Source organism: Malaclemys terrapin, chromosome 6, assembly GCF_027887155.1.
Source record: "Malaclemys terrapin pileata isolate rMalTer1 chromosome 6, rMalTer1.hap1, whole genome shotgun sequence".
In the NCBI taxonomy this organism is placed as follows: domain Eukaryota; kingdom Metazoa; phylum Chordata; order Testudines; family Emydidae; genus Malaclemys; species Malaclemys terrapin.
In genome coordinates, this window is record NC_071510.1 from 52,857,613 (window position 1) to 53,268,500 (window position 410,888).

A 410,888-nucleotide genomic window follows, 5' to 3' on the forward strand; every position below is an offset into this window, starting at 1 on the left:
TTGGCCTATGGGGATTCCCTGGTATGTACAATTTGCATGGCAGTTCTGAAACCTCAGCGTTTATAGTTTTGGATTAAATATTGTATCACCATCATGCAAAGAAGAAGTATGACTAGAGCCTCATTGTTGAGGAACTAATGGACACCACAAGAGCTGTCTTGTTATGAAATCTGAAATTTGTAGCTTTACCCTATTTGCTTCTGTTGACCCTTCTGTCTCTCCTTCTCTTGATCAGGTGCCTATATAAGAAAAAGCCCCAAATATCAGGACGGTCCCTATAAAATCGGGATGTCTGGTCACCCTAAGTATAACCTACATTCTTTTTTCCCAGATGTATACATTTACCTATATTAAAATGCATATTGTTTGCTTGCTCCCAGTTTCCCAAGTGATCTAGATCAGAGGTTCTCAGACTGTGGTCCATGGACCACAAGTTCCATTAAGGTGGTCTGCAGATAGTTCCCTCTAAGATGCACGCTTGGGCAGCGGCACATGAGAGAATGAAGGGCCACCCACCTAATTGGTGGAGCTGCGCAGGCGGGGCTCCACTAATTAGGTGCCTGGACCCTGGAGAAGACGCACATGTAAGGTGAGGTTGTGGCCTTGGGGGGAATAATGGGTAGGTGGAGAAGCAGTGGGGTGAGAAGAGGAGGTGGGGGTAATTTGGAACGTGCAGGGCTGCGGTGGCCAGAGAAAGAGGCAAATTTCTCCAGCTACAGCTGCCGGGGGAAAATGGTACTCCTTCCCAGCCTCAGCTCTGTGGCTGCTGTGGTGGGGGAGACCCCCCTCCTTCCCAGCCCCACCTCGGGGGCTGCTGTGGTGGGGGAGACAGGGCACATCCATTGCATTAGAAAGGTAAGGCTACTGATATTAAAATATGAGTTGCGTGCTTTTATTTGTAGAACAAAAAAAGTTAATTATTATTAAAGTTTTTTTATACAGCACTTTTTTATTCAAAGGGCTTTACAATAGTTAGCTAATGGTACAAACAACATTTGAAAAGACCATTAAGTGGTCCGCCAAGAACCTCAGCAATTTTCAAGTGGTCCACAAAAAAAAAAAAAGGTTTGAGGACCACTGATCTAGATCGTTCTGAATCAGTGACTTGTCCGCCTCATTATTTACCACTTCCCCAATTGTTGTGTCATCTGCAAATTGTGTCTGCAGTGATGATTCTACATTTTCTTCCAGGTCATTAATAAAAATGTTAAATATTATAGGGCCAAGAACTGGTCCCTGCAGGACCCCAGTGGAACCATACCTCCTCAATGACAATTCCCATTTACAATTACATCTTGAGACCTTTCAGTTAGCCAGTCTTTACATTTAATGTGTGCCATGTTAATTTTATATACTAGGTTTTTTAATCAAAATGTCATGTTGTTCCAAATCAAACACCTTCAGCAGTCTAAGTACATCACATCAACACTATTACCTTTTTTTCAGCCAAACTTGTAACCTTATTAAAAAAAATCTCAGGTTAGTTTAACAGGACCTATCTTCCACAAACCGATGTTGATTTGAATTTATTACATTACTCTGTTTTAGTTCTTTATTAATTGAGTCCTGTATCAGCTGCCCCATTATTTTGCCCAGAATCCATGTCAGACTGACAGACCTATAGCTACCTGGGTCATCCTGTGTACTCTTTTTAAAAATTAGTACATTAGCTTTCTTCCAGTCTTCTGGAACTTCCCCTGTACTCCAAGACTTATTGAAAAATCAATGTTAATGATCCAGTGAACTTCTCAGTCAACTCTTTTAAAACTCTTGGATGCACGTTATCTGGACCTGCTGATTTACAAATGTCTAATTTTAACTGTTTAATAACCTCCAGATATACTAGTGGAATGGAAAGAGTGCTATCATCACTATATGATGAGACTGTATCATCTGGTTTTTTTCCCAAATACAAAACAAATATTTAGTGAACACTTCTGCCTTCTTTTTTTTTTTTTGCATTATCATGCACACTTCTACCATTTCCATCTAATAATGGAACAATACCATTGTCCGGATTCTTTTTGTTCCTAATATATTTTAAAAACTCCTTATTGTCCTTAACTCTGCTGGCCATAGATTTCTCCTTATTCCCTTAGTTTTCCTAAAACCACGATTTTCATGTGATGAAATGATAGCTAGCTGTATAGTCTGGATGACATTACCTTCTTTTGTTCTGCCATAATTTATTTATTTATTTTTGCTTTAGTTAAATTTACCTGGCATTTCTCTGACATTCATTACCACACTGAGTATCTGTTTATAATTGTATTGAAGTGAAAGACAAGAGAACGTCATAAATGTATATGGGAGTTGAAAGGGCTCCTCTGGATTTACTATGGACATGGAAAATGCATAGTTACAGAGCTTTTAATGTGTGAATTATATCACTACAGGACTTGCTTCATCTCTCTGTCACCCTGTCATATCTAGTGTAACTCTGTTGATACTGATGTAAAATTAATGTAATGCAGTAGTGACAGGACCAATGTCTATACAATTTTTAGGGAGTATTTTAGGAAGGATGGAAGGAGTTTTTGTTCTGATCCCACAAGGCTCTGGCCTATTGACAAACACAGATAGTGATTTTAAAATGTATATTAATGATTAAACAATCATAACTCCTGCTCCACTAGCTATATCATTTATTTACTGCATATATCTGTTACTGTGATTTTTTTTAAAACCAAGACTGATTTTTTTATTTAAATATAGAATCTATATTCAGTCAGGATCAGACAGTATTTAGAGTGTCTATTATAAGGATAAATAAAGAAACACACTATGATAAAATAGTCAAAGAATCTTAAAGTAAATCAAAAGCTAACCACCCATTGTTGTTTCATTATCTCGAAGTGAAATGCAAACATTTGGAGCTTGGATGTTTTTATAATTAATATAATTTGCACTGCTTCATCACATCTGTCTCTTCCTCCTCCCCCCCGCTCCCGCCCCACTCTTTCACTGCAAAAATGACCATAATCAGTGACTGCCTTTGACAAGCTAATGGGCTGAGAAGGCTCTAATGCAAATTACTACCGTAAACTTAAAACTACTGATGAACTTAGCTTTAAAGCTTCCTGGGTTGAAAGATATATTTTGCCTTGCTATTTAAAATAACGATAAGGATCTCAAATTTATGCAGTAGAAGTGGTAATCATCGTGGATCCTAAATTGCTTCAGAAATGCTCATTAATCAATGGCCAGATTCACTTCCTGAGTTGTACCATAATAAATGGACACACACCAAGTTATGGACCCCCAGCGGCAGTAAGTCTGCCTGGCACAAGGCTGCAACAGTGCAAAGCACCCCCAAGTCCTGCTCTGGCAAGAAGGACTAGAAGCCATCATCTGCCACCTGAAAAATAGGTGGGCTGACTGGGAAGGGGTCTGGCCAGGCAAGATTTACTGAGCCAGAAAAAAGTGGAACTGTCCAGCCCTGGGGATGAATTCCCTTCCACTTCTAGTTTAGCTATCTGCACGAGTGGGTGCAAAAGTGAACCTTGTTATCTATGGCCTAGATTGTACAAACTGAGGGCAAGATTATGCCCTTGTTGTGGGTCACATAGTAGTTGCGGAGAAGGAAGAGGTCATGTTAAGGGTATGGGGTCATCCTGCTTGAGCAGGGCTGGACAGTTAGTAAGAGTCTGTGGAAAATATGCTCTGCAGTAGCTGAATAGCCAGTCCAAGCTTCATGTATTTCCCTGTATGTATTTTAATTAAATTCCTGTGTGTGAACACATGTATTCCCCACCTCCTGTGAAGAGAAATGAAATGAGAGCTGTACTTCAAATCAAGGCACTAGAATCATAGAATATCAGGGTTGGAAGGGACCTCAGGTCATCTAGTCCAACCCCCTGCTCAAAGTAGGACCAATTCCCAGACAGATTTTTGCCCCAAGTGGCTAAATGACCCCCTCAAGGATTGAGCTCACAACCCTAGGTTTAGCAAGCTAATGCTCAAACCACTGAGCTATTCCTCCCCCCCATCAAAATGTAATGTTAACAGCACCTTTTGAAAAAAAGATATTAATGTAAAAATCATGGGTTGTAAGAGATCTTTTTAGAAATGTAGGAAATACTGAATCAAATTTTGTTCTTACTTATACTGGTGTAAATCTTCAGTGACTGCAGTAGAGTTACCTCAGATTTACAGCAGTGTAACTACCACCCGTATCTTCCCCTCCTTCTTATTCACATGTGACTGACAAAGTCTTTAATGGCTCTGCTAATGTTTCTTGTGTCATAGTATGTACCTAAGGAGCCTTTACTGCATGCATTTGGTATGCAAAAAGTTCTTATGAAAATTTTGATGAATAGCACTTACGGCAGTTTTGCAGAAAAACTTTTACAAAACTAAACATTGAGGATTTAAAAAAATAAATATTTAAGTGACTTTAGTATACATGAAAGCCCTGGAACCTGCATTACCCTAGCCATAGAATAGATACATCATAGTCAGTGGTATCCACTCTCACCTTGCTAATAATGTGCTTCCCCGTCTCTTGGAAGGAGACATATTAGGATCAGAGGGCTCAGATTCCCGTCCATAGAGTTTTTGGCTTCTCTACTGAGACTCACACCATAGCAATTAATGCCAATTGTAATTTTTAGGATATGTTACCATCAAGCCAATAGGAAGCTGCATGAAACCACAACTCAGTTCACAAAGGAATAAGAGCCATTGGGTGGACAGGTATCTTTCACTAATGACTGGATATTTCTCTCAGGGAGCATGTGACCAGTGGCGTATACGGTGACCAGATAGCCTTCTTAAAATAAAAGTATGGTTCATTTTAACAGTAATAACAAAGCATTTAGAGAAAAAGGATTTTAAAAGCAAAAGTCTACACATCTATCTTACCTGAACTACTACCATCCCCTGATGGTAAACTAGTCAGGCCTAAATTCCTCAGACTTTGAGAGTGGGTTGTGGGAAACAAAGGGTAGGAATAAATGGTCAGTTTTCAGAATGGAGAGAGGTAAGTAGTGATGTCCCCCAGGGGTCTGTACTGGAACCAGTCCTATTCAACATATTCATAAATGATCTGGAAAAAGGGGTAAACAGTGAGGTGGAAAATTTGCAGCTGATACAAAACTACTTAAGATAGTTAAGTCACAGGCAGATTGCAAAGAGCTACAAAAGGATCCCTGAAAACTGGGTGACTGGGCAACAAAATGGCAGATGAAATTCAATGTTGATAAAGGCAAAGTAATGCACATTGGAAAACATAATCCCAACTATACATATAAAATGATGGAGTCTAAATGAGCTGTTACCACTCAAGAAAGAGATCTTGGAGTCATTGTGGATAGTTCTCTGAAAACATCCACTCGATGTGCAGCGGCAGTCAAAAAAGCAAACAGAATGTTAGGAATCATTAAGAAAGGGATAGATAAGAAGACAGAAAATATCATATTGCCTCTATATAAATCTCTGGTATGCCCACATCTTGAATACTGCATACAGATGTGGTCACCCCATCTCAAAAAAGATATATTGGAACTGGAAAAACTTGAGAAAAGGGCAACAAAAAGGATTAGGGGTATGGAACAGCTTCTATATGAGGAGGGATTAGTAAGACTGGGACTTTTCAGCTTGGAAAAGAAACAACTAAAGGGGGGATATGATCGAAGTGTATAAAATCATGACTGGTGTGGAGAAAGTAAGTAAGGAAGTGTTATTTACTTCTCATAACACAAGAACTAGGAAATTTCTCTTAGGTGCCACAAGGACTCCTCGTTGTTTTTGCTGATACAGACTAACACGGCTAACACTCTGAAACCTGTCAGAAGACAGGATACTGATGGAACTTTGGTCTGACCCAATATGGCCATTCTAATGTTCTATATTCTTATGGGTCAGACTGGTCCTCTTGAACAACCAATTCTTCTCTTTAGAGAGTATTCAGTTTTAAACAATTTTGATCATCTGGGTCCCAGGCCTTGCGCATCAAAACCAGTTTAATAAGTTGGCTGGAGCCACAAGATAGAGTTTACAAAGGTAATAGTTCAGGCATTGTCTCTTAACAACCCTCACATTTTTTTTGAGATGGCTTACGAGCCCTTGTTTCCCTTCCTGGCTGATTTTTTCCTAGCAAACCCCACCATTAAACTAAACTGACATAGTTCTATAGTAAACATCCCAATAACCAGGTCAACACAGTGCTCATAAACTATTACAGACATGCTCCAATTGTCAGAGCATTCATTTACAGTAACAGAGAACTTGTCTCATCAAGTTTACGGAGGCATCTAGTGAAACCATGCTTTTTTAACTAACAACTCTCAAACCAATCGGCCAGCATGGAAGACTAAGGCCTTGGCTACACTCGGGACTTCACAGTGCTGCCTTGGCAGCGCTGTGAAGCGTGAGTATAGTCACGCCGCCAGCGCTGCGAGAGCTCTCACAGCGCTGTATGTACTCCACCTCTCCGAGGGGAGTAGCTTGCAGCGCTGCGAGCAAGCGTGCAGCGCTGCAGGCACTGATTACACTGGAGTTTTACAGCGCTGCACTCGCTGCACTCAGGGAGGTGTTTTTTCACACTCCTGAGCGCAGCAAGTTGTAGTGCTGTACAGCGCCAGTGTGGCCAAGGCCTAAGAGCCTTGCTTATACCAGCTTTACATTACAAGTTACTTTTTAGTTACACTGCTGCAATGATAGAAGCATGCCCTAACTGCCTCCAACATGTAATTTTAAAATCAAATTGATTTTAAAATTACAGAATTCCTGAAATATACAGTTATATAATTGAAAAATGGCTGAATGGATTTTTCTCCAAGATTTGTAGAAATAAATTACTCCTGGGCTGGGCGCTTGTGTCCCAGAGTAAAATTTTGCAGCAGAGATTATGAACCCTGAATTGAAACATTTAGAATGGAAAAAGCTGATAGAGCCTTCACTGAACTGGAGAAAATTGGGCCTCTGTAATGTAGTACATTTTCCATGTACAAATAAAGTAACACATTGGGCTCTGTTCTGCTGGGAAATACTAATACTGGATATATTGTCTGGGGTGTAAGATAAACAGAACAGTGGTGGAACATGAATCTTCTATCTAAATTACATTAAATCTGTATTCAGTTAGCTAGATCCCTAGGTGTGCATTAAGGTTTTCAGCAGTTATCTAGTGGCGAAGGAGTGCACAGACCCAGGAGGAATGGCGGGGCTGGAGAGGGGGGGCAGAGAAAGTAACAGGAGTTAAGCTGGTCTCAGTGAAAGAGTAGTGGCAACTTTCAAACTGAACCTTAAAACAAAAACCTAGTTCCACAAAAAGAACAGGAGTACTTGTGGCACCTTAGAGACTAACAAATTTATTAGAGCATTAGTTCCACAAGTACTCTAATTTTCCAGGCAAGTTTAACTTGTTCAATAGGCACTTCCCCAGGACATAATCCAAGGTCTAAATATTGCAGCATTGCAGGGCAGGGTAAGTCTTAGCAAAGAAAAAAAATATTGAACAATTTTTGCTATATGCTAGTTGCAGGCTTTCCTTCAGCTTCACAGGTGCATTTTTTCTCATTCCACAGACGAGGAATGAGAACATACCTGAACATACATATTGGGTTAGATTTTGAAATCCAAGCCTCTTTATTTGAACGCAGTCATTGTGGGTGCACCTGATGACATTTAGATGCTAAATACCTGAATGGGTCAGCATATCTGGGACTCAGATAATGAATTACACCAATAGCTCCTGCAATATTGCAGATGCAAAAGAAGTTGCCCATTTAAGGCCAGAGCTAGTGAGGCTAACTAATGCAAAGAAAAGCAGTTTTTCCTGTTAAGTATAATTTTAATAGTTTTATATGTGAAAGAGCAGCATGTTTCAAAACTCAGGCAAAGAGGTAGGAAATACCATCTTTCAATCTTCCTGTGCACCTGCTGCAGCACAGGGTAGAGTTGCACACCATTAATTTGTAGGATTCCCCCAGAACTGTACAGGGACTTGCTTTCGAAGGTTAAAATTGATTTTCATCTTGGCATTCTGGAATCCCATGGTGAGCCTGGTGTTCCGTAATTTAAACAGAGGGGAAAGAATTATTAACAGAAGCTGAGGTGGCAGCTCTTTTTCCAGGTCTCACAAGTGGCAAAATCAGCAGCCCCGGCATGGAGCTTGCCGTGCTCTCCCCCAGGCCTCCAAACGTAGGTGCAACGTCTTGCTGCACCCTAAGGATTACTGAATCCTGCTTTTGGAGTTTACTGTTGTGAGGTGAGATTGTCAGCTTTTAAACTTGCCTAAAATCAGAACTCAAATACACATCAGTGATATGCCCACTGGGATGGGATAGGAAGCAAGTGTATCAAGGCACTTGAAGCACCACTTAATTTGCAGCTAGTTTGTAATATGTGGAGTTATTTATATACCATAGTCATTCACAAACTAGAGAAAAAAGCAGCTGTAAAATTATTACACCAACTTTCATCACTCTTTAATGCTTCAAATAAAAATGTCTGCAATAGGTAGGAAAATAACTGAGTGTCCTCCCTGGAGGAAGATTCATCCTAAATGCTAACCTTAGTAATATTACTGATACACAGTCAGCTAAACCCCAGTTCCCATCTGTGGTTGTATATTTCAAATGTTCTTTATGCTGAATACTCTATGGCCAAGAAATCAGTCCTGCTGAAAAGATCTGAAGAGAAAAGCATCTGCATATGTCAAGGCAGAAGAGACTGAGCTCTGCCTGAATTTGAAAAAAATGTAATGCAACCTGAACAGCCCTTTGAGTCCTTGGAGAAATCATAGTGTGACGTTGCACTCTATTTTATGAAAATATGCTAATAAGTGTGAATATAATGTAACTGGAATATGCTTCATGCAAAAGGTCTCTTGTAAGGTATAATCTACTGAGTGTGGTCATACATTTATACAAATTGGATCATTCTTGTATCTGAAACTAGAAATATGACATATAACTCTGAGGTCCTATTGTAATTATGCAAAGTGTGGGCCATTAATGGTGCCTTGGAATCTTGATGGCTCCCATTAACCAGGACAATTGACTGTAAATGGCTCTGTTTACTTGTAAGTCTACCTGTGTGCTAGCAAGTGGCTAATGAAGTCTTACAGTGACATGTGATTATGTCACCTGAACTGGAATCCATCTTTAACCTGGTGCTTTTCCATTTAGAAGGAGGGGTGGGAACCCAGAGGGACAAAGGATTCCCGCCTTGTGCAAAATATATATAAGAGGGTGGAACAGAACAAAAGGGGCTGCAAGTCATGAGAAATCCCCTAGCTATCACCTGAGCTGGAACAAGGACTGTACTGGGGAAAGGATTGGTCCCAGACTAGAAGGAGGCTAGTCTGTCAAAGAAGCTTATTGGAACACCTCTGAGGGTGAGATTTATCTGCATTTTGCTTCCTACTGTATTAGGCTTAGACTTGTGTGGTTTTTGTTTTACTTTGCTTGGTAATTTACTTTGTTCTGTCATTACTTGGAACCACTTAAATCCTACTTTTTATATTTAATAAAAATCACTTTTTACTTACTAATTAACCCAGAGTAAGTATTGATACCGGGGGGGGTGGGGGGGGGGAACAGCTGTGCATATGTCTCATATCTCTCTATCACTGTTATAGAGGGCGAACAATTTATGAGTTTACCCTATATAAGCTTTATACAGAGTAAAACAGATTGGGAACTGGGTATCTGAGTGCTGGAGACAGGCGCACTTCTTAAGCTGTTTTCAGTTAAGCCTGCAGCTTGTGAGGGATGTAGTTCAGACATAGATCTGTGTTCACAGCAGGCAAGTGTGTCTGACTCAAACAAGGAAAGGTACTGAAGTCCCAAGCTGGCAGGGAAAATGGGCTCAGACGTAGTCCCGGCACATCCGGTGGTAGTCCCAAAGGATCCCACAGCCCCCAATTAAAACCTCTCCAGCACAGCATCAAGGATCTACAACCTATCCTGAAGGACGATCCCTCACTCTCATAGACCCTGGGGGACAGGCCAGTCCTCACTTATAGACAGCCCCCCAACCTGAAGCAAATACCAGCAACTACACATCACACAACAAAAACACTAACCCAGGAACCAAACCCTGCAACAAACCCCGGTGCCAACTCTGTCCACATCTATTCAAGGGACACCATCATAGGACCTAACCACATCAGCCACATCATGAGGGGCTCGTTCACCTGCACATCTACCAATGTGATATATGCCATCATGTGCCAGTAATGCCCCTCTGCCATGTACATTGGCCAAACTGGACAGTCTCTATGAAAAAGAATTAATGGACACAAATCTGACATCAGGAATAATAACATTCAAAAACCAGTAGGAGAACACTTCAATCTCTCTGGTCACTCAATAACAGACCTAAAAGTGGCAATGCTCACCAAAAAAAAACTTCAAAAACAGACTCCCAACATGAAACTGCAGAACTGGACACCATCAGATTAGGCCTGAATAAACACTAGGAGTGGCTGGGTCATTACAAAACCTAAACCTAATTTCCCCAATACTAATTTCCCTCTACTGTTACTCACACCTTCTTGTCAGCTGTCTGAAATGGGCCACTTTCATTACCACTTCAAAAGTTATTTTTCCTCCCTTGGTATCCTGCTGTTCACTGAATTGTCTCATTAAACTGACCTCACACTTGGTAAGGCAACTCACATCTTTTCATGTGCTGTATATTTATACCAGCCTATTGTATTTTCTACTCTATGCATCTGATGAAGTGGGTTTTAGCCCATGAAAAGCTTATCCCAAATAAATGTGCTAGTCTCTAAGGTGGCACAAGGACTCCTTGTTGTTTTTGCAGATAAAGACTAACATGGCTACCACTCTGAAACCAGTCCCAAAGGGGTTTCTGTGATCCAACCCATCACGTAGTATAACCAAGTTGAGTTTACCAGCACTGAATAGCATAGAAACTTTACATTTACATTCTATGATCTCACAACACTGTCACTGGGTGAACTAACTCAAACTGTCTCTATAGACATTTATGCTATGCTTGTTACGCTGGTATCTGAAACTCCTGGAGTACAGAAAAAACATACTGGTGACTTTGCCAGGGTTGCAAGAGTGAGAAAGAAAATGAAGTCCTGGGGAAATTAATTGGTTTAAATTAGTAAATAGAAAGTTTGAAAGAAATATGCCAGGTGGACTGCAACACTTATATGTGATCAATCTACTTATTGGCTATTCCAACGTAAGAGCACTGGATTTCCTATTTAAATCTGCATTATAGCCTTTTCATACTCTTTAGGCCAGGTCTTTACATTTAAAACGCTGCATCGGTGCAGCTGTAGCACTTAAGGGAAGATGCTCCTACACCGACAGGAGAGCTTCTCCTGTCCACGTAGTTAATCCACCTCCACGAGGGGCAGTAGCTATGTTGACAGGAGAAGCTCTCCTACCAACATAATGCTGTCCACACCTGGGGTTAGGTTGGTATAACTGTCACTTGGGGGGGGGGGGGGTGGATTTTTCACCCCCCTGAGCGACATAGTTATAGTGATATAAGTCTGTAGTGTAGATCTGGCCTTAGTGTGTGGGAAATGCTAACATTTAATATTTACAGGCAAAGAGTTGGACTAGTCAATTATTGGCAAACAACAAAAAGCAACGTCCAGTGAAATCATCTTTATTTGCTAAAATTGAAGTAATTTGTCTGTGTTTACAGGGTCCATGAGGGCAGGTATAGTTCAGCGTACTCTTTCCCACCGACTTCAGTCCATTGTGACATAGCATAGATCCAGCAGATGGGACGATATGCTATGAAACTAGTGCAGAAGCTAGAGATATGCCAGAAATTTGGCGATGCTGACAAATGGCTGGAAATGCTTGTTTTGTGGGGCTTGCGGGGCGGGCGGGTTGTCAGGATTCACAAAAAGCAAAAACATAGTTTTGGCTTCACATTGGTGAAGGATACCTATTCCAATTGGAAATAATATGCAAAGGTCAGGTTTTGAAGGTCCAGGACTTAAAAAAAAAAAAAAAAAAAAAAAAAAAAGAAACTATTATTTTGGCCTAGAAACTCCAGGTCTTATTTTGCCCTTTCCAGTAACAAGGGGAGAAGGTACTAGAATGTCAGCCAGAAAACATCAGATTCTCCAAAGAACCAGTGGAAGTTTTGCTTTCTTTGCACACCAGCCTGAAAAGGTTGCCCTTGTCCTGTTTTCCCCACTGAGTGCAGGTAATTGTAAACACCAAGTATCTCCATTGTCATAAGATAAGTTCCCATAGCCCTTTTTCCATTCCAAACCCCTCCGAAAACTGAACAACCATGGATACCATCCTTAGACCTAGGTACTGTCCATGTCTGGCATTTCCAGAATAACAATCTTACAAATAAGAAACACACACACAGGCAAAATAGTAAAATACAGTACTTGTTAACACTTTAAGAAGTGTTTTTAGTATCCCCATATCCTTCACTGCAGTATAAATGAGAATGAAATCTAAAAGAAAAAATATTGGGGCTGATTCTGCAAGTAGCTAATGAGCACCTCCTGCAAGATACTCAGCACCCTCAACTCTGAGATCAATGTGTGTGTGAACTGAGCAGCTTCTGACAACGTTCAATATGGTGCAATAATGGCCCTGTGTCTGAAGGTTTAAAAAAAAGCCAATCTAAATGAGGTAAAATCTTTCTGTAAGAAAAATGAAGTTATAGCCACTTACCAGTAAATATGACACTGCAATAAACTGGGTATTTTTTTGCTTTGGTTTGGGAAATAGCCCAGGATTTTGATTCATATAATTAAGGAGATAGATTGCATTGCAGAGATTTTAGCTCAGAGTATCATATTCAGGCATTTCACACAATGATTTGACAGAGCAAGGACAAGGTTGTTGTTAGAATTGGCTCATGTTTCAGTTTACTTCATGGTCAGAAAAATACAGATGATAGATAATGAATGGAAAAATATCCACAACCAACCAAAACACACTTTTTGCAGCATTTACAATTTATATTTAAAATGTTATTACTTATTTAGCATAAATGTCACATTTTGTAAATAACAAAATGAGGAATATTAAAAACAAACAATCAATTGTTCTTCCTTGAATGAATGCTTCAAAATATTTTATTGGGTATTGCTGTTAATGATGCTTAGCAACTTCAGATAATGAAAATCAGGACAATTACAGCTGAAATATGCACGTCTTTAAATGCCTCTTTTATCCTAGGGTATGAGGATGTCCAGAATTGTCATTGGCCTTGTGTCACTGCTCTCTTTTTCATATCAAAGTAAAAAATGAGATGTTGTCTTCTGGGGTCATAGAAATCAATCAATAAGGAAGCAGTTTAAAAAACTGTAATAAATTAGTATTGGTAGAGGCAGCTACTTTTCCTTATATTTCTACTGCCATTAATAAGAGCTCTAATTCATATATTCATCAACAAAAGTTCTGGCAAGTATTAGCAAAACAGGCATCCAACAATAGTTCCATTCCTATAGTTTGTTTCTATCTTTTTATTTGATTATTCATATCTCTGTTAAGTTCCCTCTAAAGTAATTAAAGAGTGATGCAATCATCTAGGGGATAAATCATTCCTGCAAAACTTATTTGCAAGATGAATATATGAGAGCAGAAGGGGAAAGGAGGGGAAAATGCTATGTGACTAGATAAATTGTTTCAAGTATTTATTTATTTTCTATTATGCATTAGGTATTAAAAAGGATTATGGAAATTAGATGGGATTGAGATGAGTGTTCTCTTCTTATGGCAAATGACTTTCAGGACAGCAGTTAATTGAACTGTTTATCACAACAGAAGGTCGCAGGCATCACCACCAGAAGACTTCAGAACAAAGTGCAACCAGCAATTCATGCTAAAAATAAATTCAGTTCTTCACCTTCATTTATGTTTATTATAAATTTTAATGTTGTTAATTTAACAAGATAAATCCTGATCATGATCATAACAACACAGCTGAAATCAGCAGCTCATCTGCTGCTATGGCTACATTTCTTAGTTACCAATTTTATTATTCAGTATTGCACTGGAAAGGAAGATCTTTAGGGGTTTTATCTGGGGGTTGGGGGAAGAATATATATTATGATCAGGTTATATTGCCCTTGACATCTTTATAATGATTAACGATTTCCACAGGATTCATTTTAGCTGTTCACATGCTGTACTCATGCCAGGTGTCCAATTAATAAATCCGGTGACAAAAATCCTGTTTGTACACGGAGAAGATATAACAGCCACAGTAGCAGTGCAGGGTTCCCCCATCACTCAACCGGTCTCATTTCACCTCTGATCCAAAGAAAACACCCCCAGGGGTGAGAGTATAAATCAGTCTTCATTTCGACCCAATCCGGGGTTTCTCTGTTGAAGCTTCCAACAAGGTTGCCAATTAGTGTCAGATGAACTGAGCTGATGGGATTTTTGTGATGTGGGTACTCATCTGCTGGGAACTGTGCTGAAAATTAAATCCATTTTACATCCAAACAGAACAGTTGAAGCCTTTTACTGTGTTAATCATTCTAAATCAAATCAGATATAAAAAAACATGAAGTATTTTAAAAGATGAAAGATGCTTTAGTTTGATTGTTCACATTCTTGGGTTGATTGTCAGAGTTCCAGTGTGGGTGACTGTCCATACAAAGTGTACCTTCTTATCACCTGTTTAATGTGCTTTCAATATTGAGATCATCTAGGCAAACAATCTGCAAGAGAAGCAACTCACCAAGGATTGGAAATAATTAATTTGAAGCTTTGCATTTCCCTCATCTCACTGGTTCTTAATAGCAGTACAAGGGGGTCTTTTCAGGTAGCTTGCGCCAATTAACTTGACCACTGGAGTGTTCCCTCACCTGATGAATAGTATCATCAGAGGTCATTAGCAGGTCAGTCTTTGTAAGGGGGTGGGTTGGAAGTGCCTAGCATACAATTGAAAGTTCTCTGCTGAGTAATCCTTCATAAGGAAAACCATGTCAATGGATGCCAAAAAGGTTGGGTAGCTATTGTCATAACATTGATGTACAATAAATCATGTCAAGCTACAGGAACAACTTGAGATCTTTAATGCCAGATTTTCAAAGAGGTCTCAACTTTCCTTTTGCGTTCACATTGCAATTTTGCATGTTAATTAATTTTTCATTCAGGGAGTTTACATGCTCAAAAGCCTCAAACATACTGTACAGAAGTTAGTTAATCTGTTGTACTGTCTATGATTCGGTACTTTCTACTGGGAGTGATATTGAATTTAGGTTATCTTTGGAGGTCGTTATACTGTTAGTTTTTTATTAAGCCCCACATTCAATAATGCTAATGTTAAGAACATATAAACTTCATTCAGCTACTGTATGCTTGCTGTTAGCAGTTTGTGAATGACATGAGATATCACAAACCGGGAAGGGTAGTCAGCAGTCCATTCCGTAACTGGTTAATCTAACCAAGGGTTAGGAAGACCCTGTGAAATGACACTGAACAACTAGACATTAGCTGGGAGCTAGTGAATCAGAAAGAACCACAGAGTTTACACTATCCTTAGAAGCTTCAATAAGTAAGCCCTTCGTATCTGTAAGAACCAGCTGCTGTCACTTAAAAACCTAGAATGGAACCAATCAGCAGCAGGAGCCATTCACCTCAAGGCCCCATGTTACACTCACCATCTTTCTGGCTGAAAGGCTGAACAGGACCCATTTCAGAGACACCACTTATTTAGCCATAGTGGGCTCTGTTGAGCTGAGCTAAGAGAGAAGGTAAAAAAGAACAGTAAAGTAGGAGGTGAAACAGGCAATCAGGAGGATGTGGAAGGCAGGAAAAATGACTGTTCCATTCTGGAAGGTGAAAATCTATGCCCTGTTGTGTTCTGTTACTAAATTTTTATATGGATCAATGGCCAGGAAGGCAAATTGACAGTTTTAATGTCAAACGTCGAGAAACACTTACATCCTCTTGCCTGAGACTGTGAGCCTGATGGCTCCAGAATGCCTTCAATTGCTTTCACTTCTCAGCAAGTGTTGAACCAAGGGAGAATTCATTTTAAAATGTGTAATAACAGATTTCATTTAGATTCTGATGAATATTTTATTTTTAATCTCATCAATAAATTAAGAATGAATGTTGTTTTTATTAGTTAAAACATGAGATTTATGGAAAGTAAAACTATGTTGTACACTCTGTGAGGGCTATGAGGAAGAACTGTGATGCCTCTGTCTCTCACCAGCAACTCCCTTAAAAATGTTAAGGTTCAGTTTAGTTGGAGATCTGGGTTGAAAGTCAGGCCCTTTCTTATCCTACCCAATTCAGTTTGCCCATCCCCACAGCAGAGTGCTAGGTGCCTTCGGTGAGGCGCTGATCACTCACTGAAGTAAACTCACATCTTGCAAGATTGGTTTTCTAGTGATAAAATGAGAACAATAGGTCAGATCCTCAGTAAATTAGCCTAGATACAGCAAAGTCACTGCACTGTGCCAGTTCACATCAGATGAGGATCTGGCCCAAGTCTGTAGGGCCTTGAGTTGATCCATAACCCTACTACATTTCAGGAAGGCAGTTGTGTGTGCTAGAGACATCAAGGCTGGGATTTGCAAAGGAGCCAAAGGAAGTTAGACACCCAGCTCCCATTGGAATTCAGCATGATTAGGGCTGTTAATTCCCTCAGGCTCCTGTGAAAATCCCATCTCTAGTAAGTTATCCCATTCTAATCACTATCCACAGTTACTACCACAATTAAGTGTTACCTAACAATGAAGTGGTTGGATGCTTTCAGGGTTACCCAACAACTCTCTGAATCTGGCCCATGATCAGGGCTTTCTTGTCATTTTTAAGAAGCTAGCAGATAAAATTTTCTTCTTCCTACCCCCCACCCCCGCCCGCCCGCCTGGCATACATTCCAGATTACTCTTCATATATTTCATACCCATTCTGTCACCACTGTTGTTTTACCTGTTTAGCTAGTGCCACTGGCTACTAGGATGCCTAATAAAACCTGTATTTTCCATTCCCTTTATTCACACAAGAGACATATTCCCAGATAAACAACTGCATTAGACTGAAGTGAAGGCTGAAAGTAATTATTGCTCATTCTAATATCACAAATATATCCACAGTCCCCAAGCATTTTAAAAGAGAGAGAAGACAGGAAACAAACTGAGGTTAATGTTCCAGAAACCCCAGTCATTTTAAGTTAATGCCCACCACCTCACCATCCTGAGAGTCCTTCACTAGCTGATCCTTCACAGGCCCTGTTGACCTTAGTTCAGATTCCTATTATCTTCCCCTGGTTAACATATTACCATCTGGCAGCTCTGTGCCTCAGATTGAGCTACCATCATCATCAGTAGTCTGCGAGCCTCCTGTGACTGCAGAACTTGCCAAAATACCAGCAGCATTTCCACTCCATTCTGAAGATGTCAGGGGAACTCTAGTGACCTGATTTTTCAGTCCCTCATTGAAATGAGAGGAGCATGCGGAGTGAGCATGCAGAAAACAGTTGGTAGATTCCAAACAGAAGTTTGATTGTTCTTGTACCAGTGCCATGACAGAGTGGCACTGCTAGTGCTCTGACTGTAGGGGACACATTGACTACCACAGGAGACTTCCCTAGTCATCTGCGGACCTAAAACCTAGAGGTTTCAGAGTAGCAGCCGTGTTAGTCTGTATCCGCAAAAAGAAGAACGGGAGTACTTGTGGCTATATGCATCCGAAGAAGTGGGCTGTAGCCCACGAAAGCTTATGCTCTAATAAATTTGTTAGTCTCTAAGGTGCCACAAGTACTCCTGTTCTTCTTTTTGCTAAAACCTAGAGTGGCACAATCTCTCTCTCAACAGGCACGATATCTTTCAACTCACTGAGACCGCAACAGCCTCCACGAGAACTCTTGTAACAGAATCCATTGCCTTTTGTCATCATGGCTGGCTGGAGAGGACATTGTCAGCCGGCCTCAGAGCCACCCAAAAATAGGCCAAGAAAAAAGGATCGCCCTCTACTCCTTCCCCACTATGTACCCTCTTTAATTGAACACAAAGTAGTGTTTCTGCTTTCCACTTTCCGTCCCACATTGCTATATATATTTCCAGATTGAATTGTTTGTATTGATTTTGTGTAATGTTTTGTCTAATGATTTTTCTTGAAAGCCCTATGTAATATTATTTATGACCTTCACTGTTTTACCTCATATCCAGTTGCAGGGCGTTTATTCCATTGATAAATATTTTGCACCTCACCTCAGAAGTTCTTCTTAGTAAGCCTCTACATCAGCTGCTTGGGGATGGGTCTTATGTCCATTCCCTTTTGCTCCTCCACACTGCCCCCCTCCCATTTGAGCATGTGCATCCTTTGGAGTGCAAACACTGTATGCACATATCTTTCTGGGAGAAAGATGTGAGGATTTCCCCGTGCTAATTTTTTAAATGTTTGCCCAGTATGCAATGCAGTTTGCTTTTGTAATCAAGCCTTGTGGACAAACAGTTATGAACAGGTTAAATCTTTAATGTCAGAAGAAGACTGTTGATGTGGGCTAGCTTTAGCATCCAATAATTAGAAACAGAAGGTAAGAGCTGTGATTTGAAACAGACTCCATTAGAATTAATTTAGTGAGTCTCCCTACTGAGCTTAATGAATGTAGGTTATATGATAGTTTGATTTATTTTTGCAATGCAAAACTGCTTTAACATGTAGTTATATAGTAATTTAACTTGAAATAGTTTAACCATTTTTTGTCTTTTCTCTGACAGGGTTCAAGATTTGAACTGTTACTTTTTCTGAATTGGTAAAATAAGAATTTCTCAATGACTGAAATTTTGTGTCTAAGATTCACATTTGAGATTTATGGATGATACAACTGCAGACAGACTATGAAGCCAGTCATTTTCTCCTGGATCATGATGAGCAGGTATAACGTGACAGAATGACACACTAAGATAAGCCCTTTCTTCCTCTTATGCTTTCATTTCAGTCACCTTACCAAAGCTTGTGAGGCAAAGCTGGCACAAGGTAGGAACAGGCAACAACACTTTGGACATATACATACTATGGCCCTTAGATGAGGGTAGACTTGGGTTTATGGATCAGAAGCTGGAGACAGAGCCATGAAGTTTTTATTGAGCTGCATATCTTGAGCCAGTGAGAGTTCAGCTTCACTAAGTTCACAAGGGTCCTGATCCAAAACCCAATTAAGTCAATGAGACCCATTGACTTCAATGGATCAAGCCCATGATCTGCAACATCAGTCTAGCCAACCCTGAGGCAGTAACATAGGAGTTAGAAAATCTGTATAAGATACACAAGAATTATGGCAGGCACATCATTATTTGTCAAGAGCATGCATGAAGTTGAGAAAGCGGAGAAAGTGGCACAGATGACATATTAAATCAAAAGTCAGAATGAATTGACAGAATTTACCTATAAATAAGTAAGCATCTTGCACTGTTGTGGTCTCTTTTCAGTCAGCATGAAGGCAGGGGGCCAAATTCTGATTTTAGTTTTACTGGTATCCACAACTCTTCAGGATTTATGCCAGTGTAATGGAAAGCAGAATTGGGCCCAAAAATATGTGCAGAGCAATGTCATCAAGGCAACCTTTTTGATTTCCTACTAACTATAAATCCAAATGAAATAATTTCTGGTTGCTAAATTGATTTTAATCAGAGTCCATTTTATATTTTGCTGCAGGGCTAATAAAAGCCAATTTTCATGTTAGACCCAGAAGAAGAAAAAAAATCAGTGCTCCTTGTAGACATAACTTATGTGAAAATGGAGTTGGTTAGCTTATGATAGCTCAGCACACAATGGGATGCTATCACAAGAAATAGAGACATGCACACCATTTGGGGGGCTTTGCTTCTGTTGCAAGCATCCTTAAGGAATTGGACCTATACGTATGAGCACAATTTATTTGTATTAGAAATACTTTTGAAGAATGAGTTTAGCTTTTGAAATTCACCAGATTGCACCAATCAGCATGCACTATTTAAAGAAATTCCCTGGGATTCATGATGCATGAATTTGCATGGATTTTATCCCAATTCTGCAATATACTAACACGGAGGGCGCATTTTACTCATACCAAGAACTTTTTAAAATGACACCCTGAAAAAACACATCCCCAAATCCGAAAGCTATAAAACCTAGAGTAAATGGAATAAACTGGCAGAGAACATCACTTCATGAATGAACATTTTTAAAAAAAGCTATTTTGGAAGCTAGAAATCTAAATTAAAACTGATCTTGAGTGTCTTAACTTACACAGCTGGCACCTAGGCAGCAGATAATCCTAAAAATGACACCACAGTTAATAGCATTACATGGGTAACGTTTTCTAAAAGATTAGATGCTCTTGAATAATTTATGCACTATATCAGGCAAAAATAGGTCTTCAGTAAGGGGCAAGCAAAGCTTCCTACCCACCCACATCCTTGTATTCATTATTACAAGCTACATTTACTACAGTTACTGAAAAAGAAATTGCATCTCCAGTTCCTTTGAAGAACATTTGCAGGATCTCATGGTATAGAGGTTGCCCTTAAAACTTTCCAAAGGTACTTTACATAACAAGACATCATTGCCTCAGTATCTGCAGTATTCCCTGCCCTTCCCAATAAGTCACAATCCACATTTAAGTATTACATTAAAGGGATACAACAGGTGGCAACTGGCACTCTGTCTGCCCACAAACCCTGTTGCCAATTCTGTCCGCATATCTATTCAATGGACACCATCCTTGGGTCCCAATCACATCAGCCACACCATCAAAGGCTCATTCACCTGCACATCTACCAATGTGATATATGCCATCATGTGCCAGCAATGCCCTTCTGCCATCTACTTTGGCCAAACCATACAGTCTTTACTGTCCAAAAGAATAAATGGACACAAATCAGACATTAAGAACTGTAACATTAAAGAACCAGTAGGAGAGCACTTCATTCTCCCTGGACATTCAAGAACAGACTTAAAAGTCGCCAGTCTTCAACAAAAAAAACTTCAAAAACACACTTCAATGAAAAACTGCAGAACTGGAATTTGCAAATGTGACACCATCAAATTAGGCCTGAATACAGATTGGGAGTGGCTGGGTCACTACAAAAAATAATTTTCCCGCTGTTGATACTCACCCCTTCTTGTCAACAGTTGGGAAGGGGCCACTTCCACCCTAATTGAATTGGCCTCGTTAACACTGATTCCCCACTTGGTAAGGCAACTCCCATCTTTTCATGTGCTGTATATTTATACCTGCCTACTGTATTTTCCACTCCATGCATCTGATAAAGTGGGTTATAGCCCATGAAAGCTTATGCCCAAATAAATTTGTTAGTCTCTAAGGTGCCACAAGGACTTCTCGTTGTTTTTGCCCACTGATAGTGGTGCTAAAGGAAATATTCATCTCAGTGAGGGCAGGCAACATCATGATGACCTGGAAAGGCCAAGGCCAACATTAGATCTCTGTACAGGGCTGAACATACACATTTGCCAAGTACCTTGGTCCATCTTTATTCTGAAAAGACTCACCCAATTTCTGAGCTACATCAGCAAGCTCTTGGTGGAAGGTTACATCACTTAATCTGTATTCTAGACAGACCTTCTGTTGCCAGCACCCAGGAGCTTGGGTTCTACAGAAGCCAGGTACTGAATCTGGTCCCACATTTGTAAGTTCAGATGAGTGAATAGTGGGCCAAAATCTTTGTGAATATCTTTCCAATTCTGATTCGTACTTTGATTTGTCAGAAAGACGATCTGTCTCGCTACGTCATTTTAATGCTCCCCATCACAGTGGTACCTGAGAACTTTCCACAAGAAGTAAACACAAAATGTGATGTCTGTCTCTTTGACCTGAGGGTGAAGGTTCCCAAGAGCTGTCATAGAGACATAGTGGATGCCTATAAATACAATATTGAAACAAATAGAGTAGATAGCTAGATAATGAACTGGGATTTTTCTGTTCCCATTATAGGCCTTGTTATTTTATCTGGCAAGAATATTTATTTATATAAAATGGAAATTATTGCTAACATACAGATGGTTTTAGAATGAAAGAATTATCACTGTACCTACACTTCTTGTTCCTTTAAGATTTAAGTATAGGTGTAACTAGGGATTTGTTGCATGACCATTAATTTAATCTGTTAATATCCTTGAAGTACGTCAATCTCTATTGAGTATAGTATCACTAGATCAGGACAGCCAGAATGCATCATTCCAACATTGAAGCACTTTTCATTCAGTCCTGTTGACCTTCCAGTGGTGAGTTTAGAAGAGCTGAAAAATGAACCCTACAGTGATACGACTGACTATCATTGCAATTTAATTGTTTCTGGTGTTGGAGTAATTAGTCTTAAGGTCTTACCTTGTCAATGCTTGCACACGTTTTGGTGGTACCAACAAATAGAATACTTTATCAGCTCTGACAGTTGTGCCTGGAAGCAAGGATTTTAAATAAACGTAATTATAGGAAAGAAATATCTTGACTACTTAAGAAATGGCTTTATTTCTTGACCTCTAAATATGAAGAGAGATTCCAGGATCTGTGATTTGACTATTCCAAGTGTATTTCTCATTTTCATAATCAGTGTCTAATTCATGCATTTAAGGTATAATTGAAAGAACAAACAAGTTGTCAAGGTTCATTATGGGTAAAATTTGAACATCAGACCTGGGTCAATGGCCAATTGGAGGATGTCTTTTTTCATAAGTAGTAATACAGTGCACATCTACACACTTTTGTTTAGCTACAAAAGTTTTATTAGGCATAACAGCTCTATACTCTGGATTTTTACACATACAATACTATTGGAGAACTCCTCAGACATAGATCGATCATGCTAGTTATCGTAACAAATTTGACAGTAAATGATACATTATATTCAACTTGTAATAGTTGTTTCACTTTTATAGGAAACCTGGAATTAAAAAAATGCAATGAGATGCTTTGTGTTGAATACACTCCAGACTGGAGCACTATTCAGTTTTCTATTTTGTGTGTTCTCACACCATAGACAAAATTCTAGCTGAAAATTTTTAGCTAGTTCCAACTAGTCCCAATCAGTAGCTGAGGCCATAGCTACACTCCAGGAACCACAGCAGGATAATTATGGCAGTGTAGCCATGCTGGCATAACCCCACATTGTAGATGGAGCCTACAATGACAGAAGGGTTTTTTCCCTGCAGTCACTGCAGGAACACCACATCCTCAAATTGACAGTAACTAGGGGGACAGAAGCATCCCCCTAGAGGCAGCTACACAGTTATGGCACTCAGTGATGCAAAGTTTTCACAGCCTAAATTTTAAGTGTAGACCAGGCCTTGGGGCCAAGATTTTCAAAAATAGGAGCGTAATGGTCAGGTTCCTAAATCCAGATTTAGACACCTGAATAAGTTGCTTGAATTGCCACAGTGCTGATCACCCAGCACAGCCTATCCAAGTCAAATTTAAGCTCCTGTTTTTCAAGAGTTTGATCTAGGATTTGGAACAGCGCAACCAATCTAATAGGCTGATGATTTGGGGGGCTACTGGTCCTCAAACAAAGCATGAAAAGTCAAAAGGCCAAGAAGTTCAAAATCCTACCATAACAACAACAACAACAACCCCAAAACCACTACTTCACACACAAGTCTACCCCTGGGGAAAGAGAGGAGAGAAAGAACCACACTTGACAGATGTTAGTCATGTCACTAAGTGCACTGCTAGAAGGTGCTCAAGGGAGAAGGCAGCATAAAAGAGCCTATATAGACTAGAAATAAAAACCAGTAGAGACCAGATGAAGGCTTCTAATAAAGCGGATCAGCATTTCCAAGTAGACATACATATACTGTTGCTCCTCGGCAAGTTGGCTGGTGCTTAGATACCAAGGTGTCAGTGCCTTAGAAGTGCCTAGAAAGATTTGGAATGTTTTTAAGGATTAAAAACATAAAAAAGTCTTCTCTGGATACAAGTCTTACCATTAGGATTGACCATTCCCATAACACTTTCCCTCTTCAGCTAATTTGGACTGTTGGCTGAAGACATTGTCCCACTCACCAGTCAAAAGGCCAATGACTCAAGTTTTCAGTGCCGGCTGTCAGCTTGCAAATAGTCCTTCAACTGTCCATTGAGTATCCACCATCATCACTGCAAAAAGGCTGCTTGAGCATCTTCTGCAACCACCAGTGAAGAGTTTGCAGAGAGTGAGAGAGAGAGAGAGACTTTATTTTAAAATTAGTGCAAACCCTAAACAAAGCAACAAAAGAGAGGAATTGTGCATTCACTTCATGATGCATGATAACTTTTTTGAGTTGACATAAATTCCAGTTTCTCCAGCACCTTAGAGAAATTGTAAGTTTCTAAGGGACATTATCACTTTTGACATAAAGCCCCCTAAATTTGCCAAAATATTAATTATAACAATGGAATGTCTATTCACGGTATCCTAAATTGCTATTGCATTATTTCATCTGAACTTCAAAGAAATACAAGCCCAAAATCACTACCTGTCAGTAGCTAAGAATACCACCTCACGCGGCCTGGGTCAGTTCTTGGCCCGGGCAGTGGGCTTAAATTAAATTTAAAAAAAGGGGGCAGAATCTATAAACATAACATCAGTGAGTCCAAAAGAAAATCCTTTGCCCTCGGGCTTTCATCCCCAGCTTCCTCCCTTGTACTCCAGGAGGTTCAAGTAGCTCAGAGGTGGCCTATTGCTAGTACCTCTGGCAGAGAAGTATTGGTCCCTTGAACTCCCAAACTCTTTTACACGGTTGCTTTCTATTTTTCTCTCTTTATACTTTGGCTCAGCATCATTAGCTGCACCAGCTGGGGCATGTTGCTCCACAATTGACATTTCTCTCAGCTGAGCCACGATAGGCCTAGTATTACTGTCTGCAGACAGGGAGAGTTCTCCACCCTGCCTGCCTATGTTTTTGTGGGGCTATGTAGACCCCATTACACAACCCTAAATATTCTATGTGGGTTCAAAGTATAAGTATGCATTTACTTCCTTCCCCCTTGCAACTGGAGGAAAAATTATTAAAAGACTCCCTGGAGCCTGATCTGTTTGTCTTGTTTGATCTTGTTTGTCCTTCTACACACAAAACTGACACAAACTAATGTCCTGCACAAGGCAATTCCAGGGTCAGACCCAAATTTATACTCACTACAACCCAAACATTGTTATCTTTATGAAGCTGGATTCCAAAGCGGTGTAAAAGTGATAGTACATATCCATTCATTGTGATCATGTTCCAAAATGCAGTCTTGCTCCTGCAAATACTCACACATCCCTGGCTGGGATGATTTAGTTGGTGTTGGTCCTACTTTGAGCGGGGGGGGGGGGGGGGGGGGGGGTTGGACTAGATGATCCCCTGAGGTCTCTTCCAACCCTAATATTCTCTGATTCTATGTGAGTAAATTTACGTCTACTAGTAGTAGTCCCACTAATAGTGGCCATTGACACAATTAAAAAAAAAAAAGAATAAACGGCACTTGTTTCTGTTTCTTTTACTGGATGAATGTTGTATTAATTTTTCACAATAAACAACATTGTTTACCATTTTTTTTTCAAATATTTAGTAAGAAAGGTGAATGGTAAGCAAGCAAGATATGTGGGATATGTCATGAACCAAGACATATTTCCTGTAATATATTTATCAGCTTCTCTAAACGTTATTTCAGGTTTATAAGTGTTCACTGTATCATCAGGGGAGAAAACAGGTATGTGCCTTACCTCCCTCACATTCTTTGATAGCAACTAAACTTTTTGCTGTGGTTATAAATTAATATATGTATCTCTGTAGGTGATGTCTCATGAGTAGCATGCTCGTGAAAACTGAGGAGATGTGAGGTATGACGAGAATATGAAAGATTTTCACAACTGCACTGCAAAAAAAGATGATGCACTAAAAAATTCATTGCTCTTGCCATCCCACTCTTTTAGTGCCCTCCCACCAGATTGTAGCAGGACAGTTTGGGGGTCCCACATGTTCTGCAGTTAGATTTACAGCCATGCAGTCTGCTCCTCTCTCTTTATCTTCTTCCACACTGAAATGAGACAAATAACATTTTCTCAAGATCATCTTAGTACTTCAAGAAAAAGATCCCCAGATATAGCAGTCTGACTCAGGGTATATGAAGAATACACATTTAAAAAATACCGTGGAAAAGAACATACAGAAATAAAATGATATTTGTTAAATAGTAATCATATTATAAACTGGCTTTGCTAAGTACTTGGGATTAGATCAATGAATTCCACCAAGCGGAATTCACAACCCTGAATTAGGTGCCCAGGCTTCCTATAGAATGTGTGGGGAGAGTTAGGCAGCTAAAAATGGGTTCACAGAAGCCAGGACACTCAGGGGGAGCCACATAACCTAGTCAGTAGGAAAGGCTGAAGAGAGGTGTGTGGCTTATATCCTGCTCTTCTAAGGAAGATAGCTGCCTAAGTCTGGGCTGTGAACCCTCTCCTGGTGTTAGGCATTTAAGTTAGGTCAACCCTTTTATAAGAAAAATGGAGAAGGTGATGGTGGTTGTTCCACTTTGTATATAATACTTAAAATAATCATTGGGGCAGGGACTTGAACTTGGGTCTCTGATGTTCCTGCTCTAACCACTGAGATGTAAAATCAATCACTTGCTTGTTCCTTCTCTCTGGCCCAATGAATGTTTGACTATGTTATACACTATGGAAAAGATCCATCTGGATGAAACTGAGTGCATGAGCAGCCCCAGAATACCCCTAGAGGTTAGGGCAATCACCTGGGAAGTGGGAGACCTGGGTTCACATTTCTGCTCCACATTAAGCAGAGTAAAGCAGAGAATCCAGATCTGCTCCACATTAAGCAGAGTAAAGCAGAGAATCCAGATCTCCCACATTGTGGATAAATGCTCTGGGCTACTGGATAGAAGGGGAAGGGGGACACCTCAATTCCTGGTCTGTGAGGGACTGAATCTGTAGATGTGCGCTAAGGTGGCCTCTGAGCAGGTCTACGGGATCATCCCCCCACATAAGATATTGGTTAGGCTGTGCACTATGTGTATCATTAAGTGCCAATGTGGTCAGGTCTGAGGTGGCTGTGTGCATATCTAGCAGCAGAAATTAAAAGTGTAGGTGAAGTGGGCTGTAGCCCACGAAAGCTTATGCTCAAATAAATTTGTTAGTCTCTAAGGTTCCACAAGTACTCCTGTTCTTTGTGCCTACAAGGTTAGATAGCAGCAGAGAGGGGTTTATGAGAATCTAACATTTGGAATTAGGCACCTAAAGTGGTAGTTAGGTACCTCCCTCCCGTTTTATGTTATCATAAAAGGGTGAAACCAACCCTTTTATGATAACAGTAATTTTAGTTCTGATAACTAATATTTCCTGAGTTGAATCTTTTATTTGTTCTGATATTACTATGGAAGCATCTTGTTCTCTCCCTCTGTCTCTCACATACATATAGACATACAAGCCCGTATGTCTATCACATACTTTGTGAGATGTGTCCGCTTACAGGGGCACAATTAAAGCCATTTCTCCTTTGAACATGTGTGAACACAAAAATATTTAACTACTCTTTTGATAAAATATTCTTACTGATATATTATTAAAAAGTTATTTTAATTTTCATTAAAATAAATTTGCAAACGTATTTCCTCCTGATTCCAGATATCCTCTACATTTATAATCCCTTCTCTTCTTATGCACTGGAAATCAGCTCAATAATAGGAACAATTCAATTGAAACCATCATCTGCTAGGCTAGATCCCACCTGCCTTGGGACCCCAGATCCAGTGCTGACCCCCTAAGATACCACAGTAGCTTAGACACAATCTCTCAGAACTGCACCCAAAAGGCATGAGCCTTCTGGTTTACTATTTAGCTCTCTCAGAAGGCAAATGTTAAGTGTAGCATATAATATTCACAGACAGACTTAGCACAGGATTCTAACACCATTGCTCTTTTATTTAACAGATAAAGCATAGAGTACAGATCATTTAGAAAGCAACAAACATCCTAAACAGAATCTCTTTGTTATCTCACCTTGGGAATCCAACTGTGTTCAGGAAGGCAGAGTTTCCCTTGCCTTTTCATGATCCTACTTGCATCTTCTCTCAGCTTGAGCTGGTGAGATACAGCAGAAAAAGAAGGCAAAAAAGAGCAGTTTCTACCCTTCCACCCCTCTGTCAGGTGACTTCCTGATCAGCCTCCTCAGATGACCAGACACACCTACCAGGTGACTTCCTTTCCAAGCAACCTCTGCCCTGTTGAACCAGTTCTCCTGATTGGGGGGTCAGTCTATTGTTTACAGCTATGATTGGAGAGAGCTTTAATCAACAACCCTGTTTCCATAACCTTTTCCCACCAGCCTCTGGAATTTCAACCCAACCTGGAGGAAAATAGACAACAGAGAAGGCAAAGGGGAAGCATATTCAAAATGGAATTTGCAGGATAGTAAAGATATATTCACAGATTTCATAATCTCAAACAGAATTCATAAATTTTACAGATTCACCCAAATTGTCTCTCACACTGTCCATTGGCCAAATTCTGCTCAGAATTATAAGGGGTGTACATCCTTTTGTTGATTGGCCTTGTATATTGAAGCCTTAACACTTAAAAGTTCAGGTCAAGTCTGTCGTGGAAAGAATCACCCACGCACTGATTTTAGTTCACAGACTCAGAGCCTGAGGCCTTTATTGCAATACGTACCAAACGCATTTGGGGTGCAGTTCGAAAACTGACACCCCGAGCACCGCTTGCAGGCGGGTTTTTATTTCATTAAACCGCAAGCAAAGTACAAACAATACGTCATGAGTTAAGAAACTGGGGTTGGGGTCAGTCATGAGTTAGGAAACTGTAAGAAACTGGGGTTGGGGTCACTCCCCCCCCCTCCTGGTACCTTCCTCATTATTTTCCGAGAAGTGGGTGCTTATTTGGGTAGAGGGGCGCTTGGCGGTTTTCCCCAGGGGTGGTACTTGACACCAGTTTGGGTACATTTCTCGGCAAGGCACATGTTGTTTTCCGGGGGGGGGGGTTCGGTGAAGGGTTAAGGGGGTGGGTGGTTATAGGACACTAAAAGAAGGTCTATGATTGGTTAATTTGCAGATAGCTGGAATTGGAAAATGTTTGCAGATAGCTTATAACTGCAAGAATGATTAACTCTTCTGCAAAAGCAATTTCTTAATGTAAGCGGATATTCTGTTTTTCGAGCGGTTTCATAAACTTGCGGTTATTATGTTGCTAAAGCAGTTTTTTTGCTATAGCTTTTAGCATTATTCTGGGTTTTTCCTTTCCCCCCTCCTCTGGTCATTACCCTTGACCAAGTTTGGCAGAGAACTGTGTTGTTCAGTCTTGCTCATGCTAAGGCCTGTTTTACTCTGCATAAAGGCCGTCAGCATAACAGATCTCTGCTAGAGGGTTTATTTCGGGGCCTTCAGATTCACCGCTCTGGCTATTAAAAAGAAGGCCCCCCCTGTTCTATTTCCCCACAAGTCTACACTACAAAATTAAGTCCACCTAAATTACATTGACGTACAGCCACCGCAATGATTTTGCATGTCCCTGCTATGCTTCTTGTGTTGGCAGTGTGCATCCTCACCAGAAGCACTTGCTCTGATTTAACTGTCAGAGCGGGGCATTGTGGGATGGCTTCTGAAAGGCAGCAATAGTCGATGTAAGCCATGCAGAGTCTACACTGATATTGCATCAACCTAACTACGTCGACCTAAGTGCTATGCCTCTTGCGGAGGTGGAGTTATTAATGGTACGTCTTCACTACCCGCCGGATCGGTGGGTAGTAATCGATCTATCGGGAATCGATATATCGCGTCTCGTTAAGACGCGATATATCGATCCCCGAACGCGCTCCCCGTCGACTCCACCGGAGCGAGCGACGGTAGCGCAGTCAACGGGGAGCCGTAGCCGTCGATCCCGCACCGTGTGGACCCCCAGGTAATTCAATCTTAAATACTTCTACTTCAACTACGCTATTTGCGTAGCTGAAGTTGCATATCTTAGATCGATTCCCCCCCCCCCAGTGTAGACCAGCCCTCAGTCTGTGTAATGGGCAAACTATATCTTCATTTTAGTGTAGACACTTACAGAGTTAGGTCGACATAAGCTACCTTATGTTGACCTAACTCTGTAGTATAGACCAGGCCTCAGATGAGGAAATTAGGGTCCAATCCTTCAGGATGCCGAGTGTCTCTTGCAAAGTGCTCACTTCAATGTGAGCAAAGTGCTCACTTCAATGATTTTCCTGGAGCCACTTGGCAATAACCCATAGCTGCATTAGCTTAGATACCATGTAGCATAGCTAGTAAATTCTGACTTATTAATGAAAGCCATTGTATATTTAAAATACCTCTCAATAAAGGAATGTTCTCCATGAATAAAAATGTCTTAACTACCCTATCAGGATTCCACTCCCCAGTTTTTGTGAACACCATAACAGATTAAACATAGTAAAATAATGACAATCTGGCTTGCTTTGATCACATGAATAGTCCCACTGAAGTCGATCAGAGTCTTTTCATTAGAGGATTTGGTCCTAAAAATGCTTCAGAACTTTGTAGAATCCTGATTTCCAATTACACAATGTGTTTGATGATGATTTAGAATATTATTTCTCCTTAAATAAAGGTGTGCTGGAGGAAATAAAGGGAGTGGAAAGAGTGCAAAATTCTGGGGCCTGATCCTACAGTCATTGAACTCAATGGGAATTTTGCTTTCAATGAGAGCAGGATCAGGCCCTTGTAGGGATATCATTTTAACTCGTGTTAAGAAAACATATGTTTTTTTAAATTTCTTATGGAAATACAGAGGACATTTAGTTTGCTTTCATGATATTTGGATAACTGGTCCAAATCTGAGGCTGCTCTTCTCTCCAAGGTTTACTTTCCATCAGCTTATCTGCATTTTCCATGGAAATGGCCAAAGGAAAGTTTTAAATATGTTGTCTGGGGACCCCACAAAAAACAGCAAGTAGTAAAAATTTAATGCTCTGCCTCTAATTACCCATTTTTAAATGAAAACCAAACCTTGCTCTAAATTACTTCTCTCATTGTGGGGTAGATCAAGGACACCATAAAATGTCTTTATGCCTGTGGTAGCCAATAAATTATCTGTGCTCTCATTTTGCATTTCTAATATATAGTAAGTAAAGAGATTAAACAAATTTTTGCTTAGTTGATATGGAGTGGTAAGCAAGCTAGAATCTAAATGCATTCTCTTTTTGTCTTTTCTCAAAACCTGGTTTGGTGGGTGGGGAATTTGATATTCTTTATACCCATTAGTAACATCTGGCAGAACAATAGAGATCTCTTAATTTCAGGCCTCCTTGTTTTAAATGTAATTGTTGTTGAGATGTCAGCACAGGTTTCACAAGGGAATGAACAAAATGACAAAAAATTAACAACAGATACCAAATTAAAATTCATGAGGGAGATGTCCATCATCTCCACCAATTAAACAGCATCTTGTGGTGTTACTTTGCATTACTGTGCATGCATGTCCCATTCAACCCTCCTTTTAATAGCTTAGCTTTGTTTCCATCTGGATAGTTCAGTCTCCTATTTGTAAACGGAGAGCACCCAACCTGAACTCCCCTACCACTCTGAGAACATCAAGGAACATCACTTCATAGTTACATAGCTAATCTTTACAGCTAAAGCATAATTCAGGGATCAGCAACCTTTGGCTCGCGGCTTGCCAGGGTAAGCACCTTGGCGGGCCGGGCCGGTTTGTTTACCTGTCATGTCCGCAGGTTCGGCCGATCATGGCTCCCACTGACTGCAGTTCACCGCTTCAGGCCAATGGAGTCTGCGGGAAGCGGCGGCCAGCACATCCCTCAGCCCACGCCACGTCCCGCAGCTTCCATTTGCCTGGAGTGGTGAACCGCAGCCAGTGGGAGCCGCGATCGGCCGAACCTGCAGATGCAGCAAGTAAACAAACCAGCCTTACCCTGGCAAGCCACGTCCCAAAGGTTGCCGATCCCTGACTAGATGACATTCCAGTTCATCTGAAGTTTTTAAGCCTACTACTTCCCCCAGGTCCTCTCATATCTAAACATATGGCCTTGATTTGGAAACAGTTGGAAAGATATTTGTTTAAATGCAGGGATTTGGAACAATCCTACAGTTACATGGTACACAAACTGGCAATATCTTTGAAATGAATCTTGGTAGGATGAAGACATATTATTAGAGAAGTTAAGAGACAGAGGAGGGAATTGTGGCTCTATTGAAGTCTGGGGGAGTTTGCCACTGACTTCAGTGGAGCCAGGATTCCCCCAGAATATCACCAATGGAATATTCTCTCACTCAGAGAACAAAAACCTAACATACTTTTTCATCTACTGATTTATACTTTCAAAGATATCAACACTCCATTACATTTATTGGACAGTGTTCTTACTTGAGAGATACTGTGTTCCCAGTTTAGACAATATCCAGTATAATGAGTCTGCAGCAATATATAGAAAAGTAGTGATTACTTGAATTAATTTAACTCAGTAACAGCCAAATTCTGCTTATCTTATGCATGGTGAGTAGTCCCTTATTCTGTGAGAGCCACATTTGCTTCAGTGGGCTTTCACAAAGAGTAAGGGACTACATAACATGAGGAAGAGTGGCAGAATTTGGCCAATGTCCTATGAACATTATAATGTATGTATTTCACTTTTATATATATAAAGGTTATATACTATAACCCTTAAATTTGTTTTTCTTGTAAGTTTGATTCCTTCTTCTTCTTTTTTTTTTTTTTTGTAATATCGCTGTAATTTAATATTGTCACTCTGTATTGTTTACCAGGAAGTTTCTGCCTCAGAATAATTAAATCATTTTTCTAAAGCACTACTGTTTGACTCTCACAAATGCTAGAATGTAACGTTCTGTATTCCCAGGCAGTCACGGAGGCCAACTTCATCTTCAAATAATTACTTAAACACATGTTTATGGAGCAGTATTTTTAAAGTTTAAATACCTTGTTTGAAGTTGAATTCTAACATAGTGGCTGCCTGGGAGTTGTAGAGTCCCAGCTTTATCAAAGAGATAACAAGTAAACAAGACTTCCCCTCCCCCATGTTTCTCTTATTATAACCAATAAAAATGACATTGATAATATTTCAGCCATTTCAAATTTTAGTACATTATTTTTATAACTAACTCTACCAATGACTGCTGATTTCTTGCATGTATGTTAAAAATTGTACATATAGTCTTAATATACCAAATGTGGCATTTGGGCCAGCAAACAGAACAGTAGTGGCCTAGCAGAGGGCCCAGAAACCATGTTGGTGCAGTTGCAGTACTGCTCAAGAGAGCTTGGGGCAATGAAGTTGGTAGCATTCCTTACTACTGTTCCAAAAAGGAGCAGTATGCACCCTCCTCTTTGTTCCCCAATTGCCATGGACCCAGGAAATGGTAGAAAACGTGAATGGCCACACTCTCTTGAAGACATAGGAGCCTGCAAGTCTCCTGTCCAGATTGCTGTACTAGCACTGGAGAGAGAGTGGAATAGATTGTACTTTGTTGCTGTTTGTGCATATAATTGGAGGGGGTGGAGGAAGGGGAGACAAACCACCCCTGTGCTCTCTTCCCCCACACGCTGCACTTATGCAACACAAGGTACGATTTTGCCCATATTGTGCAAGAAATGGCACAACTTATTAATTTACTAAGTGCTGTTTTTCCATAAATGCAGCAATTAAGTGCTGCACTCCTTCCCAATGCAGCCAGATGAAGAGACAGCAGCAGTCTTGGGCTTGGCTATCTCTTTTTCAAACAGGCATAGTTATAGACATGTACACACCAAACTATTTGAATCATCACCACTAGTAATTCAGTTGATTTTTCCTCTTCACTGCAAACAAAAATCCCCTGATTTTGTTAGAAATAGACTCATCCCACTTTCTTCTCTGAGACAGATCAAATGCCTGAAATTAAACATCTTCCCTCAGACACTGCTATTTATGTCAGACGATCCTGCTTTTTCATTGGAAAATGGTGAACTACTCATGGAACCTCTTTTGAACTGGAAGATACATAACATCAGAAGAAGGACCCCTCTTCTCCCTGAAATGGTGGTATTGCTTAATGGTCAGAGTTAAAGTCAGGAGTCCAGTCAAGGTTCAGAACCAATCAGAGCCGATGGTCAGGAACCAGGCATCGGGGCAGGAACCAGAGATGCAGTCCGGAGATTGGGCATGGAGCAGGCGTAAAGCAGGAATTGGGAGGGGAGGCAGGAACAAGGTAGGAACCAGAACAGATCACAGGAGACAGGTAAAGAGTAGAGTCCAATGCAGCAGCAACAAGGAATCTACCAAGTTGCTCTGACAACTCACCTGGCTCACTTCCTGGCTTTAGTGGGTGCAAGCCAGGTGCCCTAGGGGGACCTGCCCTTCCAAGATTAGTAAAGTAGTGCTATAGCTCTCTCCCTCAGTCGTGATGAGGGAGTGTTAGAGACCTAGGGCCCCCACAGCCACAGTGTCTATACCCGCCAAAACTGAGGCTGTGCACCCTTGGGTCCTTACACAATGTACTATTCCTTTTGAGACTGTGAATCCAACTTACCTGGATTCAGATAATATAAGGCTGTCTCACAGCAGCTTCTATAACCGGTAAGATGTAATGTGTTAATGAGAACAAGCCTGAACACTATGCTATTAGGTAGTATATGGAGCTTAGGGAAATTATTTGTAAAGGGCTTTTAAAATATATAAATCATCACCAACAGATAAGTATTTACCTTCAGTGTTAACTGTCTGGAGGTATATGAATGGGATAAGGCTCCAGCAATTACTTGCTTGACTCTGATTTATTTACACAGATAAGGGAGAAAATCAATGTAGCAGTAACCAGAAATCTATGTTTCTGTTACCTTAAAATAAACGTTTCACTGGTGAAGGTACCTATACTGTAATACACGGCAGTTATGCTTTTTATCTAGTACAGAAACAAGCCTGCATTAAAGTTTTGTCCCTAAATAGATAGCAGCAAATACTGCCCTAATTTACACCTGTGCAGTTCTACTGAGCTAGTACAGAATTTGTCCTACTGTGATTAAGATACTGTAGTTATTGTTCCCAAAGCTTCACATGACAAAAATGAGAACAAGATGTTAGGGACAAAGTGACAATGGAAATGGGTGTGGATATGCCAAAACAATGCAACTTCCAAGTCATTCCTTTCTGTTATGGACTATTGCTACAGCCCCTCTAAATTCCACAGACTTTAGGACACCACTTTGCCATCAGTGTAAACTGGGAGTGGAGATTTTACATCACTAGAGGGAAATGAAATATGTGGTGAAATTCAGTTTAACTCCTACATTGTCATTATCAGACAATTATGCAGGCTTATTCCTGTACATCCTCAATGCAACTTTTAAAGTTCCATTAAAACCTGCTTTTCATGGATACTGTGATCCCAGTTACCTAGGAACAACAGGGCAATTGAGAATGGGGCATAATATTGGACTGCCCAAGAGCACAAAAGAAAGCCAACTTGACTTCAATGGTAGCTATATCAGGGTCTCAATTAGTGACTGAGAGGTGTGCAGCATATCACAGGATTTGATCCAGTATTAGGAAAGCAGCATTGTCAACCCCAGGCAAGCAAAAATCATGATTTGCGCCCCCCGCATCCCTAAGATCATGAGCTTGGCTTTAATGTCATTTTTTTAAAAAGTACATTTGGAGTTTATTTGATCTGAGGGCTGGAAACATACATTACCACATATTCTCAGGACTCTAAAAAAATGTTTAAGTACATCAGAAGCAGGAAGCCTACCAAACAATCAATGTGGTCACTGGACGATCAAGGCGCTAAAGTAGCACTCAAGGATGACAAAGCCATTGCAGAGAAGCTAAATTAATTCTTTACATTGCAGAGATTGTGAGGGAGATTTCCACACCTGAGCCATTCTTTGAAGGTGACAAATCTGAGGGACTGTCCCATATTGAGGTGTTAATAGAAGAGGTTTTGGAACAAATTGGTCAATTAAACAGTAATAAGTCCACAGGACCAGATGGGATTCACCTAAGAGTTCTGAAGGAACTCAGATATGAAATTGCAGAATTACTAACTGTGATATGTAACTTATCACTTAAATGAGCCTTTCTACCAGATGACTGGAGAACAGCCAATGTTTTTTAAAAGGTTCCAGAGGCAATCCTGGTAATTACAGGCTGGTAAGCCTAACTTCAGTACCAGACAAATTAATGAAAACTATAGTAAAGAATGAAATTATCACAATTTGTTGGGGAAGAGTCACCACGGCTTTTATAAAGGGAAATCATGTCTCACCAATCTACTAGAATTCTGTGAGGGGTAAACAAGCATGTGGACCAGGGTGATCCAGTGAATTTAGTGTACTTGGATTTTCAGAAAACCATTTACAAAGGCTCCTCACCAAAGGCTCCTAAGCAAAGTAATCAGTCATGGGAGAAGAGGGAAGGTCCTCTCATGGATCAGTAACTGGTTAAAAGACAGGAAACAAAGAGTAGGAATAAATGGTCAGTTTTCACAATGCAGAGAGGTAAATAGTGGTGTCCGCTGTGGATCATTACTGGGACAAGTGCTGTTCAACATTTTCGTAAATGATCTGGAAAAGGGAGTAAATAGTGAGGTAACAAAGTTTGCAGTTGATACAAAATTATTCAAGATAGTTGTGTCAAAAGCAGACTGAGAAGAGTTACAAAACTCTCTCAAAACTGAGTGACCTGGAGTACAAAACGGCAAATGAAGTTCAATGTTGATAAATGCAAAATAAGGCACATTGGAAAACATAATCCCAACTATACATACAAAATGATGGGATCTAAATTAGCTTTTACCATTCAAGCAAAAGATCTTGGAATCATCATGGACAGTTCTGTGAAAACATCCACTCAATGTTCAGTGGAAGTCCCAAAAGCTAACAGAATGTTAGGAACCATGAGGGAAGGGATAAATAATAAGACAGTAAATATCATAATGCCACTATATGAAGCCATGGTATGGCCATACCTTGAATATGCATGCAGTTCTGGTTGCCCCATCTCAAAAAAGAAATATTAGAAATTGAAAAGGTTCAGAGAAGGGCAACAAAAATGATTAAGGGTATTGAACAGCTTCCATATGGGGAGAGATTAAAAAGACTGGGACAGTTCAGCTTGGAAGAGAGACAACTAAGGGGGGATATGATAAAGGTGTATAAAATCATGAATGGTGTGGAGAAAGTGAATAAGGAAGTGTGATTTACCCTTTTACACAATACAAGAACCAGGGGTCACCCAATGAAATTAATAGGCAGCAGATTTAAAACAAAATATAAAGGAAGCACTTCATCACATAATACAGTCAACCTGTGGAACACATTGCCAGTGGATGCTGTGAAGGTCAAAACTATAAATGGGTTAAAAAAAGAATTAATGAGTTCATGGAGGACAGGTCCATCAATGGCTATTAGCCAGGATGGTCAGGAATGCAACCCCATGCTCTAGATGTCCTTTAGCCTCTGACTGCCAGATGCCAGCAGTAGACAACAGAGGGTGGATGACATGACGACTGCCCTGTTCTGTTCATTCCTTTGGAAGCATCTGGCATTGGCCAATATTGGAAGACAGGATACTTAGCTAGCTGGACCATTGGTCTGACCCAATATGGCCGTTCTTATGTTCTTCATGAGCTGGGCATTTAAGAAGAACATTAATTACTGTGAAAGTGAAAATAAAATGGCAAGAACTGGCAATACTATGAGGATCTCAATATTTCTTTACTCATGAACAAGCAAGGACTGTCCTCATTTGTACATAATCTTCACATGGAAACTAAACCAGTGCTATAAAGTATATATATATTCTTTTACAGCCTTTATGTGAAATAATTTGGGCAATGTACATTTTACCACATTTAAACAATTATGAAAATGCATATCACTAAACTTTATAATATTGTCTTCTAAATCAACTGTTCAGGTACATTCAATGTCTTTTTTCTCCCACGGCTGAAGTTTTTTTGATAGTAAAGATGCCATCTTTCTCACAGCAGTTTGCACTTGTTACATTTTATGTATTCGCTTATAACACTATCCACATTGCTTTATGACTTCTTGAATGAATATCAGTCTCATAATTTCAGTAGCTGTGACATCAAGCAACTACTTCAAAGACAGCCAGGTATAAACTACAGCCATGCGAAATGACCAGATTTAGTATGTGAAACATAAGATCTTTGGCAGCATGACATTGTGAAGTGTGTTGTGAAAGGCTGCTTTTCTGGGCAGGTGGTGCGCTCAGCAATAAGTGCATTAGATGTGAGATTCACTCTGGGGTTGTTACCACAGAGTGTCACCAAGAATAGTCTGAGATCCTCAATTCTCTCCATATGTGGTTTTCTGGGCCAGTGTAATTTACTGACTCAATGGCTGAGTTCCCAGCCTCCTAGAAGCATGTCCTTTTCCCTCCTGGACACTGTCTATGAAATATTCAAGAGGCTACGGACCCATGCCACTTCTCAATAGGCACACACACACATCTGGAGTACTAAGGAGTGATAGGCTTTCATCCTATGTAAGTATGGCTTTTCTTTGCAAAAAGGGGCTAATTATGCCCCTAAGGACAGAATTTTGCCCTCATACTCACGTATGCATGATTCTGAATAAAAACTGCTTGAATGTTTTTCCAGAAAAAGTACATTTTAGAGAAAGCCTTGAATGTGCAGCTTGTCTATAGCTCAGTTATTTTTGTCCTATTTGTAATGCTCTATACAAATGTCCTTTCATTTCAGAAGACTGGTTCAGAGAAAACAGAGCTGAAATATCAAAACCATTGTTAACATAGCAGCCATTTAGAGAAACAGAATTTTAAAAGGGCTGTTGAAAATAGATCATGTATATCAGGCTGCGGTCTCTTTGCTTATGTAACTTCTTTTCATTAGTCTCATGCTACTGTATTGCTCAAACTTATTAAACACCCATTAATCCCTCGTTACCATTCACCCAAAGATGCACTTTAAAGCAAGCATTGAAAAATCATTCTGGTTGCAAGGTCTGCTGCATTTGCAGAGCTGTTTTCCCAGCCCCTCTTTGAAGCAATCACTTAGTTCTTGTATTGTATTAAATATTCTGATCCCCACATTGAGCACACATTTCTCATGAGCAGGGCAGAAAAGTAGCTGTTTTAATTATCATTTTGAAATCTGCAGTGAAGTGGATCATGTTCTCATTTGCTGCATGCCAGTCAACCCACAGTGCATTCAATGCCAGAAGACTTTTCCTGAGCATTACATAGTGTGCATGGCATAATATCAGAATTAGTGGAGCTTCATATAAAGCTTTAGCAGTAAGGATGCAGAGGATTTGTTTTTAATGTATACGACTTTCAGTATAAATAATAAAGCTATATAAAATCACAGTCCATCAAAATATGCAGTTATAGCAAATGGAACACCACTCCAGAATAGCTATGATACGAGAATGCTTGTGGCCACAGTGGAATGCCACTTTTGGGCTCGGGAAACAAGCACTGAGTGGTGGGATCACATCGTGATGCACATCTGGGATGATGAGCAGTGGCTGCAGAACTTTAAGCTGAGGAAAGCCATATTCATAGGACTGTGTGATGAGCTTGCCCTTGTTCGGTCACTAACCAGTTTGGAGTGGGAAAGTCGACTGTTGGACTCATGTTGATGGAAGTGTGCAGGGCCATTAATCACATCCTGCTCTGAAAGACCGTGACTCTGGACAACATGCGGGACATTATGGATGGCTTTGCACAAATTGGCTTCCCTAACTGCGGAGGGGCAATTCTGGCACCAGACCACCTAGCCACCGAGTACATTATTCGGAAGGGGTATTTCTCTATGGTTCTGCAGTCGCTTGTGGATCACCATGGGCATATCACAGACATTAACACAGGCTGGTCCAGAAAGGTGCATGATGCACTGGCCTGTTCAGGAAACTGCAAGCAGCAACTTTCTTCCCGAACCAGAAGATCACTGTAGGGGAAGTTGAAATGCCCATTGTGATCCTGGGCAACCCTGCCTACCCCATAATGCCATGGCATATGAAGCCATACATGGGGCACCTTGACAGCAGCAAGGAGCGGTTCAGCAATAGGCTGAGCAAGTGCAGAATGACTGTTGAGTGTGCTTTTGGCCGTTTAAAGGCCCGCTGGTGCTGTCTGTATGGGAAGCTGGACCTGGCAGATGACAATATTCCTATGCTTATAGCTGTGTGCTGTATGCCCCATAATATTTGTGAAGGGAAGAGTGAAAGCTTCACTCAGGACTGGACTGCTGAGGCTCAGTACATGGAGGCTGAATGTGAACAGCCAGAGACCAGGGCTACCAGAGGGGTGCAGCACAGGGCCATAAGGATCAGGGATGCCTTGACGCAGCAATTTGAAGCTGAAAGCCACTAATATTTGTTGCTCTGCTTGGGAGTGCAGTGCTTGTAATGCTAGGAGGTGATTGTGATTGGTGCAGAGGATGCACTATGAAGGTTTAAGAAAATGGCCTGTTGCTCTTCAGGGCTCTGTTTGCTTTCAATTAATAGAATAAAGATTGCTTTAAAACCAACACAATTCTTTTATTAAAAAACAACTGGAGGATAGAGACAAACAAAAATACCCCATCAGCACTGAGGGGGATGGGGGAAAGGAGGGTCCCAGGAGCAGGTGGGGTCTTGGGATGGTTAAAGATTTGTGTATGTCCAGGTATCATATCCAACCTTCTCCTTTGGAGTACAGTGCAATGGGTACTGTACTTCAGCAGGGCTAAACTGTAGAGGGATGGATGTTGAGTGCAGTGGGTACTGGGAGTCCGCAGGGCTGGACTGTGACGGGAAGGAGTGGAATGCCGCAGGTACAGACTGGAGCCAGGAGATTGATAGGAGTGTGTTGGCAGTGTCTGGGGGGACGCATGGGAATGAGTTTTGCGACAGTGGCTGCTGGGGAGGGTGGGTGCGGCGCTGCTGGGTTTTCAGTGCTAGTAGTGCCTGGAGCATGTCCCTTGGTGCTCTATAATGTTTAAGAGCCATTCCGTGGCTTCGTTCTGGCACACCACGCTCTCCTTTTGGTCCCTCTTCTCGTTGTCTTGCCACTCCTATTCTTGTTTTTCAGCTGTGGAGTGCATCATGACCTCACGCAGAAAGTCCTCTTTAGTTCTTCATGGCGGATTTCTAATTCTGCGCAGCCATTCAGCCAGCAATAACAAAGAGAGAAGTGGGCTCCCAAGGCCTCATCTATGAAGCCAAAATGCAACATTTTACAGAAGCAGTATTGTTTGCAACACAGACACCACTGATTCAGTGATTTAAAACACAGCCACTATTCACATACCTGTCACTAGCTGGCTGACCCTAGGCAAGCACACAGGAGCCACAAGACCCCCAAAATGGTGAGTAACCACAGGGGCAGGGGAAATCAGTGTTCCAGGACTGTACTGTACACTGGACACATGGGTCTGGGGAAGAGCCAGCACTGTCTGTGTGTGGGGGGGGAGAAGGAGGGGTGATAATCATTCCTGTCCCCACATTTTCCACAGGCTGTGTTCATTATGGAAGATACCTTGCTGCTGAGGGTGAGCAGGGAAACAAGGGAAGGTCTTCTCCAAGACTGCAGCTTCCACCCTGGCCCTTATGCAGCTCGCCTGTGTGCAGCAATGGTTCCCCTCTCTCCTATGATAGCAGAGTGGCACAGGAAAGTTATCCTTAATAGGGCAAGAAACAAAGCCGCTCTGCCAAAAAACCTGCGGCAGTGGATTGCCCATGAGAGTTTCCTGGAGATCTAGGGAGATTCTCTTGAAGTGAGGGAGTCATTCAACACCCTGTTTCGCAGCTCTGACTATGCTGGTATGCACATCATACAGACACAAGCCTGCTTTTGGCACCCCTCCTGCAACAACTCACTTCAGTGATTCCCAAAATCAAAGCCACTTACCAGGGGCCTCCTCTCCTGTTTGCGCTTCACCAAGATCCAACAGCTGTGACTGGCTAGTCTCCTCTGGGGTAGAGATGAGATCTTGGCTGCATGCATCTCTGGCTTCTGAGTTGTCTTCTGCCTCTGGGTTCCCCACCCCCTCTACATCCTCGTCCAAGGTTTCCTCCTCCTGGCTCGGTCCACTCTTGACTAGCACATGAGCCACCGAAGTATCCACAGTGGCCTTCACAGTAGAGGTGGGGTCATCACCGAGTATTGTGTCCAGCTCTTTGTAGAATCGGCAGCTCATGGGCGCAGCACTGGGGTGACTGTTTACCTCCCGTGCCTTGTGGTAGGCATTCTGCAGCTCCTTCACTTTGACCCTGCACTGAAGTGTGTTCCAGTCATGGCCCCTTTCTGTCATGCATCGTGAAATCTGTCCATAGGCATCATCATTCCTGGGACTGGACAGCCTCTTCTCCCCAAATGCTGATGAGGTCCACCAGCTCGGCATTGCTCCAAGTGGGGGAACGCCTGGTGCATGGAGCAGGCATGGCCTCCTGGAAAGATGAGCTCAGACCACTTGCATGCATCACCGAGCAAACAGGAAGAGGACTTTGAAAATTCCCAAGGAATTTAAGGGTTGGGGATGACGATTGGTCACCTGAGGGCAGGGCAGTAGAGTTCAAACCGATGACCAGAGAGGCAAGAACAAGCATTGTGGGACACCTCCCAGAGGCCAATCACAGTGCTGTAATCGACCAGGGTGTCTACACTGGCACCGCGGTGCTGTACCCTGGCATAGAAAGCTGTACACCTCTCATCGGGGTGGGTTTTTTACAGCACTGCAACTGCGCAGTTTCTGTACACTAAGTGGCTTGGCAGTGTGTACACATCAGGAGTTACAACGCAAAAAGCTGCTTTACTGGGCAGAAACTTGCCAGTGTGGACAAGGCCTAAGAATCACTTCTAGGGTTGAGATATAAAACAACCACCTCCTTTAGTTGCCTGGGTTAGTATTTGTAAGAACTGACCACGTGCTGTATTAACCTCATGATTTGATTATTGGGTGCATTCCTTTGATAACCTGATTAACTGGTGATTCAATTGAGCATCATTATTACTTTACTGACAATTCCAATTGTGACCTTGATTTGATTATTATATTGTGTAAGTCTTATTTAGTATATTAGTTAACCTTAGCAAGAAGCTTACTTGATTTTAAGTTTATTTTGTTTATTAAAAAGCATGCAGAGCCAGTTCTTTGTTCAAATTTGCAACTGGTCCAGTAACTTTGAGAGCAAAGTAATTTAGATAAGTATCTGAGAGCCCATTGGCTCTCTATTCTTAAATTAATACCTTTGTCCCTCAGATGTGTGTGTATGTGTATGTGTGTGTATATTACTCAAATCTGTTTCTCTTGTAGCTTGCCAGGCACGCACAGTTACTTCTTCATGATTTATTGAAAATCTTCTGCCCAGACACAGTGAGAGCCTAATTAATTGGCATGAAGGAACTTGCACGAATGCAGACCTAATGTTAGAAGACATTTCAATAAGTCAAGCCTAAAAAAGTGACTTTCCAACTGAGACCAAAGTCAGGTCAGTTTTTAACTTATTTCATCTTAATACACAGTAACTCTGAGACAGTTTTCAGTTGCTGTCATCATATATCCCACCAAAAAATAATTAGCATTGTATTGCCTGGTTTTTACATAATTTTTACCCTATTTTTCACAAGAAAAATATCAAGAATTGTATATAGAGCATGCCACAACTGTTCAGCGTGTAAATCAAAAATGTAAACAAATATAAAGATAAATGCATACAGAAGCATTTTGACAATGGTAAATACATTTGTCAGAATGCATTATGTTCTTAAAACACACTTTGAACCACAGAACAAATGTTTAATATTGCATAAAGTTAACCTGAAAAGAAAAGAAACAGTCCAGAGTATGAAATTTCTCCTACATTGAGTTAATTATAATGGATGTCTTCAAATCGCGGGGGGGGGGGGGGGGAGGGGGGGGAGGAAGCTGGTGTTGTTCCCATTTCTATATACTGGGAGGAAAAATCCTGCATTAGCAAAGTGATTGATCGAAAAATCTAACAGATCTGTTCCTTCATCTATACTATCTAATGAGTCTGTGAATCGTATTAATTATAGCTTGCTCCTACTCAAATTAGTGCATTGACAAGAAATACAGTAGTTCTCTGGACAACAGTTCTGCTATGACAACGCATCTAGAGTTTTTTGTTTTGTTTTAAATCTTAAAGATTTCTATTGTATCATTGATCAGGTCATGGTGCTCATGAGTAGGACAGCTAAGGTTGAAATGCCATTTCCATTCTCTTTTAAGTTTTCCCAAATAAATGCCTTCAGAGCTGACATTTCCCCTGCTTGTCTCAGTTCAAAGGTGAATTTGTCTGGATGGTTTGACCAACTAAAAATGAGTTTGTTTGGTTTTTAGTACTTTTCTGACATATTCCAATCAGAAGAGTCATGCTCAGATAACCCAGAAGATAGAAACTTCAAAGCTGATTTTGTAGATTCCAATGTGATTAAATATTTTAGTATGGCCTCGTCCAGAGCACCTCCCTCAGGGCCTGGATGGGTCTGCAGAACCCACTTGTCAAATTTCCCTCTCTTCAGAGCTCCACAGCTATGCTCCCAACAAATCAGTCTTGCAGGCCCTTCTGGCAGGGCTATATTTATTTTCCAGGAAACACCAAAAGCAAAATGAGGGGGGTGGGGGAAACCCAGCATAAAGCCATTTACCCTTCTGGCCTTAGTCTCTGCCCTCGGGGTCTTTTCTCCAAGGTTACTGTCAGGCCTCCTTTCTCTGGCAGTCGCTGAAGTTCCTGCAACTCTCTCAGCCCTTCTTCCACTTCATGCTGCTCCATAGGGAACCAGCTATTCCTGCTCAGGTGTGCCTGTTTAATAACTATGGTTGGTTGGGTCCTGAGCCACTGCCCTTTAAGGGGACAAACCACAGTTACACACTCTCTCCTCTGCACAATCCCTGAGAACCTTGCTCATCTCAGGACAAGTTCTAGTTTCTTTACCAAATTCTCTGATACCTTCAGCTTCAAGACTGTGGGGTCTGGGTGTGAACAGACTCTTGCGCCCCTTCCAGTTCGTTGACCATCATGAGCAGGTGAACTCTCTCTTGGGTCACCTGATATTCCTCAGCTAATGCTCCCACATACCTGAAAGGGGGCTAGAATTACCCCCAATTCTTTTGTTTCCTCAAGGCCCAGTGTCTGGGTGGCCACCACCTCCCATCAGGACTCCATTCTTTCTCACATTTCCCTGGATGACTAATCATTTCCCTGAGGGTCCCATTCTCAAAAGGGAAAGTCCTTAATGTATGTCCTCCCATCCCACAGAGGAAGTATACTTTGGAGGGACTCTTCTTCCTCCACGGAGAGGATAACCTTTTAGGAGAAGACCCCAGCCTCCCTACATAGCTGAAGTAACACCCCATGAAGTCACATTCCATAAGAAGACTGATCGCCCGGATATGTCCCAACTTCCTCCGGTGAAAAAAACCCCCAAGGTTTCTCTGCCATTCCGTAGGGTTTTTTTTTACCAATCAGTGAGAATAAGTGTGCTGATCTTTCCTTCCAAAGCCCCATGGCCAGGGGTAGCCTTAACTTCCTTCTTAAGCAGGCTTTTCACACACAGCCCTCCCCGCCCCCAGTGAGGGTATCCCCATTACTCATCTTCCTCCCAAATTGGGTACTTCTGGCCATCACTCCAGATGCTCGGCTCCAGCTGCCCTCTTGTAAAACCAAGCTAATAGACAGCTTTGGAGGCACAGGTGCACTGGATACTACTTCTTCTTAAAGGGGCCAGTCACGCTGTGACAAAAATTTTCCTCCATCTCTCTTTCCTTATATTCCTTCAGCTTCTGCACAGCTTCACCTTCCCTCCTTGGTGAGAGGTAGTCTCAACTTCTGCCAACTATGCCAGTGTTATACGGTTGCTGGCTCCAGGACACACACTTGTGGCCTAAGGTAGCTCTGCCAGCACCCTGCCTCAGTTTCCTTCTTCTTCAGCCTTTTTAGTTCATAGCCCTCCAGGGTTGGTGTGAGCCTTCAGGAAGGCTTCCTTTGCTGGGTTATAATGCTGCCACTCTCTTTCCCCTTGCATCAGGAGCCCATAGCAATCTCTCAGCAGACTTAGAATTAAAGCAGTCCCACTCCTTGGAGCAGGAGTTACAGTCCTCCTATCAGGTTGAGTTAAAGCATAAGCAGTCCCAGCCTCTTTCTTTCTTTCTTTCTGTCTCCTGACACCAGGCTTTTACATCCCCCGGTTTGGGGCTGGATTGTAATTCCTGCCAACTGCATGCCTCAGCCATCTTCATATTTTTAACACTCTTTCATCTTTCATACTCAGCCCCTTTACCTTAAAGAGGTCAGCAGTAGGCTTCCTCCTCCTCCTATCATCACCCCTTTATGAGAGAGATGGGCAACATAGATACTGACCTTCTTCCCTGGGCTTGTCCAGGTTGTCTGGAGAGAGGGGAACCTTGTCCCACCCTTCACTACAGCCCTCCCAGTTCAGCCCTCTTAAAGAGACAGGGTGTTCACCCAAACTAATAATTCCCCAAGACCATGTCCCTCTCTTCCTTCTTTGACTTCTGCCATTTCCTAGTCCCTCTTTTTTTCCCGCCTGCCTGCAGCTTAAAGATCCAGTATACCCCATTACATTAAGGTTCATTGGTTTTAGCATTATAAATACCCATATCTACTTCACCCATGCACCATAAAACTCTTGTGTTTTGAAAGTGTTCTCATGCTATGTACTCTACTTAAGAGTCTCCTAGTTATTTGGAAAAGTTGGAGCTGGTAAGGTTTACAGAGCAAATTGAGCCTATTTAGGAACTAACAAAATTAGCTAAAGGACTACAGGTTTACATGATTATGAAAAGGTCTACTGAATTTACCAAGGGCTGGAGACTGTGATCCTCATAAATTTTGCAAGAGGAGCTGCCAGACTAAGGAGCCAGTAGCACATCATAAAGATTAAAAAAGTCTAGTTTTCTTTCCTCTTTTTGTTCTCCACTTTCAGAAACCTGGGAAGTGAAATGCATAAAATTAGCTGTTATGCAGTTGAAATATCAAGTACTCAGAAGTCACAGCATTAACCTTCTATACTGCATATATGATGTATTCTCTGTTCTTAGTTTCCCTTTGAAATTGAAATTTTTTAAGTATTATTGTTGATGTTATTAAGATACAGGAGAAAAAGTATCAGATGTGCAATGTGGCTGGGCTAAGGCACAGAATCACAGAATCATAGGGTTAGAAGAAACCACAAGGGTCATCTAGCCTAACCCCTTGCCAAGATACTGGCATATACAGATGCCTTACATTTGGGGATAACTTAATTTTTGATATTTCTACCTTATATCTATACGTGTTGGTTCTTTTAACTCAGGAGTTCTCAACCTCTTTTTAATCTTACCCCCAATTTTTTTTTTGTTTGGAGCCCCATTTGCCTTACAAAATGGGACTTTACAGTGTAATCTAAATGGAACTGGGGCAGTAATTCCAATAAAGGTGATTCTATTTTAAATAAATCCTGATAACTTGATCCTGATCTGTGTATAGGATGGGAAACTTTCTAAAAGCATGTACCTTACTATCCACAAAGTTTTCAGGGTGGTATTTCTTAATTACAGAATTGAAGAGTACTAGTGGGTACTGACCCCATGTGCCATCTAGCAATGCCACTCACTTAAATTTGGCCCAATTGCTTCTCCACCATGGTGGAGGGATAGCTGGGCCAAACCTTAGTGCTGTTGCAATCCCATGTGCCACTTGCTCAAATTTGTTTGTTATAGAGAGGCAGCCGGGCCAAATTTGAGTGAATGGGAATGTGACCCCATGAGTGAGTGGGAAGGCTCGCCATTCCCCTTTAGAAAGTTTGACACTGCATACGCCCACCAGGAAGGTGTGCCCCCCTGGTTGAGAACTATTTTAATTTAATTTATCCTCCGTATGATATGATATTCAAAGTCATATAATTTATCCCGCTATTCTACTCACATCAGTAGCAACATACAATAGTGTACATTATAGGCCAGGTCCTGTTGCCATCATGCTCAGAGTTTTGCCATTGATTTCACTGGGAGCAGGATCATTCTCTGAGTAGACAGCCCTGCTGATAAATTCGCCTTCCTCTGCAGAGTGGGGCATGGGTCACTTGCTGGAAAATTCTCTGCACCTTGAAGTCTTTAAACCATGATTTGAGGACTTCAATGGCTCAGATATAGGTTCGATACAGGCATAGGCGCCAACTTTCTCTGGCGCCGGTGGGTGCCTGTGCCCCCTGCCCCTTTCCCCGCCCCTGGCCCTGCCCCGCCTCCACCCTCCCTTCCTGCCCCACAAATCAGCTGTTTTGCAGCACAAGTGCTGGGAGGGAGTGAGGGAGGGGGGAGAAGCAGGACGCAGCAGCGCGCTCGCAGAGGAGGCAGAGGTGAGCTTGGGGTGGGGCAGGGCCACGGGGAGCTGCCGGTGGGTGCTGAGCACCCACCAATTTTTTTCCATGGGTGCTCCAGCCCCGGAGGACCCATGGAGTCAGCGCCTATGGATACACGCCTATGGAGAGGGTGGGTGAAATTCTGTGGCCTGCGTTGTGTAGGAGGTCAGACTATATGATCATAATGGTCCCTTCTGACCTTAAAGTCTATGATTCTATGATTTTTTGCGCAGCAAAAAAGTAAAGTCCATTTCAAAATTCAGATTTGTATCCAGGTTTTGTATACCCAAAGTTAATGGTTGTTCAGTTCAGTGGTTTGGTTTTAAAACTATTCTAGGAAAAAAGTTTTACTATTATTTGTCAGGAACATTTCAGTTGCCATATTGGATCAGAACCAGTTTACCTAGTACAGTATTGCTGATAGTTGTCAGTTCCAGGTGCCTTAGAAGAAGGTGAAAGAGTCCAGCAATAGGCAGATGTGGGATAGTGAAGGTTTCAGCCTACTCCCCAATACTTAGAGGTTGATTTAAGAACTGAAACATAGAGGGTTTATTTCTCTTATTTGTTGTACAAGAACATTTTAACTAGAATCTCAAGACCAGGAGGGATCCCTCCTGCAGTATATGCTTGATGAAAGTTCAAGACATTCTGAAGAAACTTCAAAAAGCAATTTATGAATTTTTTATGCTCCTAGTTCCTTGCTTGGCCTGACACGTCTTAGCAGCCCTTCCCTCCTACCTCCAAGCTATATGAAATGTACTCAGATATCCTTTTTGGCACTTGTTGGAGAAACCTCTGTAATTATTTGTCATGCAGAATTAGAAACCAGAGTTTGAAATGCTGGATTTGCTTTCTATGTGCTTGTTTACAGCAAAATCTCAATATAACAATAAAGACAAAAAAGTGATGGATGATTGTTATATAAGGTAAGCTAGGGCAAAATCAGAAATATGATGACCCTATCACAATGGGTCTGCACAATACAGTGAATTTTCTGAAAAGAGTCAGCTAGTAAACAGAAGAGAAAAATGTTTTTCTGACATTTTAGGTATGGTTTTGATTAAAAACGGACAACGTAGTCTTTGGCTGTTTGCATTGTGCCAACCAGACCCTCTCCTGTTTGAGGCTCTGCAACAGCTGGCTGTGGGAATTCAAACTGAATAATTAAAACATTACCCTGTGAATGAAATCCCCTGCTACTACTCCTAACATATCAGAGAACAAACAGCAGCAGCAGGGGAGTTGTTCTGGATGCTTTCATATGATACCAGATCGATGCAAGGAAATGCTCCCCCAGCACTTACAGCCTGGCTCTGAGCCCTGTGGAGGGACTGGGGCCCGGACGCTCGCTGTAACTGCCTCTTCCCTTGCAGCTGCCTCATCTGCTCAGAGTCAAGTCACCAGCTCCTGCGGGGAGCGAGGAGGAGAAGTGCAGCAGGAAGGCACTGGGGCTGTGGGTGAGCTGGGCGCAGGGCAGGAAGCCCCCACTTTTGCTAACAAGCCAGCTGGAGCCGCAGGATCAGCTGGTGAGACCCTAATTAGCTCTTGTAAACCCAGCTCAGCCTGGGGGCTCCTGCAATGACATGAGACACATGGAGGCTGAGATGGGCCCAGAGTCACTTGCACCAGCAAAGCTGGGGACAGAACCCAGAAATCATGACTCCCAGCCCCCCTGCTCTAACCCACCAGACCTAACTCCCCTCCCAGAGCCAGGGAGAACTCAGAAATCCTGGCTCTGACTCCCTCCCACCTCTGCTGTCATCCACTAAACCCCGCCTTCCTGTCATGCTATAATAAATGAGCCCAAAAAGGGAACTGGCCCCCTGGCACCTCCAGGGAATTGTGGGGTCCGAGAGGGGGATTGTCAGTCTGGAGTTTAAGGAGCCTCTCCAGCTTGTGAGGGGCAGAGAAATGGGGGGTTCGGGACAGGGGGATCCAGCACAAGGGTGTCTCTCCCCCAGCCAGTGAGTGGCAGAGGAATTGGGGATTTACTTGTTAACATGACATCAGGAAATGAAGTTGAACAAAGAAAGGAGGGAGATTGCAACAAACATCAACAAAACAAATGGTGGAGGCTTCAGGCCATTGCCCCAAAATCAAACATGGGTTGTCATTATCTATACTGAATTCAGTTTTGTGGCTCCTGCTATATGCTATAAACATGTTGAAATAAAGTAAGAAAAATGCAACACATTTGGTGATTTTTAGCTTATATAAAGCCTGATTCTGCAAGGTGATGAGCAACATGAATTTCTAATAGAGGCAATGGGAGCTGGAGGCACTCGCCTCTAACAGTGTGAGAATGTGCAGATCTCCAGGTAATGCTCATAGCACCAGCTGAGCCACTAATGCTGCTGGGCCATTCAGCGAAATTAAATATAGGGATTTAAAGTTGCTCAGTTGTTTCCATCTCTGTGTTTATTGGCCTATCCCTAGGAGTATATTTGAGTATATTCTGTGTGGACTTCACACCATCTATTTTGGCAGAATTCCTATGTTCTCTTTTCCTGGATAAAGGACCTCAATGAACACCAAGGGACCAACTGAATCTAGTACTAAATGCTGACACAGATGCATAACAGAATTTCCATGAGTCTGGGGTTCCCCTGTTATTTGTTTGCTTTTCTATGAAGAGGTCTCAGAGGAAGGCAAAGTGGCTGTTGTGGACTGGCACTGGTGTACACTGAAAGCATTGTACTCCATTTGGAAGGACTCAAGAGATATTCTCTTTTACAGCATCATTACAAGTTGATAATGAAAACAAATACAGGCAAATGAAAGCTATTGTCCTGGCCCTCAGACATCTGACTGGTTTTAACAGTCTGCCAAAACCAGTCACCAGTGGCATTATTACAATTGCAAGCTAAAAGTGTGCAATACTCATGCTCCTGATCCATTTGCTGCGTCATCTGACGCATCTGTTGCTGTAATAATCAGTCCTTTGTTGCATGTTACCGCTCACCAACCCATTAGTTCCAAAGACAGAAGGTAACTATTAATGTGACTACTGAATGATAGCACTGTGGGTACCTCCAAACATTAAAGTGCTAGTCTCTCGTCTTCTTTAGTGTCTTGAAAATTACAATCAGTGGTGTGATGTCAGCTGTCCCTTATCTGCTAGGTTGGGATATGTTGTATCCACTAGGCAAGGTATTAACAAACTTTAACAGAACTTTATTTACAGTGTAAGTCTCTTCTCCAAGCTGTAGCTGCACACTCTGTAACTCTCCCAGCCTCCTCAATTCCTCCCCACTCCTTCCTGTTTCCTGTCCTTTCAGACTCCCAACAGCCAGTGCTCCCAGTTCTAATAATTACAAGCAGCATCTAAACACCACAGGATAAAGAAGATGTGCATCTTTTTTTCAGGCTTAAACTTGGTTCCTTTCATTTGTGGAAGACAAGGAATGTTCCTAGCATAACAGCATGATACAATGTATGAGTTCAAATGATTGCAGCATTGGATCATGTCCAAGAGGTGAATATAGCTGGACCGCTTGGTAATAGTGACAATAATTTAATTAAATTTAACATCCCTGTGGCGGAGAAAACAGCAGCCCAACACTGTAGCATTTAATTTCAGAGAGGGGGACTACACAAAAATGAGGAAGTTAGTTAAACAGAAATTAAAAGGTACAGTGCCAAAAGTGAAATCCCTGCAAGCTGCATGGAAACTTTTGAAAGACACCATAATAGAGGCTCAACTTAAATGTATCCCCCAAATTAAAAAAACATAGTAAGAGAACCAAAAAAGTGCCACCATGGCTAAATAACAAAATAAAAGAAGCAGTGAGAGACAAAAAGGCATCCTTTAAAAAAGTGGAAATTAAATCCTAGGGAGGAAAAGAGAAAGGAGCATAAACTCTGGCAAATGAAGCATAAAAATATAATTAGGAAGGCCAAAAAAGAATTTGAAAAACAGTTAGCCAAAGACTCAAAAAGTTATAGCAAAAAAAAATTAAGTTAATCAGAAGCAGGAAGCCTGCTAAACCACAAGTGGGGCCACTGGATGATTGAGATGCTAAAGGAGCACTCAAGGACGATAAGAGAATTGCGGAGAAACTAAATGAATTCTTTGCATCGGTCTTCACAGCTGAGGATGTGAGGCAGATTTCCAAACCTGAGCCATTCTTTTTAGGTCACAGTTCTGAGGAACTGTCACAGATTGAGCTGTCATTAGAGGAGGTTTTGAAATAAATTGATAAACTAAATAGTAATATGTCACCAGGACGAGATGGTATTCACCCAAGAGTTCTGAAGGAATTCAAATGTGAAATTGCAGAACTACTAACTGTTATCTGTAACTTATCATTTAAATTAGCTTCTGTACCAAATGACTGGAGAACAGCTAATGTGATGCCAATTTCTAAAAAGAGCTCTATAGGTGATCCCGGCAATTACAGGATGGTAAATCTAACTTTGGGCAAACAGATTGAAACTATAGTAAAGAACAAAATTGTCAGACATATAGATGGACATAATTTGTTGAAGAGTCAACATAGTTTTTATAAAGGGAAATCATGCCTCATCAATCTACTAGAATTTGTTGAGGGGGTCAACAAACACGTGGACAAGGCGGATCCAATGGATATAGTGCACTTAGATTTTCAGAAAGCCTTTGGCAAGGTCCCTCACCAAAGGCTCTTAAGCAAAGTAAGCTGTCATAGTTTAAGAGGGAAGGTCCTCTCATCGATTGGTAACCGGTTAAAAGATAGGAAACAAAGGGTAGCAATAAATGGTCAGTTTTCAGAATGGAGAGCAGTAAATAGTGATGTCCCCCAGAGGTCTGTATTGGGACCAGTCCTATTCAACATATTCATAAATGATCTGGAAAAAGGGGTAAACAAAGGTAGCAAAATTTGCAGATGATACAAAACTACTCAAGATAGTTAACTCCCAAGCAGACTGCAAAGAGCTACAAAAGGATTCACAAAACTGGGTGACTGGGCAACAAAATGGCAGATGAAATTCCATGTTGATAAAGGCAAAGCAATGCACATTGGAAAACATCATCCCAACTATACATATAAAATGATGGGGTCTAAATGAGCTGTTGCCATTGAAGAAAGAGATCTTAGAGTCATTATGGATAGTTCTCTGAAAATATCCACTCAATGTGCAGTGGCAATCAAAGAGCAAACTGAATGTCAGGAATCATTAAGAAAGGGTTAGTTAAGAAGACAGAAAATATCATATTACCTCTATATAAATCCATGATACACCCACATGTTGAATGCTGCATGCAGATGTGGTTGCCCCATTTAAAAAAAATATATATTGGAATTCAAAAAGGTTCAGAAAGGGGCAACAAAAATTATTAGGGGTATGGAACAGCTTCCGTATTAGGACTTTTCAGCTTGGAAAAGAGATGGCTAAGGGGAGATATGATTGAGATCTATAAAATCATGACTGGTGTAAAGAAAGTAGATAAGGAAGTGTTGTGTACTACTTCTCATAACACAAGAACTAGGGGTCACCAAATGAAATTAATAGGCAGCAGGTTTAAAACAAACAGAAGGAGGTATTTTTTCATACAACGCACAATCAACCTGTGGAACTCCTTGCCAGAGGATGTTGTGAAGACCAAGACTATAACAGGGATCAAAAAAGAACTAGATAAATTCAAGTCCATCAATGGCTATTGGCAGGGATAGTGTCCCTACCCTCTGCTTGCCTGAAGCTGGGAATGGGCAACAGGGGATGGATCACTTGATGTTTACGTGTTCTGTTAATTCCCTCTGGGGCACCTGGCACTGGCCACCGTTGGAAGACAAGATACTGGGCTAGGTGGACCTTTGGTCTGACCCAGAATGGCCGTTCTTATGTTCTTATAGAGCAATGATGAAATTGCATACATATTAAGAAAGGCTATTAAATAATGTCATTAAAGGGAAATTACATCAAATATACAAAAGGAACATCACTATATGTTGTTCCAAAATTACTCAGACAATGGTGGACAGCAATGGAACAGGGCAAACACCATGACAAGTCAGAAACTTAGAATGATACTGACTCAGATTACAAACATCCCTAGCCCTGTCTTTTTATCCAGATAATGGTACCTCTAGATTTTCATCTTCAGAGTCATAAACTGAGCCTAGGAAGTGATGGTAGATTTTTGCTGACACACATTAGATTCCAGACCACGAGAGCTGCTAATTAGACAGGTCACTCTGTGTTGATCCTAGCCTTGCTAGCAGCCAGTCTTCAGATTAGCTATGATTATTGTTTGTGGGGTGAAAAAAACACTTGTTTAAACACAGTCAATATCTATTTGCAGATACAGAGCCTCTTTTTCACCTATTTGTGTAGCTCTGACTCTATAAAACATGGCTAATTCATGGTTTTTCCTGGCTCAGCTCTTCCATCACTGAATCTAGGTACAAAAATTTCACTTTCCAACTCAGACTCTTCTCATTGTCTTCTGCACTTCCATGTCCAGTCTATCTCTCCCTGCCATATGGCAGTCCCTCTTTGGGTGCCCTCCTACAGCAGGCTGCAGCATGACAGTTGCACCCAAACCAGTTTCCACATCATTTGCCTTTAGAAAGGGATAAAATCTCTCTCAATACCCAGTACCGAGTCCTGCTTTTGGGTATAATCTAATCATATACACCTGTGCAATAGTTCCCCAAAGCCTTTATAACAAAACCATTCTTCAACTGTCACAACACAAAGATACAGCAGGGTTTTCCCATTTCCCTCTTCAGGGATGTCACCTCCAAATCATCTGCCCAAAGTCAATAGCAGCACTTTGTTCCTTGTTCCTTTTGCCCCAGATCCAGGACCCCATTCTGTGAGCCTCCCTGCCTGAGTGTGACCCCAAGGGCTCCTGGTCCTGCAGTGCTCCAGTTCTCCAGGCCTCCCTACCATGGCTCACAAGGTTTCACCCTCCAACAACAACCCTCTTGTTTCCATGCTTGGCTTCCCCTGCCCAAGCTGGATCTTCCCCTTTTCCTAGGGGACATTGCCTGAGCCTTCTGCTTATCTGGGGTCCCCAGCTTTGGTCAGTTTATACCAATCGCTTTCCTCCAAGCTCCTCACTGGCAACTCAGAGAAATGTCCTCCTTCAGCTCTTAATCTCAGGCAACTCTGTGCTGCTCCTTTCTGGCTATCTAAATCTCTGACTCTCCAGGCCTCCTTCCAACTTGCCCTCTGTTAAGCCATATTGCGGGAGTCAGTGACCAATCACAGGTGCACTGGCCTCTTTCTTCTTAAAGGGCCAGAGTCACTCTGTTACAACCCACTTTTCCTCCTCGCCTGTGCATAGGCAGATTTTGGAGGGGAGGGCATTACCCCCAAAACTGCAAGCCTCAGGAAGGCAGCCTGAGTGTGCAATGTCCTTCTGAAGAGGAGATAGGAGACTTCTGCTCCCAGCTTGTGCCAAGGCAGGGAGTCAGAATTTAGTTTATAAACAGAGTGATTAACAGGTGATTAAGATAAGAAAGGGCTGTTAGGATGTTTCCTAAACTTAAATGATCTGTTCCAAGCTTGGTGAACTGCAAAAAGTAAGTAGCCTAAATGACAGAAAATAAATGTAGGGGGGAGGTAACTAGTGAAGTTCCTCAGGAATCAAGTCTTGGGACCAATCTTATTTAACATTTTTAATTACTGACCTTGGCACAAAGGTGGAAGATGACACAAAGTTGCAGATGATACAAAGTTGGGAGGTATTCCCAAATATGGAGGAGGACTAGAATATCATACAAGAAGATCTGGATGACCTTGTAAACTGGAGTAATACAAATGGGAAGAAATTTAATACTGCAAAGTGAAAGGTCATGCATTTAGGGACTAACAACAAGAATTTTTGCTATAAGCTGGGGACTTATCAGAAGTGACATAGGAGGAGAAAGATGTGGGTGCATTGGTTGATCACAGAATGACTATGATGTGGCCATGAAAAAAGGCTAATGTGGTCCTGGGGAGCATCAGGTGAAGTATTTCCAGTAGAGACTGAGAGTGCTAGTACCATTATTCGCGGCAATGGAGAGACCTCATCTGGAGTACCGTGTGCAATTCTGGCCTCCCATGTTTGAAAAAGATGAATTCAAACTGGACAGATGCAGAGAAGGGCTACTAGGATGATCTGAGGAATGGAAAACCTACCTTATGAGAGGAGACACAGAGAGCTTGGCTTGTTTAGCCTAACCAAAAGAAGGTTGAGGGGAGATATGATTGCTCTCATTACATCAGAGGGATAAATATCAGGGAGAGAGAAGAGTTTATTTAAGTTAAGCACCAATGTGGACCCCAGAATAAATGGATATAAACTGTCCATCAACAAGTTTAGGCTTGAAGGTTTCTAACCATCAGAGGAGTGAAGTTCTGGAGCAGCCTCCCAAAGGGAGCAGTGGGGGCAAAAAACCTAACTGGCTTCAAGACTGAGCTTGGTAAGTTTATAGAGGGGGTAGTATGTTAGGACTGCCTACAATGGCATGTGGCCCACTGGTGATTGCCTGTAGCAAAAATCCCCAATGGCTGGAGACGGGACACTAGATGGGGAGGGCTCTGAGTTACCACAGAGAATTCCTTCCCAGATATCTTCCTGGTGGGTCTTGCCCATAAGCTCAAAGCCTAACTGACAACCCTATTTGGGGTCAAGAAGGAATTTCCCCCTGGGTCAGATTGGCAGAGACCCTGGTGGTTTTTCACTTCCTCTGTAAAATGGAGCATGGGTCACTTTCAGGTTTAAACTAGTGTAAATGGTGAATTCCCTGTAACTTGAAGTCTTTAAACCATGATCTTCAGTAACTCAGCCAGAGATTAGGGGTGCAGGAGGTCAGATTAGATGATCATGATGGTCCCTTCTGACTTCAGTAAGCGTATCTGAGTAAGAATATACATTACAATTTTAAACCTAATCAATGTCCCTTAAGTGACTTGCCACAGGATGTCAGAACATGTTAGTATTAGAGCTCAGTGGGTCTAATATTTATTTAATTTTCTTTCATGATATAGGAATCAGATACGGTGCTTCTGACATATAATTTCTGAATTATTATCTGCTAAACCCCCCCCCCCCACACACACACACACAGATTAGAGTTTTCAGGTTTTCAGTTGCCTAAGTAACTCCTGGAATCATGGTTAAAGTTGCCTCTTCCTCCCCCCTTCCCTACCCGCCCCCAAATCTGAAATGGCATCATGGGCAGGCATGGAATTTCCCCCTTCTTTCCCCCCCTCAAAATATAGAAGTCAAACTATGCCTATGTTCCTGTGCTATGCTTCTGTCCATGGTAGGTGGAGTCTAGACTTCTAGGTTTTCCTCCTGAAACAGGAGAGGGCCAGATTCTCTCCTGTGCTGAAATCCACAGGAGAGGGTGGAGAAATAAAAAGGCTGTTGTGACTTCATGATGTTCTGTGCTGGCCCTGACATAGGTTAGAGCCTGCTGGAACTAGAATCCCTGCACACCAGCTGGATAACAATCCTTGCCCCAGTGAATCATTGTTCTATTCTTCCTACACTTTCTACCCCTTTTAGAATTGTGGTTGTCATCCCTAGCATTGTGTTAGAATTTTTCTAATTTGTGTTCTATTTAGCATACCTTCAGCACTTCTGCTTCTATAGCCTAGTACTCTGCTTTCTAAGTCAGAACCTAGATTATGTTAATGATATTATGGTTCTAGCCCCTACCACTACTACGCATTCTTCAAAATGCACTTTTTAAAAAACTCTCTCCCCTATTTTTAGCTTCAAATATTGTGACCTTGTTGACAATGAAACACATCGAGAGCCACCAGTGCACTCCCTTTTACTCTCTAGTTCTCTCTGAATTTGGTCATTTCTAGTTATATGATTTATTTGTTCAATCAGTTTGGTGTTTTCCGTGAACTTGGATACATTCCTTCCAATCATTTCCATAAGGAATGAGAAGTACTGACTTATACACGTTTCAGTGGTAGCCGTGTTAGTCTGTATCAGCAAAAAAAAAAAAAAAAAAAGAGGAGTCCTTGTGGCACCTTAAAGACTAACAAATTTATTTGGGCATAAGCTTTTGTGGGCTAGAACCCACTTCATCCGATGTATGAAGTAAAAAATACAGGAGGGAGAAATTAATATTGGGGAAATTAAGTTTAGGTTTTGTAATGACCCAACCACTCCCAGTCTTTATTCAGGCCTAATCTGATGGTATCTAGTTTGCAAATTAATTCCAGTTCTGCAGCTTCATGTTGGAGTCTGTTTTTGAAGTTTTCTTCAACAAAATTTCTCCCTACTGTTACTCACACCTTCTTGTCAACTGTCTGTAATGGGCCACTCTCTTACCACTTCAAAAGTTATTTTTCTTCCCTTCATATCCTGCTGTTAATTGATTTATCTCATTAGACTGACCTCACACTTGGTAAAGCAACCCCCATCCTTCCATGTATTTATACCTGCTCCTGTATTTTTCACTTCATATACCTGATGAAGTGGGTTCTAGCCCACAAAAGTTTATGCCCAAATACATTTGTTAATCTCTAAGGTGCCACAAGGACTTCTCATTTTTTTTTCACTTATCCAGGAATCCTACTGATACTTCTCTCTGTCACATAGACTTTTACCATTGCAACTTATCATTAATCAACTATCTAGCGTTTTACCAAATCAAAGATGTTGCTTTGCAATGCTGTCCTTGTTAACTTTACATTTTACAGTGTCAAGGATATTTCTGAAATTCAGTTAGATCATGCCCACTTTTTTATCTCTGCTTTTTCTCTATGTTACATGATTAAAAAACCTCACTGGAATTGGTGGGCAGAATTTAGACTTTATGAAAAAATGCTACCTAGATTTTTTTTATTCAGATTCTTGCAATTATAGAGTGATTCCATACTTTATTCATGTCTTCAGGATTTCATCGACCAATGAAGTTATTCAAAGTTATTCATCTAACATTTCCTGGCTTTTCCCCTGCTAGTACTTACATTATTAAGGACTGAAGTTATGTTTTCTTCCTCCCATTCTCCTAGTAGCTTTGCTTTCAGCAAGGAACTACAGCGAACTCCAATTAAATGAGATGTGAATTGTTCAGACATTCTTAGTCTGTCACTCACAGTCATTATCTCTTTCTGGCAAGGGAGAAAAAATGGAAACTGATCAAAATGCAAAAGAACATCCTGTACATCCTAAAATATTGTTCTCTAAGTCTGGTCGAAACTGAAAGAGAAAAGGACACTAAAAATTTGGATCTAGAATGAGCCCATCAAATCTTTCAAAACACAAAAACACCCCGTATGTCTCATTTTTCTTTCTGTTCTTGAAAACTTCAGGATTTTTGCCTTTTAGCATCTGGCTTGTCTTGCACCGGTGCACTGAGGCCTGTGGAGAAAAGGTGCAGATAAACTTTCTCCACACCTTCCTCACCAACATATGAATGCTGACACTAGCACTCCTTGGGCAAGAGACAGAAGGACTGCTTAGCACACCCATTGGCATTCCACAGCGCCAAAAGATGTGTGTTCAGTTAGCTCTGAGTCATGGCCAGGCTGCCATCACACCCTAGCATATGGGCACCATGTTCTGTGGAGAATGAATTCTGTTCCTTTCACCACAAAATATAAGGAGTGCAACACAAAGTGCTCCCTCTCATGGTCTCTGAGGGTTTTTATTTACTGCCAAAAAGGTATGTATTTCTCATGGGATCACTAACATCTATTAACTATCCTTCTGTAAAATCCCAGTGGAGACAAGGCACTATAGTATTTACTACCAGGCAGTTAGGCAAGTTCACCATTTCTACCCCCCACCCATAGTTACCTCATGATAAAAGTTACAGTGTCTTGTCTCCACTAGGATTTTACAGCAGGGTTTTATAGCTAACACGTTAGTTATCCTGCTATAAAACAGGCCACCTTTTTGCAATGAAGACATAGCCTTGGACATTCTGTCTGTATATACCCGCTATCTTACTTCCACCTATATGCACCTCGACTTAATTGCTTTGTAGTACACACTCTAATGCCTCTAACAGAGCAAGGACACTATTTAGTCCACTGTAAATAAAACAAACTTACTAGCATTTTGAAAGGAAGAGAAGGGCTTTACATCATGTTAACACTGGGATAATCACTCCAAGTTCACTAAGCTTTACAGGGAAAGGAAGCTCTTTGCATTTATAAACATGATAGTCTGCAGCAACGTGAATCAGTCAACAAATATTTCAGAAAGGAGAAAGCACATCTCTAACATAGGTTTAAAGCCCATTTTGTAAACATGAAGACTTTGAATTATTTTGAACTGAACGGGGTATCAAATGTTACCAAAAATAGTTTTTTTTGACAGGTTCACATTAATTTGTCAATTAAAGCCATTTGCTATTAAAGGCCCTATAGTTCAGTGATCTTTCATACACAGGTTAAAGTAATTTAAAAGCTGTCGCTCCTTATAATAGCTGTGGAAAAACTGACTGATTTGTTTTGCTTCACTTACACAATTGACAACAAAAGATGTTAGAAATCTGTAGGATCTTCCATTGTATGGCAGCCTAACTAAATATTTTTCAAAAATAAAATGAAATGAAATCTAAGTAAACCTATATCACACATTTCAACCTGTTCACTGTGCTATTTTTACTTCTACTTAGTTACAATCAGTCACCCCACCCACACTGCCAACATCAGTCTTGCACTTGGAGAAATAGTGACTGCAATGCAGTACGCTGGCTAAGCATTGCAACACTTACTGTAGTTTCTATCTGTTTAAGTTTCCAACCTATAACCATGAACATTATGTATAAAAGTTTGCTTTTCAGAGGTGATGAGCTCCTGCAACTCTTGTTGATTTCACCTGGAGTTTTGGGTGTTGGATGTTGTGTACTCATTAAAGCAGAGTACTTACATTCTTTTATTCTCACTTTACATACATCTAACTAGAGCTGGTTGAAAATGTCAGGGACTTTTCCTGCCTACATTTTTTATTTTTAAATGAAAAACTTCATCTATGGGCAAATCAATTCTTTTTCGATTTTTTTCTTTCAATTTCTGCGTCTCAAACTGAAATGAATTTGATTTTCGTCCCCCTCTAATTTCTCCACTAATTTTTTTTATTTACTTTCCCTCATTTTATTCAGCTGGAGAAGTTGAGGAAAAGTTTAAAAAGAGAAAGGGAGGGGGGAGAAAAAAGAAGGAAAACAAGTGTAAAGACTGAGGCTGGGGTCCTATAGAAAAAACAATATGTGATTTTGTAATTAGAGACTGTATCACTGCACATACTCACAAAGGGGGGCAGCATTAAGGTTGCACAGGCAACCATAATTCTGACATTTCCTAACTTCAGAGTGATTGACTTGGCAACATTAATGTTTTTTAAACATAGTATTTATATTGCTGTGGCATTTCAAATGTCCCAGTCAGAATCAATTCTTTATATAGCTCCCATGCCGCACCTCTTCTGTGGATAAACAAAAATATTCAGTCTCCAGGACTGCCATCTAGACTGACACCTTGAATGATATGTAAAAAGAGCTGCTCAATTGACCTGACCTGATACCTCTCTTAGTCCTCATAGACATGCCAGCCTCAGTTTTGAGGTCTGTTGCAGCAGTGTAATTGCCTCAAAGGGACCTCAGGAAATTCCTCCAGTATAGGGCAACAATGAACTGGAAGAACAGACCAAAGCCGCCACACCTGCCATGTAATCCCTAGCATAGGGATGTTCTGAAAAAAGTGTCCAGGGCTGTGACGGGTCACACTGGGGTAGAAGAGAGTGTCGCCAAGAGCACTTTGTGTTCCTGTTATTCTGGACCAATGGAGTGGCCCAAAGGGGAACCATGCAAATTTGCTGTGAATTAGAGCAGCCCCCCAGGTTGGAGCTGAGTATCAAAACTTTAGGAAGTAGAAAACCACTTTTTCCACCCCACTTTGTGAGCTATGCCTAAAAATCTAGGCTCTCTTCTTTCTGAATGAGTCCAGTCATACTTTCGGTATATACAGTTTTAGTCAGTTAGCAGATTAAAGTCAATTCAGAGCTATTGAATGCTGCTGTCTCTTGTAAACTAGATTTGCAACCCATCAAAGTCAACACATTTTAAGATGAGTGCATTTTCATTTGGAGAAATGTATGAAAAATCTAGAACAGGAATTTTTCAACTGTGCTGCAGAATTAAAAACCCCAGAGGCCTGTGTATCCAAAAGGCAAAGCAATTCAAGATGAGTGACAAGAAAGACTTCCATTGCCAACATGACAGAATAATGAAGGTATTTGAATAGATTTCAACAGGGCAGTACTGTAACCTTAGTAAGAACTGTCTTAGATTTACTGAGTTGTATTATTTCCAAAGTATGCCAGTAATAAAATGACAGCAATTCATTATTCTGAGAGTGAGAAATGTATCATGAACATTTATTATGGAGTTGTCTAACAGCACTACTGAAATATATTAGTGTTCTTATTATAACCTTTCCCCCATTCCCATTCTCATTTATAATAGGGAGTGATGAGCTAGGTCTGATAAAATGAGAATTCCCATGAATGTGAACTGAACATGTTTTGAGATCCTAAATATTAATTCCTCCCCCACTCTTCATTTTCATTTCCACAAATTTGTGTTTTTTTCCCAAATTCTAACTGGGATTGGATGCAGACTGTTAGAATTAGAGCTGGCAGGAAAAATTCCCACAAAACATGTTTTCGGTTTTCTGCCAGCTGGCCTGCCAGCCTGGTGCCAGAGCAGCACATCACGCGGACTGTCTTTGAGCCAGGGACTCCAGGTTCCACAATTCCAGAGCAGACAGCTATGCAGATTGTCTCTGAGTCGGGGAACCCAGGGCCCAGTGGCCAAGGCTCCATTCCCTTTCACAGAGAATTTTGAAATTATGGGTTTTCATTCCAAATTGGAATGAATCCACATTTCAAAGTACCGTAATCTCTGTAAAATATAATTACCTTTCTCTGCCGCAGCTCATTAGAATATTTCCAGAAACGTTTTTCTGATTGTATTTCTGACTCGCTCAGAAGCAGCAAATTGTAGAAATCTCACAAGTAAGTCAATTCTCGTGAGATTTTCATCCCAAGGTGTGATTTATTTCAACAGCAAAGCTCTCGTTCAGAAGAGTGGAAGCAGGAAGTCATCTGAAATCTCCAGATTTTAGATGGTTAAACAACCATCTAATGAGCATCAATTTCTCGATGCTTCTGAGTTGAACTTCCGAGTCCATTACTGTTTGTCCAATGCTAATTTAAAGTCTTATCCTGCAGCCCTTACCACAGGTGCTGGAACAATTTTTATAGCAGCTGTGCTGAGAACCATTGAACCAAACTGTAAACCCTGAATATAATGGAAACCACTTCGAGTCAGAGGGTATATTTTTAAGTGGTAACCTATAACTGGTAGCATTGTTATTTTCAGTCATTACTTGCATTTCCTTAACAAAAATGGGCTTTTACAAAATCATTCCATTTGACATAATATTTCTCTGTAAGGAATAGGTTATTTTGATCTATTTCACTTTTGAAAGATAAGTCAGTTTAACAATAGGTTATAATAGGAAATTTAACAGGAAATTATAAATAAGCTAGTAACACTTGGTGGCTCAGTCCTGCAGTCCTCACTCAGGCTGATCTCTCTTTGAAGTCAATGATAGTTTTGTTGCTGTAAGCAGTACAGGACTGGGCTATAGAAAATTAATCATAACACATGCGGAAAGTTCAAAGAGCTATTTTCTGTATTTATTTCTTTATTTTGTATGCACTGTAAATTGGTGAAGAGTTACTATGACAATGAGATTGCAACTGGAGTTTGCATAATACCATATCCTCCTTTCTAGCATCTCTCCCTTTTCCAGGCTACTCAAAATGCTGCTGACAAAATTATCTTCTCCCTCCACTCTGACCAGGTTGCCCTCATTTCCTTCAAGGTTTTTCATCGCTTTCCTGTATTTTTCTGCGTCAAACTTCTCATCTTCCCTTTCAGGCTCTGCATAGCTCCACAGAGATAACAGTGTCAGTGCCACAGTAAGTACTGCAGTGCATGACTATACTTTTGGGCGGAGGTAATCATGGAGGACATTTCCCCCTCTATCTCAGCTTTCAGCTTGTGTGGGGATATTATGTTTCTTCCCTCCCACACTCCAGCCCTCATTTCGAGGGGAAGGCATGAGGCAGCAGTGGGAACATGAAGGAGCCGTCTGAGGCCCTGTCTACACTGGGAGCAGCAAGCAGGGCATGTGTAGCTACCCGCCACAGTGAAAAGCAGGCTGTGTCCATGCTGCAGTGTGTAGTTACACATGTCCGGGAAAGGCTCTGACACAGGGGAGGAAGTGGAAATATTCTGGCAACCTTTTCCCCAGTGCCTATCCCTGCCAGAGTCTTTCCCTACTGCTGGAGCCTTTCCCTGTGGTGATAGGGGATGCAGTGCAGATACAGGAGGCTCTGCTTGGCCACAGAGAGCCATGTAAGTTTCATGCCCTAAGGTTCAGGCATGTCTTCACTCTACTTGCCTAAGCAGTGCTTCATGGTCTAATATACTGCTATTTATAGCTGTCCTAGGGGAGCATGCAGTGTATGTACTCTGCACACCACCATACAAGTAGACATAGCCTGAGACTGCTGCTTAGTGCAGCTCAGCATTCTCTCCTCATTCCCCTGATCAATGATGGACTGATCACCTGGGCAGAGGAAACCAGCTCTGTCCCACAGCTGGATAGGCAGCTCTCTCCCCGCAGGCTTTGATTACAAAGGCCCAACCAACTAGGCAGAGGGAGAATTGGCTTCAAAGGACAGACTTAGCCCCACCCTCTACTCAGCTCCCTCTCCAATTCCCACCCATCCAGGTGGTTCATGTAGTACGGGGATCGGCAACCTTTGGCACGCGGTGAGCCAGGCCAGTTTGTTTACCTGCCTCTTCCACAGGTTCGGCCGATCACGGTTCCCACTCGCCGCGGTTCGCCGCTCCAGGCCAATGGGAGCTGCGGGAAGCAGCGGCCAGCACATCCCTCGGCCTGCGCCGCTTACCCTGGCGGGCCGCATGCCAAAGGTTGCCATCCCCAGAGGGTGAGGGCCTTGGGGAGGACACAAAATCAGAAGGCAGCTGTAGGGGAGGGAGCTAGACTGGATGAGGACTTTAGGGTGGATGACACAGACTCAGAGACAGGGCTTGGACGGAGGGTACAGGCTTAGAAGAGCCTTTGGGAGGGAAGATGGGGAGGCATAGGCTTGGAGAGGAAGTGGTGAATTTGGTGGGAGGGGCTTGGTGAAAGAGAGGGCGGGAAGACTGAGAGGGTAGTTGGTAGGAGAGGGAGGAGAAACTGGAAATTTGGAAAGAGGAGTGAGGGAGAGAAGATTTGGGGACAGAGAGATATTCAGAGTCTTACTGGTGCTGGGATGTAGTAGAAATAGAACAAATTGGGATCTTTGGGTTGGGAAGTGACAGGCTTATAGAATTATGAGGGTCTGTGTGCCCCCCAGCCCCTCCCAACACACAATGCCAGTTGTGCTGGCACTGTTACTTCTTTGCTGCAATATACTGTTCTCAGGATACATTAACATAAATATTATGTATGATATAGAGATAGGATTTTGTCATGGCAAATTTAAGAAAAGTCACCGAATTGTCATGGCAAAAAGGCAAAAGTCATGGAAATATAGTTAAACATCAAAAGTCACATATATTGTTTGGTACCCAAAATAATTTTTTCCCAGTCTTCATGCTAAGAAGAACCAGTGCATCCATTGCAATAATAGGGGATAATTTTAAACATCACTTTTGTAAGCCCAAGTTACAGCTCAAAGATCTCACCAAAAGTTTGCTGGTCTTATCTGATCCTGCATGTTGAGACAAAGTTCTCACTGAGCTCCTACTGCCCTGCTAGCCTGTCTTGGGCACTCCCAGAATAACTGCATCATTAAGTCACTTGTTTAACAGCCACCAATAAATTCACTGGCATTCAGATCCCAAAATATCAAATGTTATGTATATTGAAAAACAAAACAAAACCAGTAACATATATAACTCTGGGACTCCCAAGTCTGTGATAATAAAAGTCCAGCTTTAGCTACCTATACACAGGGCCGGCGCTTCCATTTAGGTGACCTAGGTGGTCGCCTAGGGCACCAGGATTTGGGGGGAGCGGCCATTCGGCGGCAGGGGGTCCTTCCATGCTCCGGGTCTTCGGCGGCAATTCTGCGGCGGGTCCTTCACTCGCTCCGGGACCCACCGCCGAAGTGCCCCAAAGACCAGGAGCGCAGAAGGATCCCCCCCACCGCAGAATTGCCGACGACAACCGGAAGCGTGGAAGGACCCCCGCCGAGGGCGCCAAAAACCCTGGCGCCGCTCCTGCCTATACAATATACTCTACATATGCAGAAAATTCTAAAACAAACCTAGATAAAACCTAGATAAAAACATAAACTTGACCAGTAAGTAAGTATCCTACTGCCACTAAAAAAAATGGAAGTTTGGCCATTGATTTCAGTAAGTTCAGGAGGTGAATAACAGTGTATTGGTCTAAGGGACATACAGATTTGTTTTCTTTAGAATTTTTTAAAATCTATTTTCCATTTAGATTTAGAATTAAACAAAAAAAGCAAGCTGTTTTTGAATAAATGCTACTGCTGCTAAATTCAGCCAGTAATCCCTACTAATATTTCAGCATATGTGATACTCTAGTGGGTATGCTCTCCTGCATTAATGTCATACCCCTCACAATGGTTACAGTATTTACAAAGCGTGATTTAAGGATAGAGTAGCAGCCTTTTCTGTGAATTTCCTTTCTTGGCTGGCTGAAGCAGAAATCTTAACCTTGTTTTTGGTTTGTTTTGTTTTTTGAATTTATAGGCATAATTGCCTTTAGCAGCAGTAGCTCTAATTGTAGCAATTAGCCATGTCACTTTTTTCTTCTTAAAAATATCCAGCTGATAGTGTGGAAAGAAAGTATGAAAGAAATAATAAGATTAAAAGTACTGTATGCTTCCCATGATGACACACTCTTCGTTTATACTTCCAATAAACAAAGAGACAGCAGGATAGATTCTGTTTTTAAGCTTCCTATGTGAATCTGAAAGAAACTGGAACATAAGGAAGGGTGGAAACCAATTAAGGCCCTACCAGCCCAACAAATCTGCCATTTTTTGGCTGAAAATAAACTTACCTTCCTGTTTGGTAACTGCCAATCTCATAATCAAATCCTTCTCCAGATGCAAATCCAGACACTTGGATAATTTAGTGATGAGAGCTCTAGAGTGGGCAATAAAAATAAATAAATGAAATAAAGTAGCTCTTCAACTCATTGATACAACTTGCTTCCCATGTCTTTTTTAATAATTAATTTCATTAATATTCATTAGTGTAGATGATCAGCTTATTGATTCTAGAATCTTCTGTTGACTAAACACAATACTTGTGTAGCTGGTAGAAAATAAAAATGCCCAAAGAAATAATTTCAAAGCCCAAAGTGATTTCTACATTTTCTGGAAATCTGAAGATATCCTGCCACTGAAACCCAGCAGAAAATTCCACATTCTATCTAATGCCCCACCATGCCCCATACTTCATAAAAATGACAGTTCTGATGAAGGTAAGTAGTTTGAAATGTCAAACCAGAGTCTATATCATTAAATAGTAAATTGGGCAGGGATAGAACAAAATGATGGGCTTTAGTACTCCTCCATCACTTCTTTTTTCCCCAGGCACCTTCTTCCTGCAAGAGAATATTCCAGGTTCTGTGTCGTCACAGCAGGTGCCTTTTTTGCTCAACACCAACTCAGAATCCTTTCCAGCAATTTACAGTAGTGCTTTAAACAGACCCTGGGAGTCTAACTGAAATTAAGGTGTGCCAGCTTGTCATGCCTGAACTGAAAGTGAGACATATTTTAAATGGGGATGATGGAGAAGAGACAAGTGATTGAGCTGGCCTTTTGAGGAGAAACTATTGGAATCCCAGAACCCTTCTAGAGTTATATTTGGGGTGCCACCTAGTTGTATTCTAGGCAGCTGCATACTCAGGTCATGTCTAAAGCCATCAACCAATAGCACAAGCTTTTAGATCATTGAGGCTGCTGTACTTCTGTAATAGCTTCAGTAGAAATTTTTCTTTTGAGCAATCACATAATGTATGTAACAGTAAGTAAGTTATCATATCTAGTCAGCATTCTATCCATCTTATAGTCCATTCATCCAGCCCATAGAATCATAGAAACATAGAATATCAGGGTTGGAAGGGACCTCAGGAGGTCATCTAGTCCAACCCCCTGCTCAAAGCAGGACCAATCCCCAACTAAATCATCTCAGCCAGGGCTTTATCAAGCCTCACCTTAAAAACCACTAGGGAAGGAGATTCCACCACCTCCCTAGGTAACCCATTCCAGTGCTTCACCACCCTCCTAGTGAAAAAGTTTTTCCTAATATCCAATCTAAACCTCCCCAACTGCAACTTGAGACCATTAATCCTTGTTCTGTCATCTGGTATCACTGAGAACAGTCTAGATCCATCCTCTTTGGAACCCCCTTTCAGGTAGTTGAAAGCAGCTATCAAATCCCCCCTCATTCTTCTCTTCTGCAGACTGAACAATCCCAGTTCCCTCAGCCTCTCCTCATAAGTCATGTGCTCCAGCCCCCTAATCATTTTTGTTGCCCTTTGCTGGACTCTTACCAATTTTTCCACATCCTTCTTGTAGTGTGGGGCCCAAAACTGGACACAGTACTCCAGATGAGGCCTCACCAATGTTGAATAGAGGGGAATGATCATGTCCCTCGATCTGCTGACAATGGCCCTACTTATATAGCCCAAAATGCCATTAACCCTCTTGGCAACAAGGGTATACTGTTGACTCATATCCAGTTTCTCGTCCACTGTAACCCCTAGGTCCTTTTCTGCAGAACTGCTGCCTAGCCATTCGGTCCCTAGTCTGTAGCAGTGCATGGGATTCTTCCGTCCTAAGTGCAGGACTCTGCACTTGTCCTTTTTGAACCTCATCAGATTTCTTTTGGCCCAATCCTCTAATTTAGGTCCCACTTTATGTTACCCCTACCCTCCAGCGTATCTACCACTCCTCCCAGGTTAGTGTCATCTGCAAACTTGCTGTGGGTGCAGTCCACGGCATCCTCCAGATCATTAATGAAGATATTGAACAAAAACAGCCCCAGGACCGACCCTTGGGGCACTCCGCTTGATACTGGCTGCCAACTAGACATGGAGCCATTGATCACCAACCGTTGAGCCTGACGATCTAGCCAGCTTTCTATCCACCTTATAGTCCGTTCATCGAGCCCATACTTCTTTAACTTGCTGGCAAGAATACTGTGGAAGACTATATCAAAAGCTTTGCTAAAGTCAAGGAATAACACATCCACTGCTTTCCCCTCACCCACAGAGCCAGTTATCTCCTCATAGAAGGCAATTAGGTTAGTCAGGCATGACTTGCCCTTGGTGAATCCATGCTGACTGTTCCTGAGCACTTTCCTCTCCTCTAAGTGCTTCAGAATTGATTCCTTGAGGACCTGCTCCATGATTTTTCCAGGGATTGAGGTGAGGCTGACTGGGCTGTAGTTCCCAAGATCCTCCTTCTTCCCTTTTTTAAAGATGGGCACTACATTAGCCTTTTTCCAGTCATCCGGGACCTCCCCAAATTGCCATGAGTTTTCAAAGATAATGGCCAATGGCTCTGCAATCACATCCGCCAACCAGGAAGCAGGGACAAAGGTCAGTATTGGAGTCAGAGTCCAAATGCCAGAACCAAGGGTCAAGATAGAGATGGAGTCAAGAATCAGAACCAAGGATCAGAACCAGAGTCAGAATCCACATGCCAGAGCCAAGGGTCAAGACAGAGTGAGTCTGGAATCAGAGCTGAGGGTCAGAACCAGATTACCAGAAGTCAAGAAAGGCAGGAGCTGGGCTGGGTCTGAGGCAGGAGCAAGGCTGGGACAGGATGGGAGCAAGGCTGGGACAGGGTAGGATTTGGGCTGCAGTTGTGGAGGGGCAGAGCAGGAGCAGGGCATGGCGTAACAAGAGCAATGAGCACAGGGAAGCAGAGTGTCCATAGGCATATGCATTGAGCAGCCAGCGAGCTACTGCTGCTGCTGAGTTTAAGAACCAGCCTGCTATCTTTCTGAGCCAGTCAAGCAGGGTAGTCCATCAAACAGCCTACTTGTCTCATTAGGATGACAGGTGTATTGAGCAGGCACAGCTGCATGGCCTCACTCCTGACAGTTAGAGTTTTGTGCGTCTAGCTTGCTAATTCAAATCCAGGCCAGGTAACCATATTTTCTCACCGTAGGATAGCTTATTCTATTTTATGTGAAAAAGGGTGGTGATAATTTCAGACCAATTCCTGGTGACTGGGATGAAATCTGGACACATTGAAATCAATGGGAGTTTTGCCTTTGACTTCAATGAAGCAAGGATTTCACCCCAGATGTCCATAGCACAGAAACTATTACAAGTAGTATCCTTGCTGGCAGTCTCAAGAGAGAATTTCTTCCCCCTAGAGACAATCTTGTGAGGTATGATTTGAGCTATATTGGCTGAATATTATTGGGAAAGTGGGGCGAGGGAGGGGGGGCACTGGTGTAGCCATAATTTACCTGTTTTGTAGTTATATACTGAGGGCTTTGGCTGCCAATCTGGCAGTTTTCAGGGAATGCCAAATTCAGACACTGAAATAAAAAAAAAAAAGTAGAGGAAATATTTGTGTGAGAGAGCTCATTAACAGAGAAGTTCCACCAAGTGATTTTCTCTAGATACTCATTTCAATTAAAATGAAGCCTGGTAAAAATACCTGAAGTGACACAGTAAAGATTCAAAATGTGTTGTAGGTTTGCAGAGGGTTAACAGGGAAGTATAAGCAAGTACTTGTAAATGTTCCAGACTTTCTTCTCTTAAAAAATTGGCAGTACTAGCAAATGTGAGTATGATATTTTTGGACTGCTTTAAGTACACCCATTTCTTCATATAGTGTAGAACAAACAGCTGTAATTGTCCAATGCTCTGGAAAGCATTTTAGACATATAGTATGAAGCCTTTGAGCATACCCTATTATTATTTTTCTCCTGCTGTGTTTATTTCAAATGTCTCACTTGGTGATGGATTCTTAAGTCTAAGTATTGACAGCTCGCTTTCAAAAAGGGTTTGCACTTGACAACATACTGACAAACATTTTCCCCTCTAAAATGCCTTTAAAAAACCAACCAAACAAAAAACCACAAACCTTTTTTTTTGTAATATTCAAATGATTTTCTTTTAGCACAAAAGGTTAGGATGAATGGGTGACATCTCCTTCATATGAACCGAAATGAATGGACTAGATTAGCATTTGCCTAGCCACTGAAATATGTTTATTACTCTCACATGTAGTTAAAATAGAAATGGTTTCCTTTTAATTTTTATAGAAGGTTTTAAGGACATTTCCTGGCCTTTTGTGAACATAAAGCAATCTGAGGCATATTTGCAGTTTTGACAAATGTTATTTATAAAACTACATGCAATTTTAATCAAAGGAGGAGATGCAATCACCTAGGATCCAAATTATCTTTGAATGGCAAAGTTAATGACAAAGATAAATTCTATTTGTGATTATATTCTTCTTTAACATTTTGTAGACATCTCCTAATTGTAAACAAGCAGTTAGCTGCTAAGGAAGATCTCCCCGCTTTACACCTATAATTTAATGTCTTCACGCCTAATTCTTGGTACCTCTGAATATTTTAGTCTTTTGCACCATTCTGCTTTGGTAGTGTTTTACACCAACTTTGCACTGCTATAAATAATGCAGGCTAATAGAAAACTGGGTTTAAAAGGTACTAATACCACTATATTATTGTAAGTGGCTCATTTATTGCTTGTTTTTGTTTAGTTATAATTTATTATTCATTTTTGGAAAAGTTGGCTTTAAAACAGTTTATACCACAGTATGTCCTCCAACTGCAAAACGAGATTGGTCCATTAATCAACAGTCTATAATTACTACAAAGAAAATGCACTGCAAGTATCACTCCAGGTAAAAACAGCCTGTATAATGAGAAACTACATGAGAAGCTGCACTCACAGAAAATATCCAGATGACCCATCTGTTCCACATCTTACAGAGAAATATTTAAGTAAGAAGGCAGGCTAGGGAGCACATTTCTGGGCAATTATAACAGATCTCCAATGATGTTGTAAGCCATGAGAGTAAAATCCAAACAGCTCAGAAATGCGCTACCTGGAGAGTCTTAGTGCTCTTATAAAATTGACTTCATGCATAACGATAAGGAAGGCACTCAGACCTAGCTGCGCATTTAGGGGATATTATATAAATGAATGTGACATCACCAACAGCCAATCATCACTACCAGTGAAGAGCTATAAAGCCATTTCACACTTTTCTGAATATCCTTACATACAGAGTAGTATACAGTTAATAAAAAGTTCTAAAAATGTATAAGACATACAAAAAGCAAAACAAACCTTTTCATTAAGAGTGTCCTGGATTGTTATAATAAGAGGCAGAACAAACCAGTAGACAAATTTCCATTAAAGATGGCTAAAACTAGAGGTGGTCAAGGTTATAGCAAAAACTAACTGGTGATTGGGGTTCCAAGACCCATTTCATCTGAATCAGAAGTATGGATTTATGTGGCTTTGGTAGAGATTGAACCTGGACCCTTCAGCATCATAAACACAGGCCTTTCCCACTTGGCCTAAAGAAATTATATTTGAGCAGATTTCTCTGATTTTACTCCAACTCTAATTTCCATATATACGGAAGGAATTAATACATCTGGGCCACATTTTTCAAAGGAACAGTTTTAGTACTGCCCTGGATTGAGACAGTATTATACAGAATACCTTCTTTTACGCCTTAAATGCAAATTGGCAACACATTACTTTAGAGTCTTTCATCATTTCAGTTCAAGATAACTGATGCAATATTGCAAGGCTAAGGGATCTATAGACTCATCTCAGTGCAAGGGGATTAATATACATAACCTATTAGCACATTGTGACCCATGAACCCCTCAACTGGCTAATCTCAACTGGAAAAAGGGTTATAAGAATATCCTGATCCTGGTAGGTACATTCTGGTTCATCATAGAATGTCATGTGAGATCTTAAGTGAAAGCCAGGATCATGCTGGTCATTGTTGTGAAATGTATATACAGATATCATCTAAAGAGTTAAGGATGTATCCTGAAAATGTGTTTTAAAATCTGTATCAAGGCAGAACTGACAAACAGATTTTCTATCAGACAAGAGATGTTCATTCACCTGTTGGTATATAAATTAATCATTATAAGCCAACACAGTGACTGCACATCTACGTATGAAGTCAATAGGGGGATGTGAAATCAAAAGGGAATAAGCAGGACTTAGGAAAACTAAATGACTGGGTGGTTTTACTGTCCCCAAGGATGAATTTTGGGACTTTAAGTAGAAGGAAAGGAGACCACCATTTATCTTGCACCTCGGAAGTAATTGGGCAATGCAATTACATTCATGAAAATGGGATCTCAACCAGGCTTGGTTGAAATGCTGCAAGGTACGTTTGGGGTGAGATAAACTTTAGAAAAGAGGTTAGCCTCTTAGATTAAGTTTAGTGTCTAGAAATTGTTATGATTTTGTTTTATATGTAACCCTTTTGTTTCCCTTATCCTATCACTTGAATCTTGAACCCTTGATAATAAATTTATTGTTTTCACTATAAATATACCTCAATGCTTTAGTATTATACAAGGAGCTTATCCTGTGTTGAATCATTCACGCTGGTGTATACACTGTGGCCTTGGGGACATCAGACCTGGTAAAGTATTTTGAGATCCATGGATGGAAAGGGCTATTTAAATGTAAGGTTACTATTTTTATTATAGTGTCTTTTTATTTTTTTTACTACAGAATTTTGAATTTCAGTTTTTACTGCTTTGCAGAGTGTTCTGACCTCAAGGCAAGAACACTCCCAAGAGTGAGGATCTCTGCTGCTATTAACTGATGGAGAACTGAGTTTTCTCAGTTTTTGGGGTGTTTTGATCCAGGGTTTCAGGTCACACCATTCTCTAGTATGAAGTTACAGTAAAAAGAAAAGGATTATTTTTTCAGTACTGTGAGATCAGATTGTTTAACAAAAAGGAGGAAGGAAACATGGAGACAAGGAGTGTCACTAAAACAACTCGTAGAAGGGTAGGCAGTATAATTCCATCAATCAGCTCTCTCCACTGAGAAGGTACGTAAATACTTCTGATGATGAGATGGCAGATGTTCATATTAGGGCCAAATAACAGTATATACAATGACAATCATTGTCCCCTCTTCCTTGTGATTCACCAATTTATTTTTAAATAACAGCAATGAAGCATCTCTTGCAAAAACTGCTTTTTGTCTCTGGCAAATTTAAGTGGAACTAAAACATTGTAAGGTTATCTCCTATTCTTCACTTTGTGAGCAGGCGACAAGGCAAAGTTCAATGACTTAATTTTGTATGTAAATTTCTATTACAGAAGCTAGCTTCATTTCCTCTCACATAATCACTCTGTCTGGAATAAAATAAGAATATATGTTGAAAACACTGAAAGGGGCTGAATAGCCCTTTTGTCCTGGTCAGTTTGTGTCAAGATTTTTTTCACTTGATGGCAGCCCTTCATTACAAATAAATATTGAGATCATAACACTCATTTACCTCTCTGAGGACATTTTGTTTACTACTTCTGCTAGAGGACCTTAAACCAAGGTTACAAAAGTTAAAAGGATTATTCTGAGTATTGAGTTGGGTTATTCAGCTCTCTTCAGATCCTAAAAATAACTCTGGCTTCATTTGGAAATGTGACCACCACCTGCCTCAGTAAGACATTGTACTGCAGACGGGACTGCGTGAATGTCCCCCTTGTTAAATTTTCTCTACAGGATATATAACTTTCCGGCAGGGTAATACAAACAATAAAGTGCAAGCTATGCCATGACTGATGTTCCAGTCATAAAAAGAAATATGCTGCAATGTAATTTTAAAAAGTGCCTGGAGGGCTAATTTTGACAGAATTGTCCTTATTAAAGTGAAAGAGGCTGAGGAGTCTGTAGCTGTCAAGGCAACTTGTGTACTATGGATTCCTGTCATCCCTTGTCCTCCCCATTCCAAATTACATGCTTCAACCCTTTACTTCAAGATGATGGTATTTCTACTGGATGCTATAGATCTGATGAATCTTAAACATATTATTTATCTGCACTTGCCAGGGTTTGGGTTTTTTTACATTCTATGCAATAACAAATACATAAGGCTCCTTTGCAATATTTCTGTCAAAACGTACAAGAACATAGATACATCTATCTAATTTGAAAATTAGGACTCTTAGCACAATTTCTTTCCACTGTTACCAACAAGAAGTTTAGACATGCAATGTTTGTCTACATAAAATGCTTAATTTCCACAACAGGAAAAGGCTTATTGCAAATTTGTCTGACTGCCAGGATGTGTCAATGATATTCTGAATATACAAAGTTAAAGATTGGGGGTCAAATTCTATTTCATACTGAACTTGAGAAAGGGGCACAGTTGGGAAAACACCCTATAAGCAGTGTATCCCATAACTCTCCAGGGAGTCCTGCAACTTTCTTTGAAGCGACTAGTTATAGACTGCTATTGGAGACAGGTTACCAGACTAGAAGGAGTCTGATCCTGTATGGCAATTCCTAGCATCCTATGTATCAGTATAACAGAGACAAATGTAGCCCCAGAACTATAATAATATAGATCTGGTATATGAACCCATAAAATGTAAGGAAATTCTGAATTATTTATAAACTGATCTTATACAAGAAGAATCTGTGAACATGGTCATGTTACTCCATATCTGTTTCACTCTGTTGTGCCTAGGGATTGCAACTCTTACCTGTATCTGTCAAAGGGGCCTCAAACCGATTGATGGAATTACTGTAAAACAGTAATCCATGGACACTGGGGTGTCATATTTAAGGTTTAACGTCAGGTTTAAGGGCAGTAGACAAACCTCCAAAATGACAGCACCAATTAGTAACTTGGACAACTCCCTGAAATATTTTAATGTTAAAATGAGATGCTTTGGTCTAAATTTACTCCCCTCACAAATATATGAGGACACTACATCTATATACATTTTGATATTCAAGAAAAAAACATTTCAATTTATTTATAGACGTTTCCATAGAAAACAAAGTCCACAATCTAATACAATTAGAAACAGCTGGGATATGACACCCTATGCAACAGGGGCGCACACGTGCAGTAAAAATAGTCTACAGAAATAGTTTACAGGTTGACATTAGGCGGTACAATGTAGAAATCAGGCTGTGCCCATGCATAGCAGTTATTTTTCATTTAAGCAGCTGTTAAAACATTCTATTTTCAAAATAGCAAAAAAACACATTAATAAGTAAAAAGAAAAAAACCCTATACAATGTTATGTTCTGAACTAGCTAGAGGAATAACTTGGATGTATTTAAAACTAGAGAAATTGTTCTTAGATGCTCTAGAGTAAAAAGAAAAAAACCCTATACAATGTTATGTTCTGAACTAGCTAGAGGAATAACTTGGATGTATTTAAAACTAGAGAAATTGTTCTTAGATGCTCTAGAGTTAAAAATTAATAAAAAGATTGATATTGAAAAGAAAAAACAGTTTAAGCCACAAGAGAACTTAATTTCAAGATTTTAACCTGAGTTGCCTGGTTGTGAATTAAAACATCTGAGTTATCTTATGAAAACGAAGAGGTTATACAAATTACTGACAATACATTAATCTCTTCACTTCATAACTCTTTTGCATAGCTCTGTGCTGCTGTTTTAAATGGATGTTCAGTTAAAATCCAAAGCGCATCAGGACATGCTGAGTAGATCAGAGAGCACAGGAGGACCACGGCTGCCATACATGACTGGTATGTTCACAGGAACAGTGAAGTGCTTAGTGATAAAAGACCCAATCCTGCTCCCATTGAAATCAATATAAAACTCCTAGTAACTTCAATGGGAATTTGTTCTGGCTCACAAGGACTAGGGAACTGAGCCAGGCCCTGATACTACAACACTCTCAAGCATGTGCTTAACTTGAAGACATATTCCCTCCTATGTTCAAGCATCTCTGAGTGTTGGCTGAAGCATCCCCCTGCTCTCTGACTTATTACTTTATGTAACCAAATGCTGGATATCAGGTGAAAGGCACTTGATTCATTGACCAGGACAAACAGATGGATGACTGACAGACACTTGAGATGGGTTTAAATGGCAGCGAGCAACTGTATTAATTATACTTGAGGAGGGGTACCACATTGCCCACCCCAGCTTGTCTGTACTAGGCTTTTAATTGGTTGCAGTGCAGGTTACATGGCTTTTATCACAAACCAGACAACAACTCGGAGTAGACACTCCCCCAGTCTACTCTGCTCACACACTCTCTTGTGAAATCTCCTACTTCATTTGTAAGGGGGAAGGGCGTGGAGAGACAGAGGCCACAATGCTGACAGAGGGAACTTCAAGCTGCAAAGACTTCAAGCTGTTCTCACCCTGTGAGTGCAATGCCCAGCTGCACAATCCCGACTCTCAGTTACATCTAGGAGCTGGCCCTTCTAGCCTGGCCACAAGTTGCAGCAAGTCAGTAATCATTACAGCATTACATGAACTTTGAATCCTATTGCTTCTAACCAAACTGTGCTACCAGGAGGCTATGAGAAAAGTGAAAAACCCACTAGGCTACACATGCCAGTTCTGCCCAATGGGAAAAATTCCTTCCTGACCCCTAAAGCAGGCAGATGTATAGCTACAGAGCTCCTAATCTACAACTAAGGAATAGAAGGGCACAGGGCCAGCTCCAGGCACCAGCCGACCAAGCACATGTTTGGGGCGGCACCTTGGGGCAGGGCGGTGCTCGATTTATTTTTTTTTTTGGATTCGGCGGCACGGTGCTCGGAGGCGGGGCGGGGGCTTCGGGCAGCGTGGTGCTCGGGGGGGCAGGGCTTCGGGCGGTGCGGCACTCGAAGGGGCGGCGGGGGCTTCGGGCAGCGTAGTGCTGGGGGGGTGGGGCTTCGGGCGGTGCTCGGGGACGGGGCTTCGGGCGGCATGGTGCTCGGAGGGGGGGGCGGGGGCTTCGGGCAGCGTGGTGCTTGGGGGGCAGGGCTTTGGGCAGTGTGGTGCTTGGGGGGGCGGGGGCTTCAGGCGGCATGGTGCTCGGAGGGGGGGGCGGGGCTTTGGGCAGTGTGGTGCTCAAGGGGGTGGGGGCTTGCAGGGACGGGGGCTGGTGAGGTGCATCGCTCGGAGGGGGCGGGGGCTTCGGGCGGCACGGTGCTTGGAGGGGGCGGTGCTTCAGGCGGTGCTGGGGGGCGGTGCTTCGGGTGGCATGGTGCTGGGGGGCAGGGATTTTGGCGGCACTCGCGGTGGGGGTACGGCAGGGTGGCTCTCTTCTTTTTTGCCTGGGGCGGCAAAAAAGTTAGAGCCGGCCCTGGAAGGGCAGGACAGTTAGCTGAAGAGGCATTTTCAAAGCCCGGGTTTAGCTCAACTAGGCAAAGGGTAGAAGCAACGGCCAATCAGCTGGCCCCCACCCCCATGCAATGGCTGAGCAGAGAACTCAAGAGGAGGATTGAGGGGACAGCCTCTCTTCCTACCACACGTGTGTGAGACTTCTCTCATTTCCTGCTGTCCAGTCAATGTTCCTCCCCCACTAAAGGCAGTAAGAGGGTACTGTACAGCCATCAGTGGTTAACTAGATTGAAACAGGAGCAGGGGCTCTCACTGTGCCAGGTAGAGGAGTGGGGGGAGCTCTTTCTATGCTGTTAGCAACACCAGTCATGGAGGAGCTTTGAGCGCAGGAAGGGGGCCCTCTGACAGGGGAAAAGCTGATGAGTCTTTATGTAGTGAGGCACTGTTATTACAATGAGTTAACTCTGGTAGTGGGATTAGTGGAGGATCTTAATCCTTAGTTCTCCTTAAATTAACTGGCAACCAAGGCAACTACAGCTTTATAGGGCTGATGAACCATTACAAGGACTCCGAGAAAGCAGGCATGAGGTTATTGGTTAATGAAAATAAAAGGACTCTGACTATACTTGTTCATCAATCCTCATAATTTAAACCTATCAAATTTATGGTTGGTTACTATGGCCAAGGTCTACAGTACAGCAATGCTATACTATACTGCGTTTTTACTGTGAGTTCTTTACTTCACTGTGCATGAAAAATGTGTGTGGGAACAGGCAAAAGATAAGACTCTTGACAGAATGGAGAACTGTGCTCATTAACAGTTCTCCTGCTCCCCCACTTGCTTTGTCACAGTTGTCAAATCGTCTAAAATTATCGAGATGCGTTCAATCTGCCTTTTTGCATTAGACTGCCTCTAGTTTTCCACTTGTTCTTTCATCAGTGTCTCTTAATTACTATAATTTTAGTTCTGCAGTGGTTTTGCTAAACTAGTACAGTATCTCTCCTTAATATTTTCATTTCATTGAATTGAATGTGATGGTGACAGCATGGTATAAAGCGACGCTAATCGAAGGGGGAAAGATAACAGCAACAACAAACAGATAGATACCCATTAGGATGCTGCAGGCTTTCATTGCAGTGTTTACTGGAGACTGGTTTTCAGGCAATAGTAAAGGTGGGGTGATGGCCAGCGTTTGAGGGTGCAAAGGAATGCAAAGATGATTTTTCATTGTGTTTGCATTTTCACTTGACTTGGTTGTGTGTTTCACTGTGGTCTGCTAAATGGCTCTGTGTCCAAAGTATTCCTGCCTATACCTGAAGTTCTGTATGGTGAATTTATCACCAGTAATTCAGGCAGTTTTCAGGGGTGGAGTTCTCAATTCCTGCCCTTAAGTATAGTGACCAAGGGCAAAAAGGATAATCTATCACTGAGTACAATTGGAAATAAAGTGAAACCTGCTCATAGACTTTAAGGTCAGGAGGGACCATCATGATCATCTAGTCTGACCTCCAGCACATCTCAGGCCACAGAACCTCATCCATCCACTAGTGAAATAGACCTCTATCCTCTGAGTTACTGACGTCCTCAAATCATGGTTTAAAGACTTCAAGTTACAGAGATTCCACCATTTACCCTAGTTTAATCCGGCTCTAAGGATCACTTCCAAAAGGTATCCTCATTCTGAAGTGAGTAGCTCCAAAGTTGCCATTTAGTTTGACCTTTATTTAAAGACAACATTTACTTAGGCTATGTCTGTACTAGAGACCTTACAGTGGCACAGCTTTATCGCTGCAGCTGCACCATTATAAGGTCTCCTGTGTAGCCGCTCTGTGCTGACAGGAGAGAGGACTCCCATTGGCATAATTAACACTCACACCCCCAATATGTGGCGGTAGCTGTGTCTGTGGGAGAGCATCTCCCGCTGACATTGTGTTGTCCACACCGGCACTTCTATTGGTGAAACGTATGTCGATCTGGGGGCAGGGGGAGAGGGAGAGGTTCACACCCCTGACTTACGAAAGTTTTACCACGGAAGTGCTAGTGTAGACATAGCCTTAGGCACCCGATTGTTTAAGGCAACTGGTTTTTGCTGGTCCATTAAGACTGATTTCATTTTATTGAAACTCGCTTTCATTCCCTCATCAAAGACAAAAGAGGGTGAGTGGAAAGTTTTTATATAAGATAATTAATTGCTTTGAAGCCAGTGGAGAGGCAGTTAAAGTGGGAGATTCACACAGCAATAGGGATAAATCTCTTTTAGGCAGACACAGTGAGCAGTTTTCTGGGACATATCCATTTAACCTTTGAATTCTCTAGCTATAATATATGCTTCTAAACCCAGAACCATTCAATTAAACTTTGAGTTGTAAGGGGATTTAGCTTCAGAACTCATTCACTTTAATGGGAACTGCATTGCTAAAATCCATGAATTTCTTTGAAAAATATATGGGTATGTGCTCAGTTAATTCCTCCATTCCTCTTGTGATTTAAGATCCCTAGCAAGTGAGGCACTTGTACATGCTAGAAGAGAATTTGAGTTATAAACAGCAAAATAATTGAAATTGATATTATATTAATTAATGGAAACTCATGCAAGGGAGTATGTCCAATTTTCAAGGATTAAGAGCAATAATCTCTCCCAAACTAGTCATATTATAGTCTCAAATCTGTATGAATGTTTAGATATTGTAGAATTTTCACAGTGAAGCATAAAAGACTAATATAGGGTTATTAATAGACGTGAAATTAAATGAAAACAGAGATTTTTCAACAGCTTTACAACACTAGCCAAACTTTTTGTTTCAGTGGGTTTCTTGCTGAATGGGCCATATCAAGTACCTTTATATCAGATATTCTGCAGTACAAATGTTGCAGGCTGCTTTCTGTATCTGTCTGCATGGAGATCACCGGGGTAAAATATAATTGCAGTCCAACACAGTTAGCACTAAATTATGTGCTCAAACTAATGCCACTTTGTACACAGTAGACTAGTCAGTAAGGAAATGCAAATGAGAAGGGTCAGACCTTAGAGTCCTGAACTCCCAGCATCTGTTTACTCAATGAATCAAAGTGCAACATGATAAACATATTCTTGGATCCACTGCTGGTCTGGATTTTCTTTAGATTTCTTTGGGTTTTGCTTTGGATTTTCTTCTTAGTTTTGACTTCCACAGCATTTACAGCCTGCCAAACAAGTTGCCAATAAGGACATCTCATCAAGGTAAGGGTTTGTTTTATTTTTAATAAAGATGCTTTCCCTTGTCAAAAAATAGTACTGTACATACATTACAGTCTTTTAATAAAAATTAAGGAAGCTGCCTTATCTGAAATGGAGTCTGTGTTATTAAGCTGCTGAAGGTTATTCAGTCCAGACAGATATCCTCAGCAAACCACTACTGTTAATTGAAATTGATAATGCTGAAACTTGGGAAGGTTTTCACAGTGACAATGGCAATGATGATGATGATGTTTAATGGCATCTTATTTCTATGAAAGGCATCTTGATCTCATAGTTTTTAACGGGTTGTCGAGTTACATTGCTTTGATTAAACTTAGAGCTGCAAACTTATTGTTCCTACAATTACAAATGTGTTAGTTGACACAGCTAGTCACATTTGATTCCTTTTGGCTTCAAGACAAATAGAGATCCTCTGACAGTAGGAATTGGTGAAAAATACACAGTAGTGAGGATCTCAGCATTCATTTTCAGATGTGACAGTAGAGAAGGTATAGTCTATTCTTGGGACATGTTCATAGCTGGAACTGGGTAAGTTCCCAAAGCTCAGGGACTTTTAAATCTGAGGGTTTTGTTTGGACCCATCTCTACTATTCTCTTAGGAGCATGTTTTGCTCAGATAATACCTCACTTTTTTCCCCCCAGGATAAACACTGAACCTCTCGTTGCATTTGCTTATATTTCTCCAGTCATGTTTTATTTTTATAGTTCATTTTCCGCCTTGTCCCATTTTGTCCCATTTTCCTTTTTTTCTACAGCACTCGTAGTTCACTGACACACCAGGGGCTTGAGAACTGAGACACACTCTACCTACTTTGTGCCATTCATCCTCAGCAAAGTGGCCCTAAAATTGGCATATACAATAACTGGAAAGTGTCCTCCACGGAGGAGGGATACTTGTATGGAACAGAACCTCCACTGTTGCCTGCTATGCCACCCCTCCCTAAAGGTTTATATAGCTGTGCATCCACTCTATCACAGTGATCCAGAAGTCCCTGGCTGCCATAATTGCCATGTGGGGGGTTCACAGAAGGTGCAAGTAACAGCAACCTGTAGGCTGCTCTAATTTGGACCAGGGCACAAGTACACATACGATGGCCTTAAAATCAGGGAAATAAAAAAGTATCCTTGTATACTTTGCCCTTCAGCTGCACCAAGTGCTCCTTGCATCTGAGGATGTGAACATTAACTTTCCATGCTAGAGCCTGAGGGTGACTTCTGTTTTTAGAGCCCATTTACATGGCTGAAATAGCATAAAACACCTAAAGGGTAAAGGGGAATTGGACTTGATCATTGAAAAAAAGTGCATTTCAACATGACATATGCTGTGCAGTCATTCCCCCCCCCCCCCCCCAATAAAAGCAAATCCTTTCTGATGCAGCAGGAGTTTTGGTGCCTCATTATATCTGTCAAGCTTTCAGTACCATTTTGTCCAATATTCCTAATTCTTTGCACTGGTCGCCTGGTTGTCTTCCAACAGATGATCTCTGTCAGGTCTAATGTTCTTTCTCAAATGAAGGTCTTCCATGTGTCAGAACAACAAAGATGCTGCAGAGCCTTTGGGATAATTTAGAATTGTATTCATGTTTCAAATAATGTCTTGTGTAACTTTAATCTGCCAACTAATGTCATCCAAATGACATTCATCCTTTACTCCTTTTCCCTTCCCGGCAGAATTAGGTTTTACTGAAAAACTCCCTGCAGAAATCTTGAAAATCCTACATCAAAGCTTTCTTGTCTGCGAAAGGGCCATGAAATAATAACAGCAATTCCTTCTGTCTTACTCTTGAAGTAAGGACAGCTGAAGAGACAAGTATGATTCACTTGTATAGCTGAATGTAAGTTTTACCAATTTCAAAAAAATCCTCTCTAGCAGTTAATAAAATTCTAGATATATTGCATCACAAAACAATATCCTTCCTATAGAACATATTCTGCTGCAAACTTTCTTAGAGTTAGTCTGATTTATTAATGTTTTATGGTGGCATAAAAGCAGCAAATCACCCCTAATAGCACAATGATGTAACTAAATAGAGTAAATACACCCAGTTCATAAGGACTGTGCTTCGCTTTCTCAGGTATTGAAGGAGGTGTTGGAAATACCAGTTAGTTCAGTGGGTCTGGGACTCAAGAGGCCAGAAGAGAGAGAGAGGGCAGGGAGGATGGCACTGAGTTTCATTTGGCTCAGAAATGGCCTGATGTGCTGCTGCCAACGAGATGGCAGAAAAGGACTTTCACAAATGAAATCTGATTTTAAAAATGAAAGGGTTAAGGAAGCTATATGGAATGAGGGCGAAAGGCAGAAGAACCAGCGATAATTTGTAAATAGTAGTCAAAGCCAGTGGTAATTGCTGAAGGGGCCAAATTTTCTTTCATTAAACATTTTATTTAAGAGAATCTCTCAAGTAGAAAAGCAAAAGAAATACAAGTCCACATTCTGAGCTCAGGTGAAAGTTATTCTCGTGAACCCTCGGATGAAGTGCAACAGGATAAGTAGGAGGCAAAAGGGGTTGGTCTCAATTTTGACCTTTAGTGGTTCTTTACTTTTTTGGAAACGTCTAGTTCCAGATGCATTCATTTAAGACACAAAATCAGCATTTTGCTGCACTGTAGCTATAGCGATGAATTTTGCACGCTACAACAATTTACAGTTTACAGCTTGCCGTTCCAACATAAACACCATTGGCAGTTGCTTTTTATTATAGGGTCTGTAAAGACACTTCTATACTGACTTCTAACAGATGCTACATTATTAGAAGTAGCCCTAAGGGTTTCACAACACTGTCATTTCTCTCCCATTCTCACTGTGAAAATGCCATGAGCAATAATCTCCCAATTGGTTAGATGGCAAGAATTCTTGCCACACTGTTCTGTGGGTGAGTTTATTTTGATTGCCTTATGAGAATTCATTTTGGCATCCATTTGTCAGCAAATGACCACCAAGTTTAGCATGTCTAAGATTAAAAAAACCCCAAATAAATAAATTAAAAATTGAAAAAAAAATCTCTTGAGCAATAGTTGAAGAAGTTCTAAAATGCCTTTCATTCATTTTCTTAAGAAGAAATGTCCATGCCTAAAATTAGATAATGGATATATTACCAGCAAAACACTGAATTCTGTTATAATATATACTAAAGTATGTATATTTGTGCAGGCACAGTTCCCACTAGCGTGAATGGCACATTCTTGTGTAAATTTCTAGTCAGGCAATATAAGACCTTGGTGCTATGTACCATACATTGCAGGAACCAAATACAGCAAGTCAAAAGCAACACAAGCTTTATTCCACATACATGTGACAACATTTAAAAAAGATTAAGTATCTTAAGCAACCATGCAAGGTACCAGCAAATTTTGATGTCTAATCGTGGAGAAACTTAATTAAAGGTTGTACAAAACTGTAATGGAAATTTTTTATTACTGTGGACAGGAGTTTGCTTAGTTTATATTTACAGTTGCTTTATTTCAGCAGATGCTGTCACATGTAATGAGTGTCTCAGGAAACACTTGTACCACTATGTGCCACTATGATATGTACCACTATCTTCGGCAGCTTGTGTTCAATGTGTTGGTAGCCTCAGTTCAGTTCTTAGTAGACAGGTGTCCACTTCATAAAACTACAACCACAAGTGATTTTCTTAGCAGTATAAACAAAATGGCCAGGGATTCAATGGGTATGTGTCGCAGAGCTGGTCAAGGTCTCAATTGCTGGACTCTCACCAGGCTGCTGGGTAGGCTCAGAGCACTGTCTCTTTCTTGGTTTATAGGCTCATTCCTGGGGTACAGACTTTCCCAGGATCCAGCTCCCATACACCCCAAGACCAGTGCTGTACTCCCCAAGACTCCCAAGCAGATTAAGCACATCCTCCCCAGAGCTCGACCCTTGTGGGTACTCTAGTTTACAGTTAAGCCTTCAGGGACATGCGATAAATGTAGCAATCACCACACAGATTTACAGAGGGATTTCTAAAAGCAAACATGCTTTACTCACAGACAGCACAAGAGATATACAGATCTAGGCAAAACAATAAAACACCTGTAAATCATTTCCTGCCTCAGTTTCCTTACCAGTCTTGAGCATTCGTTGGGATTTTGTCAGCAGTCCTTTCAGGATTCCGGGTCCCTGCTCCTGGACCTCACTCCTCTAGGTAAGGCTTCTCTTCTGGACCTTAGGAGGCTTAGCTGCTCTTCCATTGTCTGATGCTAGGGGCTGGGGGGAAGATTAATTGTTGATTTTATATTTACACTGGATGAGTCCCACTCTTGTTCCTCTCACTTTCCCAAGCATGTTTCAAGGCAATTAAAGTTGGATGAGATTGGTGCCTTACTCCCTTAGGAATATGACCTGCTATTGGTGCTGGATTAGTGCTGAGCGTTCTGCAGATAGTGGCACACAGCAAGAACCCTGTTCCTCTTAGCAAGAGATGCTGTCATGTAACGTATGTCCCAGATGTGAGTGACTGTGAATGTTATCCAGGGTCTAAATATCTTGTTGGGTTACTTAAACAAGAATATTCTACCACTCAGGCCTGGTCTATACCTACAATTTAGATTGACCTAGTTTCGTCACTCTGGGATGTGAAAAATTCACACCACTGTGAAATGTTGTTAAGTTGACCTAAACCCTGGTAATAAGGTGACCAGATGCCCTGATTTTATAGGGACAGTCTCAATTTTTGGGTCTTTTTCTTATATAGGCTCCTATTATCCCCCCACCCCCGTCCCAATTTTTCATATGTGCTGTCTGGTCACCCTACCTGATAAAGAAACAGCTCGGTTGATGGATGAATCCTTCTATCAACCTAGCTACTGCCTCTCAAGGCGGGTGGATTAACTAGAGTGATTGTAGACCTCCTTCCGTCCCTGTAGCAAGGGTCTATGTGCTTTGCTGCCAAGAGGAGCACAGAGTAACTGACAGACCATGTGGATAATGGTAGGGCCTGATCCAACTCCCTTTGAAGTCAGTGGTCAAACTCCCAGTTGCTTCAGTGGTACAGAGCCCAGTCCCTGGTGCACATCTATGGATGTGAAAATGAGCCAGTACAGGGGCAAATTCTTTGACGTAGAGGAAGGACCAAATGAGGCAAAGACCCTTTACTTCCTAGAAAAAAACAATGAGAAATCCTTGTGGCACCTTGGAGACTGGCAGGTTTATTTGGGCATAGGCTTTCGTGGGCTATAGCCCACCATGCATCTGATGAGGTGGGTTGTGGCCCATGAGGGCTTGTGCCCAGGTGAATTTGTTGGTCTCTAGTGTGCCACGGGGCTTGGTCCTGCTTTGAGCAGGGGGTTGGACTAGATGACCTCCTGAGGTCCCTTCCAACCCTGATATTCTTTGATTCTACCCAAGCTCCTTTTCTCCCCGGTACCCCCTCAGCATCTCATTTTTAAAAGCCAGTATCGATACAAGGTGGCATTTTGCCTCTTATATTGAGGGCCTGCCGGTTTGGTGTGAGAGATCACACACACAGGTCTGGGCAACAGAATTCGGCTTGCAGGCAGCCATAGTAAGCCACAGTCTTTCGGCTTCTTCAGCCTTCATAACATGTGAGAATGGTTTCAAACAGCATGCCCACCTTTCCCATACCAAGCACCCGTTGGGTTGGCTATTTAAAAGGAGGGGCTGTACTGGCCGCGAATGCATCACAAGTCTTCAGGGCAAATTAATAAATAAACACGCTTGCTTTTAAACCATGCATTATATTTACAAAGGTACACTCACCAGAGGTGACTTCTCCGGCTTCAAGGTTTGTGAGCCCGCGTTGGGAGGATTTTGGCTCCAGGGTGATAAACAGTTCCTGGCTGTTGGGGAGAATGGTTTCTCCACTTGCATGCTGTGCACTATCCTCCTCCATCTCCTCATCTTTCTCATCCCCCAAATCCTCATCCCTGTTGCGTGAGACTCCCGCCTTGCAGGTGTCCATGGACAGGAGAGGGGTAGTGGTAGGGGCCCCCACTAGAATTGCATGCAGCTCATCGTAGAAGCAGCGTGTCTGGGGCTCTGACCCGGAGAGGCCGTTTGCCTGTTTGACTTTTAGGTAGGCTTGCCTGAGCTCCTTAATTTTCACACAGCACTGCTGCGGGTCCCTGTTGTAGTCTCAGTCCATCATGCCCTTAGAGATTTTTTCAAAAATTTTGGCATTTCATCTTTTGGAACAGAGTTCTGATAGCAAAGATTTGTCTCCCCAAACAGCGATCAGATCCAGTACCTCCCATTCTGTCCATGCTGGAGCTCTTTTGCAATTCTGGGACTGCATGGTCACCCGTGCTGATCAGCTCGCCACGCTGGCCAAACAGGAAATGAAATTCAAAAGTTCACAGGGCTTTTCCTGTCTACCTGGCCAGTGCATCTGAGTTGAGAGTGCTGTCCAGAGTGGTCACAATGGAGCACTCTGGGATAGATCCCTGAAGCCAATACTGCCAAATTGTGTCCACACTACCCCAAATTCGACCCGCAATGTCGATTTCAGCACTAATCCCCTCGTCAGGGAAGAGTACAGAAATCTATTTTAAGAGCTCTTTAAGTGAACAAAAATGGCTTTGTCGTGTGGACAGGTCCAGGGTTAAATTAATCTAACGCTGCTAAATTCCACCTAAATTCATAGTGTAGACCAGGGCTGACTGAGCTGTGTCCATTGTCAGGGAGCACATATGTACTAGCAGAACTGTAGACATCTGATCCGGGGAGCTAGAGCCTGTGTTTCGTTTGACAATAAAACTGGCTGGGTGCATTCGTACCTTATCGGTGTCTGTGGTCATTGGGGGTTCTCTCGGGGTCTGCTGTGTCAGCTATCTGCGCAGAACTGGGGCAGCACACAGAGGGAACACTCGCATGCAGCTGACTGTTATCAGCATTGGATAGAGCAGAGCCCCACACCGGTGGCATCTGACAACAGATACTTATAACCCATGGTAATAAAATAGACTATGTACAGCCTCTCCAACAAAGAAGAGAGTCTGGATCTGGGACTACATCGGCTGTAGGGCTCTTGAAATCTGCTTTTTAGTAATACCATGTGATACTTCAATACAGTCAGTGAAAGTGCATAGTAAAGGTGCAAATGGCTTAGAATTATCAGACAAGAAAGTTGCTCTTCTGTTGGAATTGGAAAACACAATTTATACAGATTGTAGACTTGTACCAACTTCAGGGTCCCATTATTGTACTGCAACATTCTTTAAAAGTATCCAGTTAAGAAAAAAAACAAATTAAATCTTGCTGTAATATACAGTAGAATCTAAGACCATGTCTACACTACACAGTTAAGTCAACATTAGGCAGCTTACATCAACTTAACTGTGGATGTGTACACACTGCAATGCTCCTCCCACCAATTTAACTCTCCTGCTATGCCGACATAATAAAACCACCTGGACAAGAGGCATAGCACTTAGGGTGACGTAGTTAGAGCGATGCAGTGTCAGTGTAGACACTGCGTTGCTTATGTTGCCTTAAGTGGCCTCCAGGAGGTGTCCCACAATGCCCTTTGCAACCGCTCTGGTTACCAGTTTGAACTCTGCTGCCCTGCAGCCAGGTACACAGGCATGCATCCCTCCCCCTTTAAAACCCCAGCAATTTTTGAAATTCCTCTGTTTGCTTGGCATGGAGAACTCACATAGCAACTGCCCAGCTGACCATGCTGGCTCCCTGCAGCAAATACGCTCCTGCTTGGAATACACCGGAGTTATTGGATCCGCTGGGTCTGTGGGGAGAGGAAGCTGTGCAGTCACAGCTCCACTCCAGCAGAGGAACTTTGATACCTATGGACAGATTGCTTGTGGCATGGAAGAGAAGGGGTACGATAGGGACACGTAGCAGTGCTGTGCAAAGATCAAAGAGCTGAGGGTGGTGTACCAGAAGGCAATGGAGGCCAATCATTGGTCTAGTGCATCGCCAAAGACATATAACTTCTATAAGGAGCTGTATGCCATCCTTGGCAGCGACCCCACCTTCATCACCAAGAGTCCCATGGATATTTCAGAGAGGCTGGAGACGGTGGTCAGCAGAGTGAACCTGATGATGTGGTGGACAAGGAAGTGGAGTTGGAGGAAGATGGGGGACAGGCAACAGGGATGTTCAGTGGCATCGTGAGCCAGGACCTCTCTTTAACATCTGAAGCCAGTCCCAGCACTCCAGCTCTGGCATGCCTGATGCAGGAGAAGGAAGCTCCGGTAAGTACTCATTGTGCTTTGATACTGCAGTGAGATGTGAGGTAGTGCTCTGCTTTTTTTAATCAGGATAGAAGAGGGATTGAAATAACCAACACAGGTACAGTTTGTAGCTGCTTCTCATTCCCCTCTGCAGCTAGGCAGACGGGGGCCCTGCAGAAAAGTTTGTTTATGCACACTGGGATGTCCTGGGAATCCTCCAAAGAGATCTCTAGGAAATTTTGTTTCCTGAAGGTACTCTTCAATCCTCTGCTGAAGGTTTCTTGTGAAGGCTGCCTTGTTTCTTTGCCTTCAGTAGGAAACTTTGCCAGGCCAATTGGCAATTACTTGTGCAGGCACCATAGCAGCACATAGGCAAGCAATGTACAGACCTGGTCTACAGCTGCACACATGCAGGAGCTGCACCCTTGCATCCTTGATTACCCTTAGGAGTGAGATATCAGGTGCTATCACCCCTGCCTGTAGAAAACTGTGCCAGTATTCAGAATAGTGGCCCTAGGCACTTGTAGTGATACCCCTCTGAACTTCCCCCTAGCCTTTGGACCATCCTCCCTCCTCCCCTCAGGTCGAACTCCTAGGAGAAAGTGCCTGCTAAGGGAAAGTGAGACAGTCATGTTTCTAACTTATTTGGATCAACGCTGAGTGTGCACTCACAATAGTGCCTCTGTTTATTGTTTCTTTAGTATCTACAGATGTGTTCTGGAGGGTCGTCTCCTGCACACCGACTGAGCAGCTTCATCTGAAAAGAAGACAAAACAGGAGTAAGGAAGACATGTTCCAGGAGGTGCTGCAATCCTCTGAGGCTTCAGATTGCAAGCAGAGAGCATGGAGAGAGGGAATAAAATTCTATCAATGAGAAACTGCAAATGGATAGCCAGGATAGGAAACAGGTGCAGGAGCGGATGATTCAGCTGATTCAGGATCAGATAGACGTACTGAGGTCCCTGACTGAACTTCAGATGGCACACATGCATGCTCGCCTCCCCTTGCAGCCCATACAGAACAACCTTCCATGCCCTCCCCACACCCACACCCCCCTACAGATTCCTGACACATTCCCAGGCTGTCGCAGTACACCATGCACTTCACCCCAAGGGACATGTTTCACAATGACAGCTGGACATACACTCATAAGAACATAATAAGAACGGCCATACTGGGTCACACCAAAGGTCCATCTAGCCCAATGAGCAGAACTGGCAATCATTGAGTGATCCATCCCATTGCTTATTCCCAGTGTCTGGCTCTTGATTTTCATGTTCCTTGCAGAACATAGAAATGTATGCATAGGCATTTAATAAACATTTACTTATAAAAAGAGAAGACATCTCTATTTGTCTCCTATATAGTGTGGTTTCTGATGGAATTCATACACAGTGGTAATCGGTTCATTTGCATTGTAAAATTAACGTACACACAGCAATCATTACAAGGTCCATACTGTGGCTCAATGCATTACAGAAGCCCACACTATTGTGGATCATTTTCAAAATGCTCCTTTAAAGCTTCCCTAATTCAAATAACTCCTCACTGAGCCCCTTTAACTGCTCTGGTATCTGGCTGCTCAAAAACAGCAGCCAGCCAATCCACCTCAATGATCCACCCCTGTGGAAAGTTCTCCCCCTTAGCTTCACAAATATTATGCAGAGCAGAGCAGGCTGCTATGACTATGGGAATATTTTCCCCATTGAGGTCTAACCTGCCAAAAAGGCAGCACCAGAGACCCTTTAAGCAGCCAAAGGCACATTCGACAGGCATTCTGCACCTGCTGAACTTGTTGTTAAACCGCTCATTGATGCAGTCAAGGTTTCCGGTGTAAGGGTTCATGAGCCACAGGAGGAAGGGGTAGGCTGGGTCTCCAAGAATCACTATTATCATTTCCACATTCCCAGTTGGAATCTTCTGGTCTGGAAAGAAAGTCCCTGCTTGCAGCTTTCTGTACAGGTCAGTGTTCCTGAAGATGCGTGCATCATGCACCTTCCTTGACCACCTCGCAGTAATGTTGGTGAAATGACCTCAGTGATCCACCAGTGATTGTAATATCATAGAAAAGTAGTCCTTTCTGTTGATGTACTCTGTTGCAAGGTGGCCTGGGGCCAAAATGGGGATATCTATTGCCCTGCCTCAGTTAGGGAATCCCTTTGCCACAAAGTCATCCATTATTTCACACACAGTGCCAAGAGTCACAGTCCTTTGTATCAGGAGGTGATAAATGGCCCTGCACACTTGCATCACCATAACCCCCACAGTGGACTTCTCCACTCCAAACTGATTTGCAATTGATTGGTAGCAGTCAGAAGTTCCACACAACGATCACCACTCATTTCTCCACCATTAAGGCAGCTCTAATTTTGTTGTTCTTGCACCAGAGGACATAGGTGCACACCGCACAGACTTTCAGGAATGTGGCTTTGCACATTTGAAAGTTCTGCAGCCACCACTCATCATCCCATACCTGCATAACAATGTGATCCCACCACTTGGTGTTTGTTTCTCATACCCAGAACCGATGGTCCACAATGTGGAGCCGCTCCATGAATGCCAAAAGCATGGTGTCATCATCAGATTAGCAGCTCATGAAATACTGCAGGATCAGCCGCATTGTGTTCATAATGCTCATCACAATATTGGAGAGCAGTGCAGGATCTATGTTTTCAGACTGAGGTGGTGGTGCGCAGTTTACAGGGGCTGTTGAAAAGCGGCACAAAATATAGTAGGAAATCCATGGAATGATGAGATGAAGAAAACTGCATCATGGGATGCTGAGCTTGCCCCATGAGGCACTGCAATCCCTTTCCAGAACACCCAGCGGTAGATTGTGGTGAGTTGCACAGTGGGATAGATACCCACAGTGCACTGCTCTCTCTGTCGATGCAAGAGCACTAACTGTGGACGTGCTCTTCCATCACAATGAGTGTTGTGTGGACATGCAAAAGCAGTTTAATTACAGCAGTGGAGGAACATCAATGTAACTTAAGTCAACTTAACTGTGTAGACATAGCCTAACTCATGAATGGCATGTTCCTAAACACAACCCTATTCAGCAAAGCATTTAAGTTAAGTCCTGTTGACTTCAGTTTTTTAAAGTAAGCACTCTGCTGAATCAGGGCATGTGCAAACACAATAAAAATGCAATATACATTTTGTGACACTTTTTAGTTATCTATAGGCAGCTGTAGCACACTACAGTTTTGATTATTTACAATATTTCATAATATTAAGCAGCATATTTTGGAAAAGAACAGTCATTTTAATTAACCTCACTATAAAAATCTATTAAATCTTTGTTGAGATATGGGAGAACTCACCAGTGTGTATGTGCATATGCTGCAGAGTTTGGATTAGCTAAATGTGGTTTTAGTGAGATTGTGCTGTGCTTTTCCTTCAGAGTAACTTTTCATGGGCATTTAAATCTATTTTCATAAACACTATGTACACTATTTTCAGGCAAGATTGAGCAGTTAAATGTCTAAATAATGCATCTTCTAGTTGCACTGATTAGTTTTAGTGACTAAAATAAAAAAAATACTATAATAAATGTGACATTACAAAGTATGGTATATTTTTATTGTTACACATTTTATTGTTGGCATTTTCAAATTCAATAGGAGTTGGGCACCTACCTTTGTAAGGCTCCTCTGATAATCTCACCCTTTTATCTTTATGTTTTTGAAGGGCTTGATCCTTTGTGGTACTTAACTTCAGCTAAAGTCACTGGAAGTCTAGTGTGCTCAATATCTTGCAGGTCCAGATCCTTATTTTGTAGTTACACTTTAAGGTCTGGAAAAATTGTGTGTTCCTTTTTCTAGCTGGGAACTCAAGACAAAGGAAATGCAGTGAATCTAATTTACCTCGATTTCAGTAAGGCATTTGATACGGTTCCACATGGGGAATTATCTAAATTGGAAAAGATGGGGATCAATATGAAAATTGAAAGGTGGATAAGGAACTGGTTAAAGGGGAGACTACAACGGGTCATACTGAAAGGTGAACTGTCAGGCTGGAAGGAGGTTACTAGTGGAGTTCCTCGGGGATCGGTTTTGGGACCAATCTTATTTAATCTTTTTATTACTGATCTTGGCACAAAAAGTGGGAATGTGCTAATAAAGTTTGCGGATGACACAAAGCTGGGAGGTATTGCCAATACAGCGAAGGACCGGGATATCATACAGGAAGATCTGGATGACCTTGTAAACTGGAGTAATAGTAATAGGATGAAATTTAATAGTGAGAAGTGCAAGGTCATGCATTTAGGGATTAATAAAAAAAATTTTGTTATAAATTGGGAACACACCAGTTGGAAGTAACAGAGGAGGAGAAGGACCTTGGAGTATTGGTTGATCACAGGATGACTATGAGCCGCCGATGCGATATGGCTGTTAAAAAAGCTAATGTGGTCTTGGGATGCATCAGGTGAGGTATTTCCAGTAAAGATAAAGAGGTGTTAGTACCATTATACAAGGCACTGGTGAGACCTCATCTGCAATATTGTGTGCAGTTCTGGTCTCCCATGTTTAAGAAGGATGAATTCAAGCTGGAACAGGAACAGAGAAGGGCTACTAGGATGATCCGAGGAATGGAAAACCTGTCTTATGAAAGGAGACTCAAAGGGCTTGGCTTGTTTAGCCTAACCAAAAGAAGGCTGAGGGGAGAGATGATTGCTCTTTATAAATATATCAGAGGGATAAATAACAGGGAGGGAGAGGAATTATTTAAGCTTAGTACCAATGTGGACACAAGAACAAATGGATATAAACCGGACATTAGGAAAAGTTTAGACTTGAAATTAGACGAAGGTTTCTAACCATTAGAGGCAAGAAGTTCTGGAACAGCCTTCCAAGGGGAGTAGAGGAGGCAAAAGATATATCTGGCTTCAAGACTAAGCTTGATACGTTTATGGAGGGGATGGTATGATGGGATATCAATTAATTGCCAAAATTAGGCTCTCTGATTATTAGCAGGTAAATATGCCCAATGGTCTGTAATGGGATGTTAGATGGGGTGGGATCTGAGTTACTACAGAGAATTCTTTCCTGGGTGCTGGCTGGTGAGTCTTGCCCACATGCTCAGGGTTTAACTGATCACCATATTTGGGGTCGGGAAGGAATTTTCCTCCAGGGCAGATCGGCAGAAGCCCTGGTGGTTTTTCGCCTTCCTCTGCAGCGTGGGGCACGGGTCACTTGCTGGAGGATTCTCTGCACCTTGAGGTCTTTAAACCATGATTTGAGGACTTCAATAACTCAGGCATAGGTTAGGGGTTTGTTACAGGAGTGGGTTGGTGAGATTCTGTGGCCTGCGTTGTGCCGGAGGTCAGACTAGATGATGATAATGGTCCCTTCTGACCGTAAAGTCTATGAATCCATAAGCTGCCAGGACAGTAAGGGATGCAGTAATAACATTCAGTGTAGTTTAAAGCAAAGTGACAGGCAAATGGAAACTGTTTGCAATGGAGCTGGGAACTCATTCAGCAGAATGCTCTAGTTCAGCAATTTTACAAGGTGGTGACATCATAAAAGCATCTATCTTATCATGGTTTTATAAATTAGCTACTAGCATGTTGACAAATAATTTTATCTGGAATATATAATACTGTATTAAATGGGAACATTTACAGCAAGATTTGAACTAAAATCAGATTTCTTCCAATAATAATACTAAAAAAAGAGACAAGGTCGGTGAGGTAGTATATTTTATTAGACCAATTTCTGTTGGTGAGAGACAAGCTTTTAAGCTTACACAGAGCTCGTCTTCAATAAAAGTATAAGCTCAAAAGTTTGTCTGTCTCACCAAGGGAAGCTACTATCTTACCCACCTTGTGTCTCTAATATCCTGGGACCAACACAGCTACAACAACACTGCATACAATAAAAAGATACATTTTATTTCACTGTCCTTAATAAATTTGTCAACCCCATCCAGTACTTAAGTGGACCTATAGCTTTATTTTTGAAGGTGGGACAACAAAGGAAAGTGGGACAAAGCAGAAGCTTATTGAAAAGTGCCAGCTTTCTTTCTGTTTGTATTTAAGGAATGTGATAATCTCTCACCCAAAAGGAAATATGTGGCTCAAAGGACACAATGTAACATTAGCTCTGGTATGTCTCTCCTACTGAGTGCCCACTTTTAGTTTTAAAGACAGCTCTCTCTTGTTCTCGAATGTAAGGTGTTTTAACATAGTCCAGATAATATACTATACAGAACCCCATTGAGTCTTTTCCATGGAGTCTATCAGTATACAAATGATTAGAGAAATTTAAGGATCTGACACAAATCAACAAAAACAGGGAGATTCTAACTTCAGCCTAGCATTCGATCCTTAATGTTCCCCATTGTGTACTGATGGGGGACAGCAATACAATACTGTACTCTCTGCATAATAATACTAATTAAGGCAGTACTCTGACCCTCTTCTTGGTTTCAACTGCTAAATAAATTAATGGAGATATCCTATCTCCTAGAACGGACCTTGAAAGATCATTGAGTCCCTGCCTTCACCAGCAAGAACAAGTACTGATTTTGCCCTAGATCCCTAAATGGCCCCATCAAGGATTGAACTCACAACCCTGGGTTTAGCAGGCCAGTGCTCAAACCACTGAGCTATCCCTCCACTAAATGGCCCTTTGTTTCTTTGGTTTTCTGTCAGTTTACCTCAATTTCTTTCCTTCAATTTTGTGTTATTTTTTTCTCTCCACCCTTTCCAGTGCCTGTTTTTCAGTTTAATTTTACCTTTACCTCTTCACCTTCTGCTGCTTTTTCTGTGCTTTTCTTTCCCTCCTTTCCTTTAGTCTATCCTGTCTAGACTAATTCTAGACACCATTCTCAAATCTCTCACTTCACTGACTCCAATCTCCTACCTATCACTAACAACTGTCTTTCAGTCAGACACAGACACAGAGCTTGCCCTTCCCTTAGTGCTTTTCCTTCCTCCTTTTCTTCTTCCCATACATGTCCTCCTAGTGTTGGGATACCACACATCCTCAACAAGATTTTTGGGGGTAGGGTGGAGTTGGGGGGAGAGAGAGATGCTGGATCTAAATCCTGGCAGATGCAGTAGTTTCCTTGCTGAGCTTGCTGCACATCTCCCATTTTGTTTTCCTCCTCCTGTTTGAATACAGCATTTCCTCACGCAATCTCAGATCTTACTCCATGGTGACACACTGAACTATTAGGAGGCAGAAAAATTGTCAGAACCCAGAGCCATCTCTATAGTGGTCTGCAAGCTGCTGTGCCTAAGACCTTCCTCTTCCTGGCCCCATGTTTCTCAAACAGTGGGCCTCCTTCTATGTATATGCTGATCAAAAGCTTTTGAGACCTTCCCATCCTGGGGCCTGGATCCATGAATCCACCCTTAATCTGCTATTTACTACATACTTCCCATAAACAACAGTATTTAAAGTGGAAATGTTGACATTAACCTAACCATAGGAACAGAAATTCTAACACATTAAAACAGCTTTATTAATTCATTTCTACCAAAGGCACCTTTTTATATTTCTCTAACTTGTCTCATTAAAGACATCTATATTTTCATGAATCCCTTGACCTACAGGCACAGGTATGGTATATGTCTCATTGTTGTGCTGCGTCTCTTCCATTTGGTACCAATTACTTTATAAAGGCTCAATTTTAATAATGGAAAATATTCACAGTAATAACTCATATGTACTCTGGATTTCTCATCAAGCAAAGTAACTGAATCAATGTGCTGAGTAAGAAAACATTGGCAAGCAAACTTCATTTCAACCGCACAGTTATGCTTGCTAAGTTACTGCAGAGAGACAGGGTAAAAAGCTTGCAGAAAAAAGAGTGAAACTAAGTTATATTTTAAAGTTGGGCTCTCACACATTCAATTCTCTTCTGAACAAAGTCATCACCATCAGCTGTCATCGTCATCCTTGCCATCACTCAGGTTCACAACATGGGCTCCTCTTCCTCAGCCCTACTTTTCTTCCCACTTGCCTATTTCTTCTATTTCTTCCTCTGCAGAATTTCCATAATTAATCTTCTCTGCTTCACCCCTTCTAGCCCCTTAGATTCTCTACATCCTTGCTGACGCTAGTCCATGCCCCAGTTGTCTACCACATTGATTACCACAACCACTTGCCCTCCAGCCATCACTTTCCCATCCTTTTCTTCATGACATCCAAAGAGCTGCAGTCAAAATAGTTTTCCATCATTCCTTCCTCCACATTCCGAGCTAATCAGTAAGGGGCTGATTTTCTAAGTTAGACACACATAATTGCACACAACAGTATCCAGAGAGGACTGGACATAGGCCCATACAAATACAGAGTATTTGCATGCATAGCTTAAGCATATGCAAATATGTACACATACCTAACTTTTTAAATATTGGCTCATAGAGGAAGTGATTCTGTATGCTATATGCAAGTAATAGCCTTCCTTCTCCTGTAGGCAACCTCATGCTGTTCCTGGAAATCCCTCCTAAAACTCATTTATTTCAGCCAGCTTTCTGCTACTTTCCTCCCATGCTCTTACCTCACATCATTAGTTCACTTTACACTATCATTGAAAAGCTACAAAAAACCCCACCCTTGAATTAACAAGACTCATGCCAATCTCAATTGCTCCTTTTACTATAGTATCAGATCCCTTTCTTACTGATCATAATGGTAGTAACTTTCTATTTTGAATATAGTCCTGGTGGCCATATTGAACGGCAGAAACATAAACATTAGTACTATAAAGCCATTAGATTTCTCCATCTTATAAAATAGAAGAATATGTATTTATTCGTGTTTCTCTTTTTATATCTGTCCAAGGCAGCTGAGGTTGGTAGGATTGTCCTTGCTCTCCATTCTGAGGTTCGACCAAGGCCGGCGCTTCCATTTAGGCAACTTTGGTTGTCGCCTAGGGCACCAGGATTTGGGGGGGTGGCATTTTGCCGCCCTTGGCGGCAATTCAGCAGCGGGGGGTCCTTCCATGCTCTGGGTCTCCGGCGGCAATTCTGCGGCGTGTCCTTCACTCGCTCCGGGACCCGCTGTGAAATGCCCCGAAGACCGGAAGCGCAGAAGGACCCCCCCACTGCAGAATTGCCGACAACGACCGGGAGCACGGAAGGATCCCCACCTAGGGCGCCAAAAACCCTGGCGCTGCTCCTGGGTTCAACGTGAACTGAACACGGTCTTCTTGGTTCTGAGCCATAATCCTATGGGAGCCCTCTCCCTAGAGATATCTGTCAAAGCCCACCTATGAGTGTCTTCAAAACATTCCAGTCAGTACACCTTTTTTCTAGGTATATAGGCAGCATCTGAATGAACGTGTGAAAAATATACAATTTGTGATGGTGTGGGATGTAACCGTATAAAGTTTGTTTTGCCATGAGTTTGGTCACAGTGGAGTCACAAATAAGTCATGGCAGTCTTCCCAAATAACTGGCAATAAAAACTTTGTGCCATTCCATACGCCAGCCATATTTTGTTTATATCAATTATTTTGTTCACCTTTTTGTAGGTTTTGTTTTAAGCTCCTTTTGTGTTTCCCTCTGTGAAGGTCCTGTGCAAAATAAACAAAGCCATTGACATTAGCAGAGTTTAGTGATATCCTCAAGTGCAGTGGTTTACAATATACATCGTGGTTTGTGAAATACAAATTATATTCCTAAAAAACATGAGTGAGTTAATGAAGAACTGGTGATCCCACCATAAGAAAGTATTTCACACCAAAGGAAAACCACAGAGTATGGCCAGCAATATAAGTTGGGCCAGATCTTAAGTAGTCCAGTGATTCTCTCACCAGGTTAGTCTCACTGCTGGTTTCTGGAGATGAACTCTGCTGTACTGCAGGAAAAAGTGTTTGCAATGGAGGGCCCTCATTTCTGGAACCTACTTCCATTGGCATGGCAACAGAACCAAAACCTGGCAAACTGCCCAATGCAATACAGACTCCACCTGTTTAGTTAAGCTTTTGACTAAAGCTGACCAAACACTGAAGTAGCACTGAGCCTTTATGTTATCTATCTATATATATATATAGAGAGAGAGAGCGCGCAAAATTAGGTAATGAGGCATTAAGTACCTATACAAATGATTGTACCACTGTGTACAAATACAATTTGTATAATCTTGACCATGTATGTGCTCTATGATGTTTTTAATGATCTATGATCAATGAACATACCACAGAGCTAACATAAGAAGAGCCATACTGAATCAGACCAATGGTCCATCTAGCCCAGTATCCTGTTTCTGACCGTGGCCAGTGCTAGATGCTTCGGGTGGAATGAATAGAACAGGGCACACTGGCAATCAGAAGTTTAGGGATAGCAGGAGACTGGGATTACATCCCTGACCATGTTGGCTAATAGGCATTGATGGACCTATCCTCCATGAATATACAGTGAAACTCCGCTATAATGTGATGATTGGGGTCCAAAAAATTCGATCGCGATAAATGCGGGGTCGCGGTATAGCGGGGTTACCAAAAGTTTACCATTTAAAGCCGGTCAGTTTCAAGACGGTCAATTTCTCTTGGGCAGCGAGCAGGGGAGATGTGCAAGGGGCAGAGGAAGAGTGAGGAGCAGCTGAGGAGGAGAATGGCTCTTCCCACCAAAAGGAGAAGCAGGGGTAAGGGGGAAGAGGCAGTGGGGAAGGCACGTTCTTTTTTTGTTTTGTTTTTTTGTTTTCTTTGGCGGTGCTCCAGCCGCTTTTTTTGTTTGTTTGTTTTGTTTTGTACTTTGGCGGGTTTTTTTGTTTGTTTGTTTTGTGCTTTGGCAGCACTCTAGCCATTTTTTTTTTTTTTGTGCTTCGGCGGCGCTCCGGCCGCTTTCTTGTTTGGTTGTTTGTTTGCAGCGAGCAGGGGAGATGTGCAAGGGGCAGAGGAAGAGTGAGGAGCAGCTGGGGAGGAGAATGGCTCTTCCTGCCAAAAGGAAAAGCAGGGGGAAGGGGGAAGAGGCAGTGGGGAAGGCACGTTCCTTTTTTTTTTTTTTTGCGTGCTTGGGGCGGCGGGAGCCACCTTATGATCGCGCTATATCCGAATTCACATTATCACGGGGCGCATTATAGTGGGGTTTCCCTGAATCTAATTCTTTCTTTTTAACACAGTTATACTTTTGGCCTTCACAACATCCCTTGGCAAAGAGTTGACACTATGTTTTGTGAAGAAATATTTTCTTTTATTTGTTTTAAACTGGCTGGTTATTAATTTTGTCAGGTGATCCCTAGTTCTTGTATTACGTTAAGGGGTAAATAACACTTCCCTATCTATCTTCTCCATACCGTTCATGGTTTTATAGTCTTCTATTATATCCCCCTTAGTAGTCTCTTTTCTAAGATGAAAAGTCCCAGTCTTTTTAATCTTTCCTCATATGGAAGCTGTTCCATGCCCCTAATCACTTTTGTTTCCTTTCTCTGTACTTTTTCAAATGCTAATATAGTAGGACCTCAGAGTTACGAACACCTTGGGAGTCCATAACTCTGAAATGCCCATAACTCTGAAAAAATGTTATGGTTGTTCTTACAAAAGTTTGCAACTAACCATTGATTTAATACAGCTTTGAATCTTTACTTTGCAGAAGAAAAATGCTGCTTTTAACCATCTTAATTTAAATGAAACAAGCACAGAAAGTTCCTTTACCTCGTCAAAGTTTTTTTAAATTCCCTTTTTTTTGTAGTTTACGTTTAACGTAGTACTGTACTGTATTTGCCCTTTTTTGTTTATTTCTCCTGCTGCCTGATTGTGTACTTCAGGTTCCAAATGAGGGGTGTGGTTGACTGGTCGGTTTGTAACTTTGGTGTACATAACTCAGAAGTTCTTCTGTAGATTTTTTCTGAGATTGGGAGACCAGAACTGCACACAATATTCAAGGTATGGGCATTCCATGGATTTATTTAGTGACTTTATGATATTTTCTGTTTTATAATCTATCCCTTTCCTAATGGTTCCTAACATTCTGTTAGGTTTTTTGACTGCCACTGCATATCAAGAGGATGTTTTCAGAGAACTATCCTTGATGACAACAAGATCTTTTTCTTGAGTGGTAACAGCTAATTTAGACCCCATAATTTTGTATGTATAGTTAGGATTATGTTTTCCAATATGCATTACTTTACATTCATCAACACTGAATTTCATCTGCCATTTTGTCATCCAGTCTAGTGAAATCCCTTTGTAACTCTTTGCTGTCAGCTTTGGACTTAATTAGCTTGAGTAATTTTTTATTGTGCAAATTTTGCCATCTCACTGTTCACGCCTTTTTCCAGATCAGTTTTGAATATGTTGGACAGTACTAGTCCCAGTACAGATCCGTGAGGGTCCCCAATATTTACCTCTCTCCATTGTGAAAACTGACCATTTATTTCTATTCTTTGTTTCCTATCTTTTAACCAGTTACCGATTCATGAATAGACCTTCCCTCTCATCCCATGACTGCTTACTTTGCTTAAGAGCCTTTGGTGAGAGACATTGTCAAGGGCTTTCTGAAAGGCCAAGTAGTGTATCAACTGGATCTCCCTTGTCTACATATTTTTTTGACACCTCAAAGAATTCTAGTAGATCGGTGAAGCATGATTTCTCTTTACAAAAGCTGTGTTGACTCTTCTCCAAAATATTGTTCATCTATGTGTCTGATAATTTTGTTTTATATGATAGTTTCCACCAATTTGCCTGGTACAGAAGTTAGGCTTACTGGCCTGTAATTGTCAGGATTGTTTCTGTAGCCTTTTGTAAAAATAGGTGTTACATTAGCTACCCTCCAGTCATCTACTACAGAGGCTGATTTAATCAACAATTTACATACCACACTTAGTCATTCTGCAATTTCATACTTGAGGTCCTTCGGAACTCCTCAGTGACTATCATCTGGTCCCAGTGAATTATTACTGTTTAATTTATCAATTTGTCCCAAAACCTCCTGTATTGATATCTCAGTCTGAAAGAGTTCCTCAGATCTGTGACCGAAAAAGAATGGCTCGGGTGTAGGAACCTCCCTCATGTGCTCTGCAGTGAAGATCGAGGCAAAGAATTAATTTAACTTCTCTGAAATGTCTTCCTTGAGTACTTCTTTAGCACCTTGATAGTCCATTGGTCCCATTGATTGTTTGGCAGGCTTCCTGCTTCTGATGTACTTAAACATTTTTTGCTATTAGTTTTTGTGTCCTTAGCTAGTTGGTCTTCAAACTATTTTTTGACCTGCCTTCTTATACTTTTACACTTGACTTGACAGAGTTGATGCTCCTTTCTATTTTTATCATTTGACTTCGAATTTTTAAAGGATGATTTTTTGCCTCTAACCACCTCTTTTACTCTCCTATTTAGCCATGGCGGAGTATTTTGTGATCTTTGTTTTTGTTTTATTTGGGGGATACATTTACTTAGAGCCTCTATTAAGGTGTTACTAAATAGTCTCCATGCAGTTTGCAGGCATTTCACCCTTGTGACTGTTCCTTTTAATTTTGGTTTAACTAGCTTCCTCATTTTTCTTTCAAAGTTAAATATCACTGGGGTGGCTTTGTTTTGCATTTTTCTCCTACAAGGATGTTAAATTCAATTACATTATGATTGTTATTACCGAGTGGTTCAGCTTGGATCAGGTCCTGTGCTCCACTTAGGACTATTCCTCTTGGATGAGGTCCTGTGCTGCACTTAGGACTAAATCAAGAATTGCCTCTCCCTCTGTGTGTTCCAGGACAAGATGCTCCAAGAAGCAGTCATTTAATGTATTTATAAATTTTATCTCTGCAACCCTTACTGATGTGATATATGCCCAGTCAATATGAGGATACATGAAATCCCCTGTTATTATTACGTTTTCTGCCTTTGTAGCCTCTCTAATCTCCCTGAGCATTTCAGAGTAACTGGTTAGGTGGTCAGTAGTATATTTTTACTGTTATACTTTTATTGTTCAAGTATGAAATTTCTATCAGTAGAGGTTCTATGGTACAGTTTGATTCATTTAAGATTTTTACTTCATTTGACTCTATACTATCTTTCACATATAGCGACACTCCCCCACCCAGCACAATCTATTGAGTCATTCCTATCTATTTTGTACCTAGTATTACTGCATCCCATTGATTATCCTCATTCCACCAACTTTCCATAATGCCTATATTATCAATATCCTCATTTATCATCTAGTTCACACACCTTAGTATATAGACTTCTACATTTAGACTTAGAAACTATAAATCCAGTTCTCGAATTTCAGCTATGCCGTTTTACTGCCAAAATGGGAACCAAGGAACCCCTCAAACATTATTCATTTTCCTAGGTTTAAGGACTTCTCATCTTGGTGGGATTCCAAGCTGAAGGAGAAGAGAGGAAGGGATGAAGTAATAACATGCAAGATACTTTTAAACTAAAGTGACAAGCAAATGGAAACTGTTTGTAACAGAGCTGGAAACTCATTCAGCAAAGTGCTCTAGCTCAGTATTTTTATATAGCAGTGACATCATAAAACCATACTGGAAATATCACACTGTTTCAAAAACGTTGAAATGCTGTGGCAACATCTACTGAAAAGGTAACAACCAAAGAAAAAGTGAAGTGGGAAAGCAAGGGTGAAGCATGGAAACCTAGATCATTAGTCAAGTGAATAAATGCAGATGGAGTAAAATGAAAAAAAGCAGAAAATTAGGAAGGAATAAAAGAATACGAATAGATTGTTATTTAACTTTTGGTTTTACTTAAAGTAAAAGCAGCTTTTTTCTGTTATTCAATAGTAGTAAATATTGATTTCAGCACCCTAACTACTACCACTACTAAAACTAAATTTGCGTATATTTCTCATACAACCTCTTTTGTTTGCTTGTTTGTTTTGTTAACTTTGGGAAGCCTTAGGGATATTTGTTTTTTCCTTTTAAAAACAGAGCTCAGACAAACATTTCACTAGACAGAAATTTGCTAATTCTCAGCCATGTTTTTTTAATCATTTCAACTGATGCAGGAAAGTAAAAGCAACAGACTGCAGCTGCCTTCTTGCCATATCTTAAAGATATCTTTGTCATCTCCAGTGAAATTCTCCATGTGACTAATCTGTATGTTAACTAATCACTTTTATTATTTTTGAAGAAAACCCAAAAGGTTAAAATGACCCAGTTACTTCATTGTGGAAAAATGATCATAACATGCTGTACAGAAATGTTTTATCTAAATAGCAAAGATTTGTAGTGCAGTCACATAACATATATTAAAATCATTACAGCCATTGGCAGCTCTGCGTCAATATTTTAGCTGGAGCACTATAACTTTCACCTGCACATGGGCTCATTAAGGTCCCTATTAACAATGTCTCTCATACTCTGCTGGACTGAAGCGTAGACATTTCCCACCATGTCCTGTTGCTCCTCAAGTGTATTCTATGCAGTCTAGGAGACAGTGAAGTTGCCCCAGAGGGATCCTTTATCTAGAAGATTTAAATGCATTAATTAAACTGCTGTGAAAAGCACATTGCATTGGGAGAAAAACAAATATGTTACTTATTTTTAATTTTCTGATTTTTCTGAGCAAAGCAATGTCCCAAAGGTAGAAGTTCCAATAGGCACAACCCATTTGTCAGTAATCAGAAAATTAAAGTAACTCTCCTATTTCAATCTCCAAGAGACTGTGAGATTACAGTCTATTTTATTATTTATCCATTGACTACACATATGCAAAGGGATAGTGCATACACATATTAGAGATTTCATCTTCCAGTTAAATGATTATTAAAATGGGACAAGAGCAAACAAACAGTGGACACTCCTACCCTTATCTACACATGCATAACATCACTAACATTTTTGTCTCAGTATTTTTTTTTATTATGATCTTATTAAAAGGGCCATTATATCTTAAACAAACTAATGCAAGTTCTAGTGATCTCAGGACAGTTATTCCAAAAACAATGCAGTATTTTATAATGAACATTTATAATCAGGTTTGTAACAAAAGTAATTCATCATGTAAACAAATGAATAAGTCATGCACTAAATAAATATCTGTAATAGTAAGTACTGACATATCACTTAGGACTCAAACCAGCAAGCCCTCTGTACAGCATTGACACTAAAATGAATGTTTTGATCTCTATTTTTAATTTGAGTTGAGCAAATACCTCATGGCCAATAAGCTATCAAGTGTAATTAGAATTGGAATATACACAAGCAGATGAAAAATGTTGGTAGCTCTTCCAGGGCTATGGCCAGATCACAGACATTTACCACTGAGTATTCATTTTCTGATATTTGCTATCTGAGCTGTCTTGGTTAGTTGCGTGCGGTCAGATTAATCATGTTGCCTTTTCTTGGTTCCCTAATTGAGCAAGAGTGCAAGCACTTTAGACATAAATAGTTATGCAAATTTAAATTTTGGGTTCCATAAATATTTTCATATGTAACTATTGAGATTTACTTTCCCCAACCATTTGTGTCAGCAGCATTGGACTGGCCTGCAGGAAAAGGAGAGAAGAGGAGTCCTCCCAAGGTGGTCTGGGCAATTGTAACTCATGCTCTATCTACCCACCTCCACCAGCACCACCTCCTTCTTCACAAAGATGAAGGGCGATGGCGATAGTCTTCTCTCACTTGAAATAAAGGGGGTTGGAAGTACCGCTGCCATCACTTCATGTTGTAATTTTTTTAATGAGCTCACCTGTCACAGTGCCTGGGGTGCCCTTTGCCTATTGTTACTTCTTGTGTTTGAACTTGGAATTAAACATACTATTGGACTATGAATTCTGGGGTGTCTCAAAAATCATGCCTCCAGTGTTTACCATGACAGAATGTTAAATTGAAACACAAGAGACATCAGAGGGCAACTGCGGCCAATTCTGGGCCCAAATCCTGTGTCCCCACTCTTCTCCACTGGTGCTGCCTTCTCCTTGCAAGGATTAATTTATAGATTTGAATTCTATTGGGTCTTCTGCCAACCAGGAGGGATCTGTGGGATCTGTCCTTAACCTTTCACTGTTGCAGTAGTCTTGGGTAGCCAACAGGTCTTCAGGCCTCTAGAAAATTTCCCTGCATGTCTGTACAATAAATATCAGTCACTTGGAAAGAGAATACAAAGGGACTGAACATATTCAAATCAAGTTTGCATAAACATATAAACAAATACTTGAGGGATTTTTATTTGCATCATTTGCCCAGCTCTTCTGGCAATATAGTTTGAAGTCAACTACTTTAGTTATAATATACATCCAACATATTAACTCAAGCTTGGCTAAAATCTGATGATTTCTTGCGTATGCTTTGCGAGTTGTTACCAAAAACTGAGTAAAATATTCTAAATGTGTGTCAAAAAGAAAGATAAAAAAGAAAATTTGTGCAAGAAAGCACCACCCGAAGAGAAAACATGAACAATGTTTAAAATGATTACATATTTTCCCTATACAAAAAACCTAAGTATAAAAATTAACTTTATATTTATTTTTTCTTATGTTGGTTTCATTTTCAATACTCCACAGATCCATAATATGACAATTTCAGGCTGTCCGGAAAGATAAATCTTAACACAGTCCTATAATCTTCACTAGCATAAATATATTGGCAAGGAACTTTTTGACCAGCAGTAGTAAATTTTCATACTTAAATAATTATTTTTTACAATTTTTGAAATTTTACAATGGCTGGTTTCTGAATACCAATATTAATGCACAAATGTAAAAAAGGCTATTTTAATTAACCTTTTGTCACCCTTTGTATCAAGTGCAGCTTTATGAAAGGAATGTAAAAGAAAATCATTTATATATTAGAGACTTATTTTAGAAAGAGACACAGCAACTTATTCTATGTTTTGAAAAAGAATACGGTTTGTCTATACTTTATTATAAATAATCATGTTCTGTCATAGTTTCTTCTTGCCAGCAAATGAAGGACATTGTTTCACAAAGCTTCTAAAATGTACATGAATATTTGATTAAATCATGTTCCCTTGAGAAAATAAAGTTCATTCGCACAGAGCAGACAATAATGAGGAGCTCATTATTACAATAAGACTTTTAAGGACCTTGGTAGCCAGTACCAGTTGCATTTGGAAAGACACTCCTCAGTTTTTCTTTTTTTAAAAAATAAAGGTACAATCATAGTTATTCATTTACTTTAAAAATTCTTAAGATGAAGAAAAGTAGTGTTTATATATATATAAGTCCTTGTATAAATTATAAAACTCAAGTTTATGTTACAGAGTTCCTTCCCCAGAGGAAGCATAAAGCACTTTTGTGGTATCTTCACCAGTAAATATTTGTATCACATTAAGTTTGACAAACACAACAAAGACTGATATTGCATCCTAAAGCCCAAAGAGAACATTCCTCCTTTGATGTAATCTCTCATGATGGATGTGCTCCGTGGGATCATTTGACTGCCATGAGTTCAGTCAATTTTGAATAAAGGGCATAGGAAAGTAACACATCTAACCAGTTCAGTAGGAATTGGAAATATTAGTGTACAGCAGTCTCATCTTTTTTGAGGTCAACATACACCCTTTGGAAGACAAAGAGGAGTTTAAGAATATGAAAATAAAATAAAAAGAACAACAATGAGGTAAACTCCCCCAAAAAGGCAGAATGAGCAGGAATGTCAGGAGAGAGTTCGATTGTACCTGACACCTAAATGTTTTTCTAGCCAGAGTTCAGCCAGCTGCATGGTAGATGCAAATGTACTTGCTTTGGACCCCAAGCACATTTTATATTGTTTAGGGTCTAAATTGGGGTCACACTGAACTGGATGAAAAACATGTACAACTCCTACTTCTTGACTTCTAAAAGCCTTCAGCCCAGAAGCTATTACTTTAGTAAAGAGGTCTACATCCTCAAGTCCCCAGCCTTGAATTGAGGTATCAAATCCACCAGCACTCAGTAGATCACTTTTGTAAATACAAGTGATTCCAAATCCATAGTCTCGCCAAAATCCAGTTTTCTTTGTGAAAACAAAGTTATTGTCACCTGGAGGGTTGCCTCTGTATATTACTTTTGGATCATATTGACTAAAGATGATGGGATAATAAACCTGCTGTCCTTGAATAGTATTATCTCTACATCGTTGGAGAAAGTCTGGTGTGAATATCAGGTCAACATCACAGAATAGCAGCAAAGTGTCATTGTCAAATTGAGATGAGGCCATTTCAAGACCTAAACCTCTGGAAAACTCTCCTGTCATAGGAATTAGGGTCATATCTGCCTTTGGATACTTATTATGATATTCTTTAATTAACTCTCTGTGTTTGCTGGAATCTTGGCCAGAATCAGAGCTGAACAGAATTACTGCCAGCTTTACATTCTGCCTGGGAATAACACAAGTCTTTTCAAAATTCTCCATAAATCTTAAGAAAATGTCATATCTTCCTGTGAGAGGGACAAGAATATGTATTTTCTTGTCACTATGTCCTCCTATTTCTTTGGTGACATGAAATGATGAAAAAATCTTTAAAGAATTTGAAAGAAAAGAGAAAGACTGAGTATCACTGTTAATATTCTCCACAAGGCTTCTTACATCCAGTTCCTCTGCCTCTTTGAAAAAAGGCTTGCTAAACAATTGCTGAAGGTAAGCATGACGTCTCACTGGAACTGTAAGTTTTCTTCCTTTGTGTCTTTTGTACAAAAGTAGTAAATCCAGGATGTACTCCACTCCATGCATAGGATCAACCCTACGGTAGCCATATTGTATTTCCTTGAAATCAATAAGCCTTCCTCTAGATTTAGAGTTCTCATTTATCATTTCCATTACTTGCATCACTGTGTCATCCAGTGCTGCCCGCAGAATGCTATTAATGCTTTGTCTGGGTGGTTGATTCTCAGCCACAGAGTAAAGGAGCTTCCCTGTCAGGAATTCCCATTCAATTACTTCATTCCTTTCACGGGGCTGGAAGCGATTGAAAGATGGCATCATTCCCAGCTGCTGATCTTCCTTATTTATTTCACTGTTACTGAGCTTGCTCATTAGGGCACTTTCTCTATGGAGCTGGATGGTGCGATAGCGTAGTTCTGAAATTTTGCGGCTCAGTATGTAATTGTGGAGTCTGTATTGGTAGGCTGGCCTTTTATTTGGATGAAGTGTTATAGCTGTGTGTATTTTACTGTTGTGAAGATCTTGGATGTAACCCTTCCGGTTGTGTTCATAATTTTCATGGAACAATTGCTGCATCTGGAGAGGGAAGAAAATAAATGCAGTTAGGTTGGAAAAATGTTAAAAAATGCAAGCCAATGAACACCTGTTAACTTGTGATTTACTTTTCACATCACAGTTTTAAAGTCAAATATTGAATATTAATCATGTATATTTTATTTATTATCTATTTAAATTCCAGTGGTGCCTACAATGGGCAAACAATGTCTCATAAATAAATAGACAACTTGTGCTTATCTTTACTTATTCTACCTGGAAACCCAGATATCATTTTTAAGTTAATGCACACAGTAGTAAATCATGTCAGCCGTTCTTAGTAGAATGTCAAAACAGATGATGTACAGGTTGAATTTTGCAAAGCATTCAATTCCTCTCATAAGCCTCTATCAATATATAAGCCATCATTTGTACAGATCCTTATTGCACAGTTATTACAGAGGCTGAGTGACTGAAGCTTTTTTTTTTTTTTTTTTAACAGAAACTTGAATTTACGTCAAGGTACACCTGAGCAGCTCCAAGTAGCTAATAATTCCTATTGCAACAACCAAATGGATAGTGTGTCTCAACACTGATTAAGCAAATTAAGCTCATTTAATAAACTTGTTAGTTTTTGTTCCACTGAATTTGATTAAGTGACTGCATTATGATCACTGGGATACAGAGCTCTGGCAGTGATGCAAACAGCAGCCTGCCCAATCAAACTATACCTGCCATGCTAGTATCATTTACTGTAACGCACTATTGATTTCTGAGGTAAGAACATCCTACTTCTGTTAGGTTACTAATTGTAACTAATTATAACTAACAAGTGGTTAAAGCACAGGACCAGGAGTTAGAAAATCTTGGTCATATACCTGCCTATGCTACTCACCCACTCTTGAGCAAGTAATTCACTCTCCGTGCCTCAGTTTCCCATCCTCATAAACTGTTCTGAATATTCATTACTGTTTGTAAAATGCATTAGTACTCCCTTAAATGGGAAGCAATAAAGAAGAGTAAAATATTATTAACCCTTCTTAAATACATTTAAATCACACCATCCTTTGCTGAGATAACAAACACTGACTTTAACTGGAAGCATGTTCCCAATAATATAACAGAAAAGAAAAAAGCAGGCTGTTTTCATTTTTTTTATTAATGGGAAACAGCCTGGTCTGTAATTACATTATATAGAAAAGGGGAAAGTGTTCATTAGATAGGAAATGCTGTTCAGAGCCTTGTTGGTGAACTGAGACACTAATTAGATCTTGAGGTTTGTATTGAAGTCTGTCTTCTATGCACTGCACAGATCAGCAAAGATGACATCTGATAACAGAACAAACAATATCCCAGCTTCAAAATGTTTAACTAATTCACTTTATTACCAACCTCTCTAGAATGGGGATCCTCCTTAAATATTGTGCTACTCATAGATAATATTAACCTATTATGCTAAGAACCAAGAGGGCAAAAATGTAATAGGCTTATTAGCAAAAGATCCTACAGCAGAAAATACAAATCATAATATTTAGAAAAGGTGTTATTAATTTCATGCATCATTTCAAAATATTGTTATTTCTTCTTCTTCTTCTGTAAATGAGTTTGCTTGTATAAATAAAACAATTTAAAACAATTATTGTTAGTCACCTCTGTATTTGAGATCGACTTTGCAGGGTCCTAGAGCCTGGGCTCCAGCCTGAGCCCATACATCTACATCACAATTAAACAGCTCCTTAGCCCAAGCCTGACAAGCCCAAGTCAGCTGACACGGGCTAGCCACAGGGTTTCAGTTGCAGTGTAGACATACCCTTAGATGGTACAATCATCTTTAAATTTTTCCTTAAATTTTCAGTCGCATCCTTCATTGTTATCCTGCTAAATTTGTGGAGAAAAATGCTTTTTTGTGAAAAGTGGGAGGTGATGGTAGTGGTAAAGGACCTACTACAAAACCGACTTGTAGCCCTGGCAGCTGTAATTAGTATAGCAACCCTTTCTGTATCTTTCCATGCATTCTTGAAAAGCTCAGAATCCTGAAAGTCGGTAGCTATTACTGACAATATGTAAAATGTTTATTATGGTAGTGCCTAAGGGCCAACCAAGAGTGCGCACCCATTGTATTAGGCACTGTAGAAATGCAGAGTAGTAAATGGTCCCTGCCATGAAGAGCTTACAGTCTAAACAGACAAGACAAATGCAGGATGGGGAGAGAGGTAGAACACACAAGCAGAGTGAACAATGCGATGGAAGCAAACATCATGTTAGTTCCATTATTATTATCTGAATGGGTACACTTAAGAGGGGATAAGTTAATATAAAAGAAAGGGAGGGTATGAGGGAGTGAGGAGACATGGCAGGTGAAAAGGGGGTAAGAGGGACAGGTGTGTAGTGAAACTGAGGTGAAGAGACTGTAAGGAAAAGGGAGGGGAAGAGAGCTGCAGTGCAGAAGGGATCAGCACAGGGCAGATGAAATACAGTCAAAACTATAGAAAGTTCTCTGAGTATCCAAAAGACATTCTACTTTGGCTGCTTCTGCTCCTACTGGCTGGAGCCTTTGACTGGTTCCACTCTGCAGTTTCTCCCGAGCCCATGTGGTGGGGTGAGGAGAGGCACCACCTGGGTCCTAGGGGCTATGCGTTGATAGCCCCGTACAAGTCATTAGTGCATTGCAGCAAACTCTCATGTCCTTTGGAGAACAGGATTAGAATGCATTATGATCTTGATAAATTGGAGAATCGGTCTGAAATCAATAAGATGAATTTCAATAAAGACATGTGCAAAGCACTGCACTTAGGAAGGAAAAATCAAATGCACGGTGACAAAATGGGGAATAACTGGCTAGGTAGCAATACTCCAGAAAAGGATTTGGGGGCAATAATGGATCACAAATTGAATATTAGTCAACAGTGTGATGCAGTTCCAAACAAGTCAAATGTCATTCTGGGATGCATTAATAGGATTGCTGTATATAAGACATGGGAGGTAATTTGTACCTCTCTATTTGGCACTGATGAGGCCTTAGCTGTGTCCAGTTTTGGGCGCCACACTTTAAGAATTGTGTGGACAAACTGGAGAGAGTCCAGAGGAGAGCAACAAAAATGATAAGAGGTTTATAAAACATGACCTATAAGAAAAGGTTGAAAGAATTGGGCATGTTTAGTCTAGAGCAGTGATTCTCAAACTAGGGCTGCCGCTTGCTCAGGGAAAACCCCTGGTGGGACAGACTGGTTTATTTACCTGCCACATCCGCAGGTTCAGCCAATCACAGCTCCCACTGGCCGCGGTTCGCCGTTCCAGGCCAATGGGGATTGCAGGAAGCGGCGCGGGCCAAGGGACGTGCTGGTTGCCCTTCCTGCAGCCCCCATTGGCCCGGAGCAGTGAACCGCGGCCAGTGGGAGCCACGATCGGCCGAACCTGCGGACGTGACAGGTAAACAAACCGGCCTGGACTGCCAGGGGCTTTCCCTGAACAAGCGGCGGCCCTAGTTTGAGAACCACTTGTCTAGAGGAGAATAAACTGAGGGGCAACATAATAACAGTCTTCAAATTTGTAAAAGGTTATTATAAAGATGATGGTGATCAACTGTTCTACATGTCCACCGAGGGTAGGACAAGAAGTTATCAGCTTCGTATGCAGCAAGGAAGATTTAGGATACAGATATTAGGAAAAAGAATATTTAAGCACTGACACAGGTTATCTAGGGAGGTTGTGGAATCCCTGTCACTGGAGGTTTTAAGAACAGGTTAGACAAACACTGGTCAGGGATGGTCTAGGTATACTTGGTCCTACCTCTGCATGGCAGGAAGGAATAGATGACTTCTTGAGGTCCCTTCCTGCCCCACATTTCTATGATTCACAATGAAACACTGGCATCGTAGTATACAATGATACCATCTGAGGTTTGGGCCCAGTGTGTCCAGATCCTCATCCCACTCAAGTCAGTGAGTGGGGAGAATCCTACTGAATTCTGTAGGAGCAAGCCCAATGTGTTAATTTTTCATAGGACTTTACTAATTTTTTCTGAAGAGATTGCTGCCTTTTGAATGATTCTTACAGCACAACTAACAATATAATTGGCAAGAATTTCTGAATGCATCTCTTCGTGCCGGCTGAAACTAGAAGTTGGCAAGAGATGTGAGTAATCTAATAGTGCTCTAAGGAACCCTGAACTACAAGCAGTAGAAAAAAACATGGTGAGCTGAATAACAGTGAAGACAATGTTTCCTTGTACGCTTCAATACAATAGTTAATATGTAAGCATAAGGTAATTTGCATTGCAAATCTTTAAACTCGTTGTAATCTTTGTGATTTATTGATGTAATAACAAATGAAAGTCCTTATTACATATAATGCAAATGCCCAAACCATCCCTCTATTATTATTTTTACAAGACCAGTTCTTATTAAAAGACTGAATGCAAATGGAGCTTTTTAAATTAACACCATTTTTCTCTGAACATTGTTTATAAAACTATTTCCTTCAGTTAAAAATCCAGGAATGAAACTTAATCCTCATCAAAACCCTACTTTTTTTAAAAAAATATATGAATCATAATATTATTATAACACCAGCATGTTTATGAAACAACCAGCTTTTCATAGAACAACGGAGTACTTTTTCAGTCCTATCCTCCCCTTCCCCCAGATAGTTAAAGATTGGGTCTCATCCTGCATTCCTGAGCATCCAAAGCTCCCACTGATTTCAAAGGGAATTTTGAATACACAAGGAATACAGAGCTGGACTTGTAGTGATCTGATCATATGTGGTAGAATACAAGCTCTTTAAAGAGCCAATTTACGCTGGAAGTGTATAATGCCCTCAGAGACCCTCTAGTCACAGCAATCTTTTGAACTGAGAAAAGTGTGGCTCTTTATGTTATCACTATATATAGCTTCTTCCCATAGTCTGATCCATAATGTACAATTGATTTTACACCTGTAAAAACAATGGCTTTACTATTAGTGTTATATTTGTGTATAGCTTATCTGCATTATGAACTAAAATGTTGTGGGGTGTCTTTGCCAACCAAACTGAAGCATGAATTGAATTTACTATTTAAATTACGGTAAGCATTACTGATCATGGGGTTTTTGTACCATGTACATACTGTTATGTCAATATACCCAGAAACAATATACATTGTAGTGCAGTTGTGGTCATGGTAAAAGTGACTGTAAAAATGGGATTCTCTTACACAGCAGATCTGCCCTCTCTGGGTATTGTGAAACATTTTCTTACTCTGGTGGCAAAAATATATACTGCTGAGTCAATTCAGCTACGGAGAAAGAGCTAGATTCTATTCTGTATTACACATCTTCAACAGAATTGTTAGATAACTTACAACTGCAGAATCTTTACCAAGTTATGGCCAGGATGAACAGAGCTTGATTGTTTCACCCCTTGTTAAGCATGCAGGGCTCAAAAGTGGAAAAAATCATCACTGTGGGCCAGATTATTCCATGAGTAGTTTCATTGTCATTGGGACTACTCACCAAGTATTATGAGTAAGGGTAACAAATTTCTGACCCTTGCTTACAAATAAAGATTTGTAAACTGGGTATATGTGAAATACAACAAAACTCTGCAATACCAGTTTTACAGGATCAGTTTTCAAAGTAGAACTGCACTTTAAGTTATTAATTTAACTCTTTGAATTTCCTTGCTTTTGTGAGTTTGAGTTAAACTCAAGAGGTACATTATCTTTTCATTTCCTTTCTAATATTGTTCAAGACCTTACACTGACATCAGCTCAGCTCATTTTGAGACTAACCAATGACAATCAAAGGCTCTGATAAGCTCTGAAAAAATATTGTTACTCCATTAAGACAATTAATTATTTGACGTTCCATTTCCTCTTTAAAAACAAACAAACAAAAAAACAACCAACCAACCAGTGCCTCCCTATAGTGTTGGAAACACAATTCTAGAAGATTGCACAAAAACTATTGACTCTGTGGCACAATATGTAAACTCCTTTATGTAGATGCTTCACCTAAACACTTACCAAAGAAATCAGCAAATATGTAATAAGGGGGAAAAATCACATCAAGAAAGGAACTGGAAAGATTTAATTTCTGTAAATATCAAAAAGTTTCTTTTTGTAAATAAGTAAACTCCTTTCCTGTGAAGGCAATCTAGTTCAATATACAACGCATTTAAAAGCCATTAAAGTGACAATATATAAAGGGAAAAAGTTTAAGTTGAATCTGCACGTCACATAAAACTGCTTGATAGTGGAAACATTACACTGAATAAGTCAATAGCTTCATGCAAACTATGCATTTAATATTTTTCAAGCTTACTTTTGGAGTATATGCTGCAGATTAAAAACTGGGACTTACTGTTGCTCTTTCTACCAGATTGCCATGAGGACCTGGTTGCAGTTAGATACAGGCAAATTATAATATACTATTTCTTATGTCCCTAGGTCAGAATACTTATCTGACTTGTGGGTAAAGGCAAAACTAACCCCTTGGGGATGCTTTGTGCATACAGGATCTAGTGGAGTGGTTCCTTGTCACAACGTCATGGTCAAGGCCGGCTTTAGGCACCAGCGCTCCAAGCATGTGCTTGGGGCTGCACTTTCCAAGGGGCGGCACTCCAGCTCCTTTTTTTTTTTTTTTTTGCTTGGGGCGCAAAAAGCCGGGAGTCGGCCCTGAATGGAGGTGAGCTGCGGTGGTGGTGGACACGGGGAGGGCCGCAGGAAGTAACCCTGGGGGGGGGGGGGGGGCAGAGGAACACTCCCCTCCCCAGCTCACCTCTGCCTTCTCCCCTGAGCATGCTGCCGCTCTGCTTCTCCCCCCTCCCTCCCAGGGAGGGGTAGGAGGGGAAATGCGGCACGCTCGGAGGAGGCGGGGCCGGGGATTTGGGGAAGGGGTTGGACTGGGGCGGGGAAGGGGTGGAGTTGGGGCGGGCTGGGGGGGGGGCGCGAGAAAATTTTTTTGCTTGGGGCAGCAAAAAACTTGGAGCCGGCCCTGATCATGGTTGCTGAAGCTGGGAGTGCTGTTTCGTCGGGAGAGCTCTCTTGCTCAACCTTTGAAGATGCTTTGCCTCACAGATGCCTGGTCTGGAGGCTTTTTCTTGAATGAAGAGTCATCTTCTTCACTAACTGGAGCCTTGTGGCAGATGTTACTTGAAATTCAGTTTGAAGGTTCAAGAAAATCCTCTTACTGCATTTGATTTTCATTGGTTTTTCAAATAACCTATAGATCAAATTTATTTTGGGTTAAAGGCTGAAGAATTTCTCTATTTGTCTGCATGCTTTTTTAAAGAATCTTATATGTAAACGAACTGATAAGGCTGTGACTTTGATTAACTGCCTTTTTCTTGTCTAAGCTTGCTGGCAGGTGACATTTATTTACAAACGAATCTAGTGGATCAGGAGTCTGTTTCCTTGAAACTTTCTTTTAATATCTCCAATTCAATTTCATAAAAAGTTCGAGCTGCATAAAATCCTATATATCTAATTAGTTGTGTGCATGAATACTTTACACGTTTAAAGACAATTTTCAAATTTCCTAAAGGTTATTCAGGTCTTAATCAAGGCTTATTGAAGGTCTGATACATGCTGATAAATTTACTCATGCTGAGTGGTACTTTACTTGTTATGTAAGGGTTGCACAATATAGCCCTCTCACATGTTCAAATTTGCACAAAATCAATTTATTCCCAAATTTTAAGACCAAAGTTTCAATAATTTAATTTTTAGCTTCATAAAATGAGCATTGATTAGTAACAATGTATATATTTTATTATTCAGTGTCTGAAACCATTATCAGTCAACTCATTAAAAGATTTCAAAATCTATCAAAAGGTTTCTCAAGTACTATTGAATATAAATCCTCACTTTAAGCATTAGATAGAAAGTATGAAGCAAAAATTTTAAATTTTTAAATTTTAAATTTTAAAATAGAAAGTATGAAGCAAAAAGGAGAAAAACTATCCTTACTATAACTTATTAAAAATACATGTGCAAAACCTAACCACAACTTTTGTTGTTGTTAAAAAAGGTGATTTTATGTACCAGTTCAAAAGAGAAAAATATATAACTGTCTTATAGTACACAAGATTTTTCAGTAAATACATAAATAAATTCTTAACACGTTATCTCATACCACTGCATGCCTTAAACTGCATTTTTTCACTTACATTATAATACACAATCAAAACGTGTGTTTTCAAAATCTAACACATTTCTTTATGATGGTCTTACTTCTACTGCTGACCCATATGCTCCTTCGTGTTCCAACGCTATCAATTTTTAAGGCCTTAAATAAACCTTAAGACCGGCCCTACTCAATTTAATAAGCCAAGAATATAACTGATGCTCCGATTGTGTTTTGGCCCTATGTATTTCTACTGTCGTGTGCAGGCGGTAAACTGAAACTTATAAGACTGTTGATAGGCTCTGTTGAGGGAGTTGGATTTATAGGACTGTCAGTGAGGGCTGCATTCAAGACTGGAGTAGACACAGAAAGGGAAAATATAAATTAGCTTGTCATTTTTTAATTTAACATTTAAAAAAATGAATAAATGGCCTCTGCAACCATTGTGAAATTGTTTTTGAAGATATCATCGAAACAATTGGAAGAGGTTAATGAAATTTTTATCTGAGCCTAGACTGGAGTCCTTTAAATATGTTCAAATGTCAATTAATAGGATGAAATCTGATTTCACATTTCCAGTATTGGGTATATATTTGAAACTTAATATTTCAGTGTTATGTGAATAACATTCCAATTTGGGTAACAATATATCCCATTTTATAGTTCAGATATTCTCTTCATATTCAGGATATGCACAGCTTATATATTAGCTCATTGCAATGATCCTAATAGCTGAGCTTCCACTGCAAACCCCAGAACAAAACCCCCAACTGTACTGTATAGATGCTTCATTTTTTAATGTAAAAGTATTACATTAGATTAAAATGCTCCAGTACCTCTAGAGGATATTTTGTTCACTGTATGGTCACATTACAGAGCATTGCACAATCCTTGACTGGGATTCCTAGGTGTTACCATAATATAAACAAACAGCACCAACAAACAATTTCTTTCCGCAACAGAGGGTCCTGTGGCACCTTTACGACTAACAGAAGTATTGGAGCATAAGCTTTCGTGGGTGAATGCCCACTTCATCAGACGTAAGCATTCACCCACGAAAGCTTATGCTCCAATACTTCTGTTAGTCTTAAAGGTGCCACAGGACCCTCTGTTGCTTTTTACAGATACAGACTAACAGAGCTACCCCTCTGATACATTCTTTCTGCATCAGTATTCTCATGTGCCCTAATGGGAAATCTTTATACAACTGGGAGAGAATATTTATTATATGGTACAGGGAAACACCAACCCCTAGAATTTACAGTAATGGGTAAAAAAAATAATGATCAGTCCACACGAAAAGCCCTTCTAAAACTTTATTTTACAAGCCCAATCCTCCATTTAAATCATTGGGAGTTTTGCCTGTGCATACTACATTGGTACTATGTATAGGCAGCTTCCAGTATTACTGATTCATACACTGGACTCCAGGACCACGAACCAGCCTTAAATTGAGCAGGACTATTAATAATCCTTCTCTGCACAATTAGTTGGACCACCTACCTTAAAAGAAGAAAAAAAGATAAGGATCTAAATGAAAGCAATTCATTGCATTTAATATTAACCAAATATTAATCACGATAGTATGTATAAACGAAATGGTCTGCTGTATTATATGTCAATGCAATTAATTATTCAAACACAAATTTGTTTAGTCAGTACTTGTTTGGTGGTGTATTAAGGTCTGCTCAGGAATTATAACTGATGATAAAAAGACACCATGAAACTGAAATTTTTCTCTTTTAATGACACTTTATGCTCAGTGCTGCTGGGGATTTACTGTATAATTCCTCCGGATACTAATAGAAGCCATACAAGTTTTTGAAAACCTTATATAGTCAACTATATATAGTCAAGAAATCTGCTAAGGCTATTACGTATCAAATGTATTTATTTATTTATTTTGAGTTTAATAAAAAGATGCCTATCCAAAGTTCTAGGCACTCTGCCATATCATCAGTAATACAATAAAATTCAAATAGTGTTAATCAATTGGTACAGTAATTCAACCAGCCCACCACCTACAAAAACTCTTTTCTTCTGCCCGTTCACCATGGGGGAAGCATACCATAAAGTCCTCTCCAAAAAGCCTATGAAACATAGCTCTTGAAGCCTGCTTGGGAGGTCACCAAATCTGGGATATTCTGGGCAAAGGGAGGTGTATACATGAGGTACAGTACACTTAGCAGTCAGGTTCTGGATACAGTCTATTTCTGGGAAAAGGAGTAAGTATTGTAGAGGCGGACATATAACAAATTGCACATTTTTTCCTGAGCAAACCAAGTAACAATTGGAAAAAGATTCTACTTATACCATTCCATTTGTCCTCTCTTTTCACTCAGAAACAAGCCAAGTTAGAGGTATGCAGGGTTGTGGGGTTTTTTTCTTTCCTCTTTATACTTTCCAGAATTTGGCAAAAACTATAGGAGCTCAACAGAAATAGTCATATTGTCTTGCTTAAGCTATCAAAGCTAATGACACACCTTCATTTTCAATTAACCAAACAGCTTGGCACTATAAAATTTTTTTCTGAATATCACCAGGCCTAAAACTATATATAGTGATGTTCATCGGTCCCCATAAAATTATCCAATATGTACCCTTTGAAGAAAGATATGCAGTCTTCCGAAGCATGAAAGAACATCATTTCACTAAATCCACAACAAATAGCCACTAGTAAACTACAAATTGCTTGGCAAAAAGGAAAATCTAAGTCAGCACTTTGCCTTTGCCGCTCTTTTTCTGATCATTTCTATGGAGACTTTCCCCCTCAGTTATATGCATACATGAAAATTTAAAAAATTTAAAATATTTTCATATCTGACATTTTTCATAGCTAATAATGGCAATCAGATTAATAAAAATAACTAAAGCACTGGAAAAATGGTTTGCTTCTAAAATAATTGATTATTCTGGGAAAAATGGAATTGGCTGCAAAATCCCTCTAAATCTATCAGTATTTCCATACAATCCATAAATTAAAATACATCCAAATTTTGATTTCTTTTGAGGCACATAGGATCATGCAGTTTGACTCTCCTTTACTGCTCATCAACTGTATGATTTTTTAAGCTAAAAAGCTTTTAGCATATAGTTACACAAATACACTTTGACAAACGGCTGCCTCTCCCCCCTTGAAGAAAGTCTTGATAGACTGGTCTAATTATGTGGAAAAAATTAAATATAAGGTTGCATAACCAACTAAAAGACAAAGAATCTCTACACTATCACTGAACTCTAGGGAATATTAGTTAAATTATATATAAGTGGAGTATCTATAGCTTCTTCTGATGAGCAGGACTATGAATTCTGATTTTAGAAAGATACTATCAGTTGAAAAAAATCAAATTGTCTGAAATGTTTTACTTATCTGTTTCAAGTAATGCCTAAACCATCTATAGCAAAGATATTTGAAACAAAATGGTTTTTTGATATATTTTTTACTTTATTTTGTGCATTTGACAGCACTTTGTGTAAAGTCAGTTTGACTGTTTCCCCTGTATAATAGTCACTACCCGGTTGGGTAGTTCTTTCACTCAGCAATGGAAAGAAAAGCATTTGAACAGATTTAATTGTAAAAGACCAAAAACTGGGGGAAGAACTAAGGGATAGGTGTGCTACCTGAGAATACTTTTAACTTATATTTTAAAACTGATAAGGATTCAAGCTGACAGCATCCCTTTTAAATCACATTTACTTAAATTGTAAAAGTCTGTCATTGAAACCTTTAGGGCATTTTAGAGGAAGCTAAGTGGTTTCTTTGCATCAGTCTTTACCACAAAAGAACTTGGGGCGATACCCTAGATTTACCGTTTTTAGGTAACAAAGTCTGAAGAATGAAAAATCAAACTATGAAAAGGGGAGATGCTAAAGGAATCTGAAAAACAGTGAGTCAACAAAGCAGAAGCCACACATCCAAGAATTACGAGTAGGGCCCTACCAAATTCACGGCTGTGAAAAACACACGAGGGACCGTGAAATCTGATCTCCCACCATGAAATCTGGTCTTTTGTTTGCTTTTACCCAACACTATACAGATTTCACTGGGGAGACCAGTGTTTCTCAAACTGGGGGTCCTGCCCCAAAACGGAGTTGCAGGGGGGTCGCAAGGTTATTTTAGGGGGTTGCGGCATTGCCACCCATACTTCTGCACTGCCTTCAGAGCTGGGTGGCTGAAGAGCGGAAGCTGTTGTGCGAGCACCCACCTCTGAAGGCAGTGCCCCACCAGAAGCAGAGCAGAAGTAAGGGCGGCATGGTAGAGTATTGCCACCCTTGCTTTTGCGCTGCTGCCTTCAGAGCTGGGCTCTGGTCACATAGCAAACAGAGAAGATTAAGAGACAAGTAAAGAAAATGATTAGTGACATGGAAAGATTTCTCCAAAAAGAGAGATTGAAAAGACTGGGACTACAACTGGTTGAAAATTGGAATTTCCATCTCATGGGAAAATCTAACCTTTAAAATTTGTTTTAATCAGAAAGTGGGCTGAAAGACCAAAAGTTTTCATGGAATGGATAGCTCTGAAAAATTTTGATTTGATATATTTTTAATCAAAAGAAATTGTTCAATATTTTCAAATTGAATTTTTTTGTTTCAATTTGTCAAATCAAATTGAAATGTTTTATGTAGGCTCAGTTCAACACTGAACTGAGTCTCTCTGAGCTGCTCTGTTATCTTATTATCCCAGTCTCCTCTATCACCCAGACTACATCTCCCCTGATGTACCACACTGGTTCAACCAAAGGGAGACTCTGGTACATCATGAGATATGGAGCCAAGCCTGGGAGACTGAATCATAGCGTAGAACAGGGACATAAGGCATCCAAACTACAGCTCCCAGAAGGCATTGTAGCAGCGCTGGTGGACTCAGATTCATGTTGAACTGACCTGAAATGAACCATGCTGATCCAAATCAGAACATTTTGTTTCAATTTTCCTAATGGAAAATTAGGGGGAAATGTGCATTTCCTAGGGAAAATGTCCATTTTGCAGAAATTGTATATTCCATTGAAAAAACATTGACAGAAAATTTCCTACCAATTCTCATTAGAACTGTTCAATTTAGATAGGAGACATATATACAAAATAATGAATGATACAGATAGATAAATCAGACAGACCTATTTACCCAGTCATAATACAAGAAAAACGAGCATTAAATGACATTTAAAAGTTAGCAAATTTAGAATGTAGAAAAGAAAATACTTTGGAACTCTGGGGCACAAATATTATTGAGGCTCAGAGCTTAGCAGGATTCTAAAAAGGATTAATCATTTATACAGATAATACGAACATTCCAAAAAAAAAAACATTAGAAGGGACATAAACTCTCATTGCTTCAGGGCAGAAGCAATTTAAAACTAATGAGGGTTAAATAGAAACTTCCTCTATAGGCAGGTAATTTAATAGTGGTCCACTGCAAGGTCCTCAGCCTAGGTTGGGTGCAGCTGAACAACAGACCTACCAAGTTTAACATTAATAACTTTTTTTCAGAGAAGTAAGAAAGAAACTAATAAAAAGAGAGAATTTCACATTTTAAAACAGGATTCTAAATACCCACTGACAATAAGACAATTAGAGAACTGTTTGGTTTAGAACTATAATCTATTGTTAATTTGATGAGCCTTCATCATAAACATATCTTAATATATGCTGTAAAAGTTCTGGTTTTACTACTGGTTTAAGGGAGAATGGATGCTATGCAAACAACATATGGTTTACTTCCATGTTACTCAGGCTTTGATTATTAAATATTCCTACCTCATAATCACCTCATTTTATTTATTTATTTATTTGTATATTTTTAGCAGGATCCTGCAAACCATGGGAGTCATATATACATGGTGCGAGTGTGAGAAATAAACTCTTTCACCTACATGGAGACTTCTTAACAGTGGAGAATTAACTTTAACTAGAAGGATTAGAAGCATCCCATAGGTCAGAACACTGCCACATGAGTTGAAGAAGAAAATCAGTTTAGCAAGAACAGTTTTATGTTATACTTACTCACCAACATGACATGCACCAGTAGTCTGCATAATAGGGCAGATTTAATTTTATCTCAGATTTAAATTTTTTACACTCACACTGCATCCAGCCTTTATTCAGTTGAAGAACTGAACAGTATGATCTCCTTGTCAACCTAACTCACCTTTCTTTCATCATCAGTGAAAGAAAAGTAAATGTTCAAATTAAGATCTTATTCCTTATGGTGTAATCAAGGAGATTAAGTAGAGCTTCATTCCAGCTGATTTTATTAACATTAAAGTTTTATGATAAATTATGAACATCCCTAGAGCTAAACAGCCAATTAAAATAACATAAGCATGGCAGGGTGTCTATTATAATGTTTTTCTTAGAAGAAATTCTAATTATATTGCCATTATACTTTTCCACAGGCAAAGCTATGTTTTGTTACAGGATGGGATGAAAATACAGAATTAATTAACATGAATGTATTCTTCTGACAACATAACTGAGAGTTAGTCTTACACTAAAAATAAACAAAATCCAAGCTGACTGAATTACATGCTTCATGGGGACTGAAAATACTGCATTGAACTGAACCCCTTCATCTTCCCAATAATACTAAAATATCGTTAATGGGATATCAGGGATTGTTCATTGTCAATTAGCTACTACTGCTGATTAGTAGAAAGTGGAAGTCTTCCAGCTACAGTACAGTATCTTAAAATCCATTGTAATACTGCCTCAGGCACCTTTAAATCAAAAGGGTAACAAAGTGCACATTTATGAAGTTATTAAATACAAAAAGTGTTAATATCCCCAGGGTGATCTCTAAACTTAGTCCTTGCACTCACACACATTTTTCCAGATAGAAGAAACCTGAGTATTAATTGGGTCCTATGTGATAATTGCTCACAATTAACATACAAACACAAAAAGTTCTTAAAATGTTGCTCGTCATTAATGCATTAAAGGAGAATTAGTCTACATGTCCAGTATCTTGTATAACATTAATTACCTCATTAACCTTTATTATGCCAACTTGGTCTCAGTGTGGTCAAACAGAGGGAAAATGATACAGTAATTGCTGAATATATGGATTATGGAATGAAGATAATGAAGGCAAAGGGAGAAATGTAGTGCGGGACTGAAGATGGCTAGGATAATACAGAAATCCATATGAAGATATTCAAGAGTAATTAGACCTCTTAATAAAAAAAATAAACATAATGGAAAAAAATTCTGGAAAAGGTAACACTGGTCTAAAATTTTTGAGAAGTCATTTGCTTCAGAGATAAAATGTGCTATTTAGTATGTATTTTGATGTGCTGAATTCAAATATGACAATTAAAACAACTGATTGGCTACTGTTTCTAAGATATTTAAGTTTTTACATTTTATATCTATGTATATTGTGTAGATAGTAGAGTTTTAATCATAAATTGTAAACCTAGGTCTTTTCATGTGTTTATGGTTGCTTTACATGATAATATTTCACCTGTCCTGTTTATGTAACACTTTAAACATCAGCAAAAGGGTTATATAAATAAAATTTATTATGAAACAAAAGGCAAAAAACTATTATGTACATAGTTTAGTCCTATTCAGTGTCTACTCGGCGCTTCTTGGCTTGTCTCTTGTATTCATTAAATGGAGCATCTCTTGTCACTGTTCAGCAATAGTCTGTAAGTATTGATGGGCTCCATTTGCCCTGATAGCATTTCTCCATTGTTGCAATGTCCTGGTGAAAATCGCTCGCCGTACTCATCGCTCACTGCTCCGCAGTTCGGTGGAAAAAAATCTAGATGAGAGTGCAAAAAATGTATCTTTAGTGACATGTTGAAACCAAGGCTTTTGTATGCCTTGAGAAGGTTTTCCACCAACAACCTGTAGTTGTCTGCCTTGTTGTTGCCGAGAATAATTTATTGCAACTAACTGGAAGGCTTTCCATGCCGTCTTTTCCTTGCCACGCAGTGCATGGTCAAATGCACCATCTCGAAGAAGTTCATGAATCTGAGGACCAACAATGACACTTTCCTTTATTTTAGCTTCACTTAACCTTGGAAATTTTCCACGGAGGTACTTGAAAGCTGCTTGTGTTTTTGTCAATGGCCTTGACAAAGTTCTTCATCAGACCCAGCTTGATGTGTAAGGGTGGTAACAAAATCTTCCTTGATTCAACAAGTGGTGGATGCTGAACATTTTTCCTCCCAGGCTCCAATGACTGTCGGAGTGGCCAATCTTTCTTGATGTAGTGGGAATCTCTTGCACGACTATCCCATTCGCAGAGAAAACAGCAGTACTTTGTGTATCCAGTCTGCAGACCAAGCAAGAGAGCAACAACCTTCAAATGGCCACAAAGCTGCCACTGGTGTTGGTCATAGTTTATGCACCTCAAAAGTTGTTTCATGTTGTCATAGGTTTCCTTCATATGGACTGCATTACCAACTGGAATTGATGGCAAAACATTGCCATTATGCAGTAAAACAGCTTTAAGACTCGTCTTCAATGAATCAATGAACAGTCTCCACTCATCTGGATCGTGAACGATGTTGAAGGCTGCCATCACACCATCGATGTTGTTGCAGGCTACAAGATCACCTTCCATGAAGAAGAATGGGACAAGATCCTTTTGACGGTCACGGAACATGGAAACCCTAACATCACCTGCCAGGAGATTCCACTGCTGTAGTCTGGAGCCCAACAGCTCTGCCTTACTCTTGGGTAGTTCCAAATCCCTGACAAGGTCATTCAGTTCACCTTGTATTATGAGGAGGAGGATGAGAGAAAATGTGGGTCGTGTGACATTGATGGTTCAGGACCAGAAGTTTCATCCTCTTCCTCTTCCTCGTCTGACTCAAGTGAGAATGATTCTGGTGCATCAGGAACTGGCAGTCCTTCTCCGTGGGGTACTGGGCATATAGATGATGAAATGTTTGGATAGTGCACAGTCCACTTTTTCTTCTTTGACACACCTTTCCCAACTGGAGGCACCATGCAGAAGTAACAATTGCTGGTATGATTTGTTGGCTCTCTCCAAATCATTGGCACTGCAAAAGGCATAGATTTCCTTTTCCTGTTCAACCACTGGTGAAGATTTGTTGCACAAGTGTTGCAGCATATGTGTGGGGCCCACCTCTTGTCCTGTTCTCCAATTTTGCAGCCAAAATAAAGGTGATAGGCTTTCTTAACCATAGTGGTTATACTTCGCTTTTGTGATGCAAAAATCACTTCACCACAAACATAGCAGAAGTTATCTGCACTGTTCACACAAGTACGAGGCATCTCTGCTCACTTTGGCTAAACAGAAATGTGTCCCTTTGCAAAATCAAACACTGACAAATAAGAGAACACGACACTGTATGATTTCTAGAGCTAATACAGGGCAATTTGTTCAGCAGAGTGATGTAAGCTTCGTTATGATTGCATCATCCATGACTTCTAGGAATAACATGATGCAATTCATATCATGTATGACGCAATACAGCTTCAGATTGCATCATTCATTGTTTTGCCTAAAAAGCAAGTACTGTCCAAACCCAGCCATAGATTTATTCATAGATCCAGTCAAAGATGTATTTTAGTCATTTCTGGTTTAAATTGAGATCCCTTCCCTTTATAACTCACTTATCCTCCGCCATTCCCAAGTCAAGGGTCGTCTATACTGACCCAATAGCATATCTTGAAAACTAGAGCCAACCAACAATTTTAAGCCTCATTTTCGTTCTCAGTGACCCAGAATTAGTAAAGTTTGACTACATTTACTTCAGAAGCATTTTGGCTGTAGAGCAGTGTAATAGATAAAAATTTATTACCATGGGGTTTGGGATGAGCAAACTGGTTCAAACTGACCTGAACCATCTCCCATAACTGCCCTCCTGCTTTTTGGGAGATTCAAGATAATTTGATTAGTTAATTTTAATTTTCTTGAACTCAGCATATTAAAAAGTATTACAATATTACACAGAAATGATGAAAAACACTACAGCTTATGGTAGGAACACCGCAGAGTTTCATTATTTCAGGGATCTTCTATGGCCCATGCTATTCAGGAGGGCAGACTAAATTATCACAGTGATCCCTTCTCAGCTTGGAATCTATGAGAATGGCCTCAATGTTGAAACAAAAGCACAGATAGTTCTGTCTTTTCATGATGGCCAAAGCATATAATCATAGCAAAAAGATGTGCAGGTTTTACTCACACGATCTTCAGGCCTTGCTACTTCTGATCAGGCTGAAAGTATGCCCCAAAAAGCTGTTTGAGTGAGACCTATGTAATATAAAACCAGCATGACTATCTGTACCCATTTTATCCCTATTTGGAGAAATGATATTAATTATAATAATAATTATTTTATTTTATTGCAGTTGTTCTCAAAAGTTCCTATCAAGAGTGAAGCCCCATTTGTGCTGGCTGCTGTTCAATCACACAGTAAAACATCTTCTATGCCCCTGAAATTTAAGATGCAATATAAAATAAGTCACAACAAATGAGTGTAAGAAACAACAGAGAGGAGTCAGGGAGAGAAAATTAGGATAACAGTAATAAGATTATACGGTAATATAGGGTAGCTATGTGCAAAACTGATTCATTACAAATCATTTTAATTATACATATCAGCAATCTCTACTGGCCAGCTCTAATTTTCCAATATGAGTAGAAAACTGCAAATGAATTTTTACCCTTGAATGTGATACACAACTTTTGGATTCACTTTTCAGTGATTCCATGACAAAATATCCCAACAATAATTTTTTTCCTGGTGGCAGGACTGGAACAGGGATATTTGTGTATTTATTTCTTATAGAAGGTGCTTGGATACCAAGGTGATGACTTCAGCTTCCAGCTATTTATTCTTGTTATGCCTTTCTCTGTGAGAAAGCTAAACAGATTGAGCTCTTTACGTCTCTCATGGGGAGGCATTTTCTCCAGCCTTTGAAACATTTTTCTCTCACTTTTTCTGCATTCTCTCCAATTTTTCAACATCCTTTAAAATCACGGACACCAGGACTATATGCAGTATTCCAGGATTGGTTTCATCAATGCCACATAGAGATGTAAAATCTCCTCTTCCCAACTCCTACTCACTAGTTCCCTGTTTATACATCCAAGGATGGCTGTCCATTGTGTTTGGCAGAGATTAAAAACCAGGCAGCTTGACAGTGGGATCATTTATGAGGTGCTTATTCTTTACGTCAGACCATAAGCCATATTAGGTCGTTACAGTAGAACGTCCGAGTTATGAAACCCTTAGTTACGAACTGACCAGTCAACCACACACCTCATTAGGAACCAGAAGTACACAATCAGGCAGCAGCACAGAAGCACACACACACAAAAGCAAATACAGTACAAGTAATGTGTTAAAAATAAACTACTAAAAAAAAAGGAAAGCAGCATTTTCCTTCTGCATAGTAAAGTTTCAAAGGCCTGGTCGACACTAGGAGGTTATGTCGAATTTAGCAGCGTTAAATCGAATTAACCCTGCACCCATCCACACAACGAAGCTATTTAGTTTGACATAGAGGTCTCTTCAGTTCGATTTCTGTACTCCTCCCCAACGAGGGGAGTAGCGCTAAATTCGACATGGCCATGTCGAATTAGGGTAGGTGTGGATGGAAACCGACTCTAATAGCTCCGGGAGCTATCCCACAGTGCACCACTCTGTTGACGCTCTGGACAGCAGTCCGAGCTCGGATGCTCTGACCAACCACACAGGAAAAGCCCTGGGAAAATTTGAATTCCTTTTCCTGTCTGGGCAGTTTGAATCTCATTTCCTGTTTGGACATTGTGGCGAGCTCAGCAGCACTGGCAACGATGCAGAGTTCTCCAGAAGAGGTGACCATACAATTTCAGAATAGAAAGAGGGCCCCAGCATGGACTGATCAGGAAGTCTTGGATCTGATCGCTGTGTGGGGCGATGAGTCCGTGCTTTCGGAGCTGCGATCGAAAAGACGGAATGCAAAGATCTACGAGAAGATCTCAAAAGCCATGACAGAGAGAGGATACAGCCGGGATGCAATGCATTGCCGCGTGAAAATCAAGGAGCTAAGACAAGCGTACCAGAAGACCAAAGAGTCAAACGGATGCTCCGGATCCCAGCTCCAAACATGCCGTTTCTACGAGGCACTGCATTCCATTCTAGGTGCGGCCGCCACCACTACCCCACCACTGACCGTGGACTCTGAGGATGCTATATTGTCGACAGCCAGTTCCTCGGAGATGTTAGCGGACGGGGAAGATGAGGAAGGTGAGGAGGAGGACGAGGCAGTCGACAGCGCTTACAACGCTGATTTCCCAGACAGCCAAGATCTCTTCATCACCCTCACAGAGGTCCCCTACCAACTGTCCCCAGGCGTTAACCCAGACCCTGAATCAGGGGAAGGATCAGTCAGTAAGTGTTTTAAACATGTAAACATTTATTTTGAACCGAACAGGAATATTAACAATGGCTTTTTCATGATTTGTTTGCCCTAGGCACTTAAGGTTTTAGTCCTTGGCAGTGCAACTACTGCAAAAGAATCTAACAATGTCCGGTTTATCATGATTAGTTTGCCCTAGGTGCTCTACTTTTTAGTCCTTGCCAGTGCAGTTACTGGAAAAGAAGGTCTATATGTCCGGGGATAGAGCTGAAATCCTCATGGAACATCTCCACGAAGCTCTCCTGGAGGTAATTGGAAAGCCTTTGCATGAGGTTCCTGGGGAGAGTGGCCTTATTGTGTCCTCTGTGGTAGGAAACTTTTCCTCGCCAGGCTACCATCAAGTACTCTGGGATCATTGCCTTGCAGAGCATGGCGGCATACGGCCCTGGCTTTCACGCATGCGTTCTTTCTCGGTCTCAGAAATTCTCAGCAGAGTGATGTCGCTCATGGTGACCTGCTTAGAATTAGGGGAATGTTACTATTGGGACTGCTTGCCTGTTCCTTTACAGAACTGTCACCAGCAGTTTACAGCCACGCGGTGGAGGCGGGAGAGGAGCAGCATACAGGGATCTTTCCCAGGGACAGCCGCGAGGGGGTGGGACAGGGGCAGAGTTCATGCTTGCCGGATTGCCAGCAGCAGGAACTGGCTGTTAGGAGCATTGCTTTGAACGTGAAAGGAGGGCACTGCTATAATTTAAGTTTTAAGCAGCCAAAAGTCTACGGCTTACTATGTCAGCCTGCTACCCGAATTCCGCTGTCCTGCCTTGCTAGTCTGATCTCCACTGCAAGACCCCAGGCACTGAATGCGAAGGCCGAAAATTCGACCTTGTCCTGAGTGCACATGTGATAGGTGCTGTGCATGGTCTTTTTCACAGAGAAAGGCTATGTTCATTGTTCACAAAAAATTATCTTTGTGAGGAATTCACTCCCTTTTTCCCATCCCACAGCTGCAAATGTCTCCCGACCTACCCTGGCATCCCCCTCGCAGAGGCTGGCGCAGATTAGGCGGAGAAAGAAAAGGACACGGGACGACATGTTCTCAGAACTTATGGGCTGCTCCCGAGCTGATGCGGCCCAGCAGACCCAGTGGAGGGAGAACATGTCGCAATACCAGCGAGCACACAGCGAACGGGAGGAGAGGTGGCAGCAGGAAGACCAGCAGGCGACTCAAACGCTGCTTGGACTAATGAGGGAGCAAACGGACATGCTCCGGCGCCTTGTGGATGTTCTGCAGGACCGAAGGCAGGAGGACAGAGCCCCGCTGCAGTCTCTCTCTAACTGCCCTCCCCCGCCACAAACTCCCATACCCCCCTCACCCAAAGTCCCAAGAAGGAGGGGCGGCAGGGGCCGTGAAAACTGTCACTCCACCCCTGCAGACTGCTCAAGTACCAGAAGGCTCTCATTCCCAAAAATTTGATAAGTCCTCTCCTTCCCACCTCACCCAAGCCCCCGTCCCAGTTTCATCCCCTAACTGTGTAGTTGCTAATAAAAGATATGTTTCTGTTAATTACTGTTTCCATCATGTTCTTTTAGGGGAGAGTGTGTTTGAAGGGGGGGAAAGGGGTTGGAAATTGGAGAGGACAGTCACCTTTACCAGGGTACAGACACGGGGGCAGGTTCAGCAGAAGGTCACACGCACATTGCAGTCACTAGTCACCCTGGTCAGTCTGGGAGGTGGTTTTCATGTTCTGTGTGTGGTGGGGGAGGGCATGTGACTTTGTGGCAGGGGAGGGCGGATAGAGATCTTATGCAGCGGTCCTTATCCTGGATCACAGAGCCACGCAGCAGGGGATCTGTAACCGTCCTCCCCCGCCACAAAGTCACATAGCCCCCACACACAGAGTCCCAAAAAGGAGGGGTGGCAGGCTCCGTTGAAACAACCAGTCCACCACTGCGGACCGCTCTAGGAGCAGGAGCCTGTCATTCCTCAGGTTTAGAAGCGTTCTTTCCGTCACTATGCCCACTCCCCACCACAGTCTGCGTCCCAGTTTCAACACTTTACCGCGAAATCCATAATAAAGAAAATGGTGTTCATTAACAAAGTTCCATTTATTTTATTTTTAAAACGTGTGTTGGAAGGGGGGGGATGGGGTGAATGGGGTATGTAGCTGGAGAGGATAGTCAACAGTAAGTGGGTAAAAATCGGGGGCAGGTTCAGCTTCTCTTTAAACAAACTTAATAGTCACAGGTTACCCTGCTCACTGAGGAACCTAGCTTTCAAAACCTCCCGGATGCACAGCGCGTCCCGCTGGGCTCTTCTAATCGCACGGCTGTCTGTCTGGGCGTAATCAGCAGCCAGGCTATTCGCCTCAACCTCCCACCCTGCCATAAAGGTCTCCCCCTTGCTCTCACAGAGATTGTGGAGCACACAGCAAGCTGCAATAACAATGGGGATATTGGTTTTGCTGAGATCAGAGTAAGCTTCTCCATCTCCCCTTGAGACGTCCAAAAGCACACTCCACCACCATTCTGCATTTGCTCAGACGGTAATTGAAAAGTTCTTTTTCACTGTCCAGCCTGTATAGGGCTTCATGAGCCAGGGCATTAGCGGGTAGGCTGGGTCCCTGAGGATCACTATAGGCATCTCCACATCCCCAACAGTTATTTTCTGGTCCGGGAAGTACATACCTTCCTGCAGCCGTCTAAACAGACCAGAGTTCCTGAAAACACGAGCATCATGAACCTTGCCCGGCCATCCTACGTTGATGTTTGTAAAACATCCCCTACGGTCCACCAGTGCTTGCAGCACCATTGAAAAGTAGCCCTTTCGGTTAATGTACTGGCTGGCCTGGTGGTCCGGTCCCAGGATAGGAATGTGAGTTCCATCGATAGCCCCACCGCAGTTTGGGAATCCCATCGCAGCGAAGCCATCTATGATGACCTGGACGTTTCCAAGGGTCACTACCTTTGACAGCAGTAGCTCAACGATTGTGTTGGCTACTTGCATCACAGCAACCCCCACAGTAGATTTGCTGATGTCAAAGTGATTCGCGACTGACCGGTAGCTGTCGGGCATTGCACGCTTCCAGAGGGCTATGGCCACTCACATCTGGACGGTCAGGGCTGCTCGCATCTGGGTGGTCCTTGCACTTCAGGGCAGGGGACAGCAACTCACAAAGTTCCAGGAAAGTTCCCTTCCGCATACGAAAGTTTCGCAGCCACTGTTATTCATCCCATACCTGCAGCACTATGCGGTCCCACCAGTCTGTGGTTGTTTCCTGGGCCCAGAATTGCCATTCCACAGCATCAACATGACCCATTCCCACCATGATGTTCACAGCGCGGGGTCCCATGTTTTGTGAGAGGTCTGTGCCACTCTCAGACTTCATGTCCTCACCGCGCTGCCATAGCCTCCTCGCCCGATTTCTCAGCATTTGCCTCTGGAAAAGGTGGATGATAAGGTGCGAGGTGTTGACAATGGCCATAACTGCAGCGATGGTCGCAGCGGGCTCCATGCTCGCAGTGCTGTGGCGTCCGCACTGTTACTCACCAGAAAAGTGCGCGAACTGATTGCCCTCTGGCGCTTTCAGGGAGGGAGGGTGGGAGTGACGGTTGGATGACGACAGTTACCCAAAACCACACTCGACACATTTTTTTCCCCAACAGGCATTGGGGGCTCGACCCAGAATTCCAATGGGCAGCGGGGACTGCGGGAACTGTGGGATAGCTGCCCACAGTGCACCGCTTCCAATGTTGACACTTGCCCCGTTAGTGTGGACTCACAAAGTCGAATTACTGTCCTTAGTGTGGATACACACGTTTGACTTTGTAATATCGATTCCACATATTCGATTTAAGTACAATTGAACTACTCTCGTAGTGTAGACATACCCAAAGCTGTATTAAGTCAATGTTCACTTGTAAACTTTTGAAAGAACAACCATAACGTTTGTTCAGAGTTATGAACATTTCAGAGTTATGAACAACCTCCATTCCTGAAGTGTTCATAACTGTGAGGTTCTACATGGAAGATGTATGCACCTGATGCACAAATGGAAAAACAAGGATTCGCTACAGTGCAAATGCAGAGACCTCCAACCCATTAAACACATTGTGAACAAGTGCTTTATCTTTTCATTTCCAGGAGGTATAGCAAAGGTGCCATCAGCATCTCCTGAAGACCTTCAATGGATTTCAGACATTCCTATTACCTTGAAAATGTTGTTCTATCCATATGAAAGAAGAAGAGATCCATGGATCATGTCAATCCTTTTTGCTATAGAATTGCATGCGAGCTTGTGTTCAGTTGTCTGTCCATTGTAATCCCTAAATCTCTTTTACAGTCACCCATTCTGTAGGTGTAGCCGGTATTCCTTGTTCCTAGATGTGTAACTTTCCATTTGGCTGTGTTAAAACACACTTTGTTTGAATGGGTCCAGATTACCAATTGATCCAGATTGCGCTGCATGACTACTCTGTCCTCATCATTATTGACCACTTTTTAAGAGCTTTCAATTAACAAGTTTTTAATCCATTCAACATGTGCTCTACTGATATTTTATAGTGTGAATTTTTAAATCAAAATGTTGTGCAATATTAAGTCAAATATCTTACAAAAGTCCATGTATATTAAAAGAGACAATATTATTGATCTCTGTACTCAGAGTATGGAGAATTGGGGGTAGTACCATAGACATGGAAGCTTGGCTACACCCAAAAACAGTTAGGCAAAACAGATTACACTTAAAATACACTCATAGCCAGTTAATGGAAGTGGGTAAAGACTATATATCTAGGTAGGCTATGCTTACCTAGCAGAGCCCTCTCTAAAATGGTGATGCTATTTCCTTTATTTATACTATAAACTGTAAAAAAAAAATGGCTCACATCAGATACAGAACTACACCGTTCGTGCGCAAAGTTTATCTGAAAGGGAAGAGAGTTTATTACAATTTCGGAACAAATTAAAAAACAATTCCCAACAATTAAAAAAAAAACCTGGCAATATCTCCTAATTGTAGTGTGAGTATGCTGGTACATATTTACTTATGAGAGAGTATTCAGATGTCTTATCCCAAAGTTTGGAATGATTTTTGGTCTGTTTCCCCTGTAGTCAATTGATTTTTTTCAGATATTTATAACATCTAGCCACATATTTTACCAACAACCACCACCAGAAGTAGTTTCTTTTGAGAAAGATTTATATTTAAGCACATGGTACCCTTGGGGATAACAATACTTAGTATAAGGAGCACCTTTTAGACTACTAACAATATGAAATATTTCTCTCCAATATCTCCCAATAATAGAATAGCTCCAAAGCAAAGACACCAGATTTTAAAACTGATAATACATCTCTCACATCTGTAGCAAGCAGTCATGTTGGGTTTAATCAATTTGTAAAAGGAAAAATAACCTTTGCTAATAATGTGGATTTAGATTGATTACATTCTCATGTTTGGTTTAGGTGCTGAATTGGAGTTGCGTGTTAATGGCTTTCAATCACCACCAATCTGAACTATGGTCACACTGGTGACCTAGCACTGGCTTAATAAGCCATTAACAACCAATCGACCCACCCAGTTCCGCACAAGTCAGCATTTTAAGTTTTCTTCACGTACGTAAATTATGCAGCATGCAAATTATGCCACTACATTTCTAATTCTATTTCAAACTGATAAACCTGTTATTTACTTGTCTGAGAATTGTATTGCTTTCTTGCTCAAAAACATACAAGTAATGTATTTATTTGTCCTCATTTTTCTTTTAGAGGTGGGATGTGTGTGTGTGTGTGTGTGTGTGTGTGTGTGTGTGTAAAGATGAGTTCTTAATCATTCATTGATTTAAAAATTCCCACATTAGAATTCTTGCCCGATACTTACATAAAATGAATTTCAAAGCCTTTTAATATATTTCAAAAATGAACTCAGGAAATTTGAATACTTTCTCTGTCTGCAGAAGCTGAACTTTTTACTTCTAAACAGGGCTGGCTCCAGGCACCAGCCCACCAAGCTTGTGCTTGGGGCGGCACCTGGAGGGGGGCAGCGCGGTGCTCCGACTCCGGCTGCCGGGGAGAGCAGAGCCCAGCGGGCTCACCACCCTCCCCCCCGGCGCTCTGGCCGCCGGGGAGTGCGGAGCCCTGGCAGGGCTCGCCGCCCTCCCCCCGGTGTTCTGGCCGCCGGGGAGCGCGGAGTCCCGGCTGGCTCGCCGCCGGGGAGAGCGGAGCCACGGCGGGCTTGCCACCCTCCCCCACAGCACTCGGGGCTCTGCTCTCCCCAGTGGCCAGGCAGGGCTCGCCGCCCTCCCCCTGGCACTCTGGCCGCCGGGGAGCGCGGAGCCCCAGCCAGCTCGCTGCCAGGGAGAGCAGAGCTGCAGTGGGCTCGCCGCCGGGGAGAGCGGAGCCGCGGCGGGCTCGCCAACCTCCCCCCGGCGCTCTGGCCGCCAGGGAGCGCGGAGCCCCGGCCGGGCTCGCTGCCCTCCTCCCGGGGCTCCGGCCGCCAGCAGAACTGCGGCAGGCTCGCCGCCCTCCCTCCAGTGCTCTGGCCGGTTGGGGAGAGTGGGCCCGAGGCCGGGCTTGGCACCCTCCCCTGCCGCACTGGGGGGGGGGGGGGGGAAGCTTTTTTGCCTGGGGCTGCAAAAAAGCCAGAGCCGGCCCTGCTTCTAAATCCCAGGTAAATAAACAGTTAAGTTTAAATGCCAGTGTAATCATGTAAAGCCAGCATAGTGTAGTGGATGAATCAGATCCACAGTCTGCAGGCACAAGAGAAACACATCTGGGGAGCATTCTCGGCAGCTGGGAGTGCAGTGTATCTTTGTGTGTCCATAATTCCCTATTAATTAAACCAAGTTAATTTAAAATCATCCTAATTTTAACAGACATTTTGAAACAGACATAAAGCAGTATCCATAGTCACTTGCTTTTCTCACTGATAACAATGAGAGAGATTTCCTTACAGGGACATGGCTACCTCCCTGAAGCTAAGCTATTGTAAAAATAGAGTGCCCATTGAAAAATATCATTCATTGTTTTCTTGTGAAAAAATTGTATGATTCTGAACTAAAAAAATTTCACCAGATTTTTCCTTTGAATCTTCCAAGGGAAGAATTTGAAACTAGTAGGATTTAACAACATCACAGATACACAGTGCAAAATATTCCGAGATTGATTAGGATTAATGGCTATGGCTGCTTTAACACTACATTTACTGCTATAAAGATTGGTTTTAGATTGTAGCTCTAGCTATTAATTTGATACAATCAGCCTAGATTAGCGCACGTGCACATGCACACACACAAAACTCCAAAGGGCAAACTAACCAAGGGCTGCCTATCGTATCCTTTTACTAAATCTGGCCTCTGATGAAGCCAGAGCAGCTGCTTTACAGTACCTCCAAATGCATGCAAAGGCCTTCATCCAATTCTGTGTAGCTGCCTTAACAGAGTCCCCATTAAGAAGTTGCTTAATATTCCCCAGGAAACTGCCACAGAATGACTTTTGCTAACTTGGAGAGCTGCAAGCCCCTGGCTTTGTGGGCCTCAAGAATATAAAAACAGAACCATCTGGAAAGAGTCCTGCCACAGCAGAAAGGCATCTGTTAGCATTAGCATTTGGAAAACTCTTCAGTTTTAGAAAGATTAAATATAACAACTTAGTGAACATTCAGAGAATGAAGATTATTTCTCAAGCAATTTTAATATCCAGAGAAATGGAGGCTGAACATTTCTTGGTTCAAACAAAAGACTAATTTTATCTTGGGAATCAATCATTTCCAATCAAAACTATGAAGAAGTCAGGGTTCTGAACAATGCCGAATACCTACAAACAGGCTTAGAACAGATGTTGAAGTGTGGTTTAAAATATAAAGTTACAAAATGTGATGATTTCATACTTTGTTATATTTTTCTTCAGAACAACTAATTATTTTTACAACTTGGGTAGCGTTTCATTTCCATTATTTGCGTTTTTCCTGTTGGTGAATTTAAATTGCTCATTTAGCCTATGCTATGATATCTTCCTTTTCTTAAATGAAGTTGATAACACTATTAGCATAGTAGATTCAGTACACTGAATGTCTACCAGAGAGCTTTGTCCTTGGATTCAAAATAGAATAGAAACCTGAAAGATGCTTTTGGTACATCTACGGTCCGCCCCTCCCCCAACCCCAGAGCGCCAGGAGGGAGAGCGAGTGCGGCACTGCTGCAGCTTCCCCAGCCCTGGGAAGGCAGACGGCATGGCCCCAGCCCTTGGAGCCTAGTGGCACCGCTGAAGTGGGGTCCTGGGGGCGGAGTGTGGGCAGGGCCATGCCTGGCTGTTTGGGGAGGCTCTGTCTCCCTTACCCGCTGCCCAGGTCTACAGAGACCTGAGTCATTCACAGAGCAATGTCCTACAGAGACCTGAGTCATTCACAGAGCAGTGCCCATCCTATGCATTAAGGCAAAGATCATGTAGGAAAAACAGTATGTGAACATGTAATTCAAGATTGTATCATAATGTATACACACAAGGGGTGGGGGAGACATGTCAAATTGAAGTTGCACAGGCAACCTGAAGTCTGGCATTTCCTAACTTTCAAGTGCTTGACTTTGCAATATTAACATTCTTTTAACATTTTTATGTATTCTTCTCATTTTTTGTTTTCTTTTAAAAAAGGCAAAACTGAAAAATCAGACATTTCATCATAGGGAACCCTGTTCTGACATATGGACCATAACTTGGATCATTAGCAGGGTTGTGGCCTTTAGATCCACAGCACAGCACAGCCTACTTGATCTAATGAAAGTACATAGTAAAAGCAGTAGGCTGTTATCCTCTATATGGACCAGTCACTAGAAGGGAAGGAGATTAAGTTCCAGATTCTGAAGGAGAGTATGCTCTAGTGGTTGGACAACTGCTGAGCAATTCCTGCTGAGTCTTTGCAGCCCTGGGTGCAAATTCATTTGTTTATGGGATGGTGCATGTGGAATCATGTTGGCATGCAGGAGTTGTGAAGGGATGCAGCATGCTAAGTGCAGACTGAATCTTCAGAGAATTTAACTGCTAAACGAAATCTCCACTGAGAATGTGTAAACTGCAATTACTTGGAGGTTTATAACTTAGCCAAATTTTCACAAAGGTGACAAAAGGTATACCTCTGACACAAAGTCCAACCCCCGTCAAACTTGAAGTACCTACCCAAAAGTCAAAGGGTGATAGAGCTTTTCAATTAACATTTGATTTTGTATTAACCTTACAATGTGCCCTAATACTGGCCAAAGTCTGGGTCAATCTGACCTTCTCAAGGAGCTCATTCCAGTGCTTAGGTATTATATTTGGATAGGGAAATATGTCATTATTTCCCTCTAATATATGGAGTTATAATCACTGCTAGAACCTGCTTCTGTACCTTGGTCAATAGCACCCAGTTCTTTTGCTTCTATTGGTTGATACCACCATCTCACATTTGAGACTTGCACCTGTCACTTCCTCTGAAGAACTTGTTCTCATCTGAGGTTCTCTGGTAATATTTAACAAAAGGTTCTTTCCCCAAACCCTTAGGCTGCAGATAGCACCATGATGTCATTTTCTTGACTGACTGCTACAGATACAGCTGCTCCTCTGTCCCATACTCATATACCTCTAAACCTGAGTTACTCATATGAGATATAATCCAGAGTCTCATCCTTAGATCCTAAAAGCTGCAGAGAACTGCAGCTGTCATGAAGAGGTATCCCAGGAAGCAATGATCTTCATTCCTAGTGGGAGTTTTTCCTCCAGACCTGCTAGATTCTCCCTATCTTCACTGAAACACTCACATTCAACATAAATTATGTTTTGGTAAGTAGATTCTAGTGAGTCTTCCTGAAAAAAAATAATAATAGCCAGGTGCAATAAAAGGGACACATCTTGCATTTTGTGAAAACAAAACCTGAAGCTTTCCCTAAGCTAAGATCACCCTAAGGTCAATAGAAATCTTTCTGCAGTTTTATTTAAAAGAAATCAATGAAATCAGTTGGTTTTAAACAAATACACATCCCCCTGCAGTGTTTGAAACCCAAACAACTGCCAGACTAAGAACCTTGAAAGTGAAAGTGACATTCCAGATTTTCATAACCATGCTATTATCAGAAACATACATTAAAAATTGTTTACAATGTATGATTTTAAGTTCTCAGTCGTCCTTCTCCGACACAAGATCTCCAGATTAAAAAAGTCAATAGGGGTGAGCAAAGTTGTACTGTAGTACACTGTTTCTTTTAAAGGAATTGATTATCTAATGAGAGATTGCAAAAAAAAAAAAAAGTTTCCATTTTACTGGCATTTACCATTTGCTGGATCACCAGGGAACATTTAAAAAAAAAGATTTAACATTCCAAAGAGAAACAACTAGGCAGAACGGATTGATCTCCTAAGGCCTGAATATCTGCCTACAAACACCAATGTTCTGGCCATGCCATAGATCCCTCTCTGACAAATTCGGTGCATAAAGTCTCTATCAAAATTGCATTGGAGACAATTAAAGCCAAAATGAAAAATGAAGAGGAAAATAACATCTCCAAGTGCAAACCTTTGCAGGTACTGCCTCTCAGCTGCAAGAAATGGAACAGAGACCAGAAGACTTAAACAGGCATGTGAAACCTATTACAGAGAAAATGCAAATGCTTGAGAAAAGTTTATAATGTGACACCAGATCTAGCACTTTGATTAAATGTAATTTAATTGGAGACTGGAACATTTAAAAACCAAATCTGGACTAAACATTTAAAGAGGTTTTGGGTTATCTGGAGGGTAAAGAGACACTTGACATTACATAAGGAACTACTCATTCTTTCACTCTTGAATCTGGGAACTACAATAGGCCCAATAAACTATATATGAATAAAGGTAATAAATCCAGAAATAATGAACATAGGGTTACCATATTTCCACAATCAAAAAAGAGGACACTAGGGAGGGGAAGCCCCGCTCTAGCCCCGCCCCCATCCACTCCCTCCCACTTCCCACCCCCTGGCTGCCCCCCTCAGATCTCCAACCTCCCCTGCTTCTTGTCCCCTGACTGCCCGTGCTGAGAACCCCCCGCCCTAACTGCCCCCCCTAGGGCCCTACCTGTCCCCTGACTGCCCCGACCGTTATCCACTTGCATGGGTGGCAGGGTTGTAGAAATTTTGGTGGTGCCCAGAACCCACCACCCCACCTGCCTAAGGTTCAGGAAGGGAGGTTGGGTGGGGGGAGGAGGTCTGGGGTGCAGGTCCTGGGCTGGGGATTAGGGTGCAGGAGGGGTGTTGGGTGCAGGCTCCGGGCTGGGGCAGGGGGTGGGTGTGCAGGAGGGGGTGGGGTGCAGGCTCTGGGATGGAGTTTGGGGGTGGGAGGCGGTGCAAAGGGAAGGGGTGCAGGCTTTGGGAGGGACTTTGAGGGCAGGAGGGGGGGTGTGGGAAGGGAGAGGGGGTTTGGGAGGGAGTTTGGGGTTAGGAGAGGATGCAGGGGTGAGGGCTGTGGGGCTGGGGATGAGGGGTTCATGATGCAGGAGGAGGCTCAGGGGTGGGGCAGAGGATTAGGGTGTGGGGGGATGAGGGGTTTGGGGCGTTGGAGAGGCTCAGGGCTAGGGTGGAAGGGCAGGGTAAGGGCAGCATGTCTTCCCATTAGTGGATGGGGGCACTAGGACCCGGGGGCAGCAGACAGCAGTTGCTGCTGGCTCTCGCAGTACAAGCGGGCAAGGGAGAGGCAGGCAGGGGGGGCATGGAGGGGGGGGAACGCGGGGAGGGGGGGTGGCAGGTCGAGGCCGGGGCCTCTCCCCCGCTCCCTGACTGCCCCCCCAACTCCCCTTACCATTCTGGCTCCACGTGTAGGTAAAACACGCTGCCCAGTGGGTTGGTTTGTGTGTTACACAGGGCTGCAGACAGAGGGAGGGGGGAGCAGGGGAGGGCTCTGGCTGCTGGAGGCCAATGGGAGCGGCTCAATCGGCCCAGCTGCCCAATCAGCAGCCGTACTCTGCATGAGAGGGAGGCGAGGGAGAAAAAAACCCCGGACATTTTAACTTTGTTACCAATTCCTCCCGGACGGCTATTTAGAGACGCAAAAGCCAGACACGTCCAGGGAAATACAGACGGATGGTAACCCTAATGAAAATAATGTTCACAGACTTGCTGATTCTTGTGACAGATATTCTCAGGGCCTCATGGAAACAAAGTAGAATAACTTACAAAAGATCCAAAATCCTCTTCCTTGCAGACCTGAGCACTGCTATGCAGGCTAGGAGGAAGAAGATATTTCCTGTTAAGCCAGCAATCACTATGAGGGGTATTGACACTCCAGTCTTGTTTAAGCCAAGTTTAAAGTCATTCACAATGAAATTACATGCTTTGGGATGCCAAACATGCTAGTCAGCGACACTGTGGATTGTAGCGCTGTGAAACAGCAGACGTTGCTTCTGGATTTGAAGCTGTAGAGAATGCCTTTCTTCATATTTAAGCTGCATTCATTGTTGACTCTCCCACAGTGCCCTCAAAGTTTAGAGAATTTAAATGTAATTCTCTCATCCTGAAAAATGTCTTTATTGCCATATTGTATGGCTTTTTTGTGTAAGTAAAGTGAAAAACTGTATGGTCTTAGCCATAATATCTTATGCTATGATCTCACCAGATGTGACAAGCTAAAGAGGGTCAGGCTGGGTCAGTACTTGATTTGGACACCTGAAAGAAAAAGTTAGATGCTACAGAAAGTGGTATTAGTTATTCAGTAAGTAGCCATCTTCACTCCAAATTGTTCTTTCCCTGACTTGCATACTCACTCATGAAGCACCTAAGGATTGCCCTGAAGTATGGGAATCCTCTGGTGGTGTAAAGCCAGCACAGTCTGCTGTATGCCACCCAGCTCCCCACTCCACACCAAGATAAAGGGGGGCCAAAAGTGAGAGACAGTAGGGCTGGTGCACATGGCAGTCTGCCCAATCCTTGACCAGTGCTGCCTATGGGGTTGCTGCAGCCTTTAATAATAAATAAAGTAATAGTAGCATCTAGCCCATATATAGCACAAAGAAGTATCAGCACTCCCATTTTATAGATGTGGAAATTGAGGCCCAGAGAAACAAACTTACCCAAAGTCAAACAATAGACCAGTGGCAGAGCTGGGACTAGAACACAGGTCTCCTGAGTCCCAACCCAGTGCTTTATACTGGGGAGCCATTTTGGCTCTTGGATGGTGCAGGTCATGGTGATCAGGAAGCTGGCACAGACCAACCTTCTCCCTAGCTACCCCAAGCATAAGTTTGGTGCATATGGAGCTTGATCCCAAGATATTTGAGGCCCAATGCAGTGCCTCATGTTTGGAAACTACTCAAAAACATTGTAGCGCTGTGAAACAGCAGACATTGCTTCTGGATTTGAAGCTGTAGAGAATGCCTTTCTTTATATTTATGCTGTATTCATTGTCATTCTCTTCTCAGCAGCAGTTCTGGGCAAGAAAAGAGAAGTCGTTCAGGAGTCCTAGAATGTACTGAAGCACCACAGGTGAGAGTGCTAAATTGTCACTTTCAAAAGCTGCATTGCTCTGTGGCTCCAAACAGTGGGAAGAAACATAGAACAAACCATTTTATGCAATCTATTTTCCCTCAACAGGCTATGCATTGGAAAACGTGCCATCATAAATACAATTAAACAAGCTATGGAGAATAAAAATGGGATTGCAATTGCAGTTTTCCACAATACTCTATAAGTTTCTTCTGCTAATTAGAAGAAAATAGTTTTGTTGACGAAGCAAAACTCAATATAAAATAGTATAATAAGTCTGGTTTCACGTAATTTTCCTAGATTTTCCCTAGAATCATAGTATAATGGGCTCTGCAACTCCACACAGTCTATTTTAGGCATTTTTAATAGACCCATCACTTAGGCATCTACACAGCAAAGTCCAAATCCTGAAACTGGATCTATACAGGTGTAATCCACTCATTTCAATGGGGTTCTGCCCAGAGAATGGTCTGCCAGCAGTCCCCTCTGTGAATATGAATTATTTCATGTAATGAAGTATGGTCAAGTTGTGAACATTTTATAAAGATTATCAAGCATGTTAAAAATGGCATGGTGTTTAAGCAGCTAAGATTAACCAGGCAAAAATAGTGCTAATTTTGTTCACTATTCACAAGTTAGAGCTCCAATATGTGGGTATACGAAGCTTGGGAAGTGGACCAAGTTAGTGCCACAAGCCACATTTAACTTGACCACTTATACTGTGACGTTCTACTCCATATTCTTCATAGAAATATGCTTATGATATATATATGGCATAACTAAGTTATGTTTTATGCAAGATGGTCATGTGAGATATCATTGGAAAGGTTATGATTTACTGAATGTGATTATCCAATTTGTATGCATGTATCATTTCTGTATCTAAAGTTAGGAATACTGACTATGTAACAATTACCACTGTGTGGGTACTTGGGAAACACCCACCAGACAGCAGACCATCAGCCTGGATGGGCCATTAGGAAGAAACAATAAGACTTAGAAGATACTAATCTCTCTCCTTCCTTAGAAGTGTCCTGGGATGTTGCTTTGACACTACAAGGTCATATGATCATGTCACCTGGTATTAAATACCATCTTGGACTTCTAGTGATTTTCCACTAAAAGGAGGAGGAGGTCAAAACTGGGAAACAAAAGATTTTTGCCTTATGTAAATTCTATTTAAGGCTTGCGAGTAAGTTGATCTTGATTCACTCTTCACTGAATCCCCACCCAGAATGACAGCTGGAAAGATCCGAGAAACAAAGACACAGGGCGGGGAAGAGTTAAGCCCAGTCTGGAAAAAGGATCTGGTCTGTGAATATGGTGTCTGAAGATTTAAGCTGCAAGCAGGGTAGCTAACCTTCAAGAATTTCTGCAACCTGCCCCAAAGCAACATTTCGGGTGAGAAACTGCTTCTTGAAACCAGTCTCTTTAAGATCTTAAGCTTAGTATGCATGTTTTGTTTTATTTGCTTAGTTCTGTTTGCTATCCCTTATAATAACTTAAAATCTGTCCTTTGTAGTTAATAAACTTGTTTTATAATTATAAAACCCAGTTTGTGCAATGTATAACTGGGGCGAAGGGCGCAAGAAGTTGTGCACATCTTTCTCCACATTGAGGGAGGGAGCAAATTTATGAGTTTACATTGTAAGATTTTTTTTCCAGGGCAAGACAATATTATTTTGGGTGTACTTTCCAAAAGGGAGCTGCACTTGAGTGCTGGGCAATTTCCTAACTGAGATTTCCATAGAGAGCTGTTTGTGCGTGCTACCAGAAGCCTCAGAACCTGGTTCAGCAAAACAGGGAGAGGGAGCCCAAGCTAGTGGAACAGGCAGGCTCAGTGAAACCCCAGTACATCAGGTGGCATCCCGGATTGTGGGGGCGGGACGACCAACCCGTCACCTATACCACTACCAGTTTTCTAAAACAATTGCTTTAATAGCTGTCACACTTTTCTTTGGATTAAAAAAAATATTTTTTTTAATTTGGCTTTTGTGTACATGTGACACACTTTTGATCAAATAGATTGTGCAATCTAGCCACCATATATCACTATATTTCATAAATCAGATTTCTCACCAGCTAAGAGCATAACATCTCAATACTGACATTTTAATAGATGTGCAAAAGTGGAATAAAATATACAAAGGCTATAGTAAGGCAGTAATATTTCTTGCAGAAGCTAATGTGTATACCCTTCCAAACTCAAGAAATCTTTATGAATGTATGTAACTTCTCATATTGATGATATAAAATGGGATCAAATTGTACAAATAAACATAAGTTTCACATCTCACCTGGCAGTATCTACACTAATGTGTTACTAATTAGCAAATGTGATAATTCTTTCCACAAAACTGCTGAGGTCTCCTATGAAATAGTATGATTTATTAAATGCCTCAGAGGAGCTTGGTGCTGTGAAAGAAAGAGAAATCCAGAACTTACAGACTAAACAACATTTGCAAACAAGACAGAATGCAACAGGAAACAAAGAGGAAGGAGATTTTAATATTTGATTATTAATTTAATTATTAACTCACTTTGTGTGGCCATCACTGGAGTCTTTAAGGATTGAATTTCTGTCCTTAATACTGATTTTTACTTTTAAATTTTCATAATAGATATTATTATAAACCATGAGGAGGGTCACTCGAAACTAAGTACTAGTTTATTAAACTCATCTGCTTTTGCTGCTGCTAGACTAAGTTTTATGCAACTGCCTGATAACTCACATGAGTTAATAAACTGCATCAGGAGTCTATCACTAATTAAAAGCATTACCTGCAATTGTTAACATAATTTTTACCTTAATTTGTCAAGACAGTAGTGAACAACTTAGATTCTGAATCAAAAGAAAAGTCAATATTATTTGACTATTTTCATATTCAAAACTTGCAGCCATATTCCTGTGGACTGTTCTTTCAGATTAGTAAGAAATGTTCATCAGATATAAAGTGTAAGTGACTAGTCTGATCTTTCTAGTATGACAATCAGACAGCAGTGAAATGTTTACTAATGTTTACTACTCATCATGTGAGGCTATGGTTATACTAAACTTCCACTGAAAGTGGACGCAAGGCCGGCTCCAGGCACCAGCTAAGGAAGCCGGTGCTTGGGGCGGCCAATACAAAGGGGTGGCACTACGTCTGCTATTCTTTGGCGGGAATTCGGCGGCGAGTCCCTCAGTCCCTCTCTTCCTCTTTGAGCTGCTGCTGAAGTGCTGCCGAAGAGGAAGAGAGGGAGTGAAGGACCCGCCGCCAAACTGCCACCGAAAAATGGGGCAGCGCGATTGAGCTGCCGCCAATCGGCTTTTTTTTCTTTTCTTTTCCTTTTTTTCGCCACTTGGGGCGGCAGAAAACCTGGAGCCGGCCCTGAGTGGATGCCCAATACATCTCTCTCTCTCGTCCCCTTCACTTGCACTCATGGAACAACTGGTTGGCAAAGATGGAGGTCAAACAGTGATGGGCAGCCACATGGGAGATAGACACAGTATTAGCCTGAACCTTTTAAAACTAATTCAACCAATACAGAGTAATCACCAATGAAAACAGGGCCTAAAATATATCTGACTGTAGACTGACCGGCAGCAGTGCATTGATTAATCCCTACAATCAGAATGGGTGCATCCTAAAAAATGAAAACTTAGGCTGTCAATAACAGCACAGAGCTGCTCTTTGCATGCATTGCTTCTCTGCTGACATCAATGCCTGGAATCTAATGCTTTTAAAGAGCAATGGAATTTCCCGTTAGATTCTGACTTTAAATTAGCTGGGCCTTTGGGTCAGACTTCATCATATGTATTAAGAGATGTCCCATATTTAGTGCCTAATGTCCTATGAACCTCATCCAATAAGAGAGTAGCATTCAATCATACAAAAAGTACATTTTCAAAGAAATATCATGCAAAGGATCATAAACTGTGATACAAACGTAGGGTTTTGTACCATAAATAACTACTTATGGAGCAGTGTCAATTAAAATCTGAATGGTGAGATTTTAATAATAATAAATTAAATTATAATAGAAGGGCTCTAATTTTTATACCTTTGGATTTGAAATTGGAGTGTTGCTTTGCTTAATTAGAAGGGGAAAAACTTCTATAAAAATTACATTGATTAGCAGTTTTGAGACCTGAATGTTAAAGTTCAAAACTTTAAAAATGGTTTTAGTCACTCAAAGAAAAGTCAGACTCCCTGCAGAATATGTGCCACATATTGTTATAAAGGATAATGTAATTTCTAGCTGTCAAACTGAGTCATTAGAAAAAGGAAAGAAAACTAGAAATGTGAAAGTTCTGAGTATACTATATGGAATAAAAAATGCAATATTTTTCAATTTTCAAAAGTAATCCTAAAAAAAAAAAAAAAAAAAAAAAAGAGAATAAGTCTTGAAATAATACACCAAACCAATATGGCCTTTCACATCCCTATTCCAAATGCAAGGTATATCAGTAAAGAAAGAAAGAATGACAATCCATAGATACAAGATATGCTACAAGTGATCATTCCTGGACATTTTCAAAATAATATCATTTACAAAGTAAAAGACTCAGTCCTGCCAGCACTCATTACTGAGCACAATGTTTGCTAAGGCCATGAGCACATCTCAGGTAGCAAACACTAAAATAGTATTTGCAGGATCGGTCCCTAAAACAGGAATCTCTCCAGGTCATTGTACACTGTTATTTTTTTTTTCAAATTGTGGAAACTACCTCTGTCTGTCACCATATAACTATGAATCTAAAACAATAATTAATATTTAAGGGACCACCCTTTTCATAGGATATCCTAATAAACCAAGTGTTCAAACTGTTAGTCCTTTTTCTGCTATTTTCTGCCTGCTCCTCTCAGGATAGAACTTCAGATGAGTTCATAAAATAGCTTGTAATTATTATAACTTTTTCAAAGGTTGATTCATCCCCCTCAGTAGATTACATTAGAAAAAAAAATGAAAAGCATCAGGGAAAAAAGACGAATAAAACAAAGCCCCCTCCAAAAGTTGCAGCCAACAGACCTCTTACTCAAGGGTTAGTATTTCAAGCTAGAAAGTAAAGTAACTTATTATAACTTGACAACAAACAGAAAGACTTTCCAAGCTAGAGGCTCTTGCCAGTTCTGTGACCCCATGGTGTGAAGCCCTGGTTTCCTAAAGGTCTTCTCCCAGTTGCGTTTCCCAAGCAACCCTTCTCCCAATCATTTGTGCAAGGAATGGGAGAAATTGAGTGGGAGTTAATTCCTTATTCACATTGGACCACGTAGCATTTCTCTGCACCTTGTCAAATTGCATTAAACAACGACGTTATAAGATGATCAGTTTAGTAGTTAGGCTGTAGCCTCAGCTCCTGGAGAATACTGCCAGAATCTCGGAGAAGACATTAAACCCTCAGAATTAACAGATTACCCAGGTCCACAGAGTTCTATTGTCTCATGCAATAAGCATATACACTTCTACCTCGATATAACGCTGTCCTCGGGAGCCAAAAAATCTTACTGCGTTATAGGTGAAACCGCGTTATATCGAACTTGCTTTGATCCACCGGAGTGTGCAGCCCCGCCCCCCCAGAGCACTGCTTTACCGCGTTATATCTGAATTCGTGTTATATCGGGTCGCATTATATTGGGGTAGAGGCGTACTTTAGAATCATATATGTTTTAAATAAAATAGATTATCAAGTAATAGCTGAGGAGCTGGGGGAAAATCTTTAGTTGAAACCTAGAACAGAATTAATAAAGCTAAAAGCACCATTGCACATTTTTTTAAAGATAAGAACATTTGGTTATATTTTTATTTTTGCTATTGGAAATGTGGCATTGTTTTATTACTGTTTTTTACTGACACAACTTAGAATATAGATGAGGAAACCTTGGATCAAGTGAGGTTAAAGCTAACATTTGGGTTCAAATCCAAATCAGGGCAAGGGCTTAGGTTTGACTGTGAAAATCTTGTGATTTTGGCTGTAAGGGGTGTAAATCTCATGCAACTGATGACATAAGGACATTTCTGTTATCTTGAATGGTGGGAATCTCATAAAACAAAATGTCCTTGAAAGATTTCAACATCATCAAGCAGGAAATGGAAAAAAAGGCATCCTCTAGGTTTCGATCCAATCTCAAGCCAGACACAACACTGGTGGGTTTGGATCCTGTGTTTTAAATTTGAACCTCCATACCCCCAAATGTAGAGGTTTCAGATTAGACTCATCTCTAGTTTAAATATTTCTAAAAGTTGACTATAAAACTGGAAATATTTATGCAGAAAAAAATAAATTACATATGTGAGTGTGGATATGAGTTTTTCTTTTAGGTAGTGGTTAAATATTGCATTTCTGTTGTATCAAAGACACAAATGCTAAAAATAAAATTACAGTTAAAAGAAACCATTTGTAATTTCTATTGACATGAGAACAAAAAATCCTGGTATTATGATTTTTTGCTTTGAACAAGTGTGTAGTCCACCACAAATTCTGTGAAAAAATAACTGATAATTTGGTTGATTACCTTGACTCTTGTAATATTAAATCACGGGTAATATTATGATGGTATTTTCCAAGAAATCTACCTTCAGTGCATACTAGCAGAACTTTATTACAGCACATGCAATGTTTTGATCCACAACTTAGTTCAGAATCAGAAGCATGAACACTATTAATATTTACACTTCTAAATCCAAATTTCTCACTCTAAAATAGAACATATACACCGGAACCATTTAAATCAGGTCTGAAGATAAAATCTTCTGATAATCCCAGTTTCTGACTTCCACTACTAAGAAGTTAAATATTAAATCTGTGGTAAAGTTGCACTAATAATTAGAAGACAGCCAAGCAGAGTAGTTTTACAATAGCACATTCACCTAGTACTCATGGGCTGGGTTTAAAAAACTGCTTTTAGCATCAATGCATTTTATACTACTTTGCATTAAAGCATCAGACCAAAAAATCCTAATACCGAAAAACTAAACAAGTTCTTTTACAAAGCCATGTCAGTCTTAGATAGTTGGTTAAACTTCTGAAACCACCCTTTACGGTCAGGCATTTTAATACTAAAATTATTATGTCTGAAATTTGTGTAGAACTTCACTCAATTCTCTTGTTACAAATGTGACTGTCATATATGTTACTGAGGATTTTAAAGTTTTGCCCTGTCACACACAGATTGTTGAGCTACCTTCTGGACAGAAGGCCCTAAAGCCAAGGCCCTTTGCATAAGGAAAGTAAGGTGACAGACAGTACAACAGATGCAGCACTGGAAAGTAAGTTCTTACCTTCAAGGATATTTTAGCATCAAAACATCATTTCAGTGCAGAGGACTAACTCCTTCTGCAGTCCTCTCTATGTGTCTGGCCTTCTCTTCTGTTCCCTATGGATCTGTGACGCTAAGAGCTATGTCCCCTTCCAACTCTGCAACCCCCCAAATCCCTCCTCACTTGCACAGCTATTTCCATGAAATATTCAAGGTCAAATTTGCAGTGTTTTCTTTCCTCTCTGCTCCTCTTGTCGGTTCCTCCATGGAAAGAGACAATAGCAAGCATTGGGAAATCAGTCATCCCATTTCTCAGCATTGAAGCAGTAAAGTAGGGAAGCAGAATGCTCTAGTGTAATGGATTCACTGTGTGACATTAGACAAGTCTTATGTGCCTTTGTCTCTCTCTAATAATATGTATTACAGTTGGCCAGAGAATGGGTCTTTTCCTGTGGAAAATGTTGACTTTTCATTAAAAAAAAAAATTCAGCTGATAACTGGAAAGGTTTCAGTTTTCAGATTTCTGATAATAATAAAAACATTTCAAAGAAATTAGATATTTTCTACAAAAAAAAATCATTTTAATGAAACCCAATTTTCCATTAAAGAAATTGACCGAAAAGTTTCAACCATCCCCAAAGTACCTACCCATCTTTATGAAGCACTATGAGATCAACTGGGGAAAAAGCACTCTATAAACGTTAACCATATTATTGTCAATGGAATTACAAGAAGCTAGTAGCCTATCACAGCAAAACACAATTGCTGTGGAACACTTGTTCCTATTGTAATGTCTGAGAACAGGGAGGATTTTACAATAGCACTATTGAAAGACTCTCTCAACCACATATTTGTACCTTAATATAACTATGGTTTCGGTCTTTAACACATTCAACAGTAGTGGCCTTGATGAAATGTTGCCATCTGTCTACAGTCACTTTCAAATGGCATCTTTACTGTCTTAACAAATCTAGAGTGCCTGCACAAAGTAACACACAAGCATTTTTGCATAGGTATATTTGCCCCTGGTATCCCAACTTACTTTTCCTTACAAAGTCTTTTCCTTCTCTCTGTGAGACAATGCACTCCACAAAAAATACATTTGCTTTCATGCTACAATGAAAAACAAAAAAGAATTTGCTTTTGTTTTTACTCTACATTTTTCACCAATGTTAATAAAAAGCTGAAGTGTAAACATTCCCTTTTGCTGTTATTGATATTGTGGCCCCAACAGAACAGGAATTAATGTGTTATAGTGAAAAATTATGTGAAAATGGTGTTAGAAATCTATAGTTATTGTTGTTTCAGTGTTACACAGAGGAACTCGGAACACTGTCATGGTCTAAAAAGTAGAGCTTATTTAGGAAGAAACTGCTAGTCCGCAATTATGCTCCTGCGCATAGTAGATGTTCTCATACCCTTAAGGCAGTGAGGCTTAGTGCCTAGTATTTAGTACCACTATTCTGCACAAATCTTATGGAGTCACCACATTAACAATTTGACATATTGTTCAAAGATGAACTGGCAATATCATGGTTTACTTAATGGTATGGTAGGAAAGACATCAAACCAAATCAGTGCTGATGTTTTGCATGGCCCTTTTAAAAACACTCAAATATGTATAGTGGTTTAGAAAGCTGTATAAAGAAATGTGTAGATGCTGAAGAGCTTTGCACCTGCAGGGATTAAATAAGCCATTTGAAAGTGCCATTAGTTTTATATTCTGCACAGATGAAAGCTATACTTGTTTCTACAGAGCCAAATAATGGATCCCTGTCAAGTAAAGGGGTCTTTTGCTGCAGGTCTCCATGACCGGCAGAAGCATAAGGGATGAAATCTTATCCCCACCAAGGGCAGGGAGTAGCAGGATAGCTATTCTGAAGCTTCTACTTCTGCCAATGTGCTGTCAATGTGGCTGAAGCTTCTTCACCTTTCCCTTCAGAGCAGGGCCGGTGCTAACATTTTTGCTGCCCCAAGCAAAACAAAAAAAACCAAACACTCGGACTGCCACCCGAACTGCCGAAGCTACATGGTCACAGACTGTGCTGATATCCCTTCTACACTGCTGCACACAGAAAGTGCCATTGTCCATAAGGGGAGAGAGGGGGGACAGTGCCTCAACTTCTTCATGGCCTGCCTTTCCTCACTCGCAGAGGAGGAAATTTCTCTTTAATTAGGGCCCTTAGACCTGTAGAGGCAGAAGTGTCCCTCCTGTTTTTAATGTAATATTTGGATTATTGTGATAATATCACACATTTGACACAAAGAGCCAAGCCAACAGCTTTATTGCTGTTTATTCATTTATTCCTAATTTATTGTAAAGATAGAAATCCCCTGCCAAGGGTACCACCATAGATGCTAAGACAGTGTTGCAGGAAACTCACACAGAAATCAGGAAAACAAATATTCTGGATCTTTTCCTTGTTCACTATGAATTAAAAGGCTATAGGATGTTCAATTTTTGCTTCAGTACCACAACTTCAGAAAAATGTGGAAGAAATACTGTGAGAATTAGGGGGGTGATTTTAAGACTGTTCATAAAAATCATGATACTAATCATGGGACTAAAATACCCAACAGTAGGCAAATGTTTGTCAGTACAATTCAAAAACCAGATTGTAGAAACGTTGTAAGAATTCTAAACATAAGAACAACATTTCAGCTCCTATTAGCACTTGTCGGTTCCTGATAACATCTTCCCCCAACCTTTACTCCATACTTGTCTATATATTTTACAACGATACACACACATCCCCACAAATGTGAGGAAAAGGAGAATGGATCTCCTTCTTGGCTGTTGGACTGGGAAAGGCATCCTCAGAATTCAAAAATCAGAATACAAAAAGCTAAAATCAAAATCAGGATACATATTTTAACCTTTATATAAAATCCTTATAGAAATGAATAGGTATGAAACCAATAACGTTCCACAGAAGTGTACCAGGATTCTAAAAAGATTACTCAGAATCCAATGGAGGATGGTAACTCTTCTATAGGCTCTCTCAAACATCCTATAAATTTTCACAGAAACCCATATGACTATTACAGAGTTCCACAGGTTAGTTTACTAATTTGATACTATGATTATAATTTTTATTAATTCTATTGACTTTTCCATAAGGGAAATCAATCATGGGGATTTTATTTAAAAAACCCAACATTTAATGGTGTATCATCTGAAGTTTGAACCTTTGAGATTGGCAACATCAGGAAGCTTAGAAAATAAAGAGGTAATTTTAAATAAATTATGTAGAATCACTGAATTGGGCAATGAAATTTCCTGCGTTGAAATGTGAGACATGCATGCTTCAATGTGTAGGGAGGGTGAAACTTTGAGATTTAAAATAAAGAATTTCTCATTTGAAAAAGAACATTTGAGGTTGTCTGTGCTGGCTTTCTACCACAAGATTGCTTCCTGCAGTTAGCTAGCTCAACTGCTATTCTCCCTTACATCTGCTTTGTGTGCCAAACTGCTTAAGAAATGCTAAGCTGAAGTTTCCATTAGGGAATACCTTGCCCCTATAGAGTTCTTGATGCAGACACAGTGGCAAAATGAGGACAGATGTATGCATGGAATTAAGCAGCAGGCTGCAACTTTTATTAAACTTTAGCACAGGGGAGAGGTGCTACCCGTCCATCACCCCTACACTACTATATCAGGCATTTAATAGGTTCCAGTGTGAGGCTTACAGAGCTGCTTACCATATAACCCATAACTCAGTGTTGGTTCTCTTCAGCCTACCCCCAGGACTCCATCTCTCTTTCTGAGTCCTAGCAACCTCTCCCCCACAAGGGGGATGGAGGGTGCAGAAGAGTAGGAACCGTGGCCCATGAAGACCACAAGTTCCACCCCATCCCATGAGCCCAAGGTCCATCACCAAATCCTCAGGTCTTTTTCCTCTGAGAACTGTTCATTTTATCCTTTTAACTGCCTGGAAACCATCTGCAAGTGCGACAAAGTAACAACTCAACCCAAGTACCTCAGTTAGGTACTAAGAACATTCCTGCTTAACTCCCTGTGGACTGAAGGTGCCGCAAGGAAGGTGAAAAACTCCCTGGTCCTCTGTCAATTGACTGTTGGGAGAAAAAATTCCTTCCTGACTCCCAAATGGGTTATCGGCTAGACCTGCAGCATTTGTCAGGCCAGGTTCCCATTCCTATTTCAGGGTGGGGCTACTGGAATGGAGTCAAAAGAGGCTCCACATGGCTCCCACTTCAGGTTAAATTCTGGGAGCTGAGGAATGCTGGCCAATCAGCACCCCTCCCTGCAGCTGGCCAATGGGTGCCAGAGACTATGGGGGAGGTGGGGGGGAGCTACCTGGCATCCCTCAGCAAGTGTCCCCTCCCTTGCTGAGGCAGGTTGGGGGCATTTGCCAGAATATGACACCTTCTGCTATCTTGCTAGCCAACTTTCTCAAAATGCAAAAATTGACAGTGAGATCCAGCACAGGATCCAGTGCGCAAGTGCTTCCTTTGGGAAACTGCTCCGAAGCGTTTTCATGGACCGCGACCTATGGAAGGACACCAAGATCCAGGTCTATAAGACAATTGTTATACCTACACTCCTTTATGGATGCAAAAACTGGCTGACCTATCGACAGCACCTCAAGAGTCTGGAGAGATACCACCAACAAGGCCTCCGGAAGATCCTTCGCATCAAGTGGGAAGATCACTGCACTAATGCCAGCCTCCTCACTGAAACCTATGTCACCAGCATTGAAGCAATGATCCTGATGCACCCGCTCTGCTGGGCTGGACATTGTGTGCAGATGCCAGACTCTCACCTCCCAAAACAAGCCCTCTACTCTCAGCACACCCATGGTCAGAGATTCCCTAGTGGTCAGAGGAAATGCTACAAAGACACACTGAAAGCGTATCTCAAGAAAACTGAGGTGGCCATCACAAGCTGGGAGGAGCAAGCCACCAACCGACCTCAATGGCACCACATCCTCCATGAGACAGTGACCCACTTTGAGAAGAAGAGCCTTGCCATCGAAGCTGAAGAGAGAGAGAGAAAGAAGGAAAAAGAAAGAACTTTCTCCCAGCAGGCAGCTGACCTGCCAGGAAATGTTTGTACCTACCGCGGGCAGATCTGTGGTTCCAGGATTAGACTCCTGAGTCATCTCAGGACCCATATATACATCTATAGTAGAGATCATCCTTGAATTGAGGGATCACGGATGATGGCATGATGTTAACACAGTGTATCATGCTCTCTACTGGTCCCCTGCTTCTCTCAAAATGAAATAAGATAGGTTAAGACTTTCATTTGCTTTTATACATATAAACATGATATAACAGATCTGATGCTAATCCTTCCATTCTGCTTTCAGAGAAATCATAGAATCATAGAACTGGAAGGGACCTCGAGAGGTCATTTAGTCCAGTCCCCTCCATTCATGGCAGGACTAAGTATATAGTAAAGTAAATATATTGCAAGACTGCATGATGCAGATTACCTAAATTAACTGTACACGCAGCGCTCTTTTGGTACATACAATTTTTAAAAGGCACAAAAAGCACAATTTTTTTTTGTCATTGGGTTGATTAGAAATATCCCTGTACTAGTAACTGACAGGAGTATAGCTAGCCATTTGAAATCTGAATACACAAAGGCCTTCCTGTTGCTTCGCACCTCAATTTCAAACAGGGAGCAAAAATGGACATTTGTATCTACAGCTTAGGTACCTGTGTCAATATGTCTGCCTGCGCGAATATCCAATTACACAGAAAGGTGGGTTTTTTGTGGGGACATTTTTTGCACCTGCTATGACCACTAAACAACGAGTATAATAAAAGAAGTGCTTTTGAAAAATTTCCCTTAGTATCTCTGTGCCTCAGTTCCCCATTTGTAAAATGGAGATAAAAGTACTTTCCTACCTCCCAGGGGTGTTGTGAGGATAAAAACATAAACTGTGAGGTGCAGTAATGGGGTCCATTGAAGTACCTAAGATGGATAGATAATTAGAAATAACTTGCAATGTAATAACAAAAGGCTTAGTAAAGAACCCAGAAAACCTGTCAATTAACCCCAGAAAATTAAAAATGTTTGTGGCAAAGAAGCAACCAAAGCTTGAATGTCAAGATTTTCCTGTAGTTTTGACTGGACTTTCTCAGCCCTGATTGGCTGTTTGCTTCAACCCTCTCCTGCCCTTCTCTCTTTCTGTTTACCTCAGCTTCACTCCATATCTACCCCTGTTATCCTTGCCTCTCCCCCTTGCCCTCTTCCTTTCACTTTTCTTTCCATTTAAGTTGAACACCTTCTAACTAAATCCCACCCACACCACAAAAAACTGTGGAACTAACAAGACATTTTCTGCCACCACAGTGTTCTACCCCTTTCCCCATCCTGTAGCTCTGTTGTGTATTTAGACCAGGGGTGGGCAAACTATGGCCCGCAAGTCGTTTTAAGATGGCCTGCAAGCTCCCGCTGGGGAGCGAGAGCGGAGGCGGCACCACACAGCTTGGCCCTGCTCTGGCAGGGGCACTGGGTCGAGGGCTGCACCACATAGCTCAGCCCTGCTCTGGCGCTCTGGCCAGGGCGCTGGGTCGGGGGCCACACAATGCAGCTTGGCCCCGCTCCAGCTGGGGCGCTAGGTTGGAGGCCACACTACGCAGCTTGGCCCTGCTCCGGCTGGGGTGCTGGGTCGGAGACCTCACAACGCGGCTCAGTCCTACTCTGGCACTCCAGCTGGGAAGCAGGGTCAGGGGCCGCACCATGCAGCTCCCAGAAGCCGCGGCATGGCCCTGCTCTGGCTCCTACACGCTCCAATGGAAGCTGCAGGGGTGGTGCCTGCGGATGGGGCAGCGTGCAGAGCTGCCTGGCTGCGCCTCTGCGTAGGAACTTGAGATAAGTGCCTCTTGGAGCCTGCACCCCTGAGCCTCTCCCCACACCCCAACCCCCTGCCCCAGCCCTGGTACCCCTCCCGCTCTGCAAACCCCTCAATCCCAGCCCAGAGTACCCTCCTGCACCCCAAACCTCTCATCCTCAGCCCCATCCCAGAGCCTGCACCCCCAACCAGAGCCCTCACCCTCTCCTGCATCCCAACCCCAATTTTGTGAGCATTCATGGCCCACCATACAATTTCTATTCCCTCATGTGGCCCTTGGGCCAAAAAGTTTGCCCACCCCTGATTTAGGCTGTAAGTCTGTTGGGGCAGTGTGACAAACTAATGAGCAGCTGCGTCAACCCTGCCCTGCAACCTTGGGTGCCTTACAATGCCTTGCTGAAATAGCTCCTCCCTGGGTTGCTAACAAACAGCCGTCCAGCATGTAAGCCACACCCTTGAGTGTGTGTGTGTGTGAGTAAGTGCAGCTTGTCAGACACACTCAGGTTATACTCTAGCTCTCACCAGCCTTGGTTATACTGCAGGGTCACCCCAACAGCCCCGTGTTAGATTTCCCCCCAGAAATGTATGTCCTGTACTGCCCAGCCCTCTCCTGGACAATACAAGTTATATTTAGTCTGTTATTTCTTTAAAAGGAATAATATGCACACAACTTGTCACCCCAAATGGAATTACTCAGACACTTCAATTTAAACACAGTAGATTAGAAAGAAACAATAAAACAAGTTTATTTACTACAAAGAGAGATTTAAAATGAGCACAAGTAATGAGGCATAAAAGTCAGAAATAGTTACAAGAAAAATAAAGATAAAATGCTACTGGCAAACTATGCTAAATTCAAAGCAAAGTTTCTCACCATATGCTTTCAGCAGTCTTACTGACCCAACTTCTTAGGTCAGGACTCCTTCTCTCCCATAGTCAACACATGATTCCTTTGTCACTTCTGGAGCAGTGAATGTTATGAGTGTTTGTTCCTCCTTTTTATAGTTTCAGTTCCCCTCTTGAAAAACATTTCTAGCTGGGCATCAAGAGACAAAAAGTCTATGTTCCCTGCTGCTTTTTCCTCACCTGTTTGAGCTTTCTTTGATTTTCTTCCTGCTTCTTTTTTTTACTGCTTACATGTAAACTAAGCAGAGCATACATTCTTTTGGTTAGAATAGACCTGCTTGCCAACCTCAGTTTGGGCAACGCTGTGGGTTTTGGAACATGAAGTTATAAGATTTCATCCAGGGAAATCTTATAACTTCACAATGTTGTCAGCAAATAATGAGTTTTCAATAGTTTACCAAGGCATACTTTGTACAAAGATTATTACAATAGTGTTTAGGGTGCGAATACAGGGGTATATTCTGTCACAGGCAGGGGATGTCTTTTTGTTCTGTTTGTACAGCACCTAACACAATGGTGTCCTGGTCCATGACTAGGGCTCTGTATGGGCTACAATAATGCAAATAAAGTAAAAATTAATAATTAAATAACAAAATATTTTATAAAGAACACAGAAAACCTGTCAATTATCCCCAGAATATTAAAAACTAATCTTGTGGCATATAACTGGCTAAACCCATGGTCTAGAATACATCAAGCACTTTGGTCTGGTTCACACTATAGCTGAAACAGTTTGCACCAGATCAATTGAAATGCTGTTGCTGCTAGTACAGTTTGCCTGACAAGATATCTATCGATATCTACCTATCTATCTGTAGGACTGTGGTAATGAAAGTCTGGTATGGAGAAACCCCCCTATGTAGTTTTTGTATTGATTTTTAAATATAGCTACTGTATAATACTATTCAAGGAAACTATTAGAACTATCACAAAAATGTCTACACAGCAAGAGCTGTGCATGGTCTACCCTACCCAAGCTAGCTTGAGTCCAGCTAATGTGGACAACGATAGCAGTGAAGCCACCACAGCACAGGCTTCAGCGCAGATATGACAAGCCTGGCACAGACCCTGAGTACATACTCGGCTCATTAGCCCACTCTATGATATCCATGGTAGCTGGATTAAAGCTAGCCCATATACAGCTTTTGCTGTGTAGACATACCTTTCCTTCATGAGAATTCATACATTCATAGATTTTAAGGCCAGTAGGGACCAATACGATAATTGAATCTGACCTCCCATATAACACAGGCTGAGAATTTCATCCAGTAATTCCTGCATTCAGCCTACAACTTCTATTTCAACTGGACCATATGTTGTAGAAAGACCTCCAATATTGGTTTAAGTATTTCAAGTGAAGATCTACCACATCCACTGGTAAATTGTTCTAATGAAATATAGAACATTGTTAAAAAAATTGCACTTTATTTCCAGTCTGAATTTGTCTAGCTTCAGCTTCCAGCCAACAGATCTACAGTCAACTATATTTTCCCCATGTAGGTACTTAAAGACAGCAATCTGACAAACATAGTATAAAGGCACGCTTGGGAAATTCCCCAGGGTTTAGACACTCAGAGCCCACCGCTACAGTGATTTAATTCAAACAATTTTTGGTAAAACTGGATACCTAAACATATTTAGGTGAGAACTAATGACTAATTGGGGTTAACATTGAAAATAAGGAGGAGATTAGGGTGGAACTGTATATTAAAGTGTTCATCTTTATATTTTAGTGTATGTATATAGTTCATCTATCTCTAATCCTTTGTTTCGCATACCTATTCAGCCCATAGTATTTATGGGAGTCTTAAGAAAAGATTTGCTTCATGGGCGGCAGGTGAACCCCGGTCTCGGGGAGGCTAGCCCCCAGCCTGGACCACCCCTTCTGCCCCAGGCCCCACCCCTCCCACCGGAGCCAGGTCCCCTAGCCCCTGAACGCCAGGCAGGTGAGCGGGCGGTGTCCCACCTCCCAGAACGCTGGGCGGGTGAGCAGGTGGCAGCACAGCGCAGTCCACCTCACCCTGGAATGCTGGGCAGGTGAGCAGACAGCGTGGCCTCCCTCTCCCAGCCCCGGAGTGCAGGCTGGCCCCCATTACTCCCCCAGCCTGGGGTCCAGCCATGGAGGGGAAGAGCTTCCCACAACACAGTGGGGGAAGCAGGAAAGGGCCTGGGGGTGGAGAGTGGGTGGGGCCAAGCAAGGCTGTTTGGGGAGGCGCAGCCTCCCCCTGCCTTCGATACCCGCAGCCCATGATTAGCTTTATCATTTAGTTTCACCTTCTGTCTGCATTTCATCACTATAAGGAGCAGGACAAAGGGAAGCAGTCTATCTTTAATGTCCTCAGAACATCCTACTATAACATCGGAGAGGCATCAGGGACCCGAAGAACTAATAAAAACAGCAAAGAGATAATTTGGTGGCACTGAAATTCATTTTCAATTTTCTCAAAGACCAAAATTCATTGATGCAATCATCCTTTGGGCCTGTGATGTTTTAATATTTTTTGTACTGGCATAGGGGAAACAAATCTATAGTATTCTCAAACAAATAATGGTCCAAAATCTGAAAAGATATTTATCACTATCAGAACATTTACACTAATAATTTAGTATTTATATCACAATAGTATCCAGAGAACCCAGTTAGCATTAGAACCACATTGTGCTAGGCAGTATTAAAAACATAAAATATTGTCCCAGCCTGGAGAACTTAAAATCAAAGATGATAAATGACATACAAATGGTGGGGAAGAAGGATATAATCAAATACTGAGACAATGTGGGTGAGGTAATATCTTTTATTGGACTGACTTATGTTGATGAGAGAGACAAGCTTTCAAAACAGAGCTCTTCTTACAGGTCTGGGAAACTAACTCAAAGTGGCACCACTGCTAAGTACAAGGCAGCTAAGATGTAAACAAAAATTATCTAAGTAGTTAACACATATTTCACAGGACCATTCAAGGTCAAGTGGTCCGTTAACACTCCTCCAGCCATAGGAAGAAAAGGAAGGGGAGGAAACAGTTGGGGGAAGGCTGTTACAGACTGTTCTAATAAAGCCATAAATCCAGTGTCCCTATTCAGTCCATGATTTTTAGTGTCTAGCAAAGTTATGAATTTAAGCTCCCAGGCTTGTCTTTTGAAAGTGTTGTGCAGGTTTCCTTTGAGGATGAGGACTGATAGGTCACATATAGAATGATCACTTTGTGAAAAGGATTCACCCACAGGTGATAGGGCATTTTTGTCTTTTATCATTTTCCTGTGTGAATTAATCCAAGAGCATAGTGATTGTCTGGTTACACCCACATAGTTGCTATTGGGGCACTTAGTGCACTGGATGAGGTACAGCACATGTTGCTATATGCATGTGTAGGACCCATGGATCTTGAAAGGTGTGTTGCAGGGATATTGATCATTGCAATAGCAGAGATATGTCTGCAGATTTTGCATCTATTGTTCTTGCAGTCTGGTGCTGCTTTCAGATGGTGTATCCTGGTCTGTGGGGAGTTTCCTTCTGATGATGAGCTTGGAGAGGTTAGAGGGTTGTTTGAGGGCCAGAAGAGGGGATTCAGGAAAGATTTATTTCAGGATGGGGACCCCATTGACTATAGGTTGTAGTTATTTGATGATACCCCATAAGAGTTCTAGTGTGGGGTGATGGGAGACAATTAGGGGTATGCCATCAGAGGGGGATTTATTCTGTGTTGGTTCTGTCAGGGTATTTGGGTGGCCCATTCCATGATGTGGTATCACAACATATGGTATACCTCATCCATTGCACTAAATGGCCCAATAGCAACTATGTGGGTGAAATTAGACAATCATTACAATCTCGAATGAATTCACACAGAAACATGATAAAAGGGAAAAACACCATATCACACGTGAGTGAACATTTTTCACAAAACAATCATTCTATATCTGATCTATCAGTCCTCATCCTCAAAGGAAAACTGCACATTTTCATAAGATGAGCCTGGGAGCTTATATTCATAACTTTGCTAGACACTGAAAATCATGAACTGAACCGACACACTGGATTTGTGGTTTATTACAACAATTTGTAACCCAATAACACCACCGCCCCCGCCATATTTTTTTCCAACACCACTTCCTTTCCTCCCTATGACTGGAGGGGTGTTAACGGGCTACTTCACCTTGAATGGTCCTGTGAAATATGTGATAACTACTTATGCTAAACAATCTGTTCCATAGTTTCCCAGACCTGAAGAAGAGCTCTGTGTAAACTAGAAAGTTTGACTTTCTCACCAACAGAAGTTAACCCATTAAATTACATTACTTCACCCACCTTGTTCCTCTAATATTCTGGGACCAACACAGCTACAACAACACTGCATAATCAAATATAACCGCCACCCCCCCCCCACACACACACTTTATTTATAATGTTTTAAAATATGTAAATGTAAGTGCCAAGTATCACCATCAACTCTTGAGCCATTTTTATCTGGCTGATTTCTTACAGGCAGCGTAGGGAAGGGGGATACCGACAACAGATTTGAAGGAGGACAGAGTGAGGTGTTACAATCAGTCCCCCAAAAAGGGCACTGTAGAAGAGAGAGGGACGTTGATGTGAGAAACTGACCAATGGGGGGACAATACACAAGAGGTAAAGCTGGGAAGGCCTTGACGGAGGGGACAAGAACTTGATGCAGTGAAATTGGGCACACAGTGAGAACTGAGGTATATAAAGTAGAAGTAAATACATAAGTAAATATAATTTTTAAAAAATTAAGACATATGCCACTCTGGTTCTACAAACAAAATTACAGTGTGTGTAGAACATGCCCCTTTATTTTCCATTGGTTCTTTTCTATCATCTCTTTCTATCTTTCGTAATAGAATTATGACAAGCAAGATTACTTGTTTTTATTAATTAAATCTCTCAGTCCCTAAATAGCCCTTGACCATTATAGAAATCAGTGTAACAATCAGATCAATAATAATCCCTGTACAACAAAATATACTTTAGCTGTGCCCATATCTTCTTTTTAAATAGGGTTTTAGTTAGATTGCTCCAAAACATTGCTGTTATAAACATGAACCATATAATATCCTGTTCCTCAGGAAAATAAATACTGTGTAATTAGTTTTTCTTCTATCCTCTTGGAAGCTAAAGCCCTGCAGTGGGTCATTTTATAGAGAATACTGTGGAGTAGCAAAACCAGTGATTCCACAGAATCTTAGTTTGCAAATTACACTTACAAAGAAATTCTTGGATTCATGGAAAATGTTAGACTACTTTCAGTTTTTTCCTCTGTAATAGGTAACGTGCCAAGCCAGTAATGGAGAAACTATAAAAATATGAGAAGTTTTAGCTGATTGTAAGGATTTGTTTTTTTAATATATTTTTAGTTCCTTTAGGGAATTTCCAATTTTTTAAGGGAATGAATGCTAGGATGATCAAAATTAGAAATTAATCTAATACACTGTACCAAACTTAAACAATTTGATATCTAAAAAATAAATATGTTTCTGTTATTTTGCCATTAATATTTCACAATAGCCCATAAAATTCAGCTGCATTTTACATCTAGCATTTGAGGGATTGAATCTTCCTTTATGCATCTTCACATCAGAGAATGTATTTCAAAACTTCAATTATAACTGCATTCAGAGCCCTGGTTATGACAGGTATTCTATAAAGGAAATTGAGGCGATATTTGTCCTCTTTTCCCACTTAATTTCATATAAGGTTTGAAAAATATTTTTATGTTGCTGTTTTTTAAAGTTATTCTCCTGATATACATTTTTTAATATCTTAAAAATAACAGGAGCATCAAGCCTTCTCTTCCTGGGTTTTGTTGAAAGACAATGTGGAGGCATTAAACTGGTTTTGTGAGCTTTCTCTGCCATTAACTGAAGACCTTTGGGATGCTCAATCTTTACCAAATAGAACAGATCTTTCATCTGTTTATAGGGTAAGTGAGTTAAACAGGTGTTAAAACAAAAACATTTTCAACCATCTGAATAAAAATTGCTACTGTACGTCTCTCTATCAAGTGTCTCTTGCTTGATATCTGCAATGTCATAATCCTACCAGTTCTCCATTTGCTCATATAGTCTTCCAGAAGAAACAGTAAAGGCCTAGATTTCTAATAAAAAAATAAATGATGCAGGAAATAAAAATCTTTCAGTCACTCTTTACACATCAGAGAGAAGCAAAAAGAGGGCAAACCCAATTCTGAAATACTATTTATACACAAACACACCTCTATTATCTTGCAATATTATGTGACATTCTTTCCATTTTTGACACACAAAATACACCATGAACACAAAGACAATGACAGGATAGTACCTCTTCAGGAGCTGACTTCCCCTGTGCTCAAAGATCTAACAGAACACTTACAACAATATCCATTTAGAACGCCATTTGACACATTGTGACTTTTTAAATGATCATGAAGTTGCATAACCAAAATGTTCATATATTTGTGCCCCCCAATTTGCATATGTTACCTATAATTTCCATTTGCAAACAAAAACAATATATGATCATTTACATATATGTGTATATATTTGCATATATCCATCTACCCATGTGATGAGGTAACCACCATGAAACTTCTGTTCCAGGGGGGGTGGAGCTATCCTGAGCCAGAAAGGATAGCTGACATTTATTGCTTTTATTTGGTTATTTTTCTGCATTGGCTTTGAGATAGGAGTGGCAAGAACTCTTTTTGCTCCCTAACAAGCCTCTTCCCTAATATTATGTTTAGTTTGGCACCAACTGTTGCACATTCTTCAACTCGTGGACCATCCAGACCCCATTCTGGTATAAACCCTTGTAACAAAAGGGTACTGTAATCATTCAAGACAAATCTTATTAATTCAGCAAAAGCATCCCCTCTCTTTGGGATGCACTGATTCATTTGGTCTTGGAACCAAAAGAAGTTCTAACAACATTTAAAAATCTAAAGGATTAAAGGCTGAAAAAATTGCGAATGCACTGGGGCTGCCTTTACTATCTATAGGTTGTATCATATACTTTCATGGCAGTAACAGTCCTGTAGTGTTTCTGACCTCACCCAAGGCAGAAAGACACACATTCCTGAATTTATGCAGTTACTCTGGTTCCTGCCTATTTGCCGGGTTATTCATTTTGCTGTCTTGTTTCCTTTTCCTCCTAGGATTGTAGATGAAATTGTATCAGCAAACAGGGGTAGTCGTGCTTGCCATTCTCCAGGAACCTGTGCCCTAACGCTGCTCAAACATAAACAGCCTCCTAGGGTTGCCAATAAGGTGCTTCACAGCCCAGAACACTGTGGCAACACAAGCTCTTGCCTAAAGTCCCATCGTGGCACATCCCTACACTGAAGGGTATGGACAGGGGCTGAATACACCAGCCCTACACCTATACAATTCCTGCACCAGGACAAATCTCCACGATGCTGATGCAGTGCCTTTATGACACCTTCAATCTCCTTCCTTGACCCAATTCTCCCATTCACACCTATTGCTGGGAGCTCAGAATTTTGACTTACCTCGAACATTTCCTTTGCCACCAATATCTTCCAGGGTCTGTACATTTGCCTGTAGCATCTTCTTGAACATAATTTAACTTTACACTATCTTGGTTACTCCTCTGCTGGCACTCTTTTCTCTTCACATTCAATACTGTATTTTTTTTCCCTTTAAGACCCATCTCTTCGCACTTCAGTTATTCCATTATATGACACTGCATCTTCTCAGTTGTCACTGTTTTGCTGTTGATTTCAGAATTCATTATAAAAATCTCACTCGAATTCTAGATCTATTCTGGGCTTGATCCTTCCACTTCTCTCTTTTTTCAACATCTCCTCCAACAGTACTTGGATACTACAGTGAAAAGAGTCTTAGAAATGTTTAGCACTCAGATACACAGCTTTTCATCTTCTTCTACAGTCCAGTCACTGCATTACTCCACTACCAGCCTTTTTTTTTTTTTAATCTTCCTTGTCTCAGCAGTGGTGGATATACCTCCCAGCTAGAGCATCCTTTTTTGCCTAAATAACTTCCTTACTCTTTTCACATACCATCTCAAAACTCATCTGTTTTCCTGGACATTGACTAAAAATTATATAAAAAACAAAAAACATTATTGAATTTTACTCCTCTACCATCCCTATTTCCCTTTGACCATTCATTATCCCTGAAACTTGACCTTTGTTCTCCACTTTGCCTCTGCCTTACTAAATCAATAGATACTACCATTTAAGAATTGACATGTAAATGTACACATAACCAAATCAGCTGCTCATAGCAAAAGGATCACAGAACACAACATATACAATAAACGGTGTTGGTACTTTAGAGCAAGTATTTTTATGGTGAATCATATGATTAGGCAATCTATACAAAGTTTGCATATTTATGAACTTTTAAAATAATAAAGTAGCTTTTCTGTACTTTCTGATTTCTTATGCTGAAGTCCAGTAGGAATGAGGTAATCTTTTCTCATGCCCTCCTCTTGTTTTGATGTACTAAATGGTGTCCCTGCCATTAGCAAACAAACCTACAACAGTCTGATGCAATGTGTAATACCCTCCCAGAAAGGCAAATCAGTTTGCTTCAGTGGTTACATACAGTGGACAAAGTAAACCACCACAACTCCAGCAACATGGAGAGGTGTAGAAGAACAGAAACAATGGGCAAAATATAACAATGTTTCAAACAATGAATGAAGAATGAATAAAGCAATCACTCCACTCTATGACATATATAGATTACATGAATTTTGACAGAAGCAAAATAAATAAATAAAAAACGTATTAAAATATACAGTGCCATGAGTAAAGTTTTTCAACACAAGTTTATCTCAATCCTATGCCTGAAAGCACAACAAAAACAGATTAAAATTCAACCTATTCTTCAAGGAACCCTACAGTTACAGTTTCCTACATCTCAGTCAGAAGCCTCAAAAAAAAAAAAAAAAGGAAAAGTCCAACTGGAAGGGTATCAAAAATATACTGTGTACACATAGACTGGTTCCAAGCATAGTACACCTCTCTCTTTTTAATAAAAAAACTTCATCACAAGATATGGAGGTCAGGCAGTTATAAAGGAAAATAGCAATTAGGATGGCCATGAACTGGGACAAGTCAATATACATTTTGCAGACTGCAGCTGCAAGTTAAACCTTCAATCTGAACAAAGATTTTTCTGTCTGAATATAACTCATCGAGGCCAGCAGCCAAGAAAGCAAACATTCCAACTCTGCTTTTACAGTAAATTATGTAATTTCACAGTTATAGATTCCTATTAGCAGATGACATCATAGATTTGAATGAGTGCTTGAAACAGCTGGCTGAAATCTACTATTTTGAGCATAAAGTCATGAGTATTTAGCTAAAGGTACCTGGTAGAATGTTACAGTTTCTTCTACAGTTTCTGATTTAATGCACAAATAGTAACATAAAAACTCCATTTTGCCCCTGAAGTCAGGAAGTTCTAGAGTAAAATATAAATTGTCTGGAAACTAAGTAAAAATCCCATCTAAAATATAAACAGTGTTACTTGTTTCACACATGATTGGGGAGAAGAAAGCAAAACTAAATGGAAGTAATTACATACATTAAAATCCATGCAGCTATGCACAAGAATACAAGTAAGACTACATCTAAATTTATAATAAATATATTAACCATTTCAGCCCTGATTTTGCAAAGACTTGCTCACATGTTTAACTTTCTGTACATGAATTGTCCCTCCTCTGGATCAGTGGAACTACTTATGGGAGTAAATTTAAGCATGTAAGCGAGTCTTTGCGGGATTGGGGTCTTGGTATGTTCATGCAACTCAAGTAACATGGAAATAATCTTATTTTTACTAAAGAGATATCTGATTGATAGAGCCCTGAGTGGATACAAAATGTGTATCCGCATCCGATCCACAATCTGCAAACATGGTTATCTGTAGATTTGCAGGGCTCTACTGATGGATGAATATGTCCTTCATTTTCTTAAGTAACTAGTAATTTTGGATGCTCAATTGATTTTTAGGGGCAGATGATTAGCACTTTCTGAAAACCCAGCCCATACAAGGCATCTCAAATTGACCGAGGCACTCAACATCACTAATAATTTTCAAAAATTTAGGCCTATATATTTTTATTTGGACCACAAGCAGCAGAAAAATTAAGGGCTGCTTGGAAATGTTTTTTTTATCACAGATTGGACACTTATAATAAATGGGGAAAGATGCTTAGAATTTTGGGAAATAAGGGGAAGAAATGTAGGAGGAGCTCAGCTGAACAAATGGGGTAGATTAAGGAAAAAATGAGGAGAGGGCAGAGAAAAAGCAGTGATTGAGAAAGAAGGCAAGATACACAGGATATACATACTTTGTAAATTATTTAATATGCAAACATAAGTAGCAGTTAAGAGGATATTAAATTCCTAAATGTAGTATAGTCCTCACACAGAAGAGACTTTCAGAAGATTATATTCTTGAAGATGTGAGCGAAGAAAATACCACTGTATACTTCAACTTATCTCTGTGAACTTCAAAGTCAATGTTCCAGATTAAAGACTAATATATTATTCTTAATTTATCCTATTTGTTCATAAAAACATAACAAATAAATAGGTATCTAAGACAACACCTGTCTGAAATTTCTCTTTGGCCATGGATTTCAAATAAACCTTCTTGGATTGAAAAAGTGAGATATCTGATCTCTACTAGCATCAAGTAGTGTCAGTATCCAAGAAGGGTAGAAAGTAAATGCTTTACTTTTATAGCATATTTCCAGTTATTTTATTTCTTCTCAGAGGACCCACTACCAAATAACTGCAAAGTTTCTCAAGGCACATTTTACACTACTGCACTGATTATTTAAGAACTCTATTCAAAACAAAGTCATTGGTTTGGCCATTTTACCCAGATTTGTTTTAAGAGATTCTAATCCTTATATAGGCAGATGCTTTTCTGCATGCTCAGATTTCAGGCTCTAAAACACACTCGCCCTCCCCCATTTCCATACAATTCAAGTGTGTCAAAAGCATCCCACAATGAGTTATGTAGCTAATCCTATTTTGAGAACGCTCACAGAAGAAAATCGTGGTAGCATGACCAGTGCAACAGATCCACCTCTGGAAGGAAAAAAACACTTGTAATTCTCATTTACATTTGTTCTCTTTCCATAAGCAATCATTGCCAGACACCGAATCCTTTTGACTGCACCCAACAGGGATCATTATTATATATGGTATCTATGGATGTGTCTACAAGACAGCTGGGATCATGGTTCCCAGTGTGGGTAGACAGACATGTGCTAGCTCTGCTCAAGTCAGCACACTAAAAACAGCAGTGTGGCTGTGGCAGTAGGGCAGCAGCTCAGCGAGCCACCTCAGTACAAACCCACCTGGACTCCCATGGTACATACCCAAGGTGGCTAGCCTGAGCTACTGCCCATTTTATTCCTGGTTATTTTTAGTGCAGTAGCTCAAGCAGAGCTAACACATCCATCTACCCATGATGGGAAGCACACTCACAGCTGCAGTGTAGACATACCCTAGATGTTAGAGAATTTATTTTCTGTGGTCTTAATTCTCAAGTCCCAGTACCACACACAATCAGGGCTGTTTTGCTGTCAGGCAAATACACAAAAAGATTCTAGCTGATATTTGTCACCATGAAACAATGCACTATTGTGCATGTAGATGCTCTCATCAGAAAAGAGAATCAAGGAGAATGAGGTTACATAAATATAGGTACCAGTTGGTATATGTGGACTATATACTGTAGTCTTCTGCAAAAGGAATGACTTAGGAAAAGTTGTATCTTATTACCAGTTTTTTATTTCTCCATTGGCAGGCATAGAGTAGTTGGTTTGGGTGAAAGCAAAGGAATTTCTCATGTATTACTAATGTGGCTTAACCGCAATGTAACATCGTCCATTCTGAAATCATGCATGTATCTGTGCTACTAGTTAAATGTATGTGCCAAATACATGTCACCAAATAGGCTCTGCTTAGTTATGCTGCTCTAATCCTGCTCTCACACAGCTTTTCAAGCAGCTGCTGCTGCTCTCAATTGTCCTCCCTCGCATTCTCACTCAAAGAACTTGGCAGGCAACTCCACACAAATGACCAGCAGATGCTATGTACAATATACCTTGGAGCTGCAAGTGCTTCCCATCTTGTTCTCCTCTTTAGATACTGCTCAAGGACAGGAAACTAGTCAGGTTATAGCAACTGCAATCAGGAAAAAGAAAATGAACTTCTCCACAATGGAGATTAAGGCATTTCATTGCAAAATATAGGTCTGATGCCTTTAGAACAGGCTTGATCAATAATTGAAATGGAACAGATCTAAAAGAATGGTTAACAATTTCATCTTTACAAAGTGGGCTACTGAGGGCAATGCAAGAAGAGCGAGATATCAATCTATGGAAACTCTAACATGGTTGTCAGCTATGGTGCCGATGGAAGACCATTTCATCATATTGCTGGTGGCAGCCATAGCTCTCCCCATAATTGTCAGGGACAGCATCACAGTGACAAGAAGGCATCAGTAGTAGAACTATATGGGGAAAAAAAAACAATTGGCTAGTAGTCATGTATGTTGAGAAAAACAAGTGTTTTTGTTTGTTTCTTTACTTTTAAAAACAATTTCAAGCAAAACCAATAGTCTCTTCATAGGCAGGAAAGGGATTTTTTCACCCCACAAACAGCTAATTTTGCTGTAAACATACTGCAAACTCCATTTGCCATCAAATAAAATTCAAGTTAAATTTCATGAGTTTTCACCCAGTGTGCAACTTTTATGCTGGAAAAAAAATCACAAATACTTGTGAAAATATCACTGTTTATGAATGTGAATATTGGTACAGTAAAAATTGGTAATTAGGGACCTACTTTTCTAGTGGTAAATTCCCTGAATGGAAAACAGCTTATTCTCGCTCAGTGGACACAATTTAAATTTGCGGTGTTGTAACTGAGAAATTATGTACATATCTCTTAGGCATTTCTCCAAATCCATTTGCTGGGCTAAATAGTTAACAAGAGGCTTACAATTTTACACAGTCAAGATTGTAGATTATTCGGAGTGTGAATTTAGTGGGTCACACTTTCAAAGTGCAGAGATTGAGAGTTAAAAACTCTTCCTTAGTTCACCTGGAGAACTTTGAAACACACTTTTTCCTTACAAGTGCTTTTACAGCATTAATATTTTACACTTCCAAAAGAGGGCAAAAGGAAATACATTTCTTTCTAGAGTTAACTTTCTTCTCAGAAGTTTAAAATGAGCTGTTGCCCAATGCCAGCCAGATGATAGATATACCTAGAACAAAGAGTGATTACAATAATTTGCCCTACACTTTATTTTCTGATTAAAGGTACTTGCATGTACCAAGGTCTCTTCAAAATATGTGAAGACAACAAAGAAGAAAGACAAACAATGTTAATGGGCATACTTTTCACTGGCATAAAGTTGTAGGCTGCCAAGTGCAAACACCATTTTTTCATTTGTCCTTGAAAGAAACGATAATAGGTATAAACCAGGAAGGGTTAGCATAGCCACTTAGACCATGAGCAATAGAACCACAACAAGGTCCTTCCTGTGTCTGTTGAAAACTGACAACTGAAAAGCATGAGGAAGAGAGGAGAACACTATCAAACAGAGAGGAGAAACAAAACCAAAGAGTGGGTGTCATAGGCAGTGCAGTAAAGGAAAAACCAAAAACCAGTTAGCCTTAGACGCAGTTACATAGTTTCGTTCTACCATTTCACCGGGGTCACTAAGAAACCAGACATTTCTCTCTCCCCATTACCATAAACTTGTTCCTGATCTTTCCACAGACAAGGAATGAAGGAAGGAATGTAGAAGAGGTGCAGGAATGATCTGTTGCCCTTGGCTTGTCTACAACATTTTCTGAGATGGAGGCCTTTAATGTGGGAAGGATTCTAAATGAAAATTAATAACATAGTATTTCTCACAAATAGCATTTTTTACAAAGAAAAGTTGTATGGCATGATCCCCAGTGCTCTCTGGCTCCTCTTAGTTAGTTCACTTCTTATCCAGTTTAAGAGAAAGAGGCCAGTGCTGACATCTCTCTTTCTGGGCTCTTGAGTGATCCCAACAACAGGAAAAGTGCCATCAGGGAAATGATATGGAATCATTTCCCCAATGTTACTTTGCAGCATCCAAAGCAAAAACATTGAGAGGAGGTTGAGGAAGCTAGGTAGTGGGGATAACCGTGAATCTCAACAGCACACCAAAGTCAAAGGAAGATAGGTATGGGGATAACAGTGAATCGCAACAGCACGCTAAAGTCGAAGGAAGAAATTGGCTATCCTTTCCAGACTTCTTAGCAGCTAAAAGGACTCTGGCTGTAATATTTTCTCTAAGGGTTTGGTCATCCTTTAATAAGGAATCTCAGGATGACCTAGGGATCATATTCAGCATCTAATGTGGGTGGAGGAAATATACAGGTGGGAGCTAAGGATGCTACAGGAAAAGGCATGGCAACAGGAAGTGACAGTAGAGAGTTGTAAATGCAATTTCTGGGTGTTCTCCTTAGGAGGAAAAGTGATAAACTGTAGCTAGGACAAGACAGCTTGCTGGGTTATCCATGCCCAAGACAAAAATATTTTTAAAACGCATGAAGTTAGCACCCTCTGCTCCCTACAAGGGGAGCGGAAGGTGCTCAGACCTTTTGAAAGTTAGACCAGACTTATTCAGAAGCCCAAAATATGCATTTTTGGTGTTTAATTTTAGACACTTATTTTTGACAATCCTGGCCAAAATCTCAATGTAAAAATATCATGTGACGCCTTGTATTACCTCCGTCTATTGCCTAATAGATAGCCATTATATTATGATGCAGCTTCTCTAACAGCTATACAGAAATGGCACCCTTTTGCCAGGTAGAGGAATCATGAGCAATGAACATATAAAAAGATGCCAAAAAGAAAGTAAGTACACTGGGATATAGTCAAGCATTTCTAGATAGCAGCAGCTATGCATTTATGTTCTGTAATGCAAAACATATTTTATATTTTTTCCACTGATCTCCTGTAGGCCAATGGGAGTTACTGGATGCTCAGTACTTTTGAAAAATCAGTTCTATTATTTAGGTGACTAACTACAGATTTAGGAACCCAACTTTAGGTTCCTATTCTTTCTAAGTGTTGACCCTCTTTGTGAAGTGCTTTGAGACCTATGGGAGAAAAGTATTTTATTAGATGACATGTATTTTTAATTGCATAAAAAATTCAGAATTTAGATTTTACATTGTTGTGAATGTATATGATGTAGTATATGAACAAGCCTATCAAAGTTTGGGAAGACACCAGCATGTTCTTTCAGAAGAATCTCTACTAACTATTAAAAGAATATTGAGCAATATAAATCAGTGAAAATCAATCAATTTCAGTAATGAAAATTCTGGTCTAGCTCACAACCTATGTTCTCTTCTAAAACAGAAAGACAGGTCAAAATATTCATAGGAAATGCCTTTCATTTTAACAGCTAAGGAAATTCTGTATCTGCTCTTCACTTCATCAAAGTATTTGTCAATGTCAGTGAGAAAGCATGTCTACCTTAAACTTGTTCCCTTGAAGACTGCTATAAAACTCTTGCTCAGAGGCATCAGGGTTTCTCAGTGCTTCTTGGTACTGATTATTGACTGTTTTGTACAGTGGAAAAATCTAAGTTTGCCTTTTGAGGAATACTTACAGACAAAGACATGTTACAGAAGGCCACAAAATTAAACTGTCTAACTGAAGATTCAGGCGCTTTGGCTTTGTCTGAATCCTGCACATTGTGTACAGCAATTTGTTCTAACATATCCCTAAAATATTTTAGAGTTCTGAACACTATAGGCATAGCACTGATGACCAGGAAACCACTTTCCTGTGCTTGGCTGGGTAACCCGAAGAATAACTTCTCCTATTTTTTTTTTTTTTTTTTTTTTTTTTTTTTTTGCAGTTCATGCAGTTTGTTACTCCTCAGAGCTGAGTTGTTGATTTCAAGTCCTGTGAGAATGTTTCAGCTTGCTCAGTATAATGTTATATCACTGGCATATGAAGACCACTTATCAGCTGAACTATGTATACCTACTAGCTCAGTATGGTACTTCTCCCACATTTTTTTTAGGGCCATCTTTGTCATAAATGAAGCTCCATCACTACGACTGCTCCAAGTTTCCTTCATTCAATTCCTTTCAATAAACGGATTGTTGATTTAAAAAAAAATATGCTCCAGCTTTTCCATCCATAACTTAAATATTGAAGTCAAATGATGTATTGTTTTCTATGCAGCTGACAAAAAAATGAGGTTTGGTCATTAGCCTTTTTGCTAATATTTATATATATTGTCTCACTAATGTCAAAACTATCACAGGACTATTCTCACTGATGCAACCAGAAAGTGTCTATACAAAAGGTTCATGCACTTCCAACAAATCTGGACTATTCAGATACTCTCAGATAAAATATCTCATTAAGAGAATTGCCAATACATTTCACTGATTAAATATTAATAACATATTTTTGTAAAAATAACTCTAGAAAGTGAGAAAATACTTTCAGTACCTAGTGCAACCTTTACTCTGCCTAACACATTCATCTCAACCACCCTCCCATTACAGACCAGAAAAGCCAACATACTCTCAATATGTGGCAGACACCCACATATTTGCCACCCTCCCAGTAAAGATCACAGATACAGACTTCTCATTGAAGTAATAAAATGAGAAGAGACCAAAAACTTTAACCATTAATTAATAATAACTTCTTCATTCCAATGTAGCAGAAATAGCTCTATGAACAGTTCTCACTGATGATTAATGTATAAATCAAGCATGAATTTTTTAAATCAAGTTGTTTGGGAGTTAGGAGTGGACAAAAAGTGTTAAAACAATTTTCAAAACATAAAAAGCAAAAAAACTTCCAACTGTTCAAAGTAAAAAATGCCATATTGAATTAACCTCAAACTGAAGGAAAAAAATTCTCTGAAGACAGACTACATGAAAAATGTTCATGAAGTTATTTTCCCAAGAAAGTTGAAGTGGGTAGGGAGGTGTCAAAACTGAGTTTAAAATGGAAACCATCTTACATCTTTCATTGCAAAGTCAGTCCTTGACTATAATAAGCTGGTTACTTGATCAAATTTCAAATACTAAAAAACTGGGCATTACATCTATTCCAAGAACTGGAGAAGTGGCCCAGACGTTGATTTTGTAAAGTTATTGTGTGCAGTGAACTGGCTCTTTTAAGACCTACAGCTAAAAATCATGAGGACTAACAAATGGACATAGCTTTATTTTATTTTTTTAACAGTAATAACTACAAAGCTCTTCAAGGTATGGTTGGTGTCTTATTAAGCATTTGTATTTCATCCAGTACAACGAGGCCCTTCTTTGGTTAGTGTCTCAGGGTACTGCCATAATCAGGGCCGGCTCCAGGCACCAGTAAAACAAGCTGGTGCTTGGGGCGGCACATTTTTAGGGGCGGCATGGCCGGCGCCAGAATGCCGCCCCTAAAAATGTGCCCCGGCCACCCTCGCTCACCTCCGCTGCTGCTGCCACGGCGTGCGAAACAGCTGATTCGCGCGCCGCTACTCGCCCTCCCTCCCAGGCTCTCAAACCTCCCTCCCAGGCTCTCAAACCTGGGAGGGAGGGGGAGATCCCGAGCGGCCATTTCGCGCGCTGCTGCTCCTCCTCCCTCCCAGACTTGAGAGCCTGGGAGGGAGGGGGAGAAGTGGCGCCCGCGCCGTGGCCACTCGGAGTCTCCCCCTCCCTCCCAGGCTCTCAAACCTGAGAGGGAGGAGGAGACTCCGAGTGGCCGCGGCGCGGCGCCGCTTCTCCCCCTCCCTCCCTCCCTCCTAGGCTTGAGAGCCTGGGGGGAGGAGGCAGGGCTGGGGATTTGGGGAAGGGGCGGAGTTGAGGCGGGGCCAGGGGTGGGGTGATTAAATAAGGGTGGGGGGGCGGCCAAAATTGTTTTTGCTTTGGGCGGCAAAAATCCTAGAGCCGGCCCTGGCCATAATAGAAATAAAAGAGAAAAACACCAGGCATGTATACTGTACTTAGGGTGACCAGATGTCCTGATTTTATAGTGACAGTCCTGATTTTTGGGTCTTTTTTTTATATAGGCTCCTATTGCCCCCCACCCCTGTCCCGATTTTTCACATTTGCTGTCTGGTCACCCTAACAGTACCCATTATCCAAGAATTTTTAAACCCATTCTATAAAAATCCAATGTAAATTCTATGTAGAAATCATTTCAATAACCCAGGGGTGCCACCAAAGAGGGACAGACAGGGCATAAAGGAGGGTCCCGATCTCATAGAGTCCTAGTCAGCTGCCAGCCTTGGTAGTGCAGCTGCTGCAGCAGCAGGTCTATTTGGTGCCTGGTGCTGCCAAGATGAGCCAGCATGTAGCTGAAGCAAAGGAGACAGTACAAAAAGACCCAAGTGGAGCCATGAACAGTGCTCTTTATAATACTACTATGACATTAATAAAGTAGAATGAGGAGATGGGTAAAAATGAGAGGGAGCGAGGCAGAGAAGGGTGAGTGAAAGAAAAGTGACAAGGAGTGTGTGGCAGAGATCATGGGGAGGAAAGAAAAGGAAAAGGGGTGGCCAAGACTAGAAAAATGACAAGGGGTGGAAAGCCAGGCTAGGGAGAGAACACACACATTGGGTGAAGTGGGATGAAGAAAGTAGAAAGGAAAATCGGGTGTTGTATCTGTAGAACCAGCAAGACTGAAATGCTGAAAAAAGACAAAAAAGCAAAAAAGACATTAAAACAAGTGACACAAAATCATTTTCAGTGTAGGGAAAGTGTTGTACAACTAAAGTTGTCTTCATGCATGATATTGTATTAGTCTGCAAAAAATCCACCTCACTACAGTCATTCTTTGTTGTATACTCATGAGACCTCAGAGTGGCCAGGAAGGGGCTATAGGAGCCCAGTAAATCATGCCAGCGTGCCCATTTTTCACCATCCTGGCCCCAGTATATTATGCAGCCCTCAACCATAGTTGAAAGACAGACAGATACAGGGTGCAATGCAGCAGCTTTACTGGACTTCATCAATAACTTGTTAGTCAAGTAGAGAAAAATACTTTGGATACTGTATGGGAAACTTTGGTAAGTAGAACATAATTACCACAGCTGAAATTTGAGTAGGACACAACACCTATCTCCTGATGATCAGTGAAAAAAAAAACAAAAAATCTTTTCATTCCCACAAATTATAAGGATCTTGGTTTTAAATGCCATCCTAAAGATGACATGACAGACACCTTCTAGCCCCAAAATTAAGCCTACTAGTTAAAATGAAAAACAGCTATGTTACCACAAACCCCAAAGACATGTCCCTTGCCACTTTAACAAAATAAAGTTGTGTACCATTTACAGTGCACCATATTTAGCTCTAACATACAGACCACTTCTTATTTAATATATTTTTTAAACTTACTGAATATCTTTCGTTATTCCTCCTTTTCATTCCTGGCTTCACTCACTGTTTGTTTCCTGTTACAGATCTCGACGCATGTTTTCCTGAGTTGTCTTCAGTATCTATCTGTTCTCTCATCCCCATGTGTCTCTCTCAATTTCTTCTCCTATATTGTGTTCTCTCTCCTCACATAGTCTCTCTCCTTTCTCCTCCTCCCCCACAAAATCTCTTGCACTTTCGTGCACTTTTCCTAACTTATCTCATAGCTCTCTTCATGTCTTACAAATACATATTAGCTACTACATGCAACATTAAGAGTGAGAAATTAACCACTCAGAAGTCAGGAAATGAACATCTGATGTTACAATATTAACTAACTTACCCCGTATTGATTATTTGTCAATTAATACAATAAACAATAAAAGTTCAAATTTTTCTTTTATACAGTGCAGTCTCCAAACTTGGTTTAATCTTTAAGTTTTGGTCATATCAACAAAAGCAAGTTTGAAAAAGTCAGTGGTGTTATGCAGACGGTCACTGTTGCTTGGCACCTAAGCCATTAGCATCCAACTAATATATGAGTGGGCACCATCCTAGCCAAACAGATGGCCACAAGAATAAGCAGCCAAGAGACCATTTATCATTTTTGTTCACAAAGTATATTGAGAGCAGAAATCCTAGACCAAAACTTTTGAATGTTTATTGAATCATCAATCTTGAGTTAAAAATTGTCAGTGATAGAGAATCCACCAATGGCCCTGCATTAATTGTTCCAGTGGTTAATTACTCTTACTATTAAAAAAAAATCACTGTTGTGCCTTATTTTCAGTCAGAATTTGTCTAGCTTCAACCTGCAGGCACTGGAACTTGTTATACCTTTGTCTGCTAGACTGAAGTACCCATTATCAAATCTTTACTCCTCATGGAGGGATATGGAGTTCTCAGTGTTGAGCACTGCCAAGACTGGGCCACAAATGTAATAATATGTTAAGACCCATTTCCTATTGATACTCATTCCCCATTAGGCCACTGTCCTTTTCTTCCTACAGTTACCATCTCTCACTTTTACAGAGGTATCAGGAGACATTAAAAAGCATAAAAAGCTTGCCTAAAAGACCCTAATTATTGGAAGTGGAATTGCACCATTAAACATATTGTTTAATTTAGCCTTTAATACTAGTTGCCATACAACATTTCATAATATGCACAGGTGAATCTTAAAAACCAGTAACATAGTAAACTAATACTTGGGTACCAGGGCATGCTAATTGGTAGTTTATGAATAATATTACAGGGAACACTGTAAATATCTTGACAGAAAGTAAAGCATCCTATTGATGTAACAACAAATAGGCATAGAAAACTGGAGAACAGAGGCAGAACAAGCCTGGGTGGGGACACTGCAAGAGTTTTGGAACAGTTCACAACAAATAAATATTGATGGCTTGGCATATTTTATTATCATTATAATCTATATTGAAGCAGCATGCAAAATGTGCTATGCACTTTTCAAATGCAGAGGAAGACAGTCCCTGCCCTACAGAACTTACATAAAGGTTAAGCAAAGAGATATAACTTACAAATAAAGTGAACTGGGGAATGACTGGCAAACAGTTTGCTAGTCACAAATGGTTATTGTTAACCCATTAAATCCCCCCCATACATCCTCCCTCCCTTCTGTTAAACCCCATTGTCTGTGCATCCACAACATCCAGCTTCAGTTCCACACACTCTATAGTCCCTCGATCCCAGAATTTAACTCCTTCCCTTTGAATAAATGTGCAGTTAAACTCTCAGGGTAAATATATATACAACTTAGTCAGCTGGTTTCTTCTAGGCATCTAGAAGGAGGATACCCTGGTCTACACTACAAACTTAGTCAGTACAACTACGTCTGTTATATTGACAGGAGAAACCCTCCAGTCAACATAGTGCTGTCTACATCAAGAGTTTGATTGGTATAACTGTGTCACTCAGGGGTGTGGATTTTCCAGTTTTACCAACTGAACTCATAGTGTAGACAGCACGTTGACTGGAGGGTTTCTCCCATTGATAGAACTACGCCTCTCAGGGAGGTGGAGTACCCATGCTATTAAAATATATATATATGGAGATATACTTATCTCATAGAACTGGAAGGGACCCTGAAAGATCATCAAGTCCAGCCCCCTGCCTTCACTAGCAGGACCAAGTACTGATTTTGCCCCAGATCCCTAAGTGACCCCTTCAAGGATTGAACTCCCAACCCTGGGTTTAGCAGGCCAATGCTCAAACCACTGAGCTATCCCTCCCCCAAAATCATGACTGGTGTGGAGAAAGTAAATAATGAAGTGTTATTTACTTCACCTCATAACACAAGAACTAAGGAGTCACCAATGCTCAAACCACTGAGCTATCCCTCCCCCTGCTGATAGGAGAAGCTCTCCCTTCGACCTAGGTAGCATCTTCACTAATCACTACAGGAGGGATTTAAAAGAGGAGAGGTCTAGTGACTTTGTAAATCAGCTCAGGAAGGCCATTCCACGTGCAGTAGATGGTGTGGCAGAAAGCAGATGGCTGGTTTTATGAAACCTACAGTGTTTTGTTTGGCAGAAAAATAAAGAAAATATCAATGCACCAATGTAAAAATATAACATCTATAACCACAGGGATAAAATAGAGATACTTCAAATTGGTGAGAGTCCTCACTCTCTTCCACTTTGCAAAGCTAATAAAAACCTGTCAGAAATGTTATTCTTTCTACAGATCTCAACAAATGATTTATAGCACAAAAGAATAACAGCTCCAAGGCTCTCTTAAAAATCAGAAAATGTATTATGAAAGATATTTTCCTAGGAAAATATGTTTTAAACAAATCTGACTCCAGCACACTCTAATGAAAAATAAAGAAAGAAAAAAAGATACAAGCTCTGTGTTCAATATACTTTTATTTTTTATTGTAATCATTTACACTTCCTAAAAGTGATTTTAGATGCTTTCCACTGTATATCCTCAGTCTTATTTTTATTTGCAAGCTATTATAGAAAAATACTTAAGATGCTATTAATAAACCTGTTTTAACGTCAATGAATATTTTAGAAAGCGCCATACACATTTAAGACTGAAATGTAGGTTTTGCCTTGGGCAATTTAGTTAAGACAGGCAGTATACTGCTTCTTAGAATCATTTGGAATCATTTGCAGACTGAAGTTTTTACAGGAATGAATTCTAAATGAACTTTCAGAGAGACAGTATATCTTCTGATCATCAGTTGTCAGTGCTGCCTTCATTCGCTTGTAACTGTGAATAGCAGATAGAGCAGTCTTGCTTGACCTCTGTGTAAAGATAGCAGGTACTGCTTTCCACATTTAGGATGAAACAGCTAAAATGAAATCAATGACAATCACTCTTCCGTTAGCACCATCTAACTTCACACAGGGATGGAATGACTCATTCTAAGCACTAACAGTTCCCATTACTTTTAATGGAAAGAGAGCCACTTGTATATCAAATTATACTGGCAATATTCAGACCATGTGGAGTTCAGGGTTGGCATTAACAGTCTAAACTCCCATTTTTAGAGATTTGTAATTTTGGCTACAGAAATCTGCATTGTACTAAAATTTGGAATGCCACATGTAGGGTGACCAACTTTTCAAGAGGCAAAAGTGGGACACCTGCAGAAGCCCTGCCCCATCTGTGCCCCCACCCATGCTCCCCTCTTCCCCCTGAGGCTAGGCACCCTGATCCTCCTCTTGTCCCCGAGGCTCTGCCCCTTGGCCAGGCTGGAAGCTGGAGTCAGGCTGTGGTAAGAGCCATCCAGTGAGCTCAAGCCGCTGTGGGGAGCCCCGGATCCTCTACTTGCCCTGGGTGGGGGGCCAGGGTGCCCAAGAGCAGCCCCCTGGCCCATGTCTCCCCCCCATGCCTCCCGGGATGCATCATCCAGGGCAGGTGGAGGGTCTGAGGCTCCCGACAGTGGCGTGGGCCCTGAGTGGCTCTTACTACTGCTCAGCTGTGGCTTCTGGTCAGGCCAGGGGTGGGGCCTCGGAGTGAGAGGAGGAGCAGGTCATGTGTCCTTGTGGTGAGGAGGGTCTAAGCTCCACCTCAGCCTCCCCCACCGGGAAGAGGCTGGCACCATCCCTGAGCCTCAGGCAGGCACAGAGCAACACTGCAGGGAATCTGGGACAAACACTGTCCCAGAGCCATTCAGCCCAGGACCGGGATTTGTACTCTGCATTTCAGGACTATCCCACCTAATTCTGGACCAGTGGTTACCCTAACCATATACTGTGTGTATATTTTGGAACAAACCATTATTTAAGATGTTAATGTGACTGTGCATTCTAATTAAAAATGGACTGTTGTGTATGAACACTGGAATTCTCCACCTAGAAATTTCATCAAAAGTCAACAGCTTAAGAGTCACAGCTGAGGAAGAGTTCTCCCCCGCCAGAAGCTGGCCAATGTGTTCCTATCCATTCCCATCCAACCTGCAATACAGCCTTTGCAAGTGCAGATGTGGCCTGAAGAAGCCAGATGCATTATGACCTGGAGATGTTCTTGTTCTGAAGGGTCTAGTACTGACAGCTATTGGAGACAAGCTGGACTAATGACTAGTTCTGCTTTCTCAGTTTTATGTAATTTTGTATATGAATCTGACTTAGTTTTTTAAAAAGCTCTGAACCTGCCCCTCTTTCTATCATTTTCTCAGCAGCAGGAAATGAGGCAGAGCAGCTGGAGGAGGGCCAAAGTCAATAAGTCTACGCGTTTAGCAAGCCCATGGGTGAGAACAGGAGGTGCCATGGCATTCCGCGCAGTGGCCTGCGCAGCATCCGTACCAGTGCAACTCTCTCACTGCAGCACAAACCTCACTAATCTGCACTCACAGCAGCTCTGTCTCATTTCTTGCTGCTGAGAAAATGGTAGATTCATACAAAAAACTACATAAACCTGAAAAATCAGAACTACCCATTAGTCTAGCTTGTCTCTGATAGCTGTCAATACCAGACCTTGTGGACTAGCATCCACAGAACATTGTTTCTGTTTGAAGAAAATTTTGATGTAAAACCAAAGATAGTTTCTAATCTTTATTCTTCCAGAGAGCAATATGCTCTCTTTTTTTAGTAAATCAATGCATGGCTTTAATTTGTTTCTGGTATTTTAAAACTCTTGTGATGGCAAGGCACTCAGTCTCAGTGATACATCAAGTATAAATACAGTAGAATAATTGTACGTAGAGTTGCTTTGAAGGAACTAATCATATTTTCTCATATTAAGGAAAAATGCTTTCCCCCTGAAATGTGAAGGATAGAAAACACAGATTAAAATTTTGGGAAGCACTACACTGCAGAGCACCCACCAGAAAAATTCACACTTGACAGCAGGAGAGTGGGACAGAAGTTCACTCCATTCTGCTTCCTTCCTCCCCAGACTCATTGGAGAGGCCTCTTCACAGGTCTTCAGGAGCAGAAATCTTGAAGGAGTGTGTGTGTGTGTGTGTGTTATGGTTCTGCATATTTCTGTGAGATTGGTGACATTCTGCAATTACTGGTTTTTGTTTTGCACCCACTTATAATCAAACAGGTTGGCTGTGCAGATAGGACATGCAGACAGAGGCCATTGCCAGGGTATGGGGTATACGCACCGACCCAGGCATGAAGAACCAGACACACAGAATTATTCTTGGTTCCCTGAATTAGATGACACACAGTACTTTCCTTCTTCTGAAAGAGTGCTTCTGCATAATGAAGCTATCTTTGTTTCTGCACTGTGGATAATTGCTTAGATCATTAGACATTAAGGCCTCTATTCTCCAGTTCATTCAAGAGGTAGGTGTGTGTGTGTGTGTGGGGGGTGAACAATCTGTTGTAGCTCCTTGATCTGGAGACACCGGACTCTGAACCAAGTTAGAAATGAATAGGAGCAGCTCTAACTTAAGACCTTACACCAGTGCAGGATTGGGTATTAATCTTTGTTCTTCCATGCTCCCAAAATGCTGGGAAGGAAAGGGTGTTATGGCTGGCCTAGTAGGGAGCTATGCCCATGGAGAAATCTCCTAGACCATCTCCAATCATTTTAAGGCCATTTTGTACTGCTTACAGACAGAGCCGGCTCCAGGGTTTTGGCCGCCCCAAGCAGCCAAACAAACAAACAAACAAAAAGCCGCGATCACGATCTGCGGCGGCAATTCGGCAGGAGTGAGGAACTGTCTGCTGAATTGCCGCTGAACAGCTGGACTTGCCGCCCCTCTCCGAAGTGGCCACCCCAAGCACCTGCTTGGTAAGCTGGTGCCTGGAGCCAGCCCTGCTTACAGATATGTCAGACCAGAGACTCTGGCCCAGAGAACTGATGAATCTATGAAACTGGGACTGGTTACGGGGAGTGGGAGAGATTGGGACTCTCTAAGCAAGAAGACTGGGATGAGGAGCCCATGTCAACAATTATACACATGTACAAATCTGGGTGCACTTGCACAAACATTTATATTTTTGAAAGTCTGGCCCATAGTTCTATTTAGGAGGCTAGTAGTATGGGTAAAGCAATGTATTGAGTATGTAAAGCTATAAGACAAAATGGGTGGGATGTGACAACAGCCTATACAAGTTTGAACAAGGATGGAAAAGAATTACACAGTATGGTATAATGAGCCAAAGTGGGAAATTTGTAAAGGGAAAGTTTAGATTGATTATAAACATGTTTGTTTAAACAAATAAAAGGAAGTTCTTCTTCACGCAGCGCACAGTCAACTTGTGTAACTCCTTACCTGAGGAGGTTGTGAAAGCTAGGACTATAACAGAGTTTAAAAGAGAACTGGATAAATTCATGGTGGTTAAGTCCATTAATGGCTATTAGCCAGGACAGGTAAGGAATGGTGTCCCTAGCCTCTGTCTGTCAGAGGGTGGAGATGGATGGCAGGAGAGAGATCACTTGATCATTGCCTGTTAGGTTCACTCCCTCTGGGGCACCTGGCATTGGCCACTGTCGGTAGACAGGATACTGGGCTAGATGGACCTTTGGTCTGACCCGGTACGGCCTTTCTTATGTTCTTATTATTATAAAAGCTAACAGCGAGATATACTGAGCAGTGGAAAAGTTTCCCAGTGGATGTGGTGGAAGAACCATTACTGGAGACTTTTAAAACTAGACTAGCGAGAACACCAGAAAATATACTGGAGGGAACAAATCTTGCACTGCAAAAGAGATGAACTGGATGATCTAATAGGACTTTTCCTCATCTGAGTCCTCTAATTCTATGAAAAAAAACATAGCTCATGATGTTTCTAACAGTACTGCTAATATAATTTCTAATAAAAACGGTTACTCACCTTTGTAACTGTTGTTCTTCGAGATGTGTTGCTCATATCCATTCCAATTAGGTGTGTGCGCACCGCGTGCACGATCGTCGGAGAATTTTCTACCCTAGCAACACCTGGTGGGTCGGCTGTGAAGCCCCCTGTAGTGGCGCCTTCATGGCGTTGGATATATACCCCAGCCGACCCAGCGCCCCCTCAGTTCCTTCTTGCCGGCTACTCCGACAGTGGGGGGCGGGTTTGGAATGGATATGAGCCACACATCTCAAAAAACAACAGTTACAAAGGTGAGTAACCGTTTTTTCTTCTTCGAGTGCTTGCTCATATCGATTCCAATTAGGTGACTACCAAGCCTTAACTAGGCGGTGGGGTCGGAGTGAGACATCGCTGAGTGCAAAACCGCTGATCTGAATGCAGCATCGTCTCTGGACTGCTGTACTAGTGCATATGGAGCGGCGAAGGTGTGGACCAATGACCAAACCACCGCTCTACAAATGTCCTGGATCGGGACGTGAGCCAGGAAGGCAGTTGAGGAGGCTTGGTCCCTCGTGGAGTGGGCGGTGAGGCGTGGCATCGGGGCACCAGCCAGGTCGTAGCAAGCACGAATGCAGGACGTGATCCAAGAGGACAGACATTGCGAGGCGACCGGTAAGCCTTTCATCCGGTCGGCCACTGCAACGAAGAGTTGCGTCGTCTTCCTAAACGGTTTCGTACGCTCAATATAGAAAGCAAGGGCCCTGCGTATGTCCAAGGAGTGCATACGCTGGTCTTGACGGGTGGCGTGTGACTTAGGATGGAAGACCTGGAGAAATATATCTTGGTTCACATGAAAAGCTGATACCACCTTGGGAAGAAAGGCAGGGTGGGGGCGAAGCTGCACCTTGTCTTTATGGAAGACTGTGTATGGAGGCTCAGACGTGAGCGCCCTGATTTCAGAAACACACCTCGCTGAAGTAATGGCTACAAGGAAGGCTTTCTTTCAAGATAGGTAAAGGAGTGAGCAGGTAGCCAATGGCTTGAACGGGGGCCCTGTGAGCATGGAGAGAATCAGGTTAAGATCCCACGCCGGAACGGGTTGACGTTGCTGTGGGTATAGATGATCTAAGCCCTTGAGGAATCCAATGACCATCGGGTTAGAGAAGAACGAGGAAACGTGTTCTCCTGGGTGGAACGCTGATATAGTGGCCAGGTGAACCCTGACGGAAGATATCGCCAAGCCCTGCTGTTTTAGGGATAGGAGATATTCAAGTATAAGTGGAATAGACGCCTGCAAGGGGGGCGTGGCCCGCTGCTCGCACCAACAGGAGAAATGTTTCCACTTGGCTAAGTAAGTGGTCTGTGTAGAGGACTTTCTACTTCCCAGTAGAATCTGTTGCACGGGATGTGAGCATCATAGCTCTGTCCGATTCAGCCATGGAGCATCCACGCTGTAAGGTGGAGTGATTGCAGGTCGGGGTGACAGAGTTGGCTGTGGTCCTGAGAGATCAAGTCTGGGCACAAGGGAAGCGTGATCGGAGTTTGTACCGATAGCTCCAGAAGCGTGGTGTACCAGTGCTGTCTTGGCCAAGCTGGAGTGACTAGAATCATACGTGCCTTGTCTCTGCGTAGCTTGAGCAGTACCCTGTGGACCAGTGGAAATGGAGGGAAACAGCTAGTCTCTCCACGATAGGAGAAAAGTGTCCGACAGGGAGCCCAGAGATCGCCCTTGGAGGGAGCAGAACACGTGGCACTTCCTGTTGGCTCGTGAGGCAAACAGGTCGACCTGGGGAAATCCCCACCTCTGGAAGATGGAATGAATGATATCCGGGCAAATCTACCACTCATGCATCTGGAAGGATCTGCTGAGACGGTCTGCTAGAGTGTTCTGGACTCCAGGGAGGAACGATGCCATGAGATGTATCAAGTGGGCAATGCAGAACTCCCACAGGCAAATGGAGAGATGACCGGGCTCCTCCTTGCTTGTTGATGTAGAACATGGCCGTGGTGTTGTCTGTGAGGACTGACATGCAACAGCCATGTAGGAGACCGAGAAATGCCTGACAGACTAGGCACACCGCCATCAGCTCTCGAACATTGATGTGCAGAGCTTGTTGGGATGCGGTCCACAGCCCTGGGTATGGTGCTCCCCGAGGTGAGCAGCCCAACCTAGAGATGAAGCATCCGTGACCAGTGCAGGGAAGGTTGTGGGGCGTGAAACGGGACTCCTGCGCAAACTGTCTTGTGATCCAGCCACCAGGTGAGAGAGGTCAAGACCGAGTTCGGAACCGTGACCACCATGTTCAGGTTGTCCCGATAAGGATGGTACACCAATGATACCCAGGCCTGAAGTGGGTGAAGCCGAAGTCTGGCATGCCTGGTTACGTAAGTGCAAGAGGCCATGTGTCCCAACAGGACGAGGTACGTCCTTATTGTGGTGATCGGGAAGACCTGGAGTCTGTGGATAATGTTTGTGATGGTGTGAAACCAAGTGTCTGGCAAAAGAGCTCGGGCGAGTCTGGAGTCTAAGACTGCCCCGATAAACTCTATTCTCTGGGTTGGCTCCAGAGTGGACTTTTCTTTGTTGAGTAAAATGCCTAACTCGTGGAATGTTTGTAGTATTATCTGGACATGAGTTTGAACTTGCTCCCTGGTGCAGCCGCGCACCAGCCAGTCGTCTAGATACGGGAACACCTGTATCCTTTGTTGACGAAGGTATGCTGCCACGACAGCCATACATTTGGTGAACACTCTCGAAGCCGCGGACAAGCCGAAGGGAAGGACAGCAAATTGGTAGTGCACATTGTCTACTACAAATCGAAGGAAGCGCCTGTGTGGGGGGGGGTAGATTGCTATATGAAAATATGCATCCTTCATGTTGAGGGCGGCGTACCAGTCTCCTGGATCCAGGGAAGGGATGATGGTCCCCAAGGAGACCATGCGGAACTTCAACTTTACTATGAATTTGTTGAGTCCGCGTAAATCTAAAATGGGTCACAGACCCCCTTTTGCTTTGTGGATCAGGAAGTAGCGGGAGTAAAAACCCCGCCCCTTAACTCTGGCGGAACCTCCTCTATGGCCCCCATAGAGAGGAGCCCAAAAACCTCCTGTGTAAGGAGATGCTCATGAGAAGGGTCCCTGAAGAGGGATGGGGGGGGGGAACGAAGAAAACTGGAGAGTATATCCCCTCTCCACCGTGCGAAGGACCCAACGGTCCAAGGTTATAAGGGACCAAGCACGGTGGAAACGGGAGAGGTGATCCCGAAAGAAAGGGAATGGATCCTGAGTAGTGGCTGGCACGCCGTCCTCAAGCGCACCTTCAAAAATTTTGCCTAGGTCCTTAAGGTGGTCTTGGAGGGCCTTGGTTCTGACCGGGTTGGGGACCTCTGTCTACCACCTCGCCCCTGCCTTCTGGGGATGTCCTGTCTTGGATGAGGAGAAGGAGGGTAGAACCTTTGTAGCTGGGGCCTAAAGGGCCTGCGCTGGGGGTCCTGGGACATGCATCCCCAGGGAGTGCATGATGGTTCTGGAGTCCTTTAGGCTCTGCAATCGAGAGTCCATCTTGTCCAAGAACAACCCCTGGCCCTCGAACGGCAGATCTTGCAGGGTCTGCTGCAGTTCTGGCGGTAACCCTGATACCTGGAGCCAGGAGACGCATCTCATGGCTATCCCAGATGCTAGTGTCCTGGCGGCAGAGTACGCTATGTCCAGGGAGGCCTGCAAGGAGGTCCTAGCCACCTTTTTACCTTCCTCCACTAGGGCCCTGAACTCTTCTCTTGACTCCTTGGGGACCAACTCTTTAAATTTACCCATGGAATTCCATGAGTTGTAATTGTACCGACTCAAGAGCGCCTGTTGGTTTGTGGCTCTGAGCTACAGACCCCCCGCTGAGTAAACCTTACGCCCAAACAAATCGAAGTGTTTGGCATCCTTCGATTTGGGCGCTGCCGCCTGCTGACTATGACGCTGTCTTGCGTTCACTGAGGAGACTACTAGTGAACACGGTGGAGGGTGTGTATAGAGGTACTCATGGTCTTAGAGGGGACAAAGTACTTCCTCTCTACACCTCTGGCAGTGGGAGGGATGGAGGCCGGGGTTTGCCATATGGCATTAGCGTTAGCCTGGATCGTACGAATAATGGGCAACACCACCCAGGATGGGGAATCAGCTGAGAGGATACTCACCACCAGGTCCTCCACCTCCACTATCTCTTCAGCCTGTAGGTCCATGTTCCGTGCCACCCTACGCAACAAGTCTTGGTGGGCACGGAGGTCTATTGGAGGTGGGCCTGAGGCTGTTGTACCCGCCACCGCCTCATCTGGGGAGGATGAGGAGGATGCCTCAGGGGGTAAAGGATCCAGATGAGGGTCCAGCTCCAAGGGTCCCTGATGTGCAGAATCCCCTGCACCGGGGTCTGGGGCCTGCGTGTGTGTCGGCACTGGAGCCTCCATGCCCCCTGGGGGAGGATGGGAGATGGTGGCCTCAAGTACCCTGGGCTCAGAGTGTGCCGAGCGAGAGGCTGCTGGTGGAGCCCCTTGAGCTTGGTGATATGCCCATGGGGTCCAGAAAGACCAATGTGCAGGGTCCTGCTAGGGTCCTCTGCCCCCTCCTGCCAATGACCCAAGTCGTCTGCAGCCTGACCCTGAGCAAGGTATGCTGATCGGGAAGCCCCTTCTGACAAGCGAGATGCTGATCTTGAGGGCCAGGGCAGTGCCGAGCATGATTGCAGGGGCTCGTCCTGGTATGGTGCCGAGCGGTGCCGGTCCACAGGCAAGCAGTCTCTGCGCGGTGCCGGTGAGCGGTACCGGGATCGAGAACGGTGCCGATGGCCATGCCAGTACCGGGATCCAGATCCGGATCGCGAAGACGAAGACGGTCTGTAGACTCAGTTCCGGGAGCAGCCTCGCAAACGGGAGTGGCGCTCATACCGGTGCTGGGAACTGCATCTGGACTCCGACCGGTACCGATGCTCAGGTCAGTGGCAAGAAGTAGACCGGTGCCAGGAGGAAGATCTGGGCCGCGAGTACGACCGGCACCAAGATGAAGATCGGTGCCGGGACTGCGAGCGGCGTCGGGACCTGCTCCGAGACTGGGAGTGGTGCCGCGAGTCCACACTCGGAGATGGAGGGCATATCAGGGCAGGCTTGCCCCTGGATTGCACTGTGCGAAGGGGATGCGGTGCCATGGGCTGCGACAGTGCCGGCTCCGTGAGGGCGATGAGGTCTTTCGCCATTGCAAAGTCTCCGGCGTAGAAGGGAGACAGGGCTCAACCACAGGACGAGGCGGTGAGCCAGTCCGCACCGGACTCAACGGCCCTACACCCAGTGCCGGAGTCAACGGTGTTGACGATGCCTGCACCCTCTGGCGCTCCGAAGCCAGACGCGGCTCTACCACTGGTGCGGGGGGAGCTGGTGCCTGTTGGACGGCAGCGTCCTGGATCTTGCGGGGTCTTTTATGTCCCGGAGACAAGGAATGGCACCGAGGGGCTTGCGGCGGATGCAGTGCCGAGGGAGGATGGTGCCGTGGGGCCTTATCCACGTCTGCTCATGGTGCAGTACCGGAGAGTGCCGTTGGGGCGCTGCGCACCGAGGCACTCGGTGCCGGAACTTGGCGCGCCGAAGGGAGATATGGGCTAAGTGCCGCCTCCATAAGGAGCTGCTTAAGTCTAAAGTCCCACTCCTTTTTGGTCCTGGGCCTGAGAGCCTTGCAGATCTTACACTTGTCCGTCTGGTGAGACTCCCCTAAACACTTCAGACGAGAGTCGTGAGGGTCTCCCATTGGCATAGGCTTAGCACAGGTCGTGCACGGCTTAAAGCCAGGAGCCTTGGGCATGAGCCCAGCTGCGCGCCGGGAAGAAAAGGGGGGATAATAGCCCCCTTAACCCCTGCTAACTATTTATCACTACTCTACAAAACTATTAACAACCAACTACTAATCTAAAAGTATATAACCAACAACTATCTACAAGAATGAACAAGTAAAGCTAGGGAGAGTGGAGAACAGCTATGCTGCGCTCCACAGTTCCAACGACCGTCACGGGCGGTAAGAAGGAACTGAGGGGGCGCTGGGTCGGCTGGGGTATATATCCAGCGCCATGAAGGCGCCACTCCAGGGGGCTCCACAGCCGACCCACCGGGTGTTGCTAGGGTAGAAATTTCTCCGATGATCATGCACGCGGCGCGCACACACCTAATTGGAATCGATATGAACAAGCACTCGAAGAAGAACATTGGATTCAACATGTGGTAGGCTGAGGATGAAGAAGTTCTGCTGCTTTGATAATTTGGATTTTAGTCATTGGATTAAATACATAATAGGAGTCCCTGAGCTTCAGATGGGCTCCCTTTTAGGTGACATTTCTTTTAGACAAAAATCCAATAAATCAATACAATATCTATGGTATGCCATCAAAACATTTTCATGAAAATTATTTCTGATCAACTAGTGAACAGAGTCAAATGCCTCAACTCTTTTATATATATATGATGTGCTTAGAGATAGATAGATATATGTGTGTGTTATAATATATCTAAGCACATCATTTTTCAATGCATTCATGTCCAAAATAACTAATTAAAAAAAAGATAATAAACATCCCATTAATAAACTAATCTTCCAATCTGATCTTTTATTATTATGCTGGAGGGTGTTAGTAGCTGTCAACAAACACGTCTTTAATCTATGGCAATCACATATCTTATTTCAGCCAATGGGCATGGCTAGCCATCCTTCATTCTGGCTAAAAGGAGAAAACACAATTAAACACCCTTTATGTATTGAAATAGCTGAAACAATAGAAACCACTGCCCAAAGCCCTAGCCGCATGGAAGGCCTGAGCAAGAACTAAGAAATAAGAGGCAACTTGGAATGGATTGCAAACACAGAGGCATTGATTGGACTGCAGCTCTGTGTGTGTCTCTGTGTGTGTCAGAATCAGAAAGCAGGAGAAATCAAAGCAGCGCTGGTAACATAGCCCTGACAGTAAGCCAAGACAGAGCTGTGTTTTGGCAGAAAAAGTGGAATTTTCAGCGAGGAAACTGCCTCTTCTTGTTTGTTCCTATTGTTTTCAGTGAAATAAGACTGTGTACATTCTTTGTACATATACAGAATTGCACCAAAGAAATACCTGACTCAATCAATTTCTCCTTCTAAAGGAAACACCCAGCAACACCTCAAACACTGGCTAACCACTCACACTAAAAAGAGGAAACATATTCTTTCCTCTGTTGTTTCTTTTGAGAGGGAGAGGAGGGAATAATAATTTTAATTATTCATTTAATACCACATAATGATAAGTGGCAGCAGAAAAGTAACCCATGTAAGGTTGACTAGTAAATAAAAATCCTTTATTTTATGGTGTGTGTGTGTGTGTGTATACACACACATAAATAAAGGTGATATTGTCTAATAAGTTCTTGGTTATCGCAATTTGTCAGATTTCCAAAGAGCAATTTCATATTGGTCATGCAAAATGCTATATAAACAAATTTCTCCTTATACTTATTCATTATTACAACAACTGGTTATAGTGAGATATCAACTCAGATAAACACATGAATCGCAGTCACAAAATCACACCAAGTTATTCCTAATGATCGATTAGACCACAGCATATGTAATAAACTCATAAATTTACATCTGGGACACAAAGAAGAGAAACCAAAAAGTTTTATCAATAACATAAGTTTTAAGGTAGATATTATAATAAATTAATGTAGAAAGCTATAAGCACTCCATTTATCATCTGGTAAGATTCAAGCAATAATTCTTGATCTACACAAAATCAAATTTTCAGGATCATTACAGTTTTATTATTAATCAGGTAAAATCATTTTTAACATCAAATTCTGCAAGCTAGACAAGATTTTTACTTAAGCTGTATGGTTCAATACAAGACTTGTGGTATGTAAATCAGCTCTAGATCACTATGATCCCTACAAATATTAGCCTAGGTTGACTCTGCTGGTACACTTTAACATACTGCTGTTTGAAAAGTAAAGCGGAACGTTTAGCGCACACCAACAGTATTTACACGGACTAATTCATCAGCAACATATTAGTGTGCTTTAGAAAGCCCCCTCACCCATTCACTCCTTCCCCAGGTAGAGTGCATTGCTCCACCATGTAGACAAGTCCTAAAGGTTTAAATGTTAATTTAAAAAAAGGGATAACATCTTTATTTGGTGTCATCTTGCAATAAAAAATGTGAATACTGATAATCAGTCTTATTTTGAGGTGCAGAATAAAGCCATGCTTTACTGTCCACATGGCCCTCTTCGTAAGAACTGGGCCTGGACTTCAATGGGAGTTTGAATTGATTAAGGACTGTTGTATTTCTTTCATCAATTTAAAGTAATGAAAAACACAAGCTCTTTTCTGTAGATGTATTTTGTCAGCAGAATTGCCCAGTGGAATTAGGCCTGTTTTGTTCAGCTGACATATATAATTGCTAATAGTATAGGTTCAGAATAGGCTGTTATAAGTGAATGTTTATGCATTGGAGGCAATAGGGTTTCATCTGCACAGAACTCACTGCAGAACCGGGGACTAAATGTGTTTGTTTGGATTTTTACTATTTTACAATTTTAAAAAAAGTGTGCATACAATGCTCTGGGCACTCCTGATAATCTTATAAAATACACTAACTAGTTTATTTGAAGAAATCAAATAAACCAGTAACATAAATAAAACAGAAAAGAATTCATCTCCTTCCCCCACTCCACTGTGCCCTAACCCTACCCAATCCAACTTTCTTACAGAAAAGAAAGCAATAGTGGGACATGTAACACTGTAGTGCTGAACATGAAGAAACTTGGGCAGTTATATACCAGTGAGGTAAGCACGTTCCAAAGTTAGCACTGTAGGATTTGACTCACATTTTTTAAAATTAAATCCAAACCTCAAATTATGTAATTATGTGCCCTTATTTATGATATATAAATCATTCAGTCCAAACATTCTCAAGTCACTTAAAGTCCTTTGCACTACTAAAAGCACAAGAATCTCTCTACAAGATATTTTTCCCCTACCACATTCTTTGTTTTCTCTCCAGTTAATTTTTGATTATGTATTTTAGGGACATTTCAGTCTTGTATACCTTCTGCAATGAAAAAGTTCATAAGTACACAAACAGCTCATTACAAGCTTAAATGTAAAACAGAATAATCATCTGTAGCTCACTGAGGCATCATTGTTTAAAGGTCATCTGGGCTGCTTTTTCTTGAAAGCCTATGAGAATTTACCTCCTGGTGCAAAAATTACACCTTTTTCTAAAACACTGGAAAGGTTTTAACCATAAGTTGTGAAGTCCATAGCTAGGTGGCACTGAAATGTACAACAATTTTCTGTTCAATTACCCATGACCAGCTGCTAGAATTTTAAATGTTTAATATGAATAAAGTAAAATAGAAACTTCAGTAAGCTGTCAGAAAGGATGACTTTTCAATTCTAGCTTTGACTGATTTAATTTAAAAGACATATGTTTCATTACCTTTGGAAAATTAAGATTTAATTGAGTTCTTTGGAATAATATTCTGCTAGAGAGCTTGATAATATTGTTTACAGTTATAATGATCAGAAAGACATTTCCATATTCAGTGTGAGAGAGCTCTAAAATCTTTCCAGATAAAACCGATGGGAGAAGTGGTACAAATGCAAGTTTATTTTATTTGTTTTGGATATGTAATTTACAATAAATATGGATGTATTTATTAAACTGGCATGTTTCTATTTATCAAGGTACTTATGCAGCCATAATTACCATAACACTGGAGTGCTTCACAATCATTTAATATATTTATCCACGTTAAATAGGGAAGTATTATCATCTCGGCTTTACAGATGGGGTACTGAGAGGCTAGGCCTGTTGCAGAGCAGAGAACTGAATCTGGGTCTCCTAAGTTGTATTTTAATATGGCGAAATGTAAATACATACATCTAGGAACAAAGAGCATAGGCCATACTTATAATATGAGGGACTCTATCCTGGGACACACTGACTTTAAAAGCTATATGGGGGTCATGGTGGATAATCAGCTGAATATGAGCTCTCAGTACGATGCTGTGGCCAAAAGGGCGAATGTGATCCTGGGATGAGTAAAAAGGGGACTCTCCGGTAGGAGTAGAGAGGTTTTTTTCCCCTCTATATTTGGCACTGGTGTGATCACTGCTGGAATACTTTGTCCAGTGCCCACAATTCAAGAAGGATGTTGATAAATAAAAGAGGCTAGAAGCTTCACAAAAATAATTAAAGGACTAGAAAACAAGCTTATATTGATAGACTCAAAGACCCCAGTCTCTTTAGCTTAACAAAGAGAAGCTTAAGGGGTGACTTGACTACAGTCTATAAGTATCTACGTAGGGAACAAATGTTTAATAATGGGGCCTTCAATCTATCAGAGAAAGGTAAACACGATTCAATGACTGGAAGCTGAAGCTAGACAAATTCACCTGGAAATAAAGAGTAAATTTTTATTAGTGAGAGTAACTAACCATTGGAACAATTTACCAAGGGTCATGGTGGACTCTCCATCACTGACCATTTTTAAATCAAGATTAGATGTTTTTCTAAAAGATCTGCTCTAGGAATGATTTTGGGGACGTTCTCTGGCCTGTGTGATACAGGAGGTCAGACAAGATGATCACAATGGTCCCTTCTGGCCTTGGAATCTATGAGTCTATTGATTTAAATTCCAGGCTAGCATCCTGAACTTAAACTGTATTCACAACTTCAGTGGTGTAATGCAGTGTGTTTGTATGATGTAATAGTGCCTTCCCCTCCAAACTGAGCCCATGACCAGCAGTGCAAGAGCGGTGTTCACTGACAAATGTAGTGAATTGGGGCTAAAGATCAGTGCGTATGTCAGTCCAGAAGGAGAACCTGGACTTCCTGTTAAATATAAAAATCTTCATCAAAGCGATCTATGCTGACAGACAGCAATGGACAACCATATCAACGGGGGGCCACATATGGAAAACTACATCTTTCATCATAATGAGTCCTATTTAAACATGTCCAAAGAGAATTGATTTCAATCATTTGTTTAATTGCATTTTTGTCTTGTGCTAGTTTTTACTATATTCATTGCATTTTCTCTCTTTTTAATTAGGTTTCCCCATTTTCCTTCACATTGCTGTTCCTGCCCTATGCTGCTCTCCTCGTTTCCAATTTCTTTTTTAGAAGATTTCTTCATTCCTCTCCCTCTATTTTTATCCTCACCATAGTTCTGACAGTATGGATTATTTTTCACGCCTTTAGTTAACATACTTTTCTTTCCTTAGCGTCAGTAGCTGTTAATTCAGTTATGTATACTGACTTTGTACTTGTTTCTCTTATTGTAATTCTAAGATACTACATTTCTCCTTTGAAGTAAAAATCTTTCTGCTATTTTTTTATTGTGGTTTGTAACATTCAGAGACCCAAAGTTAACAGTTACACCAATGAGGACAAGAAAAAAGAAAAGATAATAAATGGAGCTGAATTTTAAAATAATCTTGAATTTATCACTCAAGCCAGCAAATACATTTTGGCCATCAAACAGTGCATCTACATGATGGGAAAAGTGTATTTTTCTCAGCTATGTCAGTCTGAGAACATACACTGCTGAATTGCTGGCAGAGTAGAGAAATTACACTTCAGATAGACACTGACACACATGACAGCAGTTCCCATTGCAGGGACTGGGACACCAAGTATTTGCACCAAAGTGTTAATACAAAAGCTTTCCATGATTCATTGCTGTGTAGTTTCACATAAGATACTTAATCATTGTTTCTGGTTTTGTTTCTATGGGCTGGTCCCCACTTAGTCCGGACTTCGGACTAAGGTACGCAAATTCAGCTACGTTAATAACGTAGCTGAATTCGAAGTACCTTAGTCCAGACTTACCGCGGTCCAGATGCGGCCGGAAGTCTCCCCCCGTCGACGCCGCGTACTCCTCTCGGTGAGCTAGAGTACCGGCGCCGACTGTGAGCACTTCCGGGATCGATCCGGGATCGATTTATCGTGTCTTAACCAGACGCGATAAATCGATCCCAGAACATCGATGGCGTGCCGCCGGACCAGCCGGTAAGTGAAGACTAGGCCTATGTGATCTCAACCCCTTTCGTAACATACTATGCATGTGTGTGCTTATTCCAATGAAATGGCTTTGGTATCAGTATGCCTGCTGTAAAAGGGAGAAGTTATAAAAGCTGTCAAACTGCCTAGAATAGCTCACAACTTAGACTGCCAACCTCAGGACAGACTGTTAGGAAGCAGGGCACAAACCCCAAACTGGCTGTATGTTCTAAACTTAGAGTTCACCAAACAAGTATCAAGTGTGAACTGCTCAAGCACTACCACAGCCTGAACATGGAGTCAAAAACAGTACCCTTGGGTATTCCGGTCTATCTTGCCACCCAGGTAAACTTGTTGTGATAGATGGTCCCTTATACAAAAAAAATCACAATAATATTCAGGTTACTCCCAGTCCCAAAGGACCAGTCACTTATCTCAAATCACTGACACCTTAGTTCTCTCACCAAAGACAACAGTTGTAGCCAATCCTATATTAAACTAAGGTTTATTAACTAGGAAAGAGTGATTTACAAGGTTAAAGCAGATAAACTACACACACAAATAAGTTACAGTATTGGGTTTCAAAAGAATAGTAAGTTAGTATATCACAGCAGTTTCCATGTCCTCTAGAGCTAACCCAAGCTGAGCAGCTTGGGGATCCCTTGCTTATGTTAGAAATATTGCCCCTCCAAGTTCTAATCAGTAAACACATTCTTATAACTCTAATATCTATTTTAACAATACCAACACACAGGTGAGCCAGACTGGTTTCCAGATAGGCATCTGTCGGTGTTCAGTGAGGCCTAGGGGTCTTGGCATGAGCTGGCACCTGATCTGCCAGCATCACTAAAGCTTTAACAGATTCTACAAGGGAAGAATAAAATAAATTCCACCAAGCACACAATTTTGAATGTCAAAGACTATTTATTTACAATAATACCTGTGACACTAAGTCAATTATTATGTATTTTTCTGTATGTATTTAAAATACTGCAAATATTATAACCTAAAAATACAAAAAACTTCAATCAGAATTTTGTCTTGTAATTATCATTTGGATCTATGAAGCTCTACATTCCTCAAAGAACGAGTTGTAGAAAATTAATGCAACTTATTTGCAATGTTTTTTCACCTATAAAATGTGCTTGATTCAAAAAGCATTTATTTAATAATAAATTATTTAAGTGGTGTGTGGAGAATAATGCATAGAAATCCCATTATTGATAACGTGATTTTTATACACAACTTCACATACCAATCTAAAAATTTACTTTTAGCTTTTTACCTCGTTTGCATATTGTGGGCTTCATGAGGTTGTACAAGCACTTAAATTATAGTGACATATAGCTAAGTTGTAGTTAGTATTCTGATGCACTACAAAAATACATATTTCTGTATTGCCTACATATAAATGAAATATAGTTTTAAATATATTTATTATGACTCAGTAATAGATAAATGTGAAAATGAATCTAGATGAAGTCATGTAGCCATGTGGTATTATATGCAGACAACTCAGGCTCAAATTCAGCAAAGCACAGTATCTGCTTAAGTTTAAGCATGTATTTAAATCCTAATCACTTGAAGTTAACCATATGCTTAAGTTCTTTGCCTAAGTTAGAACAGCAATTAGATTCTGACATTGCAAAAGCAAAAATCCTCCGAGTTTATGAAAGGACTCTGTTCAACTTCTCCATTTTCTCTAGGTGTAGACCAAAAGTATCATAGACACACTCTTAAAATTAAACAGAAAAGAAATGTACATAAACATATTATTGTATCCACACTGTGTAAAACATATGCCTCAGCCACACAAATTTGGACAACCTTTACCTTCTGCTCGTGTACAGATTTTGATTGTGTATTTAAAGTGAAAGCTGGAATGCAGCCTTGTATAATAATTCCAATATTTCAAAAAATCATCTATTTAGTATTTTTTTTTTAAAAGAATATTGCTACAACTTCTGTAATTACTAGAATGTATATGTCTGCATCATGGAATTTGTTGTGTTAGGGAAGAGTGTTGAGTAGATGTTGGGGACAAGTTAAAGCTAATCCATTAAATGTATGCAACTTTATCTTTACATTTTAAAAATAAATAATGCATATGAGAGCTACTTTTGGGATAACTTTATCCCTTTCAGCAATAAAAGTTTTCATGTAGCTGGATATGTCCCAACATATTCAATTCACGTCACAAAATCCTGATTTCATATCTAGATAAACGAGATGCATATAAATTCTGCCACTGAAACTATGTATAAGATAGAATGTTAGTGAGTTATAAGGACAGATTATAGTCCTTGAAGTTAAAAAGTATAAAATGTATATTTCCCCTAAAAACAAGTCTTGTATTTACCTAAAATAGCAGTACTTACTTGCATACGAAATAAAATTATTTTTTAAACTTAATCATTTATTAAACAAAATGAGACATTAAAACTTCCAGCACAAAAAGGAAATTTGCTTTATCTATATAACTATAATGAACTGCAACCAAGTTAATGAAATAATTTCTGACTTCATTTCTAAGTCAGATCTTTTAGATACCATTTATGGAAAAATCATTACATATTGTAATGATTTGGGGAATCTGTCTATGTACAATTTATGAATTCTGGCTGATGTTATGAAGTTGGTATGACACAGTTGTATTTTTGAAAGCCAGCATATGTCAAATCCACAATTTGCTGATAGGGGTGAGTCACTTAATGATTGTGCTCTCACCAAACAACCGGCATGCTAAGGAGGTGGACTGAAACTGGGAAAAGCAAATTCTTCCAACTTATTTCCAGAGAGAGGAGTGGAAAAATTCTCAAACAGTACAAAGGTTTCTTAATTGGTTTCTGCAATAAGTTAATTTTGCCAGTTTTGTAGTGCAGATCCAAGAAGTATGGTCCTAACCTCCATGACGCTGTGCTGTCCCTACTGACCCACGCAATGAAATGCAGCTCATAAAAAACAGATTAAACACTAATACATTAAAAAAATTCCATTGGTTTGCTTTGGCAAATTCATGTTTACACTGATGTTGTCCTAACACTGTGAGCTAAGATTTTTAGCATAGTATACTAGAACTCATGCATACAACTGCTGTCTTGGTAATGATTACTTGGACTTTTCCACTTTATATTTCCTGTACACTGTGTTAAAAGTGAAACCACTAAGTATATTTATTGAAATTGGGCTGTTCCCTCAATGAATCACACCCAATAGTATTTATCATCATATTAGAATATTAAATTGCAATTCAATTTTCTGACATTCCTTAATAACATTATGCTTAAATTTAAAAAAAAAAGTAAATATAACTGCTGTAATTAAGCAGACATTCAGACAAACGTTAACCCATTTGTATGGATAGCAGGATACAACTAAAAAAATCATTATTTATTTTGTTCCTCTTCCTGCTTCTAAAGACTAAGCCGTAACTGCAAATGGTTTTTGCTCTTACTGTGAATGTATACCATAACTCTTACTATGACAAACTCTTTCTGAAAACTTATTCTTTAAAAAGCTATTGGAAATCTTAATAATTTCATATGAAATTAGAACAGATATTTTAATTTAATTTCATATTATTGGACTATGTCATACTGTAATTATACAATTATACAAAAATACACCAATAAAATTCAGCAAAATATAATAAATGCACAACAAAATTGCAATATGATTCAAATGCAAAAATGCTATTAATGGTATGATTATGGGTTTAAACTAAACAGAGACAAGGTGGGTGAGGCAATATCTTTTATTGGACCAACTTCTGTTGGTGAAAGAGACAAGGTTTCCCAGACCTGAAGAAGAGCTACACAAAGCTCTTCTTCAGGTCTGGGAAAGGTACTCAGAGTGTCACAGCTAAATACAAGGTGGAACAGATTGTTTCTGATGATCAGCTTGGCAAGGTTGGGGGCTTGTTTGAAGGCCTGAAGAGCAAGATACATGTCTGCAGTTTTATAATATTTGAGTTTGCATACAATACAAATGAGGCTTTGGGGTTTAGTCAGTTTGTGGTAACATTTCTGAGATCCTTGAGGATCATGAATCTCCAACGCCACATAATTTAGTAGTCCCATAATGGTAAGTACGTAGCCATATATATTTATTTACATTCTACAGCCACAGGAGGGCTGCTTCAACAGACATGCTCTAACATCAAGGGCTTAATGTATGAACAATATTAAGATAATAAACTTTTACCAAATCACTTTCAGTGCAAGGTATGAGTACTTTGCACATAAGGATATGATTGCTATTGTCTTTAATATATTTGGGGTAATTGTTGGATAGATAACCACTATATTTACTAACCATCCTGAAAACCTTGAGGCAAAGTAATAAGGTAAAAGTGGTATATTATGGGTAATTAATCTTGTTAAAACTGCTATCTGGAATAGTTAAACAGTCAAATAAAACAAACTCATGTAAGTTTTAAGACTTTGTGGCAGCATGATAACTAGTGGTGTAACACTGCAATTAGATCCAACTTAAGATCTGCCAGGGGATGCCAGGTTTCCTGTGAAACACCAGGTGTCTGACAACAGCTAGTATCTTTTGTCTTCAATTAACCAGCATATTGGAATTAATTAAAGGATTGTTTTAGTTTGAAGATGAAGTAACAACCTGAATATATAGGGCAACAAAGCAGTAGAAAGAGCAAATGTTATCAGCATATTTACAAATGCAAGATTGGCTTATAGTAACAGTGTTCCTCACTAACTGCACAATTCTACTACCGCGATTAACTTTCAGCAGAACTATTTAATGTTTACTTGTAATTCTAAATAAAAAGGAGGAATGAACTGCACTAATCATTTCACAGATTCCTCAGTTTTCCTGTTATCCACTTCTGGCTGTGATCTAGTTGATAGAAACAACACAGAATATGTTTTGTAATATGAATATTTATAATCAGTCAGTTGAGAGAGAAAAAATCAAGGAGTCTTCATATTACAGGCTCAAATAATTATTTGACAAACAGAAATCAAGGGTCCATTAATTACACCGTTTACACCACCACTATTCTTCTACCTCTCAAAGTGAATCCTGGGGGTTCCCCCATGACTTCTCCTCTTCTAAGATCAAGACTCTTCCCAAACTTATCTCTTTTCCCTCTGCAGCATTCCTAAAGTGAACTTGTTCTTTTCCACCTCTTTTGCAAGAACACTTGTTTGTCCCATGGTTCCTCTCTCACAGACTCCTGAAATTTCAGGCCCCACACATTAGTGGGAGGTGCTAGAATGAGCCTTACATGGTGAGGAAGTGCTTAGACAGCAGGGGTGGGACATAATGGGAGCAATGGAGGGAGAAAGAGAGGCATACAAAGGAAAGGGTGAATCTGGGTTAGGGAAAAGATATTTAGAGGAAGACAAAGAGGTAAGAGTGGAGACCTAGTGGAGGAGAAAAAGCTAAGAGAAAGTGGGGCAGTGAGGGAAGGAATCCAGAGGATACGGAAAATGGAGGGAGAAATAAAAGAAATAGGACAGTTAGAAGTAGAGTTTTAGGGCCTGTCATTACTACAGGTACTGAGCATTAGCATTTTCTGCTCACTAATCCATCTCATTGGGGCTATTTTTAATTGTTCGACCCCTCAGTTGCTTCAGATATCACTTTAAAAAACACAATGTTTGGGAGAAATATTGTCTTCTTCCTCCCAGTAAAGGAATTATATCTTTTCCCTACATCCCCCAACCCAAGTGACTTCTGAGGTACAGGACAAGTAAAAGGTAGTCCTGGATTTGTGAATGGCTTAATGTCTGATATCATGTGACCCATGAGGACTAGAAAATGGGAGTTTTACATTCTACCATTAGAAACAGGACCTCCCAGTTTCCAAGGGGAGACACAGCACTTGCTTCTTACCCTGATATCATGTGATATGGATTATGAGATTTTAAAACAACAGTATCCTTATTCAAAGAAAAAAGCTATTTGGGGCATTATTAAAGGTTTCTAAAATTTATGAGTTACAATTTTTTTCTACTTTTAATTCCTGTATTATTGGAGTAACTGAGCCTGATTTTCAAAGTGTTGAAACACAAAAGATAGTATTGAAAAATATTTTAAAACTTTCAAAAATTTGGTAATTTCCCCCTCTGTAAAATGTGGGATAAACATAGGACATGATGGCATAGTGGGGTATCTATCACTGGAACTCATTTGGGATGACTTATATAACTCACTTGTTATTAATGCAGTTAATCACACGCATGCTGATAAAAACTTTTTACCACATCATCATGCCTCATGTATTGTTTTCCACTCAATCTCTTTGGCTGGCTGTTTTCCAAAGTAGAAGCTGATAAGATGTGTATATAAGACACCTGATCACATTTACATTAAATGCATTTTCACATAGTACTTTATTTATTTTAGCTGGTTGATAATGTTGTTAATATTTGTGAACTGGTAAATTAACAAAATCTTGGAAACAATGGAAAATCCTACTAAGTTTAATGTAGTCACGCTGAGAACAGCTAAATACTTCAGAGTTAAACACATACACTTTTTACAGTTTCACATCCTTCTCACATCTCTGATAAAATTCTGCATGGCTGTGACTAAAATATCACTCCTTAAACTGATAGAAAACATTATTGGTTTCTACAAAGCTATTACATAAAAGAATAGAAGTTAACCGTCCTGACAAAGGAGGTGTGGAGAAATACAAAACTTCATTGGTTTGGTAGTTATTCAAATCAGGCCTGTTGAAAAGGTGTTAGGAGGACCTTCAATACAACTATTTTTATTAAGTATCATTTAATCTCTAACTATTTGGTGGTTTCTAGAAAGTAAGACCAATGCTTTGTTGTGATGTCTACAACTGTATAAAATATTGCTCATACATGGGAAAAATAACTTGTCAATTTACATTCTTAGGGCATATATTTTAGCAGTCATATGTTGTATCAATTACATGAACTGCCTGTTCCACATGTTCTTTGGTTAAGAATATTTAATAGAACGCAACAGGACAAATCAATCCAGGTATGTATATGGGATTCTGTTACAAAGTTCAGTTGATTTCTCAAGTGCCTTTCACCCTACATAACATGTCACCCATGAATGAATTCTTCCCTTCTGTCCTCAAGACCTTAGGATTTATCAAGACAGATGAAGTTGCTAAAAAAAAAAAAAAAAAGTGTTCTGAATGGAAAATACAAACTAGGTTCCATTGGGTCAGACAATGTATTTTAAAAAAACAAAATGTAATGCCACGTGTTACCATTTTGAAGAGCTTCCACCTATTAATAGCAATCCATGATGAGCTGAAAGTCTAAACATATTCACTATCTTTATATTGATAAATGTATTAGATAATTGTCATTTGATGCATAATTAAACAGTACTTTGTATGAAAAAATCTAAAACTTGAAACCGCTGTGAACCTGTGAAAGTAATTATTTATCCTTTCTGTTAAGATTATTTACATCCATACTTACTGAACTCATTTTTTTCTTAATCCTATCTGTAGAAATATAAAAGCAGATTTGGAAAGCGACAATCAATACAGGTTCAAATTCATTTAGAGCATGGAATGGGTTGATCATGAGAAAGAGCCTTTTACACCCACATTATTGGATGTGGTAGGCAGATACTCAGCTGGTGGAAATTGTCATTTTCTATTTCAATAGACATATGATAATTTATAGCAGCTGAGGATCAGATCCCTGGTTGTTTGTGAGCTGAAGTTATCGACTAATGTCCATTTGGTGTTCTTTTTGTTAAGTGTGTTAAATTATTTCAGCCCAGTTGCTAGTGAACAAGTATCCATATTACAAAGGACACCCTTGTTGAAATTTGCAGCAGAAAGGTGCACAGATACTACAGTGATCAGCACAGTATGAGAACCTATATAGAATAGAACAGAACAGAAGGGCAAGGGATAGGCAGAGACTGAATTCTCAGCCATAATCATTGTTACTCCAAAGGCTTTTTTCAATGTTTGCTGATGCTGACATTCAAGACAATGTAGCAAAACAACTGGCACAATCAAAATATTATTATTGTACCCAAAATTCCAGTGTATATCCTTCCATAACTTCCAAAAAATGTAGGGCATCAGCATTACGTGAAAGAGAATGAAGAGCAGAAAGAAGATTCTATAGGGAAAAAAGAGATGACTGGGTAGAGAGAGAAACAGAATAGAATGCCCTGCAGCCTTTGGAAGAGAAAGCAGGAGGCCATAGGGCAGATAGCCACAAACTAGAAAAACAAAGAGAGGTGAGAAAAAAGAACGAAGCCTTAGAATGAAGGGTCTAAAAAGAAATGGGTCACTAGAGTCAGACAGAAGAGAGGAAGGCCTGTTTCCAGAAGCAGCAAGTGAGAAAAAACTCATCAAGTAGAGAGAAAAAATGAGGGTGAAGTAAAGAAGGCTACCCTCTGTCATCTGAAAAGATCAAATTAGCAAAAAAAACCCTGAGAAAGATGTAGAAATGCTGAGAAAAAAATAATGGCATAGAGAAGTGAAAAGGGAGCAAACTCCTGGAGATCCATCCCTGGTTGTTGGGTCTTCAAGATATTTAATTATTTTCCAGTCACAAGATATAATTTGTTTTGTTGGAAACCAAGTTAATAGATTTGACTTTCAAATTTTTATAAAAACCTAATTCTTCAAGTTAGTCTCAGTCCCAAATTATGCAATCCTGCAAATATTCTCCTAAATCAAGATGCTTAAGACATCAATCTATTACGATGGCCCTATCCTGAACTCTCTTCTCTTTGGAATTTAGCAAGAAGGTGCTAAAGATGGTGCTTAGAAACTCACAGGATCAGGGGCATCCTTGATTTCAAAATAATACATGATATGATACACTACCATATATTTTTGTAGAAATGTTCTATCCTTTATAGTTTGCAGCCTTTTATAAAATGGAAACATTGAAATATAGACCCAGTGTGTCAGGAAAACAAAGGGTTATTTCTATAGAATAACCTACAAACTCAGTCTAATTGAGAGACATGACAGGCAGAATTGGAGAAAGATTAATGCAAAGATGTTTATAACAAGCACTTATGTCAACTCACACCAATGTCTGCACTAGATTTAGGAAAGCTATCATGAGGTCTGGCAAGATAGGTGCTGCCTAGAGTTTTGTTCTTAGAAATAAAAGCCAGTTTTGATTTACCGTGAACTCTGTTTCTTTTTAATAACTCTGCTGTGCAGCATTATGGTTGCTGCAATAATTGAGTGCACACTAAGATCTAATTTGTGGCTCTCCCTCAATACAAATGATAACATGATCTGATATTCTTGAGACCAGCTTAATCAACAAATGGGGCATAGTTTAGCTTCCTCCTCTCCAGAGCCTAAATGTCCTGCCACCTGAATTACAGAGAATAAAAGATGAGGTTTTCCATATGGCAGCCTCAAAACCTTTTAAATTGACTCTCCTTCTAGCACACTGATTACAGGGTTTGTGCAGGGTTTGATACTACAGTAGTACATCACCCATTAATTACAGTAGAGACATTACAAATCTATTTAAATATATTTGAGCCAGAAGCCACTTTTTGTTTTATTTGTACGTATATTACCCCTTCCAATTTAGGATCTCAGAGCCCTTTACAAACATTAATTTTAGCCTCACAACATCCTTGGGAGGTAGCTGGGTATTTTTTCTCCCATATTGCAGTTTTCCGGAGTCCCAATCCTATGCTTTAGCCTGACAGCAGGAAATTGACAGCTTAAGGTGTTCCAATCACTCTAACTTTAACTTCTAGATTTCTGTAGCGATACAAGGCTCCCACACCCCCAAACAAACATACAGCACCACCTCTATTCTGTGGAATGACAGTTCTAGAAACAATGATTTCTGCTTCAAGAAATGCCATTGTAGGAGGCAGGTAGGCTTGCTATATGGATAATGGATGCCCACCAGTACTATTTTTTTCCTATTCATTTATTTCTAATCTCCTACTTATTAAAAGACAGGCGAGTATGTATCATGTTAAAACATCGCCTGCTACAATCAGGAATTCTCTTACCTAGTGTATGCATATCATTAAGACAGATCTTTTGCCTGCACCATGTGTTTCTCCATTGCGCAATTGCAACATTCAAAAAATTGCAACTTGAAAAACCATTTAGGGTTTTGAGATTGTAGAAGATACAGTTATGTATTAGCCTATCAAAAAGTTAACATTCTAATCTATTCCTCTGTACAATTAAATCCAAGAAAAGTGCCTCTAAGTGTCAAAGAAGGGAGGGGAAAATGGTGGAACTTGACAGGAATTAAGGACATTAAAAGTACCCACAATACTCTCAGTCTAAAAAACGCTAGAAATATAATTAGAGTTGACTTAGTAGCTCCTTTGGGTCTGCCTTGTACAAAGTTCACCTACATTTGCTTTTTAGAGCAGTATATGTGTAACTGTATACAAATGCCAAACTTGCAGAAATGATTTTTGGAGTGCATCTCTAACTCTTAAATATCCTTATAAAGAAGCTAGTCATGCTACTTTCTCAGTACTGTAAAGGGAATTTAGTGAGGTTGGTTTTTCTTTCTACAGGAAAAGGGTCATTAGAGAAGCAAGATCTCTTACCCAGTCCCATCGGCTAGGACTCAAAGAAGTGTCCTTTTTTGCTTGGGAGAGACCATGCCTGAAAAAATGCTTCTCCTGCCTCATGATGTCAGAGAAGTGCTGTGAACCAAGCCTTCTAAGGGATGCACTGCTAGCAGGAGGAAAGAGGAGAGTATATGTTCAAGCCGCTGTCTCTCTTCCACCTCTGGTTTTGCTACATCCTATTGGCTGGCCACAGGGGAAGGTTAGTAGCTCTGATCATTTAAATCTTTCTCTGCACTATTCTAGGGTTACCATTCGTCCGGATTCCCCCGGACATGTCCGGCTTTTTGAGCTAAAAATAGCATCCGGGGGGAATTTGTAAATGTCCGGACTTCCCAGCCCCCCATGCAGAGTGCGCGCAGCTAACAGGGCAGCCAGCCGGATAGTGCCACTTACATGGGGCTCCGACAGCCAGAGAGAGCCCCTCCTCCTCTCCCCTGCAGCAGAAATCCCTCCCTCCCTCCCTGCATTCAGAGATCGCCTCCGTCAGTCTGGAGCTCCTCCCCCTCTGCCGCCCAGCGTGCCGGAACGAACAGGTCAGGCCGTTCCTGAGCAAGTTCACAGAGACCTTAGGCAACAGTCAACAACAAGGGGGCCAGGGGGTTGGAGAAGGGGCAAGGAGGTTCTGGAGGGGGCGGTCAAGAGACAGGGGGGGTTGGGAGTTTGGGGAGGGCTTTCTGGGGTGGGGGTGTGGATAAGGTTTTGGGCAGTCAGGGTACAGGTAGGGGGTAAGGTGCTGGGGGGCAGGGTGCTGGGGGGCAGTTAGGGGGGGTCTTAGGAGGGGGCAGTTAGGGGATAAGGAACAGGGAGGCTTAGGTAGGGGGTGGGGTTCTGGAGGGCAGTTAGGAGCAGGGGTCCCAGGAGGGGGCAGTCAGGGGACAAGGAGTGGGGGGGGGGTGTTTGGGAGTTCTGGGGGGGGGGCTGTCAGGTGGCAGGGTGGGGAGAGGGATCGGAGCAGTCAGGGGACATGGAGCAGAGGGGTTTAGATGGGTCGAGAGTTCGGGGGGGGGGCTGTCAGGGGGTGGAGAATGGTTGGATGTGGCATGGGAGTCCCAGGGGTCTGTGTGGGGGTGGGAGGGTGGATAAGGGTTGGGGCAGTCAGGGGACAGGTAGGGGGTAGAGTCCTAGGGGGCCAGTTAGGATGGGGGGAGGGTCTCAGGAGGGGGCAGTCAGGGGACAAGAGGCAGGGAGGCTTAGGTAGGGGGTGGAGTCCTGGGGGGCAGTTAGGGGCAGGGGTCCCAGGAGGGGGCAGTCAGGGAACAAGGAGCGGGGGGAGGGTTGGGGGTCCTGAGGGGGGGGGAGTAGGAGGGATAGGGGCGGGGCTAGGGCAGGACGGGGGTGGGGCTAGGGCGGGGCTCCTCCCGTCCTCTTTTTTGCTTGCTGAAATATGGTAACCCTACACTATTCCAGCCTCTTTCTTACTTCTTCAGCTGTCTTGCCCACTCTCCCTGTAGCTATAGTGAGTGTGTTTCCAGGATGAGTGGATCACTGCAGACTACGTGGCTCTGGGAAGAAGGATAAAGGAGTTTGAGGCGCAAGTGGTGTTCTCGTCCATCCTCCCTGTGCAAGGAAAAGGCCGGGGTAGAGACCATCGAATTGTGGAAGTCAACGAATGGCTACGCAGGTGGTGTCGGAGAGAAGGCTTTGGATTCTTCGACCATGGGATGGTGTTCCAAGAAGGAGTGCTAGGCAGAGACGGGCTCCACCTAACGAAGAGAGGGAAGAGCATCTTCGCCAGCAGGCTGGCTAACCTAGTGAGGAGGGCTTTAAACTAGGTTCACCGGGGGAAGGAGACCAAAGCCCTGAGGTAAGTGGGGAAATGGGATCCTGGGAGGAAGCACAAGCAGGAGAGCGCAAGAGGGGAGGACTCCTGTCTCATGCTGAGAAAGAGGGACGATCATTGAGTTATCTTAAGTGCCTATACACAAATGCAAGAAGCCTGGGAAACAAGCAGGGAGAACTGGAAGTCCTGGCACAGTCAGGGAACTATGATGTGATTGGAATAACAGAGACTTGGTGGGATAACTCACATGACTGGAGTACTGTCATGGATGGATATAAACTGTTCAGGAAGGACAGGCAGGGCAGAAAAGGTGGGGGAGTTGCGTTGTATGTAAGAGAGGAGTATGACTGCTCAGAGCTCCGGTATGATACTGCAGAAAAACCTGAGAGTCTCTGGATAAAGTTGAGAAGTGGGAGCAACAAGGGTGATGTCGTGGTTGGAGTCGGCTATAGACCACCAGACCAGGGGGATGAGGTGGACGAGGCTTTCTTCTGGCAACTAGCAGAAGTTGCTAGATCGCAGGCCCTGGTTCTCATGGGAGACTTTAATCACCCTGATATCTGCTGGGAGAGCAATACAGCGGTGCACAGGCAATCCAGGAAATTTTTGGAAAGCGTAGGGGACAATTTCCTGGTGCAAGTGCTGGAGGAACCAACTAGGGGCAAAGCTTTTCTTGACCTGCTGCTCACAAACAGGGAAGAACTAGTAGGGGAAGCAAAAGTGGATGGGAACCTGGGAGGCAGTGACCATGAGATGGTCGAGTTCAGGATCCTGACACAAGGAAGAAAGGAGAGCAGCAGAATATGGACCCTGGACTTCAGAAAAGCAGACTTTGACTCCCTCAGGGAACAGATGGGCAGGATCCCCTGGGAGAATAACATGAAGGGCAAAGGGGTCCAGGAGAGCTGGCTGTATTTTAAAGAATCCTTATTGAGGTTGCAGGAACAAACCATCCCGATGTGTAGAAAGAATAGTAAATATGGCAGGCGACCAGCTTGGCTAAACAGTGAAATCCTTGCTGATCTTAAACGCAAAAAAGAGGCTTATAAGAAGTGGAAGATTGGACAAATGACCAGGGAGGAGTATAAAAATATTGCTCAGGCGTGCAGGAGTGAAATCAGGAAGGCCAAATCACACTTGGAGTTGCAGTTAGCAAGAGATGTTAAGAGTAACAAGAAGGGTTTCTTCAGGTATGTTAGCAACAAGAAGAAAATCAAGGAAAGTGTGGGCCCCTTACTGAATGAGGGAGGCAACCTAGTGACCGAGGATGTGGAAAAAGCTAATGTACTCAATGATTTTTTTGCCTCTGTCTTCACGCACAAGGTCAGCTCCCAGATTGCTGCACTGGGCAGTACAGCATGGGGAGAAGGTGACCAGCCCTCTGTGGAGAAAGAAGTGGTTCGGGACTATTTAGAAAAACTGGACGTGCACAAGTCCATGGGGCCGGATGCGCTGCATCCGAGGGTGCTAAAAGAGTTGGCGGGTGAGATTGCAGAGCCATTAGCCATTATTTTTGAAAACTCATGGCGATCGGGGGAGGTCCCAGATGACTGGAAAAAGGCTAATGTAGTGCCCATCTTTAAAAAAGGGAAGAAGGAGGATCCGGGGAACTACAGGCCAGTCAGCCTCACCTCAGTCCCTGGAAAAATTATGGAGCAGGTCCTCAAGGAATCAATTATGAAACATTTAGAGGAAAGGAAAGTGATCAGGAACAGTCAGCATGGATTCACGAAGGGGAAGTCGTGCCTGACTAACCTAATTGCCTTCTATGATGAGATAACTGGCTCTGTGGATGAGGGGAAAGCAGTGGATGTGTTATTTCTTGACTTTAGCAAAGCTTTTGATACTGTCTCCCACAGTATTCTTGCCACCAAGTTAAAGAAGTATGGGCTGGATGAATGGACTGTAAGGTGGATAGAAAGCTGGCTAGATCGTCGGGCTCAACGGGTAGTGATCAATGGCTCCATGTCTAGTTGGCAGCCGGTTTCAAGTGGAGTGCCCCAAGGGTCGGTCCTGGGGCCGGTTTTGTTTAATATCTTTATTAATGATCTGGAGGATGGTGTGGACTGCACTCTCAGCAAGTTTGCAGATGACACTAAACTAGGAGGCGTGGTAGATACACTAGAGGGTAGGGATCGGATACAGAGGGACCTAGACAAATTAGAGGATTGGGCAGAAAAAAACCTGATGAGGTTCAACAAGGACAAGTGCAGAGTCCTGCACTTAGGACGGAAGAATCCCATGCACTGCTACAGACTAGGGACCGAATGGCTAGGTAGCAGTTCTGCTGAAAAGGACCTAGGGGTCACAGTGGACAAGAAGCTGGATATGAGTCAACAGTGTGCTCTTGTTGCCAAGAAGGCTAACGGCATTTTGGGCTGTATAAGTAGGGGCATTGCCAGCAGATCGAGGAACGTGATCGTTCCCCTTTATTCGACATTGGTGAGGCCTCATCTGGAATACTGTGTCCAGTTTTGGGCCCCACACTACAAGAAGGATGTGGAAAAATTGGAAAGAGTCCAGCGGAGGGCAGCAAAAATGATTAGGGGTCTGGAGCACATGACTTATGAGGAAAGGCTGAGAGAACTGGGATTGTTTAGTCTCCAGAAGAGAAGAATGAGGGGGGATTTGATAGCAGCCTTCAACTACCTGAAGGGGGGTTCCAAAGAGGATGGAGCTCGGCTGTTCTCAGTGGTGGTAGATGACAGAACAAGGAGCAATGGTCTCAAGTTGCGGTGGGGGAGGTCCAGGTTGGATATCAGGAAAAACTATTTCACTAGGAGGGTGGTGAAACACTGGAATGCGTTACCTAGGGAGGTGGTGGAGTCTCCTTCCTTGGAGGTTTTTAAGGCCCGGCTTGACAAAGCCCTGGCTGGGATGATTTAGCTGGGAATTGGTCCTGCTTTGAGCAGGGGGTTGGACTAGATGACCTCTTGAGGTCCCTTCCAACTCTGATATTCTATGATTCTATGATTCTATGATGCTATAGATCTGATCAATGGGCTGTTTTTGGGGGATCAGGAAGGAATGTTTTGTCTTGAGCCAAACTGGAGTCCTGTAGTTTTTTTGCCTTCCTTGCAGCACTGTGGAAGTACAGAACAGGATTTTGAAGCCTAATATTAAAATATAGAATTGTGTAGTTATCATAGCTTGCAGTCAGTGTCCAGTGCAATTAAAGCCAAAGTGCCTGTAACCAGAGACCTTGCGCCTGTAAAGTCTTCAGAGTCCACTGGCACTGTCTATCTCCCTCTTTCCACATGGGAGAAGGTTACCGGAATTAGAAATAGAGCTGGGTGAATTTTTTTCTGACTAAACCTCTTTTTGCCAAAAAATGCATATTTGGGTCCACTGAAACATTTTGCAAATTTGTGTTTAATTTGCTAAATGTTTGTTTTCAACAGAAACAAAACAAGCAACAAACCCAATTTCCAAAAAGTTGACATGTTTCATTTTAACATCTTCAAAATGAAACGTTTTAACTTTTCCATTCAAAATGACTTTTTATATCAAATTTTACTTTTTTTTTTTTTTTTTTTTATATCAGGGTTGGAAGGGACCTCAGGAGGTCATCTAGTCCAACCCCCTGCTCAGAGTAGGACCAATCTCAAGACAGATTTTTGCCCAGATCCCTAAATGGCCCCTTTCAAGGATTGAACTCACAACCCTGGGTTTACCAGGCCAATGTGCAAACCACTGAGCTATCTCTCCCCCATTATACTCAAAAATGAAATAAAACATTTAGTTTTGGGTTCAACAAAATGTTTTCTTTGGTCTACAGAGTTATTGATTATACGGTGGGAGCCATGTAACCCCGCATTGCATAAGGTGCTGACTTCATGAGTGTGCCAAAAAAATTAGCTGGTGCTTAGTACCCACTGGCAGCCAAGCTCCCCACCTCTCCCCAGTGCCTCCCATCCACCAGTGGCCCCACTGATCAACTCAACCCTCTCCCTTCTAGTACCTCCTGCATGCCACGGAATAGCTGTTCCATGGCGTGCAGGAGGCTCTGGGAGGGAGTAGTGGGGATGGGGCGTGCTTCGGGGAGGGGCAGGAAGAGGTAGGGTGGGAGTGGGGGGTTTGGGGAAAGGGGTGGAGTGCGAACAGGGCCTGGGGTAGAGTGAGGGTGGGAAGAGGTGGGGGCTTAGAGGAAGAGGTGGAGCGGGGGCTGGCCTGGCGTGGAGGGGAGATCAAGCACCCCCCGGGCAGAGAGGAAGTCGACGCCTATGCTGCATTGGACCCAATTAAATGCCTAGTACGTATGATGAATGGATGTATACCACCCCTACCTAGTCTTAAGTTAAAGTTGCAGCTTAGCGCTAAAATCCATTACAGTGTCTATTGTTCATTCGACTTCATGTCCTGAGCAATCCATCTAGTGATTCAAGGGACTCAACTTCATGACCAAATCACCAGGATAGTACAGTTAAATTATGATTAATGCTGAGACTATGTCTAGACGACGAGCTAGAGATGCAGGGCCAGCCTTAGGGAAAATGGCATCCTGGGCAAACTTGTATTTTGGCGCCCCTGGGCCCTGCTGCTTCCCCGGGCTCCCTCACATCGCTCCAGGCCTCACTGCCTCCCGGGGCTTTCCCCATCACCGCCGGGCCCTGCTGCCTCCCCACCCATCCCCCCAGCCCTCCCCGAACTCCCCAACCCTCTGTTGCCCCCAGACCCCACAGCTTCCCCCCTCCCTCCCATTGCCCCAAGAGCCTTTCCATGGCCTTGCACCTTAAGCCCCCCCTGCTCCTTGCCTCTTGACCATGGTGCCCCCTCCACCCCCCGACCATGGCACCCTGGGTGGTCACCTATGTCACCCACCCATAAAGCTCGCCTGGTAGGGATGTGATTTACCTGCTTGTGTACACATACTTGTGGTAGCCCTATGAGAGTTAACATGAGTATAAATAGCAGTGTAGACACAGAAGCATGGGAAGTGACAGTGGAGACTTGGATGAGCTATGCCAAGTACCCCCCTGAAAATCATAGAATCATATCAGGGTTGGAAGGGACCTCAGGAGGTCATCTAGTCCAACCCCCTGCTCAAAGCAGGACCAATTCCCAACTAAATCATCCCAGCCAGGGCTTTGTCAAGACTGACCTTAAAAACCTCTAAGGAAGGAGATTCCACCACCTCCCTAGGTAACCCATTCCAGTACTTCACCACCCTCCTAGTGAAAAAGTTTTTCCTAATATCCAACCTAAACCGCCCCGACTGCAACTTGAGACCATTACTCCTTGTTCTGTCATCAGGTACCACTGAGAACAGTCTAGATCCAACCTCTTTGGAACCCCCTTTCAGGTAGTTGAAAGCAGCTATCAAATCCCCCCTCATTCTTCTCTTCTGGAGACTAAACAATCCCAGTTCCCTCAGCCTCTCCTCATAAGTCATGTGCTCCAGCCCCCTAATCAGTTTTGTTGCCCTCCACTGGACTCTTTCCAATTTTTCCACATCTTTCTTGTAGTGTGGGGCCCAAAACTGGACACAGTACTCCAGATGAGGTCTCACCAATGTCGAACAGAGGGGAAAGATCACGTCCCTTGATCTGCTGGCAATACCCCTACTTATACAGCCCAAAATGCCGTTAGCTTTCTTGGCAACAAGGGAACACTGTTGACTCATATTCAGCTTCTCATCCACTGTAACCCCTAGGGTCCTTTTCTGCAGAACTTCCTAGCCATTCGGTCCCTAGTCTGTAACAGTGCATGGGATTCTTCCATCCTAAGTGCAGGACTCTGCACCTGTCCTTGTTGAACCTCATCAGGTTTCTTTTGGTCCAATCCTCTAATTTGTCTAGGTCCCTCTGTATCCTGTCCCTACCCTCCAGCGTATCTACCAGTCTTCCCAGTTTAGTGTCATCTGCAAACTTGCTGAGAGTGCAGTCCTTGCCATCCTCCAGATCATTAATGAAGATATTGAACAAAACTGGCCCCAGGACCGACCCCTGGGGCACTCCGCTTGAAACTGGCTGCCAACTAGACATGGAGCCACTGATCACTACCCGTTGAGCCCGACGATCTAGCCAGCTTTCTATCCACCTTATAGTCCATTCATCCATCCCATACTTCTTTAACTTGCTGGCAAAAATACTGTGGGAGACTGTATCAAAAGCTTTGCTAAAGCTTTGCTAAAGTCAAGTCAATGGTGGGTAAATACTTGGCATGACTCAGCCCATGCTACCACGACTATCCTACTATTTACACTCATGCTAGCTCTCACACAGTTGACATATGTGTACATGAGCAGGGGAATCACAGCCCTAGCTCACAGTGTATATATATAGAGAGGTACACGCATTTGTACCTCCACAGCAATAATATAGATTGCCAGTTCTGCTCTGATAGGTCCCAACTATCCAAGCATCTTTCTACTTCAGAATGAGGAGGTTCAGGATATTTATACAGTAAACGAGGTGTGAGTCATGGAAAGGGTGAGATAAGATAAAAGAAATAATGTATGTGTAATTAAACCGAACAAAAAAGTTCTGAAAAAGAAGCTTCCTCTTCTTGGCCACATTCCAAATCCATTAAAATATATCTTCTGGTAAAATAGGAATTATAAATATTTCATAAGCAGGCCTTCCAACTGCATTTCAAATGTTGGCAAAATAATCTGGGAAATATAGTTTGCAGTAATGCATCAGATATAAAGTTTATACTACTTGCATACAACAAAGCTGTTTAAACTTGATTGAAGGTCATCTTGTAGTATACAGTGATGACAATTGCATATGTACCCAAAGTGACATGCAGTGCACTCTGTTTTCAACTATATACCTGTAGGACACTGCTAAATGAGTTTTCATACTTATAGCTCTTTTTCACCATAGCTCTCAAAGCTCCTCTAAACACATATATCAGTTTGCTGATGATATCACAAACCACCCAAGCTTTATTCTTACTGGTTATAATAAGGGAAACATGATGTTTATAGCCTTATAGAGTATCTCCTTTACATCAGCATCCTTAAAAAATATTTTTACTGAATTATAGTTGTTCACCTTTACCATAGTATTCCCTGTACTTGTACTGTATAAACCATTGGTTCCCAAACTTGTTCCGCCACTTGTGCAAGGAAAGCCCCTGGCGGGCTGGGCCGGTTTGTTTACCTCCCGCGTCCGCAGGTTCGGCCGATTGCAGCTGCGGACCCAGCGGGTAAACAAACCGGCCCGGCCCGCCAGGGGTTTTCCCTGCACAAGCGGCGGAACAAGTTTGGGAACCACTGGTATAAACTATAAATTGAATTACTGAGGGTGGAAAATGTCCAGTTTTCAAGTGGCATTCCCACCAGTACAGGGTACTTGATCAAAAATGCACTAACATAGCCTTGTAAAGATAAGATATCTATAGAGAGAACGAGACATGCATGTAATTGAACATTGAATATCAGAGTTCAGAAAGACTCAATGAGAGCTATATTTCCTCCTGTTAGGCGAAAACTTAGGAAAAAGGCCTTAATGCATCTTATTTAACTTTATAATGTAATGGCTGCTACTTTTCTAGCTTGGCTTTGTTATTGATATTATAGGAGGTGTAGGTAGTGCTACCTTATAGTTAAGGTTGCTTGACACTTCCCAGGGTATGGAAAGGCAAAGGAGAAGGCTCTGTAATCACTAGAGAACACTCCGCTCAGAACCTGGAATAAAATCCAGGATTCCTCAACATAACTGGTGCTGACAGCAATTAATGGTGAAACTCATTGTCAAAACGTGTGCCTCATTTCCCTCTAGTGCAGGGGTTCCCAAACTTGGTTCGCGGCTTGTTCAGGGTAAGCCCATGGCGGGCTGTGAGACGCTTTGTTTACCTGAACATCTGCAGGTACGGCCACTTGCAATGGCCGCGGTTCACCGTTCCTGGCCAATGGGAGCTGCGGAAAGCGGTGGCCCGGCCCGCACCGCTTTCTGCAGCTCCCATTGGCCGGGAATGGTGAACCGCAGCCACCGGGAGCTGCAAGCAGCTGTACCTGAGGACACTCAGGTAAACAAAACATCTCATGGACTGCCAAGGGCTTACCCTGAACAAGCCGCAAACCAAGTTTGGGAACCCCTGCTTTAGTGGCTGGCCTACATCGAGGATTACAACCTGTTACTGCTATCAGTTACCATGTTAGCTCAAGTGACATAGGTCTGTATTGCAGATCTAAAAGCTGCCTGCAACCCTGCTAATGAGTCATGGGAATCAATATAGTTCCATCTGATGACATTTGTTTTTTCTTTTCAGTTTGCCATTTTAAAAAATTAGGAAATGAGATACACAAAGTTGTTTTAAAAGAACATTAAGGTTGTAAAGTAATCATCCCAGTTCAAAAATGCCAGAAATAAGGTTGCCTGTGCAAGCTTAATTCAGCTGCCTTCTGCATATGCATTTCAATACAGTCTTTAGTTTCATGATCACATACCATTTTTTTTCCACAGGATCTGTGCCTCATTCAGTGCACAGGATGACAGTGTTCACTGAATGAGTAACTATTTAATATTTCCTTTTATCCTCATTGTTCAATGTGTTCATTGCCTTATTTACAGTTTACCACTCAAACTCTAATTCAAATACAGAACTATACATTTCTTCAGGGGCTTTAACGGTGCTCCTCACTGCAATATGAGTGCTTCACAAATGATAATGATTTACCCAACATCACACAGGAACTCTGTGGCAGACGCAGGGATAGAATTCAGTTGTCCAGAGTGGCATTTAAATACCTCAAGTCAGGAGACAATCTTCTCTCTTCCTGCAATCCCCGGCCTAATTCCAATTCTTAATTCCAACTTCTCCCTCCACACATCATTTATTGCAGAGGGAAAGGGGAAATGAAGACGGAGACAAGAGACAACAGCCTCATTCACTACTCAACCCTGATGCATTCCCTAGCACTATTTGTCCTGTGCACTGAATGAGGCAGGGGTCTGTGGAAAAAAACAGTGCGAGATTATGTAATTAAATACTTATGCATACGTACAAGTGGGCCAAATAAAAGTTGAAAGAACAACCTAAATTTTGGCATTTCCTAACCTTTGGGTTGCTTGAGTTTGCAACCTTAATATTCTCTTAATATATGTAATATCTACATAAAAGTACAAACTAGTGTCTTTCATTATTCTTATAATTTGTTAATTTCTGAAACTAGAGTTCAGAATAGAGCCCTACAGCAGGATGATTAGTACCTATGTTTTATATTAAAATAATGAAAAATATTGGTATCACTCATTCCTGCATCTATAAAGGATAGGAACAGGAGTACTTGTGGCACCTTAGAGACTAACAAATTTATTTCAGCATAAGCTTTCATGGGCTACAGCTCACTTCTTCAGATGCATAGAGTGAAACACACAGACAGAAGATATTTATACATACAGAAAATATGAAAAGGTGGAAGTACGCATACCAATTGTAAGAGGCCAATCAATTGAGATGAGCTATCAGTAGCAGCAGAAGAAAAAACTTTGAAGTGATAATCGAGATGACTCATAGAAGGTGTGAGGAGAACTTAACATGGGGGAAAAAAAATTCAATTAGTGTAATGATCCAACCATTCCCAGTCTCTGTTAAGGCCTAAGTTAATTGTGTCTACTTTGCATCTTAATTCGAGTTCAGCAGTCTCTCTTTGGAGTCTGTTTTTGAAGGTTTTTTGTTGCAAAACTGACACCTTCAAGTCTGTCACTGAGTGATTAGAGAGATTGAAGTGTTCTCCCACTGGTTTTTGAATGTTATGATTCCTGATGTCAGATTTGTGTCCATTTATTCTTTTGCGTAGAGACTGTCCAGTTTGGCCAATGTACATGGCAGAGGGGCATTGCTGGCACATGATGGCATATATCATGTTGGTAGATGTGCAGGTGAACGAGCCCCTGATGTTGTGGCTGTTGTGGTTAGGTCCTATGATGGTGTCACTTGAATTGATATGTGGACAGAGCTGGCATCGGGCTTTGTTGCAAGGATAGGTTCCTGGGTTAGTGTTTTTGTTGTATGGTGTGCGGTTGCTGGTGAGTATTTGCTTAAGGTTGGGAGGTCTGTAACCGAGGACTGGTCTGTCTCCCAAGATCTGTGAGAGTGAGGGATCATCTTTCAGGATAGGTTGTAGATCTTTGATGATGCGCTGGAGAGGTTTCAGTTGGGGGCTGAAGGTGGCGGCTAGTGGCGTTCTGTTATTTTCTTTGTTTGGCCTGTCCTGTAGTAGGTGGCTTCTGGGTACTCTTCTGGCTCTGTCAATCTGTTTTTTCACTTCAGCAGGTGGGTATTGTAGTTTTAAGAATGCTTGATAGAGATCTTGTAGGTGTTTGTCTCTGTCTGAGGGATTGGAGCAAATGCGGTTGTATCTTAGAGCTTGGCTGTAGACAATGGATCGTGTGGTGTGTCCTGGATGGAAGCTGGAGGCATGTAGGTAAGTATAGTGGTCAGTGGGTTTCCGGTATAGGGTGGTGTTTATGTGACCATCGTTTATTAGCACAGTAGTGTCTAGGAAATGGATCGCTTGTGTGGATTGGTCTAGGCTGAGGTTGATGGTGGGATGGAAATTGTTAAAATCATGGTGGAATTCATCGAGGGCTTCTTTTCCATGGGTCTAGATGATGAAGATATCATCAATGTAGCGCAAGTAGAGTAGGGGCGTTAGGAGACGAGAGCTAAAGAAGCGTTGTTCTAAGTCAGCCATAACTATGTTGGCATACTGTGGGGCCATGCGGGTACCCATAGCAGTGCCGCTGACTTGAAGGTATATATTGTCCCCAAACGTGAAATAGTTGTGGGTGAGGACAAAGTTCAGTCACCAGGTTTGCTGTGATGGTATCGGGGATGCTATTCCTGATGGCTTGTAGTTCATCTTTGTGTGGAATGTTGGTGTAGAGGGATTCTACATCCATAGTGGCCAGGATGGTGTTTTTTGGAAGATCACTGATGGATTGTAGTTTCCTCAGGAAGTCAGTGGTGTCTCAAAGATAGCTGGGAGTGCTGGTAGTGTAAGGCCTGAGGAGAGAGTCCACATAGCCAAACAATCCTGCTGTTAAGGTGCCAATGCTTGAGATGATGGGGCGTCCAGGATTTCCAGGTTTATGGATCTTGGGTAGCAAATAGAATACACCCATTTGGGGTTCTAGGCATGTGTCTGTACAGATCTGTCCCTGTGCTTTCTCCAGGAGTTTCTTGAGCAGATGGTGTAGTTGATTGGCCTCTTACAATTGGTATGCGTACTTCCACCTTTTCATGTTCTCTGTATGTATAAATATCTTCTGTCTGTGTGTTTCACTCTATGCATCTGAAGAAGTGGGCAGTAGCCCACAAAAGCTTATGCTGAAATAAATTTGTTAGTCTCTAAGGTGCCACAAGTACTCCTGTTCTTTTTGCGGATACAGATTAACGCGGCTGCTACTCTGAAACCTGTCATAAAGAATAGGGGTATTGAGCTGCATCACTCCCATTAAAATCAATGGGTTATATGTGACCATTTTCAATTTTACTTGAAAAGTTTAGTGTTTTTTAATCAGAACAGCAGTCAAAGCAAAATTGTTGTCCTGGGATACTGAATATTCTCTAGGTTAACTCAGCAGGGAACTACTTAAAGCCAGGAAAGAAGTGTAGTCTTTAATAAAAAAAAAAAGCTACAGCCATTTTGCTGTAGAAAGCATTTGTCAAACTTCTGTATTTAAAGACTGTAATAGTTTTAAAACAACATAGCTTGGGTCTTCAAAAAAACAAAAAACCCAAAATATTTGGATGCCTCAGGACCAAGCACATTTTTAAGGAAAAAAATATAAAAATCTTATACTAATAATACAAAGACATCTTACAAAGATTTACCCTCCTTTAGGCCCCAATATTTATCGCTGTTAAATAAACTGACAATGTCATGTTAATTGTACTCCACTGCAATGGCATGTTAATAGAGCATATTAATTTTAAATTCTTTACTTTAAAAATTATTCAGTTATTTTATATATTGCAGAAAAAATTACATGCATAAATCTCTTTTTCCTGTAGAAACATTGTTAGCAATGGGGCAAAAGAGTCATTGACACTATACTTCAAAGTGAGTTCAATAAATTATTCTCATAAAAGCCAATGGAAACTGCTCCAAGGAAGACAATTGAAAAAAATAATAAACAGTTTGTATTTCTGATGTGAAAGAAATTATGTACTATTTATAATATGAACCATTATATCTAGCAAGGATACTTTTGTAAAAGGTAGAGGCCAACGATGATGAACACAAAAATTATATTTGAATAAGTAACCGCAAATGTAAAACATATATGTTAAAGCAAGCTAACACCTAAAAGCAAACTGTCCTGACAGCAGCGTAAAGGAGTCAACGTGCATCCATAGTCATCAGCTAACTTTCATTACACAAAACCAGAACATTGTAATTGTCACGGGGGCCTAACCAGCCTGCTTAAACTCAAAATCCTGACGACTATATGCAATTCCAAGACTAGCCAAAACCTATAGCTCCATTCTGGTTTCTGCATGGGAAAACCCCAAACTTCACAAGAATGGATAAAATCCTTTTCAGCATAGAAAATGGCTTGATGCTTAACCCACAGGAAAAGATATTTACTCAATCTCCCTACCAAATCTAAACATGTGAAACGGTATCTAATTTCCCAGGGTAAACCAACAAGAGTCGCAATCCTGAGAAAAACAAAACCAAAAATTAAATGAAAGCTTAATTTCCACACTTGTATATTGAATTTTCCCTGAAAAACCCAATGATGACACATGTAGTATCTGACTGACAAGCAGACCTGTGTCAAGATAGTTCCTGTTCCTAAGGAAGGGTTTATGTACAGAAATGAGGTAACAAACTTTCTACTGCTCCGTGTGGCTGCAGCTTGTGACTGCCTGGTCCTGGGCTGCTTTTTTTCTGGCTCACAGCATGTCACAGGAAATCCAAAGACTGCCTGAAGAGTGTACAGGAAGTGTCTCTAAACTGCCTGGACGACTTACGCTATAGCACAACGTATTCCAAGATTACCCAAAATGTAACAACCTAACACCATATTAAGAAACACGACAGTATATGTACAGGGCCAGATTTACACCTTCCGCACCCCTAAGCACAGCATTTCTCCCTCCCGCATCCCCCCCAGTTGACCTTCATGTTTTCAGTAAAAAATGAAATTTTTAACCCACTTTTAACTGTTAGGCACCCCTAGAATGCTGGCGCCCCATGGCATGTGCCTACTTTGCCTAATTGGAAATCTGGCCCTTTATATGTATAAACATTAATTCAAAGGGTGAAAAGGTAGGATAAATGCTGATGCAGAAGGCCAGAGCAGGAAGAGTCTTGCTTTCAACTAGTGTCAACCAGTAGCAAATCCTGGTACCATATACAACAGAAGAGGGCTACCGTTTATAAGCATATGCTGCATCTTCCTGACCCCACTGTGTAATCTGCTGTAATGGTCAGTGCCCTTTTCAGAAGTACAGTCCAGTGGCAGCAGCCAGACTGTAGATCATTCAGAAACAATGAGGAAAATAGAACGGTTAAAGAATCCAGAGTATACATCAACCTATAGAACATTACGTACTTTATCAATACAAATTACATATCAGTTTAAATCAACCTAAAAATGAACAAAATCTAACAATTAGATATACTAAAAACTGGTTACAAGAAAGCATTCAAGCAAAAGTTTTATCACCCCAGATTTTCCTTCTCTCTAATAGGTCTGGTAAAATACATCAGCAAAAAGTTTCTTGGTAGACAAAATCATTTTTCTTCTCTGCTTGCCTGGCAATGCTGGGGTCAGAGAAGATCAATATTTTATGTCCCTTTAAGGTACATCTCTTTAAAATTTCATCCAGAATTTTAAATGAAAAATCTGAAGAAGTGAGGCCTGTGAGAGAATTATTAAAGAGGCTATTTGGAGTTCTCATTAGTACTATAGAAGAAGACTGTCTTCCACATTTAGATCTAACAACTAGAAGATTATTCTTTCCATAACTACAGGAACCTCATTTTCTTTATTGTCTGGAATTCATAGTAGAAATTTTTTGTCTAAACCTCTAGTATTTCATTCTTGTTATTGGTAGCAATACAGTTCTGTCAGTGGCATTTAAAAGAATACAAACTCTGAAATTGATTTCCCACATGATTTCTCATGGTGCTTCCATATTTCCAAGTTTATTTCTCCACTCTTTCCCTAGAAATGATCAATTCTATTAAATTACTGACTTAAGGTGAAAGAGACACATTTTCCATTAAGATATGGTGCTGTATCCTGCAGTCTATAAGGGCATACATTCCTCTATTCTATGGGTACAAAACATATCCAAACCATGTTAAGCCTACAGAATTTTTTTGGATAAGGCATATAGATAGAAAATGTGGTTATACAGTAGCATGTTCGCTGCACTCTCTCTCATCCTGTTGGTTGCTATATAGGAGAGGAGAAAGAGTATAATCACAGATTCAGTAACCACCCCAAATACAACAAATCTGTTCTCTACAGCCAGGCACTCAGATACCACAGAATATGTTGCAGAGAGAAAGTCTTGGCTGTATACCTTAACACACTTAAAATTGCCTTCATCATATAAGGATACTCCACCAGAGAAGCAGCTTCATGGAATGCGCCACCCAAATACCCCCCAAAAGAACCTGCTTCAATACAGAAATAAAACCCCCTTTGACCACACACCCCTAGTTGTCAGCTACCAACCCTACACTGGAACCCATATGAGGTATCATCAAACAGTTACAACCAATATTTCACGGGGACCACATCCTGAAATAAATCTTTCCTGAACGCCCCCTTTTGGCCTTCTAGCAACCCACCAACCTTTCCAAGCTCATTATCAGAAGCAAGCTCTCCACAGACCAGGGCCCACCACCTCAAAGTGGCACCAAACCCTGCTAGAACAACAGATGCAAAACCTGTAGACGTATCTCCACTGCTATGATGATCAACACCCCTGCAACACACCTTTCAAGATCCATGGGTCCTACACATGCCTGTCACAACATGTGGTGGTGTACCTCATCCAGTGCACTAAATGCCCAATAGCAGCTATGTGGGTGAAACCAGACAATCACTATGCTCTCAGATGAACTCACACAGAAAAATGACAAAAGACAAAAACACCATCACCTGTGGGTGAGCACTTTTCACAAAGTGATCATTCTATATCTGACCTATCCATCCTCATCTTCAAAGAAAATCTGCACAAACCTTTCAAAATACAAGCATAGGAGCTTAAATTCATTACTCTGCTAGATAATAAACATGGACTGAACAGACACACTGGATTAATATCTTATTAAAACAATCTATAACCACTAACCCCTGCACCCAATCAATTCCATCCCCTCCATGACCGGAGAAGTGTTAACTGGCCAGTTCACCTTGAACGGTCCCTTGAAATACGTGTTAACTACTTACGATAAACAATCTGTTTCACCTTGTATTTAGCAGTGACATTCTGCGTTAGTTTCCCAGACCTGAAGACGAGTTCTGTGTAAGCGCAAATGCTTTTCTGTCTCATCAACAGAAGTTGGTCCAATAAAAGATATTACCTCACCCACTTTGTTTCTCTACTGTAACACCATCATTCCAAAACACTTAACATTTACTTACCCTGAGCATTCACCTACCCTTTCCTGTATTATGTGGAAGGCAGTGGAGCTTGCATTTAGTATGTTTTTCACTCCCCATGCAGTGCTGTTCTCTGCTGTGCTTCAGGCAGCAAGGCAGCACTTAATAATCTTATATTATGGTTTATATCTTCAAAGTACTGTAGAAACATTATTAATCAGCAGAACTAACCAGTGGAGTTGATAAATGTTATTCCTATTCCAGAGATGGAGAAACAGAGGCAGAGAGAGAAGTGGTATGTCCGGGGTCAAACACAGCAAGTCAGTGTCAGAATCAGGATTAAGAGGCCACGTCTTCTGACTTCCAGCCACAAACTATGCTGCATATTCTTAAATGCCATCTACTGAAACCTTATCAGTTAACTATTCATGTATATACAGTACACCCTATTCTCTTTTCTCCCACAAGTAGACCCATTGGTTTCATCATGAGTATTACATTCTTTTGACAAATTGGCTATATACATAGTAAAGAGAATAGTCTTTCAGGTGTATCGCCCCAACTCAAAATAAGAATACCAGTAAATTATTGTGTTTTTTTTTAAAAAGGCAACAAAGACCTGCTACAAACACACTTTTTACATACAGTAGCTCAGAACATTCTATTTAGACTCTGTATAAACAAACTTAAGAAATCTGCAGTAGTTTCCTAGCTAGGGCGAGACCCTTTTCTTCTACAGTTCCTGCTCTTGGGATCAGCCTTTGTGTATCTCTCCATCTCACTATACGCCTCATCCAAAAACATACATTTACTTGACAACACTTCTTAAATTCTGTCTCATTTTGCCTTTACATTTTATTTTAATTTTGCATCTGTATTTTTAAGTCTGTAAAGCATTAGTTTGTAAGAAACTAAACAATATAGTTATATTATGTTGATTACACAGTTAAAAATCTTCAGATTGTATCAGTTTTTGTTGTAAACACTTTCAATAATGTTACACTCACTTTACAAATAATGTTCAACTTGTTCAAAATTAACTGTGTAATTAAACAAGGAAGGTATAATATTAGTTTTCAGATTTCAATATGGAATTAAATATACTGCAACTTCGAAATAATTTGTGTCAGTATCCAGTTGTTTCCTGTACGCTATTCCTCAAAATGTCTCAGGAAGATCTTTTTTTCTCTGGATTTCTCTCCGGTAGACGTGCACATTTTATTTATTACAGTTATATAAAATCTAGCCCAGTTTTACAACATCAGTAAAGTAAAAGTATAGATTTGTAATACTGTTAAAGTGTAACAGGGGGAAATGCCAAACAGTTTTGAAGCGATTCTCTGGGTACACCGCAAGAAGGACAGGAGACACTTGTTATGGATTTTAATCAAGCTGCAACTTTATTATATCGATGTCTGGGACTACCTAGCAGATAAAGTGTACAGTGCAGGCAAATCCATGCTTATTCAAATCAATTCTCCAGGGCTTCCACCAGCCCTTCTTTGTTTCCATCCAGGTCCCCGAGCCGACCCATGGCTTGGACCTTACCATCCACCACCCTCATAAGGTGGGCTATGAGAATGGGGGGCGGTTGGCTCCCTGCCGTACCAATCAGAGGAGTCCCCAACCTCCTCCCCTGTTCTGTTCCTTTATCCAGTACCTCCTTTTAAGTCCTTTACCAGGCCATTTATCTGGTCACTGGCTGCCTTCCCTATGGAGTACCTGCACTGGACACCTGCCCAACCTTACAAAAGAAGTTGCAACACATGGCCTACCACCTTTTCTTCTCACCAGAAAAGGTCTTCTCTCACATCCGCTGTGGGGAAGGCGAAAAAACCTCACTCCACCGAAGCCAATTGTGGTGATGTGGGAAAAATTCCTTCACGGCCCCCCTTTAAAAGGAGTGACTAGCGTAATGCCCACAGCAGGTCCTAACCCAGCTTGCCATTCACCTCCACTAGAGGAGGGAGGGTTGGTGTTGGCTTATTCGCTGTGTGGAACAAAGAGACTTGCCCCACCCAGGTTTCGTACGTTTATGCCCTTCGGACCTCACATTCCTGGGGGGCTGGGATAAGTGAGCACCGAGCACCATTTTTACATAGGGTGACCAAATGTAAAAAATCGGGATGGGGGTGGGGGGTAATAGGAGCCTATATAAGAAAAAGACCCCCAAATCAGGACTGTCCCTATAAAATCGGGACATCTGGTCACCCTATTTTTACAGCAGTTTCTGACCTCCTTCTTCCCCTCCGCCCATAAAGCAGAGCTGTCCTTCCCGGGTAAGCCCCAGACAAACTCTGCCCCACCTTAGTTGTGGTGCAGTCATTCTAACAGTCTAAGAAAAATGTAAAAATTAAAGCATTAAGTAAAACAGAATTCAGCTGCATTCACACTGTATATCCCATCTGCACATGTGCCTTCAAGTGCCCGTTAAGAAAAACCAAAAGGAGTAGCTTTCATAAAGTATCAGTAGCCATACACCACTTTAGCAGAAATTTTCTTCCTACCTAGCAGAGGGCTAAATCCTCCTCTTCACATTTGAAAGGTGAAGAAGGGCAGAAAAGAGAAGTGACTCATGGCCTGCCACCATTTTGACCCCTACGGGAAGTGGTTCCTTGAAATGTATTAACTACTTAAGCTAAACTATCTGTTCCGTCTTGTATTTAGCTGTCACACTGAGTTACTTTCCCAGATCTGAAGAACAGTTCTGTGTAAGCTTGAAAGTTTGTCTCTCTCATGAACAGAAGTTGGTCCAATAAAAGATATTACCTCACCCACCTTGTCTCTCTAATATCCTGGGACCAACACATCTGCATACAACAATGGGTGCTACACTATTAATGAAAAATATTATATTACATTAAATAAACTCTATTTAACTAGGGACACTCTGATATTGGACAACCACTTTACTGGACTATCTCCCCAGAATCTGATTTAGCCTAATGATGACCATTATTTAACTGGGATAACATTATATATTTTGCTTAAGAAGAGATTCATTTAGCTGCTGTAATTCCAGATAATTAAGTCTTGTGTAGAATTTTGGACCTCGTTAATATCTTGTTAACAGGGAAGTTGTGGAAGTAATACAACAAACAATAGAATAATGAATAATTTTCCTTGACCGGTTGAGCAGGATTCTGGAAGTTCCAGAAGCACCAAACTAAGTATTAACAGATTAGAGAACATACAAATTCCAAGGAAACTGAAGATTAACTTCTTCCTTGTGGCAGTGCCTCACAGTATAGTCTCTTGTGAAATCTATATTTGTCAATTTATAATATTATAAATGCAAAATCAAATAAAATTAATACACACGGTAATTGAATATAAATGATACACTTTTACATACACTCTGGAAGAGTACAACTGAAGTATTCAGTAAGGGCTTAATTGTTAGGTCTCATTTACACATACAAAATAAACCAAAATAGATGAAAATCAGCTCTGGGTTCTAAACAGCTGTACATTTAAACTGACCAAAAAAAATAATAATAATAAAAAAAAAAATGGTGTCAACTTGTTGAGTTTAAAACTATTCAACTGATTGTCTCCTAACTTGGCTTTCTTTGTAAATCTTCTTGAGAAAAAAAGGTGGTCACATTTAAAAAGGAAATTCATTATGAGGTTTGTTTGTTTTAAAAGCCTTATTTTTCTGAATAAAAACTTATCAGGAATATGAAATATTCTCTCATCAAAAAGAATGAAAGACTACTTGCAGCAGAAGAGCACTGACTCCCTCAACTGAAGAGGCACAAGGCAGTCTTTAACAAATTACTTTGTTCTCAAGCCTGGACTTCTTTGTACTCCATAAAGCAATAAAAAATGGTTGACTTTTTCCTTTTGCAGAGTACTTTTCAAGTTTAGAGTTGGCAAATGTGTCATGAACAGTGGAGACCAGACAGAAATGTACTGTTTTAAGTGCGTCAGCAGCAAATTCTGTCAGATATATACCCAATATACAAGTGACAAACTACTCTAATATGAGATCATGCATTAATTTTGGAGGTGATTACACTGTGTTAGTCTTTCCTGTTTGTGTTTTACTTAATATCAGAATGTAGTAAGAAACATACCCCAGCCTTGCCCCCCCAAAAATTTTAAATAAATTTTAGAAAGGATATTTTCATCACATGTAGTCATCACATGTCTTAAATAATATTAGACAAAAAAATCACGTAAAATGTAGACATTTTTAAACTGAAGTAAAAAGTTTAACTGTAACCTGCAAAAATATTCATGTTTATGTAGCAGGACTGGCCTATACTTCAAATTTGTACCAGTATAACTATGTACGCTAGGGTGTGATATTTTACTGATCTAGTTATACTAGGTAAACCCTGCTGTGGATGCAGTTATAATGGTATAAGAGATGACCTGAACCAATATAACTCATTCTCCTACTCCCATATGGCACTGGCTGTACCCATATAAAGCTCCTTTAACAGATATAACTGCGTCCGCACTGGGGCGAGGGAGGGGGAGGGAGGAAAGGGGTTGTGGCAATGTAACACTTCCATACTATGACTTTCTAGTATAGACATGCCTTAGCCTCTGTATGTTGCAGCCATTAATGTGTATGTGATCACACACATTTGAGCTGGACAAGCATTCCACCCAGTAGAGGGCAGTGGTACATAAGCATTCTGTAGCACGGATAACCAACAAGCCAAGTGTATTGTATTATCATAGAGTAGAGATTTAAGATGTTTTCCAAAAGAAACTGCTTTGTCCAGCATAAAGAGAGGGTAAAGGCAGCACAAAAAAAGGTATTTAAAATCCTTCCAAATCTAATTCATGTTTTCAGCTACGTTCTGAACAACTAGTTCAGAACTTAAAGACTTCCCACAAATGGGACGAAAGACTTCTACCAGGTGTGGACTATAATGTTTAGAAGAGTGGTGACTTTTAGATGCAGCATGCTCTTTTCCAAACCTATATTTATTATTGATATTGATTATCAATTGATTATTTATTTATTATTGATTATCAATTATTGTAGCTTCGTTGGGGAACATCATCTATATAAAAACAAATATTAAGTAATACTTTGTTACACCTCATTTAGGAACTGTATTAAATTTTATTCCTTCTAACTTATGCAGGACAAGACATTACCTACAGTTCAGTGGAAGAAATTCTCACCCTCTCAAGCTCTCTGGAGACCAGAATAGACAGTAACAGCTGCCTGAGATGGAGACAGTAAAGGGGGTGTGACTAGGAGCTGCTTAGACTAGCTCAAGGGAAAAAGCACAGTCTAAGTGTTCTCCTTTGCTGTGGAATGGGCAAATCTAACCTGTGATGCCCAGAGAAGTGAAAATCCCTGTATGAGAAATCTAAATAGCTAAAAAGGGGTCCTCAGACATTGTCATGATGTTGGCCATTCTTAAAAAGAGACCATCTTGTGAATCACCTCCCTTCTCTAGTCTCCCAGTATTCCATTCAGTGATATAGCTAAAATACTTGGCAAGTTTGTACACATACTGTTAAGGTTAACATAAAATTATGGTAGTTTCATTTTTCTAGCTGCACTTTATCCTAGCTGTCCCCTACAACATCTCAATGTGAAGTTTATGGTTCTGATATGCCTATCTTTGGCTCTGCTAGTGGTTTTGGTTTTACTAGTACCTGCTAGCTCTTTTCCTACTATCAGTTCTTCTCATTTTGGCAACTACAAGCTTCTTACCCTCTTTTTGTTTGATTGCAGAGGCTATTAGGCATCCTCCCGCTCCTCCACTACACCTAACTCTCCAGGATTCTTGATGAAGAGCCTGGTGGTCCATAGTGACATACATAAAAGAGGAAGCGGAGGAAAAGAAAGAATTGACAACCAAAGTGCTCTGTGGATCACAGATAGGGCCTACAAACTTATTAGATCAGAGGTATCAAAACCCACAAAAGTACAGGAATTCACCAGCAGTTACAAAATCTCTTCCGGCAAAGAGAAAATAAATTTTGTTGAGTTCCACTATATATTTTTAGGTTTCAGAGTAGCAGCTGTGTTAGTCTGTATCCGCAAAAAGAACACGAGTACTTGTGGCACCTTAGAGACTAACAAATTTATTAGAGCATAAGCTTTCGTGGACTAAAGCCCACTTCTTCGGATGCATATAGAGTGGAATAAATATTGAGGAGATATATATACACACATACAGAGAGCATGAACAGGTGGGAGTTGTCTTACCAACTCTGAGAGGCCAATTAAGTAAGATAAAAAAACTTTTGAAGTGATAATCAAGCTAGCCCAGTGCAGACAGTTTGATAAGAAGCGTGAGAATACTTACAAGGGGAGATAGATTCAATGTTTGAATCTCAGCCATTCCCAGTCCTTATTCAATCCTGAGTTGATTGTATCTAGTTTGCATATCAATTCCAGCTCAGCAGTCTCTCGTTGGAGTCTGTTTTTGAAGTTTTTCTGTTGTAAAATAGCCACCCGCAGGTCTGTCATAGAATGACCAGACAGGTTAAGTGTTCTCCCACTGGTTTTTGAGAATTAGAATTTTCTTAACAGATCTAATTCCTAATCTTCTTCTTTGTTCCCTAACTGCCTCCCAACTAACTTTTGTTAAAGTTCTTCTTCATCCACTATTTTGATGACATGCTCAAAGAATTCTAGTAGATTAGAGAAGTAGGGTTTACTAATCATGGGAGCTATGCTGTTTTGTACCTTATATGTCTTGCTAATGTAGATGTTTTATTCTGTTCTTGATTATTATTTTGACCAATGTTTCTGGTATTAAAATGAAGATTACTGATCTCTAATTCCCAGGAGCATTGCTACCTTCTACTTCTCCAGTACAGTATATGATTTAATGAAAGATGGCATAATTTAATTAGTAACTTCAGAACTTTTGGAGGTGCAGGTTCAGAGGTTTTACAACTAATTCTTACAAGATTATTCTAACATTATCTCTCTTGAACAATGGCAAATCTACTGGATGAACAACTTTAACAAGGTAATATACACAAAATAGCTAAGAGTGGGAAAGCAGGTGACTGATCCCCTAATAGAGAGAAGCCCAGGAAATGTAATCAATGCTGCTGGTGTACAGAAGCTTACCTTCTTCACTGACCAAGGACATGGGAATCTAGTCTGGATGACTTGAAGCATTAACCCTCCATTCTAGCATTCAGTTGCCCTCCATGCACATGCTCTACTCTTACAAAGACATTTAGATGCTTCATGGCTTAAACTGCATATTATTCACATACCATGTACATTTTGTTGCCTCATATTTTGCTCCACATTGAAATGGTGAAGGACATTGTGATCATGCATTCACTTTTTCAGTAGCTGACCGAAGTCTGGAAGAGGGAAAAATGTCACAGGGCAGTCAAAAGGTATAACATGAGCCAATGGCTGTAGGTTAAAGGTAGACAGATTCAGACTGGAAATAAGGCATAATATTTTAACGAGGGAGAGTAATTAACTATTGGAACAATTTACTGAGGGTTGTGGTGGATTCTCCCATCACTGACAACTTTTAAATCAAGACTGGTTGTTTTTCTAAAAGATATGCTCTAGGGGGAAGTTCTATGGCCTGTGTTATACAGGAGGCCAGACTAGATGATCACAATGGACCCTTCTGGCTTTGGAATATATGAATCATCCAATAGTTTGTCTAAAGAACATTTCATGTACCAATTAAATAAGTCTTATTCTTTCTGTGTTAAGTATTGTAAATAAATTTGCTGTTTCTCTTCTTCCACTAAAATGTGTTGGCTTCTGATCAGTGTGCATATATTAATTGGATTGCTACATATTTTTAATCAGGGTAGATACAACTTTATTCAAGGGGATTCAATAGACAGAAAATATCTGGTCACTTTACTCTATACAGGTTTGAAGTTTTTCTTTGTATGAGGGATACGTTTTTTCACTCTGTAGACAAAGATTGAGCCAGCAGGGACTAATACCCAGTGTTGGGCAGATAGAGGTTACAATTTCCCAGTGGGAGATGGAGAAAGTTCCAGGATTATTCCTTTTGTCTTTAGCATGAAATAGTTCTGCTAAATTCCACTTTTTGTTGTAATCCCTTTGTAAAATGTATTTTGTCAGTTCAACGTGCACACATTTTACATATATTCTCTGTACTTTGAATTTATGTACACCGCATCCCACTGTGATTTAGATCTTAAAACGCCTTCTGTTACTCTGTTTAATTTTTGATTTTGAAGGCCTACCCCACATGCTGATGAATTTGTATGTGATATTGAATCTACCTAAAAATCTCACGAGAGACAAAAAAATAAATAATGAATTAATACAATGCAATTAAAATGAACCCAAACAGACATACAAAGCAATGGTACTGTGAAGATTCTAATATACATATGCAAATTATGATTGTTTAAGACAATAGCCAAACAAGGCTTTTACTCAGTATTTTGAAGAATTTCATAATCAAGCTTTTCAACATTCATTCTAGAAGTTCTCATTTTAATTATTTCAGTCTGTGTAGATAAAAAGCAACTAGAAACAAATTTGTAATAACACTGATAATATTTTATGCTTTACCAACATTAATTAAGATTTATAGTATCTCAGTGAATTAATAAATATACCCATTTTGCAGCTGGATTCACTGAAGCACAGAGAGATTAAGTGATTTGCCCAAGTAATTCATCAAGACAACTGCAGAGTTAGAAATGTAGGAGTCCTGATTCCCAGATCCTTTCTAAAAGCTAGGTACCAGGGAAGGGGAGTGGTTATGGTGGAGGGGATGTTGTGAGTAACCAACCTTACTTTTCAGAATAGTATGTATTTTTTCCGGAAAAGTAACTAAACAAGGACTCCGAATCTGAAGTGAAAATGTTTAAGGCTCTATTCTGTTACTGAAAGACAAATTATCCCAGTACTATCAGTGTATGTTACACACTTATGGAATGGAAAATAGAACCCATACAATGAAAACTATGTATTTTCTGAAATACTTATGCTTGATTATCTGATGCAGTGACACTCCCCTTCCCAACCAGATTACACAATAAGATCATGCTGACTTAGTATTTTGATGGTGTCACCCAATCTGGTAGCTTAGTTACTGAACCCCACCTGTTAGCTATTTGGGAATTGTGTGGGACGAGTCCAAAACTGGTCTAGGAAATCCTGAGAGCACCCTGAACAGCAATATTGTGGTGGTCAACGTACTCACCTAGCATATGGGAGACCCAGGTTCAAGTTCCTGCTCCAAATCAGGCAGAGGAAGGTTTTGAATCTTGATCTCTTACATCACAAATGAGCAACCTAACCATCAGGCTATTGACTTTTCTTGGGTGGGTGGGCCTGAATCTGTCTCTGTGTGTCTCTTGTTTGATCAGAGACATCATCGTGGACCCAAGAAACCTTCACAATTAAAATTTCATTAAGACTGATGTGTTTCCATTCAAAGTTTTGGTTCCAATGAAAAAACGTCATAGAAAAATTCCTGACCAGCTCTAATGAGAGGTACATAACCTACTGATGGTTACTAGGGCAGGTTAAGAGTGTCAACTAATACTGTCTGTTTTGATTACAGGAGCTATTGGAAGCAAAAATCGACATCTGGATTTGCAGGAACTCTATAGTGCATAGAGCCCACAAGCAGGCAGCCAGGTTGGGAGGTAGATCACAGTTGAGGTTCAAGACTGAGGCTCTCTGCCTTCAATGGTTCAGCAGAATGGGCATGCTGTGGGATCACCTCACGTGTTTCTGTACTTGTTGACTGGAGAACTACAACCAACTAATGTCCTGGTTATTCATCTTGGGGCCTACGTTGGAGTAAGTCTGAGAGTTAGGATTCAGAGGAATGTCGGAAGGATTAGACAATCATGGCCGAACACAAGATTAGTTTGGTCTGAAATGCTCGTGAGATGGGTGTGACATGGAACTGTCAAACCAGTCCAAATGGACAGAGCCCAAAGAGTGTGAACTGGGAGGTTGCCAGAGTCATTTCAGATGCAGGGTGCTCGGTGATCAGACATCTGGTACATCCAGTGCAATGCACTGGAGCCTTTTAGGGACAACGGAGTGCACTTGCATGCAAGGGCTGACACTTGGCTGCAGGACCTTAGGCACTTGATTAGGCAAGAAACTAATACCAGGCAGAGCGAGTGGGGAGGTGACCAACCTAACCACTGCAGCTTCAGTAGCTAGTGGCCAGTGCAGATAAAGAGTAAAAGGGCCAGCTCCTAGAGGTAAATGAGACCTGGGATTTTAGCTGGTGGATCTTGTGCCTGTAAGGACAGGCTTGAAGTTTTTTCAGACTGTGATCCCCTTGATATTCTCTACCTCAGAAGTGAGCTGAGTCCTGGGGAGATAGGCCAAGGGGTCTATCTCATGTTATTGCTTAAATGGTGGAAGCCCTGTACCACCATGCTGGACTCAGTTAAATACCTGGTAAGTGAGATGGGTGGGTCTATATCTACCCAGTGTAATGTTGATAAAGTTGTGGCCTGGCATTTAAAATCTATTCCAGTGTCTGTTTTTCATTCACCTGTGTGTCCTGAGCAACATTATTTCCCCTCCTCCCACACACACACCCCAGTTTTGCAGTTGGTCAGAACAGACTTGGAGTTCAAGTCCTGACAATTACATCAGCCATGAAGATTTTACAGAGTTTATTAAGATAATAAATACAATGATCTAGAAGGGATATAGTGCATGTAATTTCACATTCAATAATGCATGATGCATCTTTTAGAGGTTTATTGTTAACTCAATGTTTTCGGAGTTATCTGCCAAGATAGTTTTATATCTACTATGCTGCACTCTCTACTGATTTTGTAGATGCAACATATAACCACTATTAATTCATCTCTGTCTGTAACGTTCCAAGGTTGTAAATAATGATTTTACAGGCTGCTCTAAATGTCAGAATTTTTATAAACTGTGCATATAGAATGCTTTCCCCCCTCCTTTTCCCCCACTATATTAGTATAGCATGTGGTTTTTCAATGATGAATATAAAATTTAAATTGTGAAGGCAAGAATAAGATTTGCAAAGAAGGACATTTGTTCTGAGGCACTTACATCTGTTGCCTGAATAGTAGCAAAACAATGGACTTTTGCCAGACTAATGAGTTACAGATTCAAGTTCTGTTCACACCATATGTAGCAAGGAAAATCAGTCAATAAGAAATCAAAAGAGAAAAAACACCCTCTATTGCAACTCTAGCCAATGATCCCTGGTGTGCATGATATGGGAAGTCTACCCTTCCCTGTTCACAAGAGTCAATCAAATTTCCTCTAGTGCTCTGAATTGCTCTGATATCAGACTACCAGGTGTGTAAGAAAAACTCTCTGAAAGAAGGCTAGCTCTCCATTAGTCCTACAAAACCACTCACCAACCTAACATTTTAGAACACGGTTAACTGTATTCATTTAACGTATTTTAGTAGCTTTCCATTACATGACATTCACCATAAAAAATCAAAACCACTGGATTGTTAGTCAAAATTCTTTCAAAGAGCTTAACTGACTCATTTCACCTTGGCTCATGAGAATCTTAAAACAGCTAGCATAACAGGGCAGACAACCACATCCTTAATGTTGTTGGTGTCTCCTATACACTGTAGTTATTGGAAGAGGGATACATGACAAAGTCACAATGTATCTGAGCCCCCCATGTGATGGGGTATACCTACCCCGCCCTGGTTCAGCAGGAGTTAATCACATTCCGGGGGCCTTTGAGGCCATGCCCCCTCGCCCCTGCTGGGCATGCTCCAGTTGGAGCCAAGGTATGAAAGAGTAGCTCAGCTCAGTCTGGCCTGACTGCCAAAGGGAGTGGCATGTGTTGCAGGCTCCTGCAAAAGAGATTGCTGGAGCTCCAAATTGTAGAAGCCAGCTGGGCTGAGGCTCCAACCAACCCCCAGCTGCCCGCCACTACCGACGGAGGAGAGACAACAGAAGCTTCAAGATTACCAGAGCCAGAAGGAAGGGTAGGAAGCAGCCCAAGGGATCTACACATTGATCCAATTGTGGAACCAGGGTTTGACTCAGCACATTTCAGGAGGAGCCCCGCTGAGCCTGTGGTGGATACACCTGCCATAGACAGGGCCCTGGGTTGTGACCTGGTGGAGTATGGTAAGCCTGGGTCCTCCTACTCTGGACGCCATCCATCCCTGGGTGGTGGTCCATTCCCCTATAGCCTCTAAGCCACACAGCCCAGTAAGGTGGTCTTACTGACTCTGTCCATTGGGCCACACTGCCCTGCATCAAGGGGTAGTGATATTGACTCTGTCTGGAAACATGTGTAGAGAAGAAAGACTTCAAATGGGGAAGGGTGGTCCTGGGCTGAACCTGCGTATTGAGGCTCTGTGACCTGTTTGTACCATCTCTCAGGGTGAGACACTGCTTGATCAAAATCCTGTTCAATTTGTAGAACTTAGGCTGTGAATTTATTTTCGTTTCTTAAGTAACCATCTCTGATCTCTATGCCCACTACTTATCATTGAAAATCTATCTTTCCATAGCTAATAAATCTGTTATATATTTTTATCGAAAACAGTGTGTTTTGGTTGAAGTGCTTGGGAAATTTGCTTAGGTTACAAAGGCTGGTGCATATCCACTTTCTTTTGTAGAAGTGGCGAACTGGGTAATGAACTTACACTGGTCAGGCTTCTGACCAGTGAAGAGGGTACAGTTCTGGGGTGCAAGACTGGTGAGCTGGGGGGAATTGGCTGGAGCTTCTGCATTGCTGGTTCATGAGTGCCTGGGAAAGCATTCATGTAATTCAGTTGGGTGTTTCCCAATCTGTGGATAATTGTGTAAGTGCAATACCTACCTATCAGAGGTTTGTAGCTTGACATCAGCATCATCACAGCGAGAGAGGCAACCCAGGTTGGCAGGAAATAGGGACTCAGCTGTTCCACAGTCCAGGTTGCACCCTGCGGACCTGTTAACACCCCCTGACAGAGATACCTACCCTGCAACACCCTGCTTTCTCACCTTTTCTCTTATAGACTCATAGACTTTAAGGTCAGAAGGGACCATTATGATCATCTGGTCTCACCTCCTGCATGATGCAGGCCACAAAGCCGTCCCTACCCTTTCCCTTGACTCTGCTGTTGAAGTCCCCAAATCCTGTGGCTTAGAGACTTCAATTAGCAGAGAATCCTCCTGCCATTGATCCCTGCCCCATGCTTCGGAGGAAGGCGAAAAACCTCCAGGGCTTCTGCCAATCTACCCTGGAGGAAAATTCCTTCCCGACCCCAAATATGGCGATCAGTAAAACCCCGAGCATGTAGGCAAGATTCTCCGGCCTCACCCTCATTTGCCATTATACTAATTACCTGCCATGGCACGCTGTTCCTTTGACTAAAATCACGTTATCCCCTTAAACCATTCCTTCCATAAACTTATCTAACTTAATCTTAAAACCAGACAGGTCCTTCGCCCCCACCGTTTCCCTCGGAAGGCTGTTCCAATATTTCACCCCTCTGACGGTCAGAAACCTTCGTCTAATTTCAAGCCTAAACTTCCCCACGGCCAGTTTATACCCATTCGTTCTCGTGTCCACATTAGTACTGAGCTGGAATAATTCCTCTCCCTCCCTGGTATTTATTCTCTTGATCACCCTCTCTAAAAAACACAAGCCTATCAGAATTACACAATACTGCTAGAAAACAAGAAACCCCATCTTTATAGCAGATTATAAGAATTGCTCCTGCAAACAAAAAAGATAAACTTAAAAAAAAAAAAAAAACATTGTGAAACAAGGTTGTCATCACTACTCTGACTTTCTCTAAAAGCCACACACAGGCTTGGACATTAACTCAAAGTTGGATATTATTTGCATTAACCACAGCAAAGCTTTGTGAAAAGAGGTGTATAGAACAAAAATAGATATATAATAATTTAATAATGGGAAGAATTTCCTCAACTACTCTGTTAGTGTGACAACATAACCATCTAAAATGTTGTAAGATCATTAAGACTATGGTGTTACACTATGTACTACAAGTAGAAGCAAATTATGTTAAAGCTGCTTTAAGACTATTTCAGCCTAATCACCTATCTTACTCAGTTGGGCCAGATCATCTAATTTTTCATTTTTTCACCAACACTTTTTAAGCATGCATCATTCACTCCAATAAGACAAACCAAAGTGGGAGGGTGGAGAAGAAAACAGACACAGTGTGATTTATAACAATACTGTTACCCATTGTGTGTTAAAATTCAAGATAAAAAGTAAAACGGGGGTGAGAGGAGGAGGACTATATTTCTGAAAATCAGCCTAGCAACTCCCAGGGTGGTAGAAAATTAAACGTCATGAAAATAATTGCAGTAAGCCCTGAAATGAACAGATGATTTTAGAAGACTGCATGTGTACATAATGAAAATATGAAAAGGGTACCTAAAATGCTTCCTAAAGAAAGAGATTAAAGTGAGTAGCCATTCCAAAAGGTGGTGTTCATAAATTGTACAAGCTACTAAATACACATTTTATATGAAAAATATTTACAAAAGTAAAAAATAATATATCATTTGTACTTCTTTTGGGGCCTTGCATCCCAAATCTTTAGAATAAGGAATAACAGTGATAACTAAGTCGTTGGTGAAGGTTTTATTAATGGCAGCTTTGGTATCTTGTATTTATTGAAGCGTGTTATTACTTTAATTTAAAAAGCTGTTCCATTAACATCACATTTGGCTAATGAATCTGGACCTATGCAGCCATACTAATACAATTGCAAATGAAAACCTTGTACTTCCTTTGATGTTCATTTTATTTAAATGAATACAAGCATCTTACAACATCTCTTCAAATTGGTGTGTAATATTAAACCGTAAAAGTTCTTAAAAACTGAGCTCAGTAAAAAATATCTGGTTTCTTTACTGTGAAAGCCTCCACCCAAAATACAATTTTTCATAACTTTCATAGTTCTTCTGCACTGAAATCACAAGAAGTTTTTATTAAATCAGGCTCTTTAAAAACAGCAACATATAAGTAAAATATATTGTATTAGTATGTGCAAATTGCTTGCAAAAGTGTATAAGGAAAGGATAAACAATCTACCTTTTTCATAACAATAACAAGTCCCAAACAAAACTATAGAATCAGGGTTTTGGGAGGTTAGAGCAAGATAACGTATTATTCCAAATAAATAATGGAGTAAAATGGAAAAGAAGTTTTAGTCCCACACGACAGAATATACCTGTGTCCACTATTGTAATAATTTTCGTACATGGTATGCCTTGTGAGGTATCATTTGAAAAATCATAATTTGATGGTCATTATTGTCCTGTGGTGTCTGCGAAGTTAGAAGATTCCACTGTAGGTGTTTCTAAAACACGTTCCAAGTCTGAGGAGTGGCCAAACTAGTTCCTTAGAGACAAAGGGTGGCAAGCTGATGCCTCAGCCAGAGGTGTAAACAAGGTCAATGGGCCATTACCTGCTATATGGCCACTTTGGCAGGAAAGAGGGCACGGGCAAAAAAAAAAATCTACATTTTAGCGAAGAAACAGCATGTGGTTCCCATCCACAGAGACTGTCTGTCACCATAATCCCAGTTGGAAATGCTTCTCAAAGGGGGAAAGAGGGCTATAGAAAGAAAGAGGAAACACCCCAAGGCACCCCTCCTCATCTCCCTCTCCATCACTTCACTGCACCAGAGAGAACAAACGAAGCAGCCATTAAACAGAAGAAGAGATCCTGCTCTAAGTAGTTTGGACAGTTGAGATCATGTGGTGAGAAAAATTCTACTTTGAATTTAACATTGTTTGTTAAGTTAGGCATTAGTTGTGTTTTATCTTTACTTTTCTTGTAATCATTTCTGACTTTTATGCCTCATTACTTGTTCTGACTTAAAATCTCTCTCTGTGTAGTTAAACTTGTTTCATATTTTTATCTAAACCAGTGTGTTTGAATTGAAGTGATTGGGAAACTCCATTTGGGGTAACAAGTTTTGTGCATATCATTTCTATTAATAAAATGACTGTCTTTATATAAGCTTGTATTGTCAAGGAGAGGGCTGGGCAGTACAAGACGTACATTTCTGGGGGGAAATCTGGGACTCGAAGTGTGCTGCGGTATAATTCAGGCTGATAAGAGCCTAGGTGTGACTGGCAGGCTGCAGATACACACATACAAAAAGGGGAGTGACTTACTGTTTGTGAGCAGTCCTGACTGGAGGTTAAAGCACCAAAGCAATGTAAAGTGCACCCCAGCATAGAGGGCAGGAGTAGCACAGCTACTCACTAGTCTAGATCAATGTTTCTCAATGACAAGTCTGTGGACCGGTGCTGGCCCCTCATATCTCCTTGACATGGTTTAAGCCTCTCCCTGGTATCAAAAAAGTTGAGAAACCCAGGGTACAATCTAGACCAGTGTAGGTCATATCCCATTACTAATGCTGCACAATAAAGGGGAAAATTTAATTAAATACCATGTGCCTGATTCTTATTTTACTTGTTCTATAAAGGAGTTGCTCTCAATTTATGCTGATGTAATTTATATTAAAATCATCTCATGTGTCTTTGTATTGGAATCCAAAAGACTTTCATGAGTAAAATACTCATTTTTAATTTTATGACAACTACTGACTTCCCAGAAACTTTTTAGACACAATCATTAATTCTCTAGCAGGACTATATCTAAGCAGAAGCTAATTATTAAATTACATCAAGATTTTAAATGGAAGGTTTAAAACCAGAATATGTATTGCTCAAAGGCATCCTTTAAAATTTGCTTTAAATGCAAATATTAACCTAAAGCAAAGAGGGAGAAAAACAAAGTACTCGTAAATATTCACAGAAACAAAATGGCTTCATTCTGAGTAAGATTTCTAGTTTGTTAAGAAAGATGTTTGTTTATTTCTAATTTTCAGTGTTCTTTTTAAGCAAATATGGCTCATATTTAGATGTAAAAATATCTTATTTCCAAGTTTAAAAATTATTCTCCTTGAGTGCTATCAAAAGCAGGCTGCCCCTCCAAAGACCTACTTTCCTGGAGATGTGCATCCTGCGAGCAAGGGAAACGTTTAAACCTCACCATGCTCCTTAGCAAAAAATATGCAACTGTACAAAATGTCTGGCATTTTAGCATACGCTAGATATAACCCTATTATCAAAATTTGCTAATTATTTTTAATGCTCTGGAAAAAAACTGCCATTTATTGTATGTCTGCACAATGCCTTGCACAATGGGACCCTGACCTGTTTCAGGCTTCTTAGCCCTACCATAATATAAATGTTAAATAAATAACAATATTGCCATCTCTTGGAATTTTATCACAAGTCTCACAATATTTGGTGTCGATTTAAAGTCTCAGCTCCTGCAGTCTTGGGATTACAAAGAATCTCAGCTTTTCTTTTAAAAAGCTCTAAATTCTTGGGTTCACAGAGCAAAGCACAGAACTGAGAACCACAAATGCCCAAGAACAGGATAATAAATAAAAAGAACCCAAAGTATAAAAAACTTCACTGTGTTTAAGCCACTCTAATTTTGGGCACTTATCTCATTTTTGAATGCTTGGAGTTGGCAATACTGTAAATAAATAATAACATAAGGTGAGTGAGACAGCATGCCTTAGCCTATCAAATGCCAGGGGGAGGGTGTGTGTGGAAACACTGTTTTTTGTACTTGAGGACTGAACACAGCTGGCACAGTTCTTTGGGATGATGCTATCAGCTCAAATCATTACAGTCAACTTATCCATAGGCCATCATCCTGCCCCCTCTCCTTTGGGTGCTGTTCCTTATGCTCTACTCAGGGTTATCAGGAGTCCGTTTTTTGACTGGAACGCCCAGTCGAAAAGGGACGCTGGCAGTTCTGGTCAGCACCGCTGACTGGGCTGTTAAAACTCCGGTCGGCAGCAGAGCGGGGCTAAGACAGACTCCCTGCCTGCTCTGGCTCCACATAGCTCCCAGAAGCAACCGGCAAGTGCCTGTAGCCTCTAGGTGCAGGTGTGATTAGGGAAGCTCCACACACTGCCCCCGCCTCAAGCGCCACCTCCACAGCACACATTGGCTGGGATCCGTGGTCAATGGGAGCTGTGGGGGCAGTGCCTGTGGGGGTGGGCAGCGCGCACCGCACAGAGCCACCTGGCCCTGCGTCCACCTAGGGTCCGGATATGGCGACCACTTCCGGGAGCATCATGAAACCAGGGCAGGCAGGGAGCATCCCTTAGCCCCACTGACCAGGAGCCGTCTGAGGTAAGTGCCACCCAGCTGTAGCCTGAACCCTCATCTGCATCCCAACTCCCTGCCCCAGGTCAGAACCCCCTCCCACACTCAAACACCCTCCCAGAGCCCACACCTCAACCCCCTGCCCAAGCCCTGAAACCCCACACACACCCAAACTCCATCCCAGACCCCACACCCCAAACCTCCTGACCCAGATTCCACAACCCCCCCCCACCCATACCCCCTCCAAGCATCCGAAGAAGTGGGCTGTAGTCCACGAAAGCTTATGCTCTAATAAATTTGTTAGTCTCTAAGGTGCCACAAGTACTCCTGTTCTTCTTTTTGCCCCAGCCCTGAGTCCCACCCCCACACCCAAACCACCTCCCAGGGTCTGCACCACAAACCCCCTCCTGCACCCCAGCCCCTTGTCCCAGGCCTGAGACCCTCCTGGAGCCCACACCCTGCAATCCTAGCTCCACTGAAGTTGGCAATCCTAGCTCCACTGAAGACAGGAATTGCAATCATAACAGGCTGTTGGCATGAGCAGGAAGGACTATTTCATGGTCCCCACTCTGTGAACCTGTGAAAAGGTCTTTCATAATCTGGCATTTAGCTTTCAATTCAGTTTTTGCTTAAATTACATATTAACTGAGGAGGAAAAAATGATTGTCCCTACAGGGTTGAATAGGTAACCATTTAGTAAGGCATAATTAAAACAACAGTGTGAGAAAGTAGTGGATGTATATGTGCATTATGAATCTCAGTAGATAAGTATGACACCAGCTGTCCAGGAAGAAAAATCACAGGCCTTTAGTATTTCAAGGATATAGGGCAACGACACTTCCAAAGCTAAGACAAAATCTTTGCTATTCTCAGATAATCATTATAAATGTATTTCAGATCAATCTTGTGTGGCCTCTTAAAACCACCAATGCTCTACTGTCTGGTCGCATTGTGTTCAAAGTCTGAGTATTGGACAGCACAAGTAGTCCATTTTTCCAGGTTTTAATGTGATGTTTAAGGCAACTGCTCTGCTGGGGGTGAAAAAGGAAGGAGAGAATAGAAGAATGACATGGAGAAATGTCTCAGCAGAGCTGAATCTATTCCCTTGCTGTGAAGTCATAGCATAGCTAATATTGATAAGGCAATTACTTTTTCTTCTTCTGACAAAGGTGGAGATATTCAACAAACAAGAGTAGGATTTGAAAAATATTGGATTAAAAGGGAGTAGCAAGACAAAAGATGTAAATATTAAGGCAGGGGTCCCCAATGTGGTGCCCGTGGGCACCATGGCGCCCGCCGGGGCGTCTAAGTACGCCCATGTACTGGCTGGCGGACGACCATCCGCTGAAATGCCACCGAATTTTGGTGGCAACGCCTCTAGATAACGCTGCTTGTCAGTGGCATTTCAGCGGATGCTCGTCCGCCGCCACGGTCCTCCATGACTCGTCATCTGGCGTCCACCAGACAAAAAAGGTTGGGGAACACTGTGTTATGGGGTTTTGTTGGGATTTTTTTGGATGGCAGAAATTAAGACCCGGATTATTTAGAGCACTTATGTACTGTCTTCAATCCAGCGTGAATCAGAAAAGCACTTTACAGGTGCTTAGATCTCAAATTAAAATTAGAGCATAGCTATATGATTCCTATCTGAGGATAATGCAGTAAAATATGAGTTGCTGCAGTTATATTTAACATCTAGTGGCTTCACTTCTTTTGAGGTAACTTTGTGCTGCCACTGCTGTAAATATTAGTTAAAAAAAAAAAAAAAAAGAGGGATTTTGCAAAATAAAAGTTGATTCCTAATGTAGTTTATCAAAGTTGCCAATTGGGTTTCATACAGTAATTCTATAATACAGTGGTGGGCAGCCTGTGGGCTGCATGCGGCCCATCAGGGTAATCTGATTGCAGGCCACAAGACATTTTGCTGACATTGACCATCCGCAGGCATGGCCCCCTGCAGCTTCCAGTGGCCTTGGTTCGCCATTCCTGGCCAATGGGAGCTGCAGGTTGCCCACCACTGCTATAATACATAGCTAGTAAATATGATTATAAAGAAATAATTCCAGAATAAAAGACTAGAACAACAATGCTGCTGCACCAAATTTTAAGTGGGTAGGAAAAGGTGGGGGTGGAAAGCAAGCTGTCACCAAAACCAAGATAATTTTGAAGATTAAAGTACTATTTTGTTTAAACACTATGATGCTAAAAGCCTTACCCCAACAAATTTGTAAAAAGAGAGCGAGCGCAGGCACGCACAAATAAAAGGAACAGAGAAGCCTAAAATATTTTAACAACACAGCAGCATATTTTAACTTTGCATGAATAACATGCTATCAGATTTTCTTCTCTCATCCCTGATGGGACACAGTTTCAACCAATGTAAAGAGACAGTTTGCTTGAAGTGTCCAATAGCAGCCATCGCAAACTTTCTGGGTCAAAGAGTTACTCCCACCTTAGGATGTACACAGAAGAGAAATTACATGGGATTTTCAAAAGAAACAGCATGTCTCTCAATACAAACATAATAGCATAGTAGGATTCTGCAAAGGGGTGAAAGAAGGAGGAAACCAATCTAAGTTTTTAACTGTTAATTGCTTTAGCATAAACCATCAATTAAACTGCTGTAAACTAACTTTTATGGATACAGACAAATTAAGCAATTTCATTTTACACACATAGCCGAGAATCATTTTTACCAACAATATTCTTTTCCCCTATTCCTTTTCATGTCAGTCATCCATGCAAAAGGAGTTATGTGAGTAATGCAACCCATCACACTCCATGTTCTCAGACGCCAGGCACATCATCTCCTCAAAATGCCCAGTCTTTGCTGGCCTGGAGCCTAGAAAACAGAGTCTACTCCTAATTAGATTCTTCTGACTGTTAATGCTATTGGACTAATGCTGTGCCACAAAACTACCCATACAAAATTTCCTTTAATCCATCATTTATTACATGAAGAAGAAACAGGAGAAGCAGTTAGTATACCTGTATCTTCTAGCTTCACTGTACTGTCACAGTCTGTGGACAACTGATTCCATTAAAGTAACTGAGACAGCTCTAACAATTAAGTGCAATTAAGTGTAAATGGATGAATTTTAAGTAGCTTCCCTCAAACGCACATTGTTAAAGCAGTACAGCCAAATTGCTACTGATGGTATCCCATTTTCTGTAGTTTTATTTAGACATGGACATCAGTTTACTTAGAAGTACTTAGCTACATTCAGGCCACTTTTCATTTTTAGATGTAAGCAAGCAAACATCAATGATGCAAAAGTAGAATTAGTATGATCTCATATTCCAATTCATCCAGCACCTGATGCTATTTCTTGCTGGGGCACAAATTATCTACGAAAAATAGAGCAATGTTGTCAAGCAGCATCAGCCCCCAAAACTTGTTAACTAGGCTCCATTCCCTATGAATGACCAACATCGTCACCCAATTCATAGCTCTGACCACGAAATACACAGATTATACCTTACAGGTTTATGCCTCAATCAAATTTCTGGTGGAAAATATTCGTATTAATGCATAGCTCATGGTAATTAGAAAATTTTATCAAAAACACTACTCCAATCACCCCAATCAGACACATTTAAGAAAAATTCACTCTATTCAAAAAATGTTAGCTTTTGAATATTGATCCATATACATTTTGTGTGTTTCTACGAAAAGACTAAGGCCTCAATCATGCAAACACTTAAGTATCTGCTTAACTTTAAGAATGTGAGTAGTCTTAGTGACTGCACTGGCTATGTGCATGTGTTTAACTTTAAATATATACACAAATGTTTGCTGGGAGAGAGTCTTTGGCACCTCAGGTGAAATCCTGCCCCATTAAACTCAATGAGAATTTTGCTATTGACTTCATTAGGGCCAGGATTTCACTCCCAGAGTTCTAGATGTCCACTTTAAAACATATAAATGAATTACATTTTTAAATAGCTATAGTATACAATTTAAAATGACATGAGTAGGCCTGGCAGAATTCAGGGGGCTTAAGGTTGTTGTTTTTTTAGAATTTTGACAAATACTGATGTTCATTTTCAAGCATTTTTCAATATTTATCAATTTAAATTTCTAGTCATGCAAAATTATGGGTTTTAAGTATTTTTTTCTTTTTATTAATCTAAATTTTCATAGCTACTGAAAACTATGGAGTCAGAAAAAAATTATGCACTGACAGTTGTCATTAAGATTCAAAAAGTTAAACTTTTAACCATTACAACACAAATTGTCATAATCAAATCTCAAAATATACAAAGTAAATATCCTTAAATCAAACTCTAGTATTAGCATAGCATTTTTATTACTTTGCCTATCTGCAAATTTTGATAATCAGTAATGGAAATGTTGTCTAGTTGTGCATGTACAGTAAAATCAATGTTTACTGATGTTTATCGATAACAATCTAATCTTTCCCAAGCCTACATATGATGAAATTTTAACACCATATGCAGTAGATTAGTCAATCAGCCTCTACTGGAATAACAGAAATGTAACTCTGAGGGGCTGGAAGATTTAGCTCTATCAACTCATTCAAATATCCCAGAGTTTTAGATAGGAGTTTAAAATTGCGGATGTATTCACTCTAACCACAAATGTGTGGGTGTTTTCTGAAGAAGTTTAGATTCTTATATAAACTTTTCAAACGTGTGTGTGTGTGTTTTCATGTGGTGAATGAAACTGTATTAAATTAGCATTTATTTTTAATTTTTATATAAGATGACTTGTAGACTTGAGAATGGATGATAAAAAGTTATGGACTTTCTAAAATCCTCTAAAATGTATATTATTTTCTCTTGCAGCCATCTGTGGGGGGGGGGAGGAGGGGCAGGACATAATCTGTAGTAGAAAAAGGTCACAATAAAAAGGAATTCTTAAAGCATCTCCAAAATAGCAAAGTAGCAACGGATGTTCACAAAAATATTCTTTTATTGTTTTTGTACCACAAAGTCTTGAATAACTGGCTGCTGAGAAAGCAAACTGCTGAAAAGGGCTACTGTCCTTGTAAAAAAAAAAAAATCACCTGTCACATAAGAATAGCTGGATGCATGAAAAAGCTCCCTGGCCTAAACAAGACTAAATAGGTTTCTCATGTAGTGACAAATGTCTTATTAAGCAGCTGCTTCTTTGGAAGTATTGCCGCTGTCTATGCCCACTGCAGATTTGCTCTTTGAACCACTGTCAACAGAAAGTACCACTACAGTTTAACACTTCTTAATGAATGTTAGTCAAGTGTTAGTATAGAATTAAAAGCATTTAAATTTCCAAGCAACATATTGTGTGTTTTAATGTTTAAAAAGCCATCTCTGTGTTTCATTTAATGTACTTCATTTAGAATAGCCTCTATTGCACTCTGATTCTTTTGAAGCAGTTTATATTGTGTGAGTAGAATATATGGCTGGAAAAAAGACAACAGCATTCAGAGTTTTAAAAGCATAAAACCAACAAAGAGATATATTTACAATACTCAAACAATATATTTACAATACTCAAACAGGGTCAGAATTGTATGTTATCCTAGAAAAGAAATGGGAACCATAAAATCCTCAATTTGTAGGGAGCAAACAAATACATCACATTACTCTATATTATAAGAACATATAGTGAAATTCATATAACAGAGCACATGGATAAATTAATGTTTTCCTGAAATTGGTGAAACACTATTTATTTTTGAAATGGTTAAAATTATTCTCAAAATCTGCATGAATAATTCTTTTTTTTTTAAATCTACAATCCAGTACTTAACTTATCACAATATCGGATTCATGGTAGGTATTTCTTATGGTATGCATGAATTTGGCAGGAACGGGCCCAACCAATCCAAGAAAGCTGTGAAGGAAATTCTGATCCGAACTGTACTGTGTGTACTTTAAGCCTTCATAATGATTTCTTGAAAAATATTAGTGAGCTGTGGAAAACAACTAGTGTAACTTGAATCTATCAGCTCCACTGCAATTTTGACATGCCTGACTGAAACAGCACGCAGAATTGCATTACACTAAAACATCTATTTGTGGAACAGTTAAAGTAGTGACTGCAGAACTGCGAAGAGTTAACTGCATAACTTTTGCAATTTTGACTTATAACTGAACATGATGTTTGTAAATTGTATTCACAACAGACCAGCATAAGACCTACACACCATTAAGTCTTGAAAATAGGACTTAGGTGGGATATCAAGTGTTACATAGTCCTTGCACTGACCCTCTGTATGGAATAAATTTCACCCATATTATGGGGAAAAGTTTTCCTGGTTGGCTCCAGCAAGAAGTTTATCGCTCAAGTATGACTGAATTGGATGTATAGAGCAGAGCTCTAAATGAGTGGACACAAGTCACTCTTCTGCCTGCTGCAGACTGGAAAAAGTAGAGATAAGTTGCGAAGAAACTGGGTCTTTCTTTCTCAATCAGTACCTTGCAGACTTGCGAAAGACCTCATGCATAACTATGATATGTACCATTTCATTCATAATGTTGCAATTACTGGCTGTGAAAGTGTGCCAGGGATCATTTCAATTTATGCTTCACATTCAAGCATATTTTTGTAAAACATGAGAAATATGAACACCTCACAAATTCCTGGCGTCTAAAAGCAGACAGCTCATATATAAGTTCTAAAATGCCTAGTTCTCCATTTGGATCATCAGTTGCTTCTATAGCACCTTTTTTGAATTTCTTTCTATTTTGGTTACACTGTGAGACTCCTTGACCAATTCCCCCTACAATTTCAATTGAGATATCTGTCATTAGAAGTGTATATATATTAGCTGGTAGAAGTCTCCTTCAAAGTTCTGTAATAGTTTTTAAAAGTTAATGAATATTTCCAAACTTTCACCACAGTTCAACTGAAAATTGTCCACTCCAGGTTCACTAAATGGTGAGCTCTCTCGCCACTGAAATCATGCAGGTGATGGAAGTGTGTTTGCTTCCATGAATATGAAGGTGTGGAATAATGGATTCATGTAGCTGATGAATTTCAAAGATTTCATCAACCTATTAATTTAATTCATCCACTGTTACACACGTGCATAAGGACAGAGAGTAATGGTTGACATGGGAACTTTAATTCTGGATTTTTAGAATCTGAACCTGTAAAGCACTCAGCATGTGGGTCTTCCACTGAAGTCCACTCAGGAAGCACATGCAGGATACAGCTCAATGGGTTTTATTTATTTGTTTTTAGTTTAAAATAGCAATCCTAGCAATTCATTTTATTAAATAAAAATACCCAGTACTTTCTGGACTGCTTGAGGTCTAATCTGTCCCAGGGATAAGCCCATCTGCTGTGCAAGACCTCTAAGGGGAAAAAAGGGGGAACAGCAAAGCTGCTCAGGTGGTCAGGAGCTCATGTAAATACCCAGTCATCTTTGTACAGAGTCAAACGCTATATGAGCTGAAGACATGCATGTGTGCATACACACTGTATATCAATGAGGAATTAAATTTTGAAAAAAAAAAAGAAAAAGCAAGATTTGCCAAATTAAGAAAATACTGGGAAGAGGAGTTATTTTCAAGCTTTTCAAAACACTGGCATCATTATGGGATTAGCAATTTTGGTAAATCGAATTTTTCGAACATGTGGCACTTCATGTTGAAGAACCTGTTCTTCGTTGGGTTTTTTAAAATATAAAAGGCAAGGGCCCTAAAAACACAATGATCTCTCTGCTTCTATTTGTAAAGCACATGATACAAGGTCCCCAAAAAACTTCCTGTCATCACACAGAAAGTGAATTGGGGGCAGTTGGGAGGCAATGAATCCAAGATGAAGCTTATTTCTACTTCTGAAATGAGGAATTCAGTAGTGTTTCTTAACAGTTTTGTGGGATGGTAGATATGTGCATGGATGGGCTGGGGAATGGAGGTGTTCTGCCTGTGAGATGAGGAGAGAAACCAATGTATAGCAGCAATTAGTTTCTGGATCTGCGGGTGAGTACAAGTATTCTCCACTTGTTTGGATGTGGGGTGGGCTGCATATTGGAGCCCAGCTTCTGGCCGTTGAAGACTTAGGCACACATTTTCATGTTATCAATTGGTGAACTTCTAACTTTGTGAGGACAGCAATACTAAATCGGTATTTCTTACTGATATATAGATTAACATTTACATTGAAGGCCTATTTGGGAAGGGACAATTCTATTATCAAAAAGTTAAATGCCACATGTTAATGAATAGACAAATAATTAGGTGATTAAAAAAAACTATACAAATTTAAAGATTTCTTTAAAAATCTTTCAGAAGTTTAGAAGTAATTAATGTTAACTTATTGTGTTTAAACACTGCAACGTTTAAAGCTGAGGAGATCCTAGGCAGCCAGCTTCAGGAAACATCAGTATCCCAGGTCCAAGTATTCGGAGAGGCAGGAAGTCAGAGAGGAGACCCGGCAGTTCATAACCACTAGAGGCAGGAGGTCATGGCAGCATTCTACACAGCTGGAGATAGGTAGGTGAGGATGGGCGGGTTGTGGCCACCAATGAGAAGAGGACTGGGAAACTTCTATGTGCATGGAATTTCTCCAAGTGATACCAAGTCCCATGGAAGATACTTCTCAAGATCTAGCTGGTCCAAGGGAATGGACAGAAGTCTGGCACACACCTGTGTCTGGGAGCTCAATCCAAACAATAAGAAAAATCAATCTTGTCCACAAAGAGTTCTGCAACCATCCAAGGAAGATGGCTGACCCATGTTCACAATTTAATAGTCAGAAGAATCGAAAGAACATTCTGCAAGGAAGAGGCGGACACTATGACTGTGTGCCGCCTTCCTGGAGCCAACACACAAGACATCACTCTAAGATGGGACAAACTTTTGAAGTTGATGAGGAAAGGATCCATTAGTGATGGTTCATATCGGCACTAGTGACACTGTATCATGAGCTCTCTCACAGACAGGAGATGACTCCAAGGAATTTGGAAGTGTGATGAAGGAGAACCTCCATGCAATCTTCTATGATATTCTTCTTCTCCCACGAGCACAGGAAAACAGAAGGCAGAAGATGCTGGTAGTCAACCGCTGGCTACATAAGTGGGGTAGGGTGGAGGGTTTTGTGGGCTATATAGTTTGGATGGCCTCCACCTCTGTAGAATGGGATCAATCTTCTGAGGGACAGGCTGGCTAGAATAATCAGGAGGGCATTAAACTAATAACAAAAAGAAAGGTAAGAAGAGGGAAGATATGAGCACTCAGTCAACGCAAAATCAAGAGGCCGAGAACAAAATTAATCAAGGAACCAAAAGACATGAAGAGAAGAAATTCTTTAACCAATGCACAAGTTTGATCTAGTTGGTATTACTGAAACCTGATGAGATGATTCCCATGGTTGGAATGTTAAAATCAATGGTCATAACCTATTTAGGAAGGACTGAGTGGCCAAAAGAGGTAGGAGAGTGGCACTCCGTGAAAAATGGCATGAGTAACCAATACCTTGTTAGAAAATGATTGTGAATGCTTACAGATCAATGTCCATAAAGCACAAGATTGGGTATTAGTTGGTGTCAGCTAGACCACCAAATCCCACTAGGGAACAGAATGACGCACCTATCTATATTGTGTGTGTGTGTGGGGGGGGGAAGCTATGTGATGATGGGGAACTTCAAATTTGAGGGATATATGCTGGAGGTCTCATGTTGACAGTCCTAAAACATCCTTGAAATTACTAAATATTATAAATGACAACTTCCTAACTCTAGATCTTAACATAAGAAGATACAGAAAATCAATTTGTTTGCACAAATAGACAAAACTACTGGTTTAATCACTAAGCAAGGAACTCTTGAAGGAGACAAGAAACTAAAGGGACAGGTATAGAACATGAGTATGTACTATGATTTTAATCTATCTCTATATACATATCTATATCTATATATCTAAAGGCCATAAGAGGGACTTTAGAATTTACAAATACTGAAGTACGATTCACCTTGCATTTCCATAATAAATTAGTTTTAAAATAAATATAACTCATACAAATTTGGAATCATAAAAGATTATATCCTGTTTTATCTCCTGCATCACAACTATCAAGTATGTAGATTCTGAAAAAAATATTTTGGACATCTAGACATCAAATTCCTGGCCTCCCTCCATGGCCAAGATTAATCTGCAAGACGGAATGAGTATTTTCTCTTAACTATTGAAAAGCAGCAGTGATATTACTCTCTTCTCAGAAGACAGTGGGTATCCCCTTTCTCTTAAATGCAGAAGTAAAGAAGGGCGAGTCTAGTAATTGTATTGGAGCTAAACTGAGTCCTAGTTCAAATGAGCTTGATACACACTGAGCTAATTTTCTGTGACCTCCAGTGTGTAACAAGCCACTCACACAGAAGAACACTAGAAACCTAGATTACTCAAACTCCATTATCTAGTCTCCTATTCTTAAAGAACTGCCAACACTACTTGTCTTGTGACTTCAACTCCTGATTATTTTAACACTTTCATATAATTTAGATAATTTTGTAACACATCAGTGTCAACAGAGTTGTTAAAGTCATCAGGACTCTTACGTATTTCTCCCCCCAGAAGTCATTCTGACACAGCAGCAATCGCTGTTTCCTCACTGTTACACAATAGACATTGTTTCACTATTTTAATAAAATGCTACACTTTCAATGAAAGCCAAGCAATTTTTTTAAATCACCTTTTTAAATGCAGTATTCTCAATGCGGCGTTTTACCTTCTCCCCTATAAAAAAATCTTGTGTGCTTTGTATAGCATAACATAACCACCCATGGCTTTAACATTCTGGCACATGGAGGCCTTGGCCTGTATGTAACATGGTAGTTTTTCGTTCTTTTAATTATTTTGTGTCAGCTATCTGGATGCAAAAATCAAGGGACACACACAGCTTTAACAAGTTATTTCCTCACATTGAAGATGTTTCAGTATACCAGGCTACTCCGGTGGCATATTATTGCCTAGGCCTACAAGGCCTAGGCCTAGGGCGGCAAATTTATAATAGCAGCATTTTTGTAATCGTGGCATTAGTGACGCCGTGATTCTACCAATCATAGCCTGTATTGAAACCACCAATGACGCCATTTAGTAAACATACTCGCAAGAATCCTAAACATTAATAATATGACTGGAAGGAAGAAATTAAGCAGTTCTCAGTTTTGGATCCATGCGCGGTCCCGCGCTATAAGCGAAATCCCGCTATACAGACGCGCATTCAAGTGAGGGTCTGCTCGTACTTGTAATTTTATTTATAATAAAACTTGTAAATGTTCAATTATTTTAATGATATTTAGATTCATTTTAGTTCAAACGAATTTGTAAAAAAACTAAAACGAGTTCATATGGGGCTGGGGGCGGCAATTATTTCAGGGCCTAGGGGCGGCAAAATCATTAATCTGCCACTGGACTACTCCCATCATCACTAGTCAAAAAAATGATTCACCAGTTGAAAGAAAATAATATGAAGGTGTCCTTTTCCCATTGTTGCCTGAGGCTTCCCCTTTGACCTGTGACACAACTGAAAGTACAATATGGTGAAACTTTCAGCATGGTATAATGTCCAGAGGGGGAAAAAAGGAAGCCAACTTCAGGGCTCACTTCATTCAGAAATATTATATTCTGAAGAAAACAAAATCTCCACTTTCCATTAAAAGATTTCACACAGATCACATACCTTTGAGCAGGACTCCAACAATAACAAATGAAAAGTTTGGGAAAAAATTCTGTCTAATTTCTCAGATATCACGATGTATGGTAACTGTTGACATTTTAAATAGCAACCATGGTAGAAGAATTGCACACATATGGCTCTCTCTATATTAAATTATCATAACCAAGTTATATAGAGAAATTTTTAAAGGCACACAGACAGGGCAGTTTTTGCAGATCCTGCACAAGTCCTTTTTATGGGACTCCCCCAAGCACTTCACACAGCTGTCATGGGGGTCACGAACAGGCATTGGCCTGCTGCACGAGGAGCATGGTTTGAAGCCAGGAGAGCAGGCCATGCCCTGCTCCAGGGCGAAGTCCCAACCGGGACTCTAACTACTCAACTAACCTAATACTTAACTTAATGGTCTAACTAACTACCTACGAACTATATACAAAGAAGATAGAACAATGGGTTGTAAAGAACCGCTAACACTCTTGCAATGCAAGACGAGGCACTTCGACCAACCGTCATGGGCAGTAAGAAGGAAATGAGATGGCGTAGGGCCAGCACCACCTAATAGGATGAGCGTGGCACTCCAGGGGGCGCTAGGGATATCGCTAAGGCAAAAAATCTCTGACCACTGTGCACGTGAGTGTGCGCACACTTAGAATGGAATAGACATGAGAAAACACTTGAAGAAGAATTCTGTAATCTCCCCTCCCATTAAAAAAAAAATCCATCAATTCCATATTGTTTCCCTGCCAAGGTCCCGCAGGTCATTGTGCTACACTCCTCTTGACTCAACGTGCTTCCTCTCCCCCAGCACCTCATGAAAGTTTCACTATGTCTGGTGGCACCACTGTTTGGCAGCTGTTCCTCACAGCGACACCAATGGAAGCAGACAGTTTTGGGGGGGAGATTTTAGACATAAGCCAATATGCAATAAGCAATAGGGGGCTGGACCATTACTAACAGTTTTAAATTGAATCAGTTGGCTGTAAAAGACTTGCATTTGTTATATGAATGGCACCTTTGCAAACACAATTAATCTGATTTTTCTGAGGAAGAGGAGCATTATTTTATTGCTAACAGCAAATCTGAATCTGGACAATATTTTCCCAAAGCAAACTTTAAAGCCTTTTTGCTTTGGTACTGACAGTAAAAAGAACGTATGTGTATCTAACAAAGATTTCTCCTCCAAGCTAATTCTCTTGTGTGGTATGAATTGGTTACAACAGATTACTTACTGATATTATATATGTGCTCTAAAAATTAGCACATTCATGAAGTAAGAAACAGTACACTGCTAAAGCCTAGCTAAACTGTACTATCAATAAGCATCACTTAGGATTATCTACAGTTGATGTTCTAACATTCAGCATTGTATACATGCTTACATATCTACAGCTTGCCAAATCTTTCCAGGTAATAGACAGAATTGAAAGGAATGTTTTGGGTTGGTTTGTTTGTTTTTCCAAGTTTAGGGTGTTAATCTGGGTGTCCTGACCAAAGTCCAATTTGGGTAATTACTTTTGCCTATGAAAACGAATGAAATGAAAATGAAAATTTCAGTTTCAATAGGAAAAGTTATTCTTTACTTCCTGTCCTAAATCTCTATGCAATGTGCTATGCACCAATAAATCCTTACTTATTGTGTTTCACTCTAGGAGTTGATAACATTAACTTATATATACACATATATAGATTTATGTAACAGCTGAAAGATTATGTAAACACAATATTATTGAAGAATTTATTCATTGAATTCTGGAATCAACAGTAAGATTCAAATTTCATCACAGTTCAGAAAATGAGAATTAAAAAATAATCAGTATAATTCTGGAAAAATTAGAAAGAATGCAAATATTACCTTTTGGAGGGAAATGTTACAGTGCCTAAAGCGAAGGAAAACAAATAATGGCATAAGTCCAATTACATACTTGATGCAATTCTGAGATATAGCAAAGGTGCATCAGGAATCAACAAGTTATCTAAGATTTATTATTTATATCCTGCAAAATGAATCTGGGAACTGTGTCAATTAAATGCTAACAATCACAATCTAGTTTAACAAAAGGTTTTTTTGTTGTTTTTGTTTTAATATATGGTAGTATTTCTTAAATCCCTTCGCCTATTATGTATCAAACACCTATAGAAAAAGCATTTAGCTTTTGGTAACCTCTAAATCCGTACTTCACCAGTTTGTCAATAAGAATGAAGTCAATCAAAACATGCACTTCCCCACATGATAATGTCAATGTTAATATCAATTAACAGGATTTCTGATTACCTTGCAGTATAGTTATCATTTTCAAGGACTTAATTCCTTCCAGGTAAATAAAATCCAAATGCCATTTATTTTGTCGCTTTCCCATGTCCACTTTGAGATGCTGTAATAATATTATGGTAATGCCCAGAGATTTCTGTTAAGATCAAGGCCCCGTTTTGCCACATATTGTACAAACACAAAGGAAGACATTGTCTCTATTTTTCACCAGCACTATAGAGAGTATCTTAATGAAAATGTTAATAAATCTGCTTGTTATATTGTTCAGCCAGTCTCTAAAAATAAACAAAATTAAACAAACACATGAAAACTCCTGAGGGCATACATAAATGCTAAAACAGCATAACACTTTATTGTCTACATTTTAAATACTGTATGGAGGTAATCAGATAGACATTAAGTATTATGATGCTGTCAAGATAAACTTGTTTTTAGAATCCTTCTTCTGCAATACCTAAAACTGTTGGAGAATTACCGGTAAGTAAACCTCAAAACTAAATTTTTGCAGATTTCATTAAGAGTGCCCAATAAAAACCACCTTAAGGAACTGTAAGTAGGTGGACAAACTGAAAGTTACTGAACTGGACAATAGGAGGAGGGAACATGTCATGTGTGGAAAAGTTCACATAATTCCATAGGAAAGGCAAAGGATTTTGTAGAGCTATGAAACTAAATTTCCATATATAATTGTTGGAAATTGTGTGATCACTTTTAACTGTAAACTGGTTTACTACTCTTTCTATTCCATATTATTTGGTCCTCCATGCAAGTCAGAGACATCATCTGGGAATGGGATGAATATACCATTCAAACCTTTTCTCCTACCACTAAATAGAAAAAATTGCAGTGCCTCAGTTAAATATGGCCCTTTTCAAATTCTGGGCTCACGTCTTCCATTCATAAAACCCTCTCCTCAATTTCACAGCTAAATATGTCATTTGGTTCTTTCATCAAGTCTCTGTTTCTCCCAGTTATGAATTTTGGAATCAACATTTCACCAATAAATAAGTAAATGTAGTTTAGGAAATATTCCATTTTGCTAGTTGATCCGAATAAAAGGGACTGACAACTACCAGCAGCAGACAGAGTTGTAATGGAACAAAAACATTTAGATGCAATTTCTCTAGCTAAGTGAAGACCAAGGGGATGAAAAAAACATTTCTTTCCCTCATGTTCCTTTTAATATTTTGTATTTTTATTTTTAGAAAAACACTCAAACAAGCAGAGAAAAGCTTATGCAGAATCATTTTCTTCATTTTCACCAAGAAAGATGGTCTCACTTCACATATTTAGAGCCAATTTTTCAGCTGATCTCTGCTTTGCACATGTGCTAAATCTATATAAATTAACTGTATGTGCCTAACTGGCTGCACATTTGCCCTCAATGCTGAGCATATTTTGAAACTTAGTAACCCTGAGTCTGAAGCTGCAGTTCGCTAGCTGAAAGTGAGCCAACATTTTTTTTCCTGAAGTGTCTTGGCATAGTAGCATAAACAATTTTGTTTCTAACATTAAATCTCAAAAAAGATGAAATTTTGCAGTACTACTAAACTGTTACTGTCACAGTGACTGCTAGTCCTTCCTCAATTCTCAAAATTAGATACATGAAGGCCAAGACATCCATGAGACTTAAATCTTCAAGATATAGACAAAATACTCCATCACAATTTTAAATGTGTATAATCCTTGCTCTTTCTTGGAAAAAATTGTAAAGCTATTGATAATTCTACAAAATGAGAATTTATGCTGTGACACAGATAGTAACTTATTATTGAAAGCGACGGGAAGAACCATAATAACAAGGAAATGTCACCCTGCTCTCCTATTTTAAAGATTTTTTTTTCTTACATGTTAATGTTGAGCCCCCCCCCCCCCCGCAACTTTTTCTGTTTATATGTTTTTCTCCTCGTTTCTCAAAATAGGCCTGCAGAGCCTTCCAGATATATTCAGGAGATGCAACTCAGTCTGGATCTTCAGCCTATCTTTGGGAAAGGGTTCCAACTAGACCAATTTATATATACAAATTAGGCATTGTTTTACATATATGAAATTTTACAGGAACTAGGATCCTAAAACCGAAGTAATGTTTATTCTGCTACTGTCTTGTTATTATATAAAATGGTTTAGCAGTATTCAAATTACAAGAGGGAAAATCCTTACATTATGTCACATAGCAATATCTATGTGGGAAGTCCTAGGGTTATAGGACTTCCTTATTTCTGGGGATAGGGTGGGGTGGAATCACAGATATATAGTCATAGTGCTTTATTCCTTTTTTCTACATCAGAGACTTCTGTGCATGAACATCAAGAAAAGAATAAATCCCACAGTGATTGTCTAATTTAAAGGTAAAGTCCAGAAGGGCATAGAATCAAAGGACTGGAAGGGACCTCGAGAGGTCATCTAGTCCAGTCCCCTGCACTCATGGCAGGACTAAGTATTATCTAAGTATTATCTAGACCTAAACACTATTACCTAGTAGGAATATGAGAGACAACAAATTAAGGCCACCATCAATTCAACAAAGGCACCAACTCTTATTTCATCATGGGCTTCAATACAGTAGCTTTCACATCAACGTGTCTAGCAGTATGTCAGTCAAAAAGTGTTAAAATCAAAACAGATGAGGAAATTGTTGCCTAATTTCAAACCTGGAGCACACTGTCTTATTCACTGCACAAAATAGACAGTACATAGCACATGACTCATTGCTCAGACAGTACACAGTTTGTATCAATGTACTTATGACTAGACCTGCCTAAAAAAAAAAAAAAATTCTATTTCACAAAAAATGTTGAGATTTCAAAATTTGTTTTCTCATGGTTAGGGCACTCACCCAGGATGTGGAAGACCCAGGTTCAAGTCCCTGCTCAAAATCAGAGGTACCGTAAACTGTGTCCCCCATATCCCAGGTAAGTGCTCTAACCACTGCGCAACTGTGGCGTGGGGGTCTCGCTCTTTCAAAATTCCATTCTTAACCCAAGATGCCTTCCTGACTCTCTCATCCTTCCCCCATCCCCCCCCAAACCAGTCACTTAAGGATAAAAGAACAGTCATCCAATCTTCAAAGTACAGATCAAAGCAACAGTTTGATTTTGCATAGGCAAACCCAAGGCTAAAAGACCATGTGTACAAGGATGAAGGATTTAAGATTTTCAGCGTGAATGATCACAATGAAGATAAGTAGCAGCTGCTTATTCTAATGCTACTTTACATTGTATTAATTAAAAAGCCGTAAGACCACAACACTAAACCAATTCACGATTGTTCTTGTTATTCCAATATAGAAAGTCCAGTGGAAAGTAGTAAATTACTTTGTGTCCTAATTCTTGAAATAGGCATAAAAAACACTGTTCAAAAGAATAAGATTAGAATTGGTTTTTTTTTTAATTGGAGACACCTTCGAATATCAACAGCTAGCAAGACACAGCAGATGTATGTATTTCTATATCAGTTACAGTTATTTGGCACATGTCAGTGAAATATGCGAGTGTGTCTATATCTTCCTTTACTACTTCTCTAATACACCATTTCTAAGGCCTGGTCTACACTGGGGGAGAGGAGGGGGAATGGATCAATCTAAGTTAGATCTATGTACTTAGATCTACTTATGAGGTGTCTTCACTGCAGTAAGTCGACTGCTGACGTTCCCCCATCAACTCCATCTGCGCCTCTCACTCCCGTGGAGTACCGGAGTCGACGGGAGAGCACTCGGCGGTCGATTTATCACGTCTTCACTAGAAGCGATAAATTGACCCCTGCTGGATCGATCGCTCCGGAGGTAAGTGTAGACAGACCTAAGTCTTAATAAGAAGATAAATAACATCAATGATCTTAGAAGACTTAAGGAGCTCCATTGACTATGCCAGACTCACATGAATATCTTCATTTTCTAAATTAAGATCTCCAAAGCATTGTATTATGACGTGGGAGTTCAACTCAGACACTGATCATCAACATTCGGCTGAAACAAAGTATAAGGAAGAAAGGAGCTTTCCCAAGGTCAAATATAGAATGTGTACCTTCATCAGAATTTTATTTGTGAAACACTTTGGAGTGTAAATAATAAAATTGCTCTTAAAAGTGCCAAGATTAATTTCAGAAAATCTGTACGTGTAGCACAGTGAAAAACAGAGATCAAAATTAAAAGGTGACACACCATGTAATGGGACAAAGACAAGGGGCCAGATCCTGAAACTACATATCGGAGGGCAGATCTATGAGACAACATGGATCCACTTGCAGGACCGGCCCTAAAATGGCAAAATACAGTTTTCAGATAAAAGGCAACAGAGGGTCCTGTGGCACCTTTGAGACTAACAGAAGTATAGGGAGCATAAGCTTTCGTGGGTAAGAACCTCACTTCTTCAGATGCAAGTAATGGAAATCTCCAGAGGCAGGTATAAATCAGTGTGGAGATAACGAGGTCAACAAACCTCGATGCCAACTCTGCCCACATATCTACACCAGCAACACCATCACAGGACCTAACCAGATCAGCTACAACATCACCGGCTCATTCACCTGCACGTCCACCAATGTTATATATGCCATCATATGCCAGCAATGCCCCTCTGCTATGTACATTGGCCAAACTGGACAGCCACTACGCAAGAGGATAAATGGACACAAGTCAGATATCAGGAATGGCAATATACAAAAACCTGTAGGAGAACACTTCAACCTCCCTGGCCACACAATAGCAGATGTAAAGGTAGCCATCTTACAGCAAAAAAACTTCAGGACCAGACTCCAAAGAGAAACTGCTGAACTCCAGTTCATTTGCAAATTTGACACCATCAGATCAGGATTAAACAAAGACTGTGAATGGCTATCCAACTACAGAAGCAGTTTCTCCTCCCTTGGTGTTCACACCTGAACTGCTAGCAGAGCACCTCACCCTCCCTGATTGAACTATCCTCGTTATCTCCACACTGATTTATACCTGCCTCTGGAGATTTCCATTACTTGCATCTGAAGAAGTGAGGTTCTTACCCATGAAAGCTTATGCTCCCTATACTTCTGTTAGTCTCAAAGGTGCCACAGGCCCCTCTGTTGCTTTTTACAGATTCAGACTAACACGGCTACCCCTCTGATACTTTTCAGATAAAGTGATTCTGAGCAACATGTGACATTATTAACAGTAATGAACAACTGATAATACCAGTACATTAAATCGCATTTAAGAACTACTGGACTATATAGCATATATTTGATTTGGGGAGATCTGCGGAAAGGGACTACATCTTCCTGCACTGACAGAATAGAACATACACCAACACTTCCAAGCCATACTAACGCTTCAAAGGGAAGAAATCAGCCCTTTCCCAAAATCATTTAAATAACTTCATCCCTGCAAATATAACAACAACAAAAAATCCTTGAAAATGAGGGAAGACTTAGCCAATTAATTGCCCTGATCAAAATATAATAAAATACTAGAGAAATATTATCTAGTGACATGGTGAAAACATGCTATAGAAATAGTAATGAAGATGAGTCGGGAATTGGACTTAACAAGTATCTATGAAAAAACATTCCTCACATTCTCTGGTATTATTCCTTTAAAGTTTTCTCAGCTTCTCGCTGGATGTCCAGCCTTCCTGATTTATTGCATTACAGGTCTATTTGCTTACTATAAGAAACCTTCTTTCATTAGAATGCTAATTTAACCCTTTGATTTGTAGACACATTAGGCACTTGGTTTCTTTTCAATGTATTGTCCTAAGGAATACATTCATTTTCATTTGAAAACAGAAAATATGCACAAACTATAATTTCACTATACGTTCCCCATCATTGACATTTTCCAAGCATATGGAGTATGAGCCTAAAAGTAGCTGAGCAACATCAGCTCCCACTAAAAGTTAATCGGAGTTGCATGTATTCCATATGATCCTGGATGAGCCCCATAATTATGTCTGATTGGTTAAAAGATTTATATTACAAAAAAATAATAAAATTAAATAGAAAGTCAGAAATGAAGTTGACTTTTTTCTGCTTGAAGTAGAATTTTATTCTGAAAAGTTATTATGTAAAAAATGAGACTTTTACTCCAGAAGTCTGCTTCCTATGAGTATCCAAATTCATATTTGTGGGCTTACTGGACAAGTTTGTTTTTTCTGCTTTTGACATGCAGAGCCAGAGAGATAAAGAGAGACAGAGAAAGTTGGTTCTATTCCATTTATACATTATCAACAGAATAGTTTGCTAGATTCAAGTCAGTTACTTCTGTTTAAACTGAGTGCCTACTTTGAACTATAGAACTTTTAATTCTGGTGATGATGAAAAAAGTCCAGTATTTAGTCCTCAAATATTTAGTATAGCACACATCTTCATTTAATCATGACAACTGGCAGATACAAATAAAGTAACCTTCTGGCTGCAATAACATTTACAAATATTTCAGTCCCTCCACCAATTTTTTCTTCCTATAGTCATCTGCCTGCCACATAAGAAATGGGCTCTCATGAATCGATGATCTAAGTTGCTATCTGTAGTTACTGTGTCAAACCAATGCTCGTATGCAAGCGTCCATTTCATAGCACTCAATTACATTTATAAAATTAGTATTTCCATACTATTACTTATGGCAATTTTAAGCTTTGTAATCTAGAGTTTCAGCAATATTAATTGGAATTGATTTTAAATATGCTGAAATATATCTTTAAATCAAATATAACATGAAAGTTTATAGCAAAAATGTGAGAGAACATGGAAGAATTTCTTCAGAGATGAACAACCTTTAATACAAATAGATGTAGGTGATATATTTATAAAGGAAAAGAATGCTGAATATGAGTTTATACAGACTGTTGACAATTCCAGAAGAGAAAGGAACCAACAAAGCTATCTGCATTAGAAAATTTAATTAAATGGGTTGAATTTTCAGTAATCAAGATTATGTCTCGAATGTATAATTTCATGACTGTTTTTTAGAAGACTGTGAATCCTATTCATTTATGGAGCGCAGACGGTAAATATGAAAGAACAAAAGAATGGAATGAGATAACGTAGACGATAAATACTGGCTCTAATGCTGGTTCACAGAATATACATTTCTCCCATTTTTATATAATAAAAATCATAATACTGCCCCAGATGTTGGTAAGAAATGCCAACAGCCAGGTCTTCTTTCATACAGATAATATGAACTACTGGATATTATTGTGGAAATCCACGCTGAAATAAATAAATAAAAATAAATAAAGAGAGAGTAAAATTTTTATTCAACTGAAAAATTTCACTCTATCATCAAGTCACAATAGCAGGCTCTTATCCTCTGTGAATTGGTCAGTATAGCTGGACATAATACACTGAGGCCCTGATCTCTGTAGGAGATACACAAAGGCAGATTCCTGCAACCAAACCAGGTACCAGGTATGAGTGGGGTCCACTTCTCATTGCAACATCAGGGCATTAGCCCATATGTTACAATGAAAGAGAACTGCAAAGAAGCGGAGGTGGGAAGGGGGGACAGAAAGAGAGAGAGAGCGAATTTAGGCAAAATGGCGGAGGTGGGAAGGGGGGACAGAAAGAGAGAGAGAGCGAATTTAGGCAAAATGCCTTTTTGGTATCTACTCAGTCAGAGTATATAGAGACTTTAAATTCAAGCCAATTTTTTTGTTAAGTTGTATTATTCTAAGAATGAATATGTTTGAGATCCCCCCCCCCATTCTGTTGAAAAAGTCTGAAAATTCAACAGCATTGTAAAAAGAAAGCTATTCATTTTCATCTATAAAGGTTCCCAAATTTTCATGAGAACTAATTGTTTCTACAGAGTTATCATTTATATTGCTCTTGGGCCTACATTTTACAAATGCATTTTCTGATCATAACTAATTTCTCATCTTTTCAGTAGCCTCCTCCTTTTATTACTTAGTTCTAACAACAGCTCCTTGAAGTCTAGCCAGACAATCCCAGTGGACTCAACTTTGAATTACATACTGTTTAAATAACATCCTTAGCATGCAAACTCCTCTGGACAATGTTTACCCACCTGAACAATATGTTGCCTGTTTAAACCTAGCACTGCCTCCTATGTCTGCCACCTCAAAAAGCATCTCACAGCTCAAAGCCATATGATTACATCCAAAACTACACTGAGAAAATCATGAAAATTCAGTGTAAGAGGGAAATACAGCTGGGAATTAAGCAGAACAAACTAATTTATCTTGCTCGCTCTGTTTACATATCATGCAATGAATTCTAATTAAGAAAAATCTGATTTATATAATCTGCCTCCTAAAGAATCCTCAGTAGCTGAAAGTCACCCTTATATAAAAACAGTACTACAAATAAATATTAACAGGGTTGCAATTCTGACTCCTCCCCATAAAAAGAGGAAAAAAGGATATTTTTAAATCATTGTAAGCATTTATAAGACACTTCACTTTTAGTATTTGTGAGGCTATTGGCAAATATAAATATGACTTTAGACCCCATTTGAAAAATTTTCAATAGATTTATGTTAAAAAAAATTCACTTTCATACAAATCAAAACATTTTTTCAGGAACATGTAGATCTCAATGAATTGTTTAATGGGAAAAACTTAAGATGTTTAATTTCAGCTTTGTTATTTTGATTAATTTTGTTTAGATGTTTATGTATTTATGTTATTATTGTATATACAGCATATACATATAATATATTAAAATATTTAAGAAACAAACTAAACATGTCAACACTATCCTAACAAAATGATATGATGGTCCCAAATAATTTTTTCCCCTAATTTTCATTTGCATGAAATTACAAAATGTTGGCTTTTGTTACAATTCAGAATGATATTTTTCTTCAAAATGTTGGAAATTCCTGTGGAATGAAAATTCCAGTTCCCAACCACCTGGATTATAGATTTGATTAAATAATTACTAAAAACATTGTTTTTTCATATAATAATTAGTAACTCCTTTGCATTTGCAAATCTCATATGACGTAAAGAAACTCTACACATAACAGAAGAACATGTTAAAGATTTGCATAATCACTTTAAGGAAGTTGTTAAACTTTTATAACCTGTTAAAAATAGACACATCCTTCTGACCCATCTAAGTCCCCAACGTTGTAAATGTGGCTCTGCACTAGGCCATATTAATCAGACAATAGCTGAAACCGAAGTATAAAATAATTTGTATTTTTTAAGGAAGAAAACTGCTCCAGAACTACAAGTTGCATAATCAACCAGGGACTGGAGCATGTACGCCTTTTATAGGCTCCTACCTATCCAATACTTGGGGAAGAACAGGGAACTATCCAATTGTGACAGATTGTACCCCTGTATTCATCCCTTGCACACTATTGTAATAATCTTTGTACAAAAAATCCTTTGTCAGGTACCATTTGAAAACTCAATTTGCTGGTCAACATTGTCCTGATAAAATGTGTGGCAACATTTTATGTAAAGTTATAGGATTCCACTGTATAGGGAACGAACCAGAAGCTGGCAAACAGGTCTGTCTCCAGCAAAAGAATATGTGCTCTGCTTAATTTACATTTAAGCCATAAACAGATTAATCAGACAGGGAGAGGAACAAAGGAAGCCCTAACAGGTGATAGAGCAGCAGAGAACATCACTCCTCACAGACTTTTTGTCTCCTGAATCCCTGCTGAAATGTTTCACAAAGGGGAGACAGTGTCACAATCCAATGGCCCCCTCTTCTTAGGGAGTCCCCTGGGAAGGTGGATCAGCACTACATATTGCTAACGCTGTTGCAAGCACCGCAAAGCATTTTGGGGGTGGGGGTCAAAGATGTGTGAGTGGACAGTAGAAGAACGGGTTAACTCAACACTGTAGCTAGCAAGCTCAGTCCGAAAATAAAAAGCTGACTCCCGCCCAAGGCCAGTTGCTACCTGCCAAGACAGAAGCGAGGAAGTCCAACCCCCCCTGGCCAGCTGTTAGAAGAGAACAAAATGCAGAGTTAACAACAAAAACAGTGAGAGCAACAGCAGAGGCCAACAGAAGGGAAAACAGTCTCCGGAGCTGGAATGTTTTGGGAAACAGGGAAGGCCACAGCAAGCCTGTTTGGACCGTTAGAAAGAGCACCAGGCATAGAGGGCCCTAGATAACGACACCCTCAAAGGAACCCAGGACTTAAAACCCTCCCGAGAGCTGGAGCAATTCGGAAATTACAGCGGATTCCCCGGACGACCTGGGCCCAGGGCAAAAACTCCCGTCCACCCCTCCCCCTCTTCTGCTTAGGTTACACCCAGGCCTGGCCAGTTTTGGGTAGTGCATGAGTGAGTATGAAAGTGGGTTAGAGCTTAGGGTTCTAATGCTTTCTTTCTTCCCCTGAGTGATGTGGGAGCTTTCCCAGCACACTCTGTTGTATTTTATTATTTTATTAATAAAGCTTTAAAACTTAGACCCTTAGTGTGCTTCGTCATCTCCTCCCTGAAAAGATCCTGTGGCCCAGCCTGATCAACTGTGGCCCAGGCAGATTGGTAACAAAAATCTGTCAGTTTTGGTGGAGAATGTGGGCATTGATCCCACTACCTCTCACTATGAAAAGGAGTGGCAGACACCCCAAAACATCCCTTCCATAGGTGTTGGGAGTTCTGCTGCACTCCCTGGCTTGAAGTGGTGTCCTTTATATAGAGGGTTTACAGTTCAGTTAAATAGCTCTTAGCATCTCCACTATAAAAATTGTTCCAGCAACTTATTCCTTCCCTTTCTCTCTTCCCACGGCATCCATGGATTCACGGAACCTTATGGACAAAGGAAGCATGTTGGACAGGTGGAAAAGTTGGAAAAAACTTCAATCAGTAAGAATGCTGAAACACGGTGAGAAAGCCGTGTTTTGAATTTAACATAGTGTGTTAAGTTAGGCATCAGTTGAATTTTTATCTTTATATTTCTGGTAACCATTTCTGACTTTTATGCCTTATTATAATTATATGATATATTATATTATACCTGCATTCATTTAAAATTTCTCTCTTTATAGTTAATAAACTTGTTTTATTGTTTTAAATAAACTTGTTTTAATCCAGTGTGTCTAGATTGAAGTGTTTGGGGAAATTCCATTTGAGGTAACAAGATCTGTGCATATTATTTCCATTGATGAAATAACTGATCTATTTGTCCAGCAGAGGGCCGGACAGTACAGGACATACATTTCTGGGGGGGAATTTGGGACTGAGTATGTGCTGAGGTCATCCTACAGTCCAATTCAGGCTAGGAAGAGCCAGTGTGAAGCTGGCAGCCTGCAGCACACACACATACATGGCTGGGAGTGACTTACATGCTGGAGGCTGCTCATGAGCTGTCCAGACTGGAGCTGCAGCAGCAAAGCAGTGTAAAGTGCACCCCAGGTAAGAGGGCTGGGGTGACGCCAATATTCATCAGTCTACTTTGTACCATGGGTATGTCACACCAATATAAATGAACCTCCTTGGAAAACCACAGAAATGGGCCTGTCAGTTATGGAGGAGCCTAGACAACCAACTCTGAGTCTCAGCCTTATTAAAGCTATTTCCTCCCAGCTGGCCTGACATCAGTTAGTTAGGAAAAACATGACCCTGATTAGACCACTTGGAGGAAAACTGTCAACACTGCTGAGAGTTCAACTACCATAAGTGGCATTTGGCTTGAGCTGATAAAGACAACCTAGAAAATGGGATGGAATGGAATGCCTAATGAGACAATCTAAGGGGGCTAACAAGAAATCACTGGTCTGTTTCTGACACACACATAGAGTCCTGTGAATAGTCCCATAGTTCCATATTTGAACAGGCATACAGCCAGAGATTCTAGTTTTTGCTGAATCAGGCCCTTGCATTTAAAAAACATAAAAAAACCCAAACATTACTCACTTTAGATAAAAAGGAAACAAATAGAAAAGGAAGGCAATATTTAGGGCCAAAATACCATAAATAATTAATTTGTATTTGGTGCTATTATTTTAATTTATCATATTAAGAATGCTGGTGTATCCTATTTTAGCAGAAAACTCTGGACAGCAGTTAGAGTCTACTAGTTTTGTAATGTATTCTTTCAAAAAAACAACGAGAAGTCTGCTCTGCGGACATCCTGCTATACACCAGTAGCCTTATCCTAGATGAATAGGACATGCCAGTTTCATCTTGTTGACAGATGAACGGTTGTTTCTAGAAAACTGAAATACTGGACTTGAGTATTTGCAAGGTGAAAGAGATACATTAAAAAACTATAGTCCTATTGACTTGAGAACTGAAAATCCATTTTCATTCTAGGTTTTATTCATTCCCAATATCTACTAATCAGGGCCGACTCCAACATTTCTGCCGCCCCAAGCAAAAAAAAAAAAAAAAAAGAGCCACGATCGGCGGTAGCAGTTCAGCAGCAAATCCTTCTCTCCTAGAGGGAGTGAGGGACCTGCCGCCCCCGAATTGCCTCAGGTGCCACCCCTCTCTCTTGGCTGCCCCAAGCACCTCCTGGTGCCTGGAGCCAGCCCTGCCACTAATAAAACACTGTTCCAAATATATTTGGTAGGTGACCAAGCAGTGTAAATTAAAAGGGTCAGACTAACAACTCTGAAAATGTAAGATCTGTATTTTTCCACTAAGCTGTCTGAGCACAGGCTTCCCCATCCTGCCCCACCAATGTGTTCTTGACTCTGAAATAAGTAACAACTTTTAGGGGTGAAGGGAGAGTTTATTCTCTATGCCTGTTTTAACCTGGAATCTCTTCTAAGACCAACAATAAGGATACTGAGTAAAACTAACTGAGATGCTGTGTTCTGTGAGGAGGACACTTGTCTACTTTGAACTAGACAGAGTACCAAACTTATTTTACCTAGCCATTCAACAGTAAGCAGGAAGTGGAAGACAGTGAAATTTTACTTTTTACCTTAAGGTCTCCTAATTTTTTAAACTCCCAATCAGATTAATACTCTTTAAACATTTTCACTGATGGCTGGGGTACGGGAAAGTAAACTCAGTTATCTTTCCTCTCCTCTCCCTCTCCCCAATCTTCATTCTCCTTTTTCACATAAAAACCTTTCCACTTAGATCTGCCACAAATGCTGAGAAAGCAAGATTACATGACGTGCCTCCTTCCTCGGGCAAAGAGGCAAGTCAAGGCAAGGCAAATCTCCTGCAAATTGTACAAACTGAAGAATGTCTGCTATCATCCGAGAGATTCGTTTTAAAGCAGAGAGAGTACTTTCTCCTCCATTGACATATGCACACTTTTGTGGTTGCATCCTCCAGAGAGGATCTTCAGACCTATGAATACAAGTGTAGCAGCAAAGAGTTCTATCAAGAGCTGGCTATGAAAAAAACTTCCAGGTTAGTAATGCTTAAACACAGGTCCACTGTTCCAAACAGAGAAGCTCCTCATTAATGTTCTCTAACATTAATTTATGAAGAGCATGGACTATTTACAAAGTGCAAGGCAGTGGAAAAGTTAACCCTATCATCCTAAATTATACTTTAACAGGATATCTTTACTGGTGAAATGAAAGGCACATTAGGAATTTATATACATGTTTTGTGGAATGTATAGCATTGCTGAGGAATTGCTACACTGGTGACAAATTATGATGTAAATGCTCTTGTAATTTTATACACTAATTTTTTTTAAGAAAGATGAGAAATATCTTGCTGTTTTCAAAATGCATAGGTATCTCTGGGAATAAAACCATATTTCTGTTAATGATACCATGGAGAACTAATTCCTTGTATCAGTGATTAATGTGCTGTGATATTGAACTATTGGTTTATACATTCCTTTCGGAAGTTAAAATTAGAAGTGCTGGTACTCAGAATACAGCTCCTTAGCTTCAGGTTACAAGAAAATCTTTGATTTAAATCCACAGTAAAAGCACAAGAAAAATCTCTACTGTTCCTTTTTTATGGGCAGTATTTCTGTATTTTTACATTACATTTAGTTTCCAGCTGTTATTGATATTATACACACACAGTACAACCCAGTTGTGCCACAGAATCAAAAAATATTTTGTAAGCTAAATGCTATTGCACAATCACAACACAACTGGGGGAATAATGTAGCAGTTCAGAGCTGAAGGACTGGAAAAGCAAGGTAAATTTAAACTAAGGGTGCACTGTATTTTACACATTTTTCATTCATTACTGCAGTGGCTCAGTCATCTTCAGAAACAGTGAGTTGTGTGTGTTTTGTTTATACAAAAATCTACTATGTGGTAAAGCACGCTTATAAATCCTGCAGCAACTCAAATGGAACACTTGTGTCCTTCTGTATGTACAGTTCTGACATTTAAAAAAGTTAAATCAACCACATTTTCATTTTTTGTCATGTTGTTTTATAATTGTCAAAGCTGAGTGTTTCAACAAGAGACTTGGTCCCCCGTTCAACATGGCTGTTTATTGGATCCTGCAGTGAAGTCACAATACAGAAATTGTTAAGTTTCCATGACTACAAACTGTGATGTCATGAACCAGGATTATTTAGGACATGGAGCATCTTCTTTTTTATGTTTGTACAGCATACAGCACAAGTCCTGATGGGGGGCGTTAGGCACTACTCTGATAACAAGCAACAATGACCTCTCTATAGGGCATAGCAGAAGATGACAACTGAGATGAAATGGAGAAGACCCCTAGTAAGCTATAGTTATATCTTCTATATCAGCAAAGGTAACATAAAAATGCTAGCTGGGTACTGCTTTTTATTTTAATAAACATTCTCCATTTTGCAATCAACTGAATAAAGAAACCATAGAAATTCGACTGTGAATATATGGTAATACATTTCAAAGAACATGTTTATCTGGCAAAGTTCAAATGTTTGTTCTTGAGGAGAAAAAATAGAACTCATCAGGGTCTTTTTGGCAGTCAATAGACTTTACACTTTTGAATGAATAAACTAAATTAAAACAAAATGAATAACTACTCTGTTTCACACTAGAATACTTAAAACAGATCAACTAGCTTCCACTCTGATATAAATCCAAATGTAGCTCTGTAGTTCTGTATATCCAATGTGATTCAATAACTCAAATCACACTACGAATAAAGTCATAAACAACAAATTGCTTCTTAAAAACAATCCAGTATAATTGTTGGTTTTAAATATTGAACCAAATTATTAAATTCTTATTCAATTATTAATTATTAAAACAAAAATATTGGTTTTAATGTTTATAAATAATCTTAAGTAGATACTTTTCTTCACTGGTCATTGGGAATAAAAGAATCTGAAATCAGATTTACAAAGAAAGTATACACACATGCACACATTAGGCAGGGCTGGTAGCTCTGCCTATTATTAAGGCTGTAAGAAAAGTAATGAATCGTGTTACTTAAAATGTATACTAAATAATGTTAGAGAAACAAATATATATATATCAGAAGAAAATATAAACAAAGTTTTGCTTTTTGTATGTCTCTGCTGATGCAGCATTTCAGAACTCAGGGTTGTATAAACCATGAAACCTGATTTGTGTGTCTTAGCTGTAAAATCCTTGGCCTATGCAAATAGCAGGGTAAAGCAGCGTGTCATGAGTGAACTGTTAAGTTCCAGGTACACCCTCAACCTTCCTCCTAACAAGACCTGCTAACAAGTAAAAATCTAAAGTGACAAAAACAAACCTGTAAGAAGAATAAACAATTTCTGCAAGAAGCCAGTGGGATTGACAGCACAGAATAGAAGACGGACAGATAAAAGTAAGCCTTAGCAGGATAAGCAAAAATGTATTAGTTTAGGTTAGTTATTGTGATTTATGCATGAGAATGTTTTAACTAGGGGTTTAGAATTGATAGGTACACAGATGAGATAACATGGTAAATGGAGTCTATGGAAACAGCGGATAAAAGATATGTGATTAACAATAAGAAAGTGGAGAAGACAGGTGAACACTGCAGACACCAGAGGTTAGAAGAAAGTCAGTCTGTCCCCAGTAGAGGTAACTTGATCAATTATCTTTCTTCCCTTATCTGTTTTTGCATGTATATGTAATACATGGGTGATAGCAGAACTGTCGTAAAAGGTACAAAATAAAGGCTAAAAGAAACTGTTTAAGACTAAATTGAAGTGGATCTCATTTTTGACCCAACAAGGGAGCCTGACAGTTCCCGTTATAAGACTCTGGTTTCAGCTGCTTATAACTTTTCCAACCTTTAATTGTCCAGGCTGAAGTTTTCCATGCTGTTTGTCTCAGGCTGTATTTCTTTGGAAAATTTCAGCCAGAATTATTCAGCTGTTTCTGAGAATGAGGCTAGTGAAAAATCTATTTTGTTGCCCATGTTAAAAAATTTGAGACCTTTTCTTTGAAATGCTCTAGTGTACCCAGACATTGGAGAAGGGAGTTGGTATTTGGCAGGTGGTGATCTTTGTGCCAGGGATGTCTCTTTGGCTATCCCTATGAAAATTCACCCAAATTGGCCAAGTTATAAGCCTTGGGGGGAAAAAAATCACAGCTCATACCTACTCAGTAAAGAATTCTTCGATTTTAGCAACTCAATAACCTGAAAACTCTGCATATACCAAGCATACTCCAGCAGCCTCACGCTGAGCAGGACTTACTCTGCAGTTGCAGCTCTGGGATGCTGCAGGTTGGTTCCAGGAACCTGAGCTGAGAGCAAGGAACCTATCTGTCCTGTGTTCTCAATGACTCCCCTATTGAGCCAAGGCAGCATGGAAAAAGGAAGCTGCCAGATTTGAATGCAAGAGAGACATGAGCCCAACAGCTATGATAGTGGAAGCATACTGGAACAAGGAGTCAGAGTGGGAGAAGAAATGATGTTGGGGGGCTGGCAGGGAAAGGGAAATTGGCACTGGGATTTGGGACCAGGGGGAGACTGGGACTAGGAGCTGGGGAAGGAAATGTTGGGGAGGAGGAGGCAAGGAACTGAGATCAGATGGGACATGTGGGTGTGGGGGAACTGAGATTGCGATTGGCTGGGAAAGCAGGCCAGCACTGAGAACCAGTAGAGCTTGGGAAGGGGTGAGACAGATCGGATAAGGAGCTATGGTACTGGGGGAGAAATGGGACTGACTTTAATGTTGTGAAGATAAGCACTCAAATGTTAGGAAATGGCAGAATTAAGGTTGCCTGTGGGCACATCTTCACTACCCGCCAGATCAGCGGGTAGCGATCGATCTATCAGGGATCGATTTATCGCGTCTAGTGTAGATGTGATAAAATCGATCCCCGATCGCTCTGCCATTGACTCCAGAATGCCACCGCAGCGAGAGGCGGAAGCGTGGTCGACGGGGGAGCAGCATCGGTCGACTCGCCGCCATCCTCACAGCCAGGTAAGTCAACCTAAAATACTCAACTTCAGCTATGCTATTTGCGTAGCTGAAGTTGCTTATCTTTGGTCGACCCCTCCCCCTCCCCCCGGAGAGTAAACCTAGCCTGTAAAACCTTAATTCATTCTCTTTGAGAGTAGACATTATGACACAGTCTTTAATTACAAATCACATACTACGTTTCCAGATGACCTGTGCCTCATTCAATGCATAGAATAGATAGTGCTCACTTAATGTTTTATTTTGATGGTTTACTGTGTGGCCCTTGGCTTTTGTACTACACACTATGAAAGCCTTGCTATGAAGAAAGAAAAGCCCATGAGGAAGTTAATTCTATGTACTCATCACCTTAGTATCAGAGTGCTTCACAAACATTAATGCATTTATTTTCACAATGCACTGTGAGACAAGGGGTTATTATCCCCATTTTACAGATGGAGAACTGAGGCACAGAGAAATTAAGGTCAGAAGTATTGTCTAATTTTGGGTGCCCAATTGAGCATGCCTATGGTCTGATTTTTCAGAGTACTTAGCATTATATGGCTCTTTATATATTCAAAGCACAGCTCCTATTGGGCCTGGTTGCAACTGTGAGTGCAAAACACTACTACAAATCAGATCCCAGGATCTGAAGTGAGATACCCAGAAAATGAGAAACACACAATTAGTGATCAACTTTGAAAACTTTGGTTAAGTGACTTGACATCACATAGGATTCTGTGGTAGAGGCATGGACAGAATCCAGTTATCCAAGGCAGTATTCAATGGCCCTAACCATGAGAGCATATTTATCTTCCTGCAATTCTCTGCCTTACTCACTGCACAGCTTCTAACTTCTGCAACAAATGAAGTAGGACTCTTACAGACAACAGACTCTCCTTATCTACACAACCCTGATTTATCACCAGAGAAGGGCCATCCTGTGCACTGAGTGAGGTGGGAATCCTTTGGAAAAGCAATATGCAACCTTGTAATTAAAGGCCGTATCACAATGCTCAAAGGGGGCTGAATTAAAGTTGCACAGGTAACCTTAAATCTGGCATTTCTTAGCTTTTGAGTGTTTGATTTTACAATCTTAATAATATTCTTTTTATGTAGTTTATTGTGTGTAAAAATATTTTACATATAATAAATAATAATAATAATAATAATTGTATGTATTAGTTATCTGGGAAAATAAAGAGTGTGCCCACATCAACAAAATCCACTTTAAAAAAAATCTACTAGTTCTATCTATAAGAGCAGAACGCTAAAAAATCTTCAGCTTCTGTGGACTGACTCCAAATTCCTAATGTCAGCTACGGTCAGTGAATATTTCCTAGATTTTCCTGTTCCAAAAGCAATCTTTCCTGTTTTTCATGTAGTTTCTCTAGTAAACAAGCAGAAATGCATTTGCCTAAACTCTATTTTTTCTTAAAATTATATTAGAGTAAGATGTTAGCTTCTACTTTATATATATTGGTAAAATTCCCAATCCATCAATTATATGTGCACAGAGCCTCATTAACTTCATTGGGACTCTGGGTGGGCATAAAGGCCCACGTGAATCTGATTCCAGACTCTAGACCTTAGTGTCTAAAACAGAAATACTTGAAGTTTATTACTCATGTATCATTCTTCACAACATTTTTCTACAATACAGGTGAGGCGTTTCAAAGATATTCCCAACCATCCATGCCGGGTAAACTGTAAGATTATGAATAGTGTTACCTCAGCAAAAATTAGGAAAGAAAGTACAGGTCTGTCTCATCTTACGCTGGGGTTACGTTCCGCGGTCAGTGCGTAAAGCAAAAACCACGTATAGTCAAAATTACATTGAGTGTAATGGCGGGCAGAATCGCCCGCCCTACAGGAACAGTATTTAAATTTTTATTTTGCTCTTTTTTGTGTGTTTTTGCCAACCGCGTAAAGCTGAATTCGTGCATGTTAAATGCGCGTAAGATGCAACAGACCAGTATGCTAGGGGAAAAAAAGATATCCTGCATACACAGGTATATTTGAAACACTGACAACTACGCCTCACAGAACATTCACTAATGAAGTAATCAAAACGAGCATGTTAGGATTTAACCAAGCAATTAAATAAACCTAGATCATGGCATTTGTCCTTATGGTAAATTAACTACACCTGGGATACTCTTTTTCTACTGTTTTGAGTTACTTCTAAAAATATATATTCCCCTTTTCCTTTTCCCACTAAATTTGCATTTTTATACATTAACTTAAAAAAAACCCATTATAGATGGAGTTTCCTAGTTAAGTTTTTGTGCCAGAGATTGGATTTGAAAACAACTGAAATTTTTAAAAAGAATTAAAAAAAACTCAAGATTAAATTCAGTGGTTGAAAGGAAGGTCTGAGAGGATGCCTGGCCTTTCATAGTTTCACAGATATGTACCAAATAAACTATGACATTACAGAATATGGAAAACACAGCATTTTAGACAAGCTTTGATTTTATTTACTTTCCAACTGTGTTCACTCATTGAATGACAGCTACTTTTTATCCCCATAATTTAGAAACTTGTACTCTCCAAAGTGACAGGAATTGAAACTGAGTTTGACTGAGCTTCTGCACAATATAATTACTTGCACTATTCAACTACTGTAAAGAATTCCAGTCTAAAGCATAATCACTTTACTCTTGGCTTTCTACTTTGTACACGGCACCTACCAGATCTTCATGAGTTGTCTTCCCACAGTTTTCATGCATTTTTAAATTATACAGATCATGTTATGTTGTCTCCCTCCTGACAGGAAGAACCTCAATTCTCACAGGTGGTACATATTTATATACACATACACACATACCCCTGTGAGAATACACCCCTCCTCCCCCATTATCTGACACCAATTTGCTTTTGGAACAGCACAAACATAAAAGCTGAGGTGAAACCTATGAAAATTAATATTTAATTGTAATTTAATTAATTAAACAGTCCATTACACACACACACACACACACACACACACACACACACACACACACACTGCTTAATTTGTAATGAAAGAAATATCAGGGCTCAGGGAATTAGGTACTGGGGCTCAAGCAATTTTTTGATGTTCATAACTCATACAGCCAGTTATAAGTATACTGCAAAGAGAGATACAATGCCTGTGCTTTGAATTGCAAAGCATCCAATCTAACAGCTGGTACCTTAAACCAGATAAAGCAATTGTGTTATATGTTATAATACCAGCTCCTGTATAGCACTTCTGCAAGGTGGTACTTAAGGGAATGTGACATCACATTGGCAACCGACCAGAGTAGTTAGAGACATTAACAGCATTCTGTGAGTTATTCATTTCAGGAACATCACTTCTGAGAATCATAGAATATTAGGGTTGGAAGAGACCTTAGGAGGTCATCTAGTCCAATCCCCTGCTCAAAGCAGGACCAACACCAACTACATCATCCCAGTCAGGACTTTGTCAAAGCTGGGCCTTAAAAACCTCTAACGATGGAGATTCCAACACCTCCCTAGGTAACCCATTCCAGTGCTTCACCAGACCTTAGGAGGTCATCTATAAATAAATAGAGATATCCTATCTCCTAGACCTGGAAGGGACCTTCAAAGGTCATTGAGTCCAGCCTCCTGCCTTCACTAGCAGGACCAAGTACTGATTTTGCCCCAGATCCTTAAGTGGCCCCCTCAAGGATTGAACTCACAACCCTGGGTTTAACAGGCCAATGCTCAAAACACTGAGCTATCCCTCCCCCCATCTAGTCCACTCCCCTGCTCAAAGCAGGACCAACACCAACTAAATCATCCCAGCCAGGACTGAGCGACCGGTTGATGCTGGTTGCTGTGGTGTAGGGCAGGGAAACCCAGCTTGGAGGGTGGCTCAGTGCTGAGTGCCTGGCTCCTCCGCACTGAGTTACAGCCATTACCGTGCTCCTGAACTTTGCACCTTCTGCAGCAGGCTGATGGGTTCCCGAAACTACAGGAAAGAGGTGGCAGGGCTCCATTCCAGTGCTTCACCACCCTCCTAGTGAAAGTGTTTCCTAATATCCAACTTAGAACTCCCCAACCGCAACTTGAGACCATTGCTCCTTGTTCTGTCATCTGCCACCACTGAGAACAGCCGAGCTCCATCCTCTTTGGAACCCCCCTTCAGGTAGTTGAAGGCAGCTATCAAATCCCCCCTCACTCTTCTCTTCTGCAGACTAAATAATCCCAGTTCCCTCAGCCTCTCCTTGTAAGTCATGTGTCCCAGCCCCCTAATCATTTTTGTTGCCCTCTGCTGGACTGTCTCCAATTTGTCCACAGTCCTGCTGTAGTGGGGGGACCAAAACTGGATGCAATACTCCAAGTGTGGCCTCACCAGTGCCGAATAAAGGGGAATAATCACTTCCCTCAATCTGCTGGCAATGCTCCTACTAATACAGCCCAATATCCCATTGGCCTTCTTGGCAACAAGGGCACACTGTTGACTCATATCCAGCTTCCTATCCACTGTAATCCCCAGGTCCTTTTCTGCAGAACTGCTGCTTAGCCAGTCAGTCCCCAGCCTGTAGCAGTGCATGGGATTCTTCCTTCCTAAGTGCAGAACTCTGCACTTGTACTTGTTGAACCTCATCAGATTTCTTTTGGCTCAATCCTCCAATTTGTCTAGGTCTCTCTGGACCCTATCCCTACCCTCCAGTATATATATCTCTCCCCCCAGCTTAGTGTCATCTGCGAACTTGCTGAGAGTGCAATTCATCCCATCATCCAGATAATTAATAAAGATGCTGAACAAAACCAGCCCCAGGACTGACCCCTGGGGCACTCCGCTTGATACTGGCTGCCAACTAGACATCGAGCCGTTGATTACTACCCGTTGAACCTGACAATCTAGCCAGCTTTCTATCCACCTTACAGTCCATTCATCCAATCCATACTTCTTTAACTTGCTGGCAAGAATACTGTGGGACACCGCATCAAAAGCTTTGCTAAAGTCAAGATATATCACATCCACCACTTTCCCCATATCCACAGAGCCAGTTATCTCATCACAGAAGGCAATCAGGTTGGTCAGGCATGACTTGCCCTTGGTGAATCCATGTTGACTGTTCCTGATCAGCTTCCTCTCCTCCAAGTGCTTCAGGATGGATTCCTTGAGGACCTGCTCCATAATTTTGCTAGGGACTGAAGTGAGGCTGGCTGGTCTGTAGTTCCCTGGGTTCTCTTTCTTCTTTTTTTTAAATATGGGAACTATATTTGCCTTTTTCCAATCGTCTGGGACTTCTCCAGATCACCAAGAATTTTCAACGATAATGGCCAAAGGCTCTGCAATCACATCAGCCAACTCCCTCAGCACCCTTGGATGCATTAGATCTGGACCCATGGATTTGTGAATGTCCAGCTTTTCTAAATAGTTCTTAACCTGTTCTTTCACCACTGAGGGCTGCTCACCTCCTCCCCATACTTTGTTGCCGAGTGCCGCAGTCTGGAAGCTGACCTTGTCTGTGAAGACCGAAGCAAAAAGTCTACCTCATCCTTCTGATCCGGTGGTCTATAGCACTTACCCACCACAACATCATCATTGTTGCTCTCACCTCTAACCTTAACCCAAAGACTCTCAACAGGCTTTTCTCCAGTTTCATAGTGGAGCTCTGAGCAATCATAAAGCTCTCTTACATACAATGCAACTCCTCCACCTTTCCTCCCATACCTGTCCTTCCTGAACAGTTTATACCCATCCATGACAGTGCTCCAGTCATGTAAACTGCCCCACCAAGTTTCTGTTATTCCAATCACATCATGGTTCCTTGATTGTGCCAGGACTTCCAATTCTTCCTGCTTGTTTCCCAGGCTTCTTGCGTTCGTGTACATGCACCTAAGATAACTAGTCGATTGCCTTACTTTCTCAGTATGAATCAGGAGGCTTCCCATCTTGTACCCTCCTCCTTGTGTTTCCTCCCGGTATCCCACTGCCCCACTTACCTCTGGGCTTAGGTCACCAACCCTGGCAAACCTAGTTTAAAGAATGAAGAAAAACAAACGCCAACACTTGCTAAGGTGAAATAAGACCAGGAATCAAAATGGTCATCCTATACATCTTATGTTTTAATTTTTGTGTACTGAACCAAATGCATGCAGCATATAAATGAAAAATCTTGTCCCTATGGAGCTAATTTGCTCTCCACAGAAAACAGTAATAATATTATCAAAAATATTTTTCTAAATTATGGAAATAGCTTTACACCTGGAACAGCAATTCTAGCTTTAAAAAACCATTTAGTCAAAAATGACATTTTGGTTGCACAAGTCTGTTATGTACTTCCATTGAGTCTCCCATTGTACAGCAGGTACTAGGTAGTTCAGAAGTGGGGAAAAAAACAGTCATCAAGTTTTCCTCCTTGGAATTCCATTCTTGAAGTTTTTAGAGTACATTTGTTACAATAAAACAAACAATGAGTTTGCACAACTAGAAAAGAAATGGAAAAGCCCCAGCCAAGTGTACAAGCCAAGACTGTAACGACTGAGTGTGAGCTCTTCCTTCTATTTATAGTAATTCCTACTTTCCCCAGCACCTTGAATTAGTCTTCAGTTTATTCTTTACTTGCCCAGACAACATGTGAAAAGTCTGAGCAGAGTTCATTACCTACTTGTTAGAAATCAGGTATGACCTTGGTGCCTAAGAGATGTTGCCATTTTCAACTAATGTATATGATATTGCTTCTTCAGTTTAAGGAAGTATCTGGACTCACTTCTGTTTTAAAATGTCTGCTTCACTAAGAACAACTGACCAAACACCTAGTTCTCTGGAGACTCAGATTTTTTTAAAAAATGGTTTTAACTTATTTTTGTGCCAACATGCTGCAGCATTTGATTCACCCTTTACTGAGGCTTTTCTGCTTCAAGTTGCGGGATTGTGTAATCCTGTCTCAGTCTTTTGCTGGCTGGTCAATAATTATTTATAATGGCCAGCTAGCATTGCAACAGGGAAATCAGATTTTAAAACACAAAAACGGCCTACATTTAGTCTCATACATTCCTTCTATCATCATTCACAATCCAACCAATTTCTCTGTTGTTCCGCTTTCTTGTCATTGCTAAATTTAATTTAACAAAAGTAAATAAAAAGGTTGTTTGACATGTTCAGATGAAAAACAGGGCATTATTTTCTTTCACCACCAGGCTGGTACTGCATGTAGATATGGAGAATACCCACTGATACTATCAGAACAAGGATTAGGATGTAAAATTCCAAAAAGATTCTGTTTAACTTCCAAATACTGCATTGTTTGCAATAGCTACATGAAGGAGTTGTCTTCACAAGCTCTACAGTATATGTCGGGGGAAAGTATATTTTACTCTTTGGAGATTTTTTACTACTTATATATTCCAATTCTCCCTTAATAGTCTGGGCGCATGTGTAATTCCGTGGGCAAGTTAATGATAGAGGAAAGGGAGACGTCATTTGTTTCTTAAAATCTATAGGATAATAATTTCAGTGGTATCATCCTCTGCAGTGTGGCAGGGGTACTCACACACCCATGCCCTATTTCCCCCCAACCCTCCAGCTGCCAGATCCTGATTCTCCAGTTTGTAGAAATTTTGAGAATACAATTTCATCAGAAATGGGTCAGACTGAGTATCATTCAAAAACCCTTTCTCCCATGAACACAATGGTACCAAACATGACAAACCTAGAAGAATTGTGTAGATATATATTTGAGAAAATGTTTAAATCAACTTTTTAAATTATACTTTAACACAGGGATACATTGCTTGCATAAAAAAAGACATTGATTTTTGATAATCCTAGGGATGTTAGCCTTGACTTGTAGGACTGAAAACATGTATTCATCACCTCTGGAATGAGATTGTACTATATTATTCTCCCCGGCTATAATGAATGCTCAGATTTCTGGGAGATCCCTTCAAGTTTACAGATCTTTTGCTGCATGTTTTCTCATGAGGAATCCTATAGACTGGATATGCAGGGTTTTCTGATTAACTTCACAGGGAATGAACTATTCTCAAAAACAAATGTATTAAATGTTCATACTCTTAAAATAATTAACATTTATTAGCCAATAATATTTCCATTGAAATGACAAATGAATATGAATATTTTACACACTAAACAGAAGGGAGAGGCTTCTCTGGAGTTGCTACTATTAGGAAAATATCAAGGGAGTAACTCTGCCCTAGGATAAGAGAGCTGGACTCCCACTGACTCTGCTCTTAAGTATTTTTAAAAAATAGATATGTTCTTAAAATGCTAGATTAGGTCCCCTTTACAATACCAAAGGAAGGGTTACATTCTATTATGTAAATAATGCACAATTTTTAAAGTATACAATTACATATAATCAAAGCTGGCCTTGACATGTATGCACAATACACCAGAGAGGTTGTTGGATAGGTTTTTGCTACATCAAGCAATCTAAATTATTTTGAAATATAGTAAATCTACAAAGAAATCTCACACATTAAAAAAAGTAACCGGTCTTAAATCAACAGAAGCCAAGAAATTAAGTATTAAGGTTGAAACTCCATCCTTTGCTCACAATTTTGTGCCCAGCTAAAATCCCATCTCCCCCCTAACATTCTGATTATGTCACCTCTCTCTTCAAGTCCCTTCACTGTCTGACTGTCTCTTTCCACATCAAATTCTCAGACTTTGTCTTTACCTTCAAAGCTATACATCTTTCCTTCTTCATGCCTCAGTTCATTTCTAGAGTAAGCCTTTGTGCCCCTGGAAATCCACAACTGCTGACTGTTGACAGCATATAACAACAACTTCCTGCAGAGGTACAGCAAGTGTCACTGGGTGATAATTAAAATATATGGGCATCCAGAGTAACAGAAAACCTACAAAAACAGTAGGAATGCTTAAAGTTGATAGTGATATATCTGGTTATGAGCAAGAAAAGAGAGCCCTACAATACAATAAAATGAAAAAGTGCATTATCCCTATTTACTCAAACTTACTTGTGGACTCATCCATAAGTGCCATTGATGCTTGCTAGATAAGCACAAAGAGTGAGCTAGAGTATCAAGAAAGAATTCTTAGCTTAAGGTAACAGTGATCTGAAGGCTAATGCCCCTTTAACACAGTATAAGTTTATCCTGAAAAAGACATTCCCATGCATTGAGAATAGGGGCAGTCAAAAAAAATTGCTAAATAAGCATACTTCCATTCCTACTACATCCCATATGGAATAAACACAGGGGCAATTTAAGTTGTAGGTATTGAAAGACTATGTTACAGAAATCGAAAACATTTATTTTGTTCAACATTTATTCAGACCAAAAAAGGAGAAATTACATGTCAATATTGTTGTATCAATGATACAGATTTTAATAAATAATTAGGCTCAGAAATGAATATTGAGAATCTAAGTATAAAATACTGTTAGAAGAAATCAGACTCTCACTGACTATACATATTTAGGAGGATTAAATTTTAGCCAGTTGGTAAAAGAGAATTGAACAAGACACTAATATCCTGCAGATTTAAACCTTACCTTCTGGAAGCAATTACAGCACTGATGGATGAAAAGTAGGTTTCAGTTTGCAAAAGCTCCAGTCCATGATATAACATTTTTTTAACAAAGCAGAAATGGATCAGAAAGACCTTAATACTGAGCTCACTTTGAAGTCCTACTTTTGCAAAAATATTATGTTGAACTGCAGCTTTACAAAGAGACATGCTACGCTAGTTTAAGTTAACTGTGAAAATTTTTAAATCCTGTTCAGGAAAGTACACACCAAAAAAGTACAGCTAAAATATATCTCCCCTTGCCCAAGTTTGGCAGAGGGAAGAAGGTTTGCAAGGTGCGCTATTCCATTTCCAGCATAACCAAACAGTCATAACAAGAGTTCAGAGGCTACCTAAACTGCAGAAGCACCACCTTGCCCAGAACCATGAAAACTAAAAAACTACAATGGCAATGGTTTCCATTCCCACAGCTGAGTTATACAAGGCTGTCTCCCATGGTGTTTGCAAACCTTTATCCTGGACACTGCAAGACAAGACACGACACCAGGAATGTTATTTACTTAGACTGCAACTAAGCAGTGTTTCTGATTCTTGCGATTTCCTCACCAATGACATGATTTTGTCTGGGGCTGAAGTCAGTCTTGCCAATAAGGCAGGGGTTGGCAACCTTTCTGAAGTGGTGTGCCATGTCTTCATTTAATGACTCTAATTTAAGGTTTCGCGTGCCAGTAATACATTTTAACGTTTTTAGAAGGTCTCTTTCTACAAGTCTAGAATATATAACTAAACTATTGTTGTATGTAAAGTAAATAAGGTTTTTAAAATGTTTAAGAAGCTTCATTTAAAATTAAATTAAAATGCAGAGCCTCCCAGACTGGTGACCAGGATCCAGGCAGTGTGAGTGCCACTGAAAATATTCTTGCATGCTGCCTTCAGCACATGTGCAATAGGTTGCCTACCCCTACAATAGGGAGAAGCTCCTGGCCGCTGCCAAATTTCAGCCCTGCCTATGGGAGCCCCTTCCTCATTGGTTTCCTTTCCCACTTGCCCACCTCCTTCAGAAAAGCATGCAATAAGACCTGAAGAAAGCTGGCAGAGCTCTCCTCCTCCCCCTCAGGAGCCAAGTTTTGTTTTTTGAGGAGGTTTTGCTTTGTTTTAGTTGGCTGATTGAGGTTTTTTGGTGCTGATGGGGAGGGCAGTCCTGCTCTCTCCTCCCCTCCTGTGATAAACAGACCAATTTGCTCCTCCGTCCCTGCAACACCACCAAGCTTAAGAACCCCTGTGGCTGGCTCAACAAGCCCGGGAAGGAGGAGAAAATGACCCTACTTTAGCTGATCATTAGGTCTGAGAGAGCGGATGAAGACCCCCAGGAGATACAGGAGGAGCAGATGAGGGGGCTGGGTGTGCAGTTGATATAGGGATTCAAGGGGGCAGAACTGATGGATGGGTAGATGTGGAGGTGGGGGGAGCAAATAATTAAATTAATTATAATTTTTGGATTAGGAGAGGAGCTAGGAGCATCATACCATCAGGTAGCCACAGCGAGAGCTGCTGTGAGGGCATGGGGGAGAGGGGAGAGATCACCTTACTCAAATTTGGAGAGTGAGTAACAATAGTAGTCACAAACACACACTGGGAGAAGGCAGAGGGTATTCAAAAATCAAAAGAAAGTCTTAACGCAGAATATAATTTTTTTTTTAAATCTCATGAATTTGGAGGGGCCTGATTCATGATTTTGAATATTTGGGGGTGGCAATACTGCAACTTTATTCATTTAATATTTGTGGGAAACTATCTGACAAGAACTTGTTCAGTGCAGGTATGCCTTCCTCAGGAATCTGTACTATCTGGCAGAAGGCTGCCCCCACCACCCACCTCTTTCCCCTACACCCTTTAACACTATTGGTAGGAACCCACAACTCTCCCTTCACATGAGGATTTAGGGCTTGCAGAAAAGAGAGTGTCCTCTCACTATACCAGATGTTAGGAACATCTCCAACTCTTCCCTTGTCCCCCCATCCCCCCGCACCCCACAACCTTCTTCCTAATTCAAATTTCAGTTTCTAAGGGAACTGGACCTCTATCAGACACCTGCCAAGTTGTGACAACAGGAAAAACCTACCATCCTAATCTACCTACTGGGCTACTGACATAAAGGTAAATGACCCACACAACCCAGACCTATCTGACAGTGAGGAAAAAATCCTTTTCCAGCCCCCAAAAGGTCACTACTGTGATGTCTATGAGAAGGCCCAGAAACCTGGAGGTACTCTAATCCTGGGGGCAGGAGGGGAGTGCTCTTGCTCCCAGACACAGAATGGTGGCCTTGTCAGGGAAAACGTTTACAAGCCCTAGCCTACAGTGCACAGGAGTTAACGGGTTTCCAATAAATCCTTCAATAGCCAGGCAATGTTCTTACTTTTCACCATACTTCCCCATACAAAGTGTGATGGCTGCACTAATTAGGAATTTCATTCTCAAGAAGAGATAAAATATTTGCATCTTCCAGTTACCTTCCCTCAGGAGGATACTGTTAAAATTACTGAAGAAAACTTTGTTTTGCTTCCAAGGTAAATTTTCCATTTAGAACTACCAAACCACAGGATAAATGTTGGAACATGTAAAGCTCAACTCTCAATGAAGTCCACGAGAGTTGTGGTTACTCAACACACTGAAGGGCCCCATATTAGAGGAGTCACGTCACCTGATTTATGCTACCATTTTTTTAGATTACACTGTTCTACAGCCAAAATGCTTCTGAAATAAATGTAGTCAAACGTTACTAATTCTGGGTCACTGAGAATGAAAATAATGCTTAAAATGGTTGATTGGCCCCTTGACTTGGGAATGGCGGAGGATAAGTGAGTTATAAAGGGAAGGGATCTCAATTTAAACCAGAAATGACTAAAATACATCTTTGACTGGATCTATGAATAAATCTATGACTGGGTTTGGACAGTACTTGCTTTTTAGGCAAAACAATGAATGATGCAATCTGAAGTGGGTATTGCATCATACATGATATGAATTGCATCATGTTATTCCTAGAAGTCATGGATTATGCAATCATAATGAAGCTTACATCACTCTGCTGAACAAATTGCCCTATATCAGCTCTAGAAATCATACAATGTCATGCTCTCTAATTTGTCAGTGATTGATTTTGCAAAGGCACACATTTCTGTTTAGCCAAAGTGAGCACAGATGCCTCGTACTTGTGTGAACAGTGCAGATAACTTCTACTATGTTTGTGGTGAAATGACTTTTGCATCACAAAAGCACAGTATAACCACTATGGTTAAGAAAGCCTATTGCCTTTATTTTGGCTGCAAAATTGGAGATCAGGACAAGAGGTGGGCCCCACACATATGCTGCAACATTTGTGCAACAAATCTTCGCCAGTGGTTGAACAGGAAAAGGAAATCTATGCCTTTTGCATTGCCAATGATTTGGAGAGAGCCAACAGATCATACCAGCAATTGTTACTTCTGCATGGTGCCTCCAGTTGGGAAAGGTGTGTCAAAGAAGAAAAAGTGGACTGTGCATTATCCAAACATTCCATCAGCTATACGCCCAGTACCCCACGGAGAAGGACTGCCGGTTCCTGATGCGCCAGAATCATTCTCACTTGAGTCAGACGAGGAAGAGGATGAAACTTCTGGTCCTGAACCATCAATGTCACAGGACCCACATTTTCTCCCATCCTCCTCCTCATAATACAAGGTGAACTGAATGACCTTGTCAGGGATTTGGAACTACCCAAGAATAAGGCAGAGCTGTTGGGCTCCAGACTACAGCAGTGGAATCTCCTGGCAGGTGATGTTAGGGTTTCCATGTTCCGTGACCGTCAAAAGGATCTTGTCCCATTCTTCTTCATGGAAGGTGATCTTGTAGCCTGCAACAACATCGATGGTGTGATGGCAGCCCTCAACATCGTTCACGATCCAGATGAGTGGAGACTGTTCATTGATTCATCGAAGACGAGTCTTAAAGCTGTTTTACTGCATAATGGCAATGTTTTGCCATCAATTCCAGTTGGTCATGCAGTCCATATGAAGGAAACCTATGACAACATGAAACAACTTTTGAGGTGCATAAACTATGACCAACTATGACCAACATCAGTGGCAGCTTTGTGGTGATTTGTCAGAAATGGTTACCAGAAATATAAAGATAAAAATTCAACTGATGCCTAACAGAAGAAACCTGTCAGCCTAAGATGGTAGAAAATTTATCAGTTGTCTCAGAGTTAAATCTGGACACAACTGAAGCCCAGGAAAGAAATGTTCCTAAGTTTGTGTCAACTAGGGATAATGACATGGTAACTAGGTCGCATCCAGTTACTGTCATAGCTAGTTCCCAGGGACCAGGTGATTCTGATGTTTCTATTTTGCCTGTTGCTAATTTGTTACTGGGTAAAGATACGACAACCTTGTTGGATCAGGTTAATATCTTGACCAGGGAATAAGGAAAGCATAAAGGTGAATTGACTATGTTACTCAATGACAGTGTGGAAACTTGTAACAAGGAAGAGAATGCCTCTAACCTTTTAACTATGGAGTCTAGCAGCTTGCCCAAAAGGAAGTTGTTTGTAAATCTTCTCAATGTACCAAAGGTAGTTCTGGATTTGAGTGAAACTCTAAAAGGAGTTTGTTAATTGGTCTATTGTACCAAAGTTGGTTCTGGACACAGCTACAGCTCAGAAACTCTGTAGCAGTTCAAATATGACAGAAAGAAAGGAATTGCTTAGTGAAGTCTTTGAGAAGTCAATAGCTGTGCCTAGTGGGGGTGAAAAGGAATTGCTTCCATTAACTCTTAATGGGCCATTGTTGGTAATAAACAGTTTGTCTACTAACAGAAGTGTATTGGCAGTTAAAAAGAACTGTAGTTCAGACATGATGATAGAAAATGGTTGTGTCTCTTTAAGGCATGGTGTCCATGCAAACTACCTAGCTAATGAGGGAGGAATAAATTTGCCCTTAGCTGCTGGCAATAAGAATAAAGCCAGCCAGACCATAGATTATAGTATACCAGAAATCTCAGATTTCAACCCTCTGAGAAAGGGAAAGAAGGAAGGCAAGTTGACCCCTGAAAGGCAAAGTGCCCTTACAGACTTACCTCACTCATCTCTAAAATACCAAAACCCCAAGGAAGTGGTTAAAGTAAAAGCCTATTTTAAGGAAAACTCTGAGGTAAAGGAAAAGCTACAAAGGTTCAAAAGGCATATTGAACAAGCTAAGCTAAAGAATAATTTATCTAAACAAAAGGCTTGGCATGACAAAAGTGATTATGATTGTACATTTGTGATATATTTGTTGTTAATATTAATGCTAATGTTAAATCTTGTAACTAGTTCATGGCTGATGCCAAAAACTGTAAAAATGTACAATGTGCATTTTTTGAAAAAACCCTTAAACATGTTAAGAGTGCTAGATGAAAACACACTATGTAATAGAAACCCTTATGATTATGCTATTTGGTTAAGTAATAACATACTTTGAATTAAAAAACCTAATAATGTTAAGATTTCAGAGCCAATGCCTACGCACAATCCTAAAACTTTCCACAGCAGAAAAATCATTATAAGCTTAAACTGCTGTGCAAGAAGGGACACTGAAGAAACACAGCCTTCATGGCTAACTGTCAAAGTAAGTACTCTCTGAAAAACATTGATGGCTATGTTAAGTTAACATATTGGCAAGGCGTAGGTCTGAGTTCAAGTCCCTGCTCCAGAATGAGGATTCAAATGTGGGTCTGCTACAGTCTAACCAATAGATAAAGATTACACATGGTTTTCTGATGCTGAAAAATTCTTCTCCAGCTGAAACTATCATGTCAAATTTGCAAATAGTTTCAGAGTGAATGAAATAGTATTTTTCGGCAAATAAATAATTCATCAGAAAAATTCTACCCAGCTCTACTCTTGACACATGTCCATTCTACTTCATACAACGTCATACAACTATTACAATCAATAGGACTGTTTTATACCAGTTCACTGTAGAGAAAGGGCGATTGGTTGAGTTATCTCTGACATCACAATGACCTCACTTAAGCATTACTTGAGCTGTTGACCTGACCCTGCCCTTAGGTAGTATATATGACAACAATTAGATAGAGCAATTAATTAACTTGGGCTATATTTGTAGAACTTAGATTGTGATTTAGCGATGTGCAAGATTTCTATTAATTTTTATCTTCTGAGGCATCTGTGTTAACTGTTGCTAAGATCATTGGGACTAAAGAAAAGACTGCTAACATTTTTAAAGGACAGAGTGTTTAATTTTAAACTGATTAATTAATGGATGCAGTAAAACTGGAATAGAGGCAGGGCCGGCTCCAGGCACCAGCCGAGCAAGCTCGTGCTTGGGGCGGCAGATTTCAAAGGGCGGCATTCCATCTAATCCCTTTTTTTTTGGTTTTGGTTTGCACTTCACCGCTTTGGCTGCCCCTGCAGGTTTTTTCTTTTTGGTTTACTGCTCCCGCCGCCCTGTAGGGGGCGGAGGAGGGGAGCGCCCTGCATCAAGCCCGGTAGGGCAGCCCGCATCCTTCCCTGCCTGCCGAACGGAGCGGCGCGGAGCCCTCCCAGCAGGCGGCGCAGCGGGAGGGGCCGTGTGGCCAGTGCCCCGTTTAAGGAAGCCCTGGCCGCCCCCCGTCTCTCCCCCCCCCCGCTAGCCGGGGTGCGCATTCCGCTGCCCGGGGTCTGCAGGGCCGGGAGTCCCCCTGCACCCATGGTCCCACCGCCCCGCAGGTATTTTTTGTTTGTTTTTATTTTTTCATTCTTTCGCCGCTCCGCCAGGCGGGCCAGTTTGTCATCCCCCCCCGCCTGCCGCTCTGGCCGGGGGCAGGTTTGTTTCCCGGGTCCCCCCCCACACACACACTTTTGCTGTTCCAGCCGGTTTGTTGTCTCCCCCCCCCCCCCCCCGGCTGGGGGCAGGCTTGTTTCCCGCCCCCCGCCCCTTTGCTGCTCCGGCTGGCTGGTTTATTCTCCCCACCCCCCCTTAGCCGCTCCGGCCGGGGGCAGGTTTGTTTTCCTCCTCCCCTCCCCGCCCCCTTGCTGCTCCGGCCGGCTGGGCGTTTTTTTTCTTTGGGTGGCAAAAAAGCCAGAGCCGGCCCTGAATAGTGGAATACTAAAATGATACAAATGCAAATATACAGTATATGCTGTCACCAAACTGATAATTTTAAAGCCTGCTGAAAAATTTCAGTGGCTACTGGATTTCAGAGTTTTTTTAAAAAAATGCAACAAGTCTTTCTCGACTCTTCTTATGGAAAGTTTAATGTTTATATCTAACAAGATCCTCAGCACACAGTTCACATATGTCTGTGTACCAAGATGTGAGAATCTATCACATTGATGCTGCATAGTACAATAAGTTTCTGTATTTCCTTCAAGTTCTACCACAGAATATTGTAAAGCAATACTCTGGAAGCAAAAGCAGGGTATACTAACACGCCATTTGTATGATACAAGGATAATGTTTTCCAATTACACTGCACTTTTGGCATTTAAGAGATAAACTACATGGTTCTGATCTCAGTTACAGTGGTTTTATAAAGATGCAACTTTATTAACTGCAATGGTGTTTCTGCTGATTTACAAATGTGAGAAGTCAGAATTTGGCCCTAAAACTTTAAATTATGTCACATTATGTTATCATTTAAGCCATTAAAAGAGCAACTGAAAAGCATTATAAAAATATTTCCAGCATAAATGATAAAGTGGGGACAGTTAGCTAATAAGGACAAGTAGGTGAATACCAGTTGGATTGTATAGCCAACAAGTGCAAATTAGGTGACTGCTTCTGACATTTTTGATTTTGATCCTTCATGTGTCACACCTACAGAACTGTCATGAAAAGGAAAGGTCTAGAGATCTAGGGAGAAATCCTGGCCTCTGAAGTCAATGGGAGTTTGTCCACTGATTTCAGTGGGGCCAGAATTTCATCCCTACAGTCAGTGGCGGATTAATAATTTTCCGCCCCTAGGCCGGGAAATAATTGCCGCCCTGGCCTCACCCCGACTCCGCCCTTTTCCCGCCCCCATTCCAACCCCCTCCCCAAAGTCCCCGCCCCAACTCCGCCTCCTCCCTTCCCCCATTGGATCCCTTCCCCAAATCCCCACCCCCGGCCCCGCCTCTTCCCCCGCGCGCAGCATTCCCCCTCCTCCCCGCCTCGTGAAACAGCTGTTTCGCGGTGCAAGCGCTGAGAGGGGAGAGAAACAGGATGCGGCGGTGCGCTTGCAGAGGAGGCGGAGTTGAGCTGAAGCAGGGGGGCGGGGCACGGAGGGGAGCTTCCGCCCCTGCAAATTTGTCGGCTTAGGCAATAATAGTGCGCTGCCTACAGTACAGGGCGGACATAGAAACTTTTATAATGTGGAAGCAATAAAGTGCAAGTTCTCACAAGGAACCTGCATAATTAAGATCCATAATGGCGGCTCTATCCACATTCACGTTTAAAAAGATGAAGATAGTATAAACTGAAAAATCAAAGATGTAAAAGAAATGGCACCGTAGTCAAGAAATCAAGGAACATCACAATAGAGGATATTCCCACAGATCAGTATGAGTGCTTTTTCCTCTGCCGAGATCTATGCTTTCAAGAGCGTTCACTTTGGGAACAACCCTTAATTGTTTTCATTCAATGCTCAGTATTATTTAAAATAATAATAATAATAAAAAGCCACATTTATTTTCTAAAGATAATTATCAGCTAACTTAAAGATAAAAAGAAATTTAATTAATCTGTTTTCTATTTGCTCTTGACATTTTGAGAGTGCAGATGTTATTTTTAATATAGTACAAGTAACAAATATCTATTCAGAATGCTAGATAGCCCATATAGTTAGCATTAAAAATACAAGCTTTGAAAAGTCACTGTTTTCCAGCCTATCTGTAAGAATGGAAGATATTGACAGACTCTATGTGGTTGGTGAATTAAGTAATTATTGAAGCATAATGCTGTCTTACAAGGCTCATAAGAAGGAGCTATCAGTTTTAATCTCTCCCAGCTAAAATAAAAGGTGATTCACTGTGGAAATAAGAAACACAATGGCTAGAAAAGTAAGAAAATTAAAAGTGAAAGTTGGGAAATCTATTGGTATAGTAGAGTTTGTTTTTTAAAAATATGAAAGAAATACTATGACAATAGTTAATGAACATGTAAGATTTAAATAGTAGCTGAAATCCTAAATGCGAGACCCTCCAAACCTCAGTACTGCAACTGAAAGTAAAGCAGAGTTCTTTCTCATAAGTGGCTTTGCTTTTGTGGTGTAAAGTGACCTTAAAGATGACTCAAACACCAGGAGTGAGTAGCTGTTCAGTTGAAATTTAGATCAAGGCACAGTGATTTCCAGTTTGTTTATATATCTTTGCTAGAGATGAGTTTCGAAGAGGGCATTCACTGGGACCTGCTGCATGATAATCTACATAGCAATCTTTTATACAGCAAAGAGACAGCTAAAATGTGATTCTGCCCCTGAGTGTCAATATAATTGTGAAATTAATGCCCCCTTGTCCGTTAACATCAGCTGCCAACTGTCACAGCAGATTTGCATATAAGCAGGGTTCATACCCAACAGCCAGTTTATGTTATGAGTCACTAAACATTAAAGCAATTTAATTGCTGCCTTCCCTGAAGAACAAGTTAAGCCACTAAACATTTTTAATCTAGGAAGCACACTTAAAATGCATTTAGGTCTGATTTTCAGAGTACTGAGCACCGATAAATTCAATTAAGGCAAAGCAAGATTGTTTGCTCAGCACCTCTAAAAAAAATCAAGCCTCTAAAGGGGTAAGCTTGAAATCGAATCAATTTCAATAACAAAATAATTAAAAGTCGTTTCAAGTACTTCACCTAATCCTGAGTCTCCCTACCACATTTTTCTGGGTTCATGAGCACATTCTTTTATTTTTTTAAATGTTTTCTCTTTTTTTGTTGGTGTACAGAAGACCCAAACAGACAAAAAGAGGAAGCTGACTGACTTCATTGAAACTCATTTCACAAACTGCTGTCCAATGCACAAAGTAAAATTGAAAAAACAAAACAAAACAAATAAAAACAAACCAAAAAATAAAACTGGCAGTTATAGTAATTTAGGAGTTACTTTTAAGAAAAGCAGATGCAATATTTTCGTACAAACAAGCATTTCAATATGCACTAAAAGCTCTAATGCTACAAGTACTTGTATCATGTTTCATATTATCTAGGTAAGTTATGTTATAGATTTTGTATTTTGGCACTTTAAAGAGGTCTATACATTAAATATGGATTACATTACAAAATACCTCTTTCACAAATAACTATGTACAGCAGCTCTCCATATTCAGACATATGAGCCTAAATTTTCCAAAGTGAATAGCTATTTTGAGTACCTCAATTTTTGAGTGCCCAACTTCAGATCCCCTAACGGGTCTGATTTTGAGAGGGTGGGTGTTCAGCCCTGTATGAAAATCTAGTAGTTTAAAAGTACCTCAAGCTGAGCACCCAAAAATTGAGGCACTCAATATCACTACTCGCTTATGAAATATTGGTTGTTTTTCTTTATAACCACACTTGGTTTACCAAATAAATATAATTTTAGAGTGAATGCTTCAAATAAAGTATTTTATAGTATATTATGATAAATAATTTTGTATCTAAATCAGTTTAGATCAGTGTCCTTACTTTTCCCTGACAAACTTACTCTTGGCAGGACAACTACTCACTACCATCCTGCTACGTTATTGTTGCAGGTATTGAGAAAGCAGTGATCAAGCCACCATTAGTTCAGCAGTAAAAGCTCACCCATACCTTCCAACCCACCCTTTTGTTTTTCCTTCTAGAAATATTTTCCTCCCACTCTCTTGTTTTTAGACCAAAGTCTTATTGATAGATGCAACTGCATTGCCCAGTTAGTGCTACCAAGCACTGAACAACAGCCACTCATGTTCAAAAAGCCAACACTCATCAGGTTGAACTGGGCAGTCGGAAACATAAATTTAGATACTGGCTATTTTCTAAAATTCCTTACTTATGACTATCATCTTCACTACATTCCAGTTAGCATCAAGAGAATTAATGGCTTATTTCAGAATATACATTTTAGTTTCAAAATCAAATTCAAAGACTTTATAAATATGTTTCCCTTGTGCTACTGTCAGTAAACCACAAAAACAACAGCAAAGTGACTAGTGTTTCATAAATATTTAGAACAATTGGTCTTTTCCACATTTTGCCCTCTCTCCTATTTATATTATACAATACATTTGTTTTTGACACCCAAATAGATCACCAGTCCCCTGAACTATCAAGCTACATCAAAAATGAAATATATTATAAATAAAGGCAACTTCTAAATATATTTGAAAAGCCAAAAACTTAGAATGGGCTAGATATCACAAACAACATAAAAGTAAAAGTGAGATACAGGAGCCCAACCCAACAGGCTACATATTAATAATTTTGTTGATTTCAATGAGAATTACTCACAGGAGTAAGAGTCAAAACATTGGGTCCGTACTATTTTAAAAACATGTTAAGGTACCAATATCCAGACTAGCAATGCTTCTTGCTTCATGTGTCACTTTGTTAGCACGCTGCATTGTAGGACATCACACAGAGCTTAAACCAATGACGCAGAGTGTCTAGATGCCAGGATTTAAAAAAGCAAATAAATTTTAAAATGATAAATGTTAAATTTCTAGGGTGCTGAATATCCCGTTCACTCTGGTAATTTGGGGGACTTAACACATTATTCTGAAGTCATCAGTTTTTTTCTTCCAGTGTTTAAAACTGACTTGCAAATAATTTCATTTTTTTTTAAAAGTATAATTCACTCCGAAAGCTTTATGCTAATTGCTTATGTGCTATGGAAAAAGTTGAGGATGGGCTTGAGACAACTGAGCTCTCACACGCTATAAATTCTAGAGTGAGCATTACTGGGTTCCAATCTTCTCAATGTCTCTTCATATATCTTTCCTGTGTCTGTAAATATTTTGTTGCCCATCTCTGAGTTCCTGTTTCTCCTGTAAACTGGAGATAGAGCAACCACAATTACATGTGTTATCCAGGTAAAGAGGGTACCAATTTATAGCTTTCAAATATTTTTAGTATTTCCTATCCCATTTCTTATTTAGCTTAATTTTTATTTGATTGCTGCTGCATATTGAGCATCAGTTTTCAGACCTCTGTCCATAATGATGCCCTGGAATTTTTTCCTGAGTGATTATAGTTAATTTAGAGCCCAGTAATAGTTAAAATTATTCCTTCCAACCTCGATTATCATGCATTTATGACCCTTGAATTTCAACTGCCATCATGATGCCCATTCACCTAGATTTAAGTCCTTCGAAGCTCCTTGCATATTGCTGTACTTTGTTTAGTGCCATGGCAGTTAAGATCTGCTGAAGCACTCATTACAATTTCTAGAGCAGAACACCAGAAGACTGGCTTTTCTTAATGGTAGAGGGGTCATGCAATCTGTAATTTGATTTACTGGTTGGTCCAACAACATACAAGCTCTTTAACATTCAGTGTATAAATCTAAGCCCATCTGTTCTACCAGATTTTTTCATGATAAATGGGTTGGGGGTGGGGGTGACCCTATGTCTTATGATTTTACTGTAGAAAAGGCAATTGTAAATTTGGGGAGTGTTTTTGATACAGTCAGTTACTGAAAACTGAATACATTTTATTTGTGTTTTATTAGTTTGACTACATTCAAAATAATAAATGCAATATCTGCATATTATTATAAAAGCAATTATAAATAAAATTAGGATATAAAACTAACGGCATATGATAAAACCTAGACCCCAAACCTCATATTGTATATGCAAGTATGTGTGTCTGCTAATTTTATAAAATCAATTGCTATACAAGAAACTGAATCTTATTATAAAACTGTCAATCTGAGATCCAACACTTCGCCTTAATATACACTACATATATATATAAAATAAGCATACTAGCTTTGACCTTTCCAGATCCTTTTAAACAGTTGTATGTATAATACTTTTTAAGATCTAAAAAGTACATTTTGTCTACATCTGCTTGCTTTTTAATGGAACCTCTAGATACTGTAAGTTTTCTATTGGAAAGGATATGTCACTCTGTACACACTACATGGCAAACTATGTCCAATAGATAGCATGTAAAACAAATATCCAAAAGAGCTCATGCAGTCCAGGGTAAATACCTCATTAGTCATATATATCTCCAGTGATCCAAAGTGATATTAACAACAAACAGTAGATAAATTTTAGAGTAGAGGATACCCTAGCTGTCAACTTGACCCCAACTTTCCAAGCAGATGATGTATTTTCATTTCTGCTTTCCCACACATTTAATATACTTAAGAGTATACTAAGGAGGCTAAATTCAGACTTGCTTACCATAGGTTTAGTCAAAATCCTTCTCTTTCTGATTATAAAACTCTGTGATGGTCTTACAGCCCTTAAAACATTTGTGTGTGGTTTAAACAATGGACACTTGCTTTAATACATGACTAAGTGTTCCTCTTTAATTGAAAATTATCCTTTTGGCAAGTGTTCTAACAGCATTTGTAATATTTTTCATAGAACATATCCAGGGATACACTACCAAAACGAACTAGCTCTGAATCACAGATAATAGTGTTTAGGTTTATTATGCTGCTCAGAGTTGCCTATAAGGAATCTTGCAGTTGCATTTTCATTGTTTTGTTTCTAAACAGCATGCGTCTTCATGTCATAAGTCAACTCTATATGCTTTGTGAGAAAATTTTTTCCACATTAGGCTTGAGTGTGATCAGCAGCAAAGAACAAAACAAAGTTATTCTGGCAATATTTCAAATTAAGTGCCTGTGTTAAATCAGTAATACATATTTTGCATGTAATTAATATACCTAATGATACAGAACAATATAAATATGTAACTAATTCACTGAAGAATACATCATAAAACATTATACATTTAATATTATAATTAAGCAATGATGAATAATCATCATTATATTGGTTAAAGTGAATTGGCACTACAACATTCCCCTTCTGCTGATGGTAGGAAATAAACTAGTTCTTTTATGATTTAGACTTATTTGCTTCTGTTGCACCCTCTTCAAACAGATATGCTTCTGACCCAATAGTTTGCACTGTGCTAAGAGTCAGTTATATCAATAGACATCTGAGCTCTAGGAGGGCTTGGGCTTCAGAAGGATATAGTACACATGGATGGTACAGTGTGTACACTCCCACTTCGTGTCCCCAACTAGCTCTGCTCATCAGCAAAAAACCATGATCCAGTCCCTCAGTTGGCACCTTTGTGTTGGTTTGCATGCCCAAGGGTTAGTGAAAAGTAGCAGGGTACAGTCTAACTTACAGAATGCAAATGTATTTTGTCTTTGAGGAATGTGTGTAATGCAATGCGGTAGCTGAGAAGGCTAGCATTATCTTTCAATATACAGTAACTCCTCACTTAAAGTCATCCCGCTTAACGTTGCTTCGTTGTTACGTTGCTGATCAATTAGGGAACATACTCATTTAAAGTTGTGCAATCAGGGCCGGCTCCAGGCACCAGCTTGGCAAGCAGGTGCTTGGGGTGGCCACTCCGGAGAGGGGCGGCAGGTCCAGCTATTTGGCGGCAATTCGCGGACGGTCCCTCACTCCCGCTCGGAGGGAAGGACCTTCCACCGAATTGCCACTGCAGTTCACGATTGCGGCTTTTTTTTTTTTTTTTTTTTTTTTGCTGCTTGGGGCGGCCAAAACCCTGGAGCCGGCCCTGTGTGCAGTGCTCCACTCTTATGTTGTTTGGCTGCTTTCTCCACAGCTGGCAGCCTCCCTATGCCCCCCCACCCCACAGTGCCTCCCGGCCACCGACAGACCCCTCGGATCAGTGCCTTCCCCCTCCTCCCCCGCCTCTTGCCCGCAGCAATCAGCTGGCTTGCGGCATTTTAGAGGCAGGAGGGAGGGGGGAGAAGCAAGGACTCGGCATGCAGGCTCCCCCTCTCTCCTCTGCCTCCCAAACACAGCAAGCCAGCTGATTGCCCCGGGCAGGAGGAAGTGGGGAGGAGCGAGGACTCGGCATGCCTCCCCCTCCCTCCCCTGCCCCCAGAACCCGGCAATCAGCTGGCTTGCCACGTTTAGAAGGGAGGGGCGGGAGAGGGGAGGAGCCAGGATGCAGCGTGCAAAGTAAAGGGGGAAGAGATGGGGGCGGAGAGAAGAGGCGGGTCAAGGGTGGGGGTTTGGGGGAAGGAGTGGAGTGGGCGGGCTGAGGGTTGAGTCCCCCGTCCCGGTGCTTGCAGAGCAGGGGAAGCTGCACTGGAATCTACCCCCTCCCCCATTTACATTAATTCTTATGAGGAAATTGGATTTGCTTAACATCATTTCATTTAAAGTCACATTTTTCAGGAACATAACTACAATGTTAAGTGAGGAGTTACTGTATAAGCAAGGGAACATTGAGTAGGAGAAGGGAGGTGGTATTATCTCTATAAAAGTCATTAGTGAGACTGTTTCTGGACTGTTGTATGCCATTCTGGTGTCCACACTCCAAACAGGACATTGAAAACTGGAAAGAGTTCAGAAATTAAATACAAGAATGATCAGAGATCAGCAAAACATGCCTAATAGTGAGGGACTTCAGAAGCTCAATCTATTTCATTTATCCAATAGAAGGCTAAGAGCTGTCTTGGTCAGTCTATAAATCACCTCTATGGGGAAGAGATGTCCCACAGTAGAGGTCTCTTTAACAGAAAAAGGTATAACAAAATCAAATAGTTGGAAGCTGAAGCTAGACAATTCAGACCTGAAATAAGGCATACATTTATAACAGAGAGGGTAATGAACCATCGGAACAACTTACATAGGGATGTGGTGGATTCTCCAACACCTGAAGTTTTTTAAATCAAGATCTCTCCAGACTAGAGGTCAAACAGAAGTTCTGGGCTTGATGTAGGAATTACTGGGTGAGATTCTATGGTCTGTGTTCTGTAGAAGGTCAGACTAGGGATATGTCTACAGTGCACATTTCTTTCAGCATGTAGCGTATACACCCGCACAGATATAAACAGCAGTATAGCTAAAGCGGCATGGCTCGCACAAGAAGGGTCTGGGCAGGTATACAAGTACACCTCTAACCCGATATAACGCGACCCGATATAACATGAATTCGGATATAACACGGTAAAGCGGCGCTCCGGGGGGGTGGGGGAGACTGCGTGCTCTAGCGGATCAAAGCAAGTTTGATATAATGCGGTTTCACCTATAACGCGGTAAGATTTTTTGGCTCCCAAGGACAGCCTTATATCGTGGTAGAGGTGTATATACCCTACATGCTCTCTACTTGCCTGCCCACAGCCTCCCTTGCAGCCTGTGGTCCCACAGTGTCAACTGCCTGTGGCTGGACTTTTCCATATGGAATGGGGGCACTAGGGATTGTGTGGCTGCAGATAAAACAAAAAAAAAGTTGTCAATAGCCAGCATGCATGTTGCCAGTCTTGGGACCAATTAACATTATAGTCACTTGGATGGAATCAGTTTCAGGAAAAACCAGAAGTTTTTATTACCCAGAATATTATTAAGCAGCATCTAATATATTTCATTTATGCACATATTCGCGGTGCAATATATATGTATTCTATTTGTAATGTTTTTTTTTCTTAATTGCATGATTATGTTATTGAAAATTTATTCAGCTTATTTCTTTTCTAAATTGCACTGTCAGTAGACAGCATGAACTAGCAAATGTGGATTTCCCATAAATGATATGGTTAACAAGGCACAACATACTTGCAGACATCTTAATAAAAATGATACACTGCACTGTATGTCTTCCAACATGGAAACATATTACAAAATGCCACTGAGAGTTATATTGTAACAGCCTATCAGCATCATTTATAGCTTGGGAGGGATATTTCGTTAAAGAGAGCTCCCTAACTTTTGTCAGATTTTCTTCATCTGAAACCATATTTGTTGTTTTTCTGCCATTATGAACAAATGTATAATACAGATTCTAAGATAAATTACTTGACAATAAATTCAATTAACAGAAGAAATGCAAACACTAACAGGGATTCTAGATGTGCCCATTTAAACCTTTATCGTGGCAGTCTAAACACCTGGGTAAATTAATTAAGGCCTGTCAGAGACAATGAATAATGCTTAAGGACACAGATTTAAAACAGACTTTGTGTTTGAATTATCCTTTACATTCATTCCCTCTGTCCTGTATAATTAATAGCCACTATACAAAATCATAATTCACTTACTCAGATGCAGATACAAGCATAAAGGTCTCTACTGCAATTCTGTTTTAATGACAATCAATATCTCTTTGCTAACAAACTCCAAATGCATTTGGCTTGCTCTAATAGCTAGAATGGTTTTACTGCATTTGAAGAATAGTGATGGGTGGCAAATAAAGTCTTGTTTAATAAATGCTGGATTTAGGGAGGAAGAAATCTGTATTTATGAGCAGCTTTTCAGGTCCTTCGTTTACTCCTCAGTTATGCTATTTATAACTAACTGTATATGAGAAACATTCGCCACCCATTGATATATACTACAAGATATGAAGATTTGCTTTTCTGAAGACATACTGTAAAAGCCAAACACTTTCAATTTAATTATTATGTTCCTATTGTAAAAAATATATATACCACCGTAAATTACAAAAACTCAAAATTTTAGGGACTCTGAATTATATCCTTAACCTGGCTTAAATTTTGTACCAATTTTGATAAACTATATTTTAAAAGTTCTATTGTATCCAAAGACTTCAAATGATCTATTTTTTTTGTTTTTGTTTTACAACATGAGCTATGTGGTTAGCATGTACATTGCCAAGGATATTCTAAATTAGAAAAAAAAATTGGCTTAGTAAGATTCTTAGAAAGTATTGCAACTGCAAATAAATAGATACTGTTTGTATCATGAGGGATACAGATTTTATAGCCATACAGGGATCAACAGATTGGATCTAACTTGCCTCAATCCAATGTACACATGGCATGTAGCAAGGCAGACAGATATGCATGAAACAGACAACAAAAGTAAAGGGAGTTTCTATCCAAAGAGATCTTGAGACAGCGACAGGAATTGGCTAACAAATTACTAATGAAATTTAATATGTAAAAATGTAAAGTAATAAGAACATAAGAATAGCCATACTGGGTCAGACCAAAGGTCCATCTAGCCCAGTATCCTGTCTTCCAACAGTGGCCAGTGCCAGGTGCTCCAGAGGGAATGAACAGAACAGGTAATCATCAAGTGATCCATCCCCTGTTGCCCATTCCCAGCTTCTGGCAAACAGAGGCTAGGGACACCATCCCGGCCATCCTGGTTAATACCATTAATGGACCTATCTTCCATGAATTTATCTAGTTATTTTTTTAACCCTGTTATAGTCTTGGCCTTCACAACATCCTCTGGCAAGGAGTTCCACAGGTTCACTGTGCGTTGAGTGAAAAAAATACTTCCTTTTGTTTGTTTTAAACCTGCTACCTATTAATTTCATTTGGTGGCCCCGAGTTCTTGTGTAACGAGGAGTAAATAACACTTCCTTATTTGTTTTCTCCACACCAGTCATAATTTTATAGACATAATATCATATCCCCCCTTAGTCATTTCCTTTCCAAGCTGAAAAGTCCCAGTCTTATTAATCTTTCCTCATACGGAAGCCGTTCCTTACCCCTAATAATTTTTGTTTCCCTTTTCTGAACCTTTTCCAAGTCCAATACATTTTTTTAGATGGGGTGACCACATCTGCACGCAATATTCAAGATGTGTACGTACCATGGATTTATATAGAGGCAATATGATATTTTCTGTCCTATTATCTATCCCTTTCTTAATGATTCCCAACATTCTGTTCATTTTTTTGACTGCTGCTGCACATTAAGTGGATGTTTTTAGAGAACTATCCACAATAACTCCAAGATCTTTCTTGAATGGGAACAGCTAATTTAGACTCCATTTTATATGTATTGTTGGGATTATGTTTTCCAATGTGTATTACTTTGCATTTATCAACACTGAATTTCATCTGCCATTTTATTGCCCAGTCACCCAGTTTTGAGAGATCCTTTTATAGCTCTTTGCAATCTGCCTGGGACTTAACTATCTTGAGCAGTTTTGGATCATCTGCAAATTTTGCCACCACACTGTTTACCCCTTTTTACAGATTATTTATGAATATGTTAAATGGAGTAATAGAATAGAGTAATGAAGAATAGATCAAAACATGAAAAAAAGAATTGTGTTTTAAATGGATACAATCCACTAGATGCTAATCAGGAAAAAAAAGGGATCCAAGGATGACAGCAGCTAGAAATAAAAACCATTAGCTCAAGGCCTGGTAGCATTAAGAAAGCAAATAGAAAACTAGTATAAATTCAGAAAGTACAAATCAGAAGAGATCAGTTTGCAACTGTACAAAGGGCAAATGAGACCTCACAGAGCACTATGTATGATGATAAGGGGGATAATGATAAATTTGGAAAGGGACAATGAGATAAATTACAATGATGGACTTCAGTGGTTGTAGCTACATGTTCCCTCTCACTTTCTTTAGTAACGTGACAAGATAAGCACGTATTGAAGCTACATTCTTCATTGCCCATTGAAATAGAAGGATGAATTCTTTCTGTAGTGACTGGCTCTGGGGCTCTATGACTAGCAATTAAAGTCTTGTTTTCTGTTTTTACCACTAAACTCAAGGAAGGAGTCTAGGCACTTCCAGAATTTCTCTTCTCAGTAACGGATTATAGATAGAAACTAGACAAGTAGAATCTTGGTTTCAGTGCAATGTTATCTGTTTTGACTGCCTGCTAAAAAACAATAAAAAGCTATAATTTAAGAGCTCCTTGAATACACCATTTTAAGGGAGTATACTCCCAACTATTCCTTCTTGGAAGCACATTATTTTAGGGTACTACACTCTAAGACCTCAATCCTTCACCACTGAAGTCACTGAGAGTTGACTTCCATCGCAAAAGGGGGAAACTAAGTGCAGTTCTGGCTGTGTTCTAAGCAGATCATCCAGCAATAGCGTTGGGAGCACAACATGAAGCATACAGCAAAAATCTTCAAATATGATTTTTCTTCCTTTTCCTCATGCATCATCCTTTAATCAATTTTAATTTTTATCACAGAATGAAATGAATATGTAATTTAAAATAAAAGTGAGAAGCAACTGGAAGCAGTTTCAGGACAAGGCTGCCTCCATCAGACAGTCTGCTTAAAAAAAACAAGAATCAATTTGTCTGATGAGGGAGGAATCAACTCTGCTGAGCCATGCATAAAAAAATGTTTCATCCTTATTGGTTGTTGAATGACTGATGGACAAGAAGAGAAACTACCCATCAATGTGCACTTGGGACAAGTGAGTCAGAGAACAACTTCTTAACATTTCTATTTTCACAGATGCATTGTTCCAGAGTCATACATTCTTCCAATTTAATCACAGCAAATTATCAATCACCACTTTCACATTACTAATCTACGTCAGCCTATAACTTCATGAGAGGCAGCATGGTGTGGAGGAATAGAGTTGTGAGGCAGAAAACTTTTCATTCTAATCCCAGCTCTGCCACTGAATAGCTATGTATGTCCTTGAAAAATTCAGTTCAATTCCGTTACAGTTTCTTCATTTTACAAATTATTGAGGACTAGCACAAGACTTTGAACAGAAAGGGTAACATTTTTAAAAGATTCTAAATCTCACTGATTTGCCAGGGGACTTAGGCTCCTAAATCACTTAAAAACTTTTGAACATTTTATTTGAAAGCACCATATTTGTTACAAATACCAAGTTGCAACAAAGGGAACACGGACTTTGGTTAAGATGGCAAAAAGGATGCTGGTTCAAAGTATTTTTCATTACTTTTAAAAATTTCCCACTAACATTTGAAATTAAATAAATTAATGTAACGAGTATATTATTCCATTGCTTACATACATATTTTTAAAATATCTTTTTTAATTTTGGGAAAAAAACATCCAAGAACCTGCACAAGTAAATCTGCAAATAAGAATTAAAAGCAAGTCAGGCAGGTCTAATTTTAGGATTAACAACTTTGACTGGGTTCTTTAAAACAGAAAATCTTGTGGACAATGTTAGTGTACCATGTAATAGTCCACTTCTTTTGAATACTTAAAATAAAAAACTACAAGTTGATTCTCACCTAGCTAGGAAATTGTTTGCAGGGCCGGTTCCAGGCACCAGCTTAACAAGCAGGTGCTTGGGGCGGCCAAGGGAGAGGGGCGGCACCTGCGGCAATTTGGGGGCAGCAGATCCCTCACTTCCTCTAGGAGCAAAGGACGGCTGCTGAACTGCTGCCGCCGATTGCGGCTTTTTTTTCCCAATTGCTGCCGCCAATCGCGATCGCGCCTTTTTTTTTTTTTTTTTGGTTGGGGCGGCAGAAATGCTGGAGCCGGCCCTGATTGTTTGCACTGATAAATCGAGTGCCTAAAACTAGAATTTAGTATCTGAAACTTCTTTAACCAAAGGTCTGTATTTTGTTGGTCTTGTCAGCTATAGCCTTACACTGGGGGCCTTTTCCTGGTGTTCCTCATGCTTCCTTTAAAAGTAAATAATCACGGTTTGTTGTATTTAAGATCTAGTTAAAAGATTAAGAAAATTCTGTTTATATTGCATAGACTTTCTTTAATCTTGTATCTTTATGCAGAATGGGGCTGGTTATTATAGTTAATATATAAATCCAGCTATTCTATGTTTAAGAATAAAAGTACTGCACATGATTTTAAATAATTCTAATATTAACACATTACTGTATACATATTAGTCAGTTATAAATAATTGAATGGAGATATCCTATCTCCTAGAACTGGAAGGGACCTTGAAAGGTCATCGAGTCCAGCCTCCTGCCTTCACTAGCAGGACCAAGTACTGATTTTGCCCCAGCTCCCTAAGTGGCCCCCTCAAGGATTGAACTCCCAACCCTGGGTTTAGCAGGCCAATGCTCAAAAGTTAGGATGTCCAAAAATGCTCAACGTTATCATTTAAATTATACTCTCAAAAGTCACAAAACCAAGCTTCTTGCTTTTTCATTGATGCAGCTCAGGTATGGTTTCACCAGCATAGACAATTCACCGGGATGACAAAGTTTAATGTATTCTCGCTTAGCTCAGCTATGTCTCATTATTGATTTACCCATGAATTCACTTTTGGTTGGATAGCTTTTTCAAGCAGAAGGCACTGATTAAGGAAAAAGGTGAATCATACTGAACTTTCTTTCTAGCTCATATCTTATGAGAGAAAGTCATTGACAGTATTTCTGATCAGTAAAATCTGTTTATGGCTAATACAGATTATGAACTAGTATTTTGTAAAATATTAAATCCAAATTCCTGGAGAACTGAGGAGCTGTTCCTTCATAATGACATTTCTACCTTTAGAGTGACAGTTACTGAAGAGCGATAAGGTTTTCCACTCTTTGAAAAAAGAGGGTACTTTTTATCATCTATTTAAAACAAAAAACATGCATACCACTCATATTCCACTGACTAAGCTTTATTCTTACTGAAACCTGTCTAGCATTTTCTCACTTGAATGAAGTCCATAGGCAAGTCACCTATGCTTCAACTGCTAGCACAGCAATACATACATCAGCTCATTTGCTGTACAGCGAACAAATGAAATGTGAATTGTGGCACAGAAACAGCATATAGCCATTTAATTTTTTAAAAGTACAAAAGTATTATTAAGCAATTTTTTTTCTGCAATGCAAACAAAAATCCTAAAATGTATCAATTATTGGAAGTCTCAGCTGTGACAATTAATGAAAATTTTTGACAAGCCATATGCCAGATAATGTATAATAAACTTAATTTGAAATACTGCAGTATGTTTCATAACAAAAAGTTGAAATAGCTACTTTGGATACACCTTCTATAACACTAATTCTCACCAATAGGTCTCAAACTAATTAGGAATCACAAAATGATCATGGAAGTTTTCAGGAGTAATACAAAAACAGTAAGAGGAGGATGCTGTCAGTTTCAGTGTTAGCTGCACCTTTGACCAAACCCCCCCTTCCCTGAGGGCGCCCACATAAGATTTCAGTCTTCCTGGCCATCTCCTCTCTCAGGTGGAGACCCACATGATGGCTTGCTGTCCCTCTCCAACTCACTATGATTTCCCCAGCAGGTCTAACAGGGGGCCAGCACCTCTGAGTCATTCTTTCTTCAGGGGTCACAACAGCATATACCAATTACCAACCAGCCTTCACAATGCAAAATACATTTACTCTTAGGGCAAAAGCATCACAGAGAAAACATTTAAAAAAACAACAACAACAATAAAAGTCCCTACATGCATGCTAAAATCTTACCACTGATCACCCTCAACTCCAACACAGGGCTCTCTTGGATGTCACTCTTTCAAACCCCACAGCTGGGCTTGCTCTCTGGCATATGTCTATACTGCAATTAAAAAACCCCAGCTGTCCCGTGCCAACTGACTCAGGCTCGCGGGGCTGTTTAATTGTGGTGTAGATGTTCAGGCTGAGCCAGGAGCCTGGGCTCTAGGACTCTGTGAGTTGGGAGAGCCCCAGAGCTTGAGCCCGAGCCTGAATGTCTAGAGCATAATTAAACAGCCGCTTAGCCCGAGCCCCTTAGCCTGAGTGAGCTGGCTCAGGACAGGGCCGGCTCCAGGCACCAGCGCAGGAAGCAGGTGCTTGGGGCGGCACATCTGGGTCTTCGGCGGCAATTCGGCAGGGGATCCCTCGGTCCCTCTCTGAGGGAAGGACCGGCCTCCGAATTGCTGCTGAAGAATAAAGCGGCGCGGTAGAGCAGCCGCCGAAGTGCTGCCGATCGCGGCTTTTTTTTCCTCCCTCCCCCCCCCCCCTTCGCCATGCTTGGGGCAGCAAAAAACTGGAGCCAGCCCTGGCTCAGGACAGCCACAGGGGTCTAATTACAGCAAAGAGACATTCTCAGTTACAAGTTCAGGTCAGTTCCACAGTTTTCTTTATACAGTTTGGGCCTTCAAAAGGTTGAGTTTTTACATAACTAGCATTGGGGAATTTGCTTTAATCCTCTTCCCAACCATTCCCCTTCTCAGATCCCCCAGGAAGCCAACTCAGCAAGCCAGGACACTGAAAATACATTTAACACTTATTGTCGCAGAAGTCCACGTCTGTCCAACATTTCAATGTAACAATCTTTTGGCAACCTCACACTTCCCAGGCCTCACATATGTCATAGGGGCAATGCCTCTAAAATATTTAGATCAGCTCCAAGCCCTATGCCAAATATGCTTAGCCTTTAGGACCTGGAGACAGCTTTGACTATGCCCTTTGGAATTCCTGGCTTGATGCAACCTCTGGTTGTCTGGCTATACCAAAAGGACAGGAGACACTTCATATGGATTTAATCAGGCCACAACTTGATGTGTGAGACTACTTGACAGATAAAAGTTTACAGTGCAGGCAACTCTGTGTTAATTCAAATAACTACCCGGGACTTCCATCAGCCCCCTTCATTTTCCATCCAGGTCCCCCATCCAACCCATGGCTGAGACCTTACCAGCTACCCTCCATATCACCCGTAAGAGGGTTAAGGTGGGCTATAAGAAAGGGTAGGGTTGGCTCCGTCGTACCAATCATAGGAGTCCCAGCCCCCTCATTCCACTCCTTTAACCAGCACCTCCTTTTTAAGTCCTTTACCAAGCTATTTATCTGGCCACTGTATACCTTCCCTATGGAGTACCTGCACTGGACATCCACCGCACACTTACAAAATGAGTTGCGACATATAACCTAACCCCTTTCCTCCTCACCATAATTAGCCCTTCCTGAAACCCATTGTTAGAGGGGAAAAAAAAACCCACTCTACCTAAGCCAATCTAATGGTGAGGGAAAAATTAATTCCCAGGCCCCTAAAAAGGAGCAACAAGCACAATGCCCATGGCATTGATACTCTGATATTCGCCACCTTGAGGAAAGGGAGGATGGGTGCTGCTTTGCCTGCTCCATGGAGATAGGGCTTCTAAAGCCCAAACGTGCCCCCTTTTAAAGCCTTCTGCACTTACATTCCCAGGAGATGAGTCAGCATCTCTCCCACTGACTCCCACCCACCCTTTCTGCAACAGCTTCTGACCTTCTTCTCCCCCACCTCTCACCCATAAAGAGCAATGCTAACATGCCTCTGGCAAGCCTGGACGACATCATTACATCATTCTCCCTCCCCACCCCCCCACTTCAGGTGTGGGTGAGGTCAATAGCTCCATGCTATGAAGATGTGAAGAGTTTAAAGAAAGGAGCCCATTTTTCCTCAGTTTTGTAAAAGGAATGATATCAGTCTGGGAAGAGGGACCGTAATCTGATGAAGTAGCCTCTTAGTTGCATTTAACACCTATTTATCCTTTCATCAGAACTCACTGGTGGAAGAGGCGGTCAATGTTTCATCCCAATGCAGTCTGAGAAAAATGCACAGGACAGAGGAAAAGACTGACAGTATAGCAACTTTTCATGGTGCTTTCACTAAGAGGGTGAGTCTTATAAAACATCGGGGTGAACCATAACATTACCCAAAGATAAAATATTCCTTTCACCTGCCCTGAAACTTTTGTAGATCTGATGTTATTGTAATCCATCCACTATCTAGAACCATAGATTCATTTTCTACCAGAGAGCAGGGTCTGATGGCTCCCTCTTGGAATAGGCTGTGGCTTGGGATGTACAGCTATCATTCAGGTTGTGCTGGTGGCAGCAGTGGAAAAGCAGCCTGAACCTTTGATCTGCCACCAGAAGCTACCACTCTGACAGATGCGGGGCCAGAGCAAGAATAGAAAGAATTTGTGAAAGAAGCATGAAAAGTTCAGACACCCACAGCCAGAGCATCTGCAGCCAGCTTTCCTTATTGGGGGATGGAGGGTGGGTTTCAGTGCTGCTCATTTTACTTAAAAAAGTAAAAACTGGAGGAACAGTTTTTGATAGCTGCACAGTAAAGCCTAGAATAGCAGCTGTCTCTGCTGCTCTGTTCTCCCACATCAGTGAAGTGTGACCAGGAAGAAAGAGCAGGAAAAGGAGCAAAGACCAGATGGCTGAAGGGAGTCCAAACTAGAGATTCTTATTGATTGCTAACCTGTCTGCCAAGAAAAGCTGCCCATCCTGTGTATGTGGCAACCATGGCACAGAAATTCAAGATTTCTATACCTTCTTCTTCCAGCTCAGAAAAGGGAATTATATAGAAACTTGATAACAAACTGTTGACATGATTCTGCTAAAACCACCATGACTTACTCTAAACATTTTTAAACAAAATCCTTACACTAGGACAAAGGTCCCAAGTTAAGAAGTGCCATACTACAGAAATTAACTTACGAATATATCAGGGTACATGTATACATTATAATTTGTACACAAACTACACATAGTTTTGCAAGTGACAAATTACTGACACTTTTTAAAAAAAATCTGTTGCAAGATTATGTACTAAATGTATAAGTTACAAAGAAAAGGTAACAAGTGGTGTTCAACAGATAAGTGAATTTAGTTTTTTGTGTGTGGCTTTTTTGGTCCCCTGAAATCATGATCAGCTGTCTCTCAAATTTCTAAGATAACTTCACAGCTACCACAGAATCCTAACAGTGCTCTGAACCAGCTTACTAGGGGAAGTGTTTGGCAACTGACAGTTTTAGTATATTGTGAAAGTTTATGAACTTAAGGGAGTGTTATTGTTAGTGCTTTTAGCAAAAGTCAGAAAGCCCAGAATCTTGCATTTTATTCCCAGCTATGCCAGTAAATTGCTGTGCAACATTCCTTACTCTGCACCTTATTTTCCTCATCTTGGCTTACTTACTTCACTGAAATGTTGTCAGATTTAATTAATTTTTTTAAAGTTATTTGAGAACTTCAGATAAAAGGAACTAACATGCTAAGTTTTGTAATATTAATGCCACCACCTTTTGGATTATAGAGCACTAACACTTTGCAAACCTATGCCAACATAATATTTCTTATTATTTCTTTTGTGACAGTGCCCAGAGACCTTAGGACCATGTTGTGCTAGGTGCTATACAAACTGAATGGCAGACAATGTTCTCTGCCCAAATAGCTTACAACCTACTAAAAAGGCTACCTGACTTGTTTTGTGTGTCAATGCGATTCATGGCAGTTGGCTGGACCATTAAAATGTACAGATTAAAAATTAAAACATACAATTCTATACGGAACTATCTACTTACCTTCACTGTCGAGGCAATTCAGTACATATCACTACAATTAGCTCATTAAAAAAAGATATCCAAGTCCCCTTTCATGTTTTTAGCATGAGTGTATAAAGACTATCCTCCTAAAAGCTAATATTTTATGAAAGGGATTACAATATAGGGAATTAGTATGCTCTCTCTACCACTAATGACATGCTGTAGTAAATTTTGTCACTTGAATAGATAAAACATGAGAACTTTTATAGTATTTACTGTATATTAGTTCCAGTTATTTTGAAATTGAATTGTCTTCTTAGTCAACCAGAATGCAGAAGTGCTATAAAAGTTAATTCTTACTCATGCAAAGCTTTTATATTTTGATCAGCTACAACCTCCACAATTCCATGTACACATACAAATAGAGTCATTGCAGCTTCAGTCCTGCTCCACAGCCTCTTAGTCCACATGCTCTTATCCCCCTCAACTGCTTCTTGCTCTTGAGGAGGGCCAAGCTGTTACACAGGCTAATTTATAAGTATACCCAGGCTGAGACTGAAATTTTAGCAGTATTGTGTAGTTATTACTAAGTAAATATGAATCAATTTCAGCTTGTTGTATTAGTCAACCTTTTAAATATTTTATGAAAGTGAAAAAACCCCACAATAAAAAAACATAACATACAAATGATTAGTCAAACTGCCGAAGGAATTCTTTGAAACCTGTATGACCCTTCCTTACCTCACTCATCCTCTTATTCTCCTCTTCCTTTATCTGTTTTTCTCATTCATTTCCCTGTCCTACCAATTTACCAGGTTATTCTCTCCAGAATAACATTGTGTTTAAAAACTGAACTGGGAGACAAAGATTCTCACTGGGCAAAACAATGTAAAAATGTATTGTATTTATTCTAGAGACAAAAGCCTTGCAGATTTGTTGACACAGAGAAAGAAGGAACTCAAAATCTTTTAATTAAAAAAAATCAATCTTTTCAGTTTTGCTTTTTTGAGTTATTTCTATCCTGTCCAACACCCTTTACTTTCATGAAAACTATATAGCTATTCTGCTTCAGCTGAAAGGAACGAGAAGCTGAGGCAGAACCTTTGTTGCTGGCAAACGACTTCAAAGTTTTGAGTACGTGAACCAGAAGAGATGGTTTATAGCAGTCAGAATAGAGATTTACATATAGTCACTATGACGTTATTGTGAAAGACCAATACAGTGATCATGTAAATATTGGCATTCTGATTGGCTAATCATGGCTGTCAAGCCAGTTCAGAAGAATTTGCATACTGCACAGATACTAAGAAATCGATATTGATTGTGCAAATCAGACACAGACAACTTCAGTGCAAGGAATTGCATAACTAATTGTAGTTATGTATCAGTATCTGTACAGTATCCTTGCAAATTAACTAGCAGAGACAGTCTCATTTCAGGACAATTATTCATAATCAGGGTGCACCCTCAATCATCTAAATAATATTCAGACCTATCAGGAAGGCATTTGTTTCCATAGACCATAGGAAGTTTCAAATGCTACAGGCTCCCCTGAAATTTAGTATTTATATTACCTTTTTAATAAATATTAAAAAACAGATATGCTAGAATCAAGTCCATTAAGTTATTTATAATGGGAGAAGCTTAAAAGATTTAAAGGTGTGAAGTGAAGCGTTTGGCACGATGCTGGAAAGACAGTCCAAAGTTACTCCTGTCACAGGAAAACCTGTTTTAGAACACTACTGATCTGTGATCCATCCACAATTGCAACATCCGATAACATCTTTCAAAAGTTAATTTGATGGCATTCACCTTACCAGAAGAGGGGAAAGTCTGGCAGCGGTCACAGAAGAACCTCTGAATCAGATGAGTGTATTAGCACCATCTTGGATTTCTAAAATCACAGCTTGACACAAAAGAAATCCAGAGAATTCTACTGAAAGAAATTATTGCTTCACTCCAGGGCAAGGAATAAGAGATTCTTCAAGAGGAAGAGGCTGACAAGAAATACAAAGTTAAATACTATGACAGTAAAGTCTCTGACACAGATCTAGAAGATCTAAACCCAAAATCCGATTTACAAAGGTATTTGGACAATGTGGTATTGGAAACTGTACCTTTAAATGGTTCAGCTTCCCAGACAGGAAGTCTGTGTGAGAGTCGCAGCAGAAGTCCATGTTCTGTTACATAGAGCCCTTGGGGAACTGAATCACTGAATAAAGAGGAACTCTTTCAAGCACCTTGGGCCTAGATTGATTACTGAAGTCCACAGACATCTAAAGAGGTAGACAGGTGCCTTGGGGGATATATAAAGGCATCTAAGCAAGTTAGGCTCCCAAATCCCATTGAAATTAAGGAGCATTAAGCACCTATCTGCATCTTTATGGGGGAGGGATAGCTCAGTGGTTTGAGCATTAGCCTACTAAACCCAGGGTTGTAAGTTCAATCCTTGAGGGGGCCACTTAGGGATCTAGGGCAAAATCAGTACTTGGTCCAGCTAGTGAAGGCAGGGGGCTGGACCCAATGACCTTTCAAGGTCCCTTCCAGTTCTAGGAAATAGGATATCTCCATTAATTTTCTTTTTTTCGGCACCAAAATATGGTCCCTAGTCAAAATCATGGGCCAGGATTAAGATTAAAATGCAAAGAATTAGTTACAAAGTTACTAAAATCCCTCTAAAGAAATAATATACCGCCAGAAATAAAATCAGATTATTTGGAAACCCAAGACAGAGTATGTTATTTATATTATGGTAGCACAGAGGAACTGCAGTGAAGGATCAGAGCCCCATATGTCAGTAACAAAGTAGATAGCCCACGATCCAGAGTGTTTGAAGTGGAACAAAACAAGCAAGCAGGAGATTGCAACCACACGCAACATCTTTAGGAAGCATACTGTATTTTATGTTTAAAACAGGAAAACCCCAAAAAGCCATTACACTGACATGGGCCAGACAGTATGAGCCATACAATGTTCTTAGCCCTTTGTATCAGTATAGGTGGTGTGTATTTATATGTTCCTAGCTCACAGGTGATGGGTTTCCTACAGAGTCTGTACTCACTAGGGGGGTGATTAAGCAAATTCCTCAACACAAGTTAAAGGGGGGAGGGAGGGAGGGAAACCAGCCTTCTGAAGCTTCCCCAAGAGGAGAAGGTGATTGATTTGTGATTACCTGTAATAGGAGGTCAATTAATAAAGGCCCAAGCTGTAAACAAAGTGGCTGAACTATCCCAAGAGGGTCCAGGCTCTTAAAGTGAACTTGACATGAATTGATAACCACAGAGAAAATCCAGTTGATGAGTTTGAAAAACTGACACCTATTGGAGGCCTATGTGGGAATTGGGAGTCACCTCTGGTAAACTGTTAACATGCATGTAGGAACTACTATTGTTTTTTATAGGTTTTCTCTGTGATGCTGTTGCCTTAAGAATAAATGTATTTTGCTTTCTGAAGACTGATTAACAGGTGTACATTCTCTCAGCCCCTGGAAAAAGGTTAACCACAGGTGTGAGATCCCACTTAGACCAGCTGAGGAAATCAAAATTAGATGTATAGGGACTGCAAGCCTAAACCCCTGGTCTGGATAGAGAAAGATGTCCAAGAGAGGTGATGCCTAGGAAACCAGAAACCTTAAATAGGTGCCTTCAAAGAGATGGGGATCTAGTATGGGGAGGGAGTCAAAGGTCCAATTAACCCTGAAACTGTGACAGTAGCCATAAAATAAAAAGTTTAGTGGAAAACCAGAAGAGGTTGCATCTTATTTGCCAAATAAGTATGGAATGTGCAATATTCTAATACTACTAAAAGTTGAATGAAATCATTTCTGGGACAGTAATTCAGATAAGACATTACTGAAAATTCTTAAGATCTCTGTTTTCTTGACAGCTACATTAAGAAATTATAAGTAGCACCGTGAGATTAAGAATATGGTGTTTACTATCTTGTCCAGTTTTCCCCCCACCTCCATTCAACCCACACTAAAACTGCATGGGCTCAATTGCGAATGCAAGATTCAGTTTAAAGATTTATTCTGTTTTACTTTTTAATGTTATTGGGTTTTTCCAAGTGCTTTCTTTCCACTTTTCTTTAATATGTTGCTGCTACATTAATTGTAACATACCTGTAGCTAAAATGTCATTTTGGGCACAAGAGGACAGATGTTTGATATGCTGAAAGTGAGAGAGACAGATTCAACTATGAGAACAATGTATTATGCAAACAGAATATCTTAATAGGGAAGAGATTTTTTTCACAATCTGCTATTTCAACAACATAAAACAATCTGTGGAACAGACAGTTAGTCCCTCCCTTACCTACCAGTTAAATCCAAAGAAGTTCTACAATTTTGGAGCAGACAGGAAGGTGTTTTATTTTCCATATAATTTTTCACATGCAACTGGCATGTTCTATTTGTGAGGAAGAAATTACCAATATATCAGGAGAAAATCTATTCTTCTTGAAACTATTCTCAAAACCAGTCATTACTGGAACTTACGTAAAATAACCTAAATCTACAAGATGTGGTTCTTTTTGGTATATTCGCTTAGATATACCAACAGCCATATTGCCAGCTCTCTTCTTTACTGCTTAGAGAAAAACGTAAATCATACTGATTGCATTGAGCAAAGCAATACAATTCAAATTGTGGAGTTAAGAAATTAATTCTACCAAAGCACAGAGTAATACAGAAAAATACTATGCCATTAAATTAATATGGACTGTGTATCAGTGATGGATATTAGTTTAGAAATTAAAACATCCAATTTCCTATTAAGTAATATGCCCATAGAAAGTGATTACAACAGCAGCATTGATATCTTTCAAACTCTTGTCAGTATCACCCCCATAATGGTTGTATTACACAAATAGAAAATAAGTAAATAGTACGATGCAGCTTTTCAATATGGTATAATCAAATGTGTGTATTCCATCAAAGAGATTACAAGTTATTAGATTGAAGGAAATTTAAAAGGTATTCACACTATACCCTGTAAATTCCATGTCAAATACAATAGCTCCCATGATAAACTGAGCATCCAAAATAGAAACCATTAAATATTGATCAATTACAGACAATACTCAGATTAGATAAGAAGATGGGCATGAAATACTCTCCATTCTTACAACCAGCAATTGAAAAGGAAGGCTGGGGGAAAGGGAACAAAATGAATGTGAGGGAAGTAAAGCTTTACTTTTATTTCCAACATGTGGCACAGACTACAATTACTTGTGGTCTATTAAAAAGGAAAAGTTTAATTACTTTCAAGATTTATTTTACAAACTGAAGAGCTCTGTGTATCCACAGATCAGATACAGCAAGATAAGATGTAGTACAAGCATCCCCACACTACCCTGCAAGTGTGCCACATCCCTATTTCAGAAGAACCAAGGAATGAGAGGGTAGTTTAAACTTCATGGCCATATATTCCTCCTCTGGAAAGACATCTACAAGGATATTAAGTTGACAAGAACATTTCTGCCTTATGGTCATAATCAATGTTTAACAACAATAAATTGACTCATCAGTTAAAGGCAACTAGAAAGATCACAAACTCAATGAAGATGGGAACAGATGCTTGTAAATCAAATGGGAACAGATGCTCGTAAACCTACAATAACCAGACCATTGTACAAGCAATTTTTTTTTGTGGAAATTTATCTAATCCACAAACATTCAAAAGAAAAATATTTGTTATATATTACAACAAGCTATTAGTTTCTATTCTTTCTTTTTACCTTTCTACACCTCCGTCTACAGGATTTATAGAAGTAATACAGGAGCATAGATAGTACATATGATTTTAAGATAAAGTTGTTGAGGGAAAGGGAATTTATATTTTTGCTTCCCTGCATCACAGATCAGGTTTGGCAACTACAGCCAAAATAATCCTTAACAAGTTGCTATATCTCAATTTGACTTGACGCTTGTCACCGTCTGAAAGTGGTGTTGTGGTTCTTAATGCAGAAGAGCAGAATATGAGGGGAGAAAGATTAAAATATGGACACCAATATGAAATGGTAAAAATATATCACTGTCTTTTGAGACATTGGGAAGAGTATTTCAAAGATTACAACAAAACTGGGGAAGATATTCTATATGCCGTTACTTACTGTAATACACAAATGTACACTCCTGATAACAGTGGGTTGCTGAAAACAGAACTGCAAAAATTTCTTCTCCTGCATAGGAAATATCAACACAGTTTAAATCCATAAATATTTTATGTTCAAGAGTCTATGCAAACCAATATATCCATGGTTATGGTTTAAAGTTATGTGAGCCATATTAAGGTATTGAAAGCCACCTGCCAAAACAGAAAAACTTTTTATTCTTTTCATTTTAGTAATGCAACACTAGATAATCATCACCAAAGTTTTCTGTCTTGTTTCCAGAGCTGACTATATGGTATAAATTTTTACTGAGACAGACCAATGACCAAAACAAATACTCAGACACAGCAAATCTAAATGAAAGAGATCTATATTTAATGTGCTGCACTATAGTACAAAGACTGTTAAAAGTCTAAGATCACAAACTGTTTGGTATGCTCTCTTACGATACTGGCCGTGTAGCAGCTGCCATGCTATTGTTAATGTAGAGAAAGAAGTATAGTACATTCTTCTTATTCTTTGGATACTGTTTGTTTCTTATTGTTTTACACTTCAAATTTGCCATAGATTGAGCACTTGAAAAAAATAAGTGCCTTTGACATATTTTAAACTCTCTGATTTTGAAGTAATGGATACAGCCATTTGAAAATTGTCTAAACATGCACAACGGGTTATTTTTTCTAACTTCTTAAGCACTTATAGAAGTTCAATGTTCTATAACTGAATACAGAGTGAAGTGGGAAAAGGTGATTTTTAATCAGCAAATTTTCAGATCTGGAGATTTTTAAGGGAAATATAGCAAGTCAATATGCCATTTCAAGAACTTCGATTTTACAAATCGGAGTGAGCACTGTTCATCACACTTCGGTAACAATAACATTTAACTTTTCAGTTTGTCAGTTTTGCAGTAGTTTTAAATTTGTAAATTAAAACACAAATAGTGTAATATAAGTACCATATAAGTGCATCATGAACAACAGTAAACACTTGAACAGTGTTCTGAAAGAAAGTCTTTATGTAAGTACTCAATATTATTAAAATCATAGAAAGTGGCAGTTGAAAAGGAAATATCTAATTCTAAATTCTTTAAATGCAGGGCTGAGGTGGTCTGATTTCAAATAATATAAAAGGCTGAAAACAGTTACAGTCTGATAAATACTTGCATGGGAAACTTGAAACATCTTTTATGCAAACAGATGCTGCTTACATGGTTCAAAAGCATGCGGAGAGTTAAAAGAGATTCTCATTTAGCACAACAGAGACTTTCAGATTGTAAACATCCTGGCTTCATTTATTGTCTTTTAACAGGTACTTCATAAATTAGATAAAACTAAATTGATTAGCAGTAACTAGAATTCACATATTCACTTGCAAGGCCAGCCATCTCCAGTCTGTTGCCTACACGTAGCAGTTCCTAGCTGTGGCATAACATAACTGAGAAATGAGAATTTCTCAACTGGGGTTTACTGTACTGTATATCATTTTGTACTGTCTAGTTCTGACATTTAGAAATAGAAATCTATATTTTTCTTGCCAAGGTGCACTTATTTATTAGCTGCTTTTATAAAAAAGTATAAATTAAAATGATATTTCCATTGAAAGCCTCTATTTACAATGCCTTATAACTTTTTCAAAACAACTATCTTTTGGGCTGCAATAACACTGCAGGTGTAGCACTGCCTATATTTAAACTGGATGTCTGCTTGAGGCTGGTTTTTTAATTTAATTTAATTTAATTTATAAAGTTTCAGCAAAAACTGGACAGACATTTCCAAAAATGAGGTTGGGGGGAAAATACATTATAAATGTGAAAAAATATGTTGGGAAGCGTTAGTACCTCCATGCTTTGGAGTATGGACCTGAAATTTAGATGAAGGGGGTCACCCTAGGGCAATGGTGCCCAAAGGTTTCCTCTCACTCCCCCCTTTAGCAGTAATGAAATGTGTCCACACCTCACCTAGGCCAGGAGCCCAGGGCCAGGGCTAGGAGTGGAGCCGTAGCTGGTGGCTATAGCCAGGGGCCAGAGCTGGAGCCAAGGGGTGGGAGCGGAGCCGGGGGCCGGAGTCAGGAGCTGGAGCCCAGGAGTAGAGCCAGGGCCACAGCTGTAGCCGGGGGTGGGGCTGGGAGTGTGGCCAGAGCAGAGCTGGGGGAAGAGCAGGACTAGATAGCGCGCCCCCCCTGCCCCCCGTAGGGGCTGACCCAGGCTCCACCGCACCACCCCCTGACGTCCCTCTGTGCCCCCCTAAAGGAGTGTGCCCCACAGTTTGGGGACTACTGCCCTATGATAAGCGAAGGCCTTTTGCTGTATCCGTAAAATTTAGCTACATTTGGCTAAATTATACATCAGTGCAACCTTAATTTTGCACTCTTTTGCACTGCATTGGGATACTGTCTTTAATTATATGCTTACATACATATTACTTTTTCTAAAGGACTCCCACCTCATTCAATGCACGGGACAGACAGTGCTCTGGGAATGAACAGGGCTGTGTAGTGAATGAGACTTGCCTGTAGGACTCCTGCTTCATTTGTTGTAGAAGTTGAAAGATGTGTAGCAAATGAGGCAGAGGACTGCAGAAAGAGAAAGGATGATCACATGGCTAAGGCAGTTGAATGCCCAGGGCCGGCTCCAGGCACCAGCCGACCAAGCCCGTGCTTGGGGCGGCACCTTGGGGCAGGGCGGCGCTTGATTTTCTATTTATTTATTTATTTATTTTTGATTCGGCGGCGCGGCGCTCGGGGGAGGCGGGGCTTCGGGCGGGGTGGTGCTCGGAGGGGGCGGGGGCTTTGGCCGGTGCTTGGAGGGGGAGCAGGGGCTTCGGGCGGTGCTCGGGGGTGGGGCTTCAGGCAGCGTGGTGCTCAGGGCTTCAGGTGGTGTGGTGCTTGGGGGGGAATGGGGGCTTCGGGCGGCATGGTGATTGGTGGCGGGGATTCAGGTGGCGTGGTGCTCGGGGGGCGGGGTCTTGGGGCCGGGGGCTGGCGCGGTGCGGTGCTCAGAGGGGGAGCGGGAGCTTCGGGCGGTGCAGCGCTTGGAGGGGGCGGGCCTTCGGGCGGCGAGGTGCTGGGGGGGTGAGGATTTCGGCGGCGCTCGCGGGGGCGGGGTACGGCAGGGCACGCTCTTCTTTTTTGCCTGGGGCGGCAAAAAAGTTAGAGCCAGCCCTGTGAATGCCACTGTACAACAATCTGTTCTCTATTTCTGCCGTAGAGTTCTTATACAGGGCAAGTCATGTAATCAACATTTTCACAGATGGCCATTGTATGTTCCTCATTTTTTGGTGCCCAACTTGAGACACCTGGAGTCAGATTTGCAGAAGTGCTAAGCACTCACAACTGTAGATGAAGTGAGTGAGAGCTATGATTTGATCGTAGAGAAAACAACCTCAACCCCATCCTGCCCTCAACTCTTGTATAACATGGTTTTGAGTTTCTACTGAGCCTCTCCCTCCCTGCCCTATTTAGCAAAATCATCATTGTTCTACCATGCTTTAGGTTCCTTTTTAGGTGCTGAGGGTGGGGAGGGAATCATAAGATTTTTGCCCACGAAAATTTAAAAAATGTTCTATGTACCGAAAAACATTATTGACAATGCTATCATCTCCACATAGAAATGCCTTGTTTCTCTTTATATACACGTTGCTTAGACTAAGGAATATTTCTTCCACAAATCAAACATTGCTGCTTGTACATATTTTTCTAATTACAAATATCTTACCGGACAGACCTATGGCATTTAAGGAAAGAAGAAATATGTTGATTAATAACTTCTTTATATACTCAGGCTCAAAACTATATCAACACCAGATCCACTTCAGGAAGTTTGCACAAGTTTGGTGCTGTAAAATAGTGAATTATTATTATTCAAGCTAGAACTATGCAGTTAAACCTTAATTCACTGTTCCACTCTTTGAAATAAATTTTGATAAGGTATACTTTACATCTGTATATAGCTTAATTGATAGTAAAGGCGGTCATTCATTTTTCCTAGTGTGATCATTCACTACATATTACTCAAAAAGTCAGAAAGTTTCAAGGTGTTACTTAGCATATATAACAACACAGACTACACAGCTTAGACTCTGTATTTCTAGTTCATGAGACATTTTTGTGCATATTCAAGTTTATTCTTTATTATTATTATTAACAAAAATAATACCACCTTCAAATAAAAGACAATACAGGGCCAGAACCTTTTATAATTGATTAGCCAATTAAGCACTCTTTAGTCTTTTTCCAGTTTGCATTGCCCCATACATAAGTCCATTTTAAAATTTTCCTTCAGTCTCTAGCGGGATCCATGTCACAGTAAGAAAACAACAAAGCACTGGCTTGTTTATTCCTTGAATGGTACCATCCATATCATGTATTGTTTCACAATAGGGAGGTTACTGGGCTCTTCTCTTTTCCCTACACTACACAAATAGATTTGTTACCAGTATACTTAATCTCCTGCTTTGTTCCATTTGAAAACAGGTTTCTGTATGACAATATCACACATTAAATCTAACAAAATGGAATTCCCTGTGTAATCCACAGTAGGTAAACCTAATTTACCAGTAGTTCCCTAAATAGTTTACTGTTCCTTTTCAAAGCACAAATGGAATTTATTTTGATTATTTTACTTAGACAAGTAGGTATTTATAAGTATTCTTGCTACCTTGAAACCAGCAAGCAAGCACATTTTATGAACTATATATATAGAAGTGGCTCATAAATTCATGGATAGTACATAAGAACATCAGAATGACCCTACAGGGTCAGACCAAAGGTCCATTTAGCCCAGTATCCTGTCTTCTGACAGTGGCCAGTGCCAGGTGCTCCAGAGGGAATGAACAGAACAGGTAATCATCAAGTGATCCATCCTCTGTCGCCCATTCCCAGCTTCTGGCAAACAGAGGCTAGGAACACCACTCCTGCCCATCCTGGCTAATAGCCATTGAGGACCTATCCTCCATGAATTTATCTAGTTCTTTTTTTAACCCTGTTAGGGTCCTGGCCTTCACAACATCCTCTGGCAAGGAGTTCCACAGGTTAACTGTGTATTATGTGAAGAAATACTTCCTTTTCTTTGTTTTAAACCTGCTGCCTATTAATTTCATTTGGTGACCCCTAGTTCTTGTGTTATGACAAGTAGTAAACAACACTTCCGTACCTACTTTCTCTACACCAGTCATGATTTTATAAACCTCAATCATATCTCCCCTTAGCTGTCTCTTTTCCAAGCTGAAAAGTCCTAGTCTAATTAATCTCTCCTCGTACGGAAGCTGATCCATACCCCTAATCATTTTTGTAATGTAATGTTTTTCACACTATGTTGCTGTGAATCAGACTCTACAAATATTTATTTGTTGTAAACTCTGTAAATAAATTAGTTACATCAAATATAAGAAAGCTGTCTCAATTTCTTTTTATGCAGCAGCTGCCCATATACTTAACTAACTGTAAAGGAATAGGAGTACTTAAAGACTACCAAATTTATTTGAGCATAAGCTTTCATGGGCTACATCCCACTTCTTCATATGCATAGAATGGAACGTATAGTAAGGCAATATATACACATACAGAACATGAAAAGGTGGAAGTAGCCATATCAGTTCTAAGAGGCTAATTAATTAAGATGAGCAATTATCAGCAGGAGAAAAAAAACTTTTGTAGTGATAATCAGGATGGCCCATTTCAGACAGTTGACAAGAGGTGTGAGGATACTTAACATGGGGAAATAGATTCAATCTGTGTAATGACTCAGCCATTCCCAGTCTCTATTCAAGCCTAAATTAATGGTATCTAGTTTGCATATTAATTCAAGCTCAGCAGTTTCTCATTGAGTCTGGTTTTGAAGCTTTTCTGTTGCAAAATTGCCACCTTTAAGTCTGTTACTGAGTGACCAGAGAGGTTGAAGTGTTCTCCTACTGGTTTTTGAATGTTATGATTCCTGATGTCTGATTTGTGTCCATTTATTCTTGTGTGTAGAAACTGTCTGGTTTGGCCAATGTACATGGCAGAGGGGCATTGCTGGAACATATATCACATTGGTAGATGTGCAGGTGAACGAACCCCTGATGGCGTGGCTGATAACGTTGTCACTTGAATAGATATGTGGACAGAAAGCCCAATGCCAACTCTGTCCACATATCTATTCAAGTGACACCATCATTTTTCATTGGACTTTTGGCAGTATAAATTAATTCCTTGAATAAGTATTGGTTGGTTGTTGGGTTTTTTTGTTTTTTGGGAGGTTTTTTTTGTTTGTTGTTTTGAATAAAGTGTTAGTAACTATAAAAAACAACTGTTTCTTTGCCCTCATTGAATACATTATTCTCTATGACAATAGTTATTTTACCATTACCAAAGCGTTGTTAAGGGGACAAGTCTATTACTATGCAGGTATTTATATAATATGCTGTGAGAATTGGAACCCCGGGCGTGGGCCATCAGCGGTGTCCGCAGCATGGGTCCGTCAGCGAGCGCAGTACCCGAGCGTGGGGCTGGCAGAAGAGCCCTGGGCATGCAGGGCAGCAGCCAGGATCCCAGGCATGTAGGGTGGCAGCGGAGCCTAATGGTTAAATGTTTAACCAGTAAAATTTTAAGAGTTTAAATGTTTACTTTTTAAACATCCCTAGTTTGGCACTGAATCTGAGCAATTCAGAACTCTGACACCTTTTCAGCACAGGGCGGCATTCCAAAATATCACTGGCAAGAGTCAATATTTTACATCTCCTTGGTGTAAGTCAAAGCGTTAATACCTGCACATACAACAGTGAACTGTTGCCCAGTCAGTGTAATACCTTAACTATAGCTAGACACAGCATCAAAGTAGAAATTAGGCCTCTTGAACAAAAGATAGGCCAAATCAAAATATTGCAGGGGAGACGCAACTAACTTTTTATTTTTTTTAAGTAATCCTATTTAAAATTAAGTTTTAAATTATGGCAACCTATGAGAAGGCCTAAACTTACTATCATCTATTAAAATAATTTAAATAAAAATACTTTTAAAAATAGTATTCAAGCAATATGCTTTCTGCCGAAGTTTTAAAGGAAGTCAAAGCACTGAACTGTAGAAGTCACTGTCTAGGCACCTAGAACCAGAGTTTGCTGAAATGCTAAACCATCTTTTGACAGCAGTAGCCTCTTCTGCAAGTACAGAGAGATTGTTTTCTTCATTTCAGTTTATTCAACTAGTTCAGTTCAATGATAAGTTCATTCAAAACTGAAAAACCAATTGGGAGTTGAAAAAGCAGGAAAGCTTGTTTTCCTTTTCCAATCCATGAATAAAACTCTGTATGAGAGAATGAGATCTACCAGTTTTAAAATCTTGAAAGACATAGTGACCACAAACAATCACTTCAATTCACTAACTATGGCTAATACTGCCTTTGTTTAATAAATCAATTAGTTTTAAATGCAAAAGAGGTCTTGATAAAAAAAAAATTCTCATGTAACCAGCACTTTAAGGTAGTTTTATTTAACTAACAACATTTTTAATGGGTTTTTGTATGCATTTTAATTGAATTCCTATTTCCATTCAAATGCAGTTTGACACAAATCACAAATAAAAAAAATTATTGCCACCTAGTAAATAAGAAATGTCTCATTCACCATTTTCTCACATAATGCAAAAATAAAAATTAATAATCTGAATAAATATAATTTAAGCTATAAAAAGAACAGGAGTACTTGTGGCACCTTAGAGACTAACAAATTTATTAGGGCATAAGCTTTCGTGGACTAAGAAGTGGGCTGTAGTCCACGAAAGCTTATGCTCTAATAAATTTGTTAGTCTCTAAGGTGCCACAAGTACTCCTGTTCTTTTTGCGGATACAGACTAACACGGCTGCTACTCTGAAATTTAAGCTATATAACTGTTTAAATAAACATGCAGCTATAGTGTATCCACCTGGCTAGCAAAAAGTGCCACCAAACTTAAAGGCTATATTTAGTTGCCAATCAATATGATTTAATGGCTACCAATCAATGAGAATCAACCTTTCTTTAGGAAAATAACTAAAACATACATATGCAAAGCAAGATTCAAATCATAGGGCCAGTAATTCAATCATTTTTAATATATAATGACATGGTAAAATTATATTAGTCACATCCTAGTTTAATTACAGACTTCTGAAATATGACTGACAGCCCTTAGATTCTTGTGTTGAAATCAGATAAGTTAAATAAATCCACCTTGCTTTAATATTTGATACAGCAATCACAGAAAAATTCGAATATAAAAATGAACATTAAAAAGGGTCTTTTTGAAAAAGCAAGCTGTTAAAATAGTTGTGAATATATTTCCTATTATGAAGAAGTTAAGATATTACAATTCCCATTTGAGACAAGGAGTTCTCTTGTTCATGCCTACCCTCTTGATCGCAAAATAAATAAATAAATAATTTTCTGACAATGCAATGTTGTTTTTTCATTATCACATGCAAGCAGAAGTATATTCAAAAAACCCAAACAGCTCTAAATAATCAATATGCTTGAGTAAAAAGTACCTTTAATAATTAATGTGAACGTACAAAGTCTACTGTATCTTTCTTGTAGAAATTTTAAAAGACTATCTTGCACACACAGCTTGAGAAGTGTGATGAAGCAGTTTATGCCAAGTATCTTAATTAAGAACACAAACACTTCCTGAAAATATTTGTGGGTAGTCAGGTAACCCAACATTTCGAGGAACACATCAAAAGTTCAAGTCTCATTTAATACCAATAAAAAGACTGTCTTTGAAAGTAAGATTGAGGGAGAAAGGGAAAGAGAAATATACCGGTAGATAGAAAATGAATATTGAACCTGTAGTAAAGCTTGAGTCAATTCCTTTATTGCTTTCTTACTCAGAGAACCAGAATTTGCGGCCCTTACTTACTCCACAAGTAATAATAAAATGTGGCTATTTGCAGAATAAGGTAGATTCACCATTAGTATGGCAGAACCTGTTCCCGGGTGAAAAAGCCTCAGCACTCTTGCATCTCCTTGCTACATGTTAGCCCTATGCTAGAATTCCTTCCCAACTATGTTTATTTGATGAAGGGGGCGGTGACATTCCAGGGTGCAATCTAGACCAGTGAGGAGCTGTCACTCCTGCCCTGCAACCAGGGGCAATGAGTTATATGGGCCTGTGGTGGGCCTGGGGAGCCCAGTTCCACCAATGTTCGGGGCCGGGTCCATCCCCCGGCCCCACCTGCCACCCCGCGTGCCTCCCCCGGAGTGTCCCTGGTCCCGCCAGCCACCCCTGCGCGTCTGCCCCAAGTGTCCCTGTCTGCCCTGTGCAGCGGGCAGCTGCCTCCTGCAGCTCCATGCTGCACTCCCTCTCCGGCCGCTGCCAGCTACAAGGGAGTGGCGCTGGGGGCAGGCTCAGGCAGCTGCTATGCCTGCAGAAGGAGGTGGCGCATGGCATCCCCGCCCAGCAGGCAACTCTGAGTCGACTGCGAGGGTGGTGAAGGGGCTTAACCTGGCTGGACCACCTAAGCAGCAGCCTGGGCGGGCTTGGGTGAGTGTCATGACAAGGGGGGTCCCTTCCTCCCCCAGCTCCCTGGAGCTCGCTGCTGCCAGTGGGGAGAGGGCTGTGGGGAGTCCTCCTCTCTGGCTCCCCATCCCAGCCCTGGGGCAGCCTGCCTGCTACACCCCAAACTCCTCATCCCCAGCACAGCCCAATTACGTGCACCCCTTCCTGCACCCCAACCCTGTGTCCCAGCCCAGAGCCTGCACCCAAACTCCCTCCCAGAGCCTGCACACCACACCCCCTCCTGCATCTCAACCCCCGCCCTAGCTCAGAGCCTGCACCCAGCACCCAAACTTCGTCCCAGAGCCCGCACCTCTCCCACACCCCAACTTCCTCCCAGAGCCTGCACCCCAAACCTCCTCCCACACCCAAACTCCCTCCCAGAGCCTTAGGAAGGTGTGGGAGTGGGGGGCGGGACTTGGACCCATTCTGGGCCCCACGAAAATTATGGGTTTTTTACCCATGAAAGCTTATGCCCAAATAAATCTGTTAGTCTTTAAGGTGCCACCGGACTCCTTGTTGTTTTTGTGGTTACAGACTAACATGGCTACCTCCTGATACTGACCAGTGAGTTATTAGTTATCAAATAATATCTTACAAGGCATATTTTGTACAAAGATTATTACAATAGCATGTATGGTGTGAACACAAGGGTGCATTCCATCACGGGGCAAAGAGAGTAGAAGAGCTTCACTCATTCATATCTCTAAAAATTAAGCCCCATACACACACAAAATCCCCCAGTTTTAACATTTAAGAGATACTTCATCTTGGGCTGAATATATAACAGACTCATCAGCACAACTCTTACTACCATTTTACATTCTTTTTTCACCTGATTTTGTGGTGACACCATATACTGGTTATATATCAATCTACAGCATGAAGACTTCCAAGTTCAAATTTACCCTTTTACAATCAATTTTAACAGGTGTAAAAACAAAGGAACCTTTGTTTAGCTGGGGTAGGAGAGAAGACACCATGTAAGAAATTTTAGCAGTGCACAAAGTGGCTGTTAAACTTTATTCCAAACATCACTATCTAATGCAAAATCTAACCTGACTATGTTGTAAGGGAGAAAAGAATGCACAACTTCACTGGTTTCTTCTGTTACCTTCAGCATACAAGCAAATGTAAAATTTACAGCCAAGTATCACATGGCAGAGGTTTGCACATATAATTAAATTTGTTTAGCGCTCTGTCTGTCCCCAAGCCTGTAGCCCGCAAAGGTGAGAAGAAAAAAGAAAATTAAGAGAAATCATAAAATAACTTGATATTCATAAATTAAGAGTTAACCCTTGCAGGTTTTCATTCAACTTTTTTGTTCCCACCTTCACCCCTTATCATTAAACTTTGCTCAAGTTTCCAGGGTTTATGCTATTAAGGGAATTTATATTAGAGAACAATATATTAACATCGTGGCAAGCAGATGTTGAGGTAAAAGGGATGTTGTAAAGGCCAAAAGTATAACTGGGTTAAAAATGAATTAGATAAGTTCATGTAGGATAGGTCAATCAATGGCTATTAGCCTAAATGGCCAGGGACACAACCCTATGCTCTGGGTGTCCCTAAGCCTCCAGCTTCCAGAAGCTGGAACTGGACAACAGGGGTGGATCACTCAAAATTAGCCTGTTTTGTTCATTCCCACTGAAGCATCAGGCATTGGCCACTGTAACAGAGAGGATACTGGGCTAGATGGACCATTGGTCTGACCTAGTTTGGCCATTCTTATGTTAAACAATGACATTTTCCCAATGGATAAAAATTAGAATGAAGAAAACAGTCTACATAATTGTATCAATTCACTGAGAATATTTATAGTGTCCAATTTTTCTCTCATGCTGATTTTACAGGAAGGTAACTCCACTACCATCCATTGAGTTATTCTTGATTTATACCAGTACAAGTAAGTATAGAATCAGGTGCATGTTCAATACATCTCAAATATCTTTATTTTTCCCAGTTGTGGGATATTTTAAAGGTTACATACAGTTTTATAAGGCATGGAGAAACAATGTCTCAATTTTTGTACTTTGTTACATTATACTTCCTTAGGCTAGGTCTACACTACCCGCCTGAATCGGCGGGTAGAAATCGATCTCTTGGGGATCGAATTATCACGTCTTGTCGGGACGCGACAATCGATCCCCGAATCAACGCTCTTACTCCACCAGCGGAGGTGGGAGTAAGCGCCATCGATGGGGAGCCGTGGAGGTCGATTTTGCCACCGTCCTCACAGCGGGGTAAGTCGGCTCCGATAGGTCGAATTCAGCTACGCTATTCGCGTAGCTGAATTTGAGTATATTAAATCGACCCCCCCCCCCCGTAGTGAAGACCTGCCCTTACTCACTAATGCCTCTTCCCAGCAATAAGTGGGGAGGAGCTTTGAATGACCCCAGGGGAAGGATAGTACTCAGGTGGCAGACAGTATGAAGCACCAATGCAAGAGTGTATTTGTGGCTGGGGAAGAAGGGCTGTCCCCTCCTTTGGTCCAGTGCCTTCCCATGGGCTGGAAACGGGAACAGGCTAGCTGGCTGGCCTTTGAGAGCCCCTCCCTCCTTGCCTATTTAAGTTTACCCAGTCTCTTCAAAAAGCCTCTTGCTTCAGCCCATTACATCCTGTCCCCCCTCCTCCTCTTAGTATAGTGTTAGTGCTGTGTTATTTAGGATAGCATGGGTCTCACTGTTTTTCCCATTGGACCAAACCGGTAGGGTCTGGTGAGTTTTTTTCACCTTCCTCACATCATCATGCAGGCACAATTAGGTTATAGCATTAAGACTTAAAAAGGCTTAGCATTAGGAAAAGTCCCACTGCTTTAGCTTGTTGCTAAGTGAAAGGCTAACTGCTCCTTAGCAATCAAGAGTCTTTTGGGTGGCAAGGAGGAGCAAATGATTTGCATTTGCAACTACATTCCTAAATGCAAGTAGAATACTGGTATACGAGTAATTTTTAATCTGTGCTACTAACCATCCATTTTTTCCATCTAAAATCATTATAGTACACAATTCTTAATCTTTTCAGGTATGTCTATGATCATTTTTAGTTTAGTATATTACAGTACAAATTTGTAAATTTGTATTAAAGGAACACTAAGTACATGATATAATCCCACAAAAACAAGAAAACCAACAACTAATAGGAAAAAAAAAAACATACAGATTGATAGATATTGTACTCATCAAGGCCCTCAAGAACCTAGACAGATAGATATGGTAGGTTTGTAAAATACATAGATATTATTGTTTGTATTAAAAGGTACATCAAGAAGGTGAAACCCTGTTGTGATTAGGTACTGGTACAGATGGCATGTTTCTTAATTGCATTTTTTTACTTTTAACCATTTATATCACAATCTGATTTTTTTAACATGGTTGGACTACATTAGTAGTGGTGTGTGAAGCAGCTCATTTGGTTACAAATCCTCTTAGAAGGTTTTATCATGATAATATTAGTTCTTTTGGAACATAGCAAAAATTCATATAGTAGTAAATTATAAACCTGGTTGCATTAAAGATAAGATGATCTAATCACAATATTAAAGTTTTCAGAAAACTTGGATGCATTACTAGTAAACTGATCTTAATCACAATGGAAGTCTGTAAGAAAGTGGGATGTGTTAACACACACACACACACACACACACACACACACACACATGCGCAAAACTCTAATTGTAGCAGAAGTCTATTGCACTGAGGTAGTCACTCAGTTGCTCAGGACATCAAACATTTTCCTGATGCCAGGGGGCGGTTTACTTGCCAACAAAATAAATACTTGTGATTCCATCTCCATTCCCTCCATCAAATTTAAGAAAGTAAAATAGTTGTGTCCCTTGATTGTGTACTGTGATTAATTGCAATAATTCAATTCAATACGTATATTATTATAAAATGTAAATAACTATTTCATTTTAAAAACATATCAAATCAATATCAACAGCTTATACTAAGATTTATCTGGAGAGATAAACCATCAAAAATATCGCTAGGAGGAGAAAAATGTACATAAAACTCAATCAATAAGTGTCATTGCTTAGATTGGCATAAGAATAATAATTAAATAGGTTGTGAGACAACTGACTTTAATCTAATAAAGAATCTGACTGACAGAACTATCTTCATTTTTTTAATTTGGTGCAAAACTCTTGCTGCACAGACTGGAAAAACGTTTTTGTAACATTTCTGGTCTTTAACCTAAGATGAACAGGAAACAAGAAAAAGGCAGAAAAACCAAAAGCAGCAAATTCTGCCTTAAGCAGGAGCAATCTGGTCAGATCCTTCTCTGTTACAGCTTGGGAAAGCTATGAGCAGCAGCAGAGGCACTGGAGCTAACTGTCTACAGACAATGTATCAGTTTACATTTGGTTTTCAGTCAAAAAAAATATTTTTGCAACCATACAGTCCGGAAACCAAATATTTTGTTTCTTTGTGAATGAAAGATTGCAAGTAATTGCACTCTCAGATTTATTGGTCAACATGGCAGAATATGGCCCACAGACACACCTGGCTAGTTTAGGGACCCAAGTATAAAACATACTGGCCTAAGTAGAGAGATTTTTCCCAGTTCTGCAATCTCATGATAATGCCCTGGTTCAAGACAGAGGAAAAGACTAGAAAGTGAAAACTTTAAGAACTATTGGGGGTGGGAGGGAAGGGGGGGGAGGGAACAACCTACTTCCAAGCCACACACAGGAGAGGCTGAAGAGTCAAGGAAATGGTGACTGATCACTACTGGTTATTGTTTATTAAAGAGATACTGGGAACCACTCCATCAGTGTGGATTTGTGACCCAGCTGGACAAAAATGCTGTCAGGTATTTTTGTTCAGGAATTCTGCATTCTATGAGTAACTCAAAGCCTCTCTGTGCTAGAGAAATCTGTATCAATGTAACTATATTGATGAATTATATCAGTGCAAACCCCTACAATAGTTGTATTGTGCTAAAGAAAAGTGAGGCTTACATCAGTGCAACCTAGGCTATGGCTACACTACCGAGCTTACAGCGGCGCTGTAGCACTGCTAGTGCAGACACTCTAAGCCAACCGGAGAGAGTTCTCCTGTCAACTTAATTACTCCAGCCCCAGTGAGCGGAAGTAACTCTGTCAGCAGGACGCTTCTCTCACTGACAGAGCACTGTCCACACCGGCGCTTAGGTTGGTGTAATTTACATCGCTCAGGGGGGTGGTTTATTCACCCCTCCCCAAGCAACATAATTTATATCGACCCAAGATGTAGTGTGTTCATAGCCTTAATCCCATTTCAAACAGAACTATATTAACGCAAACAAGGCACCTTTTAATCTGTGCTAACATGATGTACACAGAGGAGCTAGATTGTAATATTTTAGAGCATCTACCATTCACATCCCCGTAGTCCGCACTGTGGTACCCGTGTAGATAAGCCCTTACCGGATGCTGCTGTTAATGCTTAGAGCACTGAATGTGGGAACATACTTTAGGAAGCTCCAAACAAATGGGAAAAAAATCTTGTGTCCACATCAGGCAGGTTTACTGAATTTAAAAAAATAATGAGACAAAACAACATGGATTTTCAATAGCTAAAGAAAGCCTCTATTAGGAAAAATACATTGGAGAGAGAGAAAAAAAACTGCTCTTATAAAAATAGGTTGCCTTGTAAGATTATCAAGGGTAGACCTTTGGCTACCTGCTATGTAAATTGTAATTACTTAAAGATAAAAGGGTTGTAAGGACAAAAAAAAATTAAGGCTGGCGCAAATTATACATTTTTAAATCAATGGCCATTATATTTATCTATAATGAAACAACTGCCGCACATTAATCAAGATAGAGAGAAAGCTCCTATCTTCCTTCGCTTTCTCTCTGCATGCAAAGAGTTGAAAGCTATTTTATAATAACTATTACTAATTGTTCCTCTACCATCACTGATTAACAGGAGCATCCCAGAACCCTCACCTTACACTCGGAAAGCAAAAATAAAACTTTCTAGAAAATCTTAACTAAACCTGCTAGCTAGACAGAGGCAAGAAACATGAGGGACCCCTAGCTGAGGTTCAGAGACAGTTCACTTTAGAGGGAACTATCCATGGACCACCTGAATGGAGGGTCCATGGACCACAGTCTGAGAATCTCTGGTCTACTCTACTTTCCAGAAGTTATTTTTATTAATGAATCATTGCTTGTTTATACAGGTCCATCCATTTTACATCTGTTTTGGTGCCTTAAGACCACAACTGTAAGAATATCCCATTGAGAGATATGGAAGCCCTTTTGAAAAACACACAATTTTTAATAAGTTACACAGGGAATTTATTTCCCTACATACTTCATAAAAAATTCAGGTTATGCTAGTGGTCAGCATAAATGGATCCCTTAAAGGAATAAAACATTCAAGCATGATGCTTTCTCCCACTATATTAAGTCTCTTAAATTCAGCCAATTCCTCTTTAATTTCACCAAAAACCGTTATTAACCCCTTGGTTATCTTTTGCCTTGATTATTGTAGTCTTCCAGTATCCCCTCTTTTCACTTGCTCTCCCTTAGTTGGGAACAAGTCACTCCATCTCCTCGAATCTCTTCATTGGTTTCCTGTCTCTGATAGCATCCAATTCAAGACCCTCAACTTCAAGGCTCTATAAAACCTCACCCCAGGCTTCAGCTTTGTTCTCATTTCCTCTACACTTTTCTTTTTCCCTTTGTCTCCTTTTCACACATTCAGTTTAGGTCATATCATTCTGTCCCTATACCTGTAACAGTCTGAACTCCTCCCCATTAAGACCCCCTCTCTCTATCAATTCCTCCAGATACATGTTTATGAATCCACTTCTTTCAGAAAGACTTCCATGCTTATTCATTTATTTTGCCTTTCCCTCATGCCTTGACTTGTTTTGTCTTATGCCTCAATTCTGCTAGTGACTCAGTGCTGGAGGACCCCCTAGCCCTCGTGGAGTTCTGCACAGGTGCAGGAGTTTGGCAGCACAGAGTCACCTGCTGTATTGGAGCCTTAAAACTGTAAATTTATTGGAAACAAAGAAAGCAGCATTTCTTGTCCTCTACATGCTATGTAAATTTTCAGTGCTATATACAAATAATTGAACAGGCACCGCCCAGTACAAATGCAAAAAAGTTAGTATTCATACCACATACTCTAAGAAAAACTGAGGTTCCTATACTGACAAAGAGCAACCAACTACAGCGCTTGCATGTCAAATGAACATTTTTAATCCTACCAAATCAAAGAGGATCCCTGGTGCAATGGATTGCTATATGCAACAATAACTTATTCCATTGTGGTTGGGGAAAAGGTTTTGCTCCTCCATAATGACACTTTTAAAAAAAGAATTGTATATACACATACACATATTTACAGAAAGAACAGACTGAATTTAGGTAGCCTATACAATCCATTGTTATCTTTGCATATACCAATATGTGTAAAGATTTCAAGGAAAATACTTAGTTACACATTTAATATACTTCTTTTAAAATGTGAATTTAAGGATCACTTTAAAATATTTTCTTAACACACTCTGGAGCCTGCCCCTAACTGAAATTTGTATATCAACAATTCAAAATCAGAACAGATCTGCTTAGCTAAGCATCTCATAGATTATGCTGTGTTTAAATTGCTCACAAGCACATCATAGTGAAACAGAATAACCCAGGAGTAGGTCATACATTCTGCAATCAATTAGAGCAATATGGAGAACTTTCTATTAAAGGAACTCAATCCTTCTATGGGGTAGGTATTTACTTATCACCAAGATGAGTGGGCTGTTTAATAGCATATGCCACCATTGCACACATTACAACAGATAGATTTAGGGGGGGTTGGATATAAAATTACCTATGCTAAGAATTCATCTGTTAGAAAGATTGCCAGGGTTGCCAAGACTTCTATTTTATATCTCATCTAAAGACAGCAACTCAAGAAGCACAGTGGCCTACCTCTTAATACTATGGTGTGGTATTAATTCAATGCTGATTCAGAGAAACAAATACAATCTATGATACTGCTAACACCATTTCCTGAACCTCCTACGTTCTTCCTGGTTATCTCCTAGCCCAATACTGCTCTGACAGAATCACAACCCATTGAATGCCTGCCGGCATTCAAAGAGAATCTTTAAAAAGAAAGTCACATAGCAATAGGCTTTCAGCATTATAATTAAACTCCTTTGTTGAAAAGACATTAGTATATTAATATATGAGAAATTATTAAATCTTTAAAAGTGCTTTCTAATAGCTACTGCCCCCCTCGACATAGGTTCGATCAAAAGACAACTGCCCCAATAGTAACAGATTTCTGCTTTCAAAAAGTTGTGACAGAATAGATTACTGTTTTAAAACACATTTCATAGTAAAAGTATCACAAAGTGCAAATCATACTTTGTATTAACACTTAATATAGTTGCACTTTATATGTGGTGAAAGTACACTTATTTTATTATAAAGATTCTAAATAAAAACTAAAAACCTGTGGGCATTTCAACACTGATTTTCTAAGTTTCCCATTCTCTTTCTTTAGAAAAGTCTATTGGTGATATGATTTGTGTGGAAGCTTAACAGTGAGAAAAATATTTTATAAGTCTCTGTGCTGCATACTTGGAATTGTATTTTAACATAAGTTTTTATTAAACACTAATATCAATTTGTAAATCCATGTTGCTGCAACCTATATAATGCTGAGTAGACCAGCACTGGGAAAAACTAGGACCATGCAACAAATGGCTTATGCCCACATATAGCCCCTAGTTAGCAACACACAGTTGTGACAACATACTCTCAATTCCTAGAATGTTTAAATGACAGGAAATATGAACACTAAAAATGAGTGACTGGCTAGCTATTCCACATTTATTTTTAAGCCAAATGTAAAACTGCTTTGGCTGAAGCATCAAATGTCTCACATAAATCCTAAGACTGTTATTTATACTAACTCTGAAATTTTGTTTCTGCCCCATCTCCAATTTCTGTGAAAACACATGTATAAAAGTTTCCTCAGAGAGTATCTTTCTCTCCACAACAAGACTGTCTGCCATTGCACTAATTGGCAAAGCATGTCCTTTCCCTATTCTTTTAGAGTGGTTCACATCCATTTGAAGATAATAAAAATCAACATCCATGAAGATGTTGTCAAGAAGTCTATTTAAGTGCATGTTTATTGGTTTGATTCTACAAGGGAAAGGAAAGCTCCTCCTATTGACCATTTAAAAAAGGCTCAATCAGGAAAGATTAGAAAAAATATGGTTTGTATTTTCAGTACATACCATATGCTGCTAGCATTCTATACACTGATGTTTCGAAAGGAACTTGAATTCTGCACATGGATTGATAGCAGGATAGTCCTCAACATAAACAACAGTTTTACACCATCATCTTCCCTTTCCAGCTATTTTCAAACTCTTCATGATAAGTTTATTTAACATAATACCTCTCTTGCCTGTTTGCCCTAACTACTTTGTACCTGTCTTTTATTTACTAGTATATTTACTTCTTTTTGACTGACTAGTGGCAGTATTTGTCTTATCTCCTGTCTCATCCTACAGTACCCGATGCAGAAACTATTATTTATTTATAGTGTTATGAATGTTCATGACACTTTCAAAGCAGAGATAAACAGGTTGAGCTAAATTAGATTAAGAATGCAAAAAGATAACAACATACCATAGTGGGTAGAGCCCAAGAAAGAGGGAAGAAAATGTTCTCACCGTAACTGAATACAGTGGATCTTTGTCTGACTGAGAGGAAGAAAAGGGGTTGGGGCTCCTTTAAGAGTCAGAGTGGAAAGGAAGACTTAGGAGCAGAACCAAGGGGGGCAAGAGGGGAATAGGAAGTGGCCAGACCAGGTGGAGGCACTGACCCAACCATCTACATCAGGTTGGGGAGACAGTATTTATATCCCCTGCATTCCATAAGAGACCCTCTGTTTCATGGATCACCAGGATCCACCCTCTCCCCTGTGAGACCAGAGAAGGATTGCATTTTGTGATATCTGTTGACATTGTACTAGTTGCCTTTTTTCTTTTGGGACTAGGAAGGAATTTTTCCCTCACTGACAATTTGGCCAATGCAGGATTTTTTCACCTTCCACACAGCAAGTCAGGGACCAAATGGGATAGGTAAGCAGGTCACAACTTAGTAGGTAGTAGGTATCCAGTGAAGTTACTCCTTACAGAGGAACAAGGCTTCCTGATAAATAGCAATTGGAAGTGGATTTAGGGAAAGGTATCCATTAAGGATGCTGGGAAAAGGGGGCTAGGGCTCCTAACATCTGGTACAGCCGGGGGACAACCCTCCCTTTCTTCCCAGCCCCCTCGCCCCTTAACACTTATAGTAGGGAAGGGCAGCAGAGTTCCAGAACTAGGTTAGGACCAGGTTGAGAAGGGGCAGCCCTCCTAAACAGGTAGAAACATTTAAGGAAAGAATGATGCTCTGCTATGCAAACTAATAGCTGGGTATTCCCCCATTTGTTAAGTGAATAAAGTTGCAGCTTAATGAAACCACATCCACTGAATCCGGTCTTTCTTCCAGCATGGCTGGGACAATGTTTGTGTGGAAATGGCAAACACCAGGAGTAGAATAATGCTCAGGAAAGCAGTTTCCTTGCAGAGAGCAGATAGTTTGACTTGATTAGTTTCACTTTTCTTTTTTTATTTAAAATTCTACTTTTAGTGGCTTATTGTTGAAAGGCTTCACAGAGAAGTAAGTTAAGAGATTAGATAGTCACACGGATACAAAGACTGTGGTTTGTGTCTGTGCGTAAGTAAAGGAGGCAGCATGAAAAAAGTCATAGAGGTGAGTGTAGAAGTTGATAAAGAAGGAATGAGCAGGAGAGAGACTTGAGAAGAGCAAAGGCAGTGGGGATAGATGGACACAAGAAGAGAGGAGAGCAGACATACAGGCACTGACTTTTGCAGTGTTTTGCCTAAGTAAGGACTACAAGACTCAGTTTGCTATGTTATCTATTTGTGGTGTAAGGCATACATGCATATATATTTGACTGGGCTATATTTTGAAATAACATGATATTTTTTCCTGCATTCATGCTAGTTGAACAATGTTAAAAATAAGCATTATAAAAAACTAAGAAATTGTAGGCAAAATTCCTATGTTCCGGTATCTAAGCCCCTTTGAGGCATATCTGAACGTGTCAAAACTCAAGTATGCTAATTGCCTCTGATTTTCTATAATTAATATGGTATCCAAAGAACCTAATATATGCCTCAAGACAGGACAAAATAAGACACATGGAGTTCTTCCAAAATTGATAATTATAATAAAATGTCAGGGTAAAACAAGACATGGTATGTAATCAAACTTGCTTAAGTGGCAACAAGAAGCCACCATGTCAACAAGAAACTAAAGGGGCATTGATATTTTTCTGTGAGGATATGGGAGGAGAAGAAGACAATCTTTCTGAGAAGTGAGACAATTTGTATTTGTGATGGACAGGGATCCATTATTGCTTATAATCAACTTTAAAATAATTCTAAACTCCTAGAAAAACATTCATATGTTCACTGATGTTTTGTCCAACCCAATTTAAATTGTGAAGATATCTATTAAAGCTCTGATTTTCCATACATGCATGTTGCAAAGGGTTATTTTCCAGTATTTGAGCAATAATTGCCATGTTCTATCCAGCAAAATTCTGAATCATTTTAAGTGGGGGTATAAGCAATTGTAAGTAGCTAGAGCAGCAGTGGGCAACCTGCAGCCCATCAGGGTAATCCACTGGTGGGCCACGAGACAGTTTGTTTACATTGACCATCCACAGGCATGGCCGCCTGCAGCTCCCCGTGGCCACGGTTCACTGTTCCTAACCAATGGGAGCTGCGGGAAGCATGTTTAGTCTTGAGAAAAGAGGACTGAGGAGAGACATAACAGTCTTCAAATACATTAAGGGCTGTTATAAAGAGAATGGTGATCAATCGTTCTCCATATCCACTGAAGGTAGGACATGTAGTAATAAGCTTAATTTACAGCAAGGGAGATTAAAGGTTGGTCTACACTACAAATTAAGGTTGACCTGACTTTCACGCCCAGTGCAAAAAGTTAAATCCACTTAAATGCCAGTATATACACTATTTGTCTATGGAAGTCTTCTTCCATCAACCTAGCTATCACATCTAGAAGACGGGGATTTACTACAGCCCCTTCCACTCCTAGAGTAAGTCTATGCTATGGTGCTGCAGAGGCTCAGATAAAGATAGTTAAGCCCTGGAATAGGCTTCCAAGGGAGGTTGTGGAATCCATATCACTGGAGGTTAAGAGCAGATTAGACACATACCAGTCAGGCATGGTATAGGTATACTTGGTCCTGCCTCAGGATATGAGGCTGAACTAGATGACCTCTCCAGGTTCCTTTCAGCGCTACATTTCTATGATTCTGTATATTTGATTGTGAAGAAGCTGAAAAGTACTTGCATGTGAAAGTACCATCCACCCAGGAGCAAGAGAAAGTGATAATAGCCAACTGACTAGAAAAGAACATTATTATTAAAAATTCTCATCTTGCTAACAAATATCTTTCTGTTTCTAAATTTTCTTGGGTATGACTTGGTAGCAGAGTTTTCTTTAAAATTTGGTGTCATTTGTGATTTTAATTGTTGCAAAAGACAAACTAGAACACATTATTAAACTGTATTTTCTATACAGCCGACAGTATTTTTATTAAAATATTTAACATTTAACTGCAAAAAGCCAGGATTTGTGGTATATTTGTGTGGTTGCTGCCATCTTTTCTGACATTGAGGATTGAACCAGGGACCTCCAAAGTTAAAAGCATTAATCTCCACAGCTTGATCTTGAGCTCAGGAGCCAGGCTCTGTAATCCTGGCCAGTAACATACTCATATCGTCTGTGGAACAGACACTGACAGAGCTACTTAACACACACTGGCCTGTGGGCTGACTGACAGGAGGGATCCTATGAATAAACTCCACCCTGCTCCATTTTCTTTTCGGCGTAGGTGTTACATGACTCTACTTTTGCGTGACTCTAGTTATGGTGAACATTTATTTTTGAAAGATACTTTAAGATCTTAAATAGTTTTTCATGATGGACAGTAGTCCATACTGGAAACAGTGTAAGACATTTTTCTGGCAGTCAGAAAAGCAAGATTCCAATTGATCTTGATTAAGTAGATTTTTCAAACTCTGGAGTGGACTATTGGTCAATTGCAAGGAGACTCAATTGCTTATTTCTTGTTGTTATGAGGATGATGCCAACTTCCAGAAGCAAATTACATTATCTGGAAAAAAAGTTTAGTGCCAGAGTGTGAATTAGGAGCCAAAGAACTATGTTTGAAAATCTCTGGCAAATGCTCCCTGTACAAAAACTAACATTTTCAAAGCCATCTAAGGGATTTAGACACCTTAAAGTGAACGATAAATGTATATCTAAATTTGCTATATAGCATCAAAAAATCTCAATCCTATTATTTAAAGTTCTCATACAAACATACAGAAAATGTGATTATTTTCAGTGCTGCTACATTATTTTAAATGTTGATTTTTATTTAAAAATCCATAACAGATTGCTTTCTCCATAATTTTTGTCCTAGATTACTAAACATGGCAGTACCAATAGAAATATTGGTAGATCATTTAATTTTATTTTTCTTAAAATCCACATTAAAGATTAAAAAGACTAATTCAATTTAGCATAGCTATACATCATATTTTTTAAATAACTTCGTTAAAACTCATGTATTAGTGGATGAAACCAAGTGAAGTAATGTCTAACACTAACTGAAATACCTGAGTAATCTTTAAGTGATTTTTACCCTAATGAGTGTTAATGTTTTTAAGTGTAATGATAAAAGAAACAATACACAATATATGAAACACTGATTGCATTATTTTAAAAAACATATTTTATTTAAGTACATCCACTGTTTGCTTTTGAAAAAAAAAATTAACTTTCAAAATTACATAAAAAGTAACATCTTCCCAAGTGATTTTACCTATTCTTTGTGAATCAAGTACATTCATTAAGACTACTCTCACACATTAAAATGTATCTTTCAAATGTGAACTGTCCTCATTTCACAAATAGTGAAATCAATCAACCAACCTCAATGTGATAAAAAACATTCCTCACAACTCTGACCATGTCTACTCAATAACTTATGTTGCTCAGGGGTGTGAAAAAAATACCCCCCCGAGTGACCTAAGTTTCACCGGCATAAATGGTGCGCACAGCACTGTATCAGTGGGAGAACTTCTCCTGCCGACATAGCTACCTCCGCTTGTTGAGGTCATTTTATTATGTCGATGGGAGTGCTCTGTCCCATCAGCATAGAGCAGCTAAACAAGCGATCTTACAGTGTCACAGCTGATTGGTACTACTGTGCCGCTCTAAGTTCGCTAGTGTAGATATGGTCTAAGTTGATGAAAGCTGTACTACCTACTAAACCTCAGAAGAGTTTTTACTCTCAAAATGTGACAGTTTGTAACCAACTATTTGCTAACGTACTCTAGTAAAGTGACACGACTGTAGAAGGGTACAACAATATCCTTTATTCTACTCCTCTTGGACACAAGCACGTGTAATACTTTTCCAAGAGAGCTGCACTGAAGCAGACAAACGTGAGGTAAAGATCTTAATTTCTCACAAAGAACCATAGTTTTAAACTATTTGACATTAAAACTGCATACACATACATTTTTAATCTAGAATGCGTCATTTTGCAATACCATGTTTGCCACAAGAACACATGAACTTTCACTAACCTCGTTCCAAACCCGGTCACAAATACCCCTCTCCCGTCTTTTTGCTGCACTTTGTTTAGAACTTTTAATTTGGTATTTATTATTTTATAGTTAAGTCACACCAAGACACTGAATTTGTTCAGATGTTAAAAGAAAGGAATAGCATAACTTTTAAAAATCAGATTTAAACCTGAACAGAAATTTGCACAGGACCATGGGGGAGGAGGAGAAATCACAGAAAGCTAAAGAGATTCTAGAAAGAAAAAAACTGTTTTAAAAAAATAAAAATAGGTAAATAATGCTTGCATTTGTTGGTTAAAATTTACTCACTTGTTTTCAGCATAAGAGTATATAGATTGCTATGTTTCTTGGCAGATTTTGAAGACATTATTGTTTCAAAGAATCTCAATTTAAATATAGTGAGATCTGCCTTTCAAGGGGCTAATCACACAGTTGTGTTAATTTTAGATGGATTTAAGCAGCAACATTTGGTATTACTGAAATATAAAAAAAAAAACAGCGCTATAAAAAGTGTTCTGCTTTCTTCTGAACAGATCCTGGGACTGATCTAAAGCCTACTGAAGTAAGTGGAAATCATGCCTCCCTCCCTACCACATCTCCCAAGAACATTAATGGGCTTTGGATCAGATCTTTATTCATTGCACCCAAACAACTCAGCTGGATGTTGGGGAATTCAAGGGGGAAAGAATAAACTTCTCAGGCCACAGAGCAGCTCAGCAGCCACTACTTTTACCCCTTTCCCCGTGGAGGAAAGGAGTGAGGGACAACCTTCTCTGTCCCACCTCCAAAGTGTCACTACGTCAGCTCATAGTATTCTTCTCCAAACGTTCAAATTGGAAGTAGTTGGGTCCCCTCTGTACACACAAGTTGTGGAAGGAAGGGGTTAGCCTGTGTAGAGCTGCTCTACTGAGGAGACACAACACCACTCAGTGTCCAGAACACTGGAGAGTGGGTACAGGTGTTGGCCCACTCTGCTTTGAACACAAAGTAAAAAATAAAAAGTATAAGGAAAGCCCAACAGTGAAAACAATGCCAAGAAATTTTCTGAGCAAGGGAGAGGACTCCAAGGTTTACTTCTTCAAAATAAATGCTAAATTTTATGACTGACATTCTAATATTGTATAAAGAATAGCATAAACATGATGAGGAAAATACTACACACAACACTAATATTAAACGAGCAGTATAAATAACCCCTTGCAACATGCATGTATGAAAAAAATAGATCCATAATATTATATATAAACAGCCTTCTGCTGCCTCATTTCCTTCCATTGCCTCCTCAGAGACAAATTGTATTTGGAATTTGAGGAAGAGGAGAAAGTAGATGACGAGCATGAATATGCAGAGTCCATCTCAAAAAACTCTGGTTACATGTAACTAACATTCATTTGCTCATCAAGTATTCCCTGAATATTCCCATTTATGGGATAGTTTGGCAGGCAATATCCCATCTGCAGAAGATGACAGAGTTCTAACTGAATAGAGACTGTAGAACTGCCCTACCAAAAGTGATCACCCAATCCAGAAAGCCAGTGCTTTGGTAGAGTGTGACCTACCTCCAAACAGGTAAGAAATTGATGTTAGATGGTATGTAGAGGAAAGTTGCAGGCTAACACAGTGGTTCTCAACCTTTTTTCATTAACGGACCCCTAAAAAATTTCAAATGGAGGTGCAGACACCTTTGGAAATCTTAGACATAATGGGGTCCGCAGACCACAGGTTGAGAACCACTGATTTAACAGATCTAGCGGGTGTGTGGAGACACAATGTGACCCTCTGCACATCATATGAAGAGACTGGAAAACTTAAGTAGTTTTTTGGTCCTGTTAAGATAGTATGCTAGAGTTCTCTTAGAATCTAAAGTACATGACTTTGATTTCCTTAAAAACAATCTCTACAGCCCCATCCCACAAATATTTATAGATATACTGAATTTACATACTCCCCTACTGACAGTATAAAGGAGGAGCATAAAGTCAAGCATTTGCATAACTATTTGCAGGATCAAAACCTATTTATATTTGCACTCCACAACTCGAATTGTTAGGCACCCAACTACCTGATTTGTCTGCACAAATACTTAGATGCTTGGTTGAATACTACTGAAAATTTGACCCAAATTTGACCCAACCTGTATTTTGAACAAGTAATAGGAAAGAAATCTATACATTTCCTGGAGGGAGTTGAAAAAGGGTTGTGTACTGTTGTTGCCTCAGCCATGCTAGGGCAACTGGAATTATCTTATCTTCTTAATCAGTCTCTGGATGAAAGGAAATGGCAGGAAAGCATAGAAGAGACCTCTCCCCCCAGTTCAGGGAAAAGCAACCAATGTGGACAGACCGTCTTTCCCTGCATTTGAGCAAAAGCAAAGAGACTTCAGATTCCATCAGATGCCAAAGAGGTCTATGTACAGGAACCCCCACAAGTTGAATGTGTTACCTATCACCCATTTCTTTAAAAGGTGTTCGTGTAGTTCCATTACATCTCTGCTCAACTGACATGCTAGGCTGCTGTCCTTGTCTGCTAAGTGTAGATCTATGGGATAAATGCTGTGCTGGATACACCAGCTCCAAACTTGACTGCTTCCTTGCAGCTAGAAGAGTGACTCCCTCTTGGCTTGTTCACATAATACATTGCCATGGTACTGTCTGTGAGAAGTTGCATTTCTTTTGGGCTGATCAACCCTGTGAATATATTGCCTGTACTTGTGTGAAAATTTAACAAAATCCAGTGTTGCAGTCTTCTCAACCTAAGACATGACATATGCAGGCTAGGACGTGTGGCCCATGAGAGTTAGGCTGGGTCTACACTACCCGCCTGAATCGGCGGGTAGAAATCGACCTCTCGGGGATCGATTTATCACGTCCCGTCGGGACGCGACAATCGATCCCCGAATCGACACTCTTACTCCACCAGCAGAGGTGGGAGTAAGCGCTGTTGACGGGAAGCCGCAGAGGTCGATTTTGCCGCCGTCCCTACAGCGGGGTAAGTCGGCTGCGATATGTCGAATTCAGCTACGCTATTCGCGTAGCTGAATTTGCGTATCTTAAATCGACCCCCCTCCCCCCCCGTAGTGTAGATGTAGCCTTAGAAAAAACATTACTTCTTGAGTAGGATTTTGATGGAGCAGCACCCTTATGGAGGGTTGAACCTTCAGAAATCTTTCTTGACAGTAATGGTCTGCCCTTTGAGAGTTAAGAAATGTATCTATAAGGGGATCCTGTGTGTAGGAAGCAGAAGGGATTTTTTTCATATTTCTTACTTAGCACATGAGAGTACAGATCATACAAAACAAATAAACATCTTAAAATGCAGTGTCCCTCACTATCTCACCCTTCCCTTGTGAGGATCATCCAGGAAGGCAGCCAGGTAGTCCCCTGCTTCATGAAGTCTTGTGTGCTGTGTTGCTTCTCTCTCATGGATTGGAGAAAATGGCTCCCAAGCAGAACAGCTTCTGCCCTTTTTAAAATCTTCACCTCCCCATGTCACATGACCCCTTGCCAAGGTGACTCCCCAGCTGGCTAAACCAGTTATTCTGTGCAGAGACCAGTCTTTGTCTTCAGTGACTAGATTTCAGACAATGGGGTACGTAGAGTCAATTACTCTCTATTGTTATTCTTTTGCCACCAACCTTTGGAATCTCAATCCAACAGGGAGGCAAAAAAGACTTTAGAGAAGGAAAAACAGATTAGAGGCATTTACAGAACACTCAGGATAATGATATCTGGACATATCAAATATGGCTTACGTTGGGAGCAATTAACATTACCTTAATATAGGCTCTAATACTATAAAGCACTCAAACATACTTAAAGTTAAGTACGTTTTTGAGTGCTTTGCTGAATCAGGGACACAAGGAGTAAATACACTGAAGACCCTTCACCACAACTACTTTAAAGGCAGAGATGGAGGGAAAGGGTCAGTAGGCTAAAAGCCAACAATTCCAGAATCTACATTTCATGGAAAAATTGGACAAAGATGCACCTTGTAACTTGCTTATGACATATTTCCAATAGGATCAAATCCAGAGGCTAGAGCCTTTTACTGACAAAGTCCTACCTGGCTCCTGTGAACCTCATTCTTGGTAGCTTAAACTGCAACTGAATTTTACTTATTTTATACTGATCCTCTACTCAGTTATTTTCCAGAAAAAAACAAGCTGTATTAATAGATAATTTAGAACAGACAGAAAATGTAGTTTGATGACAACATGAAGCATCCGATTTTTCAAAACGCAGCCACCCACATTCCCTTTCATTATCCTAAATGCATGGTTTTTTAACACAATCAGCCACTGTAAAATAAGGACTCTGAATGTGAATTTAACATTAAAATACAAAATTATGAACTGAATACCTATATAATAAAAAGTTATGTCTATAAAATGCACCATACTATACGAATGTCTGTATAATATGCAAATGCTGACAGCACTGGCATATGGTACACTTCAAATGATAGCTCTTTCTAGTCAATTTAGTCTCCCTAGTCGGAATACAAGCAACAATTCAATTACATTGAACTGAATTTATCCAAACTGCTTTGAGTTGCAAATCTCACAAGGTTCTTGAAATGTACCTGGAGTTTCCTAGTTTCAGCCAAGTCATAAATACTATGGAAAGAAGGGCAAAGATAGGTTCAATGACATGATATCATACAAATCAATACTCAGATTTCCTGGCTTCCATTCCTATGCTTTTAATCCACTGGACCACTTTTTTTCTGTGTGAAAATATATAAACATATAAATATAAAAATGTCTGGAGGAAAGAAAGATGGAAATACTAAGATATTTGTTCCCAGAACTGCCCTGAAACTGCATATATATTCTTACAATAATAAATCAAAAGTGCACTTAGAAATTAGTTTGAGGAGCCAATATGTTTAAGGATACAATCAAATATGCTGAAAAACAAGTTTTATTGTATTCATTTCAAATAATATTAGTAAACAGGATAGAATGAAAATACCCTCTTTGACTATTAAAAGAAGATGTTAACCAAAAAAAAAACCACTTTATTAAACAAAGAGAAAATATCAATGGGGAGAATTCATAATAAATGCACAGTGGATCTAAATTTCACCCATTTAAAAAAGAAGTCAAACCTGGGAAAATAATATCCCACTTTTTAAAAACAATCTCTACAGCCCCATCCCACAAATATTTATAGATATACTGAATTTACATACTCCCCTACTGACAGTATAAAGGAGGAGCATAAAGTCAAGCATTTGCATAACTATTTGCAGGATCAAAACCTATTTATATTTGCACTCCACAACTCGAATTGTTAGGCACCCAACTACCTGATTTGTCTGCACAAATACTTAGATGCTTGGTTGAATACTACTGAAAATTTGACCCAAATTTGACCCAACCTGTATTTTGAACAATAAAATATAGATAGCTGTAAATAGATTTTTAAGCACTGTAGAAAAACTAACAAGGGTGGAATATCTAAAAATAAACCAACTTCTAAACCCCAAGATGGTAATGATTCAAAACACAAAACGCCAATTGAATATGTAAGCCAAAAATACAATTAAAACTACTAACTAGTCAGTTAAAACATACTTTGACAGACTCCAATAGCCATTTCAAATACTGAAATATGCAGCTTTTCATCGGTAATGCCAAATTCTACTCTTATGTGCACATATAGAACACTCATTAACATCAACAGGGGCCATACATACACAACAGAGAACAAAATTTGGCTCCAAGTGTTCAGTCAACCCACTGCTTCTTAAGCAGCTAAAAGGCATAAAAAACTGGTTCTGGGCATTTACACCTCGTACAAGCTCACTGATTCGTACATATTGTGCAAATAAATATCAACTAGACTAATAGGGCAAAATACTTTAGAGACACTATATACAGTTTAAATTATTTATTTTATTGCTGAAACTGATGAATACATGCCACAAAATTCAATATTTTACTATCTGCCTCATTGCCGTCTATTTACCTAACACACATAGAGTAAGAAATGTACTGAATGTTCACCAGTAATGTTCCAAGAAAACATGGAAAATTTTACAAGCAGAACAACATAGTACTGATACTATATATGGTTCCAGCATTGTGATTTTCAATAAGGTGGAATGTCTTTTGCAATAGATATTATTAATTCAGTGGTCTACTTACAGAATATAACAACATGTGTAGTTATGCTGGATGGCTGGGAAATTATCCAGAAAAAAAAAAGGCATCTAGTATGCAGGGGGTAGTATCTTATCTGTGCAGGAAAGTCAAACTGAACCAATTTTACTAAGCTAGAATTCACTACATCTACCCATCATAAAATAAAATTTAAAAAAATAAAGGTCCATGTTTTAGTTAAAGTCCTTTATCAGGAGGGGAAGGGGGGAGAGGAAATGCAGCTAGTTTTAAAAGGAAAAGTGCGCAAATGTTACTACTTCATGGGTAGGTGTTTTTTGTTTTAGTTTGCAGGTTTTTCCAGTTAAATATATTTCAGATTTAAAACTGAGACTATATAGACATCTCTCAGGAGAGATTTTCAAAAGCACAAATAGAAGTTAGATGCCTATCTCCCAGGAAATATTTTAATATTAACTCACACCATTTTTAGTAAGGCAAATTCCAAGTAGCAGCAAATTAAATTATGTTAATTTTCAAAAACTGAAGGGTTTATAAAAAAAGTGTACATTATAATGCAACAGAACTATTTTGGGCACCAAGCTGAAAGAACTCAGAAAAAATTGCTTAACCATGCATACAATGGTAGAAGTCAGTAGAAGTCAGAATTTACATAACAATAACATTAACAACAATAGCCAGAATTCTCAACAACAGGTTTCTACAGTTAGATTCCTGCAGCAAAATTTTCAAAAGCACTTAAATTACTTTAAAATGTTACCACAATTCCTTATTTAGGTGCCCAAATAACTAGCCTGAAAGGTTCAGAAGCTATCATTAAAGTCAGTAAACAATTTGTATTCAAGAACATCTTTGGTAGGCATTAAACAGTGATTTCATGGGCTTCAATTAGAGGTCTACTTCTGAATTCATGAATTTGAATCTACAGCACACATGCTTAATGGAAGAATTATTCAGATCAATGTAAGAGCCTAAACGCTTTTACTTCCCAGTATATACTACCACAATAAAGTGATTAAACCCCAAATATAAGGGAATATATCTGGCATGTTAGACTATTGTTCTATTAGAAACTTAAGGAACCTTATCAATTAAAAAAAAATACCTACTTGACCTTTTTAAAATGTACTGTTGTTACAAGTACTACAACACCTAAAATTGCTGAAACTGAAGACTAGAAAATATTTTTATTTTTGTTTATTCTGTGCATTATACATCACTTTGTATAATCATTTTCACTCTTTCACTATAGTCAGCCTCCTGTGCTTGTGTGCACATCCCCCCACACAACAAGAGGAGAGAAAGATTGTTTTAAAAATAAGAAAATGTTGTAAAAAATCAGGATGATGAATCAGAGGTTAGTAGAATACCTTGAACTACCTTTAAAATACTGTTGTTTTTTATTTAGTTTAATTAAATAGTTAAGGCACATAGTTAAGCAGATCTGCAAGAGTGAAGCCAGAAGCAAAATTCATAAGCTCTGTGGGAGAGGAAATGCAAGAAAGCTGTTCCCTCTAGAGCTTAGGCGCTCCAAAGGAGCTTGGAAGCATCGGCTATGCGTGTGCTATAAAAACGTGCATTTGGCCCATGCATGCTACATAAAACATACATGGCCTCTAAGTTTTAAGAAGCACATTTGTCCCCATACAGAGTTTATGGAGCATGCATTGCGTCTGCATGCCTCATGAAGTACCCAGAAATTACGATTGAAACAATTATCCCCCAACCCCTCTAAAACTAGAAAAAGGCACCACCTCTTGTGAATTACAATACGTTAATATTTGAAGACCATGGTTTTCAAAAGCAAATTTTTTTTTGGAGGGGGAAGAGGTTGTACCCATGGAGTCACAGATGGGATCAATAGAAGACTAGATCGTACAGACTGACCTCCTGTATAGCACAGGCCACTAACACCACCCAGCAAGAGCACACTGAACCCACAATGAGACCAGCGCATTACAACCCACAGGAGACCAGACTATTATGTTCCAAAGGGAGAGAATAGGGGAGACTGAGTTGTATCAGTGCTTGAGGCCCCCTGAAACAGCCAGGAAATGAATAAATGAGATATACCCAGATAATCCAGACAAATAACACACACCCACACATTGCTGAGAAAAGCAAAAAACTCCAAGACTGCCAATCTTACCTATCGGAAAATTCCTTCCCAATCCCACATATGGTGATCAGTTAGACCCCAAGCATGTGAGCAAGAACCAGCCAGCCAAGCACCTGAGAGAGAGAATGCTTGGTGCCACCTCAGAGCCATTGCCCAGCCTGCCCCATCTCCTGCCCTGGCCAAAGCTGAGGCTTCAGAGGAAGGAGATTAAAAACCCTCCCAGAATACATTGGGGGAAAACACCCCTTCCTGGTCCCTGCCAGTGGCTGTTTGAAAACCTGAAGCATGAGTATTTAGAAACAGAAGATGTAAACCAGAAATGAGCCCCAGGTCTTTTGAGCCCTGTCCCCTACCATCACAAGTAACCATATAATATAAATGCACTAATAAATTTGTTCTGCTCTCTTTATTTGCCCCACAACTCCTATCGGGAGGCTGTTTGAGAACCCCATTCCTTCTTCTAATTTCCAGCCTGAATTTGTTCATGGGCAGTTAACATCCATTTATTCTTATGCCAACACCATCTTTGAGCTTAAAGAACTCTTCTTCACCCTCTTCTTTACCCGCCCCAACATGTGTTTAGAGAGCAATCATATCCCACCTCAGCCTTCTTTTTACTAGACTTAACAAGCCAAGTTCTTCCAGCCTCCTTTCATAAAATAGGTCCTCCATTTCCTATCATCCTAGTAGCTCTTCTCTGCACCTGTTCCAGTTTAAATCAATCTTTTCTGAACCTGAGATACCTTATCTCTTTTTTTGTTTTAAAAAACAGGATTTTGAGAAAGTGTTGAGGCCTCTTAAAATCTCAAGTTGGCCTCCAAAACCTGAGGTATTCAAACTCACAAGTTGCTTTTGTAAATATTGGCCTAAAATTTCTAAATCAAGTAATTTGATTTATCATAGGCCAAAAAAGTATGAGAAAAATGTCAGATGTGTGCCAATTTTTGCACCACAATATTTTAAATTTTTTAAATGCCTGATCAAGTTGGCCTCAAACATTCTAAAAATTATATTTTATAGAATAAGGCTATTAAATTAATGATAGATTAGTTTCAGTCTAGTAAAGTTAAGGATAAAACAACCCATGGTTATTATAAAAGAAGGCTAGCTCTACTTAATTATGGAGAGTGACATTTCTTAATAAAATTGCTAGGTGGACTCCATTTTTCTAGCCAGACTTAAAAGGCAAAATTACATATGGATTGAATCAGCAAAATGTTAGTGGTTAAAAGAAAATGCTTTTCCCTTCTAGATTTACTCTTCTCCCACTGAGTCATCTGAAATCATAGATTTTTGTTGTTAAGAAGTTCTGGGTTAAAAGACTGTTGTCTACTTTATCTATTTTATTAGAAAAATACATATCTGTAAAGATATCCTAAACAAAATGGGCCAAGATTTCCCAGGCATAATACCACTGAAGCCACAAATGTTACACTAGGCCCAATAACTTACATGGTTTGGAACATTCACCAGTCACTTACTAGCCAGAGGACTAAATACTAGCTCTGGAATGGGTAGAGTACTGCTTTGGAAAGATAACCACAGACTATAGAAAGCACCAGGACCTGGAATGACCAAGTCCTTCGACCACCCAATAGATGTTTCTCTCTACTTTTAGAGCATTCCCAGGACCCTCACACAAGGACAGGGAAAGGACCTTTGATAGCTCATTCCTCTATGATGAATAATAAGCTATATCCTGCTTTCTTTTCCATGGGTGTAATAGCCCAATGTATTTTTCTGGTTTTCTAAATTTGTATAGTTACAGCTGAAATAATACTTAAAGAGTTAATATCGGTCTCAAAATATCTTTTCTTTCATGTATATATATATTTAGGTCTGATTGTTTATAGCTGCCAGTTGCTTTCTTAATGAACATTTCACTATTGCGACATAACCTGTTTTGCTGACCTTGTCAAAGGATGAGGGGAGAAGGGGGAGAGAAAGCCCAAGAGCACAGACTTAAGTCACAGTAAGAGGAGACAAGTAGGAAAACAAATCAAAGAGTACTTTGTCAACTGGGTAACAATGTAAAAAGCAATACTGAAAAATCAAGTTTAAACAATGAATAACATTTTAAGAATGGTTGCATACATAAAAGCAACGTATACAATGTTATTTGCATTTTCATCTGCAGAAAACAACTCACCTTGTAGGAAAATTCAAGCAACATAGTTTCAAAAACTATTTGTCTTGATGACTTATGTTTAAGGACAGTCAGAACTGTATTTGCAGAATTATGAAGGAGAAATAAAACCAAGCCTATAAAGTGTATGAAAAACAAATCCAACTGCTGAATCCTTGGGGAATGTAAAGTTTTGTGAACAATGAAGATAATGGTGGTACTGAACTGAAACCACAGTGTATTTATGTTTAGTGATGTTTTTTATTGACAGTGACTTCAAGATAAAGAGAAGATTAAGTAGGAAAGGTTAGAGGGAATCCAAGAGACTAGGGTTACCATCCTCTTTTTCCCGGACATGTCCGGCTTTTCGGCAGTCAAACCCCCGTCCGGGGGGAATTGCCAAAAAGCCAAACATGTCCAGGAAAATGCCGGCCGGGCACTTCCCCTCCCGCGGCGGCTCTGCTCCTCCCTGGACTCTTCAGCTCTGTTTAAGAGCCGAGCTGCCCGAGCGCTATGGGCTTCAGGCAGCCCCCTTGCCTCCGGACCCCAGCCGCCGGCCGGGCACTTCCCCTCCCGGGCTCCGGCGGCGCAGGGTCCGGAGGCATGGGGGCTGCCCGAAGCTGGTAACGCTCGGGCACCTCGGCTCTTAAACAGAGCCAAAGAGTCAGGGGAGGAGCAAGCCTCCGGCCGAGGCAGCTCTGCTCCTCCCCTGACTCTTCGGCTCTGTTTAAGAGCCGAGCGCTACGGGCTTCGGGCAGCCCCCATGCCTCCGGATCCTGCGCCGCCAGAGCCCGGGAGGGGAAGTGCCCGGCCGGGGGCGCAGGGTCTGGAGGCATGGGGGCTGCCCGAAGCCCGAGCGCTACCGGCTTCACGGTTTGCCGGGCAGCCTCCAGACCCTGCGCCCCCGGCTGGGCGCTTCCCCAGCACAGCTGGAGCCCGGGAGGGGAAGCGCCCGGCTGGCGGCTGGGGTCCGGAGGCAAGGGGGCTGCCTGAAGCCCATAGCGCTCGGGCAGCTCGGCTCTTAAACAGAGCCGAAGAGTCCGGGGAGGAGCAGAGCCGCCGCAGGAGGGGAAGTGCCCGAAAAGTTTGATTGCCGAAAAGCTGGACATGTCCGGGAAAAAACGGACGTATGGTAACCCTAGTTAATGGTCCGCAGATGTGTATTATCCTATGTATATACCCCTACCCCATCCCACCCTATAGCCACAAAGAAGAGGCATAAGACATAAACTAGAAGTTAAAGATGCAAAGAGCAATACTGACTTTGATGGGAAAATCCCAGGGTATTTTAAGGGGGAAAGAAGTCCACTTATAAGGGTCCTAAAGTTTCATATAAGTCAGTGGTTCCCAAACTGGGGTTCGTGAACCCCTGGGGGTTCACAAAATGTTACAGAGGGTTCTCGGGAAAAAATTCCCTAATGGCAGACAGAGCTGTGCCTAGGGACCCCAGACAGCATGGGGCCAGCAGCCTGGAGCCACTGGACTTCCAAGAGCTAAGCAGATCAAAGCAAGCATATCTATCATACTGAGAAGATTTAAACTCCAAGACTCCTTATAAGAAATGGAAAGGGAGGTGGATATTTTTTGCTGTTTTTAAAATTAAATAGGCAGGTAGTATTGTTTTTAGAATTATTATGAAGAACAAGTTTAAGCTTTGCTGTAACGTGTGTTGTTTGCCTGGACTACTCAAGATCTGAATGCTTATGTAGGAGGAACTCTTTGAGTTGGCTTCTTAAATACCTTCATGCTGTTTCGCATCTGATATTCCTTGATGAAACATAGGAGCCTTGTCTTATAACAGACTTATTCAAATTGATACAAACTACGAAAGTGAGATCTTGGAAGAGTGTTGCCGTTTTCATAATGTAATAAAAATAGTGTAATTATAATTAATAATAAATAGTGTGTAATAAGCATGTCATAAAAACAAATTTTATATTTCCAAGATCACTGCTTTTATAATTTATACTCAGGTAAAGGAGAAAATCCCTGGAAATATTCATTTTTAGGAGGGGGTTCGTGAGACTTGACATTTTAGTGAAAGGTGTTCACAGGTTGTTAAAGTTTGGGAACCACTGATATAAGTGCTGAGACATCAATCCACTTTCAAGGTGCACTTCCTGAAATGGGCAATTTTTATTTGATTGGGTGCTTGCACGTAATACACCTCTTCTATTTTAAAAAAATAATGGAAGAAGGAACAAAACCCATTTGTGTAATATTATGACCAACAGAATTTTGAATGTTGTGGGTTTAGTTTTAATTACAGCATGCTTACATAAATTACAATACATCTTTATCAGGAGGCAACAAGAGGCAGGCTATTAAACAGTCTCAGCCTTTAACTATTTTTCAACAACATACTGGAACATTTTCATAGAACCATATAAAACTGATGGTAAAATGTGCACACAGGTATTAGAATTATGCATTTAGATGTGTAGAAAAAGAAAACTCTCAAGCCACATACAATATTAATCCATATTACACATGCTGTAGAAATTACAATATGTAAATTCAAAAGATCAAAGTAAATGCATCATATTTCACAAAGTACTTAGTTTCAAGAATGTGCCTTCTCTTGCACTGAAGAAAAAATATAAAATCATATGCAAACTGAATAAACCAAAAACCTAACAGAGTTATGCCTTGATTGTCCCAAATCAACTTGGTAAGAGGGGTCTTTGACTTATCTGTCCATCTTTCCTGATTCTCCTTTTTCAGTTCTGGAAACACACTCCTTATCTCAATTGCCACCTTCTGCTCAATTTGGTACCCAGTATTCACAATAATGATGTCCAATTCCTGACAGGGGTGATGTATGCAGCTAGTTAAATCCTGCATTTTTTAATTTTCCTGCTTTACAGCATTAACTATTTTCTATTTTACACCCAGGGGATACAATTTTTTAAAAAAATGTTTACAAAATCAGCATTATCATTTAAAAAAAAGAACACACAGCAAATAAATTATCCAATACAAGCTTCCACAGTCAAGTCCCTTTAAAATGGTAAACCAATAAATAAACAAGCAATCATGTGTAGTTTAAAATACTGTAATATTTTATACTCTATAGAACAGAGTCTATACTCTATAGAACAGGGGTCGGCAACCTTTCAGAAGTGCTGTGCCAAGTCTTCATTTATTCACTCTGATTTAAGTTTTCGCATGCCAGTAATACATTTTAACATTTTTAGAATGTCTCTTTCTATAAGTCTATAATATATAACTAAACTATTGTTGTATGTAAAGTAAATAAGGTTTTTAAAAAGGTGTTTAAAAAAGGTTTAAGGTGTTTAAGAAGCTTCATTTAAAATTAAATTAAAATGCAGAGTCCCGCGGACCGGGTGGCCAGGACCCAGGCAGTGTGAGTGCCACTGAAAATCAGCTCACGTGCCATAGATTGCCTACCCCTGCTATAGAATATAAAAGTTTATAAAACTATGCATCTCTAACAACACAGCTAATCTCATTAAAAATAAAATGAAAGTTTCTAGACCTCAGGGTTACAAAGAAAAGCTTGAAAACATGAACCCTGAAAAGCTCAAAAACAAACAAACAAAAAAACACCACCAGAAAAATCACAAGACAATCGCAAGTTTTTCAAAAGCTCATGATTTTTTGGGAGCAAGGGCTGGCAATACTGCATTAAATACATAGAGAGAGGATTTACCTGAACCAGACAGGTCAGGTCCATTACATATCAATTGGTGTGACATCACCAAAAATTTGAATATTGAATCATTATTGTATTTGTCTACACTGGAAAAATGAGCAATGTTTTAAAATACATTAACAGGTTTTTTAAATGTCAGTTTGCATATAGTGTAGACAAAAGGTATTAGCTGACAGAGGTTAAATCCATACAGAACAGAAGCAGAAAACACACAGTTGGGTTGCCACTCTTACCCATTTTACTTTTGTCACTCAGCACACAGTTCTGATGTTTAACCTTCAAGATGTGCTCTGTATAACACTGACTTTTCTGAAGGTAATCTTCATGTATGACTTTAAAAGCACTGAGAAAAAAACAGCAACTGAGAAAATAAGGCTACAGTATAGAGAATTATGACCACCTGTTTCTCTGAAAGCTAAGTACACAATCTGTATATAGTACTGTTCCATGTCTGCACTAAGAACTTACAGTTCAAACTCACCCCAAAGAAATGCAATAGTGGGCCTGATTCTGCTCTTGCCTACACCAGTTTAAATCCATTAATTACAGTGGAGATATTCCTAATTTACTCTGTTGTATGTTGCTGCAGAATATGGCCCAACGGAAGCTTGGAAGTTCATAAAGAAGGATGAAACTTTGCCCTGAAGTCACTCTGTTGTGTCCAGGTATTTCAACCCACCTGAACTCAATGTCTGCCTACATAAGGAGTACAGGACTGGCCCCAGGAGTTGCATGCAGTTACCTGAGGAAAAAAATTTGACCTTAAGTATGTGAAGTAGCTTGCTGTTCTAAGAAAATCATAAAGGAGTACACCATCACATTTTATTATTACAACAAAAAAGGATTCAATCCACTGAGGTGAAAAAACCACCACACAGGCTAGTCTAATTTAACTACACCTCTACCTCGATATAATGCTGTCCTCAGGAGCCAAAAAAAATCTTACCGCGTTATAGGTGAAACTGCCTTATATTGAACTTGCTTTGATCCACCGGAGTGTGCGGGGTCCCTCCCCGGAGCACTGCTTTACCGCATTATATCCAAATTTGTATTATATCGGGTCACGTTATATCGAGGTAGAGGTGTACTTTCAATAGTACACTGTAGTATCAATGGAGGTACACTATTAAAACCTGTACCTTGAACAAACTATTACATAATAAAAATGAGAAACTGTTCCAAAGCACATATGTAACCTAAGGATCCTTACGTTTGTCAGAATATCTAGGGCTTTGCTGAAACTGGAGCATTATGTCTCCAGTTATACTTCATGGCAAAGCTGGAGAGAAGTAAAATCCTAGAAGACCTATTCACACAGCCATTGTAAAATGTGTTACCAGTAGATCTTAAATGCTTCAATAAAATCCTTTTTCATAAAATTTTAAAAATATATTTTGTCACAATGTGACTTAAAAATATATTGCAGATCTATTTTTTTCTCTTTTTCAATATTAAAATCCCATCCTACTTCCTAGCACGTCTAAATGAATAAATAGAAAATATATGCATTCCTCATGTCTAAAAATGACTGCACTTTAGCTTGCTATGAAGAATTTTTATTCATTTCACTTCTCCTTTATACCTAACTTTAATATTTAATACTTCAAAACTAATGTATTGTCTCAAAAAGTTCATTTTAATCATATATGTATTTTAGAGCTCTTTGTACGTGAAGTGATAAAATTCTTCTAATACTAACACACTTTTCAAAATCACCATTTAACATTACAGTATCAAACATTTACTTTTCAGTTTTTCTTTATTTAATATATATATGGCAGTGACCCTCAAAGGTCCCAGTCAGAATTGGGGATCCTTTTATTTTAGGTGCTGCATAAACACATCTCCAAAAAGCAGACAGTTTAAGGCCACAATCCTGCCCTGAACCCCAAGCACGTGGACCTCTCTGCTCATGTGGAGCTCAATGCAGAATTTGATTGCCAGTTATCTTTGGGGGGGGGTAGGGGAAAGGGGGGAATTAACCAAGACAACAAAGAAGAATGGGTAAAATAGAACCACAATCTCTCAAAATGTCACTGTTAGGACTGCGGCACCATCCTGCATTCTATTATGCATGGATAGACCCCCTGCAACTCCATGAAGCCCTGCCAACTTCAATGGGGTTTTGTGTGGGAGTAGCCCAAATAGATCAGAATGTGGGCTCTGGATCTAAACTTAGTAATTTGATTAAAATGGTGAATCCTAGTCAAAGTTTTACGTCCATCTGCATGATGCACAACATTATTATTTCATTATTTTTAAGCAATTTTTCTATGCCACTAGTGTATTTTATACACTGTAACACAAAATGTTCTCAAAATAAATCTTCAACCACACTTATTAATAATGTGGTTAAAGTACAAGACTCCCATCACCTGCAAGCAATATTTTACTAAGCAGAGATTTTTAACCATTAAAGAAATACTGTCATTCACCTATTTATATCCAATGTAGCTTTCCAAAGCCATTTTAAAAAAGACCACCACATTTAGCTGAAGCTTTCTGAAAAATAACAAACACACAAAACCAATTACTTTACTGTCTTTTTGTCTTTAATGGCTCATAACCTCTTTCACTGGCCTACTGAAATGATTTTTTCCTGTTTAACGAGATGGTGCCACAAGGGCAAGCATACATTAATACTAAAGAACCAATCAAAATAGCTTAAATCGTATTCACTATATCAGTTATGACTCCTGTCCATGTACTCTGAGTCTATATTTTTATCTACAAGCATAATCTTACACCTAATTATAGCCTCCCTAGTAAAACAGCTATAGAGGTTGATTTAGTTTTGTAAAATATATCAGCATTGCAACCAAATTTTAGTAGCCTAATATGTATCTTTACTTAAAAACTTGATTGAATATTAGAGGAATTTATGTGCTCCTTGAATATGTATGACTTCTATAATTTGTTATGCTGCCTGTATCTATTGGTGTGATATATTCTTCATCAAACACCATTTCATTAGACTTCAGAATAAAATAATCATACCACTTTGCTTTCTCACATAGCAAACAGTTCTTTATTAAAAGTACATCTGAACCATTAGGAAAATAGTAAATGCTACTACACTCTGAACACCACAATAACATTGCTGAAGAACTCATAGAAGGATATAGATATAATCTGTCGAGTGATTGTACAAGACAAAGACATTATGTGCAATCAGAAAAATAGTGATCCAAATGTTAATATGCATGTTTATACAAATTGCAATTTATTGAACAAATGCATATAAACCCTTAACCTAGTATTATAATAAGCCATGATACATATAAAATCACATATTTATGATACAGCTTCTTACTGATATGAGCTCATCTGGCACCAGAAAACAACTTTTACTTATGGGCAGAAATAAATAAATCAAAATATTTTTCAGCGATGAGGCTCTGTGAATGTAGTTTTTCATCTTTTTATGATCAGTAATTTACATCCTGATATAGTTGCACTTAAAAATAGTAAAGAGGGGAAAAGATTAGAGATACACTTACTTGCGTTTTCACATAAAAATCTGTATATTAAAGCCATCATGATTTATCCATTACTTCTTACCTCATATGACCAAACGCACTGGGTTCCACCAAATCGGCGGACACATCTTCCCACTTCCACATCCTCATGTGTGGTGTACATTTCTCGAAGACATTCACCTATATGTGGCACCATTCTCCTGAGAACTTCTCTACTGAAGATCATTCCTGGCCCTCCCATGCAGAAATTTTCTCCAGGCTCAAGCCCCAGTTTTCCAAGTTCTTCAATATTTCCCAGACCAGTTTGCCCCAAATAGAGAGGTTTACTGCTGTTCAGTGACCTAAGGAACTCCTCCAATTTTTCACCTAGGAAGAGAAACGGTGAGCATTATCTCTTCAGCTCTTCTAACAGTCATCTAGTTTTCTGCATCTCAACCATTCTTTAAACGTAACAAGCACCTTTTTCATAATTTTCTATAATAATCTAATGTAATTTTCTGTGTTTCAATGCACACTTAAAAAGAAAAAAAGTCACACCCAACCAATCTTTCTATTCTGAGATAAGTTTTAAGGCATTTTACATCAGCAAAAGCATTAGTGTAGACACATTTATACTAGCAAAAAAATACTTTTGCTGATATAGTTCCTTTCATTTGGACAACTGCTACAAGCTATATGGGAAAAAAACATTATTTTGCCAGTATAAAATGTGTCTTACATTAGGATGGTTTGCCAGTATAGCTGTACTGGAACACCATTTCCAGTGTAAGTTATCTACCAAAATAAGGAGGAGAAGCATATAGAAGTCATAATTAGACCTGACATCCTAGTAAATGGACAAAATCTGCATTGATATATTACCCCAAATGGAGAAAATTATGCCAGAAATAAATATAACAGGATTAATTTAAAAAAATACAACTTTAACTGTATAACTGTAATTAATTTAAACCTGTTTTTTGTCAAATATTTTTTCATATTCCCCCAATGTCTATACCTGAGTTCAGTTACCTGTCCGGATGTTTCCAATGATGCAAAGCAGTACAGCAAACGATAACTTGATATCAATTTCTCCTTTTGAGAACATTTTCTTAAAGTTTCAATTTGATGTATAAATTTAGCCTTGCAACAATTTACAAAAAGTGGTGGCTTCCAAGTTACAGATGAGTACAAAAGAAGAGTGGCAGTTTTTCTTTCTGTACTACACCTCTACCTCGATATAACGCTGTCCTCGGGAGCCAAAAAATCTTACCGTGTTATAGGTGAAACCGCATTATATCAAACTTGCTTTGATCCATTGGAGTGCCCAACCCCGCCCCCCCGGAGCACTGCTTTACTGCGTTATATCCCAATTTGTGTTATATTGGGTCGCGTTATATCGAGGTAGAGGTGTACTTCTATACTGTAAAATGTAAACATATACACATGTGAATATATAATTATGAAATGTAGCAAGCAAGTTAGTCCATAAAGTCATTTAAAAAAATAAAGTGACAAAATTAAATAAGTAAAAAATCATCTCCTTCATTAGCAAAATTGCTACATTCCATAACATCTTTAATAGGCACTGCAAATTGAGCCCTCATGCTCATAATATACATAATCCATTGATGGTGAGAAATTTATGCTTATCAGAACACAAGCATTTTTCCTTAAGCAGCAGCAAACACTGTACGGTAGCATGTATCAGAAGGCCATTTTCCAATGGTACTAAAAACTTGAATAGAAAGCATGCTGCAAAAGCTTTTCAGAGATACACTGCAAAGCATGACAATGGCCTGACAAGGAACCTTTGCAACATTAATGGGCAAAAAATAATAAAGAAAAATCCAGGATTCAAAGGATGCATGGAACAACAAAAAGGAATTATTTTATCAAAAATATCTATATCTTAAAAATGCAGCAGAAGATACAATTTTAAAGTATTTCATTTAAAAAAAATTAAGTCTTCTGAAAATTACTTTTTCCAGATCTAAATTCAATCCTTAACTCATACTGCTGTGCCCAAGTAGTATGGATGTCTGACGTGTAATACTACCTGCATTGTGACATGCAATAGTTGTATACAGAGGAGTAAGATGAGGACGGACTGCCACCCTTAGGCTGCATAGCTGAGCTATGTGGGAAGCTTTAAACGCACAACAGTGAAAGCATAACTGAATTCCCACCAGCTTGGGCTTAATCTCTTCCCTAAAGTTCATCTTAAAATCTGCAATTGGAGAAACCTGGCAGATTTCTTTCTTTTGATCAAAGTAGTAAGGGATCCTCTTTAAGTCAGCCAACCTAGAGGCACATCATTAAAATAATAAATATTTGCTTCAAACAGTGAGGCTTAAGCATAAATTCCAGCACATCATCTTCACCGCCCTTAAGGCATTCAAGAATATTGATTTTTCACTGAAAAAGTCTTGGTTCCTGAATATTAATATCACTAAAAGCTTAGCGTCCCACCAACTGCCTTCACTATGCAACTTGATTACAGTTCCAACTACTGTGCCTTGTATAACATCACTTGGAAACCACCCCAGTACACGCACATGGAATTGAGATGCGAGGTAAACCCCGCAACACCTCGGAGAACAGACATACATCAATGTTTCTCTGGATTCGAACCAACACACCCTTTGGAAGTATTTTAAGGGAAGTGGAACACTTTTAAAAGCCTCGGAGACTGGACATTTCATCCTCATTTATTACAAAAAGACAGATGTCTGTTCCCCGCTACTCAGTGGCGGAAGCAACTGACAATGTTAGCAAGCAAGTATGTTAGTACTAAAAAGCATCCTCATTTCTTAACTGTAAGTGCCCTGGGATAACAATGCATGAGCATATCTCAAGTTACTAGCACCTTGAAGGAATCAGTATTTAAAGATAATACTTAAGTTCATACACAATATTACAGTCTGCTGCAAATAAAAGTAATTGCTTTCAACTGCTATTGTCCCGGTTTTCGGGGGCGAAAGGGGAAGAGAAAAAACAACACTAATCCCTCAAATAACCACTGAACTACGCCTGGGTAACGTCGAAGAGATCCTTTAAAAGATTATTTAGGGTTCCAGGCGAAAACCCTGCATTATACACTCATTTCTCAAGCCTGGGCGAAAGCGAGAGCGGAGACTCATCTCCTACATACCCGCAAAACTGAATTCCCTCGGACACCTGTACTGGCAATTCTGTTTCCAGCTATAAATCCCTGCCGAAGCATTGGGGCTAACAGACAAAAAATGGAGATTTAGCTTTTAGCCATCTCTGACAGGGATCAGCAAAGCGCTGGCTACGTTTTTCAAAACTACCCAGAGACAGACACACACAGGTGGTGTGTGTTTGTCAGGCCAGTGGGGACGCACTGAAGAACAGAGGAGTCAGACCTGCTGCCAGCTCTCACTCTTTTGCGGGGATTAGCACAGAATGAAGGACGCTCAACTATTGGTTTAGTTTTAAGGGAGTTTTTAAAAGGCTTGAGTGGTTATTTATGTGGGTGTCAATAAGATAGTTTAAGTTTCGCCCATTTATGGGACTCTCCATTATACAGATGGTCCTAGTTTGGCAGCTCTGGAAAGTGGGGGAGAAGAGGGGATAAAAACGGGTTTTAGTTATTGCTTTTGACGATTCACGTGGCTTGTCATTGCCCCAGATGGGAATCTCCCCCCACGTCAAGCAAGTCCTGGTTTGGCAGCTCTGGGAAGTGCCCCGGGAGAGGTTGAGCATTTGGGGACGGGTGTTGGGTGCCCAGCATCACCTTTGATGTAGACATCGTCGTCCGCCCGCATGAACCACTCGTACTTGTCCAGGTAGTGGTCGTGCATGTACTTGATCATCATGAAGGATTTCTTCTGGGGCGGGTAGGAATCGTCTACCCCGGGCAGGGCGACGACTGGCAGCGGAGGCAGCCCGGGCCCCGCGAGCGGGGCGGGGGAGCCCTGGCTGGAGAAGAACTCCACCCTGCCGGGGATGAAGCGCGCCCAGGTCCGCTGCGCCGCCACCGCCCGGCTGCCCAGGTACTTCTGGGCCGTCATCACCCCCACGTAGAGGAAGTTGCGGGGCTTCGCACAGCCCGCGGGACCCCCCCAGTCCCCGCTCCCATTGTGGCTGCTCCCGTGCCTGCCGCTCCGCTTCTCCCCGGCTTCCTCCTCCTCTTCCGGCTCCCCTTCCCCGCCGGCCGCGGCTGGGGGGCTGGGGACGGTGCCCTCCTCCGCCTGCAGCTCCCAAGGGCTGCTCCTGAAGCCGGTACCCCCCAGCGCCGCCGCCGCAGCCGCCGCCTCCTGCTGCGCCCGGGCGCCCCCCGCCGCGCGGCCGTAGTAGGAGCAAAGGCTGGAGGCGCGTCTCTTCCTCTCGCTCATCTCGGCCACTTTGGGGGCGATGAGCCAGGAGGCGGCGGTGAAGCCCAGCACCAGCCCCAGCACCACGCTCAGCCAGGGTCTGCGGGACCGCGCTGCCATGGTGCGGCCAGGCGGAGAGAGAGGGAGGGTCCCGCACACGAGCTGCGGGGCGAGGAGGCTGCTGCTGAGGTCCCTGTGCCGAGTTAGCGCCGGGCTGCCCGGCCCCGGCGCCGCCTCCTGCTCCGACGGCGGCTGCTGGCTTCCGTTGCTCGGAGCGAAACTTCTCCCGGCGGCGGCAGCAGGAGCGAGAAGCCGGGCGGCGGCGGCGGCCCCTCCACTGCTGGCACCTTGTCACCACCGCGGCTGGTCCCTCCTCGCCCCTCCCACAGCTCAGCCTCCTCCACGCGGCGGCGGCGGCCCCAGCTCGCCGTTCATCCCACTCCCGCGGCGGCCGCCGAGCGCCTCACGCAGGAGGGAGCAGCAGCAGCCGCCGCTGCCTGGACCCCGGGCAGGGCGAGTCCCCGCCGCAGCTGCTTCTCCGGAAGGAAACGATTTTTTTACGGGCCGCCCCCTTTTCCTAGATCTTCCTCCCCGTCCTCCTCCCGCTGCGCCCCCTGCCCGGCCCGGAGCCCCGTCTTCCCTCGGCTCCCCCCTCCCATTTCTCCACTCCCTGCCCCTGGCGCCCTGTCCTTGATCCAACTCCTAACAGGGGCAGCACCCGTATCCTTCCTCACAGCTCCAGCCTGGGCTCGTCAAGGTGCCCTAGCCCAGCTGCAACACAGCAGCTAGGGGACCGGGGTGGGGTGACGGGGGTCAGGAAAGTCCTAAAGCATCAGGCTGGGCTAGGCTATCAGCCACGCTGTCTCTCCAAGTCCTGGGAGCATCGGACTGCTTAACGCTAGTGAGGGAAATGCCCCTTCCAACAGCAGCTGCTGTTGGGAGCCTGGGGGGGGGGGGGGGCTTAACACTGCACCCACACATTTACTCATCCCCTCACCGCTATAACCGCGAGAGAGCGGTAAAGAGCTGTTGCATCACCAGCAATCACAAGTTTTCTTTAGCTGAAAGAGGTCACAGAACTTTGCAAAAAGAAAGAAGGGCCTGGTTTTCCCCTCGAAAGGATAATTACTAAAGGCAAAGTGGGGATATATTTTGTGAGGGAGGCTGTGGAAACTTCAGTCCTCCACCCCATCTGTTCCTTGGCTTTCAACATTTAATAACTTTCAAGCCAGGAAATGTATTCCTCCCCTCCTCCCTGGCTTGCTTCATAACTTGCTAAGTATGTTACTAAGAGCTCCAAAATCGTTAGGTAGCTTCCCCCCCCCCCTCTGAATTTCTCCAATCATTAAGATAGATAATTGTTCAGACCTAGGATATAGGAATGTAAAAGCTGGTTTATTCAAAGGCATAAGGGTTAAAATAATGGACAGGTAACAAACTACTTTCAGTCCACATCTATAAACCGTTTTTAAACTTAACAGTCATCTTGCCATTGATATTTGCTCAAAATATTTACATCCACTAGTAATCTCACCATCCTTCAACTAATAATACCTTCATCAATGCTACACAACAACACAAGCACTGAAATTTTCATAGAATATGAGGGTTGGAGGGGACCTCAGGAGGTCATCTAGTCCAACCCCTTGCTCAAAGCAGGACCAATCCCCAGACAGCTTTTTGCCCCATCCCTAAATGGGCCCCTTTAAGGATTGAACTCACAACCCTGGGTTTAGCAGGCCAATGCTCAAACAAGTTTCTAGCACCCAATTATCTAGCACCCAAATATCATTGCACTGAAATAATTCTAGAAGCTCCAGTAGTGCATATGTAATAGTTTTGCTATCAAAAGCACCTACTTTTTTGTAGCTCTTAAAATCTGTGGCGGTAGGATTTAATGGCTCTGTTTATTATACATCAGATGTAAAGAAGGCAAGACTGAGTGACATTGAGGTGGGGAGGAGAGAAGGCTGGTTCAGCTAGATAAAAATTAATGGAAGAGTGAGATAAAGAAGATATTTTATAGAATTTTTTTTCCAAAATGGTAATTCTCTCACATTATTCTCAGCTCCATTTCTGGGTTTGATGAAAATCAGTACAGATATTTTACCTCTTAATTGTAGAAGGTGTAAGTATACTTTGCAGACTTAATAGAAGAACCCACTCTTCATCGTCATCACCTACAGAGAAGTAACTTTTGTTCTCAGACTGTACTGTTTCCACAGAGCTACAGCATAGAAGCTTATCAAGGTTTTTAAGAAGTGACTCTTCTTAGGATCAAGAGATATCCATGGACTCTAACATTCCACCCTTTGTTAGCCATCCCTAAGAACATAAGAATGGCAATACTGGGTCAGACTTAATATCCGGTCTTCTGACAGTGGCCAATTCTAGTTGCCCGTCTGAATGAACAGAATAGGTAATCATCAAGTGATCCTTCCCCTGTCACCCATTCCCAGCTTCTGGCACACAGAGACTAGGGACACCATCCCTGCCAATCCTATCTAATAGCCATTGATTGACCTATTCTCCAGGAATTTATCTAGTTCTTTTTTTAATCCTGTTATAGTCTTGGCCTTCACAGCATCCTCTGGCAAAGAGGCCCACAGGTTCACTGTGCGTTGTGCGAAGAAATACCTCCTTTTATTTGTTTTAAACCTGCTGCCTGTTCATTTCATTTGGTGACCCCCTAGTTCTGCTATTATAAAAAGGAGTAAATAACACTTCATTATTTACTTTCTCACACCAGTCATGATTTTATAGACCTATATCAGATTCCTCCTTCCCCTTAGTCATCTCTTTTCCAACCTGAAAAGTCCCAGTCTTATTAATCTCCCCTCATATGGAAGCTGTTCTATTCCCCTAGTCATTTTTATTGCCCTTCTGTACCTTGTCTATTTCCAATACATTTTTGAGATATCCCTCAGTTCCTCTCTACCTGCTTGCAATTTTGTTGTAGCCATGTCAAGAATATGAGAGAAACAAGGTAGGTAATGTAATATCTTTTACTGGACCCACTTCTACTGGTGAAAGGTGCAAACTTTTGAGCTACACTCTGCTTCCTTCCCCAGTCCTGAAAAGCTGTGTCTCTTGAAAGCTTGTATCTTCCACCAACAGGAAGATCCAATAAAAGATATTACCTCACCTACCTTGTCTTTTCTACCTTGCCTTCTCTTGGTAAGAAATGTGCTATAATGTTAAGATCACTGAAAGGAGGAAATATATTTAAAAGTTTCTCTCCACTGAAAAAAGTGTTTCTAAAAATGGCACAAGAAGTTTGTATGTCTCAAAGCTTTCTGTATTCCCCCTTTACCCCAATTGCCACCCTTGCAAATTTAGCTTGCTCTCTGAGGCCTGGTCTACACTAGGCGTTTATGTCGAAGTTAGCGCCGTTACATCGAATTAACCCTGCACCCGTCCACACCGCGAAGGTATTTAGTTCGACATAGAGGTCTCTTTAATTCGACTTCTGTACTCCTCCCCGACGAGGGGAGTAGCGCTAAATTCGACATGGCCATGTCGAATTAGGCTAGGTGTGGATGGAAATCGACGCTAATAGCTCCGGGAGCTATCCCACAGTGCACCACTCTGTTGACGCTCTGGACAGCAGTACGAGCTCGGATGCTCTGAACTGCCACACAGGAAAAGCCCCGGGAAAATTTGAATTTGAATTCCTTTTCCTGTCTGGCCAGTTTGAATCTCATTTCCTGTCTGGACATCGTGGTGAGCTCAGCAGCACTGGCAACGATGCAGAGCTCTCCAGCAGTGATGGCCGTGCAATCTCAGAATAGAAAGAGGGCCCCAGCATGGACTGATCGGGAAGTCTTGGATCTCATCGCTGTGTGGGGCGATGAGTCCATGCTTTCCGAGCTGCGATCCAAAAGACGGAATGCAAAGATCTACGAGAAGATCTCTAAAGACATGGCAGAGAGAGGATACAGCCGGGATGTAACGCAGTGCCGCGTGAAAATCAAGGAGCTGAGACAAGGCTACCAGAAGACCAAAGAGGCAAACGGACGCTCCGGATCCCATCCCCAGACATCCCGTTTCTACGAGGCACTGCATTCCATCCTCGGTGCGGCCGCCACCACTACCCCACCAGTGACCGTGGACTCTGAGGATGGGATAGTGTCCACGGCTGGATCCTCGGACATGTTAGCGGACGGGGAAGATGAGGAAGGAGATGAGGAGGACGAGGCAGTCGACAGCGCTCACAACGCTGATTTCCCCGACAGCCAGGATCTCTTCATCACCCTTACAGAGATCCCCTACCAACCCTCCCCAGCCGTTACCCCGGACACAGAATCTGGGGAAGGATCAGCCAGTAAGTGTTGTAAAAATCTAAACATTTATTTGTAACAGAACAGGAATATTAACAATTTAAAAAATGGGTTTCTCATGATTAGTTTGATTAGCTTAACGGTTCAGTCATGGGCAGTGCAACTATTGAAAAAAAAATCTAGCAATGTCCGGTTTTGCATGATTGTCCTGCCCAAGCCGCTCTACTGGTTAGTCACTGCTACAGCAGCTACAGTAAAATGCGGTCTATATGTCCGGGGATGGAGCAGAAATCCTCCTGTGACATCTCGAGGAAGCTCTCCTGGAGGTAATTGGAAATCCGCTGCATTAGGTTCTTGGGGAGAGCGGCCTTATTGGGTCCTCCGTAGTAGGACACGTTGCCACGCCACGAGACTATCAAGTACTCTGGAATCATTGCTCTGCACAGCATGGCGGCATACGGCCCTGGTCTTTGCAGGCTTTCCCGGAGCATTCTCTCTTTCTCGCTGTCAGAGATCCTCATGAGGGTGATGTCGCTCATGATGACCTGCTTTGAATGAGGTAGGGGAATGTTAGTGTTGGGACTGCTTTGCCGTTCCTTTACAGAACTGTAACCGCTGGTTTGCAGCCACGCGGTGGAGGCGGGAGAGGGGCAGCCAAAAGGGATCGTTCCCGGGAACAGCCGCGAGGGTGTGGGACAGGAGCAGACTTCCTGCTTGCCGAATTGCTGGCAGCAGGGACCGACATTGATTTCAATGTGAAATGAGGCCATTGCTAATATTAAAGTTTTAAGCTGCCACAAGTCTACGGCTTACCATGTCTGCCTGCAACAGAAATTCCGTTCTCCTGAGAGGCTTCTCAAATGTGCTGTAGAAGACCCCAGGCACTGAATGCGAAGGCCGAGAATTCGACCTTGTGCTGAGTGCGCATGTGATAGGTGCTGTGCATGGTCTTGTTAACAGAGAAAGACTATGTTCTTTGTTCACAACTACATTTATCTTTCTGAGGAATTCACTCCCTTTTTCCCATTCCCACAGCCCCATCTGCGACTGTCTCACAACCTAGCCTGTCATCACACTCCCAGAGGCTAGCGCGGATTAGGCATAAGAAGAAGAGGACACGGGAGGACATGTTCTCGGAGCTTATAGCCTGCTCCAGAGCCCAGGCAGCACAGCAGACCCAGTGGCGGGAGAACTTGACCCGAATGCACCAAGCCAACATGGATCGGGAGGAGAGGTGGCGTCAGGAAGACCAGCAGGCGACTCAAACCCTGCTTGGACTAATGAGGGAGCAAACGGACACGCTCCGGCGCCTTGTGGATGTTCTGCAGGAACGGAGGCAGGAGGACAGAGCCCCGCTGCAGTCCATCTCTAACCGCCCTCCCCCGCCACCAAGTCCCATACTCCCCTCACCCAAAGTGCACAGAAGGAGAGGCGGCAGAGTCCCTGCTAACTCTCACTCCACCCCTGCAGAGAGCTCGAGCAGCAGAAGGCTCTCATTCCCCAAAATTTGACAAGTTCTTTCCTTCCCGCCTGACACAAGCCCCCGTCCAAGTTTCACTTTCCCAGTTCCATGTTTGGTTGATAATAAAAAATACGTTTCTGTTAACTACTGTTTCCATCATGTTCTTTTGGAGGAGGGGGGGATAGGGGGTTGGTAATTCGACAGGACAGTCACCTTTGGCAGGGTATATAGTCGGGGGCAGGCACAGCAGCAGGGCACATACATAGTGCAGTGATGCAGTGACTAGTTACCCTGGTTAGTCTGGGAGGTTGTTTTCATGTTATGTGGTGGGGGGTGGGTTGCTCTGTGACTTTGTGGCAGGGGAGGGCAGTTACAGATCTTAAGCGGCGGTCCTTAGGCAGGATCACAGAGCCACACAGCAGGGGATCTGTAACCGTCCTCCCCCTGCCACAAAGTCACATAGACCCCCCCATACACACAGTCCCTATCAGGAGGGGTGACAGGCTCCGTTGAAACAACCATCCCACCGCAGCGGAGCCTGTCAATCCTTGAGTTTAGAAGCTGCATTCGCGCCACTACAGTACACCCGCTCCGCACCACAGTCTGCGTCCCAGTTTTAAAAAATTCCCGCGAATACAGTATTAAAGAAAACGGTGTGCTTTAACAAAGTAGAACTATTTTTATTTTGAAACGTGTGTTGGAAGTGGGGTGAAGGGGGTATGTAACTGGATAGGATAGTCAACATTAACTGGGTAAAGAAACGGGGGCAGGTTTAGCTTCTCAATACACAAACTTTAAAGTCACAGGTTACCCTGCTCACTCAGGAACTTTGCTTTCAAAGCCTTCCGGATGCACAGCGCTTCCCGCTGGTCTCTTCTAATCGCCCGGCTGTCTGGCTGTGAGTAATCAGCAGCCAGGCTATTTTCCTCAACCTCCCACCCCGCCATAAAGGTCTCCCCCTTGCTCTCACAGAGATTGTGGAGCACACAGCAAGCTGCAATAACAATGGGGATATTGGTTTCGCTGAGATCACAGCGAGTCAGTAAGCTTCTCCATCTCCCCTTGAGACGGCCAAAAGCACACTCCACCACCATTCTGCACTTGCTCAGCCGGTAGTTGAAGAGTTCTTTTTCAGTGTCCAGGGCGCCAGTATAGAGCTTCATGAGCCAGGGCATTAGCGGGTAGGCTGGGTCCCCGAGGATGACTATAGGCATCTCCACATCCCCAAGAGTTATTTTGTGGTCCGGGAAGTAAATACCTTGCTGCAGCCGTCTAAACAGACCAGAGTTCCTGAAAACACGAGCGTCATGAACCTTGCCCGGCCATCCCACGTAGATGTTGGTAAAACGTCCCCTGTGGTCCACCAGTGCTTGCAGCACCATGGAAAAGTAGCCCTTTCTGTTAATGTACTGGCTGGCCTGGTGTTCCGGTGCCAGGATAGGGATGTGAGTTCCATCTATGGCCCCACCGCAGTTTGGGAATCCCATCGCTGCGAAGCCATCTATGATCGCCTCCACGTTTCCCAGGGTCACTACCTTTGGCAGCAGTACATCAACGATTGCCTTGGCTACTTGCATCACAACAACCCCCACGGTAGATTTGCCCACCCCAAACTGGTTCGCGACTGACCGGTAGCTGTCTGGCGTTGCAAGCTTCCACAGGGCTATGGCCACTCGCTTCTGGACAGTCAGGGCTGCTCGCATCCGGGTGTCATTGCGCTTCAGGGCAGGGGACAGCAACTCACAAAGTTCCAGGAAAGTTCCCTTCCGCATGCGAAAGTTTCGCAGCCACTGGGATTCATCCCAGACCTGCAGCACTATGCGGTCCCACCACTCAGTGCTTGTTTCCCGTGCCCAGAATCTCCTTTCCACGGCATCAACATGACCCATTGCCACCGTGATGTTCTCGGCGCTGGGTCCCCTGCTTTCTGAGAGGTCTGTGCTACTCTCAGACTTCAGGCCATCACCGCGTTGACGTAGCCTCCTCGCCTGACTTTTCTGCATCTGCCTCAGGGAAAGGTGTATGATAAGTTGCGAGGCGTTGAGAGCGGCCACAACTGCAGTGATGGTTGCAGCAGGCTCCATGCTCGCAGTGCTGTGGCGTCCGCGCTGTCACTGACTAGAAAAGTGCGCGAACTGATTTCCCGCCGGCGCTTTCAGGGAGGGAGGGCGGGAGTGATGGACGGATGACGACAGTTACCCAAAAGCACCCTGGACACATTTTTTTTACCCAGAAGGCATTTGCGGCTCCACCCAGAATTCCAATGGGCAGCGGGGACTCCGGGAACTGTGGGATAGCTGACCACAGTGCACCACTTCCAATGTCGACGCTTTCCCCGTTAGTGTGGACTCACAAAGTCGAATTACTGTCCTTAGTGTGGACACACACGTTCGACTTTGCAATATCGATTCCAAAAATTCGATTTAAGTAAAATCGAACTACTCTCGTAGTGTAGACAAGGCCTGAGACTTAGGCTAGTTTCTTTCAGTCCTGTGCATCATCAACAGATGTTCGTTTACAGCCATGTAACCCCTGTGTCTTCAAATTTTGGCCTCAGTGATACCAGTGCACCTGTATTATCTTCAGTGTGGTTGCTGAAGTTTATTAAGTACCTCTCAGTTAGTTATACACAATTCCATTCATGATACACAAGATGAAATGACCTCTGAGTCACTCAATTTCAGCTGTTCTGGCTCTTCAGGTCTAAAAGCAGTGGAAACTTTGTTAATTAAATGTGCAGAAAGATGAATTCTGAATTAAAAGGATATTTTTACATACTTACTATTAAGAGTGAAACCACACTTTAAGGCAGTGTGTGCTACTAAAAGAATTAGTTAATAAAGAGAACTCTTAAGCGGAAAGAAAAGTGAAGTAAACATTAAGCTAAATATTTAAATGGATTCTGATTATGAATATGCAGATATACATATATTCTGGAAATACAATTCATTACCAAAATTTTGATATACCACATAGGCTTTTTGAGACTTTTTTCCTTGACAGATCAAGACTCATTTTACTGCATTTGTATGAAGCAACTGTGGCACCTAGTGGTTAATAACCACCATCCTATGAGTTCCCTAAACTGAGAGATGATATATTGTAACCCAAGTTGTATGTCCAATTTAAAAATTAAAAAAAACCTCTTGGGATATATTTTGTTAAATCGTTTACATTGAAAGTATTAATTTAAACATGATCAGTTCGCTAGTGAATCTGTTACATCTTTTTCATGCACCCAGGATTACATACAAGGTGATGTGGGATGCTGGGAATGTGTATCAATGGCATCACTCCCATGCCGGTAAGAAATAAGGAATAGAAGAGGCTAAGACTGGAGGGGTTTCCGATTCAAATATTTGAAGGATGGTCTTGTAATTAAAGCCCAGGATTGGGAGTTAGAAGATCTGTGTTCTGTTCCCAGTTGTGCCATAGATTACTACCGTGAAATCTATTGTGGGAGTCACTTATCCATTATTCTCTGGGAGAAAGAGGCATAAAGAAGTTTATACTTCTGTCCCTCTTGGCCATTTTGCAAAACATAATTTGTCATCTGTAAAGCACCTTCAGATCCTCTGATGGAGCAACGACAGAAATACAAGACCTTTTTTAAAAAAATAAAAAAAATGGTTCTTAACTGAGAATACCACCCCTGACAGGAAACAACATGGGATGTGACATTTCCCATCCAAACAAAGCACCAGTAGATAGTTCCCGATTTCTCAGACATCCCTTTCTATTGTCTAGTGCAGTGGCTCTCAAACTTTTTGTACTGGTGACCCCTTTCACATACCAAGCCTCTGAGTGTGAACCCCCCCCCTTACAAATTAAAAACACTTTTTTATATATTTAACACCATTATAAATGCTGGAGACAAAGTGGGGTTTGGAGTGGAGGTTGACAGCTCATGACCACCCCATGTAATCACCTCACGACCCCCTGAGGGATCCGACCCCCAGTTTGAGAACCCCTGGTCTAGTGAAAATGCCAGATATGCTCTACTAACACTTTGCTTTGCATACTCGGTTCCCAAATTAACTGTGGCAATTGTTTTTGTTCCCAACAGCTAGCATCTCTGAGATTGGTAAGGGGTGCCCTAGTGTTCTATAATGTCAGTTATTTTATCAGTAACTTGACAGCATCATCAGCAAGCTACCACCAGGCAAGCAACTCTATCTGCTGGGAGATTTCAGCTCAGATCACAATATGTGGCCACCATGAAATGGGAAATATGAATGACAATGGGCAAAAACTACCAGAGTTTTACACTCACTAAGGGCCGTGCATTACCAGTACCTGCTTCCAAGACAGTGACTGCTGGAGAGTCTTATGGGAACACCCTAGATCTAGACACTAGTATCAAATTGATTTAATTATCACCCACAGAAAACACCTACAGGATGTTCTCCATACTCACAGCTTTCCCAGTGCAGAATGTGACACAGATCATGTACTTGTGTACTGCTAAATCAGGATTTCACTATGGAAATTCTATTATACCAAACAAAGCTGTTACCCATGCATTAAAATTAACGCCAGAGACAAAGGAAGGTGTATCTAATCCACTGTGAATTTCAGAGAATCTATTTAATCAATTGAACCTTCCCGGAATGCTGATGCAGCATGGAACACACTCAGAATAAATATCCATATAGCTGCAACCTTAGTTTTTGGTAAAAAGACTGTACAATATAAAGACTCATTTGCAGTACACTCTGAAGAATGCTTCTAGTTATTGAAGCAAACCACACAGCATATCTCCACCACAACACAAACCCCTCTCCTGAGATGTGCTAATCTCAGAGAATCCAAGAGCACATCACAATCAACAGGAAAGGCAGGAATCAAAGTTCTTGATCAAGTGGGAACCAAAGCTCCCAACACCAAAACACTCAAGAAAGCAAAATTGCCAAATCTAAATCACTATTCTCAAAAACACAGATATCTCCATTGGCTTGGTCATCTACCAGATGAGTAATGGATACATTACAAAAGATCTCCTGTATGGTGAACTTGTGAATGCTCCAAAGCCAGTGGCTGACATAGGCTCAGGTTCAAGGAGATTTGCAAGAGGGACATGAAAATGTTCAACACTTACACCATACTCTGGGAAAATCTAACTAGTAACAGGCTACACTGGAGGGCTGTGCTGCACCAGGCAATCAAAGAGGCTGGAGAGAAATAGTTGAGAGATATATTTCCCAAAGTAAAAACGAGACACCATGTGGGGCTGGCCTGAGCCCTGTGCCGCCCAGGGCTGGAGCTCACCACCAAGTCCCACGCTGTCCAGGGTTGACAGCCTGAGCCCTGCCACCTGGCGCCTCACATCACCACTTCCCCCCCCCCCAAATGTACCTTGGCACACCCCACTTTTTTGGCAAAACAGAACAAATGCATAATTTGCTCTTGATGAACAGTTGGCAAAAGCAAACAAGACAAATGCCCGTTTTTGCCAAAAAAACCTTCTTATTATAAACTGCTAATAAACCTATAGTCTTTCTGCATTTTTCCTGTTTCCTTTCTCTCTAAATACTTCCCTTTAATATTCTTTAACTCATATACAAGTTTGATTTTCTCTTCCAGCTTTTCCCTTTAGTTTATGTCATGTCTCAGGTTATTGGGGAACTGCCTAAATCAAGGCACTCACACTAAAAGCTTTATTGATCCTTTCTTCTCAGCACAAGTATCCACACAGTACTGACTAAACTCCCAAAGTTCATCCATAGCATGCACTGGGCTCAGAGTAAGACTTGGGGTGGTTTCTCTGGATCCCAGATCTTATCTGGTTGTTTCCAAGTCCTAGTCAGGAATCTCTAGAGGGGATGCCCCATGGATATTCTTACACCAGTACAGGCATCTGTGTCCTAGATAGGATTGAAGTTTAGGCAGATGCGGCTTCTTTTGCAGCCTTCCTCTGAGATTTAGAAGATTTAGCAAACTCCACAAAGGTTCCGAGAGGATGTGCTGAATCAATGCATCCTAGAAACCCCTTTTTGGCTGCACTGACCAATTCCAGACTCTCAGCAGTGTGGATTGCATTATCACATACACCCCCAAAGCATTTTGCAATGGGTAGGTGTGAAGGGACTGTAGCCTATGTTACATCAGGTAAGTTAAGGACAAATCAAGCTCCTCATCTTCCTTAAACTTCATCTTGCCAGACACTCATCTTCCATTTTAAATTATTTGTCTTGCTTTGCTATAAAACTTCGGATTCCAGCTCACTGCCACAATTGTCAATAACTGCCACAGCCTCTCAGAATGCAGACTGGTGATTGGAGCAGAACCTAGTCAGTCAGTTAACCCAGTGGGTTGAACCCCATCCCTAGCTTCATTTTGACTCCTCAGCAGCTGTTTCCAAGAAAGTTTGACTAGGCATTATAATCTCATTCTGTTTTTTAATCTATTTATTTGTTACTTTGTTAAAACATACAATACACTTCCTATGTAAAGATTCTTAGGAGATTGTATTATGCAATAATGTATTTCCAAACATGTTATTCAAGAAACAACCAGAAATAATCCAAAATGTACTACAGTAGGTGCACTAAGAATTTTTGCTCTAAAGAGAGATTATGGAGTAATATGATTTGTATAAATTATAACTTTACTATGCAGAAAATCATCCAGAAGTCAGTATATTAGCTGTTAACTATGATGTTGTTTAGTAATATTAAGCTAATGCCACATTTCTCAAATCATGTAGCCTGAGTGTTGGTCCATATTGAAGGAAACAAAGGTCAACTTCATTGCAAAAGTCAATTTGTTTTGTTTTGTTTTGAATTGTATTTTGAACCAAAGAAGCTCTAGATTTTTTCATCTGTCCTTTTAAAATAAATAAATAAAACAAATGAACCATCACAAACATCAGTCTTCATTTCATCCTCTTTGCTGGAGACTCTTGGTACAAAATATTGAAAGGGTCTGAATAGTAGTCCCATATGCAGCTGCATTTCAGGTTGGAGCCTCACATGAAACCATTCAAGACCCTCCAAAGAAGTCAATGTTCTTGAACAAAGAGGGAGAAGTGAAGACCTGATATTCACGGTATTTCTTATGCTTTGAAAAGGCAGAAAATTGGTGGTGCAAGGAAGAAGGGGGGAGATCAGAAGAGAAAAGAACAATCTTGGGGCCCTTCGGTAAAACCCTAGCCCCTTTGAAGCAAATGGTAAGATTCTCCTTAACTTCACTGGAGCCAGATTTCACCCTTGATCCTTAATCATTAACAGGAGCAGGATTTGCAGGACAGGTAATAATGTGATAGTTATTTATCCAGTGTTGTGATAATGACAATAGAGTGAGGTTTATGTTGGCAATCTTATAGTATTTCATTCCCACCAAAATAGAATTGCTCACATCCTCTGTACTACATTTTATCAAAATGCAAAATGCCTAAAAGAAAAAAAAAAAAAAAAAAAACACCACAAAATGGACCAGATCACACACTCCCTGATAGAGGGATCTGTACACACAAATCTTCCCTCCTACTCCCACTCCTTAGAACCTATGGAGGGCTGCCCATATGGCCAGGAATCCAAACAGGGGAAATAGTGTTGAGTGGATAAGGAAGAGGTTGGAGGAATGTGCATCTCCCCCCACCCCATCCCCCAATCTGGCTCCATAAATCTTACCTAGAGAAAGTCTGTAATGCAGCCCTGTAGCTGAGGAGGGTCAGGGAACTGTGGATCACAGACAGCCTGGGGCTACTAGGCCTCTGCACAAATTCTTCAACAAATCCTGGTAGTTCCACCAGTTTTGGAGCACCCTCCATAGCCTTTATCACAAAGAGGCGTACCTTGGTCCCAACTGCATGCTGTGGGGAAGATTTTCATGGAAGACATCACCTCCCATGGCTTTATATGTGGGAGGTTGGAGCCAGGGGAGATGATCTAGCCTAATCAAATTATTGGAAAAAGGGAGCTATAATATATTTCCTGCTACATTCCTGTGTCTCTTAGTACTGTTTTTCATAAAGGAAGGGTATATTGCTTAAGTCTGTGATCAGAGTTTTGTAGCCTTTCTGAGGGGTAGCAGTTGTCACAGGCCTTACAAGTTGGCTTCCCATTTGAGAAGAAATCAGTGATGTAATCTGGATATATTGTTAGTGTAACTTGTTTTATTTACACATTAATATTGGGAAAGAAGTAGTGTGTCACAACAACACACAAGCAATTCCTTCTGTCAGAATTCTCAGCAGAACGTCCATGCTTGGTTCCCAGGGAGCAACAGTGTCCCAAGACCTGACTTTAGTTAGAAAAAGATTAAGGCAGTAAACAAACCCCCTTCCATCCTTGTCACAGCTTCCCCCAAAGAAGCTACAACAGAGAAGCATCACCACAGCATTTTCTTCCCAGACTAAACTTGCTTGCACACAGAGAGGGGGGAAAACCCCTTGTTGTAAGCTATAACAGCACTTTTTGATGACCTGTGCGTAACAGTTCATTCTTTCTCACGGTTTTATTTTAAAGATAAACAATTTGTGATATAAGGGAGCCAAGCTCTAATAGCAGCGAGCCATGCCAGATGTGCATTAATAGATAGATTACTGAAACATTTCTCAGTTGCTTGAAACTATAAACTCAAGGTAGTCACAAATAGCTCATTAATGCATATCCTGTTATGGATGTTTTGTTTGTGTTTTCTTTTTTCCCCTAGAAAAGACATATAAAGATCAGATTTAATATTGATATCCCATTTACTGTATATTGTTTTGCATTCAGTTGAATGCATCATTTCATTTGACATGATCATGCCAGAATAAAGAAAATTCAACCAAACCAAAATCAAGAAATAAGTTAAAAACAAAACATAAAAAGCAAACAAAAGAAAACAAAACCAGATAAATTAAGGCAGTTGCAAGTATACAAAATAGTGCAGGTAAGTGACAAGAACAACCCCATCATTTGGTTTCACTAGGCCATGTAAATGTTTTCAAAAGAGAAGTTAGAGTCGTGTAATTATTAAGCCTCAAGATAAAGCTTTATTTGTTTTTTTAAACTGGGACAGTCCCAGATTTTCAGATAAAAATTCAGAGTTCTGAGAACTTCTTTCAGGACATCTGAATTGTCCCATGTTTTCCATTGCATCAAAACATTCTAGGTTTTTATAACTGCAAAATGCATTTCTGAACAGCTAGAGAATGTTTCGTAAACCCCTACTTCATTATATCATGTAGTGAGTGTACGTTTTGTAATGGCTGCTCAAACAAAACATGTCACCAATGTGTCAAGCAAAAGGAATTGATGACCCAGTCTCATCTCCCTACTCTTTCCCCTCAAACGGGAATGGAGACAGGGCATATTTCCTCTGTTCTCTCCTTTAAAAAGAGGAACAAAAACAATAGAAAGGAGGGAAGTGAGTGCCAATGGGGCACAAGGGGACAAGGCAGAAAGCACCCTTTCTTTAATCCCTCCCACCACCAGTGCCCCAGTCAGGTGGAACTTTTCCAACCCCAGCAGAACTGATCAAAGAAAGGAGCCAGACTGCAGAGCATGTCAGTATTTTTTTTACTTTAAACAACATTGCCTCCAAAGCATTGTGGCTTCTAAATTTGAGAACATGGTTTCTTAATCTCAAGGATATGAAATTTATGAACCTTCAGACTTTCTATTGACTAATTGAAGTTACATTGCACCCTGACAGTGATGTAAGTCTGGAATAACTCCACAGAAACTACTGAAATAAATGGAGTTGCTTCAGATTACTAGTATAAACTGGGGTAGAATTTAACCCTACAAATCTAAACTAAAATTTAAGTTCCAGAGGTAATATATGGAAATCTTAAAAACATTTTCTTCTGTCCTCAGAGAGGTGGATTGGCAATATTTTTGAGTTATGTCTCTTGGTGCAGTAGTCATACATTTTCAAAACATTGCAGAAGAGGGTGTTCACAAGATTAATGCAAAATAGAAAAAAGTTGTTTCCAGTTTGTTAGGAATTTTATTAGATCTGTCAAGCGATTAAAAAAATTAATTGCGATTAATTGTGTGATTAATCGCTCTGTTAAGCAATAATAGAAAACCATTTATTTAAATATTTTTGGATCTTTTCTACATTTTCAAATATATTGTTTTCAATTCTAACACAGAATACAAAGGGTACACAATGCTCACTTTATATTTATTTTTAATACAAATATTCACACTGTAAAAGACAGTATTTTCCAATTCACCTAATACAAGCACTGTAGTGCAATCTCTATCATGAAAATTGAATTTACAATGTAGACTTATGTACAAGAAATAAGTGCACTCAAAAATAAAACAATGTGAAACTTTAGAGGCAACAAGTCCACTCAGTCCTACTTCTTGTTCAGCCAATTGCTCAGACAAAACAAGATTGTTTACATTTGCAGGCGATAATGCTGCCCGCTTCTCATTTACAATGTCACCTGAAAGTGTTGCATGGCACTGTTGTAGCCAGTATCGCAAGATATTTACGTGCCAGATGCGCTAAAGATTCATATGACCCTTCATGCTTCGCTCACCGTTCCAGAGGACAGATTCCGCTCGATAACAATCCAAAGCAGTGCTGACTAACCCATGTTCATTTTCAATCATCTGAGTCAGATACCACCAAGAAGGTTGATTCTCTTTTTTGGTGGTTTGGATTCCGTATTTTCCACATTGGACTGTTGCTCTTTTAAGACTTCTGAAAACACGCTCAACACCTCATCCATCTCAGATTTTGGAAGGCAGTTCAGATTCTTGGGTCAAGTGCTGTCAGGGCCGGCTCTGGCTTTTTGGCTTTCTGCTTCTCCACGCCACCGCCCCCTACAGGGCGGCCGGAGCGGAACAAGAACAAAAAAACCACAACAAAACAGAAAAGCGGCCGTGCTGCCCTAGGATTGGGCGGCATGCCGCCTCGAACAGTCTGCCGCCCCAAGCATCAGCTTGCTCAGCTGGTGCCTGGAGCCAGCCCTGAGTGCTGTAGCTACTTTTAGAAATCTCACATTGATGCCTTCTTTGCGTTTTGTCAAATCTGCAGTGAAAGTGTTCATAAAACGAACAGTGTGCTGGGTCATCATCCGAGATAGGCATAACACGAAATATATGGCTGAATGCAAGTAAAACAGAGCAGGAGACATACAATTCTCCCCCAAGGAGTTCAGTCAGAAATTCAATTAATGCATTATTTTTTTAAACAAGCATCATTGGCATGGAAGCATGTCTCCTGGAATTGTGGTCAAAGCATGAAGGGACATACGAATGTTTAGCATACCTGGCATGTAAATATCTAGCAATGCTGTGGTGCCATGCCATTGTAAATAAGAAGTGGGCAGCATTATCTCCTGTAAATGTAAACAAACCTGTTTGTCTTAGTGATTAGCTGAACAAGAAGTAGGACTGAATGGACTTCTAGGCCATGAAGTTTTACATTTTGTTTTTGAGTGCAGCTACATAACAAACAAACAAAATCTACATTTGTAAGTTGCACTTACATGATAAAGAGGTTGCACTACACTACTTGTATGAGGCGAATTGAAAAATCTCTTATCCTTTTTACAGTGTAAATATTTGTAGTAAATATAAAGTGAGCACTATATATTTTGTATTCTGTGTTGTAAATTGAAATCAAACATTTGAAAATGTAGAAAAAATCCAAAATATTTAATAAATTTAAATTGGTATTCTATTGTTTAACAATGCAATTAAAGCTGTGATTAATTTTTTTAAGTTAATCACGTGAGTTAACTGCGATTAATTGACAGCCCTAAATTTATTCAAACTACAAATTTTCCCTTAATGTTGGCATCAGGGCCATCAAATGGAATGTTTGCTGTAGTCTGCAACTTGAAACAACTGGCAAGGCACAAGTAGTAATACTTAAAGTTGAATCACCCTTGAATTACAATATGGTAATAAATTACCATATGTCTTGAAATAATTATATGATCAGAAAAAGTCCAATTTGCATGAAAATGATGACTATTTTCCTTCTGTGAATTCAGGCAGGCATTTCCATAGCTTGAATTGAAAGGTTGGAACCAAGAATGGAAAGAAATATTTTGAAATATTTAGAAAACAAACAATCAAGATTTCTAGTTGTAGATCCAGTTATGCAAACACTTAAGCACTTTAGTAAGTTTACTCACATGAGTAATTTCATTGGACTCAGTGGGACTACTCATGTGTAAAAGTTACTCATATATATTTGTAGGATTAGGCCATCAATTACCTTGAAGCTTTTACTTAAAATCACACTATTTAGTTTTCATATAGATTGAGATTATTATTGCTTATATGTTAAAAAATGTTGCTTGCTATATCAAAGCATGCAGATATTACAGATGACTATGGTCTGGCAAGAGTTTTTACAGGCAGTTACTTAAAAGCAGTTTAGAGGAATCCTATGATGTAGTTTTCTCTGTATAACATATGTAATGAAAAAAATTATGTTTTAGCATGGATTTCGTTTGCTTCATTAAAACTCAGATAACTTCAGATTTAAGTATTTCCTTCTGTGTTTTATTTATATTAGATTTCAGGATTGTTTGAACACAAAATGACAGTAAGTGGCTGTCGCGTTCAAAACATATGAAACAGGTTTTCACTGGACAGTTGTGGTGAGGATCTGACTCCTAAAGAAGAGCAATGCTAAGGGGCATCTCAGCAGATAACCTTCTTACTACATATCTACGGATAGATCTGAAGTACAGAATCTTATTATGCATTCATGTCTTTGTTTTCCAAGGAGAGAATCCTATTCAGAACTACATTTTAAATAGAAGCTCTGAAAATGTTCAGTGTTCTTCTGCAGTTAGTCAGTCTTCCCGTAAGTGGTAAACAAGGATGGGGAACTGGGCAGGAAGGAACTCCTCCTCCCTTCAAATGGAATATAATTTCAATCCGGCTGCATACAGCTTCAGAGGTATCAGCCAGTAAAAGATGCTTTGGATCATTCAGGCCATTTAAGAATTCTTCCTTGGCTAAATTGCAATCTGAGCCCTAATTAAGGAGGGCCCAACATAACTCCCATGAGCTTGATTGTAATATATGACCATTCAGAGTGAAGTCTACAGTAATCTGAGACTGTCATTGCAAATCCACATTGAAATCAGTAGAAGCTCATAATGGACTTTATACATATACTACGAGTCTGATCCAAATATATATATTTAAAGTCTACTTTAAACCTTCTGTGTTGTTTTAATATAAATAGGTTGGTTATAGAACAATTAAAGCTACAAAGATTTATATGAAGAGGCTACTTAAATAGAGATATTAATAGCTAAAGAGATTCATTCATAAATATTAAGAGTAATTGTGCCACCTTGTGAAACAATATTGTGTTTGCAGGCTGATGCTTTCTGGAGGCCTTTCATGCCAATTCAGCTTGTCATCTGAAATTTATTTGGAAAAGTTATTTTCTTACTTCAAGGTATCTATCCAGTTTAGCATCAGAAAAGGTATTTTGAAGAAACTCTATATTTGCTTTATAAGTTTAGTTGTTGGAAATTCATTAGACTCTGAAATCATTATCTTTTATTTGTTGCTTTCTTGCTGGATGTAGCTAGAGCAAATTATGTATAAACATTTTTTAAAAAGCCTTTTAGGCATAGATATTTTTTCCAACCGAGTTCTATATTTGGCAAAATATAAAGTCTCTACTCTGAAGTTCCTTTCCTGGGGAATCTAGAATGCTGAAAAAATTCAAATACTCTGTAGGAAAAGGAACATCTGTGGGCAGGGGGAAAAAAAACAAACAAAAACAAAACACACAGAATCAGTATCTATTTTTTAAAATTCTACTTAGAATAAATTGTCCTTGGATATTTATTGTTACTTACTGACTTAATAAGCTTTCTGGGTTTCAGTATTTGATTTGTGGTGTCTTTTAGGCACATTATGTCACATTTCATAAGTAAATATCAGTTTTTTTAAAAATTTGTTTTAATTGAATTATAAAAAAGCTGTCTTACTTCAAAACCCTATACTCTTGAGTAGGAGCTCCCAATTAATGTGGGTGATCTCTAATGTTTACCACCTCCCATTAATATTTTTTCAAGATGAAGAATGGCAGATTTGGAATATTTTTAATACATATTTTATAAAAATAAAAGGTTTTGATTGGGTGGGATTTATTTAGTGGAACACCAATTTTGTAAACATTTAGGCATATGCTTAATATTATTCATTAGCTTCAACAGGACTACTCATCTGACTAAAGTTAAGCAGGTGTGTGAATACTTGCAAGACTAGGGCCTAAAATTGGAAAACTTAGTTATAATAGACCAGATCCTCCGCTCTAAGGCGGTTTTGTGCTGCTCCAGCCATGCCGGGATCCTCCTTGTGCCAACTCCTCACAACCTGTGGTATATGGAGGCATGGTTGGTGTGGAAAAAGTGAATAGGGAAGTGTTATTTATCCCTTCACAGAACAAAAGAACCAGAGTCACCTAATGAAATTAATATGCAGCAGGTTTAAAATTAAGGTTAGGAAGTACTTCTTCATACAATACACAGTAAACCTGTGGAACTCTTTGCCAGGGGATGTTGTGAAGATCAAAACTATGACTGGGTTAAAAAAGAATTGATAAGTTCATAGAAGATAGCCATTAATGGACCTATTAGCCAAAATGGTCAGGGACGCAACCCTATGCTGTGGGTGTTCTTAAGCCTCGGAGTCGATGAATCACTTGACAATTGCCCTGTTCTGTTAATTTCTTCTGAAGCATCTGGCACTGGCCAGGGTCAAAAGACAGGATACTGGGCTAGATGGACCATTGGTCTGACTCAGTGCGGCTATTATTATGGTTGTAGAAAGGTGGGCTTGACCAGAATAATCCTTGTGCTCCAATGAGTTACAGATGCTGCAATGGTCCCTCAGAGGATAATGCAGTTTATTAATCTTACAGCAGGTCTGATGTTGCTCTAAGTTGCTTTTTGGGACTGGACTCTGCTCTTGTAGCCTGAGAATTGGGAATCACAAAAAGCTTCCTTTGTGGTCCCCTCAAGTCAGTCCATCCTGTATATAGTCCAATACGTATAGCTTCATATCAAGTATTTGGTCCTGCTTTGAACAGGGGATTGGACTAGATGACCTCCTGAAGTCTCTTCCAACCCTAATATTCTATGATTCAAAGTATCTCATGATGAATTTACGTGGGTATGCTTTTATAGAGCACACAGCGCCTGTATTTCAGAACAAATATATCATGACGGTTGCCCTTTCTGGAATTTATAAGTGGAAGAATAGGAAGGCAGAATTGGAAAAGTCTGAAATCTATATTTTGGCTGGAAAAAAAAAGTCAGCAAAAGAAAACCCTTACATAGAAATATTGTATCTGTACACCTAATGTACAGGGATCCTAGAAATCCACTTGCCATGGAAAAATGGGGAGTTAGCATTTAAAAAAAAAACAGAATCTTTAGTTATTAACTAAATTTTACTGAAAGTATTACTTATTCAATGTGTGCAACCTTCTCACTCTTGTGATTGATTTTTGAGTGTGCTTTAAATTTATAGTGGAACCCTGTTTATCTGATCTAATTGGGACTGGAGTCAGATTGGATAATCAAAAATTGGGATAAATAGGAGAATGGCAAAAAGTTTTTTATCCCTTATTTTAAGATGGAAAGGGGCTGTCAGTGGGTGGGTTTGGTTAATACAAACAGCTAGATAATTGATGCTCAGATAAACATGTCCTACTGTATATCAATAAAACATTGTGTTCAACAGATACCTACATCAGAGTAACAAGCCTTGTGGATGAGGGAGGAGGGGGGAGTTGTAGATGTGGTATATCTTGACTTTAGTAAGGCTTTTGATACTGTCTCGCATGACCTTCTCATAAACTAACTAGGGAAATACAACCTAGATCAGGGGTAGGCAACCTTTCAGAAGTGGTGTGCCAAGTCTTCATTTATTCACTTTAATTTAAGCTTTCGCGTGCCAGTAATACATGTTAACATTTTTTAGAAGGTGTCTCTCTCTAAGTCTATATTATATAACTAAACTATTGTTGTATGTAAAGTAAACAAGGTTTTCAAAATGTTTAAGAAGCTTCATTTAAAATTAAATTAAAATGCTGATCTTACGCCGCCAGCCTGCTCAGCCCACTTCCAGCCTGGGGTTCTGTTCACCTAGGCCTGCAGCGGGCTGAGCAGGGCCTGTGGCCAGGACGTGGGCTGGCAAGGGGGCGGCAGCCGGGACCCCAGACCTGAGGGGGGGGGGGGGTTCAGGGCAGAGGGTGCAGGGCAGAAGGCTGGGTGTGTGTGGGGGGGGGGTTCAGAGATCAGGGCAGAGGGCTGGGGGTGTGTGGAGGTGCAGGGCAGAGGGCTGGGGTGCTCAGCTCACGGGGGTGCTCCCAGCCCACTGCCCTGAGCGGCTCATGGCAGGGGGCTGGAAGGGATATGCCCTGTGCCACCCCCTTCCCCCAGGCTCCGTCCCTACCTCTCTTTGCCTGCTCTACGGAGCAGCGAGCACGCTGCCACTTGGCTCTGCTCTGCTCCCCTTTCCCCTTGCAAGGGCCATCGCTGGCAGGGAGAGGGAGGAGGAGGAGGGGCTGGAACGCTGCCGCAGGACCAAGCTTCTGCCTCCTGCCCCCACAGGGGAGAGCGGTGGGGGGGAGGGCCTGGGTGGGGCAGGGGGACAGGACCCCCCCCACCACTCTCCCCTGCCGGGGCAAGAGGCAGAAATTTGGTCCTGCGGCAGCCAAGCATCCCTTCTCCCATGCTTCTTCCCCCAGCGTGGTGCATTCCGGCCCCTCCGCCCCTCCTCCTCCTCTCATCGGGCAGGCAGCGCGCCACTCAAAATTGGCTGGCGGGCCGTGTTTGGCATGCATGCCGTAGGTTGCCGACCCCTGACCTAGATGGAGCTACTATAAGATGGGTGCATAAAACTGGTTGGAAAATTGCTCCCAGAGAGTAGTTATCAGTGGTTCAGTGTCATGCTGGAAGGGCATAACAAGTGGGGTCCTGCAGGGATAGGTTCTGGGTCCGGTTCAATATCTTCATCAACGATTTAGATAATGACAAAGTGTATACTTATAAAGTTTGTGGATGATACAAAGCTGGGAGGGGTTGCAAGTGCTTTGGAGGATAAGATTAAAATTCAAAATGATCTACCTAGGAAGGAGTACTGTGGAAAGGGATCTACAGGTCATAGTGGATCACAAGCTAAATATGAGTCAGTTTAACGCTGTTGAAAAAAAAAAAAGACATCATTCTGGGATGTATTAGCAGGAGTATTGTAAGCAAGACACGATCTACTCCGCGCTGATTAGGCCTCAAATGGAGTATTGTGTCCAGTTCTGGGTGCCACATTTCAGGAAAGATGTGGACAAATTGGAGAAAGTCCAGAGAAGAGCAACAAAAACAATTAAAGGTCTAGAAAACATGACCTATGAGGGAAGATTGAAAACATTGGGTTTGTTTAGTCTGGAGAAGAGAAGACTGAGAGGGGACATGATAACAGTTTTCAAGTACATAAAGGTTGTTAGAAGGAGGAGGGAGAAAAAAATGTTCTTAACCTCTGAGGATAGAACAAGCAGCAATGGGCTTAAATTGCAGCAAGGGCGGTTTAGATTGGACATTAGGAAAAAGTTCCTAACTGTCAGAGCGGTTAAGCACTGGAATAAATTGTTTAGGGAGGTTGTGGAATCAGGGCTGGCCTTACCATGAGGCGAACGGAGGTGGCCGCCTCAGGTGCCAGACTATGGGGGGGCGCCATTAGGACCAGAGTGTACACCAGAGTGTAGAAAATTGTGTCTGCTGCTGGTGCATATGTATTCTCTATGCTCTAGATGCACAGAGATGGTGTAGTGCTGTGCTGGAGGAAGGAGGGCACAAGAGACATAACAGGCTGGTAGCAGGGCCTGAGTGAGGGAAAATATCAGCGTCTTAAGGGCCTAACTGGCTCCCACTACTTCAGTTGACTGCCTGTTCTACTCAAGTGGGTTCAGGGAAGTAGCAGGAAACAGGAAGCTCCCGGAGAAGCTGGTGTTAATCAGTCCAGGCTCCTGGGGGTACTAGAGAGGTACACAAGAGGCTTCTCCTTCTCTCTCTCCCTGCAGCTCCTGCTGCTTTGTTATTCTTCTGCCTGCCTATTTAAGAGCAAGTTAATATTTAATAGAAAAATTATGGAATATTTTAGTTTATTTTTCATTTAAAATGGAGAGAGTACTCTCCCTGATACTCTGGAAAGTCCATGGGTTTCATTTTGACATAGTTTGGTAAGTTTCCCTGTAGATTTCCAGTGGTATGGATAGTGGAAGTTTTTACTTTTTTGTGATCATTCAATTATTTTACCAAGAAACTACTATCCACATGTGTGTTTTTTACATACTGTATAACTGCATACTCAAAGCAGTTCCATCTAGCTTAAGTTTCCACCCTGAGGCCAGGGGTGGCCCTAGCCTAGCTGCCAGCAACTGGCGCCCTAGGCGAACCATGCAATTGGCGCCCCCCCCACTCCCAAAGGCAGATCTAGGCTGAGGTTTTTAGTAAACCGGGAAACATTTTGCCCCTTTTTTCCTTTTAAAAAAAAAACAAACAAACAAAAACAAAAACAGAGGCTTCATTATTCAGTGTGTTTGTCCATCCATCCAACCAATATTTCTGAGATCAGATAAAATGGGGATGAAATTTTCAGAATAGATTGTACAGGACAGCTAGATGATATTTCAGTCCAATTTCAAATAAAAATGCATTAAAAATGTTGATTATAGTTATTACTACAAATCCAAAATTATCCATTACACTATCCTGCTTTAACTGCCATTACCACCACATCCAATATAGAAAGAAATAAGAAAACTCTTCAATGAACTTTAACCTGTATTTACAAAAACACTCTGAATAAAAGAGACTCTGTGCTCTTAAAACATGACTTTTCTTGCTTTAAGTTTTGAAAATTCAGTCCCTACTTCTTTTAGATCCAGTTTTCCAGCTATTTCATGCTTTACTGACATTGTAGCAAGTCCAACAAGTCTCTCTTGCACCATTACTAAACGCAGATATGTTTTTATCAATTTTAACTTTGAGAAGCTACGTTCCTCACTGGCTACGGAAACTGGCAAAGTTAAAAGAATGCACAGAGCTATAAAAATGTTTGGAAAAAAAACTGTCTGCGAGTTTATTTTCACAAATAAACTTCAGTACTTCTTCAGGAGTGGAATGTTTCTTAAGTCGTCTTGAAAAAGCCTGATGCTCACTACACAAATCTGTAGCATCAATGTCTTTTGAATTTTAATGAGTCAATGCCAACTCCAGCTTTACACTTAAAGTCGTCCCGATTAACGTTGTTTCATTGTTATGTAGCTGATCAATTAGGGAACATGCTCATTTAAAGTTGTGCAATGCTCCCGTCTAACGTTTGGCAGCCACCTGCTTTGTCCACTGCTTGCAGGAAGAGCAGCCCATTGGAGCTAGCTGGTGGGGGCTTGTAATCAGGGTGGACTGGCAGCCCCCTAAGTTCCCTGTGCTGCAACTGCCCAGCAGGCTAGCAATTGCTGGCGTTGAGCTGTCCCTCCCCGACTGCCATGTACTGCTCCTGCCCTCTGTCTTGGAGCTGCTTCCAGAGACTCCTGCTTGCTGTACAGGGGAGGAGGATAGTGGGGGGCTAATGTCAGGGTGTCCTCCTCCCCCCTGCTCCTGCACCCTGCATACCCCATTTCCATAGAGCAGGGGGTACACGCGACAGGGTTCAGGACGGAGGGAGATTCCAGGCAGCAGCTGTGGTCTCAGCAAGCTGATCTAATTAACTAGGCAGTGTACTTAAGACTGGGGTCAGCTACTTAAAGGGGAAATGTGCATCTCTTGCTCATGTCTCTGTCTGCTATGCTCTCTCCCCTCCCTCCATGCCTGCTGCCTTGTAGAGTGAGGCTACATTAGCAACCAGTTAACCCTTGAGGGCTCAGCCAAATGCTAGTTCATCATTTAGCAGTAAGGCATTCCTGCAAAATATCCCATCCTCTGACTTCAGCACCTCAACCCAACTTCACAATCATCATCGCTGTATACCAGTATTAAATTGTTTAAAACTTATACTGCGTGTGTGTGTGTGTACATATATATATATATATATATTAGTCTTTTGTCTGGTGAAAAACATTTCCCTGGAACCTAACCCCCTCATTTACATTAAATCTTATGGAGAAATTGGATTCGCTTAGCACTGTTTTGCTTAAAGTCACATTTTTCAGGAACATAACTACAACGTTAAGTGAGGAGCTACTGTATACAAAATTCTCTTATCTGTTTTGCTGTTTTCTTTTGCAAGCTGTGGATATTATATAGAAAGCCATATACTGATTCTAGCTGCTGCATCTGTTGAAATCTTTCGTCAACCGAGTGAATAGCAGTATCAAGGACTGCAAAGTAGAAATTCATTTGAACCTTTGTTTTGGGTTCTGAATGGGTGTGTCTCGTTCTTCATATAAAAACTGCTGTTTCTTTTGCTGAATGCGAACTCTCTGTGGTTCCAATTCTGTCGGAAAAAGTCTATTTCTTCAGCAAACTCGAGAGACTCTACCAGTGTTCTTTCGAACCCTTCATCACTTCTGAATTCCTCCAGAATATTTTTAATTTGCTGCAGTTTTTGAATAGCAGAATGTATATTCAAGTTCTTTTCCTGAAGCTGCTTACTAGTGAGGTTAAGCTCGAAAATGATATTATACCACAAAATGAGTGAAGTCACAAATTTGAACTTGGAAAGGCCATTTGCAAGAGCTTCTGCATCTGAATGTGCCGAATTGCCAGATGATCCAGTAAAGGTAGTATCAGAAATTTCAATTAGGGCATCATAAATGTTTCCAAGTTCATGATGAAGAGGCTTCAAAGCATCAGTGCAACTCTCCCGTCTTGTCTGACCAAGTGGTTTCACAGTTAGAGAATTCACACGGCGAGTCAGAATCTCCCAACAGCATGTTGAGCCTGTGGAAAAACACATAAGCACGTTGCACCAGGTCAAAGAAACTGCTTGACTCCAAAGAGCATCTAGCAGTATCACTGACAACCAAATTCAGAGAATGTGCACTGCAAGGAACGAAAAAGGCCCTAGGATTGATTTCCATCATTTTCCTTTGCACACCATTGTCTTTACCCTTCATTTCATATTACTCCCATTATCATAGCCTTGGCCACGTAAGTTTTCAACAGATAATTACATTGTTTCAAGCTCTTGTAGAATAGTTTCAGTCATAAATGCTCCAGTCATCTCCTTCAGTGGTACAAAACCCCAAAAATGTTCATTTATGAGCACTTCAACATGGATCTTCATCTGCAGACTTTTCCATATCCATAAAATGAATGATCATGATCATCATTTGTTCAACATGACACACATCTGGTGTACAGTCTGGTATTATTGAGAAGTATTTTGCAGAATGGGCAGCTTCTACAATTCTCTTTTTAATGGCATTTGCTAGAATTTGAATCAGTTCATTCTGCATATTTTTTCCCTAAGTAATGAACCTGTGTTTCGTGATCAGTTATTTTACGTAGATGCTCCTTCATGACTGGATCAGAAAGGTAGGTATTCAACAAATTTTAAAAAGTTTTCATTACCTGGAGTGTATAATTTTTCATTTCTACTGTGGCCGTGGAATGCTAAATTTTGCCCACCGAGAACTCACTAAAGCAATCAGATGCTCTAATATTTGTTGACAATATTTTTCTTTTTCCTTGATCACACAAATTTTCTTCAGATAGTTTTTCCATTTTTCAAATTGTAATTCAAGTGCTTTCCAATTTTGAAAACATTCCAAATGTTCTGTACTTCTTTCATGTAAACAGAGAATCGAAGATATATTTTTCCAGTCCTTCGAACCATTTTCAGTAAGTGATGTACCAATTGCTTGATTTCTAAACAACTTGCAGCAAAAGCAAAACAGAGTCCTTCAACACTGAATATTGTAACCAGTTTAGATGAATTTCTTCCCCATTAATGAGTTTCCTCTTGTAATTCTGAGCAGAGAATTTTCTTTTATTTCCATTGTTAGGGAAGGGAAATTCATGAACTTGTTTGGGTCCATGTTCCACGAGAATTTGCCGCACACTGTCATCACATCTGGGCCACGAAGCTGGGTCCCATACTGTAAGTTGTTTGTAACTTCCTCATCCTTCCCTTCTACTTCAAATTCTGCATGTGTCTCTGAAGGTGAATAAATTTTCTCCACTTCCATATCAGTCTGATGCTGTGAGCTGCCTTCATCTAGAAGTAAGTTTCCATCATCTTGAGTTTCCAAACTGCTTTTTTGTGGATGTGAGCTAACCTCCTCTCCAAGTAAAATTCCTTCATCTGGATGCTGTGAACTGCTTCCATCTTTATTTGGATTAAAGAGAAAAAATATTTCAGGAAGGATCCCTGCTGTTTTGCTTGGTCCTTTCCTTCTCAGCCTTTCATTTATGATACTCAGCTCCTGAGGGTTTTCTTTTTCCTCTTTCTGCCATGGGGCATTTGAATATTGTTATGTACTAACTGTGCTCCCAACTGCAAGCATTATAGTGTTAAGGGTGGCTGACACACCACATGGTTGGAGATTTAAATCACATTGCAGCCATCCCAACATGTCTTTTCACTGCTTAAAGGTTCAATGATTAGTAACATACACTCACTTACCCATTAAAAACAGTTAGTTACAGCGTTTACACAAACAAAAAAGACCTTTTTTGATGTTATAACCCGACAACGATTGTTTGGAAAGTAATCCCCTTCCTCACGGTTACCTGCTTGGAGTGTGATGTCATCACTTTTGTAGTCTATTAAGCATTAACACGGTTACTTTTATGGACCTTATTTATTACATGTGAACCAGTTATAATAAAGAAAAGTTCATAATTATACAGCCCAATAATAACGCTAAGGTTTAACAACTGAAAGATATAAATCCAAAATGAGTAATGCTGAAAGATGTTATTCTTTGGCACCAAAAAGCACAATTTTCCACAGTATTTGTGTGATTCTTAACCATCAACTCACGATATCTCCGCTCTACATGAATTTCCAGCTATGCAACCTTGATGTATATTTGAGTTAGGTGTCACTAGCATTGCAGCTCTTGCAGCTGGTGGATGTGTTTCATTGTGGCTGAGTTATTGTTTATCAAAATTGCGGAGTGGGTCATCTTGACCCTACGTCGCAAATTTAATTTTTTTCTAAAATATTATTTATTTTTGCAGTAAATAAAAGATTTGACATTAATAAATTCTCAGAAATGTAGAGAAATGAATTATAATTCATATTCCGTCTGTACATGCACGGAATTGAAATAATGACATTGTTATTTTATTTGTATTTTTTCTCATCTTTTCTCCCCCCCCCATTTTGATTTTTTCCCCCTTGAATTTGGCACCCCATTTAAACTTGGCACCCTAGGCAACTGCCTAGTTCGCCTATATGGACAGGCCACCCCTGCCGGAGGCTGCAGAAATTCCTATAGATTATTAACTTCACAAGTATCAAAGAGGAGAATCACATGGAGGAAAACTTTAAATGAGATTTTTAAACATATTGAAATTTCATTTTTTCTATTAGAGTGGATGAATGGTTCTAGTGGGAAGGTGAACCTACCTCCCACTCGCTCCCCACGACAGCTGTGGTCAAGATGGTTTATCCCAATTAGGTCAGCCATTGCTGTGTGAAAGATACAGCTTTTTTCTAGCTGTAATCTTCATTCAATCTGTTTCTTGGTGAGGACTCTTGCCTTTGACTAGTTCCAGGGAGGTAGGGAGGGGAAGGAGATGGGTGTTTATTGGCAGGTTTATATTACTAGTAAAAACTGTTCCCGCATACATACATTAAGGGTCATAACAGAGTTTTTGAACTGATGCAGAGTTGCATAAATGGAGCAATAGCAGAGAGGGAGCTGGGTGGAACTCATGGCTGTTAGTGGTTGGAAGGAGAGAGGAAGAGGGGTAAACCTGGGGGTAACAGGATGAATTACTATGCAGAGAAAGAAAATGGTTGTCTATTCAAATAGAAACATCATAAGCAATAGCCTGGCTTCTACAAAGCAGAAATGGTTTGTCAAGGAAAGGTCATCTGGCAATGAAGGGACCTGGGATCACCTGAAGAGACCGATCCAGGAGTCAACTGACAGGGACTGGAAGATCATAAAAAGATTAGGATCTATGGGGGGAGGGGTGTCTTTGACCATTTTCACCAGCTCATGCGAGGGAATTTGCTGCAGAAGTCTGATGAGACTAACAAATTTGTTCTTTTTTTAGTAAGAACACTGTAGTTTTTTGCTTGGACTTTAATACAGCTATTGCAAGAAAATCCTTGTTGCTTCAGCTATCTTGGGAGTGAGTCATGCATTTGATGAAATTCCTTAAATATCTTAAAGTTGGGCAGTTTATTGGAGAATGTTTTCTAGAGGATACACATCACTACTCTAATTTAATGAACTAATCTTAATTTTCATTCAGCGCAGTCTTTGTTGGGTATCAACTGTGATTTTTCTAATCAGATTGAGAAAAGGGTTCCCTGTATATCACAGGCAATGTTAGACAGGACATTATTTTTATACATTACATAGAAAATAGAGGCATTATGATGATGTCTGGCATTCAGTTTCTAGGAGAACTGCCATTTCTGCCTCATTTATTCAGTTTCAGTTTCTTAACCCTTGGAAAAGTATGTCATAGCGTGCTTGAATACCCTCAGTGGCTTATATCTTATTTTCTAATCATATATTTCAAAGCATCTTTATAATTAAGTGCACTCACATCACTGCTTTATATATAAACACTGTGCGACAGTTCTGCCATTAGAACTGGCTTCCTATTTTGTGGCCATTGTAACAATGCAAACTCAGGGACAGCTTTCTGTCATACTGCTGAAAAGATTTTTTGCCTTTCCTACACTAGCACTAAGCTAGTGTTTTCAGCACCAGACCAAGAAACATTGCAAAGGCTTTGTTGACAACTGCCTGGATTAGTAGGTTAACTTCCTACTGTAGCTAGGCCTATGGGAGGAACAGAAGGCACAATAGCCATAGATGAGAGATGCAAGCAATCATGGTGTTCAAAAATCTTCATTTGGGAATGGAATCCAGCATTTATGCTTGCAAATCCCATAGAACCAAATTCATTCCTGGGTCAAGGAAGGGACTGAGGGGCGGTGACTTGTGTCTTCTGAGTCCTTTTTGGGGTTGTGGATGACAATCAGTTGTGCCCCCACACAAAGAGTGATGAGGCACAGCATGACAGCTCATGTTAGTGAAGTTTGTCATTTTGCTATAAAAGCATTAATTTATAAGCCATCATTATTATTCATGTTAGTTAGTTTCAGATGTCACTGTACAGATCCTGTCGATAGAGTTAATTAAGAGATTTTAGGTTTCAGAGTAACAGCCGTGTTAGTCTGTATCCGCAAAAAGAAGAACAGGAGTACTTGTGGCACCTTAGAGACTAACAAATTTATTAGAGCATAAGCTTTCGTGGACTACAGCCCACTTCTTCGGATGCATATCATCTGAAGAAGTGGGCTGTAGTCCATGAAAGCATATGCTCTAATAAATTTGTTAGTCTCTAAGGTGCCACAAGTACTCCTGTTCTTCTTTTTAAGAGATTTTAGAGAACTAGAAAAAGTGATACCCAAAGTCTCTGAAGAGAACACAATGTCATGTATGTTTCCCTGTAGTTTCAGACAATCCAAAGAGCAGTAGATAATTAATCTTTGAAGGAACGTGACTTTCTAATCTATTGAACACAGGAGGGATGATGCATATGCTCTAGTGATGTGCTGCCAATATTTTGTCAAGGGACTTCCACAAATGTTTCCCCGTAGTCTATGATAAGCTCTCATACATCAGAGCCAAGTATGCAATGGAGTTTAGAGGTGAGGAGCAGGAGAATTTCATAAATAAACAAAATTGCTTTCTTTGAATTATAACCAGAGGGAGGCTACACCAATTGACAAACAAAGATGGTACACTCTTTGGAGCACATTTCTAGTGGATGCTTCGAATATAAATTTATTTTCATTTATACTAGACTCTTTGCCCCACTCTGACACTGTAAAGAGGCTTTGGTGCAAATGAGAATCTGGTCCAGTGAATGAAGAGGTAGTGTAAGCATAATGGGGAAGAGTGGGAGTGAAGAGTATATATGTATGTCAATATACTAAATTGCACCAGATAAGGTGTGTAGGGGGGAAATTGTTCTTTAGAATTACTTGTAAGCCCCAGAGCTAGAAGGGCTACAGGGAGAGCTCTCTGCTTCCATCTAAAGTCGAAATATTAACTGCTGGCAATTTTCATGTACATAAATTAGAACTATAGGTGAGCAAAATTAAGTATGGTGCATTATTTGAATTTTTTTTTATGTTCTGATTTTATGAAAGATTTTTTTAAAAATAAATTACTGCATTCATGAAAGGACATAAGAATTTTACAAGATCTACCATGTACAAAGTTGGTCACCCTGTGTAGTGGGCTCTGTATGTGGATTCTCTACCCAGCCACTAAGTGTCTGTCTGAAAGACCAAAAACTTTATCCAGTGGGCTGCTTTGTTCCAAATTTCTCACCAATAAATTCTAAGTCCTGTGTACAGCAAACTCTCAGGCACTAAGCTGGGCCAGTGGAATGGATTTTTGTGGAACCAGATGGTGGAACTGACTTTGCTGATGTTGGACTAATAGACAAGATGACCTCATGAAACCAGACCAAATAGCACCAAGGTCTAAGCTCCACCTGGTGATTCAGGTTTTGGCAAGATGGGATGCAAACCTAGAGCACACTTGCATGCCATGCAGAAGCAGGATCCACAGGGCCAGTTATGAAAGTTCCTGATGTGCTTTGATATTGAAGCACATAGAAATACTAGTTGGGCAAATTAATAATTGTGACAGTGAGGTTGGCCATGTCCCTCCATATACTATTTGGGTTTCCTCATTTTTATGTAAATAAGGGCAATATTTTACTCAAATAAGTAGTATTTGTGGTTTCGTATCCCCAGGAATCCTGGATTCTTGTAAGTGAGGAAGAAACACCTGTAAAAGTGAGTAGAGGTTTTATGTTTCTCTCTCCCAGGTTTTAGGAATTAAAATGGTTATAGACAGGAACTGGAGTTGTAGGTTTTATTTTAAGAAGGATCCCCTAACCACATTATTGAGCCCATCCCTGGTTACTGCCATTGACACCTGGCAAGAGGATTACATGCTTTTATGAACCCTAGAAAAGTCAGTTTTGGAAGGAGGATTCAGTTGAATCTAGAGAAGAGGCAAACTCCAGAGGCAGATAAATTGGGGCTCAGACTTTTTTCAGCATTGTGGCAAAATTTTTAACAAGGAGCTTTTGGGAGCCTCCTGTCATCCTGTCTGAGCACAGACAGGTAGAATAGGAAGGAGTTTGCATGTAAAACAGGAGGAAAATAGCAGCCAGGAGGAATGCAAACCATTAAATTTCATGTGGACAAGCAAAGTATTGAGTTATTGCAGTTAGGAAGGTTGAGTAATAATTCTCATTGCATGTATATGTAGCTGTTGAGGGTATAAAAGTACCTAGAGGCACAATTCCAAATAGAGGGAGAATTAATAATTTCTAAAACCTTAATTTTTTAGCTGAATATGATTTCCTATGCCACCACATAGTCACAATAGAATTCAGATCTTGTTAAAATGTATAAATGTATAATGAATGCATTCATCATAATCCCATTGATCTATACCTCTCTAATGGATCCTGCTGATATGGTCTCAATTTATTCTCCAGCCCTTTATATGCATGGCTCAGCAACTTATTTAATGATTGGAAATAAGGCCAATTTTGCACATGAAAAGTGGCTCATGATAATTCACAGAAATTATATATTTTCATATTTATTAAGGTGAGAAATGCTAGGAGCTTACTATGTTCCACAATGTGCACTCTAACAAAAGGAGGCAAACATTTTAAAAAATAAAATCTTATTTCCAGCAAGCAGCCCATCCTCCATCACAAAATGTAAAAGTGTTTGCAGATGTACAAATTAATTTGTTTAGTCATTGTGTCATCTAAAGATGTTCAAAAGTTTTCTGGTGGAACAGTTCCTTCCTCCCCCCAAATCATAAAATGCTGATTCTACAAAATCAATCTGTTCCACAGGGATGTGTTGATTCCCTCAAAACTTTAAACAGAAGCAGGACGGTAAGGTTGGCCTACCTGCCTCCCAGGATCCCAATTCTCCTGCAGTTTACCTAATGAGCTTCACAGGGTCCCCAAGCTGCACAGCTCCACCTAGCAGGCAACCAGTTCTGAAGGTTCCCAGATTGCTCAGCCCCTTGGGATTCCTTGTTCCCTTGTAGCCCACCTGATTGGCTATGTGGCTCCCAGATTCCATGGGCTGCCTAGATTTCCAGCTCCTTGGGCTCCCTACCTAGCTTGTAAGTCACTTGGGCAGCCAGGAAGTGAAGGATCTTGGGGAGCATGGTTCATTTTCGGAACATTTTTGTGTTTCCACTGGACAAATGTTTAAGTGTTTCCAAAATAAAATATTGTGCAATTTCAGTTCCACAAAAGGATTTGAGTTGATTTTGATCTTGATTTGAGATGAAGAAAAAAAAAATGAAGTCTCCAAGTGTCAGAGCAGAAATGAACTTTCCTGCCCAACTTTTGTGTCATCTCTTCAACCAAGATTTTATCTAAGTGGTTGCATATAATCATTATAATGCACCTCTAGTCATTTTGTCCATCTTCTGTCTATTTTATGTTCTCTAGTACTTTTACTATGGTTTCAAATTGCATAGAATTTGTATTCTCTCAAAAAGGGAAGAATTCTGGCTCCCTACCACATATACTAGCAACTTTTACTCACACACATGCATACACGCTATGGCACTCACAAGTTTTAATCCTGATTACAATGAAAAATAGTTAGGGGTTAAGTTGTGTAGGAGGTTGGTACACTGGCCTTTGAATTCTACAGACATGGAGCCAGACCCATAGGTGCACTAGAGCAGTTAGCACAGCTAAGGAGGGAGGAGAAAGACAGCTCTCTGCCATCTGGCCTCTGCACAGAACCCCAGGAGCTGCCAGGGACCAGTTCAACCCTTAGCACAGTTTGAAGCAACCACAATGTCTCAAATGCAGGGTCTCTCCATCTGTTCTCAAGATCAGCCAGCTTTGTGTGCGGCCTGGTCACATGGCAATAAAAGGCTAATGGGCCCTTTACCTTATTGTGAGTAGGCACAGGAAATGGCCTTCAAAAATACTGCTGTTGTGCTTTCTCCCCCACCCAAGGAAATATATTGATTTTAAGTAATGCCTGTGAAGGTGACAAAGGGTCTAGCTTTGTATCAACAAAAGCAAGATTCTTCACAGGTAAAAGTAGTTATGTCCACATTTACTTACCTCCTTGGAAATACATATTGTAAGAATTTCAGAGCAACATAAAATCAACCAGAACAATGCAGGCACAGGAGATACGATTGAGCAGCTAAAGTATAATCTACTACTTTCTTAACTGGATTACTTTTCACATGGACTTTTAAATGGCTAAGTTATTTGAATTATGAAACCATTTCTACAGGGAGACATTAAATGTAACATTAAACCATGGACCTCATGGAACTACTGTATATGTGCTTGTTCAATTATCTTCAACTTTTTTTGAAGTTAAACAACAAAATTAATGCTATTAATAAACAATGGTCTATATAAAATCACAGCACTAGGATTCAGTTCAATTAAGTGCCTGTAAATGAGTGCACTGTATTATCTGCTATTTGTTTTTCATGCAAGTTGAAAGTGATTTTGGTAATACTTTTGGTAATAATTTTCAATTAATGTAACTGTCAGCTGGTGAGTGGGGATTTAGTATTGTAGCATGACAAACAGAAATCAGGCAGGTAAAAACTATGTGCATCACTGAAAAATGCATGGCATGGGGGTATAAAAATTGGTACATCCTCAGCATGGCATGTAAGATCACTCTTTTGCGATTCACCTCTTTGGAGCTAGGTATTGCAAAAAAAGAGGCAAGAGAGACTTAGCAATTTGAAAACAAAACAAAGGAAAAACTGCTCACACTTTGCTCTTAGGTCTCAGATCAAAGCTGGGAAGTGCATCTTTCACCTGCACCCAGGCTATTGTAGGCCTCCAGTTTTACTGTAATTTTCACCATGGAATATTCAAATACTCTTCCTCTACCCCACCAAGAATTCATACATCAGCTCTGCAGAATACTGAAATAGCATTTAAATCAAGTCAGCTAGAACCATGTTGAAAATCCAAATTCATATTCATGCACTGTTATTTACATTTTTAAAGGTAAAACTATGCTCAGTAGATTATGACTTCATGGAAGAAATCTCATTTGAAATACCCTGAATCCACAGGTGTAAATTTCAGCAGGGCTAGCTCAGCTTTCTAAAGTAAATAAACTAAGTCCCATGGAGTTTATCCTGAGTGTATGTTGTTGTGATAAAGTCTTAAAAAGCTGCATTGTTCTTTTTGGCTATTATAGATCACATGGCAAGTGACAGGGTCTCACGGGGAGCCACCCTGTTAGTAGCTGTTAGAACCCTATATGAAACTACCAAAGTTCTGCTGACTTATTGTGGCGAGTGCATCTTGTTGACTTTATGCAGACTGTAAAGGAGATGGAAATGGCCCTCTGTGGAGAGAAAACTAGACAGTAGTAGTCCTGGAGGGAAACTACAGAGATAGCCACCATAGCCTAAGCTCCTTCCCTGAGCGTATCTCCTGTGTTTTTGTTCTGAGCTACCTGTAAAAGCAAACTCCATGAAAAGGGCAAGAATGGACACGTACTCGGGATCTGTGTGCTTCATTGAAGGATAGAATAGTGAGTCAGCCTTTTCATGCTCCTGTTAGCCAACACTTACTCTCCTCACTATAGTACAGCATATTGCATACTGGTTGTCTGCCAGGCTGTGTCAGTGATAAAGTGAAGCCTACGTATGTGCAGAGGAGTTTTGCCCCACGGCCTTCAATAGGAACAGTTCCTGGAGAGTTCCATCAAAATTGGTGAGCATCACTAGATTTCTGTACAGGACAGGAAAGAGGCCTTAGGGCTCATTCTTTGAGTCTAGAGGAGCTGCACTTTAAGTACTTGTGGCACCTTAGAGACTAAAAAATTTATTAGAGCATAAGTGTTCATGGGCTACAGCCCACTTCTTCGGATGCATATAGAAGTGAACATATATTGGGGAGATATTTATACGCACATACAGAGAGCATGAACTGGTGGGAGTTGTCTTACCAACTCTGAGAAGACAATTCCCACCTGTTCATGCTCTCTGTATGTGTGTGTGTGTATATATATATCTCCCCAATATATGTTCCATTCTATATGCAGCCGAAGAAGTGACCTGTAGCCCATGAAAGCTTATGCTTTAATAAATGTATTAGTCTCTAAGGTGCCACAAGTACTCCTGTTCTTTTTGCAGATACAGACTAACACGGCTGCTACTCTGAAACCTGCACTTTAAGTGTTTAAGGAGGGAGCAAAAGGTAGCTTTACACCATTTATGCACATGCTCTTATAGGGGAACTCCATCTGGCGGCAGTGCCAATTAGAGTAGTCTCAGAACTATTCCCAACTACCAAGTCCCCCAAGGGACTATTTTCACTAAGAAACAAAACCTTACTTTTAAACACGGCTGTTAGGAAGAGTGTTTACAAACAGAATGCGGATTACAACTAACTGGTCTATGTAGACAGAGACAAGTTGTGATCAGCATCCTGTCAGCTCCTCATAACTGTATTTAAACATGAGATTTCACACCAAAAACAAGCCCTGTGAGGCTATTCCAGCAGCCAAGAACTGCTGGAGTACAGCATCTCTTTGGTCATGGCTCCTACACTGTGGATGGGTGAAGTGACACAGTGCTGGCCTAACGGGGAGCAGACATTGTTGCGAAGCACTTCTGCCAGTATGTCACTTGTGCTCCTCTTTGAGTTGCCCTAGACCATGGGACTCAGATAGTTGACTAAAAAGTGGTTTTATGATGACTTTCTGTCAGAAGGCCAACTCAAAGCAGCTGCAGCAAGGCCTGAGGTTACACAGTCAGTGGCAAAGATAGAGTCCTAAGAGGATGTGTGCAAACAGTCCACCCCAAATTGGACGTGTACTTGAAATTCAAATTTGAACCAAGGCAGATTCCAACTGTAGATCAATAGATGTTTTTTAGGGATAGTTCCCAGATACACTTTCCTAGGCTTCTTTGCTTTATCTGGATAGTTGTGACCACCACAGACTGTTATTCACAGTGAGCCCCCTCCCAAAGGGCTAAGCACCTGCAGGAATATTTCAGTGCCATTATGGTTTGAGGAGGAATTTGAATCTCTAGATTCCAAGGCCAGAAGGGACTATTGTGATATCTAGTCTGACCACCTTTTCCCCAAATCTACAATCTTTTGATGTCAAAGTGCACTCTAAAACAGCAAGTTAGTACACAGCAAGCTAGTGCTCTATAGCCTCACTCCCTAGCATGCCATGGACTAAGTCACTCTGTAGGCAAGCCCCTAGGTGCCACCAAGGTTAGGCAACAGTTAAGCAGCCATTTTAATGAATGCTAGTAGCATCCCTAACAGTTGGATTTATGTGCCTAAAGTAGCAGTTAGGCACTCAAGTTCCCTTGTGAATTTAGCCCTTGGTCACTTAGGCAGTTGTGAACATTTTATCCACATGGCTGAAGAAGGAAAACATGTTAGTTTTGTAGAAATCAATAGGGTTCCTTGGGGAAGAAGGAGTAATTAATGAGTAATTTGGCCTATATGAAAGATACATTATATATGTCTGTTCTGAAAGACAATGAACTAACTGCAAGAGTTAAACACTAATGTAGTTCTGATTGCAAGTTCTCCTATATAGTAGCAGTGCTGCTATAGTAGACACCACTTTCACATTTGCCTGTGAACTCTGTTTCTGAGGGTTCTAAAACACTATCATACAAAGGTTCTAAGCTAGCCCTACATAGCCCAACCTTATACAATTGCCAGAACTTGTCCACAAAAATAAAGTTAAAAACTAAGTTGTGCAAACTGGAAAAAATAAGACTTGAGCACCCTCTTCTTCTTAGCTTTACTTATGGGAGTAGTTCTTACTTACTCATGTAGTCCCATGGGGGCAATAAGATAAAGCTTGCTTCAAAGTCAAAGGAAACACGCTAAACTACATCTGACTGATAACCCCACACCCAAGTTCTCTGCCCTCCTGGGTGATTTATATACCTCACCACTCAGCAACCCACTGGTAATTAGTTCATTAGCTTTCTTTGGAAGGAACACTTGCTAATTGACCCATGCTGTTTAGCAAAATACAAGGGTAGCTGTATCTGGTGGTGTTTTAATCCCACCCCAGCCAGGGTCACCCTGATCATTAATATAATTGTGAAATGTAAGGAGTTATGTATGTATACTGAAAATATGTTTTTAGAGTCTATATTACAGCAGATGTAGAGAAACAGGTGTTTATTCACCTGTCTCTCTGTTGAAATGTAAATTAAGCATTGTCTCACTTATAATAGGTCACCCATCACCTGGGTAAAATGAATGCAGATGAAGGATTGTAAGAAGTTCAGAAAAGAACTAAGAGTTCTAAAGATGCAGTGAGGGAAGAGAACCTTATTTTGAGATATACTTCAAAGATTTGCTAGTCTGTATTTGGGGAACAAAGAAGACACCATGTCATCCTGTACCTAAGCAGTAAATGGGTAGTGTCTTTACATTCATGAAAATGGGATCACAGTCAGCTTGGATTGAAGATGCTGCAAAAGACTTTGGTGGGATAAACTTCTTTAGACAGGAGGTTAACCTAATAGTTAAGTTTAATATTTAGAAAGCATGTTACGATTGTTTTAAATGTAACCCTTTTGTTTCCATTATCCTCACTATCTCCTGAATCCGTAATAATAAATTCATCCTTGTTTTCACTATAAGTATATTTAATTGGTGTGATATTAAGCAAGGGGCTAATCATGAATTCAAGCAGATATACTGGTGTTTACAATGTTCCCTTGGGGCCTTGTATTTTTATGAGTATTTAGTGGCTATGGGGCTGGATGCAACAGGGGAGACTTCAAAAGGGTTTGAGGTTTAATACCTATTGTTAACCTCCAAGGCAAAGTAAGGGCTGGCACAGCCCAGAGGAGGGTGCTTGGGTAGCTCACAGGCTGGTGGTGTCAGGGAAATGACATGCAGTTAAGCACACTCCAGTCTCTCTCACACTGGAGAATAACAAGGTGACTCACAGCGCTGGGAACCCCGAGAACCATCACACAAGGGCACACCAGTTCATCTGAATGCAGAGACTTGCATGATTCTTGCAGTTGTGTCTGTCTCTTGCTCAGCTATACAAAAATTGTTTGGAATTTATTTGGGATTTTTTTTGATTTTGAGACCATAAAGATGGAATTCAGCTTGCAAATGCGTTTAAATGTTGTATATGTTTATTTTGCACAACTGTGTAACAAAAGGACACATTTATCTTTTATGAAAAGACCAAGTGAAAAGAGGTGAAGTAACTTGTGCATTTTAACACATATAAATATAAATCTCTGGAGAGACTTTTGTAACCACTATATAGTGTTCAGTGTTTTTCTGACACTTAATGAAGCCTGGGTGATACCAGTGAAGCATGAAACTTAGGCCAGGTACATTGACGTTTACAGACCTTCTTGGCAAACTGAATTTGGACCAATTTCTAGCTATTACTACTACTACTAATAAATAATTTTTAAAAACAGTCATAGTTTTGAATAGAAGCCATGTGAAATGGATGTTGGCTGAGCCATAAATTCTTATAACTGGCTGCTGCCATAATTAATACTTTCATACAAACTGCAAAATTAATACATTTAAAAGAAAGGTACATAAATACTAGGATAAATACTCTATTCAGATTTGGTTTGCATCCAAGCCCACGAACAGAGAAGATATTCAGATTATTATGGTGGTGTTTAAACCCACTACTGAGCCATCAGATAGTCAGGTACTGCTGTGAAGATATGTTACACTTTATCAGCCAAATCCTGTAGTTGGTCTCCAAACATATCAGAGTAACTGATTAGGCAAGCTGTGGCCTAAGGACTCTGTCTGGGACACCAATAACAACAGTAAGTGCAGAATTGTGTGGTGCAGCAATTCTCAAATTCTGGTTCTTGGCCCTCCAGTTGGCTAAGGAGCACTTGCTGATGGTCACATAGTGCTGGCTCATCTTTGTTTCCAACTGCTAAGTCACATTTAAAGATATTTAAAACATATTAAATACTTTCCTAATAACATTGTTACATCTTAGCCATTGGTGCAGTTGCCACAGGGATGCTAACTGATCATGAAGGGGAGGGTAAGAGGTTCACCCAGCCATGAATTGGAGTGCAGAATTGTCAGTGGGTCAACATCTTTGTTAAGGTATGGTTCAAACTTGTTAGAATGCAACTTGCTAATACTTAAGTTTCAGTGTTGTGTTGATTTATAGCTCTTTTGACCTTTTTAATTAGGGCTGTCAATTAATCGCAGTTTATACCTGTGATTAATTGAAAATAAAATTAATGTGTTAATTTTTTAAATGGCATTAATCGCATATGACTGGGTGGGAAGGGAGGCATCAGCTGCAGAGGGACCTGACAGTGTCTAATCATGTGCAGTAACCTAAGCCTCCATCAGAGGGTGGGAAAAGGAGAGAAGAGAAGAGGAAGTGGATCCCATCCCAGTTCTGGAGAGGTAGGGATACTGCCCCATTGCCCCCGGCCAGCCCCTCGCTCCGGGGACCGATACCCTCCCCCCCATGCTGTGCCCAATTGCCCCCAGCCAGCCTCTTGCTCTTGGGGGTATCCTGTAGAGATCAGGAGCTTGGTGAACTCAGCCTCCCTGCACCAGCCTCTTCTCCCTGCTGCATGCCAAGTCCCTGAGGTTAAACCCACCCTTTCTTGCAAATTAGGGCTCACTCAGCTGAAGGGAGCCCAAATAGCTCAGTAAAATGAGGCAAACTTGGCAAGCTAGGCCCAGTACCAGAAACCACCCTTCCAGAAGCAACATCAAGACACTTCCCTCACCCTCCTCCTTCTGCACAAGTCATTGCTTGCTTTCCCCTCCCTCCACCATCCCCATCCTCCCCAAATACTGAATGCAGATTTCTAAGATGAAACTCTCTTCTCCTTTGGGCAGGAGGTGAGCCTGGTGAGCTCAGAAACCCAACCCAACAGGAGCAGCATCACGTATTCACTCTTCTTCTGCATAACTTACACCCCTACCCATCTCCAGAATACTGATTTTTTGAGATTAAAAAAATCTTACCCCTTCAATAAGCTAAGACTCCTCTAAATGAGGAAGAAAAATTAGGACTGAGTGGACTTGTAGGCTCTAAAATTTTGCATTGTTTTATTTTTGAGTGCAGTTATGTAAAAATAATTCTACATTTGTAAGTTCAAATTTCATGATAAAAAGATTGCACTACAGTACTTGTATGAGGTGAATTGAAATACTATTATCTTTTTTACAGTGCTAATATCTGTAATAAAAATAATAAAGTAAGCACTGTAGACTTTGTATTCTCTGTTGTAATTGAAATCAATATATTTGAAAATGTAGAAAACATCCACAAATATTTAAAAAATGGTATTCCATTATTGTTTAAGTGCAATTAAAACTGCAATTAATCACAATTAACTTTTTTAATTGCTTGACAGTCCTATTTTTAATATCTATTTTGTGTATAAATGTCTCTCAAATATAATATTGTATGAATATCACAAGTAGTATCATTAGTCTCCTAAACTTTGCATTCTGGACCAAATTCTGCTCTTTTATACTGCTGTCAATCTGGAGAGATTTCCCTGAAATTAGTGTCACTCCAGTTTTACATCAATATAAAGGATAGCAACTTGTGGCTCCCTTATCTCTAAGACCCTGGTAAAGTAAGGCATTTAAGCACCTACTTAATTTTAAGCACATTCTATGGGACTTAAGCATTTGCTTATATTTAAGCATATTTGTAAGTATTTTGTTGAATAGGAATGGGGACTTCAGAGATAATTTAGTGTGGAATTCATGCTGTACATCCAGTTTATAAAACACAGCCAGGTAGTGTAGTTTTACTAAATTAGCTTTAAAAGCACTGCTGGAATAAACTGAGAGCTCTGTTTTTAAAACACAAAGTATTGTGTTAATCACAAAATGCACAAATGCTGCATGACTTATTATGTCTGGCGTTTGACATCCAATGAATAAAAGAAGTGGATTATTAACAAATAGAGACAGTCACTCCACTACCTACTGCAGTAAGGATATCCATTAAGGTAAAGGGCATATATTTGCCACCTCACATTACTTAACATTTCATCAAATAATTCAGAGAAATACTCTATATAATTGTGTCTTCCTAATTTTGATTATCAAGTGTGCCAAAGTGCTTATTGCAAATTCCACAGGACCTTCCTATGCTGAAAGAAACCAAAGGGCCTTCTCTTTGTTTTTGAGCCTGTTCTCTTTTTCAAACAGTGGTTCAACTAGTTTTTCCCAAAACTAGAACAGAATTCACATTTAGCAGACAATGAACTAGGATCTTACACTGACCCATCCCAAAGGACCACTATTTCAAATATTCAGGAGTTGTATTTTTACTTAAAGAAACTTGCAAATTCCATTGGGCAGGTTTCTCTTTTTCTAAATTTTTAAAAATTTATGTGATAAGAAGCTACCTGAAGCACAAAACCAAAAAGCGCTGCACAAGAAAGGCTACAATGAAGCCCTGCAAAATGAACCTAGAGGTAACACAGGTCTATGTAAGTCAGAGGGAGAAATTAAAGAATGCACTGATTAAGTTTCACCTTCACTAAACAAAATTGCCAGTTATCACCCTAGCGTGCATCCTTAGTACTACCGCTAGATGGCAGCAGTGTAATCTAGATTGAAATAGGCACAAGTGACAAAAAACAGGGGGAACATTTTCTCACCTTTTGAGAATCTCCACTAGATGACAGTAGCAAGAACCAGATTGAAACAGCCAGTAATGGATTTATGAAGAAAACAATTTTATCCTTACTGTTAAACCCACAGAGAGCAGCACAGTTAAGAAACTCTCATCATTGGCCATTTTCCTGGAAATTACAGTACTTTTTGCTTTTAGGCTTCCCGCCCACCAACCTCAATGATTTACAAAAATACATTTCAACATTGTATGCAATGCACTTTAAACATATGTACTTGGGCTGGAAAAAACAGATAAAGCATTATTGTAATGTGAATAATTACTTCATAGTATAATCCATTAACCTCTTAAAGTGTTTGGAAACACTTTTTTCATAATCTGAATGGATTTGCTCTTTCTAATATAGAGATTGTCTACACTAAAACTTCAGTCTGTCAGGAGCCTCAGCTAGTAGATGGCTGTCCCGACACACCTACAACACAGTTCATTTTTTGTAGTGTAGACACTAAGTGCATTCCTGATGTGTGCTATTGCCTCAAGGCGTTAAAAGACTGCCGAGACTTTAGAGAGACAAGGTGGGTGAGGTAATATCCAATAAAAGTTATTACCTTACCCACCTTGTCTCTCTAATATCCTGGGACCAACACGGCTACAATTATACTGCATACATAATGCCAAGACTTTGTCATTGTAGATTGTTAAGTTGCCACCTACACTACAAAATGGAACCATGTTGTCAGGGGCACCATTTAGGGGGAGCAGGGAGGGCACTAGCTACGCCTCCTCCCTCCATTTCGTAGGAGAGGTCTACTCACCCTAGCCCCAAATGGAGCTCTTAACAGCAACAGCTTGAGTGTGATATGTGATGAGTTCGGAAACTGGGAGCAGCACAGCCTTTGGGGCTGAGAGTTTGTTTATAAACAGAGGTAGGTGATTAGAATAATAAAAGGCTTGTCTTTAAAGTAAATTAAGGATTCTTAGATGATATTGAAAGCAGTACCGGGCGCTTCAGTTAAAAGACAGGAAACAAAGAGTAGGAATATAGGAATAAAAGGTGAGTGTGGAGAGAGGTAAATAGTGGTATCCATCAGGGGTCTGTACTGGGACCAGTCCTATTCAACATATTCATAAATGATCTGGAAAAAGGGGTAAGCAGTGAGGTGGCAAAATTTGCAGATGATACAAAATTACTCAAGATAGTTAAGTCCAAAGCAGACTGCGAAGAGTTACAAAGGGATCTCACAAAACTGGGTGACTGCGCAACAAAATGGCAGAAGAAATTCAATGTTGATAAATGCAAAGTAATGCACTTGGCAAAATATAATCCCAACTATACATACAAAATGATGAGGTCTAAATTAGCTGAACCTGTCAATAAAGAAATCTTGAAGTCATTTGTGGATAGTTCTCTGAAAACATCTGCTCAATGTGCAGTGGCAATTAAAAAAGCTAACAGAATATTGGGACTCACTAGGAAAGGGATAGATAACAAGAGAAAATATCATATTGCCTCTCTAAATCCACGGTACCCCCAATATATTGAATAGTGCGTGCAGATGTGGTCGCCCCATCTCAAAAAAGATATATTGGATTTGGAAAAGGTACACAGAAGGGCAACAGAAATGATTAGTGGTATAGAACACCTTCTGTATGAGGAGACATTAAAAAAACAGATTTTTCAGCTTGGAAAACAGATGACTAAGGGAGGGAAATGATAGAGGTCTATAAAATCATGAATGATGTGGAAGAATTGAATAAGGAAATGTTATTTACCCCTTCACATAACACAAGAAGTAGGGGTCACCAAATGAAATGAATAGGCAGCAGATTTAAAACAAACAAACAAAGGGTATTTCTTCATAGTCAACATGTGGAACTCTTTGCCAGGGGATGTTGTGAAGACCAAAACTATAACAGGGTTTCAATAAGAACTAGATAAGTTCATGGAGGATAGGTCCAGCAATGACTATTCGCCAGGGTGGGCAGGGATCCAACATCATGTTCTGCATGTCCTTCGCCTCTGTTTGCCAGAAGCAGGGAGTGGGCAACAGGGCAACTGATTACCTGTTCTGTTCAATCCCCCTGGGGCACCTGACATTGGCCACTGTTGGAAGACAGAATACTGGGCTAGATGGACCATTGTTCTTACCCAGTATGGCTGTTCTTATATAGAACCCAGATGTATCTGCTCCCCACTATAACCTACTAGACCCCAAGCTACTCCCAGAGCTGGGATAGAACCCAGGAGTCCTGACAGGGTCTCTCTCTCCAAAGAGTTAGTAATAAAGTAAGAATATACATTAAAATTTTAAACCTAACCAGTGTCCCTTAAGTGACTTGCCACAAGATGTCAGAACATGTTGCTGTTAGAGCTGAATGGGTCTAATTTATTTAATTTTCTTTCTTTTATAAAGGAATTCGATACAGGGCTCCTGTCCGCTAATTGCTAAGTGATCTGCCAAAAAACTAGAGTTTTCAAGTGCCTAAGTAGCCCCAGGAATCATGATTAAAGTCATTCCCCTTTCCCCCCCAAAATCTAAAATGGTGCCCCTGCATGCTGTCACTGGCTCAGAGGCCAACCCTGTTTTAATCAGGTCCTCGAAGTGGTTGTGGCAATAGTGTAGATTGGGTCGAAGATCACACTTGGAGCAGCTGGGTAAGGGGAAGGAAACTAAGGTGGCTCTAACCCACCTTTCTGCTTCCCCCAATCTTGAGGCTGATCTCCCCCTTTCCCTCCCCCACAGTCCCCTCCCCAGCATAAGTGAAAGTAGCTATGGGGCTACTCTGCCTTACACCATCTAGACTGCTTCCTTTAGTGATTGTTCCTCTTGCCTGAGTGTCAGATTGCAGTGCTGTGCAGTCTGGCCTCACCCCGAGCCTGTTCCTGACCCAGCTCAACACACTTCCCCTCTGGATGGGGGAACAGCTGGCATAACACATGCTATTGAGGCTTAGTATCATGGGGAGTTTTCCCTGTGTCAGGCCAATCCCCAGCTGCCTGTTAGGGCGGCTTTACAGCCTCTTTGTGCCACTGCAGAAATGCACAGAGGGCTTGCCTTGGTTCAGGGATTTGGTCCAATGAGCACAGAGGATACTTCATGGGCTGAATAGAACTTATTTATGTGCTCCTCCTATGTGTGCACACAGTTTGCATTGTCAAAGCAGTTGGGATACAGTATTTGTCAACTTAGCTTGTATTTCATTATCCTGAATAATTCTGAGACATCAATCTGTTTATCTAAGCTATTTTAACACTTTCAGGTGTTCCATTTATTTGCGCATGACCCGTATCACATCATTTAAACAGAATTCATTCTTTAACCCCTTCAATGTGGATCTGCTATTCCAGTTTCTGCTCTAGAACTCAAACTTCTGTGATGTGGCATCTAACAAAATAATGACACTGTCACTTTAGTGGGTGATACACTGCTGATAGAGTGTGAGGGATGTGAGGCAGTAGTGAAGTGGGAAATTGAGGTCCTGTCTCTGGTAACTTGTGGGCTTTGTTTGTTTGTTTGTTTTTAAGTGTTGTGAATAACCCAAGCATCTAGGCCAGCTCTGTGAGAACTGGAATGCTCTGTGGCTGCAGCAATTTACTCCCTAGTCCAAGCCCTTACTAGTATCTAATTTATTGCTTTGTAAACACTTTGAAATACCTTGAATGCTACATTGTCACACTCTTATGATATAACAACTGGGGTAGATCGGGAAGGTGTGATATTGGATTTTGCATAGTATGTGGACAGGTAGCAAAAATTTCTATGTACTGGCTATATGCACCATGTATCTGAGATTAGAATCTGGCCCAGATCACTGTTCAGAAGAAAAAGCCATTAAATGAGCA

General features: G+C 40.6%; 1 protein-coding gene across 1 annotated transcript; it reads right to left on the reverse strand.

The window, feature by feature from the left end:
• Positions 1–104,661: 104,661 nt before the first annotated feature.
• On the reverse strand, positions 104,662–364,000 carry CHSY3 (chondroitin sulfate synthase 3). Its single transcript, XM_054032730.1, has 3 exons — positions 362,909–364,000; positions 359,252–359,535; positions 104,662–110,076 (listed from the first exon to the last, which is right to left on the reverse strand). The coding sequence occupies exons 1-3, from the start codon at positions 363,606–363,608 to the stop codon at positions 108,514–108,516; spliced, it is 2,547 nt and encodes an 848-aa protein (XP_053888705.1). The 5' UTR covers positions 363,609–364,000; the 3' UTR covers positions 104,662–108,513.
• Between the last annotated feature and the right edge of the window lie 46,888 nt (positions 364,001–410,888).

Excerpts from the sequence above, each read along its gene's own strand:
- CHSY3 (XM_054032730.1), bottom strand. The coding sequence starts at position 363,608 with ATGGCAGCGCGGTCCCGCAGACCCTGGCTGAGCGTGGTGCTGGGGCTG. Across the intron at positions 359,536-362,908 it reads CGACGATGTCTACATCAAAG|GTGAAAAATTGGAGGAGTTC; the intron begins GTGATGCTGGGC and ends TTCTCTTCCTAG. Across the intron at positions 110,077-359,251 it reads AGTGCGTTTGGTCATATGAG|ATGCAGCAATTGTTCCATGA; the intron begins GTAAGAAGTAAT and ends TTCCCTCTCCAG.